Source organism: Phyllostomus hastatus, unplaced genomic scaffold (assembly GCF_019186645.2).
Source record: "Phyllostomus hastatus isolate PE091 unplaced genomic scaffold, TTU_PhHast_1.1 phas_scaffold_385, whole genome shotgun sequence".
NCBI lineage: Eukaryota > Metazoa > Chordata > Mammalia > Chiroptera > Phyllostomidae > Phyllostomus > Phyllostomus hastatus.
In genome coordinates this window covers 8353264-8929979 of record NW_025334026.1, presented here as the reverse complement: position 1 = coordinate 8929979, position 576716 = coordinate 8353264, and the positions used below count along the sequence as shown (strand labels likewise).

The 576716-nt window shown below is 42.8% G+C and overlaps 1 protein-coding gene and 1 pseudogene across 4 annotated transcripts; both read left to right on the top strand.

The window, feature by feature from the left end:
* Window positions 1-133843: 133843 nt before the first annotated feature.
* GALNT17 (polypeptide N-acetylgalactosaminyltransferase 17) lies at window positions 133844-564046 on the top strand. Of its 4 annotated transcripts, XM_045819620.1 has the most exons (12): window positions 133855-135321; window positions 287745-287928; window positions 335230-335396; window positions 359873-360047; window positions 362321-362518; window positions 459055-459172; window positions 483628-483681; window positions 531110-531295; window positions 533689-533826; window positions 539310-539405; window positions 561416-561583; window positions 562419-564046. In XM_045819620.1, the coding sequence occupies exons 1-12, from the start codon at window positions 135084-135086 to the stop codon at window positions 562545-562547; spliced, it is 1851 nt and encodes a 616-aa protein (XP_045675576.1). In that variant the 5' UTR covers window positions 133855-135083; the 3' UTR covers window positions 562548-564046. The 4 variants fall into 4 exon arrangements, with proteins under 4 accessions (XP_045675575.1, XP_045675577.1, XP_045675576.1 ...); XM_045819619.1 differs by lacking the exons at window positions 561416-561583; window positions 562419-564046 and adding an exon at window positions 557444-558313 and having other exon boundaries at window positions 133844-135321; XM_045819622.1 differs by lacking the exon at window positions 483628-483681 and having other exon boundaries at window positions 133858-135321.
* LOC123806272 lies at window positions 557858-558664 on the top strand (annotated as a pseudogene).
* Window positions 564047-576716: the final 12670 nt, after the last annotated feature.

Sequence of the window (576716 nt, the reverse complement as noted above, 5' to 3'; positions counted from 1 at the left end):
CATTTATCAGAACATTTTGAACACTTGCGATGCACATACATTCAGACATACATGCTAATGTTTATATAAATAATACACATATATCACTGTATAAATGCATTGTAAAACATGCACTAAATAAAAATTTATAAAAATAGGGTAAAAAAGAATAAGAATGGAAATTCTATTGCTTTCTTCTCATGCCTCATTGTATTCTCTTTGGCACCCAAAGTGTGTGTCCCATTCTGGAGACCACTGAGAGACAGGGGAAGGGGTGGGACCTACTCTAGACACAATAGTCAAGGCAGGCTTCTCTGAGGAGGTACCGTTTGCCTTAAGACCTGACCAGTGATACGGAGTCATAAAGAAACCTAGGGGAGAACCTTCTAGGTAGAAGGACCAGCAGCTACCAAGCCCAGAGGAGGCAGCAGGCTTCGTGTTTCTGAGGAAGAGGGCCAGGGTGTCTGGAGCAGAGGGAATAACCAGAGTAGTGAGGGAGGAGGGCAGAGGCCAGATCCTGGAGGCCACGCTGGAACTGTGGGTTTTATTCTAGCACCACATGAAGCCATGAAATGGTTTCCAGCAGGAGCATGGTGTGATCACAGGTACAGTTTAAACAATTTCTCTGTCTGCTCTGCAAGAGGTGATTGTAGGCACAGGATCAGAAGTAGTGAGACTAGTAGGAGCTTTTTGCACTAGTCCAGGTGAGAGATACCAGATGTCTTGAATTTGGGAGGTGGCAGAGGAACGAGCAGGAAATGGATGAATTTGGACATGTTTTGGAAGAAGAGTTGGCAGGACTGGGCTGGATGTGGGTAGCAGACTGTGGTGGGAGGAGAAGAATCAAGGCTGACTCCTGGATTTCTGGCCTAAGTAATGGGGTGGAAGGTGACGCCTTTTTTCACTTTTTAAAAAAAACTTGCATGGGGAAGTCAGGGTGAATACATCAGCTCAATTCTGCTCCAGATGGGAAAAAAAACAAGTAGGCACTGTTTATTCCAGTCTGTATATGTGCGTGAGGCAAGTCAGGACAGTGGGTGTGAACTTGAGGTATCTTAGGGGAGAGAAAATGAGGCTTTTGGAGAGGGTTGGTTTGTGGGAGGCATCAGAGGGCAGCCTGTGGGCAGCAAGAAGCAGCTAGAGAGCCCCAGCTAGGAAAAAGCTGCAGACAGGAAGCAGGAAATCATCAGACAGGAACCACGTCCTTGTTTTGTTTTGCCCAGCATCATCCTGTATTGTTCCACAGTGGGAAGCAAAACCCGCAGCAGCCGTCGTGGGCCTGGAGGACTGGCCGCTGGGAGGCTCCTGAGCTCCTTTGCTGCAGAAGAATGTCAAATTCAGACCTGGGCAGCAGCTGGCCAGTTGGAAGCCTCTCACAGAGGAGATCGTGCTGATCCCTAACTAGGGCCCAGGAAGACTTGTGCACTGGCCCTCCGACTCCCTCCCTTCTCTTCCCAGGGCCTGGAGCTGACATCTTGACAAACGATGCAGCTGGCAAAGCAAACCACTGTTCCAGCCAGAGAGCTGCAGGCTTACCTGGTAGGGCTGAAACACATGAGAATTCTAATCATAAATTCCACCTGTAAGAAATTACTTTTTATTTTCTTATAACTGGACTTAATTTCTATTTCAAGTTCCCATTCCACCAAGTGGCAGGAGATGTTGCCTCTGTCAAGTTCAAGTTTCCCGTTTCCCTGAGGGTGTGTCCAAATGCCAGGCTCCTCCAGGCTGCAGGCATAGATAAGGGATCAGGTGGGAGGCACATTGCATTACCCTCTGTGGGCTGCATGTGCTGGGACATTGTGGTGTCCCTCCAGTCTCTGGTTGTTAGTTCATTCCTGCTGGCTGCAAGTTGTCCTTGTGTCCACCAGCTCTCACTGCCCCTCCTGGGTCATCTTTGGGCACATGGGAGATATTCTGCTGTGCCCCACGTCATGACCCCAGGAACCTCTGCTTCAGGCAGCTATCAGTATGTGGGTTCACTGATGCTTTTGTGCTGCAGCATGACACTCAAGACCTGTGATCCCATTATGGCCCATCTGTCCAGCTACCTTCCCCAGTGGACAGGGCTTCTGCCTCAGCACACTGGAATGGGCTGGCCTTGGTTGGTTGCATAAAGCAGGAAGAGAGAAAGAAAAGTCAGGCCGGTGGCCAGATCTGCTCCCTGATGGATAGGGAAGATGCTATTTGTTGGGAAGAACACAGGTTCCAAGGAGTAAATAATTACTGACATTGATTGGCACCTGCTATGTGTGATAATTGAACTCATTTAATCCTCACAAAAAGTCTGTAAATCGGGTGCTATCATTACTCTTATTTAACAGATGAGGAGGCAGAGGCATGAAGAGATTCAGTAACTTGCCACAGGTCACACAGTCAGGAAGTGGCTGACCCAGACTCAAAGCCCTGGTTTGCTCCAAAGCCCACTCTGCTAACCACTACTCATATAGCAACACATCACTCAGAAATGAGGGTGGGGTAGGGGATTCTAGGCAACCCCTACTGTCTCATTGCTTGTTTGTAAATGCATGCTTGACTCAAGACCCTTTGGGACTCCAGACCCACTTTATAAAGCTCAGGAGCTGACACCTCCCAGCTGGAGCTGGAATAAGGAGTCCTAATGAAGGTGGGGCTCTTTCCTATGACTCCCAACAGTGGAGTAGTCTGAAAATGGGAGAGGGTACTCAGCAATGGAGGTGACCAAGATCAAAGGCCACATTTGTTGGCCCAGGACACAAGCATGAGTAGCTGGACTATAGTGGGGTGAAAGTCAAGCAAAGAAGTGTCTGGGGAAACTTGTGTAGACAGAAGTGTTGTGGGTTGAATTGTGTCCCCATAGAATTCATGTGTTGGGATCCTAACCCCCAGTACCTTAGGATGAGATTATATATGGGTATATGGCTTTTGAAATGTGATTAAGTTAAAATATTAGTTTGGGTCCTAATCCAATATGACCAGTGTCCTTATAAGAAGAGGAGATTAGGATGCAGATACAGAGAGGGAAGACCATGTGAGGACAAAGGGAAAACACAACCATCTGCAAGTGAGGCAGAGAGGACTCAGAAGAAACCAACTCTGTCGACACCTTGATCTAGACTAGCAGGGAAAACATAAATTTCTGTTGCCTAAGCCATCCCAAACAGACTAATACCAGGTCCTAAGGTGTCCTTGCCTCAGTGTTTCTGGTCATCAATCAGGTGAGTCAGAGCTAGTGGAACTGAATAAAGGATGTAAGGTTGGGATTGAGTAACTCATGTGGCTTCCTTAAGTTAGGAAAGAGGGCAAGGGTGACTGCATCTTGCTCAAGACAGGGTCTCCTGACCCCTCCGTTGGAGTGAGGACCAGCCGGGGCCTGGTAGCTTCAGCCTCTGCCGAAAGATGGATCCTTCCCTGCTGACCACACTAGGGGTCTGGGCCTTGGCATATCCCTGGTCACTGATGTTCTAAGAGGCTCAGGCACCCAGCCTGCATTACTCCAGCTCAGCCTCTCTGCCTGCTTTTCCTCCACACTTGGCTCTCGACAGAGACAATAAGAGATGGGGCAGACATTTACTGTTCAAGCAAACATTGGTAGAGAACTTGCCCTGCCAGTAAGGTGTTATGTCTGCTTTTGGTTCAAGGTGGGCTTGGTTAAGGCAGAAAACTCACCTTCATCTAACATGGCTGCTTGGGGTTAGGTTAACAGAGTGCCCTGGAGTGGTTCCCTTTGCAAGGGCTGAGTGGGATGATTTAGGTGTGTCTGCAGCCTGGGTCCAATGCTGCCTACATACTCAGTTTCTAGGTGCAAATTAGTCTAACGAGAGGAATTTCTTTCACAATTGTTCATTTTATGCTGAGTGTATTTTATGCCCACAAAACCAACAGAGCAGTGACAACTTTAATCCAATATAATAATTCATAGTTGTACAAAGCCTTGTAAGTTGCAGTTTGTTTTATTATCTGCATCTTCATTGGGGAGTCATGCACACCCTAACAGGGAGGCAGGCAGGATGCATATTGGTTACCCCCATCTTTCTCATAGTGGAAATAATGGGGTCTACAGTCTGGATTTCCCACCTCTGCTTGGGATCCCTCTCAATTTCCTGGTGTTTCTGAGAATAATATCTTCCACCGTACCAACTGGTTTTGTGTAATGTACTCTTATGGAAATCGCCACCCCGACTCACTCTTCGAGTAGCTATGAACATGCCTGGGCTGTGTGCTGACCCTCTCTATGTCCTGCAGCTGTAGGACAAACCCTTGTCATACATTGACGCATTCACGGGCTGGCAGTGACCGCGGAATGCTGTGGATGGCTCGTCAACACGCAAGAAAAACATACACAGAGACAACTAAGTCCTGTGGGGAAGTAAGAATGAAATGACCACTCTTTGTGGTGGGGAGAGGCTTTTTATTGATTTCGTTTGCATAAGAATTCAGGTAAAGCTCATTACTCATTGCTAGGAAATAAGGATCAAACAATAGATAACAAGGAAGTCTGAGGGCCTATTTTGAGTCAGGATCAAAGAGCTGTAAAACTTTGAGGAACAAACTTACTTCTTCCTTGGACCCTTGTCATTCAACTGAGAGCATTCTAAACAAAACAGGTTTCACAGGATTTTAAATATTCTTTCTTAGGCCTGATTACCCAGGAACCCACCCTTTTCAGCACAGAGCTGCACCACCCGGTCATTGTTTCAGGCTTAGGTGGAGCAAGAGAACTAAGGCAACCAAGAGATAAGATTTTCTCCCAGACGAGGACTCAGGCTATGTCAAAGCCGAGGGGCGAGGGTCCATCACCCCCTTTTGCTGTAGCCCCCAAAGTCCTTTCTTGGGGGCCTTCCATGTGATCATGCCTGTCTGAGATCATTCCCCGCTTGGGGAATCTTACCTGTCACTGGCTAACCGACCAAGCATTGGGGGTCAGTTATGAATGAAGCAGCAGAAGCAGTGCTCCTGCCAGGGAGATAAGCTTTTGTCTCCTTGCTGGCTTACAGTCCAAGGTTACTCCCTCAGCCTTAGCATTTGTGGGGGTTACAGCTTCTGACACCAGGCAGGGTGGTCCCCAAGAATACATGGGAAGATGAGAAAGGAACCCCAGCCCTAAAAAGTGAGTGTCAGCCTTGCTGTGTATCAATCACCTGGGGAACTTTGAAGAGCAATGTGTCTGCAACACACCCCAGAGGTTTTGAATGGCTGCAGTTGCTATTTCTAAGCGATCCAGGAGATGCTCACACAGAGGTGGGATTGAGTACCTCTGGCTAAGATGCGACCATTTTTCATTTGGCTACCACTTAAGGAAGCATCCCCTTTCCAGGCATTTGACATCATTCTTCCCTGGAGATGGCATGGGCTGCTTCTCGTACCTGAACTTCTTCTCTGCAGGTCTCCTGCAGGGCTGCTGGTTCTCCAAGGATGAAATGAGGGAGAATGCCCCTTCCTCTCACCTGATGAGAACTGAGCATTAGGCTATAGCCAAGACTGGGCCTTAGTTGGGGGAAAGTTTGAAAGAACAAGTCCTATCTGTGTCTGGGCAACAAAGAGGGACTTGATTGATGGCTATCACACAAATGCCTGCAAAACCCCCCTTCTGTGTCCTACCTGAAGTCTCAGGAGTTGGCCTCATGTGGGGGACTCTGAAGAGGCAAGCCCAGCACTGCTGACCTCTGCCTGGGAGGGAGGGAGGAATCACTTTCTGGGCCCTCGACTGCTCGCTGGCAGGGCGGCCTGTCCTGGACCTTCCTTCTGGCTGGTCCCTGGAGTGTCGGCCTGGTGTGAGGGAGCACAGAGAAGAAGCAGTGCCTGAGGAGGCTCAGGAAGTCTTCTCAGGGGAAGCAGCACGGGGGGGTGGACTTGGAGGGTGAGCAAGAGATCATGGAGATCAAGATGGGAGGAGATGAGAATGGCCAAAGGTAAAACAAGTGTACCTCCCACACTTATGTATCATTGGCTCAGTGTAGGGAGGGGAAGAACTGGCAGAGTCAGGTCAATGGAAGTCCTGGCAGAAGGTTGGGCATCCTCAGATGCCCTGTGCAGCTGTGGTTGAGGACTCTGGGGACTCAGAGCAGGTGCTGATGGTACAGTTAGGGTCAGGGGCACCCACGAAGACTGGGGAGGTCACTCCAAGCCCTGTGATTTGCTCGTCCCTCTGCATCATCATCATCCTCACATCATAAAAACACAGTGCTCTTCAGCTTCCCATGGCACTGCTGCCTCATAGTCTTGGGAAGCAACCAGAACATGGACCATGGCCCCCATTTGATAGATACAGAAACAGAGATCCAAAGGGACTCAATGACATGGCCAATGAATAACAGAGGCTGGGTCTGGACATAAAGGATTTCTGGTTCTTCTTAGGCCTCAGGCACTTTTGTGAAGGAGACTTTTGGTGACATGTCTGCCAGGACATATGTACCTGGCTCTATGGTTACAGGCAGTAGTATGGGCTTCCTATACAGACAAATGTGAATGGGAAGGTGTCTCCGGGGCTGCGGCCGGTTTGTGGCTAGACTGCACACTCCCCATCTGAGCGCCCCTGCCCCTGTAGACCAGGAAACAAACACCCTGCTGTCTTGTCATGAGGGTAAAATGAGGTAGTCTCTGCAAAGCACCCTGCACAGTGCTGAGGACCCAGTAGCGTTTGCTCTGCATCAAGGGGTCTGACTCTGAAACGAATGCTGGGTGGACTGAGCAGATCAGAGGGGACTGGAGGGAGGGCTGGGGAGGCCTTGCAGGCCCACTAAGGCCACTACACTCTCTCGTGGGCCTTGCTATGCCTCACACAGCACTCTGCAGAAGCTGTTCCCTGGCTGAAGCAGGACTTTGAATAGGAACTGGAAACGTGGCATTAAAAACAGCCACAGGGGAACTGGCAGCAGTTGGGAATCCAGGCAATAATAAATTAAATGATGTTTCCAGCTTATATGGCTTCATGGTGGCCTCCCAGGAGCACATTTCAATATAAATGATTTATCCGGAAATGGGATATTGAATTTACCACTAAGAGCTGCAGGGATAATAAGAAATCCTGTTTCTGTGAATCAAAGAGTGGTGTCACCTTGTACCGCAAGGACCCTGGGCTTGGAGTCTGAGGTTCTGGGCCCCTGTCCTAGGCCCACCATGGAACAGCGCCCGCTGGGTGGCTTTGGACAAACCCTTTCCCATTTCTGGGCCTCTCCGCCCTCCCTGGGCCTGCTCAGGTCAAAAAATCATGGAAGTATTTTTCTTGTCCTTCTCTTGCCTCCTGCTAGTTGCCCCACAAACATCAAGCACTTTGGCATGTCAGGTCAGCTGCAGGTTGTTTGGTTGGCATTTCACACCTCTTCCCCCCACCCACATGCATGTGTACTAAACGACATCACAGAAATTCCTCCCAAATGTTACTTTGAAGAGATGAAAAATAATTCAAGTGATTTTTTAATCCAAGGGGTGCCAGAGGCAAGTGGATAGGGGGGCAAAGTGGAAATTGTAATTGCTGCAGCCCTTGCAGCGGGAATGTTGACTCTGTCCTGTGATGGCTTGGAGAGAGGACACAGCTATTACACGATGAAAGGAGCTGGAAAGCATCCTTGCCAGCGCCTCTCCAAACCTCCCTTTGTTTGCCTTAGGCTGGCTTGGTTTCCTGGGCCCGAAGATCATTTTCTCCTCTTTTATCAGGACCCTTAGGCTGGTCTGAGCAGGATCCTGCTGCTCTGCTGTGTTGCCAGACCCAGCATTGTCTTTCCCTGGCTGCCCTGTCTTCTGCTTCCAGCACGGGCTCCTGTGTGGGTCATCTTCTGACCTTCAGAAGCTGTTTTCACTATCACTACTTCACAAAGCAGAGCCTCCATCAGGGGCTAGCCAGTCCCGTCCATCTCAGCCGGGAAAACACAACCAGACAAGTGAAAAGCTATTCAGCTTTAGATTAGAACCAAAGAGGACTTGGCATCCTAATCATACCGCTATTCCAGAAGGAAATGTGTTCCGCAACACACTTTGTGGTCAGAAATGTGTACCGGGGCCATGGAAAGTTACCTCAGGACACAAGAATTTTCTCTTTCTCTCTTCCCTTCCCTCCCTTCCAAACTTCCTTATAGAAATATTTCTCTAGAACATATTATGAGGAAGAAAGAGAGGCAAAGGGGTCAAGGAGAGAAGACAGAATGTGCTCCTCAGTGGGAGATACAGAAACATTAGCCAACAGTTTCAAAGCAGTACATCAGGTGCTATAATAGAAGAAATGCAGGATGCCAGGGGGTGCCAAGAAAGGGACACCTTATCCAACTGGGAAGTAAACAAGAGACCAGTGTCAGCAAATCTTCCTAAAAAAGGAAATGCACAGGCTGAGCTCCAAGGACAAGTTGGGGCATAGAGTAAGTCCAGGCAGTGGGGACATGGAGCGTCTTCTAGGCAGAGTGGGTACAAAGCAGTGAGCCAGAGAGAGCCGTGTCCGCAGTCAAATGCAGCAAGACAGTAAGGCTAGAGTGCAGCCCAAAACCTTGCCTGCATCCAAAGCAAGGCAAAGGCACAGGCTGAGCCCAGGTCATCATGGGCCCAGTGCACCATACTAAGAGGTTGGAGCCTTGTGTGGAAGTTGCATCAGTCAGGGTCCAGTCAGAAAGACAAGAGCATCCCACTAGGTATTTCAAAGGAGGGGATTCAATGCAGGGAATTAGTTGCACAGGTGCTGAAGGGCTCAAAGGATAGAAAGGACTGGAGGGAACCCAAAGATAACTGCAGAAAATGGCTACCACCTGTAGGGCTTGAGGAATGAAGAGATGAGAGAGTTCATGAGAACCCACAGGCTCAGAGCAGGGCAGAGAAGGGGGGAGGCACTTCCCAGCTAGTGCTGGGGTCTCAGAAGGCGTGTGTTAGGCTGGTTCTGGGAGTTTCAACAGATGCAAGAGTCCCTATCCACCTGCTGCCCAGGGCACAATGGCACTGCTTGGGTAATGGGGAGGTTTCCCCACACTGCCAAGTAATTCTCTGGTATCAGCTGAGTGTCCTGCCATTCAACCCAATTCTGAAACTCTCTACCTGGAGATGGTATCCAATCCCACAGGTTAAGAGCTCAGTCCCTCAAGAGTGCCCCTCACTCCTCCCACTTTAGAAGCCAGTACAAGCCCAGGGTGCCATGTGTGCTTCTGACTGACCAGCTTTACATCGGAGGTTCCAATGACACCCTCATTGGGCTTGTTTAATTTGCTACAGTGTAATTCACAGAACTCAGAAAAACATTTTACTTTCTGGATTACCAGTTTATCTTGAATGGATTTAACTACAGGTAAACCACTCTCCCCAAATCTCCATGTCTTCACCAATCCCCAAATTCTTTGGGTTCATGAAGGCTTAACTACAAAGGCATGATTAATTGAATGATTGGTCATTAGTGATAGATTAAATCTCCAGCCCCTCTCCCTTCCCAAAGGTCAGGGAGGTGGGACTTAGAACTCCCACCCTCTAGTTACAGGGCTGGTTCTCTCAGCAACCAGCCCTATTGTTTAGGAATATTCCAAAATTTAACTCATTAACATAACAAGAGACACAGTTGTTGCTCTCACCATTCCAAGGGGTCTAGGAGCTCCATGCCAGAAACAGGGACCAAGACCAAATATATATTGACTATAAACCACAGTATCACAGGTGCCAGAACACTGCTTCAGTAAAGCTGACATGCTGGGAGGAGGAGGCCCTTTCCCTTACGCAGTGGTCCTCAGAGCTCCAGCCTAAGTATCAGGAAGCAAATGAAGAGGTGGGTGTCCTGAGCAAGGGAGCATCCTCAAAAGTAGTCACTCACACACGTTTGTGTCTTTTCACAATGCCAGAGTTGTTAGGGGCAACCTCCCCAATAGCCAGTAGAGTCACATGCAGGTTACACACAGAGGGGGTGCTTATGTGATAAAAGTGAGCAGAGTGAGCATCTGGCAGGAGTCTCCATCACTGGTGGGACCTGCAGGTAGACAGGTGGGTGTGGGCCTCAAGCCAGCAGGACACAGTGGCAGCACGAGTCTGGTAGAATGGAAGTCTGGCAGGGCTCTGAGAGTGCCCCGTGGTACAGCCAGGCTGGAGCATTGGGTGGTCAGAGCTCTGAGTTCTTATAGCCCCCAAGCGGTGGAAGTCCCAGTCATATCGATGTCAGGACTGAGTCTTTATCCACATGCCCAGATTTGTGACCTGGGCTTTTCAGGCCCCTCCAAAAGGAGTTCCTATCACACCCCGTTACCTCAGTGCTGACATGGCACTTGACATAACTCTCATGGCTGACAGTGACTGCACACTGGGTTGTCATAGGTGTCCCACTGCTCCACTCTGCTCTCGCTCTATGCAGATGTGAGCTAAAGGGTTGACACAAGGAGAGCCCGAAGTGGATTTGGGTTTTGTAAAGGCTACTCGTGTGCAATGTGGGGGAGGAATTGGATGGGCAAGAGGGCCAGTGAGGAGGAAGATGCCTTTGTCCGGGGAGGAGATGGTAGGCATCAGGGTGAGCCTGGGGAGAGGAGACAGGGATGAGGTAAAGGAACATGGAGTCAAAACACCCAGTGGGTGTGGCATAGAAGGAGAGGTGGGGGTTGAGTGTGGACCGCAGGCACCCACTTGGACAGGAGGGCTGGTGTGGCGCTGTGCCCAGCATTAGATCCATGGAGGACAGTGAGAAAAAATGAGAAGAGGAGGAGAAACAGCCATTTCACCTCTGCTTTGCCAACTTCTAAGAAGAGGAAGGTCACTCCTCTAGGACATCATTCCACCGTTTGCTGCGACTGCTAACAACTCTGCCCTGCTGTGGAAGAAACGACTGCCTACCCCCGATTTCCCAGCACAGGTCCTCACACTGCCCTCTTGAAAAATACAGAAAGCGTTTCTTCTATCAGACAAATATTTGAAGCCAATAATTAGCTAACAGAATGAATAAGAGGCGTTAAAGGAGCTATAATTCAAATCAGAGGCCCAGAGTGTTTATCTTTTGGCCCAGAGCAGCACTAGCCAAGGTTGCATTACACAGCAGCCTGCAGCTTGAGGCCAAGAGGAGGTGACAGGAGCCTCCGTCTCAGACAGCGGCATGTTGGGGAGGACGATGAGTACCCAGAAAGAAGGGAGGAAATGCTTCAGGAAGGAGTGTGGAGGATGCAATCCAGAAGTCATGGAGATTGCGTTGGTTTGTGCCACAGCCAGATGCCAGCCCCTTGGAGGCTATGCCGGGATTGTCAAGGGGGTTCCCAGGGGCTGGCCAATCTGCACAGTTGGCATGGGTGTGGTCTGCACCCGGAGACTCTCTGGTCAAGGACAGAGACCTGAAGTGGCTGTGTGTGAGAGACCAGAGGAGACATAAATCCCACCCACTGCCACCATGCAGCGACAGGTGAGGGGCAGAGGAGACCTTGGGAAGAACCCATGGACATGCAGCCTCAGACGACACAATTATTGAGACTGTGGAAGCAACAACGCTGTGGGGAGTGACAGTAATAAAAAAGATACAACTTCAGATAAATCCCCCATACATAATAAAACACCAGACAGGGAAGCTTAAAGAAGAGAAATTTATTGTCTCATGGTTTCGGGGGCTGGAAGTCTGAGATCAAGGTGTTGGCAGAGTGGGTTTCTCTCCTCAGCTTGCAGACAGCTGTCTTCACTCTGTGTCTCCACATGGTCTTCCCTCTGCATGTGTCTGTGTCCCAATCTCCTCTGCTTGTAAGGACACAAGTCATACTGGACTAGGGCCCACCTTAGTGATCTCATTGTAACTAAATTAGCTCTTCAATGACCCTCTCTCCACAGACAAGCACATTCTGAGGAGTGAGGGGTTAGAATTTAAAGGTACGAATTTGAGGTCACAATTTAGTCCATAATACTCCCTAAAACCAGGGACAATGCCACATATATTTATTCTAATCCTCCCCTGAGGATATGTTTTTTAAAATTGACTTTTAGAGAGAGAGGAACGTTGGGGAGGGGGAGATCCATCAATGCGAGAGAGAAACATTAATTAGTTGCCTCCTGTATTCACCCTGACTGAGGACTGAATCTGCAATCCAGGCATGTGCCCTGGCCAGAAATTGAACCCACAACATTTTGGTGTATGGGATGATGCTCCAACCAACTGAGTCACCCAGACAGGGCAAACCTTATATTTTTAATGCTCTTTTCATACAGCTCATTCTTAGGCCTCAAACATAATTTGTCCACATTAACTGAATAGAAAGCATGGTCTGGACCCAGCTCCCAAGAGCCCCTCATTTGTGCGGTGACTTCTGTTCACTTTTCAGGGCCTAGGCAGACCCACAGTGTCTATCCTTCCAGGCTCTGCCTAAAAATACAGCCTTTAAACAACTCTCAGCAAACCATAAAGTATTTGTGAATGAAATTTATCAAACCCCTGCAAATTAATTATTCATGCATTTTTGTGTATGGAATAAATTGTTGGTTTTCCTCCTGGAAGCCTAGTTAGACTTTTGTTTGTTTGTTTTGGTCCAATGTGGCATAGATATTACAGATCTTTAGGAGAGACAGTTAATAATTCAATATATGTATCATGAGCACATCTGTACAAATGCCTGTCTGTCAGCGTTTTAAGAGGTTTAGAGAAGGAAGTCACATGACATGTTCTTTTGCCTCTGGGTCCTCTGGAAAAGGCAAAGGAAGTCTTACCCATCAAGGAAACTGCCAGAGTTCTTACCAAACTTTTTTGAAGCGTGGATACTCAATATAGGTATCTTTAAATTCTCCCTGTTGAATTTCTTATTTTAAGTAGGCATGAAGACTGGTTTCTTATTTCACTGGACATATACGCTGAAGCTCGAAGTTATGCCCAAACATAAATATCATACATTTTTAAATCTCATGTGCCTTTAAAAACCAAATTCATCAGCAACTTATTAATTCAAACTTGCCTTAGAGCTTTGGATTGCCAAAGGTTTTAAAAAGATTACAGTATTGCTTCATAGGCCTACAGAGAAGCCCTCATATTATTAATAATAATGACTGGCATTTATAAGCCTTACCCTGAGCCAGACATTCCATATATATTTTACATAGCATCACTTCATTTAATTCTCAGAGGAATTTTATAAGGGCGATTCTATCTCTATGTTCTCTCTCTATATTCCCAAAGCCTGGAGGCCATGTAGCAAGAAAGCGTTGAAGCTGAGGTTCAAGCCCCAGTCTGCTATCTGCACAGCCTGACACCACAACTCCATGCCACACAGCCTGCATGGTGTGGGGGACAGTGGGGAGCAAAGTGGCGATAGAAATCTGTCAATGGATACTTACTCTATGTGCTAGAGGCAGACACTGTGCTGGATACTATATATACAAAAGTGGAAAAGGAACTGTTCCTGACATTTAGAAGCCCTGAGCCTCGAGAAGAAAGGCAGCTAGGTCCAGGACATGTTAAGTGCCACAGCAAGGGCACAGAATGTGTGTGAGCAGAGGAACATACAACTAACTCTGTTAGGGCAGTGGGCAGAGGCATGCAAGAAGTCATTGACATTTGCCTTGGTTTGGAAGTAGGAGCCAGAATTTGCTAGGCAGAAGAGGGTAGTAAAAGGCATGAAAGACAGAGGGGCTAGAGCTGTGAGAGGGTCTGGACAGCTTGAGGTGCAGTGAGAGGTTCACTAGGAGTGGTCAAGAAGGAGTCTGAGCTTACCAGGGTGGGAGGCCTGATGGGTGAGGATGTTAATTGAAATCAGGCATGGAAGGGAGAGGGAAGGTAGCAAGTCTAGTCATGGCGGGTGGAGTCTGGGACTTGCAGCACTTTCCAGGGCAAGGTCAAGGATCAGGATGGGGTGGAGGCATGGATTTGAGCATCATCAACAGATGGGATTGTTGGAATCAAAGCCATTGAAAAGGTTACCGAGGGAACCATGTAGAATAAGAGGATAAAGACAGCAAATGTGGGGTCCTGGGGAAGAGCACATTCTAGGGAAAGGTAGAGGTGGTGGAATTGGATGAGACACCTGGGAAGACCATTCTCAAAGAGGTAAGGGGGAAACCAGGGCAGACTTGGAGACTCAGGAATGGCCAAGTGTTAGATCGCTCCCAGAGGCCATTGTGCAAGAGGTTGGGAATAGCTCATTCATTGATATTTGTGTCACAAGTTTCAGTAAAATGGTCATGTTACAGAACAACAAGGGGCGTGCCTGGGACAATATACTATTACCCGAAAGGAACCCCCAAGGTTCTTTATGTCTGCCGTCAGAGGAAAGACGTCTCTTAATGTCAGAGTTTTGTGAAAAGGAAAGGAAACATTTATTTAATTCTATACAAACTTAGAGTAGTGACCCAATGTCTTCATCAAAATCCCGAAGTCCCTTAAAGCACCCACAAACACACACAGTCCTTCCTTCCCCCTTTGCCCAGTCTGGGGCACCATATCTCAGGAAAAGAAATAGAAGTCCGTGGCTCAGGCAGCTCCCGGTTCTTCCCAGCAATCCGTCTCGGCTGGTAGGCCTCCCTTGGTTCCTGGCACCATCAGCTGTGTCGCTGGGATCTCTGCTAAAGCTGAGTGGTGGTTCCCCCTTCTAAAGCTGCGGTAGTCCCCACCCTGGCGAAGCCTCGAGGTTCTCTCTCCCAGGGCCACAGGAGGCCCCACTCAGCCAAAACAGCAAGGTTCTCTCTCCACTGCCCCAGCTGCGTGGCTCTCCCTATGCAATGGCCACAGGAGTCACCACTCTGCCAAAGCCGCATGGCGGTTCTCTGCTAAAGCCACGTTGTTCTCCCTCACAGGGCTGTGGGAGTCCCCACGCTGCTAAAGACTGAGTGGTCTCCCCTGTGCAATGGCTGCTGAGTCTGGGTTTAAATCCCTCTGCCAATCTTCCTCTGCAGCCCCATTTCTGACTCCTCCTACACTCAGTTACACCTGCCAGCACTCATATCCTTCCAGCTTCACTGGGCTGCCATGGTGGATCTGGGTAGGTGTGGCCCCATGTCATGGAGCCAATCTTCTCCAAGCTCCCACGCAGGCACTGTAACTCAGGGGACCTGCCCCCCAGTTACATCTTGATGGGGAAGTTACTTCCATTGCCCTAGCTCACAGCATGGCCACAGCTATTCAACATATCTATGCAACCAGTCAAAGGTTATAGATATGCTAAATGACCATGCCAGAGGTTAGCGGCAAAGCTGTTACTATGAAAAACAGCTTTCAATAGCCCTGCTCCATGTGTCCCTTCCCCCAACCCATACCTGTGAGGGGGTAGGGTGAGGACATCCTAATATTTCCTGAACACCTTGAGTTCTGGGCCCTATTCCAAATCCCTTTTTGGGGCCCGCTCTTGGCTGCACCCTGTTACAGTCAGAGCTGAAGGAAAAAGAATGACTATGGGGAGATTTGAACATGTTGGTGAATCAGGGAGATGGAGGTAGAGAGGCTCAGGAGCAGTGGTTAAAATTTAGAAGGGTTAGCAAGCAGAGCGAGGTGAACAGTTTACAGGACGGACCTGAGTGGGGGGATGATATACTGTTACTGAATGGGCCCCTCTTCTTCCAGGATCCCCCTGTACTTGCCTGCCACCAGGGGATTATAGCTCTCAATGCCAGAGATTGGTGAAGAGGAAAGGAATTATTTATTCAAAAGTTATACAGACTTAGAGGAATGACTTAATGTCTTTGTTAAAGTCCCAAAGTCCCTTAAACACACAGTCCTTCCTCCCCCTAACCCTTGCTCAGTCGGGGTACTGTTGTTACAGGGTGCAGCCAAGAGGGGGGACCCCAAATGGGCATTTGAAATGGAGTCCAGAACTTAAGGTGTCCAGGAGATTTTAAGATGTCTCCATCCCCCGCCCCCCACCCAGGGTGTGGGCTGGGGGAAGGGACAAATGGAGCAGGGCCATTGAGAGCTGTTTTGCATAGCAACAGCCTTGCAGCTAAGCTCTGGCTGCTCATTTAACATATCTATAGCCTTTGGCTGGTCACTTAGATATGTTAAATAGCTGTGGCCATGCCCTGAGCCAGGGGAATGGAAGTAACTTCCCCACCAAGACGTAACTGGGCGGGGGCAGGTCCCCCGGGTTACAGCGCCTGCATGGGAGCTTGGAGATGGCTGACTCCAGGACATGGGGCCACACCTGCCCAGACTCATGATGGCAGCCCAGTAAAGCTGGAAGGATATGAGTTCTGGCATGTGAAGCCGAGTGTGGGAGGAGTTGGAAATGAGGCTGCAGAGGAAGATTGGCCACGGGGATTAAAACCCAGACTTGGCGGCCATTGTGGAGGAGAACCATGCTGCTTTAGGAAGAACCATGCGTCTTTAGCAGAGTGGAGACTCCCGCATCCCAGAGGAGGAGAACCACGCGGCCTTGACAGAGTGGAGACTCCCGTGGCCCTGGGAGAGAGGACCACGTGCCTGTGCCAGAGTGGGGACCCCCACAGCTTTAGAAGGGGGGAACCACCACCTGAGTTTAGCGGAGATCCTGGCGACTCAGCTGAGGGTGCCGGGAACCCAGGGAGGTCTCCCACTCGAGATGGAGTACTAACTGGGAAGAACCAGAGGACTGCCTGAGCCATGGACTTCTATTTCCTTTCCTGAGATATGGTACTCTGGACTGGGCAAAGGGGGAAAGAAGGAAGGACTGTGTGTGTTTGTGGGTGTTTTTAGGGACTTTAGGATTTTTGATAAAGATATTAGGTCACTACTTTAAGTTAGTATAGCATTAAATACACATTTCCTTTCCTTTTCACAAATCTCTGGCATTGAGAGACGTCTTTCCTAGGGCGGCAGACATAACGGACCCGGGGCCTTCTTTCAATAATAGTATATCATCCCAGGCCCCCCTTGTTTGTTCTGTAACATTGTATCTCAGGACAAGAAATAGAAGTCTGTGCCTCAGGCAGCCCCCAGTTCTTCCCAGTAATCTGTGCTCGGCTGGCAGGCCTCCCTCAGTTCCAAACACCATCAGCTGTGTCACCAGGATCTCCAGTTCTTAATCCAAAACCACAGGGCACCTTCCCCTGGCCCACCAGCAAGAGTCCTTTCACTCCTTTCTTTCCCACAGCGTTTCTCCTGCATTCTTCCAAACTGCTAATAGAGAGATCTCTGCATCGCTGCTACATTTTGCTTTCCAGCTTCTTAAGTTGTGTGTCAATAGAGCCCCAAAGCCACGTGGTTCTGCCCCAGCATGGTTGCTGTGCCTGAGTTTAAATCCCAGTGCCAATTCCTGGGAAGATTTAAATCTCCGGGTTTAAATCTTCCTCTCTCTGGGTTTAAATCTTCCTCTGCATCTCCATTTCCGACTCTTCCCACAATCGGCTATACCTGCTAGCGTTCCCATATTTTTCCAGCTTTTCTGGGCTGCCATAATTCTGAGCAGGCATGGCCCCATGGCATGGAGCCTATCATCTCCAAGTTCTCACACAGGTGCTGTAACCAGGGGTTGTTGCCTCCCAGTTACATCCTGGGTGGAAGTCACTCCCATCTCCCTGGCTCAAAGCATAGTCACAGCTGTTTAACATATCCATGAAACCAGTTAAAAGGTACAGGTATGTTAAATGACCATTCTAGAGGTTATTTGCAAAACTGTTGTTATGTAAAATAACTCAATGGCCCTGCTCCATGTGTCCCATCACCCAGTTCAGACTTGTGGGGGTGAGGACATCCCATATTTCCTGGACCCCATTACAAATCCCTCTTTGAGGGGGCGCCTGGCTGTACCCTGTTACAAACAGGGCTGAGACCCAGGGACACAGAAGAAAGTATTTCTCAAAGGCAGGAGAGGTGGATGGGTTGTCTCCACAGAGATGGGAAAGGGGGAAGGAGGTAAAGCCAGTAGAATTCCTGGGTTGTGACTTCTGTTTCCCCTGGGAAGACAAGGGAAGCTCACCTATGAAGGGTCAGACAAGGTGGGAAGAAGGGTTGTAATGGAACAGTTGTAGGTATAGTGAGGGTGAATAAAAGCCCATGTGCATGGGGGACCAGGGCCTGAGTCAGAACTGGCAAGTGTGTTGGAAGCCAGCTACAAATGTGTGGTCTTGTGACTTGACTGTTTAGTAATTTTCCTCAGTAGTTCTTGGCCATTTAGGGAGAAGATAAAGGAATGCACAGTTAGACAGACCCCTCCTGGCAGCAAACACATGCCAGTACTGGCAGCAAAGTCATTGAAGCATTTACCCAGGGGGTCAGGCTGGGTAGGAAAGCCAGTGAAGCCAGAAGAAGGTGCGGTCAGGAGACACAAAGGATTGAGGTTCTGAGAGGGCCCATTCTGGGTAATGCTGGGGTCCAGGGTAGGACTGAGGACAGGAGACGTCAGGTGCTAGAGAGCCATTTCCCTTAGCTACACCCTTTCTCCACTCACACACATGCCCCCCAGGCTTGTGTCTGGCCCAGCTTCCCTGCGGAAGACAGAGGTGCTGACCCAGAGGGACGAGGGAAGACTGTGCGGCCTCCCGGCCCTGCAGCGTGTGGCCCACCTCCGCCCCATGCAGGCCTCCACCTGGGCCCTGGGCCCAGCTCACAGAATCAGCCCAATGGACTGCAGCAGCTGTAAACCCGTCTCCTCCCATCCCTAGAGTTTTGGGGGTTTACCTAGTTAAATGTTCGATGTGTATCCTATTTTGTTTTTTTAACTAAAACATTCCACTTGAACATAGTAATGGGAATCAGGGAATCCCTCTTGGCCAAAAGTGGGAAATCCACCCCACCCTAGGCTGCCACCTGGGCACTCAGGGCTCTGACTGGGACTCTGGCTGTACAGCGTGGCCGTCTTCCTGTCTGATGGAAAGATGACTTGTGAGCGCCAGCCTCTGATAGGATGTCGAAGGTGCCTCCCATCACCCAGCTACAACATCAGTTAGTCTGTCAAGGCCCTGCAACTGCCAGTAGCCAGAGCCACACTCTACAGGCTGCCAATGGCGGCGTGCTGGTCGTGGGCTTCCTAGAGCATTGGTGACATCATCCCAGCAATCCCAGGACTGAATCAATGAGCATCGCCTACAGAATACTGAGTGTGGCAGAGGACTTTGGGACAGAGGAGACAAAGTAAATGTGGGTGGCTGGGCAAGGCCCCTGGCGGGAGAATTAAGGATTTTTTTCCCTCTCTCTGAAGATGCCCCCTGTGAAACATACAGAACGCTTCTCTGCTCAGTGGGGCTGGGTGTCTTTGCTCTGTGGGAGGGTATGTGTGGCCAGGACTGATAAGGATGGAAACAAACCTCCCCCTCTCCCATCCCCAAGTCTGGATCCCAGAGAAGACAGGCTGGTTTACATCCTCCTGCAGGTATCCAGGCGACCAGACCAGAACTTTCCGGTTTCTTCCTGCTTTGTGATTCTGTGCCTAAAAGGTAACATCTTAGACTCAATCGAACATGCAGTATTGGATTTCTCCTTCTCTAAGTGAGCGGGAGTGCAGTGGGGGTAGCGAGAGCCATTAGCTCTCTCAAATAGAACCTTCGCTCCCCAAAATGACTTTGCTTCTTGGCAAGACGAGCCAAAAATAAAGCTGTTAAAAGTGATGCCTTCAGGGACTTTTAGGACACCACAGTGTCTTCAGACTGTGGCTATTCTAAACACCATGGCTTTTAAAGAAATCACTTACCAAAAGCTTCTCAAAAATGCCAGTGGTAGAAGTGATAATGTGGCAAGTTCACAATGAATTTCGCATTCAAGGTGGCTCTGGATCTCGTCACAGATGGTCTGACTCAGCTCAGCGCAAGTGATGCTTCTCTGCGCCTGCGTGCACAGGGGTCACGCCTCTGCGGTAGACTGGGTGCTATCTTGGCTTGCAGAGCCCCACCGCACTCTGACCGTCAGAGCCACACACATCCACACAGCCAGCACCGGCACCTCTCTGGCACCTCAGAAGACAAATGAACCTTTCCCTAAATCTGCAACCATAATGAAATATTAAGGCATTTTGTTGAGTGCCCAAGAAGCAGCGATTATTGGTTAAAAGCAATTTGAAGGTTTCTCTAGGTGTTATTTATTACATCTTAACTTAAAAGCGATCTTTTTCTCCAGTGTGTGTTTATTGTTAAAGCAATATTATAACAACATTAAGGTTATGAAAAACAACACTAGTCAACTTACATTATCGTCATCTGAACACAACTGTTATAAATAATACTGCAAGGACACTTTCATAATAAGTCTTGGTCCAGTTTCTGGGTTATTTCCTAAGAATATATCCCTAGGAGAGACATTATTGACTCTAAGAACATGGGTGTTTTTAAGGTTACTGATAAATTTTGCCAGATCGCTTTCCAGAAATAGTGTTTTACCACCTCATTGTTATTTAACTTACATTGCTTTGAATATTAATGAGCTTTAGTAATACCTTAAATATTTAGTTGCCATTTATATATCTTCCTGTGCATTGTTTACTTCTTTTGTTCCTATACCTTTTTCTATCAATTTTTATGAACTCTTTATTTATTAAGCCATCGTATTTGTTGCCAAGATTTTTTTCTGTTCTTTCATTTTATTGATGTTTTGATGTCGAACATGAACATTTTTGTGCTCAGATTTACCCAACTATCCCTTATCATTTCTTGAATGATATCTATTATTCACTGAGCACCTGTTATGTGCTAGACAATCTGTTGGAGGCTTTATGCTTATGTTCTATTTCATCCTTATGCCAAGAACTGGAGACAAATGACAGTCCACGACAACTCCAAATGACAACCCCAGCGGATGCCTGAAACTGAGAATAGTACTGAGGCAGGAGATAGTCAGGAAGGAAGTTCCAGAGGCCCCGCAGGGCTGAGGTAGAAAACATCTATACATGACAAAGACCCCCTAAGAAGGGTTGTTCCTGTTTTCTGGGATAACTCTGAATCATGGAATGCGCCTGCGCACTACCCTTGATTCATTATAATATCATTATAATGAAATAACATTGTGGGACTCCCTTCTCCAGTAGCCAATCAAGAAAGTCATGGGAAACCACACATACGCGGTAGCTCTGAAATCCAACTCCTTGTACCTGTGCAGGAAAAGCCCACCAAAGACTAGCAAGGGGGCTTCTGCCCCTATAAGAATAGAATCCCCCAGCCCACGTGTCCTTTTTTTCCTTCTCTGCTCAGAGTTGGCTCACTCCCGTGTCCTGTGGCGTGTACTATCACTTAATAAACCTCCCCTCTTTCTTTATGCTATAAACTTTGTGTGTTCGGTTCAATTCTTTGTCCTCGATCACTAAGAACCTGGTTACCTGTGCACACCTGTGCTATTTCATCCTTATGCCAAGAACTGGAGACAACCACGACAACTCCAAATGACAACCCCAGCGGATGCCTGAAACTGAGAATAGTACCAAACCTTTTATACATTATGTTTTTTCCTATATATACATGCCTATTCACTTAAAGGAAGCACTTTACGGCTTCTATCTAGCATATCCAAATTGCCAGCACCACCACTCAGGCACTCGGGGACATTGTTAAGTAAAATAAGGGCGACTTGAACACAAGCACTGTGACATTGAGACTGTCAGTCTGATAACCAATGGCCACTAAGTGACTGATGGGCAGGTAGTGTATACAGTGTGGACATGCTGGACAAAGGGATGACCCTTGTCCTGAGCAGGTAGAGGGCAAGGGTACAAGATTTCACCATGTTAGTCATGTAGGAGGGTGCAGCCAGAGGGTCCCCAAAAGAAGGATTTGTAATGGGGTTAAAAACTCAAGGTGTCCAGGAAATATTAGAAAGATATATAGGATGTCCTCACCCTACACCACAGGTGTGAGTGGGGGAAGGGACAAATGGAGCAGGGCCACTGAGAGCTGTTTCCCATAGCAACACCCTTGCAGCTACCCTCTGGTGCGGTCATTTAACATATCTATGGCCTTTGGCTGTTTACATAGATATGTTAAATAGCTATGGCCAAGCTCTGAGCCAGGGGAATGGAAGTAACTTTCCCACCAAGACGAAACTGAGGGGCAGGTCCCCTGAGTTACAGCACCTGCCTGGGAGCTTGGACATGGGGCCACACCTGCGCAGATTCATGATGGCAGCCCAGTAAAGGTGGAAGGATATGAGTTCTGGCATGTGAGGCCGAGTGTGGGAGGAGTCGGAAATGAGGCTGCAGAGGAAGATTGGCGCGGGGATTTAAACCCAAACAGGGCAGCCATTGAGTGGAGAACCACGCGCCTTTAGCAGAGTGTGGACTCCTGCAGCCCTTCGAGAGACAATCACCATGCGGCTCTAGCAGAGAACCACCACTTGGCTTTGGCAGAGTGGCGAGCCCCCCTCCTTGCAGTCATTGAGGAGAGAGAAGCACTCCCATGCAGCCATATAAGGAGAACCATGCACTTTTGGCACAGGGGGATCATCCCCCTCCCCGCCCCCCGCAGCCATGAGAAGAATCACCACGCGGCTTTAGCTGGAGATCCCAGCAACACAGCTGATGGTGCTGAGAACTGAGGGAGGCCTACCAGCCAAGCATGGATTACTGGGAAGAACCTGGAGCTGCCTGAGCCATGGACTTCTATTTCTTTCCCTGAGATACGGTACCCTAGACTGGGCAAAGGGGGAAAGGAAGGACTGTGTGTGTTTGTGGGTGTTTTAAGGGACTTTGGGATTTTGACAAAGACATTAAGTCATTACTTTTAATCTGTATAATTTGAATAAATAATGCCTTTCCTTTTCACCAATCTCTAATATGGAGAGCTATGATTCTCTGGTGAAGGGAAAGGTGAACCTAGTACAGGGAGACCCCAGGAGAAGGAGTGGTAGCTTTAAAGTAATACAACTACTTGTATATGCGCAGTAAAGCCCACTAAAACTAGCTAGGAAGGATCGCCCTATAAGAATAGAGTCCCTCCAGCCCATGAGGTCAGTCTCTGCTTGGAGTTGGCCTGCTCCCATGTTCTCTTCTATGAACTCTGGGTGTTCGGTTCAATTCTTTGTCCCGATCACTAAAAACCTGGTTACCTGTGCCCACCTGTGACAGTCAGAATGGTGACAACTGAAAACTTACGAATTGTTTTTTTCTGGAATTTTCCATTTAATGTTTTATGACCATGGTTGACTTTAGGTAACTGAAACCCTGGAAAGCAAAACTTCAGATAAGAAGGGGCTACTGTATACCCATTACACAGAAGAGAATGCAATAATAATGAAATAAAATATTACTAACAATAAAAATAGCTAACATTGACTAATGACCACACTCCAAGTGTATGTGTATTTGCACTTTAAATGTATTATTAACTCATGTAATAATCAAAACAACCCTACCAGCAGGTCTGATTATCATTCTTATCTAATAGAGGAGAAAATAGAGGACAAAGAAATTAAGTACAAGGATACACAGCTGGCAGTGTCAGAGGTCAAACTAGGGACGCTTAAGAAACTTGTCCCAAGTCACAGAATTAGCCATTGATAGCTGCGGGGGTCACCCTGCATCTGACTAAGTCCCCAGCCCAGGGTCTTTTCATGCCTCCACAGTTCCTCCCCACTCTACCATAACACTCAGCCTGCCTCCTGTCATCCGATGTTTAAGACTGACATTTAAGTAACTGTTGTTGTCTTCTTGCTCTTATGTCTTTTGATGCATGAATTATGCTAATTTTCACTTGTTCCATACTTTGGAAGATGAACATCTTACATTTTATTCTACTTAATGTCATATAATATACCAAAGAACAATAAAAATAATATATAGAACCATTAAGACTATGCTTTAAAGACATATTAATGTCTCTGATGTGAATTACATACACCTCTGTTTTATTCTTTTGTGATGAGGACTATGACCATTTGCAGAAGTCATGTTCTAAGTAATTAATGTAAAGTGAGTAGCTGGAACATTAAAACTCCTGTGCTCTTTCTTTAGCAAAATCCCATGAGACCGGGAAGAAGGGGGTGGTTGGAAGAATTTGCCTGTGTGTAAGGGAAGGCCCGTGCATAAAGCACGTTCTAAAGTGAAGGGCCAGTAACAAGTTGGGGCCTTATGCAGCCGAGCAATGCTGTGCCACACTTAGCTTACACAAACCCAACAATGCACATTTCAGGGCAATCATATGAGTATGTTTTCCTGCTTCTTGAAAATTTTCATTTTGTTTCCTTCCATCAAATATTGTGAGGAGCTTTTGACAGGCAGATGAGCTATTGGTGGCTCATTTTAAGCTTTGCTAGGGTCAGTCTAGAGCAGCCTTCTCTCCAAGGAGAGTTGGACCCTGCCACTAAAGTTTGGTCTCTGGGGTCTCCACCGGGTGATCATGAGCACTCCTCACTCTGGCTGGTTGGAGTACAAATGTGCCCCTAATCTGTGTGAGCTCTGGGGATTATTCAGCTCTCAACTCCCAAGTCATTCTTTCCTTGGCCTAGCAGGGCTTTACTGTATACACTCATAGCCTAATCCTCACAAAGAATCAATGGGACCCCTATGCAGATTTATGAAACACTTTTCTTGAATAACTCCCTCCTTTCCCGAACTCTACCCTGAATTTTGAGCTGCCTCAGCCTCCCTAAGATTTAAGTTCTATCTTCTGAACTCAGGGAGGTCCTGTGGTGTTGCCTTCTATACTGGGGTGCTCTGCAAAGGAAGCCAGGCAACTGTAGGGCCTATCTCATTTGCTTCTCTTCTCCCAGGGGTTGCAGTCCTCCACTACCTGTGGCCCAAAGTCTGAAAATAGTTGATTCATAGTTCAATGCCTGAAAACAGTGTGCCCAGTTTTCTAGTTGTTTCTGGAAGGAGGTGAATCCTTATTACTCAAACATAGCTCAACAAGAGTGAGAATACTTTAAATACCAGGGGCCAATCTGCTTGATGAGTAAATGCCCCATCGTGCTGTGTGTGAAAGGATGTGTGAATCCCCTGCTCCATTGATTTGTCTTAGGGTCCTCGGGCTACTCCAGGATTGTATGGTATCTTTTGTTTGTTTGTTTTTATTCTCATCCAAGAACATTTTTCATTGCTTTAGAGAAATAGGAAGGGAGAGGCAGAAATATTGATATGTGAGAGAAACATTGATTGGTTGCCTCCTGTGTATGCCTGGACCATGGATGGTATGCACCTGGACCTTACAGTTCAGGCATCCAACTCACAGCCTATGTATGTGCTCTAACTGGAAATTGAACCTGCCACCCTTTGGTTACGGGATGATGCTCCAACCAACTGAACTACACCAGCCAGGGCTTCATATGGTATTGTAAGAGATGTAGTTTTCATACAAGATGACCCCTCTGTGCAAATCAATTATTTTATCTGGTGCCCATCAGAAAAACAAAAATGCAAACTACAAGAGGAAAATGTGCCTGGTTGGGCTTATTACGGTATAGTATGTTAGTCTCCAGCAAACAGACTTTTTCAAGGGCCATTCTTACTCTACAGAAATTTTACCTTATCAGCTGACTTTAGGACCCAATCCCCTCCTGAGACACAACTCCACCATACTTAGATCCCCTTTGAGAAATAGGTGAACCTGCCTTTGTGCCTGGGAGCCCTGGGATGAGAAGTTTTGCTTTTGGCTTAGTACCAATTTCTTCTCTTCTCAGAGAAGTTCCCAGAATGCTCTGCAACCAACATTGCACTATTTATGAGCAGTTGTTCCCACTTTAACCCAAACCCTGCTTCTATCTAATGACATTTTTATATCTATTTGCATTATTTAATGGATGAATCCAACTATTATGAGTATGGGCAGGCTTGGTATTCATTTTTCGCTCCTCCTGCAGCATAAAAACTGAGGCACATTCTTTACTACTCTAGCCTTAATCTCATTTGTAAGTGATGGTAACGATTCCCACTTTGCAGGGTAGTTGGGGCAATTAAATGAGTCCATGCCCATTTATTCTTTAGCTCTCTGGTATGGCTTCCAAACTCACTTCTCCATGGAAACTGCTCTTGCCACAGTCACCATTGTCTATCAAGGGCCAAGTCCAAAGACTCTTTTCTGGTCCTCTTTTGCTAGATTACTCAACAATACTTGATATTGTAATACTACCTTTTAAAAATTGATGAGAGAGAGAGTAACATCAGTTTGTTGCTCCACTTATTTATGCAAACTTGGAGTATCAGGATGATGCTCTAACCAACTGAACTACCTGGCCAGGGCCTACTACCTTTTTCCTGAAATACTTTAAAAAAATTTCAGGACATCCTATTCTGACTCTGTCTCTCTGGACACTTCTTGGCTCATGGTTTTTCTTTTCTGTCCTCCATATCAGTTGTCTTCCAGTTTACATTAATTTTTATTTGAACTGATTTTAATCTAAAAAACCTCATCCTCCAAAATTATGTGTATGTTTTATAGCACACAAAATACTTTAGTATTGTGGCTTGTGCACATTGGGAGTATAGGCTAAAAATGTTTACTAATGTAGGTGAAGTCAGAAAGGCTTTGGAACATACTACTATTCCAAGTGTTGGAAATTCTCTGGGCTTGACCATGGAACCCCTTCTCTTAAACTCTCTTCCCACATGATCACATCCATTTCCATTTATATATCAGTAACCCCTCAACTTACATGTCCATTCAGATCTCCCTTCTATAGCATAACTCATGCATTCACCTTATGGTACTCTCTGACAATTTCCTATGTTTTTTTTTTAAATATTTTATTTATTTATTTTTAGAAAGGGAAGGGAGGGAGATAGAGAGAGAGAGAGAGGAACATCAATGTGCAGTTGCTGGGGATTATGGCCTGCAACCCAGGCATGTACCCTGGCTGGGAATCGAACCTGGGACACTTTGGTTCCCAGCCCGTGCTCAATCCACTGAGCTACACCAGCCCGGGCTTACAATTTCCTATGTTTTTATAAACTTTTCAAACCAAACAGCCCCAAATGAAACTCTTAATCTTCTCAACTAAGTACACTCTTCTTCCAGACTTTGCCCACCCAGTTCAAGTCATATCCATTGATGCTTGCTAGTTTTTTTTTTTAACACACCAAGGTGTTTCTTATGGCCTTGCCCTCATTCCTGAGATCTCCCAACCTCTGATCTGTCAGCCTATTTCCTAATCACTCAATCAATCTAAGAGCTCAGAGGTAACATTCCCAGAAAGTCACTTACTCTGTTGTTTTTTTCATTTCCAGCAATGCTGTCCTTTTCTTACTAGTCTCTACCTTTCTTTTTGGAAAACAAGTAATCTTCATGGGTTAGGCTGTCCAGCTGTACAATTTCCCCCAATTCATTCCCACCAGCCCTCCAAGGAGTTGGCACATGACCCAAGCTAAGCCAGCATGACTCTCTGCCCCAGAAACTTGAATTTTGGTCAAATTGACCCAAATGAGTAAAATAGTGGAAACATATTTTTTCTTAGGGTGGCATCCTGAAAAACCTGCCTGTGGGTTCCTACTCCCAGCTCCCAGAACTTCCATGGTTTCTGTCTTCCCAAGACTTACTTGTCCAGCATTTACTGTGATTCTCTGGGCTACCTCATCTCCTTTGAGTAAATTCCATAGTTTTATATGAAGTTTACATTCCTTTCTGTCTTTTACCCTCAAAGAAGTTTGAATGATTTGCATCTCAAACTAAATTATGCCCTACCATTGAGTTATGCCTTACCATTGTTCTATCTTATAGTGCCCAGTTTAGTTTCCTAGGGTTGCTATGACAGAGCACCATCACCTGTATAGCTTAAAACAACATAAATTTATTTTCTTACAGTTCTGGAGTCTAGGTACCCAAAATCAAGGTGTTGGCAGGGCCATGCTCCCTCTGCAGCCTCTACCAGAGGATTCTTCCTCACCTCTTCATAGCTTCTGGTGGCTCCTTTGGATGGCTCCAGGTGTTCTTTGGCTTGTGGTAGCATAACTCTAATCTCTGCCTCCATCCTCCATGGCTTTTTTTACCCCTCTGTGCTGTCTCCACATGGCATTCTCCTCCCTGTGTCTCTCTTCTTTTAAAAGGATATCAGTCATGTTACATTAAAAGCTTGCCCACCTCCTGTCTGACCTTATCTTAACTTAGCTAATTACAATTAAAATGGCCTTATTTCCAAATGAATTTGCATTCTGAGGTATGGGAGGTTAGGACTTCAACATATCTTTTGGGGGACATAATTGAACCCATAATAACAGTACTCTATTTTTACTTTGGTGGCACTTTCACTATTTACAATGATATTTTTATTTGTGAGTTTGTGCTTAAAGCTTGTGCCTTTTATTAGCCCATGAGGGCAAAAACTGGTTGGTTTTATTACCATTATCAACCCAGAGCCTAGCACAGTCTCCGGCATAACTAAGATGTCATATAGAGCACCTAACTACAGAGCACCTGGCGCATCAAAGACTCTAACAAATGATAATTCCTTTTGATTTTGGGGGGCATTGTTGGAATATTTTACATGGTAAGTATCTTACCAGAATCTACTGTATTCTGTACATGCTTAAGGATAAGAAATGAGGGCAAAGTTAAAATAACCCAAAGGGCATGTGTGTTCTTTTCTAAGTATTTTTAAAAACTAATATTTATTTTTTGATTTTTTAGAAAGGGACAGAGAAGAGGGGAGAGAAACATAGATGTATTCCACTTATTTATGCATTCTTTGTTTGATTCTTGTATGTATCCTGACTTGGGATTGAACCTGCAACCTTGGCAAATTGGGATGATGCTCTAACCAAATGAGTTTATCTGGCCAGGGCTTCTGTAACTATTACAAGTCACATGTGGCTGAATAATGGAATGGCTCTGCCTGTCTGTAGGTGTCTCTGAGGGGTCCACAAGCTGCCACGTAAGAATGAGGCCCCTACTGTGATGCTGTGGTGCACAGGCAGCCCCCAAGCTGCTGGCAGAGTGTCTGCATCGCTGCCAATGCTCATTCTTCACCTCTGTCATCCTTTTCCCGCTGGCAGGGCTTTCTCTGTCTGACTCAGGGATGGAATACGAATCAGGCCATTCCTGGTTTCCAGAATTAATCATTTCTCTTTCAAATTGCTTGTGTGTCCCCAGAGCATTGAGTTGGGTCAAAAGTTCTAAAATCTGTTTTCTAAAAATATTTTCCAACTTGGCAAAAAACGTTTTTTGCTGGTGAAGGGGGATGAGGTAGGGAGGAGATTATTAAAGCTCTGAAATTAAAGAAATTATGGTGGAGAGTTGGCATGAGATCTGACTGCTAACCAATAGGAGGATCGTTGGGCAGTAGCGGGAGGCATTGGGGCAAACCGGTCAGGATGGGGAATCATGAATTTGCAATGGCATCTGCCTGGGGGAGGGGATGTCTAAACTTCTATAGCAGAGTTCAGTCACCCGACAGCTAGAATCTGGCCTTCAATCCAGGGGTGGGATTGTCAGGTGGGGCCCTGCAATGTACTAGGGCAAGGGATTTTAGTCTGGAAATGGAAGAAACTGAAGAAAGTGAGAATATTAGAGAGAGAAATGGAGACATCAAGAGACTAGAAGTCCCTATACTAGCAAAAGAAAGGCTATGGTGGGATAAGCAGGGGGAAGCTAAAAAGAGACAAAGTTAGAGCGTAGAGCACTGGGGGTTAAGGTTTCAGCAGTACAGGTATGCGGAGTGAAAAAGAGAAAAGATCCATCAGTGGATGCTGAAACGGAGTCGTGGTGCAAGTCACTGGAATTGAAGCAGTTGAAGAACTGTGAAGTGAGGGCAGCAGTGAACTGGTCTCTTTCCTCTACACCTAAGTATTCTGACCACTCCAGGTGAGCTTGGGGCTCACCACTCTATGCAAATGTTGACCAATTCCTCTTTCTTGAAACCTTTCTTACTTGGTGCTCAGACACCATAAGCTGTTGGTCTCTATCTCTTCTGGTCACTCCACTGGCCACTCTTAGTCTCCTTTGCTGGATCCTTTTTCTCACCATATTAGGATGTGCACAGACTCCATCCTCAGGCCTCTTCTCTACACTCTTGCCCTAGATCAGGGGCCCCAACCCCTGGGCGGTCTGTGTGGTACCAGTCTGTGGCCTGTTAGGAACCGGGCCACATAGCAGGAGGTGAGCGGTGGTTGAGTGAGTGAAGCTTCACTCGCATTACTGCCTGAGCTCTGCCTCCTGTGTCTCCCCAGCCCCAGGAAAAGTTGTCTTCCATGAAACCTGCCCCTGGTGCCAAAAAGGTTGAGTACCATTGCCCTACATGGTCCCTTCCAGTACCATGGTTTAAATTCTAGCCATAGCCTGATATCTCCCAATTTAAGTCTCACGTTTCTACTTTGGTCCTCAACTCCAGGTGCTTGGATCCAAACATTTTTTGGTATTTCCATTTGGGTGTCTATCAACACCTCAATTTTAACATGCCAAGAATACAAGGCATGGTTTCCCCTGCCTAAACTTCCATCCCTACTGATCCTCAGATACTCATCTTAGGAACTGGTGACTTCATCATTCCAGTTCTTCAGATTTGTGCAAGATGCTTAGCTTCTCTGTGTTTCCATTTTCTTATCTACAAAACAGAGTAAGTAATGTTATTTACTACATAGTGCTCCCATAAAGACTAATAGCATTATTGCACTTGAAGCATTTAACACTGTGTCCCAACTCATAGAATATGCTCAAGAGTTGTTATCTATTATATGAAGTCTATCTAGAAAAAGTCCAGCCATTGTCGATATAACGAGAAAAGTTTGCAAGACATTGATGCAACCTGGCAGCCAAGGAGAGTGGACTAAAATGCACATGTGTGAACAATGACGACTTCACTGTACGAGTCAGTGGGGGTGGTAGATGCCACTGAGTGAGCATGTGTACTGTGTGGCCATAGCATTCAAAATGACTGAATGAGTAGAGCACACATCTGCATCAGATTTTGCATTACGCTTAAATGGTCCTTTGTGTAAACTATTCAGATGATTCAGCAGGCCACAGTTATGGGCAACTGGTGATTGGCAGCTTCATCACGACAATGTGTGTACTCATGATAACAACTTATACAGAGTTTTTGGTGAAACATCAAATCACCCAGATGGCTCAGCCCCTCTACAGCCCATATTTGACACCCTGTGACTTCTGGCTTTTTCCAAGACTAAAATCACCTTTGAAAGGGAAGAGATTTTAGACCATCAATGAAATTCAGGAAAATATGAGGGGGCAGCTGATGGCCATTTGGAGAACTGTGTGAGGTCCCAAGGTACCTACTTTGAAGGGGACTGAGGTGTCAGTGTCCTATGTACAATGTTTCTTGTATCTTGTATCTTTTTCAGTAAATGTCTCTGTTTTTCATAGCGCATGGATGGATACTTTATGGACAGCGTGCGCGCGCACGCACACACACGCACACACACACACACACACACACAGCAAAATCCTGACTCTGCATTGACTGAAGCTACCTGATAATGAGCTCTTAATAATGTAACTGGCTTAAAATGGAGTTTTTGCTGCTTAAAAACCATTAAGTCTGCTTCAAAGAAAGAGTTCAAGATCCATATAAGCATGCAAGATTGGAGGAGGAAAGAAATTTCTTACTGCTGTTTTTAATTTTGTTTTGGTAGCCAAAACATCTAGACAAAAAAAATGAACATTTCATCTGGATAAAAATGAGCATTTCTACTTTTGAACATTCTGAGCCCACGAGGCCCAATGTGTCATCCTTGGCAACCTTGGAAAAACCCCTTCCCCAGGCAGCCTGTGAGTTGGGGCCCTACCAGGGTTTTGTGGTCCGAGGCCCAGGCTGCAGGGTGAGAGTGGGTGGTAGGGAGAGATCCCTGGCAAAGTTTTGCTCTAGGGTCTGGAATTTAAACAAATCCTGTTTTCAATTATCCAAATATTTCTTAGCAAACAGATGCCTAACTTCACATAGCTGTAACATGACAGTAATCAGCTAAATTCTCCATGCAGCCAAGAGAGACGTGAACAAAATCCTTCGCTCTCCTAGAGTATGGCTACAAAGGTTTTGCTTCTGGGGTCCCACACCGGCTTTTCCCCTTCTCTAAGCCCTTTGGCGCAGCCTTGCTGTGAGAGGAGATGCTATTTCAGACCTCCTAACTGTTCCTCTTGCTCTGTTGTCATCTTGGTCACTCCAGTCCTCCTGCACGGTGATTTTCAACAGTACACATGCTCACTCAGTGGCATCTACCACCCCAGTGTGCTGCCGGAAGTTTTAGAATATGCAACACCTAACTTTCATCAAGGCACCGACTGACCTCTCTTCCCTTAGATTGTCAAATTAAAACAAATGACAGCTGCCAAAAGAACAATAGCCATTCACTGTGAATGAATCAAAATTATACCTATAGTTTTTGTCAGATAGGCAAAAAATACATTTTTTGGTATGTCGCAGAATTTTACTAATTAGTTTATGTGTGCTATGAGATGAAAAAGGCTGAAAATTGCAGCTCTTGTACATGGATCTGGGGTTGGGAAAATAGTCTCTAACTGCTGGGCCCCAAGAATGCCCTTCTTGTACTGGAAAGCCAATCTTTCCCACCAAGATACAGCATCGGGTGGCAGGCCTATAAAGGAATGAGAAGTGGAAACTTCCCTCCTGAGCAGTCCCATCAGCCTCACCTAGGGGCCTAGGGGATGACAGAGATCCTGGCCACGTCCCCTTCATCTCCAGGGTGATATTTATAGCAACTTTGCAGAATAGTCTTTACATTTTAAAAAATAAATCAATACACCAAGAGCTGCTAAATTTAAACTGTTAAGAGAAAATCAAATATAGAATCTTGAGAGAGAATGAAAACAAATAAGGGAAAAGATGAATCTCCCTGGAGACTCTTGTAGTGAGTGCCCCTGAGTGCTTTAAATGACAGCTTTTATAGTCCTGAGTATTCTTGCCCCCAAAGCTCTTGTCATGTGAGTGGAAGGGGCATAGTGAGGGTTGGAGAAAGAGAAGGGGAGGAGGCTGTGTCTACGCATGTGCTTACAGAGCCTCACCATGAGATACACCAGGTTGTAAAGTGTGCTGGTATTTATGGATACCACCTCTGAGAACGTACTAATTTCAGCTTCAACTTCCTCTACATCTATGATTAGGTACTTGGGTTTTATGCCCACAACCCAATGAAGGGCAGGGGCTTCAGTTTCTCTGTTTTTTAAATTAATCCAGCCAAGACAGTGCAGTCCATGGGAGTGATGGGTGTCTACGGAACACCTGTGACAAGTTCTTTTACTGGATCCTACTGGCCTGCAAAAGATGTAGGAGGTGTCTATTTAGAAGAATTAAAGAGAGTAAAAAGAGAAGGAACACAGAGAGGAGGAATGAAAAAGGAGAGAAGAAACCCCAAAAGAATAAAAGGGGTACATGGTAGGTGAGGGGCTTTGGTGCCCAATGTCACTGAAAGGTTTGAGAAACAGAAGTGAACATCCACATTCAAAAGAGAATTACTCTCCTTCAAAGAAGTCCCCATCAAAGGAATATTGTTACATCTTTTTCTTGCAAATATTGTGACAGTTTGTATCTTGAACCTGAAATAAAAAGCCCATACAAACAGTCATTCTTTTCCTAGGAACCAAGTTTACTAATCTGAAATGTAAAATTGTTCTGCATGCAAAGATGTGAATCTCAGGCAGTGCTTCTCAACCCTCTTTAAGCTTTAGAATTACAGAGAGTCTTAAAATTATCCAAACCCTGGGGTGGAGCCAAAGTGCAGCCGGTGGTGGTTGCCATTGTGTTGTGTTGTGTTGTGTTATGTTGTGTTGTGCTGTTTATTTTAAAGCTCCCTGAGCAGTTCCGGTGCACAGTCAGATTGGGTGACCAGTGACGGAGATCTTTGCTCGAATGAGGCCCTCACACTATTCAGGACTAACTCAAGTTTTGTTTCCTTTGAAAGGTTGGTTTGACCTTCTATCCAATCCCATATCCCATTTCAGATACTGTCTACATATCCTTGTTTCTCTTTCTTCAGGGTTAGCCATCAATTTCTTTCTCCTTGTCTTCCTTTTCCTTAAGAGGATCTTACATTACTGTTTCTTTGGTCTCTAATTCAGAGGTTCCTTATTGTAGAGGATAGGATGTTGGAGAGTAGATGATGGGGTGATGAGTAACTGAATGCTAGTAATAAAAACTCAAGGCTGGAGGGGCCATAAAGAAAGTTCTGGTGGCTTCTCTGCCTCCCTTATTTCCTGTAGCAGCAGTCAGGGACTCCCACTCTCCTAGCCCATGGTGTTTTGATGTCTCCCCTAGGGTAGGCTCTTGGGCTCATCCATTCGCGAGTTGTTAAGAGAATTCCTCAAGGTTTGTTGACTCACCTTCTGCATTAGAAGCCACACTGAGACATGGGGACCAGAATCTTCCACCAACTACCACGTTTCAAATGTAGTCCAGGAAGTTCTGTCCCCTCTTGTTCCTGGGGAATTGGTGGGATGTCTCCTTTAATTTCCATTATTCCTACTCTCTTGGGTTCACTTGGTTAGCTTGGAGCAGTGGAAGAGTCACCAAGCCCACTTGATGCCACTGTCTTTATCAGGAGGTCAGAAAAAAGTTCATGGTAGTGAAAAAAAATGCTAATATCATAGTGTTCAATCAAAGAACCAGGCACTAATGTATACATGTAGCATGATAGTGACTATTTTAATATAAAAAAGATGGGAAGAAATACAACAAAATGATAACAGCAATGGAAATTTTATGAAGGGATTATGAAAGAGGTTAATCTAAAACTTTTGAGTACTTCTCCAGTTTTTCACAACATTCTTATTTTGTTTTTATAGTGATAAAAATTACTGTAAAAGGCCCCACAAAAGTACAGAGCACTTCCTCTTTGGAGCCTGAACTCTTTATCCCACAATTCTCTCATTGCTCAGATTGTTAACCCTCTTCTAGAATTGTCTAGATCTGGCATGCTCTTCTGGGGCTTTCCTAATTAGGGCTTATCTTCACCCAAAGCTTTGGGCTGGGTCAGTGAATCCGTGATTGGTCAGGTTGGGAAATCCCATGGCTGGTGAGAGTGTGTCTGAGTGGCGGGCTTTGAGCCCTCCTCTAGGGAAAGAGCTCTGAGATGCTTTGCACACTCACAACCACTAAAGTTTCCCAGGTGCATACCTTGTGCCAGGCACTGTCCCAAGCACTTCACACATTTGAGTGTACTTAATACAGAGGAACAGTCATCACATTAACAACTTTTGGTGAACCCATCAGAAAATTGATGTTACAGGACAAACTGCCATTCTGAAGAGAAACATGTGCCTTCAGGGAAACATAGAACCTGGGCATTTAGTATCTGGAGGCAGAGGCCACTGGATACCATATAAGCTGGTAGAACATTAAAGTAGAAATTTTAATGATTTCCTAGAGGCCAGGTGTAAACCAGTATGTGAGTGTAAGGTTCCTGGGAACTGTAGTCGAAGGGAGGAGATTCCTACTCTTTTCCAGGATTTTCCTCCAGAAACCTTAACCTTCCCTCCCCTGACCCAGCCTACACCCCACTCCCTGGGTCTCTCATGGGAAGGAAGGGAAAATCCAGAGACACCGACGAGGAGGAGAATGGCTACTGGAACCCCACAGACTCTTCCTCACAGAAGGAGGTTGGCAGTGGCCACTCCCTCCAGCCTCCAGACTCTATGACTCACCTAGAAAAAAAAGCCTTAGTCTTCAGGGAGGCTTTCCTCAAGGATGCAGACTGAAAATCCTGGGGGCTAGTCACCATTGTGAGGGGAAGAGATAAGTGTAGAGGGATAGAAGCTCTATCTTTGGAGAAGGGACAGGAAAATTTTTGAAATTCACATCCCAAGAAACAGACCCACTGTGTACTCCAAAGACTGAGACTTACTCAGAAAATTAGAGGATAATTCTTCCCCCATCTTCTTGACAAGCCTACAATAATGGGAAATACACAATAGAAAGAATACGGACAGGAGAGTTCAAGGGGCAGAGAACCCAAGACAAAGAGAATTCTTCAGATGAGCTACAGAGGGATAAAAAAATCTACCTACAGAGGAACAAGGATAAAAATATGGCAGATTTCTTATAAAAAACCATTCTAGGAAGAAATGGAATAACACCTTTAACAGGTTAAAAGAAAAATCCCTGCCAACCTAGAATTCTATGTTCAGTGAAAGTATGGTTCAAAAGAGAAAGAGAAGTGGCGATTTTGTCAAACAAAGAATTGAGGGAACTCATTGTCAATTGAGGGAATTCATTGTCAGCAGACCACTATATAAGGTATTAAAAGAGCTTCTTCAGGCACAAGGAGTTTTATAAAGATAAAATATTTAGATCTACACAAAAAAGTGAAGTGTATTGGAAATGGAATAAATAAAAGTAAAATATAATATTTTTCTCATTTTTGGTTTCTCTAAAAATAACTAATTATATGAAATAACAACAGTAGTGATGCACTGGTGTTTGTACATTATGTAAATATATAATGTATGACCACAGTGACACAGGGGTGGGAGGGGGGCTGGGAGTATTCTGTTATAAGGTTCTTTTACTATACACACAGTGATATAATAAAGGATTTACTATACACACAGTGATAATTAGGATAAAAGATGGACTAAGATTATTTTAAAATGTGTATGTAAACCCCAGGGAAGCCATTGGAAAAGTTAAAAAAAAATAAAAAAATATAGAGAGGAGAGAAATGAAATCATAAAAGTCCCCAATTAAAACCAGAGAAGACAACAATAACAAAAAAAGAGGATGCAAAAAGAACAAAGAAATAAAGAACAAATATAACAAGAAGGAAATGGCTGGAAAAAATGATAGATTTTAGATTTTAGTTTAAATATGTCAGTAATCATTTTAAATGTGAGTGGTCTAAACACACCAGTTAAAAGACAGACATTATCAGACTGGATTTGAAAAAAATCAAGCCTCAGCTACATTTTGTCTATAAAAAATGCAGTTTAAATATAAATTCTAGGATAGGTTAAAGGAAAATGGATAGAAAAAATATACCATACCAACATTAACCAAAAGAAAGCATGAGTACTTATAGTAATTTCAGATACAGTAAACTTTAAAATAAAGAAGATTGTCAAGGATAAGGAAGAGTATTACATAATAATAGAGGTCAGTTCTCCAAGAAGGCCTAACATTCCTAAGCCTGTATGAACCTAACCACAGAGATTCAAAACACATACACCAGAGATCGACACCCCTGAAAGGAGAAGTAGCAAATTTACAATTATGGCCAAATGTCTCCACACTCTGTTCTCAATAATTGAGAAAACAAGGAGGCAGGAAGTAGATGACCTGAAGAACTATTAACCAGCTTGACCTAATTGATAACAGACATTCATAGGATACTTTATTCAACAACAGCAGAATCCACATTCATCTCAAGTGCACTGGGAACATTCATCAAGAGAAAAAAAAACAAGCCTAAAACAAATTTAACAAACTAAAAATAATAGAAATCATACAATGTTAATTCTTTGATCACATCAAAATTAAACTAGAAATCAATTTACAGATTATTTAAAGATATTGGGAAAAGCCCAAATCTTGGAAATAAAAGAACATGCTTCTAAATAGCACATGAGTCAAAGAGAAAGTCTCAAGAAAAATTTGTAAGTATTTTGAAGTAAATAAGAATGAAAATACAATATACCAAAATTTTTGGAACATCATAAAAGCAGATTTTAAAAGGAAAATGTATAGCACTAAATACTTATATTAGGAAAAAATCACTTCTGGCCAAGATGGAGGCATAGGTAGATACACTTTGCCTCCTCACACAACCAAAGAAGGACAACAACAAATTAAAAAACAAAAAAACCCCCAGAACTGCCAGAAAATTGAACTGTATGGAAGTCTGCAAACAAGGAGTTGAAGAAACATTAAGACTGGTAGGAGGGGCAGAGATGGGCAGCCAGGATGGAGAGGACACTCAGCAAGGCAGCGACTAGAGGACCCGGCAAGTGAAGCGACAGTTGGTGGACCAGGCAGTCCCACATTTGCATGTGGATAAACTCTGGGGAACAACGGGGGAGTGAGACAGGAGGTGCAACCCAGGGTTGCAGTGTGGGGAAATAAAGCCTCAAAACCTCTGACTGAAAAAACCTGTGGGGGTTGACGTGGCAGGAGAAATTCCCAGTCTCACAGGAGAGTTTGTTGGAGAAACCCACAGTATCCTAGGACAGACACAAACCCACCCACCCAGGAATAAGCACCAGAAGGGCCCAGTTTGCTTGTGAAGTGACTGAGAACCAGCTGAGATCTCAGCAAGTGGCATTATTCCCTCTCAGACCTCTCCCCCACATATAGCACCACAGCATGGTGATGTGGGGTAGCCCTGTTCTGGTGAACACCTAAGGCTCCTCCCACGTACTATGTAACAGTTGTGACTAGACAAAAAAATATGAAAGAACATGAAAGAACAGATCATTTCTTCCAAATGAAAAAAGAGATCAAAGCTCCAGAAAAAATATAACTAAAGGATATAGCCAACCTCTCAAGATGCACAGTTCAAAAACACTGGTAATCAGGATGCCCACAGAAATGGTTGAATACGGTCACAAAATAGAGGAAAAAGTCAAGGCTATGATAAGTGAAATAAAGGAAAATGTATAGGGAACCAACAGTGAAGGGAAGAAAACTTGGACTCAAATCAACAATTTGGAGCAAAAGGGAAAAATAAACATTCAACCAGAACAGAATGAAGAAACAAGAATTCAAAAAAAATGAGGAGAACCTTAGGAACCTCTGGGACAACTTTAAACATTCCAACATCCAAATCATAGAGGTGCTAGAAGGAGAAGAGGAAGAGCAAGAAATTGAAAACTTATTTGAAAACATAATGAAGGAGAATTTCTCTAATCTGGAAAAGGAAATGAGGAGGGGTAGGGGAGAGAATGGGGGACAAGGTACAGGAAATAAGTAGCATAAATGGTAGGTACAAAACAGACAGAGGGAGGTTAAGAATAGTATGGGAAATGGAGAAGCCAAGGAACTTATATGTATGACCCATGGACATGAACTAAGGTGAGGGAATGATGGTGGGGGGCGGGTATAGGACAAGGGGGAATAAAGGGGAGAAAAAAATGGGACAACTGTAATAGCATAATCAATAAAATATATTTTAAAAAGAAGAAAAAATAGGCTTCTCAAATATGAAAAAAAGAAAAAAATCATGAAAAAATTACCTAAATTTCCACCTTAGTAACTGCTACAGACAATGTTTGTGTCCTTCCCGAAATCTTATGTCAAAATTTAATCTCCAGTGTGATAGTATTAGGAAGTGGAGCCTTTGGGAAATGATTAGGTCATGAGGGCAGAGTTCTTATGAATAGGGTTAGTGCCCTTATTAAGAGACCTCACAAAGCTCCTGAACCCCTTCTGTCATGTGAGGACACAGCAGGAAAAGCCTTCTATGAACCAGGAAGTGGGCCTTTGCCAGACACTGAATCTGCCAGTGTTACAGGGTGCAGCCAAGAGGGGGGACCCCAAATGGGCATTTGAAATGGGGTCCAGAACTTAAGGTGTCCAGGAGATTTTAAGATGTCTCCCCCCCCCCCAGGGTGTGGGTTGGGGGAAGGGACAAATGGAGCAGGGCCATTGAGAGCTGTTTTGCATAGCAACAGCCTTGCAGCTAAGCTCTGGCTGCTCATTTAACATATCTATAGCCTTTGGCTGGTCACTTAGATATGTTAAATAGCTGTGGCCATGCCCTGAGCCAGGGGAATGGAAGTAACTTCCCCACCAAGACGTAACTGGGGGGGCAGGTCCCCCAAGTTACAGTGCCTGCATGGGAGCTTGGAGATGGCTGACTCCAGGACATGGGGCCACGCCTGCCCAGACTCAAGATGGCAGCCCAGTAAAGCTGGAAGGATATGAGTTCTGGCATGTGAAGCCGAGTGTGGGAGGAGTTGGAAATGAGGCTGCAGAGGAAGATTGGCCGCGGGGATTTAAAACCCAGACTTGGCGGCCATTGAGAGGGGGAGAACCATGCTGCTTTAGGAAGGAGAGCCATGCGCAGCCCTGAGAGGGAGAGAACCATGTGGCTGTGGAGATGCAGAGAGGATCACGGCCATTGGAGAGAGAGCCACACAGCTTTAGCAGAGTGGAGACCCCCGCATCCCTGAGAGGGGGAACCACGCGGCTTTGGACAGAGTGGGGACTCTCCCTTCCCACAGCCCTGAGGAGGGAGAACCACGCGGCTTTGGCAGAGTGGAGACTCCCGCATCCCAGAGGAGGAGAACCACGCGGCCTTGACAGAGTGGAGACTCCCGTGGCCCTGGGAGAGAGGACCACATGCCTGTGCCAGAGTGGGGACCCCCACAGCTTTAGAAGGGGGAACCACCACCTGGTTTTAGCAGAGATCCTGGTGACTCAGCCGAGGGTGCCGGGAACCCAGGGAGGTCTCCCACTCGAGATGGAGGACTAACTAAGAACCAGAGGACTGCCTGAGCCATGGACTTCTATTTCCTTTCCTGAGATACGGTACTCTGGACTGGGCAAAGGGGGAAGGAAGGAAGGACTGTGTGTTTGTGGGTGTTTTTGGGGACTTTGGGATTTTTGATAAAGACATTAGGTCACTACTTTAAGTTAGTATAGCATTAAATAAACATTTCCTTTCCTTTTCATGAATCTCTGGCATTGAGAGACATCTTTCCTAGGGCGGCGGACATAACGGACCCGGGGCCTTCTTTCAATAATAGTATATCGTCCCAGGCCCCCCTTGTTTGTTCTGTACCACCAGTACCTTGATCTTGGACTTCCCAGTCTCAGCATCATGAGAAATAAATGTTTGTTGTCTAAGCCACTCAGCCTATGTATTTTTGTTATAGCAGTCTGATGTACTAAGACAGGGACCCAATGAAAGGAAAGCAGAGTAAACGTAAAGCAAGAGGCAGGAAGGAAATAATAAGAATTAGAGCAGAAATGAATGACATTAAAATCAGGAAAATAACAGAGAGAATGAAAGAAACCAAAAGTGGGTTCTTTGAAAGTACATATCCAGAATAAGTGCCTAGGAGTGAACAGCACATGTGACAGTATAACAGGGTGCATCCAAGGGGGGACCCCCAAATGGGGATTTGTAATGGAGTCCAGAACTCAGGGTGTCCAGGAAATATTAGAAAAAATATATATATCGAATAGCCTCACCCCCACAAGTCTGAGCTAGCCGGGTGGGACACAAGGAACAGGGCCATTAAGAGTTGCTTTGAATAGCAATGGTCTTGCAGATAACCTCTAGAACAGTCATTTAACATATCTATAACCTTTAACTGGTTTCATAGATACATTAAATAGCTGTGGCCATTGTTTAAGCCAGGGGGATGGGAGTGACTTCAACCCATGATGCAACTAGGAGGCAACTGTCCCTGGTTACAGTGCCTGCGTGAGAGCTTGGAGATGATTGGCTCCACACCATGGGGCCACGCCTACCTGGACATACTAAGGCAGCCCAATAAAGCTGGAAAAATATGGGAATGCTTGCAGGTGTGGCCGATTGTGAGAGGAGTCAGGAGTGGGGCTGTAGAGGAAGATTGGCTCTGGGATTTAAACCCAGGTGTGGCATCCATGAAAGGAAGCACCATGAGGCTTTAGCAGGGGGAAACCTGGTGGCTTTGGGTATCCCTTTGCCACGCAGCTTAGGAAGCCAGAAGACAAGATGTAGCAGCAATGCAGAGTTCTCTCTTAGCAGTTTGGAAGAATGCAGGAGAGACGCTGTGGGAAGAAAAGGGGTGAAAGGATTCTTGCTGGTGGGCCATGAGAAGGTGACACATGGTTTTGGATTAACTGGAGATTGTCGTGGCAACACAGCTGATGGTGCTGGAACTGAGGAGCTGCCTGAACCATGGACTTCTACTTCTTTTTCTGAGATACTGATAGGGGACTTAAGAGTTGGAAAATTTTAGTTTAAGGTAAATAGTTATAAGCCTAGCAAGTACTGTGTATGTTTAATCTTTTGTTTCAGAAACTACAGATAAGGCCCATCCTGGCTCCTGCAAAAACAGCTAACCTCCTGGGGTGCTGCTAAAGATTACCACCTGGGGACAAATGGAAGCGTCCAGACCATTGTGTTTCAGGGAGGGGCAAGTGATCACCTGCCCCAGGTAAAAACTAACCTCCCTGGACAGGAATGTTGCAGTTTCTTCTACCTGACCCTCCCTGAATTTCAAAACCCCTCACTGCACCTTGTTTATTCCCTGCTATAAAAACCTTGGCCTGGAAAGAAAAGACAAGATGGTCTGTTAGGGTATGAACCCGCCATCTTCTCAGATCGCCGGCCATCTGAATAAAGCGCCCATAAAGATTCAATTGCTGTCATTGCTTATTGGGTCTGGTAGTGACAGGCAGTCCAAACTCTGATGTCTTTTCTGGTTTTAATATGGTACCCCAGACTGGGCAAAGGGGAGAAGGAAGGACTGTGTGTTTGTGGGTATTCTAAAGGATTTTAGTATTTTTAATGAAGACATTAAGCCATTACTCTAAGTCTGTATAACTTTTTAAATAAATAATCCCTTTCCTTTTCTCCAACCGCTGGCATTGAGGGAAGTTTTTCCCTGGCAGCGGGCAAGGCGAACCTATTATGGGGTGGGGAGACCCCTGGAGCACAAGGGTGGGTCCATTTGGTAATAGGGTATCACTCCCCCCTCCCCCCCACCCCCCGGGTCTATTCTGTAACAACAGCTCAGAGGGTGTGTGGACATGGAGTTTGGAAAGAGATTGCCACACAGATCTCTAGAAAGGCAGCACTGGTCTACACTCCCACCACGCAGTCTCAGTTTCTGCGTATTCTTATCTAAGCTGTATGTAGGTGGTCAATAGTTTTCTCCTTTGCCAAACTGATAGGTAAAAAACAGTGTCTTTTCTTTAAAAGATTTGCATTCATTTTCATGTATTTACAATTTAATTGTATTTCTTTATCTGTATTTTTTCTAGGTCCTTTGCCCAAATAATATTCTGTTCATTGGTTCATTATTTTTTTTATTGATTTAAAAATGGTGTTTATAGTCTAAGGAAACTAACCATTTCTCACATATGAATTATTTTCCCCACTTTGTCCCCTGTATTTTGAGTTTGTTGATTTGGTGTCATCAAACTTTTTGTAAGTTGCTCAGAACAGTCTTGCCTATTTTAAGATTACTTTTTAAAATCTCCCCATATTTTAATTGTTTCATTTTTATTTTCCACTTCTAAATATTTGATCCACCTGTGATTAACTTAGACATAAGGAATGATGTAAACCATTGGTTATTATTAAACATTTGAAAAGTAGTTTGTTGCCTTTTCCCCCACAGAGTTTATATTTTTCCACAAATACTCTATATTCATTGAGAAAAACCTGAAAATAGATAAAAATAATAAAATATCATCCCTAACTGCATTACCCAGGGATACTTTATTTTATTATGTAACATTTGTCTATGAAAAAATATGTAAATATAAAACTTTTTTTTCCAAAAATGGAATTGTACTGTGCATGCTGTTTTAGCATCTGCATTTTCTAACTCACAACATATCACGACTGTCTTTTAGCCGAGTTCTGGGTCAGAACCATGATAGTGAGGGGTCAGGAGTGAGATGAGGGAGTGGAGGCATGTGGACTAACTCCTCTATGAAGCCCAGTGGTGACAGGCAGGAGGAATATGGAGCAGCAGCTTGAGGACCAGCTGGTTGAAGATTCATATTTTAAGGGTGGCTGCAACCATCTTCTTGAAGACCCAGGGACAGCTGGGAAAGTGCCAGGGCACTAATGGGGAGGGGAGGCAGAGGGAAGGAGTGCTCTGGCCAGGAGATGAGAGGAAAGGGGTTGGGGTAGGTGAGGAGACAGAAAGACCGATGCAGAAGGGATGGAATTGAAAGAAGTGTACTCTGTGTGGTTCCAGTGAGGTCACCAGTTGAGCACAGCAGTCGGGACTGGTGTGTATTTGGGGCCTCCAGGAAGTTGGAGCATTTGGATAAGAGGCTCTGAGAAAGTCAGCAGGGAACCAACAAGAACAGCAGCGAAAAGCCAAGTAGGGGAGCAGTCAGAGCAGCCACATGGCTCTCCTCAGCAGCACTCAGGACTCCATGAGTGAGAAAAACAGGAAGGAGCCTTGGGCATGGTCCTGCTGCAGATGGGCAAGTGGGTACAGCAGAGCCCTCTGGCCGGGAGGAAGCACACTTGGGTGTCTGGAACCTGAGGACAAAAGCAGGGGAAAGCTGGCTTTATAAGCACTATGCCCTATCCTTTGTCCAGATGGTCTGCCTTCTGTCTTATTTGAGTTTCCTTTTATGGCCTTCCACTGATCTGTTGGTCCTGCTTGGCTATCAGCTTCATCATCCTCTTCTCACAGCTGGAATCTCTTGGTCTCCAGGTGTAGAATCTCCATCACCCCCAGATCCTAGGGAGCAGGGAAATCAAGTGGTACACACCACATTCTTGAACTCCTCAGCAAAGCACCTAGGTTTTCCACTTACCCAGCCCAAGAATGTTCAGTTTCTCACCACCCCTGGGTCCCACCTACATGACTGCTCAAGTGGCTTGGGCATCTTGGTGGTGGCAGGCGTTTTGCTGAGCACTAGGGATACAGTATGGATCAGATCAAGCTGCTGCCTGAAGGAAGTTCAGAGCAGGAGACAATAGGGGTAACCCACACCTCATCAGGCACATGATTCCAATAGAGCAGGGTTCCAACATGACAGAGGTCTGCAAAAGGAAGCCCTAGAGGTGAGTCCCATAGGACAGCAGGAGAGAACCCAATGAGCAGAAGGAACCCCAGGAGCAAAGGGTCAGAGCCAAGACAAGCCTGCAATGTGGGGTCACCCAAGATCAGAGTGACTAGAGCACTTGACACTGTGGCCCCCATGCTATGCAGTGCAGGTGTGTGCCTTCCTGTGGGCTGGGCTCTGGTTTTGCAGCTGCCAAGGTATGACTGAACATGGGTTCCACATGGTCTTGGACACGGGCCCTGCTCTTGAGGCTGCTCAGGCATGTGAGTCCCAAGCCTTCAGAGCAGACATTTTGCTCTGTCCTCTGAGCTGAATCTCTGTGTGTGGAAAACATCTCTCCTTTTTTCCTGGTGCTGTAATTCCTGCCAAGGGATTTAATGTGGGGGTGACACTGGTACCCCTTGATTTGTGTTGAATGGAGTGCACTAGCAAGCTAAGTCACTTCCTGCCCCGGGGTCTCGGGTTCTTCGTGCACTGGGAAGACGAAGGCCTAGAAGGTGTCTAGACCTCCTTCCGCACCAAACCCATGTGTCTGCCCCTCTGGCTCTCCTTTTCCTCTGCTGAAGCTGCGGATCTATCCTAATCCTCTCCAGCAGGACACATTGTGTACTGTGGTTCACCATATGCTAATAATGTAATTATGTGGTTATAGGATTAGGTCAGCAGAACACCACTAGGGATGGGACAAGGTCCAAATGTCTTCAGCAAGGTCTCTCTGGGCTCCCAGCATAGGGCATGAGGCCTCAGAGCTGGGCATGGGGAAGGAATATCATGCAGCTGAGGGGCTGTGAACTTGAGGGAGGGACAAGCATGGAAAGGGCCAGCTCTCCCAGACCAGCAGCCTTGGGGCACAGTCACCAACCAGCTTGGAAAATGGGGTCAGCCTGTAAACGTTTCCTGGGACATTCTTCCATCCAAAGGAGGCCTGTTCTTTGGTATGGGCCTCACCCTCATGTTGAAAGAACAGCGTAGCACCAAGAAGCACATTGACTTGCCAATCAGACATCCTAACTAGCTCCTTAGTGCTTGGTGAGACTAGAACCTGGTCTTCTGGCCCCAGAGAGAAGTGCTTTCATTACTCTCCATGCCTCCTCAAATGCCTGCTCATTCCTTCAGACCAGTGGGGAAGGACTGTGGGTGCTCACGCTGGGGTGCTGCAGGTGGCTCACATAGGGTACAGTACACCCTCAGACAGTGTTTTGACATAGTAAGAAATTTATTTCTCACAACACTTTAGCTATCATTCTTCCAATGTTACTTATGAGGAAACTGAAGCTTATTGAATGAGGAATGACTGGGTATCCACACTGGGGACTGAACTTGCGTTCTCACCTGTCCGAGGCCATTTACCATCCTGCCCTAGTATTGGTCTAACTGCCCTGACCCTGAGCAAATTCATCTCTACCTGCTGAGGAGTAAAGGCTTTGGGGGAACAGGTTCATCATCATTACAGGAGGATGGCGAACTGCCTCTTCCCTTTGTTGCTGCCTGATTTGCAGAGGTGCTCAGGAACCTGTCCCTCCCTCTATGGGAAAGATTTGCTTATGGAATAAATAGCAGCACCATATCCCCAGCTACCCGAAGTAAGATGCTGGTTGTGAAGGGAAGAATTCTGTTTGGGATATCTTAGAACTGTTAAAAAAGTCAAAGTTGGCTATATGAAGAAGAGGGGGAAGGATTCTAAGTATGAAGGAGGAACAAGGGAGCAGGTTTGGGGAGGCCCCCAACTGCACCCTCCCATTTAATAAAGTCCACTACAGGGTCTCTCTCCTCAGCCTCCAGTGACCCTGAGGATTCTACTGGGGTGCAGAACAGCCCCAGGACCACTGTTGTGAGCTCCAGGGGGCAGCAAGCCACCAACTCTTGGATTGAAAAGGGGAGAATTGGATGAAAAAGAGGGAGAAGGAAGATGAGGGGAGTCAAGAAGGAAGGAAGCAGACCAATGTGCAACAGACAGGGCTGCAGAGAGCTGAGTAGTATTGATCATGTCCTACTGACATGGGTCCCTCACTCTCCTCTCTTCACTGGCAGAATGAGCCCTCCAAGGTAGGGACCATGAGGGGAGCCTTTGCTTATAGAAATACAAAGGGACAGTTTATTAGGATGTCCAGAGGCCCCTGTTCATCTCCTTCTGGAAGCTCTCACTTCCAGGAGCTGCTTCCCCTCCAAGAACCTCCCAGGGCCTGGATTTCAGTAAATACCAAGAAGGTAAAGCACTTTTCAATCATCCACGGGATCTGAACTCTTAAAGGCCCACTTCAGTGGTTCTCAAAATGTGACCCTTGGACTAGCAGCATTGACAGCACCTGAAAAGGTTAGAAATGCAGAGGCACCTAAATTCAAGATCAGTGGCAAGGTTGCAAAGTATGTCTCCTTTGGTGGTTATTCTCAGTCTGCTGATGCCAGGTAAGTGCCCTTGTCCTGGAGAAGCTGTGACAAACCAACGTTTACTGAGCATATCACAGGTGCCAGGCATGGCGGTGAAGACCTCAATAAAACCCCTCTCTTTCGCAAAGATGAAGAAACCGAAGGTCACAGTAGTTCGATCACTTGCACAAAGCTGCACAGCTAGGAGGTATGGGGCAGACATTTGAACACAAGCCTGACTCCCTCTCCTCTGACTCAGTTTCCCTGGGGAAGTTGTTTTGCCTGGGGCATCTACCAGCTGGAAAATCCAGTCCAGGAGGTCAGCAGGCAGAGGCAGAGAGCTACAGCCCTGAATTTCCCATTGAGTACTGCAGCAGTTTTCAAGTCTTTTGGTCTCAGGACCTCTTTGCACTCTGAAAAGTTATTGAGGACATCATAAAGCTTATATTTATGTGTGTTATATCCAGTGGTATTTACCATTATTAAAAACTAACACTGAGAAATTCTTTAAATACTCATTACTCCATAAACTCGTTGCACATTAACATACATAATGGGTTCTTTAAAAAAAGCAATCCAGATTTTAAAAAAATATTGACAAGAAAAGCATTGTTTCTCATTTTTTGCAAAACTCTTTCATATCTAGCCTAATAGAAGACACCAGGATTCTCACAGCTGCATTTAAACTGTTGTGGTATCCCACATGAGGTGGCCTCTGGAAAAGTTTACTGTGCACTAGCAAGAATGAGAATGAAAAGGCAAGTAACACGATACAGCAGGCCCTCGTTTTGTCAAGCATGGTTGTTTTGTTTAATGTTGATGAGATGCCATAGGAGCTTAACTCTTGCTTCTGTCAATTAGTCTATGCTAAAACTGACTTCATTATATGTCCTTTTGCTGCAGTTCCAAGAACGAATCCACAACTTTAAGTGGGGACTTAGTGTAAAGTAGTCTTCCTTATCTGCTGGGGATTTATCCCAAGACCCCTGGAGGGTGCCGAAACTATGTGTAGTACCAAGCCCTCTATATGCCATTTTTTCCTATACATACCTTCTTTCTTAACCAACTTCAGCTCTGCCGGAAATGTGGCAGCAGCTTCTCCAACAGCAGGCACAGCCTCTGAAGTGTTTACATTTCTCAGTCCAAACCTACTCCTGAATCTGTGTAACCATCCCTTACTTGCAGTAAATGGCTTGGTGTCACTCCTTTCAGAGGATCCCTTGCTGAAGTCTTCGTATAGGCTCAGTGCTTTCTGGAGCAACACAGTGCTGCCAACCGGAACACATTTTCTTTTCATGTCTTCCACCCACAAACCTAATGCCTGTTCCATCTTAACTAAGCATTTATCACGCTCTGTGGCAGTAACTTCTGCAGTTTGAGGTGCAATGGTGAAACTAGCACAAATTTCTTTTTCCTTCTTCATAATTTCATGGATGGGAGAGTCGTTCTTATCATAGATCTTAGCAACCTCAGCAAAGGATTTTTTTCCCTTTCCTTATTAAGTTGAGAATTTTTACCTTCTCACTTAAAGGAAACATTTTACAGTTTCTCTTGGCATATTCGAATTGCTAGTATCACTACTCTTGTGCTTTGGGGCCATTATTAAAGAAAATAAGTGTTACCTTGAACAGAAGCACCGTGATGCCGTGGCAGTCGATGTGATAACGGAGATGGCTCCTAAGTGACTTGTGGACAGAGAGTGTGAAGATCCTGGACAAAGGGATGATTCACGTCCTGGGCTGGACAGAATGGGGTGGTGGGAGATGTCATCATAGGAGTCAGAAAAGCCTGCAATTTAAAACTTACAAATTGTTTATTTCTGGAATTTTCCATTTAATATTTTGGACCACAGTTCTCTACAGGTAACAAAAACTGTGGAAAGGGAAACTGGATGTGGGGGTGGTTCTACTATATCCTTATAAAATAGTTTTAACCTTATAGGCCCCTTTGAGAGGTTCTTGGGGGCCCCAGAGGTCCCCAGACCATACTTTGAGAACTGCTGGGGACTAGAATTTAGTGAGGAATCATCTTGAGTACTTTTAGGGGAGGTTTTTAAGAATCTATCTTTCATAAATACTGAATTATGGTCCCTAGCATGGCTTCTGCCAAATTCTCGTTTGGAGGCTGAGAGGTGGGCTGGGGGTAGGTGGGGGGTGGGCAAAGAGGAAGCACTAGTGGGAAATGGAATATGCTGCTGGAGTTCTGAGTCAAGCCCTTGCGGCCACCTGGTCACCACTAAGAAAGAATGGGTCACTGGAAATTTGCTGGGTTTACTGCAATTCTTCCTCGAGGGTGCTGTCTGCGGAGGCAGGATGCCCAGCCCAGACTCGCTGCCTGTGAGCTGCCTACAGGTAGCACATCCCATGACCCAGCTCTGGCCTAACATCCACCCCAAGGTAGGACCATGCGGCAGAATCACAGCCTGTAGAATATTTAAGCTGCCCGGGACCCCCCGTTGGGGAAACTGAGGCCCAGAGAGTGCAACCTGCACAAGATCACACAGAGCCCCTCCTGGGAGAGCTGAGTAGAAAGCCCAGGTGCTGCCTGTGCCACTGATCTGCTGGACTCAGTGTCGCAGCTGGACGGACCCCTCAGGGAAAACTGCTTTTCCAGAGAAAGCTCTGAGTCAGAGAGGGAGTCACTAGCCAGAGCCTATAGTGAATACATTATATATGAGATACCTGGTTCCTTGAATGCCATTTTTCTTTCTTTTAATCTTAACAGCATCCCTAGGGACAAAATGTCGTTTCTACCAACCACACCTGACGTGTAACTGTGGTGGTCATGTTGATGTCATCAGAGAAACCTCCAGGCCACCCACTGTGGGTGTTCTTGGCTCTGGTGCTCCTTCCTCACTGCACCCACATGGCTCCCATAATCAGCTGTAGCCCAGGCCCCCTTCCTCCCTCCCTTTCTTATTTCCATGGATCATTTGCAGTGTCCCTTCTGCCATTGCTGGGGACATGTGGACAACTCACAGTGTTACCCTTGAAAAGCCTATATACAAGTGGAGAGAGGAAGGATGGGGTGTGATAAATATTACCCAGGGATAAGGATAGCATAAGAGGAAACAGACAAGAGCAGGCATTTAATCAGCCATGAGTACTGGGGAGATTCAGTGCATCAGAAAGTGCCTAGGATGTGAAGCCAAAGGTGTGGGAGGTGGTGGGAGTAGCTGGAGGGGCTCGGGCCCCAGTGGAGGGAGTGTTATACCTGCTCACTCAGGGCTCCTGGAGTAGCTTACACAGGGCTGTGGGTTATAACAGCTCCAGTAGAAGAATTATGTGTGGCTTCTCCAGATTTTGAGCAGCCACAGAAATCTGTCTGACCCACCCTGGGTGGGGGTCTGCCTGCCTGTCTGTCCTGGTATAGTGATTCTTCTGGGACTAGATGAGGCTGATGGTTAGCCCTGCTTTAAACAAAAGGAGACAAGGAGAGAGACAAGATGGAGGAGGTACAGACGGGATCTGGTGTAGGCTGAGCTGGGCTAAGCAATTGTGTCCCTGTTAATCAGTACCTTGGGACTCATTACTGCATGTGACAGTGTCTTTGCTGTCTGAAGCTAGGCCTCCCTTGGGGGGTTTCAGAGCCAGGGCAGGATGGTGGTCCTCTGCTGGGTACTGAATCCCGCGGCTCTGCTTTCTCCCCCTAAGACCTCTGAAGAAGCTCGCAACAATCACCATGGGATCGAGCCCTCTCTGTAGAAAGGGTTCTGTTCTGTTGTTTTTAGATTTCAGCCTTTGTCCCTAGAAAATTTTGATCAAAAAAGAAATCTTATAAAGCTGTAAATTAAACATGATTAGGTTTACCCTGTTTTGAAAATCCTCCCTGTGTTGAAATGATCACAGATCAAATGTGTTTAGAGAATAAATGTCCTGAAAACCATGCCATCACATTGCATTGACACTGACATTCAAGGGCAGGCTGAGGTTGTGGCTGAGGGTTGGGTATATCTGAGCATGGTTTACAAAACAGAGCTAGAAGGTATGTCAGAGACTGTGTGCACCTCTCTGAGCTCCCCATTTCATAGGAGGTTAAGTGACAGGTTAAAACAGGAAGAGACCCCATCCATGTCCTTGAGGTGTATAGCTGGGACAACCAGAAGTGAACAGTAACAAAGTGTTAAGTAGCATGCACAGACCAGACAAGAAAATGTGAATTCAAACACGTAGGAAGTGAGTCCCCATTCCATGTCATGCATAGCTCTCGAACCTGGAAACACAACTATGAAGAAAACAGAAAAACAACGACAACAACAACAACACTGCTGCCTTACATTCTGTGAACCTATGTGGTGGGAATACAGACACTAAAGGTTAGGAGGAAAAATAAGCAGAGTACACAGGACAGAAGGGCTAGGTGAGAGGTGGGGTTGCTATGTATACATGGTTGTGGAAGAGCTCTCTAATAAAGAGATATCTAAACAGGAACTTAAAGAACAGAGGCGGCAAAGCACATGGACACCTCGGGGGAAAGCACCCTCACAGAGGGAATAGCTAGGGCAGGGGCACTAAAGCAGGATCAGGAGACAATGAAGGGCTTGGTATCCACTTGGAGCTTCTGGAGGAGGAGGACTTGAGTAGACTTGAAGAAGTCTACTCAATAGGCTGGTCTTGACAAAAGGAAGATTGTGATATCCTATGTTAGCTTTTTTCTCCAGCCTCTCTGCATGGTGCCCAGAACCTCAGAGACCTGTAGACAGAGCCTGTGACACCAGCACTTAGGCCTCAGACTTGGGTCTGACTGAGAACTGCCCTGCATCCCCCCATTCCTACTCCTACTTTACAGGACTTGGGTTCTTGCCGTGTGAAATAGCTATAGACCTGATTCTAGGTTTCTCCAGCATCAGGAGAGGCTGGGGTCCATATTAGGGGCACAGATCATTTGCTTAAATGTTTCCATCCACTTCTGTTGAGAACGAAATGCTTTTCCCACGAGCAGCATAGGGTTGCTGCTATTCCACAAAGAAGCTCACAATCTCCTCCCTCTGCCCAAGAGCTAGGCACTTCGCTTCAAGTCATGAAACAGTATATGAGCCTCCTCCAAACTGTGAGGTATTTGAGATCCATTTTCTTTCCCAGTCATTTATTTACTTAACAATTATTGAGGCCTAAACTCTGAGCAAGGTACTGAGCAGACAGAAATGAATGTTCAAACATGGAGCTTGGACTCCATTTATCTGTCCCTAAAAGACCCCTTGTGGTTCCAAGCACTGCAGTTCTTCTGGATTCCCAGAATTAACTGTGCTCATTTAAGTGTCCAGCTCCATCACTGGGAGCCAAGACCATGACTCCTGAGATAAACTACCAGAGTAGTTGTCCCTCCAACCCAAAGCTGGCATCCTCCTTTGGCCTTCACATGTAGGCACACACACAGAGCCTTTCACTTGCATAAGTCTTCTGTCTTTGAGACCAGCTCCATTTCCTCCCTTTCACCTCCAGCATTTTTATTGTGGTTAGATTTATTTAATACATGTATATTACGTACATATAGTAATATATTAGATATATATATATTATTTATACATATAAATGTGAAAATGCATAGAATATACCTGTATATACTGAAGCATTTTTGGGTGAAATGATGCAATACCTACAATTAGCTTTAAAATATCTCACATTGCCCAAAATTTGGAGATATGCATATGTGAAACAAAATTAGGAAAAAGTAGATAATTGTTGAGGCTTGTGTTTGTTATGCCATTGTTTATACTTTTGAGACTGTTAGAAATTTTCCAAAATTAAAAGTTAAATAGAAGTAAGTAGATAAAGCATATATGTACAGATTAAGTAGATAATTATGAAGCAAATGCCTGTGTACACACCATTCAGATCAAGAAGTAGAAAATTGCTAGTCCCCAAAATCCTCTCATCCTCCCAACCTCACCAGATATAACCATTAGCCTAAATTTTGTGATCATTATTTCCAGATTTCTTTATAGTTTTATCACCTATGTAAGCCTTCCTAAACAATACCGCTAGTGTTGCCTGTTACTGAGTCATGTAAATGGAATCACATAATGTGTGTTCTTTTGTGGTAAGAAAGAGGAAGATATGCACATTTGGGGAGAGATTATGGCTGTACTGGGAAGAGTTTTAATCTGTCCTTGTAGGAATGAGGAAACTGAGGCTCAGAGAAGTGGGATTCTTACCCACAGTCCCACACAACAAAGAGACTTGACACCAGGTCTCCTGACATCAAGGCAGAGTTATTTCTCTCATCTAACAATTGTGTTCAAGGTCATATACTCAGCAGTAGGATTGGGAAGAGAGCCATCACAATGACTTGTGTAAATTGAATGAAGCCTTCTGGCCACAGGGAGGATTTGCACATGAGACAGGTTGTTTAAGGTGAATTCAGCTCAAGGAGGTGTCCTTTGTAAAGGAGCAAAACACTTCACAAAGAAGATAGCACCATGGGAGCAACTTTAAGTGCAGTGGCAAAGAAAAAGGGGTGGGCTAATGCTTTATGGAAGTTTATGTCATATATTACCCGTGGACAATGGCCCCCAAGCTGTTGTGTTCTAATCTGTAGAATCTGCAGATGACATCTTCTATGACAAAGACTTTGCAAATATGATTAAGGATCTTGAGATAGAAAGATTATCTTGGATTATGGGGGTGGGTCTTAAATGCAATAAGAAGTATCCTTATGAGAGGAAGACAGAGGGAGATTACAGACAGAAGAGGAGAAGACAATGTGACCAGAGAGGTAGAGATTGTGATGTGGCCACAAGCCAAGGAATGCTGACAGCCACCAGCAGCAGGAAGAGTCAAGGAACAGATTTTCCTTTAGAGACTTCGTAGAGAGCATGGCCCTGTCAGCATCTTGATTCTGGACCAGTGAAACTGATTTCAAATTTATGGCCTCCAGAATTGGTATGAAAAGCAATCTGTGTTGTTTTAAGCTACCAAGTTTGTAGTGATTTGCTATAGCATCCATAGGAAATAATACAGATGTATTTATTGAATATCTATAGTTCTGGCTTCTGGCACTTGTGATAAAAGAATAAATTAGATTTATCCTCTGATGTCACGAAGTCTAAATAGTCTGATGGAAGGAAAGTTATATCAAGGAAAGCTTATAGGAAGAGGTGATGCTTGAGCCCATTCTGAAAGAATGAGCAGAAGGTAACCAGGTGAAGAGAAGGGAGTATAGGCCAATAAGAGGAGGAACATCAGCTACATACTGAGGTCTCACAGAAGTCCTGGGGAGGCTCAAGAAACACAATCAGGTATGAAAACAGGAACAATGCTCAAGGATGTCCTGTATGATAGCTAGATGGAAACATGGCTGCCACTTTGTGATACTTTTTTTCTCCCTCCACTGGGCTGCATGAGAATTGTCTTCTGTGACCCAGGAATCAGGACTCAAAATGTAGCTGCCACATCATGTGTCTGCTGCATCTTGAGAGGGGCACATGATCAGCTGAGCCAGGCCATGGGTCTGTGCCTAGCTTCAGGGGAAGCTGGGAAAATGAGTTTTTTGCACTTTTAGCTTCTATATTAAAGGTGGGCTATATTAAGAGGGTTCTGATGCTAGGTAGCCAGAAAGAATGACAATTATCACTCTTCTAGGAATGAAAATGAGTGGGTGGTTTTAAATGACTTTGTAGCCTTCTTCAGAGAGAAATTTCCTCAGCTGTGAAGGAAATTAAGAAACTCTGATGTCAGATCATTATATGTTTTACTCCTAAGGAGAGCCCCTCACTGGCTGAGCAGAACCTTTGCCATTGCAAATTGAATGCAGCCCTCTGTCACTGAATAATGTTTCATGATCAGCATACAAGGAATGCTGTCCTTTACAAACCACTGTCCATTACAGAAACAGCAGGTGCTTCCGTTGCTACTTCTCTGATCAACTCAGTCTGACATTTCAAGTATTTCATATTTTAATCCAGAAGGCAATTTCTAATGTCTTTATGCTAAGCATTCCAGAAGGCTGAAGAAATTATTCTGGGGACTATTTCATGCTTAACAGGGGCTTGGGAGCCCCCAGAGCATCTTAGATTATTTAATCGTTGTTAGAGGGCCTGGTTTCTCCTCAGAGAAGTGCTCTCCCTGAATCTGAGTTTGTCAGCTTCTTCTGTGGAGATTTCCTCTAATCCAGACATTTTGGAGAGATTTCCATTTTCCCAGAAAACGTGGAATCACTCATCATTGTCATTGTTGTTTTGATAACATTTCGCTAAGTGAGGATCATAGATTCCCTTCACTTAATGCTGCAACAGCCTTTTGAGGGCTGTTGTATGTATGTATGTATGTATGATGTATATTATAAATCACATTTTATATATGGGGAAATTGAAACAATGAAAGAGGAAATGGTTTAGGTATCAAGGGAGCCAGGATGTGACCCCAGGCCATCTAACACCAGTGTGTTTGTCTTGCTCTGCAGGTAGGTCTCATATTTAGCCTTAGTGTGGTCACCAGCAAGTGAGTAGTAGGGCTTCCCCCTGAGATCCTGTTATGGCTATAGGAAGAAAGCCTCTGGGAAGTGGTGAAAAATGCAAGGTGATTTATAGCAAATGGGGGTTCTAATTTGGCCCCAAACAACACCCATTGAAGAAACATGAACATCATTGTGTGGTGGTAAAATTAAGCAAAGGCCTGCTTCATATTTGAGACTTAGGACCAAGTGACAGTGACGTCTAGGTCCTGAGTGGTGGAAGAAGTTATGGCCCTGAGAAGCCCACCCCTGGGCAGTAGGGGTTGGTCAGCAAAGGTAGGAGCAGACACAGTAAGAGGCAGAATTAGCAGCACCAACAGTGCTAGGAGTCCATGGAGGGTACCATCAAATGTGAGGCCTTGAGAGTCAGGCTGAAGGGCAATCAGCGCCATGGTGGCCTCTTAATGCCTACAAGTTGGTGGCAGCTGGGGGACCTTTGGGTTACATCTGTTTTCCTCTCCCCACTTTGTCAGTGCACTCTGGTTGCATTTCTGCTGCGTGGCTCACATTTATCTTGGCTACTCTCCCTCTGTGGTGATCACCACTTGACCCCTCTAAGACATAAACATGGATGGTGTGGGGAATGGTTATTAATAGCTCAGAGTTGTCACAAGGCTAATTTAGGGGAGATAAATAGCTTTGCAGCTTTCATCTTTCCCAAATGAAAGAGAAAGAAAAAAAATTACGGGACCAAAATAGATATTTCTGAATAGCAGCTTCTAGCATGAGAATGATGCTGAGATTTCCTATTTATTTTATGCACTATGAAGTCAAATCATTTACAGGCAAAAACAAACACATTACTGAATAAAAAAACAGATTATTTTAAAGCACTAAGTATTTATATATCTCTGGTAAAACTAATTGAGCTGAAAGAATGTAGGGGAAAACATGATGACTTCATTTCAGAGAATGCTGGGCCTACAGTAGGTGGGCTACCTTCGGTCTGCAACGTGCCATCCCACCAACATCCTTCCCAGCCTTCGATCCATGCTCTGGCCAGTCTGCTCATCATCTACCACAGCTGGGTGCTGAAGAGTATGGTAGGATATGAGTCTTGGCATGTGGAGGTGATCCTGATTCATTACCTGCTGGTATGTAATTCTAGGCTTGGCCTTTGAGCCACATGTGCCTTAGATGTCAGAGGAGGGAATAGTTCCCATATGGAGATTAATCAACATGGAGATGCTATGTAAACACACAAGTGACCCACATAAATTCATAGTATCTCTTTATAGCAGTGGCTTTCCTGTTCTTTCTCTTCACAACTTGCCACTGTATGTACTGTGGACCACTTAACCCACCTGCTCCAATTTGGTTCTCTAGGAAAAAAAAATTTCTCATTAAAATGAGAGAAAAGACTGCTACTGCTGGTGAGGCACAAACACTGCTGAATTGTTGATTCATTCCTGAAAGTAAAGATGAACACAGCCAAATTCTAACCACTGGCAATGTTGCTGGGTCAGGAAACAGAAATAATAGCTGTCTCATTATTTCAAGCTTTTTCTGTATGAGTGTAATGTGTTTCAGGGAACTCAATTCAGAAAACAGGCAGAGGACTCTTTACAAGATTTTTGTGGACAGCTGAGTTCTGTAGGCATCCTGTGATCTGTGCAATGTGTGAAGGCCATTAGCAGTCTATACTGCACTTTCATTTCTCTAGGGCCTTAGCTGAAAGGCCTGAGATGTGAGCTCATTTGAGACATGCCCACTATGGAAGCCAATTCTGCCAGAGAGGATTAAAGGCCTGAGTGGTAGAACAAATGTCTTCCTCTATTAAAGCCATCTTATCCTTGCCTTTTGAAGATGATACTGCTAAGCTGCAGTCACCAGCATGTAAACTAGGAGCTGTCTTCCCAGAAGCAGGAGGGATTTATCCACACGTTCTGGCCTGCTGCTTCTGCAAGAATTGTCAGGTCCCTGGCCAAGGTCAAGAGAGTTGTCAGTGGCCCAGACCTTGACTGGGACTCAACAAACTGGCTGAGGAAGGAAGTGACACTATGATCCATTGGGCCATCGGGTTCATCAGACCCCAGAGGTGAGGCAAAATGGGGAGGGAGAAAAAACTGTTGGAGGAAATGTCATCTATTTTGCTTCATTGTGAAGATCTCTAAAACATTCATTTGAATTATAGCATCCTCCTTGCAGCTTACACTTATAATAATAAGTGTATTATTACTTATACCATGATTTTTTAAAAGTGTATTTTATTGATTATGTTATTACAGTTGTCCCAATTTTCCCCTTGGTTCCCCTCTGCCAAATACCCCCATTCCCTCCAGCAATCTCCCCCTCTTAGTTCATGTCCATGAGTTGTACATATAAGTTCTTTGACTTCTCTGTTTCCTATACCATTTTAGTATTTTTTTAGATTCAGTTGTTGATAGTTGTGAATTTGTTTCCATTTTAATGGTCATAGTTTTGATCTTCTTCTTTTTCTTAAATAAATCCCTTTAACATTTTATTTAATAATGGCTTGGTGATGATGAACTTCCAGTTAAGATGGAGGCATAGGTAAACATGTTTCACCTCCTCACACAACTATGGACAAAATTACAACTAGACTACAAAACAAATATCTCTCAGAACCATCAGAAAATTGAAGTGTATGGAAGTCTGACAACCAAGGATTTAAAGAAGCCACATTCATCCAGGCAGATAGGAGGGGTAGAGAGGCACAGAGAGGCATGGAGAGGTGGCTGAATGAGCAGTTCCACATTCACAAGTGGTGGATAAAAATCAGGAGGGATGCCTCAGGAGTGAGGGATCCTATGCCCAAACAAGACCACCAGCAGCCCAGGGTTCCAGCACCGGGAAGATAAATATCCATAATTTCTGACCGTAAAACCAGAAGGAGTTGGGGCAGTGGAAGAGACTGCTGGATTCTCAGGAGATTCCTCTTAAAGGGCCTGAATGGATTTAAGATTCACACAGACCCACCCCCTCTGAGATTCAGCACCAAGGCAACAGCTGGAAGGGCACAAATGGCATGTGGTGAGAAAGTGAAGTGACTGGAAACAGGGGAAGTGCTGGGAGAGAGCTCCCTCCTGGACTAACCTCTAGAAGCCAGGCAGTGGTACTGTCTCCTCTCTCCAAGCCCTCCACCCCCACGCAGAGCCACAAAGCAGTGAAGCACATTGCCCTGCCCTGGTGATCACCTAAAGCTCCACCCCACACAATTTACAGGTATACTCTTCTGCATTAAGCCATACTACTAAGACAGGGAGTCAAAGAAGCTCTACCTAATACACAAAAATAAACACAGGGAGGCTGCCAAATTGAGGAGACAAAGAAATGTGGCCCAAATGAAAGAACAGAACAAAACTCCTTGTAGCTTTTAATCAATGCCCTTACCCTTCCATTTAGTAACACCCTAAGCACCTTCTTTGGTAGGAATGTTAAAGGATTGAGGAAGAGAGAGAGACTCCATGATGCTGCTGACTGTAAAAGGTAATCAGCACTTAAACTCTTTAAGTAGGTAGATAAACAAATAAATAAACAGACATATATACACTCCTACACTCACATACCTTGCCTCCTTCTACAAAGGCTTGAAGGTAGCTTGTAAGAACATAAACAACCTACTAAGTAGAAAATGCAATTTTAAATTATGACCTAGGAAAATAAAAATATAATAGAGGGATATGTCAGGTAGAATCTCAAATTTATATAAGGCTCAATAAGGCAAAAAGGTACCCATTAAAATTGGAGGGAATATCCTGGCCACAAAAATAAAATAGGAAATATGATTTATTACACATATTGATTCTTGATCCCCTTCTTTCAAATTACATTATTTCTTCAGAATAAATCAACGTTTTTCTGAACCAGTTGGTAGAAATCATTTTTTTCATTTGGTGTGTCATAGAAAGAACAAAGCAACAGCTTCAACATCATGTCTGCAGTAATACAAGACTGGGTTTGTACAGCAGATTCTTACATCATTCCTTAGTGTGAGCAGAGGGGCCACTTGAGAAGGCTCCTTTGCTGTAGGGGCTAAACAATATAGAGTTCTTCAATGGCTGGGTCTAATGTCTTTGAGCTTTGGTATAGGTCAGAATTATTTGAGGAACTGTTTTTAAAATATATAGATACTTAGGCTTCTTGCCATGGATTCAGATCTTCTGAATTAGAGTGGACATCTGTATATTTAAGGTCTCCCCAGGTGAGCCTTGTATCTTCCAAAGACTGAAAACCATTGGTTGGATCTGGTCCCGGCACTTCATGAGCCTTGCCCGACCTTTGGTTCTACTAGTCAGAGTTCTTTTCTGGGGCTTCTTTTTAGATTTGTTTAACATAAAAACGCATTAGGTAATTGCTTCAAAGGACACCCCACTGGACTTCCCTGAGTAAACAATGACATCAATAACCTTCAGACATTTAAAGCTTTACTTTTTTATACCAGATCAGCAAGTGCAAGGAAACTTCCCCCATATCTTGCTGCAGATTCCAGCAGATTTCAACTGTATAATGTGAACTAAAGCTGTATTCATTAAACACCAGGGAGGTAATTACATTGGGAAGATATACATTCTTTCCCCTGTGGCTATGAAGAAAGGCACATTAGAATCACTACTGGATTCATTTCCCTTCATCCTTACAACTTTTACTGTCCCAGGATGCTTTCTTTGTGTCAACATGGGTCTCCTAGGTCAGCGACTTGGCTGAAATGGCCAGTTGAATTGAGTCACCTTGGTTGACAATAAGTTAGTTAAATTAATTGCTAATTAATAAATAAGTAGCACATGTTTTAAAAAATTGGCCTTAAAAAACCTACAAAATATTTGTACATGTACACAGAAATTGTTCAATGAATCATTAAATGTTAGCAAAAATATATTTAAATAGCCATGAATGGAAGTGGCTAAATTAATAGTCATATCTACAGAATGAATTAATATGCAGTCATTAAAAGTAATTCATTTATCATAAAAAGGAGCAAAGTACTGACATATGCTACAACATGCATGGAACTCAAACCTATTGCGCTAAAAGGAGGGAGTGATGTCAACAAAATAGGGAGTATCCAGCTTGTATTCCCCCCCAACAAATAACAATATGGCATACATTCATGGGCACAAGCACCCTTGTGGGGACTTTGGAGACCAAATAGAAGGTGTAAAACCCCAGTGGAGCCTAAGACCAAAGAATGCTGCCGTTGAGAAGGCATGTCCTCATCCCAGTGGCAAGTTTGCTGAATGTGGTCTCAGCTGCAGACTGAAAGCAGACCTGTTTTCCTATGGACTTGGCCTTAGCTTCTTTTGCCCCTGGTCCTGCCGCCAGCCCCAGCTGTCAAGGGACCCGGGAGGAGCTACACTTGTCAATGCCCCTGCAAGAGGTTCACTGACATTGGTCCCAACTGCAGATCCTGAATCAGCTCTCTGATTCAGCTCTAGCTCTATTCTGCCATGGTCCAGTGTCAGACCTGACTGCCCTAAGATCCAGTGATGCCAGTCTGTATCCCTGCTATCAAGCCCACTGACCTCAGTCCTGACTCTGGACCCTGGTGCACCCCAGGTTTGGCTATTGGCCTGCTGTACTACAATCTCAGAGTGAGTTCTGCCATGGGCCCACTCAGGGACCTGTTGGAAGCACACTCAGGCACCTGGCAAAAGCCACGTCCATCTGCACTCTTGGAAACAGCCCTGCTCTCTGTGGATCCAGCTGTGCTGGGCTATGGCCCTGAAGGTAGTTCCTTCCAGCTGGAGATCCCAGCTACTGGATCCGGTAGGAGCCACACTCACTCATACCGCCCAGTAACAGTCCTCAGCCAGCCATGTATCCACCCACAGACCTGGCAATAGCTCTAGCCCCACTCATTTGTGATCATAGAGGCAGTCCCAGCAGAAGGTCTTTACCTGCCACAGATCAGTGTACTCAACAAACACAGACAAATCAACAATAATTGGAACATAATACGTGAACAAAGAGAATTTTTTTAAAAAGATAAACATGAAAAAGAACAAAGCAGAAATTCTGGAGCTGAAGAATACAATGAATGACATGAAAAATTTAGTAGGAACTTCAAAAATGTAAAAGAAAGAATCTGTAAAGGTAGTAGAAGAAAAAAAAACCCAGTAAACTTGAATACAGGTTATTTGAAGTTGTTTATTCTGAGGAGAAAAAGAAAAAAGACTTTAAAAAATGAAAAAACTTGCAGGGCTTCTTATGGGATATCACCAAGTGATCAATATAGGCATTATGGGAATTCCAGAGGAGAAGAGCGGACAGGGACAGAAAGCTGATTTAAAGGAATAATGGCTGGAAACTTCCTAAATCTTGGAAGGAATATGCAAATCCAAACTTATGAAACTCAAAAGCCCATAAACAGGATTAACCAAGAGCAGATTGTGCCAAGATATGTTGTAATTAAATTATCAAAAGACAAAGACAAAGATTTTTAGAAGAAGCAAGAGAAAAGTGACTTGTCACATACAAGGGAACCCCCATAAGTCTATACACAAATTGCTCAGCAGAAATCTCAGTGCCAGGAAAGAGTGGGATGGGATATTCAGGTAGTAAGAGATAAAACTGCCAACTGGAATTACTATACCCAGAAAAGCTGTCCCAAAGAAATGAAGAAGAAATACACTTTCTCAGTTGAACAAAAGCTGAGGGAGCTGATCATCACCAAACTTGCCTTAGAAAAATGCTAAAGGTAGTTCTTCAAATTGAAACAAAAGGATATTAATTAGTAACATGAAAACATTTGCAAGTATAAAACTTACTGGTCAAGGTTAGTCCCTAGTGAAATTCAGAGTGCTCTAATACTGCAATGGTGGTGTGTGAATCAGTTATAACTCCTGCATAAAAGTTAAAAGATGAAAGTATTAAAAATGCAATAATTTGTTTTTAGATACATAATTTAAAAAGATATATATTGTGACATCAATAACACAAAGTTGAAAGAGGAATAAAAGTATAGTTTTTATAGGCAATTGAAGTTGTTATCAGATTAAAATAGACTGTTATAATAGATGTTTTATGTAAGCTTCATAGTAGCCACAAAGAAAAACATCTTTAGTAGATACACAAAAATAAGGAAAAAGGAATCAAAACATACCACTACAAAAATAAATCAAATCACAAGAAAGACAGCAAGAGAGGAAGAAAGAAACAAAAGAACTACAAAACATTTAGAAAACAATTAACAAATGGCAATAGTAAGTCCTTACTATCAGCAATTGATTTAAAGATAAATAGATTAACTTCTCCCATCAAAAGACAGAGTAACTAAATGAATTAAAAAAAAAAAACTAGATTCAATGATATGCTGCCTACAAGAGACTCACTTTTGCTTTAAGGAAATTCATAGGCTTAAAGTGAAGGGATGAAAAAGGACATTCCATGTAAATGGTAACCAAAAGGAGGCAAGGTAGTAGCTATACTTATATCAGGTAAAATATCAGTTATGTCAAAACTGTCACAAGAAGCAAAGAAAGTCATATAATAATAAAAGGTCCAATTCAACAGGAAGATATAAAGTATAAATACCCAGCATGTACCCAGCATCAAAGCACCTAATGTATAAAGCAAACATTGACAGGTCTGAAGGGGGGACATAGACATCAGCACCCCACTCTCACAGATACATTATTTAGACAGCAAATCAATCAAGAAACAGAAGAACCGAACAACACTATAGACCAAATCTATATAACAGACATATACATAGCTTTCCATCTAGTGACAAAAGAATACATATTTTCAAGCACTCATGGAACATTATCTAAGATAGATCACTAGTTAAGTCACACAACAAATCTTAACAAATGCAGGAAGATTCATTTTGTTTATCTATCTGACCACAGTAAATATAGCTTAAAACTAAAAACAGCAAGAAAATATGAAAACTCACCAATATACAGAGGCTAAACAATACACTCCTGAACAATGTTGGGTCAAAGAGAATATCAAAAGGGAACGAAAATATATCTTGGAACAAATGAAAATGAAACCACATATACCAAAACTTAGGGGATGCAGCAAAAGCAGTCCTAAGAGAGGATTTTATATGAAGAAATTCCCACATTAAAAAAGAGCTAAGACCTCAAATAAGCAACCTAACTTCATAACTCAATGAACTAGAAAAAGAACAAACTAAGCCCTTAGCAAAAGAAAGGAAATAATAAACATTAGAGAAGAAATAAACCAAATAGAAAAAATCAACACAACTAAGAGTTGATTTTTGAAAATATGAAGATCAACAAGCTATTATCTAGAATAATTTACAAAAGAGAAGACTCAAGTAACTAAAATCAGAAATGAAAGAGAAGACATCACAACAGATACCTCAGAAATGAAAATGATCTTAAGGTACTATTATGAACAATTAGTTATCAACAAAATGGATAATCTGGAAGACATGGATAAGTTCCTAGAAACATACAACCTACCAAAACGGAATCTTGAACAAACCAATAAAAAAATGATTGAATCAATAATTAAAAACTTTCCTCCCCACAAAAGAAAAGCCTAGGATCAGATGGCTTCATGGGTAAATTCTACCAAACTTTCAAATTATAATAAATATTAATCATTCTAAAACTCTACCAAAAAAATAGAGGGAATACTTCCAAACTCATTTTATAATGCTAGCATTATTCTGTTACCAAAGCTGGACAAAGACACTACAAGAAAAGAAAACTATGGACCAATATCCTTGATGGACATAGATGCAAAATTTCTCAATAAAATGCTAGCAAACAAAATTGAACAACATGTTAAAAGGGTTATACATCACTAGCTAGTGGAATTTATCCCTGGGATGCAAGAATGGATCTGCATATACAAATCTATGTGATATACCACATTAACAAAATGAAAGAAAAACTTGCATGAACATCTCAATAGACACAGAGAAAGCATTTGAAAAAGCTCAACATCCACTCCTGATTAAAACTTCTCAATATAATAGTTATAAAAAGAACTTGCTTCAACACAATAAATCCAGATATGAAAAGCCCACATCAAACGTCATCATCAATGGAGAAAAAAATCTACAGTTTTCCCTCTAAGATCCATTAAAAGGCCAGGATGACACTTTTACCATTTCCATTCAAAATATCACTGGGCGTCCTGCATTTAGTAAAGCTGCAGTTCACAAAATGAGTCATGTCTTTAAATACAAACAATAAACTATACTAAAAAGAAATTTAAAAACCCATTTACAATAGCAATGAAAAGAATAAAATACTTAGGAATGAACCTAGCTGAGGAGATAAAAGGCTTTTACACTGAACATTCTATATTGATGAAAGAAATTAAAAAAGACACAGGTAAATATAAATACATCCTATGCTTACAAATTGAAGAATTATTAGTGTTAAAATGTTTCTTACTGCCCAATGTAATCTACAGATTTAATGCTATCCCTCAATGTCATTCTTCTCAAAAATAGAAAATCCTAAAATTTATATTGAAGCAAAAAAGACCTTGAATAGCCAAAGTAATCTTGATTAAAAAAAAAAAAGCTATAGGCATCCCAGTTCCCAATTTTAAAATATATTGCAAAGCTACAGTAATCAAAACACTATCATACTGGCATAAAAACAGCCATAATAGGCCAATGTACATAGTGGCTGGAAAGAAAGCCCAGAAATAAATCCACATGCCTTCAGGCAACTCATCTTCAACAAGGGTGCCAAAAACACAGAGTGGGGAAAGGATAGTCTTTTCACTAGGTGGTGCTGGGAAAACTGGATATTTACTTTCAGAAGAATGAACTTGGACCCTTATCTCACACTACATACAAAAATCAAGACCTAAGCTAAAATCTAAAACAGTAAAATGAGACAAAAACATAGGGGGGAAAGCTTCTTGACACTCTGGGCAACAATTTTTTGAATATGACACCCAAAGCACAAGGAAAAAAAAAGCAAAAGTAGGTAAGTGAGAGGCCATAAAACTAACAAATAAACTTCTGCAAAGGATCAAAAAGGCAACCTATAGGATAGAAGAAAATATTTTCAAAACAAGCTTTAACTTCTGACCCAATATCTTATCCAAAAATAACAATAATAATAAACAAATAACCAAACCTCATTTATTGAGGTATTGCATTCGAGCACTGTGCCGGGTCCCCATAAGAGTTAGAGATAATGCTTGTCAACAGAGCCATACAAACCTGGCTTCACACGTGAAGACAGTGAGGCCCAGATAAGAAAAGTAACAACCCGATTTTTGTGGGGAGGTTTGATAGCATGGCACCTAGCTATGGAGTCACAAATCCATCTGCAAAGAATTCCAACTAAACCATAGTCTCTATAACATCCAAGTGGCTGGCTTTTCCCACAGGTTCCAGGTGAACACCACATTCACCCTGTGCATGGGCTAAGTGTTAAGTAGATGGCTTCAATTTACCCATTTTGGTGTTATATAGACACAGACTAAAGTGCTCTGGGATGTAGATTCCATAGCTTCTCCCTGAGACTTCTCTGTAGTTCTGAAATACCATTCTCACCAGCCAAGCTCTTCTCATTCTGTGTCCCAGGCTCTGGAAAGACACTTTCAAATGCAGGAGCCTCACAATAGCCATCCAAAGTAGAGAGGAGCTCCAAAATCTGCCTGCCCTGTCTTTAAAGGTAACCTGGACTTGGAAAAATGTATAAGGAACTGAGCACATCGTAGTAGAAAGAGCACTGCGTAGGGAGTCAGGGGGCCTGGGGCCTGGTTTTGTGGGTTGACATTGGAAAGATAGTTACTTCAGGCCTTGGTTTCTGTATTGCTCAGGGCTCTAACTGCATTGCCCAGAGTGTCCTGCTGACCCTGACCCTGACTCTGCCTCCTTGTCCCTTTTCTAAGTCCACTGTAGTTGAGAGCCCTGCATGTTTGCAACAGTCATTGCCATGCTGTTGCCTAAGCCTGCTACATCTGCTCACTGTCCTGGGGCATGATGGGTTTTTGTTCTTTCCAGGTGTCTGAGAGAGGAGACGGGTCCATGGCTTGATCAGGAAGCCCTTGTTCTGCCCACCCCAAACCTGCTGCTTGGAAAACCACAGGTAAATCCTCTGACAACATCATTAGTGTGAGTCAGCATGGTGTTGTTCATGCCTGGCATAATGCAGGAAGTGAAGGGTATAATTTGCTTAAACACACACACTTTCCTGAAGAATAGTTACTTTGCCACCCACACACTTTTGTGGGTGCATAATTCCTTTTGACCCAAGTGCAGCCTTCTTTGTCATCTTCTGTCTAAAGAAAGACAGCTGCTCCATAAGCAGAAATGAAAGGGCAAACAGCAGAACAAAAACAAATGGGAGAACCAATAATACAGGGAGACAAGACGTTTTTGGCATCTTTGGCTGCTCAAAGGCTTTCTTTGCCATTGGGATAAGTAGATGTCCACATGCTTCATTGTTTTGGACTCTGATACAAGCCCAAACAGGAGAGCTCTTTAACTTCCAAGCAAGTTAGCTTAGCAGAAGGTCAGTGCTGTTGATGGAATGTGAGAATTTCAGTTGTTCCTGTGTGTCTCCCAACCTTTTGGTCTATTCCTAAGGATATTCCCAGATTTTGGTCTGTTAGCACCTCTGCTCTGTGTATGAATCTTGACTTTAAATACCATATAAGGAGCTGAACTCACTGTAGAAGAAAGAGCATTGCATGAGGAACCGGGGGCCCTGGGGCCTTTGTCAGTGGGTTGATGTTGAAAAAGCAATTAGCCACTCTGGGCTTTGGTTTCCTTTCCTGTAAAATGATAAGCCTGGAATAAGCAGCCTTTAAAATTTACTGTTTCCAAAGCCAACATTCTGTGATTGTATTTCTGCCTCCACTGCCCACTGTCCTGCTGACCCTGACCCTGACTCTGTCCCTTGTCTCTTTCCTAGGTCCACTGTAGTCAAGGGCTGGATATTTGAAGACATCAAACACATGCCACTACTGAAGACCTATCATCATAGTTTCAATGACTTAACACAACCAACATACAAGTACAAAAAAAAAGCCAGCCCAGTGAAAGTACAACCACTATGCTGTCTTTACTATCCATACAGTAATAAATACTGAGCTCCTACTCTGGGAGTAGCTTGGCACAGGCACTATGGGGTGTACTAAGAAGAATGGGACACGGCCCCTTCCTTCACAGACTTGAAGATTCACTGGAAGATGTTCAACACTCATAAAACAAGGAGGGAATAATTGAGCTTTAGTGTGAGGATAAAAGAAGTTTAAAGAAGGAGAAGATGCTTCTTTGTCATCTTCTGGACCCTGAGTCCCGAACCAGGCTTGGATATCAGAGCTAAAATTACTGCTCTGTTTGAAGATAAGAGCTCAAGAAAGGCTTACTGAAGGTGCCTATGAAAGTAGTGAAATGGAGAGAAGTGTTCTAGAGCACGGTGGGGTTGAGGCTGGGCCTTCAAGGTTGGGTGGAATCTGGACAAGCAAAAAGAACCACAGAAAGATGGAGGGGAGGAGAAACCCCCAGCACTGAGTGGCAGTGAGGATCCTGTGCTCTCTGCAGCAGAGATCACATGTTGGAAATGAAGGGAGGTAATGTGGATGTGGTTATCACACACACAGCACTGTGCTCATTAAAGAACTCTTTTATCTAAGTTATCTCATTTAAGTTTTCTCTTTTTTGACAAGACAGTCTATTATAAAGGCATAAAATAACCACACTGAAGGGGAGTAGAGGGGAAAGGCACTGATCTAAGTAAATTTGGAAATTGTGGAGTCTATAAGATTCAAGACAAAAGGAACTGCTTATAAGCATTATATTATAATCAATAAAGTTATTTCCCATTGGAGTACAGAGGTAAAGGATAACAATTCTGATTCTCCTGTATATGTGTACAGTAATTGAACAATAAATGGCTAGTAGATGGTGGGAGCCAGGTTTCCTAATGTTCGTGTGGGAGGTTGTAGATGTCAAGGGGAAGGGGTATAGTATGAACCATTGCCTTCCCAATGCCTATGAATTCCTGTGTGGACACCCATAGGTGGTGGTAATGTACCAGGGTGCAGCCAAGTGGGGGGCCCCAAGGATTTGGAATGGGGCCCATAACTCAAGGTGTCCAGAAAATATTAGAAAAATATATAGGATGTCCTCACCCCTCCCCAGCTACAGGTTTGAGTTGGGGGAAGGGACACTTGGAGCAGGGCCATTGAAAGCTGTTTTTCATAGTAACAGCTTTTCCGCTAACCTCTGGCATGGTCATTTAGCATATCTATAACCTTTAATTGGTTTCATAGATATGTTAAATAGCTGTGGCCATGCTTTGAGCCAGGGGGATGGACAGGACTTCTACCCAAGATGTAACTAGGGGGCAGCTCCCCCTGGTTACAGCACCTGTGTGAGAGCTTGGAGAAGACTGGCTCCATGAAGTGGGGCCACACCTGCCCAGACTTACGACAGCAGCCCAGTAAACCTGGAATAATACAGGAATGCTGGTAGGTGTAACTGATTGTAGGAGGAGTTGGAAATGGGGCTGCAGAGGAAGATTGGCGCAGGAATTTAAACCCAAATGCGGTAGCCATTGGAAAGAGAACCGTGTAGCTTTGGCAGAGTAGGGACCCCACAGCTTTGGCAAGAATGAGAACCATGTGGCTTTGGGGTGCTCCCTTTTGCCATGTGGCTTAGGAAGCAGGAGAGACTTTGCCTGGAAGAAAAGGGGTGAAAGAACTCTTGCTGGTGGGCCATGAGAAGGTGCCATATGTCTTCGGATTAACTGGAGATCCTGGCAGCGACACAGCTGATGGTGCCAAGAACCCAAATCATGGACTTCTGCTTCTTTTCCTGAGATACGGTACCCTGGACTAGAGCAGGGGGAGAAGGAAGGACTGTGTGCATCTGTGGGTATCCTAAAAGACTTTAATATTTTAATGAAGACATTGGGTCACTACTTTAATTCCGTATAACTTTAAATAAACATTTCCTTTCCTTTTCACAAATCTCTGGCATTAAGAGACATCTTTTCTCTGGCAGCAGGCATAGCGAACCTAGTGGGGGGTCCTTTCAGTGGTAGTTATTGTACCCGCCCCCACCTTGTCTCTGTTCTGTAACAGTAATATACTGGGTCCTGCTTCTTCAGTGACCTCGATTATAGCTTTCCAAATTTGATTTCTTTCTGACTCTGGATATGAGGCAGCAGATTAGGCTCATGAACAGATTGGGGTTTTGTCCTCTTCATTCTGGCTCATACAGGGCTCCTTGCTTGTTCACACCATTTTTTGCGTGCCCACTGGAGCCAGAAGCAATGGAAGGTCACTGTAAAACAGTGCATAAAAAAAACACAGTGCACAAAGAACGTCTGATTTTCCTCTACACAAAGGCTCTGCACTTTTTAATAGTAGTTGATGACACACAGGCTTTCCTTTCAGGTGTGTTTGTTGCTACATTGAAGACTTCTAGGTAGAACTCCATAACCTTATTTAATTCTTATAATGTTTCTCTGAGTGGATCTTATCTCTTTTTTACAGATGAAGAAATTGTGACTCAGAGAAGTTATATAACTTGCCAACAGTCACAGAGCTAATAAAAGAGAGAGAAGCAGAAGCTGGTGACTTCTAAATTTAAATAAATTTTTTTTTTCTGCAATGTTTTGAGAGCCAGATTATAGTGGGCCTTAAATGACAGGCCAGACACTGGGGAGAAAAGTCTGAGACCCAAGAGTCACAAAGGTTATCAACATAATTTCCATTTTCTCAGTTTGTCCCAGCAATTTTTACCTGGTTGCCTGACTCAGCATGGAGCTCTGAGTTTCTGAGAGGAGCTGCGGAGGGCAGACAGGTCAGATAGCATTTTGAATGTGAAGGTCAGTCTGGTTAAGAATTTTGAGGTAGGTTGAAGTAATAGTGAAGGAGAAAAACTCCACTGAAGGATGTAAATCCATGAAGAACTTAGCACTCCAAAATTCTTTTCACATGTTAATTCTTTTATTGAGTGCCTATATGTGCTAGTCACTATGCCAGGTACTAGCTTTGGTTCTTTAATGTTGTGGTCAGCCATTCCAACAATTCCTCACCATCTTACAACACTTTGCTTCTGTGTCCTTCCACCATTCTGACCTTCAATTATAAACTCAACCAGCAAATATTTGTTGAATACCTATAATATAACAGGCCCTATGTGAGGCTTAATAGAAAAGCACTTTAGGCCCAGGAATGAAAAAGATCAAATAATGGGATAGAGTTGAAATCAAAGGCTCTGAAATAGATGCAAAATAGATTTTGAAATTTTATACTTAAATGAAATGGTATTTAAAATCATTAGTGCTGAGATAATTAGTAAACAATTTGGAAGGACTTACACCTGTACCCCTGATTACATACTAATTAGATAGATTCCAGAGGGACTACAGAGTTAAACATAAGGAAGAAAGAAATCATTAAGAAAAAACTATAAGATCGCATTTCTCTTTTGATTGGAGAGACCTTTCTAACCATAAAGCAAAGGGAGAAATTGTATAAAGATATCAATAGATGTAACTTCACAAAGAAAAGTACTATAAACAATCTTGTTGGAGGTCTTCCAGGGCAACTTGGTGCTGTGAGTTCATAGTTGAGTGATGCTTTTTGCTAGAAACTCAGCAGTGATGGATAAAACAAAAAAGGAACAACTAAATAATAGATTGATACTTAAGTACAAGGTGAACATTTTCATGGATTGGACACAGCAGAAACATAAGCTGAAACCAAGGGCTTGCTGGACCCTCAGTCCAGAACCAGGCTAAGAGTGGAATATCTGAGCTAAAGTCACTGCTTTGTTTGAAGGTACGAGCTGAAGAGAGGTTTACTGAATATGTCTGTGAAAGGAGATTGAAAACAAAATCCTGTCAAAAATTATTTTTAGATCATACATGTAATAAGTGACTTGTAGCTAGATTATATAAAGAATTCTTACAACACAACATTAAAAAGACAAAAACCCAAGCAAAAATGGGCAAAAGATCTGAATAGACCTTTTCTCCAAAGAAGATACTAAAGTGGCCAATAAATGCATGGAAAGGTGCTCAACATCATTAGTCACTACAGATATGCAATTCAAAACCACAATGAGATACCATTTGACACCTACTGCAATGGGTATTATAATAAAAAGATATAAGTGTAATAACAAGTGTTAATGAGGATGTGGAGGAAGCAGAATCCTCATACATTGCTTGTGGGGATGTAAAATGGTGCAGCTGCTGTAAAAACACAGTTTGGCAGTTTCTCAAAAAACTAAACCTAGAATTAGCATATGACTAAGAAATTCCATTTTTAGAGATATAATGAGGAGAACTGAAAAGGTATGTCCACACAAAAATTTATACATAGATGCTCATAGCAGGTGATATAGACTGAATTGTGTGCCCCCCCCCCGCAATTTCTCTGTTGAAGCTCTTACCCCTAGTGTGATGGTAATTAGGAGTGGGGCCTTTGGGAGACAATAGGTTTAGATGAGATCATGAGGGTGGGGTCTCCTGATGGTGTTAGCACCCTCATAAGAAGAGACACTAGAGAATCTTCTTCCTCCCTCCCTCTCTCTCTCTCTCTCTCTCTCTCTCTCTCTCTCCCCACTCACCCCCTGACCATTTGAGGACATAGAATGTGTCCATTTGCAATCCAGAAGGGAGTTTTCACCAAAATCCAAATGCTAGCACCCTGATTTCAGATTCCCAGCTTCCAGAACCATGAGAAAGCTAGTCTACAATATTTTTGTTATGGCAGGCTAAGTTGATTAAGACAGATTTTGGTTCCAAGAAGTGGGGTACTGCTGTAACAAATACCTAAACATTTGGAAGCAGTTTTGGAACTGGATAATAAATAGAGGTTAGAATGATTTTGAGGTGCATGCTAGAAATATGAACTGTAAGAATGATTCTGGTGAGATCTCAGATGAAAATAAGGAACATCTTAGTGAAAATTGGAGGAAAGATGATCCTTGTTATGAGGTGTCAAAGAACTTGTCTGAATTGCTGTATAGTGTTTTGTGGAAGTTAGAATTTGTTGAATGATGAAACTGGATATTTAGCCAAGGATATTCTAAGCAAAATGTTCCTCCTCCTGACTCCTTATAATAAAATGCAAAAGAGGAGAGGTGAATTAAAGAATAAATTGTTATGTCAAAAGAAACCAGAGCTTGAAGATTTGGAGAATTCTCAGCCTATTCAATATTGTAAAAAATGAGAAAACTTGTTTTGGAAAGAACACCAAGGGTTTAGCTGCACAAACGGTGGATAAAGAGATTATGGGTGCCACTCGTGGACTTCCTAAGCTATCTCAGCTGGAGCTGGGCTGACACTGCCAGTTTGAACAAAAGGGGACAGGAAAGGCAGGGTTGAATGAAGGAAGGCTGTTGGACTTTTTGGGTTCTACAGCACTGGACTATAGAGATATTTTGCTATTGAATGTGCATTATTCTTTATAAAAATGGAAGAATGACATCAACAGTGATTCAGAGAACATCAGAGCTGCTTCCTTGGTTTCAAAGAGTAAGATCATTGCTTCAATTTTGATAGGACAGACAACTCCCACTGCAGAACCTTGAAGGTGGGGCTGCCCAAAATCTTGGGAGTCGGTTCCTTACCTGGCAGAGCCTTGAGGGCATGGCCCCTGCCTAGTAGAACCACAGGGGTAGGATTGTCAACCCAGTAGGTCATAAAAATGGGACTGCTGCCCCATGCATCCAAATGTTGAATTATTGATCCACAAAATAATTGTTCTCAAACTATAAGACTTGAATGGAATTTGTCTTGCCAGCTTTTGAACTTACTTGGATCCTGCTACCTCTTCCTTCTTTCATAGTTCTCCCTCTTGGAATGGGAATGCCTACCCTATGCTTTCACACCACTATATTGTGTGTAATTTATCTGGTTTCACAGATTCACAGGAAGGAGATTTTTCCTCAGGAAGAACAGTACTTCAAATTTCACTTATATCTGATGATATTTAGATGAGACCTTGGACTTTAGACTTTAAAGTTATTGCTGGAACACATTAAGGCTTTTGGGCTGTTGAGGTGAAACTGATATATTTTGCATGTGAGAAGAACATGAATTTGGGGGGACACAGGGCAGAATGCTATGGACTAAATAGTGTCCCCCACAAATTCGTGTGTTGAAGCTATAGTTCTTAATATGATAGTATTTGGACAAAAGGCTGTTGGGAGGTGACTAGATTTAGATGAGACCATGAGGGCAAGGCTCTCATGATGGAATTAGTGCCCTTCACAGAAAAGACGCCAGAGAGCTTGCTCTCTCACACGTGAGGACACAGCAGGAAGGTGGTCATGTGAGAGTCAGGAAAAAAACTATGAGGAGAAATGGACAGTGTTGGCACCCTGATCTCAGACTTCCAGTCTTCAGAACTGTGAGAAATAAATTTCTACTGTTTAAGCCACCTGGTCTATGGTATTTTGTCATGGCAGCCAGAGAGGACTGATACAACAGAATTGTAAGTCCAAAAAATGGAAATAGCCCAAATGTCCATCAATTGGTGACTAGATAAATAAAATATAGTGTATTCATATAATGGAATATTACTGAGTCATAAAAAATGAGTACTGACACATGCTGCAATATGTATGAACATAGAAAACATTATGCTGAGAGAAGCCAGACACAGAAGGCCACACTTTGAAAGATTCCATCTATATACAACATCCAGAATAGGCAAATCCAGAGAGACTGAAAGATTAGTGGCCTGCCAGGGGCTGGAGGTAGAAGGGGAAGAAAAATGACTGCTAATGGGCATTGGGTTTCTTTTGGTGGTGATAAAAATGTTCTGGAATTTGTGATGATGGTCACACAACTTTGTGACTGTGCAAAAACTACTGAATTGTAAGCTTTACAAACACAAATTTTCTACTACAGAAATTATATCTCAATAAAACCATTATTTTTAAAATGTTGCCTCAGGATCATGGCTCCTGATGAGATGTAGGCTTAGGGAGACTAGACTAGGAGGCCAGCCAAGCTCTGAACCAACTCTGTGATTCAAAAGGTGATAGTCCCAACATCAATACGAGGCCTGGTCTGATTTGGGATCCTGGAGGACCAGTGAAGGCAACCACAGGCCACGAGACAGAGAGGAATATGGAAAATGAAAATGAAACTAAACATATTCCATAGAAAATTAGACCATAAACCAGAATATCAAATACAAGAAAAATATATCTCATGGAAGACAACCAATGGAATCAACATTTAAAACAGAGCATAAATTCATGTATATGAAATTAAATTTAAGCAACAGTTTGACAAAGATTTTAAAATTATGAAGTATAATATTAATTTACAAAAATATTATTTTTATATTATTAGGATGCTCAAGGGGAAAAATGAAGACATGCTTTTGATTAAAAGGCAAGCAATTACAAAATAAAGCAAGTAGGGATGAAGAAAACCAAATAGATACAAAAATAATTATAACAACATAATCAGGGAGAAAAAATCATGGTCACTGTAACTTTACAAAATAGATACAAAAGGAGGATTAATTAATTAAAAAATAGAATTGAGAAATCACACAAAATGCACCAGAAAAGCAAAGAGATTCCAAGCATGAGCAGTTAAGAGACATGGAGGATAACTTGAGAGATATCTCAACATTCAACTGGTAGGAATTCTAAGAGTTCCAGAATAAAAGAATGGTGGGCATGATGGAAAGACCATATTTTGAAGATATAGTTCATAGATATTTTCTAAAGTTTTATTAAAAATAGTCTTCAATTTGGAAATGCACTCAAAGTACTGAACAGGAATTAACTTCATTGAAAACTCAGGAATATACATTTGAGTACATGGAAACAACATATTAAAAAGATAGCACAATAAGTTCATGGAGAAAGTACTATTGCAGGGGAAATACAGAAAATATTAAGTTCTCACTGCAAACTGTGAACCAAATACATTTTAACTGGACTAAAAACCTGAATTTCAAAGGCAAGTCTTTACAAATTTCAGAAAAAAAAATATCTTTGGGGGGACTTCCGGCCAAGATGGAGGCATAGGTAGAAACACTGTGCTTCTTTGCACAACCAAGATAGGGGCAACAACAATTTAGAAAACAGAATAACAACCAGAACTGACAGAAAATTGAACTGTATGGAAGTCGGACAACCAAGGAATTAAAATAGACACGTTCATCCAGACTGGTAGGAGGGGCGGTGGAGTAAGGCAGCTGAGCAGAGAGGGGTGCATAAGGCATCCCAGGCATGCACGACTGCAGAGAGCAGACTCTGGGCATGCAGGTGGTGGTTGGCAGACCCAGCAAGGTGGCAATTGTGAAGCAAGGCACTGCTTGCAACCTAGGGTCCCAGCTCTGGGAAATAGAGCCTCGGACACTGACTGAAAACACCTGTGGGGGTTGAGGTGCAGGGAGAGACTCCCAGCCTCATAGGAGAGTTTGTTGGAGAGACCCATGGGGTCCTAGAATGTACACAAGCCCACCCACATTGGAATTAGCATCAGAAATGTCCAGTTTGCTTTGGGGAAGCAGCAGAAGGGACTGAAGTCCGACAGAGAGTGAAGCAAGCACCACTGTTCCCTCTCGACCCTGCCCCCCACACATAGTGTCACAACCCAGAGACTAGGTTGCTCTGCCCTGGTGAACACTTAAGGCTCTGCCCCTCACTACATAACAGGTGTGACAAGACAAAAAAAAATAGGCCCAAATGGAAAAACAGATCAAAGCTCCACAGCAAATACAATAAGCGACCAAGAGATAGCCAATCTATCAGACACACAGTTCAAAGCACTGGTGATCAGGATGCTCAAAGAATTGGTTGAATTTGGTCACAAATTAGGTGAAAAAATGAAGGCTACACTGAGTGAAATAAAGGAAAATGTACAGGGAACCAATAATAATGGGAAGGAAACTGGGACTCAAATAAACAGTATGGACCAGAAGGAAGAAAGAAACAATCAAACAAAAAAGAATCAAGCAACAAGAATTAAAAAAAAATGAGGAGAGGCTTAGGAACCTCCAGGACATCTTTAAACGTTCCAACATCTGAATTATAGGGATACCAGAAGGGGAAGAGGAGGAGCAAAAACATTATTTGAACAAATAATAAAGGAGAACTCCCCCAATCTGGCAAAGGAAATAGATTTCCAGGAAGTCCAGGAACCTCAGAGAGTCCCAAAGAAGTTGGACCCAAGGAGGAACCCACCAAGGCACATCATCATTACATTAGCCAAGGTGAAAATGACGGAGAGAATCCTAGAAGAAGCAAGAGATACGGAGACAGTTACCTATAAAGGAGTTCTCATCAGACTGTTAGCTGATTTCTCAAAAGAAACCTTGTAGGCAAGAAAAGGCTGGAAAGAAGTATTCCAAGTCATGAAACGCAAGGACCTACATCCAAGATGCTCTATCCAGCAAAGCTCTCATTTAGAATGGAAGGGAAGATAAAGTGCTTCTCAGATAAGGTCAAGTTAAAAGAGTTCATCATCACCAAGCCCTTATTTTATGAAATGTTAAAGGGACTTATCTAAGAAAAAGAAGATAAAAAACATGTATAGTAAAATGACAGCAAACTCACAATTATTAACCACCTTTAGGTAATACCTAAAACAAAAACAAAAATGAACTAAGCAAACAACTAGAACAGGAACAGAACCACAGAAATGGAGATCACATGGAGGGTTAGCAACAGGGAAGTGGGAGGAGGAGTGAGGGGGAAAAGGTAAGGAAAATAAGTAGCATAGATGGTAGGTAGAAAATAGACAGGGGGAGAGCAAGAATAGTATGGGAAATGTAGAAGCTAAAGAAGTTATGACACATGAACATGAACTAAAGAGGAGGAATGCGGTTGGGAGAGGGTATGCAGGGTGGAGGGGAATGAGGGGGGAAATGGGACAACTGTAATAGCATAATTAATAAATATATTTAAAAGAAGAATATCTTTTGGAAAGGATGATCTATTTAAAAGATCGCACAGGGGAAGGAATGTGGCAGGTGGAAAACTTGGAAAGAAACAAACTGTGATCTCTTCCGCCAAAAACGTACTTTCTTCTAAGGAACCACAGTTGTGTGGATGTGGTCAGACTTTTTACACTGGAATGAGTTATTCCAGCATTTTTACCTGCACATTCTGAGTCAGTCGGGTGCATCAGTCCTTTCAGCAGAACCTGCCTTAGGCACTTAACCTTTCATGGCTCAGCAACCCTGCCTCAAAAGATCCATGAATCCCTTGAAATTGAATGCAGATGTTCTAGGACATGTTGGTTGAATCAGGGCCTGGACTCAAATCCTATAAACAGGTGTGCCAAGACAAACAAAAATGGCCCAAATGGAAGAACAGATCAAAGTCCAGAAAAAATACAACTAAGCGACAAAGTGATAGCCAGCCTATCAGATGCACAGTTCAAAACACTGGTAATCAGGATGCTCAAAGAACTGACTGAATTTAGTTGCAAATTATATGAAAAAATGAAGGCTACACTGAGTGAAATAAAGGAAAATGTACAGGGATCTGATGATGATGGGAAGGAAACTGGAACTCAAATCAATAGTGTGGACCAGAAGGAAGAAAGAAATATCCAACCCCCCAAAAAATGAAGAAATAAGAATTCAAAAAAAATGAGGAGAGGCTTAGGAACCTCCAGGACATCTTTAAACGTTCCAACATCTGAATTATAGGGATACCAGAAGGGGAAGAGGAGGAGCAAAAAGTGGAAACGTTATTTGAACAAATAATAAAGGAGAACTTCCCCAATCTGGCAGAGGAAATAGATTTCCAGGAAGTCCAGGAACCTCAGAGAGTCCCAAAGAAGTTGGACCCAAGGAGGAACCCACCAAGGCACATCATCATTACATTAGCCAAGGTGAAAATGACGGAGAGAATCCTAGAAGAAGCAAGAGATACGGAGACAGTTACCTATAAAGGAGTTCCCATCAGACTGTCAGCTGATTTCTCAAAATAGATCTTGTAGGCAAGAAAAGGCTGGAAAGAAGTATTCCAAGTCATGAAACGCAAGGACCTACATCCAAGATGACTCTATCCAGCAAAGCTTTCATTTAGAATCTAAGGACAGATAAAGTGCTTCTCAGATAAGGTCAAGTTAAAAGAGTTCATCATCACCAAGCCCTTATTTTATGAAATGTTAAAGGGACTTATCTAAGAAAAAGAAGATAAAAAACATGAACAGTAAAATGACAACGAACTCAGTTATTAACAACCACACCTAAAACAAAAACAAAAATGAACTAAGCAAACAACTAGAACAGGAACAGAACCACAGAAATGGAGATCACATGAAAGGTTATTAGCAGGGGAGTGGGAGGGGGATAGAAGGGGAAAAGGTACAGAGAATAAGTAGCATAGATGGTAGGTACAAAATAGACAGGGGGCGGTTGAGAATAGTGTAGGAAATGTAGAAGCCAAAGAACTTATATGTATGAACCATGGACACGAACTAAAGGTGGGGGGGATGTGGGTAGGAGGGGGTGTGCAGGGTGGAGGGGAATAAAGGGGGGAAATGGGATAACTGTAATAGTATAATCAATAAAATATATTATTAAAAAATAAAAATAAAAATAAAAGACAACACAAATCAAAAAGAAAAAATTGATAAATCAGATTAAGTTCATATAAAACTTCTTCACAATCAGAATAGAAAAAGAAGTTAAAACATAAGCCACACATTGAGAGAAGATATTTACAACATGTGAAACAGACAATTGTTTACAGAACATTTAAAGAACATCTACTACCAATGCAAAATGATAATCCAGTAGAAAAAAGAACAAACAATATAAACAAACAAATTATAGAAGAAACCTGAATTATGGGTGAACACTTAAAAGGATTCTCAACCTCACTGGTCATCATGGAAATACAAATTAGAATAACAATGAATGTAAATTCACACCTATCTGACTGGCAAAAATTAAATACAGAGTGTGGGTAAGAACATGGAGAAACAAATTCTAGGTCACTGCTCCTGGGGGTGTAGTCTGGTGTAACAACCGGAGGTACACTCAATTGCATGTAGTAAAACAGGAGATTTTGTATACTCTACCATCCAGGCCAAAGGAGACAGATTTACAAATACTCATTGCAAAATTGTTTGCAATAGAAGAAAAGAGGAAATGATATGAGGATTCAGTGCATTCAAGGGAGAATGAATAAATCATTTGTGACATGTTAATCTAGTCAAATGTGCTGCAGCTAAAATGAATGAACGACAGCTACATGTATCAACATTGAGAAATGTTGGGAAAAAATGTTGAGTGACAGGGCAAGGTGCAGAGGGGTGGGGTGTATGCCACATACACATTATAGACGTATAACGCAAATTTAAAACATGGAAAACAACAGCACTGAAAATCTGTGGATATCTAAACTTGGAGCAAACATATGGAATGAAATCACCAAATTCATGATAGTGGTTAAATAAACAGGGAAATAGAGAGGGGTTTGAGATTAGGGAGGCACATGGAAACCTCAAGTTTATTGGCAAAATTTTATTGTTTAAAACAAATCTGAACTAAATGTGGAATAATGTTAAGGTTTTATAAAGCAAAGTAGTGGGTGTTCATCTTATTATTTTAAATTTTTGCTGTGTGTTTTAATTGTATTGTAATGAAAATATTAAAGTCAGAACATTCCAGTACTGATAGATAAAAATATAAATTAGAAAAGAATAATTGTAACATGTAACAGATGGGTGACTGAGGTTCTTGTTACATAAAGCACTTTCATTAAGGAATGACAGTGAGATGAGCAAAGGAGAGGACAGCGGAGTGGCTGCGTTACCGAGCAATTTGTAAGAAGTGAACACAGATGACTTGTGAACTCAGGGACACAAATTCAATGTCTCTGGAAAAAATGCAGATGGAAGCAGCAAATGAAATATAATTTTTAATCTACAAAATTCTAGCACTTGACCCTTCAGAAGTGGTCAGGAATTCTCATAACTTTATTTTCAAGGATGTTATTCATGGTCAATTATAGTGGTGAAAAAAATGTACAACAACAGAGTGTGTAAGTCTGTCCAGGCCAGCACTCTAGGAGGAAATTTTGATTCATTCATCTTTTTCCTTTTCTTTACCAAGTACTGATAGTTCTGCTCCTTAAATTTGGGGTCACTCATTGTTGTCTCCACATTTGAGCATCTGTGAGATTGGAAAGTGTCTTACAGTCCCTGTCTGCCAGGGGGCAGTCGTGGTGTAGCTGTCACTGTCTAAACATGCGCATCAACATTTGCAAATACAGAGATGTCACAGTCTTTTCAAAAGTTTCTTAAGCGCTCTATGGCCTTTGTGCCTGCAAACAAACTCAGAAGCGCACATTCATCCCGAAAGTACTATCTTAGGGCAGGTGAGAGCCCGTTAAAATGAATCCAAGCAGGTAGAGGGGAAACAATGTTAATAGTTCATAGTTCTTCACTTCATAGAAGAACTTCACTTCATAGTTCCACACTTCATAGTTCTTGAGTTTCTAAGATAATATAGAGCAAATCTCAAGGAAACTAAGCAGACAATTTGAAACAAGCAGGAAATGACACCTTTAATGTTTTAAAAAATGTAGAGTACATTTAGTCAAAGTTAAGCTGTTTATGTCAAACGATGTCAGAGTCTAGCATTCTTCTTTTTAAAAAGATTTTATTTATTTATATTTAGAGAGAAGGGAAGAGAGAGAGAAATATCGATCAGTTGCCTCTCACATACCCCCTATCGGGGACCTGGCCTGCAACCCAGACAAGCTCCCTGACTGGAACCGAACCAGTTCATGTGAAGCCAAGCTCAAAATCACATGTTCACATTAAACAAAACTTCTTATTGTTGATCAGAACTAATTAATATGTAACTGAATAATTTATATTAAACCAAGCACAGACTCAAACTCAAACATTCTTTTCAAAAGTAACATCTTGGATGATTTAGAGTGTAAACAGTTGAAACTGAGCAACATGTGTCAAATCCAGCTCAAAATTATTCATTAAGTTCCATAAACGCTGTATGTGCCAACAGAAGAAATGTTTCTTGCCTTGGTTATCAATAGGGTCATCAGATTTAGTGACACTTTTTGCCCACACCCTCTTAAATCAGATGTGGGGTGGCTTTGGATGCAAAGCAGCAGTGAGGCCATTTGGCAACTGGAACTTTATTTCTAGCACCTCCTTGGGGAAAGCATTTCAGGGACACATTAGGAAGGATTTGTAGGTTCTCTAAAGAAATGTACAGTGACAGAAGACAAAAAGTTAATATCCTCTTTGTGTGAAGGACCTATGAAAACCTGTTTTAAAAAATAAAACCGTAAGCCTCCAAAAGATGAGTGGGCCAAGAAAAAAGAGCTCACAAAGGAGGAAATACCATCAGCCAAGAAACATTTGAAACATGTGTAAACCTCGAAGGAAATCAGAAAAATGCAGACCAGGACAAGAAGTTAATTTTGCCTATCAAATTACAAACACGTAAACAAAAAACTGTCCACTGTTGCTCAGGCTACAGTAAAACAGAAACTATTATGTCCTCCTCCTGGGAAGGTTTACTGAAGCAGCCTTTCTGGAAAGCAATTTCCTGACATGTAAAAAGAGTCTTAAAAACCTCCATACTTTGCTCATTTATGAAAAAAAAGAGAAGAAAAAAGTATAGGAAGGATAATAAAAAAATTAAACAAATTGGTTGTCTTTGGATTGAGGAGGGGTGTAAAAAAGGGGAACTGGGAAAAATAGTAGGGACAGAGAGGGAGTGACACTTCTCTCAGTATAGATACCTATTACATATGTTTGAGTTTTAGAAACAGAGTGATGCTTTACGTAATACTGTAAATAAATGGATAATTAAAAATCAACCAGGATGTGGAGAGACTCCAAACAGAAAGCAGGTAGTAGCAAATGAACCGAATTGTGTTACAGATTATTAATCACACGGAAGGTCGTAGGGAAGGAAAGAATTACGTAACCTCAGTGACTTTAGAAAATAGGATTTTGACTAGATACCACAAAACTAAAGACTAAAAGAACAGTTGACAAATACTGTTGCTCCAGTTTGTAGACGCATTTCTCACAGGGTGTTAGATCTAGGCAGGCCTAGGAGGAATGAAGATCACCAGGTGAGAAAATGGCACTGTGGGAAGCTGCCTGCAGATCCTACCCAGGAAGATTAGGGTCTGGGGTCGGCTTATGCAGCATAACTGGATGCAGCTTTTACCCAGCAACCAGCTCTAGCCAATCAGGCTCTAATACCCCAACCGCAGGTTTTTGCATTTAAAAACCTTGATCTAAGAGCAAGGAAGCAAGTCCTAACCTCCCTCGGTTGGCCCCATTTTCCCTCTTATTTCCTGTTAATAAACCCTGCTCTCCTTAGCTTGCTGTGTCTGTCCGATTTCCTGAGTGACTCCGACCTAACACAGGGGTGTGGGTTAACAATTCTGAAACTACTTTATGGGTGCACTAGAGCTGAATAAATAAATAAATACATTGTAGATATTACCTGCAGGGTTTGTCACTGCCAGAGAAAGAAGTCACAAATAAGGACAACGGGAAGACTAGGATTAACCCTGTGTTTTGGATTGCAATTGGAGCAGTCAATATGAACTCACAGTTTCAGAGAAAAAAAAGGAAGAAATATATCTAAAGCTGTCTGCATGTGTGGATTAATAAATGTACACAGATTTTCTAGCTGTGTACACTGAGAGGGCCTAGAAAGTATGACACCTTAGTAGCAAGGAGGCCATTTAGCAACTAGATCTTTTTTCTCTATCTTTATTTCTGGTTCCAAATAAAAGGAACCAGATCTTGTGGGAGAAGTGGCCGATTCCAGAGCTGGGGCAGGGGAAAATGCAAGATGAGTTTGGAGCACCTTGTGCTAGCAGAAGTTAGGAAAGCGCTCAAAAAAGAAAGAGAACACTGAAGAAGTGGCCAAATAAATGACTATATGAGGGGTTCCCCCCAAACTGGTGTTTATTTATAAAATATTGTATATTTATTCTTACATGTTTAAACTTCAGTCACCTTCAAAGTACCTCCACTTGATGCAATACACCTATTGAGATGTTTTTTTCCACTGCTCAAAACATTTTTTGAACTTGTTGATTTTAATGCCTTTTAGTGCTTCTGCTGTTTTTTATTCGCAACAGCCAAGAAATCCAAGTGTCCATCAACAGATCAATAGATAAACAAAATATGCTACATATATATCATGGAGTATTATTGTCTTAAAAAGGAAGGGAATTTTGTCACGTGCTACAATTTGGGTGAGCCTTGAGGATATTATGCTAACTGAAATAAGGACTTACAAGACAAGTTCTGTATGATTGAACCTATATGAGGTATCTAAAGTAGTTACACGTTTTCTCACGGAAGCGGAGAGGAGAATGGTGGTTACCAGAAGCTGGAGGGAGAGGGGGAAGGGAGTTGCTGTTTAATGGGCATAGACTTTCAGATTTGCAAGAAGTTGTGGAAACCTATTTCACCACAATATCAATATACATAGCACTACTGACTGTACACTAAAAATGGTTAGGCTAGTAATCTTTATGTTTTTTAAAAAAACAATAATAAATAAATAAAAATTTGAGAAGAAAAGGGATTTTTGCATAGTCTTAAAGAATCTCCCCTCACTCAAATACTTATTAATCACAAGAGGAAACATAGTAACTTTACAGTGGACAAACCTGAAAGATACTAGACATCACCTTAACTGTGGTTAATGTCACCAAAAGTGATATGTGTCCACCGTATGAACCCTCTCATCGGATTCACTGAGAAGAGCATGTCAATTCTGTGGTTCTCTTGCCAAAAAAAGCATTACCTCAATCTAACTATGAGAACTATGAGATAAACTCACATTTACGAACACTCTACAAAAAAAATCTGACTGGTGCACTTCAAAGTCTTGAGGTCATGCCCTGGCTGGTATGGCTCAGTTGGTTGGAACACCAACTGGTAATCAAAAGGTTGCTTGTTCGACTCCTGATCAGGGCACAAGCCTAGGTTGCAGGTTCGGTCCCTGGTCTGGGCCCATGCAAATCACCGGTCTGGGTGTGTGTCATCTCTCCAGTCTGGTCACATGCAGTGGCAACCAATCAATGCTTCTCTCTTGCATCAATGTTTCTCTCTCCTTTCCTCTCTCATAAAAAAAAAAAAGCAATGAAAAAATGTCCTTGGTGAAGATAAAAAAAATGTATCAAGGTCACAAAAGACAAAGCAAGACTGAGGAACTACCACAGATTGAAGGAAACAGAAAAAATAATAACTAAATACAATGTGTAACCCTGGTTCAGATCCTTGCCTAGAGAGAGGACATCAGTGAAAAAAACTGGTGAATTTGAACAGAGTCTATACTTTAGTTAATAGCATTTTTCTGATCTCTAAATTTTGATAATTATGCTATGGTTATGCAATATAACCCTCTGTACTATTTTTGCAACTTTTCTGTAAATCTAAAATTATTTCAAGTTACAATAAGAAAAATCCATACCTGGGGTTGGGCTAGGGGAACATCAAGAGATCCTTTTTCAGCAATGTTTCCTGAAGAAATAATCTGAACTATAAAAGTGTTTATGTAAAAAGATGTGTATCATAGCATTATTTATAAAATTTCAAAAAAATCAGAGATAACCTATATGTTCCTAAAGAGGGTGATGGTTAGTAAATTATGACCTCCTCTGAGCTCTCCATTTTAAATACAACTGATGACACTCAAATACACGTCTCTCATAAGGTGACTGCAGGCTTCAGGAGCACATCAAATTAATAGGGCTAAAGCAGAGTTTTTGTCTCCTTCCCTGACCCCAACTTCTGTCTTCTCTCTGGCTTAGGTGAAAACCTGCAAGTCATCCTTGATTCATTCCATTTATTTGTCTTCCATACTTGTTGCATAAGAAAGTCCCTTTACTCTCCCTCCAAATGGACCGTTGGTCCATTTATCTATTCAGCTCCATTGCTTCACCTGATGCAAGCCATCATCACCTCTCCTGGACCACTGCATAGGCTCTGAGTTGATCTTCCTCTTTTCTCTGCTGTCTTTTATCATCATTCTCCATGGTACAGTTTGAATGATGTAAAAGACTCACATCAACCTGTTCCTTCTCTGCCTAAAACCCTCCAGTGGTTTCCCATTACACATTTGATAAAGTTCAATTCCTTACCATCTCATGCTGGGTCTGAGATGAAGAGCTGGCTCTTCATCTCGGGCCTCACTACTCAACCTCTCTTTTCCTGTCTCCTGCATTCTGGACACAGTGGCCTCATTCAGTTTCTTGAATAGCAAGCTCCTTTCTTCCTCCAGACCTCTGCTGTTTCCTCTGTCCAGAAGGTTCTGTGCCCATATTTTCCCATGGTAGTCTCCTCTTATCACTCAGTGTTTGAACCAACTGTCATCTTCTTGAGAGTCTACTTTTACCAGTTAACACAAAGTAGCCCCCACCCACACCCCACCATCATTCCTTATTCCAACAATGTCTATTAAGGACTTCTGAGCAACAGCAGTACATAATAATCTAAAATTATTTTGTTCATGCATTTGCTCAATGGTTAACATTCTGTCTCCCTTCTCTAAAATGTAATCTACATGGAAATAGTTTGTGTTTTGAAATTTTTCATACCTACAAAAAAGTTGGAAGAATGAAAGAATAGTACATACACCTTACCTAGGTTCATCAAATGTTAATATTATACCACATTATCTTTATCCCTTTCTCTCATTACAAACACACACACACACACACACACACACACACACACTTTTCACTTTAGCCATTTGAAATAAGTTGCAGATATTATGGCATTTCACTCTTAAATACTTTCTCATGTATTTCCTAAGAATAATGACATTTATCTATATAACATCAACAATATCAGCACACTTAAGAAAACCAATAATTCCATAATGTCATCTAATACATAATCCAAATTTCTCCAACAGTCCTAAGGATGTCTTTTGGTCAGTTTTATTTTTTTTCCTTGATTCAAGATCCAATCAGCTAGAGGTGAGCCCAAGAGCTGCATTGTCCATGTGGCAGCTATTAGCCACATGTTTCTATTGAGCCCTTGGAATGTGGCTAGTGTGACTGAAGAGCCATAGTTTTACTTTCGTTAAGTTGTAATTAATTTACATTTAAATTTTAAAATTTTGCTGGCCAAGATGGAGGTGTCGGTAGATACACTGCCTCCTCCCACAAATAAAAGAAGGACAATGACAAATTTAAAAACAAAAAATAACCAGAACTGCCAGAAAATTGAACTGTATGGAAGTTAAAGAAGAAACATAACAGGCATGCAGAGACAAAAAAAATATGGCCCAAATGAAAGAACAGATCAAAACCTCAGAAAAAAATACAACTAAGTGATGAAGAGGTAGCCAACCTATCAGATGCAGAGTTCAAAACACTGGTAATCAGGATGCTCACAGAAATGGTTCAGTATGGTCGCACAATTGAGGAAAAAGTGAAGGCTATGACAAGTGAAATAAAGGGAACCAACAGTGAAGGGAAGGAAATTGGGACTCAAATCAATGATTATGAGCAGAAGGAAGAAAGAAACATTCAACCAGAACAGAATGAAGAAACAAGAATTCAAAAAAAAAAAATGAGGAGAGGCCCAGGAACCTTTGGGATATCTTTAAACATTCCAACATCAGAATCAGAGGGGTGCCAGAAGGAGAAGAGAAAGAACAAAAAATTGAAAACTTATTTGAAAACATAGTAAAGGAGAACTTCCCTAATTTGGAAAAGGAAATAGACTTCCAGGAAGTCCAGGAAGCTCAGAGAGTCCCAAACAAGTTGGACCCAAGGAAGCCCACACCAAGGCACATCATCATTACATTAGCCAAGATAAAAATGAAGGAGAGAATCCTAGAAGAAGTAAGAGATAAGGAGACAGTTACCTACAAAAGAGTTCCCATAAGGCTATCAGCTGATTTCTCAAAAGAAACCTTGCAGGTAAGAAGGGTTTATAAAGAAGTATTTGAAGTCATGAAAGGCAAAGACCTAAATCCAAGATGACTCTATCCAGCAAAGCTATCATTTAGAATGGAAGGGCAGATAAGATAAAGTGCTTCCCAGATAAAGTTAAGTAAAAGGAGTTCATCATCACTCAGCCTTTATTATATGAAATGTTAAAGGGATTTATTTAAGAAAAAGGAGACAAAAACTATGAAGAGTAAAATGACAACAAACTCACAACTATCAACAACTGAACCTAAAAAAACAAAAACAGAAACAAAAATAAGCTAAGCAAACAACTAGAACAGGAACAGATTCACAGAAATAAAGGTCACATGGAGGGTTATCAGAGGGGGAAAAGGTATAGGGAATAAGAAGTAGAGATGGTAGGTAGAAAATACACACGGGGAGGTTAAGAATAGTACGGGAAATGGAGAAACCAAATAATTTATATGTATGACCCATGGACGTGAACTAAGAGGTGGGAATGATGGTGGGAGGTGGGGTGCAGGGCAGAGGGAAATAAAGGGGAGTAAAAAATGGGACAACCATAATAGCATATCAATAAAATATATTAAAAAATGAAATAAAATCTTTAAAAAGTTTTAAACTTCTTTTCTATTAGAAATATTTAAAGTGTGATTGCAATAATAAATTGTTTAGATATTTGGACCTTGTTTTTTTAACTATATTAGGAACTTTGATTTGAGACCACTGTAATTGTATAATACAGACTGAATTTTGAGAACTTATAAATAAGAAAAGAATCTATTCATCCATTCACAAAATCTGAATTCAATCCAGGGTTAGAAATGTAACCACACACACAACATTATTTTTTTTAAATACAAGCAAAAGTTTATTTAGAAAATTACAGAGGTAGAAGAAGTGAGCCATGGAAGAAGTGAGCCAGCTGAGCTGCGTGAGCTCAGAAAACAAATTTCAGAGGCAAAAGTAGGGCCCTTGGAGCTTAGGAAAAGAAAGTAAAGGTAATGCACCTTGACACAAGGAAGGGGAAGGAAAAGCGCAGGCATGAGAGAGAGAGAGAGAGAGAGAGAGAGAGAGAGAGAGAGAATGCCCACACACAGTTTTAAATATCAGAGAGGAGCAGGAAGACAAAGGTGTGCTGAAAATTCCTCACCAGGCTGTAAATTCTACTACATGGGAATCATGTATCTCTTGCTCATCATATCTGTAGTGTCTACACAATATCTGACATGGAGTTGATATTTAATAGATATTTTTGAACAAATGAGGGTGAGTGCATCAGTGAGAAACCCAATGGTTAGGTCTATGAGCAAGAAGGAATGGCTTTGCTCAGAGAGTTGAGGCAACCCTCCCCAGCAGAAAAGCAAGCACTAACAGTAAGCAACAGCGTTCTAATACTGACAGAACAGAGGCCAGAAGGGCTGGAAGACCTGGCAAAAACCTATGGCAGCATTCAGAATTCCTGGAACTGGCTCTGTGGATGCAGCAGAGGTGCTGAGGCGCAGAGTAAGCAATGGAATGAAGTAGGACCTGGACCTAACCCTTTGTTGGATATTCTGAGTGTGGGCCTATTTTGGCTTGAACCACCCATGAGAGTAGCAGTCTGGCATAGTCTCCACAGTGGGACATGGCTCCTGGCAAACATGAACTGCAAGATAATGGGTGTGCTGGGGACTGGTCTGGTACAAGTACAGCCCTGGCAGATGCATCTGGACTCCTTGTGGCCTATTGTATCGGGGACTAACATTTAATCACATGAGTTTATTGGACCAAATTCTTAAGTACTTTCCAGATACTATTCCTATCCTGTTAAAATTTTACAAGGTGGGTATCATTTATTTTATTTATTTTTAATTATGATAATGATTATGCTATTAGGGTTGTCCCAATTTTTCTCCTTTTGCCTCCTCCACCGAGCACCCCCCAGTCCCACAGGCAATCCTTACACCATTGTCCACATCCATAGGTCATGCATAGGTTCTTTGGCTACTCCATTTCTTATACTGTACTTTACATCCCCATGGCTATTCTGTAACTACCTATTTGCACTTCTTAATTCCCTGACGTCTTCACTCATTCCCCACAAACCCTCTCCCATCTGGCAACCCTCAAAACGTTCTCTGCATCCACCATAATGTCTGTTTTTTCTTGTTTGCTTAGTTTGTTTTTTACTGACACTAACTTCAGTTGAGTTTTGATAATCCATTACCATCAGACCAGCCTATTAGTTTGTTTTTTAGATTCAATTATTGATTGATATGTATTTATTGCCATTTTATTGTTCATAGTTTTGATCTTCTTTTTCTTAAATGAGTATCTTTAACATTTCATATAATAATGGTTTGGTGGTGATAAATTCCTTTAGTTTTCTCTTGTCTAGGAAGCTATTTATCTGCCCTTTGATTCTAAATGATAGCTTTGCTGGGTAGAGTCCACCCAAGCTGTTAGCCTTGATCTTTTCATATGAATGGCTCCTTTCAGCTTATGCTTCACAACTTCCTATATCTTATCAAACAAGCAACAGCAAGCCTCAGTAAGCCTCCAGCCCCCAACACACTTGCTAAGTGGCCTCAGGCCCACAACTAGCAGCAGCCAGTCTAGAATCATACCTTGGCTTCAACTGGGAATCTGTAGTCCAGCACATCTCAGATTACTTTATACCTAATTCAGGGTGACCCTTTATACCTACCTATACCTATACCAGTAGCAGCCATCTCAGATTACTTTATACCTAATTCAGGGTGACCCTAGGCAGAACAGAGGTGGAGGCTGACCTTGACCTGCACCACCTAGGAAACACCAGAGCTGGCACACCAAGTGGACAGTTACAGACAACACTGGAACACCTCCACCCTGCATAACTGATCTTCCACGGAGGGTGGAGTTTGATAGATAGTGGTCATGGCCAGTCCTTGAGCTTGACTGGCCCAAGTAAATCCCTCCCATTGACCTGCCAACAGCAATCATGTCTCAACTATAAAAGAAGAGTGTACTCAGCCCACACAAGGGAACACCTTAAGTACCCCCCAGCTTGGGTTATAGGGGAGGCTGTGCCACTGGACCCTATGGGACACCTACTACTTAGGCCATGTTACCAAGACACAGAGTCAAAGTAACTCTACTTTATAAGTAGAAACAAACACAAGGAGACTGCCAAAGTGAGGAGACAAAGAAGCATGGCCCAAATGAAACAACAGATCAAAACTCCAGAAAAAGAACTAAACAAAAGGAGATGAGCAATCTGTCAGATGTAGAGTTTTAAACACTGGTTACAAGGATGCTCAAGGAACTTAGTGAGGACCTGAACAGCATAAAAGAAATCCAGTCAGAAATGGAGTATATGCTGATTAATATAAACAACAATTTACAGGGAAACAACAGTAGAGTGGATGAAGTCTAGAATCAAATCAATGATTTGGAACATAAGAAACAAAAAGCAACCAATCAGAGCAACAAGAAGAAAAAAGAATAATAAAAAGGAACAGAGAATACTGTAAGCAGCCTCTGGGACAACTTCAAGCATCCCAACATTTGCATCATGGGGTACCAGAAGATGAGAAAGAGCAAGAAGCTAGAAATCTACTTTAAAAAAAAATAATGAAAGAAAACCTCTGTAATTTGGTGAAGGAAATAAACACACCAGTCTGGGAAGCACAGAGAGCCCCAAACAAGATGGATACAAAGAGGCCCACTCCAAGACACATCATAATTAAAATGTCAAAGGTTAAAGATAAAAAAGAGAATCTTAAGAGCAACAAGAGAAAAGAAGTTAGTTACTTTCAGGAAAGTTCCCATAAAACTTCCAGCTGATTTCTCAAAAGAAATATTGTAGGCTAGAAGGGATAGGCAAGAAATATTCAAAGACATGAAAAGTAGGTATTTCGTTAAAATTATTTTTGTAGTATGTTTTCCAATTATCATTTAGTTCCCTTATATCTCCCTGCCCCCTGAAATCACCACAACTGTTTTTCTGGTCCACGAGTCCCTTTTCCTTTTTACTCAATCCCCCTACCTGCTAGCCACTCACAGCCTACCCAGCCCCCAGATGTCATCCTGCTCTCTATCTATGAGTCTGTCTGTATTTTACTTGTTAGTTCAGTTTGTTCATCATTCCATATAAGGGTAAAATCATATAGTATTTGTTTCTCTCTGACTGGCTCATTTCACTTAGCATAAAGTTCTCCAGGTCCATCCATACTGTTGCAAAGGATAAAGTAGTCTTTTTATGTCCGAGTAGTATTCCATTGTGTCAGTGTCCCATAGTTATTTTATCCACTCATCTACTGATAGACTCTTGGGCTGTTTCCATATCTTGGCATTGTAAATAACACCTCAGTGGACACAGAGGTGCTTATGTTCTTTTGAATTAGTTTTTTGGGTTCCATTGTATATATTCCTAAAAGTGTGATTGCTGTGTCAAAAGGCAGATCCATTTTTAATTTTTTGAGGTACCTCCATACTGCTTTCCGCAGTGAATGCACCAATCTGAATTCCCACCAACAGTGAAGAAGGGTTCCCTTTTCTCCACATCCTTGTCAGCATTTGCTGTTTGTTGATTTATTGATGATAGCCATTTGACAGGTATAAAATTATAGCTCATTGTGATTTTATTTTGCAACTCTCATGATTAGTGATGTTGAGCATCTTTTCATATGTTTATTGGCAACCTGTATGTCTTCTTTGAAGAAGTGTCTATTCAGTCCTTTGCCCATTTTTAAATTGGGTTGTTTGTATTTTTGGTGTTGAGTTTTATACATCCTTTATAAATTTTGAATATTAACCTCTTATCAGATGAATTGGCAAATATGCTCTCCCATTCAGTAGGTTGACTTTTCATTTTGTTGATGGTTTCCTCTGCTGTGCAAAACTTTTTAGTTTGATGTGGTCCCATTTGTTCATTTTTCTTTCGTTTCCCTTGCTTGGGGATATATACCCTACAAAAAATTGTTATGAGCAATGTCCAAGATTTTCTTGCCTATGTTTTCCTTTGGGATTTTTATAGTTTTGGGTCTAACATTTAAGCCTGTAATCCATTTTAACTTGAATCTTGTGGGTGGTATAAGAAGGTTCATTTTTCTGCATGGGTCTGTCTGATTTTCCCAACACCGTTTATTGAATAAACTATATTATTTAAAAGTATATTTTATTGATTATGCTATACAGTTGTCCTACTTTTTCCTCCTTTGCCTCTCTCCACCTGGTAACCACCTTCCCTCCAGCAACCCTCCCTTAGTTCATGTACATGGGTCATGCATATTAGTTCCTTGGCTTCTCCATTTCCTATATTATTTTTAATGTCCCCTTGTCTATTTTGTACCTACCAGTTATGCTTCTTAATCCCTGTACCTTTTCCCCTGTTATCCCCCTTCCCTTTCCCAGCTAATAATGCTCCAAATGATCTCCATATCTATGGCTCTGTTCCTGTTCTGGCTGTTTTCTCAGTTTGTTCTTGTTTTTGTTTCTGTTTTTAGGTTCAGTTGTTGATTGTTGTGAATGTGTTGACACTTTAATAATCATAGTTTTGGTCTTCTCTGTCTTAAATTAGTTCTTTATGCAATAATATCTTGGTGATAATAAATTTATTTACCTTGTCTGAAAGCACTTTATCTGCCCTTCCATTCTAAATGAAAGCTTTGCTGGATAGAGTCATCTTGGATGTAGGTCTTTGCCTTTCATGACTTCAAATACTTCTTTCCAGCACCTTCTTGCCTGCAAGGTTTCTTTTGAGAAATCAGCTGATAGCCTTATGGGAACTCTTTTGTAGGTAACTGTCTCCTTTTCTCTTGCTGCTTTTAAGATTCTCTCCTTATCTTTAATCTTGGCTAATGTAATGATGATGTGCCTTGGTGTGGGCTTCCTTGGGTCCAACTTGTTTGGGACTCTCTGAGCTTCCTGCACTTCCTAGAAGTCTATTTCCTTTTCCAGATTAGGGAAGTTCTCCTTCATTATGTTTTCAAATAAGTTTTCAATTTCTTGTTCTTCCTCTTCCCCTTCTGGCACCCCTATGATTCAGATGTTGGAATGTTTAAAGGTGTCCTGGAGGTTCCTAAAACTCTTCTAATTTTTTGAATTCTTGTTTCTTCATTCTGTTCTGGTTGAATGTTTCTTTTTTCCTTCTGTTCCAAATCATTGATATGAATCCCAACTTCCTTCCTTTCACTGTTGGTTCCCTGTGGACCCCATAAACTGACTCCTGAGAAACTGGCAGTTTCTTCTGCTACTCCAATCCCCCCCCCTTTTTTTTTACAGCCAAAATGTATGGGGCTTTATCTTCCTGGTGCTGGAAACCTGGGCTGTGTGGTCTCTGCTGGGGCTGGGATCGCTTGCTTCCACAGTAATCCTCCTGATTTTTATCCACCACATGTGAAAGTGGGACTACTTGATCCACAGTTGCTACCACCACCTCACTACACAACACTGCATCCTCTTCCCCCCAGCTCTGGGACCCTGTCACTCCTACTCATCTGGATGAATATGGCTTCTTTATATTCTTGGTTGTCAGACTTCCATACAGTTTGAGTATCTGGAAGTTCTGGGTGTTTTTTGTTTTTATGTTAGTTCTAATTCTTGTGGCTATGTGAGGAGGTGAAGCATGCCTACCTATGCCTCCATCTTGACCAGAATCTGAACAAAGTAGCCCATTGCATGCACTTGCTTCCTCTGTTGAATATTAATTGAGTGTAAAGGTGTGGGTTTATTTCTGGGCTCTCTATTCTGTCCCATTGATCTATGTGTCTTTTTTTTATTCCAGTACCATGTTGTTTTGATTATTATGGCCTTATAGTATACTTGAATATTAGGTAGCACAAATCCTCCAACTTTGTTTTTCTTTCTCAGGATCTCTGTTGCTATGCAGAGACTTTTGAGGTTCCATGTAAATTTTTGAAATATTTGTTCTAGTTCTGTGAAATACATCATTGGAATTGATGGTAAGAATTATGTTGAATCTATAGATTGCTTTGGATAGTATGGATATTTTAATGATGTTAATTCTTCCTATACATGAGCATGGTATGTGCTTCTACTTATTTGTATCTTCTTCACTTTCTTTCTTCAGTGTCTTGTAATTTTCTTAATACAGGTCTTTTACACCCTTGATAAGGTTTATTCCTGGGTATGGAATTCTTTTTGAAGCAATTGTGAATGGTATTATATTCTTAATTTCCCTTTCTGTTAGTTTATTACTGGCATATGCAACTGGTTCCTGGATATTCACTTTGTATCCTGAAACTTTACTGAATTCATTTATTAGTTCTAGTAGTTTTTTGGTGGAATCTTTGGGGTTTCTATGTACAGTACCATGTCATTGCAAATAAAGGCAGTTTTACTTCTTTTCCAATTTGGGTGCCTTTTTTTTCTTCTTTTTGTCTGATTGCTCTGGCTAGGACTTCCAGTACTGTGTTAAATAAGAAAGGTGAAAGAAGACATCCCTGCCTTGTTCCCAATCTTAAGGGGAATGCGAGTAGCTTTTGCCTGTGGAGTATGATGCTGATAGTGAGTTTGTCATATATGGCCTTTGTTATATTTATGTATGTTCCCTCTAGTCCCACTTTGCTGAGAGTTTTGATCATAAATAGATGCTGAATTTTATCAAATGCTTCTGCATCTATTGATATGATCATGTGGTTTTAAATATCCTTCATTTTGTTTATGTGGTGAATCATGTTTATTGATTTACGAATGTTGTGCCAATCTTCCATTCCTGGAATAAATTACACTTGATCATGGTGTACACTTGATCTTTTTGATGCATTGCTGTATTCAGTTCACTAATATTTTTTGAGGATTTTAGCATCTATGTTCATCAGGAATATTTGCCTATAACTTCCCTTTTTTGTAGTGTATTTATCTGGCTTTGGAATTTGGATAATGCTGGCCTTATAAAATGAACTTGAGAGCCCTTCCTTCACTTGCATTTTTAAAATAGTTTAAGGAAACATGTTAGTTCTTTTCAAAATGTGTGGAAAAATTCATCTAGGAAGCCATGAGGTCCAGGGCTTTTATTTGTTGGGAATTTTTGGATTACAGATCAAGTTCACTAAATGTAACCTGTCTATTCTGATTCTCTGCTTCTTCCTGATTTAATTTTGGAAGGTTATATGTTTCTAGGAGTTTATCCATTTCACTCAGCTTGTCCAGTTTTTTTGCCTATACTTTTTCATAATATTTTCTTACAATCCTTTATATTTCTTTGGTCTCAGTTGTTATCTCTCCTCTTTCATTTGTGATTATATTTATTTGTGTCCTCTTTTTTTCCTTTCTGGTCTGTTTAAAGAGTTGTTATCTTGTTTATCTTTTCAAAGAACCAGTTCTTAGATTCATTGACATTTTCCATCACTTTTAAGAGTCTATTTCATTTATTTCTGCTCTTATCTTTATTATTTCCTTCTTTTTACTCACTTTGGGCTTTGTTGTTGTTTTTTTTCAAGTCCCTTTAAGTGTAAAGTTAATTGTGTATTTGAGCTTTTTTTTTATTTTTGAGATAGTCTTGTAATGCTATGAATTTCCCTCTTAGGACTGCTTTCCCAGTGTCCCAAAGATTTTGGATTGTTATGTTCTCATTTTCACTTATTTCAAGGTATATTTTGATTTCTTCCTTGATCTCATTGTTGACCCATTCATTGTGTAATAACATGTTATTGAGCTTTCATGTCCTTGTCTATTTTTCAGTGTTCTTCTTGTGATTGATTTCTAGTTATATACCATTTTAGCCAGACAATATGCTTGATATTAATTTCAATCTTCTTAAATTTTGAGACTTATTTTATGTCCTAATGTGTGGTCTATCCAAGAAAAAGTTCCATGTGCACTTGGAAAGTGTGTATATTCTGCTGCTTTGGGGTAAGTGCTCTGAAGATATCAATTAAATTTATTTGATCTAGTGTGTTGTTTAAGGCCACTGTCTCCTTGTTGATTTTCTGTCTGGAAGATCTATCCACTGATGTCAATGGGGTGTGAAAACCCCTAACTATGTCTGTATTTCTGTCCATCTCTCCCTTTATGTCCATCAACATTTGCTTTACATATTTAGGTGCACCTATGTCAGGTGTGTAAATGTTTACTAGTTATTTCCTCTTGTTGGATTGTTCCCCTTATCATTATGTAGTGTCCTTCTTTATCTCTTACTATAGCCTTGGTTTTAAAGTCTATTGTGTTGGATATAAGCACTGCTACCCCAGCTTTTTTTTTCCTTTCCATTTGTATCAAATGTCTTTTTTCATCCCTTTACTTTTAGTCTGTGTTTGTCTTTCTATCTGAGATAGGTCTTTTGGAGGCAGCATATATATATGTCTTGTTTTCTTATCAATTCAACTACCCTATGTCTTTTGGTTGGAGCCATTTACATTTGAAGTGGTTATTAATATATATGTATTTAGTGCCATTTCATTGTTAGATTATTTTCCTCTGGTTTTTTTTTCTCTTCTTCTTCTTTTAAAAACAAACCCTTTAACATTTGTTGCAGTACTGGTTTGGTGTTAGCAATCTCCTTTAGCTTTTTGTTGTCTGGAAGCTCCTTATTTCTCCTTTTATTTTAAATGGTAGCCTTGCTAGGTAAAGTAGCCTTGGTTATAGGTCCTTGCTTTTTATCACCTTGAATATTTCATGCCACTCCCTTCTGGCCTGAAATGTTTCTGTTGAGAAATCAGATGACAATCTAATTGGTGCTCCCTTATATATAACTATCTGCTTCCCTGTTGTGGCTTTTAGGATTCTTTCCCAGTCTTTAAGCCTTGCCATTTTAATTATGATGTGTCTTGGTATAGGCCTCTTTGAATCCAACTTGTTTGGGATTCTCTGAGCTTCTTGAACTTTTGTGTCTATTCCTTCACAAGAATTAGGGAAGTTTTGGTCATTATTTCTTCAAATAGGTTTGTAACTCCTTGCTTGCTGTCTTCCCTTCTGGTATTACCATGATTCAGATGTTGTTATGCTTCATGTTGTCTAAAATGCTTTCTAAACTCTCCTCATTTTTTAAATATTCTTTTTTATTTTAGCTGTTTTGCTTGGGTGTGTTTTTTCTACCTTGTCATCCAAATCACTGATTTGATCCTTGACTTCATCTAACCTATTATTTATTCCTTCCACTCTATAATTTATTTTGGATATTGCATTTTTTATTTCTGACTGGTGCTTTTTTAGGTTCTTTGTATTATTTTCTTGCTGTTGAGTATCCTTTCAATCATTACTCTGAACTCTCTATCTGAAAAATTGCTTGCCTCCATTTCTTCTAGTCTTTTTTTTTGCAGAATTCTCTTGTTCTTTCATTTGGGACCTGTTTCTTTGTCTTCCCATTTTGGCTACATTTTTGTGTTGTTTCTATGTATTAGGTAGATCTGAAAAGACTCTGGTGCAGACCTTTGTCAGATGCTGCTTTTGACTGGCCTTGGACAACCTGTTTGGAATTATTAGTGATCCACAGCACATGGCTCCCTCTGCTGGGCCTGTTTGTATGCAGAAAGAACCAGGCTGTGTCCCAAGGCTGGCTTTTACCAGCACCAGGCCTAGGGGAGGGTCACAGTTATAGTGTCAGAGCCCCACCTGAGTTGTTAATCAATGATATAGCCTCAAGCTATACCTAGTAGTCAGGCTTAAGCTCCACAGATTGGGGCGGAGTAATTCCTGTGGGTGGGGCCATTGCTTCCTCTCAGGCTAATGACATTTGGAGAGGAGTGCTCTGACTGAGAAAGATGGCCTCTACAGTGTGGAGAATGACTCAGCACAGGTATCCTGGTATCTGTTCCTTCAGTTCTCTCCCTGGAGACAGCAGCCTCAGATTTACTTCACACATCTCCAGTCCACTCTGCCCTCCCTCTGCTGGAGCCCATGGTAAGTGGCTGCAAATGGAATTTTGTGCATTGGCCCTTTAAGAGGCTCTGCATTTCTAGCCATGTCTCCCTGGCAGATAGAAACCCTGCTGCTTTTCACAGCTGAATGTGATCTGGGTTCCTTTCCTGACTCTGGTGGGGAGCCCAACTTGGGGTTTAGAGCCCACACTTCTCTGGGGAAACCCCCAGCTACGGAAATATCCCTCTGGTGCTTTAGCACCACCCATCAGAGTCCAACTAACTTTCTAGCACCTCCTCTGCACTCCTTACTAGTTATGTTTTGGTAAACTGTTTTCTTCTGTCTGTCCTTGGCTATAGGGCTTCTCTCTAGCTAGTGTCAGTTGGCTATTCAGAATTAGTTGTAATTTTAGATGGGTCATGGAAAGAGGTTAGTTTAGCTTTCACTTACTCCTCTGTGGTCTTGGGTCCCCAAGGTAGGTATCATTATCCATTGTTTAGATAAGAAGAAACTTGGTTTAGATAGGTTGAATAATTTACCTACAGTCACACAATTAGTCAGTCTCAGAAGCCAGCTTCTGAGTTGGTTCCCAAGTTGACTGCTTCTCCTTTCTGATTGTTTTTTCACTGCTTCTTCTTTCTCTGTGGGAGAATGGACTATGTAAGCACAACTCCTCCCCAGGGTTGTCTTTGCACAGCTCTGGTATTTGTGCCCTACAATAATAACTCTACCTTATTAAGTCATGCTGTCCCAGAGGTATATATGTCACTCTATGTACTTATCTATAGACATAAATAGTACACATATACATGTATGTGTATATTATATATATACATATGACATATATATTGCATCTTTCTCATATTATAGGAAGAAACTCTTATTATCCAAATTTCTGGATATTATCATTAAAATTTTAAAGGAAGAACTATTAAATCATAACTCAATGAACACAAACTAATCCTTCATAAAAGTGGTTTTTCATATTTGAATCGGATCCAATCCGGTCAAGTATGAAAGCACGGGAACAGCATGGGAAGTGTCATCTTGCAAGACCAGCACTCCCAATCAGTGTCAGACATTATTCTTTACTATGACAGTGTCTTGGCTGAAACTGTCAAAGCTTGGGAAGTCAACCCTATGCCTGTCAAAAGTGCTTTTGTTACTATAGATAGTTAGCTAATTATCAATAAGGAAGGAAACAAAGGGAATTGGACATTGAGCTTAATAAACTTGGGAGCATAAACCTGTTTGCTTTACCAGGAAGCTATAGCTTCACACACCCCAGAGAATCTTATCATTGTTTCTCGAAGGGAATTTGTTAATTCCAGAGGGAATTTGATGCCGCTGATGGCACCAGTTGGGGAGGAAGCAGAGGGAGGTAAGCACATCTGCAATAGAAGTCAAGAAGTACAGGGGGAGGTACAAGGGGAGGTGACTGACCATAGAGGCCTCTCTGTCTAACTAGGGGCTGGACACAGTAGAAACCTTTGAAAGCTTGGGAAGTTGATGGGTCATTTAAAAAAAGTTTCGGTTTTTTTTTTCCCCAAGCCTAAAATATATAATCCTAGGGGAATGAAGAAGCGCGCGCTCTCTCTCTCTCTTTCTCTCTCTCATCTGCAATCACCCCTTCATTCATGTGTTCTCTCTCTTGCCAGGACCATGCAACCATGTGGGTCTAGCAGCTACTGGGGCCTGCAGCAGACCACGTGGGCTCCAGAGGACTAAGCTTTAATGTGAAAGAGAAACCTTGGATACTGGCCCTTGTTTTGGTCTTGCTGAAGACACAGTTAGACTTTTTCCATGGTGGGACAGTCAGAGATGGGACGTTGGAAACCCAGGGTTAAATTTCCACACAAATAAATCTTGCTACACCACAATCTCCTGTGTATGGGTCTGTGAAATGCCTTTCTTGTGATCCCATGGAAGAGATTGATTTCCACCAGCAACACTTTTATCTAAACATTTTCCTATTGAAAGGTTGAGTATTTCCATTAAAGCAGGCTCGAGTTTTATACTGATCAGAAAGTGGGGTTGGGGAGGTGGGGCTCTGGTTATCCCACAAGGAGCATTCATTACCCATGGAGAGCACATAACAGGCACTGAGCAATGTTGGCTCAGGGTAACAAGCAAGCTTCCTACAAGGCAGAGAAACCTCCTTAAGATGCCTGGGTTAAAATGTGGCTGGGGTATGTACATTTATTTTAACTTCTTTCCTAAATTCCATTGAGACTATAGAAAGGAGGTTTTTTTTTTAAACATGTGAAAACAGGAGTTCCGGCCAAGATGGAGGCATAGGTAGAAACCCTTTGCTTCCTCTCACAACCAAAAGGAGGATAACAACCAATCTAAAATCAATAAACAATTAGAAGCACCAGAAAATCAAACTGCATGGAACTCCAACAACCAAGGAATTGAAGAAAAAAATCAACCAGAACAACCAGACTCGTGTGCCAAGACAAAGAAATATGGCCCAAATGAAAGAACACAGCAAAACCTCAGAACTAAGTGATGAGGAGATTGCCAACCTAACTGATGGAGAATTTAAAGCCCTGGCAATCAAAATGCTCACAGAACTGATTGAGCTTGGTTGAGAAATGAAAGAATAAATAAAAGATACCCAAAATGAAATAAAGCAAAATATTCAGAGAACCAACAGTGACAAGAAAGAAACCAGGATTCAAAGCAATGATTTGGAACAAAAGGAAGAAATAAACATCCAATTGGATCAGAATAAAGAAACAAGTATCCAAAAAGATGAAGAGATGCTGAGGACTCTCTGGGGCAACCTGAAACATTCCAATATCTGAATTATAGGGGTGCCAGAAGGAGAAGAGCAACAGCAAGAAATTGAAAACTTGTTAGAACAAATAATGAAGGAAAGCTTCCCCAATCTGGCAAAGGAAATAGACTTCCAGGAACTCTGGGAAGCCCAGAGAGCCCCAAACAAGTGGGATTCAAAGAGGAACACACCAAGGCACATCATCATTACATTAGCCAAGATTAAAGACAAAGAGAAAATCCTAAGAGCAGCAAGAGAAAAGGAGACAGTTACCTACAACCGAGTTTCCATAAGACTATCAGCTGATTTCTCAAAAGAAACGTTACAGGCAAGAAGGTGCTGGAAAGAAGTATTTGAAGTCATGAAAGGTAAGAACCTACATCCAAGATTGCTCTATCCAACAAAGCTTTCGTTTAGAATGGAAAGGCAGATAAAGTGCTTCCCAGATAAGGTCTAGTTAAATAAGTTCATCATCACCAAGCCCTTACTATATGAAATGTTAAAGGGACTTATCTAAGAAAAAAGAAGATAAAAAATATGAACAATAAAATGACAACAAACCCATAACTATCAATAAATGAACCTAAAAGAAAAGAAAAACAATGAAAATAAAAACTAAGCAAATAGCCAGAAGAGGAACAGAATCAGAGAAATGGACATCACACAGAGAGAGTTCAGTGGGAAGGGGGAGGGGAAGAATGGGGTGGGGAGGTACAGGGAAGAAGAAGCATAATTAGTAGGCATAAAATAGGTGGGGAAAGATAAAAAATGGTATAGGAAACAGAGGACTCAAAGAATTTATATGTATAACTAAGGGGGGGATGCTGGAGGTTGGGGGGCAGGGTGTAAGGGGGATAAAGGGGGGAAAATTGGAAATACTGTAATAGCATAATCAATAAAAAAATACCTAGAAAAGAAAAAAAATGTGAAAACAAATGTATGGCAAAACAAGAGAGAAGATAGCAACACAATTTTGGAAGATGGCTAGAAGCAGATATATGTGTGGTAACTGGCTTAGGAGACCCAGTAAATCTTCAGACATCAGTGGGCATAGCTGTGAACTCTGATCTATACTGCAGAATCTTAAGGAAGTGCAGAAAGTGGTGCTTCTGGATCCAAGGTGAAGGCAGGGGCTAGAATGAGAGAATTGGGTAAGAACTAAAACATGTGGAGAAAGGAAGGTAGAGAGGGTGTAGATCTGCAGCTTATTTCCTCATTTAGGTGGGATCTACGGCTGTCCTGAGATAGCTTCACTAGGAAAAGACTTCTGTGTGCTTCTTTCATCATCTGCCTAAATTAAATACATCAACTTAAAATTGTTAAAATACATATGAAAAAGTAAATTTAAACTAAAAAAGGCAACACCTTGAGAATGATAAAAGAAGTGAGAATTTGTAGATTAACTGTCCATGTACCAGAATTAATGTGTCTTTACCCCTAATTCTCAGAACTAAATTCTCTCTTTCACCCACTTTGTGTACCCTCTGATGGCAGGCAGCAGGCAGTTCCTAGAATCCAGTGCCCGGGGTAATGATGTTCTGAATTCTATGGCTAAAAGATAGCTCCATCTGAAGCCCCATGCAGACTCCAAGAGAAAACTGTCAGCTGCCTAGACTTTCTTTCTTGGTACCAATTGCTATAAACACCTTTGAGTTACACATTTCAGAAATTCATCAAGAATTATCTTCTGGAAATACGCTGAAATACCTTTGTCTGAGCTGGGAATTTTTATTTTTCAGCTATCTGAATTCAGTTCTCGGTCAAATGTAGTAACCTGCCATTGTGCCAGCACCAAAGTTATAAAACAGCATTGAAATAATTTTTGTGACAGCTCTGAGTGGTAAACAGAGAGACGGCTTAGGGTGGCATAGCGTTTTGCAATTTTAAGTAAAGAATTTCCTTTAAAGGATAGGAAAAAAATTCCTCACATTCTTCACGTTTTGACTCAAAATACTTATTATTTGTTACTGAAACATATAAAACTTTAAATGAGACATAGCTATCTTATATCTCTGAAACTATAAAGCCAAAACAGACGCTCAAATTAAATTTAAACAAAACACAGCAAAAATAAGACTTTTAAATTGATAACATTGAATTCCCCCATAATTAGGACACAGAAGGTCATGGCAGATGATTGCTCCTGCCATAATAACTAGACACCAATGGAATAAAGTAAAATTTGACATATTTTTGAAGACATCAGAGAGATGTTGGTGCAAATCAGTTTAAAAGGATAGATTCCAGAGAGGAAAGAGCTTTTCCTAGACAAGCAGAGATCAGCAAGCTTCTTTCCTAGGGGTGTATGCCAAGTTTTGGCACAAGCAGAGGTTCAGACTGAGAACTCTAAGAGGGAAAGAGAAGCCATTATAATTTTTACTGTCCTTGTGGGCTGAGATAAAGAATTTGAAGAAGGGTTTTTCTATCTGCCACTTTTCTATCACACGACTTTTATTGAGTGCTGGGGTTGTGATTAAAGACTAGAGCCTGGCTAGAAAGGCAGAAAAAGAGTCTCTGCAGTCTCCTGGAAAACTTCTGGAGGCAGGGGGAAGAAATAAATGCAAGACACATCTCTCCCTCAATTTACTTGAAGTCAAAGAAGAACTAAGACTAACTTAAAATGAAACCCAGTGCCAATGCAGCTCTATTTCTTGACAGAGAAAATAGCATTCGTTTCAGTCTCTATGGCTCTTTTATACATAATATCTGGCATGCAATAAAGAATTAAGTGATTTTCAAGGAAACAGGAAAATATGACTCATAATAAAAAATACCATTTTAATGAAAAAGATCTATAGAGAACCGGGTTTTAGAAATAGCAGAGGACCTTAACATAACCATATAGATATGCTTTTTAAAAGAAAATGGAGACAAAAAATGGATGAAAAATAAAGAATTTAAACAAATAAATTGAATCTATATCAAGTACCAAATGTCATCCTGGAAACTTAAAAGTACAGTATTTGAAAGGAAGTGGGAAGAGGAGTGAGGGAGAACAGGGATTCCAACTTGATGGAATGAAAAAAATCAGCAAAACTTTTCCCTCAAAGCAGCTATGAAACTGGGCACAGTTATCAAAAATAAGAATTTTAGGGTTCTGGAAACTGGCCAAAGATGTACAAAAAAACTGAGTTGCATATTATTTGAGAAAGACTACTGGACCTCAGATAAGAACCCTGGGCATCTCTGGTATTTTAACCCAGAGCTGCTCTCATTCCCCCTGCTCCCCTCCCGACTCTGTTGGGGCAAGCTAAGAAATCCAGCAGTTTTGCAGCTGAAGGGGGATGACTTAATTTGTGGCTGAGTGCAGAAAGACCCATTCTCAGGGCCATTATTGAAAACTATAGTGATCTTGGTACCAAACAGTCAGAGAAGTCCAACATTACTTCCAGTGTATTGTTGAGGCAAACAACAGATCAGGCCCATAAGCCAGAAATTTAAGAGATTCAGGGAATGAGATAGTCACAATGGGCTTTGGTAAGCTCCTGAATATCGCTGGTAACCTAGAAGTTTGTGTGCATGCTCAAGGTTGCTCATGCATCCAGAGAGACTGGAGAGACTGGATAGGGGCCAGTAGAAAGTATAAATCAGGGCCAGTTCCAGCTACATAATTTGCAGGGCCTGCTGCAAAATGAAAATGCAGAACTCCTTATTAAAAATTAAAAAGAATTCAAAATGGTAACAACATAGCTTTAAACCAAGTATGGGACCTTTATAAGCAGGGATCCCATGTGACTCCACAGGTCATATGCCCATAAAACTGGCCCTGGCTGGATCTGACTTTTAAATAGTTTGAACTTGGAATGTGTTCCCCAAACTATGCACACATTGGTAAAGAGTGGAAGGCTCACTGGCTTAATGCATTTAAGGCCAAAATTTGACCAGTCATTGGCTGACCACTAAGCTATGCTGACTCAGTCAAATCCTAGGAAGGTAAGCTTAAACATAAACACAAACAAACAAACAAACAAAAACATTAAAACTGAGCAGACATGCTGGTAGCTACACACTGGGTGACGGAAGGGGTGGGGTGGGTGGGAGACAGAATATATAGAATTAATCAAGGCAAGTCATTGAACAAACAAAATAGCAACAATGATCCCAGAATGAGATAATCAGAATCTAAACTTGCTACAATGTATTTCCTAGAATATTTAGTTTTCAAAGACAACAATAACAACAGCAACAAAAACTGAGACAGGAGAAGAAACAGGGAAGTGTGACCTGTATCCAGTAAAAAAAGCAGTCATTAGAAACTGTCTCTGCTAAGTTCAAATGCTGGTACAAACAGCAAAGACTTAAAAAAGTTATTATAAATATGTTTAACAAATGAAACTATGTTTCAGAATTAAAGAAAAGTTTGATGATAATTTCTCCTCAAGGAAAATATCAATAAAATGAGAGACATAAAATAAAATAAATGATAAGAACATGAAAACACTGGCATTGCATAGTACTGAAATGAAAAATTGATTAGAGGGGTGCAAAAGCAGATCTGGTATGAACTGGCCAGAAGAAAGAATCAGTGAACTTTAAGGTAGACCAACAGAAATGATCTAATTTGAAGAACAGAAAGAAATGAAGAATGAAGAAAAGTAAACTGTGCCCCAGAAACCTCTGGAAAACCACCAAGTATACCAATATGGATTCTTAGAATCAGGTAAGAGAGGTGAAGCTACAGAAAAAAATACTTAGAGAAATAGTGGATGAAGCCTTCTCAAATTTTGTGAAAAACTTTCATCCACACATCTAAGGAGATCAGTAAACTCTAATTACTGTAAATACAAAGGGATCCACACCTGGATGCAGCACAGTGAGAGAACTTAAAGCTCTAAGTGAATGAAGAGACAGCCTACATTCATGTGCTGGAAGCTCAATATTGTTGAGGTGGCAGTTCTCCCACAATGAACAATGGATTCAGTACAACCCCAATCCAAACCCAAGAATGAATCTTTTTGTGAAATTAACAAGGTAATACTAAAGTTAACAAGGAAATGCAAAAACAAAAACAAAAAAATAACCCCCCCAAAACAAAAACAAACAAAAAAACCCAGAATAGCCAAACCAATTTTGAATAAAAACAAAGTTTGAGGACATATAGTAGCTGATTTCAAAATTTATTATAATGAAGTGTGGTATTAACATAAACACAGACATAGCCCTGGCTGGTGTAGCTCAGTGGATTGAGCTCAGGTTTGTGAACCAAAGAGTTGCTGGTTCGATTCCCAGTCAGGGCACATGCCTGGGTTGCAGGTCAGGTCCTCAGTAGAAGGCACACAAGAGACAACCACACATTGATGTTTCTCTCCTTCTCTTTCTCCTTCCCTTCCCCTTTCTCTAAAAATAAATAAAATCTTTAAAAAATGTTTCAAGAAAACATAGACATATATTAATGGAGCAGAATAGAATGTTTAGAAATAAACCATTACATTTATGGTCAGTTGACTTTGACAAAAGTTTTAAGGCACTTCAGTGGGAGAAAGAATTATTTTCAGTGAAATGGTGCAGGAAAAATTGGATATCTATATTTTAAAAAGAAACTTAGAACCATATACAAAAATTAACTCAAAATAGGTAATACATTTTTTATGAATAAGTGTTTCCATAGTTTTTTTTTTTTTTTGGTAAATACCCAGAAGAGAAATTGCTGAGTCATGTGGTAGTTCTAGTCCTAATTTTGGGGGGAACCTCCGTTCTGTTTCCCACAGTGGCTTCACCAACTCTCATTCTCACCATCAGTTTGAGAGTGTTCCCTTTTCTCCACATCCCCTTTAGCCCTTGTTATTTCTTGTTGTTCTGATAATAACCATTTTGTGAAATTATATAATTTTATTAACCAATGTTGTCCCAATCAATCTGGTTTAAAAATGGATCATAAACCTAAATGTAAAAGCTAAAATTATAAAACTTCTTGGTGAAAACCTAAGTGAAGTCTTTGTAACTGTGAGTTAGCTAAGTAAAGATTTCCTAGATAAAATACCAAAAACATAACTTTTAATGAAAGAATTAATAAATTGAGCTTCTTTAAAATTAAAAACTGTTGTTCTTCATAAAATACCCTGAAAAAATAATAGATAAGCCACTGACTGACTAGGAGCAAGTATTTGCAAGTTACACATTTGATAAAGGACCTGCATCCAAAATATAAAAAGAACCATCAAAACTTAAAAATAAGAAAATAACCCAATTTAAAAATAGCCAAAGGATTTGGGATAGACATTTTATCAAAGAAGTTATACAAATGGCTAAGAAACACATGAAAAGATGCTCAACATCATTAGTGATTAGGGAAATGCAAATCAAAACCACAACATGATACACTTCGCATTGACTAGAATGACTTCAGTCAAAAAGATTGACATTGTTCCAGGGGGTTCCCCATGTTCTGGGGAGCATGGAGAGAAACGGGACACCTCGTGCATTGCTAGTGGCGATGTAAAATGGCACAGGCACTATGGAAAACAATTCAGCAGTTTTTAAACAGTTAAACCTACACTTATGATATGACCTAATAAGCTCACCCTTAGAAATCTATGAAGAGAAATGAAAATATATTTCCACAAAAAGATACAGGGTGGGGCAAAAGTAGGTTTACAGTTGTTTGTCTAGAAAATAATACAATAATCAAAATTAATGAATAATAATACAAGAATAAACTCTGTGTTTTGTGTACTCACCACTGTAAACCTACTTTTGCCTCACCTTGTATGTATGTGAATTTTCATAGCAGCATTACTCATAATAACATCATACTGGAAAAACTCAAATATCCATTAACTGGTCAATAGATGAACAAAATGTGGTGTTTGCATATAATAGAAGGTTATTCAGCAATAAAAAGGAACAAACTACTTATATATATCATAACATGATTGAACCTCAAAAATGTATGGAAATGTTAAGGAAAAAAGCAAAACACAAAAACCTACATGCATTATAAAATTACATCTAAAAATTCTAGGGAAGTAAAGTCTCTCTAGGCACAGCAAGCAGACCTGAGGTTAGGCATGAAAATAAAAATTGACTGCAAATGAGCACAAGGGAACTTTTTTGGGTAATGTAAATGTTCTGTAACTATATTACAGTGATGGTTGCACAACTGTATAAACTTACTATGATCACGTGACTGTATACTTACATTAGGTAAGTTTTATAGTACATAAATTAATTATCAGTTAAGCTGTTAAAAAATTTGGTAAAGAAAAATTAGGGGCCCATTTTACTCATGACTGCAGATGCACAAATCTTACCCAGAACCATAACAAAAAACAATGTAAAAAAGGGATACTGTATCACCACTAGATTGTGTTATTCCACAAATGCAAAGTTGGTTGGACATTCAACATTGACCAATGAAAGTAGTCAGTGAAAATGATGGGACCAATGTCTACCCTCAGCTCTGTTGGGTCAGGGGTGAGCTCTCTGACACCTGGCTCAGTGTGTGTGCACCCAGCTTCACCAGTTGCCTGTCTCTCCAGGAGGTTGGGGGATCCAGTCATTGGCCTCCAGGGAGCCCTTCTGGGAGCATGGACTGGGCTGCTGCCTGTGCCTGGCCCATGAGGCACATTCTGTACTCTGCCTCAGTCAGATGGGGCGGGACTTGGGCTGCAGCTCTAACCAGATGAGCTTCTCCACAGTTAAGCAGGAGACAATCTTCCGCCCATGCATTTACTGGGAGAATATACTAAGATTCTTTGATTGAGCTGATGTTGATAATGGAGTTGTCCATAAGATGATAGTAAGCCTAGGCAGGGGCTCACACTACAGCAATACTAAAAAGTCCATGGGGAATCATTATTCATAATGTGTGAAAAGGGTTTTATCGAGGAAGTCCTCAGTGTGGCCATGTTTTTGTGTTATTAGAGAATATTTAATTCTTCTACAAAGGGAAGAAAAATGGGATGGGTGAAAGTGATATATTAAGAATACATAATGAGTAATCTATTTGCTTGTGAGGTATACCCAAAATTCCTAAGGAATGTTAAGTTTAGATAATAATTAAGTGGTAAACTGAAAAACACTTTTCTCTGGTAAAAGAGAGGGAACACTTAAGAACATTACTTATGGATACAAAGGGCTGGAAGTACTTTCTTCAGGTACAGATAACCTCCCCCCTTCACAAGCATGACAGCTATATTACCCTCAAGTTGGCTTCTCATTGGTGTGCCCCATTCTGGCCCACATCTACTCTGAATGTGCTTTATTGAACACAGGCTCCTGTCCTGTTGCTTCTGTGCACAAACTCAACTCTGGTCATTACAATCACATCATCTACCAGGAAGGTTGATGCAGGAGTGTGGGGGAGGCAGGGAGGGAGGGAGAGAGAGAGAGAGAGAGAGAGAGAGAGAGAGAGAGAGAGAGAGAGAAGAGAGAAGTAGATAGTCTATGTCTACTCCACTCCGTCTCTTTTTCTGGCTTCTTTCTGTGCGTTTTAAGTATCTTATTTTGGTTTCTCAGCCTTTCTGATCTGGGAGCTCTAGAAGATCCTCATAGTACACTTGGGGGTTATCATTGCATCAAGGTAATTTTCCACATGGCACCATTGTTGGCTATATTAAACCAGACATGATCTATGATTCTTTAGAGTCACTTATTTTAGTAACTCAAGATAATACTGAAGAAGCTCAGATGGATTTACTGAACCATGATTGGATTTACTGAAAGTCTGAGACTCAAGACAATTTCCTTCTGGTTGTCAAAAGCAAAATAGTGAATGACCACTGATGAAAAGAGACCTTATTTATTTGTTTACTATTGTCGTAAGTTTCACTGCTCTTATCACTAAGTCTAATTCATGGTCACATTTTAAAGAACAAAATATTTCCTATGGTTGGAATTAGTTTAAATAGCATAATGTAGTTACCATATTGTTTTCAAAGGTTATATTAAACCTATATTGCAAGAGTACTCTGAAGACTAGTTTAAATGCAAGACTCTTTGTTTTTCTTTTCCCCTTTCCTTTCTCTTCTTTTCCTTTTTTTGTTCCTTCCTTTCCAAACTCTCTTGTGTTCTGTTGCCTTCCTAAGCAGTTTGGTCCTGAGCCTTCAGGTGTGGCAGAGCAATACAGGCCTGTGGTGGGAGCCATGTGGGCCCAGTGGGGAGTGCCAGAGCCCAGGTGGGTTGCGAGGAGGGTGTCCATGCTGGAGCACCAGAGCCATAAATGAAATAAAGGTGGGACATTACTTCACACACAACATTCAATTTCAGGTTGATTGTGAAACTAAATGTGAGAGGCAAAACAACAAAGCTTCTAGAAAAATAATATAGGAGATATTTTATGACCCTAGAGCAGCAGTTTTCAACCATTTTTATCTCATGGCACACATAATTAATTACTAAAATTCTGCAGCACACCAAAAAGAAGGTTTTTTTGTTGATCTGACAAGAAATAGGTGTAGTTTACGTTCACTCACACCAGACGGCTATTGTTGTGTTGGCTGCTGTCATTTCTTACTTTGTCAGTCTAAGGGAAAAGGGGTCAGTGCTCCTGACTAGATAGTCAGGCATTGCATGCTTTAAAAACTCTGTGACACACATGTTGAAAATTGCTGTCCCTAGAGTATGGAAAGTTGTCTTAAACTGGGCTGTGAAGATTACTAGTGTAAAAAAAAGATTAAACATTAATAAAATGAACTTTGATAAGAAAACACCATTAAGAGAATGAAAAGGCAATCAACAGAGAAGATATTAGCAACCAAGATATTTATAAGATACTTCTAAGATCTGTAAGTCTGACAAGTTTGTTGCCAGAGATACAGCAAGGGGATTTTCTTCTACTACCTGTGACAGTGTACATTGTAGAAGCCACTTTGGGGAATATTTGTATTTTATTTATTAAATTAAAAGATATACATAGCCTATGCCACAAAATTTCACTTCTAAAAATCCTAATTAATATATATATATATATACATACTTATATGTGCTGAAAGGCATTTCTCACGCAGTGTATGTCACCAGTAAAGAACTGACAGTTAAACCATATAAAAATTCTTTTCTTTTAGGATTTTAATTATCAGCTTATCTTTAGTTTTTATTTTTATTTTTTGAGGCATAACTTTTTTATTGTATCAGAACTGCCTTATGACACAGAGATTTCACTTTTGGGAATGTACCCAAAGAAACCTGGAACACTATTTTGGAAGAATGTACACACCCCTATGTTCACTGCAGCGTTATTTACGATCGCCAAGGTTTGGAAGCAGCCCAAGTGTCCTTCAGCAGATGAGTGGATAAAACAACTCTGGGACATTTACACAGTGGAACACTACTCAGCTGTAAAAAAGAAAATCTTACCCTTTGCTACAGTATGGATAGACTTGGAGAACATTGTGCTAAGTGAAATAAGTCAGCCAGAGAAAGACAAGTACCATATGGTTTCACTCATATGTGGACTCTAATGAACAAACTGAACTAACAAGCAAAATACAGACAGGTAGAGAGCAGGATGACAGCTCTGGGCAGGGGTTGGGGGTGGAGGAATTAAGCAAAAAAGAAAAAGGACTCATGGACATGGACTACAGTGTGATGATTTGGGGGAGGAGGAGGGTGGGAGGTAGGTAGAGGTGGAGAAGGATATAAGGGGGACAAATGGTAATGAATAAAAAATTCATATAAACCAATATGAAAGCAATCAACAGAAATATGGATGTAATAACATATAGATAGTTACTTTACAAAAATAAAATGTCCAAATAGCCAATAAGCACTTTTTTCTTTAATCCTCACCTGAGGATCCATTTATTGATTTTTTTAGAGAGAGAAACATCGATTGGCTGCCTCCAGTGGGTTCCCCGACCGGGATCTAATCCACAGCCTAGGTTTGTGCCCTGACTGCAAATTGAACCCACAACTTTTTGATTGGGGGAACGGGGGTGGGGATTAAGCTCTAACCAACTGAACCACCCGGCTGGGGCTCCAGGAAGCATTTGAAAAGATGTTAACCTCATTAGTCAGTTAATTATCAGGGAAATGCAAACTAAAACTGCAGTTCAATGACACTGTGCATCTACCTGAAGAGAGAAAAGCAAACAAACACTGGCAACTGGAATGGTTAGCAAAGGTGTGGAGTAGTTATAGCTCACTCTCATTTACTGTGGATGGGAGCTGAAGCTTTTACAACACTATTTTTTTCCACTACAGTTATACACAAGCTACCATATGACATAGTTATTCCTCTACTTTTAGGTAGGTACCTAAAAGAAATTTGGACACATGCACCAAGAGATGTTTGTAGCAGCATTATCTGTAATAGTCCTAAAGATGAGACAACCGAAACCCACAGATAAATCAGTTGTAATGTATTTATTCACTGGAACACTCAACAGCAACAGAAATGAACAAACCAGCCCCACACCCACTATCCAAATGAACCTCACAGACATAGTGTTGAAAGATTCCAGGCACAAGAATGCATCATGTGTGAAGTCAAACAGGAAAAACAGAAATAACGTGATTAGGGACCTGTGGTTAGGTGGTAAAACCTTAAGGAAAAACAAGGAAATGCTTACCATTGACAAAGATTCTTTCCTTGACCAAAGTCTAGCCAGGATCATCGAAGCCCCTTCTCAAGCCTCAACCTTGGCCTTTGAAATCACAGAATCTCAGCCTCATCCCTTACATCAAAAGTCTTAAACACACAGTAACAGTTTCTGGCAGCTAAAGCCTGCATCCCTAGGTGTCCCTGGGGTCCCTTAAAGTGCCTGCCTGAGAAAGCACAAGGTCAAAAGAATTTATTGTTTGTTCCAGGCAACCCTGGAAGACAGACACCAACCCCAGTCTTTCTTAGAGCATTTATTAAAAGGGCCTTACAGCGGTGAATCTTTCCTCTTTCCCTCTGAGATATATATGTATCTCCTATGGGTCAGGAGGGTCTTTCTCAAGGATCTGAAAGCCATTCCTTGAAAATGAACTCATCAGGAAGGGTGGGGCCTCCATCTCCCAGTCTCTGTGGGAGGACAGAGGCCCAACTTTGACCATTGCCAGCTGACAGACACAGCTGGCCTAATCAGCATTTACACCAACCAATCCTTTGTCATTTTTCACTTTCCTGCCTCTTCTGAGCCTGTGCTTTCCCTTCTCCCTACTCCCTCCTTCTCCTTTTAAAATATCCAGTCACCTCTGACAAATCAATGCCAGTTCAAGCTGCACCCGCTTCCCTATTTCAACAGCATGTTACTGACAGAGTCTATCTGTAGCACTATAACTGTTGTCAGCCTTTGCTTATCTTCGACACCATAAAAATGAAGGGTTAGGGGAGCATAGAAATGGGAGGGAGTGCAAAGAACTTCTATTCCTTGACTAGATTGTTGGTTACACAAGTGACTGCTTTGTGTGGAGTCCCTGAGCTGTCCATTTTTGATTCCTAAACAGTTCTGAAGGTGTGTTATAGTTCACCATTTTAAAAAGGGGTTTTAAAAAAACAACCCTGGCTTTGCCCCTCCCCAAAGACTTATGCTCAACCAATTGCTTTCTAAGAATGGGAACACAGTTGCCGCTCATTGTTAGCTTCAGGAGAAAAACTGCAGACCGGGGTTATTGCTGATGCAATTCATTTAGGAAGAATATAGATTTTTATGCATTAGTAGCTTTTTGAGAAGCCACTTGTATTAGATTTTAAATATTTGATATTGAATCTTTCCACATACTTAACAGTTTATTTTACCTTTCTTGAAGCATCTGTGTTATAGCATAGGAAATTCCTCAGAAGAGCATTCTAGTAGAGCTTAGATTTTAAAGAATGTTGCATTTTGCTATTACTTTTTCTTTAATTTTTAATTAAAAGCAAACACTTATATAGTGTGTACTACGTGGTTATGCCTCAGTGTTTTACATGCATATGAACCAATTTAAGCCTCAAAATAAGTCTGTAAGTAAGGTACTATTTTATCTTTATTTTATAGACAATGAAACTGGGGACCAGAGAAGCTGAGCTATTAGCTCAAGATCACACAGCCCATAAGTGGTAGAGCTGGACTTTGAACCACGTAGTCAGGCCTCAAAATTTATGTTCTTAATCAATATGTTGTATTGTCTTATAAATGGTTAAATGAATAATTTTGATGGGGACTCAAGAGTTGGAAAATTTTAGTTAAGGCAACAGTTAATAAGCTTAATAATCAATGTGTGTAAAAAGCTATTGTTCTAGAAACTGAAGGTGTGGCCCACCTTGACTCTAGGAGACCATAAACAGTTCCACCTTTATGCCTCAAGAGGACTGCAAGCAATTGAGATTGTGTCTGAGCCATTGTACTCCAGGGTCAGATGCCCATGGCCCAGGACACAGATAGAGTACTGCCCAGCATGCAGATGAAAGAATACTGCAGCTTTTATCTGATTAGCTTTTTCCCTGAACCCCAAACCCCTTACCTATGCTTTTCTCCTTATAAAATGGGTTGGTTTAACATGGAATGTCAGATGGTCTGTTAGGGTATATAACCTGCCATCTTCTCATACCTCTGGCCATCTGAATACAGTGGCTGTAGATTCAATCCCTGTCTCTGCTTATTGGTTCTGGTAGTGACAGGGAGCATAATTGCTGGCTTTTCTGGTTTCAATTTGACTGCATATGACAGCAATAATAATGTGTTATTTAAACATATATAGAATTAAAATAAGTGTGAGTATACAAATAAGCAATGGGCAGTCCTTATATAAAAATATGACCCACAATCTGCAGTAACCAGCCCAGGAAACAGACCCATTAGCTATAGTAAACAGCCCAAGAACTGCTATCTCAGTCAGACTGGCAGGAAGTCAGACAACTAACTTATGGTAACTGGCTGAGGGAGCCAAACAATAACAAATGGAAACAATTCACCCAAAATGACCAGGACTTGATTGATAACTGATAACTTCCCTAATTCTTATTCCTGCTTCAATTTAGAACCAATAAAAGAAAGCAAAATATGCTCCCCTAACCAATCATATGGAATGCCCCCTTCTGCTTCTCCCACCTCCAGCTTCCCTTGGCCAGCTGCTGTCAATCAGGCCACATCAGCAGGTTTTCCTTTTTCTGCTCTAAGGCTCTTCCACCCTCTGCCTGCCTTTGAGTCTCTGCCAAGCACAAGTGAATGTGGCTGAGCCCCTTGCAAAGCAAGTTCTGAATAAACAGCCTTTGCTTTTTTCATTTGATGGTCTTCATTTATTTTTTCACAAGTGATACCCATGTCATAGCAGGGGACATTTAGAGAAAATGGCCACTATCAGCATAAATAAAGTATATTTCTGAGTCAATAACTATATTGATCATACTTTTACTTGTGGACATGTGACCACAGTCATCACTTAACACCTCTACCACCTTTACCTGGACCCATGTGCCTGTCTTTCATCATTCATTCTTTTGCTGGTTCCTGCTTACTTCCTCCTCTCTGTATTTCAACTCTCCCCAAGCTTCTAGCTAACATTTTTTCACTTCCATTTTACTTCCAAGGCCACTGTTGGTCCTAAGCCCTAAAAAATAAATAAATTCTGGAAGAAGTTTCTAAAAACAGCCTTGGAATTTTCTTCTGGGAAGTAGTGTGCCTCAGGGCCATTAGAGGGGAGGCCAACTCAGGATTTGCTCCAAAAAATCAAAGGAAGAAGGACTATATGACTTTCTAAATCCCTGTTTCAACTGTGAGATTCTGCAGTTTTCTTTTAGACAGAATGAAGGATGGAGCCTGGCATTTACCCATTAAAGTACTGACGAGCAGGTCTAATTTGTGCTATCTGTAACTGATAGTTTGCATTTTAAGGTTAAGATATTTTATTGCTTCCAGATGGTCAGCTAACTTCCAGCCAGAGGAACATTACTGCAGAGTTTAAGAATAACTATGATGCAAAGAGAAACTTTAATTATCATGTAAAGGATCTAATTAAAAAGACATACAGTAGTCAGCTTTTCACATACTCAAGCCTATAAAAATCAGTAGTTTAAAAAATTACCTTAGAGAGGAAATTGGAAAATTATTCAATTTGAGGCATAGACACTTGAGGAGTTTCTCAAATTAGGGAATTAAATTAGGTTAATTGCTTGTTCCTAGATGCCTTGATTTCTGCATTGTTTCTTCTATTTCCATTTGTGAAGATTCTTCACATCTTTCTGCTTCTTTGTTGATTTATCTCTGGAATAAAACACTCTCTTCAATCAATTGATTAATCAGTCAATCAATCAAGTAGCAAACAAGCAAGTGATCAATTTCTTGGTCTCTGAACTTGAGACCTATGTTCAGATACAGATTTTTCCACTTACTAGGTGATTTTAGGCAAAGCACATAACCTCTCTGTACCTCAGCGCTCTCCTGAGGGTTTTCTGCTGTGTATCATGAAACAATGAAAGCTAGCTATAGTTATCTGCAGAATTTCAGATGAGGCCATGGACTCCGGAAGACGCATGACTAGTGAGGAGAATTCTGCAGAGATATTCTACAATGCGCTGTCTTATCTGGGACTTCCTCTCCCTGACTCCTGAGTTCTGCAGCACAGGAACATTTTGCAAGAGGAGCAGTGGTGTTTGTAGGAGGAATGGGCACAGAGTCCTGCTGCAAGCAAACAGCTTTTTGGACTCGCAACCAGGAAGCAGGTAATATGTGATACAGTGACCTTGAACAGACACAGGCTTCCCATTTCCCTACATGATACCATCAAGACCTCCCAAACCACCAGTTCCCATGTTCTCCATTTAACACCTGGAGACAGTGCTGAAACATAAACCTGAAAATGGGCAGCAAAACGCAGTTTTTTTTTAAAAAAAAGCCCATCCATTCTATTTGCCTTTGTGGCCTCTAGTCATCTTCAAGTCTCCATACCCTCCCCACAGTTCCTTCCCTTCCCCCTTTCCATTGGAACTTGATCCAGGGGATTAATTTAATTTAAATAAACCCGAAGTCTCCAAATATGTTAATCTGTTTCTTGGAGGCTGATGTTTCTATACCCCAGTCTTCTTTATAGCTATGTTGAGTGCAGTGAGGCTTGGCCAGATGCTGGGAAGAGGAAAAACACCTGCTGCTCCGGGTTGGAGACCTGAATTTATTTGGCACCAAGGCTGTTCCCTTGATAAGCATAAACCAACCTGACAGCTGACCCACAACCTGTAGAATCTTTAAATTTCTGTTTTCTGCTTCAGTTGTTGTACACTTGTTATTTGAGGAAGGGAGGAGGTGGATGAGACCTGGAGGGATCATTATGAGAGAATGAGGTATGGCCCCCTTTTCTTCACATCAGTGGGTAGCAGGAAGACATTCTATTTTTCTAGACTTGGTAGAACTCATAAGGCAGAAAGGTGGCCAAGGTCAAAAGATGTTTGCCTGTTACCTGAGTGACTATAATAACCTTGTCTAGGTCCTGATGGGAGCTGTAGGTAGCTAATGCCTTTCTGAAATCCTTTTCTTTATTCCCAACCTCCCTTTCCTATTTCCCTCCTGCTATGTTCAGGAGTCAGATTTAAGAGAAAGAGAAGAAGGTTCTAGGCCATCCCTCTTTCTCCCAAAAATAAAGCACAGAGCACTAACTAAACGCAGCCGATGTCAGCCACATCCTGAAGTCCAGCCTAGTTCACAAAACTGTTGTAGACAAGAAGGTTCTGGTAATTAGGGTTCAGCTAGTTCTGATAACTAGATTTAGGTAAGTAGGATAGGCAAAGTCACTCCAAGAGGGACTTGTGTTTAGAATAACTTCATAAAAAAACTTACAACACGAGGAAGATGGCGGCTTTACTCTAGACAGCGTTTTTCTCGGCTTCTGTGAAGAGGGGGGAAACTCGCAGATCGGTGGAGAGGCAGAGCAAGTGGGCTGGGTTGCCGAATCACTTTTGAAAGCAGGACATCAGAAATTATTGCACTCACTGGAAAACCAGACGGTAAGGACGTCTCCCTACAGGACAAAAGGGGCCCAGGGATCAGTGAGGGGTCTGGGGGTGTGCAGACCCCAGGCCCGCCCGGTGCTCCGGGCTCTGCCCCAGGGATCCTGGGAGAGGGAAGTCGCTGCTCCCTCTCTCCCCCGAATACGGGGGTGAGCAACTCCAGGGGAGAACGGGTTGCTAGAAGGAACAGATTGGCCAGTTGGACTGAGAAAAAATCGCCCAGGGAATATGAAATCCCGCCCAGAGATCGAGAAGTGAGAGCCTCTAGCCGACAGGACCAGGGGCATCTCTAGCCCGGTGGAAGTGCAGAGTGGTAGAGAGCACAAGCCGGCCGTGCTCGGCTTGCACCCCATAGGGAGGCCGGAATCGCGCGCTGCGATCCCAGAATCTCGCGCTGTGATCCCAGGAGGGACGAGGGGTTGGGTGTGTTCCTTCAGTGGTGGCTCAGAGATTTCCAGGAAGCCCGACCGGGAGAGCCGGGAAAGGCGCCAACATTCCGTTGGAGAGTGGTTCGGTGGGGAACATGGAGCTGGAAACGGCTGGGCTCCCGCACCTTCATCGGGAAGACTGACTCTCGCGTGCCAGTGTTTTCGGGAGTGCCCCGGGTACCTGACAGACTTGCTGAGTTCTGGTTGTGAGAGAGAGAAGCATTTCAAAGGCCCCTCAGCCAGCTGAAGCTAGCAAGATCAGAAAAACTGGTCTGGCCAGTTAGAAAACAACAAGAGGTTTTTTGTTTGTTTGTTTGTTTGTTTGTTTGTTTTTTGGTTTTGTTTGGTTTTGATTGGTTTCTCTGGCTGTTGTTGGTTGACTGATTTTATCTTGTGTTTTATGTGACTTTTTTTTCAATTCTCATTATTTTTATCTCGCAATCCCTTATGTTTCTCTTCCATTCAACCTAATATTATTCTTTCCACTCCAAATTTAGCTCTCCTGCACCACATCTTCTGCTTTTCTTTCCTTTTGTTTTAATCTTGCAAGTTACTGTAAATTTGTATTATCTTTTTCTCACTTTTATGACATTTTTTATTTTAATAATATTTTGGTATTCTTTTTCTTTTTGTATAATCTTCTTTGCTTGGCTGGTTATTCTGTCATTTGATAGGTTCCCCCTGGTATCTCAGTCACAAGGTGTTGATAAGTTACTATCCTTCATCTGCATTCCATTAATACACTTTTCAAGGTTCTATACTCTTTATTCTTGTTGTCTAGACCTCATCGATTCTGCCACAAAACTGTCACTTTACTATTACTGCTAGTAAGACCTAGTCTATACAATTGTAAATGCTTCTCAATACCCCTACCTGATCTCAACCCACTTTGCAATTTTCTGAACTATACTATTGTGGGGGTTGTCTCTATTCTTTTACTCACTACTCCTATATACTAATCTTTAGTCCAACCCTACCTTAGAAGCTGACTTCCCACAGCCTCACAGCTTTCTAGATCCAACTAACAATCCTCTCGTCCCCAATAAGAGTCTTACCTTCTTTCCATCCTTTCTAAAACGTGGATAGTGGGGTGGAGGATCACGGCTACACTATAAGGAGCCAAAGGATAACCCATCTCTTCTCTACTGGCTGCTAAAGTAAATATCATAGTATACTATCTTGCTGTTTTAAACCATTTTGCCTTACTCCTCCAACTGATCCCAAAAAAAGAGTAGGGGGAAGCTGTGACCACCAGGATACACGAAGGAGATTGCACCACTGAAACACACAAAAAATTCTACCACAGAAGTTCACACCATAATTACAGGGAATCGGAACAGTTCAAATTAACAAACAAGAAGAACAAAGAAGAAACCCACGAACAATGAGAAAACAAAGAAACAACCCCCAACTGAAGGGAAATGAGGAAGCCTCAGGAAAAATGCTAAATGAAACAGAGGCAACTCAACTATCAGATAGTGAGTTCAAAACAATGATTACCAGGAAGTTCAATGAACTCACAATGAGCTTTCAGAAATTAGAAGGAAACTACATCAATCTCACTGCAAACTATATAAACATGAAAAAGGAAATAGAAACTCTCAACAAAGGTCAAGAGGAAATGAAGAATACAATTTCTGAACTGAAGAACACAGTAGAAGGAATGAAAAGCAGGATTGATGAAGCAGAAGATCGGATTAGCGAGCTGGAGGACAAAGTAGAAAACAGCATCCAGAAAGAGCAAGAAAAGGAAAAGAGGCTCAGAAAGAATGAGGAGGGATTAAGAGAAATGCAAGACAATATGAAACGTAATAATATCCATATAATAGGGATACCAGAAGGTGAAGAAGAAGAGCAAGGGATCGAAAACCTGGTTGAACAAGTAATGAAGGAGAACTTCCCTAATTTGATGAGAGAAAAAGTCACACAAATTCAGGAAACACAGAGAGTCCCAATCAAGAGGAACCCAAAGAGACCCACCCCAAGGCACATCATAATTAAAATGACAAAATTTCAAGACAAAGAGAGAATCTTAAAGGCAGCAAGGGAGAAGAAGGAAGTAACATACAAGGGAGCCCCAATAAGGCTAACAGCTGACTTCTCAATGGAAACACTTCAAGCCAGAAGAGAATGGCAAGAAATACTCCAGGTAATGAGAACCAGAGGTCTGCAACCAAGGCTACTATATCCAGCAAGGCTCTCGATCAAGATAGAAGGCCAAATAAGAAGCTTCCCAGACAAAAGAAGTCTAAAAGAATACACATCAACCAAACCAGCTCTGCAAGAGATTCTAAAAGGACTGCTTTAAGGAGGAGAGAAAGAGAGAGAGAGAGAGAGAGAGAGAGAGAGAGAGAGGGGGGGGCACACGTACATAAAAGACAATGAATAAGTACCTATCAATAATAACCTTAAACGTAAATGGATTAAATGCTCCAATCAAAAGACATAGAATAGCTGATTGGATAAGAAAAAATGACCCACATATCTGCTGTCTACAAGAGACCCACCTCAGGATAAAAGACCTACACAGGCTGAAAGTGACGGGCTGGAAACAAATCTTCCAAGCAAATGGACAGGAATAAAAGCTGGGGTAGCAATACTCATATCAGACAAAATAGACTTCCAAAAAAGGTCCATAAAGAGAGACCCAGAAGGTCACTTCATAATACTCAAGGGAAGAATCCATCAAGAAGACATAAATATTGTAAATATATATGCACCCAACATAGGAGCACCCAAATACATAAAGAAAATCTTAGAGGACTTCAAGAAAGATATGGACAGCAACACAATTATAGTGGGAGATTTTAACACCCCACTATCAAAAATGGACAGATCTTCTAAACAAAATATCAACAAAGATATTGTGGCATTGAACAATACCCTTGATGAAATGGACTTTACTGATATATACCGAGCCCTCCATCCAAAAGAAGCTAAATATACATTCTTTTCAAATGTACATGGAACATTCTCAAAGATAGACCACATGATAGGACACAAAACAAGCCTCAAGAATTTCAAGAAAATTGAAATCATACCAAGCATTTTCTCAGACCACAAGGGACTGAAGCTAGAAACCAACCCGAAAGGAAAAAAAACCAAAAACACTCAAAATCCTGGAGATTAAATAGCATGCTATTAAACAATGAATGGGTCAAGAATGATATTAGGGAAGAAATCAAAAGGTTTCTGGAAACAAATGAAAACGAACTCACAACAACCCAAAACTTATGGGACACAGCCAAGGCAGTCCTGAGAGGGAAGTTCATAGCGATACAGGCCCACCTAAAAAGGTTAGAAACATTCCAAACAAACAACCTAACCCTACGTCTACAAGAACTCGAGGAACAACAACAAAGGCAGCCCAGAGCAAGCAGAAGGAAGGAAATAACCAAGATCAGAGCAGAATTAAATGACATAGAGACTAAAAGCACAATTCTAAGGATCAATGAATCCAAGAGCTGGTTCTTTGAAAAGATAAACAAAATTGACAAGCCTTTAAGCAGACTCATCAAGAAAAAAAGAGAGAAGACCCAAATAAACACAATCAGAAATGAAAGAGGAGAGATTACAGCAGATACCACAGAAATACAAAGGATTGTAAGAAATTACTATGAAGAACTGTATGCCAAAAAATTTGAAAACCTAGATGAAATGGACAACTTTCTAGAAAAAATATAATCTTCCAAAACTCAATGAAAAAGAAACAGAAAGTCTGAACAGACCAATAACAACAAAAGAAATTGAAGCAGTAATCAAAAAACTCCCAACACACAAAAGCCCGGGACCAGATGGTTTCACAGGAGAATTCTACAAAGCATTTAAAGAAGAGCTAACCCCTGTCCTTCACAGACTATTCCAAAAAATCCAAAAAGATGGGAGTCTCCCAAACTCTTTTTATGAGGCCAACATCATCCTAATTCCAAAACCAAATAAAGACACAACAAAGAAAGAAAACTTCAGGCCAATATCACTGATGAACATTGATGCAAAAATCCTCAACAAAATACTGGCAAACCGCATCCAACAATACATTAAAAAGATTATACACCATGACCAAGTGGGATTCATTCCAGGGATGCAAGGATGGTTCAATATTCGCAAGTCAGTAAATGTAATACATCACATAAACAAAAGCAAAGACAAAAAACCACATGATCATATCAATTGATGCAGAAAAAAGCATTTGATAAGGTACAGCACCCATTCATGATAAAAACACTCGGCAAAGTGGGAATAGAGGGAGCATTCCTCAACATAATAAAGGCCATATATGAGAGACCTTCAGCCAACATCATTCTCAATGGGCAAAAATTAAAACCTTTTCCATTAAGATCAGGAACAAGACAAGACTGTCCACTTTCACCACTTCTATTCAATATAGTACTGGAAGTTTTAGCCACAGCAATCAGACAAGAAAAAAGAAATAAAAAGGCATCCAAATCGGAAAGGAGGAAACAAAACTATCACTGTTTGCAGATGACATGATAGTATACATAGAAAATCCTATTGACTCTACCAAAAAACTGCTTGACCTAATAAATGAATTTGGCAAAACAGCGGGATACAAAGTCAATATCCAGAAATCAAAGGCATTTCTGTACACCAACAATGAAACAGCAGAAGCAGAGATCAAGGGAAAAAAATCCCATTTGAAATAGCAAAAAGAAAAAATAAAATATCTAAGAATAAACCTAACCAAAGAGGTAAAAGACCTATATTCAGAAAACTACACAACACTGAAGAAAGAAATCAAGGAAGACACAAACAAATGGAAACATATACCGTGTTCATGGATTGGAAGAATTAATATCATCAAAATGTCCATACTACCCAAAGCAATTTACACATTCAATGCAATTCCTATTAAAGTACCAATGGCATATTTCACAGACATAGAACAAACACTTCAAAAATTTATATGGAATTATAAACGACCCCGAACAGCTGCTGCAAATATTGAGAAAGAAGAGTAAAGTAGGAGGGATCACAATACCCGACACTAAACTATATTACAAGGCTACTGTAATCAAAACAGCCTGGTACTGGCATAAAAACAGGCACATAGACCAATGGAACAGAACAGAGAGCCCAGAAATAAGCCCAAGTCTCTATGGTCAATTAATATTCGACAAAGGAGGCAGCAACATAAAATGGAATAAAAATAGCCTCTTCAACAAATGGTGTTGGGAGAACTGGACAGCCACGTGCAAAAAATGAAACATGAGCACCAACTTACACCATATACAAAAAATAAATTCAAGGTGGATAAAAGACTTAAATATAAAACATGACACCATTAAAGTCCTAGAGGAGAACGTAGGTAGGAAAATCTCAGATATTTCACGAAGAGACTTTTTTACTGATGTGTCCCCTAGAGCAAGGGACATAAAGGAAAGAATAAACAAATGGGACCTCATCAAAATTAAAAGCTTCTGCACAGCTAAAGAAAACAGTATGAAAATTAAAAGAGAACCAACTTTATGGGAAAACATATTTGCCAATGACACCTCAGACAAGGGTCTAATCTCCAAAATATATAGAGAACTTACACGACTGCACTCTAAGAAGACAAGGAATCCAATTAAAAAGTGGGCAAAGGACTTGAACAGAAACTTCTCCAAGGAGGACATACAGAAAATCCAAAGACACATGAAACGATGTTCAATATCGCTAGCTATCAGAGAGATGCAAATTAAAACCACAATGAGATACCACTTCACACCAGACAGACTGGCCATCATAAACAAAGCAACAAACAACAAGTGTTGGAGAGGTTGTGGAGAAAAGGGGACCCTAGTGCACTGTTGGTGGGACTGCAGACTGGTACAACCACTATGGAAAGCAATATGGAACTTCTTCAGAAAACTAAAAATGGATCTGCCTTTTGACCCTGCAATTCCACTGCTGGGACTCTATCCTAAGAATACTAAAACAGCAATTCAAAAGAACCTATGCATCCCAATGCTCATAGCAGCACAATTTACAATAGCTAGATGCTGGAAGCAACGGAGATGCCCATCAGTAAATGAATGGATCAAAAAACTATGGTACATTTACACAATGGAATTCTATGCAGCAGAAAGAAAGAAGGAGCTCCTACCCTTTGCAACAGCTTGGATGGAGCTGGAAAACATTATGCTAAGCAAAACAAGCCAGGCAGTGAAAGACAAATACCATATGATCACACCTTTAACAGGAACCTAAATAACAAAACAAAGAAACAAGCAAAATGTAACCAAAGACACTGAAATAGAGGACAGGCTGATGGTGACCGGAGGGGAGAGAAGAGGGAATTTAAGGGGACAGTGGGAAGGGTTCACAGGAACAAACTTAAAGGACACATGGTCATAGACTAAGGGGAGGGTGGTAATGGGAGGGAAGGGGGGCGGGTGGGAGGGGGGACTGGATTGGGAGTAAAAAGGAGAAAACTGCATATGAACAATGATTAATAAAATAATAATTAAAAAAAACTTACAACACGATGAAATAATAGTCCATTAAAAATAGGAAAAAGAATTGAACAAACACTTCAAGAAAGAAGATCTATGCATGACCTGCAAGCATACAAAAAAAAGTTTATTATCATTGGTCGTGCAGAAACATACAAATTAAACCTACAATGAGATTATTATTTCATGCCCACTAAAATGGCTGAGATGAAAAAGACCATACCAAATACTGGTGAGGCGTAGAACTGAATCTCTTCTGTGTTCCTGATGAGGATAGAAATTGGTACAGCCATTCTGGAAGCCAGTTTGGCAATTTCTAATGAAGTTAAACATACACTTAACATATGTTCTGGCAATTCTACCCCTAGGTATTTACACAAAAGAAATAAAACTGTTTCCACAAAAAGACTTGTATGTGAATGTTCATAATGATTTTATTGACACTCATAAAAACTGAAAACAACCTGATTTCTATCAACAGGTGAAAATAGATAAACAAATTGGAATTTCTTCATACAATGATATTTCTCAGCAAGAAAAAAGAATAAATTATTGATATGTGCTATAATATGAATGGCTCTCAAAATAATTATTGTAAGTGAAAGAAGCTGGACAAATATATGTCTATGTTGTATGATTTCATTTGTACAACCCAGTGTTTTCCTGGGGCTGGACTTATGAGAGAGTAACTAGAGGGCAGGAGAAAACTTCTTGGAGGTGATGAGCATATTTTGTATCTTGTAAGGAGATTAATCCTGCCATTTGCAACAACAAGATGAACCTAGAGGGCATTATGTTAAGTGAGATAAGCCAGACACAGATATTTAAATAACTGCATGGTCCCTCTTATACGTGTAATCTAAAAAAAGTCAGCTACCCAGAAGCAGTGACTAGAGTGGTGGTTACCAAGAGTGGGTGCCAGGGAAATGGGGAGATGCTGGTTAAAAGGTATAAAGTTACACTTAAGTAGGATGAGTACGTCCAGAGATTTAATGGACAGCATGATGACTATAGTTAATGATACTGTACTGATACTAGAAATTTAATGTGAGAGTAGATTTCAGGTGCTGTCACCTCAAAAAAAAGGTAACTATGGGAGGAGAAGACATGAGAATTAGCTTGACTGTAGTAATAATTTCACTCTGTATATGTGTCTCCAATCATCACGTTGTACACCTTAAATAAATACAATTTTGTTAAAAATATAAATAAATAAGACTATTCTGTCTTGAAAGTAGTGGTTATTACATGAGTGGTTATTTGCTAAAACTCATTGAAATGTACACTTAAACACTTTTTATTACATATAATTTACACCTCAATAAAATTGATTTTAAAAAAGAATAGGACAGCACAACTCTGAGCCCAAATCAATAAGCACAACCAAGGGTACTGCTAAGATTTCTGAGTAGGCTGAGGAATTACCAATGGGGATGGGGGGGTGGAGTGATGTAACCAAAACTCACAGCAGGAAGGCAAATCAGCTGTGCCCACAGAAGTGTTTGGTGGAAGAATTTTTCCCCCAAACAGTAGTTTGCACACAAATGTCTTTCTGCAGCTAAAACAGTGGTATGGTTGGTAAAGATTGAAAGACAGACAGTGGCTAGTTCTTTCTATATGAAATCACATCTATCATGCTAAGAATAAAGCCCAGTTACTTGTAAGTGTCAGAGGATAATGGGGAATCAGCGGTTCCTGACCTCAGAAAATGTCAGCTAACGATGTGCTTTTATAGGTCTGCACTGAAACATGAATATTCTTAGCTTAGGGATGCCGCTGTGGGTCTGGAAGGCGCAGGGCAGATGTTCTGATGTTGGCTTTATGGGTACCAATAAAGAAATTTCCTGTGTATTGGACACAAATAGGCTTTCAGTTCCTATCAGATTCAAATATCTCTTTTATTCCTTCTTAGAAGAACAAAAGCCTGTATGTACCACGGCGAGCACAAATCAAATGCCAGTGGAAATATTCCATATTTCAGGCTGAAGGACAAAAACAAGGGCCATCGTGGGTCACTCTCATGATTCATTCAGACCAGAGGCTGTTCGTTTATTTTTTCAGTTCATTAATTCACTCATTTATTCAGGCAATATTCACTGTGAAACCTCTGCATGCAAAGTACCGAAGAGACAGAACGTGGTTCTGACTTTAAGTCTCTCACAGTCCATTTGGTGACAGAAATTTGAACAAATAGTCACAATGCAGTATGATCTTTGAGGTGAGTGTTCACAAAGCTATGGGAATGCAGACAAAAAGGTAGTTCACACAGTCCAGGGAATAGGGAGGATTTTGCACACACACACATACATGCACACTGGTACATGCACACAGAGATGCCAAGGACCAGTGTGGTGAGAAATCCCTGACTCTCCACCCTATTTCAACAAACCATGGTGACTCTATTATCTGTGGATTTCTCTAAATCCATCTAAGGCTCAAAACGACAGAACAATGAGTAAGGGAGGAAAGTTGCTCAGAATGTCTCCAGTTCTGGGATGAAGAGGCTGGGCAATTTGATTTCCTTCATCCTACTAAAGCATAAACCATCTCCTGGGTATGAAGAAAATAGCACTTTGGTATAATTTATTTATTCACCTTATTTATTAATGTGTGTAAATGTGCTTATTGATTGCTACTATGCCATTATACAGAAGCATTTCCACAAATCCTCATGATGCTTGGATGTGGTTGTATCGTTCTTGATTTCCATTCTTTGTTCTGGTTTCCCTTTTTCCTTTGAGACACCTTTAACCTACTTGTCCTCCTAGGCGAAAAGAACAATCAGAAAAAATGTCATGTGCAAATTGTGTGATGATATTCTGAAAATGCAGCTTAGCCAAGGAGCACCCTGAGACTGGCTGTGTCACGGGATTGGCTGTGCACCAGTCTTCCTGGCTCTTCCTCTTAGCAGCTGTGGAACCTCGGCAAGTTACTAAATCTCCCCAGGCCTCGGTTTCCTCACTTGTTAAATGGCCATGAAAATAACAGTACCTGCCTCTTATGGTTCTTAGGAGCCCTATACCTATGAGTTATTTTGTGTAAAACATTAAATAAGGTAAAACATATATGACAAAAGCATGACACATAGTAAGTACCTAATAAAATTTGTTTTATTATTTTATAAATATTGTCTAACATGTAGCTAATTGAAAAGAGAAGTTTGTTTAAATAAAAACTATGTTGACAATAAAACAGTTGGTATTTAAACATGAAAAGATCAGTAATATATTCATGAGGGAAGGCCAAGTGACTGTAACAAGCAGAACCCCAGATTCAGTGGCTTAAAGTACAAAAACTTTACTGTTTTCTCACCAATATTGGGTAGGTATTTCCAGTTAGGTTCTTTGCTCCATGTGGTGTTTCAGGGCCTTAGGGTCTTTTTGTCTTGAGGTTATTTCTGTCCTTTGGCTCTTGTCATCACCTTCATGGTCAAGGCTGCATTGACACCTGGGGTTCTAGCACACAGAAAAGGAGAAGAGAAGGCCCACAGCTGCCCTAAAGTCCCTGGCCCAGGGTGTGGCCACACCACTTCCGCTCAGGTTCTGCTGAGCTTACTCACACGTTCCCACCTACCTCCCAGCGAGACTGGGAAAAACCATGTAGCTGAATCCCAGGTTTTGATGAATAACTTGCTGACTCTGAAGGTAAATGACTGAGTTCGGGAAACACTGCTCTTGGGGTTGGTGGCAGGATTCTTTGTAGGACCGGGACCAAGGAGTAAGATGGCAGTTAAGGGATTCCCTGTGACAGAGATGGCCAATGAGTATTAGGCCCCCTGCCCCTTAATACTGAGTTCTCCTTTTCCTTCTTCTCCATTGTAATTCTCATGATACATTCTGCTCTTACAGAATGCCTGTTACATACAATTGCCTTGGGTTGGAGGTGCCTTGGGCAAAGATGGGACTGTGATAGGAAGAATCCTGCTGCCCTTACTCCCTGAACAAAATCTCATCACCCTAATCCCAGCACCATAAATATATTAGTTTATATGGCAAAGGGACTTTGCAGATGTGATTAAGATCAAAGACCTTGAAGTGGGAGATCATCCTGATTCTTTGGGTGGGCCCTCATAGACAGAGAAGTCTTTCTGGCTGCAGTCAGAGAACCAGTGAGATGACAGCATAAACACTCAGCCTGACATTGTTGGCTCTGAAGACGGAGGAAGGGGCTAGGGGGGCAAGGAATACAGGCAATCTCTAAAAACCAGAAAAAGTGTGGAGATGGGCTCCCCCTTAGAGGCTCCAGAAAGGAATGCAGCTCTGCCAACACCTTGATCGTAGCTCAGTGAGACTCATGTTGGGCTTCTGATCTATAGCATTATAAGATAAGGTTATGTTGTTTTAAACCTCTAAGTGTGTGATAATTTTTTTGTGGTAGCAAGAAAAATTAATTCAGGGACCTTTGTCCTTGATTGAAAAGACAGGGTGAAGAAGGAGTGTAGAGACATGGAAAAATGGTGACTGGGAAACGAGGGGTCATGAACACGAGGTGACGAGGCCAGCCAGGTGAAGGTGAGCAACTCCAGAGCACCTTAGCCTTAGAAGTGTTTGGGGAGGGCACAGGGCTGCCTGCAGCAAGTGCTGTGGAGGATGTTAAAGAAAACAGTAGCCCAGGAGCCTGGGGAACTTGGGGACAATCGATTTATATGTCCTTGGCGATGAAGTAAGTTAAAGTTGGTCAAGACAAAATCCCATTAACTTCTATCTATCCCAGAAATTATACCTGCACCCTGAGAACTCAGGAGACTTGTTCTTTTCCAAATACTTGCAGAGTATTTTGGGCTGTTTCATGTGAATGATCAAAAATTATGCTTTTCTGGGAATTTTCTCCAAAATGAATTGTTACATTCAGCAAAACAACTTAGGAAGAAGTACTTTCAAAGGCCACCTCTCAAACCTTCATGAAATCACCAAGCAGAGCTAGTCGTGAGCCCAAGCCATCCCTCATTATAGAGGTTATTGTTCCTTATTGATCAGCAAATATATAATGAGAAAGGCATCATGGGATATCTGACTACACATTTCCTCTGGCTCTGGTGCATGGGTTATTCGGTATCAAATTGTGGACAAGGGAAGCAGTGTCTGAAACACCCAGATGCAAAGTTCTAGTCTTTGAAAAAGAGGATGGGGATCAGTGGTTTAACAAATGCCTCCAGCTTTGACCCCAAACACCTAGATCTTCTCCTCTTAACTGGAGCAGGACTGTCCAGGCAGGACTGGAGCTGGCATGGGGCTGAGTGGGGTCAGGGAGTGTGGCCAAGGCACTGCAGGTAGAGGGCCTTCATTACTGTCACTCTTGTGGATGGTTTGAGGCCCCAGTCCCCAGCTCTCTGTCCAAGCTGCCTTGTCTACTCAGGCAGAATCCTCCTGAGCAGCGTCAGCATCACACTGCATCCGTGAGGCCCAGGGCAGGTAGTGCCCAGTCCGTTGGTCTCTCCTCCACACACTCACCCCAAAGCCCAAGCAAGCACTGTCTTTCTATAAGGGCTTTTATTCATAGTAGCAACAGGCAATGAACAGACGGTGAAAAGTTACCTTCCATGCTCCTCCTTCCCACCTTTCTCCTTTTTTTACTTAGCATCAGTGACGGACAATCTTTTGGTTGTGATGAGTGTCTATTAAATTAAGAAAAGTTGCATGCATAAATAAAGCAGAAGCTTCTGCATGTGGTAGTGAAGGTTCATCAACATTTCAGAACATTCCCAGGCCCAGGCAATCCCCAGCTGTTGAGTTGGGAGCCATGTGGGGGTCCCTGAGTGAGAATTAGAAGGGTCCAAGGACAGTTTGGTGGCAAGCATTCCCCAGAGCAGCTAGTTGGACTGGATCCCCAAAGCACTATGGCTACAAACTGACCCAATCCACTGGTCCCTCATGGTTAGGCCACCTTGTTTCTCCTAACGGCAATGGAAGAATTTGGTGTTATGATTTGTTTGCTATTTGCCTCACCTGCTACGCAATGAGCTCCAAAAGGGCAGGGAACATGTATCCTCCATGACCTGCACACAGTGACACACAGTGACACACAGCAAGTGCTCAGTGAAATTTCAATAAATAAGTAAGTCAATAAATAGGTGCTTTGTAGTTTTTGTAGATAAATTTATGGATAATTTGTAGGCACAAAGCTACATATGTTTGGTGCTCCCTTACAGAGCTCCAGGGAGGACTGGATGCTAAGCTGGGCCTTAAAAGGGTCATGGAGTTTTAGAAGGAATCCAACAGCAGAAAGAAAACATTTTAGTGCAAAGCAACCAACCCCAGGGCTGCTCTAACTTGGCAGTAAGTTCCTAGTGCATTTTCATGATGGATCCACCTTGGAAAAGATGTGAAACATGCCTACTCATTATAGATATAGTGTTAGAAATGATATACCTGTGTGACTGTCATTTCATATATTAGATATCAGTGAATTTTGAGGTCTTTCTTATTTTGCATAACTAAATAGAAGTTCAAATATTTTCTTCCTCTACCCCAATGTGTGGCCTTGCACAGCCACTTTGGCAACCACAACTGCAGCACACAGCGCATACACTAGCACACTCCGCACCGCTTGGCCTCTCCCCACCTACTTATCCCCCTCTTAGCTTTCCCCACTGCACTGGGGATTCTTGAAGGAGCACACTCATATTTTTTAAAACAAACCCCAAAAACTCTGGTATCTGTTCCAAGGCTCAGGGGTTTATGAGAGTGAAGGCCCTACCTTTGTGCTTCTGGCAGAGCAAGTGGGCTGGCAAACCTCTATAGGGACACACTCCCTGGCTTTCCCTAGTGAGCCTACAAGTGTCTGTAACTCTTGTGATTGACTAGGCTGAGATGCGAGAGATTTTTAACAGGCAAGCCAAGGTGAGAGTCAAGTCAGCTCTACCTTTCATAAAAACCATGGTGTGAGTGAAAAATGTATTTGGAATGGAAATTTTTGGTGACCTATGGACAGAAATACATCAGTCTCCTTCCTTGTAATTTGCTATACAAGCACACCAATAAACCTCTTTTAAAAATGTTTAACTGAATTTTATAATCAGGAAAGACTTTTTGGGGCCATGAAGGTTAAATTTCTTGTTTTAAAGTCAAGCCCCCTGGTAACAGGTGGAACAAGACCCAGGTCTCCTGGTGAGCAGGCCACACAGTCACTAAGGGCTGGTCTTATTGGTTTTACTAGCTGGGTTGAGGGTAATGGTGTGCAGACCAATGGCAGTCATTGCTGGAGGGAGGTTGCTCATCCTTCTGGGAGCCTCTGGGTACAGGGCAATTGTTGACTCTGTACATGGATCATTTAATCTCTGTGTTTGTCATTGAAGTGGCTAGGTGTGCTCCTTCAGGGCTTGAGAATTTACTCAGTGGGCTGAAACTGTTCAATTCAGTTCCTTCATATCAGTTCACTCTTCATTTATCATTTATACAAATCTGTTGGCCTTAGCCTAGAGTTTTCTTTCTTCTATCAAGGCATGCAAGCTACCAGAGAGCTCCACCAACCTTTTGTGCCTCATCACCACTGATTTCATAGCAGCTGACACACAATAAATATTTAGCTCATTATGTTCTCACATACCTAATGTATATCAGGCAGCTTCTTAAATTTTTGGTGTCACTGACCACAGTGGGAATCTGATAAAAGTTATGGATCTTTTCCTTAGACAAATGACCATATGATGTACACACAGATTTTTTTGTATCTGGCTGAGGGCTGTTTGTGAACTTCTGAAGTCTACTCTGGGCACTTCTGTGGAGAGGAGCTGGTTAGGGACAAGGAACAGCATTTTTGAGAAGATTTGAAGATGCAGCTTAAGTGAGACACTGCCTCTTGGTAATGCCCCCAAGTTTTCAGGTGATGCAGTTTTCCCTAGGTACACTGTTGTCTGAGTGCATGGGCTCAAGAAAGAAGGTGGTCAGATTGATTTGGAGATGGGGGTTGCCAGGTTGGTACAGCGGGAGACCATGTATATGAGTGTGTGTGAATTGTGGCCGCTACTGGGAATGTGTCTGAAATAAATGCTTACCCAGAACTCAAGAGTTACTAGGGAAGGTAGATAAAGAACTCGAGGGGAATAAAAGAGCCTAGATACCTGAGAGGGGAGAGAGTGGTGGCTGCTGGGGGAGAAAGGTTGGAATGGAGAAAAGGAGAGGTAAAAAGCTAAAGAGAAGTGGTCACAGGGTGGGGTTTTAGTGCAGGACTGCAGGAGTGGAGCACTTCTTTGTGACGACAGGCTTTAGGGTATGACCACAAGTTTGGAGCGTCAGAGGAGTGAAGAAGCTGTCCAGGATGAAAGAAGAAGGTGAGAAGCCTCTAAGATTCACAATAAGATAATCAGTTAATTTAGGTAAGGGACCTCTTTGACTTTAGAGGGAGAAAAGAAAGCTCTCTGAAGTTGAGTCTTGCCTGGAAACTTCATTACTCTCAGGCCACTTTCTCTACTTTACTTCCTGTCTCCTACTCCCAAATCGGCACATGCCTGGGAGTCATACCTACCTGTGTAGAGCCACTTACTACTGGGGACTGTGTAGCCCATGGCATCAGCCTCCCCAGTTTCAGTCCTGTGGCCCAGTGAATGTCCAAAAATGGTCTTTGCAGAACCTCCCCACTCTGCCACCACAGATTGTGCTGGCTTCCATCCGTAGTGAGGTTATAACAACACCTAACTCACTGGGTGTTCAGTGAGATGCTGTGGGCAACATGCATGGCCCAGTTCCTGCTGTATCATAACTGCTCAGTAACTCAGGTTTCTTTCTACTCAACACATTTTGTGTCCAACACCTGTGGTTGAAAACTGTTCCTTCTGCTTCCGATGTGGCTTTTTCATTTAACTGGTTTGTATTTATTTTCTTGTACATTATTCATAGTAAAAACCGTGAAAATGATATTGAACCTAGGTCTAGGGTTCCAAGGCATGAAATATAATGCTTGTTATATGTTTCCATGCACTTTTCTATGTTAAAAAATCAATATTTAAAGCAATAAATAAGCAACAAAACAAAACAAAAATAAAAACTTTAATGAGGTCAAAACGACGTGGAGGAAACCATCAGGTTCATTGCCTGATCTTTATTCGTTGGCAGTCATATTTCATGTTTAGGCCCAAGGAATTAAATGGATCAACCAGGGGCTTTGAATTCCATTATTTTAGAACTCCTGGTTTTAGGAAAAGAGATCGTGGAAATCCAGGACCCCAGGTGTGCTTCTTATAATGAAATGTGTATAGAGGTGTGGGTGGACACAGAAACTGTGATTTTGATGGTTAGGATTTTCACACAGAGGGAACCCACCCAGCCCACTAACGTCTGGCTTGGCTCCCAAAGTAACAGAATCCAAGTCTCCAGGCCAGATTTTCCCTCTAGCCATTCCTGGCCACGCAAAACGGAGCTGCGAGCACACAGAAAGGGATGTCTTCATCGTCACCCGGGATGGAACGGACCTGCCCGTTCGGGAGGTGCTGAGAACCGCAGGGTCCCTCCAACGCCCGCAGCAGCCAACATGACTTGACTGCCCCCATCCCACTCGGTGCCTACTCTCCAGGAGCCCCCACCCTTTCCGTGTGCGCGCGCAGGAGCCAGCGAGCCGGGGAGCAGTGCGCTCGGCAGCCTGCGGGCGGCGGCCGATAGGCTCGCGGGGAGTGGGTGGCCAGGGGCGGCGGCGGCGGCAGCAGAGGAGCTAGCGCTGCAGCTTGTTCCCTCGGGCCGCGCCCCGCCACCACCTGCGCGTCTCCCCTTCACCTCCCCCGGCGCCCGGACTCTCCAGTGCCGTGGCGTGTGGGCTCTCGGTGCCGCAGCAGCGGTATCACTGCGTCCGACAATTAGGAGACTCGGCGTTTGGTTCCCAGGGGCGCGGGACGAGCGGCGCTGCCCGTTCCGGCGAGCGCAGGGTGCGCCGCGCGAGTCCCTCCCGCCGTGCTCCCCGCGACGTTTTCGGAGGGGGTAGAGAACTGCTGTGACTTTTAAGGTCGGACTCCTCCTTCCGGCCAGCCTCCTGACGCGCCAGCCCGTAGAGAGGCCAGTGTGACCGGCAGGCCCCGAAGGCTCACGGCGTGGTGTTAGGACTTGGAACGTGTCCCGGAGCCCGCAGCTCAGTGTGCGCTGGTTAGTTTGGAGCGGGGTCGGGTGTCCCCGGGCGAGAGGGGCGGAAAGGACGTCGCGCTGTGCCCCGTCACCCACCCCCTAGTGTTGTCCCCACTTTGAGAGTAATTGAGACTTGAGCGTGACTGCGGAGCCGCGAGGATGCGGGTGCCGGGCGCGGGCTTTCCTTCCCTCTGCACGGAGTGATGGGGCGGGTTGGTGAGCGGAACAAAGGAGCCCGCCCTGGGGAGTGGGTCCTAGGCTGAAGACCACGGGTCGCGCGTCGAGACGGCCGCCTGCGGACTAGGGTGGTTCACTCTCCCGCGTGCGGGCGACAAACCCCCGAATAGGGCACCTGCGCGCCGCTCTCACCCAGGCGCCGGGGCAGCCCCGCCTGCCGGCCCACTGGCCCCAGAGGTCCGCTGCTCCCGCAGCCCCACTCCTGGCGGCCTGAGGTCCAGCGGAAAACCACTTGCTGGTGCGGAAGAGAGGCCCCGGTGCCCCGGACCCTTCACGGAGAAGCCAAGGCACCTGGAAGGGGCCGCGCGCCGTGGAGTAAGCAGGCATCTTTGGGGACACTTCTACAGACCCAGGGCTTCCATGCGAGCGAATTTGCTCTCCCCCTGAGCGCCTTGTTATCTCAACCGTCTCCGCTGCCAGAGCATCGCGCTGTAGGGCCGGGAGCGACTGGAATTCTCGCCGGTCCTCCGGAGTGTGAGGTTCGCACGGCCCCTGCTGCCCCGCGCCTCGCCGGAGCCCGAAAGGGCGCGGGTCCGGGGAGAGGGCCGGCCGGGAGTGTTTGATGGCTTCACTGAGAAGAGTCAAAGTGCTGTTGGTGTTGAACTTGATAGCGGTGGCCGGCTTCGTGCTCTTTCTGGCCAAGTGCCGGCCCATCGCGGTGCGCAGCGGAGACGCCTTCCACGAGATTCGGCCGCGCGCGGAGGCGACCAACCTCAGCGCGCACAGCGCCAGCCCCATCCAAGATGCGGTCCTGAAGCGCTTGTCGCTGCTGGAGGACATCGTCTACCGGCAACTGAATGGTAAGGACGCCTGCCGGTGCCCACGGGGCTCGGTAAACCCCGGGGGCCTTGCGCGAGGCTCAGGAGAGCCGGGACCTCCTGGCTCCTTCGTGTTCCCCATTGCCCTCTCTGTCCTGTCTTGGCCAGGAGGCAGGGGCTACTAGGAAGAATTTATCTGTAAGTTTGCTTTTATTGTGGAAACATGCCAGTGGAACTAGGTCCCGGTCCCTGTGTGCAGGAGCGTGCAGGAATGCTTACCGGGTGACTCCATCCCAAGTGCAGAAACCAGTCGTGCGGCCAAATGGGACTGGAGGCACAGACTGACTTAGAGGAAATAACTATTACAGCTTAGCGTTTGGTGGAGTCTGACGGGGAGGAACACTGATAGGGTTAAATGTTTGCAGAGTCAAGGCCTCAGGTCTGGAGCTAATGCACGTTGGTAGTAAGTTGGATGAGGCGGTCTGCACAGCTAATAATGAGGACGACTCCTCCATCCCGCAGCTGAGGTGGAGGCTGCTGTTAAAAACACACCTGGTTTCTCTGCCAGAGAGCTGCCTGAGGGCGTTGTTAAAGTTCTCAGTGGGCTGGGGAAGCAGGTTTTTACAGTGTTGTAAAGCAAGTCGTGCCACCCACTTACAGCAGGTCCACCAATAACGTGGATTCCTTCAACCTCATTTCCTTAAAACATTGATGAGATGCTGTAGCAACTTAACTCTTGCTTATACATCATGTAGCCTGTGGTAAAATTTGTCTCATCCGACCAGTTTTCTTAAAGTCACAGAACCTACCCACGGTGTGAGGTGAGGACTTACTGTAATGACAGTTGTCAGAATCTGTCCCAGCTAAAATGTTCTCCTCAGTGTTTAGGACCAGAGGGAGACTTCGTGTGCTCTGGTCACATCTGGTCCAGGGACTGACAGGTCACTGTACACTCGCTGTCCCCAAGGTCAGATTCAGAATCCCCACCTGGAGTACAGGCAGCTCTCCAGGGTGCACACAGCTGGTGTGTAAGTCAGATCAAGGCTGCTTCCTTCCTTCCTGGGTTTCCAACACATGTTCTCCTGGTGGTTCCAGAATCACAGATAAGCATGAAGATAACAATACTTGGTGGGTTCCGTGCCCTGTGCCAGACCCTGTGCAGGGATGTCATCAGTGCATTATCTCCTGGAATGTTCACATCAGTCCAGGCAGGTTCCATTCCATCCCCACATCAAACGTGAGAAAAGGAGGCTGCGAGAGGTGAAGTTGCCTGGTGTCCTGCAGCTAGTAAGCGGTCAAGTCTGGAACCAGAACCCATTCTCTGGTTGACCCCCGAGCTTATGTTCTTGACAACTTCTATCTACTGTCTCCTCCTAATTCTAAGGAGTATTCAATTTGATGACAAGAAGATGCTACATTAGGATGATCCAACTCAGCCGTCTTCCCTGCAATTAGTGTGAGAGACCAGGCCTGTGGTGGGGAGAAGGATGACACCAGACTCTTCTCTTTCTGCTCTCCAATGATTCCTTCTGGGTCCTCCTGGGTGGGACATGGTCAGACCTCTGGGCATCCTCTGAAAGGACCTTTCGGTCTTCTCTGTGTCCATCAACAAATATCCAGGGGGTGCCTTGAACTTATAACAGCAGTGGGAAGCTACAGTCTCACCAACCCCTCTCAGACAGTGTGGCCTGGCTGTCGATGTAGCCTGATGTCAGTCTCATGAGGGACACTCTCCTGAGTGTCAAAAAATCGAGGCACAGAATGAAACAAAACCCACAGCCCATTTCTGGAGGAATTAGAAGCTTATGGGGCAGTCCTTATTATTCTACACAGATACCTGGGGGTGCCCACAGGTGTACCCACAGGAAACCAAAACAGAGTGCAAGGTAGCCTGAGCTCCTCCACTGTCAGGCTGTACTCAGGGACACACGTCTTGTTAGTACTGGTTTCAATTAAGAAACTAAATATAATATAGGCATGCACCCCTAAGTATCCCACATAAGAAAATGGAATTCCAGATGGTATTACCCAAATACCGCAGACATGCAGGGACTCATTTAGTCTTTACAGCAACCCTGGGAGATAGGTGCTGTTATTCTCCCCACCTGCCAGGAAGATGGTTAACAGTCAGCCACACAGCCAGGGAGCTGAAGAACTGGCACTTGAACTTGGACAGTCTGGTTCTGGAATTGTGGCTCTTAACTGCTGTATTAACAAGTCTGGACCCATGTGCCTCAAAGTCACATGGAGGGCCTGTTAAGACAAAGATTTCTGGGCCCCGCCAACAGAGTCTCTGATTTGGTAGATCTGGGGTGAGGACTCAAGACTTTGTACCTTGGACAAGCTTGTGGACTGGCCCATGTTCCATTGCTATCTACTCTACTGCCTACACCATGCAAAGGGGAAAACCCATTTGCCTGCCAACACAAGCTAGTTGGGGGTGGGGATTTCTGAGAAGCCAAAAGCTTGCTACTGATGGACTGGGGGCTCTGGCTTCTGTCATGCAAATGATCCCCTGGGGTTAGTTCAGGCTACCCACACTTGGGACTGGTGGGATCAGGGGCTGTGGGGAGAGAAGACTGAGTTTTCTTGATTTGGAGCTTCTGAGGAGGACTTGGAAGAAAGCTAGGTTGAGAGCTTTTCCTGGGCAAGCCAGAAATTCAGCTGCAACTAGGTAGGTGTTGTCTTCCTGGCTGCAGAGTGTAATTTGTAGTGACATGACACCTGGAGGAAGAAAGCAGGGAGAGTTGTGAAATGGAGAGGACCCACCGCTCTCCACCCCTACCCCCACCACCCCCAGCACGCCCTCCTTTGCCTCTGCTTGTTTCCAGTACTGGAGTCCCACCCATTGGTGTGCTAGGCCTGCAGGGGCCACCTGCTGCAGTGGGAGGGTGGCGATGGGAGGAGAGGTCTCCCAGTGCCTCTGCGATGGGACCTGGATTGCCATGTCCATTTGCCCTGCAGCTTGTTCCATCCCTTACTACTGAAGGAGGAGAGGGACACCTTGACCTCTGCATTCTTTGTTCCTCAGGATTTGAGAAACCTTACGAGAGCCAGGCACTGGGCCTACAGCAGGACCAAGACCACCTGGGTCCAGCCCTTGGTACAAAGTGGGAGCTCGAGTTTGAAAGGTTTCTCATCTTTCTTACACCTTTCCTGTGAACTCTTATGAATCCCCAGCAGCAGGGACTCCTGGAGGGTTCCACCTCCCTGGCTGTGAGCATAGCCACCCTCGGCTGTTTTCCTTGAAATCCCTGAGAGGGGCCTCTGGGCTAGGGGGCCTCTCGGTGACCCAGACTTCCTCAGAACTGGCCTCTCCGATAAGCCTTTCAGTGCCAAGGTCCTGAATCCTGCCTTTTGAAAAACAGTTGCAAGTTGTAGTTGTTATTGTTTTTGTTTTTCTTAATACAGGCTGAGAATGACATTTTAAAGTGACAGTGAAGATGCCGGTATGGAGGAGAGAGCACATAGAAATGAATTAGTGTTTTCTCTCCAGATTCCCTCTTGTATCAGCTCCTCCAGTTTTTCTGTGAGGCCCCACTGCTGGCCCTGACCTTGGCAGTGGTGTCCTTTAACCCAGTGCCCTGCCTCTGGTCTCTCACCCTTCTCTTCCACTGAGCATGCTGGCTCCAGCTATCTGAGTGGAAAGCACCACCTCCTAAGGTCCCCAAACCTTCCAGGGTATCTCTGTCTCCTGAGGAATCAGGGTCAGACTTGGAGGCCGACAGGGCCTGCCATAGTCTCTTCCAGTCCACCTCTCCCGAGTTCCCACCCTGGCCCAGTTGTTCTCTGCCTCCTCGAGCCAGACTGATCGACTTGCTGAAATACCTCTCACTTGCCTTCAGATTGTAGTCTCCACATTTTAGCCCCAGTCTTTGAGAAGTACTAGCTCCGCTGGTTTGCTCTCCTGGCCCCTTTCCACATTCATCCTTTAAAGCCTGGCTGAAAGTCCTAGGTTGGGTGTGGGGAAGTTGTGCTAGGCTGCATGATCTGAGTTCTGTTACTTGAGGCTTTGTTGTCGGTGACTTTTTGTACCATACTTGGGACTTTCTAATGCCACTTCTATCCTGCCATGGTCAGGCCTGGCCCACGTAAACTCCTGTGGGGTCCTCCATGCCTTCTCTCTTTACCTTTCTGTGGTAGCCTTGGAGTCCTCCTCTTGGTGGCATACAAAATAATCTTTGGTCACTGAGTGACTGGTGACTGCATGCAGCAGTGCACTACCCTCCCTAGCTCTGTCTTAATGTTTCTGTGCATTGGAGCATCGTGTTAAGCCATTGAGATTTTGGAGTTTATCTGTTACAGCAGCTGGTGTTAATTATCCTGACTAGTTCAGTTAGGTACGGTTAGAACACTTGTTTTTTGAAGTGACAGTCTAGACTATCCCCTGTAGGTTTCTGTCCTTGATTAGTGTGATCAGCATCTGCCACAGCACCTTGCCCATAATGTGGGCATCTAAGGTTTATTGGTTGATTGATTGGATGGGAGCTAGTTTTAGGAGGTAATTGATAGCCACAGGGGAAATAACCTCAACACTGTAAAGGCTGAGTTGGGCTGAGTGAATATGGTAAGGGGAAGGAGCTGGAAAGCCTTAGCTGGGGAGACTGAGTGCGAGGAAGCTCTCTTACCTGCACTCTCTTACCTGCACCGTCTTGCTTGCATTATCTTGCCTGTACCATCTTGAGGCTGCTCTTGTCCTTCATCTGCGTGACTGAAGGGCATCTGATCCTTCTGAGGAGCTTGGAAGTGAAGCAGTCAGCCAGATTAGGGACCAGCACATTTCGGTATGTTTTCTTTGAATATGTAATTTTATAACATGAATATGTTATATGTTTCTTTTTCTGTAGAATAAAACTCATTTGTATTTATTGTAAAGAATTTGGAAAATCTGAATAAAGTAACACAAATGAAAATAATAATGTGTTAAAATATTTTTGAAAATGGAGACATGGTGGTTTGGCACCAGCATTAGGAAAATGGACCTCGGGACAGGCAGGTTTCTTGTCAGAATTCCCATGCAACTCCATCCATGACTTTTGGCTTTCTATCACCTTCTGAGGAATTTATTTGTTTCTGTCATTTTAGAGTTGAGAAAGGTGAGAAATCGATATGAAGTGACTTAGCCTAGATGACATAGCCAGTGAAGGGCAGAGCCAAGATTCCTGAACTCCACAGTACTTTTTCCCCAGTCCAGCACCCTCTGGAGAGGTTCAGGGAGAGGCAGTGGAGGGGTGTGCTGTTTCACTCGCCCCACGCAAGCCCTGAGCTGTGGCTGTCAATCCTGTCCCTCGTCAGAGCCCCTGTGCAATGAATTGGAAAGGCACATGTCACTGCTTCATTCACCATGCCCAGGGCAGCTCTGTCGTAAGTGGAAGTGCAATCGATTCAGGTTAGGTTACAAATTTAGATTTCAGAAGGATATTGAATAGAAGCAGGGTTGCTTGAAGAAATTGAAAGTCTGTGGGAATGGAGAGAAGTAAAAATTACCTATCCTAGGCCTGCCCCCAAGCTACATAGGCAGATGAGGCTGGAGTCTGAACTACAGAAAACCAAAACGTCCCTAAATAATCCAAGTGCAGCCCACCCAGCCTGACACATAAGCCAAACCCACCAGACAGGAAAAGTGAGTTGCTGCAGAGGGTCAGAGGTAGAGGTTTGCTGTATAGGCTTCCAGGGTGGGATCAGAAAGAGAGGCATGATGTTTGAAGGCATCTCTTCATGGATGCCAGACTGGCCCACAGCTGTTTCCTCTTTCCTGCTGGGATGTAGATGTGTTCCTATGGGCTGCAGGGCGAGGTGGTGCCAGCGTTTCCTGTGGGAAGGAGGCAAGGGGGAGGAGCAAAGGGCCAATGTTGGTATGAAAATCTATCACTGCAGTGAGCATAAGAGGAAACCAGGGCAGTGTGAGTCTCCTCCTCCTGCCTGCAGGCCCTCAGCAGGGCTCTGTGGGGCTCAGGTGTAGGGAAGGCTCAGTCATGGAAGCCAGGGCCTGAGCACTGGAGGGAGGCTCACTTCATGTACCACTGACTGATAGCACTTGGCGGCAGCAGTTCCTCCTGGAGAGATGGGGAAGGCAGTTCCTGGAGAGTCCTCTGATACAGGAACATCTGTACTGGCCAAAGTGTGTGCTACATGTACCCTCTGAGCCCAGCCCATTGGCACCCAGGAGAAGCCGCCAGTGTCCTTTTCCAGGAGGCAATCCAACCTGCCTCCCGCCCCCGACCTTTGGTTTTGCTGAATCAGGAGTGTCCTTTGTGGACAGGAAGAAGTCTCAATAATTAGAGCTAACAATGAGAAGGGGAAGAAGGAATGTGGGCACAGTGAGGCCCACATCAAGTGGAGAGAGGACCTAGGATTAGACAGCCCTTAAGAATATAATGTTAGAAGAAAGGTTGTTAGGGGTCAGGCAGACTGGGTTTGGTTTTTGTTGTATCATTTATTAGCTGTGTGACCTTAGGTAGATCACTTCACCTCTCAACTGTGCAGCAGGGTTGTTCTAACTCGGGGTGAATTAGGGTTCAAAATGTCCTGCAGGAGCCACGGGGCCCAATGCATGGCAGCTGGGAGAATGCCAACTGCTTAAAGGTAGGAACCTTGCATGCCTGCTCCCTGTCATATCCCTGCTGTTGAGAACTGTACTGGCTCATAGTAGGTGCTTAGCAAATATTTCTGGAATGAGTGACTGGGCAGCCAGCCTGCGTGGTGGCGGAGGGGGGTCATTTCTGTCTGACGTGGACATCTCAGGAGGAGTGAGAGGAGGTCCTTCTTCTTTGCCTTGCTTGGACTCTGAATTAACTTGAGATCCTTCTTCACGTAAGTTTGAGGCCAACTCTGTTTTCTTTTCCTTTCTAACCCCCTCCCTTCCTCCCTTACCCCTGCTTACTTATAATGGTGAGGCCTTTTGGTCATCACTTTTGAGGCCTAAGAGGAAATGGCAGCCTGTACATGTCAAGTCTCATTACAGAGCATATTGATCCTTCACATCTGTTAGTGAGCACTTCCTCACTGCTGGGCATAGGCCCAGATTACAGAGAGGTGCACACATTACGCCCAGCTAGACATTTGTGCCCTGGTTGGAAAGATGGGTGTGTAGCATACACTAGGTCCCAGAAGAATATTAGAGTGAGTATGGAAACGGTGAGGCTTGAACTCATGAACTCATACACAGTAGGTGCTTAACCAGTGAGTGTTGTACTTGAACAGGAGTACACAGCAGTTTTGACTCATGGACCAGAGGAGACAGGTAGTGAAACCACCTGGAGACCTGATGTTGGGATTCAGCTTATGCATGGGCAGGCAGGACAGTGAGTTAGAACCCAGGAGTGGGTGTAAAGTGCTGGAGTCACTGGCCCAACTGAGCCTCTGGTTCAGGACTCAACCAGCCTTCCGACCTTCAGTGATCCCAGATGTACCTCACTTCAGAGCCCCCTCCTTGGCCACATCTCAAGCTAAGCGTTAGCACCTGCAATTGCTCCCTTTGGAAAATTTGAATCAGCCTTCAGGAACTCTGACCTGAGTGCTTTCCTCTAGCCTGCCACCACCCCAACTTCATGAGGGCACCCCACCCCCCAGCCATGCCCTTTCTTTACCTCCCAGTGGCTTCATCCTTCCATGTTCAGTCAGGAGTTCCCTTGTTAGCTCCTCCAGAGTCCTCACCTCTCTGTCCTCTGCTCTGTCCCCACAGTGATTCCCTAATCAGCTCATTCCAGAAGAAGGTCCCCTCGTGGCAGGGGTTGGTGCCCTGATGATGCATGCTCTGCAGACTTAGCTGGGCTTGTTTGTCTTGCACCTGGTGATAGGCCTCACTTTCTGTTCTCTTGGCCTTCCCAAGCCAAAGAGGAAATAGGTGGGCTGGAGGGAGTCTGTGGGAGGCTCTGGTGAGGATAGCAGAGGAATTCTCTGCTCCAAACCAAGATTTGTCCCAGCTCTGGCTGCTGCAACCACCACATGGGTCTGCCTTCTGAGGGTAGTCCAGGACCAGGCTCCTGGATCCTCTTGCCCTTTCTGGATTCAGCTGCAATGCTGGGCATGTTGCAGGGCAGGAGATGACTCCTCGGCAGTTGCTGAGGGGCCAGAAGATGAAACTAAGAAGTTCAGGGGAGCCAACTCCCCATCGGGTAGCCTTTGACCATGGGAAACAGGAGCCACAAAAAAGGGGGGTAAAATGTCCCCCTACCCCAGCAGGAGAGCCTTTCTTCCTTCCTTCCTTCCTTCCTTCCTTCCTTCCTTCCTTCCTTCCTTCCTTCCTTCCTTCCTTCCTTCCTTCCCTCCCTCCCTCCCTCCCTTTCTCCCTCCTTTTCTGATGCCTGGAATACTTAAACAAAATACAGGATTCACTTGGTTGAAAGACCTTCCTCTGCCTTCATTATTGCTCCTCACAGGTCTTTAGACTGTTCTAACATGTGGATGACAATCGGCTTACCCACTGATAGAGAAGTTTTTGCTTTTAATAATGTTCCTGTCATTGCAGATCCTCAGCCTTGCCATGCATGAGTAATAAACCGCTGCCGTAATTACAGGCGGCCGCATCCAGACACCAACATCCGAGTGTTCTGACAGTTAATAGGGAGCCGGGTTCCACAAGGGCCTCCCTCTACCCCAGACTCAGCTACAATGGCTAATTGTGTGATTAGTGTTCACTGAGGGGTGTATTATGGCTACCCATGGCTTGTTAGGTGCTGTCCCTCCCCGGTAGAAATAGCACTGAACTAATAATGGTCAGGAGACCAGGGTTCCAGGTCTACTCTTTTTCTAGGGACCAAAGCTTATGCATGTAAAAATGAGAGCTACAAAACTTTATGGTCCTTTAGCTATCAGATTATGAATAATGCCCATCTACCCATCTTATTAGAATCTCATATATTCTCCAAGGACCGGATTTAGAAGCCCTTTATTTCCTGAAACATTCCTTGGCCACTGTGTCAGAATTAATTATTCCTTCTTCTGGACTTTAGACTCTGCTTTGCATGGGTCTTCTTTTAGCCCTTGTTTATGTATGTGTTGCATTATAATGAATTGTTAACATGGTCGGATTCAATACTTTGCAAGACAGTAGATTTTATTCATTTAAAAAAATCCCTCTCTAGGTCATTGAGGAATTAATTCATCAGTGAAAACTTGTTCTTACTTAACAAGTCCAGAAGTAGTGGTAGGATAGGTTCAGAATCATGAGGTCATCATCATGACATAATGTCATTTCTTGTGATCTGTTCTTCATGGTTGTAAGATGGCTGCTGTAGTTCCAGTCATTGCATCTTTATACTGGGTAGAAAGTACTGTACCACTGGCCACATCTCCTCCTATTGTTTAATCAGGAAAGAAAGTCTCCAAAAGTGTCCCTGACCAGCCTTCAAGAAAATAGTTGCTTTCTAGAGAAAGTAAATATGGTGGAGGCCACAGAGGAAAGAAAGAGTATTTGCATTTGGAATCCACATTTTCTCTATATCCCCAGTATATTTTTAATGAATTATAAAGTGAAGCAGGACTCTGCTACTAGAAACTGAATTAACTAGAATACTCAATTCCTTGGGCATTCTGGTTACCTTGGATTTGACCTGAAGACATCTCATAGGTTGAAACAACCATAAATATAACCATATTTTGTCAATGCTAGATGCACATTGTTATATCTTTGAAGCTGAGATTCATTTTATGATCAATGGCATGCCACATTTTAGTTGTTAGCACTTTTTTTCCTTATGGGTACATAAAAATGGTACAACCTACAGTTGAAGGCATTCTAGATTCGATGACATACATGATATTTGTACATACATGTGAATGCTGTGGTTTATCCCACACAGTGTTTGTATTCACCATCTAATTAATACATAGCAAGTGCGTCATGTTAGTTAATTCTACATAAAACCTTCTTATACTATTATGCCCATTTTGCACATGAGGAAGCTGAAATGCAGAGACATAAATAAATTGTCCAGAGACACTGTTGTATAATTACAGTTACTATTGCCTGACGACAAGCTTTTAAAAAAATCCTAATGTAAAGGCCTGGCATTAAGCTTTTGATTGCTAAGTCATCTGTTTCATAGACATCCATCTTGAATGAACATACTGGCAGCCACACAACTAGGTAGATAGCCAGGCAGCCACCTGGGTGACCTTGATAGCTGACCTGAGTGACCCTGCTTTTTATTTCCTGCACTATTAACTCCCAATCTTATATTTTAAGTTTGCCAATAAAGAGTGAACCTAGGAAAGCCTGGGCATCCCATCCTTGACTCCAGTAAAGACAGAGTCCCAGAACCACTCTGCCTCTCTGTCTGCAACCTTGTTGTATAGCCTGGGATGTGCAGTGTACCCTCCAGAAATTATGAGTCATAACCTTGTTTTTTCAAAGTTCCCTGCTAGTTGTTGCTGAGGTGCTTCTTGCAATCATAATAAGAACCCCAAGGGCTGGTCCAGCCTTAACATAGCTCCAATCAGAGAAATGTCTGTGTGGACTACCACAAGCAGTAGGGACGCAGGTAAGAGCTCCCTGGCAATTTAGCTGATAGCATTGCTATCTGTAGACTGATACTAATCCAGAACAGATACCCTCCAGCTGCCTCTCTGGGTCTTCCTTTGTGAAGCTGGCACTCGCTGACTCCTGGGTGAGGAACTCAGTCCTGACCAGCATGGGCAGCTGGTACAGGGATTGGAGAGGGGCGTGCATGGGGACACAGTGACAGGATGGTGGCAGGGAACCTCACTTCCCTCAGGTTTAGCAGTTACTAGTGTGTAAAGTTGTAAAGCTGCTAATTTTAGGGCTGTAATTTACACTGTGTGAGCTTTAAATCTAGCCCATAATTAAAACAAAATATGAGAAAAGTAAAATTGATATTAAGTTAATTAAAAGGCTTTGCTTATATTTGCAAGGAAATTAGCACAATAGGAATGCTGACAAGTTCACATTGTTAATTTCTTCCTCAATTGGGCAACTCTCAGCAGGCCTCAGGCTGGCTTTGTCCCTGGCTTCTGTCTGTGCCCTCCCTCCAATCAGATATGCATTCTATTGGTATCTTGGTCGCTTTAATTGTGCAGTGTAGTCTTGTGATGGTCATTTTTTTTTAATGGATACCAAGGCTTGCATAACAACCATGCCATCCAGCTGAGGGTCCAGGCCCTAGAGGTGCGTATAGGCAGCTTCAGAGCTTGTGTGTCAACATATAGCTAATGCAGATGGCCAGTGTGGTTCCTTTGTGTCCAAAAGGGAAGCCCTTTGGCTCTAGTGCACCCGTCTCCTCATTCCTGTTCACCACCCTGATCTATGCCTCTGATCTGGGGTTGAACTTTAGTTTGAACTTCCTTGAATGTAGGGGACAAAGCTTTTTTACAGTATCATTGATACCAGATCAGGGTCTGAATTAGGGAGGTTGACATCAGGCAGCAAAGAACTACCCGTGTCTCTAGCTGGGATGGCAGAGGCAGTGCTGTGTTCACTGTGGACTTTTCTTTTCCTCTTTGGCACAGAGGTAATCTTTAGTGTCTCCTGTACTTAGGTGGGTCCATATGACATGACAGACCTCTGGGTAGAATGGGTGGAAATGATGTTTGCCGCTGTCAGGCCAGGCTCACTTAAACTTCTGTGGGGTCCTCCATGCCTTCTCTCTTTACCTTTCTATGGTAGCCTTGGAGTCCACCTCTGGATGGCATGCAAAATGATTGTCATTCCCAGAATGACTGCATGGAGCAGAGCACTGCCCTCCCTAGCTCTGCCTTGATGTCTCTGTGTGTTGGACCGTCTTGCTAAACCACTGAGATTGTGGAGCTTATCTGTTACAGCAGCTGGTGTTAGTTATCCTAATTCAGTTAGGCAGGGTTAGAACACTTGTCTCCTTAAGCGACATTTGCAGTCTATCTACTGTAGGTTTCTGTCCTTGATTAATATGATCAGCAGATACTGATTGGGCTAAACAGTGACATGTGGTAATGTCATTAAATTGAAAGCTCCTCATTCTAGACCAGCTTCGCTGTCTGCTCTGCTGTTGGCTTTGAGAAAATAGTCTTGCGTTGCAATATTCTATTGTTCTATTTACAGAATGATGGAATGATTATAATCATACCCTACTTATGCTTCGTGTTGGAGCTGAGGGTTAAGTATTGAAATACAGCTAAGTTGTTTGCAATTATAAACAACTAAATAATATATGCATTGTCTTTACTACAGCCTCTGCTGATAGGAACTGGCATTTTTTCAAGATGAGACAAACCGAAAAGGTTAGTTTAAGAATTAGCAATTTAAAGAACATCATGGTCTTCGCTGCCACTGAATTTTAAATCATGCAAACATTTATGTTTGTGCCAAAGTTGCACAGTTTCCTTTAGAGAAATTACTGAAATGCATTCACAAGATAAAAATGTAGTTTGGGGAAGAATATTTAAGAGCTTTTAATGATGTTAAAAACTTTGCTAATTTGCCAAGTTGTTCTAAAATCCACTTCAGTCCTGCTTCCTGCCTACCCATCTTCCAGCTGTTGAATCGATTCCAGGAGATTTGAAGAAAGGGGCTGAGAACAATATTAAAACACACAAATCTCATGAAATATCTTTTCAAGAGCTTTTTTTCCTCCTTCATTAGCTGAAGGTGAACAATCAGAAAGATATAAGAACCCTTGGCTAGTGTTTACTTGCACAAAGCAGTTTGGGCAGAAAACAAAAGCTAAACAGTAGTTACTAATGGGTGGTTTGAATTAAACTCTTGTCTGTCACTGCCCTCTGGTACCCTTTACACATAGCTAGACACTTCGGGAGGAGTAGGCTGATCTCATTTCTTCCTCCTCATCCTCCTCACTCAGATCTTGGCTTGCTCCCACTGCAGGCAGTGAAGGGCTTGTAGCCCCCCAGCATCAGTACTCGGTGGGTGCTCCCTCTTTAGGGATCTGAAAACCCCAGGCCCCTGGGGATTCAGACCTGTACTTCCTCTTCTCCACAAGAAAGGATCTCGTGTTAATTGGGCACATTTTCATTAGAGTGTAAGTTCATGTGTACCTCTCAGGGATGGTTTGGTTGAAAGCTTAATTTTCAGTAGAGAAAGTTCCATAGCAGTAAATTCCAGACAAGAGCCAGAGACTGCAGCCCTGGTCCCCTGACTGGTGAGACCTCTGTAACCAGCTGATCTCCAAGGGCTTCCATGCAATGGACTGAGCACAGGTTTTCAAGCTAGACAGAGGGAATCTCAAACTTCCTTTGGCTACTTAACAAAGCCAAGCCAAAGCTTGGATTTTGGGCAACTCACATGACATTACTGAGCTCCCATTTACCCATCTGGAAGATGGCAGCTGCTCTTATAACTGTGATAAAGACTGTGCAAGATGCTATTTGAAGAATACTTTGAAGAGTGCCAATAAATATAGGAGAATGCTGGTAAGTGATTTTGTTAATACTATAGCAATGCTAGGCAGAATCCTTACTGCTCTTTTTTTAAAAAAAATTTTTTAAAGATTTTATTTATCTATTTTTAGAGAGGGAAGGGAGGGAGAAAGAGAGAGAGAAACATGAATGTGCGGTTGCTGGGGGCTGTGGCCCGCAACCCAGGCATGTGCCCTGACTGGGAATCGAACCTGCGACACTTTGGTTCGCAGCCCATGCTCAATCCACTGAGTTACGCCAGCCAGGGCCCATTACTGCTCCTTGAAACAAGAAGCTTTAGCCTCCCCAGGACTCAGTTTTCTCCTCTGTGAAATCTCGACAAGATCTGAAATGTGTTCAACTTCTGTAATTTTATGGATCAGATAGGTAGAGTCAATGATTCAGAGAGTGTCTTTTCCTGTGAACAATGATTGGCCAAGACTGGTTAGATTTGCATATTTTGGCAGCAATAAAAAGCTCAACCTAAAGGAATGAGAAATGATTTTCCTAGGCGTGGTGGTTTAAAAACACATCTGCAAATTCTTTGACAGTATTCCCAGCAGAATGTAGAGTTTAATTCCCCTCCCATTGATTATTATGGGCTGGCCTTAGTGACTTTCTTCTAGTGCACAAAATTCAATAGAAATGATGTTGACCGACTTCCAAAGCTGGACGATAAAGGGCAATGGAGTCTCTGGGGACGTGCATCTTTGAAGCTTTGAGCCACCAAGTCAGAAGTCAGGCAACCCTGAGGCTACCATGCTGGGAGGGAGCAGGTGGGAAAAGAGAGAGAGAGAGAGAAAGAGAGAGAGAGTGAGAGAGAGAGAGAGAGCAAGCACCAGAGCTAGCTCTCTAGCTAAATATATAGATAGATGTGTCCAAGATGTCTCAGTCATTCCAGCTCCCAACTGTTTTTGTCTTCTCAGTGAAGGTTCCAGACATGTGAGTAACTGAGCTTAAATCCACTCCACCCACCCCACTACTGCCCCCGAGCCTCCTCAGCTGGTGCCAAGTGGAGCTGTCCCCACCCCTAAGCCCTGCCCAAAATTGCAGACTCATGAGCAAAAGAAATGTAGCTGTGCCCTGGCTGGTGTGGCTCAGTGGATTGCACACCAGCCTGCAAACCAAAGGTCACCAGTTCGATTCCCAGTCAGGGCACATGCCTGGGTTGTGGGCCAGGTCCCCAGTATGGAGGTGCTCAAGAGGCAACCACACAATGATATTTCCCTCCCTCTCTTTCTCCCTCCCTTCTCCTCTCTAAAAATAAATAAATAACATCTTAAAAAAAGAAATGTAGTTGTTCTTTTAAGCCACTAACTTTTGGGGTGGTTTGTTATATAGCACTAAATAACTGGATCACTAGGCCAGTATGCTTGTGTTTAATGAGGTGCTTTTTTATTCTCTTAACCATAAGAAAGAGGGGATTCCTAATGATAATGATGATGATAACAGTGCTAGCAGTAATAAATATAACAATAGCCAAGACTTATTGTGCACTTGTTTAAAGTACCCAGCACTGTGCTGAAGACCTTATAAGGGTGTAAAAGTGAGTATTGAATATTTTTTCTCAGTCTTGGGTTTATATGCTGCTGATAGGGTGTGGATAACAGCCTAACTATTGCAGAGGGGGTTAGGTTGGCCAAGCATAAGTCATATTTTAGCTGAGTTTCTGACTTTGTCTGGACCCCTGTGCACTGCTGCTGTGTTTAGGTGGGAGAAGGAAGCGTGGCTGGCCTGCAATGGCCCCGTCCCACGAGGGCATCACTTAGCTTAGCTAACACACAGTATTCTGTCCAGTCTTGTGGACCCTTGAACCAAAGTTTTGGACAAGGCAGTGTTTCAGATCTCTTAGCAGAGACAAAGGCACATTTGACAGAGCCCATTTCTACAGGAGACAAATGATTGCCTACTTTTTATTGAACCTGGAGAATTTGGTGCTTCTACAAAGAATATACTGCAAAGCTACAGAGCACCTTATTCTTCGGAAGTTTAAACAAATACTGCAGACTTTTATTCTAGTTAAGTAGGGTGTGAAGTAAGAGGCTTGTCTGAATTATGGCTTTATAACAGAGGGAACAAATCAACATCTCACTTTTCTCAGAGTGAGAACGTTTTTATTTGTGTTAAGTTGGGCACACGCACAGCCTACAGCTTTCATACTTACTGAAGACCACGGGATGCAACAGGCCAGTGGTTCTCATGTCTGTCTGAGTACCAGTTCCCAGATTTCATCCTGGAGGTTCACATTTTGCAGATACAGAGTGGGACTTGACTTGGAAATCCTTACTTTGCAAAAGCTCAGCGTGTGATTTTGGTGAGCAGCTGGGAGCAACTGGGATGACTGACACCTGTGCTTTGAAGTATTTCTTAGTTCTTTTCTCCTGGCAGAAGCTTTCAAGCCCTTATACCCCTGAACCACTTCTTGGGGGGCAGATATCACTTTTACTTTCAATGTGTTTTTTTAAAAAATATTTTATTTATTTATCTTTAGAGAGAGGGGAAGAGAGGGAGAAAGAGAGGGGGAGGAATATCTCACACAACCCCCCATGGGAACTTGGCCCACAACCCAGGCATGTGCCCCGACTGGGAACTGAATCAGCAACCCTTTGGTTTGCAGGCCGGCACTCAATCCACTGAGCTGCACCAGCCAGGGCTCAATGTCTTCATCTGTAAAAATATTATTGATTTCATAGAGCTGTTGGGAAATTACACGAGTTTATTCATGTGGGACATCTGATATATGCCTGGCTTCTTGTAAACCCACCCCTCTCCTCCTTCTTCCTCCCCTCCCAGTCTCCTCACCTCTCCCAGCCCCTCTCCACCCTTTCCTGTCCTATGCTCCATTAACTTTATTACCAGTGTTTGCCTCTTTAATTTCAAGATTTAAAAATATACCTTCAAAACTTGATCATTTTCTGTTTCTTATTGTGGTAAGAACACGGAATGAGATCTACCTCCTTGACCAAGGGGTGTTACTGCAGTTCTTGTTGTGGCCAAGGCTGCTGGCATCCCTCTGGGGCTTATGGTGCCTCCTGTTCTGCCTATACTGCTCCTTCATTTCACGCCATCTGGGATGTCTTTTGTTTGGTAAGCTGGATCTGGGAGAATGTGTTTTGTTCTGTGCACTGTGAGTACAGTTTTTACCTTTTAATGTAAAACTGATTTCTCCTCAGGTGTTTCCCAAATCAGTTTATCATAGTATGAATCTGCTGGTTTCATAAGCCAGTACACTTAGTGTTCTAACACTCAGTGGCTACCCATGGCCCACCCCTGGTAATTCCCGTCTCCTCCATACTGTTTCCCCTGCTGCCTTTTCTGAGTGTGGCTCCATCTTACAAGAATTGGCTCTGACATTGTTTCTGCTTCCAAGATCTGCTCTTTTTCAGTCTGTGCTGCATGATACCCTTGATTTTAAGAAGGCAACTTTATGATGCAGTATGCAGAAATCGTCTCTATTTTATAAATTATTCCAAATTTGATGTGGTTGTCTTGCCCACACCTAGTTGCACCTTCCTTTTCCTAGCTTTCTTTCTTTTTTTTTTTGTGGAGTTGTTCTAAAGCATTCAACTTGGCTTTTACTGCAACAGTAATCCTCTTTCTTTTCTCGCTCACAATGTCATCAATTTATGTAATTTAATAGAATTACGTAATTATAGTAACAAGCACAGCTGGCATGAAGAGGGGGAAAAAAAAGGACTGTTGGCAGGTATACAACCCAACTGCTGAGAGCAGAAGCAGGTAGATGAGACAGGAGGGGTGGCTGCCAGCCACGCTGCCAGCATGCCCGGCGTCTGTCTTCACTCTGTTTGCCAGAGGTGATGGAGACTGCCAGCCAGTCTGCGCATCAGCTAAGAGAGTATTCATTGTGTTAAATTAGCATGTTCAATGTGATAAATTGGGAAAACAGGGAAAGTGGAAATTAAAAAACAAAATGGTTATAATTTTACAGCATTAAAATAACAGTGTTTTGCTTTTTTCCCCTGTACACATTTTTACATCTTTAACATCACACTCATATATAAATATTTGTATCCTATGTTTTCTCTTAATATAAACATTTTCTCATTTACTAAACTCCTTATAGACATTAATATTAGTTGTTGTATGTTATTTTTTTTGCAATAGTTTGACCGTAAGTCAATTTCTCTCCACTATAGGTGAAGATGTAGATTGCTTTCAAATATTTATTCTTTTTAAATGTTTTTAAAGGTTTTATTCATTTATTTTTAGAGAGGGGAAGGGAGGGAGAGAAACAATATGTGGTTGCCTCTCATGCGCCCCCTACTGGGGACCTGGCCTGCAACTCAGGCATGTGCCCTGACTGGGAATTGAACCCATGACCCTTTGGTTTGCAGGCTGGCACTCAATCCACTGAGCCATACTAGGAAAGGCACAAATATTTACTCTAAATAATGCTGTGATGAATATCTTTATATGTAAAACTTTATATCCAGTATCAGATAGAAATAGCCTCATGCGTAATTATTAGGCCAGAAGTATGGGCTTTTTAAAGACTTTTGATGTTTTGTCAAACTGGGTTTGTGTCCATTTATTATTTTACCAGCAAGGTGTGAAAATCTTTCTTTTGCCTTATCATCTTCACAATGAATAGATATCATAATTTATAACATTTTGCTAATTTGATAAACAATCACATTTTCCTATTTTAGCTTGCATTTTCTTGATTGGTAGTAAGAATGAATATTTTTCCAAATATTATTTATTTGCATTTGCATTTTTAGTTCTCATTTAAATTTAAAGTTCTGATTTAGCTATTAAAAACAGAGTTTTTTGTTGATTAACTCAATTGTTCATTTGCATGTACTTTTTTTTATGCAGTGAAGAAATTATCTTTGTCTTCAGTGTTTATTACAAATACACTTTCCAAACTCATTGCTTACATTTTAATGTTGGTAATTTTTTTGGATGGGGTATTTTCATAGAGAATTTAATCTTGTAAACTTTTCTATCACTCAGTGTTTGAAAAAATATTCATATATTTTTTTCTGGCTTTATTTTACAATTAAGTTGAATTTTTAGCATATAACCAAAAATATACATGGACATTATAATTAGGAATTATACTTGGGAGTTGACCTTCTAACTCAACCTTTTCCATTTATTTTGGTTATATCAATTCCATTGCTTGAGTAATGCTGTGTTCCCCCGATTCATGACCTGTCTTTATCATGCTCTCAGTTGTTATGTACGGAAAGAATGAGAATGCTTCTGAGGTGTCTGTTCTGCTCTAATGTTATATCTATACTTGAACCATTGCCATGTTGTAGTAATTATGTGATCATATTAATCCTCATCATTTCTTTTTCTTTCTTTTTTTTTCTTTTGAAAGATGCCATGTGTCCTTCTGGTAATCAGGTCCATATACTGGAATTCTAAATTTTGTTTGTCTTTCAAAGACCCGTAACATTCCTGGGGGAAAGGTACACAGATGATAGACTTTCAGAGATCTTGTGAGTCTTTTTTTCCTTTATACATATGTACTTTGGCTAACTATAAAATTTCTTTGTCAGACAATTTCCCCTGAAAGCTATGACATTAAATTCTGACATTTAGTATTGTAGTGCATATGTTGAGTCTGTCCATCCATCTATCCATCCATTCATCTATCCAGGACTAGCTATGGAATTTGTGGGATCCAATAGAAAACAAAAATACTGGTCACCTTGTTCAACAATTAGTAACAATTTCAAGATGGTGACAGCAGAACATTAAACCAAGTGCAGGGCCCTTCTAAGCAACAGGCTCAGTGGGGCTGCATGATTCACCCATGAAGTTGGCACTGCATTCATTCATTTCATGGACACTTACTGAGCACCTACACTGTGTTGTGTGTTTTGAGGGAAAGAACCCTTAAGATACAGTCCAATGGGGGACACCAGTGAGATGCACGTGGCATTGTCAGTGCTGGTGAAGGTATGCCCTGGATGTTGTACATGCACAGAGGAGAGACTGCTCCATCAGACCAGCTGCTACAGGCCTCTGGAGGAGAGGACGCTTGTACTGATGTTTTAAAGCTTTTACTCTTGAGTGATGCAGGAAGGCTTTAGGGGGTTTTGAGCTCAAGCAGTCACATGCTCCAATTCAAATGCTTTGAAATGATCACCCTGCTGCGTGCAAATGATGGTGTAGGGGACATGGGTGAAAGTCAGACTGGAAGCATTTAGGAGGCTATTGCAATTATCCAGGCAAGGGAAGATGGAAATGGTGGCTTGAACCCGTTTTGAATAGTGGAGGTTGTGAGAAGTTGTCATGTCCTGAATATATTTTGAAGATAGCTCTGGTGATGATCTACGGATGAAATAAAAGGTGGGAGAGAAAGCACTTAAGGATAACTTATGTTTTTGATCTAACCAACTAGAAGAATGGAGTTGTCATTCACAGAGGTGGGGAAGACCTGTAAGGGAGCAGTTTTGGGAAGAGATGAAACATCCAACAATGGATGCACTGAGTTTCAGATGCTTATTAAACATCCAAGTTGAGATGTCAAGTAGACAGCTGAATGTGCACTTATGGATTCGGGCTTGATTTCAGAGCAGGAAGAGAAGGGAGGGAAGAGGCTTTGCCAAGGAGATTGTTGGAGAGGAGAAAGAAGACACTGTCAATAAAATGTTCATGGTGACTGATTGGATATAGAGAAGAAGAAAACAGACTTAGAAAATGGAACTCACCAGCTTTTAAGTTAAGGTCTCCCCCCCATTCATTAGCTAACCAGGGGTTCTGGAATATGGAGTCATATTTCCTTCTTTTGGAAAGAGCTATTTCTTCTAGTTTGTCTCTTGTGGGAGATGATGAAGGTAGTTTCTTGGCATTTATTTATGATGAGGACAGAATTACTGCCATTTAAATAGTGAATTATTAATGATTTAGAAGTAAATGACTTCTGTCAGAAACACTAAATATGAAAGCCTGTTACCTATAGGCCAGCGAGTCATAATTCACCCCATTCAGGGACAAGCATAAAGAGGTGACATGCATGGCAACGGGGTACTCTGGTGGCCTTCTGGGTGTTGGATTTGGACAGTCGCAATTTTGGAAGCAAGTCCAGGATTGATATGCATATCTTAGAGCATCTTTTCCCACAGAATCCATTACTACGGGATTAATCCATTACTGGTGAGAAAGCTGGTCACTCTAGAATCAGTGGATTTGGAACTGAAACAGAACATTTTTAAGAAGCAAGAAAGAGTAGGAGGGGACCCAGGCCATTCTAGTCCAACCTTGCAGGACAATTTTCCCTATGTCTGGCTGACTGTTCCTAGGCGTGGTGGTGAATTATGCAGGAAAAAAATATGCACATACTTGTCCCCTTTCAAAAATAAGAGAAGCATTTGAGGAGAAAGGAAGTAGTGGAGAAATGCACTTAAGTGGGACTTGCTGTGTGTATTCTGTCTGCAGCACAAAACTCAATGAGGGGACCGGAATGACAGAGAAAACACATGTTAAACAACCGGGTGGCCTGGTGAATGTGCGTGTGGGTGGGACACAGTATTTATTTTATCATCATCTCTGTCATTCACTCACTTTCAAAAAAGAGGTCATGTTATCTAAGGACATTTGGTGCATTCTGAAATGGATTAAAACCTGCCTTTATTTCCAATGAGTGATTTAAATATTGTATAACTCATTCATAATTGAATAAAAATGTGGTGGCTCTTTACAAATTTTGAAGACATTCCCTCCAAAAAGGCTGTTTTGTTTTCTCTTTTTGAAATAAACATGAATTAGCATACGAAATAAGGAGGCTGTGAAAGGAATCAATAAAATTAACTGGAATTGGATTTCATGCTTTGAATGCATTACGCGTTCCTATTAGGAGAGATAGGGAGAAATAGGGAATCAGTTCAAAGAGAAGCCGAGGCTCATAGAAGAGTGACCTACTTCAAGAAGATGAATATTTAAAATAAAAGCTTGAAAAATAATTCGCTTTACAGTGATGGACCAAAGCTCAAAATAAGAAGGAAGCCTAACAGAAAGACAGGCTTTCCTGGGACTGAAAAGGGCTGGGCTGGCACTGTGCTGGAGGTACCACAGAGGGCCTGGGAGAAGACTGGGCTTGGAGTCGGAAGGTCTGGTTTTTTTGGCACTGCTGATTAGTATATTTGAAATGTATGCTTTTGTTTTGACCCTTAAAACTGTTGTTGTTTTTTTTTTTTGTATTGCACAGGAAATTTACTTGGGTTGACTTTAATGTTGAAATTAAGCCTGTTTAATTTCTTTAGGTGTACAATGAACCAGGAATTTAGGAGTTCAGGCCCAGCTAGATGTTTAGAGTGGACAGGTGAGTATGAGAAGCAATGGCTTCTGTGGAAGTGCCAGGCAACCCTCCTCGCTGAGCTGTACAAGGCTATCAGCAAAAGCATTCTTCTTCCCCACCAGAAACTCCCCTCCTGCCTGTGGGCTCTATAAATGCAGTCATGTACCACACAGTAAACAAGTATTCAGGAAGGGGCAAGGTGGACCTTCTTCCATCTGAAGAGTGTCCTTTGCAGAATTGCACTGACTTCACAGTTAAAGCACAGTGGGCACATCCATCAATTTTTTTCCTTTTTCTGCAAGTGAAAATGTTGGTGCCTGGTAGAGCTAAAGTAAAGTTCTCTGTTTACCTGGCAAGTGACTCTGAATTCCCTCATGAATAAAATGGAGATAATGCCCATCAGATTTGCTTATGAATCTCCACTTCTTTACACTTACTTAGACTTTTTAAAAGTTTTAAAAATAGCTTTATGAAATATAAGTTACATACCATAAACTGCACATATTTAAAGGGTACAGTTTGGTAAATTTTTATGTATGCATGCACCAGTGAATCCATCACCATAATCAAGAAAATAAACATATTCATCACTCCCAAAATATCCTTGTGCACCTCTGTAACACTGCCCTCCTGACCCTCCCACTTATCTTCCCCTAGGTGACCACTGGCCTGCCTTATGTCACTTGATTAGTTTGCATCTTTCCCGAGTTTTATGTGAAGGAGATGATACAGTGTGTATTCTTTTTTGGCCGACTTCTTTCACTCAGCATAATTGTTTAGAGACTCCTCCATGTTGCAGTTTATATCAATAATTCATTCCTTTTTATTGCTGAGTGTATTCCATTATATGGATAGAACACAGTTCATCCATTCTCTTGTTGATGGACATTTGGGTTGTTTCCAAATTTCAGCTCTTCCAAGTAAGACTGCTCTGAACATTCATGCATGGTTCTTTGTATGGGCACATGCTCTCACTTGTCTTAGGTAAATACCTAGATGCACAATGGGTAGATCACATAGTAGGTGTGCACTTAACTTTTAAGAAATGGTCAGACTGTTTCCCACTTTATATGGAAGCTCCTGTTCCTCTAGAACCTTTTTTATGCTTTCAGATTTTAACCATTTTGAAGTATATAGTGGCATCTCTCTGTAGGTTTAACTTGTATTTCTCTAATGACAAATGATATTGATCACCCTTCAGTGTGCTTATTTACTGCTTATTTATCTTTTTGAAGTTTATGTTCAAACCTTTTATCATACTTTATTTTTTAAATTTCCTTCTTATTACTGAGTTTCTAGAGTTCCTTAGATAGTCTGGATACAAGTACCTCAACAGATGTGTGATCACACATATTTCTCCTGGTCTGTGGTGTGTGGTTTCATTCTCTTAACAGTGTCTGTTGAAGAGAAGTTTTGAATTCTGATAAAGTCCAGCTTATCATTTCATTCCATGTATCATGCTTTTGGTATGTAGCTAAAACAACAACAAACAAACAAAAAATTTGCATAACCCATTATCACAAAGGTTTTCTTCTATGTTTTATTTTAAAAGTTTCATAGTTTTAGGTTTTTCATTTAGATCTCTGATCCCTTTTGAGTTAATTTTTGTATATGATGAAAGTTATGGAATGAAGTGTATTTTAAAAAACTTTGTATTGCATATCCAGTTGTCCCAGCATCATTTGTTGACAAGACTATCTTTTCTTCAGTAGTTGCTTTGGAATGTTAGTCAAAAATCATCGTCCATGTATGTGTGAGTCTGTGTCTGGACTCCCTGTTCAGTTCCACTGCTGTGCTCTCTGTATCTGCAACACCACCACGCTGCCGTGATGATGGTAATTAATATTTATGAAAAGTCTTGAAATTGGGTAGTGTGAGTCTTCCAAATTTGTGGTTGTTCTAGGTCCTTTACATTTCCATGTGAATTTTGGAAGCAGTCAGTTTCTGCAAGTGTGGCCATCTTTTAATTTTATTGTTGAATTCGACTTGTTGAAATTTTGTGTAGAATTAGTACATCTATCTGTTGGCTGGTAACAACTGATACTTTTGCTGGCCCTGTGTGATTATTAGCTCTGATTATTCTGGGTGGTTTTTCCTCAGCCTTGGCTCTGTCCTTCATACTAATGCCTTGTGCTCTGCTGATGCCAATAGGGGGCCCTGTGCATATCTCTGGGATTCTCTTTCTGTGCAGATCTCTCCTCCCCCGTGCTCTGCCCTGTGGATTCTAGCTGCCTTGGTCTCCCTGGACCCTCATCCCTGTCTCTTCAATTCAGGGGGTGCTGCTGGCCTTTGCCTGGGTTCCCTTTTCCTTCTCTTTGGTCTGGAAACTCTCCCAAGGTAGTGGCTCATCTCATCTCTTCCCTGTCCCTTGGGATCACTGTGCTTTGTTGCCTGATACCCAGTATCTTGAAAACAGTTCTCTTGAATATTTTGTCTGTTATTTTAGTGGTTTCAGGTGGGAAAGTAAATGTGGTCCCTGTTACTTCATCTGGGTTGGAAGTGGAGGTCACTTACTTGTGTTTTACATAATGGTGTCTTACATTGTTTGGTCTACTTTTTAGATGGGATCTGGCCCTAGCCAGGCCATCTGACCTTTTGTATGTGAGTGCAAGTTCTGTCCACACCAAGTCCCCTTCCTTTGCCTCAAGTTTATAACACTTAGTCTTCTGTCACTTAAAAAATTATTTGTCTTTTCTGTTTGATTATATCCTTGAGGATTGTGGCTGAGCCTTATTTACATCTTGCCCTGAGAGTAAATGTTTATTTATATAATGAATGAATGAAAGTGAATGAAGTGTTCTGTTTCAATAAAAATATATAGCATGCTGTTTTCCCCCTCTCCCTCAAAGGAGTAGATGAAAAATGATGTTTTATGGAAAGGTTGAAACTTTATTTAAAATTTAGCTTATTTTGAATGTGGAGCGTGTGTTTGTGTGCATGCATAGAGTAATGATGGGATGCTAGGTTTTTAGCCCTGGTAAGGGGTGGCTAACAGAGAGTTAAAGTGCCTCTAAAATAATTAATGGTCTCTGATACATTTCTCTCCAGTTGATACAGGTCTGGGAACCATACGATCCTGAGCTTTGCTTTTTAATGAAAATTTATTAAACAGATGTCATTATGCTTTATAGCTAGCTATTTAAACTAATCTGTGCTGTTTAATTCTTTTTCACTTTTATTGCTAAATGGTACAGGGGTAGAATTGCCCAAATAGATGCTTAATAGGAGGCTTCTGTTAGGGAACTAGATACCCTTAAGGTATCTAGTGCATTTGAGGGGAGAACAGCAGTAGAGTAAAAATTTAGCAGACAGGGTATCTCTATGAATAACTATTTTAGAAAGAGAATTTATGTCTCACTAGAAATATATCATTAGACATTTATGATTTCCAATTACTTGCAAGTTAATGATTTGGGGAGGTGAACTTATTATTGTTGCCGTGTACTTTGCCTAATTCTCTGTGATTTGTGCTTGTTGCTATCACAGAATGTAAAATGTTAAAATGAATGCAGACTCAGTTTTTAATCCATTTGAACAATTTGGGAACTTGCATCCCACTGTAATGGAATTTACTGTGTGGTGCCAAAGGCTTTTTGATTATGAAGTTTTTGTGCTTTTATTTATTTATTTTTTGCTTTATTTGAAAAAGATTCTGGGATGTTTCCCAAGACAATTGGGAATTGCTCATCAACCATGCTGGAAATCCACACACTGCGGTGGAATGTGGAAGTGCAGCTGCTTATGTTGTAAATCACTCTTAGAGTCATTGCTGGGCCTGGCAATGGCTTTTCTTCTAACTAATTTTGTGATCCCTTTTGGAAAGGGACAGGCAATATTGTGAAGAAGGTGGGGTTATGGGAGTTTTGCAGCTAGAACAAAAAGTTTCTAGAGTATTCTCATTGACTATTTTTAGTTTTCCATTTGGTTTAGATTTATGATCTAGAAAGGAACCCCCCCTCCCACCCCACACCGGCCTGCCTTATCTTCTTGTTTGACTCTTTTCAGCTGTTGAGGTCACCTGGGTGTGCTAATGTGAGGGTGATTTTACTCAAGTGAATTGAGGATAGGGTAGGAGAGAACCACACATGACAGAAGAGAACAGGATATAGGAATGTAGGAAGAAGTTTGGAAGGGGGCAAAGAAGTAAAAGAGGGAGGTAAAGGCATGCATGTTCATCAGAACTACTGATGAGGTTAGCCAGGTTTAGGAATAGGTTCTAAGCTCCTGAAATAATCATTTACTGTTTCTGGTCTCATCTAAGATGCTTGGCTACCCCCAAAAGCAGTGGATAGATGCCATGTTGGTCTCTTTGGTACTGAGGACTCCATAAGGCCCAGGCTTTCTAGAATGAAAGCATATGTCACCATGCTTCAAATGGCACAATGCCTTATACATAATAGCTTAATCAATGTTCACTGAATAAATAAAAGTCCCTAAGCTTTGAAATTGTGCTCAAGCTTCGTGATTTTTAAAAAATAAACGGAGTAACCTGATTACTGAGGTAGGCAGTTAGGGAGGCTTGGTGCTGCTTCCTGTTTGGTTTGAAATGAGGATGTTCTGTCCTACATGTGGGGAGAAAAGGGAGTATGGAGGAACTGACAGCAGGTAAAGATAAACCGGAGGAAGAAGATGGGGTCAGGAAAAGAGCCGAGGCTACAATAGGATTTGAGTTTTGTGGAACTGCAAAGCGACTGTCCATTTCTTGCTGTCATGATTATAATTAGTCTGCTTTAAGAGCTAGAAATCTTATTCTTCTTTCATAACACTATGCATGCTGTAGCTGCTGGACACTATAATGCCCATTCCAGGAGAACCTAAGAGGGTGCTACGCAGTTACTTGGATGTTTCTATGAGCCACAGTTGTGGTAGTGGGCATGGGGCCCTCAGGAATGTCTAGGCTTGGCAGAATAATTCTGGAGGTGGACCCTGGAATCCCCAGCCCTGTCAGTTGGAAATGAGATGGTGGGCCTGTGCTGCTGGGGTCCTGCTACGACCACAGGCTTCAGCTCTTGGGCTGTGACTATTTTGATAAGGTGACAGGTATCGTTGTTTCATGGGGAAGAGAGTTTAGTCTAATGACATGACTAAATATTTTGTCTTTCTAACAAACATTATTGTTATCTTTCTCATCAGAAGTAAGCCACATGAACTCAGGGGTTCTTTTGTTTTATTCACATTGTATCTGAAATACCTAGAGCAGAGCTTGGCACAGAGTAGGCACTCAGTAGATGTGAGTTGAGTTTGTACATTGCATAGTTGCAATGTATGGGGGTCAGGCAAGGGTAGGAGAGGGAGAAGAGGCCTGGATACATTTGTACTTGAATCAACTTCCATCTGTTTGAGATAATTGCCCTGAGGTTCTTTAGAACTTAGCAGATTCTTCAGAGCTTGCTTTGCCCCAGCACAGAACTAGGCATGGAGTGGGCAGAGGGTAAGGCCAGCCCTGCCCTCCAGGAGCTCTTACTCAAGCAGGAAGGAGATGGTAGTGAATAAACCATAGCCACTTGGAGTGGTGCTGTGGGGGTCTGCTAGGGAGACCCTGGTGGGATCTCCAGGGGCAGGGAGGGCCCTCAGTGGAGGGAACATCTCTGTTGTAGGTTGGCAGAGAAAGAAACTGGGTGGAGTTTCTGTAAGCAGAGGCCATGCCAGAGCATTGGCACTAAGATGCGGGACTTGGAGCTCTGGAGCCTATGGGGAGGGTCCAGGAATGGAATGGGGCATAAGCAGAAGGAGCTGTGGGCAGCAGTTGGAGGAAATTTATATTCATCTTTAAAAATCTTTTTAAGTGAGAAATTTTAAAATGCATAAAAGTATATAGTATATGATATTCATAAAACTCAGCCTCTAGATTCTAAAATTAATATTTTTCATATTTGCTTCATCCATGTTTCTATAGCTTATATATATATATATATATATCCATCCATCCATTTATCATCATTTATTGGAATTTAAACAGGGAGTGGTTTGTATTTTACAGGGCACTCCAGAAGGAGCTTGGGGGATGAACTAGAGAAGGAAGGGAACAGAGTTTGGGAAGACTTACTGAGCCTGCTGAAATTGTTGAGGTGAGAGGTGATGGTGGCTGAACTAAAGTTTGACAGCTGGGCCAGAGAGTATAGGGCTCAGAGATATATTCATGAGGTTACTTCAGTGATTACACCTCTATAACAGATTGTCACAAAACTTAATGACCTAAAATAATGAAAATACTTATTTTGCTTACAAATCTGCCATTTGGGCAGGGCTGCCTTGTTTTCAGTCTACTCAGTGCCACCTGTAGTGACTCAAAGGCAGGGATATGTAATCTGAACCTTCATTCACTCACTTCTGGCTGTTTGATGCTAGCTTTTGGCCAGGGTGTCATTGGAAACACCTAGGTGTGGCCTTGCCATGTGGCTCAGGATTCTTCACAATAGGATGTCTGGATCATGAGGGCGAGTGGAGAGGGAGGGAGACAGCAGAGGGGAAGGGAGAGAATGAATGAGAGAGAGAGAATAAGAACACCAGGTGGAAAGATGCTGAATTTTGTATTGTAGCCTCCAAACTCATGTCCCATTGTTTTTGTCACATTCTGTTCCTGGAGATGGTCACAAGTTCAAGGGGAGAGAAAATCATCTCTACCCCTTGATGGGGAATGGCACGATTCTAGAAGAGCACATGGATCTGGAAACATTGCCATTGGCCATTTTGGGAAAATACAGTCTGTCTACTGGCTAAAACGACAGGATGTCAAAGCTGGGTGTGAGGATGTGGGAAAAGAGAAGGAGCAAACAGCATGGGATGACATCTGGACCTGCAGTTACTCTGCTCGGTTCAGATACCTTACTTGGGTGGTCATTCACCAAAAGGAAGTGTGGTGGAGGAACAGGCTGTGGCAGGAGAGGGGAGATGAGGAAGGCATTTGGTTTTGGGTCCCATTGATTTGTTGAGAAACCCTGCATCAGAACAGTTTCCTAGACTAGAAACCCTAGAGACAGACATTATTCTAGGGACAGACAACTGAACTTTTCTGTAGTTTTCTAATACCTTTGAAATGAGTTCAGTTTCCTGGCCTACCTTGATCCTCTAAAAGGCTGCTGTGTATTCTGAGCCCAGGTGGAGGCAACCAGCTTTTCAAGTGTCCCCAAGCCAGGCAGCAGTGCTGTGCACAGCCCACAGCCTCTGCTCCCCTTAGTGGGGTTAGAGCAACCAGTCAGGATCCAGCATTTGTCAAATTCATCCAGCAGACATTTATTGAGTGCCTGTGGTATGCTGGGACCTAAAGAACTCATGCATAAACTTAGTGCCAAATTGCTCTAAACAACTCTATCTCTCAAAGGGGAGCTGGTGGTAAGCTCCAAGGAGGCAGAACCTGAGCAGAAGCAGATTTTTATAATGTGATCGCTGGGCTTTTCCCTGCTTGTCTTCCCCACAGGGTGCACTGTTGCTGGAGTTTGTGTTTTTTTTGAAGCATGTAGGGTTCTGTCTGAGAAGACAGGCCAAACCACTGTCCTTACATGTTTTGGGACATTTATAGGCACTGGGCTCTCTAAATTCCCAAATCAAACTCAACATTAACAAGGTTACATTCCCTCCTGCACTTCTGGGGCAGAAGGCAGAGCCAGTGCCTAGCTGCCCCTGACAAATATTGCTGTCTCCAGTCACCCAGTGTACCTGCAAGCCTGCTTCTCTGGTAATAACCCACTTCACTCCTCAGTCCTGACTCCCTGGGTCTGGACTCTGACTTAGCATCATCTTGCCTGGCTGGTTCTGATATGGGATTGATTCTGCAAACCCTGACTGAAAATCTTATTTCCTGTAGTTTATACACAAACGAGTGTAATTCAAGTGAGAAAGCACTGAAATGCTGACAGAGTGCCCTGGAGGGAGGGAGCCCCTCTGCTTGGGGAGAAGAGGGGAGGTTTCCTTGAGGAGAGGGTGTGTGAGCTTTGCTTTGAAAGTCAGATGGAGTTGGACATCCAGAGATGATGGAGGTGACGGAAAAAGTGTTCCAGTTAGAATGCCAGTGTGAAAAAAAGTGGGGAACAGGACTGAGGTGTGTTTTATTCTAAATTATTTTACCAGTGATCTGCTTAAGAGCATGAATAGCATTTGAGTGCAGTTATTGCCTTTATGTTTTAAAATTCTTATTAAAATGATTTCATTATTTCATCTTGCCTATGAGTAGGCATTTGGTTTTATCAAGATACTTTAAGTAGAGCCATCCAACTGAATGTGGACCATAGATTATGTGAATACTGTCAGCAGATTGGGAACATTTTGATTTTAGACAGAACTTGAGATGTTTTGGAAAGAGTTATAACACTATTAAATCAATATGAAAGTTTTATACAATAAAACTTCTATAAAAATTTATTCTAGAAAAATAAATCAGGAAGGTAAAGTTTGCTTGCCTAAAGATTTGGAAAATATTCTGAAATGTGTATTCACTCCTTTCCGTAGATTTAAGTTACCATCTACAGTCATTTCCCTTCAGGCTGAAGAACTTCCTTTAATAGTTTTGGTGCTGCAGGTCTGCTTATGATACATTCTCTAATTTTGTTTATTTTGAAATAAACATTGTTCATTTGAAAATGACTTTGTTTCATTTTCCTTTTGAAGAATTGCTTTGCTGCTTGTAGATACTGTTCCATTGTTGTCTGGCCTCAATGGTTTCTGATGAGAAGTTCACTGCCACTTGTAATTTGTCCGCATGTGTTTGTAATGTGTCATTTTTCACTGGCTGTTTTCAAAACTTTCACTTTATATTTCAGCAGTTCGCCTCATGTAGTTTTTTTTTAATGTTTATTCTGTTGGGTTTTGTTGAGTTTCTTTAATTTATAAGTTAGCCTTTTACCAAATTTGGGAGATTTAGGACTATTTCTTTAATTTTTTTCTGCTCTATTCTCTCTTTCCTCTCCTGAACTGATTGATATTGTCACTCAGATCTCTGAGGCTCTGTTTTCATTTTTTTCTTTGCTGTTCTTCAGATTGAATAGTTTCTGTTGATTTAGCTTGAAGTTCACTGGCTCTTCTGCTACCTTCAATCTGCTGTTAATCCCATTCCAGTTATTGTACTTTTCATGTCTATGATTCCCTTTTGGTTCTTTTCTCATAGCATCTACTTTCTGCATTGAAATCATCCATGTATTCATTAGTTGTGTATATGTTTTTATTTAAAATTTTCAATATATCAAATATATATAGGTCATCTTTGGCTTGATTGAAAACTTTTTTTTTATAACATGGGTTATATTTCCATCTTTGCATGCCTAATGATTTTTGATCAATTCCTGGGTATTATTAAATATATGTTACAGAGACTCTGGATCCTGTTATATTCCTTTCAATAGGATTTTGTTTTAACAGTTAACTTGGCTGGACTCAAACTCCAAAGTCAGTTCCTTGTGCTAGGCAGCAGTGACATCTCTACCTATTTTTTTCAGCCTCCAGCTGTTGCTTTTCCATCATACCCTTGGTGTTCTCTCACATCATGTGTAGGTTAGTAGTCAGCCAACAATCTGGGTGGATTTATCACAGATTTTGTGTGCAGTTGCCTCCCTCCTAGGATTTCACCTCTAGTTTTATGTTTGTTCTTCTAGCCACCAAATTTTCCTCTGGTACTTCAAGCCAGTGGAGGCTGTGGCTTTCTTCCACCTCTAGATGCATGCAAACTGGGGAGTACCCTCAGGCAAATATCTGCTGCAAACTCACAAATCTCACTTTTTGTAGTTGTCTTTCAAGGATAGGCTTCTGTCTAGTTTCTGCTGCTCTTGGTCTCTCTCTAGTACCTTTAAATACATTAAAAATACATTTTATCCAGACTTGATCATTTTTACCTGCAGGAGGGTTAGTCTGCACAGGCTATTCTGACATTACTAGAAGCCAGAGTCAACAAGATTTTTTTTACAGGCTTATTGAGGTATTTACAGACTTATTGATATAAACTGTACATATTTAAAGTAAATAACTGTATACATTTTGATATATGTTTACATCCTTGAAACCATCACTACAATCAAGATAACAGTGAGTTTTTGAGTTTTATTAAGATTTATATGGAGATAAGTGGTGGGAAAGAAGCCTCTTTCATGCTGTATACTTTACTGATTGCTTTCAAATGCATATCTCATTTTGATTTTTACAATAGCCTGTTTTGTGGGCTGAAGAGTTGCTCCCTCACCCTCCAATTCATGTGTTGAAATCCTAATCTTCAGGGTTATAGTATTAGGAAGTGGGTGAATTTTGGGAGGTGATTAGGTCATGAGGGTGGAGCCTTCATGAATGAGATTAGTGCCCATATGAGAGGAGTCAAGAGAGCTACCTCACACTAGCGCTCTCTCTCTCTCCCCTGCCCCCGCCCCCTCCACCATGGGGATACAAGAGGATAATCATTTGCAAATCAGGAAGAGGTCTGCACCAGATAACAGGTCTACTGGCACCTTGGTTTTGGACTTCCCAATCTCCAGAACTTTGAGAAGTAAATGTTTGTTGTTTAAGTCACCCAGTCTATGGTAATTTTGTTTGCAAAATGACTAAGACACCTGTACAATGGCTTTTGATATCACCCTTCTGTGGATAAAGAATTGAGGTGGATGTGTTAAGTGACTTGCCCTTTTCATGACGTGCCCCTGGTTTTCTTACACCACTGCACACTTGGGGAGAATGTAAGTCTTAGTTCTGCCTCAGGAATTCAGTTTTATTTTGATTGGGGAGGGAAAATGGCTCAGAACTGGGGCAGGTTGATTTGGGGCAGAGAATTTGGGCACTAAGTTGAAAGCCAAAAGAAAGCCTTTTAGGCCAGATGTGGGGTGCAGTGGGGAACACTGCAGGGTTTGAGCAGGAGAGTTCTGTGACAACAAGGGCAGTGGTGTATGTGTTGAAGGAAAGGCTCAGGGAAAAACAGAGGCAAGGGGCCCAGTTTGGGAAGCAGGTGCAATAAGCCAGGGTAATGTAATGAGCATGGTGTTGTGGAAATGGAAAGGAAACAGACACTAGAGCCTGTTCAAAGGAAGAACTGCAAAGAGACCAGACTGGATATCAGAGAAAAAAAAGAGGAGGAAGGGTCAAGGGTAACCTCTTTATTAATTCTTGACACCTCTGCCATTCACTGTAGCTGTAGCTGACATATAAGTGATCAATGAATGTTGAAATAAATTGAAGGGTGATGGCCAGAAGGCTAGGGGGTTAAGCTTGCTTACAAACCCCTAAATAAACAGTTCCCTAACTTGTGTGTATGCCAGAATCACCTTGAGGATAATTACTGGGTTCCACCTGAGTTTCTGATTCAGTAGGCCTGGAGTGGCCCCCCAAGTTTGCATTTCTAACAAGCTGAGCTGATGCTCCTGGCCCAGGGCCATGCTTTGAGAATCAACAGCTCAAAGTCAAGAGAATCTTTACGAGTTTTGCTGTCTGCCCTTTATGTTTAAAGGCTGACTGTATAGGAATGTTTTTCTCCCAGTCTTGTCTGCTGGAGTCGACATTCAGAGAGTCATAAATCATGATTTAACATTTGTAAGAAATCTACTTTATTACTTCACTTAAACCCTGGAACCTTGTTTCTGGAGCCTCTTGGGTAACATTTTGAGAGCACTGCATGTTCTGCCACAAATTCTTTGTGAGCAAACGAGGAAGCTTTCCAAGTGTTACAGCAAATCCTGCGTCCTGGGGAAGGCAGAGCCGGCTGGCTCCAGCAGCAGACAGATTGGGAGTACTCCTGGGATTACGTTCCGTTCATTAGCTAATTTGCAGAATCACGACCTCACGTATCATTGGGTAGGGCATCCTGAACATCTTGCCAATTTGCTGGGGAGAGGAGGGGTGGTCTTCTTGGGTTTCTGTTTGGTTTGCAAAGAAAAGAATGTTTCTATAAATGAACCACTTCACGTTTTCAGATGTTGCAAGCTGGACCTTTGGATGCAGAGGGTAATTGTTTCTTAGAAAAGCCATGTGCACTTCATGCCAGTGAACTGCAGGGCTTCGGGAGAATTGTGGAGCTTGTGGAATTTTGTGACTCTTTTATGATTTTATGGCCCAGATGTGCAAAGTGAGGGGGTTCAGCTTTCTTCAATTTAGTGTCAGTTTGTGGCAGATACTGTGCCTGAGAAGATGACAGTGACTTGGCTGCCTTTGTCTTTTATCTAGGAACTCAGTCTGAATGGTTAGGAACACATCCGTTCTCTAGCCAGACATTGAACCATTTCACCCATCCGGAGCGATGTGACCGATGGCTTTGCTGTCCTCATACACTTACTTCCTCCCAGTGTGGCTCTTGATGGCAGGAGAGTCACACTGAGCAAACACACCTGACTTGGGCCTAAAACGCCATGCAGGTGCTGCTGTTTCCCCAGTTCCTACCTCTCCACTCAGGTGGCATGTCTTTTACAAAGGCCCTCACTTCCAGAGTTTTGAGATGAAGGCCCTTCTGGGAGTTTGGAATTCTTCCTGAAGAGTTTTGCCTTCAGTGGTTTTCCCAGGTGAGAGTTGATTCTAGGTGTTATTTGCCAAGACCCTGTAGTCTGACCTCTTTGAGAACTTGTCTCAGGCCTCCCCACCCCCAAGCTAGAATCCAGTGACTCTTGCTCATCTGTAAAAACCAGCAATGCAGTAGCAGCAACAACCACACCTTCACTAAGAATTGCCACATGCTGTGTTATGAGCTGGATTGTATACCTGCAAAAGTCGTATGTTAAAGTCCTAACCCCTAGTAGCTCAAAATATAAGTGTGTTTGGAGATAAGGTCTTTAAAGACGTAATTATGTTCAAATGAGGTCATTTGGGTGGGCCCAAGTCCAATCTGACTGGAGTCCTTATTAGAAGAGGAAATTTGGAGACTGAGGAAAGACCATATGATGACATAGTGGGAAGAAAGCCATTGCCAAGCCAAGGAAGCAGCTACCCATGCTGACACTTTGATCTCAGATTTTCAGCCTCCAGAACTGTGGAAAAATAAACTTCCATTGTTTAAGCCACACAGCCTGCAGTACTCTGTTAGGCATCCCTAACAAACTAATACAGTGTATGCTGCGAAGTAACCTAGATCCTCTGGATGACTTGATCTCTCTTAGCTTGGGTGCTGGGACTGAATTGTAGCACATTCCCCAGCTCTGGCTTACAATCAGAAGCAACCCATCTGCTGGTTTCTGTTTAATGACACACACTGCACCTCAGGTAAATCCTCTCCATCTTTAGCTCAGCCATCTATGAGACTTACCCTCTTGGGATAGGCTCTGTTGGGTTAGAAACTGCCATCCCCGACCCAGCTGTCAGAAATCCCTTTCTTCTCTCAAGATGGAAAGCAGCTAGTTACATTAAAAGGACTTCCCTACTTGGCTTTACTGTGTGGTGGGTATTACCACAGACTTGTGTTACATTATTCTATGTGTAGTCACACCTGCAAGTTTTGTCAGTTGGTGTTAACCAAAATTTTTGATAAACTCTTATAGCAGCACTAAAATTTGCATGGGAAATGATGGGAGGGAGTTTAAGGCAGTGCATGGAGAGGCCTGAATCTGGAATTAGCCTGCTACACAGACTGTGAGACCTGGGGCATTATCTATTTTTCTATAACCAAGCTTCTGTCTTCCCAATGTGGGTAATAATTGCAGCCAGCCATAGGGTCACTGTGCAGTATAGAGATACCAGTTATGAAGCACAGGCTCTGCCTGGAGTGAACACTTAGAAAGGGTTAGTTAGCTATTCGGATTGTTACTTCGATAGTAAAGACCTCTAAGATAACCCAGGATTCTTGTGTGCTCTCTGAATCACAGAGATGTATTAGATAATGGTAATTATAACTTTGACTTTAAGTGTAAGTTACTCTGTTAAGGTCCTCCTAAAATGGTAATCTATGTACAGCAACCATACACAACCCCAGTTTTTGAACAAAGAAAAATTCTGCTTTTCTTTGCATCTTTTAAGTCCTTATTTTCTAGCTAATTTCCTTTTGTTGCACCCCCCCTCCATCCCCCAACCATTGTTCCAAGATGAGGGAACACTTATGTACTTGGGTTAGACTCCAGAATCCAGATTGGGCCGGGTTTATTGCATCCTGGGTCATAGCTTGTGATAATCTTGCACGTGAGAGTGTGGCTTCTCTTGCTCTCGCTCACCTGTGCTGCAGCCCTAAGCTGAGCTGAGCCCCACCTCCTGGGGTGGGTCCAACTATCTGCCAGGTTTGCTCTTCTCCTGTGGGCACTCCATGCTTTCATACTTTAAGCAAAGAGTATAAGAGCTCATGTTTGGGGCTTGGGCTTAGAGACTGGGAGAAACTCCTAGAGCTCCATCGTAAGTCTCGTGCAGCAGACAATAGATTTCACTTCACACTTGCCATTACCTTTTGGGCGCACATCAACCTTGGGAGCATGATGGACAGGAGGAACAATCAGCCTAATGTCATCAAAACTCCAAACTCAGTACCCTAACAAAGGGACTTATAGGTACGATTTCCCAAGCCAGTACCACAGTGAAATGGGCCTGTACAAACACACTCACCTACCCGGTCATGTGTGTCAAGACTGATGCTATAATGGAAAAATAAATATCACCTAACTCAAGAAACTTGTGGGCTAGCTGCAGCCCACAACCCTTTCCCACAGACAGAGCCTGCATTTCTCTTATTTTCTATTCATCTCCCTGAAGGTAAACGCACAAGCAGACAGCTGCCCCCACTGCTGCTCCCCAGGGCCCCTTCCCATTTTCTCTGGATTTTGCCTTTAATAGGAAAGCTTAAAGCTCTGACAAATGGACTCAGCCACAGTCAGAGACATGAAAAGGGAGGACATCTCCAAGTCTTAGTAGGTACCTCAAAATGATTAATTCAAGGAGAAGATCTGAAATAAAGACAGATGGAGGAACTTGTCAGGGACAGGTAGAAATCTCTCCTGAGTTAATACTCACTTTTGTCTGCTTTATTTATTTATTTAGATCATTCTTGTTAGTTTTAGTTTTGCTCATTAGTTTTGTTTTTGAAGAAGACATAAAAATAAATTGTTTCCTGATATATCCCCTGCTAAATCCATTTTCCATTGTGGAATTCTTTGTTCTTTTGAGAGTGTGGTTTGTACGTCAAAGTCCGGTGATGCTGGCCTGCATGTAGGGTGCTGTTGGCCTGGTCTGTCTTGGGAAGCGGCTAGGGCAGGACTGCCTGTTCAGACCACGCCACTTTATATGTTAAAACATCTGATGCAAAGCTTTGGACACATCAGTGGCTCTCTGGATACAAGTGTATCTCATAAGAAATGCGCCCGGACGGGGGGGGGGGGCGGTGAAAGTGAAGGTTGTTCTGAGGGAGCAGCCCAGTTTAAGTGTAAAATACCTCTTGGTATATTAAGTGCATGTGTTTTGATTCATGTTCCACAGCTCTTGAAGAAAAAAATGAGGTTTCGAAACGAGAAATAGGGGATGTCTGTAAAAAAGGGTTTGAAGCTCCTTGGATGACAGCCTCTTTCATGGTCCTTAACTCAGACGTTTCTGCCAACAGAGGCTGTGGGGTTGCACGCCGGATGTGTAGGCACCCGAGGGATTGGTGAGAGCTGGGGACTGGCTAGTCTGCAGTCTCAGCCCCTGGACAGAAGGGGCAGTCAGAGAGAGGGAAATGAGAGAGATCTTGTCCACCAGAGCTGACCAGTCATTGTGACCCAGTAGTTAGTGCAGGGACAAAGCAAGTGTGTGGGTCACTGGTGCTGTGACCATGCTCTGAGGGGGCCCCTCAAAGGATGTCTTGAGAGGGCAGTCAGGAGAAGAGTCGGCCTGGCCTCGCCTTTGCCTGAGCCGGGGCACGTTTGCTTTGAGCTTTTTCTGTGTTGGGCATGTCCCACAGGACTGTTTGAACAAAGCCTTCACAGGCATACCTCCTTTTATTGCCTTCACAGATGTTGCTTTCTTTTACAAATTGAAAGCAAGACCCTCCACCGGGCAAAAAGATTACAATTCCTTTTATTGCAGTGCTCGCTTTATTGGGGTGGTCTGGAGCTGAACCCACAATATCTCCAAGGTATACCTGGAGATGAAATCAAGTTAAAAACCAAGTCTTCTGAGGGATCCCAAGAGGTCTGAGGCTTGGTCATTATGAACAGCTGGTAATTAAGAAGAAGCAGCTGTACAAGATGAGCTTGAACTTGAATTTCAAATGTGAAGCTAAGCGTCCAACGAGAAAAGATAGAGGGCCCAGTTTAGAGCTAAGATTCTGCATATCTGTTTCTGGAAGGAAAAATTTTATTTTGGTATTTCTAAATTGAGGTGTCATTTACATATAGAGTGAAATGCACAGATATTTACTGTACTGTGTGATCAGTTTGGACAAACTGCATACATTTGTGTAACCCACACGTCACCAGCATATAGAACAATTCTATTACCCCAGAAAATTCTCTTGTACCCCTTCTCAATCAGTCTTCCACATCCACCAGAAACAAGCACTGTTCTCTTGCTTTTCACCTTAGATTACTTTTGCCTATTCTAGAACTTCACAGAAATGAAATCAAGCAGTATATGCTTTTTGTTTCTGTTTTTTTCTTCACTTAGCATAATTTTTTTTGCATTTATCTTTGTCAGGGGTTTGCAAACTTTTTCTTAAAGAAGGAAATAGTAAATAATTTAGGCTTTCTAGCCACAAGATCTCTGACAACATGAAATTAACTGGGTGAAGTTCTGTGTCAACAAAATTTTATTAACAATGACAGGTGGCTGGTCTGCAGGTATAATTTGCTGACCCCTGATGTATGTTATTTTGTTTATCTGCAGTTTCATTCCTTTCTGTTGAGTAATAGTCCACTATGGATATGGATATATCACAGTTTCTTTATTCTCCTATTTTTTAAAAAAATATTTTATTTATTTATTTTTAGAGAGGGGGGAATGAAAGTAAAAAGAGAGGGAGAGAAACATCAATATGTGGTTGCCTCTTGCACACCCCCAAATGGGGATCTGGCCTGCAGCCCAGGCATGTGCCCTGACTGGGAATCAAACCTGAGACTCTTTGGTTCGCAGGCCTGCACTCAATCCATTGAGCCACACCTGCCAGGTCTATTCTCCTATTGATGGGCACCCCAACCATTTCCAGTTTTAGGATATTATGAATTAAGCTACTGGTGGAATGTTTTGTGTAAGACTTTTGTGCACCCATGTTTTAATTTCTCTTGTATAGATACTGACGAGTGGAATACTTTGGTAGGGTAAGTGTATATTGAACTCTTGAAGACACTATAGACAGTTTTATTAAATCATTGTACCAATTTAGACTTCTGTCAACAGCACATGAGAGTCCTGATTGTTCTTCATCTTTGCCAACATTTGATGTTGTCTTTTTCCATTCAGCCTTGATAGTGGGTGTGGAATGATATCCTATCTGTGCTCTGAATATGTCTTGACTGGTGTGGTTCCATTCCAGGCTTGTCTTTGTTTCTGAGGTGGCTGGAGAGACCTCTCACTGCTATCAACCTCCCAGGCATTTAATAGTCTGTCTTTACACAGAGCTTGGATGTGTTAAGAGGCATGTGTATACCCAAAGTCTTGGACAGAATGCATTTTTGTCTTTAATCATCATCTACTTTAATTGTTCACATGCATAAGATTTTGTGCCAATACCCCCTTTGTCTTATTTGGTGTAAACACCCTGCTTTCTTGGCTCCATTGGTGGAGCAGAGCTGGGATAAGCATGTCAACAGCGACATCATTTCTGGTTTTACAAATGTCACGTCCTTCCTCCTTCAGACCAGGCCAGCCACCAGCCGATTCCTTCCTGCCATATGGTTGATTTTCCCCAGGGGTGAGGAGGAAGACTGAGAAAACAGACCCATATGCCGGCTATTCTGTTTGTTTGGACAGGGAGTTTAATTTATGTGAGAAAATAGCAGTATTCTTATTTCATGGATTTTCTTTTCTCCTTTTATAAAAGGAGAGAATAAAAGCTGGGAAATTAGCTACAAAATAGCAAGTGAATAATAAAGTAATGTGTTGTTTGTCATGTGCAGTTAGAAAAGGAATAATGTTTTACTTCTTTTGGTGCGTATTGACAAAAACCATACTGGCTTCTTGTATTGATGTGGTGTTTTAGAGACATACAGCATTCTTGTATCCACTTTCTTATTCACTAATAAAAATAACTTTGTAAAGTAGTTTTATCAGATGTGATGCCCATTTTATAAAAAACAGGAATCTAAAGGTCACAGAAGTGTAATAACTTGCCCAAGGTAACTTAGCTTGGACTGTCGTCCTAGATGAATAGATATTTGAAATTGCAAATTTCTCGGTTTGTCTAAAGTACTTCAGTGAAATATTCCCCCCACCTTGGAAAAGGGGAAATGGAATCTTAAAAAAGAAAAGCTTTGGAACCTGCAGGTTCAAATAATGCTGCCCCCAAGAAAGTATAATATTGGAATTGGAGGAAGAAGGGGCAGGTAGGTTTTGGGAAAAGAAGTCAATACAGAGATACATGCTGTGATGAAAGTGAGCCAGCCACTGGCATGGTGCTTACTGCTGGGGGCATGCGGTGGCAGGGGTGACAGCTGGGCCCTGAGGAAGAGTTCTGCTTAGCCACGTGTTCTGGATCAGTCATTTAACTCCTCTGCACCTCCATTTTCTTATCTGCATGTGACTTTCTTTCTTCCCACCAGCTCTAAACTCCACTCATTACCTAAAGCCTCTCTAGTTTTCTTCACTTTAGTTACTCCCTTGAATTAAAGAGTGACATCTTGGTAGCATTACAAGCTACCAAGGCCAAAGTGGTTTACAACTCCCCTGTGATCCAGAGCTCACATCTCCTTACCTAACTTTCACACTCCAAGCCCATGTCCCCCTGCCCTAAATCACCCAGGGCCAGGGACCAGACAGGTGGGACAGTCCCTCTGCCCCAGGCATGCTGGAATTATTCAAACCAGTCAATCTCAAACTGTTACCTTCCCTGCCTTGCCTTCCCTAGTGAAGGGTGGCCTAGGTTTCCTTCTCACTCCTCCTTCTGTCTCCTGACCAACTCCTAGTATTTCCCCAGGTGGCCTTGTATGGCATGGCATGCCCCATTCTCTTGGGAAAGGCAAGTAATAAAAATATTTCAATGGCATTAACCTCTCTGTTGTCAGTCACTTCCATAAATTAAAACCTGTGGTACAATTGAGGCAGTTGGACAAATTTTGCTGACCAAAGACTAATTCCCCTGGGGGTTCTCCACTGGGGAATGGAATCATTGCCTCCAGGCATGTATACATTTAAAAACTGCCACAGAGCTCCCTGGGTTTTCAGGGCAATGTATGTGAAGAAGTTTCTGTCTGGCACAGCAGTGGAAAGAGAAGAAGCTTTGTACCTGGCTTACTTGGTGTGCGCAGAAAAGGCTTAATCCAGCAAGCCCGAGACTGCTGTCCTGACAGAGGTCTGCTTGCAAGGCCAGCCCTTGGCTGGCACCTGAGCACTTGGATTTTGGGAGGGTTCCCACGGTTTCCTAACTGATAAAAGTGGCTTACTGTGCCTAAACTGTTTGTGTGAATAATACAGTTTATGCTGCCCACCTGCTTTCCTTCTGAGAGTCTGGAAATTTGGTGTATGGTTGGCTTATGTGAGCAGCCTGCAATGGAAGGCTTGAGCACTGAGTCTCTCATGAGCTTCTCTGGTAGAAGATATTTCACTTGTGTTGTCACGACTCCTTCCTGGGGGAATTCATTGTATTTTATGTGACTTCCTTGGGAGAAGACTCTGGAAGCTTTGCCTGATATCCTCTAGATTTGGTCTGTGTGCCTTTTTGCTTTGCTAATTTTGCTCAGTTTCTTCTCACTGCAATAAACCATAGCCATGAAGATGACTGGATGCTGAATCCTGTGAGTCTGCCTAATCAATCATTGACCTGAGGGTTGTCTTGGGGACCTGAAACATACCAGAGGTTAACAACTAATTATGCTACTTATAGTGTGTGACCTTGAGACGTTGCTTATTCCTCATGTGTAAAACAGGGATGAAAATACCAACTACAAATGAGTAAGAAGTATGCAACAAATATTAGTTCTTTTCTGCTCTCCCATCCAGAAGCAATAACTAACCAAAATGAGTGTGATGAGTAGATGGGCATTGTTGCAAGAAGGAAAAGACCTTGAATTTCCTATTATCATTTCCTTAATCCATTGAGCTATGTTCCTTGCTCTCTGTTGATCTTGAATATATATACCTATTAAACTTGGCCCTATACCAGGGGGATTGAGAGGAAGCCAAATGACTTTGAACTTCCAGAATTTTCTCTGAGGTATCTCAGCTAGCAGTAGGTGACGAATGGCCAACACAGCACTCTGAGAAAGAAGAGCCTCATGATTAACCACACTCTGGCTTATGTAGCTTGGGAAGATAGGTATACATAAGATTGGCAAACCACTTTCCTTCTGGTTTCTGTAGGTGTTGTGACTGAAAATTACAGTATAAAAGAGTTTTAAATTTGCATTTCATCTGAAAGGTCTCTGTGTTTTACTTCGAAGAAACTATATTTTGCTACCCTCCCCACTATTAAAAAAAGGAATGTGGGTCAGAACTAAGTGTGGAGTTCTCTTCATTTATGTGCTGCCTGCATGGGTTCTCACACTTGAGCTGACTTCAGCATCACCTGGAGAGCTTGTTTAAACATAGATCGCAGGTCCTACCCACAGAGTTTCTGATTTATAGGTATGGGTGGGGCCTGAGAATTTTCCTTCCTAACCAGCTCCCAGTCCATGCCAATGCTGCTGGTCCTGTGCACACTTTGTAAACCTTTGCTGGACTGCAGCTTCTATGGCAGCAAAGTTGGCTTTGGCTGTGAGACACCTCTCTTCTTTGTCAAGAGTGACTCATTCACGAACTCTATTATACTGGTTTACCCTGATTAAATAGCCAAGGAATTTAAGTTTAATTTATAAGGCAAGAAACCCTGAAGTTTTCCTTGAAAGATCTCACAAATGATTCATTTATTTTTTCATGGGATGATTTTACAAGCCTTTTATTTGCTCTCTTGTTTGGCTTATGTTCAGAATACCACTCTTCCTACCAGTGTAACTTTTGTATCCCTCTGATATGTATGTTTTGAGCAGATCCTTAGAGATTAAGATTCATAATCATTTGTCCATCCATTTATCCATCCATCCACCCATTCACCCATCCAGCCATTCACTTATCCATCCATCCATCCATCCATCCATCCATCCATCCATCCATCCATCCATCTTCCCACCCACTTACCTACCCATTCACCCATCCATCCACTAACTTACTCATTTATCCATTCATCCACCCACCCAGTCACCCTCCCAGCCATTGAGCCAGCAATCCATCTATTGACCCATCCACCCATTCACTGATCTACCCATCCATTTACCCAACCCCTCCCCCCACACTCAACAATGTACTAGTAGGCTGCAGAGTTATAAAGAAAAATAAGACCATGTCCCTGCCCTCAAGAGGTTTATGGCACTGTAATAGGAACTCCTCTATTTTGTCTTCCTTAATGAAAAACAAAATGGGCATTTTGTTTTTCCTAGTGAGTTAACAGTTGCATCCACTGGATTAATACAGCTGCTTCCCTGCAAATATACATTTCTTCAGAAAATGTTTTGAGAAAGCTGCTGATTTCTTGAAATAAGGCATAAGTGTCTTTAACTCAATACCTTGTGTTGAAAAGCATTTTATTTCAAAGAAGCTTTTCATAGCCTCTTGATTATAATGACAGAAAGGTTTTCTCTTGAATAACAATGCAATTTTTTAGAAACCTCCATGTTATCAGGCTATCCTAAGACCTATGTGTGTTTCAGTAAGCCTGGCCAGTGTTTCTGGGCAAGGTGGTTGTGGAAGGTGTTTTTGCAGTGATGGAGTGCCCTGGCTGATTCTACCTGCACTGTGTACTCATAACTATTAGTGAGCACTCCTGTAAGTAATTCTAGAGCACCTTCCTGGGGACTCTTTGACCAAGTACCATTTGGTCTTTACCACTAGATGAGGTAATTCAGGTAACAGCACGTCTGTGGTCATAAACTGCCTGAAAGGTTCCTAGAGACTGGTCATGAAGGATTTTAAATGGTATCTGTGTTCCCTTTCATTCTGCAAAAGTGTTAAAAAATTTTGCATTATAAACTTTTATTAGAATATATGAATTATTTTCATCTCTCCTTATCATTATCCCATCTTTATTTAAACACATGGAACTTTTTATATGGTTGTAGTCATTATGGATATTCAAAAATTTTAGCTTCTATTACTTCATATTATTTGACAAGTGTTCTTTCTTGCTCTTACGTGGCCATAATGACTCTGCAGTAGTCCATGGTTTAATATACCTTTATTGCTTTTTCATTTCCCATTGCTGGATATTAGGTCATTTCTATTTTTTAGAAATAACTAAGTAGTTTTATTCCTAGCATCTATATACAGAAGGAAGAAAAACCCCAAGCAAACTCTTTTAATTACTTACATACATTTGTATGATTGGGTTATTGTTCTTGTTATATTTTTAATTACTCTTGATACAACTAGTCAGACGTTCTTCCCAAAGTATTGAGCCAATTTACTTATTATCTCCCTGACAAAATTGGGCTTAATAATTTTTTGTTTTTCCAATTTAGTGATTTTAAGGAGTGTACCCACTGTTTTGATTTACATTTCTTTAATTGCAAACATGTTAAACTAATTTTTAGTTACTGATTTATGAAAAGAGTTCTGTTCACACCCATGTCCATGTTTGTGCTGGAAACTCGTGGAATGTTTTCACTTCGAATGAGGCATGTGTGTATGTATATATACTGTTTGTGTGCATTAATAGTGGTTTTTGAGTTTTTCAATGCTATTGTTTTTCCTTTAGTTAGGGTGTTTTAGTCTGCATAAATGTAGGTAATATTTATACAATTACATGTAATAATAACAGCTACCTGGTAAGAATATTTATCTTTCCTTTGAAATTTTTTTCTATTACAATAACTTAAAAAGCCCTTTATTTGGGAGAAGAAATGTTTCTTTGTTTTTTTTTCTAGTTTTTCCTATGTTTGATTTGTTCTAGTTACCATTTTTGCCACTGAATTTAGATTGGATATGGGTCTAAGTTAATTTTTCTCCATTTTGTTATTTGTTTTATTGTCAAAATGTATGATATTACATTTTATCTTCCCACTTATTTAATTCTTTAAAATTTTGGATCTACTTCTGGGGTGCCTTTTCTGCCTCAATGGTTTTGGCTTGGCTTCAAGCCATCGTTACTTTCATTTTATGTTTGTTTTGAACATGTTCTAATGTTTAATGGAGAAAATCCTATTTGTCCCTTTCTCCCAAATAGTAACATTTTTTCCTTTTTTTGCTGTTTTTAATTGCATCTTATGTACAACAGTATACATAAATAATGAAGCTTTACAGAGCAAATAGATCTTTAAAGAGCAACTCTCCTCCTTTCTCTAGTTCCAATGAAATATAATGAGAAGTTTTAAGTATATTTAAAGAAATTCATTGCACAACTGATCATGATAATCTATTCACTATATATAATATTTACAAAATCATTATATTGTGCATCTAAAATTAGTATAATTTTATGTATCAATTATATGGCCACAATAAAAAAATCATCACAGACAATACTATAATGTTACCAAACAGCCATTGGGGTCTCGCAGCCCTCCGCTGACCTCTAGGTAAAATCCTGGAGGCAAAGGTTTGGTGATGGAGAGGAGTCTTCATTCAAAAGCTTCACAGTTTTGGAACAGCAGCTTTCCACATGCATTAGTCACTTAGGCCTGTCAATTAAGGCTCAACTTTGCAACACCTGAGTTCTTTTATCATTCCCCTTGTTAGTTTTAATTATCTTATTTCTATAGGGTTAGTTTACAAACTAAAACAACATAAGATACAAAAGCTACACAATTTTGGAAGAATGGCAGGTTTCTGCCACAGAGGTTGTCCCCTCTAGAACATACAAAGAATAAACCTGCCACCATCTGCCAGGCCAGCCCGATCCTAGGCTGTGCTTGGAGCTCTTTCTCATCTAAAATACCACCGATTGGGAGCAGGCAGCTGCAGCATAATCATGCAGGCATCCTGGAAGAAGAGAGCCTAAGAGCCAGAGAAAGCCAGACTGGAAGCCAAAGAGCCCCTCTTTTATTTCAAATCTTCTTGCCCATAATTCTATGCTGCAGCATGGAGGCACTTAGCTTCTCAGCCAATCCCATCCTAGACTGCCCACAATTGCCTCAGCAAACTCCTTCTACAGCCCCTCCCTACTCCTCCCCAGTGATCCAATCAGACCGCTCTTTATTAATAACAGTAAAAAAAGTGAAAATTTCACCCAGAGTCACCTGTAATATTTTCTTGAAATGTACACATAATTCTGTTTACACTTATATGAAGTTTAAATGGTTTTAAATATAGCTAAACTTTAGTGTCAAATTTTAAATTTACTGATTTAACTTTATAGCACAAAATTTCTTCATATTATTAAATTTTAAATATTATTTTTCATGAGTCAGTAAACTCTATTCCATTGAATTTGAGTTAGTGTTCAATAATTTACTTAACCTGTTTCTTTTGTTAAATAATTTGGCCATTTCCATCATTTTGCTATTACAGATAATATAGTAATAAACTTTATAGTATATATGGCTTTTCTTGTTAAGAAGGAGCTTTTAGGATATGCTACTACAGGGAGGTCATAGACCAAAGCATACAGACATATGAGTATTTATACAAATTGCCAAGTTGCTTTCCATTTGAGAATTTATATAAATTGTATAAAATAAACAAGTTCTTGTGAATTTTACCACAACTGTGTATGTGTGTGTAAAGCAATAGTCACCTTGTACTCATGAAATTAGCAGTATTTATACTACCTGAGTACAAGGTGACCATATAATTTCAATTTGTATTTCTCTGAGGTTGAACATTTCTCCATTTGCTCATTTATATGGTACTTCTTGCATGAGTTGTGTCCCCTGTTCGATTAACCCTTTCAACAGAGCTTTCTTGAGTGTCCATCAAGGGCCAGGCCATGTGCAGAGTCTGCTCAACACAGCCACAGGACAGCGCTGTCCACTCCTCGGAGAGGAAGTGTATGATTCAGCAGTTGCAAGAGGGACCACAGCTGGGAACGAAGGCTGCGTGGCTGCACATGACAGAGCACCTGACTGGACCAAGATTTCTCGTGCTCCCCAGTCCACCATCCCTTCCTGACTGCAGCAGTGATAAACAGACCTGGTGACCCCACCAGGACAATAAAACTACGTGATTTATTATCTGCCCTGACTTGACCAGAGGCATTAGGAGAAGCAGTGGCACCAGAAACTCTCTTGAGTGTGAAGGCCCAAGTTAATCTTTTTCTTACTAAGTCACATTAACATTAGTCTTTGAGGTAAAAGCTCATTCCCCAAATTCCTCTCCTGAGATTCCCATAATAGAGCTAAATAGACTACGTGTAGCCCTGATTCTAATTAGCATTATTTTATTTGCAGGATGTTCTCACACTGATTACATTCCAGAGAGAGGCTCTGTTGTCAGAATGACCTGGGTGTCTGGAGTAACTCTGATGAAGGCCTCTATGTGGGCAGAGTCCCATAGTTCTCGGCCAGTCTCTGGGTTCCTCCTCATTCTCTCTTGGTTTTGCTCTTTCTGTGCAAAGAGAGAGCAAAACTTTTCTTCTCAAGACTGATCAGTTTCTCTGGAATCTACCAACCTAACTTTTGAGGCCTTTCTCTCCTCCCATGAAACAAAGCTCTTCTCTGAATTTTGCCTTTGATCAATTGTATTGTATCTTTAATAAGCAACATATATTTAGATTTTAAACCATTTTCTGTTTTTAAAGATTTTATTTATTTATTTTCAGAGAGAGGGGAAGAAAGGAGAAAGAGAGGAAGAGAAACATTGAAGTGTGGTTGCCTCTTGCACACCCCCCAACTGGGGACCTGGCCCACAACCCAGGCATGTGCCCTGACTGGGAATTGAACTGGCAACCCCTTGATTTGCAGGCCAGCATTCAATCCACTGAGCCACACCAGTCAAGGCAGGTTTTAATCCATTTTCAATGGCTTTTTTTTTTAACTCATAAGCTTAAACTGTGCCCTTTTATTGTCAATCCTTATCATTCTTTTGATTTTATTTTTGACATCTTTATTGTTGTGCCACCACACTCTTCTTTCATACCCTCTCATCTTCTATTGTGTGGAGTCAGAATAATTTCATTTACTTTTATCTTCTGTTGTAAGGTGGAAGACAGACATCCTAGTTCCTTATCCCACTAGTATGTATTAAGGACTAAAAGGGGTTCATCAGGCTAAGTGAATAGTAGGGCTGATAGAAGCTGGTGGTGTAGGGGTGGGGTAGGGTAGGGTCTGTCACGTCAGGTGGGCAGTCTGAGCAAAGGCACCCGAGGCGAGAAATGATATGCCACCATGAGTAAGTGTCACCAGTGCCTGCAGTTTAGGGAGGAGTTTGTGAGAAACAAGCTGAGAACCAGTCCCCAGTCCGAGGGGGCTGTCTGTGCCATATTCATGAATGTGAACTTGATCTTAAAGACATGATGAGTCATTGGAGCTAAGCAAGCCATCAGCATCTTTTGAAATGGAGGAACAGAGGTTCATCAAAGAAGGTTTTCTGGTCATTACTCTTGCTTGGGCATTTGTCCTAGACACACATGTAGAGCCATTTGTATACATTTGGGGAATGAGATGAACACAGGGTCATAATTTCAGATGGTCTCCAGAACAGCAGTGGATACCTGCTACCAGAGAGGAGATTGATCAAGGGAGAAGGAGCTGCCCCTCCACAGATTACTGTAACCACAAGGCCTCAGCCAGACTCACCCCTGCAGACAACCCCTCCCCCGCAAAGGAAACATATATGGCATGGTTTTCACCATGGTTGCTGGATGATGTGACCACCAGCTGACCTGTGCACTGGACCTGGGCAACTGAGGCTCCTTATTCCCTCCTGTGCCCGGGGAATGTACATTCTGCATGTATACTGTGTCTGTCTTCTCCAGGCTAGAAGCTGCCTAAGAACACAGTCTTGAGGAAGTAAGGTGTTGCTGAGACCACCTGGATGGTGCATGCGACTGAACCTAGTTAAGGCCTCTACATAAACTTGTAAGATCCTGTTGCAAAAAACCTACTGGTCTTTCGGTCACCCAGGATAAGCTTTGTATGTAAGTTCCCTTGCTAGTTAAAACTGCCACCTGCCAGTCTGGAGAGTCCTGCCTCTTTGTCAGTGTCTTCCTGCCCTTCATATGGGGGCCAGTTCTAGTCTGTACCTGGGAAGCCCCTAGGGGATTGTGACCTAACACACATATTTGTATTTATTTTCTCCTATAAACAGTTTCAGTATTTTTGTGGTAGGGTATGGGCTTCTAGGAATGGAATCTCCATTCATAACATTATACTCACAGGAAACAAATTATTGATTTATAAATACTTGACTTCCTACCTTTGTCCAATAATTGATTAGGTCAAGGATTGGCACACTTTCTGAAAAGGGCTGGAGAGTAAATATTTTCAGCTCCATGGGCCATATGGTCTCTGTTACATTACACCACTCGGCTGCTGGAGTGTGAAAGCAACCACAGTTACTGTGTAAGCAAATGAGCATGGCTGTGTGCCAATAAAACTTTATTTTTGGACAATGAAATTTGAATTTCATGTAATTTCCACATGTCCCAAAATGTTATGATTCTTTGGATGTTTTTTCCAACCCTTTAAAAATACAAAACCATTCTTAACCTGTGGGCCATGCAAAACCAGACTGTGGGCTGGATTTTGGTCCATAATATACCAACCCCTGGTTTAAGTTATAATTCAGGTTGTCTGGCTAGCTGTGATTTACCTAACACATTGTATGTGCCAGGACTGTGCTGCATGCTTTTCATAGCTCAGCTTACATACTTCTCACAGAAACTTATAATTATGTGTTCATTTACTAACAAGTGGGGACACTGAGGCTCACTGAGATTCAGTGACTCACTCAAGGCGACATACTGCACTCTGCCCTGTGTAATGTGCTCCCATATATAATGCACACCCCCGTTGTTGGCCCTAATGCTTGGGAAAAAATCTTTCATTTTAATTTTTTAATTCAAAATTTAATTTATTTATATTTAGAAACAAAACCAATTATCACATTCTGGGGTATTATTTTGCACACAGGTGTTGTTATTGCTTTCTAGAGTTACACTTTTAACAGATAAGCATAAATACAAGAATTAAAAATATTTACATATAGAATTTAGTACTACCCACATATAATATGCATCCTTATTTTTCCCTCAAAAATTTGGGCAAAAAGTGTGCATTATACACGGCAAAACATGGCAATAGTCATGGAATGGTGCAGTGGCAAGTGCAATGGCATTTTGCCTGAATTTAGTTTTAACTGTAAAATCCCTGTTCTTGAAAAATTTACACAGTTGTGGGGTAGGTAATTAAACAATTTTGTAATTGTACTAGAAGGACATTATAATTCAAGTAATAAATAAATTCCCTAGATACAACATATGAATAAAGCCTAGGATGAGTTTGCTTTGGGACTCTTCATCACTCTTAATGATAGTGCAGGAATAGAGCCAATAATATTGTAATAGCTATGTATGTTGTCAGATGGGTTCTAACTAGACTTATCGGGGTGATCACTTTGTAAGTTATATAAATGTCTAAAAATGTTTTAATAAAAAAAGAAGAGATGCGAAAAAAGAAAAAAAATGAAACACCCAGAACAGTACCACAATTTGTTCTAGAGGATATAGGACAAATATCAGCTTGAGCTGAGCAGGCTTCAAGACTCCTTTCAGGACATCATGCTTAAATGAGGTATATTTATATAAGTCACGTTGTTGGAAATGCATCATGAAAATACTTAACCATACATTTAATAAAAAAATGATAGTGTAAGAAAGGAGAGATTGGATGTGAATTTGGCTCCACCACTTCGAAGTTCAGTGACCTTCAAGTTATTTATCTTTTCTCTGCCTCAGTTTCCTCATTTGTTAATGGAAGTGAAAATAGCATTTCCCTTATAGAGTTGGCAGGAGGACTATAAGAGCTGCACAATAACAAGTGAGCAGCACAATAGTACAAGGCCAGTAAATGGGAGTGTTGTTACTCTTTTGAGCTGTTTGAAACTCATGCTTCTTCTAAATATTTTCATCCCCATTCTATATTTATAAACTTGTTTTGGGAGAAAAAGCTTATATTTAATGGACTAGTGTCATGATCAATATATTTTCCCTACATTCAAAAATGAAACTGCAGAATAATTTCTTTCTGTATACAATCCTTATTAAATTTTAATGGTTGCAGAATGATGTCTTTCAGGATGATGTATATCACATATCTTTTCCCCCTATGTTTGAAATTATGTTGCAGTGCTTAGCAAAACTATTAAACTTACTAAATTCATTGTAGATCTTTCAGATTTGGAAGGGTTGAAAGTATATCTGTCTGTATGTGTATAGGTTTTTTCCTTTTATAATTGCTTGTTTTCTCCCCAATTATTGATTTGTTTAAATTTTATATACCTCATTGCCTTGGTATTTTAAACTTTAATAGAACATCATAAATTACCATTATATTAATCAATTCAGTGGTATACAAGTATAACTGCATAGCATTCTCAAGTGACTTTTCTCCATCTTATGCATTGTTATTTCTCTTTTCTAACATTATACATTTATGTTTTCTCTACTTTTTGTTTAAATTTACCTCAGGATTTTCTGTTTTGTTAGAGTTTTAAAAGAAACAGATCTTATTTTTATTTATCACTTCCCAAAACTTTTCCATCTGCTTTTTCTTAACACGAATTTATTATATTGTGATCAGAGATTTTGACTTCCATAATGACAATTTCTTTGTGTGTAACAGCATAGAATATATTCTCAATTATTATTCTATTCCTTTTTAAAATGAGAAATATTCCATTTTCATTTTATTTGTTCTAATTCTTTATTAATTCAGTCTTATTAGTTATATTGTTCAGATCCATGTGATTGCTTTTTAGTAGACTAGACCACTGAATTCTAACAGCATGGTTGAGTGGCAAATCACTACAACAGAGATTCAATCAAGTTCTCTACATTGGCAATCAGTTTTTATTTATATATTTCATTGACACTTATTATTTGAAAAATGTTCAACCTTCTTTGGTTTTTAGAACTTAGTATGCCTTTAACATTTTATAATGACCGTATATAATTTGTTAAGTGAATTTTAACTCATACATTCAGTAATCTAGGCATTCTTACTTTTAAATTGAAAAAACTACACACATGTTTTAATATTCACATTTTGTTCATGTGTACAGAACACAATAGATTGCGCTTACTAATCTAGTCAGGAACTTCTCTTCCCCCAGCCATGAGATAGTAATTAAGTTCTTTTATTTTTGGAGCAACATTTGGATTATCTTCTTTTACCCTAATTTTTATTTGCATGTTTACAGTTCTTTTGACATCTCTTTCCAGTTAGGACTACAGAACCATGGCCATTCCTCAAGGGCATTGTTCCTTCTCCCTGCCCCCCCCATCTATTTATTTTATTCTTATGGTAACCAGCTTCTTTCTACTGTAATATCACTATACCACATTGGTCAGCAAGTGCTATTTTCATGTACATAAGTTTAAATTTTTAACTACTTAAATCAACTTTTGTTTTTTAAAAGAATTTATAATAGAATTTTATAAACTTGTGTTAAACAATATGATGATTTGAGATATGTGTATGTATCATATATGTATGTATATATCACATAATCCATATATATCATATATATGTGTGATATATAGATCTCAAATCATATATATATATAAATATATATATGCATTATATATTTATATATGTATATAAACATATACATGTATATGTATACACGTATGTATATACATGTACATATACATGTATATGTACACACATGTATATATAAATATATATGTATAAATATATATAATATATATATAATATATATTATATATATAAATATTATATATATATAAAGGATTACTACAGTTAAGCTAATTTAATGTAGTGTCTCCTTACACAGTTACCATTTTGTGTGTGTGTAATGAGGGCACCTGAAATTGACTCTGATTTTTCAGCGTCCAAAACAGTATTAGTATTAACTACAGTCACCATGCTGTACATTGAATCTCTAGACTCATCCTATGTAACAGTGGCTTTGTACCTTTTGATCAACATCTCCCCATTTCCCCCAGCACCCCACCCCTGGTAACCACCACTGCTCTCTCTGCTTCTGTGTATTTGACTTTTTTAGACTGCATATGTAAGTGAGATCATGAAGTTTTTTCTTTCTGTGTCTGGCTTATTTCACTTAGCATACTGTCAGCAATTTGGGATCCTCACAGTGGGGGAAGAGCAGTTGTGTTTCCTGCCCTCTCCCCATTCCCATCCTTTCCTTCGTACGCTGAAACTTGGGGAAGCTCAGGCAAAGGTTTTCTTTCCTTCTTAATAGCTTTGTCTTTGCTTTCATACTTTATGTTTCTCATTGATCTGTGGTTCTTATTCCTCACAATACAGCAGCCCTTCCCATTAGTGTCCCTTATTTATCTTTTGGAGTTGGCATTTAAACTCAGTTGTTGCTTGGAAGTATTCAGTAATTTTAGAAGTGAAATTTGTCAGTAAGACATGTGAGCAATAAATGATCCCTTCGGGCATTGGACACATTTAGGTCCTTCTGTCACAGGTGCTATGAAGTGACAGCTTTGTGGGGTAAAGAATACCTAGAATCCTCTGCTTTTATTTCTGAGGGATTGTGCCTATTGCTAATGAGAAACCACAGAAAAGGCTTATTTGTTGTGTTTCTTTAAATGTAACCTGCTTTCCTATTTCATTGCATGAAGGAGGCATTTCCTAAGAGACAGACAGACGTCTTCCTCCTTGATGTGGTCTCTGGAGAAAGGCCTTTCCTCTCCAAACTAAGTTTTAAACAATATAGGAAAACTGTTTCCTCCTAGGGTGCTGTTTCCTTCTAGTTCCTGATCAGCTTTTACAGTCGCCCTTGCAGTTTGAAGGTTAGGTTCCCCATTGTGTGCCTTGTTTCTCCCCTGGATTCCTACAGTGCTCTTCCATTCTTCAGAATATCGTTTCATTGATGGGATGTGTTGTTACAGAACCAATTCTGCCTTTGACTGCATTTCTGGGATGTTCTCAATTGTGTTATCATTTTACTGCAGTCTTCTTTCAAACCCCAATTTAATCTTGATTGATTTTCGTAATGCTGCCTCTCGTCTTTTCACGAATAGATGCCAACAGTTTCCTGAATGTGTTTTTTGATTCCCGTAGCTGCTGCACTTTGGTTCCCAAAGTGCAGTTCCCAGCCATCCCCATGGCCGGCTCCTAGGGCTTTGAGCTTCTGCCACATAGCACATTTTTATCAACCCTGGGTTTTTGATTTTTTGAAACCTAGTTAAAATTTATTTTTCCATTCTATTTGTTTTCTGTTTTATTGGTATTTTTAATGACAGAGTCTGTTTCATCATTGTTAGTTTCTGGAAAGGTGTTTTTATGACCATTATTTTTACAAATGGTCTATTATGTTTTATAATTTTCCCTGGTATAACTTACTGCAAATTATTGACTTTATTACATTTATTTCTATCTTAATTGCATTGTGACAATAAAATTGAAAATTCTGTACAAAAGTTGAGAGATCGTGCAATGCTCCTTCACATACCCCATGTAGATACCCGTGTATGCTTACTAATGATCACCTTTTCAATCTCATGCCCAACTCGCAGACACCCTGTTTGTCCTGCAGTGTTTGAAAGCAAATCCCAAATACCGTCATTTCACCTGTAAGTTAGAATCCCGGGTGTGGCTGATGCTTCCTCATGGTGCCGTTTAACTTGCTCCTCTAGACCCCATAGTCTATAGTTAGATCAAGTGCTGGTGATTCTCAAACTTTTTGGCCTCAGGACCCATTTACAATTTTTAAATTACTGAGAGCCCAAATGAATTATTTATGTGGGTTCTATCTATTGATATTCAGGTTATAAAAAAATGGAAACTGAGAATTTTAAAATCCTAGTAGACACAAGCTCACATTCCATTGGCCGTTGATAATGTCATTATGTGTCATGTAGCTTCTGGACAACTCTGCTGAATACTTGGGAGAGAATGAGAGTGAAAAAGACAATGTCTTGTATTATTACAAAAATAGTTTTGACCTTATGGACTCTGTGAAGTGATCCTTGGGGGCCCTAGGAGTCCCAGACCACACTTTGAAAACCTCTGATCTAGAGGCTCATGTACATTCAGATTCATCTTTTTGTGGGTAGGGAGGACAAAAATACCTTTCAGTGGGTACCACGTGCTTCTACTGATCCCACCAGGGCATGTGAGACCTGGTTGTCCCCTATTACTGATGCTGAGATTGATCTACGGTTGCAGGTAAGGCCATAGAATTGGACGCAGTTTTTGTGAAGGTCTCATGTACATTTGAGAAAAATATATATTCTGTTTCTCCTGTTGTATGCTTACAGTTAGTCCTGTTTTCTCAATTACTTTAATTAGATTAAGTATTTTAATTTTTCACTTAATTATCATATCATGATATTGGATATTATGATTTCCCACTAGTTTTGTGAAAATTTTTTTATATTATTACTGTTGCTTGGGGATCCATCTTTAATATTTTCTTCATTTCTTTTCTTTATTGTTATGCAATTTCCCTGTGTGTATGTATGTTTTAGTTTTTTATTTTTTGTTTTTGTTTTTACTTAATTTTTAGCTTAAATTCTCATTTGTGGCTATAATGCTGCATTTGAATTTGATTAACCCAATTTTGTATTTTAACCTTGGTGTGTATAGTTTCCATTTTCCATAAGCTTTCTGTAATTAGCACATTGTTGCATTTGATATAGCTCGGAAGGAGAATTTTATTCTTTTTTTTAAAGATTTTATTTAATTATTTTTAGAGAGAGGGGAAGGGAGGGAGAAGGAGAGGGAGAAACATCAATGTGTGGTTGCCTCTCACATGGTTCCCACTGGGGACCTGGCCTGCAACCCAGGCATGTGCCCTGACTGGGAATTGAACCAGTGGCCCTTTGGTTCACAGCCTGCACTCAATCCACTGAGCTACATCAGCCAGAGCTATTCTTCTTCTTCTTCTTTTTTTTAATCAGACTAATTAGGTTGTTTGCATCTAGGACTCTGATTGTTATATATGAAATACCTTATATCATTCTACTCTTTTCACATTTTAGTTCTTTTAGTCATAACTTTCTTTTTCCTTTTTTAAAAATAAAAGTACCTAAGTCATACATACATACATTGTTATTGAAAAATTCAATAATAGGGTAGGAGGGAAAAGCAAAAGCTCTCTACAAACTTCTCTCTACCTCATGCTAAATTGTTTACAATTTAGGGTGTCCCTTTACAAAACTTTTTCTATGCATTTATCCACAAATATTGGCACAGATGGAAATAAAGTAAATGCTTAGTTTTAAAAAAATTGTAAATGGGTATATAACTGTGTATTTTTCTGCATTTTTTTTTTTTTTTGTAGTTGAACCTGAGAGTCTGTCCATGTTTGTATAATAGCTCTGGCTGCATTTGCTTAGGTGCTGCTGTAGATTCACAAGGATTCATTTAATTGGCCTGCTTTTTATGGATATTAAGATATGTCCATTGTTTCTTATGACAACCACTGCTGCTATTAATGTTCTTGTTGCTGCCTGTGTGATCTATATAGTGTTTGTCCATATGGGAATGTAGAAGTAGGAAAACTCAATCAAAAGTCCTGTACATTTTAGATTGCAATGCACACCACTAAGTTGTTCTGCCCAACGTTGCATCAAGCAGAGGATTTCCTGTTCTCCTTTCTCGCCCATTTTCCCATTGGGTTCTTTGTAGGCACTGCTTACACATTCTGGATATCAATCATTCGTTACAGTTATTTCAATGCCAGTAGTTGCTTCTAGTGTTTTGCGTGGCTTTTAGCTTTGTCAGTGGCTTTTACTTTTAATCTTTTAGAACTTGTTAATTAATGTTTCCTGCAGTAAAATTTCTCAATCACTTTAAAATGTTTTCTGTGAGGTTCTGTGTTTTTATATATGTTGATATTTGAATGTCTGGAACACAGTTTTTTGACATCTTTGTCATTTAATTCCACCATCATGAATACTCATGACCAGTCTCCTTATTTCCCCCGAGTTCTGGAGAGGTCTGAAGGGGTGGTGGGCTCCAGGGGCAGCAGAGATTCTTTGCGTGTGTCTGGCTCCTTTCTTGGACTCTGTATTTAGCTACCAGTATTTTGTGCTTTCTAATCCCTCACAGTGTTTCATGCCTCTGTGCCTGTGTACATGTAATTTTCTAAATGGAATCAGTCCTGTTTCTGTTTGGCTGTTGTTTCCTGAGTACTTAGAATGTGCAAGATCCCCTGATAGGTACTTCAAATATGTCCTTTCTGCCATGTGCCATTCTTCTGCAGGGGTCACTGTGCTTCTCCAAAGGTGACCCTCAAAGAGCTATGCTGCCTGGTATGCTGCTTGTGTGTCTGGTGCCCTCCCACAGTGATCCCATGCTGGCCAGTGACTTGCTCTTACCAGTACAGTGTGGCAGAGGTAAGGCCATGCCTATTCTGGGCATTTGCCTTCAGAAGGCCTATATGCCCTTGAGTGTCTGGCTACTGTGCAAGGGATAGACCTGAGACTAAATGGAAACAGCAAGGGAGAGAAAGGCCAGCAGTGCCCCTGTGCAGCTGAGCCTGGCCTTCTTGGATGCCACAGCATCATCCACCATCCAATTATAGCCATAAAACCAGCAGCTGAGCCCAGTCAACCCACAGAAGTATGAGCAATAATGAAATGTTGGTTGTTTTTAATTAATAGGTATGGGTGTGGATTTTTATGCTGCAATAAATAACTGAAACAGTGAGGTACAAATAACTGCTCAGAGTAGCCAAGGGCTAGAAATGAGTTAAGGGACTATTAATAACAATACAAACAATAGCTATCATTCAGTGAAGTGTCTGTAGTGGTCCAGGCATGGTGTATGTAATGTATACACATTCTGCATGACAAACTCCTATATTCTTCATGGACCATTAATAATTTTATAAGAATATGAGTAATAACAATGACTATTTATTGAGCAGCTGATACATGCCAGACATTCTCTCTAGGTACTTTGTGTGGGTTCTTCTTGGCTGGTTCCTGCCCATCCTTCGAGACTGTGTCCAGAGGGAAGAGAAAGCCACCCATGCATAAGGGTGACCACAGTGGTTGAGCTCCCTTTGCCTGCCTGGTTCACCACTGTTGTCACTTTATCTTGTCACCTGTCTTTCTTCCTCCTGGTTGATACCTGCATATTATAGCTATTGATTGAGTCAATATTTAGCACTTACCCTATTGTGACTATTTATGTACTGTTCACTGATAAGCCTGGAAAACTGTGATTACACTTTTAATTTTGTACAACTTCTAGAGTAAATAATAATGCCTCACTTTTTTCTTTTCCTTGCTTGGATGTTTTTATTTGTGTTTTTTGGTTACTATTCCATACATTCCAACAAGATTGTAAACCCATCTGGATGCTGCTCTTTTCCACATAGTCACACATTTAGTTCAGTTTGCAGTTGTGTTTGGTTATTTCCTTGCAGAGGGTCTTCCTGGCACCCTGCTTTGCACCCCTCTCCCTGGGGATTCCATCCTGGGCTCAGCACCCTATTTTTATGAGCCTTCCTCTTTTTCTCTTTGAGTGGCTCCTTGGGGATCTTCAGGTCTGGTATATATTCCTTTATTAAATCTTCATACCCTCTGTGTTCTCTGTTTTCTTTTTCTGGAATATTTCTGTATCAGGTGCTAGACCTCCTCCACTGAACCCCTGATACTTCTTATTCCTCTCAAATTATTTGCCTTTTTATTCAATTTTCTGGGAGATTTGGTCTCCCATTTCTTCTCTTAAAATTTAAAATGTCTGTAATTATATTTAATTTCTGAAGCATTTCCTTACTCTCTAGCTGCTCCTCTTCTGAATATTCTGCTTCTGTTTTGTGAGTGTGGTCCCTTTCCTGCAACTCTCTGAGGATTATAGGGAGTTTCCCGTCCTCTGCACACCATCTGCATGCTCTGAGTTCCAAGTGCATTACTGTCCGTTTGTTGATTTTGGCACCTGACCTCATGTCATTTTAGTTTTCCACAAGGCCTGGTGATGCTTTGTTCTTTAGGATTTAGGAGGGAGGCTCTGAGGCACTTGGGGATTTTCTGTGTGGTTTTGGGTGGAGAAACCCCCAGTTCTTCCTGGTGAGTGCTTAGGCAGATGTACGGCTATTTTGCTGGGTGTTATGGGCTGAATTGTTTCCTCCAAATTTATATGTTAAAGTCCTAACTCTCAGTACCTCAGAATGTGACTGTATTTGGAGATGGGGCCTTTAAAGAGGTGATTAAGGCTAAGCAAGGTCATTAGGATGGACCCCAATGCAATGTCACTGGTGTCCTTTAAGCAGAGATTAGGCACAGAGGGAAGGCCATGTGGAGACACAGGGAAAAGATAGCCATGGGTGAGCCAAGGAAAAAAACAACTTTGCCAGCACTTTGATTTGAGCCCTCTAGCCTCCAGAACTGTGAGGGAATACATTTCAGTTGTTCGAGCTACCCAGGCTGAGCTACTTTTTCACAGCAGCCAGAGCAGATGAATAGTCTGGGCACAGCTCATGTGTCAGTATTTGTAGATCTTTGCTCTGATGCCATTCAGTTTTTCTCTGGAAGGAGCATCCAGTCTTCTGCCCATTGCAGACCTGCCTATGTGCATTCTGGGAGCTCATTAGAAGGCTTGGGGCAGTGTGGGGGGGTCAGTGTCTAGACTTTTGTGTTACCTTCTCTGTTCCCTTTGACCCCTTGCCCTCCTCTGTTGCTGGGACCCTGGTATTGGAGCCTCCAGAGAAGACATAGTCAGCTGGGGCATAGCTTTACCTTAGACAGAATTGCTGCCATGTTTCTCTTTCAACTGTACACCTCACCCCCACCTTCTGGAGCCCCCTTTCTGGGTCCTGGGCATGAATTGGAAGCTCCCTCTGCAGTCAGTTGGTATCTTACCCCCCTGGTATCTCCTTCCTCATTCATTCTCTCAAATTTCAGTTCATGCTGCCTGTCTGTAGTCTCCTCTCCCATTTATTGTCTTTGTAAGTCCATAGATTTTTTTATCCTCACTCGAGGAGATGTTTTTACTGATTTGAGAGAAAGAGAGAGAGAGAGAAACATCGAAATGAGAGAAACATTGATTGGTCCTTCTTGTATGTGTTTTGACTGGAGATCGAACCTACAACCTAACTATATGCCCTGATTGGGAATCGAACCTGCAACCTTTTGGTGTATGAGATGATGCTCCAATCAACTGAGCCACCCAGCCAAGGTGGTCCATAGGTTTTTTTAAATCCCTTTGGAAAATGAGAAATTTATTGGCTCAAGCCATTGGGTGGTCTAGTGGGCAGGGGCCTTCAGCGTGCTTGTAAAGTGGAAGAATGGAAGAATGTGATCTAGAAACATGTCTTTCTATCTCTCTGTGCTGTTGCCTATGGTGTGAGCTTTATTTTAAGCTTTGTATTCTGAAATAATTTTAGACACGCATAAGAGTTTCAAAAATAGTACAGTGAGTTCCCTAATGGTGACATCTTACATAACAGTGGCATGACTATCAAAGCTAAGAAATTAACACTGGCACAATATTAAATCAAATTTACTAAACTAAATGTAATAACTATATATAACAACTAAACTTTGGTCTTGATTCAGATTTTACCAGATTTTGCAGTAATGTTCTCTTTCTGTCCCAGGATCCAATGCAGGATCCTACACTGTATTTAGTTGTCAAGTTCTCCTAGTTACTTCTAATCTGTCCGAGTTCCTCAGTATTTCCTGGTGTTTCATGGCCTTGCTACGTTTGAAGGGCACTGGTCAGTCAGGTATTTTGTAGACTATGTCTTTGTTTGGGCTGGTCTGGCATTTTCTAGAATTGGATTGAGGTTTTGGATTTGAGATGGTGTCCCCTTTCAGTTCGTCACATCAGGGGTGAGGTTATGTGATCACCAGCTTGGGGAGCATCTGCCGGTTTTCTCCCTTGGAAGGTTCTAGCAGAGGGTAAAGTTTCTTTCTTTGTGAGTAATATATATTTGGGGGCTATGCAAATTTCTCACTTGTCCTTAAACTCTTGACCCTGAGTTTCAGCATTCATTGGGGGACATTGCCTGTGGCAATGATTACTTGTGGTTTCTAGAAAAGAGTTTCTACTTCTTTTATTCCTCCCACACTTCTTTTTAAAAATTATTTATTTATTTACTTTTAGAGAAAAGGAGGGAGAGAAATATCAATGTGTGGTTGTCCTCGAGCTCCCCAGCAGGGGGCCTGGTCTGCAACCCAGGCATGTGCCCTGACTGGGAATCGAACCTGCAACCCTTTGGTTTACAGGCAAGTGCTCAATCCACTGAGTCACACTAGCTAGAGCCCTCCCACACTTCTTGACTGGAATTCTTCTGTAAAGAAACTTGTTACTTGTCCCTCTTATTTTTCATTCAATCATTTATTTATGTTGGTATAGATTTGTGAATATTTATTTTATTCTTTGGTCTATATCTGATACATGTTTCTTTTGTTGCTCAAATTGTTTCAGTGTTGGGCATTCTCTTTCAGGTTGTCAGATTGGTTCTTACATACTTTGGACATAACTCCAGCTGTTTTTTAAAAGAACTTTCTTACTTATTGGCATCACAAAATGCTCTAGGCTCATCTTGTATAGTTGATAGATTTTAAAATTCTTTTACTTTTATTTTGATAAGTTTTCAGAAGAAAGTAGAGAAGCAGCATATGTTCAATACAATGTTTTTCCCCAACATTTTTTGATCATAAAGATTTTGTTTTTTATGATGTTATTATCATTTTAATTTTTATCCACTGTTGCCTAAATAATCTCTGAAGTAGACATCTGTTTGGAGGAGTGCCTCCAGTCCCTGTTTGTCCAGAAACAGTAACCAGAATTCCCCCACCCCCATCCTTAGCCTGGTATGCTGGGAGCTGTCAACCCCAGACTCCAGCACAGGAGCACTTACTTGGACCATTTGGTACCTTACATCTTGGTCAGAGCCAGCAAACCACAAGAAAGCCTTTTCCATTGCTCCTAGGAAGGAGAAGCCTTCCCTTTATGCCATTGAAGAGACTGGGAGAAATGTTCTCCCTTTCCTTGGATGAAGACATATTCTGAGACCTCAGGTCTTGAACTGCTGCAGCCACTTTGCCACCATGAGCTGAGAGTCAGGAGCTGCTATAGGTGTAACAGGGTGCATCCAAGAGGGGGCGCCCCAAATAGGGATTTGGAATGGGGCCCAGAAGTCAAGATGTCCCGGAAACATTAGGATGTCCTCACCCCTCCCCCTACACAGATGTGGGTTGGGGGAAGGGACACATGGAGCAGGGCCATTGAGAGCTGTTTCCCATAGCAACAGCTTTGCAGCTAACCTCTGGTGTGGTCATTTAACATATCTATAACCTTTAACTGGTTACATAGTTATGTTAAATAGCTGTGACCATGCTCTGAGCCAGGAGAATGGAAGTAACTTCCCCACCAAGACCTAACTGGGGGCAAGTCCACTGAGTTACAGTGCCTGTGTGGGAGCTTGGAGGTGATTGGCTCCATGACATGGGGCCACACCTGCCCAGACTCACAATGGCAGCCCAGTAAAGCTGGAAGGATATAAGAGTGCTGGCAAGTGTAGCCAATTATGGGAGGAGTTGGAAATGGGGCTGCAGAGGAAGATTGGCATGGGGATTTAAACCGAGTTGCAGCAGCCAGTGGAGGGAGAACTATGCGGCTTTGCCAAAGGGAGGACCACAGCCAGTGCAGGGGAGAACTACTCAGTCTTTGGCAGAGTGGAGACTCCCGCAGCCATTGTGCAGAGAGGACCACATGGCTGTGGCAGTGCAGAGAACCATGTGGCTGTGGCAATAGAAAGGAGAGCCATTCGGCTTTGCTAGAGTGGGGACCCCCGCAACTTTATTAGGGGGAACCACCACCCAGCTTTAGCAGAGATCCCAGCAACACAGCTGATGGTGCTGGGAACTGAGGGAGGCCTACCAGCTGAGACAGATACTGGGAAGAACTGGGAGCTGCCTGAGCCACAGACTTCTATTTCTTTTCCTGAGATACGGTACCCCAGACTGGGCAAAGGGGGAAGGAAGGACTGTGTGTTGTGAGTGTTTTAAGGGACTTTGGGATTTTGGTGAAGACATTAGGTCACTACTTTAAGTTTGTATAGAATTAAATAAACATTTCCTTTCCTTTGCACGAATCTCTGGCATTGAGAGATGTCTTTCCTATAAGGCAGTGACATAACGAACCTGCGGGGTCCCTTTCAGTAATAGTATATTGCCTTGCCCCCCCCCCCCCATTGTTCTGTAACATAGGGAGCTGTCTCCATGTGGAACCTGAGGGTGAAGCCAACCCTGGAAGGGAGAGGAGCCAGAAACAGCATTGCTGCTATAGGAAGCCTCATCTGACCTCCGTTTGGACATCTGACCCATGCACCAATATACTCCCTTTATGGTTGAAGCCAGTGTGTATCATCTTTTCTGGCACCTTTATTCCTAATATGATCTCATTCTTACAGAAATTGTGCGTAACACCTTAAATGTGCAACCAGGGAATGCAATAGAGATAATACTCAATTGCTCTGTAAATATTTTGAATCAAGCACATCTTATTTTATATTCCCAGATTGGCATGCACTTATTTTTGTCATTTTGATAATTTTGATTTGTTTTTTATTATCTAAATAAGTTTATATTGCTTACAACTAATATATTAAAAACAAAGTAAAACAAAAATTAGCTTTCTGATTCTTGTGCTCTTCTTTAGGAACTTAAATTTCTGAACACTGAATGCTGTATGTATGATGTGCTTCTTTAATCATTGGTCATTTAACGAACTGCTAAGGTCTTAACTGTCTTTGATTTGGATATTTTTCTGACCACCCACCTTGCCCTTCTTAGTGGGTGGCTCAGGCAGCTGTGTGGGGAGACAGAACTTCTTTGGAGAGCAGTGGAGCAAAAACAAGTATGAAAACAAATGAACCTGGATTCTAATTTGGGGCCTTTCATCTCTTATCTTTGTGGTCTAGGCTGGATCACTCCTCTGTTACCTTAGGGCAGGATAATGGCTTCTCAGCTTCATAGCAGTGTAGTAAGATACAGTAAGAATCCTGAATCACCAATTCAAGAGAACCTATGCACCCCAATATTCACAGCAGCATTATTTACGATAGCCAAGTGCTGGAAACAGCCTAAGTGCCCATCAGTAAATAAGTGGATCAAAAAACTGGCACATTTACACAATGGAATACTACTAGCAGCAGAAAGAAGGAAGTCCTATCCTTCATGACAGTGTGGGTGGAACTTTATGCTAAGGGCATTATGCTAAGTGAAATAAGCCAGGCGGTGAAAGACGAATACCACATGTTCTCACCTATAAGTGGAACCTAAGCAACAAAACGAACAAAGTATCAAAATAGAACCAGAGACATGGAAGTAAAGAACAAACTGATAGTGACCAGAGGGGAGGTGGGAGGGGTATAACAGGGGAAAGAAGAGGAAGGATCCAGCAAAGGAACACAAATAGAGGACTCATGGGCATGGACAATGGCAGGGATTGACTGTGGGAGTGGTGGCAGGGGGGTGGGGGGGGACGGGGCAGGGGAAAGTAATGGGGAAAAAGGCAGGACAACTGTAACTGAATAACAATAAATTAAAAAAAGAAATGAGATAATATACTCAAAAGGAAAACATCATTGGAGAGGCTCTGTGTCCTTTCAGGTCTGGTTTGCAGAAGGAGCTAGGATGTTGGCTCTGCCCCTTACATTTCTTAGGTTGATAGTCCCATCCTGAGCTGCCTCTAAGGAACATTTGAGTGGGAGGAAGCTGGGGCATCACCATGTCCTCTGTAGCCCTTGAGCCCTGCCCTTCAAGCCTTTTGAAAGGAGACCCTGGAGGCTGAATGGCAGGTTCCTGGGAGAGTTTGGAACCGACCTGGTGCTCTCAAGGCCGGCCTGTCTGCCTCCGTTGGGCACCCTGCCTGGCTACACTCCTCGTCCCATTCTACTGCTTTGCATGGACACACAATTTGGAAGCTCTGGGCTTTTTTCGTGAGCCATGATTATGTTCCTTTGGCAAGAGAACTCTGCTGCCTCTCCTGCCCCCTGCGCTTGATAGCTTAATTTCGTCTGCTCCCACCATTTGATTTGATTTGATGGTGTGCACCATGAGGTCCCCAAATCATTTCTGCCTGTTAAGCAAACATATATTTCTGGGATTGATGTTTTAATTTAATGAAACACATTCTAATGAGGGTCAGCTGCAGTGATGAATTTTTTATGAGTGATTTGCTGAAAAGCACATCAAATGGTAACATCCTGCCTTTGGTTGAGTGCTTCTGAGTTCCAGCACATGGACTGAGCAAGTACAGAGTAAGATACCGCTGGCCTCAGCTTGCTTGGCTTCTCTGGCTGTGTGCTACAGTCACTTCCTTTGCTTCCTTGCTGGTGGCCTGTCCAACGCCTTATTCCCAAGACTCCCTTTCACTCTCACAAATAGAAAGTGTTTGGTATTGTTGATCCCAGTGGGGAAGGAAACAGTGGCCCCCTGCTTTGTATTTACTCCAGGGACCCATCTTCAGGATGTATCAGAGCAGAGATTCAGGAGGACCTTGCTCCATGTGTGCATGTGTGTGCATGTGTGGGGGGCATTGAGGTGGGAAAGAGAGAGAGGTAGGAATCTTAGGGAGGAAAACTTGGGCTGACAACTGGTTTCCTGTTAGAAGCCACTCTCCCCTGTATCCATTTTCTGTGGGTACTGTGACAAATTATGACACACTTAGTGACTTAAAACAAGAGAAATTCATTGTCTCACAGTTCTGGAGTCCAGATGTCCAAAATCAGTATTGGATCAAAATCAAGGTGTCGGCAGGGCTTTGCTATCCCCGAATGTTCTGGGGGAGAATTTGTTTCTTTTTCTAGCCTCTGCTAGCTGCCAGCATTCCTTGGCTCATGGCAGCATTACTCTGTTGCTCAAGGCTGGCATCTTCAGATCTCTCTGCTCTGTGTTTGCCTCGCCTTCTCCTCTCCTGTATGTATCTGTTTAATCTGCCTCTGCTTCTTCTCATAAGGACATTTGTGAGGGTTTTTAGGGCCCACCTGGATAATCTCCCCATGTCAAGATTCTTAACTTGATCTCATCTGCAGAGATCTCTTTCCCAAATAAGTACCTGCCGTCTTTGGAGCATTCTTCAGTCTATAATCGCCCTCTTTCTCCCTGTCAGGGCCCCCATTTGATCCTCCTTGGTTGGCCAACAGCTCTGTTACAGTTCATTCTCCTGCACCTAGCTGATCTGTGATGTGGCTCAGTCTGGTCCATGGGGTGAGGGGCATGTCAGCAGTGGGCATCTGGGAATTACCTCCTTCTCTAACAAAGAGAGCAACACAGGAAAATGTCCTCTTGCTCTTTCTCCTGCTTTTCTGCACGGGTACTGCTGTGGGAAGACTTGATTCTTGGAGGTGATGTAGTAATTTTACTGTCATGGGCAAATGTCCAAGAGACTCACAGAAATCCAACCCAGAGCTCTGAAGGACTGCCTGCCTCCATGTCTCTCTGGCTGAAGCCACTGCTTATTGAGAGCTGTAGCCAGAAGGCTGTTCACTGACCTAGAATTCATGTGGGAGGCCCCTCCCACCCTGACTGTCAGGATGCTGACCTTAGTAGCCTTGGGGTAAGGGCACGATGGGCCCAGTCTGGATCCCAGTCATCTCTTTTTTTGTTTTTTTTTGGATCTTCCAGCAGCCACAGCACATTTGAACAGCTGTCGGTCATGTGGTTTGGCCACAGGCTGTGCTATTTCTGAGTTTCCCTGTCTGGTAGCCAGTGGGTCTGAAGGCTAAGGTCAACCAGGGAAATCCACAAATGTGAATCAAATTTAGGGACACTCATGAGCCATTCTTTTTCTTGCTGTGGAGGGGAGTCTCCCAGCTGTCCCCATCAGTCCCTGATGTCCAGACAAACAGAAGTATAGCATAGCTGGACTCTTTGAAGGGCTCCTAATTCAAACCAGCAAATGTCAGGTCAATTCAGTAATTGGGCCCTAGTTACATGTGGGGGCTGTGAGAAGTCATGGAATCCATCTGCCCTATTTGTTCAGTTCCATGTCAGTAACAAGCTGTGCCCAGGGTGGGGTGGGTTCCCACTTGAGTCATCCCACAAGTAGAAGGAGAATAATAGGATGAAGCCAATAGCAGCAACCTACATGTCTGATGGGCTCACACTGACCATGCCAGAGGCCAGCTGGGCCTGTTTGCCAGGAGTGCAGTGGGTTTGGACTAGAGGAGAGAAAGATGAGGGTGTTCCTTGTATTACTGCTGCTTTTGCTCTGTGCATCTCTGTATCTGCCCATGAAACATGCTGAATGTCTAAATATGAGATAATTTGTTTAAATTAAAATGGAGTATTAGCATATCAGTTAAGAATGCTTCCAGTCTCAAGAAACAAAAAACTGACCAAGAGCAAATTAAATAAGAGTTTGTTTTACTCATGACCAAGAATTTGGGAATGTGTTCCTATCTCTTGGGGCCAGAAGTTGCATGTCAGGAATTCCCTCATGGCTGCAAGGAGGATGCCATAGCTCCAGCCATTCTGCCTCCATTCAAGAAAGAGGGAGGGAAGTTGGCACCAGCATCAGGGGAATAATAGCTCTCTCAACAACCCCCTCCCTCCAGCAGACTTTCCCTTTGTTCCTTTGGTCAGAGCACTAGCTCATGACTACCTCTAGCTGCAGAGGAGGCTGGAATGGAGAGAATTGGGTGCTGGGAATGAGGCTGGGTTAGCAGCACACTTAGTGAACACTGATGTTTGGGCACTGGCAAGAAGAGAGCATTATGAGCAGTAGACTCTGCCAATGAGGTAGGAAGGGTATCCAGACCCACCCCTGGATGAATTTGGGGGGCTATGGACTTCTGGTTCTGCAGATCTCCACATGGGTATGTCCAAAGATGTGTCACATATAACAGAGGCTTTCAAAGCCTCTGTGATATCTGGACAAGCATCATCATCATCACTGAGGAACTTGTCAGAAATGTAAACCCTTAGGCCCCACTCACACCTACAGGATCAGAAACTCTGGGGTGGGGACCAGCAATCTGTGTTTTCACAAGCCCTCAGGGGATTCTGATGCACACTCAAATTTGAGAATCACTGACTCAGAGCCTGGGAAGTCCAAGATCAGGGTACCAGCACAGTGGGGTCTGATGGGAGCCCTCTTCCTGACTGGCAGATGGCTGCCTTCTCTCAGTGTCCGCACATGGTGAGAAACGGAGTGAGTAGGAAGGAGAGAGGCTCCACCTCCAAACCCACCTCCAACAACCTGGGGTTTGGGGGTTAGACCTTCAACATATGAATTTGGGGGTACACTCAGTCCATAGCAATGGGGAAGTTGGGTCTAGGTGGTTGATCTCCTTTGGGGCATATGAAGGTCTTAAGTATTCCCAGCAATTCCTGAGTTACACTCTTAATCACCATTCAAGTTGGAGAATTCTGGGATTTCTGCATAAAATGTTGAGCACTGGGAGACTGGGTGGGTGTCCATGAAGACTAAGGAAGTTTGGGATAGGTGACTGAGGGGTCACCTGCTAAAACCCTGAGACAAAGCCTCTGTGCCTTCTGCTCTCAGACTTCTTGTCCCCCTTTCTGTTGTCACCCTCATCTCCTGTGCACGAGGTGAAAGCTCCTCTTAGGGCCTTGGCAGTCAAGGTCAGTGGGGGCTCACAGCCTTGCAGAGCATACTCTGTCACCACTGACTGCCTCAGGGTCACTTGTATTTTAGCAGTAGCAAGAGAGGTGAGGAGGGAAAGGGCCGTAGACACAAGGTAGAGGGGTAGGAGTGGAGGCAGGGCGATCTCATAGGTGATTGAGAGCAGCATGAGTTTCCATGGTGAATTCCAAATTCACACAAATCTCTCATTTAACCCTCCACTCCCCTGCAAAGTGGTTATACTTCCTCTATCACAGATGGAGAGACTGAGGTGCAAAGAACTGAAGGTTGCTCTGCTACAGGAAGTAAGCTGAGCTTTAAATGCTCAGGTGCTCTGTGGCTAACCCTGGCAGCCTCTCCACCACTCACACTCCTTCCACACACCACTCTCACACCTCCTTCTCCAAGTGTGGAGTCTAAGTTATTGAGATGTCCACGGGCCTGAGGCTGTGGGCTTTGAAGATGGCAGTGCCGGGCTGTGGGCCACTCCCCACCTCATAGGCTTGCATCCAGTTTTCACAGAATTGGGGTGAGGTGTAAGAGGGAGAGGAGAGAGCAGGACTGGGGAACCCTTACTTATCATTCTTTATCAGCATCCTTTATCAGCATCTTGTTCTGTGTTATTCATTCATATATATATATATATTAGTCTTTTATATTTGGCTATTATGATTGTTTTTAAATTTGCTCTGTTTGGAAGCTCCAAAGACCATGCCTGTATGAGAGAAAGTCACGCTCAACAGAAACAGAGTCTAGAATGCTGATGAGTTTAATGACACAGAAGGATATAACTGCTCCAAGGCTTAGAAGGTTTGTGTTAGCACGACCAGCACTAAGAGCTCTCCATTGACCATATGGAAAGCCAAAGAATAGCCAGAAGGTTACTTTGTGAGCCTGGAACCCGTACCAGGGAGGCAGATGAATCAGCATGTCATGGCAGGCACATCTAGGATAGTGGCTGCATCTGTGTAGCCTCATGGAGGAGTGGTCTTGACATTAGGGCTCCTGTTCCATGCTGATGTACTTCTTGCTTTAGATGGTTTAACACAGTCAGCCAGGCTATAGTCTGGGAGCTATCTGTTCTCTTTCAGGTGACTTTGTACAATGGATTTCTAAGCTAGTGTATGCTGACATTACATTTAATTTTAGAGGACAAGCTGAATGGGAAGGACAGAGTGGGTAAAGGGAGAGAAACTAACTTTTAAACTAACTCCCATGCACTGGCCAAATGTTCTGGATTGGGTCTTGGTTTCATCCATGCTAATAATTAACCATGTTCTTATGGAGCATTCTACAGTGACAAACCACAGTATCATACCAGATTGCTTTATTCCCCTTGTTGAAACAAATTTCAATATTATGGTTGCCGACTCCTGAGTTTGGGGGCTGGGGGACTTGTACTATGCCTTCTCCCACATAGTCACTCTTGGGTCTCCTACCTACTGAGAGGACACAAAGTTTTGGCTTTGGCCATAGGGGTAAAACATGTAGTCTGTCCATCTTGGGTTTTGCCCTCAGTCGGGGATAAGACCCTCAGCTCATGGCTTGTCAACTACACAGAAGTCCCCATCACCCAGTGTTTCTATTCTTAATACTGAAATAGAATTTCATTTTGCTTTTTTGTTTGCTAAGGGCCTGAAGTGACTTGGATGGTGTTACCACTGGAATAAATGATGTATGAAATGAGAAATCTTTGTCCAGTATTGTAAGGGGCGGGGGAGAAAAGAAGGCATTTGACAGAACCACTGTTATGTAGAATTAGTTCTGATACAGCCAGAAAACCCAGAGGACAAAGACAAAGGACCATCAGATATTTTTCTCCATTTCTACTGAAAAGCCAGCTCCCATCGTCCCTTTCAGGCTCCCAGAGATGGAAAGTGGGTCTTCCACCAAATGAAAGCAAACCTCCACTTTGTCAGGCCTGTGACCTATGTCCCCAGGGGCCAGCACAATGGAGCATAGGAAGGGGTGTTTTGTGCTCGCCCCCCTTCGGGGCGACCTCCTGCCACCCAGTTCCCCGTGCCCTTGTTGTCTCCTTTGCCTTGAGAAGTCTGCTCTCTCAGGAAAGGCGATGACACACTTGTGTACACTGAGGTTTAAATTGTGGACAAGACTTCATTGCTGACTTCCCTTGGGGTATTTTTATTTTGATTGGTGTGAAATCGAGATCCAAATGCTGAATTAGGAAAACAGGGACTGCATACACTAGAAAGCAGATTGTACCTTGTCAGAGGCAGTAGGGGTGCCTTTTCAAGGCCAGCGTCCAGGGATACAGCAGTAGGACCATGCTCCTTACAGCCTCAGTGCTGGGTGGGCCCAGTCTCCTTGGTGGGGTGCTTTCTCAGGGCTCTGCACACCATGCAACCCGGCACCCTTGCCTGTCCTTAAGCCTGCTTGTTTTTCCCAGAATTGGGTAATTGCATTGTTTTGCCCCAGAGCTCCATATGTCCCCTGGGAGGGGCCAGCCGGTGTTCCCTCTACCACCAATTGCGTCTGGATCTCCAGATGAAATCTGCAGGCTGTGTTGGCTATCTGCAATGCACTGACAATGACAAGAAACACAGAATCCGGGCCAACCCCCAGCGGGGGCACCTGCCCTTGACCTTACTCATAGCACTTCTGTGGGGTGTTTACAAAAACTGTACCTCCTGTAATAGCTGATGGTCGTGCTGGGGAAAAAATAATCATCTAAATCATTAGAAAGAGAAAAGGAAAGAAAGCCAGCCCAGGGAAGGAAATGATCCATACTCGGATCTATTTTTGCCTCTGCTACATGCTCACTGAGTATCCTTGAGGGAGTGGCCACAGCTCTTCATCTTGGCCTGCTGGTACCCTGGAAAAATCCCATGGGTGCTCCCACCACCCCCAGGGAATCTCAACTTCCCAACAACACACAGACATACTGACATATTCTTGGGGAGGGGGTGGAGAGTGGGAGGCGGGGTGATAAGTCACTGAAGGGAGCAGCAATGCCAAGTTCATCAGATTGTAGGCATATTGAATCGTCCTCCTTCACACTGACCTTTAAAGATAGTCTTTTTGTACCCATTTGTAACCTGAATGGGCTTTCCCAACTACAGACTTCATGGTGGGAAGAATAGCTGATATTTGCTGATGTTTACTGTATACTCTGCATCAACTTCATGGGCTTCATTTCCCTTGCTTCCCAATTTCAAGGTGAGAGAACTGGGGCTCAGAGGAATCCAGTCATTTTCCTAGAGCAGAATGTGAAGATCTCTTCTTTTGAGGCCTCACCGCAGAGCCTAGCACGTAGTAGTTGGTGGCTAAACAGGAGTTCGGGGATTTCAGGGGTGTTTATGTGAGCTCTGCCCCGTCTTATAGTGCCTTGGTTTGTTCACCTGTAAAGTAAAGATGTGGACTAGGTGACTGGATCTTAGTGTGTGATGGGGCTGGTTGGCAAGGGTAATTACTGGCACTTCTGTCTCCCCTTCCTAAGTTTGAAATCAAAAGAGAATCAGGCCAATGAAGTGAAAAAATATACTTTCTTAGTAAAAGACACTAGCCTGAAGGGTGAGGCTTAGATCTGTGGCCACAGTGGGTTTTCTATACTTGACCCCAGAATTAAACTTACCTACCAAATACGGCCAGAGCTGGCCAGCTCTCCTGTGAGACAGCACATTCATTCCCCATGGCAAAGGGCAGATGAGCCACACCCTCTCTGTGGCAGGCAGAACAGAGAGAAAGTTGAGAGAGAGAGCTCAAAGGGGCCTGGCCTGGAGCAAGGACTCTTCTCCACTACTGCAGTCAAGATGGTCACTCTGGTTCTGGGGTGAAGGCAGGGAATGTGAGGCATGGGGAGAAAGGTGGCTTCTGAAGTCTTTTACATTTGCATCTAGCTACATTCATTCTTTATTAAATCACTGGGTTAAATATCAAAGGCCTATGGAATGCAGGTTCCCCAACCTTATGAATTTCTTGGATTCTGTGTTTTATCTTGGCCCCCAGTGAAACAATGAAATGATGCCTCTCGTTATATGGAGTGAAAGCCCTACCTGTGCTATTACAAGGAAGTCGTGGTAGGCCATCTCCCAGGGGCCCCTGCCTCTGGCATTTGCACCCTTATGTAATCCTCTCCCCTTGAGTGTGGGCCAGACTTACTGACTCCTTCTAATGAGCACAACACAGCAAAAGTGATGCATGACTTCCACCTGGGGCATACTCTCTCTCACTCTCTTGGGCCTGGGAGAACTTGGCTGCCGTGCCATGCATGAAACAGGTCTGTGGAGAGATCCGTGTGACAAGTGGCGAAGACCTGCCAACAGATGTGCATAAGCCTGCCAGAGAATTCCACTCATCCCCGAGTCGAGTCTTCAAATGGGATAGCAGCCCTGGCTGACAGTTTTGATTGGCTTGCCATCTAAAGAGAAACCAGGAGCCAGAAGCCCCAAGCTAAGCCATGCCCAAATTTGTGATCCATAGAAACTATGAGATAATACCTGTAGTTTTAAGACACCATATTTTGGAGTAATTTGTCATGCAACGATGGATTAACTGATAGAAAAATCTTTCTTCTTCCTTACACAAGGGTCCCTGTATGGTATCATTACCAAGATGGCCAGTGATGTGTCACCCATGACCTTTTATTTAAAAGGAGCAGAGGCTGCCTCTGAAGCAGCTCAGCCACACTGAGCCCAGGATTCTTTCTCACCCCAGGCCCCAGACTAGATGTACAGATGAGCTGGACCACGTGATCAAGCTCCACAAACAGATTTGAAAATAACTTTACCAGCTCCTACTTTGAAATTTAAGCCATCCATTTAGGAAATACGGAGTGTAGCTAGAAAATGATTTTTACATTATTACTCTTCAAGAATACAGTGATAAGTGACTTTAGAGTCAGAGGAAGTGGTTGTTTGCAGAGTTTATGAAAAATAAGCTGTCATCTTTTTGTCCTATATTACATTGGAGTTGCTGGGAGCTACAACTCAGATTCCTTAAATTTGAGTGTTTTAAGGGACCTTGTGCATATTGAAATAAAAGAATGCCTCACAGTTATACAGAACTGACATCTCCCACTTTTTTCCTTCGAGGATGGAACATTAAAAGCAGGCTCCCTTTGGGGTCCTTACCGAGGAGCTCCTGCGTAGTGCCTGAGGAAGGGCCTGAAATAGACATGTGTTGCCCCAGCTGTCTCAGCTGGAATTGTCAGTTAGAACTGGATAAGACACATTCTCATATATTAAATATGCTTTCTAGCAGCATTTGGAGGACCAAGGGGTTCTGTTTCTTGGGTTCTGAGCTTATCCATGAGATCTTTGCAAGTGCTTGTTTTGCCAAATATTCAGCATATTTCAAAAGTTAACATTCCCAAGGATGACCTTGGATGACTAACTTTACCTTCTGGGCATTTCTCTCCTCCCTGGTTTGATCTGGGAAGGGCTCTGATGGGAGTAAGCAAGATCCTTGGGGACAGGCATCATGCTTCCTTGTGCCCTTCACCCTTTGTGACAAAGATTGTTAGTTGCTCCCTGCCCCCTGGTCTGAGCTCCCCATCTTCCCTAGAGACAGATAGTGTAGCTGGGCACATGGCCACCCAGAGAACACTGCATTTGCAGCTGCCCTTGCAATATGTCACAGGGACATGCACTAATGGAGTGTGTGCCATATGCTGTTTCAGCTGTCCTTAAAGGAAAGGGGAATGTACTCCCCTTCCCTGTCCCCTTCCCTGTCCCTCTTACCCCTGGCTGGATGTGGATGTAGTTTTGAGCCACAAGCTAGGCACAGCAGGAAAGAGCCAGGGACCTCAAGAATTTTGCCAAGGAAAACTGCCACCTGCTTTCTTGCAACTAGTGTCATTTTAAGTCTCTGTCATGCACAGTCGAAACTGTATCCTAACTCACACCCTTTTAGATTGCCCAGGTGCCTGTCACTGGGGCTGTTGTAGAAGGCACCCAGTGTTCACTGAATTACGAAGTTGGCCAAGTCCTCACCCCAGATAGACAACCAGTGGAAATGAATGACACCTTACTTCTTCAGTCTGTGGCCTCCACTCACTTAAGCCATTAGGATCCTAGAGTTAGAAAAAATCTTCTAGATCATCTCTGTAGTCCACTCTTCACTGACATCTATTTCTGCATGTCATTTTGGCCAGTCTGATTTCCAGCATCATCATGTAACTGTGTTGTTGGTCATCTTTTTTTTTTTTAATCTTTACCTGAGGATATGCTCATTGATTTTAGAGAGGGTGAGAGGGAGAGGGGGAGAGAAAGAGAAACATTGATATGAGAGAGAAACATCAATTAGTTGCCTCCTGTACACACCCCAACTGGGGATCGAACCTGCAACCTAAGTATGTGTCAAGACCAGGGATCAAACTTGGAACATTTTGGTGCAAAGGCCAGTGCTCCAACCAACTGAGCCACCCAGCCAGGGCTGTTGGTGATTCTTAATTGCACCACAGATCTTTCCAGCAGGCAGAAATCTGCTACTTTCTAACTTCTACCCTTTGTTCTTACCCTGTTTTTTCTCTTTGAGTCTTTTCAATACATTTGGGAACAGATTTTTTTCAGGGAGATACTGATCAACAGTATCCAAATTCATCCAAAAATGAAAAATGTCCATTAATATAAGAACTGAAATATCACTACTAGATTTGACAATTCATGGGTCTGCTTCATGGAGCAAGGGTTGAAGCCAGATTGAAGTGGGTTGAGATATGAAGTGAGAAAATGGGAAAATGGAGCTGATGTGGATGGCTAGTTTAAGAAATTGGATTTCAGAGTGAGAGGAAAGGAGGCAGAGGCACAGGGTTACAGGAAGTGTGTGCTGTGCCTTTCTTTGGGAAAGGAGGGATCAGATCTAGAGGTTACAAAGAGAGAGTTAAGACTGAGGGAAAAGGTGAAGATGCAGGGAAGAGGGGGCTGGCTGACAGAACACAGTCCATGAGAAGCGGGGAGGGTGGTAAGAATGAAATTGGGCTGCTTGATTAATGAACAGATGGACAAACCTTTCATCCTTTTAGACCAGAAGGAGGGAGGGAGAGATGTGCTGAAAGTGAACTGGTATTAGGCGGACATCCAGAAGCTGAGGGAGGGAGATAAGCTTGGTGGAATCAGTGAGGTAGGTGGCAAGGGCATCTGCTGACGCCAGTGGTCTGATTTGTTGAGTTGTACACTTGAAACCTGTATGGCTTTGTGAACTAATTTTACCCTAATAAATTCAATTAAAAAAAAAAAAGACCTGCATAAGTGTTGACCAAGCTGCCCAGATGAGGAGCTAGAACTTCCAAAATGAATTGTAGCAGCATTCCACATGCTGCTGTGATTGATTCTGGAAATGCTAGACCACAGTGATGTAGGTCTAGAGGGGCTGGATTTTAGCCTTGATCCAGTGTGTGGTTGGGCTGAGTGGTGTTCTGGGGGGATGGGGTACTTGAGAGTTGAAATGAAAGTGAGAGAACAGTTTGGAGGGTCAACCTTGGGCTCTATGCTGGCAGAGAAAGGATACTGCAGGAGTCACTGGCTTATTAGAACAATTTCCTGTTAAACTGAGGAAGGTAGAGAGAGACATGGAAGGCTTGGCCTAGGTTTCTTCCAGGTGTGAAAGAAGCCACCCCCTCTTTGTTTCTAACTCTGGGAGATGCTATCTCCATCTCATTAGGATGGGTCTGTGTGTTTTCTGGCCACCCACCTTTGGTCTTCAGTCCAGTCTCCTCCTTGAGTCTCCTGTCACCCTGTCCCCAAACCTGCACTGAGGTCCAACCCCCACCACTCCATGCCCCCCCTGCTCAGTGCAGATTTCCCCTGGCAGTTCAGCCACATTCTAAACTCTTCTAGTTCAGTACATCCTTCTTTTTTTTCTCCCTCTTGTTCAGCCTCACCATGTGTCTGCCATCATCCAGGGTAAAGCTGTCATTGTCATTGACTGAACACCAAGGAACTGTTAACAATTCCTCGCCTGTAGAGTTGCAGCACCACAGTATTTGGTTTTGTTGCTCATTCATTTCATTAAGAGAGACAACGAGCGTGGTGTTGAGGAGCTAAGATTTTGGAGTCACACAGATCTAAGTTTGAACCTTAACTCTGCTCTTTATCAGCTATGTGACCTTGGGCAAGTTATTCAGCCTCTTTGTTTCCATCTGTAGAATGGGGATAATAGAAGTGCCAACCTATTAGGCTTGTGATGAGGAACAAAAGAAAGATTACATGAGACCTTCATGGTAACAAAATCTTAGGATGAAAACAGAGACTGGGATCTCTACTGTTGCTAAAACTTGGATTAGAAATCAACCAAATAAACCATCTATTTATTGGGAAGGACCCCTAATGAGAAATGAGTATTTCTTAGATAAAGCCATTAATCTGTGCCACATAGTCCTACCCTAGACACTCCCAAATGCCTCATGGCATTTGTGTTGTTTATTGACTCATAAACAATAGACCATTCAGTCATTACATTCTAATTCTTGGGCACCCTGTCACCCTTGTCTTCCATCCACCTACTCTGTGGAAATTTCATCCTAGCCTACAAATAATGTGACTAAAGTCTGTGGGTTTTTCAAACTGAACACACATTGTATAGTAGGTAAATAAGTGGAGGATTCAATGGGGGCTGTGCTAAGAATGGGCACTGAAAGACAGACTTTTAAAAGCCATCTTGGTTTTGTGAGACAGACTGTTGTACCATTTTTAATTTGCAGTGTTTGCCACCCAGGACATAAAGGAGGGTGCAGGTCTGAAGGAGTCCACGTCAGTGGTGACCCTGTGGGCACATCCCATTGTTCTTGGGCTGCTTGGAAAGGAGGAGGCAGGCAGCAGAGCACATAGCACCAGGCCCAGTGCAGCTGGGGAAATATCACCCTGCCACGAATGTGTGGGGGCTCTGCAGGCACCCCAGACACACAAGGGCCACTTCTCAGGAGTCTATGATGGTGTACTATTCTGTAGATGCTGGGGACTGAACTGCTTGGGAATTAGGCTGCCTGGTTTTCTGATGGGCAAAGGCTACAGATAACGAAAGGGAGGTCTGTGTGTAAATTAGTATTTCAAATTAGCTTTCTGGGGATGGAAAATTTGAAAGACAAAAAAGTACAAGACTCAGTGACAGCAAGAGAAACCAACAGGAGAAGGCCAGCATGGACTGCGAAGTCTACAGAGAGCAGAATTTTTTCCAGAAAATACTTGCCACCCAATATGGTCGAGCTTTTGCCTAGACCCACAGGCTCCCGGCTAGCTGGTAGCCTTGTAAATTCAGAGTCACACTTTTGGAAAGACATTTGGAAGTACATATCAGTAGCCATAAAAAATATTTCATGTCTTCTGAACCAGTAATCTCCCTTCTGGGAATTTATCTTAGGGCAATCAATCTGAAAGGAGGAAAGTGCCACATGCATGGAAATGCTGATTGCCTCATTGCTTTTAATGCTGAGAATTTGGAAGCAACTGAAAAGACCAGTGGGAATGGAATGGTCATTTAAATTATGGTATATCGAATCACAGCATACTCTCCATTCATTAAGATTATAATTATGAATACCACAGAGAAACATAAATCTATCGGAAATAACCTTTTATGACATAAGTAAAAATAAGCATAATGTAAGATGTTGTTCATGCTATGATTTATATATAAAATAGAGGTATGTACATATGAATAGGACCAGAAGGAACATGCAGAATGTGATGGGTTCATGTATAAAAGTAGGAGTTACTGTTTTCCTTTTTTAGATATCTTCATTATTGTTATAATGCTGCTGAGAATCAAGTCTGAGTTTTGTCACTGAATTACTTCAGTTTTGTTAGCTATAAAATGGGTATAACAGCACTTCATAACATTACTGGCTCATCTTCCCCCACAGCCTCTGTTCTTAGCCTCTCTCACATCAGATGGCTGATTTAGTTCTCTCTGTCCCCCACCAGGAAGGGACTTACAGACGGGAAAGAGAGCTGGAAAACTTGTCATATGTTAGTCACTTGGAGCAGAATTGGGCTTCCAAATCTGTGCATTTGACTTCAAAGGTGACACCCGTAACTACCTCCCCATTCAGTCTCCTTCAGCTCTGCTTCCCTGGCACTTTCTGAATGTGTTGTGAGAAGTTGAGGTAATTTATGCTCCCTTTGGGCCTGGCATTAGATAGGAATCCAGCAACAGTAGCTGCTAATCACCAACATCATTATAAAGTTTGTATAATAAAGTAGGAAGGAAAAAAAAACCCCAGAAGTAGAACCAGTACCTCGAGGTTATTACATATGGTGAGTGAAACTTACAGGCAGGATTTCCAGGCATGTGTCCTATTTTAATGAGCTCTTAAGTTCCCTCTTTAAATAATAGCATTCCTCACAGATTTCCTCTTATGTGGGTTAAACATGCCTCCTGTAATGGTGTTTAAGCTATTGCCTTTGCTCAGTGAAGCTGTGTTAGAATGAACACTGGACACCTTCAGCCTGGATGAGGCCAAAGTGGCACAGGTTTTTGACCAGTGGGGTCAGAAGTACTAACAGTTCATTCTAGCTTAGACCCCTCCCTTTATTTATAATGCTTTGCCTCCCTTTGGCACTATGCTCTTCTTTGAAAGCGTTTTCATGTTTATTTTTTCTCTCATTAACTGGTGAGAGAAAAAATGGAGAGACCCCTCCCTTTATTTATAATGCTTTGCCTCCCTTTGGCACTATGCTCTTCTTTGAAAGCGTTTTCATGTTTATTTTTTCTCTCATTAACTGGAGAGAGAGTCATGTAAGTGGTCTCCCCATTTAACAGATTGTGATCTCATTTTTTAAAATTGCATATACCTATTGGTAAAAATTTTTGAGTACACATACCCAATAACTGTACATTTGTTTATTGATAAATTATATGTGTACATCACAGTCCTGATGGGTTATATGCAAAAACATGAGTTGAGATGAGGTAAGTAATGCTTATGAATAGTTTTATAATGTTTTATTTAATAGATAAGAAACCTTTTTGTTCTCATTAAAATATCATTATTAGTGATATTATCAATGAGGATAGCATTAGTGGGTATATTTTATTATTTTCAAAATCTTGATTTAGTTTTTTGTGATATGGTAACTCAAATGTCTGGTTTTAATTCACTTATTTTTGGTTTCAGTAGCTGAAAACATACCTCTTGAAGATATGTAGACCCAAGGGGAAGAAGTTCACAGATGGTGGTGCTTACTAAGTTATGATATTCATTTTACAGCTCTACCCATGTATTATGCAACGGTTTTTGTTGAAATTCAGCTAGTAAATTTCCATTTCTCATGATGTCACCCACTTGTTTTTGCAAACTAACTGGAAAGGTGCTGCATTTTTATATTTTTAACACATAGATTTGAAACCCACTGAAATTCTTCATTTGGAAGATGTTTAAAAGACTAGAAAATTCCCCAGAGAACTAGCACAGGTAAGGTTCTGCTGAGGCTGGAACCAGAGCGGAGCAGTGAGCCTGGTGAGGAGGGATGAGTTTGAAAGACATCCAAGGACAGTCAGCACATCTGCTGAAGTCTTCAAGCCCAATTCAAATACCCTCCTCCTCCATGCAGCTTCCCTGATTTCCTCCACACCCATGGTAATGGTCTATTTTTGCCACGTTCCCACACCATTGACCTTTCTGTTAAACTCAAAGTCACATTCTGCCTTGCGTCAGAGAGTCTAAGTTCCCCTATCATCCCCAAATACTGAAAGCAGGGACAGTGTCTTATCTTCTCAGAGCCTAACCCTATGCACTGACTTTGTTGAGTCAAACTGAATTGAAATACAGCGAGGCTGTCATTGGAGTACCTGGCAACCACAAGAGCTCTGCACCCGTGGAGAGGCTGCCCTGTGAGGTGTGCTCATGCAGAGACTGGCATTCCCTTCTAAAGGGCTCTGCAGAGAGGGCTCTTGAACTGAGTGTGAGGTCAAAAGGCATGCCCTCTGAGCACACATATTTTATACAGCTTAGTCTCCTTTCCCCACAGAAGAAGAATCAGTTACCCTGGACTACAAAACAAGTCTGCTCAGGGCAGGGAGTGGGTACCAGGCCTAGGGTTGCCCCAGAGTAAATTTTTTAAAAATTTTCTTGAAAAAAAAAAGACTAGAAAAATCCATTCCCAAGTCTTTGAAGTGGGCAGATAATGAGTTTTTATAAATCCAATTACAGCATTTTTGCCCTTGCCAGTGTGGTTCAGTTGGTTGGAACATCATCCTATAGACCAAAATGTTGAAGGTTCAATTCCTGACCAGGGCACATGCCTGGGTTGCGGGTTCGATCTGCAGTTGGGGCACTTATGAGAAGACAACTGATCTATCGATGTTTCTCTCCCACATCGATGTTTCTCTCTGTCTCTCTCTCTCTCCACTTCCCTTCCTCTCTCTTTAAAAGCAATGAAAAATGCCCTCAGGTGAGGATTAAAAAATTATAGTGTTTTTAACCACAAATAATCATGGAAATGTTTCCAAACATCCATTTTCAAAATGCCTCTCCAGTAGTACAAGTTTGTTTTGTTTTTGGAAAGCACTGCTTTTTCATTCATGGTTAAAATGTCATATTTACCTTGAGAGACAAATTAAGTATGTTTATTTTTCCTGCAAATATCTGCTGGGTGCCATATGTTCTTGGGAGTCACTGGTCATCCAAGAAAATACCCTCAAATTCTGAACCTTAAAAAATACATACAGTAATCTGCAGTCATACTTATCTTCAGTTTTGATTTCTGTGGTTTCAGTTACCCCTGGTCAATCATAGTCTGGAAATATTAAATAGGAAATTCCAGAAATAAGTAATTCATAAATCTTACATTCTGAGTAGCATGATGAAATCTTGCTCTATCCTGCTCTGTCTTACCCAGGGTGTGAGCCACCCCTTTCTCTAGCATATCCATGCTGTGTGTGTTCTCTCTCCCCCTCCACTAGTTGCTTAGCCATCTTGGTTATCAGATTGAGTGTCAAAATATCACAGGGCTTGTGTTCAGCTCTTATTGTACTTAGCAATGGCCCCAAAGCCATTCACATAACTTTTATTACAGTATATTATTGTAAGTGTTCTATTTTATTATTACTTATGGTTGTTAGTCTCTTACTGTGCCTAATGTGTAAATTAAACTTTATCATAGGTATGTATGCATAGGAAAACATACTATATATGGGGTTCATTACTATCTGAGATTTCAGGCATCCACTGGGGGTTTTGGTATGTATTGCCTGTGGATGATGGGTGATTACTGTAATTTATTTTTAAATTTACAACTCTTCTCAAGTTCTTTGACTTAAGATAACCAGCAAAATTCTGGGTATTCCAGAAGATTTAGATCACTGCCCTTCTTATTAAAGAAGTTTGGTGAAGTTAAGTACATTTTAAGTATCTTATGTTCTTACAACTGATATCCGGAAGCCTTTGGGGCCCTTTGCTGTGGTCACTTGTCAGGGATGATGGAGTGAATGGATTTCACTGTGCCGATGATGTCTCTGTACACCTGCTCCCTCTACACCCTGCTCTTATGCAGGGAGAGCAGCCATTCCATCAGAAGTTACACTGGAACAAGGTTCTCATTGAAGAAATTCTTTAATTCAGAATATGAAATTACTGCATATCTTTTGTTAATTGATCCATAGGAAATAGCACTTTACCCAAGTCATGATGGAGACAGCCTCTAGCAAATGCCACACACTGAGACCTGCTGAGAAACCCTCACCTCAGGGCACAGCCGACCTCCACGCTCACGCATCTCTCTCAGCGTTCTCTCTTCAAATGGTCACCAATGTTTTCAATACGTTTTCCATAGGTTTTTGCTGCAAAGAAAAGCATTTAGTGTGCGGCCAATTGTTTAGCACGTCTGGCTCATTTTTCCTGCCGTCCAAGCACAGGCATCTTTCCAGGTTGGCTCCTTACCTTTTGCTGTTGAAAAACCTTAAAAGACAATCAAAATGTGTATCATTTAGTTTGGGAGCAATTTGGAAGGCACTTGAATTGTCTCTAATATAATGTTAAATATCACTGAAAACATTGTGGAGATTTATCTTCAGTTTTAGTTCATTGAAAAATGCCATCTGAGGTGTGATGGTCTCTCCTATGCTGAGCTAATAGCTCAGGGCACGATATGTTCTTAGGTGATGGTCATGGTCTGTGATAGTGCATCGGCGCCCACAGCACTCTTCTTGTAAATTCCATTTTTTCTTACTGGATCTGTATCAAATTGTCACTGTTTTTACCTTGTACAGTGGCTAAAGACAAGCTCTCATTGGGAGGAAAAGTGTCAGCTTTGCTGTGTCTGATTGTTGGTCTTAACTACCATCGTCCTCAATGCATATGTTCCCCATAAACATCAGTCTCTGACTGTTCATGGAAGCTAGTTTTGTTAAACCCGTGTCCCAGCATCAGTGTGGTTGCTGTGTGGGCAGGCACATGTGCACTGTGTGTCCATGGTGGGCTGGGCTCAAGCCCTAGGATAGGGAGGGTGTTCCTGGTGCCTCCTCTGGGCTATGGAGGTGCTGGACTCACTGAGGCACCACATCTTCTTATGACACGTGACAGCCCACCCAGAGGGGTGCCGCTGTTGGTGCATGACTTGCGTGTGGTTAGACCCAATATCTTTGTCTTGTTTTCAGATCCATATACATTACTGTAACAGAATTTGTAATAGAGGCTTTTAATCTTTTACCTGCTGTTCTGAAATGCCAGTAAAGCTGATTTCCAAACCCAGGGAATTCACATCACCAAGAGTGAACCCTAATGACCCCAATGTGAACAATGGACTTTGGATGACAATGATGATGCTCAATGTAGGTTCATTGATTTGTTGATGAAAGAAAGTCAAAACCAAAGAAAACTTTTTTAGAGTTTATTTGCACTAAAGCTGGAGACCAGACCTGAGAACACTGCAGAATGTTCCAAAAATTGCTGAAAGCATCCTAGGGAATGGCAGTTTTGTATTTCTTTTTCTACATTTGGAATCAAAGGAGAAAACATAAGGAAGGTTATATGCAATCCATTGGTAGTGGATTAACGAGACAGGAAAAAGTAAAAAGGGGAGATCTCTAGGATTGGATAAGGAGTAAAATGGAGAGATACCGACCTCTTTTACATCAGTGGGTACAGTGCTGGGTACAAGATCATTAACATGTAACATTTAAACCAAACAGAAATGGCATGCTGGTAAAAAGATAATAGTGGGATGTATTGGAGTTGTACTCGGTCCTGCCTTGAGGGGTCTGGAAAGGAAAATTACTCTGACATTTCAAAGGTATGTTATCTTGCTGCATAAGAACAATGGATAGAGCTTAGCAAAGGTAAAGACTGACCTTTGCTTAGGAAGCTGTAGACGTGGCCACCCCTCACAACTTGCCCAGTTTGGAATGTATGACCATCCTGTGGGGTTACTCCCAGGCTCTGAGCTCGGCTGGCCGTGGGGAAAGATAGTAGTGGGGAGGCTGTGCATGTGTGGGGGCAGGGCATATGTGGGAACTATCTGTGCCTCTCTCTCAATTTTGCTGTGAACCTAAAACTGCTCTGAAAAATAAAATTTTTAATAACATTTTTTAAAAGGTGAGAAAACCTTAACCCTAACTGAAAAGAAGGCTATTTATGGTATGTATCCCATTTAGTGTGGATATGTTTACTATGTATATAATAGGAATATTCACATGTTTATTTGGGATGCTGTCCCAAGCTCACTGGAAGGTATTAGGTCATATATGTAAAAGTAACATATTACTTTTCTATAACCCCACAGTTCTGATTCTGAGATGCAGCTGGGCACAAGGCTCTGGAGACGGGACTGCGACCCTGCATGCTCTTCCCATTGCCCTGTGGGTGGTTCTGGCTCTCCCTGGTGTGTGTACACTCACTTTTGAGCATGTCGAACATGAAACTGAATCCCAGGGGAGTTATTACTTGCTCCAAGTCCCCCAGCAAGCTGGCAACAGGAAATGAGACTGGGCCAATGCTGCTTTCACAGAATCACATCCTGTTGCCCATCTGAGGGATAGATTCGGTCTGTTTAAAACCAGAGCTTCCCCAAGAGAACATGTATTAATCTATCAGTGGCTTTCTGCCAAGAGAGGGTTTCATTCATTGCCAGCATCAACTGTGAGAGGCAGTGTCAGCGAGTGGGATGGATCTTGAATCACAGAATGTTCAAGTTGGAACATTTTGTCAACCGATTCCTGTCCATGCCACACACCCATTAAACAAAATACTTACTAATCAGTCATGTGCTAAGGATCAAGCTAAGGCTGGGGATGACAAGAGGAAAAGTCTGTTAGTCTGCCCTGAAGATATTTATAGTTTACAGACGTGCAAATGCACGCAGGCAATTCCAGTCTGCGAGGTGAATGCTTATGGGCTCAGAGGAGAGTTCTTTTCTTGCAGACTGCGTGAGGATGGGCTCACAGGGACAGCAGCTCTTCAAGGGAGACTTGAAGGTTGACGTTTTCAGGTGAATTAGCCTGGGGAAGGCATTCCAATTGAAGGAACGGTGTGGGTAAAGGCATGGCAGCTGGCTGGGAGACTTGCTGTCTCACTGTATCTCACTCAGTATTATCAGGGGTTAACCTGAGAAGTAAGCAAGGTGGGTGATGAATCCAGCCTGTTTCTCAGGAGTCCTGTCATCCCAGGCCCTGTGCTGAGGCCTGAAGATTTGCAGTGTGGGGCTAGGGAAGCCCTTGGAGCAGGGGAGGACGCGTTTGTCTGGAAGTGCTCCCTAACCCTTGACCTGCGGGACTTCTTCTGAAGCTTTTCTGTTGCACATTGAGCTTGACCACTTCTGGGATGTTATTTGGCTAACATAGAACTTAATCCCTTTTATCTTGCTCATGATTTGTAACCTCTGCTAGTTCCAAATCTGGTATTTTAAAGGCTTTCTGCACAACTTCATGTTCTTTTTGGGGGGGAAATGGGTGCAAGATACTTTAATTTAAATCCTTCTGCATTCTCATTTTTCACACCAGTTGTCGTATTATTCTTAACTATTATTAAAAGGAATGATAAAAAGTAATTAACCATCTGGAACAGATTCATGCTTCCCATTAGTCAGGGCATCCATTATAAAACCTCTCCAAAGTTCAGCCTCAGAATGAATTTTCCAAGTAGGTGGATTAGCTAATGAATTTTTCTTCTCCAAAGGCGAGGGTATTTTCCCAGCACAGCCAGTACTTCCACTGCCCATTTATCAAAGGGAGAAAAAGTAGATGTGAAAATAGAAATGACTTGTCAGTATAATTTACCATATAAAAGCTGTGGATTTGATCAGTTTTTGCAAGGCTTCTGCACTGTACTTTCCCTCTAATGTTAATGGACTTAGGGTGGCATGGATGTGGGTTTCAGGAAGATAACTGTGTTCGGTCACTGCTCCCTTTGAGGTGTCTGGAAAACACCCCTGGTTGCTTCCAGTCCATGGTGGGGAGGTAAGACATGGGTCTGCAGAAGGGATGTGTCAGAGGCCTCAGTTTATACTGTGTGGGTTCCACTGTGGGTTCTAGGGCTACTTGGAATTTGACAAAAGGATGCATTATGTTGGTAGCAGGTAAGCTCCATGTGTTGATGGATTCCATGAATCACTCTCTCCTGCGGCATCCTGGCATGCACAGACTGCCTGATTCCTGGAAGACCAGTGTGACACTGTGGCCCAGCTCTGTTGGACCTCTATGATGGCCTTTTTATACATAAACCCAGATGGTCTCTTTGCTCCGCCCCTTCCCTGGTGTCCCACCATCACTGATACCTAGGAATGCAGATGGGATTCATCATGGGAACTCCTCTGGATTCAGGGCTGCCTTTGAGCTCACATGAACTCAGACTCCAAAAGTCCCTCCTTGGGGAAAAGCTTCTGCCCCTGGTGCTTCTTCCTAGAAATAGAACATGGTGGCCAGCCTTCCAAGAACCAGGAGAGTGACTCTCCATCACCTGTGTCAACAGGAAGCGTTTGCTTTCCCCTGATCCGAAGCCATTCCCTGTGCTCAGAATTCCTACAGTGCAATGCTGATTCACAGCCAAGAGTGAACACATCACACTTCACGAACTCTTCCACGGTTTCACATTAGCCTAACAAGGCTTAGCTCAAGTATGGTGTCTTTCATGATGGCTCGATAATACTAGCTTACAAGTCAATTCTATTCAACAAATATGTATACAGCACTTTTGTATTTTAAGCCCTGTGCTGTGCTCTGAGGATGCAGGGATAAATGAGGCATGGATCTGTCCCCAAAGAGTTCTCAGTCTTCTGATAGATACATGCATGGGAAGATTACAGAATCATATGGTAAGTGCTATAGAGAGGACTCAGTAATATGCCACAGGCGCCTGGAGAAAGGAATTCCCGTAGACTTTGAAAGCTTAGGAAAACCTCCACAGAGAAGATGTTATTTATGCTGGGTACTGATACATTCACAGGAGTTTTCCAAGCTGAAAACAGGAGGCCTGGGGAAAATAGTTGAAGCAGAAAGGATAAGGGCTTGAAAGGCTGTGGGGTGGGGCATAGTGTGTTTCTCGAGACTGATGCTTGCTGAGAGTGTCATGAAGGATGAGCCTTAGCCATCCTGGCTGTGCCATGTGATGTCACACTCGCCTTAGACACTGAGCCTGGCATGGAGTTCCCACAGGGAGGGTCAGTGAGAGTGGGGGACCCAGGATGGATTTGTGACTAGGGCTGGAGCTGGGAGCTCCCACCTTCTGGAGGAATGACTCAGTCTGAGTGTCTAGGAGATTCCATATCCAAAAGTGTCAAAGGTAAGGATCAAAGACGCAGGTCTCTGAGCAGAAGAGGGAGCAAGAGTGTGAGAAGAAGCAGGAGGAGGTTGTTTCAGCCAGGTATGAACAAAGGATTGCATTTTCTGTTTTATGCATGAATGGTTTTTCAAATAAATTATATGCCACTTGAAGGTGGGGGGATGGCTTTAAATCTCTTTGCAAGTCCTATATCATGATCTAATAAAGTATTGTTAAAGCATATGAAAGGTCACTCTTGTGTCCCTTCCAAGTCCATATGCTAAAAACAAGTCCCCAGTGTAATGGTAGGAGATGGGGCCTTTGGGAGGTGATTAGGTCACGAGGGTGGAGCCAATGTAAGTGCTGTTAGTGCACTTTTAAAATCAAAGAGTCTCAGATTGCCCCCTTGTCCCTTCCACCATGGGATAATACAGCAAGAAGATGATCGTCCATAAACCAGGGAGTGGGCCCTTGCAACACACCGAACCTGCCAGGGTCTTGATCTTGGACTTCTCAGCCTCCAGAATGGTGAGAAACAAATGTTTGCTGTTTAAACTGCCCAGTTTATGATATTCTGTTATAATATTCTGTTATTTCAGTGCAAACAGACTAAGATAGCAGCCTCCAGATGAAAGTAGATAATGGTCCCTGTCTCATGGGTCAGATCTCAAATAGAGGATATGCTTAGCAGATAGTGTCACATGTGAGAAGGGATTTAACAAATTAAAGTGCATGCAGAGGATGCAAACCTGCTGTCTTGTCTTGTTCCTGAAAAAAATTAAGGGAGCAAAGGAGATGCCAGGGGGGCCCATCATTGGATATTTGTGGGGATTTCATGTAGAAGAAGGGTATCTTATCCCATGTGACATCAGGGCTCTAGATGGAAGTGGCATTAAGGCAACTCTCCCCCTAAACACAGGTGCTGTGTAAGATTGTGACAGGGTGTTTAGAAAGACTAAGGGTCCCTGGAAGAAAGGCAAAAACAGAGGAGTATTGTCAAGGATTTCCCTCCTCTGAGTAGGAGATCCCACCAAATGATCTGTAGTGTCTCTTCCAATTTGGGGTTGTATAATGCTCTCGACACTTCTGTAATTCTGCCGTTCTCCCCTGGCTCCCAGGAGAGGTGGCTCTGTGAAGACATCAAAAGCTGAGAGGGTGGCTGACTGACATCCAGCCTTTCCTTCATTGTTTCAGTGTGTGGGATCCATTTGCCAAGGGAAATCGGGGAACATATTTTTAGCCAAGGCTTTTGCTTTTATGGTACCCAGTTTCCTAGAAGTTGTTCTATGCCTCCCCTGTTATGCCACACCTCATTATTGCCCAGGATTTTTACTCTTTGGGGTGCAATTTGGATTGTTTTCTTTTGTATCTCTTCAATGGGTTTGATTCCAGAGGATTAAAACCCACTGAGAACTGAACCTGCAACCTAGGTATGTGCCCTGACCTGACTGGGAATCAAACTTACATTTTGGTATACAGGATGATGTTCTAACCAACTGAGCCTCTTGACCAGGGCAAGATTATATCTTATTGATTGTCAAACACATCTTTCCCACGTGGGCAGCTGGCTTTGGAACAGGGCTCTGTGCCTTATCTGCACTTTGGAATCATCTGGGGAGGTTTGAAAAATTCAAATGCTCTGGTTGCATGCAGACTAGTTAGATCAGAAACCCTTGGTGGGACTGGGTGCTGGAAGGTTTGAAAGCTCCCAGGGCGGTTCCCACGTGTAGTCAAACCTGTGAACTGTGGCTTAAAATACATTCTGGAGTCTTTCTGGTAGGACCTCTGGGTTCCTGTTCCATTTTGGACCTTTAAGTCATTGATTGAAGCAGCTTAGTTACCCCACCTGCTGCCTGAGTACCTTCAATAAGTTATTTGACTTTTTGGCGCCTCTGTATTGAGCACCCAGAAGGTCAGTTTTACACGTGTAGTCCTTTATATGGCTTCTGGCAAGGAGCTCACTCTGGTGCTGTTAGCCATGATGACAACAGTGACGATGATGCTGACAACAATGATGACAACAATGATAATGACGGTGATGATGACCACAGAGATGACAATGATGATGACAGTGTCGATGACGACAATGATGCTGATGATGTGTATGATGGTGACAACCATAATAAACACAAGATAGCTATTCTCCTGGGTAGGTGTGGCCCCTGTGCCAGGGGTTTTGCATGTGTACTTTGCTTACCCCCTCAATAATGATAGGTGGTGGCTCACCTTTTCCACATCGCCACCTCCATGAAAATAATGGCGCTTGTACAGCACACTGGAGTAAAAGTGTGACAGCCGCAGAGGATGGAGATGATGATCCTAGGCCTTTGTTCCAAGAGCTGTGAGCACCAAAGGGATCGATACCTGGGGTACCCCTGAAACTCCAGCTCACAGCTGGGAAACTCTGCCATTCACACAAGGGAGGACCCCAAAAAAAACCCAGAATTATCTTCTGGAGGGCAGGCGCCTTATAGTACAGGCTTCCCCTGTTAGGTTAGTGTTCTAGGAACCCAGCTGCATCAGTGTACCAGCTGGTGTTGTGAGAGGCTGCATTCTGCCTCAGTGAATTTTTTTTGAAGATTCTGTCAATGCATTTGCTCATTTCATGATGGGTGGTTTACAAGTGCACCTTCCCACACCACACTGAGTGTTCAGCAGTTTTTGACCAAAAATGGCATGACTCCCATGTCCTACCCTCCCTCTTCACCCAATCTTTGCCCTGAGAAACTTTTTATTTCTTTTCCTGGGTGAAATAATTCCTCAAAGGGAGATGTTTTGCCAATGTAAAGGAAGTGAAACAAAAAACAGCAGAGGCACTAAAGGCATCAAAATCAACAAGTTGAAAAAACTGTTTTGAGAAGTGGGAAAAACGTCTTGATACATGTATTGCATCAAATAGAGTACTTTGAAGGTGACTGAAGTTTAAACATGTAAGGATAAATATACAATCTTTTATAAGCAAATTTCATTTTTGGTGGGTCCCCCCTTGTGCATGATGATGATGATGATGGTGGTAAAGAAGAAGAATGTGAGGATTAACTGTCCCTTATGAAAATACATGTCATTTCTCATTGGCCAGCTAATTGCAGGTATTTATATAGCATGATTTTAATTCTTATGGACTATTATGGACTAAATCGTGTCTCTGAAAATCCATATGTTGAAGTCCTACCCTTGGTACCACATGTGGAGATAAGGTGTTGTGTTTAGCTAGTCGGGTAGTAACTCTCCCGGGGCTGCTATGGTTCCTCTCTGTTCTTACCTAGAGGTGTTGATGGCAAGCAGACACATTAATAAAGTTACTATGAAAATGTACTAAATTCTGAAGAACATCTTTGTGGTGAATATCATGTGGCCATAGAGTGTGGAGTGGCCGACTTTGCACAGCGGGGAGAAAGAAGGCTCGGCAGAGGTGGTGGCATCATGCCTGGGCTGTGGCTGGTGAGATTTTCCTGGCAGAGTAGAGGGCACAGGACACTCTCATCTCAGAGAGCAGTGTGTTCAAAGGACCAGTGGCTGGAAACAATCCGTCCTCTTTGGGGGAGACTTAAGGGGTCAAAGGTGGCTGAAGCATGAGGTCAGTGGCTGGGAGCTGAGGTGGGAGATAGGTTGGTGTCACCTCTGTCTGCTGGGAGATTGGTATTTATCTCCTAGGGAGTGAGGCCACTACTAGCTTCCTATTGCCTCTGTAACAAATTACTACAAACCTAGTGGCTTAAAACAACACAGACTTATTCTCTTACAAGTATCTAGGTCAGATGTCTGAAGTGAGTCCTGCAGGACTGAGATCAAGGTGTTGGCAGGCTGTGTTTCTTTTGGAGGGAGAATCATACCTGCCCCACACCTCTACCAGCTCCTAGAGAGGCTGCTGGTATTCCTCGGCTGTAGCTGCATCACTTTCATGCTCACACAGTCTTCTCTGACTTCAGTCCTCCACATGGCTCTTATAAGGACCCTTCTGTTCACACAGGGCTCACCCAGATAATCCAGGATAGTCTCCCCATCTCAGGATCCTTCATTTACACCTGCATGCCCCTTTTGCAGTATAAAGTAATATTTTTAGGTCCTGGGGATTAGGATGTGGACACATTTAGGGGCCATTATTCAGCTTATCACAGGGCAACTGAGGAATTTTAAGTCAACGGGACACAGTGAGAAATCCCGTGTGGAAGAGCAGCTCTGCTGACCCCCCAAACCATGTCATCAAATGGTGTCGTTGGTGTGGAGAGGACATGGGGCTCGAATTGAGAGGGAAAAACAGTGGGGATTCAGTAGTGGAGGATGAAAAGACAGGAAACACTGAGGGCAACTCAGGTTTAAAATGGTGTCACTTTTAATGGTATCATTAATCAAAAGAAGGATATAGATCCTTCTGTCTTCTGGCTTACTTTTCTTTAGAACTTTTAGGAATGCTTCCCTGGCGTGCTTTGTGCTATCTTTTTGTTCCCAAAGCACCGCACTTCCTATTAGTAGACACTGTGCATCCTGGGGCAAGGTCCTTAATTTACCTGCCTCACTTGTTAGGCTGCAAGGTGTTAGCCACGTAGTAGGCTCTGTTTTTTGTCTGTTGGGTTCCGCCATTTGTAGGTAGAGATTTGGGTGCACATGGGCAGTAGCGGAGGCCAGCCACCAGGAGATCAGCTGTTGCTAGGACACCTTTCTCTCTCTCTGAACCTTCCTGGAATGGTGATGGGGCTGAGTTGTTAACCTTGATCTCCCTGGTTATAATATTTTAGTTTCCTCCCCTTATGGAAGCCATGTATCTTTCAGGATGTCATGTAGTTTTTGAAATGGGTGTAAATAAACCTAAGAGCTGAAAATGACTTGGAAATAATTTATCAAGAAGGAAAATTCAGCCGGAAATACCAGAAAGCAATTTTCAAGGCTACTTGCCTATAATGTGCTCTCCCTTGAGATAATATTTCTTGTATCTGTTTCAGTAAATATCTTTCTGTGCATTTGCTGATGGATTTTGAAGCTTTCTGTCTCCTGTGTGTTCTGGCTCTTTCTTAGCCCTTTATCCTGCTTATTCCTTAAAGTGACAGAGAATATAATAGGTTCCTTTATTTAAAAATGAGGAATGGGATGTTGAAGGAGGTTTTTCCTATTGCTTGGGAATTCTGGTTTTTGTCCCAAAGCTGAAAGCAGTAGGGGATGATTTTCCTTATTTAGGGGAGGACCCACTGCATGTTCCAGGACACTTTTCCTCTATCAGGATCAGGTGAGTTCATGGAGGAGAGACTTACAGGATAGATGGGGTGTTTCCTTTTTTCTCCCAATAGGAGTGACTTCCCCAGGCTGAATGGGAAGATCCAAGTAGAGTTGGGGTGCCTTTTGGAAAAGGAGGCTGGCACCTGCCTCCCTGGCTGGGTGCTGGCTGAACTCTAGCTCTCCTAGGCCCGTCTGCACACCAGGGAGCCGAGTTTGATAAGAATGTTCTTGGGAGCCTCTGGATGCGCAATAAATTGACATGAGTTCTCTGGATTCCAGGGGTGGGGGTGGCTACATGGACGTGAGGGAATTCTGAAGGCCAGGAGGGCTGCAGTCTCCCCCCAGCCCCACTGCATGGCAGGCAGGTGCAAGTTTCCTGTGGACCCATGGAGGTGGGGAGGAGCAGGTGGGAAAGGGATCTGCTGTGGAGGGGGCCTGCACACTGGGACTGCCAAGGTCATGTCCAGCGCAAGTCCCAGGGAGAGATTCTGGAGAGGGCTGGAGAGCTCTTCACTATATCAGGGAGCCCTGTAGGGTGGCGGGCCTCCCACCAGGGCCTGGTGGGCCACTCTGCGTCACACGCCAGGAGGTACAGCAAAGGCTTCAAACAGCAGACATTAGCTTCTCCACTCTATCTAGTTTACTCTTCCTTCTGCTTTGTCTTGGAGGAACCAGGAGATGGGGTGGGGGAGGAGGAAGCCTGGAGGATGGGCTGAGGTGCACCTGCCGCTATAGGCTTGTGAACCTTATGTGGGGCCTAAGCCAAGGGGAGGGGTAAAGCTGGAAGTCAGACGTGAATGGAAATGTTCACACGGGGCTGCACTGAACCTTTTACATCCTGAGCCAGGTTGTAATTTCCTAATGTATTTTGTTCAAAGGCTGTGGAATCTGTTTCAGATTATTATCGGGCAAGGGACAGAGATTGGCACTGTGTGGCTGGGGCAGTGACGGAAGAAAAATGAAGCCATTGCCTTCTATCCTACAGAGTTCAGCCCATTCGATAAATTTGTTATCAAGCCCGACAGGAACACAATGCAGGGTATCAGCACAGGATCAGAGATTTCATATATTCTGCGAACCGCTTTGTACCTATGTAGAGGCTTCAGGAAATGTGTGTGTGTGTGTGTGTGCACATACGAGGTTTGTATATACAATGTTTCTCTTTGTAGAGTGTCTACTCCATGCATAGTAGGTACTTATAAATGTATCTCCGTATTGTTCTGCACGTTTAATAAATGCACTTTAAACTCATTTAATCCTCACAACAAACTTATGAGTAGGTGCTGTTATTAGCTCCATTGTACAAAGAGCACAGAGAGGTTAAGAAACTCACTAAGGGCACACAGCAAGTGTGAAGGACCTGAGGTCTGCACCCAGATCTCTGCCTCCTGCATTGTTCTTTCTCTCTCACTGTACCACCCCCAGTCATTTCTGCCTCTAATTTTTTACTACAGAACTTTCCAAACATAAAGTAGAAAGAATAATATAATGGACTTGATATACACTCACTCAGCTTCAGAAGTTCTAAGTTTATAAGTTGGGCTCTGAACCTCCATGCTCTTCTGCCTCTTTTAGCAAATTTGTTTGAGGTGGTGGATGTTTGCTGAGCAGATAGATAAAAAAATGATACAGAACAGAGGAGCTTAGCTTTGGTTTAAGCTGTTTATTCCCCTTCCTGTATTCTGAAGTTCAGTTGCGGGGGTCGGGGGGAGAAGAAGAAAAGAAAAGAAAAATAATTCAAATAATTTAAATTCTGCACACTGACTTAATTCTGTCTTCATCTTACCTGATTGTATTTAGTCAGACCGAAAAAAAAAAGATCAGGGAGGCATTTTCCAAGGATTTCATCTCATCGTGACCCTTTAAATGCATCTTCCACTTACATGTATATAATTGCCATACTGGATAGTCTTAATAATATCAAATTTCATTTCTAAAGCAAGCTGACAAAAGCTTTTAAAGACTCACTCATTCAAATGTGTTACAGAAGCCAAGAATAATAATCTTCTGCCAGTTCATTTCCTTTCAATATTTTGTGCCTAGGGGTTGATGCATTTTTTCCCTTAAAAAAAACCATATTTATAGCACAAACCACACACCCTGGTTGCAGATACCTGTTCCTAGGTCCTAGGTAAGAAATGCCCCCCACCACCAAACTCATCAGGCACAGCACTCCACAGGAGGTTGCTGCTGCTCAGAGAGGCACTGGGCTCCCAAGGGATCCCCCACCCCATGGCCAAGTGGCCCCACATCCTCCTTGTCCACTACATCTAGGCTCACTCAGTTCATTCCCAGACACCTGTGTTTAGGAAACAGGCTTCATTAAAGTTCCAGAAGCAGGTTTTTTTTTAAGAATCTGATATTATGGGAATGGATTTAAAAACTCCAGCCCTAGTTTTTTGATCCACTCATTTACTAATGGGCACTTAGGGCACTTAGGTTCCTTCTAACACTTGACTATTGTTAATTGTGCTGCTATGAACATTGGGGTGCATAGGTTCTTTCAAATTGGTGTTTTAGGCTTCTTAGGGTATAATCCCAGCAGTGGAATTGCCAGATAATGGAATTCTACTCAGCAGAAAGAAAGAAGGAGCTCCTATCCTTTGTGGCAGCATGGATAGATCTGGAGAGCATTATGCTAAGTGAAATAAGCCAGGTGGTAAGGGACAAATACCATATGATCTCACCTTTAACTGGAACCTAATCAACAAAACAAAAAAGCAAGCAAAATATAACCAGAGACATTGAAATTAAGAACAAACAGACAGTAATCAGAGGTGAGGTGGGGATAGTGGGGGTGGGGAGAAGGGCAGGGATTGTCAAAGGAACATGTATAAAGGACCCATGGACAAAGCCAAAGGGGGCAGGATGGAGGGTGGGAGGTGGGGATGGGTGGGGCAAGGAGGGAGTGGAGGGGAGAAAATGGAGACAACTGTACTCAAACAACAATATAAAACAAAAAAACCCTTTAGGCCTTATTTCAGGTTTTTCTTTTAGGTGAGGTTTATTGATCTAATTTACATATACCAAAATTGACCTTAACAGGTATCCAGTTCCATGAGTTCTAACAGCATATGCAGCCATGTATTTGTCCTCAGAGTTGAGACCCAGAACCATTCTGTCACCCCAAAGCACCCTCTCATACTTACCCCCCAACCCTATGCTCAGGCAGCCACTGACCTGCTCCCTGCTCTATGATTTTTGCTTTTCCAGAATGTCATTGAAATAGAATCATACAGCATGTACACTTTTGGGTCTGGCTTTTTTCACTCAGTATAATGCTTCTGAGATTCATTCCCATGGTTGCATCTATTAAGACCTTCATTCCTTTTTATTGCCGAGTAGTTTTTTATTGTATGGACTGGTGGTTTGGCTTGTTTCCAGTTTGGGGCAATCATGAATAAATCTTCTATTACACATTCATATACAGTCCTGTGCTAACATGTTTTCATTTTGGGGGGTAGAACCTAGGAGTGGGATTGCTGGGCTGTAAGGTGAGCATTTGCGTTCTCAGCAACAATGTATCAGAGTTCCAGGTGCTCCACATACTTGTCAGCAGTTGGTATCATCCGGTATCTTTTTAGCTATTCCATTATGTGTGTAGAGGGCATGCAGATTTTCATGATTGGAACGGGGAGAATGTACTGTTAAAAGCCTGGCCTCAGTTATCAGCCCCATGTCTCCACTGCAAGCCTTAAACATTTGCTTCAGAAAGAGGCCTGCAGGATTTCCTGGGTGCGTGTGCACTTTGTGCCACTAAAGTGATGCTTTGGTGTGAGACTTTGCAGCCTAATGCTGGTGTGCCGGTTGGTGAGGCAGGCGTGGTGATAAGGGCTGATGAGGGCCGGTGTTGCATGACTGGAGGAACACGCTCTCCGAAGCCTGGAACCAATTCCCTTTCTTCCACTTGTCACACCTGTGACACCCAGCAAATTATCTGAAGCCTGTGCCTGCCTGTCCCCTTCTGTGAAACGGAGATAATCATGGCTGCTTGCCCACCCTACCAGCAAGCAGAGAAGAGCCTTGAAAATGGAAAAGCACAATCAGAAAAGGAAGATGGGCATGGTTATTTTTATTGCTACTGAGGCTGCCCTTGGCTAGAACCCCAGGACTGAAGGCAAGCATTACTGTTATTAGCAGTGAAGGTCGATGAGACTATTTTTCATTCGTTTTGTTGTTTTTAACCATTTTATATACATCTAATTCCATGAAAATGCCACACAAACTGCCTGGAGTTAGAAGCTACATGTTCTGTTGTGACTTTTAATATAAAGTTCTCTTTGGGTCTAGACAACCTCTTGTAATCACCCTCCTCACTTTCTAGATACCAGTCTTCTGCGATGTTATTGGAGACCTTGCTCCAATTTCAAACACTGTCAACTCTTGCTCATAAAAGGAGCTGTTTATATAGTTTGTGGATTATTCCTTTTCCCTCTTGGGCCATTTGTTTTACTGCTCAATGCCATTCTCAGTAGGTTCAGACAGGCAGGAGAAATGGAAGATAATGAAATGTAGACTGGATTATTTTCTCTCTGGTTATGACTGTAGTTGAAAGTTTGGCTAAAATGTAGTTTTTGGGGTGTCTGGGGATGTGAATTATTCATGTTATCCCTCTTTGCTCTGTTAACAAAGTCAGCAAAGAGTCGAATGAAGGTAGATGACGAGATATTCCTGTTTGTGGCCCTTGGTTTCACTCCTCTGCGCAGTGGAATTTTACATTCATGGTTCTTGGGGAACAAAATTTCTTAGGAGCTTAGTGCTCAGTTGTACTTTTTCTTTTGGGGAAGTAGAAAAAGCGAGCAGAATAAAGAGCCTTTGGCTAAGCATTCTTTTGATCAGCCATGAAAAGTTTGGTTGTTACTGATTGTCAAGGAGAATCCGGGCATTCCTGAGAAATTTGCTAACAAGATTATGTGTGTGTGTGCGTGTGAGTGTGTGTGAATGAATCATAGGCCCCCGTGGATCTCCGTTTCAATTTCAGAGATTTGTTTAGAGATGCACCCACAGAGGGCGGCTGGCTTCTGAGCACAGCAGGCACCGCACTGTAGAGCCCTCATGCTCCTGCCGAGCGGTGCTGTGCTGGGAGGCAAGATCTCAGGCGGGGCACAGGGAACAGAGGACAGGGCCTGGGTGGTGGGCTGGGGCTTTTGGTGCAAATATTCCTGCTGTGGTCGATTTCAAGCTTCAGAGTTTGGCAATAGCCTCGCGCAAAGTTTCTGAGTATTTAATGGCTGCTCTGGCAGAGCTGACTCCAGCACAACGTTCATTTTCAGGCATGTTTTGCTTCTACCAGTGATCCACTTCTGCCTGGTTAATTGTCCCACCATCCCCTCCTAAGACACTTGTGAAGAGCATTGCACTTCATGTCAGTGCACACATGAGAGGCTGCTGCCTGGCAGAGTTTGGTTTGATTGGAAACAGCTTCAGCTCTCAGCCCCTGTGGTTAGTGTAGGCCCACTGGATGCTCCAGGTACCCTGTAGACCTGAAAGCTCAGGGCTTGCTTCCAATTTGCATTTCAAAGTGAAGGCAAGAGTTCCCTGAAGCAAAAGACATGGTTATTGAGGCAGTGGTGTGCCAGTGGTGTGCCAGGGTTCATTCAGCCTGAGCCCTGGAGGTCCAGAGGTGAGCAGATCACAGCCCATGCCCTTTGTCCTTGGTCTCCATGCTGGGGGGATGTGGGGGTCAAGTAGGTGCAATAATCCCTCCCTTAGAACAGGAGTTCTCAGAGTGGGGGTCCCCAGATCTGCAAAAGCAGCATCACCTCTCAACCTGTTGGAAATGCAGCTTTTCGGACCCCACCCCAAACCCTGGAACCAGAGGCTCTGGGTTTGGGCCCAGTGACGGACCTGTGTGTGCCGAGCCCTGCAGGCGATGCCTCCGCTGCTCAGGCGTGAGACCCACTGAGTTGGGGCATGATTTGAGGACCACTGTGGTCCATGTGTGTGAACACTTAGCCCAGGGCCAGACACGCATGTAGGCTCCAGCAGCAGTAGCTTTATGAAGGACACTCTGAGGAGAAAACATTTCCAGTTGTTGCTTGTAGAGGTAGCGGGACAGGTAATGCTGCCAGCCCTACTGTGGTCACTTTGTGTCGAGGTGCAGCCAAGGGAAGAAAGCAGGGCTGCTTTGCAGGGTCACCTGACAGAACCCTCTTATTTTCAGACATGGGCTGCCTTACTCTGTTGTTACCCAGCTTACAAAGCTCTCTTCCCTAAGTTGGGACCCAGTGCTCTGCCTCAACTCATGGGGCAGTACTATATGGAGGTAGAAAGGAAAGCAAGATGGATCACCCTGCCTAGAGTCCACACCCATCAGCTCCTGTCACCTCCCCCACTTATGTTCTTACTGTTTCATTTTCATTATAGCACTTATTACTTCATGCACTTATGTTTAACATTTGTTGTTATAACATTTACTTGTCTCTTGCCTTTCTTGCTCAGGAGAGTTTAAACATCATGAAGGCAGGGACACCTACCTGTTTTGTTTGACACCATCTCCCCAGCAACTTAGAACAGTGACCAGCTCACATTTTATAAATCTGTAGAATGGATGGGTGGGAGGGTGAGTGAGTGTTCTGAGAGCCAGCAAATATGCAAAGCTGGGTACCTCACAGATGTAAGGAGACTGGGTTTGTATCAGTTTGCCTAAAATTTCTTTGGTGATCTGGGAAACACTGGAAAAGGCCATTAGAAAGTAGAAAGCTAAAGGTATCACACTTTTTGATCAAAATATATTATCAAACTATAGTAATTAAAGCAGTGTGGTACCTGCATACTGCTTTATGCAGTTTGACATATAGACCAATGGAACAGAATAGAGAGCCCAGAAATAAACTCTCACATGTACAGTCAACTGATCCTCATTGAGGGTGCTAAGAATATACAGTGGGGAAGCGACAGTCTCTTCAACAGATGGTGTTGGGAAAGCTGGGTATTCACATGCAAAAGAATGAAACTGAACCCTTATTTTAGGCCATATACAAAAATAAACTTGAAATGGATTAAAGACTTAAATGTAATGTTTGAAACCATAAAATTTCTAGAAGAAAATATAGGGGAAAGTCTTCTTGACATTGATCTTGGCAGTGATTTCTTGGATATGACAACAAAAGCACAAGCAGCCCTGACTGTCGTGGCTCAGTGTGTTGGGCATCAACTCACAAACCAAAGCATTGCTGGTTTGATTCCTGGTCAGGGCACATGCATGGGTTGTGGGCCAGGTCCCCGGTTGGGGGCATGTGAGAGGCAACCCAATAGATGTTTCTCTTGTACATCTATGCTTCTCTCCCTTTCTCCTCCCCTTCCCTTCTCTATAAAAGATAAATAAATAAAATCTTTTAAAAAGCATAAGCAATAAAAGCAGAAATTGACAAATGGTACTATACCATACTAAAAAGCTTAGGCGCCACAAGGGAAACAATCAGAAGAATGAAGAAGCAACCTGTGGAATGGGAGAAAATATTTGCAAGACATATATTTGATAAGGGTTTAATATTGAACATGTATAAGGAACTCCTACAACTTAATAGCAAAACATTAGAGTTGTGCAGTTTTATGTATATAAGTTATATTTTAATATAGCTGGAAAGGAAAAAAAGAAAGAAAGAGAGAAAGAAAGAAACTAGAGGAAAAAGAAGGAAAGAAGGAGGGAAGGAAGGAGGGAAGGAAGGAAGGAAGAAAGACAACTGTCCCAATGAGAGCAGAGAGTTTTCTACTTTTAGGAATGGCAAAATAACCCTAAATAACCTAATTAAAAATACTGACAAAGACTTTAATGGGCATTTCTTCAAAGAAAACATACAGATGGCCAACAGGTATATGAACAATGCTCAGACTCACTAATTATCAGAGAAATGAATATCAAATGAGATATTACCTTACACCTGTAAGGATGGCTGTTATAAAAAAACCCCAAAGGTAACTTGGTGAGGATGTAGAGAAATTGGAACCCTGGTAACACTGTAGCTGGGAATGTAAAATGGTGTAGTCGCTGTGGAAAACAGTGTGAAATTATTCCCCCCCAAATTATATAGAACTATATAGAACTACCATGTGATCCAACAATCCCATTTGGGGAATATATCCATATCCCAAAGAATTGAAGTCAATATATGGAAGAGGTATGTGCACCCCCATATTCACTGCAGCATATTCACAACAGCCAAACCATGGGAACAACCTAAATGTCTGTCAACAGATGAATAAGCAAAATGTGGTATATACACACAGAGGAATATTATCCATCCTTAAAAAGAAGGAAATCATGCCATTTGTGACAACATGGAAGAACCTGAAGGATGTCATATTAAGTGAAATAAGCCAATCATAGAAAGAAAAATACTGCATGATTCCATTTATATGAGGTATTTAAAATAGACTCAGATACTAGTAGCAGATAGTAGAAAGTGGTTGTCAGGGGATGGGGGAGGCGTGTTTGCTCTTCAATGGCTACAAAGTTTCAATTACGCAAGATGATTGAATTCTAGAGATCTGCTATACAACAAAGTGCATATAGTTAACAATACTGTATTATGCACTGTAAAAGTTTGGTAGGAGAGTGGATCTCATATTAAATGTACTTTACCTCTCCCCCAAAGAAAGCTCCTTAAAACCAAGGGCCATAGGGAAACTTCTGGAGCTGATGGATGTGTTCATTACCTAGACTGCACTGATGGTTTCATTGGTGTATGCATATGTCCAATCTTACCAAATCGTATACGTTAACTGTGCAGTTTTGCGTATATCAGTTATACTTCAGTAAAGCAGTAAAGAAAGAAAGTAGATAGCAGTCCTGATGAGGGGAGTTTCTTCCTTTTTAGGCACAACAGTGGCATTCTTTCTCATCCCAGTCCCACCTGTGGTCTTCATCGTGATTTATTTTCTTGTTGCTTCTGTGCCCTGCATGGTCACCCCTGAAAGAAAGTATTTCAATTACACAAAGGGGAAAGAGACTTGAAATCCATTGTTTCTTTGTAGTTTGAAAAATTAATTTGTGAGCAGAGCTTGTGTTTTGAGCCTAAGATAATTAGGCATTTTTTTCTAACTTCTCTCTGATGACTCTGAAGAAAAAGTCAGGCTAGTTGCTCATTTTCACTTTTGAGTTGTGCCCAGGGGAGGGATGGATGAGGGATACAGCCATGAGTAACAATAGAAATACTACATGTGATACTACATGTGATATGTAATAATTAATAAAATGAAATTATTATTTTGTATGTAATAATAATACCGTATATCACACATAACTAGATATATGCTATATGTCATAGATATGAAATATATATCATATATCATATACATGATATTTGACTGTACAACATACCATACATACTTTATAATGTAATTATAATATGATTATATATAGTATATTTATATTGTTGCTTATTGTATATAATGCACTATATAATATATACTATTTAATAATTATATATAACATATAATATTATATAATACAGTAATTCTTCTGTAATAGAAAATATTAACTTATAAATAGGTATGATATTATAAAATCTTAATTATTACATATAATAATTGTATTATTACTTAATAAAATTGTATTACTACTTATTGTATATGTATACAGATATGTATATTTGAAGAGAGAGGTTTATTATAGGAATTGGCTCGAGACCTAGGAAATCCAGTGGTGTAGTTCAGTCTCCACCCAAAGGCCTGGGAAGCACAGGAGCCAATGATATTAATGCAAGTCTGAGGGCAGAAGATGAGAAATGCTAGCTCAAGCACTGAGGTAGGAAAGAACGGGAGGAATTCCTCTTTTCTGTCTTTTATTCTGTTCAGCCCTTCAGTGGGTTGGATGATGCTGACTGACATTGGAGAGGGCCATCTGCTTTACAAATGTTAATCTCACCCAGAAACACCCTCACAGACACAACCAGACATAATGTTTAATCTGGGCACCCTGTGTCCAATCACGTTGACACACAGAATTAACCATCACACTATGCTTTTACTTAATTCTCTTAACAACCCTATGACTCAGTCTTGTTATTAGATTCCCTATTCACAGATGGGGAAACTGAGGCTCAGATGTTTAAGTGACTTGTCCCAGGATGCAGTAACCTGCATCCTTTGTATTACTTTTCCAGGACTTTTGTGACACATTGCCACACACTGGGTAGCTTACAACAATGAACACTTACTCTTCCAGTTTTCTGGAGTTTAGAAGTCTGAAGGTAAAGTGTCCCCAAGGCTGTGCTCCCTCTGGAGGCCCCCTAGGGAAGGATCCTTCCTTGCCTCTTCTAGCTTTGGGGGCTGCTGGCAAGCCTTAGTGTTTCTCGGCTCGTAGCTGTATCACTCCAGTGTCTGTCTCCATCTTCACCTGACCTTCTTCCCTCTGTGTGTCCTCTTTTCATAAGGACACCAGTCATTGGACTCGGGACTCATCCTAATCCAGTATGACCTCATCTGAGTTTAATGATATCTGTGAAGACCCTAATAAGGATCTTCCAAATAAGGTCACATTCTAAAGTTCTGGCGAACACGAGTTTTAGGGGAACAGTGTTCAGCCGCTGCAGCCCTGTGTGTCTGACTTCAGAGCCGTGTCCTCTCAGATGCCCTGCACAGGCTTTCGCGTGGAGGCACCTGTGCAGATGTGTCCAGCCCTGCAGGAGTGGAGGAAGGCTGGCCAGAGTGGGCCCAGGAGCAGGGAGAATATTCTACTGAGGGGTGATGTTTGGCCTTGGTCAGGATCTTCATGGTATTTGGCATGTAAACTTTTTTGACTGTCGTGTCTTCATTAGGGATTTTACCTTTTATCAAAATTAAATAGTTGTATGGCCCATATAATGATTTTTGTTTCTCCATCCTTTGTGATATTAACCTGTAGTTCTTGCTTTCTATTTATGTTTGGCCAATGTATCTCGGGGCATGATTTCAGTTGATGTCTGGATTATGTTATTTTAAGTATGCTTTGCACAGGTGTAGAGAGGAGCATTTCCTACCCTGATGGGAGGTTTTTGTGTTTGGATGTGAGGGAGTTGTAGTAAAGAGAGTAGAGGCCCTGCAGTAGAGAGAAGGAAGCACAGGAGGGCACTGGGAGAATTGTCCTCATTTCCCTGTATTCTCCCATCTTCATGGTTACCCTGTGAGGGAGGTGGGATTATCCCCATTTTACTGCATTGAAGGCTGTCGTGTGAAGTAACTTCCCTGGTCATGTGGCTTATTAGTGGCACAGCAGGATGAAGTCACTATATCATCCTGCTTCTACTTTCTACTTCCACCAAGAGAGGAAGGCAGCAGGTGAGTGCAAAAGTGAAAAAGACTATAATTAAGGCACTGATTTAAGAGTATAGTTATCTAGTTATCCAGACCTTCTTGGTTTTAAATGACGAAAAACCAATTTATCCTTGATTAAACATGAAAAGGAGGAAGGAGATAGAGATTTATTTGCTCCTATAACTGGGAAGTCAAGGGCAGAGTCTGGTTTCAGATAAGGCCAAATCCATGGGGTTCAGGCCATGTCTTGAAGACTCTACCCCCTTTCTACATCATAGACAGGTTTTCTCCATGTGACAGCTAGGATGGCAGCTGGAGAAACAGGCTTTTCTGGGAAAGTTCCATCAGAGAAGTCTTAGGAAAGTCTCTGGTCTGGTTTGAGGCACAGGCCTGTCTCTGAATCCCTCACAGGGGACAGGGGATTAGAGTTTGTGATTGGTCTGGCTGCATCACATGCCCAGTTCTGCCTCAGTGGGCTGGCATCACTCTGTTCCACATGGGGTGGGGTTTGTACAGAGAAGAGGAGTTCTGTTCCACTAAGAAGGTGGTCAGGATGCTGTACAGGTTGCTATACAGGATGCAAGTGGTGGTGGTCTGGCCCAGAAAGCAGATGGCTTCAGCCCACGAATGCGCAAAGAGAAGGAAATGCAGGAACCACAGTGCTGGCTGCTAGGAATGCCAGGGATACAGGTTCAAGGAGCAGTTTGAGGAGCAGTCTAGAGGCTAGGCACTCTGATATCAGGGTAGGGGGGGATTCTGGAAAGGGCTGCTTCCTGGCATGCAGCCATCTTCCTTCTCACGGTGTCCGTGCATGGGAGAGAGGGGACTAGCTCTCCTACCTTCCTTCTAAGGACACTAATAGCACACTCATGACCTAAATACCTCCCAAAGACCCACCTCTATGTGACATCACATTAGGGCTTCACCTATGAATCTTCCTGGTACAGCAACCTGACCACCTTCTTAGTGAAACAGAACTCCTCTTCTGTGTACAAACCCCACCCCATGTGGACCAGAGTGATGCCAGCCCACTGAGGCAGAAGTGAGCATGCAATGCAGCCAGGCCAATCACAAACTCTAGTCTCCTGTCCCCTGCATGACCTAAATACCTCCCAAAGACCCACCTCTATGTGACATCACATTAGGGCTTCACCTATGAATCTTTGGGCAACACAAATATTTAGTCAATAGCAGAGGGCTGGCAATACCCAGGCCAGCCAAGGAGAACCCATTCTTAGGTGAACCAGTAGGATGTTTTAGCTTGGATATGTATAAAAACTGATGAATTAATTTTGAATAGGTAAATTTTGGATTAATGATAGATAGCCTTCCTAGCTGTCCCCCAGAGTTAACTTCAGGGGAAATCTACCCCCCACTCTGGATTGTGGCTGATTTCTGGTCCTGCCCTCAGCCCTAGACTGGTGCATGGTGACCACACAGGTAGAGGCCACCCTGGTGGTCTTCCCTTGCTGTTGGAAGAGAGACAGCCACCTCAGATTTCTAGCATGTGGCCCCCTCACTGAAGGGGGATAGAAAAAAGAATGCCGTGTAGCTCGGAGGAATTGGCTTACTTGACTCCAGCTCCAGTGCAGAGAGGAAAAGAGCCCATTTCCTGGAGTCTGCAAATGGCCACATGCAGAAGAACAGGCTGGAGAAAGGAATTACTGTTGCTGCAGCCTTGACTGGACTTGGCTCCACATGCTGTGATTGCCCAGAGAATGACAGCATCCATGAGGCGGCTTCTCAGTCAAAGTCTAATGAGCAGAGCATACACAGGCATTGTCTCTTTTATTTGTGATCCTCTTCCATCCCTCACCTTCTCCTTTGTGATCATATCACTGAATTGAGCCTTTTCTAAAGTCAGCTGTAGTGTCAATGTGCCAGTGTTTCCATGTGCTGGAAATTGTGTCAGTAGTTTTGAATTTGGGAGAAAATTATATGTATTTTCTGATATCAGAAAAAAATCCCTTTTGACTGGACCATCTCCCTGTGTAGGAACAATTTATGATTGTATACTTATTGTTTGAAAATTCATTTTGAATTTTAAAAAAAGGGACCCATAGATTTCAGGTTAGCCTCCTGGGATAAAGACGGTACCTGCTAGAGCTGATTCTGTTCTGGAATGAACCTGGTTCTTCCTCAGGCCTACTAAGGTCCAGGTCACGGGTGATCTCCTGACGTGTGAACTGTTTGTTCTTCAAGGTTCTTCTTGTTGATAAATGAAGACACCACCTTCCCTGGGCCCCTGTGTCCTCCCTGAACCTTGCTTTCAAGGGGACAAACCCAAGAAGTATCTACATGGTTAAGGCCGCTGCATGAAATCCGAAACTTGTTCAGTGGGGTGCTTTTTACTGTGAGCTAAAGCCCTGGCAAAGCTTTCCATCCTAGGGACAACTGGCAAGCTTGCCACTCCTGACAGTGAGAGAGAGTGAGATCTACAAAGTTTATCTTATTTTCAGTTTAGTTTAGCAAACGTTTGGGGTTTGAGATGCAGCCACATGGGGACCTTCAAACCCTGCGGGAGAGACAGTGATTAAATCAGGGAGTCAGCAGAGTGTGGGCAGAGCAGTGCTGGGGATAAATGAAAGAAAATGGTGTGTTTTTCTTGGCTTTCTATTATAGGCCTGGCATTGATCATTATGCCAGGCACATGGTGGATGCCTAGTCCATGTTTGTGGGATGGATGAATGGATGGATGGATGGATGGATGGATGAATCTCAGCCAAAATGGAGAGTGTGGAGCATGTTTATATGGACGGATGGGTGGAGGGATGGATGGATGGATGGATGGACAGATAGACAGATGGGAGTCTGGAGCATGTTTATATACACCAAAGGAAAAGCCTGGCACGAGGGAAGAGGAGGGAGGGCTGTGTGCAAATAGCCTGGGGGTTGGGGAGAAAGTCTGTGTACACTCAGGGCTTGGGTGAGAGTCCACCTGGCGTGGGGTGTCTGCATCTTCAGGCAGGATCAGGTTTCTGGGAAAGCAAATATGGTGTGAGGAATTCACTGGGAAGAAGCTGAACCCACATGGAGTTACCTGCTGAAAAACAGGGTCTTAGAGGCCACCTGGGAAGTGTTTGCCAATAGGAGAGAGGTGGCAGATTGGCTGGGAGGGGAGAGGGGTAAAGGTTCAAGAATGGACTGATAGCAGGAGAGGCGCTGAGAGTGACTGGGACACACAGGTGGTGGTGGCATTAGCTGGAGGGAGTCCTCCGACAGTGGAGGACAGGGGGAGCAGTGGTTGTGGTATTCCTTAGTCAAGTGATTCCCAGGAACAGCTGTCTTCTTTCCTTCCTCTTCTAATTTGTGGTTCAAATGCTTGTGTTGCACTAATCATAATAATTTTATTGTGTCATAAGCTACATTGTGATTATTCTCATATATAAACACTTGCATATAAATCGGTTAGCAAAAAAGAAGTGGGCTCTTCATCAAACTTAAAAAGCCAGGTGCTCCTCTCTGGGAGTCAGCATCAGTGTTCACTCAACTGAGATTTTTTTCCGTCTATTTCAGACCAAGTGTTTTCTCAGGGAGTTCTAGGTGGTGTCCTATGAGCTTTTGTGCTTAGAAGGTTCTTTCTCTACTGTATGTATAGCTGTTCTGTCCGTGGTTGTTCAGGTCCATTTTCTCTCGGTCCTTGGTGAAAATGCTTTAAAAACAATGCATTTATTTTTATGAAAGGAAAGTCTGAGTGTTTTTACCCCTAAATGAGTAAATATGATAAATGAAAAACCTGTGAACACTAAGTCAGCAGGTTTGGCATGCAGGTTTCCTGGGGCTGGCATCTTAAATAATTTTGGCTCCTTCTTTAAGAAAAAGAATGTAAAATTAGTGCTATTAGGTGTAAAAGTAAATATCTAGAATGAGAAAAAATTGTAAAAAATTGCCAAGTTAAAAAAGCTGGCAGTTCACCAACATCACAAAATCCAGGAAAGTGGTGTATTTTTGTCAGCTACCTGACACACCTCTACAACCCTTTCTGCTCTTGCATATTTTGACTGTGTTTATCTGACTGACTCTGCATCTGACAGTGACTTGGAATATCTTTTTCTGTTGAGAAAATAGAAAGGTAATTTATTCTTTTTTCCACTGTGGTTGACTGATTGCTACATTTTTTTCAAAGAGTTGATCTTTCAGAAAATTAATTTTAGCTTCACAACTCAATATTGTCAGTGTCATGTAAATGTTTTAATTGTTGTCAAGTTTGGGGCAACCTCGATCCATTCGCTACATGAGCTATAAGATTAGAAGGCATTTCACATTTTCTTGTGGTCACTTGTATTAAATGCACTTTGAATTGATGGCATTATGAGTATTCTTGGAAGCTACTCCTACTGCAGCTGAACAATATGTGGGAGATGGGGAACCATCATAAACATAGTCCACTAAAGGGAAACTAAATGTGTTCCCAGTCTGAATTCCCCAAACCAAAGTCCACATAACTGCCCTAGGCTACTGCACTCCCCTGCACCACATGGGGGGACTGTGACAGAGGGAAAAAGGGAGTGGAAAGAGACAGTCATCTTAGCTGATTATAATGAAAGTACCTTGCTTTTGCAAATTTTACAGTAATATCTGACCATGTGAACACCCTGCTAGGACACTTTCAAGGCCTTAGAAGGGGTCCATGTAAGTGAAGGGCCCTGAAGCTTAAGCTACAATAGCTTCTTGGTAAATCCAGCTCTGCACCTTGTTGATTACTTCTGAGTGTGAATATTTGCTAAATCCCTTTGGTGAAGGAACTGGAATAGCACACCCTGGTGTTTTTTCTTCTCTAATAGGCCTTTAAATTTTTTCTTAAAATTTTTTCTTGAAATAAGCATTAAGAATACTTGCTCAAATGATAATTACATTTCCTTCTTCCATCTGGGTAGTGGTTTGCAAGCACTCACAATGCTTTATTTCATATTCACTCCAGCCCTGTGAGCTACACAGGGCCAGTATTAGTCCTGTTGGCAAGTAAGGAAACAGGCTCTGAGCTTGCCAGGGCTTTTCCCACCTCTTCTCAGGAGGAGCATTCACAGCAGGAGGCATCTAGGTTTGACTAGGGACCACTGGGCAACAGGCCAGAGGCTGCGATGGTGCCAGCTCCAGGGAAGCTGGCCCTGATTCCTTGTCTTTAGCCTTCACCAAACCTGAGTTTTCTTATTTGTCAAGGAGAAATCATCTCCTAGACACAATCTTTAAGGCCCTTTTTCTACACTCTCCCCTACTTGATCCAGAGCAGGGTTCTTGCCTGTTCTCTCGCATCCACATAGCACCAACAGAGCTTTTTCTCTCCTTACTTCTCTGGTTCCTAACACCCTTCTACTTCCTGCATGTGTTCTGACATCCTATGAGTGTACCTTTTCCTGACTTTGGGCCCTGAGCTGGTGGATCATCATGGAAATTGTTTTCATGGTCCTTTGATTTCAGAAGCAGATCTCAGATCCATAGGCATTTAAGCACCCAGGGTCTCCCCAGGGTGGTGGTGTTGTGTGCTCACAGCCCGGTGACAGTGCAGTGGCCCTGCATTTTGGACAGGTTCCTGTACTGCGGTTCTGATGCTTCCTCCTCTGCTTTGATGTACACATTCACCCTGACTTTCAGAGGTTCCCACAGTCTCGGAACCGGGCTGGGGCAAAACACATTGCTAGAGCAGATCCTATTGGAGGGTGAAGGACAGGGGTGTCAATGGAGCCGGGGGGCATTTTGGATCTGGGTATACTCCTTTGGATGAGACTAGCAGTTTATTAGATTTTTCTTTAAATGCTCTATTTAAAATAATACAAAGGCATGATTTGGTTCATATAGTTGAAAAAGACTGTAAACTACATACTTCATTGTGCCCATTTTACATATGGAGAAATTGAGAAGTTAGGAAAGAGAGGTTAACAGCCCTGATCAGGCAGGCAACTGGGGACCTGGAGCAGGTGTTGAGATTGCTTCATCATGTGGGTCCATCATTGGACCACACACATTTTCTTTACAATCTTATTTTGTGCCTTATTATCAGAGTTACCGTTGGGCATATTCAATAGGGAAATTATCAAATTAGAATATGGTGGGGTTTTTCCTGTACATACATTTACTTATTTATTACATGTAGATGTAGAGATTCATTTATATGTAGTTTGGTATTTAAATTTAAGTCTTTATTTCTTCTTTTAGTTTTCCATTTTTAAATTTTTGTTTTTATTGTAATAAGATTCTCATAACATAAAATTCATCATTTTAACCACTTTATAGGTACAATTCAGTGGATTTTAGTATTTTTGCAATTCTGTACAACCATCACCATCTGTTAGTAATTCCAGAATATTTTTATCATCCCCAGACACCCCACACCTGTCCAGTTGAATGTTCCATTTTGAAGATTTGCACACCCTGATGCCCAGGCTGTGCCTGCATGTGTGCCCTCCCCTGGGGGTCACACATCTTTCACTTCACTGTGAGCATCTTCAGGAAAGTACCTGTCCAGGTGGCATGTCCAGGAATATGCTCATTGTTTGGACTGCTGTGGACTGTGAAGCCTCCTTTCTCTGGCTGAGGCTGTACCAGTGCACTAGGGAAAGTCATGCAGGAAGGCCCTGAGCATAGGCTGTAGGAATGGGTGTGGTGGAGATGAGTGCCCCTGGAGCCCCGCTGCTTTCTGAGCCCCATGAGTCAGACCCAGGGCAGCACGGGCAGGCATTGAGCTGCAGGGGGCTGGCTGCAGAAAGGGGCAGGGAGCCAAGGTGGTTGGAGGCTGTCTGGTAAAGGTCTACTCAACAATTTGGACAAAAGCACCTGTTGTTGGCTGGTCCCATCCTGATTTGGATCCTTACTTTTTGTCTCTGAAAATGCTCCCTGAAGTTGATATACATGTGTTACTTGAACCTTTTTGTGTCTCTCTGCTGTGGACTACTCTTGTTTTACAAACTCCAATGTGCAGATCCCAGAGGGCTATGTTCGTTTTTTGAAGATGATGATTGGAAACAGTATGGTTCGATAGATGTGGTAATGGACATGGTACTCATATTGGCTGTCTGCCTGGCTGTGTGACCCTGGTCGAGTCACTTACCACTCTGGGCCTTGGTTTGCTCCCTTTTAGGTTGCAACCCTTTTGGGTTGGTGGAACAGATGATCTAGAAGTAGTAGTACCTATTTCATAGAAGTTGTTGTCAGGATTAAAGGAGATAACCAAAGTAAATCCTTCAGCAAAATGCATGACACACAGCTTAAGTGCTCAATAAATGGTTATTAATAGAAATACAGTTATAATTTATATACATTAACCTTAGTAAACTGGTTTATCCAGCCAGAACTAACTCTCAAAAAGCCAGTTTCTACAATACCATTTGATAGTTTATGACGCTTCAACTTATTAACACCTTCTTTATTATATATTCAATTTTTTGTATCCTTTTTGAAAAAGATTTTATTTATTTACTTTTAGAGAGAGGGAAGAAAAGGAGAAAAAGAGGGAGAGAAACATCAATGTATGGTTGCCTCTCACACACCCATTACTGGGGTCCTGGCCCACAACGCAGGCATGTGCCCTGACTGGGAATTGAACCAGTGACCCTTTAGTTCTCAGGCTGGCACTCAAACCCCTGAGCCACACGAGCCAGGGCCAATTTTTCTGTATTCTTTGACCCTGATACTGGACTCAGTTTTATTTTCTTGGTTTGTTGATTGTTGTCTTAAAATAATAATTTAAAAATTATTATTGTGTTATTAAATGATCATAACTAAAAGAATTTTAACTCTTCTTACCCTCCTAATCTTTTATTTACTCTTTTTTATTGGTTGATTTTGGAGAGAGAGAGAGAGAGAGACACGTTGATTTGTTGTTCCAATTATTTATGTACTTGTTGGTTGATGCTTGTATGTGCCCTAACTGGAGATCAAACCCTCAACCTTGGTGCATTGGGACAATGCTCTAACCACATACCTACCTAGCCAGGGCCCTAGTATATGTTCTTAAGAGCTATTTTGTTGGATTTCCCCCATATTCTATTGGGAGTGATTAAATACAGCCTTCATCTGTCTATTTTTTAGTTTGTGAAAACTGGCTTTCTAACAAGATTCAGTGGAATAGGTTTATGATGGTTCCCTGTCTCCCAAGTATTGTTGAGCTGCCCTAAAGTAGAAATAGTTTCTGAGAATACTCATAATGATATCAACTCAAAGTGCACTTAATACTAGTGACCACAAGAAAACACGAGATCTCAAAACAATTCTCTGACTATTGCTTGTACAACCTGACTGACGTCCTAGGTCGGCTTCTGCGGCCCAGCACCAGAGCCCCTCCCCAGAGTGCCTGCTGTCTGCCCAGACAGTGCACCTCTGCACTGGGTCGACCACTTAATGCCTTTCTGAGTATTTATTGCCAGGGTTGCTCCTAGGCAGTTAATTCATTGTTAATATTTTGACTTGTATTTCCCCCATTATGCATTCTAATTGGCTTTTCCTTTAGAAAAGGTATTGATTTTTAATTTTTATATTATATTTACTTCTGTTCAACCATGTCACTAATTTACAGCCTAATTTTCAAAATTATTATTTTGATTATCTCATAATTTCTAGACATATAATGATTGAATATACAAATAATGATAACTTATCTTTTTATTAGTTTAATTTGCCAGAAGATTGCCTCTTTATTATTTTAAATAAGTTTCTGCACTTATTTATTATTATTTATATAGGCAATTTTTTTTTCTGTTCTCTGGTTCATTACTTTCTGTTCTTTATCCCTATTTTTCACTTCTCATTTTCTTTTTTTGTTTTTCTGTCTTCTTCAATGAAGTGTTTGGTTCACTTATTTTAAATTTTGTAGTTCAATAATAAAAATATTTAAGGACATGAATTATATTTTGAGTACATATGACTCTGGATGATTACCATTTTAGGTATTTTCAAACTTGTTTACAAATGTAAATTTGATTCTCTTTTTGAACTAATGGTTTTCCTAATTCTCTTTTTGCACTGGGGTCCTGGGAGAGTGAAGTCAACAGTCAAGTAAACAGTCTAGAAAGCGTTGTTATGAAGGATGCCGTGTAGACGCAGGGCTGGTTTGTGGTGAAGGGCCAACCCCTGGTGGCCATGTGACTGCAGGTGGGGTGCCGGGTACCAGGCTACAGAAGCCTGCCCAGGAGGTCAGGTTTGTATAGACAACAGTTCATCGAAGGATTGTTTTCAGATCTTCATGTGGTTTGCATTTTTTGAAATATTATTTTCTTGTTTTATTGTGTTATGAATTGAATGTGGGCAGTTTTTGCTTTTTGAAATTTATTAAGGTTATTTTTTGCAGCTTAATAGGTGATCAGTTTTTATAAATGTTCCATGGATGCTTAGAATAAAAGCATTGTGTCAGTTTATGGAGTATGCCTATGTATGTATGCATCTGTTAATTCAACTTTATACATTCAAATGCTTTATGTTATGTATGCATTTTTTAATTTTGGTCTTTCACACATTTTAAGAGGTATGATTACTGGAAAGAGTTGTTTTGTTCATTTTCTCCTTTTTATTTAACAATTTTGCTTTTTATAATTTTATGTGTTATCTGACATTCCCTGCCAATGCAGTGATAGTCTATATTGCTTGTGAATTTTCCCTTATATCAATGTATATGATGCCTCTCTTTTCCTAATGCAATGCCTTTTCTCCTCAGGGATGCTTTGGGATAAATGAATACTCTCACTTCTGTACTCTACACTCACTCCATGTCCTTAACCTCCTGCTTCCTGTGGACAGGCCAAGGGCTGTGTTTCTGCAGGGTCCTCCTCCTAAGTTCTGGTGTACAGAGGAACACCTCTGATTCGGTTCCCATCAACCTCCCCAACCCTGTTTTCCTCCGTGTGTCTGACAGGCATCCTTGATTGGCTCCCACGCCAGCAGGCAGCTTTCTCCTCCTCCGAGGCAGCTAACAGGCCTCCCAGGACTCCACTTGACTGCAGGATTCCCCTGCAGTCTGTGGCCTGGCTTATCCCTCTCCAGATGCCCCAGCCTGCCTCCACCAATGGGTGTCTGCATCTGTGAGGCAGAGTTCCCAGTCTGCCCTTTTGGTTCACTTCACCCAGCCTTTAATCCAATTTACATGTGTTTCTTGGTCACATAATGGAATTACATTTTTTAATCCTTAGAGTTCTTATCCTTTATGAAAGACATTTCCAAATTATACCAGTTGTTTTGAGTAATGTGCATAGTCCTCTGACATCTTATTTTTGCCCTCTTCCTCACACTTAGTGCTGTTTCCTTTGCTGGTTTAATGGACAGTGTTTTGTTTGCCTTTCTTGCTTCCTTAGTAATCGTCTTTCAAGTTTATTTTTTTAATTTAAAAAAAATTTTTTATTGTTATACTATAATAGTTGTCCCAGTTTTTCCTCCTTTGCCCTCCTCTACCTGACCCCTACCCCTGCTCCCACAGTCCATCCCCACACTGTTGTCCATGGGTCATTCATACATGTCTTTGACTAGTCCCTTCCCCTTCTTTCCACCATTATGTCTCCCCCACCCCATCTGGTTGCTATTAATCTGTTCCATGTTTCCATGCCTGTAGTTCTATTTTGCTCATTAGTTAATTTTCTTCATTAAATACTTCTTATAAGTGAGATCATATGATATTTGTCTTTCACCAACTGGCTTATTTTACTTAGCATAATGCTCTTCAGTTCCATCCATGCTACCACAAAGGGTAGGAGTTCTTTCTCTTTCTTTCTTTCTTTTTTCTTTCTTTCTTTCTTTCTTTCTTTCTTTCTTTCTTTCTTTCTTTCTTTCTTTCTTTCTTTCTTTCTTTCTTTCTCTCTCCCTCTCCCTCTCTCTCTCTCTCTCTCTCTCTCTCTCTCTCTTTCTTTCTTCTTCGTAGTATTCCATTGTGTAAATGTACCACAGTATTTTGATCCACTCATTTACTGATGGGCACTTAGGCTGTTTCCAGCACTTGGCTATTGTAAATAGCACTGCTATTAACATAGGGGGTGCGTAAGTTCTTTTGAATTGGTGATTCGGGATTCTTAGGGTATATTCCCTTCAGTGGAATTTGGAGGTCAAAAGGCAGTTCCATTTTTAGTTGTGTTTTTTTTGAGGAAATTTCACACTATTTTCCAGAGTTGCTGCACCAGTCTGCATTCCTCCCAACAGTGCATCAGGGTTCCCATTCTCCATATCCTTGCCAGTAATTGTTTATTGATTTATTACTGATGGCCATTCTGGTTGGTGTGAGATGATATCTCATTGCAATTTAAATTTGCATTTCTCTGATGGCTAGTGATGTTGAACATGTTTTCATATGTCTATGGGCCCTCTGTATATCCTTCTTGGAGAGGTGTGAATACTGAGGAAAGAAATTAAGGCAGATACAAATAAATGGAAGCATATACTGTGTTCATGAATTGGAATTAACATTAAAATGTCCAAACTACCAAAAGCAATCTATAGATTCAATGCAATTCCTATTAAAATACCAGTGACATATTTTACAGATCTAGAACAAATGTTTAAAAAATTTATATGGAACCAAAAAAAAAGAAAAGACCCTGAATAGCCTTAGCAATCTTGAGAAAGAAGAACAAAGTAGAAGGGATCACAATACCTGATATCAAACTATATCACAAGGTCACTGTAATCAAAACAGTCTGGTACTGGCAAAAGAACAGACACATAGATCAATGGAACAGAATAGAGAGCTTGGAAATAAACCCAAGTCTCTAAGGACAATTAATATTTGACAAAGGGGTAAGAAACATAAAATGAAGTGAAAATAGCCTCTTCAATAAATGGTGTTGGGAGAACTGGACTGATACATGCAAAAAAATGCATGTAGACCACCAACTTACATCATACACCAGAATAAACTCAAAATAGATCAAAGACTTAAATGTAAGTTGTGACGCCATGAAAGTCCTAGAGGAAAACATAGGCAGTAAAATTTCAGATATCCCACACAGCAATATTTTTGCTGATATATCTCCTAGGGCAAAGGAAATAAAGGAAAAAATAATCTTTCAAGTTTAAAAATCAGGTCTTGATCTTATGTGTCTCTGTTTATCAGAGGCAAGAATGAGGTAATTTCTTTCAATTCCTCATTGTGTAGGAGGCATTTTAGTGTTTCTCATTCCTTTCCTCACAGGCACACAGACATACTCTTGACCTTGGCCTTTCAGACTCAGCATGTGTGTATTATATATTACATATTATAATATATAAAACACATCTTACCATTGCATGTATAAATACAATATGACAACATATGTAATATTATAATATGATACATGTGTGTGTACATACATGTGCACACTTGTGTGTATTTTTGCTGTGTGGATCAGCTTTGGAACAACCATGGCTCATGCACATGCCATGCTGGTAGATTCTTCTTCTCAAGGCCACAAACATCAGGAGAGATAGGAGCCCAGGTCTTTGGCCCATGTCTGCCTGCCTGCTGGCATCCTTCTACTGTTGCCCTGGCAGACAAAGGAGAGGCCTTCCCTGATGCCATTGCCCAGTCTTCCATCACTTTCTCCAGGTGAACTAAGTGAAAACTCAGGCTCTTCCTCCCCCTCATCTCCTTATGAAGGTATTGGGTTGGTCAAAAAATTCATTTGTTTTTCACTAGGTGGCTCTAGTAGTGTCTAATTGTCTTTAACTTCATTTGAAACAATTTTGTTAGATTGTATTGTGACAGCTGTCATATTAGTGTGCATTTAAAAAGCATCAAAATTGGTGAATTTTTGTGTAACCATTTTAATATTGAAGGGAGCAAATATGCAACGTTTTTGGCATTTTATGCTTTATTATTTTAAGAAAGGTAAAAACACAAATGAAACACAAACATAGATTTGTGCGGTGTATGGAGAAGTTACCGTGACTGATCGTGTCCAAAGTGGTTTGTGAAGTTCCATGCTAGAGGTTTCTCGCTGGATGATGCTCCACAGCCAGGTAGACCTGCAGAAGTTGATAGCGATCAAATCAAGACATTAATTGAGAGCAATCAACTTTATGCCACACAGGAGATAGCCAACACACTCAACATATCCAAATGAATAAAGTTATTGGTGAAAATTAAAAGATGTGTCTTTTATTTTATGTGAAAAACAAAATAGGCTTTTTGGCCAACCCAATACATCTTGCATGTGGCACCACGCTAGCCTCTGCTCTCGGCCATGCTGTCTCCTGGGAGCCAGCTTCTCAAAGCCGATCCTGTAAAACAAGAGAGGTCTGGAGCAAAATGTCCATAGAGGCCTTACACATAACAAGCCTGAACTACAAGCCACCCAAATGTCAGTCAACAGGTGGGTGAATAAACAAACTGGTACATTCATTCTGGGAAGTACTAGTCAGCAACACAGAGGGATCAGTGGCCAAGATATACAACACAGCAGGTAAATGTGGAAAATAAAAGATGGAACAAAAGAAGCACCTATGGAGGGATTCCATTGAAAAGAAGTTCTAGAACAGCAGCAGTAACCTCTGGCATGAGGTAACAATGTGTTGTGTGTGTCTAGAGGAGGGCAGAGTTGGCTGGGAGGGGTATATGGCACTTTCTCATGAGCTAGAAGTATTCTAGATCTTGTCATGGGTGGTAACACATCAGGTCTTTACAGTTGTCAAACCACTTTGAACTTTGGATCTGTGTATTTTGTTGCAGGTAAGTTATATATCAATAACCACATTTTTTTGGCAAAAATAAAAACTAAGGGAATGACATACCATTTCACAACCACTAGGCTATAGTCAAAATAAGCAGAAAATAGTAAGTGTTGGTGTGGATGTGCAGAAAAATTGGAAGCCTTGCACATTGCTGATAAGAATGTAAAGTGAGGCATCTTGTGGAAAAGAATGTGGTGGCTCCTCAAAAAGTTCAACACAGAATTACTATACGACCCAGCAACTCCAATCCTAGGCACACACTCAAAAGAATTGAAAACAGGTGTTCCAACAAATACTTGTACACAAATGTTCACAGTAGCACTATACATTACAGTAGCCAAATGTCCATCAGTGGATTAATGGGCAAACAAAGCATGATCTATCCTGATAATGGGACACTGTGTAGCCATGAAAAGAAGTGAAGTTCTGATACGTGCCACAGTGTGGATGAGCCTCAAAAACATTATGCTAAGGGAGAGAAGCCAGATGTAAGGTCACATATTGTATGAGTTTATTTATATGAGTATCCAAAAAGCAGATTAGGGGCTGCTAGTGGTGGGGGAAAGAAGAGGAGGATGTGGCTGTCTAATGGGTATGGAGTTCCTTTATCTGGAACTGGATAGAGGGTGCTGCTCGCACAATGTTGTGAATGTGCTAAGTGTCATTGAATTGAACACTTTATAATGGTTAATTTTGTATTGTATGGATTTCACCTCAATTTACAAAAAAGTCAATGCACCATTAAACAAAAAAAAATACTGGAGGAACAAAAAGGCATGTTAACCAAAATAAAATATGAATATGATTAAGAAAAGAGAGTTAGCGAAGTTGAAGTTGAGGACCCAGGGGGCACAGTGAGTCCTGGCACCTCCTGGGGCTGGTCCCAGGCACGAGCTGCCCCTCTGTCCCTCCGGTTCAGACCCTGGGTTTCCCTCTGAGCTGACCACAGGTGACAGTTACAGCCAGATTTCCTGTCTTTGTTCCGAGTGGCTGAGTTTTTCTATTACCAAGGGTAAAGCTGCATTCAGGTCACTGATTATATTTTTCAATCTAGATCCATCAGATTTGTACATCACTTTATTTCCTGTGAGTTCAGCCTGTGTGTCCACCATGTGTACTGGGCTTGTGCCTTCGATGGCATATTGATAGAAATTTATTTTTGGTGTGGGGAGGACTGTTTCAGAGGTTGGTAAACTAATGCCATTTTAACCCCAAAATGTGGACTATGATTTTCAAAAATGGAAGCTGGCACAGGACCTTAGCAGGGAAGTAGTGATGAAGGTGTGGTGGTGGATTTGTCACCTCTCTGCGAGTGAGCACACGAGGGTTTTCACACTGGTGCCTGGTGGATGCCGAGTCCCTGCCCTTGCAGCTGACTAGCAGAGTTATGAATGGGAGAGGGTGGAGCCTTTCAGCCACACACAGACAGAGAAAGGTGGAGTCTGCTCTCAGGACCTTGGGTTCCTGGACCCATCCCTCATTTGATGAGTGAGGAGACCTGAGCCCCCAGCTGGCGAAGGACCTGTGGAGCAAAGGGGGCCCACCTAGACCTATGTGCTTGGCATATTATTAACTTTTCTCCTGGATGTTGTTTTGGTCCGTGTGGATTAAATTACTCTGTCGTAAGTCCCTGTGTGCAGACACTATGGAAAGTTACCCTTTTTGTGCCAGGGGCTCGACATATGTCACCTCACGAGTTCCTCACAGCACACCTGTGGGGAACCGATAAGGACACTGAGGCTTATGCAGACATTGCGTCTGCGACACTGTGGTTTCCCCAGCACTGTGCCTGCAGGGTAGTACAACCTTAGTTTTCATCTGCGGTACTGGCTGGCTGTCTGCTATGTGCCAGGCACAAGCATGCCTCTGCCCTCGTTGGGTGTGCAAGGTGCCCCGCAGCTTCCACCAGGGCTGTGACCTCCACAGTGGTGGAAAGGAGGGGGTTGGGGGCAGAGACAGCATGTGGTGAGGAGAACGCCATGGGTCACATGGAGCCATGTGTCCTCGATGTGCCTGGGTGGGTAGCTCTCTGGGGGAATGAGCTGCCCCTAATCACAGCATCACAGGCCTGCACTCCCATACATCCAACCCTGATGGGGGAAAAATGACTGCTACGTTCCATCTCACTTTTGAGGGAGATGATTTAAATTGCCTTCATAACACCCGTGGGAGTTGGGGCTCCTTTTAAGAATTTAGGGTGAAGGAATAAATGCGTGCTCTCATTAAAGAGAGGAGGTGGATTTGAGCTCTGACCTTGAGGTTCTTCTTCCTACAAGGAAGCTTGTTGAGTTTAAACATCAGATGACATTGAGCGAGACGTGTCAGTCTTCTCTCGTGTGTCCCTCTCTGCAGAGCAAGCATGCCTGAGATTTTTCGATTCACTGACTATTGGACATTCATGGGCTTAGACAGGATAACAAATGGAAGGGGGTTATTTTCTGATCCTAATAAGTGAGAAACAGCTGTTCTTCCTAGCTTGGAAGGCAAGTCATTTGTTTTCTGCACACATACACACTCACACACGCATACACACATCATTGTCAACGTACTGCTAGGCAAAATTAAAAATCACACACAGTATTTCTAAAAGGGAAAGAAGAGAAAAGGGATCTCTAGAGATCCAAATGCACTTTCTATTGCTGTGCAACCTCCCAGGCACATGCTATGTTTACGTGTCCTGGCATACACAGCATGCTCCTGAGGTGCACTTGACCCTGGCTGTAAGCTTTTGGGCCCACCCTCCACCCTCCTGCTGGGACTGAAGACACATTAGCTGCTCTGAGGACCTTGAAAACTGGACTTGGTCCTTTTCCAAAATTTATTATTGGCCATTTATTTCACTTTGATGATGATGATGATGATGATGATTTTAGCATTACCGGAATTTTATTTTTTAAAGTATATTTTATTGATTATGTTATTACAGTTGTCCCAATTTTTTTCTCCCCTTTATTCCCCTCCTTCCTGCACCATCCCCCTTGTCCTCCAGCATCCCCCACCACAGTTCATGTCCCTGGGTCATACATGTTAGTTCTTTGGATTCTCCATTTCTTATATTATTCTTAACCTCATCCTGTCTATTTTGTATCTACCAATTATACTTCTTATTCCCTGCACCTTTTCCCCCATTCTCCTCCCTCTCCCTCCCCGCTGATAACCCTCCATGTGATCTCCATTTGTGTGATTCTGTTCCTGTTCTGGTTGTTGGCTTAGTTTTTGTTTTCATTTTTTAGTTTCAATTGTTGATAGTTGTGACTGTGTTGTCTTTTTACTGTTCATAGTTTTTGATCTTCTGTTTCTTAGATAAGTCCCTTTAACATTTCATATAATAAGGGTTCAGTGATGATGAACTCCTTGAACTTGACCTTATCTGGAAAGCACTTTATCTGCCCTTCCATTCTAAATGATAGCTCTGCTGGATAGAGTAAAAGAATATTATTTTTGAAATGAATAACGTTTAATCCATTTACATTTAAAGTAATTACTGATAGAGAAAGATTCACTGTTGCCATTTTGTTCATTGTTTTCTGTTAGTCTTGTGGTTCTTTTGTCTGTGTTTCTACCTGTCAGCAGGTAGAAAGTCTCAGTTAAGGAAGATGAACGGATTTCAGAGACCTGCACAACATGGTATCTATATGTGACAATGCAATGTTGTGCACTTAAAACTTTGTTAAGAGGGAAAATCTCATGTTAACTGATCATATTACAGTAAGATAAACCTTAAAAACACAAGTACTGTAAATTATAGATAAATTAAGGGGTGTATATAAGTGGAAAAGAATTTAAATATTATTTGAATTAACCTCTTATTGGTAGCTTCCACTTTTTATTCAGGGGAGGAAGGTGATGAACTTGCTGTGGATAGTAATTTTGAAAACAAAGTCTAAATTAGTACAAAGTATGATCACAAACAATGACATAGTTCCTTAAACATATACTGAAATTTATGTTTTTGAAGTGAGAATTCTCTAACTTTAAAACAATGCCTTGGGAGACTAGGCAGTAATTCAGGACTTGAAAGGCATAGACATGCATGTGGCGGCCCTGTGCGCGCACACGCCCTCTTCGGTTGCCCCTAGCACGTAAGCCTCCCTGTCGCTCGCTCCCGGCTCAGATACTGCGAACACACAGAATGCCACTGCGGTGGCCCGGGAAGCTGGTCTGAGTCAGTGAAAACCCAGGGATACTATTTTACTGAATTTTGTTAGTTTTAATATGTGTCATTTTCAGAAACATAGCATGACTGTACTATGAAAAAATGGTCTAATTGAGACTTTTTAAAACTTGCCTCATTCAACATGGGGTACTCATTTGTTATTAGGAGCAGCAATTTTCATGCATGTAATTAGTATTCTAAGGTCCTTAAAAATATGATGGCTTACTAGGTCAGGCATGGCAGTCTTATTTATACCATTTACTTTCTTTCTCTTTATTTTCTTTATAAATTATACCAGGGTGAAGTGAGCCAGCCTCTTTTGAGTGAATCATCTGTACATATAAATGGGCAGGGTCTGCCTGAATGTATGTGGGGACGCTTGAGGGGAAAGAGTTCACGATCAAATACAAATCCAGTCTTTTTTCCAACTTGTATTGGAAAGATGTCTGATTCTAATCTTTCTTATTAATGCAGTAATTATGGTCAGTTAGCATATTGATCTGTTACGTGGAAATGATTCACATATTCTCTGGTATTGGGGAATTACTCTCTTTATTTCTTCATGACTCGGATCAAGTTGGATTTTCCTCTAAAGAGGAAGCCCTTAAATTTGACAAAGAGCCACATTTCCTTGTAAGACTTGACCCCAGACATTTGAGATCAGCCCTTTGAATTTCTCTTTCTAGAACTCTGACAACAAAACTTAGTGCATTTTTCTCTCCAGGATCTGAATAGTAACCGAGCTCCTCAGGGGCAGCTGTAAGGCAAGTATTTCACAAACAACCACATTAAAGTTATCTGGAGACTGCTAACAAGGGTTGGCTTCTATTTCTCCTCACGTGTCTTAGGGAGCATGTGTGTGTATTTGGGTCAATTAACATATGAAATCAGCTTGTTCCTCAAGAATATATGAAGAGTCTTCCACTGTCATTTCTCTGACTCATCTCTAAAGCATGCCTTCCTGGTCTGAATAAAAACACATCTAGTCTCTGCTCTTTGGGTAGCTACATACTTGATTTTTCCAAGGGTGGTGGAGGAAGAAACTTTTCTCTACCCTCCTAGATTCTTTCGGCTGGTCCAATAATTAAATTTACATGAGGCAGGTTAACAAGAGGAAATAACCAAACTTAATTGCATATGTATTCATGGGAACCCCACATACATGAGAGGTCCCAGGACAGAGAGTTAAAACGGCATATATGACACGAATATGACTTCCTGAGCTAAGGATGAGGTAAGGGGCCTTGGGGCTTCAGAGGGGAGGAAGGTCATTACAGCAGATGTTCAGTAATTAGAAGTTTGCCCAGCTGTGGAGATAGGTCATTAAAAAGTTATTTCTGGTGATAACTCTTATTTTGGGCAGTTCCCCTCATTTAAATTCTTTAAGGGAGAGGTAAACTTTTCTTGTGAGCATGCAAGGTCTTGATTGTCTTCAGCTCAAAATAGGTCACATGCCAAGTTGGCCCATTTTGGGGAGGTTTGCTCTGAACCCCCTCCCACATAAGCTTTTCTTAAGAGAATCAGCAGTATTGAAGCACTATTCATTCATTCATTCACTGATTCATTTGCTATCCCCCCCCCCCAATTTTTGAGCATTTACAAAGTGCCAAGCATGCCCAAGGCTCTGGGAACACAAGGTTCCTGGTCTTCTGGAGCTTATTCTCTGGGGAGACTGACAAATAGATGTCTACATGCTGTGTAAGGCGAGGAGGAGGGCTGGAAAGAAAATTAAAGCAGGGTAGAGGATGGAGAGTGGTAGGAGGTGTGGTCCTATTTAGAGTGACATTTAAAGATCTTAAAGTAATATATAAGGAAGCCATACAGACATCTGGGGAAAGAGGACTTTAATTAGAGGGAGCCACACTTGCAAAGGCCCTGAGGCAGGAGCCTTCTTGGACCTATTAAGGAACCACAGAATAGACAGGATAGCCCTTGTAGCTTAGAGGGAGGGCAGGCAGGGGAGGGTGGTAGCTGAGTCAGGGCAATGGCCAAGGGCTGTGCAGATCTTTGTCTTACTTCCAGGCTGGACTGGGCCATGGTAAGGACTTGGCCTTTCACTGAGTGAGTGGTAAGGGACGTGAACAAATGTATTTCATGAGCTGATTTATATTTTAAAAACATCACTTTGAATTCTGTGTTGAAAATTCGGAGAAATAGAGAAGGTGTGGGAAGCAGAGAAGATGAGCAGATGGATTTTGGAGGAGATGGTGGTGACTTGGTGGGAGGAAGTGGTCAATTATGGGTGTATTTCAAAGGAAGAGCTGACAGAATTTCCTAAGGCTTTCAAGGGAGTGAATGAAGGAACAGATAACAAGGAGGGCAGCTTGGAGAGTGGAGCTGCCCTGTGACAAGATGGGGAGGTCTGGGAGCAAGTGTGGGAGGGGCCTTGGGGGCTTGGGTTTGGACTTGTTGAGTTTGGCATGCCTGTCAGACACTCAGGATGAGATAGATGTTGCTTCCAGGTTGGATGTTGAGTTCAGAGTTGAGGGGAGAGGTTCAGGATGGATAGATCATCAACATATGGATGTTTAAAGCCATGGACCTTGCTTTATGGACTTAGGAAATGAGGGTAGCCTAAGCAAAGGAGAAGACTGAGGACTGAGACTGGGGCCAGCTTTTGAAGCCAGAAAATGCAAAGGAATCACCAAAGGAGACTGAAAAGAAGCCAGTGGTAAGATGAGAGGAAAACCTGGAGAGTTTTATGTCCTGGGATGGCAATGGAAAATAAATGTTTCAGGGAGGGAGTGATGGAATCCTGTGGTTGTTGAGGACTTAGTATGGTTTAGAAAGGGGAAATGAGAGAGAGACGGAGATAGAGAGAGAGAGGAGGGGAGGGTGGAAGGGAAGGAGAGGGGAGCGGTGGGATGGGGAGAGAAGAGGAGGGGAGAGGGGAGGAGGATTATGTAGATGTGATGACTGGAAGGAAAGGGAGAAAGGGAGCAGAAGCAGGGATGAGCAGGGAGAACCTCTGACCATGACATAAACCTGAGAGAGTCAGACTCTTGGCTAACTCTTGGTTGTCTGTCCCATGCTGGTCGTACTCAGTCATTGGTGGGGCTGACCAAGAAAAGCATGACCACACCCCCAAAGGCAAGGCAGATCCCAAAGGTGCTCACAGCCAGAGGCTGTCCATTGGACAAGTTCTTTCTAGAAGAGGTAGCCAGAGGGCTACCTGCATTGCCACCATCCCCTACAAACTTTGAAGACTTTGAGGGAACTAGGCTGGTGCTTACCTTTCCTCACTGTTGGCTTAAGATGCAGCTTTGTTACTTGGGTCCAGTTTGCTACCACTCATCCTCATGCTTGCCAGCTTCCAAAATCCTGTTCCTGTTGTCTGCTCTCCGCACGCCCCATCCATGAGGGCATGTACCCTCAGAAATAAATCCATTTTCTGAACTGTTAGTTGGGGAGAGAACCAAATTATATGTGTGTGCCCAATCTGCTATATTCACTTAGAAATCTAGTGTTTTTCCCAATGGGGGAGAAAAAGCATAGAGGGAGAAAAGTGAGTGATAAAAAGTACTAACTTCCACTTTGGAAGAGTCCATAACCGCACACACAGGTCTAACACTAAACTGAGTGAAAGGGTTGGGTGAGGGACTCGCTGGTGTACAGATGGAAACTGAAGGTAAGGGGGGCATTGACAACATGGGTTTGGGCACCGGTTCTCTCCCTTTAAAGCTTGAATAATCTTGGGAAAATACCCTCATGACCCTGAATAGGTGTCTGTGTTTGATTATATTCCATCAATGGGTAAACCACTGAAAATGGAAAGGGTTTTGATTCAGGATTATTACATAGATGTTTTTTGTTAGGAAATGCTCCAAGGGCATCACTCTTGAGCCGTGCCAAGGTCTGATCTACTGGAGACCACTCAGTTTGTGGGGCTCCCAAGATGCGAATCATCTGCATTTGCCTACCTGTGCCAAGGGGATACCTGCAGTTTGGAGAGCTTTGGTGTGTGCTTCTTATCCCAGCATTGTTGGAAAATGATCTGCTAAATGAGCATCCATTACTAGTTTTACTTAAAGGTATAGTATTTTTCTTAGAAATCCAGTATTTTCCCTCTATGGATGTTATGGGCTGAACTGTGTCCCCTTAAAATTCATATGTTGAAGTCCTAACCCCCAATGCTTCAGAATGTGGGTGTATTTGGAGATGGGATCTGTAAGGAAGTAATTAAGTTAAAATGAAGTCGTCAAGATAGGGCCTAATCCAGTATCACTGGTGCCTTTATGTGCGCATGCACACACACACAGCACACACACACACCACACACACACACACACACACACACACACACACACACACAAAGTAGAGACACAGGGAGAAGACTGCCATCTAGAGGCCAAGGAGAGAGGCCTTAGAAGGAAGCCACACTGCCCACACCTTGATCTTGGACTTCCAGCCTGCAGAACTGTGAGAAAATAGATCTCTGCTGTTAAGGCCACCCCGTCTGTGGTATTTTGTTATGGTGCCCTGAGCTAAATAACACAACACCGAAACAAAAAGGACAGGGTTGGGGTAGATGTAGATGTAGCTGAAGATACAAGTATATGGATATAAAAGGTTAAATGCCTTAATCCCCACCTCCATTGTTTTTCTTCTATCAAATAGAATCCAATTTGGAGCAAAAAGGTTTTGAGTGATTTTAATTTTGCTAGTTTATTGGGTAGGGTTTATTTATTTATTTGTTCACACTCCTGCTTCCAGGACTAGTAAATTAGTAAGTGAGAATATAAAACTTTATATATTAGCATATCTTTACCCTACATCTTTCTTCCTGGACCATGCTCTTTAAATTGGAGATCAAATACAGCTCCAGGCTAAAGCACCAAGATTTCTTTTTTCTTTTTTTGACTGACCCACCAGCAAGAATAAATCTGCTTTTCCATTCAGATGGCAGATTGTCCAGGAAATTCACAGGAGTGAAATTGTTAGCAGTTGTTCTGAAGATCTGGTCCTATCTGTTCTGCAGAGACTGTGTCTTTGACATGTCTCCTGTTTGAAATCTGCCATTCATTCTCCTCACAGTGCCAGCATTTTTGGTAAATGTCCTGATATGAGCTAGGGCAGGTCCTCTGTCTCGGATGATGGGCTCAGTGGCGAAGGACATGTCAGGCTGGTTATCTGGCCTTACGGGCTTTGGCCCTGGAGCCTGCCCATTCCCATGTTTCAATGCACATTTCGGATTTCAGAGATCACAGTTATTAACTCACTGCCTGGCCCAAAAAGATCATTCCCATGACATAGCGTGATTCATTTTGTCACTTGTTCTTTTTTAAATTCCAGATTCCCAGGAAAGGCACTGGATGTTATAGGCAGGAGGGTGTTGTGATTTGATTTATGCTTAAAAATGATTAATTATTTAAAATATCATAAAATTTACTTTTTTAACCATTTAAGTATACATTTCAGTAGTGTTAAGTACATTCACACAGTGGTACAATCACAATCTCCAGAACTTTTTCATCTTCCCAAACTGAAACCCAAAGCCATTAAACGACTCCTTCTCCCCTCCTCCCAGCTCCTGGCAGCCACCATTCTACCTTCCGTCTCTATGTACTTGTCTGCTCTAGGTATGTCATATAAAAAGAGTCATAGTATTTGTCTTTTTATGACTGGCTTATCTTACTTAGTGTAATGCCCTCAAGGTTCATTGATGTTGCAGCATGTGTCAGAATTGCCTTCCTTTTTGTGACTGAATAATATGTTCCACCTTTTGTCTATCCATTCATCTGTTGATGGACACTTGGGTCGCTTCCACCTTTTGGCTGTTGTGAATAACGATGCTATGAATATGCTGCTGTTTGAACACAAATAGTTCTATGAGACTCTGCTCTCAATTCTTTTGGATATATACCTAGAAATGGGATTGCTGGGTCATATGTAATTCTATTTTTAATTTTTTGAGGAACTGCCGTACTGTTTTCCACAGCAGCTGCACCGTTTTACGTTCCCAACAGCAGTGTATGGCATTCCAGTGTCTCCACATCCTCACCAACACTTGTTATTTTCCTTTTTTTTTACATAGCCATCCTAATGGGTATGTGGTGGTATCTCATTGTGGTTTGTGCCACAGTTTTGAATGCCTGCTGCCAGTGCATTATTACATTTTCAGGTGCTAGTACACAGAGGCAGTAAGACCCAGTTTCTGCCATGAAAAAGGCATCTCATGGTCTGCTGGAGGAGAGAGGCATCCAAACAGAAAATAATAATACTGTATGATAAGTGTCATGATAGAGACAGGTCTTAAGAAAGCAGAGTGGGTGCAATCAAGGAAGGCTTCCCAGAGGCAGAGATATATTTCTTAAAGCACTGTTAGTAAAGCTACTCAGTAGAAGGAACCAGAAGATGAGAAACTAAATCTGAACTCCATATGGTTGATGGATTTGGAGTAGGGCAATATTTTTGGAATAGAATGATGTTTGAAGCTTTTTTCCTTTTGGTGTGTGTGTCTCTCTGGCTCTGAGAGATTGTACAGGTTACTTACGTCATAGTTTGTGGCTTTTAGGAGGCCAAACTGAGACCTTTGGGGGAAATGTGCATAGCTGGTAAGTATGGGAGATGTGAGCTTTGGGCCTGACTGAGGTGACATGTGTTTGCCACCTCCTTCATTCCAGGGAAGTTTGTCACATGGGCAAGGTACAGCGATGAGATGGCAACTATGGGCAGAGAAATGAAGTATATAAAGGCCTGCTATTTAGGAACGGTGCTATTCTCGGTGTGGTGACTCACACTCGTCATGTCTTCGAGGACATATGCAGAGGAAGAAGGAAGGGTTGGATTGCAGCTCGGAGGTGGGCAGCCTGGCTCCCAGGCAGGGGGCCACGGCACAGTGTGATCTCACCACGTGCGAGGCGCCATCCTGACTCCCAGACCGCTCCATCTCCGTTCTCACTCCTCTGCATCACCTCTTACAGAGCTGCTTTCTGAAGGGGCAGCGGGTCTGACAGCACAAGATCTGTGTGTCTTCCTGGGGGCATGGGGTGAGACAGGGATGGGGAGAGAGAGAGAGAGAGAGAATAATTTCACTGAACTCCTGTATCAAGTTATCCCCTGCCTCCCACCAGTTTGATTTAGTACTCACATATTTAGCATATGCTCCTTGTAAGGCCCCTCGAAGCTTGTCTATGTCTCGGAATAGACGAGGAGCCCCTCTGTGTCCCAGACCCCTGCAGTGCCAGGCACCCACAGGACGTCAGTAAGCATGGGCACATGAATGACTGGATGTGATGGCTGTTGGGGGCGCTGCGGTGTCCAACCCTCCCCTCTGCTCCTGGAGGACCTTTCCTTTCTGCCTCTGTCTCTCTCTGTCTCTGTCTCTCTCTCAGTTGTAATGAGAAGAGTGATGTTAAGAAATTGTGATAAAGGGTAAAGGGAGAGTGAGGATGAAGTTGGGGTTACGTGACTATGAATGCGTATGCTGTGAAGGTCAGTACATTTGCTGGAAATGAAGCACAGCTTTTCACTTGTGCTTCCTACCAGCCAGCCCCAAGGAGTATCCCTGTGGCTCACAGTATCTGCAGGATAAAGCCAGTCAGAGGTGGCACAGCTGTGCCTGGCACTGAAACATTAGAGAGATTTCCCTTAAGTTGTCATAAAGGACACCCTGAATCATCTCATTCTGTCTCCAAAGGCATATGAGGTCAACATAACCTCATATTTTTATGTGCCTGATCACATTGGTTTGCAAATAACAGAATGCCTAGCAGTGTCTGAAACCGTGAAGACATTCACTATGTACTCATCAGGAATTCTCCAGGTCCCAGGCTTTTTCATGACTACAATGTAAGGAGAGTGGTTCTCTTCCCGGTTGGCTGTACTCTTTCCCTCCTGGTTCATCCAAATGTCGTATCCTGATGCCAGCATCCCATGCGGGGCAAGTAGAAAAGGGCTTTCCTTTCTACCAGGGAGGAGCAGCATTTCCAGAATCTCTTTAGAAGACGTGCCTTTAAGTTGGTCTGAACAAGGTCATGGAATCCATAGCAGCAAGAGGGCTGGAGAGGTGTTGGACAGATGACCATGCCTGGCCCAGGCCAGCCATGGTTATCCCAGGGCTGGGCAAAATGCCGCATGATCTGTGTTTTGTTAGCAAGGACGAAGGTAGGAGAAGAAGAGGGAGGGCTCCTGTGAAGACGGCTAAGAGTGACACCCACAGCCAGCCTCTAACACACCTTTGTGCTACAGGTGGCAAAACCAGTATGCAGCCCACTGATGATTTGATTTATTCCCCCAATAATTTGAGTCTTCAGAGGAATGGCCGCTTTGTATTTCATTTCGGCAAGCCTCTGTGGATATTATTTTTTTCCCCCACTGATCTTACCCGTAACCCGAGCAGCAGGGAGCTGAAAATTAAGCTTTCTGACAAGATCTGCTTCCTGACAATAACTTGCTCTTTGACCAGCTAACCCTATGTTCTGTCCCTCTGCAAGGATGGGGATAAGTGACCAGGATCTTCTCAGTAAAGCTGATGGACACAATCAGGGTGCTTGGTTCCCTGATGTGCACAAGGTAGCCCCCTGGGGGAATAGCGCACTCTAGTGTTGGCAAGGGCTCCTCTGGTTCAGGCTTCCTGGCTAAGCCATGCTGGGGTGGGGCTCCTTGGCTATTCAACCAGATGAGGAAGCTTCTTATGGTGGGAGACAGCAAGAGGATCAAGGCCCTCAGTGGAGAGTGAGCCAAGGGTGCTGTTATGGAAGCAGGTAGGAGGCACAGTCAGAATGGTTTGAGCAATAAGTAAGGTCCCTGTGAGTGAGGAACTCCCTTTCATTGGTTTCTACATGGCAAATCAATAAGAACATATAGTAGAATGGAATCAAAACCCACTAGTTGCAGGTATTGCAATTATGACCTGAGCTCTGCAAATAGATGTAATCATCAATCAGGGATGCAAACCCCATAGAGAAATGTATATATTCTTTGGGAACTGGGGCATAAAGTAGGGATTATAGAGGCTCAATCTTAACCTTTCCAAACCCCAAGGAGTCCACCAGAGCACAGCCAGAGCAAAATGGTCTCCACCTCTGGCCCAGCCCGCCCCCACCCACTTCTATCCCCTTCTCCCTGACAAAGATATCTTCCCAGAACTCAGCCAAGAAAGGAAGACGGCACAATTCAGAAATAAATATCCTAGGGGCAGACAGGTTGGATGAAAGCAAAGCCAGTCTCCTGGTTTCTGCTCTGTCTGCCAGTGGCCTCCATTCCCCACTTCTGTGCTGTGACAGCTTTGGGGCCTAGTTCATCCCAAATCCAACGGTATCGATTTTCAAATAGCCAATCCCTCATAGAAGGACTGGAAAGCTGCTGTGTTTCTTGAATCCCCTGTCTGGGAGCTCAGTTGTGCTGCTGCCACATGGAAGGCCTTCAGAGCACTCTGAGACAGTACGCTTCTTAAGAGCTGCCTTAGGAGGGCTGGGAGAGCCTGGAGGCGGGTGGATTAGGGGCAGTTAGGAGAAGGAAGGCCTCCAGTGTCCCTGGGGTGGTGTTACAGCTTGTCCATCCCCCCTCTCACCAGTGTGTTGACCAGTATATGAAGGAGGACCTAAAAACCCCAGAATTATCAGTGTGCCAGCTGGCATTGTTGTGAGAGGCTGCATTTGGCTTCAGTGAATTTTTTTTGAAAACTCCTTCAACACATTTGCCCATTTCACGATGGGTGGTTTACAAGCACATCTGCCCACACTGCGCTGAGTGTTCAGCAGTTTTTGATAAAAAATGGCCAGACCCCCATGTCCCACCCAATCTCTTACAGAGCAACTCTTTTTCTTTCCCCAAATGAAGAATGTCCTCACAGGGAAATGCTTTGCCCATGTGGAAAAGGTGAAACAAAAAATGACAGACACTAAAAATCATTGAAATCAAAGAGTTCAAGAACTGTTTTGAGCAGTGCAAAAAAGGTCTCCATAGGTATACTGCATCAGATGGAGAGTGCTTTGAAGGTGACTGAAGTTTAAACATGTAAGAATAAATACACAATTTTTAATAAATAAATTCTGGGATGTTTTTGGTCCTTGCTCGTAGAAACAAATGCTCAATAATATAATAGGGAAATGTGACTGTAAAAGGTAGTATACTACAAGGAGGGCAAGGTTAAAATAGTTCTAAAAGAAAGAAAGTAAAACAGGGAAATAAAATGTTTATAGGAAATAAAACATGAAGACAAAATGATCAAGAGTTTTGATAAAGGAGAAAGCTAGAACAGCATTAAATTAAAAATAAAAATAAAAGGAAGAATATTTAAGATAAATGTTAAAAATACATTGGTAAGAACACTTTTGAAAGAATAAAATAGAGTATTGAAAAATAAATATTTAAGCTTAGGGAAAACAAAGACTGAAGGGGGAAGAATTTTTTTTTAGAGTAAAGTATGAATAACATAAAAAAATGGAGAATTCTGGGAGGGGTCGAAGCTCAAGCTTCCCTTTTCTCCAGAGCACAGATGGACACGTGTAGTCTAGGACAACGTCTGCATTTTGTAAATGAGGGAACGCACACCAGGGCTGTGGAGAAATTAATCAGGGCAGCACGACTTGTCAGTGTGCAGCTATGAGGAAGACACAGTTGGGAGCGCCTTCCCTGGACTCATTATAATTCTTGTGGTAGGCTGGAGAAGGAATAGGAGTGTTCATTTTTAAGGGTACAGATGCAGTTGCTCACTGGTCCCTGCGCAGGAGAAGTGTAAGGTGCAAAAGCTGAGAAGGACCTTGAGATCACTGAGAGGTCAGAGAACATTGGTCTACAGTAAAGCTCTCCTCCCTGCACCAACTGTCCTTTTGTCTGCTTCCTTTCATCATTACCCATGACCTGGATCAAAACTGTGATGTTCGTTTACCCCTGTCTCTGGGTCACTGCTACAAAAAAGTCTTTGAAAGCTTTGCAGAACGGTCTGTGATCATGTCTTAGTTTGTTAGGCTACCATAACAAAATACCACAGGTTGGATGGATTGAAGAACAGAAGCTTATTTTCTCACAGTCCTGGAGCTGGAAGTTCAAGGTCAAGGTGTGCTGGGGTTGGCTCCTGAGGCTTCTCTCCTTGGCTTATAGATGGCCACCTTCTTCACATGGTCTTTCTGTGTGTGCTCATTCCTCGTATCTCTTCCTGTTTATATAGGACACTAGACTGGAGTCCGGCCCACCCTAACAGCCTCATTTGAACTTAATCACCTTGTTAGAGATGTTTATAAATGGTTACATTCTGAGGTCTGGGAGTTGGGACTACAACATGTAACAGGGCATGTTACATATTCTGTTAGCATGCTGTACACCTCACTTGTTACACTTTCCCTAATTGAAATTAATTACTTGCATAATTAGTTGTATAACATCCATCTTCCCCTTCAGGGGGCCAGGAATTGTGTCTGCTTTATTTGTGGCCAAATCTCTAGGCCTGGGGCATAGTATGTTCCCAGTATATCTACAACTGCTGATGGCCTGAATGACTTTCCCTCTTCCATTCTGTTTGCTGCACCCTTGCCACATGTCTCCTGGACCAGTGCCCTCCCAGCTGTGCTCACTGGAGGAGTGCACATTGGTGGGCTTGGTGGGTGAGTGCTTCTCCAAAGAGAGATCTGTGAAATCCCAATTTAGAGTTCAAGTTGGGGAGAGCCCCAGAATTTTCACTTGTTGGGCTAAGAGCATCATTTCTTAGCATCTTTGGATATTATGAACATGAATATGTTATTCTAAGCCAATACTGGTCTCTCAGTTCTCTGAATCATGGTGAAAGTCATTCTAGGGAGTCTTTATTTTTACCAGTGAAGCAGCGTGGGTGCCTCTCAGCTCCTTGCCCAGACTGTAGATTATAGAAGGGCAAGGCTTCTTCCTTGGGGGCCTTCTTCCCTCCAGGTGTCTGAGTGTTTGGAATGCTGTTCCTTCAGTGAGATGACATTTGAAAGAGTAAATGAGACAGGGCAGTAACTGAGGAACAAAGGTTCTCCTGCATGCGGCCTGCTGCCCAGTGCCACAAAGACACATAAGCAAGCCATAGCGCCTGCTTGTTTCTCTTTAGGAAGCAATAGTTATTGAGAATGAAAGCAGCCTCAGAATAAAGTGTTCAATGTATCAGGTGAATATTCTGTAAAGAAGACTTTCTGACCTTAAAAAGTGGTGAACCCTTAGTTCAGAAAAAGCTAATGAGAGGACAGAGCACACTAGTCTGGGGAGAAAATGTACATGGACTCCGAGTTTCACTCTGTGATGGCAGTTTGCATAACAGTGATTATGCGTTGGGTTTGAGGCAGTTGTTGCTCATTGGAATCCTCCAAGAGGAACTGTTGTGGTGGATGCTGAGCCCCCTCAGGAACCTAGTTTTAAAAGGAAATTAAATGTGAAGGGTTGAGGTGCTACAGTTGTTAGCCTTGGGGAGGGTTTATTTAAAGGAGACTTTTTGTCATGTGGGTTGCCAGGAAAATTCAGGAGGAGCTTACCTAGGTTGACTACTTGGTAATAATTTTCCCTTAATAGATTTGGATAAACATTATTTAATTTTGGCTCACTATTAACCATTATGGGCAGGGAGAGGCAGACCTTTATTCTTTATTCTTTTTTCTTTTAATTGTTGTTCAAGTACAGTTTTCTGCCTTTTCTCCCCATCCCAGCCCACCCCAGCCCTCCCCACTTCCCTCCCGTTTCTACCTCCCACCCCCATTATTGTCCATGTGTCCTTTATACTTGTTCCTGCAAACCCTTCACCCTTTTCCCCTGAAGTTCCCTCCCCTCTCCCTTCTGGTCACTGTCAGCCTGTTCTCAATTTCAGTGTCTTTGGTTATATATTGCTTGTTCATTTGTTCTGTTGATTAGGTTCCTGTTAAAGGTGAGATCATATGGTATTTGTCTTTCACCGCCTGACTTATTTTGCTTAGCATAATGCTTTCTAGTTCCATCCATGCTGTTGCAAAGAGTAGGAGCTCCTTCTTTTTTTCTGCTGCATAGAATTCCATTGTGTAAATGTACCATAGTTTTTTGATCCACTCATTTACTTATGGGCACCTAGGTTGCTTCCAGCACTTGGCTGTTGTAAATTGTGCTGCTATGAACATTGGGGTGCATAGGTTCTTTTGGATTGGTTCAGGGTTTTTAGGATATAATCCTAGCTGTGGAATTGCTGAGTCAAAAGGCAGATCCACTTTTATTCTTATTGGGACAGTGAGTTTTTCTAACCTTTATGAAATAAAACATAACTGAGTTTTTTTAGTCTGTAGTTTATTCTTCTTCAGACAATGGAATAGAAACGTTATAGTGGTAAACTACTCTTGAAGATCAGAGAATTGTGTGTATGTGTGTAACCATGACACAAAACTGTTTCTCATTTATTTGGCCATAGCAACTGAATTAGGCAGGATAACTATGGCAGCTAGAGAACTGTGCAGAGGACAAGAAATACCATGAAGTAGAATTAAAATGGGTGGATGGATAAATAGTAGATAGAGGGTTAGAGCTAGATATATGGCCCAAAATAGCAACAATCCTTTCTATTTTTGTCTCAGCCCACCATATTAGGGTGCAAAGAGGCTGCTCCAAGCTCAATGGTCATGTGATTTTGAAATGGAAACAAGAAAGTTCAGGAAAGAGGCATAGAGTCCTTATTATTTTCTGGTTTTTTTTTTGCTGCATATCTACTTTTGCTTATTTTAATTTTTCTATTATTTTTATTGAGATATAATTAATATGCCATAACATTCACCCTTTTAAAGTCTACTAATCACCACTAATTCTAGAATATTTTTATCATCCTGAAAAGAAACTTCATAACCATTGTCACTTCCCATTTTACCCACCCTGGCAACACTAATCTTCTTGTTCTTTTTCTTCTCCTCCTCCTACTTCTTCTCTTTCCCTCCTCCTTCTTCTTCCTTTTGTTTCTATGAGTTTCCTGTTCTAGTCATTTCATATACATGGAATCATAATACTTTTTTGGGGGGGTTCTGGCTTCTCTAATAGGATAATGTCAAGGTTAATCCATGTTGTAGCATGTATCAGCACTTCATTCTTTTCTATGGCTGAATAGTATTGTATTCTTAGAATGGATCACATTTTGTTTATCTGTTCAACAGTGGATGGACATGTGGGTTGTTTCTAGTTTTTGGCTATTGTGAATAATGCTTTGTGTACAGATTTTTATGTACACATATGTTCTCATCCATCTACAGGTACATATCTAGGAGTGGTATTGCTGGGTCATGTGGCAACACTATATGTAACCTCTCGAGGAACTGTGAAACTGTTTTCTGAAATGGCTGTACATTGTACACCAGCAACGTACAAGAGCATCTTCACTATGGGAGCCCTATGGTTTGCTAAGCATTGTTCTGTCCTCTTAGTGTAGGTTGTGTTGTATGAGCTTAGAGTCATTATTCCCCCTTTATAGAATGAGAAACTGAGGCTCCAAGAGTTTAGGACAGAGACAGAGAAAGAGAGATACAGACAGAGAGGAATCCCTGAGGTTGTTATGTGGCAACCATGGGGTTTTATCTAACACTGGAACTCTGAGATCCTGCTCTAAGCGATGGAGGACAAAGTGTAAGTGTATCCAGGAGGGCAGACAGAGAGGCCTGTGACCCAGCAAAGCATGGTGGAAATGAGCCCAGTGTCAACTAATGCAACAAACCAGAACTGGGCAGGAGTCTGCATCCAGTGCAGCAGAAGGAGCTGTGTGGAGTAATAAACCTTCCGCTGTGTCTGCAGCTGGGACCAGAGCTGAAGCCAAGGGAAACTTAGAGCCTCACAGGCTGCTTGGGGCCCAGGAGGATGCTACAGGTCAGAGCCAGAGAAAGGACAGAATGTGCTGGGCCCAATCCCTGACTGTGGTCACTGAAGCCCCATCAGGTGGGAGTGGCTGGACAATCCTTAGGACTACTTGTACACCTTGCCCATCTCTGCCTGTCTCCACCCATACTTGCCCGAGATCAGGAACCAGAATAGTATTGATCCATGATTTAGTTTTGTCCCTTCTTGTTTATCATTCTCATACTTCTGGTTTTTGCTTTATTATTATTATTATTGCTATTTTTTTTTAAAAAAGGATATAAATAAATATAACCCAAGTTAAAGTGTTCCTTCAGGCCAAGTCAAATGAGTGCCATGGAACCTAGCTGCCTCCTGCCCACTGTCCAGAGGGAGACAAGGGTGGTGGTGCCACCTACCCCTGTACACCTGGGCAGGTGTGCTTGTCTTATACCTCCTGAATGTTCTAGCCCTGACCTGGGCTTGATGGATGCATGTGGAGCAGAGTGGCTCTGTTGCCAGAAACAAGAGCAATGAAGACATCCTTTCCACATACACATACATTCACTGCAGCTCTTTGCAAATGGAAATTGGCATTTCACTGTTGGGGCCTCTTCAGATGCACTAGGTTTGTGGGTCATTAACCCTCCAAGGCTTCCAGATGTTCTCAAGCCAAGAACAGTAAATTCAGGGTGTTCTCATAGATTATTTCCACAAAGTCTGGTCATAAAGGCATTTTCTGAGAGGCAGAGAATAACTGGGGCATGGCCACGTTTTCTTTTGATCTATTATACCCACTTTAATCTCTCTTTAGGGAACTATCCACATGGTTCTGCTCATTCACCTGCATAAACCTGCCACCACCAGGTTGAGCCGGGCAGGTCTGTTAACCACGACACACAGACTGTATGTGTCTTCACGGAACACTTACCTCTCCTGTGCCTGCTGTTTGTTTTTCTCATCTGGGAACTTCTGTGAGAGGAGTAACCGAGCTCCATGGCATGGCAAGGAGCATGTCAGAAGAACTGGGGAGACTGAAATGGAGAAATCTGTTTTGGTCAGATGATGCCTTGTGCCTGGGGATCGTGGTGACATGATAGCCCTGGAGCTCTGAGGAAACCAGCTTTCTCTGTGTCCACAAGCAGAATGATGAGGTTGACACTGACTCTGTTTAGAGAACATGTAAAAGGAGTCCCATGGAGTGGGCTGATTGGGGCTCAGGAGTGGGTGTGTACCTCTGGGAGTGTTGATTCTGAGGCTGGGTCCACCCTGGCCACAGCGTGGAGGTCATGCATTGCAGTAGATGGAGGACTGGAGAGGCCCTGGGTGATCCTGAGAGTCTGGGTTTTCATGTATTTGGTCATTTCATATTTGTTTGGGGCGAAGTACAAGAGCTATTTCATTTCTGCTAAATCTACCAAATTTTGGGGAAGTTGGATTTTACCACTTGTACATCTAGTGGATAAATTCTAAGCTAGTGCCTGTATTGCCTTCTGGACCTTCCCAGATAAGGAAGACCTTTGCCTTTCAATTGCCTTCTTCTGGTTTGCTGGGATGCCTAATGCTCTGAGGTTTGAGTCAGGTGTTAAGACCTCACAATTCCCCACTGCCTGAGATACGCAGAACCATAAAACCTCAGTAACAAACACCTTTAGAAATCTACTGATCCTGATGCAGTCATGCTATTCCACATTCTTAGTTTACTGACAGACATTCTTTGTTGCTCATGTCCTCATTCTGTCATGTTTCCACACTGGGGCTGCTGAGACAGCGGCGTGAACCCTGGGAGCTACAGGGGGTCTCAGACACTCCTCAGCCCATGTCCCCATTTTACACGTGTGAGCTCAGTGGTGGGCATCTGAGGCCCTTGGTGGACCAGGGCAGAGCAGGCCCTGGGAACTACAGAACCACATCCCACCTGTGCCAAGCTTTACTTCTGTATTTTTTTCCTGTCAGGGTAATTGTTTCAACATAATGGTGCCTGGAACAGAAGCAGCTCCATGTTTCTCTTTTTCACAGCAGACTCCTTGGAAGCAGTGCCTCTACCTGCTGCTCCATTTCCTCACCTCTTCTCTGTTGAACCTCCTCCAGGCTTTGTTTCCCTGAAATTCATCCTGCAACCTTTGCTGATGCCTCAGCCTTCCCAAATCCAAGGGGTAGTTCTCAGATGCCACCATTTCTGGGAGGTTCCATCTATATTCCTCTCAGTTTTCTTTTCTCAGCTTTTCTCTTGCTGGCTTCCCTTCTTGTTGGGGTGCCTGCAGCTCAGTGTTCAGGCTTCCTCTTTCTCTGTGTATCTCTGTTGCCTAGGTGACTCCTCAAGAAATGTGTCTGTGAATTCCCTTTAGACACTAGTACATTCCAATTTTATATCTCCAAGCCTGACCTCATCCCCTATCACGTGCTTGACTTGTCCCCTTCAATGTCTCATGGGAATCTCCAATTTAAGATGTCCCAACCAAACTCTTGATTGTGTGTTACATCCAATCATAGCCAAAATATCTTCCTCCCCCATTTCTGCAAGTGAACAGATAGCACCAATATCCAACATTCTTCGTTGCTCAGGTCAAAATTGTAAAAGTAAGCTATTCTTGGAACTCCTTTTCCTCTTGTGTGTCTTTGGATAAACTGGTCCAGACTGAATTTAGCTGGGCTTGGTTCTAAACTACAGGTCGGCTGAAGCTGTGTCTCTCATCCTCACTGCAGCAGTGGGCCACCCGAGCATGTTGTCATGATGACACCACAGCGCAAAGGCCTAGACTAACAGTGCAGGCACATTTCACGCCTCTGCTCATGTCACAGCCACTAGTACCTTGTTAGTGAAAGCAAATCTCCTGGCCAAGCCCAAAGTTAAGGGTAGGGAAAAACGCTGCCCTAGAAACTGATCAGGCCCAGCAGCGATTGAGTGGGGATGTATACTCTTTCTCTGGATGTGGAGGGCAGAAATTATATTTACTGAACAGGAATCTCATATACCCCCTTGGAGAAGAGATTAAAGGAGGAAATTTACTTATACTGGATTGGGCAGCAAGTTAGTTCAGTTTTTCCATAAGATGGCTCTGGTAGTGCTTAGTTGTTTTTAACTTCATTCAAAACAATTCTGTTAGATCATATTGTGACAGCTGTTATATCAGCATTCATTTAAAAAAACTTACCTAAATTGGTAAATTTGGGGTAGCCATTTTAATATTGAAGATGAAAGGAAATACACGACATTTCCAGCATGTTATTCTTTATTGTTTCAAGAGAGGTAAAAATGCAACTGAAATGCATAAAAAGATTTCTGCAGAGTATGGAGAAGGTGCTGTGACTTATTGAACGTGTCAAAAGTAGTTTGCGAAGTTGTGTGCTGGAGGTTTCTCACTGGATATTGCTCCATGGTCAGGTAGACCAGATGAAGTTGATAGTGATCAAATCGAGATGTTAATTGAGAACAATAAACTTTATACCACATAGGAGATAGCTGACAAACTTAAAATATCCAAATCAACAAAGTCATTGGTGAAAATGAAAAATGTGTCTTTTATTTTACAGAAAAAACAAAATGGACTTTTTGGCCAACCCAAAATATAATGGGATTTTGTCAACAGAGACTTTTTTTGAGGAACTGGATGTTTCTTTTTTAAACTTTTGGTGCTTCTGAATAGCTCTTTGAGAGTAGGTATTTTATTGTTTCCAGGTTCTAATAATTAACTAGGGATGGTCATGGTGGTGGTGGGTGTGTGTGTGGAAGGGAGGTGATGCTAATGATTTTGGGGGCTGAAGGACGTAGCAACATTTTCCTTCCGTGGTTCATTTTGTTATGTTTTGTTCTTTCTTAACTCTCTTCTGATTTCATAATTTACCCTTTATGACACAACACAGTTGTTGTCACTCTAAATCTGTAGATCATGGGGTATTAAAAAATTATAGGCTTTTTGTAGAATTTGATGGAGGTTAGGGTTGTACTTTCACTGCCCTCTCTCCCTGCTCTTTAACATCTCGCATTAACCCCTGTGTTGGGGCCTGGGGCATGAGAAGAGAGGAGCAGAAATTTCCTCTGAAGGTCGTTGGGCTGAGCAGGTACTGAGTGAGTGTGGCCCACAGCCTGGCCTGCAGGGCCTTGCACATTTGACCCCAGCACATTTCTTAGGTCTTGGCAGGGCTGTCCTTCAATTCAGCACATTTCCCACCTGGCTCTAGGTCAGCTTTTCACCCCTTAGGTGATTTTATAAGTGACATGGGGCTAAGTGACACAATTAACCAGTGCAGCCAGTGTCTTTCACCCACCTGCTCCAAGCCATCCTGACAATTGCCAAAGTCTTTGTTTTGTTAGAAATGTTCCCTTCACCTATACACTCAGTCGGATGCATCAGCCAGAGTGGGGAACTGGCCAGGGCTCTGTGTTTATCACCTCCACACAGTGGGAAGTGTGTGCCTGTGTTAATTGGGCCCTGAGCGTGGTCTTTTTAACCCTCTTCATCATAGTGGTGTGAAATCTGAGAGTGCACTTCCTGAAGCCACGCTTGGCGACCTGAAATACCTACCTGGGTTCTAAATCCACCTTTGACTGTCTTCAGTGTCCTCAGGAACATTTTTTTGGTTCTTGTTTGGGCCTCCCTTTTCTCATCTGCTGAACATGGCTGGTGCTATTCTGAGGAACAAATTAAATAATCTTTGTAGAAAGATTCCAGGAAGAATAAAGTCCATAATACATGTAAGACATGTCATTTTGAATAAAACTGCAATTTGAAAATTTATGGACAGTTTATTCCAAAGACACTTCAAGCACATAATAATGATTCATATCTCTTGGAACTGCAAATGCTGTATGAACAGTTTGGTTAATGGGCAAAAATGTATGTCCAATATTCTGGCCTTCGGGGGGTGAGTAGGGGGTGGGGTGGGGAGCACCCAGCCAAAGACCTATTAGTCATTGTTTTGTCTTCTAGGACAGAGTTCTGCAGTGAACGGCCATGTGTTACCGACTGTGTGTTTGTATTCCCTTCTCAATTCACGTGTTGCAGCCTTACCCACCATTGCGATAGTATTAGCAGGTAGGGCCTTTGGGGGGTAATTAGGATTGGGTGAGGTCATGAGGGTAAGGCCCCCGTGATGGGATTTGCACCCTTATAAAAGGAGGAGGAGACCCCAAAGCTCACTCTCTCTCTACCATATGAGGACACAGTGAGAAGGCTGCTGTGTGCAGTCCAGAGGGAGCGCCCTCACCGGGAATCAGGTCTGCCAGCCCCTTGTTGTTAGACTTCCCAGCCTCCAGAACGGTGAGAAATACATGTCTACTGTGTAAACTACTCGGTCTATAGCATTTTGTTATGGAAGCCTGAAGACACTAAGAAATCATGGGAAATTTGAAAACACTAATCATGTAAAGATGGTTGGAAGAGCAGATATGTTTAGCCTGTGAAAAAGAAGATATGAGGATAGGTCATGAAAATGTCTTGCAATATTTCAAAATTACATGAAAGTGTAATTAGATGCATGATACATGTAGAGGAGGGAAATAAGACCACTGTGTAAAAGAAACTTATCTACATACTTTCGAAATTTTATCTATTTGAGCTGTAAATCAGGAATGCCCTGCTCTATAAGGTGGTGAGTTCTTCGTCCTGGGAGGAACACAATCCAAGCAGAGTGGCCTCTCTCTGGAATTCCTGCACCAGATCCAAGGGGTCTTGCCAGCTGACATATCCTACCTTCCAACTCAGGATTCTAAGTTGGACCCCCAGTGTACTGCTGGTATCAGACTTCAGGAACAATTTACTCAGTTCTCTTTCACCACGTTGAACTCTTAAGACTTCATTCAAAATACTAAGACTAATGTAAATTTTGGGCCATCTTGTCTGGAAATACTGAGGATATAGGACAGAGAATGTCAAAATCATCATAATGTAGATGTCAACAAATGTCAAGATCCTTGTACAAACATGTGAACTGGGGAATCAATAATGATTTGACCTGAGTTCATGAAGCATGCTTACCAATTCTGGCTGTCTCCAGGAGATTTCTGTGTCAGCCCTGGAACATACTATTGTGTTTGGCCAACTCAGCTGGTAATTCATTGATTTTTTCATTTATTCACTCATTTTGCTCATTCAGCCATTCATTCTTGGTACAGCATGCATGAAGTGCTTCTCTGTGCCAGACCACATACAAGAGACAGAGATATCTTCCTGTTCACAGAGTCCTGTGCTCTTGTGAGTGAACAGTCAACAAATGTAATATGATATGAGCAATGCTGAGGCTGAGATTGCCACCAAGGAGCAGCATTGGGCTCTCTGGGTAGGGTGGTGTTGAGAAAGGGTCCACAGGGCTGTGGTGAGTAGGAAGGATGACTGGCAGCAGCACCAAGGGGCAGCAGCTTCAGAAGCATCAGAAGAGAGTGGGATTTCTAAAGCAGGGGGTGCTACAGAGATAAAGGCAGAAGATGAGGCTGGGTAAGGAATCAGCTAATGAGCAGCTTTGCATATTACATGAAGATTTTTGGATTTTCCCCCCATAGGCAGCAGGAATGCACTAATGAACTTTAAGCAAGCAATAATCAGATTTGCAGGTGAGAATGCTCACTCTAAAGACAGTGTTAGCAGTTGACTGCAATAACTTAAGGAAGAAATGACTTGAGCTTGAATCCAGGTGATGGCAAGAGGGATGGCAAGGAAGGGAAGGACGGAGTCAAGAGATGTAAGAACTAGCACCAAGGGGCATTTGAGTAATGACTTTTAAAATATTATGTATATGAATTAAGTTAATTTAAATATATAGACTTAATGCAAATATACAGTTAACATATATGTTTAGCAAATATTGTATATATGATATATTATAATGAAAGTGCTTAGTATGCTGCTTTTTATCTAGTGAATATTTGTCAGTTTAACTAATTATCACTAACATTTGTGTCCAGAATGGTGCTATTCTTTCCCTTTTTCAGCAATATTTATGGACTAGCTTTTCTGTTTCATCGATCTGCCTGTCATTTCCTGTTCCATTATCTCACTATCTTCATTATTAGAGCTTTTCAGTATGTTTTACTAGCTGGTAGGCTAAGTCCCTTCTTGGCCCCTCTTCAAGCACTTCTCAGATGTCCTATTTATCTCTATTATGAGGCTGGCTTCCTCAGAAAGGCTCTGCACTCTCCTAGGCAGACATGGAAGTGGGCCAGGAATAAACCTGGAATTATTGCTCTCTATTCAGCTTATGGCTGCAGCACCCTGATTGTCTATAACTTTCATCAACTTCCAAACCCTTTCACATCGTGGGATCTCCCTGGGGCTCTTGGGCCTTGAGGAGGCGTTGGGCCTTCCTGCAGAGACCACCTAACACATGCTTGTCCAACTAAAGGCCCTGTGACATGACAACTCTCTGGCTTTGTGTGTGTGTGTGTGGGGGGGTGTTGTGGGGGGGGTGGGTGGGTGGTCTTCCCACACTGGGCTGTGGCTGCTGGGCTGATGGGCAACTTCCTGATTTGACAAGGCCCCAGGTTGCATTTGATGCAGCCTCTGTTTCTTCTGGAAACATCTGGTCCATCTGTTTTGAGTACCATCCCTGTTTCTAAAATAATAATGCTGGCTACCTCTAAACTCGTAAGTTTAAACCGTGACTCCAGAAAAACTTATGTCCTTAGTTGTATGAAGGGAAGGGGGAAAGCAGCTGGGAGATGATTTAGAACCTTGGCTCTTTACTTTTGCCACCACTATGGAACCTTTGTAGCTTGGGTGCAACTGCAGACAGACGTGGGCCGAGTGATTCTCTTGCTGTGTGGGCATCAAGCGTGTGCACCTCCGGCACCCCCTGGGCTCCATGGACACAGAGCTGCTCCACCATCCATGTGGGATGTTGTGCAGATATTAGGTATTGACTGCACTACAAGGAAATTTCTAAAATTTCAGAAATGGAGGTTCTTTTTATTACTTAATGTTTGGAAAATTTGATGACTATTTGAGAAAAAAAGTTTAGAGCCTCACCTCCCAGTATATACGAGGTCATCCAGAAAGTACCCAGCAATGTACTATGAAAAATAGAGACATTATTGATGAGGATACAAGATACAAGAGACACTGTACACAGGACAATGACGCCTCAGTCCCCTTCAAAGTAGGGACCTTGGGACCTCGCACAGTTCTCCCAGTTGCCATCAGCTGCCCCGTTGTATTCTCCTGAATCTCATCAATGGTCTGAAATCTCTTTACTTTCAAGGGTGATTTTAGTTTTGGGAAAAGCCAGAAGTCCCAGGGCACCAAGGACATTAAGAAGTCTGGGCTATAGTGGGGGCTGAGTCACCTGGGTGATTTAATGTTTCAACAGAAAACTCTGCACGAGACGTGATGCATGAGCTGGCACATATCCATGATGAAACTGCCAGTCACCACTTGCCCATAGCTGTGGCCTTCTGAATCATCCAAATAGTTTCCGCAGAGCAATGTTCAAGATTAATGCAAAGTGTGATGCAGATTCATTGCTCTACTTGCTCAGTCATTTTGAATGTGATGGCCACATGGTACACATGCTCACTCAGTGGCATCTACCACCCCACTGACTAGTACAGTGAAGTTGTCATTGTTCACATATGCTCATTCCAGTCCATTCTCCTTGGCTGCTGGGTTACATCGATGTCATGCAAACTGTTTTTATTACATGAACAATGGCTGGACTTTTTCCAGACAGATCTGGCATCCTGCCTTTTTTTAGCACCCTGGAAGCACTTACTTTCCTGGCATGGCCATCTGCAGGGTCATCAGGGCCCTTTCCACTGCCAAATCAAATGACCTTTCCCAGACTTGCTTTGTGTGTGACATCAGGGCAGACTCTCTTCCTCCTTATGAATACAAACATACCGTCATAGTAATCTTACCCTCTTCTCCTAGTAGATGTTTTTCTCATGGATTTTTAATTTTCTTTATTGACATCACTTTATAATAAATGGCCTCAAATTCAATCTCCAGATCTTGTCTGTAGTCATCCGTATACTCAAAAGATTTTAAGACCTTTTAATGTGTCAGGCACCAAGGTGACCACATCCCTGCCATTAAAGAGAATACCAGAAGTCTTTCCGCAGGGATAGGTAAGATGCTATGTCTGTCAGGATTCAAGCAGGAAACAGATGGCACACTAGATGGGGTGAGTGAAGAGATTTAGCAAAACATTTACAAAGGTTTGGGCAGAGTTAAGGGAAATCAGCAAGGAATGACAAGAGACAGTGAATTACTCTAAGGCTGGCAGCAGAGGAGGAGGGGGTTGCCATGCCAAGGGCTGAAGGGACCAGCGGAGGGAGCAGGTGACAGAACACGGGCTTAGCTGTGACCCTGGATGAAGCCTAGGAGAAGGCTGCCTGATTGCAGCTAGGGTGTGAAAGAATGCAGCCTCGACCACCACTGCCCATTGGGAAGGAGCTGGGGGAATAAATCCCCAACCTCTCTCTCTTTCTATTCATCATTCTCCTCAAGTTGTCACCTGTTGGTTGAACCCAACCCAAAGCAAGGGTGCTTGATGCTGTCTATACAGGTCTCACTCCTGGAGCATTTAGTGGGGGGAAAGGTGGAGAGTGGATATGGAGAGAAACATGAAGAATATTCAGTATAGGTGCTATGAGATGACTGACATCAATTTATTCTTCCTCCCTTTTTCCTCATCATCTTGTCTAATAACACCCCTTGGTTCTGCTGTCTTCAGCTAAGATAACTCAGGAGGCACTGCTTGACACAGAAGAAGGGAATCTTGAGTCCTCCAAGGCCTGGTGCCAAACAGCCACTCCACTCTCTTCCCCCTTTCCCTCCTTGCTGCTTCTTCCCTTTGCCAATTGCAGCTTCCATGCCTACAAGTTCATATGGTCTTCAATGGCTGCCACTGCTTCTGGCCAAAGAGCAAAGGGCTTTTTCAGAAAAGAAGGCTCCCTGGTTCATGGAATCATCCCAACTCGCACCCATGGCAACTTTTCCCAGCAAAGTGAAGACCAACTTGAGCCTTGTTGATGATCTTGAACTTTTATTTATCTTTGCCAACAGTTTCCTGGACCTGCTAAGTAAGCACATTAAAATGCCAGTGAAAATTTTTGCTGCCTTGTTGAAACTTTTTGGCAGATTAAATTGGGGGGAATGGGAGTACATGGACCACAAAACATATAAGTCCTCATTGTCACATCGCACTGTGAGGAATGATCTTTTTAAGGCTGCTAAATGGGTGACTTTCATAATGGAGGAAATAATGACACAGGAAGGAGAATAAAATCTCACTGGGAGCCCTTGTTCCCAGTGTATCCTTGGTGGGATTAGCATGCATCCCTGGCCTTAATTCCTGTGCCATTTTATAATAAATTTCCTCCCCAGACCCTCTGTCTGCATTGGAGAGGCTGCCCATGGGAGCATGCTGGGCAAGCACATCTGAGATGCACTTTAGCTCCAAGGTAGTATTTGATGACTTGGGGTTGGAAGCTATCTCTTTAGACTGGACAAAAGAAATGCTGTACCATAAAGGGAAGAAAAAGACATGCTGACCAAACCACACAGATGAAATAAGAGAAAGAATCAGATGTTTTCCACTGAAGCTGCTGAGTTGAAGGCCAGTTCTGACCCACTCCAATAGTCTTCTTCCTTGACTCTTGGGCCCCAATGCTGGCAGGAGAACCACAGAAGGCTGAGTTTGTGGCTTGTAAAAAGAGGAAGCAAGTACTGGGAAAGGAAAAGGGAAACTCAAGGTGAATGAACGGAAGTCCATAAAACCAGAAGAAAAACCACCATCAGTGCTTTCTTTATAATCTTTTTAAAAATTATGCAATAGTCCACAGATAGCATGTACTACGCACATGTCAGATAATAATTATATAATGATTACTAGTCATAGCCACCCCCAGCTTTATACTGGAGCATCACCAGACCTTTTAAGTTCCTTTGTATGTCTTTCCCTAGTCATAATACACTCTCTCTTTTGTGGATATTCATAGTTTCACTACATAAGTTTATATCCCTAAACTTAGTTTATATCCCTAAACTTTATATCCCTAAACTTGATTAGTTTTTGAAACTTTGTATAAATGGAGTTAAGTGCATCTTTTGATGCTTACTTTTTGCTTTACATTGAGTCTATGATATTCTTCCATTTATCTGCAAGCCATTTGTTTTCATCGTTGTATAATATTCTTTTTATGAGCTTCCTACCTTTTATTTACCACTTTTCATCTTGTTTTTGGTGTTAGGCTCTTCTTTCCCACAGCCTTTCTCGAATAGATCATTTGTGTGTGTGTTCAAGGTTGGGAGGAACATTGTATTCTGTCTCCATTACTTTTGGATGGTCAAGTAATCCATCCGAGCCTCCATTATCTCTAAAATGATCATGGTCATATCTACCCTGCATATCTAATAGGAAAGTGGATATAAAAGCATTGAAAAAATATAAGTCCAAACAATAATCATCACTGAGTGGAGAGTGGGCAAATGGGTGCATGAAGACAAGCAGGAAGTTTAACCACTTGGTTCATATTGAGATGATTCTGTAACTGTTTAAGCCTCAGTTCCTTGAAGTCTTGAGCTTCAAATACAGCTTTGATGACAGAACAGGCCTCTAGAGCAGAGAAGAAATAAGCTTTGAAGTGTGCGATTCCTACTGTAGATATAGTGGAAGTATACTCGAGGAGTGTGGTCAGAGAACACTTCCTAAGTGTTGTCTATCTTTCTCCTCCTTGCTGCCCAGCATTCACCTGCCCAGTCCCCACCCTTTACCGTGCCAACCGCCCCCTCCATGCCGATGGTGCCAGGTTCATATCTGGGGCCTCCTCAGCCATCTGAACTTCCATTCTCATGTGTTTCAGCTCCCCATTGGACACTCAATCCTATGCAAGTGTCCCATGGGTGCCCCATGTACCACATGTAGAGAATGGAACTCCTCAGGCTTTCTTCTGTATGCTCATTCTTGTGAGTGGTTTCATCACCCAGGCCTTCCACTGGAAATCCTAGACTCACTCACTTCTTCCCTCTCCCTCACTGTTACACTTGTCTGTCTCTTGTCTTGTGATGGTATCTCTTACATATTTCTCAATCTCTGCTCTCTTGATCACCACCACTGCCTTAAAGGAGACCCTCCCATTCCTTGTCTGGGCTGCTGCAAAAGCCCTCACTGAGCTCAGGTCTATCCTCCTTTGTATCTCGAATTATAACCAGAATCCAGGTCTATCTTGCTTTATATCTCTGACTGTATCCAGAACCCAGGTCTATCCTCCTTTATATCTCTGACTGTATCCAGAACCCAGGCCTATCCTCCTTTATATCTCTGACTGTATCCAGAACCCAGGCCTATCCTCCTTTATATCTCTGACTGTATCCAGAACCCAGGTCTATCCTCCTTTATATCTCTGACTGTATCTTCCTTTCTCAGCCTATCTTCCTTTCTCAGCCACGGAACTTTAACAAAGTCACTACATTCTCAGACTCAGTGTCCTCATTTGTCACCTAGAGATGATTCTAATACCTTCCTCATGAAGCTGTCAGATCAGATGACACAATGAGTCAGTTTAAGTAGTGCTTAATAGGGTACCCAGCACACAATAGATGTTCAATAAACAGTACTGGTCATTACTGTTAGTGCCTAGTGCCTTGTGCTATCCACCTTCCAGGTAAAATTCTAAATTCAAGAGTCAGGGCTAGATTCTGACTTCTGTGGGCCCTGGGAACTTTGGCCTTCATGGGTTCCTTCCACAGTAAAAAAAATTAAAAATTATGTTGTATGACTGCACTGTTATGATTTTAAAAGAAAATCAAACCTTTTCCTGGGTCCCCAAAAATCCTGGGGCCCCTAAGCCTTATGTCTGCTGTGATGAATAGATAAATCCTCCCTGAAAGGAACATGTGCACACTCTCTTTCTCTCTCTCTCTGTCTCTCTCTTTCTTCCCTCCCTGCCTCCTTCCCTTTTACTTCTTCCTTCCTTTCTGTCTGTCTTTCTTTTGTGTGTGATTAAGTTTTTTTTCTTTTGTTCATTATTGCTTTCTTTAGGTTTCCTCTCTTCTTTCAATTACTACTTGGATTAGATACTTACCTCATTAATTATCAGCCTTTCCTCCCCTCTGCCAATATATGCATTGACAAAGTTCCTTCCAAGTATTATTTTAGCACTATCCTAAAAGTTCTATGAGTTTCATGTATCTTCTAGTGACACGCTGATAAATTACTTGACCCATGATTGTTTTAAAAGACTTTTTACATTGCCAAAATATGTGAGTTCCTTGTGGTATTTTACTAGTGGTATTTGTTTTTTTAATTGCTTTATGTTTAGAGATTATCTGTAAGATAGGGAGACTTATCTGTAGCCTGTCAATTGTTTGAGTGTCCCATATGTCCTGCTAGGGAACATGTACTTATTAAGTCAGCTGTAGGGCCCACCAGATCAAGCTTGTTAATTCCGTTGTTCAGTTCCTCTGTATTTTTGCTAAATGTTTGTCCTTCTCCTCTGTTGAGTACTCAGAGACGTGTTAATATTTCCCACTATGATTGTGCTTTTGTTGGTCTGTGTTGTAATGTGTCCATTTTTGCTGTATATAATTTGAAGCTATACCACTAGGTGCATGGTAGTTTATAATTCTTTCCAGGTTCCTGGTGGACTGTTACTTTTCCATAAGGTAATGACTGTGTTTATCCCCATAAGGCTGTTTGCTCTAAATTCTTTTATCTGATATTAAGAGAGCCACTCCACCTTTCTTTTGGTAATTGCCTGGTATATATTTTCTCTATCCATTTTCACTCTGTTTCTCTCTCTCTCTCTCTCTCTCTCTCTCTCTCTCTCTCGATATTCATTGTATTAGTTTCCTGTGTTCTTTTTCTTTTCTTCCTTTCTTTTTTTTTCACTAATTGTTCACAATTTTGGTGGCTTAAAACAACAAAAGTGTATCATCTCACAGTTCTGGAGGCTAGAAAACCAACATAAAGGTTTGGCCAGGCCATGACCTCTGAAGGCTCTGGGGAAGAATCCTTTCATGCCTCTTGTAGCTTCTGGGAGTTGTGGACAGACCCTGGCATTCTGTGGCTTGCAGCTGAGCCCCCAATTTCTGTCTCCCTTGTCAAATGGCCTTCTTCCTTCTTTGTGACTATCTCTATCTCTGTGTCCAAATTGCTCTCTTCATATAAGAATATCAGCAATCTTAATTTGGTTATACAAAGACCCTATAACCAAATAGGTTCTCAAAACAGCTCTTGGGTAGACAGGGGAAACTCATGCCTTCATAATTAAAAATTACTATGAAACATTTAAGGCATAAAAAAGTTTCATGTCTATGCATATATGAGCCCTAACACTCCAGCCTTTAGTTAATGAGAAACCCCTCCTTCATCCTACCCCAGCAGATAAAGGCTCCACTCCGATTTTAACTTACCTCTGAGAGTTTCCCTTTCTTTCTTGCAAGCTGAGCTATGAATTTAAAATATTTTAAAAGTTTTTTTAAGTCAGCAGTTCTAGGTACTTTACTGGAAAGTTCTCATGTTCTTTTAGCCTTCCATCTTGCTGGAAACAGAATTGTCTATCAGAGTAGGTTTTTTTAATAGTTTTATTGAATTTTTCACATACCATATTATTCATCCACTTAAAAAGTGTACAATTTAATGAGTTTTCACTCCAGAATATTTCCATCACTCAAAATACCCCACACATGTTAGAGTTGCTCCCCATTTCTTCCCCTAGCCCCCTCAGCCCTAAGCATATGCTAATCCACTTTGTGTCTCTAAAGATTTGCATGTTCCATACATTTCATGGAAATAGAATCATACAATATGTGCTATTTGCTGACTAGCTTTGTTTACTTGGCATAATGTTTTTAAGGTTCACCCATGTTGTATGTATATAACTCTTTCATTATTTTTTATTTCCAATTATATCCCATTGTATGGATATTTCACATCTTGTTTATCACTCTTCAGTTAATGGACATTTAGTTAAATGAATTCTGCTGCTTTGAACATTTGTGTGTGAGTTTTTATGTAGGCATATCTTTCCATTTCTTTTGGGCATGTACCTAGGAGTGGACTTGCTGGGTTATATTACATATTGCATAACTGCCAAACTACTTTTCAAAGTAGCTGTAGCATTCTACACCCCCTAGTAATGTAGGGTTAAAACCTAGCACAGGTGTTTGTACTTGAAATGGGAAGAGTTCTCACAGATTTTTTGAGCATGGTGAAAGTAATGTTATTGGAATGTTTGTTGCACATTGATGTGGAACAAGAGATTAAAGACCAGGAAGCTTGTAGGAAGTGCAGGAGTAATTGAATTCTCAGCTGATGGCACCTCTATTTGGGCTGGTGGCAGGCAGAAAAGATGTCAGAGTTCCCGAAGAGTGTAGTGGACAATGGAAAAGATTCTCAGGCAGAAAAATAATGTTTACCTGAGTTAAACTCTGAGATGCTCGCTCAACCTTTGCTTTCTAATTCTGATATCATAGAAAATAAACTTCTTCTTTTAGAGAAGCAAGAAAGGGAATAACTATAAGTCTTTCCATTATGTGATAAAGGGGACCATGTGATCTGAGCAGATCTGTGGGCTTTTAATTTGCCTGGAGATGCCTTCCTGAGAGGTTGAGATCCTCCTAGGCTAGGTGGGCTGCCCACTGTGAAGGCTGAGGGAGATGTCTATGGCCCTAGTACATGCTCTTCTTGCTAGTGGCAGCAGTGAGTCTTTTGTAGATAGAGTCCTGTGGTGAGTGTGCGTGTGTGTGTGTGTGTGTGTGTGTGTGTGTGTGTACTAAGTAGCTTGGGCATTTGAAATGGCCAAATGGAATGAGAGCACTTAACAACAAAAGTTTCCTAGCTAAGTAATAAAACCTCTTATAACTCAAGGATTTAAAAGTTGCCCATCAAGCTGTTTATCGTATAATGGAACAATAGTTATAAAGCTGCCACCATCCAGGAGCTTGCAGTTGCTCAGTGAGGCCTGTGACAGGGGCTTCCTACTCTACTTGGCACAATCACTCTTTTATGGGGTTTTATCCTCTGTGATTTATTCTCAAGCATTTTGTATTCACTTTGCCATTTAGATGAAATGTAAGTAAAACCATAAGGTAAAAAACTGTGTCAGGCTGTTACACACTTTAAACTCATGATAAAATCAATCTGTATATTGTCCTCTGTTCAAATGAAGTAAAAACACCTGCATTTCGGCAGTTTCCTATTACTGACTTTTCTTGTCCCGTGTTGTATCAAGTGTCTCCTGGCCAAGCTGACGGTGGAGAGAGGCCAGCAGGCCCCAGCTCTGTCCCGTGTCCTGTGTCCTCCTCAGTTCCCGTTTCTCCTGGTCTACACACTCTCTTTTATAGGCCCCAGTTCTCAAAAACAGGGAGAGTTTTCTCACTGGCAATAGGACCTAATCCCACAACTCACAGTTGCTTTGCTCTTCCTCTCAATATAAATGTGTTCAGAGAATATTCCCGAGACTGATAAAATGAGAATATGTTTTCTTTTCCTGTGACAGATAATGGTAAAGTTTCCATTGAAGCTGCCTTTGAACTTGAATGATCCTGGTATGGTGGTTTTCAAATAATTCTTTTTTCCCCTCTTTTCTTCTAGGTTTATCCAAATCGCTTGGGCTCATTGAAGGTTATGGTGGGCGGGGCAAAGGGGGCCTTCCTGCTACCCTTTCCCCAGCTGAAGAAGAAAAAGCCAAGGGCCCCCATGAGAAATATGGCTACAATTCCTACCTCAGTGAAAAAATCTCACTGGATCGTTCCATTCCGGATTATCGACCCACCAAGTAAGTTCTGATTCAGTCATGCAGAGGAACTAACTGGATCATGCGGGTGGTGCAGGCCCAGTCTGTGACATTTTCTCATGGTACTTATAACTAGTGAGGTGGCTTTTATCTCATTCTCCTCCACAACCAATATACTGAGTACTGTCGATTATGAAATAATAGCTAAGTAAAAATTTTACATTTTTATAGAAGCCATAAACATATAGAAAGGTCTGCAATACAAAAATAATTTAAATAAAAGTAGAAATCAGTTCCGGCCAAAATGGAGGCATAGGTAGACACACTGTGCCTCCTTGCACAACCAAAACAAGGACAACAACAAAAACCAACCAGACTGACAGAAAATCAAACTGTATGGAAGTCCAACAACCAAGGAGTTAGAGAAGAAACATTCATCCAGACCGGTAGGAGGGGTGGAGATAGGCAGCTGGGTAGAGAGGACTCACGGCAAGGCAGCAGCTGGCGGACTGGGTGGTACCACATTTGTGTGCAGATAAACAGGGAGGAACAACTGAGGAGCGAGACAGACTGTGCACCCAGGTTTCCAGTGTGGTGAAATAAAGCCTCAAAACCTCTGACTGAAAACACCTGTGGGGGTTGAGGTGGCAGTGGGAGAAACTTCCAGCCTCACAGGAGAGTTTGTTGTAGAGACCCTCAGGGTCCTAGAATGTACACAAACCCACACATACAGGAATCAGCACCAGAAGGGCCCAATTTGATTATGGGTAGCAGAGGAAGTGACTGAAAATTGGCAGAGAGTGGAGCAAGCACCATTGTTCCCTCTCAGATTCATCCCCACATACAGTGTCACAACGCAGTGACTTGGGTTGCCCCACCCTGGTGAACACCTAAGGCTCTGCCCCTTACTATGTAACACGTGTGCTGAGACAAAAAAAAAAATGGCCCAAATGAAAGAACAGTTTAAATCTCCAGAAAAAATACAATTAAGTGACCAAGAGATAGCCAACCTATCAGATACAGAGTTCAAAACACTGGTTATCAGGATGCTTCAGAAACTCACTGGGTACTTCAACAGCATTAAAAAGACCCAGGCAGCAATGAAGATCACATTTTGTGAAATAAAGAAAGATCTACAGGGAACCAACAGTAATGGGAAGGAAACCAGGACTCAAATCAAGAGTTTGGAGCCAAAGGAGGAAAGAAACATTCAACCAGAAAAAAATGAAGAAACAAGAATTAAAAAAAATGAGGAGAGGCTTAGGAACCTCCAGGACATCTTTAAATGTTCCAGCATCTGAATCATAGGGGTGCCAGAAGGAGAAGAAAAACAGTAAGAAATTGAAAACTTATTTGAACAAATAATGAAGGAGAACTTCCCCAATCTGGCAAAGAAAATAGACTTTCAGGAAGTCAGGAAGCCCAGAGACTCCCAAAGAAGTTGGACCCAAGCAAGCACACACCAAGATACATAATTACATTACCCAAGATTAAAGATAAGGAGAGACTCTTAAAAGCAGCAGGACAAAAGGAGAGAGTTACCTACAAAGGAGTTCCTATAAGACTATCAGCTGATTTCTCAAAAGAAACCTTGCAGGTAAGAAGGGTCTGCAAAGAAGTATTTGAAGTCATGAAAGGCAAGGACCTCCATCTAAGATTACTCTATCCAGCAAAGCTATCATTTAGAATGGAAAGGCAGATAAAGTGCTTCCCAGATAAGGTCAAGTTAAAGGAGTTCATCATCACCCAGCCCTTATTATATGAAATGTTAAGGGGCTTATCAAAGAAAAAGAAGATAAAAAATATGAACAGTAAAATGACAACAAACTCACAGCTATTAACAACCGAACCTAAAAAACCCCTCAAAAACAAACTAAGCAAACAACTAGAACAGGAGCAGAATCACAGAATTGGAGATTACATGGAGGGTTATCAGTAGGGGAGGCAGAGGGGGAGAGAGTGGAAAAGGTACAGAGAATAAGTAGTGTAAATGGTAGGTAGAAAATGGATAGGGTGAGGTTAAGAGTAGTATGGGAAATGTAGAAGCCAAAGAACTTACATGTACAATCCATGGACATAAACTAAAGGGGAGGAATGCAGGTTGGAGGGGGTGTGCAGGGCAGAGGGGAATAAAGCAGGGAAAATGGGACAACTATATTAGCATAATCAATAAAATATATTAAAAAATATATATACACTTAAAAAAAACAGAAATCACCATGATCTCTAGAATAGCAACTGGTAAAATCTTCATATATTATCTTCAAGTCAATTTTCTCTACAGATTAAAAGCATGCGATATATTGTTTTATCTTTTTTCCATTCAACATTATTTTGTGAGCATTTCCTGATGTTATTAGTTATGATCATTATTTTCATTGTTCAGGATTTAAATTATATTTATTTTTTTATTATTATAAATGACATTTTGATGAATGTTTTTCCATTTAGGTCCTTATGTGTATTAATTTCATATTTGTTTTCTTAATCCACACTTGTTAATGTATACTTCTTAGATCACATTGTAGGAATATTTTTGGAGGCTCTAGACACATATTGTGATATTGCCCTACAGAAAGTTTATGGCAATCTCCACCCCTTTTGGAATTTTACTGGCCCTTCCCAAACTGGGTGCTACCATTTAAAAAATGTTTTGCCAGACTGATAGATTAGAAAGTACTTCCCATGATGGTTTCTGCTTATATTGTTTTGTCTGAGATTCTCACTTTTTAAACAGCTTGTTTGCCCCTTAGTTGTCTTATGGAAGGTTCTGTGTGCTCAGATTTAAGAATTATTTATTTGCTCCTTGTGAAATAGAGAAATGAAATTGCTCATAGAATCAAGATGCTAGAGGAAAACCTATTTTCTAGGCAGGAGTCCACTTTGGCATCTCAAACAGATTTTTCGTTTTCTGTAAGGTTTGTAGTGTCTCTCTTTTTCCATTCAGAGTGTGCCCTTGTTTAGAGCAGATTATTTGTTTTTCAAATGGGCTTTGTACAAATCAGTTAAGTATCCTGGTTACTGAGAAAAATAGATTTGAGATAAAGAAAATTATCTTAAATGGATTTAAAATTGCAGGATTAGCCGAGGAACCTGTTAAATCTCTCTCCCTGCCTAATAAGCATATATTCATTTGAATCACTAGGAAAACATACATCACCCTGTTGGAAGCTATTTTGTATTCCTGGACTTTTGCTCTCAAAAACATCTGGCTGTTTTCATTTTCTGGTACTCTCTGATTAGCCTTCCTTATTTGGACATTGGCAAATAAATAGAGTCATAATTTTTTTTCACTCCTATGAGAATAAAAATGCTTCCAACATGGAGCTACTGGAAACGGGTCAGTTGAACAAATATTAGTGAGTACCTATTATGTGCCAGATGTTCTTCCCCACTCTAGGGGCAGAACATCAAATAAGCTACAGGTCTTACCTACTTACTATTTGTCTAGGGAGGGAGACAGATGCGCAAGCTGATCTATTCAGCACAGTGTGGTGTATATGGTGTGTATCAGGTCAGAAATAAACACAGCTTGTGTAGGGAGGATGCGGGAAGGATTCCTGCTTAAGATATAGCCTGAGCTTAATTTTGAAGGACCAATAAAAGTTGGAAAATTGAAGAAGGGAGGGGGTAAGGGCAGACTAGGTAGGGGAACAGTAAGATCAGAGTTAGGGGTGCAAGTAAAAATGTGGTATGCTCAGGGAAGAATACATAGCTCCATTGTGCTCTGTAGTGTAGTATGGTGGCTTCAGCATACCACTTATTTCTGGTCACTCCTGAAATTTTTCTAACATAAGAATTAAGGGCTAGAGAGTGTGGCAACCTGTAAGGGACAAGTAAACAGGTGACAACAGTGGAGAAGAGTCACCTACAAAGTTTTAGAAGGTGGAAAGAGGATGGATCAAAGGTAACTGACAGCAAACTGTATGATGCTGAGACCCAACCTCCTGGGTGGAGAGTGGGTAAGAGCAGAAAAATGTAGTCTAGTTACATCTCGAAACACCAGCGGTTCTGGGTACTTCTGACGGCTGGGAGGTGGATTGGAGCAGAAGGATTGCAATTGCATCTCCAGATCCTTTCTTCAACTCTGCACACCAGAGTCTTTCATTTTCTACCTAGTGGAATATGGGAAGTTTACTTTCTAGAGAAGGTGCACTCTGGGTTTTAGTTCATAAGATGTAGCCTAGGGCAGAAGATAAGGTTCCATATTAAATGAGAACACCCTCATTGTCCTTCAAGATTTTTTTTATACCTTCATAGTAAGTGTTTGAAGAAACCACTCTGAGGAAACCACTCTGAGGAAACCATCTAGCCTAAGAAAAAGGCCAATATATCTGATACTTGGGGGTATACCCCCAAAATGATTGGGTTCTGCTCATTAACTATTATTAGTAAGTTAGGCCTGTTGTTAAAGCTCCATTCAACTACACATAGCTGTTTTACTCTAAAATAAGAAAGGAGAGAGAGGATCCCCAGACATCTCAGGAGAGTCTTTGTCATAAAAGGCCTCAGCAACAACAAAATCAGAAAACACAGTTGGAGAAAACAGAGACTACGAGCTTTAAAACTATAATTCACAACATAGAGATATCATGAAAGTTGTGTTTTATTCACAGAACAAGAGCCAAGAGCTATGTTAAAGTAATAATCAGAGAATTTTTTTTTAAAAAAACAAGCCTTGGAAGTTATAAATGAGATAGAAATAAATAATTCACTAAAAGGTTGGAAGATAACATTGAAGATAACATCTTCCATTTCTAGAAGATAGAAAAATAAAAAATAAAAATAGGAGAGAAAAGGCTTAAAAAGAATTATATCAGTCTAGTAGTTCACCATCAACTAAGAGGAATATCAAAAATGAACAGAGAAAACAGAAAGAAGAAAATCATCAAACAAATGATACAAGAAAATTTCCTGGGACTATAGAGTTTGTAGATTGGAAGGTCCTACCCAATGCCTACATGATGAATGAAAAGAAAAACAAATTAAATGCAGGTTAAGAAAATGTAAATATAAATTCTCAGAACAACGTGGATGAAGAGCAAGTCCTAAAATCTTTTAATGGGAAAAGTGCCTTAAATACAGTTGGTATTGGATTTCTTAGTAGCAATATTAAAAACTAGGAGACAAGTTGAAAAAATTATTTTCAACTCACGATTCTATAGTCAGCTATAGAATAGTTTGGACCAAGAACAATCACAAAGTAAACAAATTACTTTTCTGTAGGCTCTCAACAAGTTTACCTTTCTTGAATCTGTTGTCAGAAAGTTACTCAGGGATATGCTCCAGGGAATAAAATAAGAAAGAGAATGATAATAGGATTGAGGAAACGGGATTCAAACAAAAGAATACTGAAAGCAGACCCCAGAAAGATGATGAAGGGCTGTTCCAAGGTGCTAGTGGTGTAGCAAGCCAAGAGATCAACCATTTCCCTTTGGAACAGAAGGATGGAGGGCTATAGGAGGTATATATCTAAGGGGAGCAGGGTTTAGAATTATTTGAATACTTGGTATTTTTGAGTACATTAAAATTATTAAAAATTAATATTTTATTGTGATATAATTGACATACATTTTATTTATTTCAGGTGTATGTTATAAAGATTTGATATTTGTTGACATTGCAAAATGACCATTGCGTTAAATCTAGTTAAATCTATCACCACACATAGTTACAGAATTTTTTTCTTGTAATGACAACTTTTAAGATCTACTCTCAGCCATTTTCAAATATGAAATATAGTACTATTAACTACAGTCACTCTAGTGTACATTAGTACCCCATGACTTATTTTATAACTGGGAATTTGTATCTATTAACTCTCTTCACCCATTCTGCCACCCTGCACCTCTGGCAACCACCAATATTTTTCTCTGTATATATGAGATTGTTGTTCTTGTTAGATTCTTCATATAAATGAGATTGTATGGTATTTATCTTTGTCTGACTCATATCACCGAATATAATGCCCTCAGAGTCCATTCATGTTGTCACAAATGACAAATGTTCATTCATTTTTTATGGCTGAATAGTATTCCAGTGTGTGTGTGTGTGTGTGACATTTTCCTTACGTATTCATCTATCAGTGGACCCTTAGGTTTCCAACTTCGCTATTCCAAGTAATGCTGCAATGAACATGGACGTGCATATATCTTTTTGAATTAGTGTTTTCAATTTCTGTCAATAAATACTCAGAAATGGAATTTCTGGGTCATATTTTTACCTTTTGAGGACCATTTATGCTGTTTTGCACAGTGGCTACACCAATTTACATTCCCACCAAGAGTGCCCCAGGGTTCCCTTTTCTCGACATCCTCACCAACACTTAACTATTTCTTGTCTCTTTGACAATACCCATTCTAACAGGTGTGAAGCAGTATCTCATTGTGGTTTTGATTTACATTTCCCTGATGACTAGAGGTAGTTGAGAATCTTTTCATGTACCTGTTGGCTCTCTCTGTGTCTTCTTTGGAAAAATTCAGATCCTCTGCTCATTTTTAAATCAGATTTTCTTTCTTTTTTTTTGCAATTGAGTTGTATACTTTTTAAAATATATTTTGGAAATTAACCCCTTATCTTAGATATGATTTGTAAATAGTTTTTCTCACTCAGTAAGTTGCCTTCTTATTTTGTCAATAGTTTCTTTTACTGTGTAGAAGCTTTTTAGTTTGATGTAATATGACTTGTTTATTTTTCTTCTGTTGCTTTTGCAAGAATTTTTAAACCATTCTTTCAGAAAGTTTGGGACTGAATTAGTGGTTGACACACAAAAAAGCTTGTGGAAAAGCAAAGCAATTATTAGCTACACAAAAAACAAAATTTCCTCAAGAAATGAATCGCAATCCCATGCACTCTGTGGCTCAGCTGTGAGCAATACAGTCATGCAAATGTAAATAATGGGTATTTACTTAACTAGGAGTTATGGTGTAACTATATTGGAAGAAAGAGGAAGTGACATGTGTGTGTAAGGTGGGTAGTATAAGAAATTTATATCTTCATCTTTAGAAATGGAAAATCAATTGAGAATGTCTAAAATTTATACATCAAGAAATAGCATAATCATTGTTATTTAGAAATGGAGATTAGAGAAATGGGATGAGACCATATATGTCTTGTTTTAATAAAACAGAAGTTTAATTAAGCAATAAGTATAAATCTATACCAACAAATTAAGTACGAGATAGGAAGGGTAAAAGTAGGGGAGAAGAAAGAGTTGGAGATGTAAGTTGAATGACACGACCACATTGGCCTTTTTAGGTTATCCTGGCAGCTCTTCAGAGGAGGAATTTGAAGGTAGAATTAGAGATAAATTTGAGAACTTGCCCAGAGGGCACAACCAGGGGCACCATTGTAAATTGTGGGCTTCAGAGCAGCCATTACCAAATTAGCCTTTTTAATTGCAAATTAATCTTTGCTGTCCTAGAGTGGTAAAGGCCTTGCCTTTAGAAGCTGCTTTTTCTTGATAGGGGGAGGGAGGCAGTTTTCTGGGTCCAGAGCCACTCCCAGTGGTCAAGAGCCTTCTTGTGAACCCTCCCAAAAGCTCCCCCAAGTTTAGAGGATTTAAATTGGCTAATTCCACTGCAAATTTTATGCACAACCTCATGTTGTTTTAATTTTTATTGTTTTATTATCATTAGATTACTCTTGAGAAAATTGTCTTTCTTTTTAAGATGAATGAATTTTCAGGTAGTAGTGGGATTAACCATTTGCTGGTCATATTTCGTGCAAATGGATTCCAAAAAGCTGCTTTTCATTTTACTTTAACTCTGTGATTTTGATTTCTTCCACTGGACAGATATTTTAAATTTATGTGAATCTCAAACTGTCAATCTTTTCATTTTCCTTTCTTCGCTGCTTCAAAGCTGAGGGAGATAGCATCCCTCAGAACACTTATCAATATTCTGTTCTGCTCTGTTCTGTGACTCTCGCATTTCACTCCTCCATCCAACTAGAGTTTATTTTGAAAGTACACGGTATGTATCTTTTGTTTAAAATTTTTGCCCATGTTTTTTCAAAGTGTTTTTTTTTCAAAAAATATTTTGTAAATAACTGTTTTCTTTCTTGTATTCGAAAGTGCTAAATGTAATACACTTTATGCTTTTGATATATATCAGTGGGCTTATTTTCTAGGCTCTATGTTGTTCCTTTGGTCTATATTTCTTTTCTTTCTTTTTCTGAATTATTAAAAATGACTGTTGGCTGAAATCTCCAATCTCCACTGTGCTGGTGCCAGGCAGAGATCAGGTGCATCTGGGCTTCCTAGGAAATCAGAGAGAGAGTGGGTGGCAGTGACTCTTCAGAGTCCTTAGGGTTGCTCTCACTTAGACAAGGGAATGTGCCATCCCGGGGGGTCAGAGGCCAGATAGCACAGAGGTGACCTTGGTCTTAAGGGTGAGCAGGAATTTTTCTTTTAAAGAGAACATAGAGCATTTGACAGAGAGAGAGAGAGAGAGAGAGAGAGAGAGAGAGAGAGAGAGAGAGAGATGAGAGAGAGAGGGAGGGAGAGAGGGAGAGGGAGTGGGAGAGGGGAAGAGAGGGGAGAGAAGGGCATGTGAAGGAGGAGGGCAGGAGAGGTTCTTGGATTTAGAGGTTAGGAGAACAACACAAAATCTTTTGGCTGAGCTTAGAATTTCCACAGTGAATTGTGGAAGAGTTTGTGGGGTTAGGGGGAGCCCCGCAAAGTACCTCATGTGCCAGCCTGTGTTAGGCAGAGACTTTACTATTTCAGTGGACACCAGTGAAGGACGTGAGGCAAGATGGTGTTGTTGTTATACTCTAATTTTTAAAAATTATGGCTAACTCTAGGAGAAATGTGGGGGAAAGTTTAGAGGAGATGAATGCTGCTGGCAGGATGGCTAAATATAAGTCTCTTCTTCATCCATCCAACGTTTGCTGAGTGTCAGCTCTGTGCAAGGCGAGAGAACAGAGACGTCTAATACCACAGTGAGTGTTTTATAAGGATCACAGTTATTTCTCTGTAACAAACCAAGGGCTAAAAAGAGATGGAGTGGAATGGCCAGATTCAAGAAAAATTTCCTGAGAATCAACAAAAGGAAGCAAGTAATTGGATATGGATGAATTGGGACAATCAGAAGTTTCTAGCTTTGGAGGAGACGAAGAGGAAGTGAATTCATTAACCAGGAGAGTGACTCCTGCAGAGGTTTCTGTTTTGTAGGGAAGATCACAATTCCACTTGGGCAGGGTCCCGCCTAGTTATGGGTTTCTTGAGGTCACAACATGAGAGGAATCTGTCTAGCTTTATTCATTATTTGGCTCTGTGTGTGTGAGCAAGAAGGTAACGTTTGGTGACACCAGGAGCCTGGCAAGGCTTTGCAAACCCCCACTCCTTCCCCATGCTGAGACATACCATTCTATATTATATAATGGCATGTTAATTATCTGCTTGCCCAATTATCTTGTAATGTAGGAGAGGGACCACCTAGCAGCACAGAAATCTGTCTGTTTATTAACGGCACTGCTGAGGTCCCTGACCGCATTTTGTAGTTTGCCTCCTCCTCTCAGACTGTGTAGGTAATTTATGGGCAGTTTCTACTACTGTTATCTTCAATTTCTCCTTTGGCCTCCTGCTTATAAATCCAGATGTCAAATCTCTCTGGAATTCATTTTGCTTCACTCAGAAAGTCTCCTCTTCCCTTTATTGCCACAAACTCGAACCTGTTATATTCCAACAGCGTCTGCTTTAGACATGTGCTACGTGAGCTGTCCGGGGACCATCTCACATCATGTTAGGCAGACAGCTGCATGTTTGGGTCTGGAGGTCAGGACTGGTGCCTGGACTAATCGTGGAGATTTGGGAATCACCCCTGCCTAGGGGGTATTTTAGATTGGGTCTGTGTGTGTTTGTGAGCTGTGTGCCTATGTGAATTATGGTGTTATAATTTAGGGGGATGAATCTACTCACTTGTTAAGACTCAACTCGAGTTTTCCTGACCCCGTGCAAAGGACATGTCTAATAATGGATGCTGTGGCTGGGCTTTTTTTTTCTTTTCTGTATCATTCCTTGGGTGATAGCTATCCTGTGGCTCACAGGCTGGTTGTCATGTAGAATGAAAGCACCTTAAAGAGGGTCAGGAACACCGTGTTAAAACTTTCTTTTCACAGAGGTGGGCACAGAAGGGAGTTATCCAATAAATACTTGTTGGTTGAAATAATAAATAAGTATATCTTAGGAGTGTCTCTGAATCACCAACCACAATAATTATTCCCTTTTATTGACTGCCTTTTATGTTTTTGTCACTGTGCTGTATGTTTTATTGATCTTGTTTAAATTTAACCACTCTCTGAAGTAGCTGTTGCCACCTGTTTTATAAATGAGGAAAGGAGGGTGTGGAGAGGTTGAGCAACCTGCCTGAGGTCACACAGCTAGTGAGTGCTGGTGTCCACATTCAGACCCAATTGTGTGTGCATCTTCAGGACTGTGCCTGCCCCCACACCCAGTGCCCCACCCAGCCTTCCCTGTGGGGGACTGGGACCTCCTACTCCACACTGGTATGCCCAGAAGAAAAAGAAATGTCGAGTCTTAGAGACAAGACAAGTCTCTGAGGAAATCAAGTGTGCGTGTGTGTGTGCGCATGTAGACTTCCTTATTTTCTTCTCTTGGTCTCTTTTACTCCTCTGACTGTAACAGAATTCTACTACCACAGGGGCTGTATTTTCATTTGGATTAACCATTGTCCATTAAGGTCACCTAGTATGTAGTTATGTAGTGTAATATAGTTGAAATCCTCTTTAAGGGATATAGTATTGTTTTTTTGTAAAATTCAGGAAAAATACACTTAAAAATATTATTAAGTTTAGAAAATGTCTTACGATAGAGTTGATTTAACCCAGACACACAAGCAGAAGGGACATCTTTTGTCAGAGCTGGTCCTCCCCTAGCTGTGGGGTGAAGGGAAATTTGCAAGTAGGGGTGTCCTCCCTTTTAATATGTGAGGGTGATAATTCCTGAAGTATTTGTGAGTGAATGTTGATCCTACATTTGTGAGTTCCCTATATCTGAAGAGCATGTGTAGATCACTGAAAAAACCTTACTAAGAAAGTTTTTCATAGAGGTCAAGGGCATGGACTTGGAACTGTGCTTTCTAATCCCAACTTTGCCGCTTATTGGCTATGCAACCTTGGGCCAGTTATGTAACTTTTCTGTGCCTCAGTTTCTTCATATGTAAAATGGCAATGTAATCATACCTACTTAATGGAATTATTATGGGGAGTAAGTTATTCCCATGTTATTACATGGAGAATGCATAGACTAGTATACCAGGCATTAGTCTCAGGCCTTCTCATGGATTAATGATATCTGATCAATAAACATTAGCTCTAGTTATTTTTAGAGACCCTTTGCCATACATGACTCTTATCTTTAAAACACATTGCATGGAATGACAGAATCTTCAGGAAAGTATCTTCCTGAAAAGTAGCTTTTAACTGTGTGTTTCACTCAAAAGAAAAACTTCTATCTTGAGTAATTAGCATTCCTTGTCACCAACTTGCCCCAGAAACTCAGGGCCTGAGACAGACACCAGGCTGTGGTGAGTGCCTGGGAAGGGCACATAGCTCCCTAAGGCTCTTCCTTGTGGGATCAGAAGGCTCAGCTTTGAGATTCATCACAACTTCCATATGAAAGAAGCTCAGTCCAGGTGTCCTGAGGGCCAGAGAGACTTGGAAAAGCTGGTGGGCTGGGGCCAGCTGCCACCTGCTTCTTTGCCATCATCAATTGTGGTCAGACTACAAACACAGTACAATGTATGTTCTTACTTTTTCATGAGTTGAAGTAATTTTTTCCCCACATATGAAAATAATTTTTTATGAAAAGGGCTGAATATTTAAAAGCATACTATACATTATATAGTATTTCTCAAAATGAGGTCTTTGGGGCTTGCTAAAATGTTGGTTGCCAAGCCCAACAGAGTTCCTGGTCTGAGGTCTTGGCCACTTTCCATGAATTAATTCCATACATTGAGAACCTCTGAAAGCGTAAGGAGGATTTTGAAAGATGGGGCATTGTTCAGCTGTGGCCTTGTCTGCAGAACGCCTGTACACTCAGGGAAGTTTTGATTTTTGAGACTTTTGAAGCTGGTCCAATGTGGAGCTTGACTGGGCCTCCAAAGTGCATGCGGAGGTGGCTGGGCAGGGGTGAAGTCACTGCTTCTGCATCTCACAGGCTGTGCTTGGATCTGGGCAGCAGAAAGAAAACCCTTTGTTGCCTCAATCAGATGCTCCTGTCTTAATATCCCCAAATGTTACAGATAAGAAGTGAATGACTCAGTTTTCATCATATTTCCTGCCATCTATGAAAGGATGTGACTCTTAGAATCAATATGATTATTCAAACAGAGGCCTGGAATGCTCTTTGGGTAAAGGCATCAGAAATTGCAAAAGTGAAAGAGAGAAGCTCCTATAGGGCTTGCATCCCCCCTGCTTGATTGAAGGCTTCTCGTGTCCCTACACTGATGGTTCCCAACCTCAACTGTATATTGAAATCACCTGGGGAGCTTTTGAGGTTGGGATGCCGAGACTGTACCCCAGAGTAAGCAAACCAGAATCTTTGAGAATGGGGCCCAAGCATCAGTATTATATTATTTTTAATAAGTTCCCCAGATGCCCCCAATGTTTCACAAGATTGAGAACTAGTGGGCCTGCCGTATCTGGGGAGGTATGGTTCTTGCATTTGTATCACCAATGCAGCTGGTTAAAATGTCTTCGCCTGTCCTGCTGCAGAGTGGGTAGTCCAGAATAGGAGTTGTAAATGTATATTTTTTCCCAGTTATTCTGAGTGATTTTTATCTTAAAAATTTGAGCATCCTGGGGCCCCACCATCTGAGATTCTCCAGGCATGGAGGCAGGTGGAAGAAAAATGAGGGTCAGGATGGGGAAGGGGTTCCCACACTCAGGGAAGTTCCTGTCCCTTGTTGGTGGTTTAGCTTGTGTCCCTTCCCTCTTCTGACTTGTTCCTTCCTATCCTGTATTCTCATGTTTCATTCACTTATTGAACAAATGAAAGTTAGTAGAAATCAACCTCATTTTGAATTATCTTCTTTTTAGAATTTTATTATACCCCATGAATGGTTGACAACTCTCTGCGGTATCTCAAACATGGAGATGTAGAACAGAATGAAACCAACTTACTGTTTGCATTATGAGAAGCACCATAAACACCATGGGGGTCAACGACTTGGCTAATTTTTAAGAAAGGATTCCTACTGCTTTCTGTGCCCAAAAGTTTATGAATTGGCAAAATTAATTCAGTCTTTTATTGGGACCTGACTGGATGCTCATCTAAATGCATTAAAGTGAGGCCACAAAAAATATCCCTCTATTTCTGTTCTAGAGAGCTTTCTGGACAAATTTTAATTTTTTGCATGAGGAACTTGAAATTAGTGGTGAGAAACCAATGTGAACCTTGTCCTATCTATGCAAATGAATGTGTTCTGTGGCCTGTTCACAACCTCTAGAGTCACTGTCCTCCAAATTCATGTTCCTCCAAATCAGGTTCCCCAAATGTTTATGAGAAATGGGATTTTGGATTTATAACCTTAAATCAAACCAATGTTGGAATTTACATAAATGGTTGCTCTTGCTGCTGTAGCCCTTTGATGCTTTGTGGAAGGGCTGTAGGCACTTGGGAACTAGGAGAATAGTTCCCTTCTTGTAACAAACAGAAATGATCTAGACTTGGAATCTGCAACCTATATGTTTCTAGGGGATTACTCTGCCTGCCCAGTTCCACTGACCCTCACCCTTTAGTGAATCTAAGTTAAAACAAATTCAGATATACATACACACCCCTATACCTATAAAAGAGCCCAAGCTAGCCTACATGAGCCCAGGGTAGGCAGCCTGCTGAATTCCACTCTGATTTGTCCTGAAAACAATTGTTCCTCAGCCCTGAATATAGTCAATAGAGGCAAAGGTCTCTGCAACTACAACGTCTTTTTGCTGTTTTACTTTTCCACATGTGGGCTTCTCCATTGTTTTTGTACTGTGAGTAAAACAGGGGAGTGCCACAACACTTTGTAACAAGGTGAGATTCACAGTACTGTAAGAGCTGGGGAGATAAGTAAGGCTTCTGGAGGAATGGGCGAAATGGGCTAAATTCAGGTATTGATGGGAGTGCTACATGGATACTGCAGAGGGAGACAGGCTCATCAGTATTACAGATGGAATGTCCTCAGAGTTAATTTAGAAGAAATTCTGATCAGTGAACAGAGCTTTGAGGATGGATGCAGGAAAAAGAAGACTGTGGCATATGGAGAGAACATATTTGTTCTTAGAAAATCAGTAGGAAATATTTAATGTCATCATAACCTCATCTGCATAAAAATAGTCATACTCAGCAAACCAGATGAAAGCAGAAGAAAACGTGATGGCATCAATGCTATGCAAGTTTTGTTTCATTATGAATAATATAAATAATTCAATCGAATAAATAAATACAAAATTGCTTCAAGTAGATGTACTGTAAATTGCTATTCTGTGAAAATTCCTTTAATGGTACATTTGCTGCCTCCATGGGCAGCACCTTGCTGTACACTTGAGCCTTAATAATAATATTGAGCTCTCCTAGCTCTCAAATATTATATGGACACAAAGTACTTTTTAATAGCACAATTCTGTTCATAATGTGACCTTGAAAAAGTTATATAAGCTATACCTTGTTTTCATCATGATGAATACAGTCCCACTTTGCATATGGGTGGGTCTCCTTAAGCAATATCTGATCATCAGAAATTTGATGAGTCTTTAGCCACACTATGCTAGATACTTACTTCTTATTAAAATGTAATTAATTTATTTTATTGAATTTATTGGGGTGACATTGGTTAATAAAATTATATAGGTTTCAGGTGTACAAGTCTATAACACATCATTTGTATATTACTCATGTTTTTCAGACTGTAAGATGCACCTAGGTTTTAGAGGAAAATAGGAAAAAAATTTTTGAAGCAAAAAATGTAAAATATTTAATAACATAAATAGTGTAATATTTCACCAATGTAAATATAAACAGAACTCAACAGTGGCATTAACAGCCATTATTCCTCCCAAATTTTGGGGGGAAAGTGCATCTTATAGTCCAAAAATATGGTATATTGTGTGTTTACCACCACCCCAAGTTAAGTCTCCTTCCATCACCACTATCCCCCCTTTATTCTCTTCTACCTTTCCTCCTCTCTGGTAATCACCATACTGTTGTCTAGTAAGGTTTGTTTGTTTTTCTTAATTCTTTTACATTTCTCATCCAGTGTGCTGCTTCCCCCCCCAAAAAATAATTCTTAATAAATATTTGTAATCTAGTGGCAGGATTAGAGGCACTGTTTTTGTCTTACAAAGTCTGAGCAGAAGAGTTCTCAAGTAAGCAGAAATTGTGGTTTAGACAAAGCCAATGGAACTTATTAGTTAATTGATATCAACAAACATATTCAAGGGCTAGGTGGATAGCCATAGGCATGTACCATGCGAGTTATAACAGATGCATATGGTACAGTCTCTGTATTCATTTCAATTTGTTGATTGAGTCAGTGACCACTCAGTGATTCATTCCCATGTGCCAGATACTATGCTAGATGCTGAGATTATAATGGGAGACGTAATAAACTGCAAAAAAGTGAATACTAGATAATTATAGATTGTGATAAGTGCTCCTAAGTAAATAAGCAGGGTGCTAATTACAGAGTAACTGGAAATGGGGGTGTACTTTAGAGAAGTTTCACCGAGGAAGGAGAGAAGATCAGGATAGGCCAGCAGATCAAATGCCTGGCAGAAACACTCTCCTGACAGTAAAAAAAAAGGTCCTTAGAAAAGCCTTGAGTTTGGAATGGGCCTCACTTTATTTGGGAGCTGCTAGGGGGTATGGGCAAAGGGTTTGAGGAGGATGGTAAGGTGGGTAAGAATCAGATCATGCAAGACTCTGTGCAATGATAAAAAATTTGAAATTTATTCCACTGGGAATAAAACTGGCATATTGGGTCAAAGAATGTACCCCCACTAAAAACTTCAAGTCCATTTGGAACCTCAGATAGTGACCTTATGTGAAAATAGGGTCTTTGTAGAAGAAATTAGCTAAGAAGTCATATTAGGATGGGCCCAAAATTCAAGATGACTGACATCTTTATAAGAGGAGAGACAAAGAGACAAGGCAGATGCGGAGGGAAGGGGTGGCAGGGAGACAGAGGCAGAATGGCTGGATGCACATACAAGCCAAGGGGTGCCAAGGACTGCCAGCTGTCATTTTTCCTGTGGCCTTGAAAGCTTTGCCCTGTTGACGCTTTGCATTCATTCAGTCTTCTATGAGTTGGCCAAAAAGTCTGTTTAGTTTTTTCTGTATGATGGCTCTAGTAGCACTTAATTGTCTTTAACTTCATTCAAGACAATTTTGTTAAATTGTATTGTAACAGCTGTCATATCAGTGTACATTTAAAAAATTATCAAAATTAGTGAATTTTCATGTGGCCATTTTAATATTAAGATGGAAGAAAATAAGCCACATTTTTGGCATACTATGCTTTATTATTTCAAGAAAAGTAAAAATGCAACTAAAACACAATTGTATGAAGAAGGTGCTGTGACTTTTTGAGCATGCCAAAAGTGGTGTGCAGTTTCATGCTGGAGATTTCTCTCTGGATGATGCTCCATGGTCGGACAGGCCAGTTGAAATTGACAGTGATCAAATCGAAACACTAATTGAGAACAATCAATGTTATACCATGTGGGAGATAGCCAAGATATTCAAAATATCTACATCAATAAAGTTATTGTTGAAAATGAAAAATGTGTCTTTTATTTTACAGAAAAAAACACACCAACTTTTTGGCTAACTAGTTTCTGGAACTGTGAGAGATTAAATTCTGCTGTTTTAAGCCACCCAGTTTGTGGTACTTTGTTATCAGCTCTAGGATACTAAGATTTGTAGTAATATGTGTAGTAACTCGAGATTTGATATAGGGAAGTGTCACGACCTGGTTTATGTTTTGAAAAGGCCATTTTAAATTCTGCGGCAGGGTGGGTTGTAGTGAGCAAGAGTGAAGCAAGATGTCCAGTCTTGAGGATAGTTCAGGTAGGAGCTCCAAAGCTCCAACTCCAGAGAGGATAGTAAGATGGAGCAAAGAAGACACAGGTCTTACATGGGAGGTAATGAAGGGAGAAAGCTGGGCTTTAGATGGAAACATATGGGTGGATGTTAGTGCTATTTACTAGAGGGGAAGACTGAAAAGCAGATTTGGGTGACTTTGTAAAGAATTCTGCTTTGGACATGTTAAGGGTGATCATTTGACTTTTAGTTATGCAATTGGAGATATCAAACAGGTGGCTGAATGATTTGTGAATCTGGCACTCAGGAGAGAGGTTGGGGTTGGATGTAACACCCTTGGAGGTGTCAGCACAGAGACAGCATTTCATTGACACAGGTCACTAAAGAGAGCTGGTGATGAGGAGGACCCAGAACTGAGTGCTATCCCACTCCAACATTCAGAGCATAGAAGAGGAGAGGAATTCAGCAGGAAATATGGTGAAGGAAAAGTTAATGACAGGTGAAGAAATCCAGGAAAATGTAGTGACATGGGATCTAGAAGAGGAGAGTGTTTCCAGAAAGAAGGAGTGGCCACTCACCATGAGTGGCACTGAGATGGCAAAACAAGTGTGCAGAGGGTTGGGCCACAGGAAGCTCATTGATGATCTCAAGGGTATACCTGAGATCAAGGGTATAACTCAACCCTTGAGTAGGGTTGGTTAAGGAATGAATGGGGCGGGGGGGAAGAAATGGTGAGAGCAAATTGACTATTCTTGACAGATTTTATTGTAAAGGGGAGAAGTCATGAGGTTGTAGCTCAGAGCTTGAGAACCAAAGCAGTTTTTTATTATCATTATTGTTCATTTTTTAAATTTTCATTTTAACATAAATTCAGATTTAATGAAAAGTTGCAAGAATTCTACATACCTCTTACCCAGATTCCTCAAATGTTAACATATTGCAATATTTATATCTCTCCATACGTACACATTTTTTTCCTGAACCATTTGAGAATAAGTGGCAGGCATAATGCCCCTCCCCCTCTAGATACTTCCCTGTGTGTATCCTAAGAACAAGGATATTCTTCTGCATAAACACAGTACAATGTGTTATATTATGTATATACAGAACTTACTCATATTTTATCAGTTGTCTCAATAATGTACATAATATAAAAAGAAAGCCCTAGATCATTTATTATATTCATTGTTATGATTTTTTGTTTTGAAACAGTCCTTCAGTATTTCTTTGTCTTTCATGACTGACATTTTTGAAGACTGCAGTCCAGTTATTTTTAAAAGTATCTTTCAATTTGGATTTATCTATTTCGTCAGATTCAGGTTATGCTGTCATTCAGGGATACTACAAGAGTGATTTGTTCATCTCGGCCTGTCTTATAAGGCAGAGGCGATCTATTTGTCTCAGTCCTGATGGTGTTAATGTTGATCACTTGGTTAAAGGTGGTGTCTGTCTGGGAGTCAGTTACGTTTCTTAACCCCTCCAGTACCATGTGCAATTAGTAAAGTGCGTGGGCACCCTTGCCTTGTTTCTGACCTTAAGAGAAATGCCTTGTTTCCCCTCTATATAACTATAGTATTAGTTATATAGTTGTTTACCATGTTAAGAAAGTATCCATTAATTTCTATTTTCTTGAGTTTTTTCTTAGGATGAGGTGAAGTTGTTGAAGGCTTTTCAGTATTTTCAGTATCTATACAGACTGTCATCGATTTTATTTGTCCCATATCTATTAATATTGTATATTATGGTTTTCTTAATATTGAACCAAATTTGCATCCCTGGAATAAATTCCACTAGGCCACAGAGTATTATTTTCTTAATGCAATATTCACTAATACTTTATGTAGAACATTTGTATCAATATTAGTAATTTATTCTCTCTCTCTTTCTATTTGTACTGTCCTTAAGAGGGTTAGGTATCAATGCTTTATGAAATGGATTAGGATGCTTTCTTTCATTTTCAATACTCTGGAACAGTTTATGGGGCATTATTACCACCTGGTCTTTTTGCAAGTTTGGTAGAATTCACCTGTTAAACCACCTGGTTCTGATGATTTTTATATGTGGTAATTCCTTTATAGTTTCTTCTGTTTCTTTTGGAGAAATAGGTCTGATAAAGATTTCTGTTCCTAATTAAGTCAAGGTTCATAAAATGCCTTTCCCTAGGAAATTGTCTTTTTCATCTAGGCTTTCAAATTAATTTGTGTACACATCTGCAAATTAGTCTCTCTTTTGTTTTAAAAAAATCTTGTTTCAACGCTTATTTCCCCTTTCATCCCTTATTTTATATATTTCTGCTTCCTCCCTTTTCCCTTGATTAAATTAGCTAAATTGCTTTATTTTCTTTATTGCTTTTTAAAAACTAAAATTTTGATTTATTAATTAGATCTACTGTTTTTCTATTTGTTAACCCATTGATATCTGCTTTTATATTTGTTACTGCCTTCCTTGTATTTTCTTTTGCTTTGCTTTCTTGTTATTTTCCTGGCTTTCTGAGCTGGTACTGAAACTCAAGTATTTTTATTGCTAAAAGTTTTTAAGGCTTTCACTATTCTTTTTATTGCCTGAAAGTTTTCAACTGATTCTTTTTTATTTTTATTATTATTATTATTTCTAGGATTTCTTTAATTTTGGTCTATATTTACCCTGGAGTCAAGATTTGTAATTTCCAGGTGGATGGCTTTACAAAATTTTTAATTTTATTGCATTGTGATCAGAGTGTTGTTAGTAATATTTCTATTCTTTGAAATGCACTGATGCTCCCTTTGTGATTATTTTTTTACAGCTCTTACCCTGAGGTTGAGAAGAAGGTGTATTTGCTATTTCCTGGCAGTAAAATTTGATGCATATGCATAAGTTCCTTCTCATTGATTATATTACTTAAGTTTTCTGTATTTTTACTCATTGCTTTATTAAGAGTAGGGTGGTAATATTTCCTATTATTGGGAGTTCTGCCTATGTCTTATTGTATTTACTGTATTGATTCAGAAAGATGATTGTATATTATATGGTACTTAGATATCAAAATCTGTTACATTTCCACTGCAAACTGTTACTTTTAGCATTAAAAGATCACCTTCTTTGTTACATTTAATTTGTTGCATTTAATGCTTTTTGGCTTGAATTCTATTGTTTGTGGTATCAGGATCACAAACCCTGCTTTTTTGTTTTTGAAGTTTTAAGAGTTCTCTGTCTTATAGTATTGCTATAGTTTTATTTTTTGTTTTAGTCATTATTATTATTTTGGAGACTGTGTTGAGAGCTGTGTATTTGTGGAGCCCAAAATATTCATGTTGATTCTAAGTTGGGAGGTATTGGACTCAAGGTTTATGCTAATGGGAATATTTACCTATATTGGTGAGACACTGGATCAAAATTCTGTGGGGCCCTTGTTGTATTACAGGTACGTGCGCCAGCCTACACAGACTGGATTAACACCTTTGGACCTGGGCCCAGGAATATGTTGCTCAAGTGCTATTTCAGATGGTTCTTAGGATCTTAAAGTTCAAGAATCACTGACACATGGTAAAGGCTATAAAATCAGATGTTGGAACAACTACTGTTGGCTACAGAACTATAAACTGGGAATTTTGGAGACTTCAGATAACTCACATAATATTTATGGGTCCCAATGTATCATTCATTTATATATTCATTCAGTAAGAACTTACTGGTCACCAATAACTTCTATCAGGATTATTCCTTTCTTTGTTGTAATACACCCATTCAAGTTCAATGGACTAATAACATACGAGATTATGAACTTTTTGACATTCAATATTATTTTGTGTTAATTTCAAGTGAACAGCGTAGTGGTCAGATAGTTATATGATTTACATAGTGATCACCTCAATAATTCTAGTACCCACTTGGAACCATACATAGTTATTACAATATTATTGACTATATTCTCTATGCTGTACTTTACATCTTCAAGACTGGTTTGTAACTACCAGTTTGTATTTCTTAACTCCTTAACCTTTTTATCCAGCACCCCACCCCTCTTCCTCCTAGCAACCCTCAGTTTCTTCTCCATATCTTCAAGCTTTGTTTTTTATCTGTTCATTTATTTTCTTCTTTAGATTTCACATATAAGCAAAATCATATGGTATTTATATTTCTCTGCCTGACTGATTTTATTTAGCATAATACCCTCTAGGTCCACCTATGTTGTCACACATGGTAAGATTTCATTCTTTTTTATGACTGAGTAACATTCAGTTGTACATATGTGCCACTCTATCCAATCATCTGTTGATAGGAACTTGGATTGCTTCCACATCTTGACTATTGTAAATATGCCATAGTGAACTATGGGATGCATCTATCTTTTCAAAATGGTGTTTTGGATTTCTTCAAATATATACCCAGAAGTTGAATTGCTGGGTCATAAGGTAGTTCTATTTTTAATTTTTTGAGGAACCTCCATACTGTTTTCTGTAGTGGCTGCACCAATTTGCATTTCCACAAATAGTGCACAAGGGTTCATTTTTCTCCACATCTTCACCAGTACTTGCTGTTTGTTGCTTTATTGATGATAGCTCTTTGAACAAGAATGAGTTGATATCTCATTGTGGCTTTAATTTGCATTTCTTTAATGATTAGTGATGTTGTGCATCTTTTCATATGTCTATTGATCATCCGTATGTCCTCTTTGAAGAAATGTTTATTCAGACCCTTTATCCCATTTTTCAATTGGATTGATTTTTTTTTGGTGTTGACTTGTATCAGTTCTTTATGAATTTTGGAAATCAATCCTTTATAGGTTAATAGAGGATAATTGGTGAATTATCTTCTCCCATTAAGTAGATTGCCTTTTTGTTTTGTTGATGGCTTTCCTTACTGTGCCAAAACTTTTTAGTTAGATGTCATCCCATTTGTTTATTTTTTCTTTTGTTTCCCTTGCTCAAGGAGATATAGCAGAAAAAAATATTACTGAGAGCAATGTCAGAGAATTTCCTGTCTATGTTTTCTTTTATGGTTTTAGGTCTTACATGAAGTCTTTAATCCATTTTGAGTTCATTCTTGTACATGGTGTAAGAAGGTGGTCTAGTTTCATTTTTTTGAATATATCTGTTTAGTTTTCCTAAAACTATTTATTGAATAAATTGTCCTTATTGCATTGTATATTCTTGTTTTCTTTTTTGTTTATTAATTCACCATATAGGAATGGGCTATTTCTGGGCTCTCTATTCTGTTACATTGATCTATGTGTCTATTTTTATGCCAATACCAGGCTGTTTTGATTACTATTGCTTTGTAGTATAGTTTAATAATAGGTAGCATGATACCTCCAACTGTGTTGTTCTTTCTCAAGATTGCTGTGGCTATTTGGGGTTATTTTGGATTATTTGTTCTAGTTCAGTAAAATATGCTACTGGTATTTTGACAGGGATTACATTGAATCTATAGCTTGCTTTAGGTAGTATAGACATTTTAACAAGGTTAATTCTTTCTATCTATGAGCATGGTATATCCTTCTATTTATTTGTATCTCCTTCATTTTCTTTCTTCAGTGTCTTGCAATTTTTTGAGTCCAGGTCTTTTACTTCCTTGGTTAAATTTATTCCAATGTATTTTTTTTATGCCCAGCATAAATGGGATTTTTCAAAACATTTTAAAAAAGATGTTATTTATTTATTTTTTTAGAGAGGGGAAGGGAGAAAGAGAGGGAGAGAAACATCAATGTGTGGTTGCCTCTTGTGTGCCCCCCACTGGGGATGTGGCCCACAACCAAAGCATGTGCTCTGACTAGGAATTGAACCAGTGATCCTTTGGTTCACAGGATGACATTCAATTCACTGAACCATACCAGCCAGGGCTGGGATTATTTTTTTAGTTTCTCTTTTTGATAGTTCATTATTGGTGTATAAAAATGCAACCAACTTATAAATATGAATTTTATATGAGGGAGGACATCCTAAAAAGTAGAATTACCTTCTGGAAGGCAGAGCCCTTGCCATACAGGTTTCCCCCACTAGGTGAGTGTTCTAGGAACCCATCTGTATCAGTGTACCAGCTGACATTGGTGTGAGAGGCTGCATTTGGCTTCAGTAAATTTTTTTAGAAGACTCTTTTAGTGTGTTTGCCCATTTCATGATGGGTGATTTACAAGTGCACCTACCCCAACTCTGCTGAGTGTTCATCAGTTTTTAACCAAAAATAGCATGACCCTACCCTCCCTATTCACCCAATCTCACCCTGAGTACCTTTTTTTGTTGTTTTCTTGGATGAAAAATGTCCTCAAAGGGGAATATTTTGCTGATATGGAATAGGTGAAAAAAAATGACAGAAGCACTGAAAGGCATCAAAATTGATGAGTCAAAAACTATTTTGAGAAGTGGAAAAAATGTCTCAATAGATTTATTGCATCAAATAGAGAGTACCTCAAAGGTGACTAAGTTTAAACATGTAAGAATAAATACACAATTTTTAATAAATAAATTCCAGTTTGGAGGGATTTCCCCTTGTATCTTGCTACTTTACTGAATTTATTTATGTTCTACTAGTGTCTTTGTGGAATCTTTAGGGTTCTTTCTATATCACATCATGCAATCTGCAAATAATGACAGTTTCATTTCTTCCATTTCAATTTGGATACCTTTCACTTCTTTTTCTTGTCTGATTGCTGTGGCTAGGACTTTCACTACTATGTTGAATGAAAGTGGTGAAAATGAACAAGCTTGGCTTGTTCCTGATCTTAAGCAAAATACTTTTAGCTTTTTCCTGTTGAGCATGATGTTCGTTGTGGGTTTGTCATAGATGGCCTTCATTATGTTGAAGTATCTTTGCTCGATTCCCACTTTGCAGAGAGTTTTTAACATGAATAGATGCTGGATTTTGTCAAATGTTTTTTCTGCATCTATTGATATGATTACAAAATTTTTATCCTTCATTTTTAAAAGGTAGTGTGTCACATTAATTGATGTGTGGATATGAACCAGCCTTGAACCCCTGGAATAAATCCCACTTAATCATGGTGTTAGATCTTTTAAAAGTGTTGTTGAATTTGGTTTGCTAATTTTGTTGAGGATTTTTGCATCTATGTTCATCAGAGATATTGGCCTATACTTTTCTTTCTTTGTAGCGTATTTAGTTTTGGAATCCAGATAATGCTGGCTTTGTAAAATGAGCTTGAAAATACTCTCTCCTTTTGAAATTTTTGGAATAGTTTGAGAAAGATAGGTGTTAATTCTCCTTTGAATGTTTGGTAAAATTCACCTATGAAGCTAGTCCAGGACTTTGTTGGAAATGTTTAGATTACTGCTTCTATTTCATTGGTCGTAATAGGTCTGTTCAGATAATTTTTGTTTCTTTCTAATTCAGTCTTGGGAGATTTCATGATTCTAGGAACTTATCTATTTCTTCCAGACTCTTCAGTTTGTTGGCATGTAATTATTTTTAGTATTTTCTTATAATTCTTTGTATGTCTGTGGTGTTTGTTGTCATTTCTCTTTTGTTTCTGACTTTATTTATTTGGGTCTTTTTTCTTATATCATGAGGATCTGATTAAAGGTTTATCAGTCTTGTTTATCTTTTCAATGAACAAGCTCTTGGTTTCATTGATATTTTGTATTTTTTCGGACTCTGTTTTGTTTATTTCCACCCTGATCTTCATTCTTTCCTTTGTTCTATTCACTTTTGGGTATGTTTGTTGTTCTAGTTCCTTTAGGTGTAAGTTTAGATTGTTCTCTTTTGTTTTTGTTTCTTGAGATAGGCCTGTATTGCAAGAACTTCCCTCTTAGGAATGATTTTGCTCTGACCCATAAATTTGGGGTAGTTGTGTTTTTATTTTCATTTGTCAAATTAAAGTATCTTTTAATTTCTACTTTGATTGCATTGCTAACCCATTGGCTGTTTAGCATGTTATTTAGTCTCCATGTGAGAGTGTTTCTCATTTCTTATTTGTGTGTTTCTCGGGATTTTTCTTGTAATTAATTTCTAGTTTTTTAATGTTGTGGTTGGTAAAGTTGCTTGATATGATTTCAGTCTTCTTAAATATACTGAGACTTGTTTTGTGCCTTAATGTGTGATCGATTCTGGAAAATATTCCATGTGTATGTGAAAAAAGTGTACCTTATATTCTGCTGGTTTGGGGTGAAAAGATTTAAAAATATGAATTAAATCCAAATAGTCTAATATGTTGTTTAAGGCTGCTGTCTTCTTCTTGATTTTCTGTCTGGAAGATCTACCCATTGATTTCAAAGGGGTATTAAAGTCCCCTACTATGACTGTATTACTGTTGATCTCCCCATTTATATCCCTCAATATTTGCCTTATATATTCAGGTGCTTATAGGATGGACATATACATGTGTACAAGGGTTATATCCTCTTGTTGAATAGATACCTTTATCATGATGTAATGTCTTTTATGGTAACCTTTATTTCAAAGTCTATTATATCTGCTATAAGTATTGCTACCCCAGCCTTTTAAAAAAGATTTTATTTCCATGAAATATCTTTTTCAATTCCTTTATTTCCAGTCTGATGTATTTTTCAATCTGAAGTGGATTTCTTGTAGCGAGCCCATGTGTGGTTTTTATTTTCCTGTCCATTCCATTACCCTATGTCTTTTGATCAAAACATTTAATCCACTTATTTTTTAATAGTTTCAACATTTTCCTCAAACATAATTTTTAAAAAGATGTTATTTATTTATTTTTAGAGAGAGGGGAAGAAAGGGAGAAAGAGAGACAGAGAGACATCAGTGTGTGGTTGCCTCTCTCATGCCCCCTACTGGGGACCTGGCCTGCAACTGAGGCTTGTGCCCTGACTGGGAATCGAACTAGTGACACGCTGGTTCACAGGCCGGCACTCAATCCACTGAGCCATACCAGCCAGGGCTAATCCATTTATTTTTAAAGTGAATGTTAATAGGACAACATTATTGCCATTTTGTTATTATGAGGGAAACACAGAAAAAAGAATTTATTTATAAAAATTATGTATTTATTTTCACATGATTAAACTTCAGTCACCTTCAAAGTACTCTCCGTTTGATGCAACACACCTATCAAGACATTTTTTCCACTGCTCAAAACAGTTTTTTAATTCATTGGCTATGATTCCTTTCAATGCTTCTGCCTTTTTTTAATTTCACCTCTTCCACATCAGCAAAATGTTTCCCTTTGAGGACTTTTTTCATTTAAGGAAGCAATAAAAAAAATGTCACTCGTGGGGCAAGATCAGGTGAATAGAGAGGGTAGGGCACAAAAGTCAAGCTATTTTTGGTCAAAAACTGAACACTCAGCTTGGTGTGGGCAGGTGCACTCATAAACCATTCATCATGAAATGGGCAAATGCATTGAGTCTTCAAAAAAAATCACTGAATCTGAATGTAGCCTCTCATAATAATGCCAGCTGGTACACTGATACAAACAGGTTCCTAGAACACTCACATAGTGGGGGAAACCTGTATTTCAACAAGTGTACCTTCCAGGAGATAATCTCTTTTTTGGGTCCCCCTTCAAAATATTTATGTCCTTTTTTTCCTTCTTTTTTTGTAAAGAAGTCCCTTAATATTTCTTTTAATACTGGTTTGGTGCTGATGAGCTCCTTTAGTGTTTTCTTATCTGGGAAGCTCTTTATCTCTCTTTCAAATTTTAAATAAGAGCCTTGCTGGGTAGAGTAGTCTTAGTTGTAGGTCTTGCTTTTCATCACTTTGGATATATGTTGTACCAGTCCCTTCTGGCCTACAAATTTTCTGTTGAGAATTCAGCTGACAGTCTAATGGGAGTTCCCTTGTAGGTAACTAACTACCTTTGTCTTACTGCATTAAAATTCTTTGTATTTAACCATTGACATTTTAATTATGATGTGTCTTATTGTGGGCCTATTTGGGTTCATCTTCTTTGGGACTCTCTGTGCTTCCTGGACTTGTATATCTATTTTCCTCACAATGTTAGGGTAGTTTTCAGTTGTCATTTTTTTTTAAATAGGTTCTCAATCCCTTGCACTCTTTCTTCTCCTTCTGGTAACCTGTGGTGCAGATGTTGTTATGCTTGGTGTTGTCCTAGAAGTATTTTAAACAATCCTCATTTAAGAAAAAAAAGTTTGGCTGTTCTTTTTAGGTGTTTTTTCTACATTGTCTTCCAAATCTCTCATATGGTCCTCTGCTTCATCTAAGCTGTTGTTGATACCTTCTAGTGTATTCCTCATTTTAGTTAATATATTTTCACTTTGTCTGGTTCTTTTTTATGGTTTTTATGTCCTTTTGTACTCATATCATCTCTTTGTTGCAGTTCTCACTGAGTTCCTTGAGCACCCTTATAAACAGTGTTTTGAACTCTGATAGATGGTTTGCCTCCATTCATTTAGGGTTTTTTTTTTCCTGGAAATTTCTTCTGTTCTTCCTTTTGGTACATGTTTCTTTGTGTCCCCATTGTTGCTGCCTCTCTGTGTTTGTTTCTATGTATTAGGCAGATGATCGACATCTCTCAGTCTTGACAGGTGGCTTTATGTCATGTATGGATCAGACCAATTTTCTATGCCTGTCTGCTATATTTAGAGTGATATCTGATGCTCCAAGGCCATGTTTCTGGAAACTTCCAAGTTCCATCACAAACTTGTTCTTCCTTTTGGGTTTTTGCTTCAGTGGCTCATCTGAACTAGAAGTCACAATTCTTTCTTTTACTTATGAGTCTTAATGGTGGAGGTCACATCTTATCTGAATTGTTTGTGTTAGTCTCTGGATGATCAGCAGATGAACTCATTTTTTAACAAATATGTTCACTAAAAGTCCTTATAAAACAGCTAAGATATCAAACTGTGTTTGATTGATTTAGCTTAGTACTTTGAGTATTTTCATTGTATTTGGCTGAGCCATCTGAGATTGCTGATATTTGACAATTTCAGATGTTGCAACCTTAAACTTTAGTTCTTTAAACTTGGCCCTATGTATGGTTTAGTTAATGGCTTCCACTAAAATCAGAATAATAAGTTAACCACAATATACCTTTCTCTTCATTAGGGGTAAATTATCTACTTAGTTAAAAGTTTTCTGATTTTTAGAAAGTTCTCCTTTTGTACCAAGACTAAATGAATTATTTTACACTTGAATGGAAGTCCTTAAATGGTTTCAGCAATATAAATGTAAATCAACCCAGGATTGGATTATCATTAAAAAAATTTTTTTTTGGTTTTGCATTTCAGCTGTGATTTGAGAGTCAAAAAGTTTTATCAGTATGCCTTTCCTGGTAAGTTTTAGCAACAGAAACCTTAATTTTCCAATTTAGCAACTGAATTTTAATTTAGCAGCTAAAACTGTAATTGTCCATGACCTAAGATGGTCTTAAAAGTCCCTTTCCCTTTTCATGTTTTTTTTTTTGTATTCTTTCTCATTCTAATTCTTGGGAAGAATCTTCAATTTAGTTTAACAACTAGTGATTGCTTATTTACCATGTGACACATACATAGCTAACAGTTTAAGGAACAAGAAAATGAACAAGACATACTGCCTGACTGCAAGGAGTTCTTAGTTTGGTAGGAGAGGTGGGCACGTGTGGCTCTGATACTTAGCAGAATAAAATATTTATGACATGGAGTTCCCATTGTGTTTTACTCCTGTTACACAGATTGAATGTCTCCCGCTTCGGGTTGCAAATCCTGGTGACTGCAGCAAAATATGTGCTTTCAATAGTAAATAGCATTGTCTCTGGACTGCGTATGAACTCAGAGAGGCATGGGCAGAGAGGAACATATGAGGTTGAGCACAATTTGTCTGGGCCTTGGTTTATGAAATTGGACTGTGGCTGGATGCAGGTGCTGTTAATGTCTAGAAGAGGCAGCCTCTTTTCCTCTGTGAGATTTTGTCTCTGTGACTAAAACACTTCAGTGAGGATGTCTGTGTGCAAATTTTCATTCTGCCTGTGAGTACGTGTGTTCATGCTTAACTAATTCAACGACTACATTTCTCCCCAACATATTACAGCAAATGTACTTAACAGCAATTAGAATGTTTGCCTCCTGCTGTGTGCAAATCTCTCCAGAAAACAGAACTCTCCTAAATGGTACTATAAGTAATTCTGAAGATTAAATCCAGTGATTTGCAGAATGCTTCATTCATTTGTTTCTTGCAAATATCAAGATTAACAAAGAAATTCATTGATTCCATTTTGTCTCCTTAAAACTCGTGCATAGGCCTAAAGGGAGTGCATCACACATGGCTCCGTGATTCAGATGAAGACTTGCTGTTGCTTTCTTTCATGGCCAAGACACTGATTTGCTGGCATTCTCTTGGCAAAAGTGTTTTAAGAAAACAAATCAGTTTATGTGTATTTTACAGGAAATGCTCCACCTTACCCTTCCCCAGTAACAGCGTTCTCAATGGGTTGTGGCGGAAGCATGGCCAATTTGCAGCTGTTAGAAGGGCGACTCAGGTCCCGGTTCCAAGATCATACCCTGGTTGTCTGATGTTGGGCTGATCTCAGCTGCTCCCGGCACTCTCCTCAACTGTGAATACAGGGCCTTGAACAAATGGCTCCTCAAGTCTCCTTCCATTTCTAATGTGTTAATTTACTCAGAAGCAATATTTTTGGAGTATGGATGATGTGTCCTGGATTGCACCAGGTGCTGGAAAATACAGTGTGGACTGTGAGGCCAAGTCTTTGCCCTCAGAGCAGAGAAATCTTTTTCAAACTCTCTTTATGTCCCAGTCACTCTGTTGCAGCCAGATGCCAATGCTGCTGCCATTTTAGACCCTTTTAATTTTAGTCAGCCCTGCCTCCTCCATCCCCTTTGATCTAGACCTTTCTGTTCCCACTCTCATCTCCCCAGCTTGGAACTCTCCTCTTGGCTGATTCTCTGACTTCAAACAAGCCTTCCTTTGCTCCTTCTCCCAGGTCCTTCCCATTTCTCACTCCTGCCAAGAGGATTTAAGTAACTTGCCCACAGCTAGTAAGTGGCAGACCTGGGATTCAAAGTCAGGCCTGCTCTAAGTCTTCATGACCCCAAGTGGCCTCCTCACCAGCTGGGAGCTTGTTAGAAATGCCAGATCTCGGGCCTCACTCCAAACGTATTGAATCAGAATCTGCATGTTAACAACATGCACAGTCTGATGTTCCATATGCACAGTCAAGTCTGAGAAGCCCCATGTTAGACCAGTACACCAACCAGCCTCTCATTAACCTTTATTCTTCTCACCTTCTGGAGCAAGCAGTGAGACATTCTGGCTGAGTCCCCACTAGCCAGGTAAGGTCAGTTGTATTCTTCAAATGGCTTGACTTGCCCATCTCTTGTGCTCCTGGTAGCCAGACCCCTGGAATAGATACCCCAGGGCAAAGAGGCTGTGCTGCCCCCATCTTATCCAGGCCTGAGGCCTTCACTATAGCCAATATCGTTAAAACAAACCGGCAGTGTAGAGAGAGCAGCAGAAAGAACTGTATTTCAGAAACTTTCAGCCAAGTTAAGGAGCAGCAGTGAAGGGGTTCCCAAAGGTGCTGAACTATCATGCACAGACTGATACTGAGGCATCGTTCACTGAATTTTTCCAGATTGATGAGTATTTTGCACCCCACATACTGCTCTTCTCACCAACGAGCCTGCTGCTCCCTCCCTCTGGCCCACCACCAAGCAGGCTAGAACCAGAAGGGTGCACAGGCTGCCAGGGGGTCTCTGAGAGTCCTCTCTGAAGTTCCAGGGTGAGCAGAGTGAAGGGTCTGTCAGATATTACTGGACGTCATCAGGAGAAATCCCAGCTGGAGATGCCCTCAACACTCGTCTCCACATGTGCACAGATCTCTCTTGCTGACACTAAAGATGGCTATTGGGAGCTGTTTATATCTCCAGAATCCATTTGACATTCCACCGCTAGCAAGCCCCATCTTTTTGCTAGCATTTTGCATTTTCTGCAGTTTTCTTGCTATCTCTCCCACGTTCACCTGGACGCAGAGACAATACATGAGGGAAACTTTGGGAGTTCTGCAGTGCTACCACCAGCTCCTGCACCCGGTAAGGAAGAACCTTTGGAACCAGCTTCCTGCTTCAGGAAGGCTCCACATTCATCAGAACAGAAGAGGAGGAGCATTGTACCTGAGGCTGGGGTCAGTCTAATATGTGACCTTTTAAGCCAGGCTATCTCCCTGAGTCTCACATACTGGCTGGCCCAAATACTGAGCTCAATTGTGAATCCTGGATGCACACCCATGGTTTAATGTGCCAATTCTGACCCCTTGAACATAGGTTTATCATCTGCCTCCCATAGTTCGTGGCATTTTGAGCCTCGGTGCTCCTGCACTGTTTTGTCTTTGCCTCGGGCTCTGGCCCTGCCCTCCCTGGACTCAGTGTCCTCCATCAGTGTCCCAGCCAGCCCTAACCAGCCCCTCTTCTGGGAGGTGCCTGTGAGGGGGTGGAATTCCCAATATAGCAACATCATTTTGCCAAATAATGACATTCCTATAAATACTCCTTTGGGCCACTGTGCAAAGTAGACCATTTTATAGAGTACTGCAGGCATTTTGCTACATATTTTTTATTAGAACCCACTTGCAATTATTCATCAAAGCAATTTTTAAACGCACGCACACAGGCGGGGAAGTAAAATGTCTCAGGAAGGAAAGAGAGATGCCAGGACACTCATTCTGAAAGCCGTTAGTTTGACTGCTAGACCTTAACACGCTTCCTGCCTGCAATCAGTCCTGCTGGCGGAACTGGGACTGAGATGCTTCAAGGATGTGGGAGTGTGGGACCAGAGGGACTCATTTGCTGGGGCTGAATGCCAAGTGAGGATTCCTCTTCTTAAACCTACTTTCCGGTGCTTTCTTTCTCCCCACTCCCAGGCTCCTGGGAGGAATGGTCTTAATTCACTGCATCTGCCATTCTCTCCACACCCCAGGAAACACTGTGCTGAAGTTGACAGATGTCTCCTATGACTTCCTAAATGCAGTACTGAATGTGTTTTAAGTCTTTTTTAATTGAAAGAAAATAACAGTTGAACATGTTACTTAAGGATGTAAATGTATATAGAGAACAACAACAATAAAAAACCAGTAACAACAACCCTCTGCAAGCTCCAGCCCCAACCCTCTCTCTCCTCGACTAGGATAGCCCTTCAGCTGCTTCACAAGCACCTGTCTGGCATGGTCTGATGTGTGGACAGGCTGGGCCTGCTCATTTTTTATTTTGATAGATGCTGCTCACTTGCTCTCCGAAGAACTTTGTCTATTTATTCAACCAACAGTATGTGAGTGTCTTTTTTCATACTTGATAATCCTGTACCAGGTCAGTCTTCAATTTGTTTTGCCAACCTGAAGAAAAAAAAACATATTTCCTTATAGCTCTTGGATCGATTTCTTTGATTACCATAGAGATTGATCATTCTTTTGTATGTTTATTTGATACTTTTGTTTCTCTTGATTTCTGAGAGAGAGTGTTACTCCCTCTCATTCTGATTGTGAATTTGTCTTTTACTTCTTGGATTTTCAATACATTTTTGCTTTATGTATTTTCAGACTATGTTGTTAAGTGCACACACTCATGACTCTTGAATTACCCTGAGTCATACGTTTCACCAGTAAGAAAGCATTCATTCCTCTGACCCTGGATCCGTCTGTGACACCTGGAAAACCACTCGAGTTATGTTATTGATCTTCTTGCTTCCTTTGCCTCCTCTTTTCAAAACTTCTTCATTGGTGCCTTCAGAATATCTTCCCAAATGTCACTTTGGTTGTAGCTGGGTATTAGTGCAAGGATTAATGGTTGAAATGTGTGGGGTCTAAAAGAATGCTGATGGAAACCCTGAATCCCAGTCCTTACCATTTTAATTTGTGGTCCACTGGCCTTTGGGATAGGCAGAGCTGCCCTTATGTTTGACATGTTTGTTGGTGATTTCTGGAGGGGCGCCCCAAGTTATGTAGGTTTGCCTTTGAGGGGTGGGGCTGGCTTAGGGTGAGGCCTCCAGGTGCCTGAGGCCACTGGGAAATTGAGAAATCAAATCTGGCAAGTTGCCTGCTTCTTTGACAGGTCTCACCAGCCATTGATGAGTCCACCAGCTCCTCCTAAATTTAATTTCAGGGGTCAGCTCCATTCCATTTGGTGCTTGCCTACAGAATAAAATGCCTTGTTCATAGAACTAAAAAGCATTGTCTTCTGCCAATAAGGCAGTGAGCTGTAAGGTTATATGAACAAGGAAGTACATTTTATTGCAGTTTTTATTCAGGATGTGGTAGGAAGGACCTGTCAGAGATCCATTCTGAGAACTAGGAGGTGGGCCAGGGCTTTGGAACCTAAGAGAGGACTGCAGTATCAGAGCCAGTCACGGGCACCCTTGGAGGGGGTCTCTGTGTTGCCCAAACTGCCCAGGGCCAAGGGAGGCAGAATCTCTGGGGCCATGTGAGGAGCGGATGAACAGACACAGTGAGAAGCTAGGGTTTAGGTCCCAAAGCCTGACATGAGTGTGCTCCTTGGGCAGAGAATGTTTACACCCATGTCCTTTTTGAGAGCCTAGATCTTTGCTTCTGAGGTTGCATTTGGTTCGACTGCCAATCTTTGATTTAAACACATGCTGAGTGTTCTCTTGTCACCTCCCTGCTCAGTAATCCTTGATATTGTGTCTTCACATTGCTGGAGGATCCAGTCTGCATTATACAAGCTGCCTTCAGAGTACCTGTTTCAGTCATGCTCTGAAACACCTATTTCTGTTTCTCGGTGGCACACTGCACATTTTCTCTCCTCTGTTTTTGCACATCCATTTCTTTTTGCTTAAAGCATTTCTCTCCTTCTTCCCCTCTCCTTACAGGCCCTCACCTGGAAATTACATACTCATGCTTCATGACCCAGATCGAATGTTATCTCCTCTGTGAAACCCTCATGGGGTGAGCCCCATCTACCTCTTTGCAGGGAGGAAATAAGCTCCCACAGCATCCTGAGCAAACCTCCCTTGTGATGTTTCTCATTCAGTAATCATCATTATGATTTACCTACCTATTTTCTATTTCTTATAGAACTGTGAGCTTTTCCAGGGTAACAGTGATGATTTAAAAACTTTCTTCAACACTTTGCTGGTCCATGTTGCTCTTCAATGTGTGCAAATGTCATAGTCAAGCTAATGTTTCCAGGTGATATATCAGGTGATACACCTGTCCTTTGGTGTGTTAAAAAAAGGAACAGGTTTTTTAATGTACACAAGATCCACATTAAAACTGAAGGATAGGTACTTCTTTCCATTTTTCATAAGCATTCAGGCATAGTTGTACTGCTTGTTTTTTTAGGGGTTTTCTCTCTCCTGGTTCTTGCTAGTAGGACAAAAAATATTTGGAATTAGATGAAGTCACCATCCTCATAAGCTGAGCTGCTTCTCTGGTGCTCTAATGTGGCATCTTCAAAGCAGGCATAGAGGTACCCTGGGAGGGGACTCTGTCTCCCTGTGATGGCAGGCTCTTCATGAAATCACTGGAGTCCCAGAACTCTATGCTCCAAACAATGCCTTTAAGCCAAAAATGACTAGAATTTCTTTTTTTCTATGCTGTTTATTAATGAATTTACAAATATTTATTGGACACTCTTATGTGCTGGAACTATATCAGCCAAAGAGACATGGTCCTTGACTCCATCAAGCCTACAGGCTAGGGATGGAAAGGGTAAGTGTTGGGCCAAAGGCCCCATGGGAAGAGTTATTATAACCACGTGCTTCACATGTCCACGACCATTCTATACCAGCCGAGATGTGAGGAGCTGCATCAACCGGACAGCTCCAAGTTAGCAGATATCTTACCTGTGGGACTTCAGAAAGGGAGGCTTTACCTGGAGGAAGGTATCTGGGGGATGGTGCAAGTGGCAGGAGGGATTCTGTAGGACATTGCAAAAACAATGGAAATGGGATTTAAAGAGGAGCAGAGTTTCTCTTCATGCCATTGTACTCCACAGTGTAGGTATGTTCTAGAGTTAGGAATCGGTCACAAAAGTTTAGGATGTTTTGTAAATGGGAATTAATGAATGAGACTGGATACCTGGCAAGCTCAGTGGGTTGGTTCAGATCTTTTATAAAATGCCTGGGCTTGGGCTTGCATCCTGCTCAGTATTTATTATCATTGTGAACGGCAGTTCCCATGACCTTCAGAAACTGGCATAAAGCCGGAGCTAAGTCGGTTTTTAAAGAAAATTATGGTCACTTTATATTTGAGTTTCGAAGCTACATGTTGACTAACAGGGAAGGCCTCCAATTGGGAGTGATCGGTTTTATGCTTATATTATAAAACTGTCACAGAACAGCTTCCGGGTAGAGAGAAAAAGTTGAAGGTCCATTTCAGTGGTCAGGGTGTTTGTTTTCTGGAATAGGTAGCATGAGGTCAGAGTGCCTGTTTCAGTCATGCCCTGAAACCTCTACTTCTGCCTCTTGGTGGCACACTGCACATTTTTATCCATGCCATCCTTCCTCCGCACCTGCGTTGGAAAAGGTAGAGTAGGAGTGATTTCAGCTGTGACTCAGAACTCCGTCTCTGATCGGGGCCATGGAGGGCACGTTATGGGATGGCCTGGGGTGTCTTGAGCTCAGGTGGACAGAACCCTTGCCCGTGTGAAGATCCGAGAATTTGTGGTCAAGCATGGCCGTTTTCTTTAACTTTGCCGTGTGGTTCTGTCATCCTGGTGTTCATCCAAACTGCTGTTTGTGTTTGCTCACTATAAAAAATAAAAAGAGGAAATGTATGAAGAAGCAAGAAAAAAATTCATCATGTAGAGGCAAAATGACATCTCATTATTATTTTAATTTGAAATTATTTTATTATTAGTGAGGGTCCACCTATTTTCATGTCTTTTGTTCTCTGAATTGGGTATTCATGTTTTTGTTTATCTAATTGTGTTCTTCAGGTTTTCATTATCTTTTACTCTTTTGTACTTGGTACAAAATTTCTTTGCAGTTTTAAAATTTTTCATTTTTGTTTTCAAGAGGCTTGCAAATTACTGTCAAACTGTTGAAATTTCTCCAATATCCAGAGTATTATGAATATTCACTTACATTTTTATTTTACTTACATTTGGTGTTCTAATCTATCCAGAATTCATTTTTTTATTTTTAAAAGGATTTTATGTATTTATTTATTTTTAAAGAGAGGGAAAGAGAGGGAGAAAAAAAAGGGAAAGAAACATGATGTGAGAGAGAAACATCGATTGGTTGCCTCTTGCACATGCCCCAACCAGACACCGAACCCACAACCCAGGCATGTGTCCTGACCAGATATTGAATCAGTGGCCTTTCACTTTGAGGAGTGATGCCCAACCAACTGAGCCACAATGATCAGGGCTAGAATTTATTTTGAAGTGTGTTTGGAGGGGGAGCCTCTATTGATTTTACCCAAGAGAGAAACATTGGTTCCAACACAATTTATAGAATGATTCCTTTAATTCTTTGGCTTGTGGCACTTTCTTGGCATAAAGTTTCTAGGACCAGGTCTGTTTCTGCTCTCCTGGTTCTGTTTCACTTTTCAATTAGCTTGTTCTTGATTAAATTATATTAGCTTAGATTGGATTTTAACATCATTTATATCTCTAGGATTTCTTAAGCCCCTTTCCCTTCAATAGTTTTGTCATTCTTATCTGTTTATTTTATCAGGTCAATGTCAAAATCATTACTCAAGTGCTAAAATTATTTTTAAAATAGAAATATTTTAAAAGTAACATTTATAGTATTTTTAAGTTATGAAAGTAGTGCATGTTTGGTGTAGAATCTGAAGACTACAGTGAAATACAAATGAATAAACAGAAGCTATCAGCTCTGGCTGGTGTGGCTCAGTGGATTGAGTGCTGGCCTGTGAACCAAAGGGTCACTGGTTCAATTCCCAGTCAGGACACATGCCTGGGCTGCAGGCCAGGTCCCCAGTAGGGGGTACATGAGAGGCAACCACACATTGATGTGTCTTTTTCATTCCCCCTTCCTTCCCCTGTGTCCAAAAATATATAAATAAAAAATCTTAAACAGAAGCCATTAAAAAATCTCTCCATTCAGATCCTCCTTGATAAATAATTTCTTTTTCCAGAGACTAAAACAAAGGGCCTTGGAGTCAGGCACATGTGCATTTAAAGTCCAGTTCTGCCTACCACTTTGGGCATGGGGCTCTGAGTCTTACTTTTCTTTACTGCAGAATGGGGATGCCTGCATTACTGGCTCACTGTGAACAGTAATGAGATCATGTATGCACTGTCAAGCTCTTGGCCTAGTGAGCTGCCACAGGGACTGGGCTCCTGCATGCATGGACAGCCTACAGAGGTCATCTTTTCACCACTCATCTTCCACCACTCTTCTGGGACCAGAGGGCTAGCCCAGTGGTTCTCAGGTTATAGCCAGGGGCACAAGAAGCACTCCTGAGGCTCATGCTTATCTCTGGCACAAGCACTTCACCTTGTTCTACTGGTCAAAGCATGTCATGCTGCTGAGCCCAGATCCAAGTATGAAGAAGGAGACTTAACCTCTTTAGCAAGAAAAACTTTGAAGTCACGTGGCAAACAGTGTGCACACATGGAGGGCAAGGATTGGGAATTAATGTATTTATCAGAGTATAAGCAGAATCTTCTGAATCACACCAGCTGTTCAGGGAGGGAGAAGGCACTTTCAGTTCGAGTGAAAGCCAGGGCCAGGTTAAGACCTAACTGGGCCTGGAGGGGCTGGTGTGTGGGATTTGACTTGGGCTGGGGGTTGGGGGGCCTGGCCTCAGGGAAGACTTCATGGATGGAGGTAAGAATAATAAAAGTAACAACAATAATACCAAGGACAGACCAGTGGCCCAGAAGTGTTTTCAGGGTCAGTGTCAGTAAAAAAAGACGGGCTTGACTGGCCAATTTGACTGGGACATTAAAAGGAAAAATAGTTCAGTATATGTTTCTCATTGCTGTGCTGAAGTTACAGGATAACAACAACCTTTGGAACAAACCAGAGCTCTGTGTGGGGCAGGGGGTTAGGAAGGCGAGACTGGCTGAAAACGGAGTGTTTATGGCTTTCAATTTCTATGAAGAATCCTATTGACCAAATTTTGGATCTGCTGGGCCTTGGAATACAGTTATTTATTATTTCCAATTGGCATAATTTCCTAATGTATTTTCATCCCTCCAGCAGTGGTTGGAGCTGTCCCCTCTCATTCTACTCACCCTTGAAAAGTTATAAGATAAATACTGAGTATGAATACCTTAGGTGGCATTTCCTGTGCCTTAAATGCACTGAGGTTTTCTTAGCTTTGCCCTGAAACTGTCTGCATTAATTTGCCCTTAATTGTTTTAAAAATTCTGTTCCTGAGCCATTGCTTAATAAAACTCTAGGGTTTTTCTTTTCTTTTTGTGTTCCCATCCATTGAATACAGAAAGATAAGCTACCTCATACCTGGACAGATTCATCTCAGCTGAGCCTCTGAAGGCTGCCCCTGTCCCAGCCCCAAATGTGTGCACAGAGAAGGGAATTGTGCTCAGAACTGAAGGTCAAAGAAGGTGAACCAACCCCTAGCATGTAAAAACAAAAAACAAAAAAACACCAGAAAAGATAGAAAGAGACAGGGAAGGTTTTTGTCCATGCCATCATCTCCTACTACACCTTGAAATTGTACACACATAGCTGCCACCTGGTCAAGGAGAGTGGAGTCTTGTGGATTTTCTGGCTAATGACCATTGCCTTGTCCTTGGAAAAGCAACTCTTTTCAACTCGGAGAAAGCAATTTCCTAAGAGGCCATGGAGCCAGCAGATAATCAGTCCAAAAAAGCAAAAATGGTGTGGGGAACAATCCAAAATAAATGTTTGTAGGAACCAGGCTGGCAAGGGATACACAGAGCTTTGTGGACCCTATGTTGCTTGAAAACAGGGCGTGGCCACTGGGCCGTGACCAGGGGCTGCAGACTGACTGTGGTCTGAGCCTCGCAGCCTGGGTTTACCCCCCAAACTGTGCTCCCGTGAGAAACCCATGGAAGGTATAAATTCTTGCCCCACAAAAAATCAGATATGCCTGTATCCACAACATCTTGCATTTAATTAATTTCTTAGGGTTTTCCTGGGGCTCCATGGACCCCAGGATAAGAACCCTTGTGATGTACAGAGCAGGCTGAGTCTTGATCCATGAAAATGGCCCCAGGGCCCTGGCCAGGTAGCTCAGTTGGTTAGAGCGTCATTATGATTTGCCAGAGTTGCAGGTATGATCCCTAGTCAGGGCACATGCAAGAATCAACCAATGGATGCATAATTTAGTGGAACAACAAATCGATGCTTCTTTTTTTTTCTCTCGCTCTCCCCCTTGCCTCTCTCTCTCCTCCTTCCCCTCTCTTTCTCTCTAAAATCAATAAATAAAAAATAAAAAATGAACTTAAAAATGGCCCCAGTGCCACTGATGGGCAAGCAGAACATGCAGGGACTTGAATGCCAGAATAGGCAGTTTGTCCCAGAGACTACTCTCTGTGGGAACCCAGCTAATGAGGTGTGCTGCTCCTTCAGTAGGAGGAAATTAAACCACTCAGCAAGGTGTGCATTTTCCCTAATAATGAGAGCTCTAAAAGAAGGGTTCTTGTACATCTCAGGTATGCAGCCCCACGACTTGTTTTGCAAGGCTTGCTATTGCTAAAAATGATACCACTCTTTCCTAAGATTGTGGGAAAGGCTTGATGAGGAGGGAAGAGAAAAAAAGTATTGGGCTGGTTAATGCACTTGACCCAAGCAACTTTCAGAATTTGAGGCCTGATTAGTAAATCCAAGGAGACAGCAGGCAGTTGTGCTCAGATGGTATCATTTAAGTGTTGAGGTGCCATCATGGATGTTATAATTGCGGGAGGAGATAAGTGATGCCTTTGATCCCAAGGAGAGCAGGGGGAATAAGCAGAGAAGGCAGGAGGGTTTTCATTCGTTCATTCAGTAACCTTTTGTGTGCCAAGTATTGTGCTGGGGAAAGAAAACCAAGAACACCCACTTAGCTGCCCCACAGGGGGAGAGAACAGAGCGAAGAGTGCCAGGATGGCCGTGTGCAGAGGGAGAGGGAGCAACAAAAGAAAGGGCCTGACCTCCTGCTTGGCCTCTGGGAAGGTGCCTGGAGCTGGGACTGGAGGGAGGAGGGTGTGTTAGGCAGAAGAAAGGGCACATCAGGCAGAGAGAAAAGTGTGTGTGCATTGAGAGCCAGCATCCCCAGTCCTGGGAAACATGAGCAGTGTACAGCAGCTGGAGGACAGCAGTGCGGGAGAAGTTGGAGAGAGAAGCTGGGGTTCAACTTGGGCACCAGGCAATGGAATCTGAGCCAAATTCTAAAAGCTCTGGAAAGGCAAAGAGATAGTGTGAGAAGAGATAGCGTGACTCGTGCCATGATCACATCTGCATTTTTGAAAGCTCCCTCTGTGGCAACCATGTGGTGGTTAGGATGGGGTTTGGCTGCAGAGGAGCAGACTGGAGGCAAGGGACCAGTTATACCTTTTGGTGTCATACAGGAGGGAATTGATGAGCAGCATAACTAAGGCAGTGGAAATGGTGTAGTAGGGAAGGGATGAGTGTTATAAGGAATCCTGATGGTGTCAGACTCTCCAGGATTTGGTGAACTATTGGACATGTCGATTGGGTCATGATTAACTTGACTCCCGAAGAGAAAGAGGGAAGCCCTTGAATGAAAACAGGAAGGTACAGAGGGAGCAGATGTTAGCTTGTAGGCATAGGAGACGTCTAAGTGGAGATGTCCAGGAGGAGTGGAGGCTTGAATGAAAGTCCAGGCTAAACATGCAGGTTTGGAAGTTGACAGTGTAATGAGTGGGGCCATGGACTTGGATGAGGTCACCCAGGAAGGGTTTATAAAGTGAATGCTAATCTCATCTAGAAAATACCTTTACTGAAACATCTAGAATAATATTTGGCAGAACAGCTGGGTATTGTGGCCTGGCCACATTGTCACATAAAATTAACCTTCTCAGGCAGTTAGATTCACATGGCGACCTGACCCATCATCCAGCCCCATGTCCACAGTGAGTGAGAGAGAGGAGTGAGGAGTTTGTCTCCTTGTTTTTGGCAGCGGTGTACTTTGAAAAGTGTGTGGGATGTTCTGATGGTTTGTGTCTGCTAGCAGGCATGGCATCATGTTCATGGCCATTGCCAAGAACGTGAGTGTTGGCACTTTTGCAATAGGGCATCCAAGGAAGAGCCCCATTTCTATCCTTTATTGGTCATAATCTATGGCTTGGTGTCACTTGGACTGACATGCACAAGCTGTGGCTATGGTTAAGCTCATGGCTACATGTAGTTCAGGCAGCAGCCAAAAGATTACTACTGCATACCTTTGCCTTTCCTCTCTAATGGTCTCTACCCATCAACTAGATGCCACTATTGGAGAAGTGAATTCTATCCCCAAGTGGCTGGACCACACTAATGTCTTCCTGGGTATAGAGCCCTTTTGCCTCTCAGTTTGAGAATATGGGCTTAGCGTATATATGTATGATACTGACCAGTGAGGGTGTGGCCAGACCAAGGAAGAGTGCGGCCTTGGAGGCTGGGAACAGGTGTGCCAATTCTGGAAATGCAGGGGAGGTGGCACCGAGATACAGTTCAAGTCTGCTTTCATAGATAAAGCACATTCAGAAGTAACAAGATAGATACTCAAGGATGGATACTTCTCTGGATTTGATGTTGTATGGATGTGATGATGATGGTGAGGCCCTCACAGAAGTCCTCGCCTCCCACATTTGCCTGCAGCAGTGTGAGGAGTGGCTGTGAAGCTGTGTCGCCCTTGCCCCCAGAGTCCGCCATGATGATCAAGAGTTTTCTCATTAGAGTTTGGCTGCTCTTGGAGTGCAAGGCAGTGTTTTATTTATTTTTTTCTATTCCGTGAACTTTCCTCCTTCTCATTTCCATTTGTGTTGCCTTTTGGCGCCCAGCAAGAGGCCTGGCACTGAGAGTGCATACTGCCATTAGCTGTAGAATCTTTACTCATGGGTCTTTATGACCTTATGCCTGTCTTAGAAGCATTTTGAAAATGAAGATCAGCATCGTAGGACTTCGTGGAGTTTGATGTTAGTCTGTGGTCCTGACATCTGGCTCTCTACCATCTCTAAACAAACTTAGATTCCTTCGGGAAGGCCCTGGAAAAGAAAATAAGGGGACCCCCAGAGCCTCTGTATGCTCAAAGGAGCTCTAATTGCCTGCTCCTCCCTCTGTTCTTGGCTGTGGAAGTTTGATCCATTGATCCATCTTTCAAATCCAGCTCACAGCTCATCTTCCCTACCTTCCTGGTCCACCTCAGCTCATCTATCACTGCTGGTGGAGGTACAGCCATTGGGCACTTAGCATTTATTGCATTGCATTATAAACAGCCTTATTAGAGTACTGGATGTGTTTCAGCTGTCAGAACCAGGACTCTTAGTTACTGACAGGATATTAGAGCTTGGGCGGTGCTTGGTAATTGGTTCCTTCATTAGGGTGGGGCATCATTGCACCTGGGAGCCAAAGCTGAGGTGAACAGCCAGGAATACCCTGCAGATTGACCTCACAGTGATGGGCCATGTGAGTCAAGTGCCATGGATAAATCAGGAAAGCCTCGCTTTAGATGGGACCTGAGGAACTGATGGCCAGGAAGGGGACCAGGAACAGAACTGAAGCCTGAGAGGCCTGCACACTTGCCAGGAACCATCCCCACCCAGCCATGTAGAGTACACACACAGGTACATCGTCCACACCCAGTCCCTGTAGGTCCTAGAGCTCTCTGACCCTGGGGTCCTTCAGTTAAGCTTGTGACAACTCCCTGGGGGCCACCCAATCTTGCATCCTGCCCAGATTCACAGCCAGAATACCAGGATCTTTGCCCATGTTCCTGCTGGCTTTATTAATCCTGGGTTTTGAGGGGCTGGCTTCTGCTCACCCACATCCCACTTGAAGGGAATTCTCTTGGTCTGTACGCTGTTAGCCCCCAGCAGGTCACAGGCATGGTGCAACTGTCCATGGAGGGCTGTCTCTGTCTCCTCATCAAGCCTTTTAAGACAAAGATAAGGGAGCTGAGGCTCAGACTGAACAGCTTCGCCAAGGTCCCCCAGCTAGGAAGAGGCAGGGCTAGAAATTGTGTGGTGGGTTGTCTGCTGAAGTTACCACAGTGTACCCTGGTCTGGCAGGAGCATTTGGGAGAGTCTGAACATCAGATGATGAAGTTCACATCCAGGCATTCTTGTTGCAGACTTGCTGTGTGGCTTAGGGCAAGTGACTTCACTCTCTGTGCCTGAGTTTCCTCATCTGTGAACTGGGGATGATAATGCTGCCTACTCCTCAGGTTGCTGTGAGGATTAAATGAGACAGTACTAGACATAGAAGCTCCCAGCAGTTTCTGGCATGTAGGCTACTGCGTATGTGTTGGTTATTACTGTCATCATCATTATCTGTAAGCCTGGACCACATTGCATCTCAATGCATTTTTACAACAATGGGGATGTTTGGGATCATCTTTTTTTTTTCCAAGTTGGCAAACTAGGTCACAGTGTTTCTTGATACCTCTTATCTGTACAACACTGGGTCATATAAGTTGTTTCCTTAAAAGGTGGTCATGGACAGGGGTCCACTTATAAGAAAGCCAACTCTTTGGGTTTTGATTTCTTCCCTGCTGGAGGCCTCAGCCCTTGACCTTCCTTCACTTCAACTGTGATTCTCTCTGATGGGTTCCCAGTGGCGGTTGGGTCTCCTGGCTTCCTCCTCTTCCTTACCATCAATGAAATAGAGAGTGTGAGCACTTTTGGTACTAAGTAAAGTCAATGTCAAGGGCTTTGGGATGATGGGGAGTAAAGGAGGGGGAACAGGGATCACCTGAAAGGAGTTGCTGAGTTCAAGGAAGCATCTCAGGTATGTGGACAGCTGGATAGACAGTCAGATGAACAGATGTAAGGTGTCTAAGAGATCTCACTTGGTTGGTTGATTGCTTTCTTTTCTCTGTGAAAACAGCTTTGCAAGAATCTGTGCCCTGTGAGCCCTTTGAGGAGAGGAGCCTGCTCCTGAATTTCTTTGTAGCCCCTTCCTCCTGGGGCATCTACTGACATTGATCCAGGCCATCTTTTATAGACAGAGGCTTGTTTAATGCTCTCGGACTACTTACTGAAAGGAATTTGTGGTTCCTGGGACCTAGATCTGAGTCTTCTTTGCTAGAGGAAGTACACACCGTGTGTATGCATGTGTGCACATGCACACATACTGCTATAGATTCTGAGGTATTTTGTCATTTCCGTGGTGTGCCATCTCTCCTCACTACCTGCATGTCTTTCAGTCTGGGATCTGTTCTTTTATTCTCACACACTCCCAGAGTACTCTTACTTACCTGGGTTTTGCAGTAGGAAACATGGCCAATTCTTCATGTTCCATTATGTAGAGACAGGGCTGGAAGGCAAGCTGAGCTGAATTCTGCCTTTCCCAGGCCTGCCTGCCCAGACTACCTGGCACTGGCTACCCCTGGGGCCACCCAAAGAGCACCATGTGCAGCCCTGGGGCCCTGGACACTGAGAACCTTCCACCCCCTCAGCTCTGTAGGAACTTGGGAATGAGGGAAGGGGCTTCTGTCATGTAAGCCCCAGTCCGCAGGGTGTGGGATACCAGATATGTGTGTTTGCATATACTGTCCTGAGGGTCATCGGCCACAGTGACAGTTGTTTCAGCACCAACTCCTAGGTGCAGGAGCCCTATCTATTTGTTCTCTTCCTCTGTGTAGTCTCTGGTATTTCTGTGGCCTGGGAGCCTGTCTCTTTCTTTGTACCATCCTCCCTCCCCACACTCACCTGCTGCTCTTTTGATCATTGGGCATTCGATTGGAAGTAACTTTGTACCTGTCAATGCCCACTCCTTACAGAAAGTGCTTAAAACTTTAGTTGTCCATCTCCCCAGCGTATTCCATGCATCTTCTATGCACCAGACAATAAACCAGTTAAAGTTTGTTTTTTTAAGGCAGAACTACCATCCTGGAGTTTAAGGACCAACAAAACAATGCTGATTTTCATAATAATGACTATATTTGTATTTTCTGCCTGTGGCAAGACCCTGAGGATGTCAGGCACAGGAGAGGTGAATCATAAGCTGGCCAAGGTTAGAGACCTGGGTGCTGTTGGGGAAGAGAGCCCTGGGAGAGTTCTGCAGGAAGGGCCTAGGTTGAGTGAAAACTCTGGAAGCCTGGCCAATGGTGTTGGAGAATACACAAAAGAGAACAGAGGAGGTGGGAGGCAGGGTGGAGTGGCCAACCAGGATGACCATGTCTTTCCATTAGTTGTGGCATAGCATTTTCACAGGGCTTCCAAAGTCCGGTCTCACGTGATCCTTACAAGAACCCTAGCTGGGCACCCAGAGCTATGGGAATGGTGAGGGGTTTTTTTTTATAGGTTTAGAGTGAAAAAACATGAGTGGTGTGCCCAGGGTAACAGGTCCAATGGGTGGCAGAGCACTTCTCACTTCTGAAATTCCCCCGCAATTGACTGAATGGCCACCTTGACTCTTGAACAGGCCAAATCAGCCCCTCTGCTCCCTGTTCCCTTGGGGCGCCCATGTTTCCATTTCATCAGGGGGAACTACCTGCTCTGGCCAAGAGCCTTGACTCACGACAGGCTTGATGGCAGCATGACCCCAATGCTTGTGGTTGGAGGAGTCAGTGCAGGTACAGTGCAGTCTGGCTGTTTGCTTCTTCATTTCAAGGGCCAGAAACTGTTAACAACAAAGGACCAAAGAAACCATCGCTGGGAGTGAATGCTCAGAGTAGGTGGGTGTGGAAGGTGTGTGTGCTCACGTGTATGGGCTGATGAGTAATGGGCTGAGAAGGGGCAGCTGCCAGCCTGCCAGGCTCCGGATGACTGCCAGCGCCCTGTTGAGGGGGCTCTGAGGGATCTTCCGGAGTGCCCTCCTCTCTCGGATCACCACGCAGTAAATGAGATCATTCCCGCTGACTGCCCAGGAGCCCGTCAATAACCATTCTAATCTCCCTGGTTGCCCCAGAAGTGAATTTACGGCAATGTGGTAAAAATGAGGCTGCATGATCAATGGATCCCTGGACGGTCTCTTCCTGGAGACACAAATGTATACTGTAACAAAACTTTATTTTCTTCAGAAAATTGCCTACATGATTAATATGGCCTGACACAGGCCAAGCTGTTAAGCATAAAAAACAGCCGTATTTCTTGCTCCTTCTCCAGTGCTGCCTCGCTCACTCTGTTCCTTCCTCTTGTTGCCTTTGTTTTGCTCTCTCACACATTGCATTCTACATTGTGCAGAATTTTGCAAGGGAAAAGAGTGCATGGAAATGCACTGGCTCTGGATTCCAGTCCACTTTGTTCCCACTTGGTATTGCCATTGTGGCTCAGGCTAAGCATAAAGCCAAATTCCCGGTGTTTCCTGGACAAAGTGTGTGCTCCTGTGACTGAGCCATGCAGAGCACATTCTGTGGGTGTTCTACCATCTCTGACATTACCAGCTCTCTGTCCCTCAGTCCAGCCTGGTGAAAAGGAGTCTCCCCTTTCACCCCTGTGATTGGGGATGGGGGCATTACTGGGTCTTAGGAGGGAGGACCTCTTAGGCAGGTGGCGGCATCTCCTGTCCCCAAGGAGGATCTAGGAACACTGGCAGGAAGAGTTGGGGTGTGTCAGGCAGCACCCTCCTACACAGGCAGAAGACCCACTTCCTTGATTATGATTATTTGCATGTGTGTTTTATGTCTCCTAGAATGTAAGCTTCATGAGAGCAGTGGTCTCTGGTAGATGTCTTAGTACGTGTTCTCCCAGAAAAAGGCCCTGAAACAAAGACTGGAGTGCATTAGTTTATTTGGAAGATAGAGAGGGGAGTGGGAAGGAAGATTGAGAAGGGAAAGCATCTCCTAAAGGCAATGTCATGCAGATTGTTATTGTGGGTGACAGGAGCTTTATCCCTGGGTGACCCTGGGAGCCCACCCCTCAGAGTCCACCTGCGCAAGGGCTGGGGGAGCTGGGGTGTTTATGCATCAACCCCTAGCAGTCTCTGGATGAGAGCCAATGGAGGAGGTGAACTGCTTATGTGGCATCAAAACAAAGGAGCTCCAGGCAAGGAAATACAGAGGTCTTGAGTCTACAGTTGGGCAGGTGGGTACTGACTGGACCAGGGGGTACCTGTGGGCACAGCAGCCTGTGACACAGAAGGTGTGTGCCCAAGACTGATGTTTCCCATTTTGTATGGGTAGTAAATTTGGGAGAAGTGGAGCTGGATTGCTTTACACTCTCCTCTTTAGGTTTGATTCTTACTCCTTAACCAAGAGAGATTTACAGGGCACAATGACTCATGCCTTGGGAGGGTGTGTACGAGGATTATCGGGCTGACATCCTTACTGTGTCCAGACATAGTCCTGTGTCTTCCTTCTTCTTCTGACCCCCTCCCCCTGCTCTCCTCCCCAGGTGTAAGGAGTTGAAGTACTCTAAGGAGCTTCCCCAGATATCCATCATATTTATCTTTGTGAATGAGGCCCTGTCAGTGATCCTGCGGTCAGTCCACAGCGCTGTGAACCACACGCCGACACACCTGCTGAAGGAGATCATCCTGGTGGATGACAACAGTGACGAAGGTATGGGGGCAGCCGACCAGCACAGGCTTCTTGGAGAGGAAGATGCAGACTCACAGTATCAGGAGGGGGAGATGCCACTTCATTCATTCCAACGTGAGCCTAGGCATCCTGGTCTCCTGTCCCTGGGAGATGTTCTAGAGGAAGAAGTCTAGGCAAATCCTGGTTCATTGTTCCATGAGTCCTCCAGGGCTCTAAGGATAAATGGCTAGTTATGTATCTAGGGTAATTTTCCCTCTTCCTTTAACTAAAGGAGATGACATCGAAGGGCTGAATGCACCCACACTCCCCGTCCCCAACCCCATCTCTGTTGTCCTTTTCTGAGAGGCAAAAGGAAAAGTGAAATTCTATCCTGTGACGGGAACTCTTGTCTTACCTTAGAATTCCCCTCTGGGCCACTATGCCCACAATGACTGCAGATGGAAATGACACTGCTTGCAGGCCAGTTGGAATTTAGGTATATTAGGAATAATGTCTCTGTTTAAAAATATAAAGCAAGTGAATACTGGATGGCAGTAGAAAAAATCCTTTGAGTTCCTTGGAGATGAAGGCCCATTGTCGAGGTGGGGAGGGAGTCGGTTTGGCTAACTGTGGCTTTGTATGGGCTCCTAGCCCACAAACTCCACCATGCTCACTGCAGGGAGAAACCCCCAGAAGCTGATGACAGGAAAGAAAGCCAGCCAGTGTGCATGCTTAAGGCCAAGGAGCAACTACAGGGTTAAGGGGCAGGCTAAACCCCTTGCTCTCAGCATGCTGAGTACAGAAGGTTTACCCTGTGCACAGCTGGTCAGGAGAGGTGAGGAGGTGGTAGGATGAACCACAGGTTCTGTTTGAAGCCTGAAATCCTCAGGAGCTCCAGGATGAACTTAGCATGTTCCATTGGCTCCAGAGCTGAAGACCCCTGTCCCTTCTGAACCAGCATCACAGTTACCAGTGAAAAGCCTGTGTGCCTGGACTCGGCCATATGCCACTCAGGGCACTGCCCTCTCCAGGCCTCCAGGTTGGGAGAACAGACGGGTCACTTGCCGAATTTTTCACATTCCTATTTTTCTCCCTTGACCTCTGGTCATTTAGTTATCTATAGATTCTTCTAAAATTATCATTGAGAGTCTTGTGAGAAGGAGGTTTCTTCAGTTCTCTAAGTCTTCTGGCAAAGTCTCTGTCCCCGACTGGTTCACAGCACCCCTCTCTGCAGCCCATTGCAGACCTCTTGCAACAGCAGCACTTTCAGACCCCTGCAGGGAGAGTCTCTGCTGCTACACACCACCCCTCATTTGCTGGCTAAGTCCCACTCATTCCCCAGATATCCCATGCATGTTGTATCCTCGAAGCCTCTGCTGACCCAGGCTCAGTGCTGTCTCAGCACCCTGTACCCCACTGTAGCATGCGGTACCACCACCACTTGCACATTGACACTCAGGTCTGGGCAACACTTTGCTCCTCAGGGCCTGGCTGGTAGCTGACCCTTGGGAAAGGGGCTAGTGCCAGAATGGCTGGAGGTGCCGCTCAGAAGAGCTGGCAAACCCAGAAAAGAAAGGGAACTGCAAATGCTGGACTGAACTGGTGTGGGGACTCGCTGCTGGTGGGGCTTCCTCTCCCAAGAAAATCTCTGCCAAGCCCAGCCAGAGAGGAAGGAATGGTCAGCCAAGCCAGCCTCAAGCAGAACACACACTTCTGAGAACAGGGGCCTTAGCTTGGGTTTCCCCCCACAGACAGACCCTGAGACAGAGACTTGAGTGCATTGGTTTATTTGGGAAGTGGAGAGGAGAGGGAACCTAGGACTGAGAAGGGAAGGCACCCCTCAAAAGAGGTGTCATACAGATTGCTACTTTGGGTGACAGGAGCCTCATCCCAAGGGGACTCTGGTAGCCAATGTAAAACCCACTCCTCAGAGTTGGCCTGCTCAAGGGCTGAGGGCACCTGGGTGTTTGTACACCTTTAACATCAGATGCTTTCACGTGGGAACTTTCTGGAGCCCCACCCTGGAGGATGTTCAGCTTCAGGAGGTCGGGTGGGGCAGAGGGATTTGCATTTATCACAAGCTCCTGGATGATTCTCCTGGAGAAGGGACCACACTTTGAGAACCACTGAGTTAAGTACCATTTCAGTGGTTTGCCCTTCAGGTTTAATGAAATGTTGAGTGGGTGAGGAAAAGCAGGAAGAGGAATTTGGTGCATTCTCACCATAAAGTTAATTCTCATTCATCCTTTCCTGTACCCCAAACATCTAGGGGACCAGCAGGGGGCTATATTAATGCTATTCCTCTCTTTTCTTTCTCCAGCTCTAGCTTCTCTATTTTTTTTCCAAGCCAGAAGTGCCTTCTTTTTAATGGGAAGAGAATTTAACATTTTTTTCTTTATTGAGATTTTCCTTGTGATGAGTATTATTGAGTTTTGTAAATGTTTTGTATATACTTGAAAAGACCCGCACACTGTAATCATGGAAGTAAATTCCTGCCAGACATCAATTATGTGTACTTAGATAGACTGAGTTTATCTTCTTAAGTCTTTGTGATAATGGTGTTTTAACATTACCTTATACAATGACTGTTCCTCTCCATAATCCTAATAATGTTTGATTTATATATCTCTTCAGTTTCTTTGGCAACATAGATTTGTATCTGCATGGCTTCATTAGTAGTGGTGGTTGTTACCATTATGTAATGCTCCTTTTATCTTCAAAAAAATACCTTTTTTTCTTGCCTTGCATTTACTTTGTCTAGCATTAATATTTTTATCCTTGCTTACCTTCTGTTTTGAGTTGTTAAAACATTTTTTCCCCAGCCTTACCATTTTTCTAATCTTAAAAGCAATGCATATTGTGTGTAGGAAAATTTAAATGTATCTAAAAGTACATATTGGCAAAAAACAAATATTGTGAGACTAGCCAGAGGCAACATGTTCTCACCCTCTTTTAATGCACATTTTACCTAGTTATGATCCTATAGTGAAAAGAAGTTAATGTTCTCATGTTCCTTCTGAACTGTGAAGCATGACATTTCCCTTTGTATTAAAAAAGCTCTGGGAAAAGCAGTTTAATGAGGGTGGAATGGTGCCTTCTCAGGCTGGTCAAGACTGGCACAGGCGGGAACCATAGCCCTTCCCACTTCCATATGTTATCTCATTCATTTGAGATAAAAGGCCTTTTCAGAAAAGAAGAAAAAGATTGCTTCAGGGAATGTGCGAATGAAGCCAGAAGACTGGATCTGTGTGTACAGGCAAGTCAGGATCTTTCCCTTATTGGTTTTTTAAAAAAAGTAATTTGTTTTATTAAACTTGAATATTGACATTGGACGACATTAAGCCCAAGTAAGACATGATTCTTTGTACTCTTCTACATTAAACTGAAATCACTCAGGCAAAACTTGCCAGTGATCACTGCTTACCGAATCCAGTGGGCACCTCCCTGCTTCAGTCTGGCCACGTTGGATTTTATTGGCAGCTCCCTTCCTGGCATTCTTCTCTTCCTGAGGCCTTGCACTACTCTCTCTGTTCTGATTCTCCTCTCGCCTTCCTCCTCCTTAGCTCCCTGCTTCCATTGGGATCTCAGCACCCATGATCCTCACCACTGGGACACTGGGTAGTTCCTCCACTGCGTATGTTCTGATGGTCCTCCAATCCCTTACTCCAGCCCAGAGCAACCCAGCCTTTCCTCTGAGCTCCCTACCCATGTGCCCCATCTGTGGATGCTCTGGGCCCCTCTGAAACCACAAGCTCAGCTGGTCCAGTGACTGACTTACCATTTTACTCTCAGTGTCAGAATACTTTTTTTTGTCATTTATTTCCTGTCTCAGTGAAGAGCTTCACCCTCTCAAGTATCTCATCTTCAAAGATTGGAAGTCTTTTCATGCTCTTCCTCTTCCCTTGCCCAGCAGCACCAGGTTAGTTACTTTTTTATAGTCCAAGTTTAATAAAAAAATTAATACACTTAATTTTTTAGAGCAATTTTAGGTTCATAGCTGACAGTTAGTTACTCTTGAGTGTGGTCCTACTTGGCCATATCCCAGGCCATTGGTCTTTTTGTTTAGGCCCTTGGCATTTTTTGCCTTGAAATTTGTTTGAGGATTTAAGAGTACATGGAATTATATGGATTGTTATTCTTGAAACACTCATAGCTTTTGTTTATTTTCCTTTATTTTAGTTAAGATATAGTTCACATAACATAAAATGCACCATTTTAAAGTGCACAGTTCAGTGGCTTTCAGTATATTCAAAATGTTTTGTAACTATTGTCACTATCTAATTCCAGAATATTTTCCCAAAAGAAACCCTGAATCTTCTAGCAGTCTCTCTCAGTTGCTAGAGCAACCATGAAAGTATTGTCTGTCTCTATGCATTTGCCTATTCTGGACCTTTAATATAAACAAAGTCCACAATATGTGGCCTTCTGTGTATGGCTTCTTTCATTTAACATAATGTTTTCTATGTTAATCCATGTTGCATATATGAGTACTTCATTCTTTTTATGGTTAAATCTTATGTTGTTGTATGGATATCACACATCTTATTCATTCAGCAGTTGATAGATATTTGGGTTGTTCCCAGTTTTGGGCTATTAGGAATAATACTGCTATGGATATTCATATACACGTTCTTATGTGGACACATATATTTCAGTTCTCTTAGAAATGTACCTAGGCTTGAAATTGCTGGACCATATGATAATTCTATGGTTAATTTTCTGAATCACAACCAGACTCTTTTTATAGCACCTGAATCATTTTACATTCCTACCAGTAATGTATGAAGGTTTCAATTTCTCTGCATTCTCAACAACATTTGTTTTCCTTCTTAAGTCATAGCCAACTTAATGGGTGGTATCTTGTGGATTTATTTGCCTTTCCCTGGCAAGTAATTATTTTAAGCACCTTTTTATGTGCTTATTTGCTATTAGTCTGTCTTATTTGGAGAAGTGTCTTTTCAAATCCTTTGCCCATTTTGAAAATGACTTATTTGTCTTTTTATTTTTGAGTTGTAATTGTTCTTTATATGTTCTGGGTATGTACTCTTGTTAAATATATTCTGTAGGTATTTTTTTTGCAAGTGCATCTGTAAACATTTTCTTCCATTCTATGGGTTAACTTTCTTTTTTTTTTAAAGATTTTATTTATTTATTTTTAGAGAGGGAAGGGAGGGAGAAAGAGAGAGAGAGAGAGAGAAATATCAATGTGCGGTTGCTGGGAGCTGTGGCCTGCAACCCAGGTATGTGGCCTGACTGGGAATCGAACCTGCAACACTTTGGTTTGCAGCCTGCGCTCAATCCACTGAGCTACGCCAGCCAGGGCTCACTTTCTTGATAGTGTCCTTTGATGCAAAAAGTTTTTTAATCTGATGAAGTTCAGTTTGTTTATTGTTTCCTTTGGATGCTTGAGCTGATGGTGTCATGTCTAAGAAATTGTTGCCTAATCCAAGATCTCAAAGATTTATAGCTATTTTTTCTTCTAAGAATTGTATTGTTTTAGCTCTTGCATGTAGGTCCTTATTGACTGTAAGTTAGTGTTTGTATGTAGTTTAAGTTAGGGTCCAAATTCACATTTTTCCATGAGGATATTCAGTTGTTTCAGTGCCACCTGTTGAAAAGATTATTCTTTCCCCATTGAACGGTCATGGCACCGTTGTCAAAAATCAACTGACTGCCAATGTGAGGAGGGTTTATTTCTGAACTGTAATTCCTGTTTCATTGATCTAGGTGCCTATCCTTTTGTCAGTACCAAATTGTCTCAATAACTGTTCCTTTGTAGTAAGTTTTAAAATCAGGAAGTGTGAGTCTTCCAATCTTGTTCTACTTTTCCAAGATTGTTTTGTCTATCTGGGTCCTATGTACTGACATATGAAATTTAGGACCAGCTTGTTCATTTCTGCAAAAAAAGGCAGTTGTAATTTGGTTAGGGATTGCATCAAATATAAAGGTCAATTTGTGGAGTATTGTCAACAACAACATAAATGCTTCCAATCCCTAAACATAGAGTGTCTTTCTATTTACTTAGACATGCCTTTATCTCTTTCAACAATGTTTTGTAGTTTTTAATATACAAATCTTTCACTTCTTTGGTTAAATTTATTGTTAAATATTATATTATTTTTGATGCTATTTTAAGTGGATTATTTATTTTTGGACTATTCATTGCTACTGTAGAGAAATGCAGCTGATTTTTGTGCACTGACCTTATATCATTTTATTTTTCTAAACTTTTTTGTTAGCTCTAATAGTTTTGTGTGTGTACGTGTGTATTTTTTATAGCTTCCTATATATAATATCATCCCATCTTCAAATGGTGATAATCTCACTTTCCAAACTAGATGCCATTTATTTCTTCCTTTTTTCTTTTTACTCAGCTCTCCTGGCTTCTTTATTTTTTTCACTGTACTTATTAATAAATGCTTCTTAACCTATGAGGCCAAGAACATAAACATTGACATATGTGCTTTTCTAAGAGTTTACAAAAACCTCTTTTGGAAAAGACAGCTAAGTCATGAGGCAGCTTAGGGAAACACAGGCTTATTCCAGTGGAGGCATCTGGCAGGGCTATTGTGTGAACCTGTTAGTTACTGGATATAAGGCAAAAACCCAGGTAGGTGGAATGGCTGCTCTGTGATTTCTGCCTCTGACCTTCAGAAGAAGGTCAAAGTTGATCATATTTAAGGGATGAAATGAATATCCTCAACTGATCCAGGCAGCAGGCATGTAGAGAGAGCTCAAACTTAGCCTGTGTTCAGAACATCCAATTATAGAAGAGAATAGGGACAATCCATCCTCATTCAGACATCATTCCATTCATCAGGACAGCAAAGATGACAAAGGTTCAGTGTCCGTGAAAATACAGAGAAAAAGACACTTTCACATACTTTTCGCAGGTTAGTTCCATGCGAGAACAAACTATCAGTTCATGTTAGAAGTCCTTGTCTCATCTAGACAGTCTATCCCTAGCCTAAAGTGAGGTAAGTTTGCAGGAGAGATCATAATTACAACTCTCAACGTGTCCACCTTAAGTCACACTGCTCTGCTGTAGACGCGTGGCCCTGGGCCTATGCATGCTTGTCACTGTGAATCTCCATTCACCCTGCTCCTGGGCATCTCCTCTGCTCCCCGCTGTGATGGGTTCCACGCCTTTCTTTTTCTTGGTTTACATGCTTATTTTCGTGAAACACACAATTAGAAGCTTCTTAAGACAGACTATAAGGAGATCAAAATCTTTTGAGATCACCTATGTCTGAAGAAAGCTCACCTTCTTTCAGAATTTTCATGGTTTTGTTTCATTATCTTTTATCTTTTGATTTTTTTTTAAAGAACCAATGACGTCCAAATCCCTGATCCTTCACAATTTCTTTTTCCTTTCTTGAAGCTTGTGGAATCTTCATTTTTGTCCTCAGGGTTTTGGAATTCATAATGATGAGCCCTGGGGTGGGTCAATTGTCATCCATTGGGCTGGGCATTTAGTGGCTTCATTCTGGAATCTAATGTCTATCAGTTTTGGGAAAATTTCTTAGAATATTGAATTGATAATCCCTCCCCATTTTTATTCTCTCCTTCAGCAGCTCCCATTTTCTATTATTGAAACTCCTCGACTGAACCCCTAATTTTCTTATATCTTCCCTGCTATCGTATCATTTGCTCTACTTTGCTTGCTTTCTTCAATTTTATCTTTCTTCCATTCAGTGCTTTTTTCTTTCTGCTATCATGATTTTACTTTCAAGTGCTCTTTTTATTTTCTGAAAGTTCCTTTTTATAGCATATTGCTCTTATTTAATAGAAGCAAAATATTTTTTTATTCTTTGGAGGATATTAATAATGTCCTATTTTGTTTTTTAGCTTTTTTTCCCTACATAGTCTGTCTTCATAAGTTGCTGTTTTCTTTTTGTTGTTCAGTTTCCGTCTCCCACATTGGACGCTTTCCTTGGATGTGCAGTGAACCACTTATCTGTTCGTGATTACCTCTTTCTTAAAAGGTGCTTAGACAGCTCCAGGGGTGGGTGAGGGAAAATGGAGAGTTATTGTGTAATGGGTATAGTTCAGGAAGACAAATAAGTTCTGCAGATGGGTAGTGGTGATGGTTGCACAACAGTGTGATTATACTTAATGCCACCAAACTACACTTAAACATGATTAAATGGAAAATTTAACATTGTATTTTTTATTTTCTGTCTCTGCCTCTCTGTCTCTCTGCAAGCTTGGGTTGGACATCCTGGCTTTGACCGCACGGGGGTCTGACACATTTGTCTCTGTGGTTACCCTATGAATCTGCTTTCCAGCTTTCCTAGTGTTGTGGTTGGTGTCTCTTATGTTTTCCTGACCTGGAAGGTTATGGATTTATTATTATTTTTAATCCCTTTACCATACTTTTCACTAGGGGACAATATCTGATTCAAATTTATTATCTTATCCTGAAAGTTCTGTATTCATTTTTAAGAACTTTTAATGGTAATTATAAATTGTTTTCCAGATATGTGATACTGTCCCATGATAAGTGTATGCAGGTATGTTCTCTGTCTCTCCACCAACACCGAATACTATTTATCTTTGTCATCTTTGCTACCATGAGGAGTGAAAACTGGCATGCCATTTTTAAATCTGCATTTTTTTAATATTAGTGATGATGAATACTTTTTCATATGCTTAACTGTGTTTCTGTTTTAGGGATTTATCTGTTGATAACTCCTTGTTCTTTTTTCTTTTGAGATATTTATCTTTACATTATTGATTTTTAAAATGTATATATGAAACTACTTTATATTAATTTCACAGGTATTTCTCTCAATTTGTGCTTTTTATTTTAATTTGTTTAAAGTATTTATAACAAACATAAACTTTACATTTTATATAGTCAAGTCAATCAGTTTTCTTCTGATGATAATATCCTAAGAAAGTCATTCATTATCCATAGATGGTACAAATATTCATGTATGTCTTCTCTATGACAAAGATTTCTTTAAAAATAAATTCCAAATTGATTAAGTATTTTTATATTAAGATATGAGAGTTTTAACTCAGAGACTCTTGTCTCAAAGTCTGGTTATCTCAATTTATTTAATAACCCGTCCTTTAACCACTGACTTGGAATTACCTGTTTTCCTGCACGACAGCACATTAGACTTGGAACCTTTGAGGCTGAAGTACACGAGGACTGCTTGGTTGTAAAGGAGGGTGCAGAGGAGGGAGGGGTCAAAGAGGACGCCTAGGGCATTGGCTTGGGTGACGGGGCAGGCTGTGGTGGTCATCAGTAAAAGGAACATGCTGGGAATGGTGGGTTTGGGAAAGGGATCAAGTTCACTTTCTTAGGTATGTTAAGTCCAAATGCCCGTGGGAAATTAATGTGCCTTTAAACCTCCCAAATAACTTTAGCCCACGAGTTTCCCTTAAAATATTAGAAGTTCCTTCATTTGTACTATTATAATCTTTAATAAATTTTTTATCAATAGTTTTTCACTATGTTTTAAAAAAACCTTGTCTCATCACCTTTGTGCTTCATCAATAGCATGTGGAGGAAAAGTTGGAATCCAATCCTGTGTGGTCTTGGCCAAGGTACTTACCTTTTCTGATATTGTACTTTTTCTGATCTTGAGTAAGTTTGGAATAATAGTGGATTTTCTGTAGGGTTTAAATTGTGAGGTTTAGAGACAATACTTGCAAAAGCTCATAGTTCAATCCCTGGAAGTATTAAAGAGCATGACTGTGGGATGTGCTCATGACAATATTTGATTTGGCAGCTCCAGCTCTTTACTCAACATTTTACTTCTGTCTCATCCCCTCTAGGAAGTCTTCCTAGATTTCCCAGCTGTGGCCATGTTGGGGGCCCTTAGCCTCTGCTCCAAGCACACCAGTGTGTAGTTTGGTGTAACACTTGGAGTTCTGTATTGCATTTGTGTACTTGTCCATCTCTAAACTGTAAGACCCTTGAGGGTGAGAACAGTAGCTCTTTCTGTGCTGTGTCCCAGGGCCTTGCACATGGCTAAGTTACAGCTATTGCTGAGTAGGTTAACATATACTGCACATGTGCAGGTTTCTTTTTTCTACTTTCTCTGATGTCGTCTTGGGAATTTTTGTCTTTGGCATTATTGTACATATTTTGGTTTCTACCCTGTAGTTACTTCAGTTTAGAACTCCAAAAACTGCCTATCTCCAGTAGTTATCATTCAGCACCCTTAGTGATCTGGACAGCTGGACACCTTGTCACTGACATTTCCCTGTGGAACAAGCACACCTGATCGAGCTCTTCTCTTGGTTGGTGTGCTCAAAGGTCGAAAGCAGGAAGGCTCAAGTTAGGAAACTTCTTAGAGAGAAAGGATATACCCTCTGGACTTTCCGAAGGGATTTTAGAGAAGCGCGCTGGTTGTTTGCTTTTCTTCTTGGCTTATAATTGCAGAGATAGGAGGAGTCTTGTGTTTTGGGAAGATAACGTTTTTCCTGTGTTGTTGAGGCTCCTAGTGAAGCAGCCGAGAGACACCTCGTTATCACACATTTCCATGCCGGGCCAGGCTTCCCCATTAGAACATCACCTGCCTCTCCCCCTGCCTGTAAAGAGCTTCTTAACCAGAAATAATACTTGTTTTTGTCCCCAACCAGATCACTGCAGTGTGACAGCATTTGCTCTGTAGGTCTGTAATCACAAATGGGTTGTGCATTTACATTTCTTCTTGTGTGTTTTTAGGCCGTGTGGAGGAGAGGATAAGAAGGAGAGTGTGTATCTTTACACAAGAGATAACACAAGAACCCCAGCTAAAGCTTCATATGCCAGCTGGCTTAAAAAAAACAAAACAAAACAATAACAACAACCAGAAAACCATGTTAATTTTAAAATAATTATAAATTTGTAAGAAGTTGGAAGAATGTACAAGAGGTACTATGTATTCTTTACTCAGTTTCCTCCAATAGTACCACCTTGTAGAACTCCAGTGCAGCATCACAACCAGGAAGTTGACTTTGGACAATGAGAGCTTCCTCTGATCTTACCAGTTTAACACATGTTTGTGTGTGTGGTGAGTAGTTCTGTACCATTTTATCACATGTGTAGGTTCCTGTGACCACTACCACAGTCGAGATGCAGAACAGAGCTTTCCCATGCTGTTCCTTTATAACCACTCCCATCCCCCCAACCCCATCCCTGACCCATGACAACTTAATCTGTTCTCCATCTCTATACTTTTGTTATTTTAAGAATGTTCTATAAATTGAACTGTACAGTACATAACCTTTGTGATTGGCTTCTTATACTCAGCATAAGTTTCTTAAGGTCCATGTGAGATGCTGTGAGCACCAAGGGTTCCTTCCTCTTTCCTTCTGCCTGGTGTTCCGTGGTTGGGGTTTGCCACAGTTTGTCTAACCCTTCGCCTATTGAGGAGCATTTGGGTTCTTTCAGTTTGGGTTTTTTACAAATAAAGTTGCCATGTACAGGTGTTGGTGTGAAAATAAATTTTCACTTCTCTAAGATAAGTACTTAGGAGTACAATTGCTTGAATTATAGTAAACGCATGTTCAAACAAGTTTTTATGGTCATTTATTCCATTCATGTAACACCTCTCTAAAAATATCTGATTAATTTGTAATCTTCCAGCCTTGCCTCTGAGAGGAATGGGTTGCATTCCAGCAGCACCAGGAGTAATCCAGAAAGTTGACAGTTTTGCCCTGAATTACACTTTGGGTGCCTGTTAGCATGGGACCCAACAATAAAAGAATGACAGAGGGTCCGACACAACCTGGAGAAGGAATGAGGCCGGGCCAGGGGGAAGTCGGCCAGGAACCCCAACACTGCTGGGTCCTCTGTTCTGGGGGTCTTCTGTCTCTGAGCCCCTCCTTCCCCTGTCACCCCCAGTTCTCCAAGTCATGTGGAGGGGAATATGGCTGCAGAACAGCTCAAAATTGATACTGTAATGACAGCTTCAGCCACTGGCAAGGGAAGGGAGCGTCTCTATAGGGGAATCCTAGGGAGGGAAATGGTGCTCTCATCTGGGTCAGATGCCCTTCCTTGGATCTGTCAGCTGTGACCAGGAGGGCAGAGTCCTGCACAGAACCACCACCCACTGGTAACAGTGAAGCAGAGCTCCAGAAAAGGAGGGAAGGGCTGAGTGGACAAGCATACCATGGGCACCTAATGCAACAACATCAGTGGATTTGCATGTGGTAATGTGGTATTTCCACAAGTTGGGGAAATAAATAAGGCCTTTGTGAGGGATGTGGCACTTGAGTTGGACTACGAGAGACAGAATTTAGAAACAGGTGGAAGTGTGAGGAAATGGAAGTGGTGGGGGGTGGGGAGCCCAGGAATTGAGATCTAGAGGCAAAGAAGCTTGGGGCATACAGACCGAAGAGTGCACATAGGATCAATATGTAGGAACTGATGGGCAGATTTAGAGGTTCAGAGAGAGAGTCCCATTCAGAGATGGAGAGCCTTCCTGGTCCACAGGATTGAGGAGGGACTGTGTGAACAGACAAGTCTTTGAGGCCTTCTGACAACTCTTAGAGCAGGAAGGATGTGGAAGGCATCCTTGAACAGCCCTGCCAGGGATAGGGATCAGTGAGGCTGACAGTGAGGCAGAGGGAGAGGTGGGGCCAGGAAGCCCTGGGCTTGGCAGAAATAGTTGTCAGGAAGGCCAGGGTGGTCATTCTGACCTTAGTTCTTAGAAAAGCAGCATATGAGCTTTGTTCTTATTGTATTTGGAAACATGAGGTGACATTAATTTGAGTGTCTTCTTTTTAAAGAAGATTTTATTTATTTATTTTTAGGGAGGGGAAGGGAGGGAGAAAGAGAGGAAGGGAAGCATCTTGTGTGGCTGTCTCTCTTGTGCCCCCTACTGGGGACCTGGCCCACAACCCAGGCATGTGCCCTGAGGGGGAATCAGACTAGCGACCCTTTGGTTCACAGGCTGGCACTCAATCCGCTGAGCCACACCAGCCAGGGCTGACGTAAGTGTCTTTAGATCACTGTACGTGTGAGTTCTGGTCAGCTTGCTGTACAGTGGCTCTTAGGCCACAGGCTGTGCTCTGGGGGTCTGGGAGGGTCTGTGCGGGGCACCGGCACTCTGCCCAGAGCAAACCCTTTAGGGTGGGATGGCTGCCTTCAGAGTCCTGCCTGGCCCCTAATTCTCCCCTTCTCTGACACACACAGCATGATGACCGCAGGACAGTCAGCCGCCCAGCCTCAGTGGGGTCTGATAGCTAATTACTCCTGCAGGACATTCAGGAACACCTGAGGCTTCGGGGCAGATGAGAGCAGGCATGATGAACCAGCCCCTTGCCTGGGCTAACTGTGCACAACTCTCCCTGGGTCTTGTCCACACTCTCTGACACTGGGAGAGAGTCACTGATACCCATTTTTAAAAACAAGATGACGTTTGGAGAGGCGAGTGCCTTGCCTGTGGCAGCACAGGCAGGATTTACAGGAGCCCATGCCCCAGCTCAGCAGTCCCAGCCCTGGAACCAGGCCTCCTCCCTGTACCCCGCAACGCACTCCAAACCTTCCTCCTGTCTGTGCTTCTCCCTCCCAGTTTACTGTGGAGTCCCTTCCTGCACCCTTCCTACACCCTTGTGATTCATCTTTCTGTTTCCCAAGACATCTCTAGTCTCCCTTCCCCTATGTAAAAAACTATATGCATAATAAAAATGAGTAAGAATTTTAAGCATTATTGAATGCTTGCTATGTGCAAGCATTGAGCTAAGCACTTAGCATGTGCTATCTTATTTATGAAATACCCAAACTGCCCCATTGGGTAGGGACTATTAACTATTTCCCCTGATGTCATGCGGCAGCTCAAGGTGAATGCCCCTGACTAGGTATGTCTCTGCCTCCCCAGGTGACCCCAGGTGACCCCAACTCAGTGTAAAACCACATAATGCACCTGGCCCTGTGGCACCCTTTTTCTCGAGACCTTCCCATTTTCATCTTTTTCTAGATCAAAACATTCCTGCCATGTGTACTCTCTGTGTGCACCTAAAATCAGTAGTGCTTTTGTGCGTCTTTAGCCCAAATGAGTGCGAAGAATGGGAATGTCAGGTGTGATGGTGGGTTGGTATTAGAGAACTGCTACTCAGCCAGCATGTTCGGGTTTGGTGGTCCAGGTGGCGTCTGTTCTGACTGGTCAGCGACTGTGCTTCTGGATGATACACTTTCCTGGATTAGAAGAGACAATGGTAGGTGCTGCAGGCGTTTTGGACCCTAATAAGAAGCTGCTCTTTATAGAACACCTGTATGCTGCACAACACTTTAACATGCACTGATTTGTGTGAGCATGCATAAAATCCTTGTGCCTAGCATCCACGCTGCCTTTGACCTTGGAAAATTCAGGGATCTGCGTACAGAAGTCCTCCAATGCTAGAGAAGGGTGGACTGACCAGATGCCTTGCCCTAGTTATTCCATTTCTGGCTGCCAATTGTGTTTAAAGAAAACTCAAGTGGCCAAGTGCCAAGACATGACCCTGTTCTCTCTGGGACTTCACGTGTCTTGTGTGCGGTTTTGCTGCCCCCCCACCCCCTCCCTTAATGACTGTGACTTTTGCTATTTCAAGCAAGAGGTTTGCTAGCTTCGGAGCATTCAGAATCAATATCGCAGCAAATAAGAACCATAATGAAAGAAAAACACACTGGAGCCTGTAGGGAAATTTTATCGCTTAAATTCATATGTTATTATTAGAATCAGCTGCAAACACCAGACTTTCAACTGCCTTTTGATGGGGCAAGATAAGAGAACACTCCTGTAATTTGGGGTAACAACTTAGAGGAATCACCTACATGCTCTTTGTTTATCCATTGGTTTGGGCTATTTGTACCTATTTTTTTTTAAGGTGAAATTTAAATGAAAGAAGTGGTAGAGAGGAATTTCTTAACAAAGCAGTTGAAAGCAGAGATGGCTTTCCTTTTCAAGCCACCTCACGTGAATGCACAACTCCCCGTGATATATTTAGTTTAACACTTTGGCGTTTGCACCTCACATCTCTTTCTCACTTCTTTTTCATCTTTTGCTTTCTTTCGTCCTCACTTTGATCTCACTGTGGACTTGCCTTTAAAAATGCTTTCATACACAGCAAAAACATCCCTTTTTAATCCTTCCCATTCTTCCTGATGTTTCTTGTTCTCACCTCTTTTTTTGTTCCCACAGTCAGAGCATGCATTATTTAATCCACAAAGCTGAGAGATGCTCAGGGAATAAAAAATTCACTAGAGCCACCTTCCATGTTATTTCATCCTGCATTCTCACATGCTCCCTTCCTCAGCATCCATGCCCTTAAAGGCCAGAATTTCAGAGCCCGACAGGCCCATGCGGTGGAGGTGGAGGAACTATGGCTCTTGTGGCCCTGCTGTCTCCCAGAGTTTGATGGGATTGCCTGGAGGAGTTTGAAGCCCAGCAGGTTCTCCCCAATGCCCACACCTTTTGAGCCCCTCCATCAGCCAGTGGGCTTCTTCTCTGGAGAGGGCCACTGTCCTCTGCACCATCAGAGAACAGCGCCCTGGAAGGGCAGATGCATGGGCCAAGGCCAGAGCCACAGTGTGGGGGCCTGAGAGTTACAGAGATGGCCAGTTCCAGGAGAAGCCTAGGTCTGGCTTCTGATGATTCCATACGAGCACACAGATAGCTGCCGATTTCACAGCATCACATCCACAGGAATCAGAGGCAGAATGGCAGGTGGCACAGGCATGTTACCGACAAGCTTTCCTCCAGGTCCTTATCTTCTCTGTGCCTCAGTTTCCTCACCCATAAAACGGGGCTAACACTACCCCTTACCTCACAGAGTTATTGGCAATGGTGAAAACCATTGACATAGGTCAAGCAGTTACGACAGTAAGTTGCACTTAATTAGGACTCAGTAAATGTTAAAATAAAAATTGCAGAATGCTATGACTTTGCAAGATAGATTATTCTCTGGTTACATATGAAAGGGGAATTAATCCGAAGAGTGTTTCAGAGCATTTCACGATTAGTTGACGTTTTGAGTCAGCTTGGTTAGCAATTCTTTGGATATCAATATTTTATTTTAGATACAGATGGGTATGGTATTTAAAATGTTTGAAAAGTAGTTCATTGTCAGCAAAAAAGGAGCTTTGGGTCATGGAAGCCAGCCTCACCAGGGTGTAATGAACACGAAGCTTATGCTGGAGGACCCTCCCTTGCAGAGCCCCTTCGGGCCCTCAGGAGGGGAGAGGCCTAACAACTGTTCACATGTGCATTTGTTTTCGTGGAATTTACAAAAGACAGATTTTCTTCTTAAAGAAGCTCCTCCAAATTATGTGAACTTCAGGTCCCACGGAGCCTGCATTGATTTCTGGAACTTTCTAGCTCCATTTGACAGGTGAGAAACCCAGATGCAGCATGCCCAGTATATGCATCAGGTTTCTCCACCTTTCCTTTTTCAGTATTAAAAGTTGTTTTTGAATTAAAAATTTCAATTGAATAAACTTGATGTGTAACATTGTGTATATTTAAGGTGTGTAGTGTGTTACTTAGACACATTTATATATGTAATGTGATTGCTGATGTAGCGGTATTTATCATGTTATGTAATTACAGATGTTCCTCCACTTCCAGTGGAGGGGCATCCTGATAAATCCATTGTAAATAGGAAGTATCCTAAGTCAAAAATGTATTTAGTACACCCAACCTACCGAACATCATAGCGTAGCCCCTACCACCTTAAACATGCTCGGAGCACAATATCCAAGAAATGCTGACAACACAGCACACTGTAGAGTAGGGGAGGTTTACCCTCCTGGTCGCCTGGCTGACTGGGGGCTGTGGCTCGCTGCCTCTGCCCAGCATCAAGAGAGAGTATTGTACTGCATAACATCACTAGCCCTGGAAAAGATCAAAATTCAAAATTCAACACTTTCGTGCCACGAAAAGTCAAAATCTTGTAAGTCAACTCATTGTGAGTTGGGAACCATCTGTGTAGGGCAATATTATTGTCTATATTTACCATGCTGGGCATGAGAGGCCTGTGGCTTATTTACTACTTGTTTTAAATTTGTAGCCTTAAACTCCATCCATCTTATTCTCTACCCCACTTCACCGCCTGGAACCCAACGTTTTACTCTGTATTTTATAGGTTTAATTTTTTAGATCACACATGGGTGATATCATACAATATTTGTCTTTCTCTGTTTGAAAGATAATTTTTAAAAATTCATTATTGGCCTTTATATGACTACTTGTATGCGTTTGTTTTGCCAGTTATTACAAACATAATGATATTACCAGGCATGCCTGAAAATCCAGGTGTTTTAAGTCTATTTTTATGTTCTTTCTATGGCATCATATTCACATGTATACAGTACTGAATATTTTATATGTTTGGTTTAAAAGACACAGCAGAACTGGACAGCATCATGACCAATGTCTGGACTGGTACTCTGTGTTGAAAACCATGTTCCCCCTGAGCTATGTTATGGTCCTCAAGCTGAAAGATCCCATTGGGGAACCAGGGCGCTGGAGGAGAGGGATGAGCACAGATCCAAGGTGTGGGCCCTCCCCTCGGAGAGGTCAGAAGCCTCTTCCCTGAGTCTGGGGGAGCTTTGGGAGTTAGCTTCTCTGATCCCAGTCTTGGTTATCTGGTTCCCAGAAGTCAGGGACTGGCAACCAAAATGGGGATCAGAGAAGCTAACTGGCAACAGAACTTGGAATCAGATCTTCAGCAGGGCCTAGGGGTTTGACTCACACCCAAAATCCCCTTTACCTCTTCCTCCCCACCTTCAAAACTGACTAGTGCTCACAGACAAGAAAGTCACAGATTGTATGTTTCCACTTTATGAAATATCCAGAAGAGGCAAACTCACAGAGACAGGAGGCAGATTAGTGATCTCCAGGGGATGAAGGAGGGTGGGCAATGGGAAGTGACTGCTTCCTGGCTGCAGGGTTTCCACTGGTGTCGATGACAAAGTTCTGGAACTAGGAAGTGCTTGTGGTTGCACCACACAGTGAATGTACTGTGTGCCACTCAATTGTAGCCTTTAAAATGGTCAAAATGATAACTTTCAGGTTGAGTGTATTGACTGCAGTAAAAGCAATTAAAAACAAAACAAAACAAAACAGCCAGTGCTTTTGAGAACATTGGGGATTGCATCAGAATTGTCTGGAGTGCTGGTCAATACCACTAATGACACTAAATTAGAAACTCTTAAAGCAGGTCTGGGAATCTGCATTTTCACAAGCTCTCAGCTGATTTCCAGGTAGGGACCACACTCTGAGGAACACTGGCTTTGAGGCAGTCATCTTCTGTTCTTAATAAGAACATGGTATGCATGCTATGTTCTTGTCCTAGCTGTCACAACCTGTGCATTCCCAGCTAGAGCATGCCCAAACCTCAGCAACTGCTGGCAGGGAGAAGGGTTGGTAATATGTGGCTGTGGTGTTGACATTGGCACTGACGGTGATAGAAGTAATCCTGGTAGAATTGTAGCACTGGTAGCAGTAGTAAGAGGAATAGTGAGAGCGAGAACAGTGCCATGAACATATGGGGTCCTAGTCAAGAGACTCACCTAAGTATAAGGGTGTTCCATGCAGGGGTAGCCAGCAATCAGGATCCCAGTTTTGGAAATGACAGGACAAACCCTCATTATGTAGACTGGGTTCATCTCCAAGGGGCTCAGTCTTGCAGATGAGACAAGACAAGAAGGCCCAGGTAGTGAAAAATGCAGAGATGGGCAGTGGCCACATTGGGATTCTGGAACACCTGTTTGGTTATGATGAGTCCTCTTCCACGCACAGAGGCTGATTCATTGCAGATGGAGCTGGGTAGGGGGTCAACTGTAAGCCAGACCTATTCAGAATGTGTTCACCAGAACAGCAGACCCTTGGAATGTATTAGAAATGCAAGGTCTTGGATCACGCCCCAGACTTGTTGGTAATGCTGGTACAGGTTAAAGTTTGAGAAACACTCATCTAAGCTTACAATGATTCTCCCAAGTTTCCATACCTCGAGGGAGCATTAGAACATTCAAAAAGTCTCATCATCAAGACCTGATAACTGTGAAGTTTGAGAGATACAAATGTTGTTGGTAGAAATCAGGGTCGTCCATGAGATCATGAGGCAAGCATTCCAAGGACCCATGCACAGAGATTGTGGTGTGGCAAGATAGTTTATTTGTCTAGGAATCTGCCCCTGTGTTTCCAGTGTCCCATCTCCCTCCGTCCCATCATGGAAACAGTCCAACCATGTCCTTAGTAAAGCCAAAACAAACCAGTGTCCAGCGCTTCTGCTTCATATTAAAGCTTAGTCGTTTGGAGCCCATGCAGTTGGTTGGGGGCCCCAGTAGCTGCTAGACTTACATGGTCACATGTTCTGGGATGGGAGAGAACACACAAAGGCACGGGATGAGTGCTTTACTGGGTGGGAGAGAGAGAGAGAGAACACTTCTTTGTTCCCCTGGGATTATATTAATTTGGATTTGGGATGGACCAGGTGCTTTTACAAAATACCCAATCAAATTCCCAAGCTTTCATAGGCTTTTTGACAGGTCTACCCCTTAGTTAGATTGACAGGCCTCCATGGTCAAGCACCTTTCTCTGTGGCCCTCAACAATCTGGTGCCAGAATGTAGAAAGGAGGAGTGTTAATCCCTCTTGAAAGAGCAATATTTTGATCCACTGGGGTGTGAATCTGTAGCTTCCTGGTGAAGCAAACAGGCTTATGCTCCCCAGTTTATTAAATTCAATGTCTAATTCCCTTTGCCCCCTTCATTAATAACTAGTTAACCACCACAGTAGCACAGACATGGCCCAACCCTAAGGGGCATGGCCACTTCCAAATGCACATCTGTGTGGCACTGATGTTCATGCACTTGCTTAGGGAGCAGGTGGAAATATATCTGCTGGGTCAACACTTCCTTCTGAGCAGGGCTTACAGACAAGGGAGTGGACTACTTGTTTATTCTCTAACATCACTCAAAGTTCAGTATCTAAATATAATTCCATAATAATGCTTTATTTGCGGTAGTACTGTTTGTAACTTTCTTGTTGTCAATGTGTACTCCTTAAGCCTAGATGACAGGTGTTTCTTTTATTGTTAAGAAGCAGATATATCTGCCTCCTGGTCCTTTCTGATCACAGGCAGTATTTGCTTCTTCCCTGTTGACCTCTCCAAATGCTATTTACCAAAAGCTAACAAACACAAGGATTCCCAAATGGCTCTAGACCCATTTAGTATTGGATTTTATAACACTGGAAGGTAAACATTTATTTTTGCAGAAATTAGTTTTTGTTTTCCTCTCTGAGTTTGTCAGTGAGAAAAATCTTATGTAAAATGTTTTTCTCACTGTTATTGTACTGTGGTAGAATGGGTTCATTTGTTAAGGATGACATTTCTTATGCAAAGTGTTTTTCTTACTGTTATTATAATGTCTTAGAATGGGTTCATTTGTTAAGTGTGACATTTGGGGATTTGTTTCCTTCCCTTGTGAGCCTGGGGACTTGTTTTTACTTGGTTAACTTGTGGGTTCTCTCACTTTAAGGCAATTTCCACATCTCAGAACATCAATGCCCTCGGGCTGTCACAGTCAGGTTCCCCCAGGACCGCCTGTCTGGAACTCTCTCCTGAGCAGTCCTACCCATCGTCTTTTGCCCACAGGGCCCAGATGCATCCAGAAGGGAATTCCTTTTTCTCACTGGTCCCATCAGGAACCTACTATTTGCTTAAATCAATGGTCCATTCTCAACTATTATTTCCTCTAATACATTGGTTTTCTTGACATTGGACATAGAGTAACTTTTTGAGGAGAAGAACTGCATCATTTTCAGCCATGTAGATGCTCTATACATATTTGTGAAAGGAATGCATATTTGTGAAAAGAATGCACATATCCTGCTTTTGTAAACTTGACCCTTGATGTGATTCAGCCTTTTTGATGCTATTTCTAACTAGTCTTAATCTCTAGCTTGTCCTCCTGCCTCCTCAATACACATTTCCCAAAGTGCGGTTCTAGGCTTCTTCACTCCTTCTCCTGGGACTCTCACCCTCTCATAGCCATTATCTCTCATCACTGTGTCCCCAACACTCTGCACCTTTTCTTCTCACCTCTGGACCATTAACTCGGCTCAGCAGTCTACCCCTGAATGTCTGCAGGCACTTCAACTGGTCCCCAGGGGAACTCATCAACTTGTTTTTCTGCTTCTCTTTTTTTTCTCTTTTCTAATTAATAGCATCTTCCCAGTCTCACAGACACTGGTAATTCTGTAGATCCAATTTAATGCTTATGTTTTTTGTCTGGAATAGTGACTGAGAGCCCCCGTTCAAACCCCTGCTTAACTAAACAGAACCTTCTCCATGAACACCTGCAACCACAAGAATCCCTCAATGACCCTGCATGGCACTTTCCTCCCATGGCCACTTTTTCCCCTGTGCCCTTTGCCTTCCTTTCCCTTGTATTACTGAATATTGCAATTTTTTGAACATGTCTCATCTCCTTAACTAGAGTGTAAGCATTTTGAAGGAGCACTTGTGTCTCAGTCAATTTTGAGTCTGGGCAGGGCCCCAGGCCAATCAATACCTTATGGGGCACAGATTCACATGCAGGGGCTGGGAAGAAAAGCCTGCTCAAGGTTGCTTGTTCTCAAGCCCTGCTAGTGGTGCCATCTCCCTCAGAATCCCATAGGCCATCACTTCAGTTGCACGTGAAACAATGCGTCCTGAACCGTGTGAGAGTGAAGCTGGTGTCACCCATGCACAGTGGGACACTCACTTCAAAACGATATTGACTAACTAGAAAGATAAGCTGTTGTTCATGAGAAATTATCAAAATGATCTATATTAATATTAACAGACCAATTATTATTAGAAATAGCATTTATGGAATGCATGCAATTTTATGTAAAATCTCATTTATTCTTAAAAGCCATAGGGTACCATTTTTGTGCCCTTATATGTTCCGAAGCCCTTTAAAGTTCATATCTCAGGAGCTGTGAGATGTAGAAGAGCAGTGGTGGTGGACCACACTGTCTTTTGCCAAACTTGTAAATGCTTGTTCTATCCTCTCTCTCCCCTGAAATACCTCAGTCACAACCACTAAACAAACGAAGAGACCACTTGACACTTAGACATGGTGACTGGCATGGCCAGGACTGACATCCAGTTACTGGGCAGAGTCAAAATGGGGTTCCAGGTCACCTGGCAGCTGAGGGTTAACAGTGCCTGTGGGTCCCCCAGCATGGTGCTCAGTGCTCAGCATTCCAACTGTTCTCATCCAAGTTGCTGCCACCATGGGCCAGCCCTTGTGAGAAGGCAGGATTCCACCACACCTTCCACAGGTGCATTGCCTCCCAAGGCTTGTCCTTTCATCCTCCCTGGAATTCATGGGGAATAAATGAAAAACCAAATGGGCATGGCCTGCCTAACCTTCTTTCTTTTTAATTTTGTTCCAAGAAATTTAACTAACACACAGAAAGACCCAGTCAATAGGTAGTAAATGGTTTCTAGAAGCTGAACATCCTTTGGGCCACCCCAGTCTCATTTACTCGGTTATCTTTCTAGTTCATGGTGAGTGAAGAAGGAGAGGGCGCCTGCAGCCTGGCTTCTTTACCAGTCGCCTCGCCCGCTCTAGGGGATGGCAAAGATGGTAGCTGTACGAGCAAAGACGTCGACATAGATAACCTCGTGAGGGCATACTGTGTGCTAAGCATGGGCTAAGGCTGTTGTCCTGTGTATTTCCAACTCTATGGTTCTCAAAGTGTGGGTCCCCATACTAAAGGGTGGATGCTCCTGGGTCTTGTTAGAAATGGAAATACTCAGGCCCCACTCTAGACCTTCTGAAAATGGAACTGTGGGGAAGGGGCCAGCAATATGTTTCAACACCTCCAGTAATGCTGGTGTTCCCTCCCTTTTGAAGACCATAGTTCTAGCAAATAGGTCTATTTTTTCATCTCGGGCACAGCTTACTCAGGCTCCCTGGGCTGCTCTGATATCTCTGTTCAAGTGTCCTACACCTACATGGAGGGAAAATAATTACGAAGACTGGTTACTCAATGTTCGGCATGTATATGATGCCAGGGATAATTCTAGACATCTGTGTATATTAACTTGTTTAATGCTCACCAAAACCCTATGGGGTCCGCCTTCTGCAGATGATGAAATTGAGGCACAAACTGATTGGTTGAATTTCCCAGGGCCACGCAGGTAATAAATGCTAGCACTAGGCTCTGAACCCAAGGCTGTCTGATGCCGGTCTGCACTCCCAGCCACACTGTATGCCTCCTTAGAGGTTTCTGCCATCTCCCCACCCAGGTTCCATTTTTAATCCTTTCCAAGCAGCTGTATTAGTCTGCTAGGGCTGCCATAACAAAGTACCAGAGACTAGGTGTCTTAACAGAAATTTACTTTCTCATATTTCAGGAGGCTGCATCACTCCCGGGAACAACAGTCTGACCTAGCGAGGTCACCCTGTATGTATGCTGCAGAAGTATGGCTTTAATTTCCCAAAAATTGCCTTGTGTAACTAGGTTGTGAGACTTTTGCACAGTATCTGTAAATACAGCTTTCCTGGGTTTCATTAGAGCGCACTCAGAGATCTTCTAAAAAGTCTTCTAAAGTATTGTTGTGAACCTCTGTCATTGCAATCACCTGGGCTGCTCCTGGAACCCCTGAGTGTCCTATCGCATGAGCCTGACTCTCCAAGGGTAGATCCATGGGGTGTGCGTATCTAAGAACCCCTTTTCTGTCAGCCTCTCCTGGACTCTTGCATCTAGTGATTCTTTGTATAAAAAGGTATCATCGACCTTTAAGTCTATGAAATTGGGCACATCTGGCCTGTGTTTCAGCTCTTCCATTACTAGGCGTGTGACTTTAGGACAGGTTAGCATCCCTGAGACTATTTCTTAGTTTGAAAAGCAGGAATTAATCTAGGTAATTAATAGAATTAATCTAGCAACTTCCTAGGGCTGCAGTAAGGATTAAATTAGATCATATAAATAAAGCACTCAACGCCACATGCTTGTGGAAGGAGATATGTGCGAGCTCTGTCAGCGCCACTTCTGCCCCATGGTAGCATGTTCATTTACTAAGCAAATATTTATTTTACATCCTGAGAGCAAAGCACTAATCCTTTAACATCACATCTGGCGCATGACTACATGTCTGGATCACTTAGCACATGTACGGTAAGAACCGGTGTATGTGCAGATGGAAATGCCCATACGGCAGTTGATAAATAGGACCATGGGACAGTGGGATGGTGGGCATGCTGGCCAGGGAAGGACAGGGGGCCACAAAGAGAAGAAATCTTAGAGGACATCTGCCAGCCGGCAGCAGTGGAGACCTAAAAGCCAGGCCTGGATTCTACCCAGGCATACACCTTGGGTGCTGAAGGAGCACAGCTGTTCTGGGCTGGCATGGTGGGCTGAGCATCAGTGGTCTTCTGACTCACAATGGCTGAGTTGCCTTTTCTACTAGAGTTACTGACACACCAATTTTTCTGCAATCTCTGAACTTCCTGAAGATCTGTTGGCATCACAGTGGGTTGGACACATATTTGAAATGACAAGTTACAGACCTTCTTGTGTTTTGCATTTACAGAGGAGCTGAAGGCCCCCCTGGAGGAGTATGTGCACAAACGCTATCCGGGACTGGTGAAGGTGGTGCGCAATCAAAAAAGAGAGGGCCTGATCCGAGCGCGCATCGAGGGCTGGAAGGCCGCCACTGGCCAGGTCACTGGCTTCTTTGATGCCCACGTGGAATTCACTGCTGGCTGGTAGGTCGTAAGTTGAACCCTAGGGGCCTGCAGGTGGTCAGGAGCAGTCAGGAGGTGGGGCACTGAGCCTCATTCCCCCGAGGCCACTGGAAGAATGGAGAGGGGGTGGTTGGAAAAGAAGGTGAGACTGTAGTCTGAGATAAGACTAGGAAGCAAGGAGAAATTTGTCTGTTGGCACTCAGTCCATCATTGTCATTGTCATATGTTTATGTGATTCCTCATTCTGGGGCAGGCACTATGTGTCAGCTTTCACTCCGTTTTCCTGTAGCAATCATCTGTAACCTCCTGACTGATAGTGACAGGGCTTTCTATCTTGTCCATGTGCCAGGTCCGCTGTGGGTTGTTTGTGGCTCAGAGAGAAGAACAACAGCGGAACCTTGCAATGGCTGTGAGAGTTTCTGCTCTGTTGTGACACTGTCACTTCTGCTCACATCCCACTGGTCAAAGCTAGTCATATGTCCAAGCTAAGCATTGATTGGGGCTTAGGGAGAGAGTATATGTATCAGGATGTCCCCTGGAAGTGGGGAGCAAATTACTGGGAACAGTTGTAGATTCTATCACAGACTGGAGATCAAATTCCTCACTTCAGAAGCAATATTTGAACATGGTTTTCTGTCCCCATACTCAATAACTTCTACCAGAGAGATGGACTGAGCTGGATGCTTCTAAATTCACTGTACCAGACCACCCTGGAGGAAGTGTGACCCATTCAAGGAGGCAGTGAGGTTTTGGGGTTAGGGCTGAAGCCAGACAGACCATCTGGGTTAGAAACCTGGTCTGCCACCAGCTGGGTATGTGGCCTGACTCAAGTGACTTAACCTCCCTCTGGAACTGTTTTCTCATTTGTAAAAGGGTGACCATAGTAGCTATTGAAATGGGATTATTGTGAGATTTAAATTAGCCAGCACATATGACAAGTTTAGAATGGTGCCCAAGTTGTAGTAATTATAAGTATGAGCTATTATTAGCTCATTAGGAAAAATGTGTGTTCAGAGATTAGCAAATGCATCATATGGTCAAGAGTCACTTGAATAAGATGGAAAAGATGGTTTAAGAGTTGAAAGTAAGAGAGAGCCTTCCTGCTGGGGGAAATTAGGGAAGTCTTCCTGGAAGAGGTGTTAAATGATCTAATAAGCCTTGGTAGGTGGCCAGACTTCCAGTGGCAAAAGGGCATTCCTGGATGAGAGCAGCATGAGTGAAGATTTGGAGGGGGCATAGCACTGAAGCATGGCTGAAAGCTATGGAAAGTCCATCCCATTTGGCTTCAGCCTAGATGGTGTGAGTAGAAGTACTGGAGGCAGTATATGGTCCAGGATATATTTTATTGCTCATTTTAAATAGAAAGATGAGGTGAGCCAACAGGTAATTCAATAGCTGCAAATGAAAAGAGATGTGATGTCGGCCGAGCATTCTCATTATTTTTCCAAATAATGCAGAGGAATGGGATTTTCACTTGACTCTTTTCCAGAGCTTGTGCTCTAAGTTAAGTGGGGAGATTAATGTCCTGGCTTGTGAGAGCCATCTTCTCCTTCCTGAATGTGGGGAATGATCCCCTCCTGCATCTGCTGCAGAGACACACATTGGCAGGGTGTCTTACCATCTGCTTTTTCCTAAGCCAACAGAGCTACACCTAGAATGTCCAGCCAGCTCCCTGCCTATCTCCAGGGATGCCCTAAGGGGCAGATTTGCTAGGAGGCAGGATTCTGCCTACGTTTGCATTTAATTCATCTGGTGGCCATTGCTAACCAATTCAATTAGATCTCATTTAAGAAATCAACTAAATAATCAATTAAAACAACGGAAATAGTCACACACACAAAGAAGCTTATTAAAACCAGGCCATCAAGAGCAGAAGTGACCTATTTTGGGAAAGGGAATTCAGTTCCTGCAGAAAATACTGGTTTCCACCAGTGCCCTGAGGGGAAACTGGAAACACTGTATAGCTGAAATGCGATGGAATCATAGAGTTCAGACGGCCCTGCTTTGGCCGGCACTGTTGGCATAAAAGACAGGCCAGGCACATTGTGAAACCTCGCTCCAGGCCTCTCCTGCGGGTGTCAGCATTGAGCATCCCCCGTGGGCAAGGGCCGAGTCACATGCTGCAACTGGGGCAGGCTGCTCGGGAGCTGCGGTTTCTGTCTGAGTTCCAGCCTGCCAAGGCCCCACCTTTATGTACGTGGCTTCTGTTCATTTCCTGTGGTCGTGGGGGTCTGTGCACCTTGAGGTGTGGTTTACCACAGGAGAGAGATTTTATTTCTACTTCTCTGTTTCAGGGCTGAGCCGGTTCTTTCCCGAATCCAGGAGAACCGGAAGCGGGTGATCCTCCCGTCCATCGACAACATCAAACAGGACACCTTTGAGGTGCAGCGGTACGAGAACTCGGCCCATGGGTACAGCTGGGAGCTGTGGTGCATGTACATCAGTCCCCCGAAAGACTGGTGGGACGCCGGAGACCCTTCTCTCCCCATCAGGTCTGTGGCAGGCAAGCTCTGGTGGCCACTGAGTCCCTGTGGGACCAGAGGACAGGAGCCAGGGGAGGGAGGCTGGGAGAGACCCCTGGGCACGGAGCAGCAGAGGTGAATGGCTGCTTTAGGAAACCTGGGTGCCCGGCTGTCACAGCATTTGACTCCTTCAGCTACAGTTTTCCAGTGTGGCTTACCAAACAGAAATACTGAAAAACTGAAAGCATAGTGTAACCCAGGGTGTCAAAGTCCCCTTTCTGAGACCCCAAGTGGGCTTTTTTGTTGTTGTTCAGCACAAGCTAAATTTAATTGTTCCATCCAGCATTAAAAGTGGAGGCACACAAAAAATAATAACTCAGTGGCCAAACAATGGAGAAGTAGAATTATGTTGGCTCTCAGGTCAACTTCTCATTTTGGCTTGTGGTGGACAAGGTGTACATACAGGAGGACAGAAGGAGGAATATTCACTATCTTTCTGGGAAGGGGATGGTAGTTTTCTCCAGAATCAGGGTTCCACCTCTTTTTGTCCTTTCATGGTCCCTTCTGGTTATCGTCATGGTGATTGCCAATTGTCAAGGTGCTGGTGGGTGTGTCATTTAGCATGGAGATTAGATTATAACGAGATTTGAGGTTGTTGAGTGGCCATCCGGATTTCAGCTGGCTTTAACTGACTCCTTCTTAGGAAGGAACTATTACCTGCTGGCCATCCTGTTTCTTCAAGATAAATAGAGTTAGGGAGGGGAAAGGGGTCAGCCAGGCCATTTAGGCCTCCTGTGGAGTGTCAGTAGGAATGAATGCTCACACTTTTTGATTCTTCCTTATATCTGATACACCGTGTTCAGGACCTTTTAAGTGTGAGGTTTGAAACATTAATTCCTGGGCTCTTTCATACTTGCCACCTTTATTATTTCAGTGCTCTCCACCCTTCTTCATGGTACAGGAGTAGAAAAGGAGAATATTTATGTGGCACCTGGGGTGACCGAGGGCCTTGGGGTGGCTCTGCAAGAGCCTTGCCCTAGTTCCCAGCCAGCCTCCCTGGAGACAAGGAGATCACAGCCTCATGGTGTTTGGGTTGCGAAGCTCACATACAAAGGGTATTGAATGAAGCAGGTGGATTTTGAGGCCATGTTTGTTCCCTATGGTTGTTGTAACAAATTTCCACAAACTTAGTGGCTTAAAGCACATGAATTTATTCTGTTACATTGTAATGGTCAGAAATCCTAAGTGAGCCTTAACGGAGCTGACCCCAAGGTGTCTGCAGAGCTGGGGCCTTCTGGAGGTTCAAGGGGAGAATTCACTTCCTTGCCTTTTCCAGCCTCAGGAGGTTGTCCCCACTCCTTGGCCCGTGACTGCATCTCACTCCTTTCCCCCATTTCCTTCATCACATGGACTTCTTCTTTCTTTGACTTTCTTGCTTACCCTTGTGATGGCATTTGGCGTCCATGTGAATAATCCAGGATAACCTCCCCATCTCAAGATCCTTAATCACATCTACCCAGTCCTTTTCCCACATACAGTAACATTTGCAGGTAGATTTGCAGGTGGGGGGGCGGGGGGGGTCATTATTCAGCTCACTATGAATGCCCTGATTTTTCAATTAAGATGATAGTTCCATACTTTCTGTGATTTCTAGTTGAGGGCCAAACTGATTTAAAATCTTCTTGGTTCTGTCTTAAGTTAGAGGAGATGGGAGAGGCATTCTTTGTCCTAGTTAGAACACTGTCGGTATGAAGGGGGATAGAAAGAATGAATAGTGGAATAGGAGTAAGAACATCGTACAGGTAGCCGTGCAGTTCTTTCTCAGTTTACAAAGTTTCAATAAACAAGAGTAAGATTGTGAGATGTACAGAAACCCACCCCACCCCAGCACCCTACCCTCGCCTTGTGTTCTTTTATTTTTCTGCTCAAATTGAAAGCTGAAGAACAGCATTAAAGTAGAGACACCTATGGGCAAATCTTTGTAACAAGGAAGGTGACCTTTTGGGCCAATAAATGTCTTAGCTGGAGATGCCTCCGTGGCTCAGTGTGCACCCCAGCCTAGATGGTCAATGACTTTGTGCAGTGCTGCAGGGCCACACTCTTGGCTGTTTGCAAATAATAATGTAGATACGTCACTAAAGTGTCATCTGAGAACCAAAGCGCAACCACTGGGGTATTTAAATTTTAATAGGTGAGATATAACCTTACACCCATTTGAATGACTATGATTTAAACAAAAGCAGAAAAGACAAGCACTGGCAAGGATGTGGAGAAATTGGAACCCTTGTAGATTATTGGTAGAAATGCAAAATAGTATAGTCACTGTAGAAATCAGTTCCTCAAAATATTAAAAAATAGAATTACCATATCCATCAATTACACTTCTGGGTATATACCCAAGAGGTCTGAAATCAGGGTCTCAAAGAAATATTTATACACCCATATACAAATTATTCACAATAATTTGCATTATTCACAATAGTCAAAAGGTGGAAGTCACCCAGTGTCCATCTACAGATGAATGGATAAACATAATGAGGTATATACATACGATGAAATATTATTTGGCCTTAAAAAAAGAAGGAACTTCTGACACATGCTATCACATGTATAAACCTTGGGAACATTATGCTAAATAAAATAAATCAGTCACCAAAAGGCTATATGATTCCACTCATGAAGCACCTAAAACAGCCAAACTCATAGAGACAGATAACAGAATGGTGGTCACTGGGGACTGGGGACGGGGAGGAATGGAGAGTTATTGTTTCGTGAGCATAGGGTTTCAGTTTTGCAAAATGAAAGGAGCTATGGAAATTGGTTGGTACTACTGAACTGTACACATAAAAACAGTTAAGATAGTAAATTTTATTATGTGTATTTTACCATGATTATAAAAAATTAACACAGAGCACTTTAAAGACTCCTTGGCTCTCAGATTTTGAAGAAATGGAGTTCAGATGATGGACCGACATACAGTGAGTTTCATATTCTTGGCCAAATGATGCTTCCTTCGTGACATACAGGAAGGCTGATCTCTGACCTTCATAAATAAGGGAAGGAGGTGTGATGATGCTGTTAGTGGCAGAGGGGAGGCAGTGATGGCAGTGTACTACTGTGGGATGCCCAGAAAATGTGGCTATCCCTCCATAGGGAGGTCACTAAAGTGAAAATTTAGCTTGTATTTTATGAATTATGGTAACATTAACAGATGATGAATATGTATTTTAAAAAGACTGAAGAAAACCGAGTCCTGATCATGAGTCATTAATGTACATGCATCTCTGATGTACAAAATAGAATTACATACCAATAATCTCTTTTCATGTATCATCACTTATAAAATGCTTAATTTGTTAATGATGGAGATATTTAACTGTAGGAAGGACTTTTTGTGGCCCTTCCGATGTAAGCAGATACAATTCATAAACATTAGGCCATGGTTAGTTTCCTGTCCCCACTGTGGTCCCAATATTTTAATAGTACTGCTTTTATTCTGAGATAAGATGGGATGAGGAGAACTTTTTCACAATCCAAATGGCACTAACTTGCACTAGTCTTTATATAAGAGCTTTCTCAGTAGACAACATAATGTAAGAGATTTTACATTAAGGGAATTTATTTCCTTTCTGTTTTACTTCTTTCCCTCTTTCTTTCTATATATCTTCTGCTTGGTAAACCAAGGTTTTCTGTTTTTCCTCCACTCTCCTTTGTCTATACCAGTTTCTGGTGCAGAGAGGGGGCAGGTGCCATTACAGAGTGTAAGGCATGGAGACGGGGTGGAAGAACACGTGCCAAGTGTAAGGTGTGGGGACGGGGCGGAAGAACACGTGCCCCCAAGGAGTCTGCTGCTGCCCAGCCAGGTGATGGTGCTGGGGGGCACACGGCCAGCAGACTTTTAAGAAAAGACACAAATCCAGATCATTTCATAAAATCTCCTGAATTCCTGAAATCTCCTGAAAGTTTGTGATAAATCCCCCTTCTCTCAAACAACATGTCTCTAGACTGGATTTGACCATGCAGGTCCCTGGGATTTGGTCTTTGGTCCACACTCCATACGGGCTCCCTTGGGGACCCCTGTTATTCCCAGGACAGCTTTACTCCACACTTCTCACGCTGGGAGCTACGGGCACCTCTGCATGCATGTGGTCTTGTTATGGGGCTGAGGGACTTGGGGAGAACGTGACTCAGAGCTCTGGGAGAATGTGGTTGGACCTCTGGAGCTTGAGTGAAGGCCTGAGAGACCCCCTTCCTGCCTCCATTGTGTGCCACTGCCCCCTGCCTGTGGCTGAGATTGTTCAGGGACAGGCTTGGGGAAGCCTTGATCCAGCTTTCGCCTCTGGGTGGAGAAGGCTCTCAAATCTACATCTTAAGTCCTGATTTTTCTCCAAAATGGCATCATCTCCAATGTCATATCAAAAACCTATCATTAGATCAGTTGAGTTTAAGCTTTTCTGAGTCAAGGAAATCTCTGATAATCTAATTAAAGCCAGAGATCATATCGCCCTTAAACATGGATAAACAGACAGACTTTGTGTATAATTTTATGAAGTTTACAGGTGGGTGCCATGAAACCAACTTCTTAGTGATCCACAAGGCTTATATTCAGAATGACTCCTAGATATTTCTACTTTCCCGGTTGGAAAACCTTTCTTTACCATTTTTTTAATTGCCTGCTGGTCTATATGCTTTACAAAGCCAGAACTGTGGTTATTTCAGTTGTATCACCAGTACCTAGTGAGTACCTGGCACTTGCAGGCATGCCGAAAATACGTATTGAATGAATAAACGGATGAGTGACATCTGAGGCTCAGAATTGAGGTCAGGGTTAGTGAACCATGAGAAAGAGGATGATATTGTCCAAAGGTACATTGGAGGAGAAAGAAAACTCCAATATTTCTGGGGTGAAGGGAGCCTTCATAAAAGAGACTGACAAGTAATGAATGCTCAGAGAGGTGTGAGGACAACCAGAAAAGCGGTGTCATAAAGATTTAATATCAGGAAGATGACAAACACCCTTTGGTTTAAGGGATTAGCTGGTCATAATCTCAGTGAAACCATCTTAATGAAATATGTGTGTCTGAAGCTAGATGGCAGTGGGTGGAGAAATGAGTTAGACAAGAAGAAGTGAAGAAAGTAATTGTGGATTATACTTATGGGATGTGGGGGTTGGGGAGACTTGGAGTAGAGGAGGGACAGCAACCAGATGGAGTGACAAGATAGAGAGCTACATGTTTGTTTTAGAGTGGGAGACTCTGAGCAAGAACCTCTAACACAATGATTAAATAGAACTCAGGGTTTATCTTTGTAAAACCCCAGTTGCTTTCCTTCCCTCCTGCTGCATTTAGCTTGTTTAGTACAGTGGGTCTTCCTCTCCCTCCTCACCAGGAAAACTCCAGAAGTTCACCCCGTGTTTGTTGTCACTTGGGTAATAAAAGTCCTAGGCTCACTTTCCTTCCCAAACCGGCTTCAATCTGATACTGAAATTGTCCTCCTCTCCCTCGGCTGTGGTCTGCTGCTTGCTGACCCTCTGCAGTGGAAGAAGGGCTGGAACCATTATTCTTTTTCTCCCTCACTCATCTTTCCCTTGGGAGGTGCAGTGTCTGACCCCACTGGGGCCAAATGGGGGAATGGGGAGAAAGGGGGTTAGGAGGATTCTTGTTTGATGGACATGGTCCTGTAGTGGTTTTGTGCTCTCTGGAGCAGCAGGTGGGTAAAGCTGGTTTTTACCCTGGGGCACATGGAAGGTGCTTTTGATGGCTAAGTGTGGGCAGTGGGGGATCAGAACCCCCATGCCTTCTAATGCAGCAGGGACTGTCCCTCAGCCACAGCTCCCAGTGCCCCCTCCACCTCTGCCTTTGCTCCACACCCTCCTGCTGCTAGGACCCCTGCACTCCAGCAAGCCACTGCCTTTTTCCTAATTAATTAATGTACACATGCATTTAAAACATTTATTTTTTTCCAGCTTTATTGAGGTATGATCAACAAATTAAAAATATATGTATTTGCCCTGGCTGGGTGACACGTTGGTTGGAGTGTCATCCCATATTACCATAAAGGTAGTGGGTTTGATCCCAGGTTGGGGCATGAACAAAGGCAACCAATCCATGTTTCTCTCTCTCTCTCAAATCAATAAGCATATCCTTTAAATCCTAATTTTTAACTTAGGATATAAAAAAATTGCAAATATTTAAGGTGAACAATGTGATGTTTTGGTATACATATAAACCATGAAATGATTATCATAATCATATTAATTAACACATCCATTACTTCACATAGTTACCTTTTTTATGATGACAAAAGTTATGATCTACTCTTTTAGCAAATTTCAGGTATGCAGTGTATTATTATTGACTATAGTCCCCATGCTGTATTGTAGGTCTCTAGAACTTACTCGTCTCTTAATTTGAAGTTTGCACCCTTTAACCAGTACCGTCCCTTCCCCCCACCTCAAGCCCTGGGCAACCACCGCTCTACACTCTATGTGTTCAACATTTTTAGTTCCCACATACACTTAGGTCACGCAGTATTTGCCTTTCTGTGTCTGGCTTATTTCACTCATCACAGTGTTCTCCAAGCCCATCCACATTGCCACAAATGGCACCATTCCTTCTTTTTAAAGGCTGAGTCGTATTTCCATGTGTACATGTAGCCATGTTTGTTATCCATTCTGCTTAGAGGTTTTTTTATACTCTTGTACACCACAATGTTGGAGATCCCCTTTTTGTTTTGTTTTGTTGATAATTGTTTTAATTGCAGTAAATCACACATAACATAAATCTTACCATTTTAACCATTTAAAAAGTAGAATTCAAGGGCATTAAGTATGTTCACAATGTTGTGCAATCATCACCACTGTCTAGTTCCAGAAATTTCCTCATTCCTCCAGCCCCTGACAGGTGCCAGTCTGCTTTCTGTCTGTATGGGTTGGCCTGTTCTGGACAATTCATACAAGTGGAGTCATACAAAATGTGAGTTTTTTGTGCCTTGCTTCTTTTACTGCGTAGTTTATGAGATTTACCCATGTTCATACATGTAGCACGTATCAGTACTTTATCTTTTTTTAAAAGTAAGCTTTTATAGTGACAACTTTTGAAGTGGCCATAGGTCAATATCCCTTTTGGACTCCATATCTGATTTCCAAGATTTATACATCTTTGTTCTGCATGGAAGGAAAGAGGCAACTCCCTGCATATAGGGCTCCGCCAGCTCCACAGACCACTTTCCCTTTGCTCAGATGACTCAGGCACAGGGGAGGACATTTCTCCACTGCCAGGAGCACCAAACTCTGGGCTTAGGGTTAGATAGTAGGATCCCCACCCTCTGTCCTTGGGGAGGAGGACCCAGGGTACACCTCAGTCCAAGGAAACTTCTGACACATTCCTCTCCCAGACGTCATGCAGTCATCCTGATTAGCCAGCTAACTGTTGTTTGGCTATCTGCTTTGAACTTTTTGCATGATCTCTTTGAATATAGCGCCTATTTTCTGAATGGTCCTCAGCCTAAATGAGAACATGAAAGGTCTCAACAGTAGCTATATCTGAGGGCATGGAACAAGGAGAGAGGGAAGGTCTGAAGCCATAGACAGAGGGGGCTGAGAAGAAAAGAAGGACCCTGAAGAGGGAGCAGTGAATGGGGTCAAGCACGTGAACAGCAGTTTGGTCTTGAAGAGCAGAAAGAGAGAACTCGTGGTGTATGACCCATACTCTCTTCGTGAATTGGGAAGAGAAAATCTCTGCTAAGAGTGAGAGGTAGGCCTTGGCTAGGGGGCTATGGAAAAGTGGAAAAGGTCTGGAATAATTGCTGAGAGGAATGGGAATGGGTGAGCGGGCCAAGAACACAAAAACTAATTACTGGCTATTCTGAGGGCCCAGGAATACAGATTTGACAAATTTCCCACAAGGATTTTTTTTTACAACAATTACTGTGAATTTAGCTGTGTTTTGAAGCAAACTTAAATTTTATTATTCATAACAATATGCCTATATACAGGGCTGGGCAAAAGTAGGTTAATAGTAATAAATAATAATACAAGAATGAACTTTGTGTTTCATGTACTCACAACTGTAAACCTACTCTTGCCCCCCGCCCTTATATGTGTAAAACAGTAGCAAAGATAAGAATGAAGGGTATAATATATTTAGCCTAAAGCCACCTTGGTTGGGTGCACTACGAATTCACGGAAACCTGGCTTCCATCTGCAGGCTTTGGAGTTCTGCAGCCCACAGCTTGGTGATCACTGATCTTTATGGTTCCGTCCAGCTGTGAAATCCAGTGACTTTTACCACAGGAGGGAAGGTCTATGGTGTCATCAGAGATGGGACACTTCACAGCATACTGCTTTCGGGGCACTGCCTGTGCGCTGAGTCAGCCACCTCCTGTGAGGCGCTGGTGGTGCCCGCCTGCTTTGTGTTAGGTGGCCCTGTAATTAGTAGCATTACTCATTAACAACTCATTCAAGCTGATGATTAACAATTAGCAATCCTAATTCAAAATGTAATTTGATAATAAATTATAAGGTACAGGAGCCATTAGAGCCTGTTAGACAATTTCAGTTGAAAAGGCTGTCCTGGATATATATAGTTGCTAGGATCTCAAATTCTGCACACAAGTGTATGTAAAAAGAGGTTATTTTTTTCCTCCACAGAGGACTATGACTAGCTTACACAGAGGAAATTAAGTGAAGAATCTGATTTTCTTAGACTTTGTAATAGAGACAGCTTCCCTGTGCATTAGCAAATATATTTTAGGAACCAATTATATGCTCAGCCTGTGGTAGAACTTCCAGGGAGACAGTTTTAGTAAATTACATGATGCTGCAGAAGGATGTCGCAGGCTGGTTGGAGACACAGGGCCTAAGTACACATAATCACACTTTGGCACAGGTAAGAGTGGATTTGTGAGGAACTGGGAGCATTGTGAGTGGAGTGCATAGAAAAGCTCATAAAGACCATGACTAACACTGGAATTTTCTGTGTACCAGACATAGTTCTTATGCTTTACACAGTGCAAATCCATTTACACCTCATACAGGCTTTTTGAAATATTATGCACCCCAATTCCCAGACAGGCTGCTGAGGCACAAGGGCAAGCACATTACCCAAAGTCACACACCTAGTAAGAGTGGAAGCTGGGAGCCAGGTGCAGTCAGTCCAGAGTCTGCACTCTACCCCCTGTGCTGCACTCTACCCCTGGCAGAGGTGTGACTTGCTGGCCTCACAAACCAGAGGGATTGGCAGTGGCAGCATCTGTGGAAGGCAACACAGTTAGGGGTGTAGTTGGGAAAACAAGGGTATGTGGGGTACCCCAAGATCACCCTTGGGTTTGATGATTCCGTAGAAGGACTCAAGAAGTTGAGGAGATCTGATATGCTCAAGGTTATCATTTATTGCATTTAAAAGGTATAGATTAGAGTCAGCCAAGGATAAGGAAGCGTGGAAAAGTCCTGGAGAAACCAGGCGTGAGCTTCTAGTTGTCCTCTCCCGGTGGAGTTGCATGAACTCTGCTTTGTTTTCCCAGCAATGATATGTAATGGCACAAATGAAGTGTAGCCAGCCAGGGAAGCTCCCCTGAGCCTTAGTGTTCAAGGTTTTTACCAGGGGTCAGTCATGCAGGAATGGAGCAGCCATATAACTAACCTTGGCTCCCCTGTCTCCAGCACCACCACCACCCCAGAGGCTGGACTAAGATAGCATGGCATGGGGCCTAGAGACACTCTTATCAGGTAGGATATTCTGAGGCTGAGCAGTTGTCTTCCAGGTGGCTGGCAGGAGCCAGTTCCTTCTCTGGAATGTGCCGAGTTTGGGCACCCTGGTCCACTGAGTTAACCCAATAGGAGAGGGTATTTTGGATCTGGTGAGGGGATTCAAGGTGGGGGATGTGCATTAAAAATTAGAGGGAAAAGAGTAGAGGAAAGTAGAGGAAAGGACAGAGTAGAGAGAAATAGGAGGTCACTTCAGGGAGAATTCTAAAAGCTAAAATGAGGAATGTAGACCTTATCCAGTGGTTCAATGAAATGAATAAAAAGCTGATTGGGAGAGACAAAAAGTAGAGTGCTGATTGGCTAGGGCTGGGTGGGGGAGAGGTGAGGAAAACAGTGACTGCTAATGGGTATGGGGTTTTGGAGGGGAGAGTGATGAAAATGTTCTACAATTGATTTTGGTGATGATGGCACAACTCTGAACATACTAAAAACTATTGAATTGTATACTTTAAATAGCTGAATTGAATGGAATGTGAATTGTATCTTAGGAGCTGGAGGCCAGCAGCAGATGGCAGATGGCCAATCTTGCAACAAGATGAAGATGGTTTAAATTTTGGCTCAGAGCCTTGGGTGGTCACTCTTTCATGGGAGGTTACAGGGCAGCACAGAGTACAACAGGCCATTGTCCTGGGGTCAAATCCTAGAGCAGCAGAATTTGTCATGGTGGAGTCACAAGCAGGGATTAAGAAACCAAGGAGCATCCTGGACAGAAGTGAGAATTGCACCGAGCTGGACTGACCCAGCTGGGACTGTGGAAGAACCTGAGCCATGTGTATGATGCTGGCCCATTACAGCACACTGGAGGTGAGGACAAGCTGAACACCATAGTGGTTAGTACTCTATTTGGGGATTGGCAAAGGAGAGTCTGGGAAAAAGAACCTGGCTCCAGGGCCAGGTGAAGCCTGTCACAATACAGGAAGAAACAAATCATAGTGGAAAACCTATGACATTCTCTACCTTCTTTTCCTGCCTTCCAGTAACTGAGGGATGACCTGTTTAGTTTTGTCACCAACAGGTCACCTGCCATCTGTATAAATGAGCTCTTAATTCTCTTATCCATAAAACCTATCCAGTGTTTAAAGAAGTACTGTTCCAGTAGCAGAAATTTTCCATAACAAAGCTTTTGGTTCCTCAGATAAAAAGCAAGCACTAATTGTAAACTCTCTGAAGTTATGGTATGAGGTGCTGTAGAAAATCAAATGTTTTAGTTAATAGAGTTCTACTAGAGAAACAAGACATAGGGCAATTTATAGGTAAAAATAAAAAACCTCTACAAAACTCTATTTGCTTTCCTCAGGGGAAAATCCTGGTGGAGCCCAGTCAGTGGAAGGTGTCGGCTCAGTCGATACTGCAGGCTTTCCTATCACTCTAGAAGAAGCATCGTTATAAAACAGTCACCTGGCTCCCAGCTTCCGCTCTTACTAGGTGTGTGACTTTGGGTAATAGGTGTGTGACTTTGGATTGGGAATAGGGGGTGGCTCTGTAGTGCCACATCTGCTCATGTCTTTGCTTCATGCTCACGGATCGATTCCTATTGTGTATGGATCTCTGTTGTAAGCAGAATAGAGGGTACTCTCCTTATGTTTCAGTTCTCTTCCAATTTATCCATGTTGACACATGTTTGAGACCCCAGATAGGACTCAGTGAATGAAAATGACATCTGGAGAAGCAAGAATGGGAGTTTGCCCTTCTGTAAGTTGGTCTAATGGAAGACACATCTGATTCTTTAAAACATTTGTTGCTTGGTCAGTTAGCTGGAAAGCATGCCTGGTAACAATCCCAGTTGTCAGGACTTTGGAGGAGCATTACCCTCCACTTTGTCACTTCCTGGGAAAGCAGCAGGTATGGCTCACTGTGCAGTTGTCTGCTAAGCATAGCCATCCACAGCTGACTGCTGCCTTCTCATGGTGCTTGCAGAATGCCTGACTCCACAGATGGGAGCATGTGGTTCTCAGATGACCCCATGTGTTGGCTCTGTGAGAGAACAGAAATGATATGCCTGGGGTCCTAAGACTAGTTTTCTAGGCTGCATGTGACCACTGGCTTTGAGCCTCAGTTTACTTCTGTGTAAAATGACCAGATTTGCTATAGACCCATTCTGTGAGACCTTGGACAAGTTACTTAACCTCTCTGTGCCTCAGAGTCTTCCTGTGTCAATGGGGATACAACTCTATTTCTCAGGGCTGTTGTGAAGATTAAGTGAGGTAATACATGTAAAATGTTTGGAAATGCTAGCTATTATGATTGCTGATACTGTTGCTACTTTTTCCCTCTGCATCCTACAAAGGCAATTCTTAGTCTTCACCATGGGAATTCTACAGCCCTTTCCTTGTTATCTGGTCCAATCATGCCACCAGATGATTATGACAAACAACACGATCACTGGGTTATCCCTGATTGGTACCCTACTTATGGAGCAGAACCGTGGGTGCTAGTAGAGGGAAGGCATTTATAATGCCAGGGGATTTGCACAGGATCAAAAGGGGCCCACATGCCCAGCCAGTCCCTTCAGGAAGGCTGTTCATTGTTAAAGGAAGTGTGCTGACACAATGGTGAACACACTGCTTCTGGGTGAAATGAAGTGTATTTCTTGACATCACCTATGCACCTCAGTGCTGGCTGGGTAGATCAGTTTTCCTCTTTGCATGACACAATGCTGTCACTGCTAGATACCTTTCCTTGGGAAGCCAAGCCCCAGGCAGTGAGTGCCCTGGAGCTAGAGCAGGGCTTTCAGGGTAACTGTTCCTGAGATGACGAGCAGAGATCTGCCTCCATCAACCAACATGCATTGTGACAGCTCACAGCAGCAAGTGGGTGAATCGGAATAACGTCGGAAGGGCTTTCCTCCTCACTCATGAAGAGGTTCGATGTGGCGGGCTGCCGAAGAGCAGATAAGTTTTGTTTTAAATTTAAGACTAAAAAAAATAAGATGCTTTCCTTCTGTGTTCAATGCCCAGTTCTGGGTTATTGTTGGATGCACCTCAGGGAGCAGAAACATCATTCATTTTAGCAGGTTGATCTTGCAGAAAGAGTTCAGATTCCTCTTCAGTTGGAGCTAGATAGGTACCATTGAGGATGGAGTGGGAAGGGGTTGGCTCCAGCCATTTTTTTGGTAGCTTTAACCCTCCTTTGCTAGAAGATTCTAGAATATGCCATGTTCTGGGCCCTTTTATATTCCTTCCTTCTGCCTTCCCATTTCTCTTTTCCTCTCCATCTTCAAAGCCCAAGAAGTCACTGTGGAAGACTCTGGGACTGAGTGCAGAGCACAAAGTACCCTGTCTTCATTTCTTCCCCTCAGCCCATCGTTTTCCCTGCAGCACAGTTCAGAACTCTTTTCTTATCTCTTGGCCCATCCGGTCCTCAGGGTGTTGTCCCTCAGTTGAATTTAGGGAGTGCTTTGGATGAGACGGCTAAGATACAGGCTGTAACTTGTTCTCAAGCCCACACCACACAGCACGCTCCACTCACCCAGCTCCCTGGTCATACTTGCCAGGTTTCATCCTGCAAGATGCTCCCTTCTTGTCAGGCCTTCCCAGTTGTGTGGCATTTGCTACGTGGCATTTGCTATGTTTGAGGCCCCATTTGGATCCCAGCCCCTATCCATTTCCTCCTCTTTTATGGAAACACAGGAATGCATGACTATTTCATTTCTCTTAGATTGTAGAGGAAGCAAATAGATTTTCCTTGCCGAGCTTGGGAAGTTCACTGTAAGCACTGACGGTGGAGCCTGTGGTGCCTGCACTGCTCAGCGATGAGCCGGAGTCCAGCAGACATAAACAGCCGGTTGCCGCCACTTTACTGGATTCTGAGGCATGTTTAGTCTGTTGACCCAGCATAGTTGTTTTTTTTTTTAATTCTCACTTGAAGATATGTTTATTGATTTGAGAGAGAGAGGAAGAGAGAGAGTGAGGAGAGGGAAACATCCATGTGAGAAAGAAACATTGATTGGCTGCCTCCCATGTGCACCTCTACCAGGGATAGAACCCACAACCCAGGCCATGTGCCTTGACTGGGTGTCGAACACACAGCCGATTGGTGTACGGGATGATGGTCCAACCAGCTGAACCACCAGACCAGGGCGAAGGCAGTCAAGTTTTATCCGGGCTCTCCCGAAGTAAGGAAATTGGGGCTGACACTTTGCAGTATCTATTTGGAGTTTTAGGTCACCGTCTTTGGTCTTTTTGCTGTCAATGTGGCTCTAAAAATAGCTTCTGCAGCCAGGCACAGAGAAAGTCAGGAGCAATGGGCTTCATTTTCTCAAAAGTCCAGATCCCAGTGTCCTTAAACTGCCCTGGTAGTGGCACTTCCTCATAGCAGCGGAGAGACCGTGACAGGCTGGCCTTACTGCTGTGAACAACCCAACTGCCAGCAGTGTCGATGGAGCAGAGGCCCCACGGGAGGCCCTTCATAGACCTGGGAGGGTGCCCACACGAGTACTTTGGAATCTGACTTCTTTATGTGAAGTTCAATGGCCCCCCACGTTCCTAAGAAGTTTAAGGTAAAGACAGAAAGAGAGAAATATTCCTTGAGTGTTTTTTACTAACACTGCGTTTCTGACTGCAGTGTCCAAGGTGGCTGCAGGTGGTTTTGTAGACAGACCCGCAGGGAGTGATCCACCCCTGTGCTACAGCTGCACCCAAAGTTTCATCTGGAGGAAGGGCTCTGAGAATGATTCTGGGCAAGTCGCAGCTTTTTATTTTAGTGGTCAACTTGATCTCCATTCCAAGGCAATGCAGTCTAGTTTATGAATATATATAAGTAATTATGCATCTCTGTAAGTCTTTATCTTTTTGCTATCACTCAGTAAATGTTTGCAGCAAGCTTGCTTGCTTATACTGAAAAACACTCTTAATCCAGAGGCTACTGTTACTTTGTATACACCACCCCGCCCCCTACCCCACTCCCAGCAGTGACTGATCTGTGTTATGATGAACTAAACGGAAGCAAAAAGGCAGCGAAGACAAAGACAGGCCGTGAACATCAGTTTCATCCTGTGTCTGACACCCTAGTTTCAATTAAATGCTTGGACATGGAGATGATGATAAAATATCACACCTGCTATCAAGATGATATGAAATTTCTTTAGTTTTAAATCAAATGTCTTAGAGAAGTACAGAATACTCAATCCTTCATTCACTCACCTGCACATAATCGTTGAACTCTTACTATTTGTCAGGCTCAGCCAATTCAAAATGCAAAGGACTGTGGCTGTGTTTAGGTTATTGATTGATAATATTAAGTCCCTTGGGAAATGCTCAGCCTCCTCAGGGAGAATGTTTAGTCTCGGATGGCTTCTGGGTGTGAGGGGACAGGTAGGTCAGAGTATTCCTCTTAGTGGCTTAGTGCAAGCCTCAGGGTCTTAGTGTGTCTCCTCTTCCCCAGGCAATGTCTGTGGCCCACCTGGCTGCCCCTTGCCCTGCAGGGGTTACTGGCAGGCAGCTCTAGCTGCCTAGCTTGTGATAAGACCTCTCTGCTTGGTCAGGTCCCATCTGCCTTGGCTCCACATGGCTTGTGCTGGCTGTAGACACCCAAGCTTAGGTCATGGTTCTCCTCACCCATCCCAGCCTCAGCGGCAGGCTCCTCTGGCCCTCATGGGAGACCCTGAGAGGCTCCTCCCCCTTCCCACCACGGAAACTGAGCTCCTGCCACCAGCCACTGTGCGCCAACATATTCACTTTGATTAGGTGGGCCCCAGATGGATAGGGGGCCACCTGTCAGGCAGGTTCCTTCCATAGTTCCCATGGAAAAGGCCCCCCTTTGCCCTCTGGGCCATCCTCACTATGGAACTCATTTCTCCCTCTCTCTGGGCTGAATCCAGGCACACATCACCTCTCACCACTTTCCTTCCCCCTGTCTCCTTCCTGTGGGACTGCAGCTAGAAAGACTGGCCTTTCATTTAGATTGCTGCTTAATTCTTCTTAGCACCAGTCCCAGAGATCAGCTTTAGTGGAACAAACGGCCTTACCTTCCAACTGTGGGAGCCCATGGTCTGTGTCCTCCCAGTGCATCATCCCCTCCCAAAGGCAGAAGTGAGGGAACCAAGAAAACTCACAGTTACCTGTATTGCAATTTATAGTAGAGATCACGTAGTCCCTAACAGGAAAACACGTGAGCAGTTTTCAAGTGGTCACCTGCATTGAACAGGTTTTTGCCTTTTCTAGAGCAGAAAGAAGGGGATTTCAGAGAGTAGCTGCTCCCCAGGCTCTGCTTTCATCCAGGTTTTAGAGGACACGAGGGGACAGCAGTGAGGACCTCTGTCTTTGTTTCAGCCTTGTCCTCAATTTCCAGGCTTATTCTTTCCCCAGCTCCTCTGAGACCCCTGCTCTGCCTTCTCATCCACAGTCTCAGTCCCAGTCCGGGTCCTGGGCCAGGGAATGTGACACGGGTGGTCAAGACATAGTTCCAGACCCACATTGTGAGCTGAGAAGCAGTATTCTCCTCCTGAACCCTGAGCCTCCCAGGCAGGCACCCTTGCCCTGTCTCCCTCCCTTCCATCTTAGTGCTCCATCCTGAGAGTGTTGTGCCCTATCCATAGCATCCTGGCTTCCCAGGAGCCTTTCTTATTCTGGCCAATCCTTCTCTGGAACACTGGGGGTCCACTCAGAGTCCTAGGCTCCTGGAACTTGTTGTTGTGCCTGCCTGCCCTGGAATAACTCCTTCTTTGTTGCGCTGCTGAGTACTTACCCCAGCTCCACAGTCTCCCTTTGGATTTCTGGTGCCCAGGTCACTGCGCTCTGATAGCAGATTGCCAAAACCCTTCAATGCGTTGACTTTGCCCGAAGGGCTCAACTTCTTCAGTCTACTCTATGTCCCCATGGCGAGTACTTAACATTCCTTGACTCCAGATAGCTGCCTTGACTTTCCAACCCCAGTCTCTGTAGAGCCCCTTGAATGTACTGTCATGCCTAAGGGGAGAAAGATGGGGGTATGATTGCTTGTAAATTTCATGTGACTTGGACATATATACCCTTCTCCACCAAACCCTAGAGGAGTTTCTTAAAAGTAACTATGCACAGAAAAAAAAATCCTTAAATCTTGTAATTACCTCTGGAAAAATGGAATATTTGCTGAAGAAACTTGAAATTGCAGAGACTTCAAATCCTAGAGAATATGAGGAGGGAGGAGCAGAGGCTGACAGCCTTGGCACTAGAGATCTGTAATTTGTCTGGAGGCTTTCAGGAGGAGGGGAAATAAGAATGGTTTCCATCCCTGGCTCCAGTCCAGATGTTGTCTTGTAGCCCAGCAGAGAACAAGGGCAATGACGAGCAGAGTGGAGAATTTCAAAATCACATTATAAAAATATTTTTTCATTATGTGTTTATTGTAAAATTTGTCATGTGTTTATTATAAAGTTAATATTCATCGTAAAAAATACCAAAAGTCTCATAATCACACCACCCAGTGACAACCATTCTTGATATTTCATTAGTATCTAACATATTTTAAGTTATTTTGCAGTTCTATAAAAATTACATATATTTGTATTTCAGAAGTCAAATATGTATTTTACAAGGCCCTACTCCCTGTCTGGAGCACTGCCCTCCACCTTGGTGAACGAGCCTTTTGTTTACCTCTCTGTGTCTAAGTAACATACTTACACTCCTACTTCTTGTTTGTTGTTATTGTTTTTGTTGTTTTGGGGGGCTTTCTTTTTTTTTGAGATTTACCCATGATTTCTTAACTTTCTGCTGTGGGAAGCGAGGTCACCTAAACTTGTCCTTGCCACATTTACACACACTTCTCATTCCTTTCCCCATCCTCCATTATAGTTATATTATAGTTTTGTTTTAGATCGTTTTTAAAATATTTACTTTTATTGTAACTACTTACAGCTCATCCACATGGTATAATTTGGTTATTTTCCCTTTTTGCTTTTCCTGTACTTAATCATTGCCTTTTTGTCTGTTTGCTTGCTTCAGTTTCTGCTCACTTTTCACCACGTCAACCCCAGACCCTCTGCTTCTTGTCTGGATTCCCTCCCAGTCCTCTCAGCCACATTAGGTTTTCTGTCCACTCATCTTTTTGAGGAAAACTCTCCAGAGTGCTTCAGCCTTTTCCATCAGTCAGGACTGGCTGCCCCACATAACACAGATTTTGGCTTTTGGGGCTCCCATCACCTCTATCCTGTGCTTGACCCCGTGTCCTGATCCCATGCCCCTTCCCTCCACCCTGGCTTGCTCTCTCATTTCAGTGTTGCATATCTCTGAGGAAATTTTTTAGTCCTTGCATGTCTAAAAATACCAGGATTCCCACTTTCCACGTGGGCAGATTCCCCCCCTGACTTTGAAGGCCATGGTTCACTGTCTTCTAACTTCCTGCATGGCTACTGGGAACTCCAGAGCTAGTCTGCCTCCAGTTCTTTGAAGGTGACTTGTCTTTATCTTTTTAGAAATCCTTTCAACCCAGGTGTTCTGAAATTTCATAGTAATGTGTTGGGATTTACTTTTTTCCATTGTGTTAAGAACTCAGTAAAACTTTTCAATGGAAACTCATGTTCAGTGTTGATAACCTTCCTTCACCTGTGTGTGTGTTCTTCATTTTTAGAACTTGTGTTATTTGGGTGTTTAACCTCCTGGACTCATCTACTTTCTTATCTTTCCTCTCTTATTCATCAGGTTTTGCTCTTTTGGCTATACTTTATGAAAAATTTCTTTAGTTTTATTTTCTAAACTTTCCATTTCTATCTTTATATTTTAATTTTCAAGGACGCTTATTGGTTTTCTAACTGATCTGTTGCCACAGCACCCAGTGTTTCATAACTGCCATATATTGTCTATTTATCTGAGGATATTAATGCTGTTTTTTTCAAAACAAAAGTCATGTGTAGGTCTCGTACATGTGTTAAACCAAAGAATCCAGATCCTAAAGAGTATGTACCATTTTATTATTTTTATGTAAATTTCAAAATCAAGCACACCTAACCTCTGGTGTTGGAACTCAGGATAGTAGTTATCTCTGGGGAGGTAGTCACAGGGTGAGGAGCACATCGGGGGCTTCTGGAAGACTGGTCATCTGTGTCTGGACTTGGGTGGTGGTTAAAAATGTGTGTATTCTGTTTATGAAAACCAGTAGAACACTTGGGATTTCTGTGGTTTTCTTTATGTCTGTCCTACTTCAATAAAAAAATCTCATTATAAATAACAACTGGACACATTTCTGAAGCCTTTAGATGTTCTAATAATTTTTGTTGATTTTTTATTTTAATTTTTCAAAATAGATCATATTGTGAACAAACATATATAATTTTATCTTTTTTTCTTTTCATTCTACCCTTCTTTATGGTCTCAACTAAAATCTGCAGAGCAATACTGAATATTAACTGTGACAGCAGATCTTTATCTCATTCCTCACTTAATGCAATGCCTTGAGCATATCACTGTTATGACTAATATTGGTTTGTTTTAAATAGACATGAGGTTAGGAAAATTTTCTTCCTAATTTACTGGGAGTTTTTGTGAGGAACACATGTGGAATGTTTTCACATGCTTTTTTTTAGCATTTATTAAGAGGATTATAATGTTTTATTTTGAATCATATTAATATGGAGTGTAAAATAGGGCCATATTTGTATTCCTATAATAAACTCTATTTGTCCTGGTGTGTTCATTGCCAGTATTTTAGTTAAAAATTTCAACCCTCAATTTATTAGTGAAATTCATATGTAGTTTTCTCTTTTGTGTATGTACTATCTTAAAAAAACAGCAGCCTTATTGAGATACAACTAATGTCATACCTTTTATTCACTTAAGTATGTACAATTAAATGCTTTTCAGTATTGTATATCTGCAGGCTTGTGCATCCATCACCACAAGTTTAGTACACACTCATCACCCTTAAAAGAAACCCCTCACTCATTTCTTCCAGACCCCCAGAGGCCTCACAATCAATGATCTACTTTCTGTCTGTGTCGATTTGACTCTTCTGGACATTTCACGTAAATGGAGTAAGTGGTAGTTTGTGGCTGGCTTCCTTCACTTAGCACAATGTCCTCAAGTCATGCTCTGGGGTACTTCAGGTCACATGCTGTTTTTCTGTTCCTCCACAAAATGATAGAATTTATTTGTAGTGCAAACTGGGTCTAGTGCCTTTTTGGATAGTAATTCTTGATGACTTTTTCAGGATTTTCAGTGGTTAGTCTACACCAGTTTTCTACTCTGTCTCCGAGAGTTGCCTGGATCAACATTTCTTCCATTCATTTATTATTAAAACATTTAAAAGCTTTTTTATGTTTGTGGTCAAAGCCCTTTTCTCAGTCCTGATGGCATTTATGTGTTTTCCTCTCCTTTTAAAATTAGATTTAATTTTAGTTGGCCTTTTCAAAGAACCAACTCCTGAGGTATCAATCCTCCTCCTTCCTGGTATATGAATTCTACAATCTGCTTTGTCTTTTGCCCTTTTACCCTTATTTTCTTGCTTTCCACCCTTTTGACTTGAAATCTCAGTTCATTTATTTTCCTTTTGTCTTGCTTAATAGCAAAAGCATTTAATGTTATGTGTTTTCCTCTGAGTACAGATCTTGCTACAGCTCATAAGTTTTTATATGTAGTGTTTGAATTGTCACTATTTTCTAAATAGTGTATAATTTTAGTTTTTATTTCCTCTTTGATCTAAAAGTTATTTAGAAGTACTTTTTATAACCCAATGGTTAGGTTTTAAAATTGTAAGTCTTTATCCTTAATTTCTTGCTTTAACTGCATTGTGGTGATTTTTTTAACTATTAAAATTTGGGGGAAAACTAATATATGGTCAATTTTTATGATGTTTACTAGAAAAGTTGTATTATCCATTGGTAGAAAGTTGGTATGCATTTTCAGAATCCTTGGTATTTGCCTCTTGGTTGGTCCCTGAAGAGCAGTGTGAGCTGAGCTGAGCTGAGCTGAGCTGAGCAGGGATGCATGCCTGTTCGCTCTCTAGGGCAGTGCCCCTTGGAAAGGAGAATCTCTGGAAGGTGCAGGCCCAGGGGCTCTGGAGCAAGCATGAAGCATCTTGCAATTTAGTTTTTTTTCTGTCAAATTCTGTTTTGTGACATGTACTCAGGTATTCACTTTGCTAAATCTTGGGTTGTTTTTTTTTTTCTCAATTTTGCTCCATCTGCCTAAAACGATTGCCTAGATCCTGGCCCTAGATTCTCTGTCACTCTCAGTATTATTACTTGTCCAATCCATTATATTTTTCTGTTCTCATTGGTGGTTCAGTGAGTCCCAAACTCAGGAGACAAAAGAGTCATACTTACCTTGTGCGTTGTTATCTCTCTAGCCCCTGCCTGAGACATAGTAAATAAATATGTGCATGAATTCAGGTTGAGTGTCGCTGCCTGGGTGGGAGCGGGGGTGGGGTGAGTGCTTCCAGATTTCATTTTGAACATCATTTGTAACTATAGTCCAGATATTTTTGTCTGTGTTTAGCATAACCAGCAAACTTGATGGGAAATACTCACTGTTGTTCTTTGGTGTCTATCTGTTGTATGTAAGATAGCATGGCAGGGCAGAGGTGGAAGGGTCACAAAGTGAGCAACATGCTTGGGTGTTCTGCCATCTTCTTCCTTTCGACTGTTTCATCTCTTTCAGCAGCACCTTCTCCCCTTCTTCACAAATGCACTGGGCACTGAGGGTCTTCCCAAGGTTCCTTTTGTCTGACAGCAGACACATTGAGTTGTTCCATTGCATTCTGTCATTCCAGCTCCTAACTGAACTCTCCACATCCTCTTCTAAGAGCTTCATCTATCCAAGCCCTGCTCCCTGACTGCCATGCTCATCTCCTATACACTTGTTCACACTACAGTTTTAAAAGTTTGTGTCATACATTAATATGTCCCACAAGTATTAATACATTTCAGGGTATTTCCTTAACATTTCAATCAGTCTTTATTCATCTTCTCACTCATTCATTGTGCAAGCATTTCTTGAACATCACTAGGAATTAGGCACTGTACCAGGCCCTGTGGGACAAATGATAATTCCTGCTCCCGGAGAAGACTGCTATCTCTAATGCTTGCAGTCCACACCTTCCAGCCTCCCATCTGGAACCTGAAATCCCACTGGGCAAACACCACTCTGGGGAGAGGATGACTTCTCCTTAAGGGATAGTCCTGTTTGTGTAAGAGAACAAATCAGACTTTGAAAACCAAGTAGACTGGATCAAACCTCAGTTTAGTAAGTCCTAGCACTTGTCAACTATTTGTCCTGGTTAATTTCAGGGAGCCCCAGATCCCATGCGAAGTCTTAGGAGAGATTGCTCTGTGTCAGAGCTTCTCTGTGAAGGGTAAGGTCAATGATAAGTGCAATGCCATTTACCTGCATCCACAGTGTACCATGGGAGCCAGTGGTCTGTCAGTTCTTTTCTATTCTTCTGAAAATTGAGTCTGAGGGCTGCAAGGGGAGGAAAAGAATGTGCTATTGCATTTGCATTTTTAAATGTGTCATTATAGGAAGGAGCCAATGACAATTTATCTAGAACTGCAAGCATAAACAGGAGGCAGAGCACACAGCCACCCCCACCACACCACTCTGTGAAGCCACACTGTGTTCCTCAGTAGGTCCGCTGTTCTCTCTTACTCTTGTCCCTCCACAGAGCACTGCAGCCAAGCTCATTAGGAGGGGTCATCCCAGATGTGCTGCCAGGCTTTGAGGCTGGCCAGTCCTTTTCTACCACAGGTATAGTGGGACTCTCTTCTGCGAATTAGTAGACTACTATCTGATTGATCTTTGGTTACTCCAGGAACAAAGAAAACAGAGCTTTCCCATTGAGTTAAAAGCTGCATGGAACAATAGATAGGCACATCAGATACATAGGTAGAATCAGAGATTTCCATCAGATAGACAAGGATGGCAGTGTTGAACCATAGGATGCAGGGAGGGAATAGTAAAATGACATAAGAATCTGATTTTTTAGTGTTACCAAGCAAGGGCTTGCTGTCCAACAGGTATAAGAATCAATACTAAGGCACCAGCTTTTGAAAAAAGAAAAGCTTTTATTGCTAAGTTCACCTGCCAGGAGATAGGAGGCAAGGCTCGAATCTGTCTCCCTAGTCCAGAGTTCCAAATGAGCTTTAAGGTGTTAGAGGGAATAGGCTGTTATTTGGAAGTACTGGTTGGGCAGGTTTTGATTAGACAGCTTTGGATCTTGGCCATTTACAGTAAGGGCTTCAGCACCCAATCTTCCAGGACAATGTACGCTGTGCTTCTGAAAGGGTTCTGGTGTTCAGTTCTGGTTATGTCTAGGTCCTTTGGGTCAGAGTGGAGGGGGAGGTTCATGACTTTGGTTCCAGGTGCAGCTGGAAGTCAAAATTCTCTCCTCAGCACATGCTTTAGCTGTATGACTTGTGTTTTTGGTCTGTTGTCCCTGAAAAATTTTTGGTGTCTTGTTAGAAACAGGATAGAGCCATTTTGAGCTGGTTCTGCAGTTACATTAAGTAGAAGTTTTGGTCACATACATCAGATAAAAATAAATAGAAACTGTAGGGGAGGAAAAATCTTTCCTTCTATTCTTCAAGTTTCTGTACTGGGGCCCCGTAACCAGACAGATTAAGAAGACAAACAGAAGTTGATCACCGTGTGTATCTCATATACAACTGACTTTGAACTATGCAGGGGCTAAGGGTGCTGACCACCAGTGCAGCCAAGAAGCAAGTATAACTTAAGTCAGCCTTCTGCATACAGGGATTCCCAACAGTGAACTGAAAAAACAGCTGACCCTTGAACGAGCTAGTTGAAACTGTGTGAGGCCATTTTCATGCACATAAGTGGACCCATGCAGTTCAAGCTCCAGTTGTTCAAGGCTCCGCTGTATACCTGGGGGAAACTCAGGGATGAATGAACTCAAAGAGGTGACTTAGAATTGAGGCTTAAAATACCACCTTCAGTTAAAACAAGAGCAGGGTATGGAGGCCCATTTATGGGAAGGTGACCAGGCAAAGTACTGTGAACAAGAGTAAGGTTTGTCATGCAGATTAAAGTCAGAGCTTTTTACTTGGAGAAGCGGAGAAGCGGATAAGCCTCTCTTGTGATATAGAGCCATCTCTCTTCCAGGTACAGAGGGTGAGAGACCTTTACAAAGGAGATCCCTTTATACATGTTAATTTCCCTTACAAAAGGGGAATTTCTACTCTATTGTTGGAGTGTTCTCTGTGTCCTGCTAATTCTCAAAGTAACTCATGCCAAAGAAGCATTTTTGGGGGTGGCACATTAGGGTCTCCTACAAAACTAAATCACTACCATGCTAACAACTATAAGTTTGGGTGGCAACTGTCCATGTGTGATTGGCCAAATCTTTTTGAAGAACAGGGGACAAAGTAGCTCACACACCAAGGGATTGGGTTTGGGACTAATGTAAAAACTAGGGAGAATGGCTGTGGGTCCCAAGAAGAAAGGTGCATTGGATGTGAACCCCATAAAGGAATTCACCTACTGAGGTAGACTTTCCATAGTCAACCAAAGCCCCAAATTTTATGAATAACAAGATCTTAGTGACCATTTGCTTGACAGAGGCTCCTCACATACTTTGCATACTGGGAGGAATAGTAGACTGAAATCTTGGCTTCCCATACCATGCCCTGCTCATTTATACCATCTGAATCAACTATCCTAAGGGAGTTCCTGCCTTCCTCTTTTGACCAATGGACTAAGACCTGCACCATCCACTCAGAACTGCACAAATTGTATCCTTTTTTGTATATATACACCAATCACTCAGAACTGTATGAGTTTGGATACCTCATTTACGTAAAAAAAACCTAGTGAAAAATCTGGGTGGGAGCTTCTGTTGTAAAAGATAGCCTCCCCTTTGTCTTGGTGGAACACAGTGTAGGTTGCTACCTGAATCTGAGGTTCCTGGGCTCAAATTTTTGCTCAAATAAATGTCTTAAAAATTCCTTATTACAGTTTAAAATCAATTTTGGTTTATAGGGCAAATTAGAGAGATATCAAATTTCACATTCCTGAAAACTTCTCATTCTTATGGCTGAAACCCAGGCATTGAGAATGCATTGGTCAGAACATCATCACCCTGTTTTTCCAGATCTTAACAGATGACACCATAGACTTGTCAAGAGAAAGCCAAATCCAGACCTCACCATGCATATTGGAAATATTATCTCACAGATGTTAGACAAACACTTAAAAAGCAATCTAAGTGAAAAAAAAATGGAGAGAGAACGTAGGAATAGGCCTTTCATTTTTCTTCAGCAGGAGGAGTTGTAAACTAAGTTATTGACCTACTATACTCTTTTCTCATTACTAACCAAGATTTCATGGTAAGTATTCAAACTAGGGAGGTGATAATAGAAAGATTTCTTAGAAGCAGAGTAAAGCAATCCTTCATCCAAAGGTTTTTGAAGAGTATTTGGAGAATTACTGCTGAGAGCTATGGTTTTCTTTCATGTGTGTATTAATTCAATATCCTTTTTGCTCAGTGGGGTATAAATATACATCACTGAAATTAACATACAAAGGCAGAAATGGGACCTTCATTAACATAGCCTTGGGGGAATGAGTGCTTCCCACATGGTTGCCTGATGCTGCTGCCTCCCTCCTTGGAGCTGGGCTGCCTGACCAGCCCCCTGCTGAGCCCCTCCTGGTTCTCTGCCTTTTACCATCATTCTATGTCTTATTCTAGAGTGTCACTCCCAGTGGGTTCCCTCATTTTGGCACTCTCTCTGACAGGTTTCCCAACTGGCCTGAGTTATTTATTATATAATTGCTATGAACTTTTTCTGCGATCCTCTGGGATAAGCAATGATGCATATCTTTAATTTTTGGATCAATTGAAAACTGGCTTAATCAGCTTCATGTCTGGGAACACCATCATTTGGCTCCCCTGCTCCCACCCACTTTGTCAAGGATGCTGAAATCCTGGGAAAGCAGAGCATTATCCTTGTGCTCAGAGCCCATGGGGATAGGAGCTGCTCTGGGTTACAGATACACCCCTCCTGTGGATCCAGAGGATTCTCTCTGCTGCTCAGCCTTCCAAATGCATCTGAGCAGCCCTTCTCTGTTGGGGCACTGGACAAAGATCTCCCTATAGAGTAGGAGATCCCCTTGTCCTTGGAGGACATGCTCTAAGACCCCCATGGGTTCATGAAACCATAGATCATAACAGATACTATATAGACTGTTTTTCTTATACATGCATTCCTATGACAAAGTTTAAGGTATATAGTAGGCACAGTCAGAGATTAATAACAATAACTAATAATGAAATAGATTATAACAGTAATAAAAGTTATTTGAATGTGATCTTTCTCAGAATATCTTATACTGTACTCAGTCTTTTTCTTGTGATGATGTGAGATGATACAGTGCCCATGTGATAAGATAAAGTGAGGTGAGTAATGTAGGTATTGTGATGTAGCATTAGGCTACTACTATAAGGATGACTTGAACACAAGCACTGAGATACAGGGACAGTTGATCTGATGAGCAAGATAGCTACTAAGTGACTAACAGGTAGATAGCACATACAGCTTAGATATGCTGCACAAAGGCACAATTCACATCCTAGGCAGGATGGAGCAAAGCAGTACAGGATTTCATTCCACTATTCAAAAGAGTGCAATTCAAAACTTATGAATTGTTTGTTACTAGAATTTTCCATTTAATATTTTTGGACTGTGGTCAACTGTGGGTAACTGAAACTGCGGAAAGTGAAACCGCATATAAGGGGGCCTGTTGTAGTGGAGACTACAGACTGTGAAACTTTCAGTTTCACAGATACTCATCCCCACCCCCAGCCATTTTATCTCCTCCACTTAAAGGTGTTAAAAAATTTATGACACTTGTCAAAATGGTAAAGAAGACTTTATTCAAGCCTATTGCAATGGAGGTTAACTTCTTGTAATAGGGGAGAGAGATCAAGTGCTACTCTGGCTACAACAAGGACAGTGGGGATTTACAGCCAAGGAAGAGCATGATGGGGACAGTGGATGAAAAATTTTTCCAAGAGAACATCAAGGATGGGAGGGAACTTGTGATTTGACCTAACCAGATTCTTGCTGAAGGCCAGGCCCAGTGCTTAGACATCAAGAGTAAGGGTTGAGGAACTTGATTAGATGTGAAGGGTGGGGGGTTTCTCTAAACTAACTTTTCAGGATCCTTACTAAAACTGAACTCAGCAAAAAGACAGAGAGAGTCAAGGCCAAGGCCTTGGTGAAGAAGAGGGTGAAGAAGAGGGTTCAGAGGAACCTAACTAAAGTTTGGTCAAGGGAGAGAGTCTTCATCAAGGGACACCCTCCTACTGCCCCAACTCTCCCTCCATGCCAACAATGGACCTAACCTCTAAACAAGGGTAGGGTGGGGGGTTTCTTGAGAAACGCCTCTAAAACAAAAAGAAGCTATTTTACTGACTCTCCTTTCCCCCTTTCCCAGCATAACCTTCAGTCCACAAAGATTTGCTGGGGAAATTATCTTTTCATTCTTGTCTGTTTCTTTGTGGGAATTAATAGAATAGGGACTGGAACATTCCTTGGCAGTCCTTTTATGTGCTAATCCTGACTCCCATCAAGTCCATTGATATCATGAAGATGTCCAGAACCCTGGTACTGGGGGGCCAATGAGAGACAGAGAGAAGACTGCTTTCTTCTCTGATTGTTTCACTTCCCTAACTATTGTTGTCTCCAGCCTCCTAAACACCCTAGCTCTGGAGTTACAACATCACATAAAAAAGAAAAGCTTTAAAGAAACTTAATTAAACCCACTTAGCTTGTTGTCTTGAGAGAGAGTTTGTCAACTGTACTTCTTTACATGTAAGCTTTGATAGACTTCAGTCTCCCCAAGATGACTGTGCTAGACCACGTATGAATGGGACGCAGCTCCGTCTCCTCCTTCTGTGTCTAAACCACTAGAGCCCAGCATACATGGGGATGAATTTCCAGAGCAGCTTCCTTATCTCATTGAGGCTGCTTAGTGAAAGCATTAGCTCTTGCCTTGCCTTCCATTCACCTACTTTTTCTTTTCTTCAAGCCTATTCCCTCTTTCAAGTTTTGTATCTAAGCAGTTCTTGTGCAGACCGCAATAATGGCAGCATTTATAAAGCAGTTGGAAATGTGTTCTTTTCCAACCCAGGGACTGCTTTCTGATTGGAAAGGGGCTGGAGTGAGCTTAAGCAACATGTCTTAGAGCCATTTGCATGTCAGCTATACTGTCTTATAGATTAGGAGGACCCTGTGTTTCTAAAAAGGTTTTTATTTATATAAGACCCATCCATGGGAGAGTAAATGCTGATTGTCTGCATAAAAAAGCATTACTCTTTTAAAATAATTGGGTTAAGTTGGGGCAATGGAGGCCACAGTCATTAAAAACACAAAGGCAAGAAGTTCTATTTGTTATCTAAAGTATAGAAGCATCTTGTTTTACATAAGAGGTGTGTGCTTGAAAAAAATGGCCTTTAAAGTCATTTCTGCATCAGAATCCTAGTAATCTTACCCCTCCTCCTGTCAGGGCTCGGCCTGGTGAGCTATCAGCTTAGTGATGGGAGATAGATTTGAGGTTCTGGGGGCCTGAGTCTTAGACATAGAGTTCCATTCTAGACAGCAGGGAACAAAGGAAACCAAAAGAAAGAGCCCAAAGTCTATGCAGAAACCTAAAATTCAAATTCTGGGAAAATCAGACATGGATAATGGCTGTGGCACAGACCAAGGGGTCTCAGAGCTGAAGTATATTGGCCAGTATCTGCACAGATGGGTGAAACTACTCAGCCTGGTGTCCTACACCAGCCTGGTGTCTGCACCAGCCGGGCCTTGCATCTGGTTTAATGACTTGGCACATGGCGAGACTGTGGTATGTTCTGGGGCATTCTTGATATAATAGGTAGTATCCCTCCAACTCTCCCTGGTCCATGCTCCTCCCATCTGGACAAGAGAGCTTGCGATGTCTATCCCTGTACCAGTGAACTTTGCCTTATCCATTTGGGATTACTTTCATTCTTCCATCTATCCATCTAGTAGTCTCTAATTCATTTATTCTTCCATTTGTTCAATAAAAATTTATTGAGCTATTATAGTTTGTTGGGTTCAGGGTCATAATTATAAGCCAAAATAGAAGTTCCTGCCTCTTAAGAAATCGGAGGTGAGTGCTGTGCTGGTAAAGAATGTGGTGACAGCAGAAGGTGATTGGGGAAGGTGTCCTCAACATGGGGACATTGAAGTAGAGGTGGCAGGTAGTAAGGGTCAAATAAGCAAAGAGATGGGAAAGGAGGAAGAATATTCTGGGCTTGGGGAATGGTCTTGAAGGCTCTGGGGTAGAAAGAAGAATCATTTTCCAGGAATCACTGGGAGGTCAGTGTCCCAGAGGGAGGAGGGATAAAGAAACAGTGTAAAAGAAGGTTCTGGAGTTCCAGGGGCCTGGGTTCAAATGTTGGCTCCACTGTGTGACTTTGAGCAAGTTACTCAAACTTCCTAGTGTCAGATTCCTCATTTGTAAGTTGACAGCAGTACCAGCGCAGTGACTCCAGTCAACAAATATTGTATCTTGGAAAGTTGCTGAGCTAGTAGATTTTGAATGTTCTCACTGCAAAAAAGAAATGATAATGATGTGAGGTGATGGAGGTGTGAATTAACCCTACTTTGGCAATCATTTCACAATACGTGTATACAGGTATCAAATTATCATGTTGTATACCTTCAACTTCCACAGTGCTGTATGTCAATTATATCTCAATAAAGCTGAAAAAAAATAACATACCACCTGTCACCTAAAGTAATTGCCAGTAATGCCAGCCAGTGTTTGTCTGTTGCCTTTGAAGACAGGCCAGGAAACGGACAACCAACAGGACTTCATCATGCAATGAGAAATTTTGTCCAATGGGAAAAAATGTTGGTCTTAAGGTATGCACTACCCTTAAATTTAATATTGTAGTCTAGTTAGGAAATTAATACCAATGATATATTCCCAAAAATAAGAGGAAAGGTAGGAATACAGCATTAAATTTAGGGGGCATGTTTGGCTGGTTGGTTGGTTGGTTGATTGGTTGGTTGGTTGGTTGGTTTTGGTCTCTCCTGTGGTTGGAAGTGAAACACCAGCAGAAGCCAAGTTGAAGGGAGCAGCTTTAATTAAAAGTCCTCTTCCCAGTGTTGTCCATCTGGAGTATTCATAGGTCTCTCTCTTTGGTTGTTCAGACTCAAACTCAGGAAGGAAAAGCTTTTTAAACTGCTGGCTTTTTGAAATCAAAAGGCTGATCCAAGCAGAAGGAGGGAGATGATATAAAAATCACAACCCAGGCAGAGATTTAAACAGGATCAGAAAATGAACAGACCGGAGAATCTGGTAACTGAAAGGTGCCCAGAGGAACTGAGCGTTATGAGAACAAGCAATGGGGAGTCACAGACTAAGTCAGCAATTTGGTTCTTGTACTTTAGAGAATGAGATTATGTGTTTTGCATATTGAGTAATATTTGGGTTAGTATCATTTTTTTTTGTAAAGACGGATCATTATTTCTCCCTTTTTTAAAATTTGTAAAAAATGTCATGCAAGTTCATTAAATTTGAGATACAGTAATGTACTGAAATCCTGCCAAGTCTGATTCCTCAAACCATAGTGAATCCTTTAGATATTTTGGAAAGCATACATGTAGTTTTCAAATAAATTATGTGTAACTCCGACGTGACTGGGCCCTCTGGACAGCTTCTTTCCTATCCCTCTGTCCTTCTAGAAATAGGACTCAGCACTGTATCTTTAAATAACAAGTCCAGCTCCACAAAGCATATTTTATGTAAAGTAGGTTTTACAGGTGATTAATGCAAGAGACAGTAGAGAAAGCCATGCATGTCACCTGCCACAGTAAACCTTAAAATTGCTGTTAAGTACCTGCTTCTACCCTTCAATTTCCTCATTGGCTCCCAGTTCCTCTCTCTTACTCCTTCACAACTTTATATATTTCTTCTCTTATGCTAAGCACATCAGCTCTGCTTTTCTGATTGGATTTTCTCAAACCCATTTTTTCTTTCAGCAAGCACAGGACACTTCCAGCACTCCATCTTTTGCAGTTGGGGATTGTAAACACCAAATAACGCTTTCCCATCACAGATGTTTATTTTTCAGTTTGCATACATGTGTTGGCTCAATGCTAATATTTGCATTTTATGATTGTGTTCTGAAGTAGGAGCAAAACAACCCAATTCTCCTCAACCAGGCTCATCATTGAGTCTGTGCTCAGAGAGACTGACCCATGCTTCATACTCCATGTGGTTGTTGTGGGACATGTGTACTGAATTTCTGAAGCAAACAGAAGCTTTGATGGACTCATGGCAAAGCCAGGCTAATGGTACATTACAGGTCACTTAGTTCAGCCATTACGTTAGGACAATACAGTACAGTGAGCCCTCCAGCCAGACCATCCTTCCTGGCTGTGTGGCCTTGGACAATTCTCCTATCCTCTCTGGAACTCAGTTTTATAATCTTTAAAATGGCAATTTATCACAGCACCCAGCTCATGGACTTGTGAAGATTAATGAGTTAATATCACTGAAGTAGAATTTCCAAAAAGGTAAAATCATGTCTTGCATGAGAATATAAAGTGAAAACATAACATTTTATTCAAGTTACTAAATCATGGAAGAATCAATAAAATGTTAAGTCTAGTCAAATGAAAGTTTGATTTACAGAGATTTATATTCTTTACCATAAATAATTCATTACAGATAGCCTTTCCACTATTCTCAGCTTTCTGCAATGCAATAGCTACCCCTAAGATGGGAGACTGAATAATGCCCCCCACCTCTAACCTCACTTCCACACAAAGATATTCACATTCTAATTTCTGGAACCTGTCACCGTTATTTTATATGGCAAAGGAGGGCTTTGTAGATATCATTAAATTAAAGATTTTGAGATGAAATACTATCCTGGACTATCCTGCTGGGCTCTAAATGGAATCATATATATCATCTTTTATTGAATTTATTGGGGTGACATTGGTTAATAAAATTCTGTAGGTTTGAGGTATACAATTCTATAATACATCATCTGCATATTGTGTGTTTACTGCCCGAAGTCAAGTCTCTTTCCATCACCATTTATGAGTATCCTTGTAAGACAGAAGCAGAGGGAGGTTTGGCGTGCATGCACAGGCATGTGCACACACACAGGAGGCAGTGTGACCACAGAGGCAGAGAGCAGAGCGACGTGACCACCCACCAAGGAATGCTGGCCACTACCAGATGCCAGCACAGGTAGGGAACAGATTCTTCACTGCAGTGGGGAGGGAGTGCGGCCCTGCAGATGCCACAGGTTCAGCCCAGTGAAACCGATCTCAGACTTCTGGTCTCCAGAACTGACATAAAATAAATTTCTGTTGTTTTATGCCACCGAGTTTGTGATGATTTGTTATAGCAGACACAGCAGTTGGCTACAGAGTTGTAAAATAGCCTCCTCAACAGAAAGTCACTCAAAGGTACATGTTCCTTGTAGGCACAGTCCTAAATTAATTTTGAATTAATTAATTAACTAATTCTGAAGTGCTGGGCCAGACCCTGCACTGCATGGACAGGAACTTCCTATCCATTCCCACATTTGGACAAGTCTTCTCAATGGTCTTGGGATACACACACACACACACACACACACACACACACACGTGTACATATAAAGTCTTAAGTGCTTGGGAAATATGCAAAGCATCCAATTCATAATAAGCATTACTGTGTAAGTGTTAGCTCTAACACTGGTACTAATAGTTAATTATTAACATTTTCATCATCATAGTTATCATCATAATTTTCTTTCATGTCCTGGTTGGTCCTTTTCACTTAATGGTCTGTGTTGATTGGGAACCAATGAGTCACTTGACTGATTGGGGTTTATGTCCCAGTGGAAGAGAATAATGAGAATATGAGTGAAAGGAAGGTTGCTCTAGTTGGAGATTAGTGTTTCACGTTTTAGGTGTGGGAGTGGAACAGAGTGAGGTGTTGGCAGTGATGGGCTTTGTATTACCCAAGCCTCCCAGCTTGAGTCCTGGGTTCCTGGGGAAATACAGATAGCAAAAAGGACAATTAAATGGAAAGATGCATGGCTTTCAAAGAACAAAAATTATGGAGAGTGCCAATAGAATATAAAAATACTGGCTTGCAAACCTCCTGAATAGTAGAAGCAAGTGCTTTATTGCTAGCTTAAAAGGAGACTGTATTTTTTTAAATAAATGAGGAAAAGCCATAAGTTGATGAGAATGCTGAAGAAATGGAGTGTGACATTTAATAGAATTTTGAATTAATCTAGGACTGTGGTTCTCAAGGGGGAGGGGGAGAATTTTGTCCCTCAGGGGACATGTGGTAATATAAGGTGACATTTTTGGTCATCACAACTAGGGATACTGCTGGCATGTAGTGGTTAGAGGGCAGAGATGCAGCTAAACCTCCTACAAATCACAGGATGGCCCCACAGTGAAGAATTATGCAGCCCAGTGTCGCAGGTTTGATTCCCAGCCAGGGTACATTCCTGGGTTGCAGGCCATGACCCCCAGCAACCACACATTGATGTGTGTGTGTGTCTCTCTCTCTATCTCCCTCCCTTCTCTCTCTAAAAATAAATAAATAAAAACTTTAAAAAAAAAAAAGAATTATGCAGCCCAAAATGTCAATAGTACTGAGGCTGAGAAGTTTGCATCTAGGGTGAGAGTTCGAGACTCATAGAATCAGAGCCCTCGAAGGGACCATAGGGATCATAAAGTTGCATGGTTTTTGAGTGACATCCTTGAGATTCCACAGGGTGGAATGAGGAGGCCCTGGGAGCTACAGAGGGACCAGCAGGGAAGGGGGGTCTCCAGCTGTCACCACGTGACTGGCCCTCCTTCCCTCTGCTCTTGAATGCTGAGCGACTGAACGTTTCAGCTGGGTGTTATTGCTGCTTAACAGTAGTGTGGAAGACCATAATGAACACATATAACTGGATACAATAAAAGAGATCTTCATTTATTGAGAATCTTACGGAGAATATTTACAGAGGTACTTACTGCGCCTACCCTGCAGTTGGCTCTGAACATTTAGAGGGTGTAGGATTTACAGCTGAAATTACCCAATTCCAGTGCATGTTCTAGAAGTTGGAGATTTAAATAGCCACAGCCTATATTTTGCCTCCTCCAAACCTGGAATGGTAAGGGCCAGGAAAGTTAAGAACACACAGGGTATCCTGCTGTCTTCCTGCTTGGTGGCTGCCTAGCACTGTGTTTGGGGGAGTTTCTACCATGTGTCCTGTCTTCCTAAGGTCAAACAGAAACTCACCTGCCCACATCCCTTGAAACTAAGGCCAGCCACCAGAGCCAGCTTCTCCAATCAGGCTTACCTGTGCGAAGCTTGGGGCAGGGAGAAGGCAGTACCACAGGAAATCCATTTCAGTGTCAGGGAGGAGAAAACTCTGAGACATTTTGTTTCTAGCATGGCCCAATGGCTCCTGGGGTAGGGCCTCCTTTAATACATTCCTGTTCTGCTGAACTGCTAGGGTCTGTGTACCTCAACTCAGAACTCTGCCTGATGAGGAAGGAGAAATGGTACAATGGAAGCATCTTAGAGACCAAATCATTCACCATTTCTGCATTTTCATGAAATACATATTGTAACCATTAGACAAACTTGCACCGTTTCTACCTCCTCTATGCTGCCCACACTAATTAGGCAGATTTTGGAAGAACTCACTAACAGTAGCATCTTATATATAGACTAGAAGCTGTCTTTTACAGTTGAGTTCAAGACCAGTGGTTTTATGAGAGGGGTTTTGCACAGCTCAGGGTAACCATTTATATCACTGACTCTCTGTATTTCAATTAAAAAAATGTTTCAAGGTAACATTTAGGTAAAAGCAACAAGTTATTTTTTTTCACCCAGTTTTTCACTGTGTTGCTCAGCATACAATGGCTTCAAGTGGGCTCGGTCTTAATAGATTCTCAGAAGGTGCCACAGAGAAAAAGACCATGATAGGCTGGGAAAGCTGCCTTGATTACAGCTCAGCCCAGCTTCAAATGACACTCAAGTAGTTAACTGATAATCCAGACAAGAGAATTGGTGACTAATAAACAGCACAGACCTTTTCTTTTCAACTGGTTAGTAAGAAAGCAGTCTCCCTAATTCAGTCTTAGAGGATGACTTTCTCTTGCTAGAACTCATTTATTTGCAAATAGGAAGTTGTTTAAATATCAGTAAAAATGTCCAGAGATTATATAATCTAAGATTATGTTTGCAGAGATGGCATCAAGTTCATGTTCAGATGAATAACATAATTGCTTTTGTGTGGCCGGGTTTGAAGAGCTGCTAATGGTGCCTGAGTTGAGGGTTGCTCTGATATTGTCAGGCAACAGAGCCCACTTTGTGGCCACTCCAGACATTTTTCTAGAGAGTGTTCAAAGAGAAATGCTATAGCAGAGCTGCTTTTGTGAGAGGTGTCACCTCCTCCTTAACACTGATGGAGCCATATTCTTTCTCCTTTGAAGTCAATCCCTTCTCAACCAAGCAGGTTTGTCCTCGCAGATGTTTTGCCACCTGGTGTGCTCCCATCTTCTATTGAATCTAACTCTAACTATTGAAAGCTCTACAGAGCTTTCTCACTAACCAGCTGAAAAGGTCTGTGCTGTTTATTAGTCACCAATTCTCTTGTCTGGATCATCAGTTAACTACTTGAGTGTCATTTGAAGCTGGGCTGAGCTGTAATCAAGGTTGTAATCAAGCTGTTTTCTAGGCCATCGTAATACCAGATGGTCCCATGGTTAAAACTTGGTCCCTGGTGTCAGTCACAGGTTGTGGCTCTTGGGAAATCCCCTTGAGGACTTGTCCATGGTCCTGACTGTGCCCCTTCCAGGTAGGATCTCTGCTGTCAGTCCTCTGGGCTACCAGCATGATGCTCTGCATGTCCTCTTCTGCTCCTGTGTGATGTCTCCTGTTGCTGTGACACATGAAATGCCACCACAGGCACAGCTGTCCACACTCAGCTAGGCTGATTTGGGAACACATGTTGCCTACCACTGGTGTCTGATGTCAAGGATCACCACTGTGTCTCTCATCATTGCAGAAGGGGCTGGTGCCTATTCTGCTGAGACCTTGCACTTTCAAAACCCAATAGAGATTTTTTTGAATGATCCTTTCACTGCAGGCCATTCAGCACAGAGCTCAAGAGCAGAAGCCTTTGCAGCTTGCCTGTGAAGCCCGTGAGACATATACCCACATTCTGAGCTTGCAGTTACCTCTTCCGTTTGAGTGTGGCCCCCAGCTTTGTACCAAACTGGTGCACTTGTTCAGAAGGTAACTGTAAATCTCTTATGAAAGCTCACCTGATGAGTCCTAATAGACTCAGCTTACTTGAAAGCTGGGTGTAATGACTAGGTGATATTTCGCCATGGCCTGGCTGAACTACACTTCCTGGTATTCCCTTCCCTGGATGTTTTCCCATAGGATGGACTAAAGAGAGACCTGTATGGGAAATGTGGAGGGTAGAGGTGAAGCAGTAGCTGTTTTGTAGCTCACACACGTTGCTGCTCATCTGCTGACTCCAGCTACAATAGGGCATAGTACTTCCTCTTAGAAATTCATAATCTAATTGTTGCCTTTTCCTGGTTGGAGCAAAATCATGTTTTACCGACCCCAATTTTACAGTAATAGAACAAATAAATCTCTAGCTAAGCTACCAATTTTCAACAGATCTAAATGACTTATGGTAAATTTAATATATTTTCTCCCTGGTCTTGACTGTACCTGTAGTGGCAGATTTTCATGATTTCCTAGACGATTGAGACCTGTCAATGTTACTCATAGGAATTCAATCTGCAGCCCAGATTCTCGAAATCGAGTAGCACCAGGATTATATGGGAAAGTTCTCAGTGTTACCTCTAGCTTTTCTCATTCAGCAGGTCAGGGGTGATTTGCATTTTTGACATATTCCCAGGTGATGCTGATGTGGATGGTCTGGGGCCATGCTCTGAGAACCTTGACAGAGAGCAAGACCAGAAGATAGGTCAGCTTGACATAGACACCTAAATCCAGCCCTAAAATACCTCATTCATACCCACCCCTTCTAGGCAAAGACAGAATTAGGCCCAAAAGCCTGAAATAAGGTCAGGAGATTAAGACAAAATAGACAACCTGCTATAATCAACAGACTCTGGAGACAGATACTCACTGTGGGAAGTGACTCAACTGCTCTGAGCCTGGTTGTTTACCTGCAAAAAGCAGGATGATACCAGCTATGCATAGGGTTTGTAAGAAATGACAGAGATAAAGTATGGAAGGTGCTAGCATGATGTCTGATCAGAAAAAGCTCTCACTAGATGGAATGATAGCCAGATGGAATAACTAGGTAGGAAGAAAGATAACTCAATAGAATGGTAGAATGATGGCATGATAGCAAGGTCCCAGAAAGTGTTTGTAGGGCCGATGGGGGTTGTAGTCAGGGGAACAGCATCTTGAGTGTCATGGGCAAGGGGAGTTAGACCCTTCAAAACATTGGCTTCTGGAGCCATGGGCTCTGTGTCAAGCTCTTTCTGCCTGGCCTTCATGGTACTGCTAAATAGCTGGGGAAAAGGGGGTGGTGGTGGGAGTAGGGGAAGGGCGGTGGTACAGGTGTTTCAGTATTTTTCCTTAGGCAGGGAATGTAAGAAGCTGTCAAAACAACATTTCTCTACTAGTTGGATTTCACAGCCAGTGATTTGTAGTGAGGGCCATCGTGGCTGAGGAGCACACAGTCTTATTTATATGTTTGTTCTCTGCCTTTTTCTGGGAAGATTTAGAGCACCCACAAACCCCAGTGTATTAATCTACTCTCTGTGCCTGTGGAGAGAGGCAGAGTCCTGTTAGCAGCCCAGGCAGGTGGCCTGGCAGGGTGGTCTTAGCGGCAGACCCAGCACCATGTTGGTGCAGTTGGGGGAAGATCCCTGGAGCACCTGTGCAGAGGACCTGTTCACACAGACTGCTGAGCCCCATGCAGCTTTTCTGATTCAGAAGACCTGAGGCAGCCTGGTGACTGGCATTTCCAACAAGTTCCCCAGTGTTGCTGGTCAGGAGGCATTTTGACAAGCACTGACCTGGGAAACCTATGCTAAGTTCTCTCTTCTGTAAGCATGAGCCAGATTCTGAGTCCATGCTTCAGAATAACTAGGCCTGTTTTAGGTCCTCTTTCCCACCCTAAGAGCTGCCAGAAGCCTCTCACTTATACCCACCTTCCTTAGTGTTCTGTGCACTAGAATTTTTCAACCCTGGTACCAGTAGAAACCCTCAGTTCTTTGGCTCTTATTCTCAGGACCTTGCCAGGAGCCAGCATCCTAATCCTCTGGCAGGGAAGTCCAACCTTTTAGTGTCTCTGGGCCACAGTGGAAGAAGAAAAGGTGTCTTGGGTAATACATTAAATACATTGTGACACACAATCACAAAAAACCTTATATACTGTTTTAAGTAAATCTATGATTTTGTATTGCGCTTCATTCATAGCCATCCTGGGCTATATGAGGCCTGTGGGCTACAGGTTGGACACCTCTGGGTAGTATCTGATGGGTGGTTCTTCCCTGGCAGGGCAGAAGAGACAGGCTTTGGTGACTGGTGTCCCTGGGTGTAAAAGTTGGCCAGAGTGTTCGTAGGCACAGAGACCTGGTGGAGCCAGTGGGAGACAGGGCTGGCCCTCTCTGGGGGGTGAGGAGGTCCCATCAGAGGAAGCAGTTTTTCCCTAGAAAAACTGCATGGTAAACAGCCTGTTTAGTGGCCACCACATTGGTGAGGCCACTAGCCACAGCTTGTTCCAAGGGACTCAAAATGAGGTCAGGGCCCCCTCCCAGCACTGACATCCTCCAGTGACACAAAACAACCTCTGCCTCCTCTCCCAGCACACCCCATCCTGCTTTTCTGCCCCTCGTGCTCCCCAAGACCCAACCTCAGAAGGTTAAGGAGTTAGGCCATGGAGGATGAGGAGAGAGGTACTTCAGAGCCTGACATGCCCTCTTTCTAGTCCCAGACCCTTCCAGCGGTCCTGGGGTAGCAAAGAGGACTGAAGCAGAATGGGATCCATGTTCTCCACTGAACTGGTCTAAATTTCCCTAAATGAAAATGGCCTTAAGTGAAGAAATCTGTCCCGGGAGGGAAATTTGGATCCCTGTTGTTGAGCAGGGAGCAGAGACTAGATAAATAAATCATTTAATGTTCTGTCTCCAAGGAGTTGACCTTCTGCTGCACATTAGTTTGCTCAGGTCGCCATAACAATTTACCACAAGCAGGGTGGCTTAAACAGAAATTTATTGTCTCACAGTTCTGGAGGCTGCAAATTTGAGAATAAGGTGTTGGCAGGGTTAGTTCCTTCTGAGGCCTCTTTTCTTGGCTTGTAGATGGCCATCCTCTCTGTGTGGTGTGCCTTCTGTGTGTGTGTGTGTCTGAGTTTCCTTTTCTGATAAGAACACCGGCCACATTGGATGAAGGCCCACCCTAATGACCTCATTTTAACTTAATTATCTCTTTAAAGGCCTTATGTTCAAAGTCATTCTCACTGAGGTACTGAGGATTTAAACATACAAGTTTTTCTGGCCCTAGCTGGGTGACTCAGTTGGTTGGAGCTTCATCCCCTGAACCAAATGGTCTGGGTTTGATTCCCAGTCAGGGCACTTGCCTAGATTGTGGGTTTAGACCCCAGTCAATGCACATAAGTGAAGCAACTGATCAATGTTTCTCTCTCTATGTCTCAAAAAAAATCAATAAAGGTATGCTCGGGCAAAGAGTCAAAAAATATGAGTTTTTCTGGAGAGAGGACACAATTCATAACATTCTATTATATGTGCAAGTGCCGTGTCCTTTGGGAGGTGTGTTGACTTCCTGGAGCACATACTCAGAGGACTGCGGACAGCCTGCCAAGGTCGGTGACATTGCTGCTGCCACCCAGGCCTGCTGTCATGGCTGCCGAGGAGCGGCAGGGCCAGAGTGACAGGATCACCATCTGTGGGGCTCCAGCAGGAACAGCTCACTTGGGGAACCCAGGTGCTCTCTGCAGCAATTCGTCCCACAGATGACTGGGACTTTGTGGAGGAAGAACATTCATAACATACGTTGGAAAAGGCAGTTTTGTAAAACAGACGGTACTGCACAATTCTATTTGAAAAGGATGTGTGTGTGCGCACACACCTGTGATCATATTCCAGTACCTGCAAGTATCTGACATGACAACCCACAGTGGGGTGGCAAGAGGGGGGATTTCCATTTTTAAAAATTCTTACCTACATATGTCAAATCTTCTGCAATGAATTATATATTACTTTAGTAATATAAAAGGGAGAAAGGGATACATAACAAAGAAACAAAGGAGGCAGATTTGGAGAAGTGAATACCTGGCTTCAGAGTTGGGGGTCAGTGAATAGAATTTGGATTTTTGAGTCAGGACTTAAAATGGTGTCAAAAATCCAGAAACAGGAAAATGAAAACCACCAGATCAATAAAATAGTATTTAATAAGAATTGATTGTACATATAACAATAGTTTGCAAACTGGGAGCTTTCAAAACCAAAACTGATGCAGAGCTCAGAGGCCTGAGGTCACAGGATGGCTTCTACAGTGAAACTTTAGTTGTTTAACCTTTACAAAGGCTGGTTATTACAATGGGGGTTTCCAGAGGACAGAGGAGTGGCTGAAGTTACTACACCACGTGTACAAGTGTGACTGCTTTCTCTTATGGTTATCAGAAGATATTACAATACATAAATTAAATTTGGTTCATGTCCATGAAGTAAGCTAGATTTAGTTTTGCTTCTGTGGTGTAAGTTGTTTTGTGTGCTCAGGGAATTTTCAAGTCTGCTCTCTATTTTGTATTTAATTTTAACAGATGTCAGAGTCATGGGCTGGGGGGTACAGAGAGAATGGAGTGTGGACTTTGGCCATTACCCAGAGTCACAATGGCCAGAAGCAGAGGATGGGGATACGGTGGAGGCTGGGGGTAGAGGACCCTTTGTACAGCTGTGAAGCAGCAACAAACAAAGGATCGAGCCACCTCACAAAACCCTGGGGATGGATGTTCCAGTCAGATACCTGCATCTAAGAGATGCATAGGATTGGAATAGATGACATTTAAGGTCCCCTCTAACCTGAGGTGCTATGGTTCTGTGAAAACAAAAACCCATGAGTTAAGCTGTCTTTGAGGACATGTTGACATTTGATGCTAAAGAGCAGTTGTTGATATTTTATTTGAAATCTACACTGTGCCAACTCTACCAGTAAGGATGACCTACAGGATGTTGGAATACTGTGTTAATCTCCACAGCAACTCTTTCGGTGGAAGTATATTCTTAGGAGGATCCAAAGGCAGAAAGACAGTGTGTTGTTACTTGTTCACGTCCAAACCTCATGTTCATTTAATGAAATGGCATTTCTTTCTCAGATTTTCCCTTTCCCTGCATCTAAATACTATACCATTACCTGTAGTTGGGCCCCAGCGTTGGCAAGATCTGGGGGTGAGCTTATCATTTACTGGTATTTTGCATGAACCTAGAATTTTTTTTATCTCAGATAAGGTTGATTTGTAGACAGTGTTGTAAGTGGGAGAGATGAACTGTAACTCAAGCCTGGTCCCAAGCTGTAGGCTTAGATCACTAGTAAGAGAAAGTACTGCATATCATATACATTAATGGTATGATAATTTTATGAGTGCTTTAAAGATTCTAAGGAAAAACATCTTTAAACTCAGACAAATCATGAAGAGGGGTGTTTGCTGTAGCTTCCATCTGCCTGAAATGCTCTCCCAATTTCTCTTTACCTACTCAGATTTTATTTGCTCCTCCAGAACCATTTCAAATCCATATTCTTCCTCTAAAAACCCAATTCTGCCTCATCCTTCCCAATTAATTGCTTTCTTCTGTAAATTTCCTAGAGCAGTTATTGACAACTGATTGCACTACTTTGTGCTGTCTTTTATAGTCTTGAACCTCTATTAAAACATTTTCGCATGCTTATGTCTCCTCTTAGTGTTTAGTAAAATGCTGTGAAAACAATTGGCATTCAATAAAGATTTTCTGGCCCTGGCTGGCGTAGCTCAGTGGATTGAGCGCGGGCTGTGAACCAAAGTGTCGCAGGCTCGATTCCCAGTCAGGGTACATGCCTGGGTTGCAGGCCGTGACCCCCAGGAACCTCACATTGATGTTTCTCTCTCTCTCTCTCTCTCTCCCTCCCTTCCCTCTCTAAAAATAAATAAAATCTTTAAAGAAATAAATAAATAAAAATAAAAATAAGATTTTCTGATTTGTTTGGAAAGCCACTATTATTGTAAAGCAGTGAGTTTTTACTGCACAATGATTTTATACTCAGCTGAGGCAGACCCTGATGGTGTCTTTCTCACCCCTCCATGCTGTCAGCACCATAGGGAACTTTAGCAACTAAGAGACACCCCTTCTCATATGCTGGCTTGTCTGGCTCTCAACTTCCTTCTCTCTGTCGATCTCCTGCACTTGACCTCAGCCACCTTCTCCCATGGCCATAATTCCAGAACTCATCATAACTTACCAAAACAGTAACTCCACCACCTGTTGGCTTGCTCCCCTGGCTCACCACTCTGAGTGTCCTTTGATGGCCTCAGAACCTGCAGCACTGCCCCCTCTTCTTCCTTCCAGGGTACTCTCTTTTAATCACTTCCTCCTTATCTAGTTTAGATTCCAGGACTCATTTTTTCAATCATAGTATCACTACACACTACATGCTCTTCTTCCAGCATCTTTTTATAAACATATGGCCAAGCCTCAACCCTGGATGGGTCTCCTACGTGAACTCATGCCCTGGGTGGTGTTAGGGACCCTTACCACAGGGCATGTAGGCTCCTGATCACCAGCCTCAGGTGGACCTGCTCCTGCCACAGTGTGAGAGCAATTCCAACTCCCCAGAGGTCGTGTTTCAGTTTAGTCACCCTCCCAAGCCTCTGACCTCCCTTCTCCCATGTGCTCCCAGCAAGTGAGCACATCTGTTGCACGGAGGAAGCAGGAGCCATCCCCAGCCTCAGGATTGCAAGTACACACTTTTGGAAATCTGTCCACAAGTAGGCTTCTTTACATACACTTGGGGTTTGATGTCCATCTTTGCAGGCACTTTGCATGTGAACTGATGAGCCTTTTGCTCTCCTATTGATTTAACCTCCCCTTAAATGGGTCTGTCCCACTGGCCTTTAAACATGCTGATCTCTCACATTAAAAAAACCAGTTAACGTCATATTTGTGGACATGTACTCCCTCTTACACCTCACGACCAAACCTCTAAATTTTTGCTCACTATTGCCTCACTTTCCATTCATTTCTGTGGCAGACTGTCTTTTCCGAAGATAACCCCAGGATAAATCTTATCTTTCATGCTCTTCTTACATTGTACTGTTGACACTCTTGCATCAAGACATGGGGTCATGGGAGGACCTTCATAACTGTCTCGGCCAATAAAATGTGGTGGAGTATTGCAGTCTGACCTTTGAGATTAGGTCATAACAGACAATATGGTGCCTCTTTCTATCTCTCTGTCTCAACACACACCTTAGGAGCCTTGAACCAACATGTAAGAAGTCTGGCATCTTCAAAGTCACCATGTGGGAAAGACCATGTGGAGGGACCACATGGACACTGGGAGAGATGCCCAAGAATACCTGCTATTCCAGCCCAGCAATTCAAGTCTTCCCAGTATCAAACACTAGACATAACCATGAGGAAGACTTTGGATGATTCCAGGTCCCCAGCCTTTGAACTGCCCCAGCCCACACTGAGCAGAGCAGAAACAAAGCACCCCCACTGAGCTCTGCCCAAAATATAGATTTGTGAACTAAATTTGTGAGCAAAAGTATTTGTTTTAAGCCACTAAGTTTTAGGGTGATTTGTCACACAGCATTAGCTAACCAAGTCAACCCCCAAACCTACTCAAAACCACCTTTGCCTTGTCATATGCTTGAAATATCTCTTACTAGGCTCACCACATTGCTAAGTCTAAAAAATATTGTTCAGACCTCCTCTTTCCAGGCAACTAGCCATCTATACTGTTGACCTTTTCCACCTTGACATGCTGGATTCTCTTGGTATCAATTGTATAATTCTCTTCTGGACTCTTTTATTTTTCTCTGTACTTCTCAGGCTACTTCCACTTTCTTTTCTTATATCATTCTTTCCCTAACTATCAAATACTGAAATTTTTTAAGACTCAAGCCAAGACTTTCTTCTCTTCTAACTCTGTGTACTCTCCTAGGCAATTCTCTCATGATCACATTTCAGTGACCACTTCTGTGCACATGAGTCAAATACACATCACTCATCTGAGCTCCTGACCCATTACTAGTAATCCCCTCTTGGGGCTGTCAAAGACCCCTGAAATTCTACATGGCCAAGATTCCAAAACTGTTCTCATGATCTGCTTCTCCCAACACCTGCTCTGCCTTGGGGTTGGTGAGACTTGGTCACTATGGGGATGCCATTTCTACCTAGTATTTGAGTAAGACAGATAAAGTTCATTCCTGTCTTAGTGGAGTTTTTATTCTAGAAACTTGAGGCAGACAATCAAATACATAAACATGGTAACAAATTTAAAAAAAACTAAAAGATAGTGACAAACACCAGATGGCAGATTTTACAACCATAGAGTGCTGAAGAAAGTCTGAGTGGTCATGAAGAGGGGACATGAGTGACAAAGATGAGATGTAAGTGACAAAAAGAGCCACCTTGCAGTGAAAAAGAATGAAGTACTGGTACATGCTAAAAGGTAGATGAATCTTGAAAACATGGTGCCAGTGAAAGAAACCAGACACAAAAGACCACATATTAAATGATCCCATTTATAGGAAATGTTCAAAAGAGGTAAATCTATACAAAGAGAAAGTAGGTTGTGATTTTCCTTGGTCTAGGGGGTAGAGGGGAGATAGGGAGTGACTGCTAATGGGTGTGGGGTTCATTTTTGGAGTGATGAAAATGTTCTGAACTCAGTTGTTGTGATAATTGCTCAACTCTGTGAAAACACTAATGACCACTGAGTTATTCACTTTGAATAAGTGAATGGTAAGGTATGTGAATTCTATCTCAATAAAGCTTTCATAAAAATAAAACTGAGCCAAAATGTAGAGTTTAGGTTGCAAAAGCATTCATGGCAGAGAGAAACTTGAGGTGGAAACAAAATCTCGGAATTCACAGGGAGCTTGATGAATTCCACTGTGTGCTCTAGAGAGTGAAGGGAATGATGATCTGAGATGAACAAAGAGGGAGGCAGCAGCCAGGTCACACAGGAAAGCCAGAACTGGGACCTGAATTGTGTCCTAAATGGGAGGAAAAGTATGGTGTGGTCTAAACATGTAGTGGCATGATCTGGTTTGAAAAGATCCCTCCAGCTGCCAGGCAGACATTGAGCTGTAGAGGACACATGGAAGCAGGGGGACTGTGGAGGCTGCTGCAGGTGGGCAGGCAGGGCAGGGTGGTGGTCAGACTACAGTGGGAATGATGGTGATGGGGAGAATTGGGTAGATTTGGGACGTGTTTTGGAGCTTCTGTCACAGAATCTGTGAGTATTAAATATGAGTAGAGGGTGATCCCTATACCCTTAGCTTGAGCAATGGGATGGAGGATGACAGTGCCATTTCTTGAAATGGCAGAGACTGGGGGATGTATGTCGGGGGTTGATTTAAGAGTTTTATTTGGCTATGTTAAATCTGAGAAACCTATTGGCCATTCACATGGAAATGCTGAGTATTTGGCTGGATATATGGGTCTACAGAAATCAGGGCTGACATCAGAGAGTTGGTGGCTCAGTGTTGTTATTTAAACCCATGTGGCTGAAGGGATCATGGGAGGAAAATGGATGGTTACATAGAGAGAAAAGGAGATACCACACAGAGCCTTGGGGACAGTGACAGGTAGAGGAGCAGCCTGAGAGCAAAGAGGAAAGTGTGAGATACATTTGATCAAAGGAAAAGTGGGTGGTCCTGCTTCCCAGCTGGCCACCCAGCCAGAATCATCATTCGAAATATGTCCTTGTCCTTTACCATCCACATCCCATTCAGCCACTGACGCTCTGTCCTGAGCATCTCTCCAACCTCTCTGCCCCTCTGCCACTCTGCTGTAGCCACCCTGGACTAAGTTATTGCATCTCTCACTTGCACCTGTATTGTAGTCTTCATGGTGGTTTACCTCGTCCCCTCCTGACATTCTCTCCTTCCTATCCCAAAATGCAATCCCAGGGTTTTTGTCAAAATGCAAATTGGATCACGTCCCACAGGCTTGAGCTGTTCACACACTAAATAATGCAGTGGCTTCCCCTGGCTTTTAAGATTAGGAGTTTAATCTTTACTTGGCCTGAGGAGCTGGGTGCTCTTATCTTACATCTTCACAGCCCCAGCTGGAACACGCTCAGCCCTTGCTTTATTTTTTTCCACCACACCAGCCCTCCTTTTCTTCCTACCACATCATCTCCTGCCCCAGGGTCTTTGCAAATACCAGTCCCCCTGCTGGGATGTCCTCTTCTCCCTCTTCCACCAGTTAATTCCTTCTCATCTCTCTTCTAGGGAACCCCCCAGGGCATTCCTGACAGATCAGACTCCTCCATTTATATGCTCCTACCATGTGCTTCTCCTTCTAAGTGTTCAATTGCAGTTCCTTGTATGATTATTTTTTATCCCATCCGTGCCCCCCCCAATATAACCACCTTGAAGACTCTCCATAGGTGCCTACCCTAAAAGAAATTGGCAAAAAATGTGAGGCCAGAAAGTGATTCTTTATGTTTTTGTGGCATTGAATACTTATCTCTCTGATTGTCCAACCCAACATTGCTCTCAGCTCCTTAATAAACATAACTTATATGTATCTAGAATATGGAAGCCACAAGTTCTGTGGCTCTAGTTTCTCTTTCTACCTCTTGGCGAAGGCAAACCCAAGAATCGAAGCCAAACAGGAGGACACCAGCTGGGGCAGAGAAGGAAGGCTCTAACAGGCATGCTCCATGAGCCAGAAGGTCTGAGGTTAGGTCTGGGTCCCACTCCCTGTGTGCCCTGCCCTCCCCTGCCAGGATGCACATTTTGATCCTGAACTTATTTGGTCACTTACTTTTGTATACAATGAAAATTAAGTTTAGCTCAAATGATGAAAACACTTACTTATGCATACAACCTAGGTGATTTCTGGGGGCAAAAAACCCTTGTTGTAGGTCCAGAATATTTTGAGATGGTTCTGCAGAAACTCCTATCTGGAAGTAGACACTCACTCACAGTCCCTTTTGACCCTTGAGTTTAGTTTTTCGTGGGCCAGACTTGACACGCCAAGACAATGAAACTCACTCGCATTTGTGCACCAACTGAACCCCGAGCCAATGTGCTGCTTAATCTTTGAGCTGCGTCCCTTTACCACAGTCGTCATTTGTGCCTTCTGATTACCTGTTTATTACCTGTCAGATAAAAGAGTGATCTAGAACACTGCACAGTTTCTCCCAGAAGCAAGGAGTTGCAGGGCTGCAGGGCTGCAGGGCTGGGAAGTGTTTGAACCGAGGAGAAAAAAAAGGAAGCGTCTCCCTCCGCGATGAGCCTAATTGTTTTAAGCAGGGGATTTCAAGTTGCACACACCTGGGATCAGCATTCAGCTCACAGGCTTTCCTAAGCTTGTGTGACAGGATAATCTCCTTTGTTCAGTGCCCGAGGAGGATATTTTCTGCATTATTAGACAAGTCAATGAAGATAAAACAAAATATTAACTATTTTAAGCTGCACTAGTCCACCCCAAAGAAATTAAGCCGCCTCATTCTAATTGTACTGGGCTCCCTTATCTTAATGAGACGGGGCTGAGCTGAGGGTGGGGGGCCTGAGTCTGCAGCCTCCGATGAGGTCTGCGCAGGCTTCACCTTTCTTTGGCTTTGCTCCTTTCCCTGGGGTGATTTGCAGAGCGGGGGACCTTGTTCCCAGCTAACAAAAGAAAGAAATGAAACCTCAGTGAAGACCACAGGGATATGACATCCATCAGCATAGTTTAAAAAAGCATTTTACGTCTCTGTTGCAATTATGTTAAGCCAGCTAATCCTAGATCTGGGCTTTGGCAACCTGGAAACGCTGGGGCAGTCAGCTTCAGGATTCCAGGATGCAAAACTGCTGGTCCTGTATTTGCATCTGTGATACTGTGTAGTTTCCAGTGGGCTTTTTCAGACAAAAACCTGGCTGTCATCACCCAAACAGGGATACTGTCTGCCCTTTTCCCGGACTCCTTAGAAGCTAGAGCTGGCATTAATTAAAAACCAGAGAGATGAACGCAGGCAGCTCTGCCACAGTGAAGCAGCTGAGCCTGGGTGTTTTGCTGGAGCTGCTGTCCTTGCTGGTTTAGGTGACTGTCCCTGGCCCATGGCTGCACAGGTCCTGTAGCCCTGGTTTACAGACTCCCGGCTTCACTCCCTGCAGGGGACTGGTCCCTCCCAAGTTACAATCCTCACACCCAGAGGCTACCATGTGACCAGATCTCTGCTTTCCAGCTCTCTGCTCTGAGTCTTTTGCCTGGTTCTGGAATGTCAGACCTGGGAAGAGGCCCTGAACACCTTTGTGTGTGTGTGTGTTCATGTGTGTGTATGCATGTGTGTGTGTGTAGTCCCTGATCTGAGTTACCTTCCAGCCACTTGCTTACCCACTCCACTAACTCCCATCTCTGTCGGTTCTTGTGCTCGGCACTGTTCTGGGTGTTTATATTTTTTGTCTTATTTAATCCTCACAAGAATGTTTATGAAGTGGGTATAATTATCTCCATTTTGTGGTTAAGGAAACACTTGGCTTCCCTGCGCCTTAAACTTGCCTAAAGCTTGTAAGTCTGTGGCAGAGCTAGGAAGCAAACCAGAGCCTGTGTCTCAGTCTGGGATGCCGCCAAGACCCTGAGACCCCAAGGCTAAGATCTGGGGCAAGCAGTCTACTGGAAGGATGGCCCTAGAAAGCACTGTGAAAGGGGAAACCAAGGCAGCGAAGGGGGCTTTCATGAGTAAGCCATTGTCAGGTTCAGCCCTGGGGGACCCTTAAGACCCAGAGTGAGACATAGCATTTTCCCAGGAGAAGTGAGGACTTGGGATCTTTTTTTAAAGTAGCTTTATTGAAATTCAATTCATATGCCATATAATTCTCCCATTTCAAGTGTACAACTCAAGGACTTTTACTGTATTCAGAGAGTTGCGCACCCATCACCATAATCAATTTTAGAACGTTTCATCATCCCCAAAAGAAACTTGGTACTTGTTAGCCATCGTCCCCCAGCCCCTCCACCCACAGCCCCAGACAACCACTAGTCTGCTTTCTCTATATATAGATTGGCCTGACATTGGGATTTTTGTCCACCAAAATCCTGTCCTCCATCAGTTGGGTACCTCCTGGTGCTGATTCCCTGGCATAACCAGCCTGCCCAGGGTGCAGGTTCACAGGCCAAGGCCACATCCCCACAGGGAACACAGAGCACACCCTGTCAGGCAGGCCTGGAAGCTGAAGGCCGTGGTGGGTGTGTGGCACGTGGGCCGGCTCTGACAGCATCTGCTGACCATGCTGCTTCCCTGTGCTGCCTGTGGTCCTCTTCTTACCCTCTTGTTTGCCTCCCTCCGTTAAACTGCACACCTCTTTTCTTCCAAGATCCAGGAAAGCTGTTGTGAGCAGTCTCTCCTTATCCCATTCATTTCCTTTATTGCATCTTCTTCCCAAGTGGGAGGGTAACACACATTTAGGGAGGATAGGCAGGGCATGCCTGCCTCTCTACGCTGAGACCTGAAGGAGACTGAATTGAACAGAGTTCTGAGGAGGAGCACCCGCTTGCGAAGCTGGGGAAGCAGGAATCAGCAAGGAGCTTGCAAGGATCAGACAGGAAATGGTGGGGGCCTGAAATGGGGGTGGTAAGGGGTAAGGGCGAGATGAAGTGGGACAAGAGTGTGGAGCAGCAGATCCTGCACACTCGCTCTTGGTGACTTTGTAAGGAGTTTGTTCCTTTCATTCTAAAGCAAGGGGAAACCCTGAAGTGTGGTGAGCAGGGAGGCAACCTGATCTGATTTCCTACTGAGGCTGCACCCCTTTGCCTAGGACACCAGCACGGAATTTCTGTTGGCCCTCCCCAAACCTACCTGGCCCACATCTGGCCATTACACCCCAGTCTGCGACAGGGGTGCTGACTCCAGCACCCTTGCTCGCCCAAGCAGCACTTTGTGCAAATTAGGAGAAGGCACAAGACACTTTACTGCCATCTGCTGGAAAGCTGTCACAGTTAATGTGCACCATGAGCCGAGGGCAGTGCACAACCTGCACAACTGTGCGTGGTGGTCCCGCCTGCCACCCATGACAGGCTGCTCTGGTGCTGTGGCCTGGATCAGCCAGAGTCCCCTTCTCTTGTCTGACATCCCAGAGTCCTGCTTCTGTTAGACCCCTCTGGTGTCACTGCCACACACCACTGTACTCCTAGGATCCATGTCCCATCTGCCTGGATGGAAAGAATTCTTTCTTTTCTGTTTTTTACTTATTTTTATTGAGGTATAATTGACATTTTGAATTAAATTCATCAATTAAAAACATTATATAAGTTCCAAGCATACAAGGCATCATATATCACCTGTATACTGCACTGACTTTTTAAAAATTTAAGTACATTTTCACTTATCTGCACTGGAGTTTGTTCCCCCACAGCTGACTCTTTCTCGACATGCAGCTAATTTGGGATCCAGCCTCCTGACCTCACTGCCCAGCTGTGTTATGAGATGTGACAGTGAGGAGTAGTTTTGGGTAACGGTTTCTCTGTCTCTCATCTAGTCACCTGTGTGGACAGCCTCTGCCTTTCAGCATGTAGGTCAGTCTGGCTGCCTGGGCCTCACACAAGGCCTGTAGACTCGCAGCATTTAGGAAGGAGTCCTGTGAGAAATGTGTCTGCCTGGGTCATCAGCACAAGTGTTCAGAGGGCAGCTTTGCTTGCAGCTCCTTTCGTCCTGCTCTGGAGCCCCTTTGCAGACTGATGTGAGAGACCTTTGAGGCTGGGGAGGTTTTTGAGGCTCTCAGCTCCTCCACGTGGGAAGTGGCCGACTTTGGCTGTGACCTATTTATTCTGGTAGTGACTGCACCCAAGTCTTGCCTGGAGCACTGTTCTCTCTCCCTCTGACAGCCAGGCAAGGACTGGGCTCCCTGTGTTGGGGGTGAGGCGCAATCAGGGTTGGGGGGCAGGGTTGAGGGGAAGCAGCCTGAGCCTCAGGTCACCGGCCAAGGGAAATACTTCATTGCTGTCAATGGGCCAAGACGCTTTTTGCTACAGCCTGGCCTCCTCTTTGTGAGCACTGCGATCTCCCCAAATGGCAAATGGAAACTGAAACACTACATTAAATAGCATTTCTGTGCAATTAAAGCACATTAAAATGGCAATTAAGTTTCACAAACAGCCTTCTCTATGTTCCCGGGTTGATTAGGCTGTTTGTGTTGTTTTTCAAGGATGGCTGTTGTAACTAAAGGCTGAGTTGTCTTTTTACACATTGAGCCATTCCATGAAAGGCAAAGGACCCTGAATTCTAAATCTTTTACTCTTCCCTTGGCAATTGTCATTTACTTTTTTAGTTTTTGCTCTTTATGATGGAAAATGTCAAGCATATCCAAAAGTAGAAAGACTAGTATAGCACACCTCCACCACCCACCACCCATTCTCAACAAACATCAACTCACGGCTGTGTCCCCTTGGTTATTTATCTATTTTACTAAAGAGAACAAAGCATGTAAAAAAATTCTGGTAAGAGGAGTCAACATGGACTACACACTTTCTGTATCCCAGCACTGTGGGTGCGGAGATGACTAAGGTGAACGGCGCCCCTGCCCTAAGGAGTTTAAGGTCTGGTTAGGAAATCAGATGAGTCCAATAGAAGAACCCAGGAGGTGGTCGCTGCCATTTGCCCTAAAAGGCATTATAGAAGCACAAGGGAATGAACAGTCTCTAACCAGCCAGGTGTGATTGGGGAAGCTGAATATACTGCCCCTTCCTTTCTAGGACCTGGGGCCTTGCTGTCAGGTCTGCCTTCCTTGAGAGATGGGGATCTGCCATTATCAATGTCCACCGTCTGCCCTTTCTCCTCCACCCTGACCCTCAGTAGAGGTTCATGTGGTCCCTCTCTTTTGCTATGAAATCTAGCTGTCTCACCACCTTTAGTCTCACACCTGTCCAACCCCCATCCTGGATGTCTAATTAATCTTTCGGAAACATGCTCTAATTCTGTCATTCCCTTGCTCAGCCTTACTCTGCCTCCAGCAACTCCCCTTTCTCCACCGATATAAATCCAAACTCCTTGGTTTACAGTCAGAAAATTCTTGATTTGGCCAGTTTCCATGGGGCAGTGAGAGCCCTCCCACTACAGTCTGACTACCCCTTGGTCCCTTTGCAAAGGTTGTAAAGAGAGAATTGCCCTCGGAGCCCGTGAGAGTCTGGAGTTGGCATCCCCCAGGAGTGCACATCTTCCCTCCCCCTGAATCCTCTGGACTGTGCAGCTGCCAAGAGACTCTTGCCAGCAGAATGCAGGCAGACTGGGGCTGGGGGGACAGTCCTGTGTAGATGTTACTACTCACCTCCTACTGAAGCGTGTCCATTGTAAAACAAGCTACATACATCACCCACATTTCTCTCTGTCTTTTGTTCCCCCACTCGTGGGCTTCATGGTCTAAAAAGAATTTTATCAGGGCTGGCGGCAAGGCCTTTTGAGGTTGGGCTTCATAGGAATACTCCCTGAGGTTGCAAGAAGGCCCCTGACAGTGTTCTGTTCTCATTCATGGCTATAAGTCCCCTTTAAATTGGCTCATCTTCTGTTCTTCTCCTTTGCTTTCCCCATGGGGAGGAGAGCTATTACCTTTCTCATTCTGATAATGGAGGAATTTAGTAATAGCCCAGAATCCACAGTGATTAGTAGCAGAGAAGGACTAGGACTCGGGTTTCATGGTTTTAGAGGTGAGGAGAAGCAGTTCTCAGCATGTGTTCACAGGGCTGTGGGATCAGCCATCTGAGGGAGGAAGAAACAGCCCTTCCTCTTCATCTTGCCTGCCCCTGGGTAGCTTGCTTCAGATCCACGGCTTCTGTCAGAGAGCAGAGGGGTTCGGCATACACCTCAGGTGTGTAGCACTCCTTGGGGAAGATGGAAACATGCAGGAATTACCTGAGGTCGGCCTACATGCTTGACAGAGCACCTCCAGGCTCTTGCCAGGGTTTGAACCCACTCCTCCTCTTCTGCCCATCACTCCCACCCATGGTAGTGTCCCCCATGGTTTCATGCCAGGACTCCTGCCCAGGAGAACTGCTTCTGTGCTTCAAGGCTGAACACACTGTGTTTGTCCTAGCTTCCAGCAGCCGTAGCCTCCCAGCCTCATGCTTGGCCAAGTGTCCAAGCTCGGAGCACAGTGCCCTGTGTGGGCTTTCCTCGGCCACCAGGGATGAGTGTCGTCTTGGCCAATGTATTTGTATTCTCTCTGGTGTCCCCGTTCCTCAGGGCCCGAAATCACCCCAGGGGCTGTTACTACACAGGGGTGCCAAAGGCCACAGCAGGGAACTGCTGCTACCCTGCTTGTTTGCTCAATTTATTGACTTGCATGTGCAGCGTTTTAAGGGATGACACAGCTTTAGAGTATCTTCCAGCTACTTTATTTCTTTTTACTCACTTTTTAGTTTTGCAGTTGTTGCTTTTCCTATTTGATTAGACATTGCGTCAGACTTAGAGATAAATATAGGATCATGAAAATCAATCACTTAATAAAAAATTATTCATTGGCTGCAACTACGTGCCAGGGCCCATCCTGGGTTTCGGGAACTCAGTGGTGAGTGGCACAGAGAAGGCCCCTCTTTTCATGGCGCTTACAGACTGCAGTCGGGAGACATAGGGGACCAACCAGCCCCCAAGTAAGTGCACGTGGGAAACCTAAGCCTGTGATAAATGCTACATAGGAAACAGAACAGGATGATGGGACTGTGATATGCAGACTGCTGCTGGCAGTGTGAAGGACAGGAAGGACCGGTCCTGGGGAAAGCACTGGGACCAGGAGTTCTTATCCCCAGTGACGGCAAAGAGGCCGGAGCCTGTCTGTGATGGGAGCAGAGAAGATGGCCAGAGTCAGCTGGTGCAAGCCTTCTCTGCCAGGCCAGCAGGTAGTGTTTTATTTTCAGCTCAAGCAGAAGCCTTTAGAGGGCTTTCAGCAGAGCCATGGCATTAGTTTATAACAGTAAAAATGATGTGTGAGGATGCTTATCAGTAATTGCCCCCTCATGTATGCACCTTCTTCCTTATTTTTTTTTTTACTGAATCTCTACATTTCCTGTTTTCCTTGACTTCTGAAGATGACAATGATGTGATCTTCACATTGCAGTATTTACTGCTCCTTTCCTTTGGGATTCAAGCTCTACCTAGAAATCGCTTTTTCAAGGCTCTCTGGTTGGGTGCCTTCCCTTAAAGGCATCATAACCTGCTGTGCTTTGAATGTGGTGTTTCTGAAAGCCCTGGATAAGCTGTGGGATTTAGCTAGGATAGCATTAATCACCCAAGAGACACAGGCCAGCATGTGTTACTGAAATCAGGATGACTTGAGATTGTTGTTTCCAGAATGCCTCCTCACTCTGTGAGTCACCAGGAAGCTTTGGGAGAGCTGGAGAGCTCCAGACAATGGCAGCTCTCTCCACACATGATTTAGATGCCCTGTCACACTGCCCCTTGGGTGGAGGAAGTGAAGGTGATGCTCTGAACTACACATATTTCTCAAAGCCCACAGCCAGACAAGATTAAAACCTTTGCCTGGAATCAAGTTAGAAGACTCTCTGGGTTCCAGAGAGTGGTTCCATGCCTATTTCTCCCTGTCTCTTGCTTGGATTAGGTGAATGGTTTAATCAGCAAATGTTGGCCAATTCAGTAATTTATTCTCACTTTGATTCATTTTGTAGCCACACCCTCTGTCAAATGTCCTGGGCAGCACTGGAAGGAGAAAGACATTGTTTCTTCCCTTCACGAACTCACAAGGATTCTTCCAAGTTGTGGTTGACAGTCACTTAGGCATATTTCTATTTGCCAGGTGACTGTGTCAGCATCAGTTCGGGTGGCTTCAGAGCAGAAGCAGCCAGCAGCCAGGAGGGACCAGGTGTGAGTCCAGCTGCCTTAGGGAGCATGAGAAATAGAGAAGTGTGGTCCATAAGTGGGTTCAGCAGTTCTCTAAGGGGTGTGTGTAACCACTGTGTAAATGCAGGATGCAGGACAGGCAGGGAGGACAAAGGGCAGAAATGAACCAGGGCCATTATTTGACCAGAAAGCAGCATAATTATTCACTCAGTGAACATTTACTGAGCACTTACTATGTGCTGGGCTTTGTATGAAGCTCTGAGAAGTCTGTAAGATGTGGTCCTGGCCCTCCCAAGAGTTCAAAGTTAAGGGGAAGACATACATTTAAACAGGAATTTGTAGTATTTGGGGTTGGACTATGGCCAATTTCTGCACAGGGGCCTTCTGGTCCTACCTGGCCTGTCCAGGACTCCTCCTAAAGACAGTGGTGCTGGAATTCCCTGTTACTGGAGGTGGATGGAACCCAGCAGAGGAACCCGCAAGAGTACGGGCAGGGAGGTGGGCAGCAGGGCAGTGTGTGTGGAAGCTGTGAACACACACGTGAAGTGGATGGCAGGAAAGGCAGATTGATGGAGGGGCAAGCATGCATTGCCCTGGATCCTGATGCCAGTAGGCTGACCATGTTATTCTTGGTCAGTGTATATCCAGGGAGGATTATTGGGCAGGGAGAGGGGTTAGGAGTCTGGAGGAAGCATGGTGGGAGGAGATGGGGCAGGAGATGCAGGGACTCAGCAAAAGGACTATCAGGAAGAGAGACTGGGAGAGAACCAGCAGGAGCAGTCACTGGGTAGCCTGCATGGTTTTCCTGAGTGGCACATGGTGTCACTCCCCTCTGTTTCACTACAGCACCTACAGTAACATCTGCTAAGGAGTCACTGTGATTTTTGGCCCTCTCTGAAGGCAAAGCCGATTGATGTTCAGGGAAGTGGGGTTGGCGGGCGGGAAGCGGGGGCGGCAGACAGCAAAAGCTGCCTGTGGAACATTCCTGAGGGCCATGGGGGTAAACTGAAGATCTGGATGTGTGTGCACCCATAATGGGTGCTGGGGTTCCAGAATGTCACACTTTGTAACACAACAGAGCTGCGACTGTGGGTGCTCAGATACATGCCAGCTCTCTCTCTCTCTCTCTCTCTCTCTCTCTCTCTCTCTCTCTCTCTCTCTCTCTCTCTCTGAAAGCAGGTTCTAGGGCTGGTGTGCATTTCTGCGTTTATGGATTAGTGGCTAGTGTGTCAGTCAAAAGCCAGCCTTAGCACACCTGTGCCTGGTCATCAGAGCAGCTAGGTCTGCCCAATATAAAGGCTGCCTTCTTCCCCATTCTTAATCATCTGCCCAGAGAATCTACACCAGCCCTTGCTCATCTTTCCTTGGGTCTAGACCACATATTTCCAGGGCCTACCTAGGAACCCATCATTGTAGTAACTGTGGCTACCCATGCATTTTCCATATATGTCCTGGGAACCCAACATGCCAGCCTTTCTGCCCCCAGTGGATGAGTGTGGCAGTGTAATCATATTGGTGTGTCTGAACCCAACTCTGGGCCTGCTGCCGACTAAAGCAGCTCCACTCTGTTCTTCTTGGCCTTCTCATGCTCAGGCTCCAAGCCCAGCATGCTTTGCCACACTAGCTTGCTTGGAAAATGATTTCTTCCTGATACATTTGGTGGCAGGTTGAATGTCATCAATCATACCGCGAGGGAAGAACACAGGTTACCAGCTGATGCCATTGTTGCGTTCAGGGCACACCTGAAGCAGTAACAGATGGCCTATATTAAAAGTGTAATTGTTGAGTGAGTATTCCCATAATCAAAGAGACTTTTCCCCCCAAAGTTTTGATTCTAGAAGGAATCATAGAACATTAGGTTGTTACAGCTCCTGGAAGTCTTTTCATCCAAATGTCTCATTTGAAAAGAAGCCAAAGTACAGAGACAGTGAGTGATTTGCCCAAGGTCACTGAGCCTCTTAATGATATCAGTAGCTGAGAATAAAACTTGGGTCCCTGACATTCATTACAATATTTTTTGTGCAGCATAGAATCCTCTGGATCCCAGCTTTGTCTTCTCTCAAAGAAGAAAGCAGAAGCCCACGGGGTTGATATGATTCTGGCACAACATCAGCGCTGGGCTGCAATCAGTCCTCACTCACTCCTTCATGCGCATGGCTGGCCCTTTCTCTGCTGGTGCAGGTGATTCCTGGGGCCTCTGCTGGCAGGGACTGACCACACCCACCAGCCCTGCTCTTCAGGCCAGTGAGGTGTCCACAAAGCCAGGGCCTTCTACCCAGAGGAGTCCCGTTTTCCCCTGGGGTTGTTTCTCAATTCAGTGGGGATGTTTGGATCAGTAGAGCAATAAATCATTAAGCCAGTGGCTCTCAAAGTTTGCTCATTGGACCAGCAGCATCTGTATCCTCTGGGAACATATTAGAAATGCCGACAACTAGGCCCCCCAGACATACTGACTAAAAAACTCTAAAAGTAGGCCCAACAAATCCATCACCCACACCTGAGGACCACTGGCCTAGGTTGTCACCAGTGGTAAGGCTATGACAAAACTCTACCCAAAGTCTACATATGACCTCAGTCGCTAACTGGCTGAGCAGATGGCATTTTCTGAAACACTTGGTAATTGCCTTCAGAGGAAGATGTTCACAAAAGTGAAGTCATTGTGTTCCTGAGTATATAACTTCTTGTTTTCATCTCATGAAAAATGCTGAGTGAGCCTTCCCAGCACAGGTCTCTGGTGTATATAGGGATAGCGAGCATAGATTCTCACCAGTCTGAAATCAACATTGCATCCTTGCTTTCTTTTTGTTTGCTTTTGTCCAATAAACCTGTGCCCTTTTTTTGCAGGGGTGGGGGTATCCTTAATTCTCTATTTGTCCAGCAACAATGGACCTGTGATCGCATTCATATCCAATCTCAGGCTTGACAGCCAGAAACATGATGCCCAGAGGCTGTGCTGTGGAAGGGCTCTGCCCACATGACCGAGATTTTCACCGTCCCACCGTGGGAAGCAAAAACTACCAAAAAAAATCAGTCGCTGTACCAGGTCCCAGAGTGGAATGCGGCGCTGCCAAGGCACTGTCCCCAGTGCCACCAGCTTTTCTCTGGAAAGGAGAACAACAGTACTTTGAAATAAAAATATGTAAACTGTAGTTTTGTTTTGTCTTGAAAGTGGTGCCATGGGCTACTTCTGTCATCTTTTTAATCCTTCTGTGTTGTTTTGTTGTAAGCATGTTGCTTGACAGTAGTAGTACATGGATAGATTCTGTTTTTAAACTCAGTACAGTCTTTTCATTTTGGTATAGGAGTCTGAACTACATGTGATTATTGTTAGAATTAACACCATTGCCCTTTCTGTGTGTTTGGGTTAATACCTTCTACTGGCATACTTCCTTGGCCTTGGCCTTGGCCTTGGTTTTCTATCTTTTCCTCTGATATATGTTTTCTTTGTTTTTATCTCCTCTGGTGATTTGGAAAGTACATGTTTTGTTTTTTATTGTTGTTTTTGTTTTTAGTTCTATTACTTTTACTTTTATTTTTAAGTGCTTAAAGCCTATATATTTTTAAAACAATACATGCCTATTTATTTATCTCTACTGAAGACTTCTCTGAGTGTGCCTCATAAGTGCATAGTCAGATGTTAGTAGAGTGGCAGATGAATGGTCCTAAGAAGCCCATCCATAAGTGGGCTTAACTTTTTTCGTACTCCAAAATAATCTTTTTAATTTAAAAAATTAGTTTATATTCAGTATTATTCTGTATTCATTCCAGGTGTAGAGCATAGTGGTTAGACAATTATATACTTTACAAAGTATTCCCCCTGTTATTTCCAGTACCTGCCTGGCCTCACACATAGTCATTACAATATTATTGACTATAATTCCCATGCTATAATTTACATCCCTATGACTGTTCTGTAACTACCAGTTTGTACTTCTTAATACCTTCACCATTTCCACCCATCCCCCAAACCCCTCCCATCTGGCAACTGCTTTTAAATGATCAAAGTCAGAAAGAAATTTCTATTGGTTTACTTCTCTCTAAGTAAGAAAAGGCATTTAACTCATTTATTTATTGATTATTTTTAGAAAGAGAGGAAGAGAAACATTGATTTGTTGTTCTATTTATGCATTCATTGATTGATTCTTGTGTTTTTTTAATTTAATCTTTATTGTATTTTTTTTCATTGCCATTTAGTCTTCTTATACCTCCCTCCCTCCAGCAATCAACACACTGTTGATTCTTGCCTGTGCCCTGACCGGGGATCCAACCCACAACCTTGGCATATCCAGATGATATTCTAACCGACTGAGCTACCTGACCAGGGCAAAGCATTTAACTCATTTAAAATTTGCCTTCTTCTTCCCTCCTCTCCTGCTCTCTGTTAATAAAATCTAAGGTTTTAGGTCTATATTATTATCAGTTTATTAATTTTTACATTAGCTACTTTCTCTCTGACAACTATTTGACAGTCACATTTCCTTCTGTGACCACATGCATGTTAATTATTACACTTACCTGCTTAGATGTTTTAAGTGCCAACCATAAATTTTCTTAATCCAAAATGTTCCCAGTTTTCCTTCTTCATTTTGATTCTTCTCTTAATGGGATGTTAGATTTTTCTCCAGCAAAACAGAACCAGAGGCATGGAAACAGGTACAGATTGACAGAGACTAGAGGGGAGCGGGAAGAGAGGTAAGCGAGGAAAGAAGGGGAAGGGCCTGGTTGAAGAACAGGTATAAATGACCCATGGACATGGACAACAGGATGGAGATTGACTGTGGGAGTGGGGGGTAGGTGGCTCAGGGGAGAGCAATGGGGGAAAATTTGAACAACTGTAATAGAACAAGAATAAAAAGTATCAAAAATAAAAAATAGAAAAAAAGAAAAGTTGATGTGACTGCTGCTTACATACAGTACCAGGACTTGAAATAGGACCTAGGGGATTTCAATTTCCTTCTCTCTCTCTCTGTCCTCTCTCTCTCTCTCTCTCTCTCTCTCTCTCTCTCTCTCCGCCCCCCCCCGAACTCCACCCCTTTCTCCAACATATTTTCTGAAATCTTCAGCCAATTCCCCACAAACTGGTTGAGCCTAAGTTAAGGGGCCAGGCAAGACTTCTCACAATGAAATGCGAAATATATTCTTCTGTATGCTGGAGCCATACCATGCTGCCAGTGTTTCCAGATGCCTGCCTGCTTCCAGTGGCTTTACTGACATGGTTACATCTAGTTCAAATGACCCCCTCATCCAGCGACCCCAGAAGCTGCCTCGGTCCTTCTGTGCCACCTCTTCCATGCAGCTGGCTGCCACCTCCACACTCAAGGTCATCCCTCCACAGCCCATGGATCTGTGCCCCAGTCTGGCAATGAGCACTTTCTTTGCCTTGTTAGTTATTAAATTTCATATCCTTATCACTTCCATCAGCCTCTGAGCTCTATTAGATTCTGACATTAGAATTTTATGATGGAATCTGGTCCTATTTACAATATTTTTGTGTTCAGCCTGTATCTAACACAATGGATTACAAATAAAAGGCATTTCATCCATTGTGGTTGCAAAAATTATGATTGTTCACAGAGATATTTATTAAATCCTGAGTGAATAAAGTTAATTTAGCATATGTGAAGACATTCCTTTAGTAAAATATTAAAAGGGAAGGGAGGTCTAAAAGATAGATGAATATGATTTATAAAAATCATACAGAAAAACCATTATACAGGTCATTAGGCAATACAAATTCATAGAAAAGAAAAATTAGAATAAAATCCTCGTGTACCAGTACCGTTTAAGTGTGAAGAACTACTGTTTGACCTCTGATTATGTGAGGTCAGCCCTGTGAGAATGCCATTAGGCTGGTATGTCATTGAAAAAAACCTGCAGGTACATGGAGATCCATTTCCCTCCTTTCTGGCCTGATTATTATCCAGTTCTCCTCAGGCTGATGCTGAAGGCTCACTTTAGTCTCGACATCAATGCTTGTGTAAACTTTTAACTATCTTCTCACTGTGCTCATTTTACAGTTGGTTTGTTAATAAATATTTGCCATCTGTAGCAAATCTTAAAATGTAGAAAATCTTAAAATGTCTACAGTAAAAGCAAGACAAGGAACTTGGCAATTCTTAAGAAGAGACCTCTATTTTCTCCATAAATACACACACACTATCACTACCACCACTGCGATCCCCTTTCTGTATTTATCCATCTTCTCTTCACTTTTGAAATATGAATGTTGATTGAAGGTTTTTCCAAAATTCCCTTCAGCTTGGGAGGCCAAATCATCAAGGCCAGTGTGCCAAACCCAAAGGGTCTCTGCAGGGGTGGCATTAAATAGAGAGCCTGAAAATGACCCATAACAGGACAGGGCTCTCCCCTCCCCTTGCAGTCCAGAGCAAGGATTACTTTGCACCCTTGAATTTCATTGTTGTGTTTTTTGGTATCTCCTCACTGTCCAGGGATTCTTTCCATTTCATATACTTCTGTGTTCTTTGCTGGAAGGTTTTAGACCAGCCTCACAACACATAACCTGTGCATCTCTGACCTTATGTCAGGTCTGGTATCCTGTGAGCTGACCCTAGTGGGTAGTGCCCCATCAGGTGTGGCCAGTGCTCCAGTCCATCCCTTCACATAAGCAGCAGGAAAATTAAGAAGAGTGCTTATGCTCTTTTAGGTGGCACAACCAGTGACCCCAAATATTGGTGGCTTCACCAATTGTTGCTCATGTCACGTGTCATTTATAGGTTGGAGACAATCCAACAACTGTTCTCCAGGATATGGGTTGACTGGGTGTCTGTTCCATGTCTTCTCATTTGGGGACCCAGGACAAAGTGTAGTACTAGTGTTGGACCTGCTGTTCTTCTAGAGGGGGCAGTTGGAGCCAACCACCACAAAGGCACATGAAGTTTTGTTTGAATATGGCCTGTATCACCTCCTGTCACATGCCACTGGCCCAGTCAAGTCACACAACCAAGCTAATGGTCAGTGAGGCAGGAAGTGCTCAGGAAAGCATGGTCAGAGCAAGGAGAATATGAATTGTATTTCATTAATACAGTCTATCTCCCTTTATAATTGCAGTATATTCTGGGTGGGGGATTGGAAATCCTAGTGAAATTAGTTACTGAATTATAGCTGTTACCCACAGCAAAGAAGAGTAGTGTCACTGAATGCATGGAGGGATGGATGAATTAATAATCACCTATTTGTGGAAAAAAATATCAGGGGACTTGAGGCAAAAAACACAGATATGAAAGACTTAAACCATATGACTTAAGATTAAATGTAAAAAAAAAGACTAAAATAAAAAGTAAGTTTACACATAAAATGGAAATAGAATGCATCTGTAATGGAAATGGCCCACCTGGCAGTCAGGGCAAGGAGAGGAGGATGACCACCTCGCTCCCCTTTGTTGGCAGTGAAATACACAGAAGTACATTCTAAGGGACTTTCCCCACTCTGCATTTCAAGAAGCATTTGTTATTTGGGCCTTTGCATAAAGGGATTGGTGGTGTATTGAGTATCACCCTCAGTAGCAGACCATGTGCACCTCCTCTGTAAGAGGGGAAGGTTGGGTGCATGTGTTACAGCACGGCTATGTAATTAATAATCTGTGAATTTTAGGTATATTTACCTTAGTATTTGCAGTGCTAAATATGCAATCAAGAATTCATTCTGAGCCCTGGCTGGCGTAGCTCAGTGGATTGAGCATGGGCTGCGAACCAAAGTATCGCAGGTTCGATTCCCAGTCAGGGTACATGCCTGGGTTGCAGGCCATGACCCCCGGCAGCCGCACATTGATGTTTCTCTCTCTCTCTCTCTCTCTCTCTATCTCCCTCCCTTCCCTCTCTAAAAAAAATAAATAAAATCTTAAAAAAAAGAATTCATTCTGTTAAAAGTGTTGTTAATAAGTTTGACTCCTGGGATTTTCTATGAAAAAGCTTTTGAAGTATAAATACTTATACATGTAAAGAAACTTGATGAAAAGTAAAGATTAATCGTGATAAAGTAGAAGCATTTAATAGACAAGGAGCTTTGTGGCTTTGTGATTAGAAAGATGAACAGGAACAAATAACTAACCAGTCTGTGGCTCAGGCACTGTTTCGCTGCCCATCTTTTTTTCTGCTGTCCTGGTAGGAAGGTGATGAGTCTGGGTCCCCAATGTCCCTGCAGCACAGGCAGTAAGATCCCAATCATCTGGGTTGACTGAGGTTTTGTTTTGAGTTAGACTCATCTCAAAAATATTGATTTCTGGTTAATTGTGAGTTAAAAGTATTTGTGTTCATCTATATGACACACACATACACACTTCTCTTAAAGACTTTTAGGAGAAATGTTAGGAAATAAATACCCCATTGCTTATCTAGTTGTTCTTAAAGTGTGGCTTGGGAACCCAGCAGCCCCAGGTGGGGAGGTGGGGATGGGTAGATGAGGGAGAGTGATCGGGGGTGGGGTGGGGACAGAGACAACTGTACTTGAACAACAATAAAAAAAATTTGGAACACATAAAAAATTTTAATACAATAAAACTAAAAAATGTAAACAATGATGAGTAGCTAGTGGACACTGTATTGGATGGTGCAGAGTTAAATGATAATTCAACAATAGTAGCAGATGGAAGGAATGACCATAGTCAATACTTGCATATGACTTGACTTTGGGGCTTTTCAAGTTTACTATGTGCCAGACCCTGTTCTAAGTATTTTCCATATAATAACATGTAAACTTCACAAAATTACAGGATATTTCCTAAAGGTAGTGGGTCAGTCAGTCCAGTCAAGAACACAGAAGCCAAACTAGGTATTTCAAAGCTAGCTTGTTTGTTAATGGCAGGTGCTCTGTTCACCTGGGGTCTGTGCAGGTGGTGCCAAGAACTCAGAGGTTCACTGGAGTTTGGAGCTCTTTGCCTCCCTTTGCTCCTTGAGAGCTGTAGACCCAAGCTGAACACAAGGAATGAATCTCATTTCCTTCTCCTGACTTCAAGCCTCCTGGCAGTAACTCCAATTGGCAGAATCTAATTTTACGGCACATATAATCTGTATAACCTAATCTAATCAGAATCTAATCAGAAATTTAATCAGAATATAATCAGGCAAAATGCTGTTTGGGGGACTCCCTGCCCCAGTATCACAGTGTGGCATTGCTGTGAGAGAAAAGACAAATCACCTGCACAGAGTCTTTTGATTAGCGCTTCTCTTAAACTTACATGTGCCTAAATGTATTAATGATGTCAGTACTTTCCTAACTCAATAACACAGGTCAGACAATGCCTCCTGAAACAGGCTGGGACATGAAGGCCAAATTTTGACAAATGGTCAGTTTCCACATTTACCTCGGCAAGGTCCTTTCTGTGCATAGGTTATGTGCACAAGGGGCTGCCAACTCCTTTCATGGGGCCTTCACCCCTATTTTGCTAACTGGTCTCCTCTCTGATGAGCCTTGTGCAGAACTTGAAGTTCTAGAGACAATCTTGTCCACTCCTGTCCAAAGCTCACTGCTCCCAAGTGGGGAGGAAGAAAGGAATAAAAAATACATGGAAATGCGTGTGTCTTTGCTACACCTGTTGGCAGGTTTTTGCTTCTCTTTGTAAAAGCTCCCCTTAGTAGGTCTTCTGTGTCTCTCCCTTGTGGCCTGGGGTATACAGATCTCTTCACCTCTGGAGCTGGGTGGGACAGAGTTTCCCCCCACCCTGCAACGACCACACTGTGGCTGAGAGGAGAGTAATCGATGCTCAAGTTTCTCTTTTACCCGTCACTTGACATTTATAAATATCTTTCTTACAAAAATTTGAATTATCTAAAGGAACATATCTTCATCACATGGCTCAAATGCCCTCACATGGAAGCCAAGCTAAGGAATTAAGGCAGGAACCAACATGAGTTAGTAATATGAGTGACTAGTTCATGAATGTATTAAACTGGAGGGGAACAAAAATATGTCCATCTTCCCTGCCAGAATCCATAAAGTAAACATGAAGTATGATGTCTTAGAAAACAGATTAGAAAAGATCATGAGACCATATATTTGACATATTGCAGTTGATGATGATAAACTTAAAAAATATTCTGATTCCTGTAGCAAATAATTTCTGAGCTATACCCCTTCTTGGAGACTTCAGGAAGGTATTCTCTTTTTACAGATTCTTATCCTCTGGAGAGACACTGAGCAAGATGATTTGTTATCTAGGCCTGAGTTGCCAGTCAGAGTCTGTTTTCTGTCCTTACAGCTGGGGGCAGAAGGATGCACACAGGTCACAGGTGTACCTCTGGAAGCTTCATTCATGCATCTCTGCTGGACTGAGGTGGCATCATTTCTTTACCCCACCCCTGGGGTCTCTGAGGCTCTGTAGGTTTGCTCTTATATGTTCGTTTTGGGTTTCTTTGTGTGCATTTTGCACATGGACACAATCAGTGCTACCTCCTCCCTTCCTTGCTCACTTATGAGAACTGCACTTTGAGGGTATATGCATCATGTTCCTTCCAATCCCATTCCCAGCCTACTGTTTTCTGGGAGTTTCAGGCTCCCAAAGAAGAATGGTACAAACCAGGTGTCTTGTCCCTCAAAGTAGGGGGAGCCAAGTTGCCCAGTTTTCTGTTTCTTTCCATTTCTGAGCCTTTGGACCAGTTGGGAGGTGGCAAGGAAGGGCCATATAGCTTTTGTATCATCCTACAAGAGGTCAAGAACACTGTTTAAGAAGGAAGCCACAGTTGTGGCTATCCAGCCCCACTGATGTGCTTAACAGAGATTTCTGCTAGGTTCTGGCAGTAGGTTGACTGAATGCAAACTTTAGAATAATTAGAAATTTTTATTTTCTTTTATGTTGTCATACATCTTGCCACCTGTTGAGAATGTAGCATGAGGGGGTGCTAGCCAGAAGCTAGCTGACATCTGAGTCTGGCTCATTCGATTCTTATTCTTCTGTCTCCTTGTTCTGAAATGTTACCCAGGTTCATGCTGCCTGACAGATGAGGACACAAGATGAGATCTGTATGGAAGAAGGGTAGTTTAGTAAAATCATTTCTATGTATTTTTACCTGTAATGTAAAACTATATCAAAAATTCTATTTGGGGACCATTAAGTTTTGCTATCAGCAGATGATTGTACAAATAGTGAGTCATTCCACTTTGTGATGCTTCTTTCTCACATATGGTCTGATAATGACCTCACTGCCTTTGTCTCTACAGTTTGCATCAGGCATCTGTGTCGGAAAGAGGTGGGCATGAACGCCTTGGTTGTGTGGCCCTGATTTCATTTCATCTGCTTATCAAAATGATAGCTGTCATTTCTGGGATGCGTGTCAAGACCCAACAGGGCATTTTAGCAAATGGAATACTACTTGGTAAGCAGTATTTCTGCACCTGAGGCTGATTTCCCAAGGCAACTGAATTTGTAGAAAGAAATGCATTTAATATCCAACGGTTGGAATTTCTGACTCTGTATACTGTTACCACTGAAGCTGTGTCTGTATAACACCCAGCCAGGCTGTTATTGGAGCTTGTTTGGTAATAAAAATCAATGAATTTGGTCTAACAATTCACTTTATGATCCAACTGACTATTTTAACAATCAGTCTATTTGGGCATTTAGCTATCCAAGATTCAAGACCAAATATCAGGAGAGGCTGTTTATTAACTCTAGTCACTGCTCTTCTCAGTAAGCCCCTTTTCCCAGAGATCGCTGAGAGGGCTGGTTAACAGATGTGTTCTTCCAGGTTTCTGATTATACTCAATACTCTGCTTTGGGGAGCCTCCTGCATCTGGGCCTCACCTTTCTTTAGCAGCAGCTGGAGCAGCCTTGTACAGAGATCTGGGCCCTGGTCCAGGCTGTGGTCCTGGACACTGTTCATTATTCAGGCAGAACAAAGAAATGGGCCTTCAGCTGTGAAGATCTTCTTGGGTAATGGTGAGCACACAGACACATAAGTTTGAGGTGACTAGAAGTTAGCTAAGGGTTGAATGATGGCAAGTCCTTGGTGCACATGAACTTAAAAGAACAAGATCCTTCATATCCTGACCCTGCATAGTCAGCCTCATGTCCTGGTTCCTTCTCTCCTGAGGCATCTGCACAAGGACCCTATGCTCCTGTCCCCTCAGGTTACTTTGCATGCTCTGAACACACCATGCATGTTCAAGCTCCAGTTTCTTCCTCCACGAGTCCATGATCGATCTCTCTGCTGTCTGGATGCCCATTCTCATCCCACTGCATCTGTCTGCCTGGTGGGGGCCATTCATTCTTTAAGGCTCAGCCCAAATACTCTCCCCACCTTTACCCTTCTTCCTAAATCTGGCTCTCTGATTCAAGAGTGTTGTTTCCATCCACTCTTTAGATTTCAGATTGCATTGTATCGCAGTTATTTGATTACATGTAACAAACTAGGACTCTTCCTTGGAAAGAATGGTGGGTATGTATCTTTGGATCTTCAGTGCTTAGTATAGGGTAGAGGATTTAATAATGCCTTCCCTCACCAAAGATATATCCACATCCTGACCCCTAGAACCTGTGACTGTGACCTGGTTCACAGAATCTTGAGATGAGACAGTACTGGATTATTCAGGGGTGCCCTAAGTCTGATGGCAAATGTCCTTATAAGAGACAGAAGAGGAGAAGTCACAGACACAGAGGAAAGAGATGGGCTGGGAGTTCTGCAGTCACAGGCCTAGGAGATCCTAGGGCTACCAGAAGCTGAAAGAAGCAAGGAGAAACCTGGAGCCTTTGAAAGGAGTACAGCCTGCCTCTGCCTTGGTTTTTGACTTCTGGCCGATAGAATGCTGAGAGGAAAAATTGGGGATGTAAGCCACCCAGTTGGTGGTAATTTGTTACAGCAGCCCTAGGAAACTTAAATCTACCTACCTACCCACCTACCTACCTACCTACCTACCTATCTCTAGGTAGAGTGACTATTACAAAGTCAGGGGTTAGCTGTTAAATGAATAAACAGTGATAATTTTGAATTTAGAACACAAAGTTGTTAAAGATATTTAAAAGGAAGGAGAAAGCATATTTCAAAGAAAAGAGAAAACTCTCAATGTGTCTTCTACCCCAATCTCATTTTATGAGTCCACTTGAAACCCTGGAAATCAGATTACCAATGCTGTTTCAAGCACTGTGCTCCTCTGTGAAGAATGAAGTACCCTCTTAGTGCTTTAGCCCACAAGCCAGCAGCACATGGAGGGCAGCTGCATCCCCTCTGTTTCCAGTTTTCAGCAGGGATGAAGGACCAAGCACTGCACTTTGAGCTTTCCAGTCAACCTGATAGGACATGGCAGATTGCAGAGCACAAGTGCACAGAAGACATCATCAATTAACCTAATAAAATTGATTTAAAGGCCTTTAAACTTGAGAGCGAGTTCAGTTCCTGTGAAAGATCTTTCTAGTCCCTTGAAGTGATGAAATAAAATGATCAATCGCCCTTATCAACCTCCCTTTTTTTGGTAATGTGGCAATGGGAATAGCTTCTCCACTGTCAAATTAACCCTCATTTTATGAAAGGTTTCTATAGCCTCTTCCCTGCTCTCCCTGTGAGCTCAGGAGCTGACCCAGGAACTCTTTCCTCACATTCTGTGGGAGCATGGAGGAGGCAGTGCAGGGGCAACTGTGGTTACTGATTGCCCCTTACGTAACCCACTGTGGCAGGCCCTTTGCCTGGAGGGTGGGGTGGCAGTTCTTGTAGGTTGAAATTTTTTAAATACCATTTGAATTATGAAAATAGAAGTATTTGTCCATATTTGTTGTAAAACAATTCACCCCATTGAGAATGATATAAGCCAAGAAGAGTTCCTTATCTTAGCCCCTTCCTTTGAACAGGTGGATATCTGGACTTCCCAACCCTTTTCTTTATGCATTTACCAATATGTGTTTGCATTCATTGCATATGCTCGTAAACATACACGACTCCAATTCTACATGAATTCAACAAATGTTTTTCAGTAAGTATTTTGATAGCACCTATGACATGCCAAATTGTGAGTACATCTTTCATATTATCCTGCAACTCACTTTTTTTTCCCCCACTAAATATGCTAAAAGCACATATCCATATCTGGAATTTAGCTCTACCTCAGTCTTCTTAACAGGTGAATGCCATCCATTCATTTCATAAACCAATATTTATTGAGCACCTAGTGTGTGTCATGCAGTATTCTAGGTCCTGGCCTTATAGCAGTACACAGGACAAACAGAAGTCTGTCTGCCTTGTGCAGCATTTTAATCAAGACCTATTCATGCACACTAGGTTATTTCTGTTTTTTTTTTTTTTCTATTACAACAAATGCAACGGTTAATAACCTTAAATGTATATTCATAGTTCACTGCACAGATGTATTTCTGGGCCCATTTCCTAGAAGCAGAAGTAATCTGTTCAGTCAGGTGAGCGTGACCGTGTTATAATTCACAAACCAGAACAGGAGGTTTGAACCGCCCGTGATGGCAGCATTCACCAATGCGCCATTTTCCTCACTAACACAAGGCTAGTTACCGTCGATAGCTGCATTAGGTCCATTTCTCCTGCCTAGAACCCCTACTCTGCACTGGCCTGCCCTGCGTTCTTTAAGTCACAGCACCATGCTGAGCCGAAAGAATAGTGGCCATTGCTACCAGATGGCATGGAGGAGAGAGAATTAATTCTTCAATCTCCTGTCCCATCCAGTTCCCATTCACACCTCCCCTTCCAGCTGTGTAACCTCTGCAGAACCTATTCTGCTTTTTTCTAACCCCTGACAATATGAGGAGATCTGAGTTGAAGCTAGAGCACCTTCTTATGAATTCTTCCTGAAAACCCAATGGGATTATACTGTAAATCTGAAAGAAGAACCGAAAGAACAACTTAATTATAAATACGACCACTTACTGACTTGCACATCATTTCTTTCTGACTTACAGCTGCTCTCTCATGAATATGCACAGAGGTCCTTTCCAGAGAAGACTTCTTTAAGCAGAAGAATTACTGAACAAAGCATGTCCCAATCAGGCCCATTCATTCATTTGCTACCCAACAAATATTTATAGAACACTTACTAAATGAAAAACTTTATGTTAAATGCTGTTGATGATATGCAAGAGGACTGAAACATGAACATATCTTTAGAGCAGGAGAACTAGACCACATAGGTGAACAACTGCAGTTTAAGGTGGAAAGAAATACGAGACTAAGAGCAGTAAGGGGCTGAGCTTGATCAGTCCAGAGAAGGCAGCATCACTGCCCTTCTCAGTTGATGTTCTAACTCTGGGAGAAGCCACTCTTTCTTAATGAAAGGTAATGATAATCTCGAGAAGGTTATTGAAATTGTCAAGGATGTCGCTGAAGCCAGATACATAGACCTGGAGTATACTTTCCTTTCCCCTTTGAGAATTAAAATATACAGCAGATCTTTTGCAAGCAGATTTACCCAGACTCTTTCTGCCAAGGTTAATGAATCCAGAGCCTCATCAGATTTAAGATCCCACCTGGCAGATGTGTTGAGTCCCAATAACTTACAAATTTGAGCTATTGGAATGTAAAAATGAAGCCTGTTTGTTATAGGAGGGTTTCACAGGAACATGATGCCCAAGTGATTTGTTTTATAGTGTCATTGGAGGGAAATGCTCGAAAATGCTTGACCTTTTCAAAAGAAAGCCCATAGTCTAAAAGAATTTCGTTTTTCCTTGTCCTTTGGTCAAAGAGTTTCAGCAACCCATGGTTGAGGATGTATTTCTCATCCTGTGCCTTGCCTGTGAAGTTGACCCTAGTATAGTTCCAATCCAGTTTATTTCCCCTAAAATAGGGAGGAAATGAATGGTGCATTTTCTTCCTTCCACCCAAAATGGTGAAGTCCAAGGTGATAGGAGTTTATTCTGAGAACTGGCTGCAGCCAGCAATTCACCTTTATGCAAGACAAGCCATACTTTCTGTCTGTTATCCTCTGCAGCTGCAGCCTGATTCCACTTAAGCAGCTCGGGGTAGCTCTCAAAGCCAATGAAGGAAAGTTGCGTTGCCTGAGGCTATTGTTCACTTCACACTGTGGAGACTCAAGCTTCCTCCATTAGCATCCCAGCTGGCATTTGCCATGGTCTGTGTATGAGTGTCCTAACCAACTTCATATGTGAAAATCCTAATGCTCCATGTGATAGTATTAGGAGATGGGGTGTTTGGGCGGTGATTAAGCAGTAAAGGCAGGGCCCTCCTGAATGACACTGATGTCCTTACAAAAGAGTCTGAGAGAGTGCTCTTTCTTTTTCCACCAAATGAGGACACAATGAAAAGCCTGAAAGAGGTTCTTCCATGCACCATGCCAGCACCCAGATCTTAGAATTCTAGCCTCCGGAACTGTGAGAAGTGAATTTCTAATGTTTATAAGCTACCCAGTCTGTAGTATTTTTGTTACAGCAGTTTAAAAGGATGAAGGCAACATCTCTTTCATTGAAAATGTTCACCAAGAGGGGATGAGTAGACAGGAAAGGCTCCTTTGAAGATTCTCTTTGATTTTCATCTTCCTCTTTGATGAGCTGTATTTGTGCAAGTTCCTTAAATCTTCCTGAGTTTCCATTTCATCATCTCTAAGATAAGTAATTTAATTCTTGACATGGATTGTTTGAGGATGAAGCGAATTATATGAATTAACCTCAAAAGCTAGATTTATAAATTATAAAGTTGTATTTCAAAGTAGTAATTTAGTAATTCCCACTATTGTTGATAATCAGGAGACACTGCCCAGGCTCCGGAAGCTTGCTGGCTAGTGTTTGCATGGCAGGATCCAACTTCAGTATCTCTTCATCTCTTTTTTATATTTGCTATCTGTTTATATGCTGTGAGGGTAATTCCCTTAACATGTTCTTTTGTTCACTCTATTTCTTTCTTTAGTTCTGTGTCATCTGCTATTTGGCCTGCCTGCTGTGTTTTAAGTTTCAAAGACTATTTTTCATTTCTAGGAGTTTTGTTTGGTTATTTTTCACATCTGTTCACTTAGTTTGCATGGGTCCTTATTTTTATGTTTTTGACCCCTATTTTTATGTTTTTAATCATTTTGAACAATTTTATTTTATGGTATTTGGTATTTGATGGTTCTGTTATCTCAAGTTCTTGGGGGTTCTAATCCTTTTTTTTCTCCCAGAGCCCTGAAGGTGTGCTGCTTTCAGCTCTTTATTTATTTTTTATTATCTTCTTTTTATTTATTTATTTTAAAGTATATTTTATGCTATTATAGTTGTCCAATTTTTTCCCCTTTATTCCCCTCTGCCCTGCATCCCCCCTCCCACCAGCATCCACCCCATTCCACCCCACCCCCGTTCCCCACTCCTTAGTTCATGTCTATGGGTCGTACATATACGTTCTTTGGCTTCTCCATTTTTCATACTATTCTTAACCTGCCCCTGTCTATTTTTCTATTTTGTATCTACCTTTTATGCTTCTTATTCCCTGTACCTTTTCCCCCATTCTGCCCCTTCACCCTCCTCGCTTATAACCCTCCATGTGATCTCTTTTTCTGTGATTCTGTTCCTGTTCTAGTTGTTTGCTTAGTTTGTTTTTGTTTTTTGTTTTTAGGTTCAGTTGTTGATAGTTGTGAATTTGTTGTCATTTTACTGCTCATAGTTTTGATCTTTTTTTCTTAAATAAGTCCCTTTAACATTTCATATAATGAGGGCTTGGTGATGATGAACTCCTTTAACTGACCTCATCTGGGAAGCACTTTATCTCCCCTTCCATTCTAAATGATAGGTTTGCTGGATAGAGCAATCTTGGATGTAGGTTCTTGCCTTTCATGACTTTGAACAGTTCTTGCCAGCCCCTTCTTGCCTGTATGGTTTCTTTTGAGAAATCAGCTGATAGTCTTATGGGAACTCCTTTGTAGGTAACTGTCTCCTTTTCTCTTGCTGCTTTTAAGATTATCTCCTTAACTTTAATCTTGGGTAATGTAATTATGATGTGTCTTGGTGTGGGCTTCCTTGGGTCCAACTTCTCTGGGACTCTCTGAGCTTCCTGGACTTCCTGGAAGTCTATTTCCTTTGCCAGATAGGGGAAGTTCTCCTTCATTATTTTTTCAAATGAGTTTTTGCTGACTCTCACTCATGTTGGAATGTTCCCTCACATGTTTGTAATTTTAGATTATGAGCTCACCTTCACCGGAGCTCCTGGGTTGGAGTTTTATTTTGTCTGGAACTGGGTTGAACTGTGTCTCTCCATTAAGGCTTTTCTAGTCACTCCTGGGTGTCACCAGCAGGAACTACAATTTGATATAAATTTCTAGGCTACTTGTTTCTTGACTGTGCAGCAAAATGAAAATTAAAATCTCAAACTCTATTATGGGCAAATCATTAAGAGTTCTCAGGGGACTTTTTTTTTTTTAGTGCCCAGAGCCCAAGAGGAGACAGATTTCCTTATGTTTCTTTGTGACTTATATTTGGAGCAGATTTTCTGAATGCCAACAGCTGATGTAATCACCATGCTGGGCATAAGGGAGAGCAGGATGGCATATCCTTTGCTGTGTTAGAGGGAGGCACACAGCTTCTCTGAACTTCAGTGTTCCAGTGTGCTTGAATCTCAAAAGCAGGTGTAGTTTGCTTAAATGTGTTGCTGGGATAATCAGATTGGATCGCATATATGTAGATCTCAGAGCCTCAGACCTTCATAGAGGAAGCAGTTTATTGGTAGCTGCTCTTAGTCTCCCCACTTCAGAAGTGAGGAAGCTTAGGTCCAGAAAGACTCGGTTGTGGCACCATTACGCAGGGTACTGTCCTTGCCTCATTTGCAGACCCTATCCTCTACTCGGAAACTCTCTCAAGGGTCCACTTGACCACATTTAGGTAAATTCACCTGCCTTTACATAGTAGAAGAGCCCAGGATTTTATTTTTGTCTTTGCTTTCTTAAGTTCTGTCTGAAACTTAGAACTGGGTCCCTGCCTTCAGCCTGCCTCAGGAGAGAAAGCTGAGATGACAGAGAAGGGACTGTCACTGTTCATTGATAATGAAGTCAATTTTCCAATCATAAGAATGCTCAATAAGGCCTGAGCAGTGTGGCTCAGTTGGTTGGGCGTTATCCTGCAAAACAAGAGGTTTCTGGTTCAGTCCCAGTTGGGGCACATACAAGGGGCAGCTGATTGATGTTTCTCTCTCACAATGATGTTTCTATCCTGCTCTTTCTCCCTCCCATCCCCTCTCCCTAAAAAATATAAAGGTTTTTTTTAAGAAAACACAATAAAAATATCTCACGTAATGGCTTTCATTACCCATTCTCCAGTCTTTTCTAAACAATGAGCTATTAGCCATATGCAATAGAGGCTAAAGCTAATTGTTTTCCATATCTTTCAAATAAAGAAATGAGTTGTTCACAATGATTTTTAAAGGACACTTCCAGCACTAATATTCTGTGAATAGGTTGAGCTCAGGGCCATGTGGAAGAGTTAAAAGTTCATGAACACCGGAAGCTCTGTTCATCTTTTTGTTTCTTTCAGTGGTGGAGATACATTCCTGTTTCACTCCACTTCCACATGACAACAAGGACAACAACCTTTTCTTTCTTTTTTTTTACCTTTTTAACAGCTTTATTGAGGATGATTGATTCACAATAAAGTGAACTTACTTATTATGTGCAATTTTATAAGTTTTCCTACACATACAAATCATAAAATCATCACTACAACCAATATAATTAATATCTCAACACTACCTGAAAGTGTCTTTTTATAATACTTCTCTCCAACTTCTTTATTATACCTGTCCCATTCAACCACTGATTACTTTGTCACATTATGGCAATTTCTATGATGCTTTCTGCCATAGTTTGCTTTTTCTAGAATTTTGTCTAAATGCAGTTGTACTGTGTACGTTTTTCCTGCTTTGTTTATTCATTGCAATTCATGCTATTGTATATATTAATATTTGTCCTCTACTCCTGAGTAGTGAATTCCATTATGTGGTATGGACATAGCACAATTTTTTTTAATATATTTTATTGATTATGCTATTACAGTTGTCCCATTTTCCCCCTTCACTCCCCTCCACCCTGTACACCCTCTCCCACCCATATCCCCCCCTTTTAGTCATGTCCATGTGTCATACTTATAAGTTCTTTAGCTTCTACATTTCCCATACTATTCTTACCCTCCCCCTATCTATTTTCAACCTACAATTTATGCCACTTATTCTCTGTACCTTTTCCCCCTCTCTCCTCCTCCCACCCCCCTGTTGCTAACCCTCCATGTGATCTCCATTTCTGTGGTTCTGTTTCTGTTCTAGTTGTTTGCTTTGTTTCTTTTGTTTTTTCCTTAGGTGTGGTTGTTAATAATTGTGAGTTTGCTGTCCTTTTACTATACATGTTTTTTCTTTATCTTCTTTTCTTAGATAAGTCCCTTTAACATTTCATAAAATGAGGGCTTGGTGATGATGAATTCCTTTAACTTGACCTTATCTGAGAAGCACTTTATCTGCCCTTCCATTCTAAATGAAAGCTTTGCTGGATAGAGTAATCTGGGATATAGGTCCTTGTCTTTCATGACTTGGAATACTTCTTTCCAGCCCCTTCTTGCCTGTAAGGTCTCTTTTGAGAAATCAGCTGACAGTCTGATGGGAACTCCTTTGTAGGTTACTATCCCCTTATCTCTTGCTGCTTCTAGGATTCTCTCCTTCATTTTTACCTTGGCTAATGTAATTATGATGTGCCTTGGTGTGTTTCTTCTCGGGTCCAACTTCTTTGGGGCTCTCTGAGCTTCCTGGATTTTCTGGAAGTCTCTTCCCTTTGCCAGAATGGGGAAGTTCTCCTTTATCATTTGTTCAAATACGTGCTCAATCTGTTGCTTTTCCTCTTCTCCTTCTGGTACCCCTATAATTCAGATGTTGGAACGTTTAAAGATGTCCTGGAAGTTCCTAAGCTTCTCCTCATTTTTTTGAATTCTTGTTTCTTCATTCTTTCCTGTTTGGTTGTTTTTTTCTTCCTTCTGGTCCACTCTATTGTTTTGAGTCCCAGTTTCCTTTCTATCACTATTGGTTCTCCATGAATCTTCCTTCATCTCTTTTATGGTAACCTGCATTTTTTCATGTAATTTGTGCCCAAAATCAACCAATTCTGTGAGCTTCTTGATCACCAGTTTTTTGAAATGTGCATCTGATAGATTGGCTATCTCTTGATCACTCAAAAGGATGAGCCCTGGGGCTGTTTTTCTGTTTGAGACAGGTCTCTCTCTCTTTTTTTTGGTCTGGTCGCTCCTGTTATGGTGAGGGGCAGAGCCTTAGGTGTTCACCAGGACTGGGCACCCCAGTTGCTAGATTGTGACGTTGTATGTGGGGGCAGGCGTAGGAGGGAACAATGGCAGTAGCTCCATTTTCCCGGGACCTCAGTCCCTTCCCTGGGATCCTGGGCTGTGCGCTCTGCCCTGGTCCACAATCGCTGCCCCACAGGGTCCGCCAGCTGCTGCCTGCGCACTCAGGGTCCACCCACTGCGATCTTGCATGCCCCAGATTGGCCTTACATGCTCCCAGTTGCCTTATGTGCCCAGTTCTCCCCGTTCTCCAAGCACTGTAACCCGCACCTAGCTGCTCCTCTCCGCCCCTCCTACCCGTCTGGATGAACAGGTCTACATCAACTTCTTGGCTGTCTGACTTCCATTCAGATAAATTTTCTGTCAGTTCTGGGTGTTATTCTGCCTCTAAATTGTTGTTGTTCTAATCTTGGTTGTGCGTGGAGATACGGTGTGTCCACCTATGCCTCTATCTTGCCAGAAGTCCACAACCTTTTCTTATACCCCTGCTCACAGGGGTTATCCAGGTTCATCCAGCCTTGTGCCATGGGCTATGTTTCCCTTCTTTTTATCTAGGTTCATCCAGCCCTGTGCCATGGGCTATGTCTCCCTCTTTTCTTTGTCAGAAGGGAGGAGACTGGCTGGCTTTAGAATCCAGCTTTCCTAGTCCTTTCCTCAGTGACTTAGAACCAAGCATCTTCTCAGCCTTTGGCCTACTTATCTGCAAGGCAACCAATTCCTGCCTATCTCCTGTACAAGATTATTATGGGGCTTCAATAAAATAGGTAAGCTTAGGAAGGGTGGAATCTGGCATAAATGGGAAGAGAAAGATTGTCTGTTGTGATATATTTTCTATGCAGGACTGTGTGCAGAAAGGGCCAACATAACAGGCCTAAGTACTTACTTTTAATAAGGTCTGCTTACAGGGCTGGCCCTCAGCTGGCCTCTAAGAACTTGGATTTCTGGTAAGAGTAGCTCCCTGCACCTAAACTATTGGAACAAACAATGTGGTTTATGCTAAGTGCCTGCTTTCCTTCAAGGAGGATGGAATTTTGGCACATGCCAGGTAGACAGTTTCTTCATGGTCACCCCCCCAATAAAACTCAGGGTACTCAGTCCCTGATGAGCCTTCCTAGAAAACAACATGTCACACGTGTTGCCACAACTCACTGCTGGGAGAATTAAGCATGTGCTGTGTGACTCCACTAGGAGAGGATCTTGAAAACTTGTGCCTGGTTTCTTTGTTCCATGCACTTTCCCTTCACTGATTCTTTTAAATACTCTTTTGCTATAATAAATCATAGTCCTGAGTATATCCATATTTTGAGCCCTGTAAATCTTCCTAGTAAATGATCAAATCTGGGGTGGTGTTGGGTACACAAATGTCATTAACTGAGATTTGAGTAATGAATCTCAAATGAGCTCCCCCTAAACACTTCGGGCCACTCTCCCCTTCCCCGCACCCAGTGCCCTGACTACACAGGACTCAGGGTGCAGGCTGTGACCCTCACCAGGCTGTGTCTTAGAGAAAGAACAGGGGCAGTGGCCTGGCTGAAGCAGGAGGGATGCAGGCTGGAGGACCTGGGAAGATAGTCATTCTCTGGGGATAAGTGGCTGGATTCCAGAAGAACAGGGAGGTGATGGAGTTGAGGTGGGACAGGGATAATCTGCCTGAAGGAGTGCTCGTGCCAGGGTGGGGGAGGACCCAGTGAGGCTTCAGGGACCACTCCCAGTATGTGGTTCTCTCCTGAAGCAAGGACCAGCACCCAGCAAAGATGAGGCAAACTGGTACAGTGGTCAGGTGGGAGGAAACTCCACAGACTCTGTCTGAGAGAACCTGGGTTCAGGTCATGGCTATACCACCTACTTGTGGTTTGCTGCTGTGGAAGTGATTAACCTTCTTTGTGCCTCATTTTCCTTATCTTTAAATTCCGGATGTTAATAGTACCTACCTCATAGATTGTTGGGAGGATTAAGCAAAATAATGAATGTAAATACCTAGGATTTAACAAGCACTTGATAAACCTCAGTTATGATGGTGTCAGTGGCAAAGCAGCATTTAATGGCCCAGAAATTCCTGCTATCCAGGCTGGCAGTTGAGGCCCCTCACAGTGGACAAGTGAGGAGAGTGACCCCAGGCCCATAAACACCAGCAAAAACTGCAGCTGCTCAGTCAGCCTTTTGCAAATGCACACATCTGCTCTAATTTTCACTCTGTGACTCCTCCCTCTGGGTCTAGACTTGACTCTGACCCTGAACTTGGATTTTTCTGGCTTCCTCACTGGTAAACGTCTGGAGCCCCATCCTCTATAGTCTGTACTAGCAGGGTTGCCAGGCACAGCCCAGGCTCATGCTCCATCGCTGCCAAGCTCCCTCCTCCAACCCAGCTGCTCCCAATACATCATGAGTCAAAGCTGTTCTTAGTATCTCATCTCCTCCTGGCCTCCTTTCAAAGCCCTTCCTAACAGAATTGTTCTGCTCTTTTGGACTCAATTTGATGAGTGTGGATGGCAGAGATGCAATGCAGTCATCACATCCATTAAAGGCTGACGTGTGCTCTACTGCTCATTCCTGGTGCCCACATTCTCACTGAAAGCTATGTGTCCAATGCCTGCTACTGGGAAGAAATCAAGATGGCCATTTTCCCACTCTTGGGGCCTGAGGTAGGGGTGGGGAGACACAGGAAGAATGAAAAACTAAACAATGCACTTGCCAAACAAGTGCTACAGACAATAGGTACTTTGGAGGTTGAGAGCCACTGTACTGAGCTAGGGGAATGATTCATGCAGCCAGCTGGGCTGAAGCTAACCCCATACAATCTCGGAGTTGAATAGGAGATAGCAGGGGATGGCCTGAACATGGGGAAGAAGCACAAATGCTCTTGGCATGAGGAGCAGAGGATTCATAGAGAGGAATGAAGAAAAGAACTTTGGAAAGGAAGGGGTCAGTTCTCAGTGAGCCTTGAATGTTGCCTAGGAGTTGGGGATCCATCCAATGTTGGGGATACTTTGGAAGTGAGCATGGGAGTGACCTTCAAAAGGCTATTTATGTTCTTTACACTTGGAGGCAGATGAGAGAAAATGTTTCAGGCATTGGATGGTGTTTTGAGGCAGAGCCAACTGGTGTCACTGTGAGTAGAGTTGGTGTCCTGTCTCTTCCTCCTCAGAACAGAAACATTTAGAAAGGAATACTTTAATTAAGGAAAAAAAGCAGCAAAAGCCCTATTCCTGTAGAGTTTTACTTAATTCTATGTGTTATATCTTCTCCACGTAATTATTAACTAAACATTCACTTAAGAAAACAACCCACTGCACTCGCAATTTATTTCACGGAGCCAGGAAGCAAACGAGAAACCACTTTGTCTCTAAGCTTCTGGGGGTTCTGGATAAAGTCCCTCACCAGTCTCTGGACCCTTGTAACCACATGGCCCCCATGTATAACCCCTTTCTCATCTCTCATTTCTGGGACAGGAACAGCATACTTCACATTTAACGAGGTCTCGCTGTTGTTCCAATATGTCTCCCACACTCCAGTTCTACATGGACTTGGTTTCAGTCCTGGGCACCTGCTCGTTTGTTGATGTGATTCCTGAGTGTAATTTCAGAGGCTTTTAGACCCATGTGAAGTGGTGATATAAGGGAGTTTGTCATGAGCTTCTTGGTCAAGCATCTAAAGAGATGTTACTATTAATCTTATTGTAATATGTTATAAGACTTAGTATGTCTCACACTAAAAGAGCATTTCTTTTCTCTCCTTGAGTTATGTTAGAAAAAGCCCAGCTTGGTATGTGTCAGACCCAGGAGGGGATGGGGACATGCCAAACCCTGGAAGAATTCTGGGAGAAAAGAATTCTATCCTGTCATGTGGGTCTCCTAGGAGGACAGCAAAGAAAAAGTTTTAGAGGGAAATAATCTTGGTAGAATGTCCATGGAGGCATCTGAAAAAAAATGTGACTTTCTCAGCTCAAGCAATACCATGTTTGAACATACAACCATCTCCTGCCTGTGTTTCAGTGCATACTTAAAATAGAACAATTAGAATGTGACATATGCAAAGTAATTGCTAGCACAAATGGGTCCTGCCCCAATTTGAAATTGAGAACAACATGATTGTTAGTGTTGTGTATTTAAATGAAACTAAGCAAAAGCACATTTTCTTTTCTGATAATAAAAGCCAACGGGATCACAGTATAAACATGAAAAGAAGTTTAAAGAAGAAATAAAAATAACCCACAACCTCACAACCTAGAAATGATGACTGGCAACATTTTTAGCATATTACCTTTTGTTATAACATATATATTTAAATAAAGAGATCACACATAGATGCAACAGTATTTTGACATTTTTCATTAGCATCGTAGTATAAAATTTCCTATATTATTCATTATTTTTTAAAAAACATGTTTTAGTAGATGCATAAATTTTTTCATGAGGATAGGCCAAAATATATTTAACTATGTCCATTGATGGAAATTCAGAAGGCTTTTAGTTTTTTCTATGATAAGTAATGTTTTGTTACACAAAAACATTTTTTAAAATCTCTGTTTCTTTGTCTTTTCCCCTCTGGCTGCTAATAAGATTTCATCTCTGTTATTTAAATGTTATTATGATGTGTCTAGAAATGTATTCTTTTTATTTAGTCTGTTTGACATTTGTTTGGCTTCTTAAATCTGTAGGTTGATGTCTTTCTGCAGTTTGGGAACATTCTCAGGCATTGTATCTTCAAGTATTGATTTTGCCCTGTTTCTCCTCCTCTGGTATCTCAAACCTGTATGAGGACTTATTGTATTCTTTGTGTCATCTACTCTTCTTTCTGTATTTTCCATCTTTTTACCTCATTCTGCCAAGTTTCTTCTGACCTGCCTATCTTCTACTCCAATAATACTGTCTTCGGTTGTGTCTAATCTGCTATTAAACTACCCAGTGGGTTTTTAATTTTATTCAACTTTTCAATTCCATATTTTTCTCTTTTTTCTTTTTCAAACCTTCTGTGTCACTTTTTATAGTTCATAATTTTCTGATGAAAATGTTAAGCTCGCTCATCATCTCCTCACACAGAGTAAACATAGATATTCTGCAATTAGTGTCTGAGCTCCGCCATCTGGAGGTTGTGTGCCGGCGTCTGTCATTTCCACAGGTCTGACTGTCGATGTCTTGACTCCTGATGCTTCTGATTTCCTTTGATTATGTGCTAAAGATCATATTTGAAGACTTATTTATTGAATTAATTTGAAACCTAGGATGATATTATCTGCCTCTCCTGAGAATTTTTTATTCCTTTTGTCAAGAACACAGGACTGCTAGCAGCTCTGATCCCTTAATTGAAACAAAAGATTTGAGGTTGTCTGAGCCACCCAGGTAAAATTAAGCAGACCTGCAGCCTGTTGATTTTGAGTGGAGAGTTGGCCTTAGGGACAGTCTTTCAGTATCCCAGGTAAAAATGGAGGGTGGCTTGTCAGGTTGCTTATTATTGGTAGGCCCTGAAGTCTAACTTTTAACTCCCTGGTCTTCTGAGGTTTCCAGAAATACAATGTCAAAAGGGGGTCCAGCCTCTGAGCACCCTTGCTGGACTGGTACTTTCCTCTGGGCAGAAGCAAACCCAGGGCAGGGCTTCTCTTTCATTGTTCTTGTCTCAGCCAGATTTCAACTCAATTGTTTCCATTTTTTTCATTTTTGATGGCTTTATTAAGAGTCAATTTTTTTTTACCCAGTTTCTTTCATGGTTTTCAGCTGTAGACTTGTCCACATCACATAATCTGGCATTCTCACTTGTGGAAATCAACATTATTCTCTCAGTGGAATTTATAGGTACAAGACATGTACATTTTTCAGGCTCGTGAGACATATTGCACCCCAAATTCCAAAAAAAACTTGTTTTCTTTATATGAATCCTTTGTTCTTTTTTCCTCCTAGTTTCTGCTCATGTGTTAGAGTCCATTCATTCTTCTAAGTACTCTAAAACCTGGAGCAGGTTTTACTTGTAGTTGCAAGTCAGATGTAAAAAAATGCTGACTTCCCTCCCCCCACATTTGAATTCAATTTGGTTTCTAGACCCCATTTCACTGCTGATGGAAAAGAAAACAAATCTTGTCATTTCAAGGTAACTGAGTTTCTTCTAATTTAAAACTCCATCTCTCTGAAGTCAATTGCTCAGTGAAACTGGGATTAAAACAGGCTATTCTTTGTAATGGCCTCTCTTCCACTTCAAAAGGTCTCTCTCTCCTGTGGCCCCTCTGGAATAGCACCTAGGAGCAAGGGGAAGCTGGCACTGCACCATGGAGATGGGGAGAGGGGCCTGGCTGCAGACTGTCCTGTAGAACCTTCCGGCCCCTACTGACATTTCACACTGTCCCATCTTCAGAGTTTTATCCCCTTTGTATTCACTGAACTCTGGATGCAAAATCCACTTATCCTGTGCCCTCTGATCCTCTAACTCCTCTTGTGATCCCACCTGTTTAGCATTTTGCCACCCCTTCCCTGAGGAGTGCAGAAATGTCAGGATTTCCCACATGCCAGGAGCTGGCTGTGGGTACTGGGGGCACTGTTGTGGGTCTTCTTCCTGAACATCACTCCGCCATTCCTGCCCCACTGCCCACAGCGGGCACTCTGCAAGACTTTCTCCCTCCCACAGAGGGCTAGGCAGCAAGCACAGCATCATCTCGGCTGCCATTGTAGCCTCAACTTGTTTGCAGAATTTCTCTCTCCACACCCTGAATGCTACCCTGAGCAGTAAGACTAAGCTAACAGCCTTTCCACAGGTCTGACTGCCCTCCTCCACTTTCTCTTCAGACTTTGCCCCCAAGCCGGGAAGAATTAGCCTTCTTTGGGGATTGGAAACACTCCATCTGTCAGTGGTTCTCAACCTTGGTTGCACTTTTGAATCAGTTATGAATGTAGAACAGTTGCATCAGAGTGCCTGGGAATAAGCCCAAGCACAGGTAACTTTTTAAAGCTCTCCAGGTGACCCTAAGGTGAGCCAGCACTGAGACCCACGGCTGGCTGTGTCACGACCTCCACCTTCTGGCTTTGCCTCGGTATTTCTGCTGTCCCTGATATTTCAGCAGAGGTTCAGAATTTAGGAAATGCTTTCGTCTAAGGCATGGCTTGTGCACTTGAAATCCTAGGTTCAGGACTGTTTCAGAAGTTAGCTTCAAGTTTTGGTTTTATAATCACAACCAAAAATTAATATCTTTGCTCCTCTTCATCCCAGTCCTGACAGGTTTAATGTACCTCAAAGGTGCAGTTGCCACTGAATGACACAGCAAATCCAGAATAGACAAGTCCATCATATATTTCAAAATATATTGTTATTTTACTTGACTACTTTCTTAGATCTATTTTTCTATGAATTTAGCCCTTAAATAAACAAGGCCATCAGAAAGTTATGGCCTTGTTTTGGCCTTGGAAGCAATTATTCTCATCTCATAATTGGGTGAATGCTGTGAGCCAATGCCAAGGAATAACTTAAAAAAACAAATTTGTAAAGCTTTTTGTATTACTGAAGTGGTGTGACAAGGAGACTGTTCACCAAGTTACTCAGTAGAGAAATTTCTTTGGGGTGTTTATGGCCAAGTAGCTATACTTCTCTGAAAAAGTCTCTCAGACACTACAGAGCATTCCAGTGATTCTACCTGCAGAAAGCGTGGAGCTGAGTTTGTGGCCCACCTTTATTAAGTGAACGTTTTGCATGCTGGGCTCACCCTTCGCATCATCTTTTCCTGCTCTTCACCCGCCCCCACTTTATTTTCTTGTTCTCATTTACTTATTTTTTATTTCATTTTATCTCAGAGTGCCTGCACTTATATAGGACAGGGGTGTCAAACTCATTTTTACCAGGGGCCACATCAGCCTTGTGTTTGCCTTCAAAGGACTGAATGTAATTTTAGGACTGTATAAATGTAATACTCCTTAACTAGGGGCAAGGAGCTTGGTGCTGCCACCACGTAGAAACACAGTGCCAGGTTGGATAAAACAAGATGGAGGGAGATTCGGCCTGTGGGCCCTGTGTTTGCCACCTGCGATATAGGATGTTCTAAAACTTTCTCAGAAAAAATTTTTCACGTGCACAAATCTCACTAGTCTTTCTTTCTTTATAGAATGACATGTGTTTCGCTAGCCTGACACCATTTTTGAGTGTACAGCCCAAAACCTTTATCAAACTTGTTCTTACATCAGCCCTGGAAGCCAAGAGATTATTACCTCCTTCACCGATGAGAAGGAGGCTCATCCATCTTTCAAGTCTGCCTCTCCCTCTGAGTCCCTTATCTGTCCTTTTCAAAGTTACCTTCCTGCCAGTCACCAAGGACCAAGTTATTCCATGTGGCGACTGTGATCCCCTTCATGATTTCAGTGACATTTTTCTGTAAGGGGCCAAATAGTAAATATTTTAGGATTTATGATCCAAGACAAAATCAAGGCTATTATATAGGTATCTATAAACAAGGGCAAAAACAAATTTACACAAATATTTTACTGATGAAATCCAAAATGTAATAGTAATGCATATAATTTTTTGGAGTCCAGGTCTATGAATGATGAAAATTGGATTTGGTTTGGGGTGGGGGTGACATTTTGCTTCACTAAGGTTCAAAGCTAGTGTTCTCACCTTTAAATTGATTGTAAATGTAAAAAAAAAAAAAAACATTCCTAGCTGTCTGGCTGGACAAAAACAAGTGGCTTCATTTGCTGACCTAGGTTCTAGACCCTTTCTCTTTTTCTCTTTCTCAAGTGTCCACACAGATATGTTTCATCTCATATGATAGCTCACCAGACACACACACACACACACACACACACACACACACACACACAGTGCCAATAGCTGATAATAGCTCTATGTGTTTCCTCTTCTTTAGAAACTTTGTGCTTTTACAAAAATCACCTTCTAGGGATTATTTGCAAATCAATTTCCCAAACAAAATATAATTAGCAAAGAGCAAAGTGTTATGCTGAGAAAATTACCTTTAGAAAACATTTACTACAGAGTTTCTATATGGTCTTTGTTTTACAATCAGCCAAGGAAGTGCATTTGGGACTGGCAACTTCAATCCCCACCAATGCTTTCTGCATCTGTGAAATATCACACTCCAGAGGGATGAGCATTTCCTTTATCCTCTGCAGGGAAAGGCTCTTCATACCCAGACAGTTCACTTCCCCATCTGGAGGAAGATGTTATTTCAGCGTGAATTATCTTTTCAGCAACAAAAGGGAAAGTGCTACCTGCATTTAACAGGTGAAGCACTGGCCTCTGGGCCCTATTTTCTTGTGAGATATTTGTGTGCTGGAGACAGCATTTGATTTTTAAAAAGGCAGCGGGACTTAGCCAGTTGTTGTTTATATGTATAGCAGAGGCAAATGGAACTCTGAGTATTAAATTATTGTACTGTGCCAGCTGAGAATTCTATGCAAGCAACAAACTCCTGCCTCAAGATTGTATTTTTACTGTTTAGCAGCTGCAAGTTCCCAGAAATCTTCAGAGTGGGACCACTTATTCTACTTGGCGCAAAGCTCTTAAATGCTGACAATTTTCAATGATTTCATTGGGGAGGCTGTGGAATACTTAGGAGACTGTGGGGTCAGACACCACTGGTTGCTCCTAGCTCCGCACTTAATTGCATGTGTCTGCCCTTGGGCAGTTCCCCTAGCCTTTAGTTAGCCTCAGTTTTTTCAGCTGGAAGGTGGGGCTAATAATATCTACCAAGTAGAACTGCTTTGAGGCTTAGAAACAAATATGAATTGCCCCAATACAGCACCAGATGCATCAATTTGCTCGGTACTGGGTGTTGCTGGCCTGGGTGATGCAGTGCCCACCCACTTTCCTCTCCCTCCCTGGCCTGTCTTTTGGTCACTTGAGCATATCAGTGGCTGTGCTAGAAGGTGACTGAGGAAAGGCAACATCCACATCAGGCACTCATTCTATTGATTAGGCAGTAGTATAAAAGTATTCATGGTGTACAGTATTATAGCCAAGTGCACTGAAATTAAGTTCATTTTGACTAACCAAGCTAGCAACAAGTATTGCTGAAAAAGTAGACAATACCATCAAAATACCCAGTGTTGGTTGTACCCTGAGAACAGGGTTTGCAGAAAGTTACACAAGACAACAGAGATGGTACTGAGCTTTATGTGCTTTTTCTACAAATAGGACCTTGTCAGTAGAAGGTGCCCAGCAACAGGCCATGGCATTAGCTGAGGCAGACCTGGGTCCAATGAAAATGGCAGGTGTTTGAGTTTGAGATCAGAGAAAGGTAGCAAGTCCCAACAAGGGAGGCCTGCTGGAGTTATGAAAAGAGAAAACAGGATGAGCTTGGGGCCCCTGGGTCATGAACAACTGAAATGCAGCCTGACATGCATTTGGAGATGTGGCCACCAGAGGTGAGTGCCTGGGACCTACAAGAGCATCAGAAGGTGAAAGGTAGGCGGGGCAAAGCAAAACACAGACACCCTGGCCCCAGTACTCTGCCAGCCACACAGTGACATGCACATACCCTGGTAGGAGCAGTCACCAAGCAGGGGCAGAGGGAAGACCCTTCCCAAAGGAAGCCTCATTCTGAAGACAGCACATCACCCAGTCCTCCATTTTCTAGCTCCTTCTTTCCTCTCTAATAGTGAAGCCTGCCCTTCCCCTTCCCACGGCCTTGCTCACCAAAAAATAATGGGGGGTACCATAGCTTCAACCAGAAACTGTTTTTACCAAGGAACAACAACATCAAAATAGTGCCTGCCTGGTCACTAGAAAGGTATAATATGATTTTATATCCTCAAGTGTTTGGGACTTAGTCCAGCAAAGGCATCTCCATTGTCCCACAATGCTGGTTGACCAGATGAGTGAATGCACAAATGAACATGATCCTGCACTTGATTCTGACTCAGAACCCCTCCCTGCAAATGAGCAGAAGGTGTTCAGAATTGAACAGGTTCTGGGGGAATAGAGAGGTGGATTTCACATGTGTTCTCTTGGACTCCTCATGCACAGGCACAGACTCTGCACTCAGTCATGGAGCTGAGAGAAGATGACCTCAGGTCAGGCTATGAATCTGAAAGAAGATGACCTTGGGTCTGGGTTGGCTATCTACTGAGCAGATGTCCCCCACCCTGTCACTGAAGGGTAGACAGGCATTTCTTTAACTGCCTCTCTCGGTTCCCTAGGGTGTTTTCACACACCTGTCCCTAATACTTACTTCAGGTTTCACAGCTCCATGCCATGTTGTACAGACTTTCTTGCCTCTTTCCTCCTAGAACTTCATCTCTGTTTGTCTCTCTCTAGACCTGAACTGTTTCCTGGAGTGACACCATTTGCCAGTATATTCACCAACTTCTCCCTCCCTGTCCACACTCCCCCACCCCACTCTGCCCACACATCCTTATGCCCTTCACCAGTCACATTATTTTTAAAGTTCTCAATAACAACTCATGTGTTGAGCACATTGTCATGCACAGAGCTCATCTGTCTTCAGTATCTTATCAGGCTCTCACCACAATCCTCTTAGATCATCAGGGGACAGTCTCTTGCCCAGTTCACTAATGACAAAACTGAGTCACAGATGTTTGGATGGCTGCCCAGAGGGGGCAGGCTTTATAGATTAGTGTGCCTTCCCTAAGCCCGGGGGCCACTATTCCCACCCATCCTAGAGGGAGGACCAGAGTGATTGTGCTCTTCATTCTAGAGTGAAAATACAGTGTTTGCACTAAGACTTGAAACATTCTGGGACTTTATTGTCAGTGTACTGGGTAATCTGTCTTTGTGAATGGAAAGTAAGAATGGAGATAGAATCAACCCTCCAGTCTCCTGCCCTCTGTTCTAATGGCAATTAGAAATTTTGATTTCACATTAATAATGTAATATGCCAGTCAAAGCAATTTTGAGGATGGTTATCACCAGCTCAGTATTATTATTGTGTTAAAATACACATAAAGTTTATCATTTTAACCATTTTAAGCCTATAACTCAGTGGCATTTAAATACATTCACAGGGTTGTGCCACTATCAGCACTATCTACTCCCAGAATATTTTCATCACCCAGAATGGAAAGCCCATACTCATGAAGCAGTCACTCCCTGCTACCTACTATATCCCCTCTCCCCTGCCTCTCACTACCTCCAATCTGTTTTATGTCTCTACAGATTCACCTATTCTGGGCATTCCATATAAATGGAATTAAAAAAATGTGTGACTCTGTTTCTGGTTTCTATCACTTAGAATAATGCTTTCGAGGTTTATCCATGTTGTAGCATGTAATAGAACTTTATTCTTTTTAATGGCTGGGCAATATTCCCTTGTGTGGATGTACTACAGATTGTTTATCCATTCATCCATTGACGGACATTGGGTTGTTTAAACCTTTTGGCTATTGTAAATAATGGTGCTATGAACATGAGTGTACAAGTACAAGTGGTGTCAGAACACCTGTTTGCAGTTATTTTGGGTGTGTACCTAGAAATGTGGCTGGAGCAGGGAGGAAGTGGAGAGGATGTCAGAGACACTTCAAGAACACAGACTGTGTAGATGAAGTCTTGTGGGCCATTGTGAGCTCTGGCTTTCACCCTGAAGGAAATGGAGATCCTTTCTAGCAGAGGCACAGTCTGGTTTACATTTCAACCAATCATTCTGGATGCTGTATCTAGAGTTGACTGAAGGAGAGCAGAAGCAGAAGCCAGTTTGGAGGATATGGTGGTAATTCAGGCAATATTCTGATGATGGTGAAGGTGTTGAGGCCAGATATAGTTTGAAGATAGATATATTTTCTAACTGATTAGCACCAAGGCAGATACCGAGGTTTTAACCTCAGCATTTGGAGTTGACATTATCTAGGATAGGAAGGACTGGGTGGGACAGGTTTGAGTGGAAGGAAGGTTAAAAATTTCATCTCAACCATGTCTGAGGGATCTCTTAAACATAATGGAGACACTGAGGAGGCAGTTGGATATGCCAGTCTGGAGTTTAGAGGAAGGATTCAGGCGGGAGTGTAAATGTGGAAGCTGTTGGAATATACATGTTATTGAAAACCATGAGATCACTAAGGAGTGAGTGCAGATGCAGAAGCAATCTGAGGGCTGTGCGCTGGTGTCCTCCTACCTTAAATATCAGGGAGAAAAGGGAGAAGCAGCAAAGGAAATTGAAAAGAGCACCTGGGAAGACAGCCAGGCATATGTGGGGCCCTAACAGCCAATGGAGATCCTGCTCCTGGGAAAAGGGAATGATCCACTGTGTCAAATGCAGCTAGTAGAGGACCAAGACCTGGCTGTTGGATTTCAAAGGACAAGTCACCCCTGACATTGATAAATGCACTTGCATGGAATGGTGAGGGTAAAGCCTAGTTGAACATGTTTAGAAGAAAAGTAGGGGGAGGAATCAGAGGCACCAGGTGTAGACAACTCTTTCAAAGGGTTTTGCTGTTAAGGGAGCAAAAAGAGAGAGGGAAGTTATAAGGCAGATGGCCAGGATGGGGATTGGTAAACTGTGTAAGCTGGGAGGAATGAACTGCTCAGGAGGGAAGCTGCTGATGTAGTTTGTTCTAAAATGTTTGATACAATACTTATTTTACTCAGGTATGCGGAGGACAACAGATCAGGAGGTGATTGCCATAAAAAGATAGTTTGTTACTCACAGTTTCCATGAGGAAGAGGCCTGCCAGGCCACACAGGGCCATATGGAGAAGCACCTGGGTCAGTCAGGTGGCAGAAGGAGGGGAAGTCAGGGGCCTGAGTCTTGATTGCAAGAAGGAATGACTGAGGCAGGGAATGTAGTTCATTAGGCTTAGGATTGGGTAGTTGGAATATTTTGGGTGGGCTATCTCCAGTTATCTGGTACCTGGCCCTGGGATGAGCAGGGCAGAGAAAGATTGCCTCCTGAAGGGTAACAGCCAGATTGAGAAAGTAGCTGGAACTATGGACTTTGGACTGGTCACCATTCCATGCAAGTGCATTTGTGTGGTTAGTTTGCATTGGAAAGTCATGCTCCCCAGTGGGTCTTTGCTCTCTCTAAGAACTGGCTTTCCTGAGAGGGGCACCATGGTCCTAAGTACCAAAGCACTGAGAATACACAAAATAAGTAAAGATATTTAATACATGTATATTTAGGGGGAGGGGTTGCTGGAGTGAGGAGGTCCTTTCACAGCAAAAGAGAATAGGTTGGCCTCAGCTAAGAGCAGGGACAGTCAATTATAGCAAAGGGAAAGGAAGGGAAGTGGGTGACAGATACTGGTAATTGGGTAGATGTGGGAGGTGATACATTCTCTTTTTTGCTCCTTGCTTAGGGAAAATAGGAGGCAAGCTCATCAGTTGAGAATGAGGAAGGAGGAGGAGGTGTTGGAGGTTTGAGAGGCAGGAGGAGGCCTGCACAGAATCTTCTAGAAGAGTGAGAGAGAAGCAGCTCAGGGCCTGTGGCAGGAGTGAAGGGCAGCCCTGAGGACCCCTGGAGACTCGTGGCCCTGAATATAAAGTGAAATCAGCTCACACGGTTACATATTTCTCTACCCAAGTGCAGCTGTGTGGTACAGTTGTTACATACTTCTCTAACCAAGGCAAAGTGCTGTACTGATCAGCTTTATGGTTTTGCCAGCTGAGGACAACAGAGTGCAAGGAGGGTGCCAGGGTACCATCCAACAACAGACCACAGACTTAGCTGGGCAGAGAGGGGACAGAGGGCACAGAGGAGGGTGTCCACGGGGAGGTAGGAGGGCCCATGGACTGGAGGTCCCCGATACTTGAGAAGGTAATCTGAACGATGCAGAATGGATGTTCATCAGAGTTGAGTCCTTAGAGAATACAGATGATATTTTCACTATGTATAAAAATCTGTTAAATTTTTTTTTCTTATGCTCGTTGAGGTATATTTTCTTAAGAGCTATGAATTAGCTTTTGAACATAAAAATTTTCTTTCAAAGAGGAAAGAAGTGTGTTTTGAAGTGTGGGTAGGACTTGGGTAGATGCAGGTGTTTCATGGAGGAAAGTTCCAGAGGAGGAGGTACAAGCACAGACTGGACACATTTCCCGAACCACAGGCAGCCCAGGTAGCCAGGCTATGGCATCTGTGGGGCAATGGCTGGGGACGTACTGAGGAGGGTGGGGATTCCCAGGAAGAGCCTAATTCAGGCAAGAATGAAGAGCCAGTGAAGGGTTTTGAGGAGGAATATCTAGAACACAAATGGGCTTTTGTCACCAACGAGAAGAGAAAGCATTGACATTGAGAAAGTTTTGCCTTTCTTGGTGAAAGTTCCCGGGACTGCCACCCTCTCCTCGCTCATCTCTCTCCTCCCTTATCTTTCTCAGCTGCAAGAGTTGTGTATGTTGCATATATTCTGTGTGATAGCAACAATAGGAGTGATTATTTTTCATTTCTGTTCTTTTCCTATCTAATAGAGTTATTGGACTTTGGCTGATCCCTTAATATGTTTAGCACTTTTGAATGATTTTGACTGGAAATGGTTGAACTAATGGTGGTCATTGTCACCATTCTATTTGGAGAATGAGGTTGTAGACCCATATTCCAGAATTTCATCAGCCCTCAGGTATCATTGACTGCACCTTATGTGGCTGGGCAGGTGGTGAGGGAGCCTTGGAGGTGAAGGTGGGCACATTTGGCTTTGGGCTTACTGATTGGAAGAACAAGTCTGGCTAACTGGTGTGGTAGGTCCCAGGTAGGGCTCAGTGGTGGCTTTCTGTTGGAGACCTATTTCTCCCCATACAGAGAGGACAGCTAGTCATCATCAGTCCAGTCAGGTAGTTCCAGAATTAGCTTCCCCATGGGTGAGGATGTGTCTCTCAATTACTTAGTCTCCAAATTCACCAACCATCCATTAGGTGCCTGCACAGTGGGACAGGCCTTGGAGCCGTGCTGCTTGCAGGACCGGGGACTCGGCTCAGTGGAGGGGCTGCTTCCCTCTTGAGGGCTGGTTTCCAGGCCACTGCCAGACTTTCTTTCCCACCATCCCAATCAGGGACAACCTTGCTGGAGCCAAGACTTGGAACAGTGCTGCTACATTCTTCTCAACACTGTGGCAGATTTTTGACTGTGGCTTTTAGGGACCATTTCACAGGCCAGCCGTATAGCAGTGATGGTCACATGTTCATTCCATGTTTTCATTGCATTGGGAGTTGCCTCCTGCCCTCCATCTTTGGGTTTTGAAACCAGCCCAGATACAGACAGAGTCCTGCTTCATCAGGGGCTCCTGTGGGCCCTTGCACAGGCCTGGGTGCCTGCAGTGACCTGGTTTTAATGAGGAGGCACCAGGGGACCTCTCAGTTCTGTCCTGAGGAATCCCGGGGCTTCTGAATAGAGCCTGGTCAAATATGCTGGACAGAGATAGCAGTGCCCAGGCAACAGGGGATCCACGGTGACTTGTACTGTGAATTCTCTCCTCACCATCACAACCAAAAATAGCATCCAGATAAAGCCAATTATATTAAATTATCAGTCCAATTAACAAAGGAAGGTATTTCCCAAAGGGCAATCTGAAAGGGTCTGGAAGGACCAGAATCCTGTCTACCCTCCAGGATTGTGAAAGTTACATGCTTTGGACCCGTCCCTCCCATCTCTTCTTCTCTTCCCTTCCTCCCTCCAGCACTTCCTTTCCCTTCTTTCCTCTTTCTTCCCTCCATCCTCTACCTCTCCCCACTCTTTCCTTCTCTTCCCTTCTTTCATCTCTCCCCTCCCCCATCCCTTCCAGCCCTAGCTATAGGACATGCCCTGGTGTCCTTGGGTTCTAGTTCAGTTCAGCCAATTTGGAATTGAGACGGTGCTGGGAGCTAGAACTAACTAGGTGGTCTCATCCATATGTGGAGCACAGGCTGCCATGTGGGGCAGCTCTGAGTGCACATGGATGCCTTCACAGAGCCCTTCCCCACCTGGGGCAGTCACCCAGATTGTTGCACTCATTCATTTGTTTAACAGGATCTAGTAAGTGCCTGTCTGTGTCAGGCAAGACACCAACCCTGGGAATACAATGAGAAATTAGAGGGCTAACCTCTCTGCTCTGGGGGCCCTGACAGTTTGCTTGGGGAGACAGCTCCACAGGCTGGGTCTGCTGGTACAACACACATTTCCAAGTCCCATCTCTGTAATCTGGTTTTGTGGTCCTGGGCCACACCCAGGACTCTGCATTTTCTAAGGAGCCATGGGATGATGCTGGTGCAGGTGGGCCCAGGTGGGCGCTGAGCCAATCTCAGAGAAACAGTGCTCTCTCCCAGGAGGCAGTGTCCAAAGCCACCCCGCTGAGAGTGTGTGTTGACTGTGCCTGCGATTTTTAACTGTCCTGCTTGCCTTTAAGAGATTAGAAAATATAGAAACATGCAGCAGGCTCTTAACTTCATAGGGGTGTTAACATCAGACACCAGGCACAAGCTTTTACAGGAGACTGTAGTGACTTATCAGAATCTCTTTTTTTTTTCTTTTAGAATTTCTTGATGTGCTCAGCAATTTCTTTCTAGAAAATTGAGTTAATATGATGCTGCCTCCTGCCCCCTTCTCTGCAGACTCCCGCACTCCCAGGCTGCACCTATGGTCTCCAAGCACACGTGTCTCTGGCATTTCTCCATCACAAGGTGGACCCTGGCATTTAGCTCTCCCTGAATGAATGGTCCCTGAAGTTTGCCTCTTCTGGCTGTAGGATAACCTCCCTTCACCCTGCCCTCGGGTCATAAGTACGAGGGGACAGCATGTGTCATTATCACAGTTTGGTTGCAAAGAACAGACACCTATCTAACAGGGTTTAAGTCAAAAAGGAGAGACTGCAAAGACACAGGGGACTCTCAGATGACCACGAAGACACAGGGGATTCTCATATGACCCCAGGCAGAGATCAGAGCCACACCTCTCAGCAGATGGGAAGCTGAAGTCACCAGGCAGCTCCAACCCCTGTCTCCTCCACTGTCCACCTGCCTCTTCCCTATGTCCCATCACCTCTGTGCACCAGAGTTGCCCCACATAGTGGCCTGTGCTCCACATTTGGATGAGACCATCTAGTTCTACCTCCCACCACTGTCTCAATTCCAAGTTTAAGGAAAAAGATTATTTGATTGACTGTTTAGGTTTGGTTAACTGAGGTGGGGGGGATGGGCTCACACAGTGCTTTTCCAGGCTGGGACTCTTCTGCTTCTCTCTGGGTGGCCTAGGGTTGGAGGAAACGATTGACAGTGAAGCAGTTGTTGTCCCTGGTGTGGCTGGGGTGGCACAGCTGCACCAGCAGAGGGCAGCATCCTATGTACATAGTTATCTGTATGAGGTTTCTAGAAAAAATGTGGATGAGCCTCAGCAGGAGGGGAAAGGAACATTATTTTCTGAGCTTCTGTCCTTTGCAACAGGCTCATCTCACATCTTTTCACAGTAGCACTCTGTAGAGACTTAGCTGGGATCCAGAGTGCTCCATTAATGTAACCCAGGTAATTTTCAGTGGCAGTGCCAGCATTCCCACTAGGTTCTTTCAACTCTCAACACTGTTTTTCCCAGCATGTCCCACTGCTGCCCCATCTCCTGGGGGGCAACAGATATTCCATGGAGTCAGAAATCTGGACACTGAGGTCAAAGGCAAGCTCAAAATCAGAAAGAGCTTATGAAGACCTGAGACTGAGGTCTATATAGTTCAGCTCCAGAGAATGCCACCTAATGCCTTCCCAGTGGCCCCAGGGGAGCTTCACTGGGTCTCCTGAATGAGATGCCTCTTTTGCCCATGAAAGCATCTTGATGGAATGTGTGGCCTTTGGGAGTTTGGGGTTTGCCAGCTTTCCTAGAGAGTGTCACAAACCACAAGGGCTGGAGTCAAGGGCTTTGAAGCTGGATGGTGACTCAGGGACAGGTCACTAAATCCCCATGGGGCTTGGCTTTTAAATAGAGATGGTCCTACCTCCTTCACAAGGCTGTGGAAATTTTTAAATGAAATAGTGCAGGAAAGTGCTTTGCGTTGTGCTTGAGACATAGTTGTTGCTCAATAAATAGCTGCAATAATAGTAATAATAATAATATAGTAATAATGAAAATGACTCTTAGTTCCTTGAATGAAGTATACTGTGTGTTTCTCTATCCTCTACAGCACCAGTAAAATGCCTTAGATATGGTAGGTACTGAGCAAATATTTGCCAAATGGATTTATTGTACAAGGGTACCTATAAAGGCTAAAAACAGAGATGAAAAAACATAAAGGATTTGTTGATATTCACTACAGTACAGGATATAATATAATATAATACAATGTAATATGTAAAATGTATTAGTGGGTTGTCCCTTATTAGCAATACATGGTCCCACGCTTCATGCAAAATTGCAATGAATGTGGTAGGTTAATGCTGCGTTTCCATGGATTCCTGCACATGCATCCATGATGTGCTGCCTCTCAGGTGGCTTTTGTCTCAGATTTTCATGGAGTTCAACTTGTGCCCTTAGCCTACTTCAGAAGAAATAATCAGGATTATATGTACAAAATAAAATGTTAATCTTTGTTTCCAGACTTTATGGCCAATGGCCACCCTGTAGGTACCTTTCATCTCTCCTGTTCAGGGCCCTTTCTCTGTGGGCTGAGACAGTCTCTCTGTGGTTTATTATTGACCCTTTTGGATACCAGGGATCTCCCCTGAGTCTTGTCCCCTTTGAAGCAACCAGCATCCTGATCCACTTTCTCCTACCAGAATGTGCAGTCTACACATCTTCCTGTTGACCTTCCCTTCTCCAGTTCCCCTTTGTGCTCCCAACTTGTAAAGTTCTTCCTGGGATAGCGGACAGACACATCCTGTTCCTCCCCTCTGAGCTTCTCTGACACTGCCCATGGATACTCATCCTGCCACACAGCTGTCACCAGACATGCAGTGAGAACCAGATCACATGTTTGCAGACTTCACGTGATATGTGAGACCTATTCTTGTTCTAGAGACAAAGGTGCCATTTATCCCTAGATGCTTTGTGTACCATAGTTTGCCTGAAGCCAAAATGCAGCTTTATGGAGAATGGCGATGTGAGAATTGAGGGCTTCAGGAAGTTACTAGAGTGGCCAGAGTGGAACCCAGCACCTGTTATGATGCTGTCTGTGAAGGGCTTCTGGTACTATTGCCTTTACTGATACTTAATGGTGTTAGCTTCATTTTGTTTACTTGAGATATAATTGACATGGAACCTTATATACATTGAAGGTACACAACATATTGATTTGATTCATTTATATATTGCAATATGATTACCACCATAGCATTAGCTAACACCTCCATCATGTCACATAATTACCATTTCATTATGTGGTAAGAACATTTAAGATCTCGTCTCCTAACAACTTTGAAGTTTACAATGTAGTAATTGTTGACTACAATCGCTATGCTGTACATTAGATTTCCAGAACTTGTTCATCTTCTAACTACAAGTTTAGACTCCTTGACCAACATCTCCCTACTTCCCGGGTTCACACAGTCCCTGGTAACCACCATTCTCTCTATTTCTACTACTGTTCAGCTTTTTTAGATTCCACATGTAAGTGAGAACATTTGTCTTTCTCTGTCTGACTTACCTCACTTCGTATAATGCCTTCAAGGCCCACCCATGTTGTAAATGGTGGGATATTCTTCATTCCAGTAGCTGAGTAAGTTCTCTTGTATATGTGTGTATGCATGTATGTACCACATGTCTTTAATGACTTTAGCTTCTCTCTCTCTCCCACAGGACACCAGCCATGATTGGCTGCTCCTTCGTGGTCAACAGGAAGTTCTTTGGTGAAATCGGTCTTCTGGACCCTGGGATGGATGTGTATGGAGGAGAAAATATTGAACTTGGAATCAAGGTTTGTGACATAGAGTCTCCTTTACTCTTGATTCATTCACATTTGTGAGGAAAGTTGTCTGGTCATCTTAGTGTGTACTTAAAGCTTCTTTAGTTGGTGAAAGACAGACTCCTCTGTCCTACCCCTGCTCCTGGGGATGTTCCAGCAAGATTGTCACCCCTCCTTAGACAGGGAATCCTGGGCTTTCCCCCTCCATAGAACAATTTCTTCAGGCCTAGATGACTCACTCTGGACATTAGGCAGAGAATTTGTTTCCCATTCTCTTCCAGTATCATTCTCTCCTTACATTTTTTCTTAAAATTAAATGATTTCCTTAAATTAGTATTGCCATTCTATGAATTTTAATGGTTCATGTGCATTATAGAACCATAAGATGCCAGGGGAGAGAAGGAGCATTATGTGTGGGACCCTCCCTTGTCTCAGAACTGCTTCTAAGGAGAATGATCAGGGAGAGGAGTGAAGAGGATACAGAATGGGCCTCTTGCTGGGCCTCTGGCCCAGTCACTTCCACTGTTAGACATTTTATACACTGGGTTTTGCTTAAGATTTTGTTTGAAAAAATTTCCATTGTTAAAAAAAAGTTGGACACATTGATATATTCCAACGTCTTTTTTTTAGAGCTAAGAGGGTAAGTGAACTCCATCAACAGGTGAAGGAACTCCTTCAGGTCCCAGCAGCCACTCAACAAGTAGACTTGCTTCTCCTGCCAAGTGCAAGTCTTCCTCTGTATTACAAACAATTAGTGATGGGAGAATGCCTTGCTGGGGTCTCTGTAGCTGTTGCCCTCATCTTAAATGGTTGCATACCTAGGCCCCTAAAATTTGGCTTATTGCAAATGACTCAGGACAATTGTGTCCTGAGGCTTAAAGTTTATTGAATTTCTTCCACTTCCCTCTGTTGTGTTCTTGATTTTGTTCTAACAAGCAGGTACTCAGTGCAGAATTCCTACCACTAATCAAAGCCTGCTCTGTTTATGATTTCACTGGCTTATCCCTAGCTGCTCAGTACCTTTAAGACACCCCATCAGCCCCTCATCTACAACTGGGCCCCCTTTGTAGAATGAAAGGATTTGTGCCCACATGATGTAATGAATGGCCAGGCTACATGAGCGAAGGGGACCTTGTCTGGATTCTAAAATCCCTCCCTTTGGAGACCACAGACTCTTCCTGTGCTTTCATTTCTAGGCTGGGTTCTTTCCTCAAGGGAATTTGCATGGGATTTCATGGTCAAGCTCAGCAATTAAAAATTCATAAATATGTTATCATAGCTAATACACTGTCTTTCGTCAGTTTTCAATTTAATTGAAGACAAAGATCTGGACCCAGCATGTTGAATTGGCCCTTCTCCCATCTTTTTGATCCCTTCTTGTGCTTCTCTGCTGTTCTCTTCCTTAGCTCTCATCTAGCATGCCATGGCATTTACTTATCATGTGTATCGTTTTTCTGCATTTTCCTCTTACTGGGTTGTAAGTCCTGTGGGGCGCAGATCTTTGCATCCCAAGCATTCAGAATCATGCTTGGCACATGGCTCAATAGACATCTGTTAGACTAATGACTGAATGAATGCCTACTGGGAATTTGACTTGAGTAGAAGCAGTGGAGTGGTGGAGACAAGCCTGATTGGAATGAGTTGATGGCTTAATGGGAGGTGATAACTGGTTCCAGGCACTTATCTGTGAAAGGAAGGAGCTGAAGGAAGCCCTGCATTGAGAGAGTTGAGACTTTTAAATGTCATTTTTAAGATAAGAGAAATTTGCATGTCTCTACATGCTATGAAGCCAGTGAAGGGTAAGACCTCATTACCAACAGTCGGGAGAACAGGATAATGGGTAGAGTGCTGTCCCTATGGAGATGGGGTCACAGGTGGGAGTTATGGGGACATGTGGGACTTCAAGATTTGATTGCCACCATAGGCTGTGTTGTGGGGAGACAGAAGATGTGACAGTGGAACTCACTGCTAAGACTTGCTAAGATGTCAGTCTCCCCACACTTGTGAGACATTTGCTTTGCATCAACCTAGACCTGGCAAAGGTCAGACTCCGTGATGATGGTGGTGACCAAGTCCTGTGTGCCTGTCCCCATTCCTGAAGAAGAGGAGGAGGGGGCATCTGTTTCCACCTCAAAGCACAATCCAGTACACCAAAGCCTCTGTGGCACCAGCTGAGGAGCTGGCAAATTCTATTCCACACACGTCTTGTGAACAGATTGGGCTGAACAGCCTCAGAGCCTGCCCTCTGACTTATCTTCTCCACGCAATTCAGCTCTGCTACCTGCTCTCTTTTATAAGAGTGGTGGGTGCATCGGACGTAGAGACCACTCTCATGTGCAATTACCTGCCTCTTATTGTACATCCAGGCATATCCAGTAGCCATGCTGGAGATGCAGAAGGTTTATGCCTCTTATTTCCCGTTGACCATGTCCTCCTGTGAACTACAAGCTGACTCCATAGAAGGCCTTGGTTTTCTGTCAATTCTTAAAGCAGGAGTTGAGTGCTGTTGGTGCCATAAAGACCAAGGCCTGGGTTCAGGGTCCTCTTAGCACTGTCTCCACACCATTCTGTGGAGGTCAGGTGTGATCTCTGACCAGCAGCACTGACATCTGGAAACTTGTTAAAGATGCAGATTCTTGAGTCCAACTCTAGACCTGCTGAATCAGATACTCTGGGGTGAAGTCCAACAACTGTGGGGTTTTTTTTTTTAAACTAAATCTTTATTGTATCCTTTGTTACCATTTAGTCCCCTTATACTCCCCACCCCCCAGCAATCACACACTGTTGTCCATGTCTATGAATCCTTTCTCCTTTTTCCTTCTGCCCCCTAACCTACCCCCTGCTGCCACTAGCTGTCATCCTGGTCTCCATCTATGAGTCTGTCTCTGATTTGCTTGTTAGTTCTGTTTGTTCATTAGATTCTACACATGAGTGAAATCATATGGTATTTGTCTTTATCTCACTTAGCATAATGTTCTCCAGGTCCATTCATACTGTTGCAAAGGGCAAACTTCCCTTGTTTAAAAAAAATATTTATTTATTTTTAGAGAGGGGGGAAGGGAGGGGGAAACATCAGTGTCTCTCACACACCCCCTACTGGGGACCTGGTCTGCAACCCCGGCATGTGCTCTGACTGGTAATCAAACCAGTGACCCTTTGGTTCACAGGCTGGCATTCAATCCACTGAGCCATACCAGCCAGGGCTAAATTTTCTTCTTTTTTAAGGCTGAGTAGAATTCCACTGTGTAAATGTTCCATAGTTGTTTTATCCACTCATCTATTGATGGACACTAGGACTGCTTCCATATCTTGGTGATTGGAAATGCTGCAATGAACATAGGGGTGCTTATATTCTTCCTAATTAGTGTTTTGGGTTCCTTTGGATATGTTTCCAGAAGTGGAATTGCTGGGTCAAAAAGGCAGGTCCATTTTTTATGCTTTTGAGGTATCTCCACACTGCTTTCCACAGTGGCTGCACCAATCTGCATTCCCACCAATAGTGCAAAAGAGTTCTCCTTTCTCCATATCTTCACCAATACTTCTTTGTTGATTTATGAATGATAGCTATCCTGACAGTGAGATGGTATCTCATTGTGGTTTTTATTTGCATGTCTCTGATGATTAGTGATGTTGAGCATCTTTTCATATGTCTATTGGCCATCTGTATGTCCTTTCTGGAGATGTATCTGTTCAGGTCCTTTGCCCATTTTTTAATTGGGTTGTTTGGGTTTTTTGGTGTTGAATTTTATAAATACTTTATAAATTTTGGATATTAACCCCTTATCAGATGTATTGGTGAATATGTTCTACCATTCTGTGGGTTGTCTTTCTATTTGGTTGATGATTTCCTCTGCTGTGCAAAAACTTTTCAGTTTGGTGTAGTTCCATTTGTTTATTTTTTCCTTTTGTTTCCCTTGCCTGGGGAAATATATATGTGAAAAAATTTCTATGAGCAATGTCTGAGATTTCGCTGCCTATTTTCTTCTAGGATTTTTATGGTTTTGGGTCTAACATTTAAGTCTTAGATCCATTTTGAGTTTATTCTTATGTGTGGTGTAAGAAGATGGTCTAGTTTCATTTTTCTGCACATTATTTGTCCAATTTTCCCAACACCATTTATTGAATAAACTATTTTTAGCCCATTGTATTTACTTGCTTCCTCTGTCAAATATTAATTGATTATAAAGGTGTGGGTTTATCGCTGGGTTCTCTGTTCTGTTCCATTGATCTATATGTCTGTTTTTATGCCAATACCAAGCTCTTTTGATTACTATTGCCTTGTAGTACAGTTTGATACTAGGTAGTATAATTCCTCCCAGTTTGTTCTTCTTTGTCAGAATTGTGTTGCTATGTGGGGCATTTTGTAGTTCCATATAAATTTTTGAAATATTTGTTCTAATTCTGTGAAATACATCATTGGAATCTTGATAGGAATTTCATTGACTATAGATTGCTTTGGGTAGTAAGGACATTTTAATGATGCTAACTCTTCATATCCATGAACACAGTATGTGCTTCCACTTATTTGTATCTTCTTCAGTTTCTTTCTTCAGAGTCATAATTTTCTGCTTGCAGTTCTTTTACATCCTTGGTTATGTTCATTCCTAGTTATTTTATTCTTTTTGAAGCAATTGTGAATGGATTGTTTTCTTAATTTCCTTTTCTGTTAGGTCATTACTGGCATATAAAAATGCAACTGATTTCTGGATATTAATTTGTTTCCTGCTACTTTGCTGAATTCATTTATCAATTTTAGTAGTTTCTGGGTGGAATCTTTGGGATTTTCTATATAAAATATGCCACCTGCAAATAAAGATAGTTTTACTTCCTCCTTTCCAATTTGGATGCCTTTTATGTCTTCTTATTGTCTGATTGCTGTGGCTAGGGCTTCCAGTACTATATTGAATAAGAGAGGTGAAAGTGGACACCCCTGTCTTATTCCTGATCTTAAGGGGAACACTTGTAGTTTTTACCCATTGAGTATGATGCTGGCAGTGGGTTTGTCATATATGGCCTTTATTATGTTTAGGTATGTTCCCTCTAATCCCACTGCTGAGAGTTTTTATCATAAATGGGTGATGAATTTTATCAAAAGTTTTTCTGCATCCATTGATATGATCATGTAGTATTTTATCCTTCATTTTTTTATGTGATGAATCGTATTTGTTGATTGGCAAATGTTGTACCAACCTTGCTTCCTGGTATAAATCTCACTTGATTATGGTGTATGATCTTTTTGATGCATTGCTGTATTTGGTTTGCTAATATTTTGTTGAGGATTTTAGCATCTATGTTAATCAGGGACATTGGTCTGTAATTTTCTTTCTTTGTAGTATCTTTATCTAGTTTTGGAAGGATAATGCTGTCCTAAAATGAGTTTGGGAGCCTTTCCTCCTGTTAAATTTTATGAAGTAGCTTGAGAAAGAGAGGTGTTAGTTCTTCTCAGAATCTTTAGTAAAATTCACCTGTGAAACCATGTGGCCCAGGGCTTTTGTTTGTTGGGAGTTTTCTGATTACTGCTTTGATTTCATTAGGTATAACCTGTCTACTCAGATTCTCTGATTCTTCCTGATTTATTTTTGGAAAATTATATGTTTCTAGAATTTTCTAGGAAAACTGTGTGTGTTTTATCCATTTCACCCAGATTGTCCAATTTGTTGACATATAATTGTTCATTTTATTTTCTTACAATCCTTTGTATTTCTTTGGTGTCAGTTGTTATTTTTCCTTTTTCATTTCTGATTTTATTTATTTGGGTCCTTTCTCTTTTTTTACTTATGTGTCAGGTTAAAGGTTTGTCAATCTTGTTTATCTTTTCAAAGAAGCAGCTCTTGGATTCATTGATCTTTTGTATCATTTTTAGATTCTATTTCATTTATTTCTGCTCTGATCTTTATTATTTCCTTCCTTCTAGTCACTTTGGGCTTTGTTTTTCTTTTTCAATTTCCTTTAAGTGTGAACTTAGATTGTTTATTTGAGCTTTTTCTTGTGTGTGTGTGTAGGGGGGTTGTTTTGTTTTTTGTTTTGAGATAGGCCTGTAATGCTATGAATTTCCCTCTTAGGATTGCTTTCCCAGGGTCCCACAAACTTTGGGTTGTCGTGTTCTCATTTCCATTTGTTTCAAGGTATCTTTTGATTTCTCCCTTGATCTCATTGCTGACCCATGCATTGTTTAATGACATGTCATTTAGCTTCCATGTCTTTGTGTGTTTTGCAGTGTTCCTCTTGTGATTGATTTCTAGGTTCATAGCATTGTAGTCAGAGAAGATGCTTGATATGATTTTAATCTTCTTAATTTTATTGAAGCTTGCTCTGTGTCCTAATGTGTGGTCTATCCTAGAAAATGTTCCATGTGCACTTGTAAAAGTATGTTTATTGTGCTGCCTTGGGGTGAAATGCTCAGAAGATATCAATTAAATCCATATGATCTACTGCATAATTTAAGGCTGCTATCTCCTTTTTGATTTTCTGCCTGGAAGATCTATCCATTGAAGTGAATGGGGTGTTGAAATCCCTGACTATGACTGTTTTTCTGTCGATCTTTCCCTTTATGTCCATCAAGATGTGCTTCACATATCCAGGTGCTTCAATGTTGGGTATATAAATGTTTACTATGGTTATATCCTCTTGTTGGATTGTTTCTTTTATTAATATGCAGTGTCCTTTTTTTGTCTCTTACTATACAGCCTTGGTTTTAAAGTCTATTTTGTTAGATATAAGTACTGCTACCTTAGCTTTTCTTCCTTTTCCATTTGTATGAAATGTTTTTTTTTCCATTCCTTTAATTTTAGTCTGTGTGTATTTTTTGATCTGATGTGGATCTCTTAGAGGCAGCATATATGTAGATCTTGTTTTCTTATCCATTCAGCTACCTTATGTCTTTTATTTGGAGCACTTGAGCCATTTACATTGAAGGTGATTATTGATAGGTACATATGTAGTGCTATTTTATTGGTAGACTGTTTTCCTCTGTTTTGTTTTCTTTCTCTTTTTTGTCTTCTTAAAGCAAGCCCTTCAACATATGTTGCAGTACTGGCTTAGTCTTAACAAACTCCTTTTGTTTTTTCTCATCTGGGAAGCTCCTTATTTCTCCTTCAATTTTAAATGCTAGCCTTGCTGGGTAATGTAGCCTTGGCTGCTTTTCATCACACCACTCCCTTCTGGCCTGAAATGTTTCTGTTGAGAAATCAAATGACAGTCTAATTGGTGCCTCCTTGTATGTAACCACCTGCTTTTCTCATGTGGCTTTTAGGATTCTTTCCTTGTCTTTAAGCCTTGTCATTTGAATTATGGTATGTCTCAGTGTACAGCTCTTTTGATCCAACTTGTTTGGGACTCTATGACCTTCCCAGGCATGTGTGACTTTTTTCTTCACCAGATTAGGAAAGTTTTTGGTAATTATTTCTTCAAATAGGTTCTTGATCCCTTGCTTTCTCTCTTCTCTTTCTGGTGTTCTCATTATGCAAATGTTCTGCTTCATGTTGTCCAAAATGTTTCTTAAGCTCTCCTCATTTCTTTAAATTCTTTTTTCTTTTTGCTGCTCTGCCTACGTTGGGTTTTTTTTTTTCTATCTTGTCTTCCAAAAACACTGATTAGATCTCTGCTTTATCTAACCTACTGCTTATTCCTTCCAGTGTATTCTCTGTTTCAGATATTGTTTTTTTTATTTCTGTCCAGTCCTTTTTAATGGTTTCTATGTCTTTTTTCATGTTGTTGAGTATCCTTATAATCATTACTCTAAACTCTCTATCTGATAAATTGCTTGCCAATATTTCATCTAGTCCTGGAGAAATTTTTTTGTTCTTTCATTTGGGGTCTGTTTCTTTGTATTCTCATTTTGGCTGCTTCTTCATATTTTCTGCCTTAGCTATTAAACTAATCAGTTGCCAAACTGATCAGTTTGTTAATCTAATTAAGCTATGGTTAACAGCAGAGCTTAAGCTCCACAGAGTGGAGCAGAGTAATTCCTGCAGGCAGTGCTATTGCTTCCCCTCAGGCCAGTGAAGTGGAGAGGAGTGCTCTGCCTGAGAAAAATGGCCCCTGCAATGTGGGGAATGACTCAGTACAGGCATCTTGGTAGCCATTCCTTCAGTTCTCTCCCCAGAGCCACCAGCACCAGACTATCCTCAGCATCTCTAGTCCACTCTGCCCTGCCTCTGCCAAGGCCCAGGGTATGTGACTGCAAGTGAAATTTTGTGCATTGGCCCTTTAAGAGGTCTCTGCATCTCCAGCTGTCTCTCCCTGGTAGGTAGAAACCCTGCTGTTTTTCACAGCTGAAGGTTATCTGGGTTCCTTTCTGACTCTGTTGCTGTAGGTTGGGGAGCCCAGCTTGGAGTTTAGACACCACACTTCTCAGGAGGAACCCCCTGGCCACTGAACTATCCCTCTGGAACTTCATCTGCCAACTGTGGGAGTCCATCCAGCCCTCTCATGCCACCTTCTCCTGCCTACCAGGCTTGTTGTGGTGAAGTGGTTAATTCTGTCTGACCTTGGTTATAAGGCTTCTCTCCAGCTAGTGTTCAGTTGGTTATTCTGGATGATTTCACCACAATTTAGTTGTAATTCCAGATTGGTTCTGGGAGGAGATTAGTGTAGCTCACAACAGTCCCACTTACTCCTCCATCATTTTTGCAACCTGTGTTTTAATGACTTCCATGGTCCGGTTTAAGAGCCACTGGGTCTATACTCTGACCTTAGCCAACTTCCTGGCAAATACTTGCTTGTCTCAGAGAGAAGCCCAGGTTTCAAGGCCATCCTCCAGGTGTCCTCATGGCCACTGCAGGCCCACAGTGGGTCCTTTCTCCTCACTTGCAGTCCACACAGTATGGCCCCTTCCCCTTAGGTAGCAGGACCCGCTTTCTCCTTCATGCGCAGGTGTCTGGACTAGGTGACTGCAAGGTTCCTGGACAGGGTTCCCTTTTTCCTGGGATAATCTATGTAAGGTACTTTGTTTTACAAATAATATTGTTCCTCCTTTTATTCTATGCTATTTTATGCTGATTAAAGTGCAAATTAAATGAATAATAAGTACATTTTTAAGTAATCCATATCCACTGCTTGTTAAATTGAGCTCTGTAATATATACACGCATATATTATTTTAATACTGTGGACATCCATACATTTATATACATTAACCTAGAAGAAATAATTCAAACTCCTATGCTTTAGTTAAGTGGAAAGTTTTTAATATGAGAACACCATTATTTCTTTGGGATTTTTTTTCACCAAGAAATAGGTCCACCTGCAGTCTTTCTAACTATTCTCTAAAAGTAACTATTATTTTTTAATTCCTCAGTAAGTAAAGAAATATCACAAGAATAGGAAGAATAGACAGTCTTACTATGGTTCAGGACTGATCCAGGGCTATTGCTCAGATGAAAGGCAGCTTGCCTGTGACCAAAACAATCAATACAATACAGTAAAGGGGCAGAGGGAGCTTCCCAGGGCTGAGAAAATGGACGAGATTTGAAATGGAAAGGTTTCATCTTGTTCTGAGTAGCATTAATCAGAAACTTCTAATAAGAAATATTATTGTAACATATCTAAATGGTAAGAGGAAAAAGAATCTCTAAATAATAAAGAGCAGATAGATCATTTTGAAGTGGAGTAAAATCAGATGGCCTCAGATTTCTCCAGTATGTCAGTCTTCTTTGGGAAGAAAAGGCACTACTTATTCTGAACCCTCGTAGAAGAGAGTGACACACCAGGCTGCTGATTCCTGTCAGGCAGCCATTCCTAAAGTAAGACACTGTCAGATCCTCTAACTATCAGAAAATATCTTGACTCAAACAGGACCCTCAAGAACTGAGTAAAAGACAGGATTCATGTTGGCTATGTACATTGTTGTTAAAAATATCTGTGAGACCAAGGACCCATGATGAAGGGAAGTATGCAGGTGGGTGTGGGGACCCACAAATGTGATAACCTTCTTACCTGACCTATCCCAGCCCTGGGGTCTTCCCCTGGGAGCAACTTTTGCCAGAAACTCCACAATAGTCCCAGGTAATATACTTAGACTCATGTCCTGGTGAATTATGGGCAAAAGACTTGGGTATTTTAATTTGAACAGGGAAACAATAATCTTAAAAAGCAGAGTTTGACCTGTGTGCTGCAAGATACCCTGGGCCATGCCATTTTTCTGAAGATCTGGGATGTCATTCTTATGAATCAGGTAGCCCCAAGATTGGCATCCTTGCTGCTTTACCGAGCCCATCCCACTTGAGCTCCAGTCATTGAAGGTCTGCAGGGTCACCCACAGTCCCTGAGCCAACCAGGATAACATCATCAATAAATTTGAAGAATTGCCTCCTTCAGTGGGGTCATTTAAAAAGTATGGGCTTCCCAGGGTGGCTAAAGCCCCAGACCCCCAAACAAACATGGAATCTGCTACTCACACTGGTCTCTTTTCTCCTATCTCTTATTTATAGTTTTGCTGCCACCTTGTCTCTTATCTCTGAGAATCGGGTGGTATAATTCAGTCTGAAAATGAAGGCCTGAGAATCAAGGGGTATACACAGTCCCATTCTGAGTCTAAAAGTTCAAGAACTAGAAGTGCTGATATGTGTGAGGGCAAGAGAAGATGGATGTCTTAGCTCAAGCAGAAATGTGAGACTGATGCTCTGATCCCAGCCACTCCTCTGTCAGTCTGGGACTTGTCATCCAGCATGCATCCATCTTAATCAGGGTGGATTCCCCCTGCCCTCTCTGAAACCCCTGACATCAAGATCCCAATGTCCAGAAGCCTCTGTGACCTTTGTCTCCCATTTGGACCTCTTTGGCTCAAGTCTGCTACATCTGTTGAATGTCATGATTTGGAAAATGCCCCTCCCACCCTTCCCCTGGAGGGTACCAGACCATCAGTTCTATTTAGTTTTCTTAAACTCTAGATTGCTCAAGTCTTTGGTTCTCCCTTAGCTGTTGGCATTGATCTGGATCTATGAATGTCTTCACAGTGCAGGGTTAGAGTATATCTATGATTAAATTTAGAGCAAAGTTCCTGGTCTCATCTAGGGATAGAGTAGGCCTTTGGGTTTCACAGACTGGACTTTAATATAGATGCATGTATTATAGGTGACCCACAGTTGGATTGAATGCTTTTGAATATAACAGAGATGTGTTGAGTGCCTTCTCAACTCCAGCAGGCAGTTGCACTGGGGAGACCACTGTAGACAGCCATGGTCTCTATCTTGATGAAATTTATGATCAGGAAGAAAATCCATTCATTTAGCAATTAATTACAAATATGATGAGTATGAAAAGATAGGATGGGGGACATTATAGGAGAATATATCAAAGGACAATAACCTAGTCTAGAGAGTTGGGATGAGCCTCCCCAGGGAAATGATGTTTAAGACTTTAAAAATGATTTGCCGTTAGATAGACAAAAAGAGTATAGGAGTGGAGTGTGGGAGTATGAATATTCCAGGTGGTTACACTCATGCAAGATGAATTAAGTCCTAGAGATCTCCTGCATGGCTTCATGCCTACTGTTAATGTTTATTATGTACTTAAAAATTTGCTAAGAGGGTGTATATGTTGTTGTGTTCTTTTAAAAATATTTATTTATTTTGAGGTATAATTGACTTACATCACTGTGTAAGTTTAAGGTATACAGCATAGTGGTTTGATTTACATGTATTATGAAATGATTACTACAGTAAGTTTATTTAGCATCCATCTCATATAGATACAATAAAAAGAGAAAACAAAAAAATATTTTTCCTTGCATGAGAACTCTTTGGCTTTACTCTCTTAACAATTTTCATACATATCATATAGCAGTAACTATAGTCATCACGCTGTACATTGTGTCCCTAGTAAATATTTATCTTTTAACTGGAAGTTAATACCCTTTGACTACCTTACTCCAATTTCCTCTCCTCTCACCCCCTGCCTGTGGTAACAAATCTGATCTCTATTTTGATGAATTTGGGGCTTTTATAAAGATTCCACATGAAAGTGAGATGATACAGTATTTGTCTTTTTCTGCCTGACTTATTTCACTTAGTATAATATCCTCAAGGTTCATCCATATTGTCACAAATGGCAAGATTTCCTCATTTTTTTACTGATGAATAACAAATCAGTGTGTGTGTGTGTGTGTGTGTGTCTGTGTGTCTATTCATCCATCAATGAGCACTTAGATTGTTTCCATGTCTAAGCTATTGTATATAATGTTGTTATGAACACAGAGGGTGCAGACATCTTTTTGAGTTAGTGTTTTCATTCTCTTTGGACATATTCCCAGAAGTGGAATTGCTGGATCATGTGGTAAGTCTATTCTTAATTTTTTGAGGATCCTTCATCCTGTTTTTATTGTGGCTGTACCAATTTACAACCCTACCAACAGTATGTACCAGGAGTCCCCTTTCTCCACATTTATTATTTTTGCCAGCATTTATTATTTTTGTCTTTGTAATGACAACCATTTTAGAGGTATGAGGTGATATCTCATTGTGGTTTTGGTTTGCATTTCCCTAACAACTACTGAGCATCTTTTCATGTATCTGTTGGCCATTTGTATTTCTTTGGAAAAATGTCTATTTGGTTCTTTTGACCATTTTTAAAAATTAGACTGTTTTTAGTATTGAATTGTATGATCTTTTTAAGGATTCTTTACTTCTTTTTTTTTAAAGCTGTGCTTTCCCAATCTTTTCATTAGAGAGAACACACTTTTGTTGGGGCTTTTTAAAAAAGATTTTTATTTATTTATAGAGGGGGAAGGGAGGGAGATAGAGAGAGAGAGAGAAGCATCAATGTGCAGTTGCTGGGGGTCATGGCCTGCAACCCATGCATGTACCCTGACTGGGAATCGAACCTGCGACACTTTGGTTCGCAGCTAGCACTCAATCCACTGAGCTATGCCAGCCAGGGCTTATTTCTTTTTTTTTTAAGATTTTATTTATTTATTTCTAGAGAGGAGGGAAGGGAAGGAGAAAGAGAGGGAGAGAAACATCCATGTGTGGTTGCCTCTCTCATGCCCCCTGCTGAGGACCGAGCCAGCAACCCAGGCATGTGCCCTGACTGGGAATTGAACTTGCAACCCTTTGGTTCTCAGGCTGGTACTCAATCCACTAAGCCACACCAGCCAGGGCTATATGAGTTTTTTAATATATTTTGGATATTAACCTCTTATCAGATGTCTGTTTTGCAAATATTTTTCTAATTCCTTAGGTTGTGTTTTCACTTTGTTGATTGTTTCTTTGCTGTGCATAAGCTTTTTATTTTTTATTTTGTTGCTTGTGATTTAGGTGTCATATCCAAAAAAATGGCATTGCCAAGATCCATGTCAAGGAGCCATTTTTTCCTTATGTTTTCTTCTAGGAGTTTCATGGTTTCAGGTCTTATATTTAGGCATGTGATCCATTTCAAGTTTATTTTTGTGTGTGTGTGTGAGTGGTGTAAGATAGGGAGGGGTTCAGTTTTATTTTTTTACATGTGAATATCCAGTTGTCCCAGCACCATTTATTGAAGAGACTATCTTTTCTACATTGAGTCATCTTGGCTCCCTAGTCAAATATTAGTTGACCATATATGCTTGAGTTTATTTCTCAGTTCTCAGTTCTGTTCCATAGATCTATTTGTCTGTTTTTGTGCCAATACCATACTGTTTTGATTATTATTACCTTAGTTTCTTAATAGTTTTTTTAAATATGTTCATTGGTTTGAGAGGAGGGAAAGAGAGAGAGAGAGAGAGAGAGAGAGAGAGAGAGAGAGAGAGAGAGAGAGAGAGAGAGAGAGAGACTGATATGAGAAAGAAGTATCAATTGGTTGCCTCCCATATATGCCCCAACTGGGGATCAAACCTGACATCTGTGATGTGACCTGACTGGGAATTGAGCCTTCAACTTTTTGGTATATGAGAGGATGCTCCAACCAACTGAGCCACATCAGGAAGGGCAATTATTAACATCTTATATTACAGTTTTGAGAGCAGGAGGTGTGATGCCTGCCACTTTGTTCTTCTTTCTGAGGATTGCTTTTACTGTTTGGGGTCTTTTGTGGTACCATGTAAATTTTAGGGGTTTCTTACTACTTCTGTAAAAAATATCACTGGAATCTTGGTAGGGATTGAATTGAATCTATAGATGGCTTTTGGTAGTATGGACATTTTAACAATATTAATTTTTTCCAACTAATGATCATGCAATAACTTTCCATTTATTTGTGCCTTCAATTTTTTAAATCAATGTCTTATCATTATCAGAGTAGAAATTTTTCACCTTTTTGGTTAAATTTACTCCTAAGTATTTTATTGTTTTTGATGCAATTACAAGTGGGATCATCTTATTTCTTTTTTAGATAATTTGTTGTTGTTAGTGTATAGCAACACTACTAATTTTTATGTGCTGATTTTACATCCTGCAACCTACTGAATTCATGATTCAATCTAACAGTTTCTTTGTGGAGTCTCTAGAATATGTATAATCATGTCATCTGCAAAAAGAGACAATTTTACTTCTTTCTTTCCAATTCTGATGCCGTTCACTTATTTTTTTCCTTGCTCTGGCCAGAAGTTTTAGTACTATACTAAATAGGAGTGGTGATGGTAGGTACTCTTGCCTTATTCCTAATCTTTGAGGAAAAGCTTTCAACCTTTCACCACTATGATATTAGCTATGGACTTATCATATGTGGGCTTCATAAGTTTGAGGTATGTTTCTTCCATACCTAATTTATTAACAGTTTTATCATGAACGGATGTTGAATTTTGTTAAATGCTTTTTCTGCATCTACTGAGATGATTATATGATTTAAGTATTATCACAAAATAGTAATAATATGATAGTTATGAAAATAGTAAAATAAAACTAAAGAATACAGGAGGAAACTTTTGGAGGTGATGGATATATTGACAGCATAGATTGTGATGATTGTTTCACATGTGTATACTTATTTCCAAACTCATCAGGTTGCATAGATCATATAGTACAGCTCTTTTCTATGTTGATCATAGCTCAATAAAGTGGTTTAAAAAAGAAAAATAATATTTTAGTCAAAGAGAAAAATGTGCAAACATTTATAATTCTAAGAGGAAAATGTGTCAGGGAACTAGAGGGTATTCCATATGGCTGGACAAAAGGGGAAGAAGAAAACATGTTAGATGTAGTGGCAGCAATGTGGCAGGGCCAAGATTAGGGAGGACTTGTAAACAAGAATTGACTTTTTCTTAGGGACCAATGAAAACATTTTGAAAAGAAAACACACACACATATGTTAATGTATATGTGTATACACATGCACATAATTACAGTCACATGTATATATGTGTATGCACATGTATTATATGTGTGTGTATATGATATACACTATACATGTGTGTACACATATATGCATATGTGTGTATAGTTACATAGTATAACTATGTATAGTTATATATGTGGGTCTCATATACCCATTACCAGTTCCTTTGAAGAGATTTAAGGGGATTGAGATTTAAGATCAGGCTTTTTTTTAATTAAAGGATCATTATGACTGCCATGTGGAGAGTGGATTATAAAACAGATTAGACTCAGAAGAACAGTGAGAGAGCTTGGACTGTGTTTGAGGCAGTGGGAGAGAAACGGATATATTCAGAAATAGAATTTTGAAGGTAAGTGAGATCAAGGCTGACCCCCAAGTTTCTAGCTTGAGCAACTGGGAGATACTGGTGTTATTCTCTGAGATAAGGAACACCACAGGAAGGGGTTTGGGGGAAGGCAATGCAATAATGTTTTCTGTTTTAGAAATGGTGACTCTGTAGTTTCTGAAACACTCCAGTTCATCCTGTAAGCAGTTGGCTGTGTGGGGACCAGGTAAAGGAGAGAGAACTTGGCCTGCAATAGACTTGACCATGGGTGGTCATACGTCATACCTTAAATTATGAGGGGGAAATGATTGCCTAAATAAATGAGAAGAAGGGATATGACAGAAAAAAGTACCTTTAAGGCATGGGAGGAGCAGCTGGAAGGAGACTGGGAAGAAGTGACCTGAAGAGTGAGCATGTGGCAGATGAGAGAAGAGTGCGTTACCACCCAAAGTTGGACATGGAAACAGTAGGCATAGAGAGCAGGGGTGAAAGCAAGCGCCATTTAGGAGGTATTACCAATATGACCAACAGGACCTGGTGGGTGATTAAATGTGAGGAAAGAATGAGAGGACAGTGGGAAGAAAACCTCCAGGTTTCTTAGCACCAGGGTGGATTCACTTAGAGAACACTGGAAAAGAAGGTCTTAGATGGAGACTCGAGAAGTTCCATTTCAGAAACTTTGGGTTTTTGGAGTAGCAGTCCTCCGTCACCTGGAAGGTGACGTAGTTGTAGGATAGGGTCCCAACCAAGAGTAGGAATTGGCAGAGGGGTTCCAGGACAAGTATGGCATGTTCACCATTCCACTCTGGTGTCTGCGGACTGCAGTGCCTAGGGTTTAGACTGATTTAAAGGAGCTAGGACATGAGGATCCCTTTTATGATTTGGGTCAGCAGCTTACAGAAGGTAATTACCTAAGGAATTGAAGAATTGGGAAAATAGTGAGTGTTTTTAAATTGAGGAGTCTTTGTCATCTTTGATAAAATTTTGGGGGGAGAAGATCTTAGTTTTTAAAGATGTTTAGAACTTTCACACCTCATGCAAGTACATGGATTTCTTAGCTGCTCATCTAGTCCTACTGTGTTTACCTGTTTGTTTCTGTGGCTCCTCCCAAAAAGAGATGGTGAGGCCCCCACTAGAGTTGCAGCTGATGAGCTACCTCCCTGTAAATTTTGAAAATCTTTAGTGATGTCTTGTTCTTCCAGCTTTCACTGCTACATGACATACCACATGCAAAACAGTGCTTTATGGAACATGGAAAGAAGAGGAGAAAGTTAATTTAAACAGAGTTTCTGGCATTAGATATCAGGGTCATTTTGCTATCTTGATTGAAATGTATTGTCAACCTCTTAAACAAGAAAAATAGACTGTGTGTAGAAAGCTGAAAACACACACACATCCATGTACACACACATCTTCCTCAAGAGACCTTCCAAAGGACAGTCAGCAATATGACATCAGTTGTAGAATAAAATGGCTTCCACAGAGCTCCCAAGATTCCTTAATGCTAATTTTGTACAGTCTGGGAATACAACCCTGAGTGGATGAGGGGTTTAGATTATTTTCTTTCTTGTCATTTTTTCCCTTTGAAACAAATTGGAGAATGAAGAATTTAGTCATTATATTTTATGTTAGTTTCCCTTATTTTAATTTAACATTTAATTATGGAAAATTAAAACATACACAAAAATAGAACAGTCTAAATGAATCCAATCTTGTAATCATTCAGCTTCAACAAATATCAACATTTTATGTGTTTTTCAGGTACTGTCCCTCAGCTTTTTAAAAACAAATTCCCAGACAGCACGTCATTTTACCTATAAGCACTTAGAGTGCACTGCTAACAGAGAGAGGCTTTTTAAAACATAGGCTCAACATAAAATTACACTTAGTAAAATTCAATGCCCAGTTTATGTTTCTCAAAAGTATTTCTCAAAATTCTGTGAGATTTCTCTCTTTCTCTCTCTCTGAGTTTGGGCAAATATGAAATATTATAATGTACCCATTATAATAGTATCGCACAGAGTATTTTTACCACCCTAAAACTCCTCTGTGCTCTACCTTCTCATCCCCACATCCCCCGTCCTTGACAACCACTGATCATGTTACTGTCTCTGTAGTTTTGCCTTTTCTAAAATGCTATATAGTTAGTTGGAATTGGAGAGTATGTAGCCTCTTCAGATTGGCTTATTTCTTTCAGTGATATGCATTTAAGTTTTCTCCATGTAGTTTCATGACTTGATAGCTCATTTCTTTTTAGTGCTGAATAATACTTCATTGTCTGAATATAGCACAGTTCACTTATCCATTCACCTACTGAAGGAGAGTTGCTTTCACACTTTGACAATTATGAAAAACACTGCTATGGCTATGCTGCATAGTCATAGCAATAGGTACCAAACACTGTATTCAGGCTTATTTCTTCTCAAAACCCTCTCAGGCTTTTGGTTTGGTATCCAGCAACCCACACAACCAGGGAAGCTGCATGTCTGGACTGCTGCTTCACATGGATTCACTTTGCATGTAACTCTGTCCCAGCCCACCTTCACTGTGGCTAAGCTCATGTATCTGATTAGCTGGGGGTTCTATAATTATTATTGCTAGAGCATTGGAAAAAAATCCAAGAATTGCCAGGGATAAGAAAAACACCCCCCTCCAAAGATGTCTTGTTGTCAAAGCTAAATTCAATCTTTGCATACCAGAGGTAAGCCAGAGAGAAGGAATAGGGGTAAAGGTCATAGAAAGGCTTCCGAATGCTAAAAGTGAGAAGAAAGTATCAAGAAAAACCTATACTGTCCTCAATGATGGAGAGAGTAGAGACTAGAATGGCCACCAGTGAGAAAGGAAGAAAAACAACAGTGCAAAGAGCCCTCAGGCCCTCTTTGTGTCCTTCCTTGTACACCAGTTAGTCTGCATTCTGTTAGTCTATGTTTGGGGCTTAGAAAGATAAATGTGCCCTGGCCAGGTGGCTCAGTTGATTGCAGCATCGTCCCATACACCAAAAGGTTGCAGGTTTAATGCCTGGTCAGGGCACATACCTAGGTTGCAGGTTTGGCTCCTGGTTCAGGTGCATACAGGAGGCAACTGATCAATGTTTCTCTCTCACATTGATCTCTCTCTTTCCTTTTCCCTCTCACTAAAATCAATAAACATATCCTTGGGTGAGGATTGAAAAAAGATAAGCAAGTGGGTACTAAGGTTGAAATTGGGTTCCTGTAAGTGTCATTACATTTAAGTAGAAGAGAGTACCTAAAAATATCTATTTTGATTGGCACTAGCACTGTGCCAGACACTATGCTTGGCATTGTATAAAGATTATATTATTTAGTCCTCACAAAAATTAATCAGTATTGATTCCATTTTACAGATGATGATATTGGGCTTGACAGAAATCAAGGAATTTGTCCAAGATCTTGCAACTAATAAATAGAAGAGTCAGAACTCAACCAAAATCTGATTCTAAAGCTCTCTGCAGCTTTAGAGTATTTATTTATCCAGAGCACCTCATTCCTGTACCCTTGGAATAGCTAAAACAATAGCTAGGATCATGCAGTGATGTCATCGAGTAGTAGGCACTTGCGATATTGTTTGTACATAATACATATCCTAAAATAATTCCATTTGTAATGGATACAATGTTGGTAATTCCTATGTAGACACAGATAGATATCATTGCCAAACATCTATTTCATGTAATACACTATCTCATATAGAGAGAATTGTAGTTATGTAATAAACAAAAATGCACTTGAAACAGCATGAAATTGGATTTTCTCATCCATAAATTGTGTTATATTTATGTCTAACTTAGAGTTCAAGAAACAGAACTGCAATGTTGATATCTTTATAAATGGTGTCTAATGTATTTCTATTAAGGGGAGAAATGTTGTGCTGAAATGTATTATCATAATAGCCAAACCATTTACTCTACCACCGGAAAATAGTGCGGTATTCCAGCTGGAATTTCACTTGCCTGCTCCCAGCCTGCCAGATCCGTTGTAAATTACTGTAGGCGTCTGTGAGTTATTTTATAGAAAGCATCCACCTATTTTTACTACTCTGAAAAGTCTGTCACTCCCATTCATCTCCCTGGGAATAAAGCAATAATTTGATTCTTTATAATTGTGAACCTGAATTTACACCATCCTCTCCAGTTGGAACCATAGTGATGTGGGTGATTTATAGCTGTTTCTGGGGTAGGGTTCTAGAAGGTGGCATCCTGGCCTGGTATGTTTGTTGCCATTTTCCATTATTTCCACGGGAATGGGAGTAGGAATCAACCTGCTGCTATTCTATTTGGGTTGAAACTGCTTTGTTTTCTGTAGTATGTAGCCCTGTTGAATATTATGCCACAAAGAATAGCCCGAGTATCCCAAACTGCTCTGTTCAGCCCTGGATCCAGAAGCTGGGTAGATGTCTGCAAACATAGCATGGACCCTGGAATGTGCTCTGCCTTTAGGAACGGCCCCTGCCGAATTTCTGGGATCCCAGCTGGAAAGTAGCCAGATGGCTGGGGGCCTCTTAGACCCTTGCTGTCTTATGCATAACCCACAGCAGGTCTAGGTTATCCCTCTTGGCATCCCAATCTTTGGCCCATTGGAGAAGAACTTGTCTGGGAAATATAGGCATGTTTTATCTCCCCCTATGTTGCTAAGATGTCAAGGTGGGAGATATCCTTCTGCAGCTGTCTGGGATCCCATGGGACCAAAACAATTTGGGCCCAGAAATCTGGATGCTTCCAGGGCCAGGGAGATGGGCAATGTGAAGAGGGCCTGAATGATCACTAAAACAGGAAGTAAAGGGCATGAGCAGGAATCGAGGCTGCAGTAGGTTGCCAAGGAATTGGAGAGCCAAGAAGATCCAAGAGACAAATGATGGGCTCAGCAAGCAATGAGGAGAGACATCCTGGGGGGGTACCTGGAACAGGCCAGATCCCGTACCCAGGGATGGCTTTCCCACCCATTGTGCCTCATGATGCTTGTGTGGGCTGGCTGCTGTCAAAGGCCCTCAAAATAGAACAACCTATCATTGGTTTCAGTCCCCATTGAGGAATCTGGATTCAAGTGCAGAAGTGTGTCTGACATCTCTGTCATGTTCTGAATCTGCAAGGTTTGTCCTAGGGGCTCTACCTAGTTGGAACCATTCGTCCTTGAAGGTCCTAGCTCAGTAAGAAAATTCTTTTTCTATGCTAATGGCCTTTCTTATTGTGGAAGCTCTTATTCAAACCAGTATGTTTTGGGAAAAGAAGTCTAAGTGAAGTATGGTGGATGGATTTGCCAGTTGTGACCCTCAGCTTTGAAGCTACTGTCCATACACATGCAAAATGCCATGTCTGGGGACTTCTTCCAGTTGACAGCCACTTGTAGCCACTGTCTGCTTCATGGAGCATGAAATGGCACCCTGTTGGGCTACTTTGTAATTGATTCACTCCCCATTTGAAAATCTAAAATGAAAATATATTGTGCACTTGACAACTTCATAAATTTTAAAGTGCTCAAGCTATGAAATACAACTATGTGTTTCTTCTATGTGACAGAAATGGAAAGAATTAGAGCCTACATATTTTTGAAACTTGCATTTGAGACTCTCTTTAACCTTTTTGAGACCAATTCCACTCCTCCTATAAGTACAATCATGCAGGAAATTAAAAAGGTCCATTCTATTGTTGCAAAAGAGACCAAAAGAATATACAGATTGCAGTGAAAAGCTATCATTTTCTGTTTTATGTTTTTGTCCCCACTGACACTCACAGCAAGTTCTCTTTTTCTTCTTACCCAGAAAATCAGCCCGTTCTTTGGGCTTAGAATGGTTACGAGGAACTTGGGGCTCTTTTATGGAAAGTTATCAGAGGAAAATTATCCCAGAGGCATGGCAGGGGTCTGGGACAATTTACAGTGGCACACCTAAGTCTAAGAGCATGTGGTCCCTGTGGGGCTTACTCTGGGGGGTGGGGGAGTGTGCTCTCAAGATGCTTAGGCTACTTAAAGAACCAGCAGCTAAGACAGTCCAGTAAATCTAAGATAGGAAGAAGTCCCAGTTCAGGCAGGAAAGTGGGAGGCACTTGGGGACCAGATGATAAAAATGTTTGACATGTTTGTGGGAATTGGTTGATGTTCCAGCCCTAGTTCCATAACAAAGTGGTATATCTGAATTGCTATCATTAGCAATCTTGTGCTTTGGGGCCATTATTCAGTAAAATAAGGGATCTTGAACATAAGCATTGCTATGGTCCCATGGTAGTCAATCTGAGAACCAAGATGACTACTAAGTGACCAATGGGCACAGGGCATCTACAGCATGACAACACTGGACAAAGGGATGATTCATATTCAGGCAGGATGGAATAGGATGTCACTAGATTTCATCATGTTACTCAGGACAGCATGCAATTTAAAATTTATGAATTGTTTATTTCTGGAATTTTCTACTGAATATTTTTGGACTGCAGTTGACCATGGGTAAATGAAACCACTGATAGTGAAACCATGAATAAGGGGGTCTACTGTAGTCACAATTCAATAGGAGGAACATAGACTCCACTTCCTGACAGGCAGAATGTCAGAGTCTCACATTAAAAGGACGAGATAGTTGTGGCAATTTTGGGACAGTACAGCTTGCACATTGGAGAATGCACCCCACCCCCAGCTGGGTGGATTAGATATCCATCAAAGGAAGGCGGGGGTGAAACAGCCTGTTCTCCCTCCTTTCTCCTTTCAACTCTGCCATCTTCTTTATGGGCTGTCTGTGCTGCTATATGCAGTCCTCATATACTCAGTCTGGTCTCCCCCAAGGAGGAATTAAATTCCATTTAGTAAACATTTTCTGAGTCCTGAGTGCAAGAAAGTGATCGAAAGACTGTGTCAGGCCCTGTGTTGGCAGGCAGATGAAGTTGCTGGCCTACAGGAGGTACAGCAATGGAGGGCAATGGCAGACAAGCAGCTGACTGTAGGGCAAGACCAAGTGTGATCAGCACAGCAGGTGGAAGAAAGTGCTGGGGACCTTGGAGACCAAATGTGGTTCCCTGGAGGAAGTCCTGAGGGTAGGCTCCATTTTAGGGACCCCTGTGCCAGTAACACACGATGCCTGGCTTGGCAAGGAGGGACAGTGGGTCTTCTGACCCCCACTATTCTCTGTGCCCCTCCAAATCTTTATTATCCTTGTCTTGGTGATCATCTTTTCTCATGACCCCCCACACTCTACTGTAACAACACCAGGGCTTCATCTCTAACTCTGAGGGGACATGTAGTTCCTAATTCAGAAGGCAGGAACATCTCCCATTCTACAAAGGAACTGTCTCTCTCATAGTACTGGCTGACTCCTGAGAAGCAGCAAAGTGTGTCCATTACACATCATGGCCAACAGCTGGCTTTCTGGGTCAGCAGGCATACAGCTAATACGCAGTGGGGGTGTTGAGTTCACACCAGTGAAGATGCAGCAGAGGAATGTGTTTATAATTTCTCTAATTGCATTTGATGGTAGTTTTTTCTTTCCCATGTGACGTTGAGTTTGTTTGGAGCATTTTCCCCTTCTTTTTAATCTAGTGTAGATTTAAGATAAAAGGACCTAACAGGTACATCTATAGGAATGAGGCATCTCAACCAACATTCTAGAGATATTTTAGCATGGAATTAAAGGTGTAAAGAATCCTATAGCAGTGCCTAGAGTTCAGTCAGTTGACAAATACTTATTAAGCCCTGGACAGGTATCTCATTTGATGGGAGTGTCACCCTATACACCAAAATGTTGCAGGTTTGATTCCTGGTCAGGAAATGTACCTGGGTTGTGGGTTCGATCACCAGTCAGGGTGCAACTGTTTGATGTTTCTCTCTCATCTCTTTCACATTATGAAAAAACATATCCTCCAGTGAGGATTGGAAAAAATACTTATTAAGCATCTACTGTATGTTGGCATTCTGCAAGGCCTGGGTTATTCAGAGGTCTCTAACATTATAGAATTGACAGTCTGGTTGGGAGTTTGAATGTTAGGTAACTAAGCACACACAAATGAACAGTAATACATTGGAATAAGTGAGATGAAGAGAGAGTACTGAGTGCTAGAAAAAAGAACAGAAGGATTGGGTGTGAGCTGGGGACATCATGGTCAGGAAGAACCTTTTGAAGGAATGACATGGAAGCATGACATCAAGGGGGAAGGAAACAGCAGAGAACAGCCAGAGTGCCCCAGACAGAGAGCACGACAGATAATGCCTTGAGCTCCAGAGACAATGGATTTGGGGAGATCCTTAATATAATCTTCCCCTGGTGCCTCTGCAGGCTTGTTCCTCCCCAGTGGCTGCAGAGTGGGACTGGAGCAGGCTTGGCTGGGCAGCTACAAATGGATTCTTTCCAACTGGCCCATGCAAGGCTGGCCTTTGCCATATTCTTTCACACTTGCTAAGTAAATCAGTATGCTACCTGACCTGCCTCTTGGCTGATGTCAGCTGACTCTTTTCTTGTCCTAAGCTCATCATCTTTTAAAGAAAGAATTTTGTGGGCATCCAATTTTAAAAAAGAAATGCAGAGTGTTTTCCACTGAAGCCATATATCTACAAATAACACTATTTCATGCCATTTTGGGGGCAACTATTGCTCTATTCTCAGACTCAAAATTTTAGCTATTTTTATCTTCAATCTGTGCTGAAGAAATGTTTTAAGTTTCTGTCCATGGGGCCCATTGCTTGAGAGGCAGATCCCAGCCCCCAGCATGCACCCAAAACAGATTGACTCTCCTTTGCTGTATCTTTGATGTTTCAACTTTGAAAAAGTTGCTTTAATGTACAGTAATTGGAGCATTTCAAATTAGGAATGGCATTATGATAATTGACTCTGTGTGTTGCTCTCTCCAAGGTGGTTCTTGCACACAGATTAGGTAGCACTCCTGTCTCTGTCTCTCTTTGCAGCTGCTGAGGAGTCCAGAGTGCCTGCAGCCATGTTGCATGGGAAATGCCCACCAGGTTTGTTCAGGCTCCCTGATTTACTGTAGGGGTGTGTCAGGAGATCTACAGTAAATTGGTCTCACCCGTGAAAAGTTAATGGGGCAGTTGTCAGCCAGCCTGTGCTTAAAACACCACCTAACACCCCTCCTACCACTGAACTACCTGGACCACTGGAACTAGGCAGTGTTTTCAGCGACTTGCATTTTATAGTCTTGACCATAAGCCTGTACTGAGTCCTCCTTATTTAACTCTGAGAACTGCCCAGCCAACTAGTCTTATTATTACCATTGCATAGACAGGAAAGCTGAGTCTTAGAGCTTGCAAACACAAGACGTCTGACTCAGAGGCATAATGAACCACTGTGTGATATAGTCTTGTAATTTATTATACTGTATCTTTCATGCAGTGTCTCCTTGTGACTCTCATACAGGGATACTGGGTCTTCTTCTGCACAAAATTCCTCAGGTAATTGATCCCAGTGGTGGAGCCTATCCTGTCCTACTACCTCTCTTCCTCCCAGTCCTCTCTTCTGTAGGATAAACATACCTAGCTGCTCTAATCTCATGCTTCAAGTCTCCCTCCCACTGCCTAGACCTTCTCCTCTTTTGCTGCCCAGAAAAGAACAAGTCTTCATATATGACAAATAGCACGGTGGGGGGTAAGGGACATGTCCTATTTCTTATTCTAGAAGTTATGCTTAAAATTGAAGATCACATCACACTGTGGATACAGAGTGAATAAACTCATCTGTTTTCCCACAGAGGAATGTTCTTGGGAATTCCCTTCAAAACTAATCACTAAAGCTACATTGGAAAGACATGGCTCAGGGGTACTTAGAAAGCTGTCCCCATTTTTCACTCTCAGACTTGCCCTAGTCTTCAATATGATGTAGTTAAACTTAAGGAAGACTCGCTTTTGTGCTAGCATTCTGTGTATTCATTCTCTCACCCACTCATTATTCAATACCTACAGAGCAAATGAGAGCCTAATAGGTTTCATACAGAGCATTAGGTTTTGGGGTTATAAACCTGAAGAACTCATAGGTCCTGGGCCCAGAATCACTTCTGACTGTCCCTTAAAGACACACAGTAGTAATGGTGTTCCAGGGGAAGGGGAGAACATGCATGGAGGAAAGATAAATTCATTTAGCCTAAGGGAAACTTTCTAAGATCAAAGGTAGTAAGTTGGTATAAATCATATTGGAGCTTACCAAGTTTAAATGTTAATGGACTGCAACTAATGTGTATGTACACTCTTCCCTGTGTCATTCTGTGTGTTCCAAATCTGTCATCACTTGTGGCCAGGGTGCTCAGTTGTTGGCAGTGTTACCTTTTTGTGAAATTGTCCTTCTTCCTATCTTTTTCCACCTTAGGGATGCTTTATTCTTATTGATTTTTTATAGCATCTGATCTTATCTCACAGCAGTAATAGTACATCTCTACTTTCATAGAGGATCTAAAGGTTCTTACTTGTGGTATCCTGGTGGTCTGATTACAGTGTCTCAACTCTCAGGTGGCCTGATACCAACCCTTACCACCTGCTGCTCTTCCAGTATGTATATGGTCTTATGATTAGTGACTATTTCTTAAGAGATATTTGGTTTTGCTGAGTTTACTTCTGTCAGCTTTAGCCATTACTGTTCACTTTCATTCATACTCACACATATGCTCACATGTACACACATGCAAATCCCATTTTTATTTATCTTGCTCACAATCTTGAAGTATGGGTCTGTACAACAGGATTAGACAGACCGATACATTCAAGAAGGCATAAGCAGTATTAACAGAGTAAACAATGTATCTGAAAGAGGTGGGGCAGTGTGGGGGAAAGGCAAAGCTACACAAATTTTTGGTGGTCAGAAATAAATGACCTGTCTCCATGGAACTTTCTCTTCAACTGCATTTTTTTTCAATCTTCACCCAAAGGTATGTTTATTGATGTTAGAGAGAAAAGAAGAGAGATGGAGAGAGAAAGAGAGTGAGAGGACATCAATGTGGAGAGAAACATCAATTGGTTGCCTCCCATAGTGCCCCGGTCGGAGATCAAATCAGCAACCTAGGTAGGTGCCCTGACCAGGAATCAAAGCCTCAACCTTTTGGTTTATGGGACAGTGCTCTAACCATCTGGGCCACCTGGCCAGGGATCAACTGGATGGCTTATTAAAATACAAATTAATGTTATCCAAGATGGTACTAGGATGAGAAGCTCATTAAAATGTTTCTAATACTTCCTGAGAAATAAAAGCTTTATCATCAGTTCATTAATGTCAGGAAAGTATGTGAACAAACAGGAAAAAAAATAATCTGAAGCCTGTGAAAACATTTTGTAACACAAAAGAATAAAGTCATAAGAGCTTAAAGGTACACCTAAATTATTATGTACCCAAAAGCCACAGAAAAGTTTGGAAACAACTATTAAATATTCTCAGCAAGACAGAGGAGGGCTTTATATCTATAAATCATGAACAGTGTGGCACATAATAAGAAAGTGGGATCACAATGCTAAGAAACCATGTACTATTTTTTCTTGTTGTTGCACTGAAAAGTAAAATGAAAACTGAAGAAAATAAACAGATAAACAATAAATATTTCCAAAGGAATGTGAGAGAAGATGACTGACATAGTAATATAACACAAAGATATAATCTATGAATAATAGAAGTTCCCAAAGAAAAATAGAAAATAAGTCCCCAGATGGAAAGGGGATAAGAAGAATCTCTTTGTCTCTTGATTTTCACTCTTCCTTTGGTGATTTCTCAACAGAACAGACCAAATTTGAACCAAACCCTCTTCATTTTTTGTTGGTGGTTTGCACATTTAGGCACAATGACATTTTCTAAAGAACTGTATGAGTCAGGATTGGATAAGCTATGCTGCGATAATAAATTTATCCTGAACTTTCTTGCTTACCACAAAAAAGTTATATGTCACTTGTGTAAAGTTCAGTGTAACTTGGGTGACTTTTCAGACTAGCTCCTTTCCAAGTGGTAGTTCAGGGAACCAATCTACTTTCAACTTGCATAACATAGGCCAATCATAGTTCTGTTTGTCCAGGAAGTTCCTATTGTCCTGGCAAAATGATGACAAGTACCTTTCGCGTTCCTCAAAACATTCATGTGAGTAATCCTTTAGTCGTCTTACAGTTACACCACCTGGAACTGGCTTCCAGGTCACCATAGCAGGAAAGAGAAACTGGAAACTCATATACCACTTTCATTTTTAAACGCTTTGGCCCAGGTGCAATGCGTGTTATTTCCATTCACCATTAATTGGAGTCACAGGGCTTCATCTAATCACAGGGAGGCCAGGGCATGTGCATTGAGATTGAATCAGGGATATTAAATTTCAATCAAAAATCTCAGTAGGAAACAAATATCACTGTCACAATAACCTTAGTAAAAACCAAAACTAAAGAACAATCGTTACATAAATAAAAGCAGTATCAAAATAACAAAATTTTCAAGTACCATCATATAATTTTTAGCTCTTCTATAGTAACCACATTTGGGACCTGAACCTTGCCTGATTTCCTCCACTCCCTGCCCAGGTCCACACCACACAGCTCGTATTTTGACCCACCCATATAGTCACATGGATGTCCTTTATTCTCCTGATAAAAGCCAACAGAGGATGTTTACCTGTGTAACTCTTCTCCGAAACCTTCATGATGGCCTTGATGTCTACAGTGAAGGATGCACCTTATTCCACTTCCCTGATATTGGTTCACTTATTTTGAATCTTTTGGCTGGGCTTAGCTGTGGAGAATATGGATTCAGAATGAATGAGAATTTGAAGTATAGTGAGATACCAGTATGGTAGGTCGAAGCAGAATGAGTGGGGCCACAAATGTTCCTTTGTGAGTAGTGAGAGCTTGAAGAAGAGGGCAGAGGACCAACTGCTGTGGAGATGAAGAAGGATCCAGGTACAAAACATCAGGTGAATCAGAGATGCCACAAGAAAGTAGAAATGGCTAGTGCACCTTTCTTAACACATAACAAAATGAGAAAAATATAGAAAGAAATTATGTAGCAGTTATGAAGAATAGAATTAATTTGACTTAGTCACATTTAACAAATATTCATCAATTATATGAATGAATGATTGAGCACACATAATGAATAAAGGTATATATTTGAAGTTGAATGTCTTTCAGAAGAAGAACATAACTTCTTTTCAAATGTCCATGTATCAGGCACGAAAGTTGATTATGTCCTGACCTGCAAAATTTTCATGGATCTTAAAAACCAGAAATTTTACAGATTTTATTCTCTGATCACAATGTAATTAATCCAAAATTAATAATGTAGGGTTGAATAAAAAGACCCCCTTAGCAAAAGACAACTTGGACATTTAAAGATGTTTTCTTGGTGCTAGAACACCAAGAAAATCCCAACAAGCTACTAAAAAATAATATAAAAGCAAACAGCACTATTAGACCCAAGGTATGTTGACAAAGTAAAGTTCAAAGATAAATTAACATCTTTCACTGAATTCATTGGAAAGTGGGACACAGGGTTAGAGGCTGTGTAGCCACCAGCCAAGGGAATTACATGCAGAGATGAGGGAATCATGAATATTCAATCTCAGTCAAAAATTCCCTTGGCTGGTGGCTACACAGCCTCTAACCCTGTGTCCCACTTCTGTGTTTTGTTCCACATGCAGTTCATCCAGGAATTCCTCTGGGCATCCTCAGATTGTCTGTGCCCATTGCCTACCCCCATTTAGAACATTATTTCTATTCTCATGGGATTTGTCAGCAGTCTCCCATTTCTAAATCAGAAACTTTTGCGGTGTCCCTACTGCTGTCAGATCGAAATCTGTCCTCTGTGGGTGGGCACTTAAGGTCCTCAGTCCAATGTACTTGATTTCAAGATCCAGCTCAAGGGCCAGCTGACCTCTACTTACAAGTAATTATTCATTCCTGCTCAACACTCCCCGCTTGCTCATAGTTGTGACACTATTATATTGTAGACAAAAACACATCTGTTGACTTGTTTTTCTCCTCAGTAGCTTATGTTTCTTTCCCATGTCCTGCCACCTTCACAAACCTCTTTGTCCCTCTTCATCCTTACTGAACTCCAGCACAATGCTATCAACATAGAAATATAAAACATGTTTGCTAGATGACAGAGAATTCTTCTTAGGGCCTAGAGCAGTCATTGGCACTTAAAAACAAATTGACTTGCTCACTGGAGTTAATAAATTAAACTCGGGAAAAAGGGAAAAATGTATATTAAGCAGTACTATGAAGGTGCTAAAGGAATTCAGGGAAAGTGGAAGATCATCATGTGGAATAACCCAGGATGCTCTGATATGGTGCTGGCTTTGCAGAAAGATAAACTTTGGAACAGTAAAGGAGCCCATGGCCTAGGATTGGTGGCTAGAGGAATATGACCTAAAGCAGATAGAGGGAGTGAGCGTGGGCACAGGGGAGGGGCCACCTTAGCTGTAGGGGTGAGTACCCAGTGAGTGGCACAGGAAATGAGCTGGGACAGGCCACACACCCACACTCCAGTCACAGCTGGGGCGAGGGTTGGCTCCATCTCACATCTCTAGAACACTGATGATTGAAGCAATCAAATGGCATCATTTGGACCAATGTAGGTTTCTTTGTTCTTGGAAACCTTGCTCAGCCAGAATTAACAATGTCTACAAGTTTAAATGAAATGTTCCCACAATGTAGAAGACTTTAAAGTTTGCAATCTTAGACTAAGAGAGTAAAGGCATTTGAGGTCAGACCTGAATTTGTATGAATGCAAGAAGTGAGAATTTTACTGAATTGTTTGGATTTTTCCCCTTTGTTGATTTTCATCCCACATTGCACAGCGGCTTAATCTGGCACAACACATAACCCATCTGAGTGCTTGCATATGGAAATAGTCCTTTAGACACTTAGGATCAGGCACTTCATATTCTGCATAATTACTGTGCCAGCATTTCACTGTGGATGACTGGCCTTCAGCTCACGCCCTTCATGTGCTGTTAAAAGTAGTTAAATCAAAGGAATGCGTGGAGAAGAGATTGTGTTTAGCAAACCATTGTGCTGATATTCTGATTAAGTGTAAGCTTTTTAGCATACCGTGTCAATGAGACGCACTGCTGTATTAATAAGCTGTAAATGCTAGATAATTGCTTGATAGAATGAAAACCCAAAGCGATGGGTTTCCAGAATGCTGATTATTCCCCTCAGTGACAGAAGGCAAGAGAACCTGTTCCTACAATTGCTTCCCTTTGAAAAGAAAGGACAGTTTGGTCTGGCACATTGATGGAAAACACTGAATATTTTCTTGGTGATTCTTTTGTTTCCTTTATCTTTGAGCTTCTGGTTTATTCACACATTTACAGACATCCACTGGGCAAGAGAACACTTCCCGCATGGACCACTCAGTTTCTGTTTGTGGTCCCCATGGGTGACAAGTACTTCCTTTTCTGGGAAGAAGGGAAATTCTGTTTTCTGAGACAGTATAGTCCCCAGGCACAAACAGCTTCCCCTGGGAGTCAGAACCTGAAGGCGGATGGCTTGGCCACCTGCTTCCTGATCTCCAGGCTCCAGCAGACACTTTTGAGGTGGGGAGGCTCAGCTCTGAATCCAAGCCAGCACTGGTTGTTGGTTCCAATTAAAAAGCAATTGCATTCCCAGCAGTTCCAGGCTGCGGCCAAAAATACAGCATGTTCAGAAAAGCATGATGTTTTTTGAGAGGCAATTACTCCATAAAGGGCTGGATGCTGCCAGGGAGGGCTAATGATGGTACATTTGTATGTGATGAAAATGTTTAAGTTCAAAGAAGAAACCAAAAGTAGATGATTGACTTAGGAGTTATTTATAGACAGCCATGAGGGTTTTCTGTTGGCGTTTTCTTCCCCCTCAACATTAAGCAGCCCATTCATTAGAGGGCAAATAGGTATTGACCTTTGTCAGACAGCAGGGAAACACAGCAATCACCTTAAAGAAATCAAAGGTGAAAAATGTTAAGGGGTCAGCATTAACCAGCACTGGGAAGCAGAGTCATGCTGCAGGTGCATCGCCAAAACAGTGTCTGTCTCCCCATGAGCAGGCTCTGCTTCCTGGGAGGACCAATCAGGACACAGAGCCTGAAGAGGCATTTCAGATCATTGCCTTCGGTCTCCTCCACTGGTCCAATGCTTATGTATAGGTGTTTTTAAATAACCTTCTCTATATTGTTTGGCTCAAAGATGCATAATCTCAGAAAAGTTGTAAAACCAAGAGTCAAGAATCCTGAGTTTTTTTTAGGGCTAACTTACTCACTTTAAGATCTGGAGCAAGTCATTAAACCTCTCTCGGCATTCATCAATAGTTGCAACTAGCTAACTTTACTTTAGACCTATTAGTTGGTTTTGCAATAAGACCATTCCACCTCATCACCTATAAAGTCAGTATTTCAAAACAAAAAAGTGTCCTTTAAGCTCCAGTTTCTTGTGATCATATTACATTAGACCAACCCAAATATTTTTTCTGAAGAAGGGCAAGAGATCACCCCTGGCACCATTCCCAACCTCACACTTCTAGTTTTCTTTAGGGAGGAAATGGATAACTGTTTCCTGCCAAGACAGCCTGTTTCAAGATCTGTGTGACTAGCAAGAATCTTCTAGCGTCACCATGGTGGTTTCTGGTGGGGAGGAACACTGCCCTGGAAGAGAAGGTGCCAGCAGGGGGCGGGGGTGTGATGAGGTCAGTGCATCAGGACAAAACATGAGAGGCTTATCTCATTGCCAGTACTGTGTGTAACTGAACAGGCTGTTTGTCATATTTAGTTTTAGGTGTAATTATTCAGTCAGGATCTTATCCAGAGTGGCTTCTAACCTGCTAGCCTGTGCTCTCCCCTTGTCCCAAGCTCTGTTACTCTGTTACTTTCCCAGCCTTCCATCCACTGGCCAGCCCCTGCCCTGCACCCAGCCACGCCCCCCCACCCCGCCCACCTTCACCTAGGATATTGGCCTCAGGTGGAGATTTTCTAGCCTTTGGAGTAGATTAAAGCAGCCTGGCTTCCATTTTTTGTCTGCTCTTTAGAATCATAGTATTTTCTGCTTCCTCATTCCCTCATTCTATGTCAGCATCTTTCCTCTCCAAAGGACTCTGAATGAATGAGGCCATGAGAAGAGGCATACTCTACACTCAGCTTGGCAGGAAGAAAGCCATGAGATTTTCTCGGATGATTCCAGGTGGAGGAGGCATTGCCCTCATCTCTCTCACCTCTGACAAGGGCAGGTGCAGCACAAAGCAACAGGAGCTTGGGGTCAGAAAGCTAGATTCCAGTTCTGAGTGTGGTGTCTGATGGGTAAGACAGTGCCTCCTCTATCAAGTGGAGCAAGTGTCTGTCCAGCTGACCTCACAGGTGGAGTTGGAGAGAGGCCCTGAGATGATACACTTGCGGAGGGCACCATGTAAATTGTGAAGGTCTGCACAGGTGTCCCTGGCAGGTGGTCTCCAGCTTATGCCTCAAGCAGAAGACAATGGGGCTTTTATTAGAATCAGACCATTCCTGCAGCCTGAGGTGGGCAGTTCACAGTGGTGCCTCAGGCTAAGCTTGAAGTCAACTAAACCCAAGACTCCTCACCTTCCCATCTGGTCAGAAACTTAATTGCTTCTCTTGTCCTCCCTTTTTCCTCAGCCCTTCCTTTTCTTGGCCCCTTTTTTCATTATATAAATAGTCTGGTCTCCTTCCTGTCTACCTGTGGTCTTCTCTCCTCCTGTGCTGGCCCAGGCTCCTGGAAATAAAAGGTGGTCCCCACATACTGCCTCCCCCTTCAATGTTCCTCCATCCGTCTCTGCTGGGTGACTCTTCTGGAACTGCTTTCTCTACAATCATGAGAGACTTTGTATGAACATCTTGACTTCTTATCCCACTGAGCCACCCTGGACTTTTCCTTTCCCTACTCTCCTCCACCTCCACCCCACCATTCTCCTTCTCTCGAGGGAATCTGCTCTTTAGTTCAAGAACAACCAAAAGGAGTTTGGCTCAATCATCCTTCTCTATTAATTTAAAGATGTCCTGTTCTTGAGCTTTTATGATATGTGGTTAAAGGTCCAGGAGTAAAAAAACCTGTATTTCCTGTTGGAAAGAAGAGGGCATGTCTCCTTTAAGAATGGGAGCTCACCTCCTCCTGTTGATCACCTAAGTCTTATCCTCCATCCACCATGATGGGGGATGGTTTCAGGGGTGCTATCTGTACTGTGTGCTCAACACTTGATTCTTACCCTGAGGGCAGCCTTGGAGAGTCCCTTCACAGGTGATCTATGGACTATAGAGTCCCCACGTGTCCACACTTAGCAGCCCAGGGGAGAAAGGACTGCTGACACCCTGTTCACTAGACTTTGTGCTCTATGTGGAGACTGCACCCATGGGTCCGGTGCTTCAAGCATGTATTTGGCCACAAGCATCTCTCTCTAGAGAGTGGGTCAGGAAGGTTGCCACTGTCAACCAAGAACACCACCAGCTCTAGAGTCACTTGTGCCCAGGGACTCCTACCAGGACCTGAGGTGAGGCCTTCATCATGTTGTCATTCATAATTATGAATGAGATCCACAACAAGCAAGTGGACTGTTGTTCTTCCCTTTTTAATCCTAAAATTACTTGGAAGTGTGCACTTTTCTCTTGGGGTCTTATGTGGAGAAATGTGAATGTTTCTGTCTTCTTCTTTCATCAACGCATTGCTCATTCTTCGTAATTTGTGAGTTTTTTTAAACCATTCTCATTACCCAGACAGAGACTTTGAAACAAGGTGGAGAGAATTGATAGGAAAAGGCACCAAACCTTTCTGACAAAAAGGGATACTTGTCAGAAGCATAAAGCCTTCTCAATGTCAAGTTTCTGCTGACCTCTTCAGCTATTCTAGTTCATTCTTTACTGGCATCAGCAACTGTTTCTTCCCTTTTGGATAAATATCAGGTTTATTCTCATTCACAATTCACATAGGCTTGCAAATTCAGATTACACTGAAGATCAAATTACTGCCTGTGGGACAATGGCCTTTGTCTGAGTGCTAATCAGGGAGTTAGTAAATAGCCCAAGAGTTTCACTGGGTTGCATTTTTTAAAAACTCTGTTAATTATAGGCTTCAGTCATATATTCAGATGTAGATATGAGAGATGCAGCATTGCCACATTTTAATTGGATCCTTAGGTAAAGAAGTTTTGAGCCTGGTTTTAATTCAGGGTGAACAACCCCCCTATGAATGCACTTCTTTTTTAATGCCTGGCTTTCTTTTTCTTTTTTCTTTTCTCCCTTGCCATACATTTGTGCTCTCTCTTGGCACCCAGAACATCTTTTTTCCTTCTTGATGTACTGGAGATACTTATAATTGCTTCATTAGCTCCCTTATCTGCAAGACTGTAAACTCCCAAAGAAGAAGATCTATGTCTGTTTTATTCATCAATGTATCCTCTGATAACCTAGATGGTGCCTGGCATTTTGTTGGCCTTTGAGAAATAAATATGTGTAGGATGAATGGGCAGATAAATGGATGGGTGGAGGGGTGGATGGATGGATGGATGGATGGATGTGCAGGCAGTGGATAAAAATATTTATTTTTTCTGTCTCCTATTTTTGATAAGATCATAGCATCCTAGGCTGGAAACAGGACCTTCATTGTGCATTAAAGGGTTCCCTTGATCTGTCCTCTAAATTGGCCACATGCTGTGTCCCTAAGAAAGGACTTTTGTCCTTTTTTTAGTAAAGTTCAGCAAAATATCTTTTCTTTGATCATAGTTTCTGGGGCTCAATTTTTTCATCTGTCAACAAGAAAAAGAGAGTGTTCTTCCTGGATCAATGCCTGGAAATGTGTTTGTTTTACACTCTTTGGAGATGAGACATCAGTAGAGTCCACATTGCCGTCAGCCCAGCACCTTTGCTACAAGGGATTTTCTAACACTTGGTACTTTGGAGTGACGGTCCTGCAGCAAAAAAGCATGCTGGGCAGGACCATAGGCTTTACAGCTTCAGAACAATGTACCATATGGAGGGAGCAGGGCCCCAACATAGAATCTACATGACAGAAGCCCCTGGAGTGTGTGACGTGATGGCCTTATTATTGGGCATGTAGAAGGCTTCTTCTGCAGCTAACATTATGAAATTGCTCCATTGTATTAATTAAATTGTCCTAGGCATTCTTTCCCTGGGTCTTTCTGAGCACAAAATGATGGTCTCACTATATATTAGAATAGAAAATGGGAGTGTGCTTTCCCAAGTGGTAGGAACATCAGTTCAACACTGGACACTGAGGTCATTAAAACTTACTGAGAGCAGCTGGAACCCTGGGTGTTCAGAAGCAGTCCTGTTGTTTCCAGGACCCATGGCCCTTGTCTGTGCACCCTCTGTAGGCCTGCTCTCATCATACCCCATCTCTCTTAGCTTCTGCAGGCTTTGTTCTTGAATGCATCCACTCACCCTGACTCCTGCCTTGCCCACTACAATTTGAAGTTTCTCTCCATGTCACTTCAGGATCTGACACTTTCTGGATGTGGCATCTCCAGGAGTCTGTCTGGTTTGGACTTCATCACTCCTGTTCATAGGCTGGGAGACTGCCCTTCAGGTCTGGTTGGAGACAGGAGGAGGGAGAAGGACTTCAGATGATTCTCCATAAATGTGGATTCTCCCAGCTAAGTTCTGAGACACTGTGGCAGCAGGGAATCGACAGTAGGTAACATTTGGAATATCTCCTATAAAACATTACAAACATAGAAGGATTTACAGGGAAATGAGCCACGGTCTTCATGCCTGGATTTTTCTCACTGGCTCAACTGCTCATAACACCCTGCCCTTTCCCTTTCCTCAACATCTCCTGTCTGCATTTTATTCTTTATTCGGGGCCAAGTTCTCTCTTCTGAATGAGTGTGGTATTTGACATGCAGTACAATTTATCTGCCCCTTCCTGACATCCTAGGTATGGACCTCATCCTTTCTTTCACAATGAGAGCTCCTTAACCACCTGAGAAAGGATATCAAACACATTTTCTCTGTAGGCATAGAGCTGAAGAGCATAGACTCTTTGCTGCTGGCACCAGGCTTTTGGAATGCAAACCCTTTTTCTGCTGTATGGCCTGGGCAGGTTGCTTAACTTCTTTGTGCCTCCTTTTCCTCATCAGCAAAATGAGAATAACAATAGTACCTACTTCCCAGGGTTGTGAGTATTAAATAAACAAATACATGCAAATAACCAAAATGGTACCTAGCACAGAGGAAACACTGGTGCCTGGAAGCTGTTGTAACTAGTATCAGCAACAAAACCTCCTAGCACCAAGATTCCTGGGAAACCAGCGTTCTGGGTGATCAGCCGTTTGCCTTTCACCTCATTGCCACTGTCTCCCTCCTCCCTTCTCCCATCATTAGGCAATGGCAAAGGAAGGACAAAAACTTAGGTTGCTGAAAGACCCAAAAGATGAATCTGTAGTGAACCAACATGTTCCCAAAACCTTCATCAGAATGAGAATGTCTCTGGTGACATCAAGAAAGCCAGGCAAGAGAGGACCTGTCACAGATGAAGGGAAGACACAGCCACCTGGGGCATTTCGTTCTTTTTTATTTTTAATTGAATTTATTTGGTTGACATCAGTTGATAAAATTCTATAGGTTTCAGGTATACAAGTCTATGATACCTCATCTATATATTATATTGTGTGTTCACCACCCCAAGTCAAGCCTTCCATCACCAATATCCTTCCTTTACTTTCTTCTACCTTTCGTGTCCCCCTTTGCCTCTGGTAACCGCCACACTGTTGTCTGTGTCTATGAGGGTTTTCTTTTTCTTTTTGGTTAATCCCTTCATTTTTTCACCCAGTCCCCAAAACCTCTCTCCTCTGACAGCTGTCAGTCTGTTCTCTGTATATATGGTTCTGTTTCTCTTTTGTTTATTTTGTTCATTAGATTCCACAGGTAAGTGAGGTCATATGGTACATGTCTTTATCTGACTGACTTATTTCACTTAACATAATACTCTCCAGGTCCATCCATGGTGATGCAGAAGGTAAGATTTCCTTCCTTTTTTATGGCTGAGTAGTATCCCACTGTGTACATGTACCATGGCTTTTTTATCCACTCATTTACTCATGGACACTTGGGCTGCTTTCAAATCTTGGGTATTATAAATAATGCTACAATGAACATAGCGGTGAATATATTCTTTTGAATCAATGTCCTGGGATTCTTAGGGTATATTCCCAGAAGTGGAATAGCTGGGTCATGAAGTAGTTCCTAATTTGTTGAGGCAACTCCATTCTGCTTTCCACAGTGGCTGTACAAATCTGCAGTCCCACCAACAGTACATGAGGGTTCCCTTTTCTCCACATCCTCACCAACACTTGTGTGTTAATTTTTTAAGACTTTTTAGAGAGAGGGGAAGGCAAAAAGAAACATCAATGTGTGGTTGCCTCTCATGCATTCCCTACTAGGGATCTGGCCCACAACCCAGGCATGTGCCCTGACTGGGAATCAAATCAGTGACCCTTTGGTTCACAGGCCCACACTCAATCCACTGAGTCATACTAGCCAGGGCTAGTTGTGTTTATTGATGATGGCTCTTCTGACAGAAGTGCAGTGATATCTCATTGTGGTTTTAATTTACATTTCTCTCATGTTTAGTGACATTGAGTATCCTTTCATATGTCTATCGGCCATCTATATGTCTGCTTTGGAGAAATATATATTTAGGTACTTTGTCCATTTTTTAATTGGATGGTTTATTTGGTGTTGGCTTATATAAGTTCTTTATAAATTTTGGATATTAACCCCTTATCAGATGTAGCATTAGCAAATATATTCTATTCAATGGGTTGTCTTTTCATTATGTTGATTGCTTCCTTTGCTGTATTAAATCCTTAGTTTGATGTAGTCTCATTTGTTTAGTTTTTCTTTTATTTCTCTTGTCCAAAGAGATATATCTGAAAAAAATTTGCTATGAGAAATGTCTGAGATTTTACTGCCTATGTTTTCTTCTAAGATATTTGTAGTTTCAAGTCTAACATTTAAATCTTTAATCCATTTGAGTTTATTTTTGTGTATGGTATAAAGAGGTGGTCTAGTTTCTTTTCTTTTTTTTTTTTTGCATGTATCTGTCTAATTTTTCCAACACCATTTATTGAATAGACTATCTTTACCCCATTGTATGCTTTTTTCCCTCATTTGTCAAATGTTAATTGACCATAAAAGTGTGAGCTTATTTCTCTATTTTGTTCCATTGATCTATATGTCTGTTTTTATGCCAGTACCATGATGTTTTGATTACTATGGCTTTGCAGTATAGTTTGATAATAGGTAGCATGATACCTCCAACCTTGTTGTTCTTTCTCAAGATTGCTATGGTTATTCCAGGTCCTTGTGGTTCCATATATATTTTTGGAATATTTGTTCTAGTTCTATGAAATATGCCATTGGTATCTTGATAGGAATCATGATGAATCTATAGGTTGCTTTGGATAGTATGGACATTTTAATGATGTTAATATACTTCCATTTATTTGTATCTTCTTTAATTTCTTTCTCCAGTTTCTTATAATTTTCTTATAATTTTACAGGTCTTTTACATCCTTGGTTAAATTTATTCCTAGGTATTTTTCTTAATACAATTGTAAATGGGATTATTTTCTTAGTTTCCCTTTCTGATAATTCTTTATTATTATATAAAAGTGCAATTGAATTCTGGACATTTATTTTGTATCCTGCTACTTTAATTTACTTATCAGTCCTAGTAGTTTTTTGGTGGCATCTTTAGTATTCTCTATATACAGTATCATGTCATCTACAAGTAATTAAAGTTTTACTTCTTCTTTTCCAATTTGGATGCTTATTTCTTCTTCTTCTCCTCTGATTGCTATGACTAGGAATTCCAGTACTATGTTGAATAAGAGTGGTGAAAGTGAGCATCCCTGTCTTGTTCCTGATCTTAAGGAAAATGCTTTTAGTTTTTGCCTGTTCATTATGATGTAGTCTGTGGGTTTTCCATATATGGCCTTCATTATATTGAGGTATGTTCCCTCTATTCTCACTTTGCTGAAAGTTTTTATCATAACTGGGTTCTGTGTTTTTCAAATGCTTTTTCGGCATCTATTGATATGATCATGTGGTGTTTATCCTTTATTTTGTTTATAAATAATAATGAAGTGTTAAAATCCCCTACCATGACTATTGGTGTTGATCTCTCCCTTTATGTCCATCAAGATTTACTTTACGTATTTAGGTCCTGCTACATTGGGTGCATAAATGTTTACAAGGATTATATACTCTTGTTGGATTGTTTCCTTTATCATTATGTAGTGCCCTTTTTTGTTTCTTACTACAGCCTTGGTTTTAAAGTTGATTTCATCTGTTATAAGTATTGCTAGCCCTGTTTTTTTCATTTCTATTTGCATGAAATATCTTTTCCATCCCTTTACTTTTAGTCTGTGTGTATCTTTTGTTCTGAGGTGTGTCCCTTGTACACAACAAATATATGGTTCTTGTTTTCTTATCCATTAAGCCACCCTATGCCTTTTGATTAGAACATTTAAGCCATTTACATGTAAAGTGATTATTGATAGGTATGTATTTATTGCCATTTTATTCTTTTAACTATGTTCTTCTATGTCGTCGCTGCCTTCTTCTTCTTCTTCTTTCTTCTTCTTCTTCTTCTTCTTCTTCTTCTTCTTCTTCTTCTTCTTCTTCCTCCTCCTCCTCCTCCCCCCCTCCTCCCCCCCTCCTCCCCCTTCTTCTTCCTCTTCTTCTCCTTCTCCTCTTCTTTCTTCTCCTCCTCCTCCTCCTCCTTCTTCTTCTTAAAGACCCTTTAACATTTTTTGTAATTCTGGTTGGTGGTAATGAACTTCCTTAGCTTTTTCTTGTCTGAGCTCTTTATTTCTCCTTCAATTTTAAGTGATAGACTTGATGGATAAAGTATTTGGTTGTAGGTTCTTGCTTTTTATCACTTTGAATATTTCATGCCAGTCTCTTGTGGCCTGAAATGTTTCTGTTGAGAAATTAACTAACAGTCTTATGGGAGTTCCCTTGTAGGTAGCTAACTGCATTTCTCTTGCTACTTTAAGATTCTCTCTTGGTCTTTAACATTTGGCATTTTAATTATGATGTGTCTTGTTGTGGGACTCCAGGACACTCTGCACTTTCTGGACTTGCATGTCTTTTTCCTTCACCAGGTTGGGGACACTTTCAGTTATTATTTCTTAAATACGTTGTCAACACTTTACTCTCTCTCTTCTCCTTCTGGTATCCCTTTGATGCAGATGTAGTTATACTTCATGTTGTCCCAAAGCTCCCCTAAACTATCCTCATTAAAAAAAAAAATTTTTCCTCTGAATGGGTGTTTTATGGTACCTTTTCTTCCAAATCACTTATTTGTTCCTCTGCTTCATCCAACCTACTATTGTATTATTATTCATTGAAATATTGCATTCTTCATTTATGACTGGTTCTTTTTCATGCAGTTGTAATTCTTATTAAGTTTCTTGAGCATTCTTATAACCCGTTTTTGAACTCTATGTCTGATAAATTGCTTGCTTCTATTTCACTTAGTTCTTTTTCTGGAGAGTTCTCCTGTTCTTTTATTTGGGTAATTTTTCTTTATCTCCCCATTTTGGCTGTTTCTTTGTGTTTGTTTCTATGTATTATGTAGATTTGCTATGACTCCCAGTCTTGGTAATGTGGCTTTGTGTAGTAGGTGTCCTGTGGAACCCAATGGCACAGTTTTTGTGATCACCAGCGCTGGGTGCCCCAGGAATGCCCATTGTGTGGGTTATGTGCCCCCTGTTACAATTGTTCTTGATTGCTATTGGATTGTTTGTGTGTGGAGTCGACCTTCAGGTTGGCTGACTGTGAGGATCAACCCCAACCACAGTGTATGAGCTACTGTGCAAGTGCTGACCACATGAAGTGTAATTTGCCTTAGCAGAGACAGTGGCTGACATCACAAAGCCAGAGCATTTCTATATGGCTTTGTGATGTCAGCCACTGTCCCTCTCTGTGCTTATTACCTGACTTAATAGCAGTAGGTTACTGATTTCCCACAGTTCTCATCACCCACAGGTTGTGGGGCCCATCAGAAACTAATGATGTGAGTCCTGAAAAGCTAGTGCTGAGAGGCAGTTGCCATGGAGCTTGGGAGGAGTGGCCCTTAGAACCAGGTGCTCACTGGGTTCTAGGTAATCCATTTCTGTGAGGTCCTGGGGAAAATCAAGTCAGCTCTTAAAAGAAAGCAACTGTAAGAAAATGATATAAAGCAGAATGAAGAAAAATGCCTGCTGGTTTCACCAATGAGATTTATTCATTGCTCTGGAGCACTAATGCTCAAACTTTTTGGTTTTAGCACCCATTGACAGTCTTAAAAATTATGGAGGACCACCCCCCAAAAGGACTTTTGTTTATATATGTCCTTTCTGTTGACTTTTACGGTCTTGGAAATTAAAACAAATTTTTAAAATATTTATTTAATCATTCAAAAATGACAATAAATCCATTTGATGTAAAAACATTTTTATGAAAAATGACCGTATTTTCCCAAGAAAAAAATAGAAAGAGAATAGCATTGTCCTACTTTGTTGCAAATCTCTTGATGGTTGGCTTAAATGACAGTTGTTTTCTCATATCTGCTTCATGCATCCCATTAGTTGTCAGAGCAATGACATCATCCTGTGTGATATAGCCTCTAGAAAACTCTCACACTAGTGAGACAAGTGAAAAAAGTAAATGACATAACTGTGAAAGTAGTTTTGACCTTGTGGACCCCCAGAAAGGTCTCAGAGACCCCCAAGGGGTCCTGTGGACCATACTTTGAAAAATGCGGCTAAAGAACCTTTGCGGTATCCAGACTTTATAAAACCAGACTCCAAGTTTTCAAAGAAAAGGCAGGATTTATTGAGGACCATCGCCATAGGTGTAGGGACCACTACACTGGGATTTTGCAGTGAGGGAAAGAGATTGGATCAACTTTGAATCCAGCATGGGCAAGCAGAGATTTATAGCCAAGGAGCAGGGTAAGGATTAGTAGATGGAAAATTACTAAGAGGAAACTTCAGGGGTAAAAGTACCTAACAGGACTCTCACTAAGATAGGCCAGAGTGTCACACATGACCAGCGAATGGTGCAGGAGGGGGAACCTGATCAAGGGGTTCTCAGCAAATGGACTTCAGCAGGGTTCCTGCTGAAACTGGATTTTACAGGCAAGTGCACAGATGGGCCTAGGAGGAGATTCAAGAGCCTGACTAAAGTTTGGTCAGGCCAAGAATCTCTGTCAAAGTGTTAGCCTTACCCTTAGAGACATATTTGTCTTTCTTTTTAAATTGCTTATAATTTTTTGGTGTTTCTGTGTTTTGATTTTTTGTGGGGGAAGCAATGGCAGTGCAGGGAGGTAAGCTGCCTGGGAAAGTTACTGGATTGACAGCTCTGGGAACCCTAGGTCTGCACCCAGGGCCCCAGAGCTGGGTTACTGGGTGCAGTTACTTCTTCTTGGCCCTCATTTTTCCATTTAATAAAATGAATGAGTTCAATAGTTTCCAAAGCTTCTACAGTCTGCATTTCTCTGTGACTTTCCCTGTGACTTTCCATAAACTTGTTATGGACTAAATTACTTCCCACCCAAAATTTATACACTAAAGCCTTAGTCCCCAATAACTCAGAATGTGACTGTATTTGGAGGTAGGGTCTTTAAAGAAGTAATTAAGCTACAATGAAGTGATTAAAGTGAACCCTAATCCAGTATGACTGGTGCCTTTATAAGAAGAGGTGATTAGGACACAGAGACACACAGAGGGAAGACCACATGGAGACACAGGGAGAAGACAGCCATCTGCAAGCCAAGGAGAGATGTCTCAAAAGGAACCCAATCTACTGATACAGCCACCAGAACTGTGAGACAATAAATTCCTCTTGTTTAAACCACCCCATCTGTGGTACTTTTTGATGGCAGCCCTATTAGCCTAATGCACCATCCATTGTGTTCAGCCTGCATCCAACAGTTCAACAGGCTGTTGCTTTGAACTCAGACTGACTTCTTTGTTTTTGAAACAATTCCTCTGGGAGAAGATGAATGGCCACAGTTTCTGAAGAAATACATCATCCATCTGGACAGCTCCAGCGAGTGCTTGGGGTATCTGGGTGCTATTTGTGACCGTGGTGCACCCACACTTTGTCTTGTCTCCCAAGCAGATAGTGAGAAACTCTCAGTATCTTCAAGTAGAGTGAATTTACCTTTGGTTCAAGAGAAATCAGGTAATGAATATGAATCTCCAGTGTCTGCCAAGTCTTGGCTAAGCCTTGGGAAGAGAGCATGACCATAGCCCAGAGCATGGTAACTTCAGGACCTGTGATGTTCCTCAGACTTGCTCCAGGACCCATGATGGGTGATAAGGTCTGAATGCACAAGTGCAGTCACCTCAGAAACCTCCAGCCTTTCTGCTTCAGCCAAGACAAGGAAGATGCTCTGATTCTTACTGATTGATTTCCAATGACTTGTGACCTTGGGGCAATGGACCAAGAAATGAACCTCAGGCTCAGTTTTTTCCAAAGTATGTTCCTGGAAATGTTAGTTCCCTGGGTTGTCGTAGGTCTCCTGCAAAACATAAAGGAGTTGAGTGAACGTAAAAGTAGTGACACATTAGAAGCCTATGACTTAGAGACAAGTGGGTGTGGCTGCTGAGTAGCCATGTCTCCCCAGCTCTTTACCATGCAGGAGGAGCGATCTCCAGACTGGTGTTTCCTGCAGAGCTGCTTGCTGCACTGCCTGCCCACACACCAGAAACGGCCTCACCAGATGGCTCGCAGGGCACCCCATGGCTGCCCGGAGATGTCCAGATTACAATCAGTGAGTCATCACCAGGCAAAAGGCCAGAGGAGCAAGAACATTGGGGATGACCAACTGAGAAGCATGACTATCCTCCTCCTCCTCATCTGTCAAAGTGTCATAAGATCCAACAGGAAGATAATAGATAATCAAACTTATCAACATCCACAGTTAAAAGAAAATCAGTGTAGTGCCCTAACTATAATGTACAAGGGGGAAAAAGAAAGGTGATTTATAGTAATATGTATATTTCAATTCTGCAGCACAACTACTAGCCAACAAGAACACCCCACAGGTTTCCAAACCCCTCCTGCAGGCAGCACCGGCCCAGCCAGGGACTGCAGCCAGGCTTCAATCCTCTATGGCATGACTTCTCATCTGCATGGTCCCCAACAGGGTGGAAATGGGATCTTGGAGGGGGGTACAAAAGAGTATTACTCTTTTACGTATAAAGCACAAACATACAAAGAGCACACAAGCAGATTTACAGGATATCTGTGGTATTAAAATTTCATGGTGGGAGCAGAGTGGATGGCAATGGGGGGGTGTCTAAAATGCTCCATGGGGGGCTAATAAAAGGTTGAGAAACACTGATGTACAGTCAAAGATGGGATACATTTTTTTATTTCCAGTCCATCACAGATTGATCCTTTTATAAAATACAATAAAAATGAATTACTAGAAAAATAAATGGGGAAAAAAGAAACAACACAAGCCCCAAGTTTTTATTATGAGATTCAACTGACACAAAATTGCTCAAATTGCTTTTAAAGCTTACTGACAATTTCCATGTGAATCTTTTTGGCAGCCCACTAGACGACAGGGAGCAATCTTTGGGCCACACGTTGGATGGTCCTGATCTGGGATGGTGGGGCGGGAGAGAAGCAGGGGTGCCTGGGACAAACCTTGAGGAAGACACCCCAAGGGATCTAGAAACACCATGGGAGTTGGCTAGTGGGGAAAAAGGAGAGAGTGTTTCAACAGAAGGAACAGCTTGGACAAAGGCACCAAGTGGGAATCACCTGGCAACTGTGAAGGTGGCAATGGCAAGGTAAGACTCAAGCAGAAGGTGAGGGCCAGAGGAGGGAGGGAGGCCAGGTAGGAAGGCAGAGCACATGGCCCCAGGCAGAGACAGGACCTCCAGCCCCTTGGGCCGCATTCACACCCTGTTCTAACCAAGTGGCACCTAACATTTTGGTGGTCAGTGGCCACCTTGAGATTCTTGTGGCACTGATGGACCCCTCCCCAAATGCTGAACAAACTCAAGACATTGTATGAACAGTCTGAGGGGATAGTTTCACATAAGTCCATCCAAAGTCCCCATATTCTGAGCTGATCCCTCTGAACACTCCTCCTGTGCTCATTCATTGAGGCAGCTGTATTTATGGATTCCCAACAGTGTGCTGACCCCAGTCTTATCAGGCCTATCAGATACACAGGGGACAGTCACCACTCAGAGTGACTGAGAGCCCAGGGAGCTGGGGCAAAGCCAGACCCTTCTTTTGGCAGAGAACCATGCTGGAGGAGTGGAGGCTAAACCAAAGACATCTTGTGAGGACAAGGTGCTCAGCATTCTCCTAGCATGCCGACAACCCCCCAGTGCCATCTGGTCATCCCTTCCCTGACTTTCCATGTCATACCAACTCTGCACTTTTATCCCTTTTGTGGACTTACTGTGAGCTTCCGCCGGATGAGCTGTTGTGGCCAAAACCACTCAGGATTGGAAAGTCATTGAGTTTTGTTAGGATTGGCACATATTTAGTGGGCAATTTCATCAGTGTTTGTACGGAATATAGAAATGAACTAGCAAGTGAAATGTACCCAGAGAGGCATCTGGGATAATTGGCCCTCACAAACATACAAGAAGTGCTCTTCTAAAAATACCAAGGCAACACTGAAAAAGACAGGGCAGGGACTCAACTCAGCAAGGGTGGAAAATGACAAGGACAAAATGTTTGGGTATTCCAATGCAATCCTGAAATCATGGAGTCTAAGATTGAGGACTCAGGAGAGAGGTGCCATTTCAGATGTAAAGAAATAAAGCAGTCCTGACTGGGTTGCTCTGTTGGAGCATTGTCCTATACACCAAAAGGTTGTGGGTTTGATTCCCGGTCAAGGTACATACCTAGGTTGTGGGTACAATCTCAGGTCAGGGCACCCAATTGATGTTTTTCTCTGACATCAAAGTTTCTCTCTCTCTCTCTCTCTCTCATCAATAAACACATCCTTGAGTGAGGATTAGGAAGGAAGGAAGGAAAAAAGAAGGCAGAGAGAGAGAAAAGAAAGAAGAAAATCTGACATGGGCCACATTGCTGAACTCATACCTAAGAATACTATTTGTTGATACCGGGACTGTAAAATCAGGTACAGGTTCTTTAACTTATTTATTCATTCAATAGGTATTCATTGAGAACTTTCTGTATACTGGGCCCTGTTCTGGCACTGAGAATGTAGCAGTGAATAAAACAGACATATTCCCTCCCTCATGGAGAAGACAGTAAACAAATAAATACTTATAATGAAGTAAGGCAACAGAGGCTGGGAGTTGAGGGAGAGACTGTTCAGAATAGTGCAGACAGGGAATGTTTGGGGGATAAGGAAGTATTTAAACAAACCTGACTGCAGTAAAAGGACATGCCATGTGAATTTCTAGGGGAAATACCCCTAGAAATATCCCATACAGAAGGAATAGCAAGGGCAAAGGCCCTGAGGCTAGAACAAGTTTGGCCCAGCTGGGGAACAGCAGGAGGTCAATGTGAGTGGAGCAGCATGAGCACAGGTGTGAGGGTGAGAGGAGAGGACAAGACAGCCCATCATCCATCGTTTGGATTCAGGTGTGTCCTCTAAGGTGAGAAGCATGGTGGGTTTTGAGCAGAGTGACACGTGAGACTCATGCCTTAAAAGGATCCCTCATGGCTATATGGGGATTCTACCATGGTGAGACAGGGGCAGATACAAGGGTCAGGTGAGGCAGTTAAGGTGGCAGTAATCCTGTTGAGAGAACACCAGGTGGCATTGACTCAGATGGGCAAGTAAGTGTAGGTGTTTGAAGCTGAAGACAAACTGGAGAAAGATTAGTCAATTACCAGTCTAAGTCTTTGAGGACCTGAAGTAACCCTCAACACCCTCAGCAGTGCCTGAAACCAACAGCAAATGGGGATCCTTTAAAGAAGCCAGAGATGTTTAGCCCAAACAGGTAGAGGGAAAGAACTGGGGGCCATGAACCCTTTCTTCAGATGCCTGAAGAGATGCTCTTATAGGGCGGACCGTTCTGGCACTACATAAGGAAGGGTATCTGTCAGCCCAGCTCTCCTACCACAGAAAAGCCTACTTCAGTGAAGGTGGTGAGCTCCAGGCACTGGACGTGGGGCCCCCTGAAACTCCCCATCAGGATGCTGTGGGCACTGGGAGCCGCCCCATATCATAGTCAGCTGTGGACTTATTTACCCCTCGGATATGTATGGGGTTCTCTTGCCAGCTGCTGGGCTTTGAATACTGAACAAGATCCAGTCTCTGTCCTCAGAGACAGTGTTGAGTTGTCTGAGGGATGAGAGAGTTCCTAAAGGGGCTCCCATCCAGGTTAGGATGAAGAAAACAGTAGCTTGGAAGCATAAGCACTATCAGCCACACCAGATGCATCTGTGAGTCTGAGAGCACTGGGGATAAGGGGGTGAGGACCTTGCACCTTCCTCAACATGGGAAATATGGCTGGAGTGTTGTGAACAAAGAGGACCAGTGGGGATGCAGAAAATGCCACCATATCATGGATGTACAAGTTCTCTGGAGTCGGGACCAGGGGCAAGTGCATAAGGTGAGCTAAGAATGGCCAGGGTGGGAGCCCATCTTTACTTAAAATTTTGACATTTTGCTCATTGTGGACTTTTTACATTACTTTTTATTTTTTAAATATTGCATCATAATATTTATATTGATTCCTGAGTTTTTGTGGTGCACCTTAAATGTGGGCAGAGAGTGCCTTACTTGCCTCACATTGGGTTGGAGAGGTTTCCCAATGTGGAGCTTTTGGTAGCAACGTGGGACATTTGCATCATAAAATCATAGGAAGGACCTTAGAATCATGGCCTGCCTACCCTGACACTTTGCAAAGGGCAGACTGAGGCTAGGCAGCTTGTCTTGAGGGTGGGATAGTTCTGCAATCAGTAGATGCATTTGCGGAGGACACCCCCAGAATCCCTCTGAACCGGGAAGAAATAAATGCTTTTCCCCTACAGGAAGGAAATGAATACACTTGGTCTGTGCCACCTCATTACTTATTTATTAAGGGGGATTGGCTGTTCTCTCTGCTAATCTTCATATAACATGCCTCATTGCTCTCTGAAGGCCCTGGAGAGGTTGCTTGTAGCATTTGTTTAGTTGAATTTGTTCTTGAAATCTGCTTGCTGGTTAATCGCTCTTCTGGAAATACCAGAGCAGAAGTGAATCACATTAGAGGCAAGCCAGCTGGTGGCAAATCCAAGGCATAATTGGCATGTGCAGGTAAGGACCCATTTTTACTTTTCACTTGAATGGCGCCTTTGCTCAGCAACACCAAGAATCGGGTGGGTGACAGCCCTAGGCAAGACAGAGACAAAGGAGGGAAGCCTGGGTCAGGCCTGGCCCCTGCCTGGAGGGCACACTGACATCCAGTGGAGCTCTCCCTTAGAAGGTTCCTTCCACTCTCTGCCTAGGTGTGAGGCTGCCAGGCTCACCATTTTAGTCCTAGACCCCACCCAGTCCTAGGCTTCTCCCAGTGCTAGTCCCTGCCCTAGTCTAGACCCCACCCTTGTCCTAGACTCTCCTAGAATTGTGCCTCCAGGAAGAGCCCAGGCCATGCCCACCCACTTCAAGTGAACATGTTTTAACAGAGGCCTTAGCAGAGAAGACAAGCTCCCCAGGGATGTGATGCCTTGAGTAGCAGGCAAGGAGGCATTGGCCAGGGTGGCTGTGTGGAGGGCTGGGTCTTCCCGGAGAGCCCATGTGCTGGCCCCTATGTTTCCTGCACCTCCGCTCAGACCTCTGACCTGGATGTGCCTACCGCTTTGGCTGCACTGTCAGCACTGGCACCTCGTTACACTTTGTAGGCTGCAGGCAGGGTTGTTTGCAAATGTCTTCATTCCTGTGGCACTTGCCTACTTCATGCTTTCTATGGAGGGCTGTCCTGGGCACAGTCACCAAAGCAGCCAGGCTGGGGTGTCTTCAACCTTCCAACGTTCATTGCCTGTGTATAAATAAGTAGCATTGTTTCACAAAATTCTGTTTTCTCCCTCAAAGACTATTTCCAACAGGGTCCATTTCCTGCCCAGCTGCCATCCCAGGGGTTGGGATGAGGTGCAGGCCTGCTCCCTGCCCTGAGGCTGAAGCTCTGAGGTCTAAAGTCTACTTGCCAGCCTGGCTATTTTTTGTGCCCAATTTGGACCACTTTATGTGAGAAGGGTAGAAGGAAGCTTGGCAGGCCTAGAGGAGAGCCACTGCAGGAGCCTCTGATGGAGAGACCTGTTGCCTAGTTGGAACCCTCTCAGGAGGCCAGGGCTGTGAGGCCTCACCAGGACCAGATGCCACAGGTCCGACCTTCCTGGATGAGAAGCCTCACCTTAAAACATAGAGGAGATGGGAGACAAATCAAAGACTGTATTTCCTAACACCTGTCTATAGACCATGGAACTTAAAGCTGTACGAGCTGGAAATACAATGTATGCAAGAAAGGGGATTTGAGAAATTTGGGGATGGTAGGAGGATAAGAGATAATTATTGGAAAAACAATTATTTTCTATGTGTTTTGAGGGCCACCCTGTCATGGAAGGTAATGAGGACACACAACTCCAAAGTGGCAATCCACATTCTGCCACTTATTTGCCACATAGCCAAAGTTTTCTCATAGCTTTGGGGTTTCATTTATAAAATGGAAATTATAAAACTATTTGGGTAGAATAACTGTGAAAATGACCCACAAGGTGTCTAGACCTGGGCCTTGCACATTGGAGATGTAGTTATGCTCCACATGACTTTAATGGTCATGGTATGAAGGACCCCTGAGTGTTACTTCTCAGGCCTCAAGGATCACAAGATTGGCTCAGAGAGCCCCTTTTATATTCAGAGAACAGACTCCCTGAGAAGCCTGCCCCCACCGACCATGCCTGAGACCTCCCTCTGTGCTGGGATTCTGAGGAGGAATCAGAGAGGCTGGGCAGAAGTTGGGGGGAGACGTCCTCAGTCACCTGACATCTTGAGGGGGCCACAAACAAGTCAACAGCAGGCAAGATGTGCAGGCTCTGCTGGAGAGGTGCAGGATGCATCTGTGGGGTTCCCAGCTCTGACTGAGGGCTAGGGCAGCTTCTAGAGAATGTGACGGTGAGATAGAACCTGTGGATGAGTGAGAGAGGTGGAGGCTCCTGAGGAGTGCTGTCCTTAGATAACAGACAGCAGGGCCTGTGGGCCAGAGAGGATGGTTCCAGGGGAATGGAGAGACTCTCTCTGTGCCTGGATCATGAGAAATCAGTGGGGGAGATAGGAGCAGATCAGCAGGGCCCTGGTGTCCAGGCCTTCCAGGTAGAGTTGAGACCTTTACTAAAGGATGATGTGGAGCCACGAAGATGAAAGGTGGGGAGTGTCCATGTGTAATTTGTCTTTTAGAAAGCTCACTCTGGTGTAGGGATGTTAGGAGGCTACCACAGCCCTCCCAGGAAGAGGATGGATTGGGGAAGTGGCTGCAGGGCTAGAGAGAAGTATATGCTTTCCTAAAACCATTTCAGAGGGGAGATCAGATCCTGGTCATATGTTGGCTTTGATATTAAAGGAGAGTGACATTTCCCAGGTTTCTTCTGTGGTCAAGTGGGTGAGGTCCTGGGTGCCATTCACCAGGACAAGGTGCACAGATGTATGGTGAGTTTGGGCTAAGTGTCTGATGTCTGTAGCCCATCCAGAGGGATGAGTAGACTGCTGGGTTTACAGGTTTGATACTCAACAGAGAAATGCAACCTGGAGACTTGGTGTCACCAGCATGCAGATAGCAACTGGCCAGAGAGAGCTTGTCAGATAAGCCCTGTGGAGCCCCAACTTGTAAACCCCAGAGAAAACACCCCTGAGGAGGTTGACAAAGAGCAGCTTGTAGAAGAAGCTTGTAGCTTGTAGAAGAATCAAGGGAGAGGCAAGGAAGGGGAGAGTTCCAAGAATCCAACCATGCCTACTACCTCCCTTCTTGCCTAATTCAACTTCACTCTTGCCTGGATCACTACAGGAGCCTCATCATAGGTCTCCCTGCATCTTCTCTGTCCTCCAGAGTCCATCTCAACACAGCAGTCAGACTGATGCTCTTAATCCTTAAGTCAGACCATGGCACTCCTCTGCTCTAAAACCTTCAATGGCTTCCCAGTTCACTCCAAATAAAAGCTAAAGGCTTTTCAGTCCCCAGCAGACCCTCCAGCAACTGATTTCATCTCATATTACACTGCCTCCCTCTTTCCCTGCCCACACCCCATCCCTGTGGAGTCCTCCAGGTCACTTTACTTTTTTCCATAGACTTACCACCTTCCAAAGTACTACACAATTTATTATTTACTACACATATTATTTAATATCTACCTGCCCTTGCTAAAATATCAGCTCCATGGGGACAGGGATCTTCTGTTTTTTTTTCATTAGTACTTGCCAAATACATAGTAGGTGCTCAGTAGATGAATGAATGGAATGGGTCAACAGGGCCAAGAAGTGCAATCATACAAGAGGCTACAAGTGCCTTTGGGCTTAGAAGCAAGGTGCCATCCCTCACAGTAAGGAGACTGCATTTCCCCTGCAACTGGAGGCAGGTGGGAACTGGCCAGATTGAGGGCAAGTCAGCCTGGTGACAGAGGGCTGAACTGCTTCCCAGCTGGTGGCTTCTCTCTGCTTGGGTACCTGCAGGCCATGTCATCAGCTGAAGGTGAGTGTGTTTGCGTAACAGTGGAAAATTTTAACGGTGGGAAATTGTAACCCACCCTAGCATTTTTTGAGGTAATTTCTGTAAGTGCAGACTCTGACTAATGTGTAGCTTATAGATGGACAGCATGTTTGTATAAGAATCCTAGGAACCAACTTCAAAAGATACAGCCTTTGACCTTTAGGCACCCCAGCTCCAGGATATTTGCTGACCTTCAGCCATGGAGCCAGGACAGCGAGAAGCCAGGATGACTAAACCAGGATGATGCACACCAGACTGTCACTTGCCTTGTTGGAATGGACTGTGCTTGTCCCCAAGTAGAGAACTTTTCAGTCCCCTCCCTTGATCTTTGTTCTGTTTCCTTCTCCATCCTTATAAAAACCTCTGCTTCCATTGAGAAGGGGAGATGGGCTTTGAGACACGAATCCCCAATCTTCTCAGAACATGGGTTTTGAGATGAGTCTCCCATCTTCCAAGTGGCTGGCACCTGAAAATAAACAACTTTCCTTTACCTCAGCACCTGCCTCCAGAGTACTGGCTTTCATTGCAGCAGGCAGCCAGACCTGCATTCAGTTATACCTGGAGATTTGAAGAGAACCAGGAAGACTGAAACAGCTACAGTGAGGACCAAAGAAGGAGCTTTCCAGGGATACTTAGGCATATGAAGGGCCCTCTTGAGTTTTAGGGACATACACTTATGGTGACAACAAATGATTATAAGGTTTCTTCCAGTTGATTGAGTAGTTCGGATATTAGTTCTGAAAATGAAGACTTGATCCAATCCAACCTTGTGTTTTTGCCAGGGGAGTGCAATGGAAGGGCAGTGATGCAGAGAGAGGAGTAGAAGTGCTGAAAGTGATGGAGACTGGGCTGCCAGCTGAGGAGGAAGGAAGAGGTTGGTGTAGCACAGCAGGAGGGGCATCATATACAGACTGCTAGGGTTCAAACCCCACCACCTCAGTCACCACCTAGATGGGTGGTTTGTGCTGGGGTCTGCATTTATAAGACGGCTGAATGATGACACACAGAGGTCAATGCCATTGAAAGAAAAGCTTAATGTGCCTCAGAGTTCTCTGAAAAATGAGAGGTGTGGCACATGGTGCCTGGCCACAGGAGAAACATCAGGGTTAGTGAGGAAGCAGAGGAACAAGGAGAATGCCTACAGATTCCTGTGGGGAAGGCAAAGCAGGACAGGTAAATGGCTTGGGACTGACTGGTTTGAATAATTCCAGTGTACTTGTCAAGTACCCCGCCTGTCTGGTCCCTGGCGCTGGGTGATTTAGGACAGGGGGAATATTGGCTTGGAGTATGAGCCTTAGATAAGGAGATGGTTCAGAGTGTGAGCTCTGTGTCACAGGGGAGCTGTAAATGACTTTGGCTGTTAGTTTGACCCTGTGATTAATGTCTGCCAAACAGATACAGAACCCAAGAAAGCATAGGACACTGGGTGTCTTTGGGCAATTTGCTTAAACTCTTTTTCTCAATTTCCTTGTTTCTAAAATGAGGGGGATATTAGCATGTTTCCCATAATGTGATTATCTCATTATGTGATTGAGTTAGTAAATGTAAAGTATTTAAAACACAGTTAACTGTCAGCTCTTATTACTTTGTTAGTATTATTTTTTATATTATTACAGTCATTATGTGGCCCAAGACTCTTCTTCTGAACAGGTTTAGTAGGAGTAAAGGAATGAGAGGCCCAGCAGAAAAGAAAAGGACTCTGAAGTCAGAGTGGCCAGGGTGAACCTGTGAAAACAGGGGGTTGCTGTGGAGGATGAGGGTCAGTGGAGATAGGAAGGTTGGAACATTTCTCAGCACTGGCTCAGTATGCAGCTTACAAATTAGAATCACACACAATGTCCCCATGCCTAGCCGGCATTTTAGACCATCTGCTCCATCTGTGAAATAGTGGCACAAATAGGGAGTGTTGTAATAGATAAAGAAAGGAGGCTGTTCCTCCCTTGAAAGGTGAGTGCGATTTGGACAGGAAGAGAGGACAGGAGAGGGCGGTCCTGGTGTGGGCATAGTGTGGACAACTTCTGAGATTAGAATGGGCAGGAAGTCTAATAGGGATGGTGGAGGTGTAAATCTGTGAGTGGAGGCTTAGGCCAGAGTAACAGGTGGACACAATGAAACAGACCTGTTGATATCCTGGCTTTGGTGCTGCCCTCAGTGTCTAGGTGAGGCCTGAAAGTCTGGATTCTGGCCTGATGTGCTCTGTGAGGGATGAACATCGCTTTAAAAGTAATCAACAAAACAAAGATTTGAGGAGACTCAAATGATACTGGGTTCTTTGGTAAGACCCTCCCATGAATGAACACATGACTGAGTCAACTACACTCTTACCTCCAATTCGCACACCTGGGAGAAAGGCTCCACTGTCTCCCGGGTGGTCTGGGTTGTGCCCACTGGTGCCCTGGAGGTGACAGCTCTCCATCATCCTCAACAGGCTGGCTCTAATCCACCACCAGGAGGGCCTTGGGGACAGCTCACTCGCTCCAGCGGGAGACGCTGACCTCCCTGTACCTCTGCCATGGAGATGAATCATTGTGAGCAGCCTGGGAACCATGAAAGTCGCCTAAACTGTAGCACACAATGGAAAGCAGCCAGGAAGAAATGCTTCTAGCTATTAAATGCTTGGTGAGCATGCACAAATCCTATTACTCCAGTATTTATGGAAAAACTAAGCACAGCAAAGTTTCTGGTGCTCAGAGAGCATTGTTCCTAGCTGCAATGTAGAGTTTTTCGTTATTGCTTTACCAGCTGGACCTTCAGGTCATCTCATCAAGGCCAAGGAGATGGTGGTTGATTACAGGAAGAGTGCAGCCTTTTTCATGAATGCATCTTCAGCACCATTAGTTCTGAATGAGGATAATCATTTCTCACAACCTGGAAACCATGTTTTTTAGAAAATTAAGATAAGTGCAAAATAAAGCAAGAGTGGGGAAAAAATAACTTTCATCTCAAAATGCCAGAATGCTGACAAAAAGATAAATCATGCAACATTTCCCCCTGTGAGATTTGCATAAATGTGATTTCTTATGGTTACTATTCCACTTGTGGTGCTTAATTTTCAAATCAATCATTTAATATAGCCCCTCTGTCTGGAAGAAAAGATCGAAATATCCATGCAGACTTCACATTGCCAATGAAAATCAAACACCTTTTCAGCCTGGTTTTACCTTTTGGAAAACCTGTTTGTGGAGACATGATAAATATCTCTTGAAATCCATATTTTAATTAAAAAAAATTTATAGCCTTAGTCTGCAAACAAGGGGCCATGCACCCGCAAGGAGTCTGTGGTAGAATCCAGGGGTCTGTAAACCTGGCCAGGATTATAAAATGCATGTTGATATTGGTTCACCTCAACTGGTATTAGGGATTGTTTCTCTTATGAGCATAGGCAGTAGATCTCCAGACCACTGGCTATACCTGCACTTCTGTCCCTGGTACTAATTAACCACAGACACACATACACCTCACATCCTAGTTCTTGCGGGTATTGTGAAATATATATAGGTATCCTCCTGCCTACTTTCAAATTTGTGATGGTTATTAAACCCACCTTATATCTTGTTATTTAATGTATTAAAGAAGCACATGTTACTGTATCATGACATTTACAAATTTGATAACTGTATTTTGACATAATTGGGCTCCTATAATTCTGTGCATTTTGTTGTATTTGAAGTGTTTTCATTATGAGAAGGGATCCATAGGCTATACCAGATGGCACAAGTGTCCCTGGCCCAAATGTGTAAGGATCTCTGCTTAGTCCCAGACAAGAAGACTCCCTAAGCCCATTAGAATGCTGATGTCCAGGCCCCTTCCCAAACCTAAGAAATCAGGACCTCAAGGACTGGGACCTGGGATGTGTATGTTTTTCAAAAGCTTCCCACATCAGGGGGATGCAGTGAGCCCAGGTTAGAGAAAACATCTGACTTAGATTACCTGTGTCCCAACAACCAGGACCTCAGAATTGGAGAGTTGGTGGCACTGTGGAGAGGCTCCATTGTAGAGAGACTCCTGGAAGTATGTGTGGTGGGAAGGAGTGCAGGGGATTAAAGGGAATCAAGGTGGCATTTGGGCCCCTCACTTACTGTGTGTGTGTGCCTGGGGCATGGTCAGACCTCCCTGAGCCTCAGCTTCCTCACCTGTAACTTAGGGAGGACCTGCCTCACAGAGCCTGTTGTGAGAATGAAATAAAATATCATAGAGCACTTTGCAGAGTGACTGACACATAGCAAGTCTCAGTTGCCACTGCCAATGATGCTCTTGATTGTGAGCCAGCAACACTTCCAAGGCTGAGAAGGGAAGCAGTGGTTATAGAATGACAGACAGGAAGACTGGCTTCCAGAGTTTGCTCAGGCATTTCTTCTGCAGATTACAGAACAGCTAGGTTGGAGCAGCTGCTCCCAGGATCCCCAGCACCAGCTATACCCTTCCCCATGGGGTGGGGCTTACGTGCCACCAGGAGTACAGGGCTGTCTGCAGATGCCCTTTCTGCAGTCCTCAGAGTACAGCGTCACTCCTGGCTGACCCCTCTCTTTGCATGGAACAAAGTGCCTCATTTTGCCACATAAGCCCCTTTCAGTCTGCAGGCCAGAAGCAAGCATTTTTTCTCCATATGGAAGCACTTTATATCTCTTCTGTTTCTGAGAGGAAATTTAGAATGTTTTTCTAAAGTGGGCCTCCAAGATAATAACAGAAGGTGCTGTAGTTTCATGAGCAACTGACTGCCTCAAGTCCTAAAAGGTTAAATCCTTTGAAGGAAGGTTTCCCTTTATAGACCCTCTCCTAGATTCTCTAGAACCTTCTATTGGTCAGTTATAGCTGGGTTCCCCTAGGCAGTATTCTGTCATGAAATCAAGGGAAAATGCAGAGAGGATATTGCATTAGTCAGCTAGGGCTGGGTGGCTTAAACAAAGGAAATTTATTTTCTCACAGTTCTGGAGGCTAGAAGTCCAAGATTAGATTTGGTTTTCTCTGACACATCTCTCCTTCACTTGCAGATGGCCATCTTCTTTCTTTGTCCTCACATGGTCTTCTCTCTGTATATTTCTCTGTCCTAATCTCCTCATATTGGAAGGACACTAGTCATATTAGTTAGGGCCCAACCTAATGACCTCAGTTAACCTTAACTCCCTCTTTAAAGGCCTATCTCTAAGTACAGCAGTCACATTCTAACATGCTAGGGGTTAAGACTTCAACATATGAATTTGGGAAATACACAACTGAGCCCACAACAGACATGGTTTCTTTTTGCCCCCTAAGCACTTCTCATAGGATGCAGCGATGGCAAGAAAATATAGGAGCACAAGGCATCTGTCTGGAACATCAGACGTGATGAAATTCAATCACAGGTTGGATTGTGCTTCACATTCTCCAGGACAAAGGCCTGGGGTGGCCTCTGAAGAAGCCCTAAGTTGGTGGTTCTTTATGCCTTCAAGATCAATGCTATTCAATGTCATTCTGTCTAAGAACTAGCAAAACCCAACTCCACAAAGCCCAGGGTCTTTACAAAAGGGAAAAAAGAGCATGTGTTCAAGATAATACAATGTCTTTCCTATGTTTTCTCTGAGCTAGACAGTAGATAGACATATTTTGGCCAAGCTGGCTCTCTTTTTTACTGTGTTTTCTGTGAATGGGTAGTGTGCATGCACATTCTGCCTCACAGGCTCTGTGGGAGCCAGGCTGCCAGCCGCTTACAGCAGCAGAAGTCAGCAGGTAGGAGATGACATTTTAGCATTGTTCAAATAGACTGCAGGCCTGGAAGAGATGTCAGACATAGTGTTAAGAGAGCACGACAAAGCAGCACCAGAAAGAACTGTTTAAAAATTTAAAAGACCAGTTCCCTTTATCAGCTCTGCTGCTGCCTACTATTCCAGCAATTTCCAGAACATGAAATTGGCCCTAAGCAGAGCAGAGAATAGAATGAGATGGGGCACATCAGTGACATTTTCAATATCCAGGTGCAATAACCAGCCTCCCCATAAGCTGAGGAATGTATTGTTTTCTGAGAGCAAAACAAAAATAGGATTATTGGATTGGAATGAACCTCAGAGAGGCCACTTGCTTCAGAACATCTAGTCCATCCAAAGTGTGGGGTTCCTGTATACATTTTGAAATTCTATACACTTAAAAGTCAAAATACAGGATGGAGAGTATCTCAGGCAAGTCACTCTGGCCACTGGAACATGGAAACCTCCAAATCTCAGTGATTTAACTGGGATTTTAGTAAAAACCCATTGTAGTTATTTATGGTTGGCAAGTATCCTTCCTTGTGGTTATTCAGGCCCTCAGTTTCTTCCATGTGTGGTTCTTCCATCTTCAACAAGGTACCTGTGCAGTGGGAGAGAGGGTAAAGAAGGCATACCATCTTCTCAAGCACATCAGACTTGAGGTGATGCACCTGCCCTAGGCTCACCCACGCTGGTGAGAAGGAATCTTCCAGCATACCTAGCTGCAAGGCAGGCTGGCATGTGGGTGCTCACATTGCAGCCTATGGTCTAGAGAAGTTGGCCGAGATCTTTTTCATGTTTGTGTTGGGTTTGTCAGCAGATGATTATGGCCCAAGTAGAGCATCATATGATTCGCTTGTCTTTTGGAGGACCAAAATAGAAATTAGAATTCAATGGCAGGGACTGAGATTTGTGATTTTCTTAGCATGTGAGTATTCCCTTCAGTTGTTAGAATCCTTTGCTAATCATAGCCCTAATGTTTGCATTAAAAAATTGAAGAGTTTGTGCAATCTTTGCTGTTGTAACTCTTCAAGCTGCAAGCCACCAGCTGCTGGCCTAGATTCACTTAGGAGGCTCATTTAATGGTTATGAAGTTTCATTCTGTGCCAAGACCTAAGCAAACCAGGGTTTGTGTTTGTATTTCTCCTGTTTCAAATTATCCAACATCCCCAAGGGCACTGCATTAAATGAAGACCAAGAATTTCTGGTCTTCAGACTCTCCTATGGGGCAGCTTGCTTACCCATAAGACCCCCATCCAGGTTTCAATTCAAGGTCAACTATTTTTGTCCCAAGTCCCTGCCCCTGCTCCAACTTGCGACACAGAACATCTTTTCTTTCCCTTTGCTGGCCTACACCTCATCATCAGTTTCAGAAATCCAATATTACCCCACAACCATGGCATCTAACCCAATTACTAGCCCAAGATTTTAAAAATGAGTTCATGTTCTTAGCATTTAATGCAAAAAGAAAAGGCTGGTATAGAATCATTAGAAGGATTCTCCAGCCTTCTAGAAGGTGACTCCAGCCTTGAAGGAAGTAGTGGGGGACTCAGCTCAGGAAGGCAAGACTGGAGTGGTCCCAACACATCAGTAGCCTCAACCATGAACTTTCTCTGTAATCAGATGCCTGGAAGGGACTCAGTGTCTTTATCTATTAAGTGGAATGGGAAGTAGACTCACCTTCTGCTTAAATTTAACTGATAATTATTTTTCTCACTCTTTTTCTTTGCTGAGCCTGGGAACATGAATGTGTGTTTATTTACCAGTCTGGTTCCCTATGGGTATCAATTCAAGGGAAAGGAAATTGATCATGCTCCTCATCTCAGCTGTAGGAAAAATTAAAACCTCCCTATACCTGGACAATGCTTCTTCATGATCTCCTATCAAAAAGGCCAGTGTGTTTGGTGATGCTCCTCTGACAGGGATGTCCAAATATGCTATTTATAGATGGTGATGAAAACTGGAGAGGAAGAGCATGAGTGGCAACTTCTCATGTCTTCTGTTGATGCCTTTCCACCTCTGCCCTCATGGACCACTGCCCACATGGAATTTAGGGCTGCTGAACAGGAAGAGACCCTGGAAACCTACACCTCCTCTTTCTGGAAGCAACTCACCCCAAATGCTGCCCTGTCTGAACCTCAGAGGAGGTGTTTGTGGTCACAGTCTCAGAACCATCCTCATGGCACCGCAGATTTGCAAGTGGTGCTCAGGGTCCCTCTGCATTTCTCCTAAGTGCATGTCCTTAGTCTCTAAACCTCCATAAATGCCCAGCACCACTTTACAGCAGTTCTGTTCTAGGAACTGGAAATCCCTGGGCCTGACCCTTAGGGAAGAACAAGAGGACTGTGAGTCTGCCCAGCCAGGCAGGGTGGGGCCTGACCTACCAGAGAGCCTCCATCCAATAGTTGGTCTCTGCCATGGACAAAAGCCAGAATGTACACAAAGGGACTCATGGAGCCCAGATGGTGAGGCTTGCAGCCCTGCCCCAGAACCAGTAGGCCTCACTCTCCCCATGGTCATCAGGTCATCTCCAACCTGCCCCTCTGTGGACACCACAAGAAGTCACTATTTCATCACTGCTCAGGACATAGCTCTTAGTAGCTGCACTTGTGGTCATCAGGTAATAGCTAACTGGTTTTTTCTTTCAGCATTTGCTATAAGCCATCATCATGCTAAAGAATTTTACATACATTACCCCGTTCCTTTCTCACAACAACCCTCAGATCAGGTGCTCTAAGTTATGAGCTGCACTTTATGGCTGAGAGACCAAGCTCATGGATGAGAGTAGCCAGGCTGCTACATAGCAGAGCCAAATGTGAGCCCAGTGCTTGCAGTCTAGCCCAGACCTTTCATGATTGCATGCCCTACAATTGCCCAGAAATTACTTGTGGGAAGCACAGAGCTAGTGGGCTCACAGGACATTGGCATTCCATTCTGGGGGGTGTCATGTAGGCTCCTCATGTCCACTTCCTGTGTCTGCAAAGGTGGTCCCTGCCCTCCCATTGCCTGCTGTCACCACTGTGCTTCTCTCTGGACTTCCCAGCTCTCCCACTGCCATTGGCTCTGTCTTGGCTTAAGATCCTGGTCTTGGGTACCTAAACTTGACTGCTTATTCAAGTCAAGGTCAAGGGGGACTTCTTAAGTTCTGCCTCAATCAGGCCATCTCCACTGATCCAGACTTTGGTATGCATCTTCTAAATCCAAACTTTGTGACCTTGAGTATAGGGTTCTCACATCTCTATTCCCAATAAGGAGCGAGACTGGGCCTCAGAGAGAAGGGTTAAATAAGTAGCCGGCCAAAGTTCTTTCCAAGGCATGTCTCAGATAGGACCTTTTGGCTGCATTATAATGAATGGAAGGTTATTAGTAGATGACATCCAATGGACAGATGTTTAATCTGGTGGATCTATAGTGGGCTGATCTGTTCTGGCTTTACTCTAGTCCTAGTTTCAAATTGCTGGCATCCCTACAACCACTGTCCCCTTCTGCAGATTTCTTGGAGTGATCATTGGCAAGGCCTTTTATGTAGCCCCAGCCAAGGTGGTTTCAGTGAGAAAGTTTGGGCACTAGAGATAGCAATTGCCTTTGAGGCCTTCTAAAGACATCACCAGGCTGGGTGCAAAGAAGGACAACATGATTAATACCTGCTTAGCTGGAGCTGCTCTTGCCAAAGGAAGGACTTTCCAAAGGAAGGAGTCTGTGAACAGGGCAGAGATAGGAGGACAGGAACAGGAGCAGAGAAAACTGATATGGGGAATGCATAAGAGGTAGGGAAAGAGGGAGTGTAGGGAAATAGATAAGAAGGCAAAGAAATAAGGGGAAGGCAGGGCCTGCCGACCTACAAGTGCCTTATTGAAGCTACTGGGGGCTATTTTTCTACCATAGAAGCCCAGACCCTCTCTGACAATAGTATGCTACAAGCTGGTGTAAATTGTACATGAGTGAGCACAGACCCTCTATCATCCCCCACCCAATATTATACTTTTAAGATACATAAGGAATAGCAACAAAAATCAGAAGGAACAAGCTCTCCCAACACCTCTTCCATGCTCGATAAATCAAGCCGCTTTCAGTGTGCATTTCTTTCCTCCTCTGAATCACATGTCATTTACAAGCTGCATTTTAATTCCTCATCTGGTATTAAGAGAAATGACTTGCATCGACTGGCAATAGAATCCAGGTATTTAGGGGTTCTTGTCACTGTGGTAGTTAAATTGAGATATGTCTTGAGGTCTCTATTTGTAAATCCTATTTGTGAGAAACAGTAATAAATAAAGCAGAAGATTGAAATTGAATTCTCAGGAAAGGACTTTAGGAGCAAAGCCATTATGTGGCCATCCAATTTTGTGGGATAGAATGTGCATTTAAACTTGGAAAAGCCAGCTCACCGTCTCCAGGATGTCAGGGAGGAGGGTGGAGGGTGCTGATGGCCAGGGCCATCTCTGGGAGCCCTGATTTTCATTGGGGCGGTGGGGGGGGGGGGGGGGGCGGTGATCCCAGGCTGCTGGGAAGTGGGTTACCAGGTAGATACCAAAAAGACGGGTGGGATGGGAGTAACAAATTAAACTTTCTCTTAGCCAGAAATCACTGCTATTTCGAACAGATTTTATTTGCAGACAAAGGGCTAAAATTTGCCTGCACTTCTATTACTGAATGGGGTTATTTATGTAATTTCTGTGCTGAATGTTCCTCTACTGTTGTTTTTAACAATGTAAATAGGTTCACATGGCTTCTGAAGTGACTTTGATCTGATACCAGGAAGAATTCCTGTCTCTGAGAGGGAGATGTCCGAGAGACCCCAGAGGCACAGGGCTTCTCTCACTAAGGGGAAGAGTAGGAGAGGCCCCAGTATGGGACTTCCAGGTTCTGTGGGGTCTGATACGTAGGTCAGGCCTTTAAAGGAGGTCCTGAGAGTGAGGATCTTGGAGCCCAAGGCCAGGTACCTCCATCTCACCTCAGGGGATGGCCACAGGGCTCCAGGAGTCTATGTGGCCCCAGAACCCCTGATTATCCAGAGTGTCAGGAGGTGCTGGTCACAAACCACAGGAAGCTATCAGAGTGTTTATTTAATTCGGGGCTCTTTGACTTCCAAATCTCCATGATAAAATACCTGTATACAGAAAATTATGTTTTCTTCTCTCCTGAGAAGTGTCAGTGAAATTTCCTGCTGCATCAGGTGTGTGGGTTGGGAAGAAAGCTTACTGAACATAGACTAGGGGTCTTCATGGAGAAGCTTTATTTCCTGTACCCCTTTCTGGCCACCGGACCTGTTTTAACTGCCTTGGCATTCTCCCATTCAAGCCTCAGTATTTGTCATTCTTTTGTACTATCAATGAAAGAAAGTTCAAACCTATAGAGAAACTTTATAAGAGTTTATTCAAGTGAAGTCTGAGGACAGGTCAGGAAACAAGATCTCAGTGGATTGAGAAAAGGCTCCAGAAAAAGGCAGTTTTGCAGATTATTTTATACATCAGAATCAAGCAAGAAAATTTAAGGAGACTTACATGAAATCCACTGGTGATAGGTTGAGGCAGTAGAAAGTAAAGAGGGGAAATCTTTAGGATTGGATTAAAAAGTAAAACAGAGAAACACATACTTCTTTCCGTTGGTAGGTACAGGGTGGTTAACATTTGCAGCCTGTAGAGATGTGGTGCAAGCAACAAGACAACAGTGAGTTTGTGCTTGTGCTCTGGTGCCTGCCACTGCACCTCAGAAGGGTCTGGAAGAAAAGATTATTTTCGTGTTTCAAAGGTATGTCACCCTACAGGCATAACAGAGCTCACTCACTTAGGGCAAAGATTGACATTTGCTTAGGAAGATACAGACGTAACTACTCCTCATGACCTGCCCAGTTAGGAATTTGTGATCACACCATACTGTGTGGTTCTCTCTGTCACTGAGCTTGTCAGGCCTGCCATGTGGCCCTCCTAAGCTTATCGGGTCTGCTGTATAGTCTCTTTTACGTTCATAAGGGAAAAGCTAAACAAAACTTGTGAAGATAGCATAGCTTGTGAGCAGTGACAGCCTATAAGACATCAGAGTAGGATGCTACATCATTACTGGTTAGCTTGGGGACTGCAGAGTTGCTTTGCTAGGTTTGGCTGAGAGACCATCATGGGGTATCCATGGCTACCCCTGCAACAGTCCCAAACCTTGTGGTTGAGGGTGGTATAGAAGAGAAAAATGAAACAATCTTTCCTCTACCCTTCTAGGTTCTTGCCTGGGGCTCCCATAACAAAAGACAGGTTAACAAGAGAAAACCAAACAAATGCTTAAGAACATGTACATCTCATATATACTTGGGAGAAACTCAGGGATGAGTAACTCAAAGGGGCAGCTTAGAACTGGGGCTCATATACTATCTTCAACTAAAACAAAGGAAGAGGGGTGTGGAGGACCAGTTATGGTAAGGGGGCCAGGAAAATACAATAAACAAGAGTAAGGTTTGTCATGCAGATGTAACTCAAGGCCTTCTACTTGGACAAAGCCCAAAATTAGAATCCTCTTCTTCCAGGTACAGGGTGAGACTCCCTCACAATGGAGATTCCTTTATAAATGTTAATTTCCCTTACAAAAGGGGAACTTCTACTGTGTTGTCAGAGCTTTTCCTGTGCCCTACTGTTTATCAAAATAATCACATCAAAGTATCCTTATACCAAAGAGGCATATTTTGGGATGGCATATTCTGGTCTCCTCCAGTGGCCATGACGGGGGCCTAAGTGGGGAGAGGCAGGGTAAGGGAGCTAAGGAGACATGTCTGAGGGAGAGTGTCAGCCACCTCTCTAAAGGGTACAGTCCACACATGCACTTTGGACACAGGCCTGGGCATTTGACGAGTGACAGTCTGGACAAGCCAGCATAGCTCATCAGCATGCTAGTCCTGCCCATATAGTCAGTGCTGGACTGGGGAGAAACCTTCCTATTCTCAGGTGGTGCTGGAAACACAAGGAGCATGTGAGAACTTGGGGTCAAAAACCTAGCCTGGAAGTAGTGGTAGTGATGGTGACCCAGCCAACGTGTATTGAGTACTTATTTGGAACCAACCACTGCTCTTAGCACTTGACATACAGCACATCTCATTTAAGCCTCCCAACAACCCTGAGAGATAGAAACTATTATTATTCTTTACTGTACAGGTGAGGACATTGGGACACAGAAAGGCTAAGTGGCCCAATATGAACTAATACACAGTGGAACCAGGGTTGCAAGCAGGGAGTCTGGAACCAGGTCCAAGTCCAGGAACCATGTTTCTGGTCTACCTTTGAAGGGCTGAAGGACTATACGGTGTAACATTTTTTCATCCAACAGCCCAAGTGACCCTCACAACAGCTCAGTGAGCTGGGTGGGTGGGTAGTATGACTTCAACTTAGAGCTGAAGAAGAACTGAGGCCTGGGAGAAGAGGGGGAAGTGACTTGCTTAACATCACACTCTGGACTTTGGACTCCACAGCAGGACTTTGGTGGAGGTAGAGCAGGAATATCAGCCCATTTCATTTCTCTGCACCTCATGGCCACCTTCGTGCTGCTCTGCCCAGAACTGGGGAAGACATTGCTGGTAAGGAATGATTTGAGAGACCTTGAACAATGGAGCCCAAATAGTGATGATGAAACTGAAGAGAGGGAGAGAAAAGTCACTGGAAGCCAACTTCTTTTTCTCCATAAGGCCCCAGCTAGTAATAAAATAACAAATAACCTAAGTAAAAATTGGGCAAAAGATCTGAGTAAACATTTCTCCAAAGAGGATAGACAAATAACCAATAAGCACATGAAAACATGCTCAACATCATTAGCCATCAGGGAAATGCAAATCAAAACCACACAGCATGCTATTCATATCCACTGAGTAGCTATAATCAATAAGATGGACAATGACAAGGGTTAGTGAGGGTGGGGAGATATTAGAACCCTTGTTATACTGCTGGGGGTATGTAAGGTGGTGCAGCCCCTTTGCTAAAGTCTGGCAGTCCTTCCAAAGGTGAAACAGAGAGTTAACATATGACCCAGCAATTCCAGTTCTAAGGTATATACCCAAGAGAAATGAAAACATATACCCATATAAAACCTTTTTACATGAATGCCCATAGCAGCATTATTTTTAAAAAATATTTTCTTTATTTATTTTTAGAGGCAGGGAGGGAGGGAGAAAGAGAGGGAGAGAAACATTAATGTGTGGTTGCCTCTCAAGCGCCCCCTACTGGGACCTGTACTGCAACCCAGGCATTGCCCTGACAGGGAGTCAAACCAGTGACCCTTTGGTTCACAGACCTGCGCTCAATCCACAGAGCCACACCAGCCAGGGCTTTAGTTGCATTATTCATAGTAGCCAAAATAGAAACAACCCAAATCTCCATCATGTGATAAATAAACAAAACATAGTATATCTATACAGTGGAATGTTATTTGGTCATAAACAGGAATGAAGTATTGATACATGCTCCAACATGGATAAACCTTGAAAATATTATGCTAAAGGAAAGCAGTCAGCCACAAAGGAGCACACAGCATATAATTCCACTTATAGGAGATGTCCAGAATAGGCAAATCCATACAGACAGAAAGTAGAGTAGTGGTTGCCTAGAGCTAGGAGAGGGTGGTGGATATTAGAGGGACTGCTAGTGGGTCTGGGGTTTCTAGGAGGATGAATATGTTTTAAAATCGATTGTCACAATGGCTGCACAACCTAGTAGGTGAATTTATAGTTTGTGGATTATATCTCAATAAAATCATTACATATTTAGGAAAGAACAAATAAACAAACACCTTAACTTGCTAAGACTGCCTCTTTAGCAGACCTGATGCCCTCCACTCTGTGGTCCTGTGAGTTAACTCACTCCATACTTTGCATCTCCTCCTTGTTCTGCTTGGTTATATGCTACAAACATTCTGCAGCATCTCCTAGCCTCTTGCAGATGTAGATCTCACTGACAATTACCTGGTAGAGACTTTGATTCCCCTTCTGCTCTCTGTGGGGCATCTTCAGACAAATCCAGTAATACCATGAACAGCTTGCTTCTGCTCTCCAACACTCCTCCTCAAGGGCAGTAAGCAGGCCCACTGGCTGACATGGTATCCTGGGCAGGGCCTGGACATGACATTGACCTTGGTCTAGGCTAGATGAGAGTTCAAAACAAAATTAATTTTATTACATTAATTCTTTCTTAATTAACTAACTTTCATAGATCAAGAAAAGTCCACATTCCCCAAACCAAAGAAACCCACATTTGACAGTTGAACAGGCAAATGTCCACTTCTTTTCTAGTGAGTGACACTGAACACTGACACATGCCATCATGGGTCATCTTGGCCTGCATGTACCTCAGCAGAAAAGACTGGTGGAGCTGGGTGTCCCACGGTGAGTGAGAAAGACCAGCATGTCAGCCCAAGGCAGCAATCTTGCTTTCTACTCACCTTAACATCTTCTGGTTCCAGAGGCCTGGGTAGGTTTGGGCAGGCTTTTTGGCCCAGTGAATAATACTACCGCTGGATATTAAGCTGCACAAGCAAGAAACCTGGGAGTCATTCTTGACCCTTTTTCTCCCTCTCTGCCACATACAATCAGTTCCTGGTGATTTTGCCTTTTAACCCACCAGTCTTTCTGTATCTCTGTGTCTTGGTGTCCTAGCCACAGCTACTAACCTTTCACCCCTGGATAACAGCAAGCCCCTCCTCTTTTCTCTGTCCCCATTTCCTCATATGTCTCTCTTGCTGCTAACATTGCTCCCCACACTTGATCTCTTTGAATCCATATCCTTCAGCAGCTTCTCATTGAGAACAAAGACCAATTTTTTTACTGTGGCCTACAGGCCCTGCTGGTGCAAACCCCACCTCCCCCCCACCTTCCTTTCACACTACTCTCCTCTCTTCTACCCCTGGGTTCCAGCCACATGGCTGTTCTTTTAGTTCTTTGAATATCCTGTGTGTATCAGTTAAGTTTGTATAAACCCAAATTTAGCAGCTTAAAATAACGATTTGCTCACGGTTCTGGAGTTTGGCAGTTTAGGCTGAGGTCGTCTCTCTCAGTAGCATTGGCTGGGGGTTCTTCTCTCTCGGTGGCATTGGCTGGGGGTGTCTGGTCCCTTCTGGCCTGACTCACATGCTTGGATTCTCAGCCAGGATGACTGCAAGGTTTGGACCTCCCTGGTCCCACCATCTTTCATTCCCAGCTCCTTCACAGCATGGGGGACTCAGGGTTACAAGTGGGAGAAACTGGAAGCTTCAAAGCCTCCTAAGGCCTGGTTTTGGACAGTGCAAAACATCACTTTTACTGCATTCTGTTGATCAGTACAAGTCATAAGTCCAGCTCAGATCCAAGAGGAAGGAAAATAGATACAACCTTTTGATAGGAGGAGCAAAAAATTCACATTACAAAGAAGCATGGGAGGAATTGTTGCTACTGTCTGAATGAGATCACAGCACCATACGTTTTCCTATACAAGGTCATTGCGGGTGTGCTGGCTGCCTCTGTGCATGGGGCTCCTATCCACTTTCTCTATTTCTTTAACTGAGTTAGCTTAATCTACCCCTTCAGATTTCCCCTTGAGTGTCTCATTTTACAGATGCTTTCTCTGAGCCTGTTGGCTACATCCCTTCATCAAATGCTAGTTTTTCTAGCAGTGTTTTGCTTTCTTTCATAGAAGTTAGCTTCATTTCTGATACTCTGTGATGATTTAATTAATAAAGATCATTAATATTAGTGCATTGATTTAATTTAATTTAATTTAATTTAATTTAATCAATATGTTTCCCTTGCAAGATCATCGATGTCATGAAAGCAAGGATCTGTCTTGTTGTTCCCCACTTTATTCCCATGCTAGCAAGTAGGCTCTGAATGGATTTTTCTGGGTGAATAAATTAATACCTGTTCCTGGAATCATTACACCTGGTGGCCCATTGATATTTATGCATGGTCCCTTCCCACTTCCCTAGCAGAGGGTCACCAAGAGTAGTACCATTGATTCTCTGCCTCCAGAACTGGTCCCAGAGCTTAGAATACACATTTTCATGGCCTATTTTGGCCCATCTGAAGGGTCTACTCCCTGCTCTATGGAGGAGCCCTGGGCCTGGTGTGCTTTTCCAGGGGTTTAGTTCCCTTCTTTTTTCTCCTTGGCATCAAAGATATGCCAATCACTCTTTCACCCCAAACTTTCTATTGGTTTCTCTTTGGTGTCATTTCTTCTAGGCTCTATAGGACCTTGCCATTTTGGCTGAAAAACAGTGATATGGAGAACAGATCCTTGGGAGCCTTGCTTGGGATCATCTGTACTTGAGACATATGAACCTAGTTGTCATGATGCACAGAAAGATAACTTGGACTACATTCTGTTTAGGAAACTCCTCTTTGGCTTTCACACCTCTCAGGTAGAGGCAGGCGTGAGGTGAACACTGTTCCTTCTGGAATACCCTTGGCTGCTACCTTAGCTACCCTGTTGCTTTTTTTCTCAAGTAGTCAGTCTGCTTTCTGGAATTACTTCACATCTACTGTCCAGTCTTGGTCACTTGACCATGGACAGACTTCACGCCAACTCATCACTACGTGTGGCCAGCCCATGAGCTCTGACCAACTAGAAGCACAGCCTGCTGGGACTTGAGACTTGCTGACTCCCTGGATCCTTCCAGTTGCCTTCACAGTGCCACCCTACCAGGTCATTTTGTGCAGCAGGAGGCTAACCTTGACCCCCCTGACAATGACACCCATCATCTTGAGGGTGTTGTTGGTGTCAACTCACATCCACTGAGCCTTCTCAGGCCATGTGCACACACACCTGTTCCCCTTACTCACCCTGGCTACAACGCAGGTTAGAGGTGCTGGCCAGGCACCCTGAGTGAGGTGCAATCTGTGGCTGAGGAAGAAAAGCTTGAGGACCAGGGCAGTCGGGGACCAGAGTTGCAGTGCCCACCACATAAGGGCTGGCCTCTTATATGGCATGTGGCTAAAGTTGTGGGTTTTGGCTCCCCCACTTACTGATTGGGGATTATTGACAATTTACTCAACTTCTAAGATCCTCAGCCTCCTTATCTGTGAAGATTTTGTGAATCAGTTGGTGTTTGGTCTGGAGGAAGCAGAATGGGGTCACTTACCTCTCTGAAGAGAGTTGACTGAAGAAGAGGAGGATGGAGAAGAATAAAGCAGAGAGGAGCTCCCTGGACCTGACCTAGCTCTGGGGCTCCACTCAGGGCCCAAGGGACTGAGCTCAGTTTGCCTCCCACACTCATTTGAGTGCTTGTGTTTTTCTTGTCTTTCTCTCCCTCCCTTCTTTCCTCTCTCCCTCCATTTTTTTCTTCATTCCTTCATTGTTACTTTGTTCATGAAAATTTGCTCTTGTGTTTTCTTCTAAGAGTCCTATAGTTTAAGCTCTTACATTTAGGTCTTTGATCCACTTCCAGTTAATTTTTGTATATGTTGTGAGGTTGTGGTCCAAATGCATTCTTTTGCATGTTGTTGCAGCACAACTTGTTGAAAAGACTATTCTTTTCCCCACTGAATTGTCTTGGCACCCTTGCTGAGAGCTAAATCTTTGCATTAGTTTGGGCCTTTGTTAAAGGCCTTTGCCAATCTTTGTGAAGATGACAATACCCGACTTAACAATGTTAACTTTTTTAATTGGTGAACATAGAGTGTGTTTCCATTCATTCCATGAATCTTGAAACTATCAAATGCCACATAACTGTGGAACTCTGTGTCTTTACCCACCCCGGAAAATTCAGCCACCTCATTTTACCCTATAGGCCTCTTGCAATATTTTGCCTCCATGACTTGGCTTCCTTCTAGTGGGTCTGCCCCAGCCCATGGGTGCAGCTAATTTTCAGGTCCCAAATTACACTAGTGTGAACCACCCACTGTCTGCCAGTCTCTGAGCTCACAGTCTCCTCATTGAAGAAACAAGAAAAGTGGGAAAGGATTCTTGGTGATGGGAGGATTTTCCAGCTGTCTGATTCCCTGCACCATAAACAGAGTTGGGAAATAGAAACAGAAGATCACACATACGCATGAATTGTGCCACCAAAATTAATCGATAAAGAACCAGGAAAGTTGGACAAATACTTAAGAACACCCCAGTATGCTCGAGGCGAGGGTTTCTGGGAGACTAGAGGTAGAAAGTCTGGAAGTGACCCAGTTGGGAGGAGCACGGGTTGTGCTGACCCGAGTCAGCTCATCAGCGCACTGTCATGCATAGAGAGTGTGCAGGAGCCTCACAGCAGGACAGTCTCACATGTCCCCGAAACTTCTCTGTGACTTCTTCCTCTTCTCCCTACCAGTGTCAGGACATTCACTTTTTCAAATTAGTCTTTCTGGATGATCAGAAATAATTTGTTTTTCCTGCCTGGAATGGAGAGTAGATGGCTGGTACAGGCCTCCCTGGGGAGCAGGACCTGGGAGCCTGGATCCTTGCCAGGCTCAGGCAAAGGATGGCAAGTGTCGCTTCCTTGGGCTTTTGTATCTCTCAAAGGCAACTACCATTTCAGCCTTCCACCTGAATATCCCAGCAACAAGTGACATCTGCACATGATCATGTTGGGTGGATGCTTCCAGAAGGCTGGGACTCTAAAATAGATCATATTAACAATGCAGAACTAGACCACTGTGTACTTTGTGCTGACTTAAATAAAGACAGTCTTTTTTTAGTTTGAATTTTCCAGTCTATATCTGCAAGGCACAGCTTCAACCAGGTGGGGGAAAATCTTCATGGATTCTAATGTATTACTGAGAACTAAGAAAACCAGATGTCATCAGGAGCATTTTAGGTATATGGGCCTCTCTTATCCAGAACTGGATTTTAATATCCTAAACTATTATATCTATAAAAAGTCCCCAAATCTTCTTTTCTACCTGTTTTAGTTAGGTTAGGTTAGGCAGTGCTGCAGTAACAAACCAGTCCTGAAATCTCAGTGGCTTTATGTATTAAACTGTTATTTCTCACTCATGCTAAGTCTCCTGAGCCATTACCTCCGAGCCTTGGGGAAGGGCAGTGACCTCTAAGAATTTCTTTGTCAGGCTGATGATGTCCTTGTACTTCCAGGTATGGCTCTGCGGGGGCAGCATGGAGGTCCTGCCTTGCTCACGGGTGGCCCACATTGAGCGAAAGAAGAAGCCCTACAACAGCAACATTGGCTTCTACACCAAGAGGAATGCTCTCCGGGTGGCTGAGGTCTGGATGGACGATTACAAGTCTCATGTGTACATAGCATGGAATCTGCCACTGGAGGTAGGGCCCAGCAGCCCTCCCCATCTCCTTAGAACTGTCATCCTTGTGTTTGACAGGTCACTTCCTTTAATAAGATGATACTTCCTCCCCAGAAATATGCTCACACTTGCAAAATTATGAATGCATTTTGAGGGAGTCCACAGATCTCCAGGTGGGGACGGTGACAGCAGAAGTCTCAAAATCCATTTACAAAGATTAGAAGGGTCATATTGTGTTAGTCACAGTCATATTACATTAATCTGGATGCCCTGCTCCTGAACATACATCGTGTCCAGAAGATTCTTGCCCAGTTTCTGGCACCAGACCCTTTCATCTGCTCTGTGTGCCCTGCTCTGGCACTCCAGCTGCCTCCAGGATTATGTACACTTCTACCATGTGCTGAAGCCCTTGTTTCCATGGTTCTTCAGTTCTCCTCCAGATTCCACCCAGAATGTCACCTATAAAAATTCCTGTGTTACCGCAGCCCTTTGAATCCCAGCTCTGCCACTTAGTACTTACGAGATTTTGAATAAATTCATTCATATTGCCTTTGTACCGTAGGTTCCTCAGCTATAAAATGGGCGTATTAGCAGGTCCTCCTTCCTTGGGCAGTTGTGAGAACTAAATCGAAAGTACTAAATCTAAGTACATGTGACATACTTAGACCAGTGCCTGGCATGGGATACGGGAGTGTTGGTGAGTGTTTGCTGTCCTCCACAGCACAGCAGGGTGACCTGAACTCTCAGCCACAATTGGGTTTATCTGCTCAGCCAGGTGTCTGAGCCACGGCCTTCAGAGAGTTGCCTAGAACTGGTCCTACTGGGAAATACAGCCCCTGCGTTTCAGGAGGCTGCAGCCTAGGACAGCAGAAATGCAGGTGAATATGTGCAAGGTCTATGGATAAAGAAGGCAAAAGTGAAGAATTTTTTATCATTGCTGTTACAATTATAGAAACAAGATTCTAAAGCATTGAAAATGCCCATGGCAATGTACACTTTTGAGCTGTTACAGTACAAGTGATTTTACATGTTATGATATAAAGCTGGGCACCATTTGTTGAACCCTTCCCATGTCCCAGACACTAGATAAGTCCCTTATTTGCATTTTCTCATTTAGCACTCATGAGAGCCTCATGACTGAGGAATCATCTGCCTCAGTTTGCTCATCTGCACAGCAGAGATTGTCAACATTTATCTCCTAGGGTTCCTATGAAGCTAGAAATGAGGCTTAAGACAGAGCATAGCAAATATTAAGTGCTCAAAAAATGCTAGCTTGATAGGAACCTAGTGTGGTGTCCATTTTACGGATGAGTAAACCAAAGCTCTGGAGGTTAAGTGACTTGTTTAACCAAGGTCCTGCGCATAGCACATGGCAGGGCAGGGATATGGAGTCGAGTCTTCCTTCACTTCTGCCCACAGCTCTGTGATGGCAGTGGAATAGGTGTTATTTTTCCTGTTTTGCAGCAAGGAGCTGTGACCTGGAACAGTGATGTGACTTAGAGTTCTAAGAGCTCAGAGCTGCCAACTCTATCCTGATGCTTCCTCCTTCATTACAAACCACCCCTGGTCCCAATGCCAGTGTCCCTCCCACACTTTCCACAGACGGCTGCTCTCATTAACGATGCTGAGTATATTACAACAAGTAGTTCAATATTGCCGCCCAGGTTTGCCTTTGAATTTTAATGTTTGACATTTAAAGGGATGTTCCTTTGAAATCATTGTTTGGCTGTTGAAGAAGAAATCTCAATGAAATAATTTGAACTCTTCCCCGGGCCTCCAGGAGCTGCCCAGCTGCGCCCCTTTGTGGAGAGAGCATCCCATCTCCTCCAGTTCACGGCCATCTTGTGGCAGAGTCTGTGGAGTCATATTTCAGCTACTTTATTTCTCCTTGTCAGCACACAGCCGCCCATTACAGGTTCATTTCTGTAAAAGCAGAGTGAATTATTCATTAGAACATCATTACAAGCTTTGCAATGGAAAATTATTTTCACTTCTGCATAAATGAACTTCACAAAGAGCCAACAAAAGGGGAAATTACACAGGGATAGAAAAGAAAGACAGGAGGTGGTTTATAGGCACCCATTTTCTTGTCTTAATCAAATAACTCCTCTAATAATTGGCTCGGAAAGTCACTCAGGAAATGTGGGAGAGACGGGGCTGGGAACATAGGTTGCCGCATCAGTGTGTCCAGGGTTCCTTACACACAGCGATGATCAGAGCCGCGTGCTGCGCTCAGGGGCGGCAGTGTCTTGCTTGGGGCTAGGGGATCAGAAAGGAGCCCTCCATCTGACCTCTGAGTGAGCATGCGGAGAGATTAAGATTTCTCTTCCGTAGTTTTTCCAAGGGTGATGCCCCCTGTGCTGCTCGGCCAGAGCTCCCCCGTCACTAATGCCCGTCATTTCTCCCTACTTTCAGAATCCAGGAATTGACATAGGTGATGTCTCTGAACGAAGAGCCTTAAGGAGAAGTTTAAAGTGTAAGAATTTCCAGTGGTACCTGGATCACGTTTACCCAGAAATGAGAAGATATAATAACACCATTGCCTATGGGGAGGTAATTAAGACCACGCTTGTTCTCAGCTTGGATGGCTGTATAATGGGCTGTATACTGCTTTGATGGGGGAAAATGAGGACCAGAGTCATTTGTTTATTCATTCATTCATTCATTCATTCATTCATTCAGTGAGTGATTCTTGATGCAGTGCCTGACAGCAAGGCTCTCACCAGCTGGTAGAGGGACAAATCCAATGCTATTCAATACAATGTGTCCTGGGCCATCCTTCTGCCTGGGGTGTGGAGTCGAGGATGAGTTCTCTTTGAGACATTTTGATTTTGAGGTCCCCTGGGACCTGTGAATTGGACATTAGGTAGGAAGTTAGGTATAAAATGAGGAGGGGGCTGGAACACTCCCTTGTTCAGTGCTGTGGGCCAAAGCTGTTTGTCACCACAGAAAGAGTGAAGATGCTCTTCTCAAACTCCCTGTGATGAGATAATATGACCTTTCTACACAGTGAAACAGCGTGGCTTTTCTCATATTAAAATTACCATAAATATGCATTCTAGAAAAATTTGTAAATAACGTTAATAGCAATGAATACTTACTGAGCACTTTCAAAACACCACACACTTTCTAAGTGCTTTTCATTGTCACCTTATGAGGTAGTAGTATTATTTCCATTTTATTGATAAGGAAACTAAGACTTAGAGAAGTTAAAAAATTGCCTAAGTTTTCAGAGCCTACTGGTTGTGAAGCAGAGATTGGACACAGGCATTCTGATTCCATAGATACTGTGTACATTTTGATGTATGGTCTTCTTTACTATGTGTGAATATATGTTTTTACTAAAATTGTTTTTATATATACACATATATGCTTTTTATACACACATATCTATATCTATAGATCTAAGCTGACGCTAGCAAAGCTCTCTTTGGCTTAAAGTGTTTACTTTTTCTACAACTGTGAGTTTTCCTATGTTATGCCTGATGCCCTTTATTTTTTTATTTTTTATTGAATTTTTGGAGTGACATTGGTTAATAAAATTGTACAGGTTTCAGGTGTATAATTCTATAATATATCACCCCAAGTCAAGTTTCTTTCAGTCACTATTTAACCCACTTCATCCTCTTCTACCTCCCCTACCCCCCTTTCCCTCTGGTAGTCGCCAGACTATTGCCTGTGTTTGTGAAGTTTGTTTTGTTTGTTTTGTTTGTTTGTTTGTTTTTTGCTTAATCCCTTCACCTTTTTCACCCAGCTCCCCAACTCCCCTTTCCTCTGACAGCTGTCACTCTGTTCTCTGTATCTATGAATCTGTCTCTAGTTTGTTAGTTTATTTTGTTCATAAGATTCTACACATTAGTGAAATCACATGGTACTTGTCTTTCTCTGACTGGCTTGTCTCACGTAGCATAATACTCCGTAGATCCATCCATGCTGTCACAAAGGATAAGATTTCCTTCTTTTTTCTGGCCAACTAGCATTTCATTGTGTAAATGTACCACAGCTTTTTATCCACTCTTGGGCTGCTTCCAAACAGTGTTTTTTGTAAATCAGCCCTAGATTAAACCATCAGGGTCTGGGCAAGGTGTCCCTCCTGAGGAGTTTGGAATGGGCAGCTTGCTTCTTGCAGGGGCAGTCTGTGCCCTGGCTAGGAGCACGTGAAGCCTGGAGTCAGCCTGCTGGATGAGTCCACCACCCGGAGTGGCCCCTCTCAGCTTCATTCCATCATCTGTGAAACGGGGGAAGGAACATGCTTACTGCATGGGGTTGCTGGGAAGGTGAAAGGACGGCGACGTGTGGACTTCTTACAGCGGTACCTGGCAGGCAGCAGTAACTATTCACAGGTCCAAGCTGCTTGTCTTTTCTTCCTCAAAGTAGAAGCATGGTTTGGGTTGTTTGGTTTGCTTGTTTTTTGTCATTGAAGTAAGATAAATGTAATGGAAACATTGGAAGATGATGGGCAGTGATGGATTATTTGCAAGACAATTGGGTAAATTGCTTAGCTCTTTGGGAAAAAACTAACAAAAACAATTTAGAGTCTTACAGCTCACCAGATCCCAAAGTGAATTCAGATGAACTCTAGCATTAAATGAAAGAAAAAAAATAATAATAGAACTATTTAGAAATAGATATGAATCTGACCTCTGAAAGAGGAAGAAGGGCTTTCTAAGAATCAAAGCCATGAAAGAAATGCAAAGGAAAAGGATAATGGATGTGAGCTTGGAAATATTAAAGTAATCTATAAGTCAACCAAATAGAGAAATAATATACCAAACTGGAAATATGTATGACATAAATATTGTAGATGAATGCATAATACCATTAATATATAATGAGCCCTAAAAATTGATTTAAATAAAAAATAATCTAAATAAGAAAATAAAAAATCCCAAAAGAAAATACAAATAGTTAAAAAACACATAAACAATTTTAAAATGCACTGCGATAGCTTTTTTCCTACTACCAAGTGAACAACTATTCATTTTTAGAATATGTGCTTGTGCTTTGCCAGCAAGGCCTTGGCAGCATGAAAAACCACATACCCTCTGGTGAGAGCACAAACTTAAATAAGGTTTTTAAAAAGCAATTTAAACCGCATGTGTTAAAAGGCTTAATGATAGTCATTCTATTCTTGTTCTAAGCAAATAATCTGAAATGAGGACAAAGATTTGGGAGAAGAGTTGTTTCTCTTAGTGCCTTTTTTGGGGGATCAAAAATTCTGACTCTAACTTAAAAATTAGTTTAATATGTATACTATCTTAATGGTTTAAATATTTTGTACAAACCTTTTGAAATATTTATGCCCAAAATTTTAACAACAAGACAAAAATATTGATATCATTCTTAAAAGCAAAAAGTCAGGATAATAAAATTGGATTAGCTACTATTTTAGATGGGAAGCAAGTGAGAGAATAGCATTGGGAAATGGAAATGGTAGTTTTAACAATTACCTCTGGGTAGTGGGACAGGCAGTTTTTGTGTGGGTACTTTGTCATGTTTCCCAGTTTATAGTATTATCACATAAATCACTAGTGTTTATGTGATAATACTAAAATTAGAAGAAAAAGTGGTATTCACAAAGCAAGAATTAAGATGGGAAAAGGCTAGAAGAGGGCCAGGGTGCAGTCTGCAGGCTGCGCATTGCACGTCCTGGGCCGACACTCACGTGCAGCGCAGTGCGAATGATGAGTCTGGAGCTGAGCAGTGGGGAGCCTTGGAGGGGACACAGAGCGCAAAGCTGATTTTTGAAGGGGGAAGTCTTGTTTTTGCAAAATTTTCTTTCTCGATCTGCTGCCTCTCCCATGTCCCCGAGCTGGGGACCTGGCCCACAACCCAGGCATGCACCCTGCCTGGGAATTGAACTGGTGATCATTTGGTTCTCAGTTCAGCACTCAATCCACTGAGCCATACCAGCCAGGGTCAAAATTTTCTGTCTCTTTCAAGTAATAAATTCAAAGCATACCTTCTGTAGAAAATATAAAGATGAAAACAGAACTTACTCCGATTCCCAATTCCCAAGCATGATCAGCACTAACATTTCAGGCATTTGCTATTACTCCTCCATTTGCTGAGCTCACCATAAACTGAAATATATTTCAGATGGACTATAGCATTAAATGCAAGAAATCAAACTAATCAAATTCAGTTTGTAACAAAATCCACCATTATTTAGACAACTCTATTTTTAACGCTGAGCTCCTGCTGGTTCTCTTCACCGCAGCAGACCCCTGAGCAGTGAAGAGGAGGGGGCAACTGGAACCCCATGCTGTACTGCAGGTCACGCCCTTCGTTTTTCACGTGTAGTTCTGTTGGAGAGGCTGTCCCCAGGCCAATGAACATTTCTGGGTTTTATGCTCCTTTCTCTGTCCTAATTTCTTTTTTTTTTTTTTAACCTGGCTTGTTTTTTGTCTTTTAAATCTTTTCAGTCATTTGAATTGTTTATGTCTTGCTCTTGATAACATTATAACCTCTAAACCAAAACCTCTGATCCTCCAAAATGAAAGGTGAAATTGTATGTAATATAATACCAGAAACTTAACACACTTTCTCCCGACTTCTTCATCAACTTTTCAGGCTTTGTTAATGTTATCTAGGATTATAGACCCAAACATTATTATACTTTATTTGCATTTTATACCTTCTTTAAGAATAACTTTTAAGTCAAATTCAGTTTAGTGACAACATTTATCAGCATTCGGACACTGTACTTTAATGCTCACTCCTACCAGTTCTTGCCACCACACCAGACCCCAGCACAGTGACAAGGGGAGACAGATGCCTGTGAGCAGGAGTCAGCCCTGGTGTCTCTGCCTCACGAGACATCCAGTGTCAGTGCCAAGGCTGACCTAGATACTAAATAATTTACTTTGTTGATTTTTAAAATTTTATTTACCTCTATTAGCTGGAATGTCTTAAGATAATTTTTAAAGAAAGGTATGTGTGTGCTTTACATCCTGACTCTTATAGGTATGAGGTAGTGCCTTCCATACGCAAGGGCACCGCAGCGAGCACAGGACCACTGGGTCACCAACTCCTTTGCTCAACATTTTAATGGTGGGCCCACACACCCCTTACGGCCTGAACTGCCCTTACAGCCTGAACTACCCTGGCCCCTAATTCACTCCTGCTGATTTTTTTCCTTTGAACATTATTTATATGAAATACAACACATATATGATGTGCATAAAGTACATGTGCAGCGTAACAATATAAAGCAAAACTCCATGTAACCACCGCTCGGCTGAAAAATGGAACACCACCAGCATGATTTCCAGTATCCTTCTCACCACTTGGCTCAGGAGCTACCTCCCCGTAGTCTCTGAACCCTTCTTCTTGATTTATCCCTGGCTAGTTTGGTTTCCATGGAGAGTATAATCTGGGGAGGACTGTGTGTATGTGGGGAAGACCAGCATTGCCATTTTCCCACTGGTTGAGATTGCAGGATGGTGGGTGGGACACACAGCCATGTAGAACACAGTGTACCTGGAGGTCTGAATTAGATAAGTTTTGTCTTGGAGACCTCTGTCTGTTCCTTGCAAGTACATACCAAACACCTAGGATGGACTTGGCACAGTGTAGGCATTCAGTAAGTATTTCTTGAATATATAAATAAATATTGTCAGCACTTTGCATGATGGCAAGGCTTATGTTTGCTCTTTTGATTACTATTTTTCATACCTCCAACCTAGTAATGACCTGAGAAGCTGACCTATGATTCCCAAGGTTATTATAACCAGTGTTGGTGCTGAAGCCCACTTTGACCAGTGTTTCCACATCCAAAAGCTTCCTGACATCTTTTGCGGGAGACAGGGGAGCTGTATGGGTGGGGGTCATAGGTCAAGCGGTGGTGCCCACGGCAACCACTGAAGGACTCTGCTAGAGGGATCACCTCACAGACTCAGGCCTGGGTCCTCAGGTGGGGTGTCATTTGGCCTTCTCATTGAGTGGTTGGGACCAAGATGTGGTGGAACAGTGGTTGGGCAGCAGCAGCTCCACCAGATGAGTTCTCATGAGTGATGTTTTACCTATTCCTGCAGCTTCGCAACAACAAAGCAAAAGATGTCTGCTTGGACCAGGGCCCGCTGGAGAACCACACAGCAATACTATACCCATGCCATGGCTGGGGACCCCAGGTAGGAGCTATTTCTCACCAGGCAAAGAGTAAATTCAGGGTGTTTGTAGGACTTCTGCTAACTTCTTTTGTCCTGTACTTGGGTAATTATTATCCATTCTGTTGGGGCTTTCTGGTTGTTTCTCTGTGAGTCAGAAAAAAGGCTCACAAGTGGATACATCAGCACAGACATTAAGAGGGTCATTGGGCATGTGTCATACTGAAAGGAAAATGTAAATAAATTTGAGGGTCATTTAATTATAGGCATGTATATATGTTGTAATTATAACCAAATACACCTGCTACAACTTCAAAGAAAGAGCAGCTTCCCTCATGAAAAACCTGATTGACATGTTCACCCTGAAAGGCCACCATCACCCTGAAAGGTGAGTATGGCCTGGTCTGTAAGCACTGGTACAAAAGCCAGGCACCAACTGGGAAGGAGGAAGGTGCTTGTAGTACATTTCCAAGGACATGTGTTCTCTGATCTCTCAGGAGAACATATGGTTCAAAAAGGACAAAATGATCAGCGAACAAAGTGAAAACAAAGCCTGGTAAATGAATTTCTTTGACAACTTTGTGCTAGCCAACGTGTGTCTGTGTGTGCATATACAGAGCTTAGCAGAAATTTTCTAAGATTGGGAATAAACATATCCAAAAAATGTCATTCCACTTGACATTTATGAAAATGTAAAGCATTTTCATGTCGATCAACAGTAATAAAAGGCAAGCTACAAATTGGGAAAACATTTATTATCCAATTCCAGAGGAGCACCAGACGTTTGGTGCAAAGCCAGTCTCACAGATTCTCCTGTGACAGGAAGACACTGGACAAAACACTCTGTAAGTTCTCAGTGTCTCTCTCGTGTCCTATGAACACACATGTTCATGTGCAAGTTCACATGCATATACACATATTCATGTATGCATTCATAAAGGCTCACAGGTTTTCTCTGCTCATAGAACTTTGCTTTCCTATTAAGTCAGTACCTAGAAAGAGAAGAGTTGTATTCCTTCTACTATCACCACAGGTAGTTCTCATAGTCCACCTTGGCCTCCCTTCAAGGTGATGGGTCCTTTGAAGAGCTAATGCCAGACAGATCAAATCTCTGGGAGGTAGCAGGCAGCATAAGGAAACTGAAGCATGGAAGGGCAAGTGCCTGTTAACAAAGCAGACTAGAACTCAGGCCCTCTAGCACAAGCAAAGCATTTTAAATTCAAATCTATTCTATTTAAGTTAAGATTATTTACTGAGCCCCACCACCATTTACAATTGACTAAAACTGCCATGGGGAGCAGGAGAATGAGCAGGAAGACCAACTCCTACACATTGGGAAATGGGGCATTAGCATCAAAGCCAGTATGGACTAAAGAATCCAGTGAGTGTCTTCATTCATTCATTCACTCATTTTCTCAGCAGTACATCTTGATCACCTACTGCAGATGCTCGTCACAGTTGTACATGGCAGTGGATGAGATATCCACCCTGCTCTCAAGTGTAAACCACCTGCTCTCAAGTAGTTTACACTTGAGAGGCCAAGACAAGTAAAGAGGCAGGAAACCTACAGCATAGTAAGTGTGGAAGGAACGAGCTAGCTTGGGGTGCTGGGTGCCAGAAGAGAGAGGTGGCCCTGTTTGTTAGGAGCTTAGAATGCAAAAGGGAAGGAAGTGCTGAGAGAGAAGCAAGATGGAGAGGCAGATATGCAGTGGCCTGATAAGGTGTGCTCCACAGCATGCATGCCCACACTCCAGTGTGCAACAGAATCACCTGGAAGGCTTGTGAAAGCACCCACTACTGAGCCCCACCCCAGAGTTTCTGAACTAGGAGGTTGGGATAGGGCCTGAGATTTTGTATTTCTGACAAGTTCCCAGATGATGCCAGTGATACTGGGACTTGACCCTGAGGGCAATGGAGAGCCACTGAGGGGTTCCCCTGGGGGAATGATATGTTTAGACCATGCACAGAGAGCCCCAGAGGAGTTTGGGGAATATGGATGCTGTGGAGCCATCTTTGCTTTGGGCTCCTACTGACTACATACTGTTTTCTCCTCCTGGGGACTAAGGAATAAAATGCCCAGAAAGCCTTGGTGACAGGAGAAATGGGTGTGGTGGGGAGCTGTGGACTGCAAGGAATGGTCAAGACAGTCTTTTAAGAGGCTGCATCTGCCTGGCTGGCGTAGCTCAGTGGATTGATCGTGGGCTGTGAACCAAAGTGTCGCAAGTTCGATTCCCAGTCAGGGTACATGCCTGGGTTGCAGGTCATGACCCCCACCAACCACACATTGATGTTTCTCTCTCTCTCTTTATCTCCCTCCCTTCCCTCTCTAAAACAATAAATAAATAAAATCTTTAAAAAATATATTTTTTTAAAAAAAGAGGCTGCGTCTTGGGATAGGCCAAATGACAAGCCAACAATGGACCACAGTTTGTTTCAGGCAAGATGGGGACACAGTGGTATTGCACCAGGAAGGCAGCAGGAATCTGGACACTGAGACTTGGGGATATCTCCTTCTGGGCCGCATTGCTGTATACGACCATGATTTGGGAACACACCAGGAATAGCTTTAGAAGAACATTTAATTCCCAGGGTTCTTTGTCCAATGTTCTAAATAGGTGACATTTGAACTGAGTACTTGTTAACTATGACATAGATACTATTGCATTTCAATATTTGCATAATCAAAAACTGGCCTGCAAAACCAACTCCTATGAATGAGAAAAGGAATAAGAATGGTCAAGTGAATGTCTCCCAGAGCTCTGAGGGCTTCTTCAAGTGGGTCTAGGCTTGAGAATTTCAGGGGGAAGTTTTCTAAGCCTTGGGTAAGCTCTTGGCTAAACATGAGGACCAGTGCATTGGGGTGGCTGTGTCTGTCTTCTGTGCCCTGTAGCTGTCTCCTCCAAGGTCTCCTGCTCTTCCTTTCTGCCCTGGCTACTCAGAATACCCTCTAATGCACTTATACTGCTCACAGCTCCAAGCATACTCTCTCCTGCTGGGAGCTTAGTGGCATTCATAGCCCAGGACCCAGGCCTTTACTGGGAAATAACCAGAGTTTATCTTGCACCTGTTCTACCTGCATGCAGAACTTTCCCTAGTGCATACTCTTGCCATGTAGCTGATTACAGAATGGCAGGACAGATTAGACTGCTCATTGCTCCCTCCAGTTCCAGGATGCATACCTACAAGTTGGCCATGTCAACTGATTTTTTTAATCCTTACCCAAGGATATATTTATTGATTTTAGAGAGAGAGAGAGAGGGAGGGAGAGAGAGAAATATCAATATAAGAAAGAAACATCAATTGGTTGCCTCCCATACACACCTTGACCGGGGACCAAACTCACAACCTTTTGGTGTATGGTATGGCATTCCAAACAACTGAGCCATCTGGCCAGGGCCCATCGACTAATTTTTGAAAGTAAATCAATGTTGTTTTTTCATTCTACCACATGCTCAGTATTAGAGTGCACTCTCGGTACCGCCCTCCAGCCACCAAGCTGCCCCTACCCTCGCTCATCAAAGTTTCTTCCTTTCCTCCTAACCAGCTCCCTCTGCACTAGGAGTTGGTACCCACCAGCCACCTATCTGTGCATCTTTATAAACTGCTTCACAAAGTGCTGTGGGTTAACAGAGACTGAATCAAGGCTCTATAATAAGGCAACTCCCAAAAGAAGGAATTGATGTTTCATGGACATTGTTAGCTTAATTAATGGACTCTGTTGTAATTTATTATCAAACAGCAATTAAACAGAGCTAAAACAGGCACTGAGGAGGGTAATTTCCTGTCTTGCAACATGTGTTTGTTAACAAGATGGAAACGGTTCTCAGCCACTCAGAGAGCCTGCCTGCTCATGAGTGTGTGTCAATGAGCTCATGGCCAGCCTTGGTTTTTTCTGGTTACTAATTTGGATTAGAAAAACATCCATTTCTTTTTTGAGCCTAAGTAATATTTAAAAATAGGATGTCAAGGACACAGCAGCAGCCTTTGGTGACAGCTTGACCCCGTTTACAGCAACATCTAGTCTTAGGATGTCTCAGCTCCCCACCCCATTCTGGGCTGCTGCCATCCTGGGCCCAGGTCGGGTGGGTCTCCAAGCTGGAGCAGCCAAGGTCACCCCACAGGGGTATTGGCTACAGGAATGGTCTCTTCTGCCAGCTCCTTCCTGCATTCTCTCTCAGCCCACCCCATCAACCCTCCCCAACTACTGCTTCTGACTTCCCTGACAGCAAAGATCAAGAGGAGAAAATGGAGCGGGCAGTGCTGCCCCGAGGAGCTCAGGGGCTCATAGCATCTTTCTCACCCCTTTAAGTTTTCTGACAACTCTAGGGCTTCTCTAAGGGAGCTGTTTGCCCAAGGGCCCAGCAGTGTAACAGGCTACAAAGCCTGTGGTTCAGAGCCGTGGGTTCCAGCTCTGCCTACAGACAGCTCTGAGTGCTCAGGCCAGGCATGGCTGGGTTGAGGCAGAAAACCAAAATGCTGATGATAATAAACCCATTTCTATTTTAGTAACACATTCAATCCAGTCAGGTGGGTAGTGACCTCTCCTTCTACTAATGAGAAAACTGAGACTCAGGCAGTGCCGTTCCACTCTTCAAACTCAAGTTTTGTGACTCCTTGACTTGGATACTCTGTTGTGCCATCTGTGGAGCATGTTTCAAGTTCTTGCACTTTCAAATGTTCCCTAGGCCACAGCAGGCAATTGTAGAAAAATTGAGCAAGCACAGAGCCAATACTAGGCAAGTGGTATATCAGGGCAAACATGAGGAGGTAGGAGGGGCATACACCATGTCTGGAGGACAATAAGGCAATTGGCCAGGGCAAGTGGTTGAGGGTGGCCAACAGGAACAGAGTACTGAGAGCCCCAGGCTTTCTACCCAGCATATCAGGTGTGTGGTACACAGGCCTGCTGGCCACCAGGAACTCATTAAAAGTGATGACCCCTAAGTCCTACCCAGACATGCTAAAAGTGGGGCCCAGGAAGCTGCATGTTTACAGTCATCTCCAAGTGCTTTTTTCCCAATCAACACAGATATTGATCATCTATTATGGGCAAAGTTATGTGTTAGACATAAAATAGTGATGGTGTATCTCTGTTTGCCCAGGGCAGGTCCAGGTTATGCTTAATGTCCCAGCCTAATTTTTTAAATTTATTATATTATTTCAGTTTTTATATAATTAGGGTTTTAAGGTATAATTTGCTCTTCATAATGTATAGTTTTGTGAGTTTTGACAAACACATGGTCAAGTAACCCCACCACAATCAAGCTAAAGAGCAATTTTGCCACCCTCTACATCCCCTGGACTCCTTTGTAGTTAATCCCTGCCTCTGCCCCAAGTGCTTTGTACACATGAAATTTGAGAGCCAGCTTAACTAGGAGTGTTCATGGGAACCGCCCCCATGGATGGCCGCACATGCACAAAATAAAATGTTCCTGCTGATTCTGAGGTTGGCTCTTTTCAGTTGAGGACCACAATTCCTAGCAGCCCATGCTATGGACAGGGCATGGCCAGCACATGGTCTAAATGAAGTGGCCCTGGGGACTTTCAGAGGCATTCTGACACAACTACTCTCTGTAATAGGACATTCTTAAAATGAGGTGTGTACCATGGGGAGGAATTGAGGGGTGTCAGCCTCTGTGCTGAGGACCTTTCTGATTCAGTGGGCTATGGGAAGGGTACTACAGGGCCCCTTCTGTTTGTCCTTCTGTCAGTACCTTTTGTTCTTTCTCTCCCCTCTTTTCTGAGAAGCTCACATTCCTCCTCTCAGTTAATTCATCACCAGAATGACAGATGAGAATTCTTTTATCCCATAATTAAATTTAATCTGATCTTGGACTTACTCTGTGATGGCTTCATCTTTCAAGCGATATATCATCCAACATCTTGTCATGATGATGCATTGTGCCAATAAGTCACAGTGCCCCACTGGAGTGACAGGGCTCTGGTGAGTTATTAGCATGTAGAAGATGCTTGAAAACACAGAAGTTAATGACATCCAGCAGCCTCTTGGATTCCAAACAAAGTCATGTAAGTGTTGGGGCTTAGGGATGGAGCCATTAAGAGCACACTGGAGTTAACACTCAAGGAAAGATGCTTTGCCCACAAAACAAGCCTATGATTCTGGGAAGGGCTTCCCACATTTGGTAGGAAGCAAACCCAGGAATTCCTCCAATTCCTGGAAAGCACCACGAAGTGAACCTATTAGCAGGGAACCCAGAACTTGTGGGCAAACAGGGTTGAAGGAGTGAAGGCAGGAACTTCTGTGTTAGGGCAACCAACCACATACACAAACAAGCAACAGGGAAAGACAAGAAAGAAAACACTGGTGCTGTTCTGCATACCACAAAGTTTCTGTACTGCTCACTTCTATTCCCCATCTCTTATGCAATATTTTAATTAAAAGTCCTCCCCCTGCTTTCCAGTGAGACATTCATAAGTTCATCTGCCTTGTTGCAGATAGTGAGAATATTTAAGAGCCTCTTTTTTGTTCCTCTGCCTCATCTTCTCTAAAAATATTCAAAACATTTCTGATTTTATTAGTTTGGGCTGTTAGTTCCTGCCTCCTGAGCCTGCCTCCGTCCAGCCTGTGTGTGCTTCCCTGATGCCCAACCCTCTTCGCAGACCTCCATGGAGTGCTGGGTTACTGCCTTTGTGCTTCCTGAGGCTTTGTGGAAGCTTCTGGGAACTCAAGCCTCTTTCACTCCCTTTCCAGTTCCAGTTTCCAGTTCCCTCCTTCTAATTATCCCTGAAAGTAGTCTCAAAGTCCACATACAGGGAGCTGGAATGCTTGGTTTCCAAAGCAGCACACACAAGGAAATGCATGTGAAGTTGATCTTGCTCAAGGAGAACTCAGATTAAGGAGGAATTACTATGCTATTTCTTTTTTGCCAGAATGGACTTATGAGCTGCTCTTTCCAGGAAATCAGAATTTGAATCAAAAATCGTTTTCAAGATCCTTAGTTAAAAGTTTTATATCTCCTTATATTTTAGTTGATTTTTCTCCAAACACAAAAAGTGACCCAGGCAAGTTTTTTGTTCATGTTGGGCTTGGAATAAGGAACTCAGACTGAACAATGTGGTGGTGGCTTTATTATCAACTGAACATTCCTACCTTGCCCAGAGCTGTTAAGTTCAAAGAAAATCACTGCTAATCTTTTTCTATTTTACTGAAGACAAACAACATTATAGTGAGTTTAAAAAATACAAATCTAAATCATTCATAATCCTACCACCCTGAAAAAACTATTATAATTTGGAAGCTTGCTTTTAGTCTGTTTTTTTTAAAGAGATACCTTGTTTTTTTAGGATGTTTTTATATCACTGAATTAGTAAAGAATCAATACCACTGCTTCTGAAGGGCATGAAGGGGGAGGCAAAGGCTGTGGTGGGAAGGTATTTAGGGTTTTAACACTACAAGGTACAGTAGAATTAGTGCACAGCATTAGCTGGCAATTTAGTTCAGAGTTTTGATTTTTCTCCAGATCAGTAGTGTCCTTTGAATGATTATTTTGAAACATATTGCTTGTTTGGAATGGAGGAGGTCTGAGAACATAACCAATCAGAATTAAGGGTAGATCTGGAAGAGTTTAGGGTTAGTGGAGTTCAGGCCACTGGTACAGGATGTCGGGGCCTTAGGAGTCTGGGTTCCCACTGGAAGAGGTCAGAGGAAGACCATATATGGGTAGCAAAATGTCTTAGACTGTCCTCATCATACCACCTGCCTGTCCCAGGAGCTAGGTGTTATGTAAAGTGCCGTGGATCAGACAATGTGGTAGAATCTCACCCATGTGGGGACCCCTGAGAGTGCATGCCTCCTTATGGCTTCTCCTATAGCTTTAGGGGACTGATTATTACAGATGATGGGCCCTGCCTCCAAGGGACTCCTATCAATCATCTTGATGGCCATATACTGCTCTCAGAAGACTAGGTTCACAACTGTAAAATTCCTGCAAAGCCTGAGTGTGTCCCTCCATGGAGACTAAAGTGTCAACCAGCCAAATCTTGAAGGTAAATCCCAAGAAGCCTCACAAGAAGGATTTGTGCACAGGGGTATGTTCTCATCAGCTTAGCCTCAGTATTTGGCACATAAATAGTTTGTTTGGCCATGAACAAACCAAGGTTTCATAGGGGAAGATGAGTTCTGTTTGGGCAAATGTGAGTTGTGGGGAGAGTGGGCTTTGGGAATCCCAGTAGTGTCATCTTCTAGCCAAACATTCCAACCCAGTGCTGAGGACGGATGGGGCTCCAGAATGTGTACCGAGGGACACAGGACAACAGTCCTAGAGCAACTCCACATCTAATGAGCAACATAGCCAGAGCAGTTGACACCGGAAAGATGGGTGTCATACCACCAAAGACATAGTAGCATCAAAGGCTGCTGCCCAGAGTAAGCTGGACCACACTGCATGTTAGATACTGCATGTTAGATGTTGCAAAGAAATGGAGGGTGAGAAAACTCTGTATGAAGCATGGAGTGGCATTCAGCCTGGAGTGGGTGTAGAGGATAAAGGGAGACAAGGAAGTAGAGACATGATGGAGAGAACTCTCTGGAAGCTTGACTTTCAGGAAAACAGGAAGACAGGTGGTGTGGCTGCGGGGGGCCAGAACTGGAGAGCATGCTGAAGACAAAGGGGAGAGGGAAACTAAACACAAAGGAATTACATTTCTAAAACATTAGCGGAAGATGTAGAGAACACTGAGGATTAATGCTGAGAAAGTAGATGTTCTGTAATCTTAATTCAAGCAAACTAAATTTCCTCTGGGTCAAATTATGGGATATAGGAGCAGAAATATAAGCCTTTTTTTTCCTGAGAGAATTTATCTTGACAGAAATATGGGAACTAACTGACCTGCCAGCCCAGACTTACCCCTCTGAGAACCACAACTCTTAGCTGAAGGCCACAAATCCCAGGGAAGTATTCTCTCTGACTGAGGAGGCTGAGGCACATGGCAAGCAATCATGTTTAGTGTTGAGTGACGAGTCACAAATGGTGTAGTAGTGCTGGCGGAGAAGGGCCCAGATGCTCTGGCCAGCCCTGTGGTATGGCCATGAGGTAAGCCCAGGGTGGCCACAGCATGGCACAGCTCCAGAATAAGCTCCTGGGCTCAGGTGAGAAGGTGGGGACAGCAGCATGAGAGGGACCAGTCCAGTTGGAGAGGTCCACAAAATGAGGAGGGAATTCTGGCTTCTAGAATAGAGAAAAAAAGATACAGTGTCTTCAGTAGAGAGTATTAAAGGGATGTACCCCCACTTCTTTAGGGCCATTGTTATTGGTGAAATAACATTATGCAAATGAACAGACACAGAACAAGGCCTAGTGTGTAAAGCCTGTTTGGTGACATTGGACACCCGGGCCGGAGTCTCAGGGGCTGGTTCCATTTCAGAGCATCTTCACCTCCACTCTCACACATGAATGTCATTCCCGAGCCCAAGTCTAACTCCTCTGTTATGGCTCTGAATTCCTGGGTGGTTGAAGCTGACCAAGTAGATGGTTTGCCTGGGACTCCTCAGAAAACCTGCCAGGGGCGGAAAACAAGCACAGCCCTTATCTCCACTGCAGGAGTGTGAGGGAGGGGTGCAAGTCAGAGACAACACGCCGTGACAGCTAAGGACCTGGGGGCAATGGGATAGCACAGGGGATACAGAGCTGAACACCACCAGTCCTATGCAAGTCCTGAGCCTTCCAGGAATCTGGGCTGTTCCAGGCAAGGGCACACAGGATCTGGATCAAATCAGGGAAGTGAAGTAGAGCAGGGAAGGAGAAGGGAGCGAGCAGAACAAGTGGTGGTCCCCCAGCCTTCTCTGGTCAGGAGTCCAACACAAGAAACCCACTGAACCAGCCTAAGAGAGCCCGAGGGGCTGGATAGCCAGCAGAGGGTACTAAGCTGCCCAGCAGTATTGTTGAAGCACTTGGGGCAACAGCCCCTGTCCTTGGGATCAAATGGCTCTGAGAGGGGACAGGAAGCCTAGAGTGGCTGAGTGCTAGGAAGGAGCTAGGGATAGGAAATGCTGGCCATGTGAGGCTACATAGGAGTCTGTAGGGAAGAACAGAAGTCTGCAGGAAGCTAAAGCAAGGCCCATCTTCCACTAGTGGTGCACAAGGTCAGGGAAATAAGAATAGCAAACATACAGGGCTTACTATGCACTGTGCCCCCTTCTCAATCAGTCACTTAATTCCATAACTACCTTTTAAGGCAAATCCTATCCCCATCTTGAAGATGAGGAAACAGAGTCCCATAGGGCTAACATAACTGGCTCAGGGTCATAAAACCATTAAGTGGCAGAGCTTGGATTTCATAAGCAGGCTTCAGAGTCTGAATCCTTAACTATATCATATTCTGCTCCTTTGAAGGCACAGCACAAAGCCAGGGACGCTGTTTCAACTGGCAAAATGAGAAAGTGAGACAGATTTAACTAAGATCACATTAAAAGGGGAACCAAGTGTTTGCAAGCACTTCCATGCTGTAACCAATATACAATCTTACCTTTCCATTTCACACAGAGACAAAAAAGAAATGCAGCTGTTTATTGAAAAATAGAATCCTTGTCCCTCCAAGTGATTTAGCAGTCTGAGTGAGCTTGGAAGGCATGCTCAGGAATTTGCTCCTGACCCCTGGGAAGTTGGAGTCAGCTCTACTGCTCACCATCCATCCCCTCTCCCACTCGGCTCTTCTGACCCTCGTACTGGAGCTCCCCACATTTAGGCCCCCTCTCCAAGAGGCCCAGGCTCTCTCCATAAAGTTGTGTGGGCCAGACCCTGCCACCACCACCCCCACCTCTATTGGCATTGCCCCTGCTCCATCCATTCCTGCACCTGTCTCTGCAGGAAAATTAACCAAAGGTTCCAATGCACAAACATCTCTCCCCATTCATTCTAAGTAGACAGTGTATTTTCTGGAACCATAATGCTTTAATCCAGCATGATGAATCATTAATGACAGAAGGGGGAAGACTGAGGAGGGAGGCCTTTGGGACCCTCCCACCTCTAGGAACTGGCTCTCTGCAAAAAGCATCTGGTTCTCTAACATGCCTTCTAAGTTCCCAGATACATATTTTAATTAACCTTATAGAAGTATAAGGTAAATACAATAAAGTGCATCTATTTAAAGTATAGATTTGGTGAGTTTTAAAAAAATATTTTTTTATTTATTTTTAGAGAGAGGAGAAGGGAGGGAGAAAGAGAGGGAGAGAAACATTAATGTGTCCTTGTCTCTCACATGCCCCCAACTGGGGACCTGGCCTGCAACTCGGGCATGTGCCCTGACTGGGAATTGAACAAACAACTCCTTGGTTTGCAGGCTGGCACTCAGTCCACTAAGCCACACCAGCCAGGGTTAAATTTGATGAATTTTGATAGGTGTTCACATCTGGCAACTGCCTCCCCAATCATGATACAGAACATTTCCATTCCCTTCTCCCTCAGAGATTCTTCCTGACCCCTTTCTCTATCCCCAGCACCCTGGCAGCCATCACTCGACTCTGAGATATGCTGTGGAGACATGTTTTTCTGCATTCAGTTTGGGATCTGGCATGCCAGTAGACAGTGATAGAGAAAGGCTATTCGGTTTTGAGAATATACATGCACACATGTAATCACCAGAAACCATTCTTGTGGCTTCAGCCAGGCAACAAAGAAATTCACCCCAACACAGTCCTGAGTCATTGGAACCCATCTCTCTATCGCCTGAGTAGAAGCTGGGTAACCTGCATCTTTCATGTAGCCATGGTTTTCTACACAAACTAAACCTGATTTTAAAGTGATGAGAAAGACCCTTCACAGGAAAGCAATTGCAAGCCATGCTTTTATTGACATGCCAACAGATTTTGCTATGTTCCAGAGTCGTTCCACAATTATTTGGCTGGTTTTTGTTTATCTGGCTATACTCTGACTGTTTTAGTTTTCCCTCAAGTCTGTTAAATCTGGGTTAATGCTTGTGTGTGCCTCTTAGATCATCTCAAATAGAGAAAAATTTTTTTCCTAAAGTAACTGTATTTGAGCTCAGAGGATTTTTTTCCCCTCATGTGCTAGTGTTGTAGATAATGATGTTCATTTCTCTTCTTGGGCTCAGCAGCCAAACCTAGAATAATCCCATTCAATTCAGAAGACATTAATAGAGCATTAGCTTTTTGCAAGATACTTTTGATCCTTATGCTATATAAAAGTCGGTAGGATGCCAATGTCCTAAAACAGTCAACAAAAACCTGTAGCAAGGAAAGATATATTGATAAAACACAATTATGTAAGTCAAAGAGATCACATCTGGGTGAGGGTTTTGTGGAGATGCTAAAGGTAGGGTGGGGATATCCACCACATAAGGAAATTGTTGGCTATTTTTGAGATTTCTCAAGTCATCTGTCAGACTAAGCCAAGAAGCTAAGAGTTAAGCTTGGAAAGGTAAACTGGAGCCCTGGAGTGGAATGTCATGGTAAAAAGTTTTCTCTTAAATCAGTGGGCAGTGGGAGCAACTGAAGACTGAGACAAGGAATGATATGATTTGAAGCTGCAGGATTGGACAGAACAGATGGGAACTGGGAAGGCCTAGGGGTAGGTGGACCAGTTACAAAGCTACTGCAGCAGTTCAGGTCCCAGAAGAGCTTCACTATTAGGAAGAGCCCAGAAGAGCCTGAGCTATTAGGAAGAAATGTATCAAAGAGGCAAATGGAGGCAGAATCTATGACTGTAACGTTATTGAAGAGGGAAGAGAAGGGTACAAAGATGACTCAAGCTCACAAACCTAGAGCCCAGGAAAGATCAGGGCTGTGGGAGCCCGGTGTCTGTTGACCATACCTGCAAGAGTGAGAGTCAACAAGTTTCAGGCAGTCATTGACTCAGGAGGAAACTCCACCCATTGGCCCCTCAGTTGCACATGATATGTGAACATGTGCTTCAGGGTTACCTTGGCAACAGTGAGCATCATATTGAAGTGACAAATTCCACAGAGAATAGTTTGGTCATAATTTTATAGGTTCCAACAATAGAGCAGGTTAGATGTTTTGAAGGGACTCCCTGGTACTATATAACTGGATTCTAGATCATCTACAATAAATCCAATTTTTTTTTCAAAAAAGAACCTTTCTAGGTGCACAGGAGTGATTGTATCCATTAGATTTTGCTGAGTAACAAATCGACCCAAAACATTTTCAGATAAACAAAATCTGAATGGGTTTATCACAACAGACAATCACCAAAGGAACTTCTAAGAAATGTACTTCAAGAAGAAGGAAAACGAGCCCAGAAGAATGTCTTGAAGCAAGGACAAGTCCCAAATAAAGAAACTTATAAACATATAAGTAAATCTAAGCAAAAATTTTTACATAAAATAATAAGAATAATGTCTATTTGTTCCTCTGGGAAATATATCCAAAAGACTGAGCAGTTAGAAGGAGGTGATCAGATTTTGTATCCTAATGTCCATGAATTTTATTAAATGGAAGTGGATGTTAAAATATTGAATAACATTACATTTTACTAAGTCATTGACTAAATTTTGAGAGTGAACAATAAAAAATAGAAAAGGAATATAACTTCTAAATGTATAGAGGGAAACAATAAAACATGATAACATGTCAACAAATAACCTAAAATATAACTAACCCAAACAAAGGCAAAGAGATGAGAAAGAGGAAACAGAGAAGGCTAGACACACAGAAAGCACAAAGAAAGATAGTAGAAAAAGTCCAAGAATATCATTAATCAGGATAAAAACAAATGAACTTATCTTTCTGGTTAAGAGACAGAGACTGTCACCTTAAATTTTTTAAATTCCAGGGGTATTCTGTTTTCAAGAGTCACATTTAAAACATAAAGAGAAACATTGAAAGTAGAAGGATGGAAAAGGGAATGACAGGCAAATTTTAAAGAGCAGAAAGTTGGGATGACTACAGTAATGTCAAACGAAGTGGCCTTCTGCACACAATGCATTATTAAAGATGAAGTGTGTCATTTCATGATGACAGAAGATTCTGCTCACCAGGAAGACAAAGTCTTTCTTAACTTGGATGCATCTCTCACATCTGTCATGTTCTCTCCCTCTTCAGTGTTGTCACTTGAGTTCAGTCCTTCACCAAGCCCTGCACTTTCATCGTTCTCTACCACAGTTCACTCTCCACTCAGCAGCCAGTCTGGTCATCTTATAATTCAGATGGCCCCTCATGATAAAGCCCTTATTCCTGGCCATGATCTGTTTGTACAGTGCAGCCTCATCAACACTGTACCCACACCTTCCTACTTCTGCCCCATCACAGCTGTTACACTCCATCATCTCCTCTGGTGTCCCAGTCTTGGAACATTCTCCTGCCTTTGTCTGGTCTGGTCTGCCTTCTCCTACTCATCTGGTTGGCCTAAATGCTCCCTCCTCTGGAAGGCCTTCTCTGCTCTCCCTCTGTGGATTAGGGGCCTTTCTGTTCTGGTTCTAAGAAGACATTTAGTATATTTCATAGCATTACCTCACACTCTGTCATTCTTGCCTCTTTGCTTCCCTGCCTACCTAAGTAAAGTGTGAGCTCCTGGAAGGCAGGTACTGTACCATTCATTCATGATGTCAACAATAATTTATCGAGCACCTCTTATGTGTCAAGCGCCCTCCTAAGAGCTAGGGATAGGGATGTGAACAGCAACAAAAAAAGACAAATACCTTCCACATTCTCAAGGAGGGAGCCAGACAACAAGCTCTATAGATAAGGAAAATACATAGTCTATTAGAACATAATATGTTCTTGGAGAGAGAAATAAAGCAAGGGAAGGGATAAAGAGCAAGTGGTGGAGGTGTAATTTTAAATAAGATGGTTAAGAGAAAAAAGCACCAAGAAAATGGCTTTTTGGTAGAAACTTGACAGAGGTGAAGGAGTGAACCATTCATATATCTGAGAGAAGAACATTCAAAAGAGAAGGAAGAGCAAATGCCAAAGCCCTGAGCAGGAGCAAAGCTGTCCTGTTAACAGACCTACAAGGAGGCCAGTGTGGCTGCAGTGGAGTAAGTAAGGGGCTGAGTGGTGACAGCTGAGCTCAGGGAGTGATTACTAGATTGTTTTGGCCTTGTAGTCCATAGGAGGGAGTTTGAACTTTTATTCTTAGTGTGATGGGGAGCCTTCAGAGGAATTGAGCAGAGGAATTGAACAGTCTGAATCCAATTTAAAGAAATATAATTTTAAATAGTATATTTTAATAGCAATCACTCTGGGTGTCTTATTGAAAACGACCAAGGGATGCCAGGGTAGGAATTGGGAGACAAATGAGGAGGCCATTGTACTTATTTAGTCCAAAAATTAAGGTGGCTTGAAGCAGGAAAGCAGTAATGGAGGTGAGATCTGGATATGCTTTGCTTGTGGATTGAATATGGTGGGTCAGGGGAAAAGGCAAATAAAGGGTGAAGCCAATGTGTTTGGCCTAAGCAACTAGAAGGATGAAGTTGTCCTTACCAAGATGGAACAGATGTTGGATGGGTATGGGGAGGGTAAAAAGGGGAGGAGGAATTTGGTTTGGGTTGTGTAAATTTGAAATGCTTATTAGGCATCCAAGTAGTATGTCAAATAGGGAGTTAGGTATACAAATCTGGAACTGAGTGGAAAGTTTAGTTTGGAGATAGAAATTTGGCACAATTAGCAAAGTTACCACATAGATAAAAGCCCTGGGAATGGCAAGTTCTCCAAGAGAATGGGTGCAGAGAGAAGAGGTGGTATCACCTGCACCCAGCACAGCACCTGGCCCACAGTTGGTGCCCAATATAACGACTAAGAAAAAACAATTGAAGTTGATAACAAATGGGTCTTGTTGACCTTCAAGAGATCAATTGCCACTCATAGTGATGGTAGGAATCAAATTGCAAGTCACTAGGAAATCAGAGAGAGGAAATCCAAGGATGAAATTAGGAGGTAATAAAAACTGTGGCTAGCAAAGATTTTCTGGACATAAAGATTTGGTTATGTTTATAGCTTAGAAGAAATGAAAGAGACAGGAGAAATAATGAGTTAAGGTACCTGCTGAATGGGGAGAAGGCACCAACTGAAAGGAAGTGAGGAAATGTGAAGGAACTCAGGTGTTAAGGGGTAGGAGAGATAACTTCCAAACAAACTGGGACATAAGATCCTCTGAGGGCAGACGTGTAGATCAATGGAACAGCATTGCAAGTCCAGACATAAGCCTCTCAAGTCATGTGATTTTTAACAAAGATGACAAGACAAGCCAATTCAATAGAGAAAGAATAGTGCTTTTAACAAACGGTGCTGGTACAATCAGATATTCACATAAAAAAACAACGAATTTGGACCCATACTTTACACCATATACTATGAAAATTGATTCAAATGGATCAAAGACCTAAATGTCAGATCTAAAACTATGAAATTCTTAGAAAATATAGAGGTAAACCTTTATGACCTTGGATGTGGCAATGATTTCTTAGCTATGACACCAAAAGCACAAGTAACCCCCCAAAAAACAAGTTAATTGGAATTTATCAAAATTTTAAACTTTTGTGCTTCAAAGGATGCTACCCAGAAAGTGAAAAAATAACCATCAAAATGGGAGAAAATATCAACAAATCATATATCTGAAATTGGTCTAACATCAAGAAATGTAAAGAATTCTTACAACTCAACAATAAAAAGGCAATAGCCCAATTTTAAAATGGGCAGAAGATCAGAATAGACAATTCTGCAAAGAAGATATACAAATGGCTGATAAGCACTTGAAAAGATGCTTACCATCATTAATTATTAGGTAAATGCAAGTCAAAGCCACAATAGGATACCATTTCACACCCACTAGGATGGCTAGAATTTTTTAAAAATGTTTTTAAACCACAATAACAAGAGTTGACTGGGATGTGGAGGAATTAGAACCCTGGTTCGTTGCTGTTAGGAACGGAAAATGGCATGGCTGCTTTGAAAAGTTTGACAGTTTCTCAAAAAGTTAAACATAGACTTACTGGATGACCCAATTGGCAATTCTACTCCTAGATATATACACCTAAGAGAACTGAAAACACATTCACACAAAAACTACACTTGTATTCATAGCAGTATATTTCATAATAGCCCAAAGTAGAAACAAGCAGACAGTCATCACCTGGCGAATGGAGGGGTGGAGTGGTCAGAGGAGGTGGGACACCCCCAGTGTATGGATCCAGGTTGCACCAGAGACTTGGCAGGAGATGAGGGCATGACTTAGACAGACATTGTGAAGTGGAGAGAATTGCACTAGGGTCTAGGAATGCTGAAGCCAGAGAGTCCTAGAACAATGCCAAAAAATAGCAATTCCAGCAGACAAAGAGCGGAGCAAAGCCCTGAAGACAGGGAAGCCCATTGGACATACAGAGGACAGGGGCAGAGCATAGGGTTGGGAAATGGTGGACGGTGGACTAGGAAGACTCCCACTCCAGGAGTGGAGCAAAGAGGGAGATAACGTTGATATCAGGTCTCAGCGCTCACCACCCTCCTGCCTTGTGAAACCCCACGTTTCTTTCAGGCCAGTGCCCTTCCCCTGACCCTGGCCCCTGGGCCAGGCCAACAGAGCCCATACGCCTGGCCTGGTACTTTTGGTGTGAGAACTGGCCTTCCCCCAGAACAAAAATCCTGCCAGCCCTCCTCAGTCACCTTGCCCACCCTGAAGCCTGCATGGCAATGGAGCAGGTCTCATTGTTGTCATGTCCTAACAGACCTCAGAAAAAAGAGACTCTAACTCCCAGTGGCATTTAGCTTCACTCTTTAAACATCTGGGTCACAGATATGTTTAGTTAATTAATTTTCTTGGCGCTACTCATTTGCCTGCTGGATAATAGATTGATTCATAATTTCAATAAGCAGCTGTGTATATCTTTCCCCTGAACATAAAGACAGCTTGCTGTCATTCATCACTTTGCATTCGGTGAATTTAAATATATTCAGAGACATTGTTAGGAAGGGATGGGAGAGAGTTTCTGATTTTCTTATCATTTTGCCTCTAACAATTACTGATTTGGAACTAATTTGGGTTGAAAACACATGTTAACTGCATCTTTCTCAAGGGCACTTAATTAACTCCCTGTGACTTGTTTTGGGGGGATCTGGTGGGCTCCCCTTTCAGGATCAAAGCAGAGGGCTTCTAAGCAGCTTCCACCAGGAGCTTAGAGCCCTTGAGAATCTTATCCCCTGGAGAAGAGGCACCCACATCCCTCAGCAGAGCTGTCTTCTTACTCCATTCCTGCCCAGAAATGCCCAGGTTCTCAGGGGGAAGAGAGGATCATCTGGAAGGAGGCTCCTCTGCTGCTCAGCTGCTGGGCCTGGGTCACCAAGCACAGGGTCTCTATGGACCCGAGAGGCCAAGATCCATCCAGGTGACCAGATGTCTTCATGGCTTGGTTTCCTCATCTTTAAAATAGAGTGACATTCCCTGCCCTGCCTCCCCAGGCTGTGCCAGGAGGGCATCAAGTTATACCAGGTGCAGGTGCAAAGGACTAGGCGGGGCCTCTGGGGATGCTGCAGGTGGCTGGGGGTGTGATTGTCCCTGAGGACTGCCACGTGTGTTTCTGGTGTTGACAGTCTTGTTTATGATGAAGCCAACATGGCTTGGCAGGGCCAAATTCAGCAAGAGATTGCCATGAGGAACCCTCCGGCCTCGGAGCAGCCAGAGCTCACTGTCTTGTACAAGGAGTATGATGAACATGACAACATCGACAGAAGATCAAGGACCTTCACAAAAAGTACCATACTTGTACATCGGCAAGATCAGGCCCAATGGGAACTGCTTCTGTTGAGCTTTCGGGTTCTCCCCCTGGAGGCACTGCTAGGTGATATAGCAAGGAATTGCAGAGGGTAAAGGCTATGTTTGCCAAGAGCAAAGAAGACCTGCTGTCCAGGGCACCACCGAGTTCACAGTTGAGGATTTCTACAACCGGTTCACAGGCCTGATGGAGCTGATGCAGAAGAGACCTCAGTAGCTGACCTGCTGGCCTTCTTCAACAACCAGAACACCTCGGACTACCTGGTGGTTTACCTGCAGCGGCTCACCTCAGGCTACCTGCACTGGATGGGCAGACTGTTGAGTTCTGCCAGCAGGAAGTGGAACCCCATGTGCAAGGAGAGTGACCACATCCACTCTGTTGCTATGGCCCAGGCCCTCAGCGTCTCCAACCACATGGAGTACATGCACCATGATGAGGGTCGTACCACCAACACATACATCTTCTCTGAGTGCTATGGACACTATGACATCCTCTCCAAATCGAGCTGGCCCTGCCCACCACTGCCCTGCTGCCCTCCCCTCTGCCAGGTGCTAGACATGTATGGAGGTTTTGTGTGGTTGTAAGTGGTCATATTTCCCCTCCCCACTTCCGTCATACACCTTCTGTGTATGCGTGTCTCTGTTCTGCTGCTGCCCTCCTGGCTGCTGTGTGTCTGGCTGTCTCCCTTCCCCTTAGGTGGGTTCCTCTTAGCTTTCCACCTGTGTACCCCCAAACCTCCTTATCAGCAGAAGTTTTGAGGGGCTAGGCCTTTTGGGGCCTGCCCCTGGTTATTGGGGTTCTGCTTCCTTTGTGCCTCCCTCCTTCCCTCCTTAGCTGGCCCAGGGGCAGCCATGGAAATTTGGGAGTTCCTTGGGGACTTACCCAGGGACCTAGGACCATCATGGCTTCAACCTGCTCCCTCAGGGGCCCACCTCTACCCTGCTGTCTTGGTTGGGGTCCCAGGCCCTAGCTACCTGCTTTCCCTCAGGGGTCTGCATGGTCAAGGAGTATGGGGTGGAGAGGGCCGACACACTGACATGCCAGTGGGGCCCAGCTCAGCAGCTAGAGGGGCTGGGCCACCTCCAGTGCACCCCTAGGTGAGCCCACCCCAGTGGGAATGGGGCAGGCTTCATGCCTCTGCTTGGTCTAGTCCCCCCGGTCTAGGCAGGACTTGCCAGGCTGCCATTCCCCTGCCACCCCACTGCCTGTGCCTGCTTTGCACACCCTTTGCTCGGGCCACAGTATCTGCATGAACTTCCTTTCTTCCTGTACCTCCTTTCCTCCCCCACCCAGCACATGTGGGGGCTCAGCCCCTAGGCTATGAGCTCCTTGTGGGCAGGCCCTCAAAACAGGTGAAGTGCTGCTGCCCCAAAATTAAATAAATAAATAAAATGGAATGGGCAGTAGCACCTGCCTCACTGGGGTTTATGCAAATTCCAACATTTATCCTCGCACCATCTTAGAAATGATGCAGAGTATGCCTTTACTACCTGCAAGCTAATAATTTTATTTATTTATTTTATTAATAAGTAAATAAATAGGAGCTAGCTGTGTATTAGTGATCACCACTCCCCTCCTAGGCACCTCTTAGGATTGCAAGGACAAACAGGAAGAACGTGCTTGCCTCTCTCACCGCACCCCTCCCCCACCCAGCCTGCACTGGGACCATCACAGTGGGAACACAGCCCCAGCCTTACACTCCCTGAAGCCTGTCCCCAGGCTGGGCACACAGAGGATTCTTCAAAACATGCTTGGAGAGATGGGGCTTCATTTTTTTTTTAAGTGAGGATGCTCACCACATTTACAATGTGCTCATTCATAAACACATTTCTGAGCACTTGGTCTGTGATTATTCCCCTAGCAAGTAATGAAATGGATTAGACCCAGTCCCTGCCCCTAAAGAAGTGTGAATGGCAGGTGAAAGCATTTGTTTAAAAGCTGTGCTAAACAGAGTTTTAAATGTGGACAGGCAGGAGAGGGGAGGCTACTGAAGTCGTATGAGCCCTGCTGGGGGAAGAGTTGGCAGGCAACACCATTTCTGTATCAGTTAGCTTTTGCTGCATAACAACTATCCCAAACTTAGTGGCTTAAAACCATATGCATTCATTATTGCTTATGAGTCCATAGGCCAGCCAGATGGTTCTGTGACCTGGACCAGGCTCAGCAGATTTTGGCGGGATTCATTCACGAATCTCCTATCAGCTAGCAGGTTGACTGAGGGCCACCTGATCTCCAATGATCTCATCCCCTTGTCTGGTGGCTGTCTCTCACCTTCTAGCAGACCATCCTGAGCTTACTGCCATGGTGGCAGCAGGGTTTCCAGAGGGTGGAAGTATGCAAGGTCTAATCAAGGAATAGGCACATCCACACTTCTGCTATATTCTGTTGGCCAAAGCAAGTCACCAATATTCAAGGGATGGGAAATTAGACTCCATTTGACTGACATTACCATCGGTGTACAGAAGGAAGTGTGAAGGATGTGACCATTTTTCCAATCTCCCAGCACTCCTTGCAGTACATGGAGCAGAAAGCAAGTACCAGGACTGTGCTGCACATTCAAGATGTTATTAAAAATGTTACAATAAATACCCTATACATAAACGTACGTTCACATTTCTGATTATTTCCTTGGGATAGATTTCTAAAAGTGGATTTATTGAGTTAAAGGAGCAGGACATTTTAAAAGCACAGAGCATGTATTTTGAAATCCGTTTCTTGCCAGGTTGTAGTAATTTACCCTCTCATCAGCCCGTCTTATGCAAACCTTGACAAAATGGGAATAAGGTCTTTTTTAAAACGTGGTATCTCATTGCTATTTTATTTATTTTAAAATCGATGAGGTTGAATGCTTTTTAATAATGTCTGTTTCTTCTTTCATGTGCTGCCTCTGTGGGCCCTTTGCAACAGGATAGATTTAGTTAATTCCCAGTTATAATTGAGGAGGAAATGGAGGCTCAGAAAGGTTAAGTGAATTATTCAAGGTGGCCCAGCCAGCTGGAGGCAGAGCCAGGCTTCAGAAATCAGCTGTCCTGCTCTTTCACTTATCCCTGCTCCCCATGTTGTTGGACAGAAGGCTAGATTCCTGAAACACTGACAAGGACATGCTTAGAAAAGAAAATCAGAGAGCAACCCAGAGGAATCTATATCCAGTCTTCACAAACCAGAGGGCTTCCCGGCAGGGCTCACCTGTGAGGTGGGTGTGTGTGTCGGTGGGTGGGACAGGCCTGAAGTGGTGGCCAGGACTGCAGCACTGAGGCATGGGTGAGGCCTGCAGGCCTGAGCCCTGTTTTCCTTCCTCCTGGCCCTGCTCCCCGGGCACGCTGCTCTCTCCACAGCTCGCCCGCTATACCAAGGAAGGCTTTCTGCACTTGGGAGCCCTGGGGACCACCACGCTCCTCCCTGACACCCGCTGCCTAGTAGACAACTCCAAGAGTCGCTTGCCCCAACTGCTTGACTGTGACAAGGTCAAAAGCAGCCTGTACAAGCGGTGGACCTTCATCCAGGTAAGTGCTCCATGGACAGGGCCAACACCCCAGAGCAAGAGAAGGTGCTGCCAACCACAGGGCAATCTGACTTGCCCAGGGGCACCCAGGAAAGTGCATCGAGCAAAGGTCTCCCAACCCTGGGGCAGGCACCTGGACCTGAAACACATTTGGGGGGAATCGGTGGAGGATTTCAACGGGAAACAGCCTTCCGGATCCCCGTGGCAGTGCCAGGCTGGGTTGGCTCTGATTAGCGTTGGGAGGGGAATGGGGGGGTGGTGATTTTCCTGAAATATGCTAAGTACCTACAGCCAGTAGGATGGAGAAAGTCAGACCTCACATATCCCTGGAAAGTCTTCATTCCAACAGCATTCTCCACTGATGCTCCTTACCTGGTTCAGCCACTCAAAAAGAGACAAGCCACTGATGAGGCTTATTTATTTTCTGACTTTAGAGCACAGGTGGCAAACACAAGGCCTGCAGGCCAAATCTGGCCCTCCACCTTGTTTTATCAGGCCCAGCACCTTGTTTCTACCCGGCAGCAGCACCGAGCTCCTTGCCCGCCCCCCCCCCACCCCAGTTAAGGAGTAGTTACATTTATACAGTCCTAAAATTACATTTGGCCCTTTGAAGGCAACCACAAGGCTGATGTGGTCCCCAGTGAAAAAGAGTTTGACACCCCTGCTTTAGAATTTCCAGAGGAAGCCCCAATGATCCCTCCCCGTGTACAAAGAATTTGAGGATTGTACCCCCCAAGAAGCCAGGTGCTAGGCACTGTGGTGGTTAAGCCTCTCTCTCCCTCTCTCACTCCTTCCCTCTCTCCCTCTTTCATCCACTTACCCCCATCTCCTCCCAGAATGGAGCCATCATGAATAAGGGCACAGGACGCTGTCTGGAGGTGGAGAACCGTGGCCTGGCTGGCATCGACCTCATCCTCCGCAGCTGCACAGGACAGAGGTGGACAATTAAGAATTCCATCAAGTAGTGGGAAGGAGCTGGGGACCCCAGAGCCTGGCTTCCTGGGACAGTGTCTGCCCGTGTTCTGGACCAGCCACACTGGTGGAGAGATAGCTGGGAGCCAGCAGGTGCTCGTGGGCGTCCGGGGCTTCTCCAGGGCAGCATGGGGGCCCCAGATGGAGACGTTGTGTCCACATCAGGCACTCAGCTTCCATGGGGCTCCTGGACCCTGGGAAAGCACCCCCCACCCACCCCTTCACTGGGAACCCAGGAGCTGTGTCTTCTGCAGCCCAGATGTGAACCTGGTACCAAGGAGTGAAACATCCACATCTCCTTTGTCATCTCCCCACCCACCATCAGGACTGGACTGGCAGGGGCCTCTCCTCTTTCTCACTTCTTCCAGCAGCAGCTTCTGAATTCCACCCTAGCCCTCAACAAAGTTGGGGGCTGCAGGTCTCAGCCACATCCTAGCTCCCCCCATTTCAGGGGAGGCAGTGAGGCCCTGAGACTCAGTTTTCCCTGAAGTCACTTCTGCCCAGATGTCCATTCATAACCAAGGCAGCCTCCACCCCAAACTTTTCCATTAGGTGGCGTGTGGCTTTAGCTCTGGGTTTTTCTAGACTCTCCCTGAGCTGGCCTGTAAGGAGCTGACGCTTCATAGTCACCTGGGCATTAGTAGGCTCCTGTGCTCCCAGGACAGTTCTTCTGCCTGGGTCTGGAGGGAGCTGAAACAGACATAGGCTGAGCACACAGGGTGGCCCGAGCTGTGCAAGGTCCCCCAGGCTGGAGTCAGGCGGTGCAGCTCTGCCTGCTAAGGACCAGGATCCCTGACTCATGGAGGCCACTGCAGGGGACTCAGCAAGGGGCCTCCACCTGGAGCCTAGGGACTGGAACCAGCACAGCAAAGGGGGTCAGGGCCCTCGAGGATGCTCTGTGCTCATTTCATTTCAGCCCATGCTCTGTTGGCTGACAGGGGAGAAGGCAGTCGATTCCTCTCTGAAGAGTAATAATTTTTTTTCGATTGCCCTCTGGTTAGGGTGCACTTATAAATCAGAGTTAATATATGGATGTGTGTGCATGCATATGAGTGTGTGCGCTGGTGTGTGTGTGGCAGGGCATGTGTGGCTGCATGTGCGTGCATGCATGTGTGACACCACGTGGCGTGTGTGTCTGGGTGTGTGTCTGAGTGTGTGGTAGAGCAGGTGTGGAAGTGTGGCTTCAGGCTTTCCACTTCATTGCTTGCCTGGATCAGGACAAGGCTGCTGAGAAGATTGGGGGGCTGGGGGGTGGCCATACATCTGGATGGAAGGATGTGGCTGGGCCTTGCCCTGTGTGGTACCCTAGACAGAATGCTGTGCTTCTGCCAGTTCCCATCTCTCTCCCTCATGCTGTCCCCAAAGACCAAGCCCTGCCCAGAACCAAACCCTATAGTTGCCCAGTTTGGGGTTCATATGTTTCATTTGGTGGCATCTTGTTGGTGATCGCCCCCCCCCATATCCCCCCTTGTGAAATAAACACACGTGAGCACTTCCCAAACAGCCTTGTTTGCTTCTTGATTTCTCCGGGGACTGGAGCTGAGGGAGTTCCTGGGGTGTGGTAGAGGGCTCCTTTGGTTTGGGAGGTTTGGTCTTATTACAGGCAAAAGCCCTCATAGCTTGGGGCTGAGAAAAATTCAGCCTGCCCTTGCACTGGCCTTTGCCCCACCCCCAAAGCAGAACAAGCTGACATTTGGTGCTTTACCCCTATAGATTAGGAGAGTCAGGCAGCTGCAGCAACTTCTAAGGAAGAGGAGGACTGGGAGTGACCTGGCTGAGCTATCCAGACCCACCCACTCCTGCTGCCAGACACCTGTTTACACTCTGAGGACCATGGAGCCTGTGGTGGAAGCATCTGCCCCTTTGGTTCATGGAAGAGTGAAATCCAAAAGGATGCCAGACCTTCTGTCATGGAAATGTTCATGGAAGACATGAACATGAACATGGGACCCCCCCATCTGAGTGGGGGTCCCCTAGGCTGTGACAGCCCTGTGCCTCTGTCCCATCTTGTCTGGTGTCACACAACACACACACACATGCTTACAGTTGTCATTTTTCTACTGGATTCTATGAGAGTCAGGGTCTACAGGCACATTGATGGAAAATGCTGCTACTTGGTAATGAGTTCATCAACCTTAAATATCAGAGCCTGAGGGTAGCTGTGAAGTGAAACTAGCTGAAGATCTGTGTGTTCCCATGGGGGTCCAGGGAGATGCTGAGATCACAGCACAAGGCAGTGCTTCCAGGAGGAGTCCTGCCCTGTCTGAGCCTTTCTCTCTCCCGTGCAGGTCTTAGAGTAGAAGTGCAAAGAAAGCAACACCCTCTTTTACCATTAGCTGAGACTGAGCCCAAATCCTGGTGAGGTTCTCAGTGGGCCTCTGTCGGATCCTTCCTCCTGCAGGAAATGGGCCTAAACCACCTCAGACCACAGCAGCCAAAAGATGTGCTCTGTTCTCCCAGAAGGCCCAAACCCAGGCCTGGGCCCATGCATTCAGAGAGCTCATGGCTCTTTTGGCTCACCTGTCCTGCTGCAGCCCGAAAATATGACAGAAGGAAGTATCCTGGAACTTGCAGGATGAACGCCGCTCTTCTTGAGTGTCACCAGGAGCAGGACAGGATGTCTGGGTGGTTTCCCTGTTTGGGGAGCTGGGGTGCAGAAGCTGGCTCAGAGCCTGGGGAGGCTTTCTGCCTCCAGACACAAGTATGTGAGCTCCCGCTCTTGGTTCAGTGTCTGGCAGCCTTGGGCAATCCATTCTGTCAGCACAGGCTGTCAGCACTCAGCTGGGCTTCCTCCCAAAGGGGAGGCTACATGGGAAGACCAGCTAGAGCAAGAGGCCAACAGCCCCAGTCGGCACCTTCTTTGCCCTGCAGGGTCCCAGGGCCCTGAAGGCCGTGGGGTGGCAGGCCAAGGGCCAAAGCAGAGAGGAAGAATTAAGAAAGCCAGAGATGGTGGGGAGAAAAGAAGCAGGGCCCTGGGGGAGCCTGGGGTCCCTGGTCATGTAGGGGAATTTGGAATTCCAGAGACCCACATCTCTGCACGGGACTGTGGGCAGCAGCTTGAGGGGAGTCTTACCCTCCTTCGGTGGAAGTCAGCGCCATCTGCAGTTCGAGATGTGATGAATCTGTCTACCCCACTCTCAGTCGGCAGAGGTGGACGCTGCAGGGGCAGCTGAGTTCTGACAACACTTGTTAATCTCCCTCTGTTCACCCAGCCCCCTCACCCCGCCGCTCCCTGCTCCCGTCTGGTGGCTATTTCTTTCTCCTTTCTCTATTTTCCCTCCCTCAATTTATATGGCAAAAAATGTCACAGATGGTTTTCCTGATACATATCCAAGCCACCAAAGCTGATGTCTTTGCATCTATGTATGTTATTTCTCTAATGTGTTCTTTATACTTATTCTGGTGGCTGGAAAAGGGAAAGAAATAGAAAAGACTGGGAAAGCGCAGTTTGGGCCTGAAGCCACTCCACGCCTTTTCACTTGGGCTTCAGAAGCCATTTTTTATTTAGCTGACACTTTCCCACCATTCTTGAAAAGTATCTCCCCCTGCCCCCTACTTCACAAAGGGCAGAAGTCAGGCCTGGGCAGAGCTGGCAACTCTCCCAGGGATGGGAATGAGGAAGTTGTCCCTGATTTGCATGCGGTTTCTTCTCCTTGCATGTTGCTGCTCTGAGAAATGCCGAGGGACAGCTGGCTGGAGCTGAACAGGCTTGGGAGGGGCCTGGGGCCGGCTCAGGAGCCAGGTGGCCCTTGAAATCTGGGAACTGCCAGCTGGCCGGACTCAGGTTCCGATCCCCACTCATTGCCAGTGTTGCAGCCTCTTGTTTTGATCTGAGCTCTGATCAGCAGTTGGGCTGGCAGATCATCCGCTCCTAATCAGCTGCCCCTTCCTTTCCTGCACCACGAATCCGAGTCTCTTGGCCACTCTGTTTTATCACTTATCAAGCAAGTTTCTTAGACATGACTATAGGGATCAGGTGTGGACCCCAAACTCTAGAGGTGCATTTTAGTTCAACAAATATATGTGGGCACAAATCCTGTGGTTTGCTTTTAAGACTTTTCGGAAGGGAAGGAGAAAGGGAGGAAGAAGGGGCTAACATACATTAAGCAAGTACACAATGAATATCATGACCTTTAGCTTTTAAAGCTTATATTGAGGGAAGAAAAGAGACACAATACATTAGGCCTCCCCACCCTGGAGCCTGGAGCCTGGGCAGTCAGAAAGGGCTCTACATCTATTGGCATGGATGGGGGCCTTGGCATATTTGCAGATTTCAGGGTTCTTTTGCCCAGGAGGCTCTAGCTGGTGGCTGGATCTTGCAGTATGGCTCCCAGCTTGACTGCCGCCTATCGCCATGGACGCCAGCACAGCCCGATCACAAAGAGCCATGCTGAGAAACTAAGGAAGCCAGGCAGGGGTAATCAATGCTGCTGATGGTTGCAGAATACAGGAGACTGCCAGGTGGAGCCGGTTATTATCAGCAGGATCAATATATGTAATCTACTCTCCCACTAGATGCCCACTCACCATCCAGGTAATCACCCCATAACTGCTTGATAAAGTCTAGAGACAGCTTGTTTGTTCTAGGGCAGGAAATTTTCTGACAGTGAGTTAAGTTAAGTCCAAATCTCAGTAACCTCTTTCCACAGTTGTTTTCAGAGCTCCAGCTGCCCTCTGGAGCTCTGAAAACAAGACCAACTGCCCATTCAAATCTACTGTGCGCATCAGAGTCAGAGCCCCTCCTTGAAGCATTAGCACGGCTGAGTGTAACTGAGAGAAGCAACCGGTATTCCACAGGCAGCAACTTTATTGGTGGACAGACCACACACACTCCTAGAGAAACGGTTACCTTTCCTGGCTGGGGGGGCCATGCCCCAATTTGCCACAGGATTGGGCATATGTTGTGGAAAATGCTTATCCACTATTTCTTAAGAAAAGTGATGGATGGAATCCTTCTACAGGAAAAAAAAATCATTTCTCACAGACCTTTACAGCTGACCTAATTTATTTTTCATTTTGGTGTTTCTCAAATAGGTATAAACATAAAATGGCTTTGCTCATAGGCCCATTATGACTATAACATAAAATAAGTTTATAAGTCAATGCCAAGAAATCTATCTCCAAAGTCAATAAAACGTGAGTTAACAACATGGCTTGAATCTGGCGGTAGCACTGTCTCCTGAAACAGAGTTGCTGCTGCACTGGACTCGATGATGACACCACCTTCTCGCCCAGGCTCTTCTGTGCCTGCTGATGACCTGACCCTCCCCCACACTTTTTGGAACTCCAGGTATTTTTAAAGTGTTTGCTTACTGACCACTTACTACCTGTCTAGGGTGTGGCTAATGATGGAGTAGTGAGCAAAGCAGATAGAAATCCAGCTCTCCGGGAATCTGTATCCCGCTGACTTTCCTGAGGGGCAAACGCATTTAGATTACAGTGTCCACATCAGCCTTCTCTTTCATCTGGGACAATCACTGTGCAACTACCTTGTGCCAGGCTGTTGTGACACACACACACACAAACCCATGTCCCAGATTCGCCATCAGTGCCAACCTGGTCATCCAGATGATCCAGAAAATGCTTATGTTAGTTTTCAGATAACTGCCAAAATGAAGACACAAAATTTGAAAATCTTCTTGGTATCTTGCAACTGCAGGCGTCAGAAAGCCTCCCAGGCGCTGGTGAAGCACCCAATACAGAAGCCCAGCCTGAGTCACCACATCTGCGTGACTCTGAAACTTGGAACTTGTTTCAGAGTTTGATAAGCACGTGGCACCAACAGGCTGATGACAGCTCTCATCCCCCTGAGAAAACAGTTATTCCAACTAGGGCTTATTTTCACTTCTTGCTTTTCTTCTCATTGCTCACCTTTGGGTCATTCTCAAGCTTGTTATAATACTTGGAAAAGAGCAAAATGTCCTAAGTGAAAATCAGAGAATTTTTTTTTCAGTTTCAATGTGAAGCAAAATCTCACTGGGAAGGATTTTGGAAAGTGTTGGTCAGAGTGAGGTTATTGGTTCATTGGTAGCTAACATTATGAACGCTCCCACTGCCCCAGGAGTCTGAGCTCTCACCTAGCATGAAATCCAGCTTAGGAAGGCAGGACAAATGGGGCTTCTAGTGGGCATGTCACAGGAGGCACTGGTGAGCATCAGCATGAACTCCAGATGGTGAGGCGTCTACAGAAACCTCATAAGAAACGGCGTTTAGCCCTGGCCAGGTGGCTCAGTTGGTTGGAACATCATCCCGTACATCAAAATGTTGTGGGTTGAATCTCGATCCCAGTCAGGGCACGTACTGGAATCAATGTTTGTTTCTCACATTGATGCTTCCTTCTCTCTCTCTCTCCCCCTCTCTATCTAAAATGAATAAATATATTCTTGGGTGAGGATTAAAGAAAGAAAGAAATTGCATTTATAATCCTGTCATGAAAATAACAAAAAGGAGAATACACACTGCCCAGATTTTACATTTTCTCCAGACTCTTTTGCCCTTGAAAACACAAGGGGAAATGACACTTCCCTGTCCTGACCCAGGCCACCAAAACAAGTTTCTGGTGCCTAACTTCACATACTTAACTTTCTCTGCATCATTATGAGCCACGACTTCTCCAGTTCAGAAAGCTTGAGAATGACCCAAAGGTGAGCAATGAGAAGAAAGGCAAGAAGTGAAAATAAGCCCTACTTGGAATAACTGTTTTCTCAGGGGGATGAGAGCTGTCATCAGCCTGTTGGTGTCACGTCTTTATCAAACTCTGAAACTCCATTAGAAGTTTCTAATGAACTTCTCCAGTTCATTAGAAAATGAAGGGTTTAAACACGAAGTTATTTACTAACTGCATGGCTTCTAAGTGCTTCAGAGACCTCCCTTGACATTATACCACTCTGACATTTGTACCCACTCCTTAGATGTTCTTTAAAGAGTCTCCCTGCAGAGCCCTGGCCAGGTGGCTAAGTTGGTTAGAGCATCTTCCCGTACACCAAATGTTATGGGTTTGGTTCCCAATCAGGGCACATACAGGAGGCAACTGATCAATGTTTCTTTCACACATAGATCTTTCTCTCTCTCTCTTTATTTCTAAAATCAGTAAATATATCCTCAGATAAGGAAGGAAGGAAGGAAGGAAGGAAGGAAGGAAGGAAGGAAGGAAGGAAGGCAGGCCCCCCACTTGGTGCCAAGGTAGAAAGCAGAGGGAAGTTCTGCTCCCGTGTGCACTGAAACCGTTTGCTCACCACCATTTTACAATTTAGCTTCTTTTTGCCCCCACAGGCCCAACCCTAACCTACCAAATTAATGATGTGCCAAGCATGTCTTGGGGCTACTTCTAGAATTTTTTAGAGGGTGGAGTCACTGCTCCAGTCCTCTGGAGTGAAGCTTCATTTCTTCCTGGAGAGTTTCTGTGGGGTCCTAGGCAATGGCCAGCCCAGTGCTGGGTTCAATGTAGGTGACAGCAGAGGAAATTGGCTCTGCAGGAGCCCGGGGAAAGAGAAAGCCAGAAACTCCTGCTTCTAGCAATGCTGTGCTCAGGCCATCAGCAGCCTGCCCCTGACTTGCCCCTGACCCTGATGAAGGGCCTGCACTCTCCTAGGCTCTCCTAGTGCACATGACCATCTCCAAGAGCTGTCCTATTAGACAGGGCCCAGCTCTTAATGCCTGTGACAAGAACACAAGTGAGGACAGCCTGGTGGAAGAAAGCTGCCACCTCTGCCCAAGGAGGAAAGAGTCCGTGCTTTGGGTTGCCGTGGTGGGAACGTCTTTGTTGTTTTGGGGTTTTGTTTCTATTTTCATTTTTATGTTTCAGCTTCTTAAAAATCTCTCTTACCCCAGAATAATTATCCAGAGAGGTAAGGAGGTTGACGCCAGTGGCTACAGGTTTGTTATATGTGTTGTTTTGATATTTTTGTTTTCTGTTGTGTTTTTTGCTTTCCTGGAATTTCTGCTGTTGGTGGGCTGGTTCCTTCTTCGGGTGCTCACTGCCAACGCTGGTGGTGTATGCTGGCAGGACAGAGCCAGCACTGCGCCTGGGGGGTGGGTAGGAAAGTGTCATGGCCTCCATAACTATAACCACCACCAGTACATGGACACATACTGTGTTCCAGGCACCATACAAAGGCGTCTGTGGGCATCCGCTCTCCCAACTCTCCCAGCAAGTCCCCAGCAGTTACAACTGTTTTCCCTTACAGATGAGGACACGGAGGCTCAGAGAGATCAAGCACTTGTCCCAACATCATGGAGTCTGTAAGCGGCAGGTGTGGGTTTCACACTCAGTCCGTGTCACTCAGAATTGCTGGTTCATAACCAACGGGCCTTACAACTCAGCCAGCTGCTCTGCTGCAGGGTCTCTGTTCTAACAGGAAAGCCTCAGGTATGAGGGGAGGAGCAGGGCCATGTCTAGGTTCTCTGCCATGCACCTTAGAGCCAATGGGAGCAGATTCATTTAGGACACTGACTTCATTAGCACCTCCTGGGCCCCGGGAGGACCTTGTCCCAGGGAGATGTCACCTGATTTGAAACAGCCAGCGCTGCCTGAGGCCCTGGCCTCCTGCCCCAGACATCTGCTCCCCCTTGTCGGGTTGAAGTGCCTACAAATGTATGTACTTAGAAGACTCACAAGAAAAAATGGCCAGTTCTGTCTGAAACAGTTCAGTGTGTCCTCAGCAGGCTAAGAAAACAGTGTCGCTCAAACAAGAACAGAAGCAAAAAAAAAAACAAGCAAGCAAACAAACAAAAACCCAAACACCTTTTTTTTGGTAATTTACAAGTTAATTGATGGTAAGTAGAAGTAAGTAATAACAGAAAGAAAATAGCCTGAGAAATCTCACCATCCAGAGATGTTTGTGAACATCCTCCCCTATTTTTTCCTTTCATATTGATCCCTATGACTTCACATACATATGTAATACATCATGGGGTCATGGTATGCTTAAATGTAATGGAGTAAAGGGAAGTCCCTGCACTTTGACCCGAAAAGCCAGCCATACTAATGTATGCTAGGGGAGTATAAAATGAAATGGGCTTTATTCAATAGTCACCTCAATATGGGTCAGCAGTTTCCAAGAAAAGCCAGTCAGATCTTGGAGTGGAAAATGCTGGATGAAGCAATTGTCCTGCCCCCTTGGATTTCCACAAAAGAGGGCAGCTGTAGAGATGGTAATGAACCTGGAAATCATATCTTCTCAAGGAAGAAACCAAGGGTGTTGAACTTGGAGGAGATGGTCACTGCCTTAAAGATTCAGTGGGCCATGGTGGGGGGTGTGGGTGGGGGGTTGGAGAGCATCCATGGGAGAAAAGGCCTGGTTTGGATTTCTTCTTTATGACTCAGAGAGTCAGAATGGGGTCACATGGATAGAAGCTGGACTATGGCTCTGAGCTTGATGTAAGAATCTGCTTTCTAGTAGAGCCGTCCTCCCCAAGCTGGGGTGGAAGTCTCAGGAGGAACTGAGTTCTGTTCCTGGAGAGGCACCAGCAGAGTGGGTGGCCTTCGGTGTTACTGCCAGTCCTCCGCTTATGTGACTTGGCTGTTCTTAGGTGAACCTCCTGATGGTTCCCACCCCAGCTTCCAGTGCTGGTGAGAGTGTGAGCTGTGTGCTCAGGTGGCACAAGTGGTTCTTGGGAGCTCTCCTCATGGAAATTCACATGCTAGCTGGGAGATGACAGTTCCACTTGTTACGTTTCACTTTGGAAGGGGAGGACCAGGCTTGACAGTTCATAGTTTAGCTCAGTTGCTTAGAGCATCATCCTGATACACCAAGGTTGCGGGTTCTATCTCCAGTCAGGACACATACAAGAATCAACCAATGAATGCATATATAAGTGAAACAACAAATCAGTCTCTCCTTCTCTCTCTCTCCCTCCTCCTCAAATCAATATATTAAAAAAAATTTTAAGTGCTCATTGTTTAGTCACAGGTAAAGTCCAAATGCACATCCCTGAGTTTTTGTTTCACAAAAATGCACCAGGTTTCTATAAGGTTTAGCAATGAGAGGAGAAGAAGGAACTCTCATCGACTTATACTTTTAAAATGTTTCTGAGGGAAGGGACAAATTTGTTCAGAGGAATTGCAAATAAATTATGTCAATACTTCACTTTAAATAGGGGAGCACAACTCTCCACTTCCTAACTGTGAATAACTTCCAAAGCACAGAATGTGGAAAGGGAGGAGAGAGTCCCTGCACAGTGGAGACACCCGACAAACACCACCTTAGCCAGGCGATCAGGGTCAACAGAGCAGCCATCAATCATGCTGATGGTATGACACACCGATATGATGTGATGCAAATGGCAGCTCCCTTCTGTGGTCCTCCTCCCCAAAACCCATAACCCCCATTGCATTGTTAGGAAAACATCAGCCAAATGTAACAGAGGGGCACCCTGCACAAGCAGGACTTGTCACTGTCAAGATCATCAAAAATAAGGAACGTTGGAGAAGACATCACAGTCAAGAGACACCTAAGGGAACAGAACAACTGCATGTAGTGTTCCTGGATGAGGCCCTGAAATAGAAAAAAGAACATTGAGCAAAAGAATTAAGGAAATCTGAAGAAATTATGAACTGTACTTATTAACAATATATCAATATTGATTAACTGTAATAAATGTATCCTACTAATGTAAGATAATAATAGGGAAACTGGGTGGTGGGAGTGTATTATAACTCTGTACTACCTGCTCAGTTTTTTTGGTAAATCTAAAACTGTCTGAAGTAACTCTACTACTGCTATTACCACTACTGCTACTACTGCTAATAAAGTACTCTATGGGCATCGTGTAACCCAGCCATCTCAGACAGCCCTGGTCAGTGCTGGATGCCAGGGTCTGGGAAGGGACTGTCCATCTGCCCAGGAGATAGCACTGACACTCTCTCACACTCAGCCTTATTAGCAGTAACAATGGAGCTGTGGCCTGGGGGAGTTCTTCAGAGTGATACAGACAGTTTAGCTGATACCATTAATTTATGGCTACTATGGAAAAGCCAGTTGGGATTTGTATCTGGGAGAAATCTATCTCTCTGCTCCCTGCCTACCAAATATTGCTTTCTTCTTTGGTAAGAGAACCTCAGTGATACTATATACAGCCAGGTGCCCAGCTAGGAAACTAGATTTCCCAGCCTCCTTTGCAGATCGGGTAGCTGATGAGAAGTGGAAGTCACTGGGTGGAGCCTCTGGGAGTGGCCTTTGAAGAGGCCCCTTTGATCCTTGCCCCTCCTTTTCCTGCTGCCTGGAAGAAGGACGGGATTGCAGTGACCACACTGCAATTACAGGGTGACCTTGATGACTACAGCAGAAAATAAAGGTACCTTGGGCTCCTGGTGAAGCTACCAGACTAACTCTGAGTCAGCGACTTAAGAGTTTCTTTACATGAGAGAGAAGTAAACTGAAAAATAAACCTTTAGTTCTGGGTTTGTTTTTTAGTTTTATTTGAGTTTCTTGATACATGCCATTAGTTAGTTAAGGCTGATTCAGAAACAAAATTTCTGCTGATTAAGGAAATTCTGTGGTCTAAATTGTCTGGAGCAACGGTTCAACCCTAAAGGTGAAGATGTGGTGTGCTATGGGAAACTTCTGGAGCTTATAATTTTTCAGGTGAGTTAGGAATAAATCAACCACTGCATAATACAAAGGCCGATCCCTGAAGCAACCCAAATACTCTATAGAATCCACAAGCTGAATAGAAATAGACCATAAAAGAGACCTCTCTGAGATAAGTCCCTGACAATTCCAGTGTCAGTAATGGAGACCTGAAGAAGAAGAGTCCAGGGCCAGGCCCTCACTGACCAGTAAGTATATACTAAGTGTTTTAGACTGGGCCTATGCCACCTATATCCATCCTCTCTAAGACTCTAGCCACCACGACTAGATATATTGTAGTTCCTGGTCCCTTTTGAAAAGAGGTGGGACCATGTGACTAAATTTTCCCCGGGACAGTGTGAGTTTGTGTGATGGGTGTCTCTTTGGGGCTGGTCTTTTTCAGAAGTGGGATTGCCTCCACCATGCTCCCTTTCCGCTTCTGGGCTGGCTGTGGACAACAGTGGGGTCTTAGAGGGTAGTGGAGCCATGAGGTGAAAGGATTCTCAGTCCCTGAATGATTGCATGAAAGAGACCCCTCTCATTGACCTGAATACCAAACCAAGACTGTTTTGTAGAGCCATTCCTTGTTTGGGTCTATTTGTCACTTCACTTTAGCCAAACCTAGTTAATATAAGATTGTTTACATATTGCGTTCGTTATCTATTTGTGCACAAGAAATGATCCCAAAGGTGAGTGACATAAAACCACATTTATGAGCTCACAGCTTCTGTGGGTCAGCTTCTGAAGGCAGCTGAGCTGGCTCCTCTGCTTCAGGGCCTCCCACAGGCTGCAATTAAGACATTGGCTATGGCTGAGTCATTTCAAAGCTCAACTGGGAGACGATCTCCCTCCAAGACCCAAAGTTGTTGGGACGAGTCAGTTGGACTAAGGGCCTCAGTTCCTTGCCATGTGGCCTTCTATACAGGGTATCTGGTAACATGGCTGCCTCATCACAGCAAGCAAGCAAGAGCATCTGAGCTTGCAAGAGCCCCCAGATGGAAACTCCAGTCCCGTGTAACCTAACCTCAGAAGTAAAATCCCACCACTTTTGCCACATTTCATTTGTTAGAAGCAGGTCACTAGGTCTGGCCATGCTCAGGAAGTACAACAAAGCCTGGATGCCCAGAGGCAGCAATCACTGGGAACCATTCAAAGGCTGCCTACTACACATATTTAGGCCTCACAGGAACCCCACTTAAATCCGATATTTAATCTGATTGGATTAGGCCCATTTATACAAGGAAACTAAGACCCAGGGAGGTCAAGTAGCTTGTCCAGAGTCACTCAGGTCATCTGTGGTAGATGAAGGTGGCTGGCATGGTGGCAGCACCTGTGCTTGTCTCACCACACCTCCACTGTCCAGGCTGCAGGTGCCTCGATTGGGCAGTGAAGCTGCCTGAGGAGCAACCAATCACGTGACAGCCTGCCAGATCAAGGCCCACCCACTGCAATCCCCTGCGGAGTCACAGTTTCAGGAATTGCAGGGTTGCCCCCAGCCCCAAATAGCTGCGTGCAGCGTTAGGAGGGAATTGTTAGGGTGTGTGTAAGTAGGAATGGAAAAGAGAGAGGCAGATAGGGACAGGACAAGAGGCATGTATGACGAGAGGAAAAAGAGAGAGAAGCACAGAACTACAGAGAGAAATAAAGATAATTTAAAATAGAGGGAGACAGGGGAAAGGCATTAAGAGAGAAAGGCAAAAAGACAGAAAAAGAGAAAGGAAAAAAAGAGAGAAGGGAAGGAGAGAACTGAGAGTGTGATCAACAGGCTGGTTGGCCACCAGTCGAATTTTTTCAGGGAAGGAGAAATGCAAGTGGGCGTTCCTGACACCCGCATACTCAGCGCCCCCTGGTGGGAATTTGAATTATATTCCTCAATGAAATGAGCACGATGTCCAGGTACCTGTAGAGAACACAGTAAACTGTGGGGTTTGGAAAGAGAGAATTGTGAGCCGTCTGGGTTGCCCACAGCTAGGTTTGTCCCTGGTGTGTGGAGTGGTTGTCGTGGTTGCCACGGACGGTGGCAGGGTGTGCAGTGGAGTGGGGTGTTGATGATTGGATGTGTGAAAAGATGGGGCTCCTTGAGGGTCAGGCCCCCTGAAGGGGATGGGGAGGAGGGACCAGCGGTCAGGGTGGACCTGAGCTGCCTTGTACCTGCCCCGGACACCCGGCCTGGGCTGATCTTGTACTTCCTGGCATCTGAGGGCCTGCGGAGAGTTTCGAACTTTTTCCAGGCCACGGAGACTTCGGGCAGTCTGCGGAAGCCTGTGGACCCCTACTTAGAATAACACTTTAGAAATGTGTAAAACAAAGTACATAGAATTACAAATAAACCCAGTTATATAGAAATACACAAAGTTTATTATTTAGAAATATATACATATACCTTTTAATTATTGCATTAAATAAGATATGTGATGGTTTAATGACTATCATTTCAAAGTTGTATGAATATGTGTATGTATGTATGTATGTATATGTATGTATGATGTATACATATATATGAGGTAATATTACAAAATTTCTACCACAATTACAATTTGACATGAAACTTAACTGTTACTTCCATTGGTGACAAAGGTACAGAACAGCTAC

Bases quoted from the DNA above. Each gene is read 5' to 3' on its own strand.
- GALNT17 (XM_045819619.1), top strand. From the start codon at position 135,084: ATGGCTTCACTGAGAAGAGTCAAAGTGCTGTTGGTGTTGAACTTGATA. The intron at 459,173-483,627 runs GTTTGTGACATA...CTCTCTTTGCAG, and splicing joins ATATTGAACTTGGAATCAAG to CTGCTGAGGAGTCCAGAGTG. The intron at 539,406-557,443 runs GTAGGAGCTATT...CTCCCCTTTCAG, and splicing joins GCCATGGCTGGGGACCCCAG to GATCAAAGCAGAGGGCTTCT.